Here is a 541,012-nt window from a genome sequence, read left to right on the forward strand (position 1 = left end):
TGTAAATAGTAGTAATTTAGAACAGTAGGAAAAGGATGGCCTTTTCATTAAATGGGGCTGAGACAACTGAGTATCTATTACAGAAAATCTGAAAATTGACCCTTACCTTCCACCATTCACAAAGTCAATTCTGTGTGGGTTGAAGATCTAAATGTGAGAGGCAAAGCAATTCATGCTTCCTGAAGATACTAAAGGCAAATATCTTTATAACCTTGTTAAGTAAAAGATTCTTAACAGGCTATAAAAGACCACTAATCAAAAAGGAAAAAATTGATATGTTGTACTATGTTAAAGTGATAAACTTTTTTTCAATCAAAAGGCTTTTTAAGAAGAAGAAAGGGCAAGCCACCTAGTTGAGGAATTATTTGCAACACATATAACTAACAATGTATAATACATTCCTTAAATTAAAGGAAAAATAGTCAATCAATAACAAACAGACATGTAGCAAAAGGAGATATCTAAAATGGCCATTAGACACATATAAATATGCTCAATATCATTATTAGTCAGCGATGTATGAGCTATAATCACAGTAAGACCCTACTTTATACTTGTCAGAGTGCTCCTATGAAGAAGACTGATCACAGCAAGAGCTGGTGAGAATGCAGAACAATGGGAGCTTTCTTATACTACCAGCATGACTAAATTTGTACATCACTTAGGAAAAAAGTTTGGCATCATCTACTGAAGTGAGGGTATGTGTACCTTAGGATCCTGTAATTCTAATCCTAGGTATACAGCCAATAGAAAGGCATGCAAATATAAACTAAGAGACATATACAATAATGTTGTGGTAGCAATTTGCAAAACAGACCCAGCTTGGAAACAATTCATATTTGTCTGTCAAAGGTAGAATGGCTAAATAAATTATGGCATAATTATATCCTGGAATACTATACAGTCATGAAAATGAATGAACTACATTTACATCCCATAACACAGATGAACTTCACAAATATAACACTGAATAAAAAGAACAAGGCCCTCTCAAATTACATACTACATGATTCCATTTATATACAGTTTCCCAAATCTATCTATAAAAGATAAAACCTAACTGTAGTGTTTAGGGATACATGTAAATGGTAAAACTATGAAGAAGATCAAGGAAGTATTTACCATAATGCCATGAGAGTGCTTCTCTTTGGGGAGGGAGGAGGGGGTAGTATTGATTGGGAAGGAGGCTTCTAGGGTGCTGACAGTGTTCTGTTCTTGACTGTAGGAGTGGTTACATAGATACTTGCTTTCTGATAACTTATTGAGCTAAGCGTTCTGATTTGTGCCTATTTCTGTATATGTACTATATTTAAAAATTAAGTTTAGAAAGGGGATGGAGGCATGTCTGCAGATGAACCAAAATGGAGGAAGAAGAAACAGCAGCTCAGAACATGAATGCCAATGGTTTCCATGAAGTTTTAAAATACTGTTCTACTATTCTTGGAGTTATTTCTATTTTGTCTAAGGATCATTATTCTATTTGTTTTGATATTACCCTTCAGTCTTCTGGTTTTCTTCATGTCAGGCATTCTCACAGAGCTACTATCTGAAGTTAATAGCACAAAAAAATAGGTATTTAATTATATAATTTAAAGTTTAAAAGGTAATCAACAACCATTTAAACACAAAATTGTAAGCCCTGGAAGAAGAGAGGGGTGAAGAAATTGAGATAAATGCACATCTTTCATAGAGGGGAGAGTAGATATTGTCTTAAATGACAAATCAATATCAAAGCAAATTATTCAGAGACATGATGGAAACCATTAAAAGTATTAGAAATAATTTTTAAAAATGACTGCTTCTGGGAGAGGGACTAAGTTTGGGGCATCAAGAAGAAGAATGTTCTGGACTGTTTGACTTTTGCTTTGTTTTTGCTATATGCACATTACCCTCATAAATCTAGTAAGACATCTATGGGATTCCAGTTTGCATCATTCCCATCTAAAGATTTAGGAATGCTCTTTGAGTTTGTGGCATTATAACTAGTCAAAGAATAACATCTGTAGTCTATCTTATCTATGCAGTAACTGATAATGAACATCATTTCTAAAGTACTGTTAGGAGCAATGATATTACCAAAGCAGTTATTCTATGTGACCAGTTATTTTAGAGCTTCTGAATTATGATTTTATAATTATTTCTGTTTCCTTTTAAACTTTATTTATAGATATATTTTAATTAGAAACAAGCCTGTGTATACAATTGTACATAGACAAGTGGGAGATTATGAACATTTATATTCAACAGTTTGAACAGCTGACATTATCAAATCAAAACTAGATGAATCAATGATGAAAGTGAAATTGCCAAAACTACTTATATTAATAATAATGTTAAAATCTATATATTCTATATACTATATTTTAAACAATAAAATAAAATGCATTTGTGTTTCTGCTCTATTTGCATACCTTATGAACATACATTTAGGGTGAAGATCTGGAAAAATGATCAAGACTCATTTTTTAAACAGTAAAGTTTAACTATTGAATAATTGGCTCTATTTCTTTTTCTTGTAACATTACCATTTCTGAGACTTTAAATGCCTCATTTCATCATTTGTGTTTTAAATGCTTATTAGAACTCTCCCCTTTAAACCTTTGGTAACAATTATTTTTTCTATTTCCTCAAGTATATTTTTCTCAAACTCTAGGTACTCCGATGTGTACTATCTGCCAAATATTTTTAAAGTGGAAAGAGTATTAAGAACATCTTTTCTAGAGGAAGGGTCTTGTTAGATTTTCATATCACACAGCAGTCTCACATATTGCTTTGCACAGAGTAGTTACTCAAAAGAGTTTGTTGCATTGGATCACACTGAGTCATATATGGTATAATATGATTAAATAGGACTAGTCCAAGCTTCAGTGAAAAATCAGAGCTTATGGTATAAGAAAAGTGATCAGTACTATATCACATATAATGGAAAGTAACTTCAGATATGTTTGTGTAACTAAGTATCTCCACTCACTCAAGGTGGACATGTCCTCCCTGTGCTGGGCACTGTGCTAGACTCTGTGGCCACAAAGATGGATGAGACAAGATACTTCCTCTGCAGCTACTCATGGCCTCATGGAGACAACCAGGGAATGGACAGTTACAAATGATGTCACACGAACTCTGATGGGTCCAGATTTTCTTTCCAGTTCATTCCTTTCCTTTTACTGTCAAGGCGATGAAGGTGTCTTAGTAAGGTGGAATAAAGAAGCAAAGCTTTATCAGAATAATAACTAGCAGCAGAGGGGTTCATTTGCCTTAAAGGCAGAACCTGAAAGATTCAGGCTTCTTCCCCTAAGCATGAAACATTATCCTGGCCTCAGAGACCTTGAGTGTATCCCTCCGGGATGGGGGCACTCAGCAATGGAGCCCCAACCCTGTGGTGAGGCGGGAAGGATAGAAAAGACCAGCAAAAGGAAAGAGGATGCAGTGTAGAGGTGAGGAGGAAAGGGATTCCTGGATTTTCACAGGGGCAGATTCTGCATGGAATGATGTAGTAGGAAAAATAAAGAAATATCGTCAGTGTCCTCAGGGGAGATTGTTACTCTCGTAGATGCTGGGGCATGAATTATGGGTATTGCTGTAGTGGAGGTGTGCTCATGTTCCACAGGGACTCAAGAGATAAGAAAAGGAGGGGTTGCCCAGCTCAGGCTACAGAGCAGATGTTGCAGGGGGAGGGGAGGAGGTGATGGAGGTAGGAGAAAATGGTTTGGAATCTGAAAGTTGTTCAGTAAGGCTCCAGCACAGATCACATGTCCAAAGAAGTTGATTCCATTGCATCTTTCTTATTAAATGACAGTCAGTGAATTACCATGATTGTTCTTACCCTCAACAGACTTGGGAGGCAGGAAATATAGCTCAGTGCTGAGCAAAAGATGCCCCTTTTGAAGATGAAGAAAAAAAGAAAGGGTGGACTGAGTTGTCTTCCTCAGGGATAGAGTCCACAGGTGACAGAGATTTGTAATATTCATCTTCTCCATCAAGCATTTTGATTTGGCTGCAACAAAGGAAAGAATTTCAGCAGAGAAAGAAAACAAGTGCAGCAGTCATCAATGGGGCAGCTAAAATTGTGTGAGTACCTGGACCAGGGCTGGGCCCTCACACTGGGTGGTGGGGCACAGCTTAGTGTAGCTCAGGGTCTCCCAGCATGGAAACTGGGGTCTGATTCACAAAGCCTTTCACATCTGGGTCACACACTAATAACGGGCCCGATTTAGTGGTGTCTGGAAGTTGTGATCATATTGCAGTTTGATTTATGTGAATTAACTTGTCTGGTTCCCTCTAGATGAGAAAGTTCCCCTGCTGACCATCTTTAGCTCTCAAACTACTACCAATTACCTATCTCATTGCTATTCTCAATCGAGATGCTAACAGTCAAATCAGCCACAAACTCTGTAGTGTCCCCTGGCTAATCATCGGGAGAAAATCTCCTCTGTGTACCTTTAAGGCTCAGGAGTAGAGGAATGTGGAGGAAGAAATATTTGCACTACATGGAGTGCTCTGACTGTGGGAGAGTTTTATACAGCCCAATACATGTCTTGAATTATAAAGACAGCATAATTCCCTGGGATAATTATGAGAAATAACATTTACCTTTTGGTGGCAATTTCAGTCTTTTCAGACAGAACAGATTCAAGTTTTGTATACTTGCTACTGTGAAAAGTAGTTTCCAATGTCAATAATAGTGATGATATCCCCACTGCATTTTTTTAGAAGCCTCTCTAGAAAGTTTTGCATTTTCTGTAATATCACAAAGGACCCTGTCTGTTTACAGTTGCTTAGAACTAAGAAGACAGATATTTACCCAAGTTTTCTTGGCTTCCTCTTGCTCCCTTGATATTCTAGAGTTCCCTGTGGAGAGGGCCAAGAACACACAGTCAAAGCAAAGCAGCAAGTCGTTAATTTTTAATTCAAAGTGATTTTGTGTTGAATGCAAGCAGATGCTGATAATATCAGAAGTCACAGCATAATTTTTTTGATCAAAGGGCTCAAGTGAGCCTGATGAAGCATGCATCTTGCTCGTCTTTGATAAACCACATCAATTATTCACCGTGAAGGCAGACATCCTGACATGAAAGCAACAGATAAAGGGCCTAAGCACATGTTCAAGACGAGAGTATAAGAGAGTGGGGGTGGGGCTGGAGGGGCTGGAACAGGTATTAATAACAGAATTATTAACTGGAAACAAAGCCAGTGAAACAGCTTTATGGCCACTTTGAACTCACATTTAACTGGTTATAGTACATGGTGTCCTCAGGGCTACTCAACATTTTGGGCTCCTGACATCTTCGGCGAGGTGTTCGCTGCTTCTGTGCAAGACCGTTTTCTGAATCTGCAACAAGATAGCAGAACTTTTCTGTCAACTATCTGAGGTTTGGGGAAAATTAAGTGTAAAATTGCTCATCACATAAATGCAGTTAGCAGAAACCCTGTCCTATTTTAACAAGCAAGTTAGAGCTTTGCTAATATCAGGAGAAATACGCCACACACACACACACGGACTGCTATGTAAACAAGGGCAGCTATCAGGGACTTTGCCTTCATCTTTCTTATCTGAGTCAGCAGTCAACAGTGACAGAAAGCAAATTGGTTTGTCCATGCTGGTGAAGTAGAGGTTGGTGGTCAGCCTTTGTAGGGTAGAGAATGCCCTCTTGGTGAGATAGTTAAGCAATGAAGGCAATCTGGGGCAGTTTTAACCACATCCTACAGTGAGAGTTCAAAGACATCTGGAGAACACACATTGTTGGGTCAATGAGAAGCAAACCTTTTGGTGGGATACATTTTGGAGGCAAAGTGGCTTGAGCTAGTATCTTCTGAAATGCTTTGAACAATGCCACTGATCCATGCAGTCCCTGGAGGTAGTGTAAAGGAGAAGGGGAAAGGATGATTGCACGATTTCACGGAGCAGCCTCTCTGTCTTAGTCCTGATTTCAGAACCCTGGACCAAGGGTGCACTAGAGATTAAGAAGCCACGTGTGCAATGAAGTCATGATTTATTTCCCTTCCAAGCAGGTGCTTTCTGCGAAACCTGCTATCCTTTTGCACTATATCTGAATCAGAATTTAGCAGTTCTAACTTCTTGCCAACACACACACAGACACAAACACACACACACACAGCTGCCATAAAATACTGCTCATGAGTGTCACAGTCTGGAGAAGAGATATCACTTTCCTGAACCAAGGATATGTATACCATAAACTAATTATTTATAAAAGAGCGATTTGTACTTGGAATCATAGTTTGATTTTATTAGAGATTCTTACTCTACAAGGAAATTCTAGGGGAATTTTCTAAGTGAAGAATGACTCAGCAAAGAGCATTATGAAGAGCAAATTATCAGTTTCCTAAATATGAAGTTTTCGCATTTTTTTGAACTGGAACATATCTATGTTTGAACATGACTATTAGAACCACACAGGAACTATCTGTTCTAAATACCAATTTTTTCACAAAAGGAAACTGAGGCCCATAAATGTGGAATGATTCACTCCAGTTTAAGTGACAGAGTAGAGACCCAACCCTAGATCTCCTACCTCCTATTCTAGCAGTTAAAAAAACTATACCATATCGTCTTTCTTAATAAAAAATTCTTTTAAAAAGTCAAAGGTCTGCATAAAAGTAAGCTCCATGAAAAAATATTAATTAGCACAGCAGAATGATGGTGCTTGCAGAGGATTCCAGTAGCCTGGACAGACATCCCCATTTACTTCTTCAGGAGCTGTGCAGAGAACAGGACTTCAGCCTCTTGTACTAGCAGCAACCTCAGAGTATAAGGAATCCAGAACTGAAATGGGTACTTTCTGATAGTTCCAACACACCTACCTCCATATGCTTTGCAAAGTCCATATTTTGTAATATGGTAGAATCTGAGGTTGTGAGGCCCTTTTACGTTATACTTTCAGATTTATAGATTAATGAACAGAAGTGTTTAGAGTTAAGGTTGCTGATTTTAAGCATGTACTGGAGATGTGACATCTATTCTCTTTTAGACTTTCTACTATTACAGGAATTCCAACCCTAGCAACTCAAAAGACTGATCTTAAATAGTTTTGGGGTTCACCTGAAGTTCAGCCCAGTTCATTTGTTCTTTATGTAAAGAATACAATTGATCGAAGCCTTTATTTATATTCTCCACTAGAAATGCTTAATATAAGATGTGATTCTCAACTTTTGCTTTTGATGAACTTGCTGTACTATGGGTAGGTGTTCTTTTCCCGAATCTTGGAATCAGTTATTGCATTGAATTTTCTCTTTTTAAAATTTCCCATAAATTAAAACAAAATGTTAGTATCTGATACCATACTAGAATCTAGCATAAGTTGGTATCTGATTTAGCATCAAATTTTAATTTTTATTATTTTAACTTTAATACCTCCATATTTTATGATGTTTTTCAAAACACTGGAACAGGTATTTTGCTATTGGAACAAAATTGAGTATTAGTGATATATGATCAATCACAAGCAGCCAACTAAATTGAGAAACAAATTCAATAACTGCTGTTACAACAACTGGACAGCAATGGGAAAAAATGTAATTTAAATATAGAGCTTACAAAACATTCTATATGTGAGGTAATTTGCTTGATAATGTGGGGAAGACAAAGAGAAATAAGACAAGGTCCTTGCCTTCAATCTAGTAGAGGACACTGTGCCTTAAGAGGTCAGTGACTTGCCTAAGGCCATAGCTATTGCTGTTGAACTCAAATTAGTTCTTTTAAAATTCTAAATCTTTTACTTTTCTCAATACAGTCCATGATTCTCACAGGCCACAATAAATTCCAGATGTTCTATAGTTAAACATTTTAAATAGCCCCATGAAAACTGTAGAAGGAAATGAAATAGTCTATCGATCTTAACTGGGGAAGAAGATAATAGGGACAAGGATGGGTTCAATTATATTAAAGTAAAATATTCTATATAATGAACAGTAACAAAACCTTAAGATGAAAGAAAGTGCAGCAGAAAGATTAAAAACAAATTAAAATATAGAGACACGATATTATACATAATGTGGAAAGGCTGAGGAAAGAGAAAGATGGTGGTGGTGGTTTAGTCGCTCAGTCATGTCTAACTCTTGCGACCCCATAGACTGCAGCCCACCAGGCTCCTCTGCCCATGGAATTCTCCAGGCAAGAATACTGGAGTGGGTTGCCATTTCCTTCTCCAGGGGATCTTCCTGACCCAGAAACTGAACCTGGGTCTCCTGCATTGCAGGCAGATTCTTTACCAACTGAGCTAACAGACATATTTATATATGTTGAAATGCAATTATGAAATGAGATACTGAAAAATATTCAGCCACCTTGACAAAGAGCTTCAGTTAAAACAATTACTACTGCCTTTCTATTAGGATAAATTGAAAGGTCAAAAGACAATGTGGGCGTGGCCCTGGATACACAGATGAGTCTATAGGCTTCCCCTCTCCTGAAGTGACTTGACAATAGATAACAAAAGCTAAGCAACTTGCTTCAAGGACCGTGTTCCAACAAGGTAAACTGAAAGAGAACAAAAAGATCACTTGTATGAAGATGGATGTAACACTTTCTTCAACAGAAAAAAGAGAGAATCATTATAAATCTTTAATAATTGGGGAGAAATTACTGCTGAGATATAAATATGATGTCATGTCATGAAAGCACCAATGAGGATAAAAATGGCTATGATACTGATACATGAAAATTCAAAATTAAGAGAAAAGCAAAACACAAAATAGCATATGGTACACTGATTAAATCTATGTGTGTATGCACTTCGAGAAGTTTGTCAAGATTTTTTTCCTTAAAAATAAAAAAAAAATAATGAGGCATGTAGAACAAAAATTATTGTTTCTTTCAGCATATAAAGAAATTACAGGTGAGAAAGACTAAGTCTGTAAGTGGCAGAGTGGATGCATGAATCCCTGTCTTTTAGCCCTTGAGCCACTCAGTTTGCCCGTAAGAGATTCAAAGCAACAGGATTATCTGGCAATTTCCTAGTTCATTTGACTAATTTATGTAGATAAACTGGGCAATTTGAGTTGGAAGACATACATTAGAATATGAGTTATTTACTTTGGAGACAATGAAGTTCATATTCTATAAGTAGCCAATTTCTGCCTCACATAAATATTTGTAAGCCAAGCCAAACTTCAGTTTGTAATACTTTGGGTTGTGTGTGTGTGTGTGTGTGTGTGTGTGTGTGTGTGCATGCTCAGTTATGTCCTATGCTTTGTGGCCCCATGGACTTTAGCCAGCCTGGCTACTCTGTATAGAATTTTCCTGGCAAGAATACTGGAGTGGTTTGCCATGCCCTGTTCCAGGGGACCTCCCTGACCCAGAGATTGAACCTGTGTCTCTTGCATCTCCTGCATTGGCAGGTGGGTTCTTTACCACTAGCACCACCTGGGAAGCCCATACTACTGTGCTTTTTAGAAGTATATTATATCATGAATACAAGTTTGCATTTAACATAGGTCTCTTTCCTTTTCAAGAATCTCTGTACATTTTTTTCCCCTGCACCTTTTTTATTTCATTTTTGAGATCTTGAACACACCCTTCTCTTCTGAGTTGTCACAGAACTCTATAATAAACTGGATATAAATCTGTCAGAAAATGCAAGAAATATGGAGGTAGTTTCAATAGCACCAGGAAATGCTAAATCAGGTCTGATTTAGGGAATACTCATTATATGTGAACCGTGAACTTCCAGATGTTCAAGCTGGTTTTAGAAAAGGCAGAGGAACCAGAGATCAAATTGCCAACATCCTCTGGATCATTGAAAAAGCAAGAGAGCTCCAGAAAAACATCTACTTCTGCTTTATTGACTATGCCAAAGCCTTTGACTGTGTGAATCACCACAAACTGGAAAATTCTGAAAGAGATGAGAATACCAGACCACCTGACCTGTCTCTTGAGAAATGTGTATGCAGATCAAGAAGCAACAGTTAGAACTGGACATGGAACAACAGACTGGTTCCAAATAGGAAAAGGAGTACATCAAGGCTGTATATTGTCACCCTGCTTATTTAACTTCTATGCAGAGTACATCATGAGAAATGCTGGGCTGGATGAAGCACAAGCTGGAATCAAGATTGCCGGGAGAAATATCAATAACCTCAGATATGCAGATGACACCACCCTTATGGCAGAAAGTGAAAAAGAACTAAATAGCCTCTTGATGAAAGTGAAAGAGGAGAGTGAAAAAGTTGGCTTCAAACTCAACATTCAGAAAACTAAGATCATGGCATCTGGTCCCATCTCTTCATGGCAAATAGATGGGGAAACAGTGGCAGACTTTATTCTTTGGGTCTCCAAAATCACTGCAGATGTTGACTGCAGCCATGAAATTAAAAGATGCTTGCTCCTTGGAGGAAAAGTTATGACCAACCTAGATAGCATATTAAAAAGCAGAGACATTACTTTGCCGACAAAAGTCCATCTAGTCAAAGCTATGGTTTTTCCAGCAGTCATGTATGGAGAGAAGGCAATGGCAACCCACTCCAGTACTCTTGTCTGGAAAATCCCATGGACAGAGGAGCCTGGTAGGCTGCAGTCCATGGGGTCGTGAAGAGTCGGATACGACTGAGCAACTTCACTTTCACTTTTCACTTTCATGCATTGGAGAAGGAAATGGCAACCCACTCCAGGGTTCTTGCCTGGAGAATCCCAGGGACAATGGAGCCTAGTGGGCTGCAGTCTATGGGGTCGCACAGAGTCGGACACGACTGAAGTGACTTAGCAGCAGCGGCAGCAGCATATATGGATGTGAGAGTTGGACTATAAAGAAAGCTGAGCGGAGAAGAATTGATGCTTTTGAACTGTGGTGTTGGAGAAGACTCTTGAGAGTCCCTTGGACTGCAAGGAGATCCAACCAGTCCATCCTAAAGGAAATCAGTCCTGAATATTCATTGGAAGGACTGATGTTGAAGCTGAAACTCAAATACTTTGGCTACATGATGCAAAGAAATGACTCATTTGAAAAGACCCTGATGCTGGGAAAGATTGAAGGTGGGAGGGGAAGGGGGAAACAGGGGATGAGATGGTTGAATGGCATCACTGACTCAATGGACATGAGTTTGAGTAAACTCCAGGAGTTGGTGATGGAGAGGGAGGCCTGGTGTGCTGCAGTCCATGGGGTCACAAAGAGTTGGACACGACTGAGTGGCTGAACTGAACTGAACTCCTTATTCCTTAATTCCAAGTCATTACAAGGCATGACTGCACAATTGTTCAAGCCTGTGGTGAGAAACAAATGGCTGAATTCAGTTGATGGCTTTGTTCTGTAACTTTAAATGACCTGCTTGGGAATTCAGTATTTCAATTTTCTTTATTGAACATGCAGGTATATTCTAACTAGAGTGGCTAGATCAAATACCTGGTACCTGCTTACATTTGAATTTCAGATCAGCAACTGATACCTTTTGAGTGTAAGTATATCCTGTGCAATATTCCGGACATACACTAAAAAGTGATTGGTTATTTATTGGAAATTCAGATCTAGCCAGGTGTTCTATTTTCTCCTCTAAATCTGGCAACCCTAATTCAAACACAATTTTAAGTCACAAATGAGGCTTTTTGTTTTCCTCCTAGCATCTCAGAGATAAAGAAGGACTTCCTCTGTTCTATTTGACTTGCTGAGTTAGAGTTATTTTGGCCACAAATGCTCTTCCCAAACATTGACCCTAAGACTGTCTCCCTTTTCATCACCTAATCTGGATGCGCCAGTTCTGGTAAATTTCCTAGCATGGTTACAGCAAGGGAAAGACAACCACAGGGATGGCAGGATGGGTCATGCAGCCTGAATATTCTCTGGCTTGGTGGAACAGAACGGATTCCAAGTCTTGAGGAGTGGGAAGGCAGGGAGCAGGGTTTCAGGGAAAGCCAGTCTTTTGCACGCTCCTTGAGGGCCTCAGTAGACATGGATACTTTCTGAGCAGTAGGACTGCTGATTTGATTGCCATTTTGTGGATGAGGCATTTCCAGGCTTGCTTGTCAAGTAAAACATCCTCTTGAAGCAAACAGAGTTTGGATTTACAGATGGCAAATCCTATATGAGGTTATGAAATACATTCTATTTAGGGTCATTTTCTTCACACTAAAGCAGAGGTTCAGGTTTTAAAAGTACCAGTGTCCATATATAATGCAGAGAGCCCAGCTTGGTGTTCTGTGATGACCTAGAGGGGTGGGATGGGAGGAGAGGAGGGAGGCTCAAGAGGGAGGGGATATATGTATAATGATGCCTGATTTGAGTTGTTGTACAGCAGAAACCAATACAACATTGTAAAGCAATTTTCCTACAATTAAAAAATAAATTTAAAAATTACCAATCAGGACCTACTACACATTCATGGACTGTAGCCCACCAGGCTCCTCTGTCCATGAATTCTCCAGGCAAGAATACTTGAGTGGGTTGCCATGCCCTCCTCCAGGGGATGTTTGCAACCCAGGCATCAAACCTAGGTCTCCTGTGTTGCAGGCAGATTGTTCACTGTCTGAGTCACCAGTCAAGCCCTAGATACAGAGAGATAGACAGACAGATAGACAGACAGATAGATAGATGGTGCTAGTGGTAGTTTAGTCACTAAGTAGAGTTTGACTCCTGGGACCCCATGGACTGTAGCCCTACCAGGCTCTTCTGTCTATGGGATTTCCCAGGTGAAAATAATGAAGTGAAGTGAAGTGAAGTCACTCAGTCGTGTCTGACTCTTTGCGACCCCATGGACTGTAGCCTCCCAGGTTCCTCTGTCCATGGGATTTTCCAGGCAAGAATACTGGAGTGGGTTGCCATTTCCTTCTCCAGGAGATCTTCCCAACCCAGGGATTGAACCCAGGTCTCCAGCTTTGTAGGCAGATGCTTTACCATCTGAACTTCCCAGTGGCTCAGATGGTAAAGATCTGCCTACAATGTGGGAGACCTGGGTTCAACCCCGGAGTCAGGAAGATCCTCTGGAGAAGGAAATGGCAACCCACTCCAGTATTCTTGCCTGGAAAATCCCATGGGCAGAGGAGCCTGGTGGGCTACAGTCCATGGGGTCTCAAAGAGTCGGACACAGCTTCGTGACTAAACTTTCACTTTACCATCTGAACCAATACTGAAGTGGGTTGCCATTTCCTTCTCCAGGGGAAATCTTCCTGACCCAGGGATAGAACCTGTGTCTCCTACGTTGCAGATGGATTCTTTGCTGCTGAGTCACCAGGGAAGACCAGATGGATAGATAGACAGATTTCATTTCCTTAGATGGTTCTAACGTGCAGCATGGTTGACAGCCATGGTACTAGACCAATAAGAACCACATTAGCATAAAGAGCTCAATGATTTGCATTACTTTAAAAATGCAGTCTGTGGGACTTCTCTGGTGGTGATTCAGTGGTTAAGACTCCTCACTCCCATGGCAGGGGGCATGGGTTTGATCCCTGCTTGGGGAACTAGGATTTCTCATGCTGCTTGGGCACAGCCAGAAAAAAAAAAAAAAGAATGCAGTCTATAGAAAATTGTATAATTATGAAGTCTGTGGAATTAGGGTTTCCAGACTTAGGAAAAGAAAAAAAATATTTGTCTAGATTTGAATTTCAGATAAACAACCAGTGTGTTGTAAACCACTGGCTCCTGATATGCTGTGGGACATGGGCTATGTCAGAGAAGCTGAGTCTTGATAAGGAGTTGTTGTTCAGTTGCTCTGTCATGTCTGACTCTTTGCAGCCCCATAGACTGCAGCATGCCAGGCTTCCCTGTCCTTCACCATCTCCAGCAGCTTGCTCAAACTCATCACTGACTCACTGATGTCATACAACCATCTCGTCCTCTGTCACTCCCTTCTCCTCCTGCCTTCAATCTTTCCCAGCATCAAGGTATTTTCCAATGAGATGGCTCTTCATATCAGGTGGCCAAAGTATTGGAGCTTCAGCTTCAGCATCAGTCCTTCCAATGAATATTCAAGACTGATTTCCTTTAGGATTGATAGGTTGGATCTCCTTGCAGCCCCAGGGACTCTCAAGAGTCTTCTCCATGTGGGAGAAGGCAAGGGTGGGATGATTTGAGAGAACAGCATTGAAACATGTATATTAGCATATGTGAAATAGATCACAGGTCCAAGTTCAATGCATGAGACAGGGTGCTCAGGGCCGGTGCACTGGGATGACCCTGAGGGATGGGATGGGGAGGGAGGTGGGAGGGGGTTTCAGGATGGGGCACAGGTACACCATGGCTGATTCATGTCAATGTATGGCAAAAACCACTGCAATATTGTAAAGTAATTAGCCTCCAATTAAATAAATTAAAAAGAGAGTCTTCTCCAACACCGCAGGTCAAAGGCTTCAATTCTTTGGCACTCAGCCTTCTTTATGGTCCAACTCTCACGTCCATACATACTGGATACAGTAAGTATGTATGTACAATAAGTATCCAGTATGTATGTACTGGCTACTTCTTTATGGTCCAACTCTCACATCCATACATACTGGATAGGGAGTCAAAGGGGAGAAATCATGCCTTGGAAGTTCAAATGTTCCATTTTACGTCATGATATGGAAGATGATAATCTCTGTGGTTCAGCTCCCTGCTTTTATGTCTAGGCGTTCTAAAGGTCAAGGAGCTTGGGCCCCTCTGCTGGCCTCTGCTCAGAACCTGGGCTTGGACTCAGGTCTTTTGATTCGAACCCCATGGCCTAGGTCATGGCCTGTATTTTGATGCTTGTTCTTTATCTGAGACATTCTGACAAGTTTTCAGCTTACTACATCTAACTTCAGGAAAGACTAAGGAATTCAGTAGGTTTTTGTAAAACACACACACACACACACACCAGAAAGAGAGATTTTCTCCTGGGGTGCATGTAATTCAGATCTTCCTTTCTAAGATGAAAGGAAAGCTACAAATTTTCCCAGTTGCCATGTTATGTCATGAACAATCTTCTTCAAAATTGCAAAATTGCTACAAAGAAAACATCCCTGAGTTACATTAGTGCCTGTGGAAGATGGTGGAGTTTTAAATCATCTGTGTGGAATTTTCTCCTTATTAGTAAGGGAAGTGGTAATAACTTCTCCTGAAACTATTTCATAGCTCAGGGCTTGACATACACTCACCACATAATGAATGAATGAATGGTGACTACTCATCATTCGCATTAAGGTCTGTTCCATTTCTGTGGTCCACTCTTTGTTTCTGTCAATTGGGATATTATTGCCAAGGACTTTCCTGTCCTGGGACACCTCTGGGGAACCTTAGTCTACCAACAAGGGAGATGAAAATGGCCTTTAACAAACAAGGTTCATTGTGTAATTTTTTCTTAAAATCATTTCAGTATTTTTTCTACAAATATATATTCACTTTTTTAAACAAAAATTAGTCATTCATATACTTTGTTACTACTTTTCCTCATACTTAACAGTATAAATGTTTTTCCATTATTTGGCCCAATTTAAAAATAGTATCATACTTTGAGTTACATTTTTAAAGTAATGAATGACATGATGTTCAAATAAGTTAAGCAATGAAAAGAAAAGAAAAGAAAAAAAAAACCAACAAAAAACCCTGATCCCATTGCTATAACAGCAGCAAATGTTGGAACACATTTCTTATCTGTCCTGCTGATTTATCTAAATGGCATCAATTCTAAAGTTGCATGCTATTTCATTTTATGAATGAACCATAATTAACTTATACAATTTCTTGTTTTGGGCACAGAAGTTGCTTGCAGTGTTTTTCAATAATAAGTAATGCTGTGGGGAACATACTCATAGTTTGAGCTTTGACAATTCACGTTATTTTCTTAGGATAAGTCCCTAGAGATGGAATTATTGGTCACAGATTATATATATTTTTAAAATTTACAATTTTTATTTCCAATTGCCTTCTAGGAAGTATGTAGCAAAATATACTTCCATCACCTGTACTTGAGATGACTTGTTTCTGAAGGCTTTCAGTATCATGGACCAGCATCTTTAAGAAAAAGCCTGACAATTCAATAGGTGAAAAAAAAGGCATATCATTTGTTTTGATCTGTATTTCATTAACTACTTGAGAGGGTGAATGACTGCCCTTTCCTCCTGTCCGTGGTTATCAGTCACCTGTGTTTCAGGATTCCTCTTGAGCTGGTAGCAGCAACAAAGTTCAAAGGTCCTGGCTGGACCTTTGAGGAACCAGTTGGACTTTGGAACCATGGACCTTGAGAAACTAGTTGCCTGTCTGGTGTAATGAAATGGTAGATGAAAGTTTCTATTGGCTAACAGGTGTGGAGATGCCTATTTTAAAAATTGCCATGTTGTAGGAAAGTATTTTTCAAACTTCTGTCATTCAACTGCCACATAAACTTTTCTTTTCTTGCTATATTCAAGACACCTGTATTGTTCTTTAATATTTTAAAAATCAACTTAATTTCTTTTTTCACTTAAATACACTTCTTTTAAAAGGAAGCTTTACTCACTATTGTAAGTGGAAAACGTGTTATTTGCCATAAATAGAAGACAATCATAAAGTATATACAGTGAGAATAAAACAATATTATTACACCTGAGCTAGATTCTATTTCCCATAGAATGTTCTGGGCTTCTTAAAGTTTTGTTAAAAAGACAGGTGAGAAGAATTTAAGACATACCAATACCACTACGACTTTCTCCTTAATCTGAAGAATTTAAAGTGAGAATTGTAAAAGGAATCACTTTCTTTTACACAAGTTAGTGTTATTTAATGTCATATCCACACACCATCTAAAATCAATGTGCAAACTATCAGGGACCTACATCCCATGCTTTAAGAAACACGAATGTTGCAGAGGGAAAAAGGCAGGGGAGTCAGAAAACCCTGAGAATGAATCCCACCTCTAGGACCTGTTACAGGTCTGAACTTGCTGATGATGACCATGCAAGTAAGGCTGCAGTGAGGATGGCATATAACACGTGGAGAGAGAAAGCATGGCAGCGGAGGCAGAGCAGGTTCGCTTAAGGGGCTGACATCGTTCTTGGTGTATGAAAGCTGTTCTCTGCCTTGTTCATACATCAGCATCACCTAAAGACCTTTTGAAAACCACTAATGCCTCAGCCTCACCCCTGGAAACCCTAATTCAGTTGGTTAGGATTAGGTCTCTGGAATTGTTATCATTTTAAACATGCCCCTCCCCCTTTCAGATGATTTTAGTTTGTAGCAGGGTTGGAAAAGACCAGAGATTTAACTCTTTCCTAAGAGCTTAGGTTGATTTTGTGGATTTGTTAGCTGCCATCTTGAAAGTCGGCCCAGGGTTCAGAGAGGTTTTGCAAGGACAGAAGAAATTCTGGGAAGGGGAAGCATCTCCAATAGGGCCCTCAACATCATCAAGCATTTTCTTTGCCCTGGAAGCTGCATCAAATGGCTTGAGCCCAAAGCAGACATTGATTTCCCTGGACACTGGGAAAATCACTTCTCTTATTCCAAAAGAAAAGTTTTGCAGATCATGGAAACATTATATCTGGTTTCCAGAAGTGCAGTGCTGCTCAGTACTCTTCTGGAAGTTTCTATTTGAATGTGTGGCAAAGCTGAAAAGCCATTCGAACCTAATAAGACTTCCTTAAAAGCAAAACAAATGCAAGGCAAAATCTCTGAGGTGTTAGGAGGCTTGAAACTGGTCAAAAATGTTTAAAAGGTACAAGCTTAGAATCAGTTATACAGATTCCAGTGGATTGTGTTACTTTTCCTTCTTTTACTTTGCATAGTGGTCAGAATGTTTGTATCATGTCCCATCTCTCTGCTTTTAAGAGTTTTTAAACTGCTTATTTTGAGGTCTCACAGCATTCCTTTCCAGCCAGGTGTCTTCATGTGGGGATGACCCACTTCTTCTGTTCTATAACTTTGGTTCTGTAGGGGAACAGGAATTAAGGCGAAAATGGCCGTCCAAACTGTGCCCAGTGGGAAAACAGCATTAATTCAGCTTTTTCAAAAATGTCAACATGAAAAAAAAAATCCACAACCTGGATCTGCTGCTTAGCAGACCCACAGTGCCAGGCAGCAGGCTGGGAGATGTCATTTCTGGAGCTCCTAATGAGATGCAAATCACCTAGTGAACTACTCGGGTGCTGGGAAACAATGTCCTGGGTAAAAGCAGATAAAAATGGAATGGAAGAATGTCTTTGAAGATTGGAACGACATTTTAAATGCTTGAGGATATGAGACACCAGATAGTGCTGGTTTTACTAAACTAATTGTGACTGGGTCTTTGATTCCTCATGGCAGGGGATTCTGGGGTGTTCATCCCCAGCTCTGCCTGGCTTTCTAAATTGGGCACCTGGTTCCGGTTTCTGTTTTGAGTATGCAAAGGGCCACTCAGCTGTACTGACGCCAGCACTGGACTTGGGGTCAGAAGGCCTGGGCATAGTTCAAGTTCTGGGTGAATTGCCTACCTCCTCAGGCCACCACATTTTATCTGTAAAATGGAGTTGGACTAATACAGTGATTTTTTTTTTTTTTCCAACAGAGGATGGTGATGTGGGACGTTACATCTGTTCTTGCCTGGAGATTCTGAGCTGTTCTCCATGGAGTCACGCTCCTTCCCAGTGTGTGAGCATCTGTGTACAGTGAGAGATGTGCCTGATGGATGTTTGTTGCATGAAACCAGTGTGAAAGCAGGTAAAGGCTGAGAACCATTAGCTGAGATGCTCTTTAAGGTCCTTGCCAACTTTAAGATGCTGTAACTACAGACTTCCTGCTATTTGGCCTCTTAGTACCTCATCTGCAAAATGGACATAAATGCAGTTGACCCTACTGGCTTGCTGAAATTTAAAGATGATCAATCAAAATACATTCGGGGGAAAAATTCTCCATAACTACACCAGAACTTCATTCTAACACAATTCAGTCATTTAAAATGCAATGTTGCACAAGGTGGCCTCATCTGAACCCCTTTCTGGGTCATTTGGTTACTGACGGACTAAAAGACCACATTTTAAGCTCACTTAGTCTTTCCCCATGTGTGAGCAAAACCTGCAGTTTACAGATTAATGTCATACAGCTGTACAAACACCCACCCAGGTTCATAAATTCTACACTATTTTTACAAATAGAGAGAGCAGTCATTAGTATGAATGAGTTGGTTTGAGGGAGATTATACACACAAATGACTGACAGGTATGTGTGTACCTGTGGGAAACATAGAGAATGTGAATAACAGAGGCAATGAAATCACAGGTATGATTTTTGTTTGCATTAAACTAATGAGATGCAAAAGTGAAATCAATGTAGTATTAGTGGTGAAAAAATAGATTCCTCTGGTTCTTTCAGTTTTAATCTCCAAAAACCCAATAAAATAGGAAGTATCTGGGGGAGAAAAAGCTAAATAGAAAATGATTACATTTGGGTTATTTTCCTATTTTGTGCTTCATGTTGGAAAAAAAATTCTTTGGTACACTGTAAATGAAATCTGATTCAACTATCCAGTAAACATTTAAAGACTTATAAAAATAGTGAGACTCAAAGTTCTCTGCTCAGATTACGAGTTCAGACTTCAGTTCTGTAGGGTCATACAGAATTACTTAATTTCTTTTGCTTGTTTTCTTACAGTTTGATATGAGGTTAACAAAAACCTCATATGGTTCACAGTGGTATGAACTCATAAACAAAATACTGATCTCTCATGCCCTCTACTTCCCTTTATTTTTATAGAAGGTTATTTTGTCATAAGCAGGTCATATGAGACCTGAGTTTGAGTTTCTCCACTGGACTCCAGATCTCTCAACAAATGAATGTCATCAACTTTCTTTCCCTTTAAATCCTCCTTCTCTGAGTCACCTGACTAGTATAGCTATAAGCACGTTCCAACATGTTGCAGAAGAAAACAAGCCAAGTTTAACCAAAGTAATACTTACAGGTATTATCAGCATACCTGAAATGGGTATCTCCTGGTTATACAGTGATTTAGGCCTTGAGAAGGAAATTATCACCTTCCCTCAGGCTTCTTTTGGAGTGATTTTGTATACTGACACATATGAGTCATTGTGATTACTAAATTTGACCAAAAGACACATTCTGGTGTAATTTTAAGTTTCCAAACTATATTTCAGGGGATTCATATCAGGAGTCTTCAACTCTTGAACCTATAAGAACCACTCTTTCAGTGTTTCCTGGCTTATTCAAATGAAATTTTAGCAATCAGAAGCCTGGTAGCATTTATGTGACAATGTAGGGAGAATCATGTTAACAGGACCTCTCCACTGGAGCGATCTTGGGCATGCGTGATGGTGAGAGGAGACGCGCCACTAGCTCTGGACGGGCAGGAGCTCCTGGATGACTTGGCACCTTCCCACTTCTAGCTCTCACTGCCTCTCACCCTGCATGAGCCGGGGACCCAGCAGGGAGGGGTTAAATGGGTTGAGGAGCCAGTCCAGCTGGGGGTCATTAGCAATCAAGGACCAGCATTAAAAGGCAGCAGGAGACTAAGGGTCTCTGACAGGCTTGGCTCCGTGCACCATCTGGAAGAAAAGAGGCTGTCAAAGCTGGATTAAAAAAAAAAAAAAAAAAAGACTTTGTGGAGATACCCTTCTTGAAGACACATGAACAGTGCTATTATTTTCCAAGTAGGTCCTTCCTTTTTAAGAGTGGGGCCAAACAGCCACATTTCCAGGTCAATCCCTGGCCATAATGGACCAGTCGCTGGTACCTGGGGCTGGGCCAGCCCAGGAACCTATCTGATGGCTTGATAGTGGCTAGTGATCAGAACATCCATGCTGGATAAGAGGTACTGGCAGCACTGTGAAGCCTGAGTGAGGGGCAGACTTAATAGCAAATAACATATTTAACTGTATGTTTGTGCATTATAAACCAATCTGTGACAAAAAAGAGAAAACCTGACAGCTTTACTTAGGATATTCCAAGTTGATCATTCAAGTTATAATTTTTTACACAATGAAAATTTAAAAACAAGCCAAGCTCACTTCTTAAGGTCATTCTTAGGCAATCTGTACAAAGAGGTAGCAAATACAGGCAGTCATAGATGTCACAATTGCATCTACCTGGTCACTGACAGTCACGTTATTCACTAAGTTGCTTTTCTCTCTTTTTTCACTTTTGGGTCCCTTCTCCCCCTTCACCTTATGTATACATAAGAAAGAATCAAGTGTTTACAATACAGAATTGTATTTCTTTTGGTCACAGATTGTAGGTTTACAGATAAATAAGCCTTATAATGTGATCCCTAAGATATATTACAAGACTAATTTAGAACAAGCTGCTAATCTCTCTGTAAGAATCATTAATATTATAATTGAATTTCAAGAGGAATTTGCATTCCAAGTTCATTATTGTGTGATTCTAACACTGGTCTTCAGTATACCTTTAACTCTGATAACAAAGAAGCCAGTGCAATCAAGCAGACTCAGGGTTGTATTTGTTTTTACATGGTTGGATGTACTCTTCTGGAATTGTTAAGAATGAATAGTAGGTAAAATCATCCTCAAGAAGTTTTCGGCAAGTTTATAGATGCCCGGGAAAGGGAAAAGTAACAGGGAAGATCTAGGACACAGCAGTCTCTCAGGTTAGGGTCACCAAAGTGGAGTGGAGGGTCAGATGACAGTGGCTGCTGATCCAGGCAATATACATAATTTGGAGAAGAAATCAAGGTGGTTGGCAGGCCAATAGAAACACAAGATTCTGAGAGTTGGGATTTGGATAATTTTTAGTCATCCTATCCTAAACTTTGGGCAAATTTATATACATTATTGGCTATCCTGTCAGAGGTATAAAGGTCCAGTCACACAGGACAGAGCTTATTTAAAAGGAGATATACAAATATGCAGAGACAGAACATTGTAGACTCAAGGCATGGAGGAATTCTATGCTTAAAGTTCTGTAGCTGGGCTCATGCTGATTTTGACAGTTCCCATGGGAAGTTTTCTTAGGTGTATAAGTGTGACTACGTGAACGTGACTTCTAAATAATGGAAACTGAGCACTGATTAGGGTTATGGGTTCCTGGGAATGGATATGAGAAATTTCTTTCAAATAAATTGTTTGGTAAAAACATCCAACCTTGATACAAACTTACTGCCAATCTCATACAATCAAAACTCCACAAAAGATCTGTCTACAGATTACTATTGTCTCTTTAGTGTGGCATCTTTTATTTTATTGAAGGCAATAGCAGAAGACTTTTGCGCTCTTCTGCCTTGTCCTGGAGAAGGCAATGGCACCCCACTCCAGTACTCTAGCCTGGAAAATCCCATGGACGGAGGAGCCTGGTGGGCTGCAGTCCATGGGGTCGCGAAGAGTTGGACATGACTGAGCAACTTCCCTTTCACTTTTCACTTTCATGCATTGGAGAAGGAAATGGCAACCCACTCCAGTGTTCTTGCCTGGAGAATCCCAGGGACGGGGGAGCCTGGTGGGCTGCCATCTATGGGGTCGCACAGAGTTGGACACGACTGAAGCGACTTAGCAGCAGCAGCAGCAGCAGCTTCTGCCTTGTCCTCTCCCATCTCTAGGAGAGAGTCCTCAGAGAGGAAATGCTGAACTACTGATTCCATTTCCAATCTGCAGAGTTCCCTTAGGCTCCCCTGTGCTTAATGCTCCCATTTTGTGCAACTGGCGAAGTTTTGCCACAATAGATATTATTCCAAGAGCTAGTTGTTGGATATTCCATTTTGCCAAGTGACTCTGGCCCTTGCTCTTTAAAAGGATAAAACAAACAAAGAAACAAAAAAACATAATCTTTTAACACATATGACTTGTTGATAGAATCTTTATTTAGACAAGTTTTCCCAGTCTTGGGTTAAATGTCCTGCTTCTGTGTGGTGTTACATAGGTTACTTTGAAGCACAGCAGCCAAATTTCTGCTTCATAAAGATTAGGTGATACATCATCTAACTGCCAACAGAGCTAAGCTTCTAATTCTATTCATTCCAGAACATAGTTGGTTTGCAGTGCTGATGAATTTACTGTACTATTAACTGTGGTTGATCTGTAAGTCCTCATGAAGGTTAGTAAAATCACAAACAATAAAATAGACTCAGTGAATTTTTCTGACCTCCAAGATCTACAACTACTTGCTCCAGAGACTTTAGTCCCTTTTCTGTGATAACACAGCTTTGAAGAGTATATTTCCAGCTTTGTCTCTATGTACTGAGAATTACATGTTTGAGGCTCACAATATATAAATTGCTTAATAATTGGAACAAGCATCTCACATCAAAATATGCAATTCAGATTATATCTACTACCTAAATGCAAAATCCTTGAGAGGGCTGAGTTATGAAATTATTCAAACAGAAATATTTCTAAAAAGTTCTCAACTGATAAAAAATGCTATACCCTGTTTCTTTTCCCTGGGTATGATTTAGTAATAATTAAGTATCAGGAGTATTTAGTGTAAATATAATATGTTCTATGAAATAGAATAATACTTATACATGTATAGGGAAAGCAATTTTAATTTATTTGTGAGAACTGCCATAGCTGGGAAAGGAATATCCAAAGGTACTTCACTTCTGCTCTTCAAGACCCACCGGGAGTTTTGTTTAAAACTTACAGAACAGTACTGACTACCTGATAGAGGGTAGTCAATTTCATCAACAGAACCTAGACATGTATAATCAGAGATCTCTGCATCAGCCTCCCCTTTTGAAAATTTGCTACATTCAGCCACAGAGCATGATGAATATATTGGAAATAAAAATTTCTAAGTGGTTACTGGTTGTTTGCCCTAATATCTTCTCCCCTCTGCTCTGGTAAAAGAGCTTTATCTTTCCTGTGGGGAACATATTCCAGGAATGTGGATGTGGCTGCCTGCCCGTCCTCTGCCTCTTCCCCAGACCAGGCTGAACACATGGTCTGGGTCTGGTTCCAGGCCTGGGAGCCTGGAAGAGTGTCTCCTACAGAGATGAGTTCATGGGTGGACACACAGGCCACAGGGCTGGAGCTCCTCTAGGAGATCTGAGATGGGGCACTGGAGGAGAAAGAGCCCTTCGCTCTTTGAGATCTCAAGTGCTACCTAGTGGATATGGGCTCAGGGCTGGCAGTGGCCATTTTACTAACATTGAAAGTGACATCCTGAAAGGCTGAGCAGCGCTGAGAGGGAGACATAGACAGAGGCCTAATGACATTGTTTAAACCCTAATAAAGTGCATTGTGGCCTAAGCTAGTTTGAGATGGGTTTCTGGTTCTTGAATCTATATGAGTCTTTGCATAGTTCTTACAAACGAATAATCTAAATAGTTATTGTCCTTCCTGCTAATTACCAGCGTTGACACTCCAAACCGGCACCCAATATGGAGCTCACTGGGTTCCTTTTTCAGGAATGCCTAAGTTTCTCAAATGGGTGTAGTCCATCACAGATTAGGTCGTTAGGTCCTTCTGAGCCACTAAAAAGTTAATACATGGAGGTTCCTAAAGAAATATGCTTGTATGGTGTGTGTGTGTGTATAGAATTTCATAATTTTAATATTAGCTAGGGGTGGAACAAGCTAAATATGCCAGTGTAATTTGTGAGGCATCCATTTCTTATTAATGAAGTAAACAGAGGCATTTATGAGGAAACATGAGCAAGGAACTCAGCAAGCACGTGGGCAATTTCCCACCTACATCAGACAAAACATGAAAGAGTAACTCTTAATTACAACCAAATATTAGCTGGCCCCAGGGAGCTCATCATCCCATCTCAAGGTCTATATTTATGAAAATTTAAGCAATGTCTTAAAACATGTTAATTTGTTCTTTGTTTATTTCTTTCCCTGACAGATTAATTTATTCCAAGGGACTTTGGTTCTCAAGCGCTAATATATCGATCGGGCCCACGTACGACATAACTAACAGCCTGGGGAGGAGATTTTGGTGGAAAACAAAAGTCTTTCTTGTAGTTTTCCTTAGGTAATTAACTTTGTATTTGTGTGCCCTGGAATGCTTCCAGTTTTCTTGGGATTTGCATCTCTGACTTTCAGATCAATGGTTAATTTCACAAGAGAGGCTAGGAGCATGGGGAGGGGAGGATGACGGAGAAAGGACTTCAGGCTCGAATAAGATGCTCAGAGTACATGGAAGCTATAAGAAAAGTTATGATTTTTTTTCCCCCCTTTACTGGGTGATGTCTTTCCAAGAGTTTCTATGTAAAGGGCATTTAGACATTAATAAAAACCTGCAGTACTGGCTCTGGAGAAGGGAAGGTGAGGAGCCTGTGAGGAATGCTATTTATCACTTATGGAAACATTTGTGAGTTTTGGATCTTTCCATCTTATTTAATCTCACTGGGAAGTCTGAGCAATGCTTACAAAGTGCCATCATTTTAACTTCTGTTAATTGCTTATCAGTTATTTTGAGGCCCATGAACTGTACTGAGAAGTCTGTGGAACTTACACACTATAAATATTTATATCTTGTATAAAGAGAAAGTAAGTAAGCAAGTAAGACATGGGATTAACCCTACACTCTGTTCCCTCACCAACATCATACTTATAACTATATCATAAGACTAACTTAGCAGAATAGAGAGCCCCCCAAAATGAACCTGTCCCCAAATTTCAGGCCACTTCTTAAACATCCCTGGATTTTGTCTATAGTGAAGTGAAGTCGCTCAGTCGTGTCCAACTCTTTGCGACCCCATGGACTGTAGCCTACCAGGCTCCTCTGTCCATGGGATTTTTCCAGGCAACGGTACTGGAGTGGATTGCCATTTCCTTCTCCAGCGGATCTTCCCGACCTAGGGATGGAACCCAGGTCTCCCGCATTATAGACAGACACTTTACCATCTGAGCCACCAGGGAAGTCCATGGATTTTGTCTATAGGTTGTTTTAAAGGCATACAAGTTTTAAAAAGTACATAAAAATAAGTGACCCCTAATCATATTATTTCCCTTTCACTAATCTTTCAAATCAGCAAGCAGAGAGATTTCTGTCACTCTCTGGAATTCCTGATTTCTGCAAGCTTTGTGCCTTTACCTAGAGCTTGTCATATACAACAAGCCTACATTATTACTTATAAAATGCTAAATACAAATCATAACTCTAAGGTACATATTCTGACTGTAATATTGCTTTTACAAATGGGTTAAATGGCATAAACCTAGTCCTATGTACTACTAGGACACAGACCTGAAATTTAGGTACCTATTACCTAAAGCAGCTTCCTGGTGGCTCAGTGGTAAAGAACCCGCCTGCCAATGCAGAAGACTCAGGAGATGCAGGTTTTGATCCCTGAGTTGGGAAGATCCCCTGGGGAAGGAAATGACAACTCACTCCAGTATTCTTGCCTGGAAAATCCCAAGGACAGAGGAACCTGGCGGGCTGCAGTCTATGGAGTCGCAGAGTCAGACACGACTGAGGACACGTGCATGCACGTCAAGTGAAAGCAGCAGCTGCTCATGATCACTGTAATAGAATGCCACTTTTATCCCCAGTATTCCTATTGCTGCCCCTAAAGTGCTTCTCCCAGCAGAAAGATTCACATCCCTGCCCTGTTGAACTCAGGAGTGGTTATGTGACTTTTTTAGGCCCATGAAACACAAAAGGAGATGTGTAGTTCTAGGTAGCAGAGAAGACAATGGCAACCCACTCCAGTACTCTTGCCTGGAAAATCCCATGGACGGAGGAGCCTGGTAGGCTGCAGTCCATGGGATCGCGACGAGTCGGACATGACTGAGCGACTTCACTTTTACTTTTCACTTTCATGCATTGGAGAAGGAAATGGCAACCCACTCCAGTGTTCTTGCCTGGAGAATCCCAGGGATGGCGGAGCCTGGGGGGCTGCCGTCTCTGGGGTCACACAGAGTCAGACACGACTGAAGTGACTTAGCAGTTCTAGGTAGAAGCTAGAATGTGGTTCATTCAATTTCTGCCACAATCTCTACCAGCGATGATCTGGACAAAAACCGTTACAGTAGCCTGGGCCCCGGAGTGAAGATGACACAAAGCAAAGCCACAGCCAAGCCGCAGAGGTACAGCACGAGTGAGAAACGAGCCTTTGTGGTTGTAAACCACTAAGATGTGTAGGGTGCTTGTTTCTGCAGCATAATCTAATCTATCCTGACCCAATATCTTAAACTAGAGATAGACACTTCATTTAACTATCTGTTAGCTGGCATCTTATGAAATTGCCATTGGTAGTAATAAATGATCTAATAGAGCGATCTCATGTGATTCAGCTTATTATACTTGAGAAAAATTGTAATATAAACTTGTATTCATGACTGCTTTCCTTCTAAGCTGTAATTGCTTATTAAGAGCACAATTATTACTTTTATTTTCCTTTTATGAGGAATATCATAGCAAAGCCAGAAAATGGTGGGAATTTAAATATGCATTCCTAAATCCACAGCAATATCACTGATTAAGTGAGTGTCTTCCATGTGTCAGGTCCTAGGGATGCATTGGTGAGCAGAACAGACATGATCCCCGTCTTCATGGAGAGTCCATTCATTCTAGTGGTGGAGTTCAACTCTAAACAGGTAGATTATTGCAAATGATCTTAAATGAAACAAATCATCCAAGGCTTTGATGTCCGTGGAGGGAATTTGAATTTGAAGCCAATGGGAAGCTACTGAAGGAGAATGGGAAGAAAAAAAGACATGCAACAGTTTACTTCTTTAATCATTTTCTCTGGCTGGAGTACCACGTGTGTGGAGGCACAAGTATGGAAGTAAGAAGACCAGTGAGGAGGTCAGAGGTGATGGCTATCTGGACGAGGCTGTGGTGGTGAAGAAGAAGAGGTTGAGACAAAACCTAGAAATGTTGAAGTCAAAACCAAAACAGAACTTGCTGAAGGACTGGATGTAGAAGGTGAGGGAAAAGGCACAATCGAGAGAGGCTTCCAGATTGCTGGCTTGGGTCCTTGAATGGATGGTATGCCATGTACCAAAATAGGGAACACCCAGGGAAGACAGAGGCTTCTGAGGCTGTGAGGAAATCAGGGGTTCGGTTTTGGACATGTGAAGCATGGGATGTCTACGAAACATCTGAGTGGAGATGCTGAATGGGAAGCATGTGTGGAATGCAGAGAAACAATCTGGGCTGGACATAGGAACTGAAGAGTCATCAACACCTCAGTGGGATTTTAGGTTTGGGGAATAAATGTAGATGCAGAAGAAAGATTATTGGATGCCTGAGGAACCCCAGCATTTAGAGGTTTTAGTAGGAAATCAAAGAGTAACCATGAGGTTGGGGGAAAGCCAGGAGAGTAACCTTCAGAGACACTAAGAAAGGGGCTGGCTTATGAAGGCCGAGAGAAGAGAAATAGGAAAAGGATAGAGAAGCTCCCCTGGACCTAGCAAATCGGAGGTGTTCCAATGACTTCAGGGGAGTGATGAACCCAAGAAGTTCTGTAAGGGAGGAAATACAGGCAATAGGTACCAAAGATGTTTTAATATTTGGGATTGACATATACGCACTGGTATATATAAAATAGATAAACAACAAGGACCTACTGTATAGCACAGGGAACTCTACTCAGTACTCTGCATGGCCTATGTGGGAAAATGAAAAAGAGTGGGTCTATGTATGTATATGACCGATTTAGTTTGCTATACAGCGAAAACTAACACAACACTGTAAATTAACTATACTCCAATAAAAATGTTAAAAAAAGAGTATATTTGCAAAATCCGAAACAGCAAAAACAATTGGCTAAGAAGTGGAACAGAGAAGAAGGGTGAGGGAGGAGAGCTCAGAATTAACCGTATTTGTTTTAAAAAGATTGTGGAAAACCCTGGAAATGATTGAGCTTACCTAGAAGCTACCAGATTGTTTTCTACCATTAGCAGAAATGTAGGCTTGAGAGCTAGCTAGCCAGTTATAACCCTGCACATCTGCAATCCATGGCCACTTTCTGAAATACCATGTTCCTCAAGCATAGTTTCCTCCTCCACTTTCTTTTCCTATATTTATGGAAAATGCTGACCTAGCTGGATTCTGTATCTCTTGGTACAGTTCACTTTCCTCTTAGCTTAAGGGTTATTAGATGAGAGTAGAATTTCATTATACATTTTAGTCAAAACAATGTTTAATTAATATTTTTAATTGAAAAATTTACACACTTTAGGTATAGGACCGGACAAGCACAAAAGATGACAGAATGAATAATTCCTCTCCAGACTCCTTCTCCCTGCTCCAGAGAAATCACTGGCATTACAATATTGTGTGAAATAGCCTATGTAGATACAATTAGAAAGCAGCCACTTCTGCTGTTAGAGCAAAACCCAAACCCCCAGCCCCTCAAATGTAGCATATTTCTACACTCTGTGCCTTGCTTTTCTCATATTTCAATATAATATGGAGACTCTATTATAAGAATACATATGGATACAACTCACTTTTTGTGGCTTCCTAATATTACATTTTGTATGGTTGCACCATCATTTGATAAGTTTCTATTGATGAAGATGTAGGTTATTAGCATTTTAAAACCAGAAAAAAAAGTCAAGTGAAAAACTTTGCCCAAGATTAATTAAACAGCTGTTATCCCCAATCCCAAAGAACATTAGACTGGGAATAACTGATATTTCATATTTTGTGATAAGAAAGATAATTGGTGTTCTCGTGACTTTTTCATTTATGATGTTTGGGGGTATCAGCAACTTTAGCCTTTAGAAATAATAAGCATAAGTCATAGGAATACTAAGAAAAGAATGAATATGGAAGTTTTAAATCATTTAGAAAAACAATCCTTTAGAGTAAAGAAACAGTATATGTGCTATCAAATGGCCTATATAAAAGTACATGGTGTTCTGTTTTCTTGAATAATAAACATGCTACTAGATTTTTTCAACATGTCGAAGTTTTCTAAAGATACTTTCTTTCACACTTTATGTTACATAAACAATTAGTATTTTCAACTTCTAACAATAATGCTGCTTTTGGTTGAGGGGGAGGAGCAGTCTGAGAGTTCAGGATTGACACGTATACATATCTATATTTACAATAGATAACCAACAAGAACCTACTGTATAGCACAGGGAACTCTGCTCAATATTCTATAATAATCTAAATGGAAAAGAATTTGAAAAAGAATATATGCATGTATATGTATAACTGCATCACTTTGCTGTACACCTAAAACTAACACAATGTTGTTAATCGACTATGCTGCTGCTGCTGCTAAGTCACTTCAGTCGTGTCCGACTCTGTGCGACCCCATAGACGGTAGCCCACCAGGCTCCCCCGTCCCTGGGATTCTCCAGGCAAGAACACTGGAGTGGGTTGCCATTTCCTTCTCCAATGCACGAAAGTGAAAAGTGAAAGTGAAGTCGCTCAGTTGTGTCCGACTCTGCACGACCCCATGGACTGCTATGGTCCAATGCAAAATAAAAATTTAAAAAAATAAAAAAATTTAGAATCTGTCTGCCAGCTTAGGAGATGAGGGGTCAATTCCTGGGTCAGGGAGATCCTCTGGAGAAGGAAATGGCAAGCCACTCCAGTATTCTTGCTCCTCCAGTAACCCCATGGACCGAAGAGCCTGGCAGGCTATTGTCCAGGGGGTTGCAAAAGAGTGGGAAACAGACATAGCACCTAAACAACAAAATTAATGTATTATGGAAGTAAACGGCTCACATGCCCTCTCTTAGTATCATCACTGATTAGGAAGGTGTGTTTCAGGGGTTAGGGAGCTGGACATTTGTTTGAAAACACATAAAATAAGGTTTGGTTGTGAAGGTTTGGAAGTCAGTCTTAAAGATTTTGTCTTTTATCCTGTGAGCCTTGGAGAGGCACTGAGGTTTCTGATCAGGAACACGACACACTACAGCTGTCCCTCAGCATCTGTGGGGGGATTGGTTCTGGAATACCCCATGAACACCAAAATCCATGCATGCTCAAATCCCTTATATAAAATGGCCCCTTGTATCTGTGGGTCCAACCAGTCCTCAGATACAGAGGGGAGGGCTGACTGTGATTGGTAGCAGTGTCATAGAATGAATTAGAGGAGAGAGAAAAGGGAACGTGGAAAAGGACGCAGCAGGAGTCCAAGCTGAGGTGATGAAAACCTTGGCTAGAGTGAGAACAGAAGAAACAAAATGTGAAAAGGACCTAAGAGCGAATCTTAACCTTTTTACTCTGTCCCAGCACCCCTGAGAAGTGAGACAAATCCCATTAATTAACATCGACTCACTCTGCATTCAAAATTTTGTTATAAATGCAGCAGAAAATGCAATTAAAAGGCTAAACCATTAAAGCATGTCACAACAAATCATTAAAATATATAAACAAGGAAGTGAGTGTCTTCAGAGTTTTCTATTGCTTACATTGAATGGGCTGCTTTTGTTATTTTTTTGTTGTTGTTGTTCCTTTCATGAGCCATTGCTGTTATAAGGCAGGAAGGCAAGACCTCCAGGAAGGGAAGATAGCAATGATGGTTGATTCATGAACCTAATCATTTGTGCTAGGTAAATTCCAGATGGTTTAAGAATAAACACTTTAAGGATATTTATATTGAATCTAAATGTTAATGAAGTCTTTAAAATGATAAAAGATATGGGTGAATATATAATTGGGATGGGAAAGAACTCTATAAGTATTATACCAAAGGCAGATACTGTAAGGAAAATATTGAGTTGACTACATTAAAATGAGAAAAAAAAATCATAAAAAACTTTTAGCAGTGAAAGAGCAAACAAAAAGAGAAAAAATAGAAAACACAAACAATAAAGTGGAAAATATTCACAACTTTTATATTTAACAACAAATCACTATGCATAATGTATAAACATCTATTATAAATCTTTGAGAGGAAGGTATTTCCTACTCTGAGCTCTCTTCAAGGATTACAGCCCACTGGATAAACCTGAAATGCCTCTCCTTTGATGGAAAGGCAGTCATAGTTACCCAGAGTATGGCCAAAGGATGCTCCCAGTGTTAACAGAATTATATACCTTAGGTTGATATAGTCCATTCTGCTGATTGGTGAGGAGACTAAGAACACGATGGAGATGGGGGAGGTCTTATAAAAATGAAGAAAGGATGTGTGGAAACATCCTTTCTGTGTCATGTTCCTGATCAGAAAAAAATAGCAGAGAAATAGTAAATCTATTTTTCAAGCAACACAACACACTAAGAATGTGAAAGCATCTAAAACAAAGAACCCAGCCTGCAGTAAGACACTTTATTAAAAGTGTACTGAATTTAAGCAAAGGCTTGACAAACTAGAGGCAGAGAGGAAGCAGGCCCTCCCTTTAATAATAACTACAATAGCTAATTATATGATTATGACTTACTAGGTATCAGAGGTTTAGCTTTGCTCTGACATAGGTAATTTCATTTAATTCTCATAGCGACTTCTGAAAATTGGTACTATTACCCCCATTTTACAGATTTGGAAACCGAGACTCAGGAAACTGAAATGCCTTGCGTGGGTTCACATAACTAGAAAATGGCCAGGGGATTAAAATTTGACCCCAGAGCCTATGTTGTTACTACGACACTCTGGTCATTTCCTCACTGGCCATCTCTCATTAGCAGGGATACCACATGTGGACTGAATGGATCCAGGCTCTCAGCCTGCAGCCACAAGCACGGCTCTTGGTAGAAGGGCTGTAGTTCTGAACTTCCACATAGCATGGCTGAACTCCCCAAGTGCCATGGAGTATCAGGCTAGGCTCGGAGGCTGCGAGACTGAAAAAGGAAAAGCCACCACAAGAGAAATGGTCTTTCTAGGCCTTCCAGTTTTCAGCGACCAAACTGCACTCTGTTTATTCAGATGGAGGCAGGCCCTGGTGCCAAGCACTGTACGTTGCAGGGGAAGTTGTCTGTGTGGTCCTTTGATGTCACGTGCACCCCAGGAACATCCAGCTAAAACAGGGAGAGCTGCTTCGTGTTTATGCCTCTAAATAGAACCATTTGAGTATACAGACCAAAGACCTGGTCTAGGAGCACTGCGTTTTCTCCAATAGGGTGATTCATTACTAATGTCTTCATTTTGGACACTGCAGTTGAATGTGAAGCCATATGCTTTAAATTAAAAGCACACTAAGCAAATCACAAGTTTCTCAAGATGGTGCTTAAAGTCTGTTTTGGCATCTGTTGGTTGCCAAAAGACCCATATGATCCTGTAATTAAACAACAAATATTTTCTGCAAAATCAATCACTTTAGCTGTCCCCAAATGCTATGATTACGTTTGGATGCTATGTTGAGAAACAAGTTGCCCAACTAGACCTTTTTAGAATTGTTTGTTCTCTACTCCAGTACTGTCCTGATCTTTCTCTTAGCCATTTTATTCCAATTCACTATATCAAAATGCAAAGTTTTTGGTTCCAATAAGCATCAGAGCCACAGAGCCAGAAATATTGGCAGCAGAACCACCACTAATAGATACTGTTATATCTACCTGGTTGGAAGAGTCCTTCACAATGCGGTTGGTACCAGAATCAGCTATGGGTCTTGGCTGCAGTCATCAGAAACCAAATGAGATCATCTTAAGTAAAAAGGGGAATTCACTGGAAGGAAGTCAGGGACTCACAGAATGGATAGGCAGGTAGTGAACCCAGCCTGGTAGGATCTAGAAGCACTCTGGAGAGCCAGGGAGTGGAAAGAAGCATGACCACTGCTGTGTTGATGCCTCCACCTCTTCCTTCCCATGTCCTTGCCTGGTTGGCTGGTATCCTGGGGGGCACCACCTTGGCAGGACCTCTTTTAAGGGTTGCTCCATGGCTGTTCTTTAATAGAAGGCAGGATTGCTCATACTTTCCACCTAGGTGGTGAGGAAATTACCCCCCAAAGATGGGGTTGCTGAGAGCAAGTCAAGGTCAACAACAGGCAGCCAAAAATTCTGGTACCACACTTCTAAAATGAAGGCCATTTTCAGACCATGTTTTCCTACCTAAGCAGGAAAATGTGTGGATAGAAAACCAAGTCTATGAGGGTCACAGAAAATGTAAAGGTAGGGTGAAACTTGAAAGTTATATCGCTCTGTCGTGTCCGACTCTTTGTGACCCCATGGACTGTAGCCTATCAGGATCCTTCGTCCATGGGATCTTCCAGGCAAGAGTACTGGAGTAGGTTGCCATTTCCTTCTCCAGGGGATCCTCCCGACCCAGGAATTGAACCTGGGTTTCCTGCATTGTAGGCAGACGCTTTACCGTCTGAGCCACCAAGGAAGACGCAACACCTAATCAGCAGACACTGGCAAGCAAAAAAGACTCTTTCTGGAAAGAACTGAAGCTTTTTTCACAGGCTTGTGACTGGTGAATGTGTGTTTAGAGCAATGGTTTCCTAGGCCTACTTCAGCTGGAAGGTTGCCTTCTCCCACATGCTTTGATTCTTATCCTCTTACAGGGCCTTCTCCATTCCAGAAGCAGTGAGGCAGGTGGGTAGTGGTAGTTGAAGGCAGAAGTGGAAAAAGAACAGAGGAACGGATGCTTATTTAAAATGGCTTCTTCCCCCCTGTGAATGTTATGGGTAGGAAGAAAACACATAATCAGAATTAAGGAATTTCATGGCCAAATTAAGGCCAACTAGGAAAGTGCAGTAATGCTTAGGTATGTGAAACAGCTAGAAGCAGCGTTCCGCACAGTTTACATCGTACTCTGAGGCCCAGCTGAACTTAGGTAAGATCTAGCTCAGGTGAGGAGGGCCAGATAGAGAGCCTCAGGCTGGAGCCAGTCAACAGAGGGCCCACCTAGGAGGTGAGACATGAGGAGCTGACGGGCCCACTTTCTCTCGGGGCTGGTACCAGAAGCAACAGCTTCTTGGGGGGCAGGGGTTAAGGGAGGGATACCTCTCAGAATGGTTGTGATGAAGCTTCTTAGATTATTTTCAGTATTTGAAAAAACCCAGCCAGCATCAAAGACAGGCTCATTACAAACTCAAATTTCTTTCCTTTTGGCCTGAAATGAACTTACTCAATGTAGTGCCATTGACTGTATCATGGTGGCTTAAGCCCGAATAGCAACCGTTCCCATAATTAATAAAGTGGTGAAATTAATTTTACTAAATAAACTATATGCTTGGGAGAAGATAAAATTTCAAAATATATTATCCACAAGAGAAATAATAGTAGATATTATAAGTGACCAGACATGTTGGGAACACCTGCACTTGGGCATTTTGACTGCAAATGTTTAGTTGCTCTCTTGCATCCAACTCTTTGCGGCCCCAAGGACTGCGGCCTGCCAGGCTCCTCTGTCCATGGGGATTCTCCAGGCACAAAAACTAGAGTGGGTTGCCATGCCCTCCTTCAGGTGTGACTGGAAAGGTCTCCACTAAAATGCAGCCAGGTTTAGGAAGCATGGTTTCATTAGGTATAGGGACCACAGGAGCCTCATTCATTCGTTAGACTAGCTGAGAAAGGGGCAAGAATTGGTTGGGGTTAAGAGTGAGAAGGGAGGCCTATGAAGGCCCAGATGGTATGTCCTTTGGAGCTGGGAGACCCTGGAACACCCTTAAGGCATTTAGAAAGCAACAGAAAACAAGGAGAAGTGGGCTGTGTTGGGTGGGGGCAGAGGTAAAGGGCTAATAATGGCTTCTACCGCATCATCTAGTCTTGCCTGTCTAAAGTTGTACAGGACAGCTCACCTCTCCAGCGGCCGTAAGCTTTCCACCCATCATCTGGCCATCTTTAGTTAGGCGGCAGTGCAAGAACTACTGCCATTTTTTGGACACCTCCTATCCACGAGGGCTGGGCTGTCTGATTAGAATATGTTATCTTTTATCCTCCCCACGGCTCTGTAAAATGGTGGTCATGGTGCCTATTTTACAGATGAAACTTGGGAGAGTAAGTGACTTGCCCAAGATCTCAAGGGCTAGTGAATATGGGAGCAGACAGCTCCTGAGCCCACGTCATTCTCTTGCACAGGTGTTCTGTAGATGGGGAATGGGGGTGATGAGAGGGTTGGCGGGTACTTCCCTGACCTTGGACGCCACACAGCCCTCACAGCTGAGTCAAATGGGGCCAGTGAGGCTTTAATGATCACCTTCTGTGCCTGGTACTGGGCTGCCTTCTGCAAAATAGATAGAAAAGTAACAGATGAAGATGTAAGTGCAGGTTGGCCCTGAGGGTGTGTGTGCTGGGAGAGGGTGCATGGCCATGGGGTGGCCAAGAGCAACAGGGAAAAGCAAGGGGAAAACTGCAAGAAGGAGGGGGTTGGAACATGGGTGGGGCTGGGTTTGCATATGAGGGGCTGGTCTTGGGGCACAGTTTACCTCAACACATCTGCCACTGGCTGGGGCATCAGGAGATGCTCGGGATCTGCCACCCACAGGGAAATAATCTTGTAGCACAAGTTAGCCATTCTGTTGTTTCCTTCTGTGGTAAAGTTCCCATTTGCTATTAGATAATGTGTTTGATGTTTGTTAGCTGAGGTGATAGGAGCCATTTCAAGTCTGTTTACCCCGCACAGAAAACATTGGTGTACTTGACAGAATAGTTTGTGAGGAAAGGTTGGCTTTAGGTGTGCTAGGGGGCTCACATCATCTAACCTGGATTTCTTCTCTCCTACTGTCTCCTGTATACCCAGTGACCCTGCTTTTCTCTGTCTCTAAGCTCTGCTCCTCCCTAGGCACTGACCACACTCTTTTGTGCAGCCTTTCTCTCCCTGGCGGGGATGGGGGAGTGACAATGCCGGAGGATGTGATCTGGGGGAGGGGGGCAGCCACATGTAAAAAATTACAAGTGGGGCTAACTTGAGGCATTTCTCCCACCCTGCACCAGTCACAGTGGCTGGGGGGATACCAGAGATACCGGGCCTGGGTCCCATAGTCCAAGGTTAGACCAGGAATTGGCATAATTGCCCTGAGAGCCTCATCAGAACCATATGAAGTGTGTGTGTCGGGGAGCAATTTCCCAAAGGAAGGAAAGTGACATGATCAGAAGTGAAGGAGCAGGAATGCTGACGCTAACCATTGCCGGTTACAGTGTCAGGAATATCACAGTGTACAAATTCAGAGAGCACCACGAAATAATATGGATTCTCTAGGAAAAATGGGCTAACATCTCATGACACGGGAAAACCTCACAGATGCTCCTGACTAATGACTACCAGGGTGCACATCAGAGAGAACTGGAAAAAAAATAACAGTGGAAAGCCAAGGCTGCATCGTGTGCAAGTATATGGAGCTCATTATTTTAAGATGTGCAGTTCTCTTTTAATTATTCATGATACCTCACAGCATACTGTAAGTGGATCTCAGTATGTTTTGTGAGACTAATGACGTCGTTGGAGTCACAGACCTCACTTGGGTCTGTGTTCTCAGCTCTTGCTAAGAATTGGGAGAGAAGCAGGAAAGTTGATATTCAGATCTATTTATCTGCTTGGAGATGTACCTTTTCTATGCAGATGTGTGCAAGAGGCCATGGGCTTTGGAGTCAGTGGACTTAGAGAAACTCTCTGAACCTGGGTGAGGTACGTCAGGTCACTGAACCTCAGTTTTCTTCTTTGTAAAACAGAAATGTTAAGACTCTCATTAAAACTGGTGAAAGAGTCATTCATTACTATGTTCAAACAGTGATGAGCATCTATCATGGCTATGTGAAGGGCTCCAAGGATACAGCACTAAACAGCATGGACAGGATCCCTGACATCAGCGAAGGAGACGAATGAAAGGAAATAATATTCAAAAGACACCTGGCACAGAGCCTGGTACACAGTAAGTGCTTAATAACTATGAATTATTTTCCTGCCAACCAACTCACTCATCTTGTCTTAATCCCAAAATGGCAGCAAATCTCTTAATTTCTCTGAGCCTCAGTTTTCTCGTGGGTTTATTGAGGGGTTTAGAGATAGTCTAATATTTCATCTTGCTTTAAAATTCTGCAGATCTTTGGTTCTCTTTCCTTTTCACCCAGGGCACAGGAAATGGGCTTATTTAAGGGAACCTCCCTGGGGACTGTCACTTAACTCCTGCTTTAAAGGGCAGCTTTATTATTGTTGCCAAGTTGGCACCCATGCTATCAACCTGACCCCACTGTAAAGCTTGTAGAGGTTTACACCCACCCCATTTAAATCAGCCTCAACAAGCACTTCTATCAACATAAAGGCACATATAAGAGTGATTTTATAAGACATGTGACAGAGTGTGGTTATGATGGGGGCTTTCATTCAGATAGATTTGGCTGAAATCTCAGCACTAATAAGGAATTTTTGGACAAATGATGTAACCTCTTCATGCCTCATTTTCCATGTGTGTAAATGAGAGGGAAAAAAAAATCCGCTTCAACAGGGATATTGTGAGGATTGAATAAAATAATGTATGGGGGGTAGTGTCTGGTGTGGAGTGTATTAGTAAACGGCATATACTACCTTGAGTTGAGAAGTGATTGGCTGTTAAATGTAAGGAACTTCTGCTGGAAAGTAAAGCACCTGCAGCTGGTTCTAAATTTGAACTATCCATCTTATTTGTTATAAATGAGTTTAGTACATAATATTTGTGCATTCTGTAAACACATTATTCTTTTAGCAGAAGGTTGGGGGAAGAGATATCATGAAAGTTATCCAGGAAGTGCAATGCTCACCTATGAAACAAGAGGGCTGGATTAGGTGACCTTGAAGATTCTTTTAAATTCTAAAGTTCTAGAATTCCAGGCTTTGCTAAAAGTCTGTGGGGGAATTTGCCAAAAAAGGGGAAAAAAAGTCTTTTGGTTCTACTCTGCTTCACTCTCTTTCCATACTGGACTTGTCAAATAATGGCCCCCAACCTCTCTTGTCATAACCTTATGTTTTCATAGAAAATCTGTTTTGTTCAGTGAAATGTGAAAGTATGGTTTACAACCCCAACACATCTTTGATTTTTAATTTTTTATCTTAGAGAAAGTGGTTGGAACTCACTCAGCATAATCATGAGAAACAACAGAGGTCCTGTGTGCCTTTAACACAGAGATGCAAGAGTTCTAGGCCTCCTGGGAATGAGGGTGAAGGTCTCAAACTGCAGGTGCATATTGACACTGAACAAGCTCCTAAATCCCCAGGAATCCTCTGGTGCTCAAAGGAGAGCAATCAAAACCTTAACTAGTTATTGTGTCAATAGCTTTTGCTAAGGAAAGGAAAAAATTATCGTGCCTGAGGCTATTGGAAAAAAAAAAAGTTCCAAGTAAGGAGGAGAGGTAGTAACATATCCAAAGGCTCAGCTTGGTGATGTTCACTTTTAAATGTTGAGAGCAAATGTGGTATTATGACTGTTTTCTTCTCTCAGCCCATTGTGACAGGACTCTGTGGCCTCTGAATGTCAGGACATACTCTTTCAAGTTAATTTACTCAAAGATCCCATTACCAAATCAAAAGCCTGAGGGATGGCGAGTGTGAAGAGAGTGGTTCAGCCGAGTGTCTTCCCCAGCAGCACCCTAGAGGTCCTAATGGAGAGAAGCCATGTGAATACTCCAGCCCACATCCCAGGAAATTCTAAATTTGGCATCAAAGTGCAGCACCTCCTCCCACCCTTCCGTTGTACATTTAAAAGAGAGCAGTGGACCATTTTTTTCCCCTCCAAATTCAGCCAGATTTTCTTAGCTCGGTTCTATGTCTGTCCTTCACAGAGGTAAATATGCAGATGAAGAAAGATCTCTCAGGAAATGTTTTTGTATATTGAGAGAGATTTGAGGCAAACAAAACAAAAAGAAAGAAAGAAAGAAACAACCATATAGTGCATGACTTCTGATAATGGAAATGAAAATGTTTGAAAAAAAACGTTTGAAGACAGTAGTCTTAGCTGGTGCAAGGAGTGGATCATTTGGGTCCTGGCCTTTTTGGACCTGGCTCCCTCATTACAGACGTAGTAAAAAGAAAATATGTTAAGGTGGGGGTGGGCCATAATGAGGAATTTCATTAGATGTAAAACCAAAATATGAAAGAGTAATTCCATTTGTTTCCAAACAGCTAGGGTGCCAACTCTTATTCTCAAAGCAGAAAAGTTAGGATAGAACTTTACAGGAACAAAAAAAAAACCTTTAATTTTTGAATCTTTGTCCTTTTATTCATAGGAAGCATTCTATGGCTTCTGGTTGTTTTCAGAGAAAGTAACTGTACCAAGTATTCTGTTCTTGGAAGTAATTTCTTATCATGTATACACATATTTTGGAGAAGGCGATGGCACCCCACTCGAGTACTCTTGCCTGGAAAATCCCATGGATGGAGGAGCCTGGTAGGCTGCAGTCCATGGGATCGCAAAGAGTCGGGCACAACTGAGCGACTTCACTTCACTTTTCACTTTCATGCATTGGAGAAGGAAATGGCAAGCCGCTCCAGTGTTCTTGCCTGGAGAATCCCAGGGACGGGGGAGCCTGGTGGGCTGCCATCTATGGGGTCGCACAGAGTTGGACATGACTGAAGTGACTTAGCAGCAGCAGCAGCATACACATATTTGGGCTTCCCTGGTGGCTCAGATGGTAAAGAAGCTGCCTACAATGTAGTAGACCCAGGTTTGACCCCTGGGTCAGAAGGATCCCCTGGAGAAGGGAACGGCTACCCATGCCAGTATTCTTGCCTGGAGAATTCCACGGACAGGGGGCCTGGTGGGGTATAATCCATGAGGTCACAAAGAGTCAGACATGACTTAGCAACTTTGAGACAGAGATACATATATTTATATATATTTGCATATATGTATACTTACATATTTATGTGTATGTTATTTGTTTATATATGTATATATATCTATGATGTAAAAATACATAATATATACAAATGTGTATATATAGTATGTCTCTGTGTACATATATACACAGAGATGTGTGCATATATGTGTGTGCATATGTATGTATATATATACACATCTATCTATATATATATAACACAGTTTTCCAGTGGATATTGGTAATTTGGTCTCTGCCAAAAGTGTTACATATATATAACCAGGAACCAGAGATCAAATTGCCAATATCTGTTGGATCATAGGAAAACCAAGAGAGTTCCAGAAAAACATTTACTTCTGCTTTATTGACTACACCAAAGACGTTGACTGTGTGGATCACAACAAAATGTGGAAAATTCTTTAAGAGATGGGAATACCAGACCACCTTACCTGCCTCCTGAGAAATCTGTAGGCAGGTCAAGAAGCAACAGTTAGAACCAGACATGGAACAACAGACTGGTTCCAAATTGGGAAACGAGTATGCCAAGGCTGTATATTGTCACCCTGCTTATTTAAATCATATGCAGAGTGTATCTGAGTGGGATAAAGCACAAGCTGGAATCAAGATTGCCGGGAGAAATATCAATAACCTCAGATATGCAGATGACACCACCCTTATGGCAGAAAGCACAGAAGAACTAAAGAGCCTCTTGATGAAAGTGAAAGAGGAGAGTGAAAAAGCTGACTTAAAACTCAACATTCAAAAAACGAAGATCATGGCATCTGGCCCCATCACTTCATGGGAAATAGATAGGGAAACATTGAAAACAGTGACAGACTATATTTTCTTGGGCTCCAAAATCAACTGCAGATGGTGACTGCAACCATGAAATTAAAAGATGCTTGCTCCTTGGAAGAGAAGCTATGACCAACCTAGAAAGCATATTAAAAAGTAGAGACATTACTTTGCCAACAAAGTCCATCTAGTCAAAGCTATTGTTTTTCCAGTAGTCACGTATGGATGTGAGAATTGAACTATAAAAAAAGCTGAGTACCAAAGAATTGATGCTTTTGAACTGTGGTGTTGGAGAAGACTCTTGAGAGTCTTGAGACACTTTTGAGAGTGCCTTGGATAGCAAGGAGATCCAACCAGTCCATCCTAAAGGAAATCAGTCCTGAATGTTGATTGGAAGGACTGATGCTGAAGCTGAAACTCCATTCCTTTGGCTACCTGATGCGAAGAACTGACTCACTGTAAAAACCCTGATGCTGGGAAAGACTGAAAGCAGGAGGAGAAGGGGACAACAGAGGATGAGATGGTTGGATGGCATCACTGACTCAATGGACATGAGTTTGAGCAAGCTCTGGGAGTTGGTGATGGACAGGGAAGCCTGGCGTGCTGCAGTCTATGGGGTCGCAAAGAGTCAGACACGACTGAGCGACTGAACTGATAATAATTTTGCCTCTGAGATCATATAATTTAGACAGTGCTTGTGATAAGAATATTAACTATAGGAAGCAATAAGTTTGAGGCATATTTTGACCAAGCTAAATCCTCTATGGTTTTGTGTTTGGGAACAGTCGTTTTCTTTCCTTTACCTGTCTTGTGATTTCAACAAAACAAAAACCCATACCATGCACTGTTGCAAAGGCAGGTGTGAAAAGTTATCCAAGCTTTCTCTGCTACAGTGGTTGATTTTTCTTTATCACAAAGTGTCCCTTCAGTAAAGGTGCTGCAATTCTTACTTTGCTGGCACTGGGAAGAGTTGGCAAGACAGAAAACTAACATATCCATTTATTAAAAATGAATTGAGTTCCAGAGATTTTACTTAAGTGTTGTTTACACAAACTGTTAAATATTTGGATAATCAACTGTCAAAGTAGCGGTTCCTGAAAGAAACATTTTTCATGAAGCTGCCAAAATATCTGATTTCAACATCAAGATTAATTTTTCAAAATTTTAGATTTAGTTTAAATCAAATTTAGATTTGATTTGGAGCCATCAATAATTAAATTTTATGAGCACAGAGCAGAATCTCTGGTGCCTGGCAAAGTCTTCAGGGCCACTGAAACCAAAACTTCCACCATGTGACCTTTATTTAGGGGCAGCTCTACTTTTAAATTGAGAACTTTTCATCTCACAGAAAATGAAAAATAATGAGCAATTTCTTTGAGTCACATATCTCTGTTGCCAGAAAAATAAAAGACATCGAATTTTTCAGTTACACACATAACCAGGCACCATTTTTGCTTTTATGTAAAGTATCAATTCCACATGTAATTGCTGAATATTTTCTAAATTAAGAGCCCATGTGGTGAGCGGGTGCACACAAAAAAGATAATCAGAAAAATCTCGGCATTAAAATATAGCCTGCAAGTAAAAACACATAAATCACTTTGGTGAGGCCCAGCCTGCTGTGAAAATGACAGCTCTCAGCCTCATATTTCTGTTGAGTCTAGTTGGAGGAACCAAAAATCCACTGGGCCTGTGAACTTTAGGTCATAAGGTAAAGGCAACTGAAACAAATAGCTACAGAGCAGGAAGTCAGAGACCAAACCTGAGCTTATGATACAGTCTTACGATAGAGTCTGTGCTAGGAGGAGGCCTGCGTTCTAGTTTCTACTATTCATTCCACTCCTCACTAAATTCACTTCGCCAAAGCTGCCACTTTCCCAACTGAGGATAATAAAACCTCTTCTCCCTGCACCAACACCGTGTGATTTCTTAAGGTGATTTCCAACTCCAAGAGTTGTGACTTGACTTCTTTATTCAGCTGCTTGTTCAGAGCCTGTTGCTAATGAAGTCACAGCTGTAGGTTATCTGGGTCTGTTGCGTTGTTCACAAATGGTACCCCAATGCTGGCTGGTCATCTCACAAATGTCGCCAGAGGCAAGTCTGAGAGCACAACTGTGCCTGATGTGACCCTGTGTCTTCTCTTGGAAAACCATGAAAGCGTTTGCAAAAGTGGAGGTGGCTTTACAAGAGCTCAAGGCCCTACAGTGCGGGGTAGGAGAGATGGGGGAAGTAGAGGGTAGTGGGGTTGAGAAGGTGAGCAGACCGCACAACTGTACTACTTCTTTCCACCCCGAGAAGCTTTCAAAGGCGACTGCGGTATAAGAACAGATACTTTTTTGGTCCCCCTTAGAAGAAAGATATGCTCAAGTGATTCCTGAAACTCTTTTTGACTCAGGACACAAAGAATCACTAGGAGTAACACATTATTCACCTGGGATGCATTGTTCAGGCTAGTAGAAACATTTGCAACTTGAGGACATGCTGGAATTTATGTGCAAGACTTATTTGTCAGGTTTCCTCTCTGCATATCCTCACAGCTGTAGTCTTCAGCCTTGGCTGCACGTTAGAGTCATCTGGGGAACTTTCAAACAATCTTGATGGCCAGGCCACACACCAGAACAATCATATCAGAATCTCTGCAGGTGAGATCCAGGCAGGTCAATGTGTTTTAAAGTTCCCCTGGTGATTCCAACGTGCAGCCAAGGTTGACAAGTGCTGTATTAGAGGAATGACAGCCTGAAGCCCGGACCCTGACTCAGGAGCTGAGAAGGATGGAAATGCTGTCAGTTATGCCGCCTTGTACTACCTGGTGTCTACTGAAAAGGTATTTCAGTTTTCCTATTAAAGGTCAGAATCAAAGGCAGACAGCCTAAAAATAACTCATCAGCAACTTGTTTGGTTGATGAAAATTTTGGAAGTTCTAAGTTGTTTTTTAACTTAAGCTTATTGCCTTCTCCCTTTGAAATATTTTAAGTAGTAAGAATCACCTTACAGATCAATAAAACGTCTTGTTCACTGTGTTAACAAGTATGAAAGGTCCAAAACAAACCCTATGAGTATATCCCAGTGCCGACATAACCTTCTACCTAAAATTGAAGAGACACTTAAAGGGGAAAAAACCAGCAAAGATATTTGAAAAGAACTGTATTTCCTTAAAGGAATGGCAAGTGATACATTTTCCACATTAATTTATATCTGCCCTTCATCTCCACAGGCTCAATTAATAAAAGCTATGCATAAATCATAGGAGAGATCATTAAATCAACCAGTTCACAGTGCTGACTAATTGGTAAATAAATACTTCATGAAAATGGTGATGGGTCTACAGATTCTGTTTTTCTTTTAAAAAGAAAAAATAACCATAAAAAACTTTTAACTATGGCTTTGGTAGTGATAACCACACCTCATTCACTATGATTTTATAATACTTCTGAGTTTGTTGGAGGGAGTTATACCACAAAGATAGAGCCCCACAGGGTGGGCCACAATTCTGGATGAAAAGTTTATAATTAAATGAAAAATTCAGATTTGTTTAATTAGCCAGATGCCTGGTAGCATGTACATAAGACATCCTAAATCTGGGTGTTACCACACTTGCTTTGGTCCAGTTGTTTGTCATTGCATGAACGCAACTAGAGACAGAGGAAGAGGAAGCAAGACAGGCACAGCAGAGGATGAAAACAGATTTTTGCCAGGATCCCCTGAAAACAGAGACACTTTGTAAATTAGCTTGCTATCTGAGGTTTTATTTATTTTTAAATCTTATAAGGTTCTGCTATATACGAAAATTCCTGGGTTGGGAAGATCCCCTGGAGGGGATCATGGCAACCCACTCCAGTATTCTTGCCTGGAGAATCTCCATGGACAGAGGAGCCTGGTGGGCTGCAGAGTTGCAAAGAGTCAAAACAACTGAGCAACTAAGCACAGCACAGCACACATATGAAAATAACATCTTCAGAGAGAAACATTTCTCCCCTCACCATGAGACCTGGGCTTCCCTGATAGCTCAGTTGGTAAAGAATCTGCCTGCAATGCAGGAGACCTCGGTTTGATTCCTGGGTTGGGAATATCTGCTGGAGAAGCAAAGGATACCCACCCCAGTATTCTTGGGTTTCCCCTGTGACTCATCTGGTAAGGAATCTGCCTGCAATGTGGGAGACCTGGGTTTGATCCCTGGGTTGGGAAGATCCCCTGGAGGAGGGGAAGATCCCCTGGAGAGGGGAAAGGCTACCCAGTCCAGTATTCTTGCCTGGAGAATTCCATGGACTATATGATTCATGGGGTTGCAGAGAGTCAGATACGACTGAGCAACTTTCACTTACGAGACCTGAGTCTGAGGCCAGGCTGTACTGCTTGAGCACTGTGTGATCTTGGGCAAGATGCTAAACATCTTTCCCCATCTGGGGGGAATAATGGTACCTACTTATAGAGACGTTGTCTTATTTAAGATACTGTGTGAAAAACATTTTAACCAGGTGTGGGCAGAGAAGAAAATGCTCATGAAACATTATTGCTGTTATTTACTACCAGCCTAGAACCTGTCTTGATTTTTCTTAGAGAAATTCAATTCTTACAGAAATAGATCCAGCAGAGTAAAGATCCAGATTCAGATGGAAATTCAGATCAATGATCCTTCATAACATAAATGAAAATTCAGGAAATTGATGCCTTGAGCTCTGACCTGTCATCCTCGTTTCTCATGGAGATCTTGGATGCGGCCAAGGGAATGGTGAAAGCAAACTGAGAAGGGATGCAGTGTTGCCACGGCCTGTGGGAAAAGGCTCAGGGAGAATGAACCTGACTTCACTGGGGGCCTCTGCCTCAGGGGGACAGCAAGGCTGAGCTTCCCTCCATTCAGTCAGGATGCAGCGGGGCCCAGAGGTAGACCAGCGGGGACCTGTTCTCAAGAATCTAGCAATCTGTTAGTGGAGACCAGAGTTAGCTAAACACACAGATGTGCTTAAACACCAACATCAGAGCCCCTTGAGTTCCATTAGGACCTGGGGGTGGACTCTGCAGTGTGGCAGCAGTCCAGGGGCAGTTGGGGTGACAGGAGTGGCTAGAGGGCCCGGGGCAAGGATGGGCTCCTGGTGCTCTGGGCAAGGCTAGTTTTGCATTTGTGGAGCGGGGTTATGTCTCCTTGCAAGCTGTGACTTTCACAGCCTTTGAAGTGAGCGTTTGCAGAAAAGGACCTGTCAACCTCTAGAGAGTAAGCTCAGGAGGGCATTCTGTGGGACAGTGAAAGAAACAGTCCCATTTCCTCTTCCCTGGACCCCAAGACAGAAAAGCCACAACTATGAAAGGTTTAAATATTGAATGTTTGAACATTGCTGAGCACTTATTTCACTCTTCTGGGGGACGTCAAAGTCACAACTCTAGCTGGGATTTGTATTTTCTTAAAGAAAAAGATGAGAGAGAAAGAAATAAGTAGAGGAAGGAAAGAGAGGCAAAGAGGAAGAAGGAGAACAGGGAGTAAAAGCAAGAGGGTGAGGAAAACTGGAGAGTTCTCACCAGGTGCCGATTACAGACTAGACAATGGTGTGTGTTAGAGGATGTGTATTTAAATGCAGCAATCCCACGCGGGAGGGCAGGAGGGAGAAGTGGAAGAGGGATGGACTAGGAATTTGGGGTTGGTACACTACCGCATTTAGAGTAGATAAACAAGGTCCTCCTGTATAGCACAGGGAATGATATTCAATATCCTGTGATAAACCATAAAGAAAAGAATATAAAAAAAGAATGTATATAAGTGTATATCATTGTGTTGTACAGCAGAGGTTGGCACAACATTGGAAATCAACTTTATTTCAATAATAAGTAAATAAGTAAATAAATGCAGTGACCCCAGCAACGGGCCCAGAATTAAAGAGAAGAGTGGTGAAGTCATCCTTCCCCCAAAACAGTGCTTTTCCCCCAAGACGTCATTCTGTCCTGCACACATCTGTCTCCAAGCCTATATTGTTTTGTTTTCTTCCAGAGTCTAAGACAAGAAGTAGCAGTTGTCCATCAAACTTCCTATCTCTACCCGCAACCCTTCCCAAACTGTTTTCTCTGAGTAACATCAAATCCCAGGAGCTCAGGTTCCTTGCTTCCTGAGAATTTTCCAGACCTACTTACTGGTAGTGTGTCTCTCCAGATATCACCAACTTCAGTCTGCTTACAGTCCTAGAGCCTCTTCCTCACAAAGTTATGTAACATGCAAGAGCCTTTCCTTTGCCCCTGCAAAGGTTAAGTGGTTAGAAGGCAGTTTACAAATCAACTGGGTGTCTTACAGTTGTTACCCTATCCAACTTGAGGTTATCTTACATTGTGTACGTGCCTGCTAAGTCGCTTCAGTCGTGTCTGACTCTTTGTGACCCTATGTACTGCAGCCCTCCAGGCTCCTCTGTCCACAGGATTCTCCAGGCAAGAATACTGCAGTGGGTTGCCATGCCCTCCTCTAGGGGATCTTCCCAACCCAGAGATTAAACCCATGTCTCTTATGTCTCCTGAACTGGCAGCTTCTTTACCAACAGTGCCACCTGGGAAGCCCATATCTTACATTAGATTAAGATAATTCTTGGCTTTCTGGGTTGTTTTCACTTGTTAATAATGACACATACCTTTCACCTGCTTTCCAACACATATTTTTTAAGTTTCATTAAAATTGCCACAAAAGATTCTTGCCCGAAAAGATGGTATATTAACATATACCATCATTAAGAGCATAATGGCATTATTGTATCTAAAGTAAACATTAGCTTTTGTAATAAATCAGATAAAAATTAAATTGCTTAGCCAAAATTGTGAGGGTTCAACAAGACCCAAGCTTTCAGAGGAGGCTGTAGCCAATCAGAAGGCCAAATGAGAGTTGGGCACAGTTTGGGGTTCCTCCTCATAATCTGACCAGCAGCCCTTCCACAGCAGCCTCAATAAGCACACAGTATTGGTAGAAGCTGGGGGACTACAGTGTAAACACAGCTTCAAGGCCAGTCTCCTAGCTGTTCTCCAAAGAGCTTATGGTCCCTAATATCTGCCCATGTGGGGATTCCAGAGCCAGCACTGGCTATAGCTATCTGAGAAGCAGTGTTTGGAGTTTCCCATTTACTGAGGAGATACAAAGAAAGAAGGAAATCCAACTGATTTTGTATTAAATCATTTAACAAACATTAATATCTACCAGTGAGCAAGGAGCCATACTAAGATTTCACAGAAAATGTCCGGAGTATAACATCCCAAATCCTTAGCCTGTTGATAAGACCAGCCCTTTGCAGGCGGACTGAACTTCTTCCAGTCCTTCAGGTTTTTTGAATGTTCCCTGCTTTCCTTTTTCTCCCAGTTTTTTCATCATTCCCTTTGCCTGAAACATACCTTCTGCTATATTGTATGAAACTAATTTCTTCTCATCCTTTAAATATAGGCTTAATTATAACTTTTCTAGGGTAGTCTTCCCTGATCCTTGGGACAGGCTATGTTAATTTTCGATTTGCTCCCATAGCCTCCTGAACTTCCCTTTTCACATAATCCCTTTCATGTTTATCACTGCTTAAATGTCTTTCTTCCTGTCTGTAAATTTCATAAGGCGGGAGCTCTTTGTCCTCTTTGTAACTATGTGCCAATATCTTAAAAATTCATGCCTAGTACATAATTTGCTTCATGTTTATTATAAGAATTATTTAATTGAATATAATGTCCCCTGACTAGAAGAACTCCTCTAACGAGAGGGGGGAAAAGTACAGATAAATGCCAAAGTATATGTGTGTGTATATTTAAAGTATACAAAATTAAAACCGGACAATAGCACAAAGAAAAAATTCCAAACCAAGATTTGCCAGTTTCTGATTCTCCTAATATTGAGTAATATCACATGGATTTCAATTCCTCCCTATGGCCATTGTTACTGTTGTAGATATTTAGTCACTGCTCATGAGAATGAGTGAAAGGAACTCAGTCTCAATTTTGTTCCTCTATAGCTTAAGTTTTAAAAAGTGTGTGTGTGTGTATCTCAATGTTCACTCTTAGCTTTCTCTAAATAGGCAAGCTGTCTGCAGTATTATGACTATCAGTGAAGTGACATCACCGGAGCTTTGGCTGACCAAAAGCTCAACAGTAAGAAAGCACCCAAGAGTACTGTCAGTCAGGATTCTGCATGTAAACCTCTGCAAAACACTTACATAAGCCACTGACTCCACAGAACTAAGCTAAGCTCTGAGGAAAAACTACAAAACTATATTTAATGCTATAAAGCATTAGCAAGCAAACTTCAGTGTATAAAAAATACATTATGATCAAATAGAATACCAAGATTTCAAGGATGGTTCAATGTTCTTATAGTCTTAGAAATGTGTAATGCTAATATACCACACTACCTAGAAAGTTAAAGAAAAACTTTAGTTCTATGATTCATTTAAATTGATGAAGAAATAGATTTTGACAAAATATGGTACTCTTACATGTTATCAGACTAGGAATAGAAGATAATTAATTTCATAAAATTAACTTATTAAAAATTTACAGTAAATATCAAACTTAGTGGTGAAACTTTAGAGGCATTTTCATTAAGGTCAGGAAATACATAGTCATACTCATTAGTTCTGCTAATATCCAATCCTGTATCGAAGCTTCCAGAGAACATGATGGGGCAAGAAAAAAAAGAAGGCTATCAATGGAAACGAACAGATAATTTTCCTCTTGTTTGTGGCATTGTTATAGGCTATATAGGAAGCTTGAGACAATCCATAAACTATTGAAACTAATAAGTGTCTAGCAAGTTGATATTCAAAATCAACATACAAAACCAACAGTGTTTCAGTTCCACTTATAATGATAACAACAGAAAATATAAGTGTGGCAGGCCATCTCCAAGATGATCCCAATGAACCCCCGCCCACAAACCCTGCCTTCCTGGTATTCCTGTGTAAGCAATAAGAGAACACATAAATAACAATGTATGACTTTCAGTGTTGGGCCATTTAAGATATTGTGGGTTTATCTTTTCCCTCTTGGATCACTTGTGGGTGGAAGCCAGTCACCGTGTCATGAGGACACCAGAACAGCCCTAAAAAGAGACCTATGTGATGAAGAAGTAAAGCCTCTTGACAACAGCCAGGAACTGAGGCTTCCTTCCAACAGCAGTCTTGGAAGCAGATCCTCTAGCCGTAATTAAGCCTTCATATGACTGCAGCCCTGGCTGATATCTTGACTTAAATCTCATAAATAAAAAATGCTAAGCTAGAATCACAGTTAAACTTCTGAACTCCTGGCCCTCAGAAACTGTGGGATAGTAAATGTTTGCTGTTCTAAGTAATTAAGTTTTAGGGTAATTAGGCAACAATAGATAAATAAGTTTCAGCAAAATTTCAAAAATTAATATAAGAAAAGATATGAAGACATAGAAAATTATTTTTAAAAATTATTAAATGACATAAAAGACGTATTGAATAACTACAATATTCTTTTTTTTAATAACTACAATATTCTTTACTAAAGGGGAGACATTCTTTCCAATTTAAGCTACATATTCAGGGCAAAATCCCAATCTATGTCCTCTGCAACTTGCTAAGCTAATCCTAAAATTTACATGGAAGATGAGAAGAGTAAGAATACTCAAGAAAAATTTGAAGGTAACTCCAGGTGTGTGGAGTGGGATAGATAAGGCTTGTATCCCAGATATCAAAATTTATTACAAAGCTGTTCTAGCTTAACTAGAACATGGCATGGTCTTGGCATAAGAATAGACAAATCAATGGAACAGAATAGAAAGCCCAGAAAGAGAGCTGGAATCTCCATTGATGTGATAGGCAGAATCATGCCCAATCCCCACCTCCAAAAGAAGTCTATATTCTAGCTTTCAGAATTTGTGAATATGTGGGTTACATAGTAAAGGCGAAATAAGGGTATAGATGGAATTAAGATTGCTAACCAGCTGACTTGACTTTAAAATAGGGAAATTATTGTATATTAACTGAGCAAGCACAGTGTAACCACAAGAGTCTTTAAAAATGGAAGTGAGAAGCAGAAGAGTCAGTGTCAGACGGATGGCATTGTGAGAAGGGCTTGGTCTGGCATTGCTGGTTTTTAAGATGGAGGAAAGAGGTAATGAGCCAGGGAATGCAGAGGGCATGCCGAAGATGGAAAAGCAAGGAAATGAATCCTCCCCCAGGACCTTCAGAAGGAATGAACCTCTGCCTAGACTTTGATCTTAGCCTACTAGGATCCATTTTGGACTTCTGACCTCAAAAATTGTAAGATAATAAATTTGTGTTGTTTTACACTACCAAATAGTGGTAATTTGTTACAGGAGTCATAGGAAATGAATATAATCTGTGTTACAAGCCAGTAGGTAAAGAACATACTATTCTACCAGGGGAGTGAGACCAATTGGTTACCCATGTGAAAAAAAAGAAAATTAGTTCCCTCTCTCATGTTATATACAAAAATAAATTTGAGGTAGAGTGAGTACCTACATGTGAAAAGCAAAATAGTAAAACTTTTAAGAGACATAAAGTTTAATATTTTTATGAGCTTGGAAAGTAAAGATTTCTTAAACAAGGCACGGAAAGCATGAGCCATAAAGAAAAGAAATTGGCAGAACTGTGTTAAAATCAGAATCATCTGTTCAGGAAAAGATACTATACATAAGTACAGAAAACAAGACACAGACTAGGAGAATATATGTGCAATGCATCTAAGGCACAAGAAATTAATATCCACAATATAGAAAAAAATGTTCCAAATCAATGAATAAAAGGCAACCCATTGGAAAACCAAATGAAGGATATGAATAATTAGTTCATAAGAAAGAAATTCAAATGCCCATTAACATATGAGGAAGTGCTTATCTTTATTATCGGTCAGAGATGAGCAAAGAAAGCCACACATCATTGTGTATCTTACTGGAAAGTTTTTTTAAAAATCTGAAAATTCTAAGGATTGGTGAGGATATGGGAAAAAGGAAGAGTCACAGTCTTCTGGAATGAGTACAAATCTGTAATTTATTTCTGGAGAGAAATTTGGCAATATTCTGAACATTATACGTGCATCCTGTGTGACCCAGATTCCTGTTTAGGCAGGGATGCGCCCTTGTATATAAGGTGATGTGCATGGGAACATCTGTCATAGCATCATTTGGAACAGCGAAAACTCAGGAACAACCTAAATGCCAATGAGAAATAAAACAGATGCTGTGTTGCTGCCATGAATTAATAAAAGAGTGCCACATATGTCAACATGGATAAACCCTGGAGACATTTTAAGGAAAAAACTAAATTTGCAGAGTGATGAATACATTCTGCACTTGTAAGGCTTCAAAGATACACTGTTTATAGCCAAGACATGGAAGCAACCTAAATGTCATCGACAGATGAATGGATAAAGAAGATGTGGTACGTTTACACATGGAATATTATTCAGCCATTAGAAAGAATAAAATAATGCCGTTTTCAGCAACATGGATGAACCTAGAGACTGTCATGCAGAGTGAAGGAAGTCAGAGAAGGAGAAATATTGTATGATACCCCTTACATGTGGAATCTAAAAAGAAATGATATAAATGAACTTACAAAACAGAAAGAGACTCACAGACTTAGAGGATGAAGTTATGGTTGCCTGCACACACTGCTGTATTTAAAATGGATAACCAACAAGGACCTAGGGTATAGTACACGGAACACTTTTCAACATTACATGGCAGCCTGGATGGGAGGGGAGTTTGGGGGAGAATGTATATGTATTGCTGAGTCCCTTTGCTGTTCACCTGAAACTATCACAACATTGTTAATCAGCTATACCTCAATATAATATAAAAAGCTTAAAATATATATATGTTATTTATGCTTTTGTATAGAGAAGCTTGTGTAGGATCTGAAGCTTATACAATTGCAGGTGGTGTCCTCATTAAGAAAAAGATTGTAAATAAAAATTTTAAATATAAAATAGAATATAAAATTAGGTACAGAGTTTAATTTTGAATATTAATTTTAAATAAGAAAAACACAAAAATCATAAATTTTAAAAAGCTGACAAATATCTGGAATAATAAAATCCAGAAAAACAACATAGTATGATTACTAGCTATTCAACACATCTTTATATAATACTATGTTTTCTTATATTTGTTAGCTTCATTCTCCTTGACTGCGATTAAAAAATTTTTTTGAACTTTTAATTTTATGTTGGAGTTTAATAAATTAACAATGTTGTGACAGTTTCAGGTGGACAGCAAAGGGACTCAGCCATACAAACACATGAATTGATTCTCCCCCAAGCTCCCCTCCCATTCAGGCTGCCACAGAACATTAAGCAGAGTTCCCTGTGCTATACAATAGAATCTTGCTGGTTACCCATTTTAAATACAGCAGGGTGGACATATCAATCCTACACTCCCTACCTCTTCTCCAGTCTTCACCACTCCCCACAACCGTAAGTTCATTCTCTAAATCCGTGAGTTTCTGTTTTATAAATAAGTTCTTTGGATCACTTCTTTTTAGATTCTGCAAATAAGGGATGTTTTATGATATTTCTCTTCTGCGTGACTTATTTCACTCAGTATGACAACTTCGAGGTCCATCCAAGTTAACTGCAATTTTGTAATAGATTGTTTTTTATAGTGAGTATTCAAAGACAATTCCCTTTTTTTCTGGCATGGCTGATCAACTAATAAAAGACCAAAAAAGGATCCTTTAGAGAAGATTCTTTAAGCATCACAACTCTAACTTCTGTCCTTGCACAGCAGAATGGCAATTTGACCTTTCTGGGCAGGGCTCCCAGGGCAGCCTGGAGCTTGGCCTCTGAGCAAGGAGCAGATTCTTCTCTGAGGTTGAGGGAAATCAACCAGGGGGAATCTATCAGGGGCAGAACATCTCCGGCTTCTGGGAGCTGGAAGGCTACAGAGGTAGTCCTGGCAGCCCCAGAGGTTTGAAAATTAGACTGACAAAGACAAATAGATAGGATGAAAACAAATTTATTTAATATAAATTATATATGATACAGGAGCCTTCATAAGGAAATGAAGACCCAAAGAAATGATTAAGACTCAAAAAAATGGTTGACCCAAGGACATGGTTATGCTAGGTGTGTTGAAGAGTAGAAAGATGTGCAAGGATAAAGGGACAAAGGTGCACTAAGTATAGTAAACTAGGGGACACTTAGCAAGGTGTGTTTAATCAGATTGTTCGATGCATCCCTTCTCTTGGGATATAAGGATGCTCCTTTCCTCTGGGCATAGGAGGAAAATCTTATATGAGCGCTTCATGATGTGCTCTCATCACAAAGGGCAGAAAGTCCTTGCTGCACATGACATTTCTTAAATTCCTTCAGCTTGAAATAGTCAGTATGCCAGCATGTCATATTTTGGAGTAGTGTGTCCTGAACCGAGTCACCACACGTTTAACAAAAGATTAATAACTTGCTAGGGTATGAAATGAAAATTCAGGATAGTGATGACTGTGGGGATAAGAGACGAAGGGTAGGATTGGGATAGAGTGAGGGAGGTTTCAACAGTATTTCAAATTTAAAAAAACTTGAAGCATATAGGGTGAAATACTAAGACCACTATTTTTGTACTATTTTTCTTCTTTTCTGGATGTTTGAAAATATTTTATTACTTGATACATGCTGCTGCTGCTAAGTCGCTTCAGTCGTGTCTGACTCTGTGTGACCCCATAGATGGCATCCCACCAGGCTCCCCCGTCCCTGGGATCCTCCAGGCAAGAACACTGGAGTGGGTTGCCATTTTCTTCTCCAATGCATGAAAGTGAAAAGTGAAAGTGAAGTCACTCAGCCGTGTCTGACTCTTAGTGACCCCATGGACGGCAGCCTACCAGACTCCTCCGTCCATGGGATTTTCCAGGCAAGAGTACTGGAGTGGGGTGCCATTGCCTTCTCTGACTTTATACATATACATATATAAAAATCAAAGCACTGACTGCTGGGGCTGTAACTGGTAGTGGCTCTCCATGCTCAGATGACTTGAAAAGGTCTTGTCCAAAGAAAGGATATTGTTTAAAAATGACAGATCTTTAAATTTGGTGATGCTTATTCTCCAGTCCTTTGCTGGTCATAGTCTCTCCATTGTATTATACAACTAAGAAGCACATTTCATAGCCTTAATATGAATAGTTGCTTCTATAGTGACATGCTGAGTAATTAAATTCAATCCACAAACTTTCTGTTGCCTAGGATTTATGGACTAATTAGAATATGAATTTCCTAAAAAGAATAACTTGTTCTCCATAATATATACAATTTCTATAATAAAGTCATTTCTCTAAGAAAGCGATAAGCTCTTTGGAGCTACCGCTAAAGATCCAAGCCTTCAGTAAGCTTTCCAGGCCCTCCCTGTAATGCTGCCATCAGTGGGGGGAAAACACAATCCTGGGGGCTCTGTTCACTGAGACCATAATATCTACTCTTTAAAGCAAGTTCCACAAGTGAACAATGTGAATGTTTTAACAGTTAGTTCAGAGAAATGTGTGCAGATTGTGGATAATACAGCAAATATATTAATGGCCCAAGATATTTAATACATTTCAAACAAAGTATAAATTATGTAAAATGCAAATTTTAAGAGTAATTAAGAGTGTTCACTGTATTTACCTTAGGATGCTTTTGAGATCCTTTAACAGGAAATGTTTATTAAGTTTCCAATACTCTCTCACAGGGAATTACTTCTGATATTATTTGTTTAAAACAAAGTACTTCATAGCAACTCAGGAGAGAGTGAAACTTCAAATACAGAACAGCTGTTCTGTATTGAAAGTCCAGGCTATCCCTTAATATTGTGTTTTTATAAAACAGATCTAATTAACATTAAGTGGCTTGGTCACCTTTTTGCCCACTCCTGCCTCTTCCCCTGAAACAAACCATGTTGAGTCACTAGACGTTATAGCCCTAACAGGGCACAGCGACCTTGTGTGTGAGAACCCACCTTCTCTCAGGCTGACAGCTTGGCTGTATTTGGGGGAGGGCACATGTGCCTCCTGCTTCTTCGTAACGAACCCTAGAGACTACCCCAAACAAGTACTGTTTATGCAACCTTGTTTACAGAGGATTTGGGCATAACATTAAATTTATCTCAAAAGTATTAAATGAGAAACACATATGGCATGCGTGCACGTGCGCGCACACACAGACACATTCTCACATACCCTGCGGTTGTAGAACACTTTGCAGTTAGAGCAAAATCTTTCCTCTTCACATTCAATATCTGGAAATGCTTGAGGTTTGAGGAAAACATTTTCATTAAGTGTTTGATGTTGTGAAGGAGCTCCAGGCAGTGGAAGACTGCTTTGCTTCACATTTCAGAAGCTCCTCAAAATTTGGGAAGAGGAGCTAATGAAATATTTCCCTGTTTAAAGTCACAGGAAAATGAATCTTCTAAAAAGTTAAGATATTCCATTTTAAAGTGCATAGTAATATAAAACACTACCTGAAAGCCATGATACTCCAAAGGGAAATAGGGACCCATCATCTCCTTAAAGAAATTTACATCCTAGTAATCTTCAACCCAATACTGATAAATGAGGTGCTGAGTCACAGATTACTAGAATTTATTCTTAAGTCTAGAGACTGAAGAAACCTAGCTTTTATGTGTGAACTAGCAATATTAAAGTGAAAATGAAAAAATATTTAGTCTTCTGATACAAACCAATTAGCCCATATCTAGCTATCTATTTACCAATACATTCAACCAGCATTTATTGATTGCCTCTCAGGTTACAGATGTTATAAAAAATGCCCCATTAGGCATCCAGACAAGAATGAGCTGCAAACTTTGCCCTCCAGGAGATTAAAGTCTAAAGGCAAAAACATTTTTTCCAGTGGATAATAAATCAGGTAACAGGCCCATTCTATAATTTTTTATTACTTCCTAAATAAAATAGTTAGATATGAAATTTTTGCTTCTTATCCCCACAACTTCTACCTCTCCTAATCTGAAGGTCTTGGTACCCAAGAGAGGAGTGTTTCCACTTGGGGATACAACAGTGGTTCCACTGAATTGGAAGATGAGACTGCCACTTGGCCTTTGTGGCTCTATATTTCACTGAACCAACAGGTTACAGAAAGGGATTACTGGATGGATTGATCTTGATTGTCAGAGAAATGTGATTACACAGTGGGGCAAAGAGGATTCAGGATGTTCTCCAGATACCTCAGTATTTCCATGTCCAACAGTCAAAGTCAATGGAAAACTACAGCAAGCAGAAATATGTAGAACTAGTGACGATTCAGACCCTTTAAGAACGAGGTATGGCAAAACCAATACAATATTGTAATTAGCCTCCAATTAAAATAAAAATTAATATTAAAAAAAAGAACGAGGTAAACAAGGTAAAATCTTGTCTGAGAGATCACAGGGTAAGGAATAAAGATATTATAAGCATCAGCTAAGGCATTATGAGGGCTTCCCCACCTGGTAAAGAATCCACTTGCAATTTGGGAGACCTGGGTTCCACCCCTGGGTTGGGAAGATCCCCTGGATGGGGGCATGGCAACTCACTCCAGTATTCTTGCCTGGAGAATCTCCATGGACAGAGGAGCCTGGCGGGCTACAGTCCATGGGGTCGCAGAGAGTCAGACATGGCTGAGCACAGCACAGCACAACACATGGCTTTATGATTTTTTCATTTATAATAAAAGGACTACAGCAGTTCTATGTATTTTCTTTTAGCCTTTCTTATGCACAAGTGTGTATACACAAGTACACTGATTTCTTTTTCCTTTTCTTCTTGTTCTCATACTATTAACCAATACTCTCAGTTTCACACAGTTTGTGATGGTGGGATGGGACCTGACAAAAATCACCTTTCCTTTGCTATATGACTTCCTATTAGGCTCTGCCAACAGGAGGTGCTAGAGGGAGACTGGGAGGCTGGAGGAGGGAAGGTGGGGTTTGATTCCTCCTGTTTGCTCCTGTTCCAAACAACATTACCACCGCCAGGAATCTTCATCCTGGCAGCAATGCTTAATTCCAGCAGTCACAGTTGGTTCCAGCATGCAGTGTCCGCACAGTGCCAGAGCCAGCCTCACTGCCTCCCCTCAGATACCAGCACCAGCTGGACAGTGACCCTTCCCAGAGGTCTGGACTGCAGCTCTGGGAGGCTCCTCACCCAAGACTAAGTTCTAACAACATCAACATCTTTTGCTCCTCAAGCTTTATTTAAGAGTGAGAGCTGCTTCCTAAAGCTATTATCTCCAGGAAACTACAGGGTCTCTCCCTTTTGCCTTTTCAGTTCTCTAATACTGGTTACCAACTAAAGAGCTAAATTTTCCCAGTTAAAGTAACTGGTGTGGTTTCTGTCTTCTGACTGGACCCTGACTGATAAACACTGGTATTTCTCCAATATCCTTCCTACCCCTTCAACTATACAGAGCAGTCCTGTCTGGGAAAGACTGACCCTGCTCCTGACCCAGGAATAGGCTCTGATTGGTCTAAGTCAGAGCAGCTTCATTCCCTTCTTTAGATGATTGGTGTATACAACCCAGGCCTCAGCCAATTAGCTCACAGCCATGGGAACTGGTTAGGCTAGTCCAGTCAAATTGTGGGAGGTGGCGGCACTATCTCCATGGGAACAGGGCTTTGTTTAAATGTAAAATCTACAACTGCTTTAGCCATTTTGCCATCTTAAGAGAAACCAAAGAGAGAATGAAGCTAAACCAGGCAGGATGACAGAGTCAAGGGAATTTCAAAAAACAGAGCCTGAAGTCCTGAGCATGTCATGGCTCATGTACTCGGGACATTTCAACTAAGTGAGCCAATAAATCGTCTTTACTGTTTCAGCTATTTTGAGTTAGGTGTGCAATTACTTGACAGCAAAAGCCTTACAATGAAGTCATCTTATAATTAAACATATGTGTGACTATAAAGCAATGCTCAAAATTCTCCAAGCCAGGCTTCAGCAATACGTGAACTGTGAACTTCCAGATGTTCAAGCTGGTTTTAGAAAAGGCAGGGAACCAGAGATCAAATTGCCAACATCCTCTGGATCATTGAAAAAGCAAGAGAGTTCGAGAAAACCATCTATTTCTGCTTTGTTGACTATACCAAAGCCTTTGACTGTGTGGATCACAATAAACTATAGAAAATTCTTCAAGAGATGGGAATACCAGACCACCTGACCTGCCTCTTGAGAAACCTATATGCAGGTCACGAAGCAACACTTAGAACTGGACATGGAACAACAGACTGGTTCCAAATAGGAAAAGGAGTAGGTCAAGGCTGTATATTGTCATCTTGCTTATTTAACTTCTATGCAGAGTACATCATGAGAAACGCTGGGCTGGAAGAAACACAAGCTGGAATCAAGATTGCCGGGAGAAATATCAATAACCTCAGATATGCAGATGACACCACCCTTATGGCAGAAAGTGAAGAGGAACTCAAAAGCCTCTTGATGAAAGTGAAAGAGGAGAGTGGAAAAGTTGGCTTAAAGCTCAACATTCAGAAAATGAAGATTATGGCATCTGGTCCCATCACTTCATGGAAAATAGATGGGGAAACAGTGGAAGCAGTGTCAGACTTTAATTTTTTGGGCTCCAAAATCACTGCCGATGGTGACTGCAGCCATGAAATTAAAAGACGCTTACTCCTTGGAAGGAAAGTTATGACCAACCTGGATAGCATATTCAAAAGCAGAGACATTACTTTGCCAACAAAGGTTCGTCTAGTCAAGGCTATGGTTTTTCCTGTGGTCATGTATGGATGTGAGAGTTGGACTGTGAAGAAAGCTGAGCACCGAAGAATTGATGCTTTTGAACTGTGGTGTTAGAGAAGACTCTTGAGAGTCCCTTGGACTGCAAGAAGATCCAACCAGTCCATTCTAAAGGAGATCAGTCCTGGGTGTTCATTGGAAGGACTGATGCTAAAGCTGAAACTCCAATACTTTGGCCACCTCATGCGAAGAGTTGACTCATTGGAAAAGATCCTGATGCTGGGAGGGATTGAGGGCAGGAGGAGAAGGGGATGACAGAGGATGAGATGGCTGGATGGCATCACCGACTCGATGGACATGAGTTTGAGTGAACTCTAGGAATTGGTGATGGACCGGGAGGCCTGGCATGCTGCGATTCATGGGGTCGCAGAGTTGGACATGACTGAGTGACTGAACTGAACTGAACTGAAAGGACCACATGGACTTATATTATGATACTGTTTTATATACATGCTTTGCATTAAGTATTCACAGAGTACATAACCCAAATGGGGAGAATACAGTATATATTGAAGAATGGTAAGTCCTTCACCTTTGTTTGGGTCCTTCAACTAGAGTTATCTTTTATAACCTGTCTTCTTCCCTCTGCACCTTAAAAATAAAAAAAAAATTTTTTTTTATCTGAATAGGAAAAGTTTCTCTGAGTCTGTTTTTCATATTCATCAGGACATGGAAATGTTTATTTTTAAATTTTTTTGGTTGGCATTTCTAATATTCTGGGGATAGGAATTCAGATTCATTGGAATACATACAAGTTCAAATGAATCAAAACCTGGAAATTAATTTTCATCAACTTCGCCTTCAAGTTCTTATGCTAGCATGTTGACAGGCCAATCGGGAGGAAAGGACCAGTGGCAGCCTGCTCCTATTTCTAGAAACCTGAGATCTTGAAGCTCCTTCAGGGCCTACCTCTGTCTCTGACCTCCTATTTTTTTGGCCAAGCCATTGAACCCATGCCCTCTGCAGTTGAAAATCAGAGTCCTAACCACTGAACTGCCAGGGAATTCCCTGTTCTCCTTCTTAAACATTCTTAAACACTGTCAAAGCCTCACCTCTGGGCCTTTGACCCGTTAGTGAGGAGAAAAGGCACCAGTAATAAAAATCACCCCTCATATTTGCATAGTGCTCCAATTTTCAAAATACTTTAGACAGATAATTTAAATTGGATACAAAACTTCCCAGAAGGTGAACGGGGGAGGTATTGCCACTTTATTGACACAGAAGGCCAGGGCTATGACTGACTTATCCCGATTGACTTCTGTCCCCAGGCCAACCTAGCACAGTGACCTTGATGTAACTAGAGGTGATCAGGAAATACAGGCTAGTGAATGAAAATCAAAGACAAAGGAGCTTTGGCACAGCGACTCTCCCTACAACATTCTTAGGACTGCAGAGTTCAGTGGTGGAACTAGGACAGGAACAGAGAAGCTCCTCTGGAGGGGCTGGCTTGGACATGTTTGCACAGGGGAGGGCTGATGGTTAACCACCAAATCGAGCCTTCATAAAATGACTCATTTTCTGACAAAGCTGATTATACAAACCTCCTTCCACATGTGGGACTCTCTCATGGAGAATTATTAGGCCACCAGGCCTCTGGTGTTTTTGCACAACGGCCTATAGAATTGGCTATGGGATTAAAAACAAAAAGAAAGGAACCTCAAAGCAAAGGGAACTATACAAAATAAAAGTGACTTGGAGATTCCCCCCACCCCCGCCAAAAGAAAAGATGTTCCCCCACCCATGCCTCTATCTAATGGTGCCTAGGGAGGAGACTGGAGCTGCTGACTGCCATGTATCTTGAGTGAGTTGTTACATTTTGGGAGTCTTCACTTCCATTTGTAAAATAAAAGGCTGGACTCTTCACACATCTCTAAGGGCTCTTCCAGTCATGTGATTCTAGAGGGCTCTGGGTATGGCAGAAAGAGTTTCTCTGTTCAAAACCTGCCCTTGCCACTTACCATTTGTCAAACTTGGACCAAGTCTCTCTTTAAAAAGAAATAATGCTTATTTTTTTCATCCTATCGTTAAAGTATAATATATGTACTATAGAAAATGTAAAACATACAGGCAAGTATGTTAAGGAAGAAAATAAGGATCTCTCACTGTTATCCAGAGGTAATCAGCTGTTTTAGGGTGTTTCTTTCATGATGTAAATTAGGGGTTGGCAAACTCTGACCCTCAGGTCAAATCTTGTCCACTGCTATTTTCTTAATGGTCTGTGACCAAAGAGTGGTTTTTACATTTTCAAATGGTTGAAAAATAATCAAAAAAGTAATAATATTTTGTGGCTAGTGAAAATTAAATGAAATTCAAATACAGGTGTCCATAAGAAAAATTTTGTTGGAATACAGTAATGCTGGTTAGCTTATGTATTGTCTTTTACTCAACAACAGCAGATCTTGTGCCCTGCCAAACCTAAAATATCTGGTTCATCACAGAAAATAGTTGCTAACCTTTGATATAGATAAAATAAATATAAATATGTGGGTTTATGTATTACATTATGTATCTTATATTCTACTTTTTTCTCTTAACACTTAAATACAAACACTTACTGGTCACTGTAAATATTCTTTGTAAACATGACTTAATAGCTTCCTAATATTACATCATCATTTAAGATGTTGTTGGATATTTGGTTTATTAAAAATTTTCACTTATAATTTTCAGAAACATCCTTAGACATAAATATTTGACCATATCTCTTATTATTTCCTAAAATTAGATTCCTAGAAGGGAGATGACTAGCATAAATTATATGGACAGTTATAGATACTCTAAAGAAATGCGGTATCAATTTGTACATCCATTATTCTCAGTGAGTGAGAGTGATCATCTCTTAGTACCCTCTGAGTACCCATCATTAAAAGAGAGAGAGGGGAGATAAAAGAGGAGGAAGGGGAGAGAAAGAGAAAGGGGGAAGTTAACATTGAGATTAGGTCCAGGTCTATGAGCATAGTTCCTCTTCAATGATATGCTGCTGAGAGCTCTCGGAACTACAAGGTTTGCTTTGAGGGTCAAAAAAGATGTAAAAGCATTTTGTAAACTGTTAAAGAAGGATCACTGTCTCATAATCATTATCATGAAAGCTACCTATATGAAACAGCCAGTAGTTCACCCCAAGGGTGGAAAAGCCACTCACCATAACTGTCCTTTTTATGAGAGAATGGGTCTTAACTTTACAGAGTATTTCATCCCTGTGTTACATTCTTAAAATTAGATCCATGTGTTTCTTTTAATTAGTATTTGATACAGTATTAATATTCTTATTTATCTTCTGCATGCCATATGGATTAAATTCTCATTACCTTTGATCTTAATACTTTTAAAATATGTAAATCAGCAGACACCCTCTTTAAAGCAGTGTTTGCATCCCTGTCTATTATTGCCTTGGGCAAAAGGAAAATATCTGCATTGCAAAAAATCCCCAAATTGTGTTGAAATCTTGAAAACTATATATTACACGGGTCAATCTCAATAGATTAAATAATGGCCAACTGAAAATGAAGCCAATTAGAATTAAATATTGCTTAAACCTGATGAAGGTTAATGAGAGCCCACCATGCATGCATATCATCAAGATGGTCACGTTTCAGGGTGAAACTGGTTAAAGCTTTGTGATTTACTTAACTTCAATAACCAGAACACAATAAAGATTTTCTGATTAACAAAGATAAGCATGCTATATTCAGTGCTTCAGTGTTCTGGGTGAAAGGCTTTTCCTTTGTTTTGAGCTATGGCAAGTCACTTTACTTTCTTGGTCCTTAGTTTCTTTCACCATAAAATGGGGGTGATTAGGCTGTTGAATTCTAAGGCATATTCCAGCTCTAAGCTCTAGGAAGTAATAACAGGGCTGTTATGTAACATATTTTAAAGGAATTTTAAACTTGACAGGGGCTGTAGTTACTAATTAATTTAAGAACTGGAGAAGAAAAAGTGCACCTGTGGTTGATTGATGGAAATTATCCTAAACAAGACCATTTATATATCCTTTTTAAGACCATCCAGTCTTTTAGGAAGCTTTTTATTTAAAAATGTATTGTGAAATATATATTGGCCCTATCTTTTCACCTCTTAACTTGAAATATTCTTCTAGCTATTGCTGGGATAGTTTTTCCTTCCTTCAAGCTTATTCAATTAATAGTATAAAATATTTTTAGGGAAACTTTGTGTCAATCAAAGGTCCATAATCTGCATGCCACTAAATTCCACAAATTATTCTTCTTATATTATAAGGTTAACTTCCTTTTGTCAGCTGTTCATTCTACTTTGGAGGATAAAGTCTCCCAGGCTCATAATGGAGTTAAGAACCCTCTTTGGTCTGTAGGAGGACTAGAGTTCTTAGGTCCAGATGCAGTTCTTTCTGGAAGAGTGTAATCATGTGTTCATTGCAAATTAATTACCAAAATAGCCACTCTCTAATTTCCTGGACTTTGATTGACAAACATCCTATATCCTACTAGTTATTATATAACGCAGTTTGATTCTCAGTTCAGTAAAACTTTGCTGATACAACAGTCTACATACATATCTCCTAGAAGCAGTCGAATCTCTAGAATAACAAATATCTTCTATAGACAGGGGGTTTTGTTTTAGAATTTACAATTTACAATATACAATCCAATCACACACACATGCACACACTCATCTTTTGTTTGAGCCCTATTCCTGACCAATAACACACTGAGACCAACTTCAAGGTATAGCTGAATATCAAGTATGGAAGGTTGAAGTTTATATGATAAATCACTGAAGGGGTGAGGAATACCTAGAAGAAAACCAGTCATGACACAGATTAATTCTCATAACAGACTGACCTGGAAAAATGAGAACAGGCATAGATTCACAATTTTGTGAATTTGTTTCCCCACTTTACATTGTGAATTACACTGCGAATTTGTTTCCCAAATTTAGCCAAATATGCTTATGGGTATTTATGCTTATCAAAATCTGCCATGTTGCACCAGGGGGTGTCTTATGCAAGTGGGTGCCAACCTTGACCATGAGGCAGGGCCTGTTCCATTGCTAGGTGGAGAAAATGCCAACCTTTGACAGCCTCCTCCACTCTTCTACCACCTGACCACCAAGTTTCATTTGTGCATTAAAGACAAACCATTGTTTCAGACTTATTTCTCTAGCTTCATTTTATCATAACCTTAACAGCTGCCATTGAGACTCATTGCCTTAAAAAGTTATTGGAAAGTTCATTTGTCTACAATATGTTGAGGAAGAGCACAAGCCAGAATCTCTCTCCAGTAGTTTCTACCATGAATCAATCACCAGGCCCTTTTAGCTTCCCTATGGGAATCATTTGGAGAAGGCAATGGCACCCCACTCCAGTACTCTTGCCTGGAAAATCCCATGGACGGAGGAGCCTGGAGCCTGCAGTCCATGGAGTCGCTGAGGGTTGGACACGACTGAGTCACTTCACTTTCACTTTTCACTTTCATGCATTGGAGAAGGAAATGGCAACACAGTCCAGTGTTCTTGCCTGGAGAATCCCAGGGACGGGAGAGCCTGGTGGGCTGCTGTCTATGGGGTCGCACAGAGTCGGACATGACTGAAGTGATTTAGCGCGGCAGTAGCATGAGAATCATTCTATCTATCATCACTTCAGAAGATGGCACTCTACAGCTCAGCACACAAGGCCCTTTCTGGTCTCACACCTACTTACCTAAATAGCTCATTTCCTACTGCTCCTCAGAGCCTGGCCTATGCTCCAGCACAAGACACTCCATCTGTTAGCCCTGAAGAATCATCTCAGATTGATCTTCTCCTGGAACCTTTCCTGATTCCTAAATGCAAGTTGAATGCCCTAACTCTGGGTTCCCATTTCAACCTGTACAGAACAACATATAACAGTTATCCCATCTGACAGGTATAGAATCATATTCATCCTTCTCTTTCTGTGGCTTATATCAAAGTAAATAATAAATATTTATTTAAGAAATGAACAAATCTTTTAGTTGCTCTTTCTTAAAAACAAGCACCAAGATCTCCAATTCCTTTAGAAATTCAGCTCAGTTCAGTTGCTCAGTAGTGTCTGACTCTTGCGACCCCATGAATCACAGCACACCAGGCCTTCCTGTCCATCACCAACTCCTGGAGTTCACCCAAACTCATGTGCATCGAGTTGGTGATGCCATCCAGCCATCTCATCCTCTGTCGTCCTCTTCTCCTGCCCCCAATCCCTGCCAGCATCAGGGTCTTTTCCAATGAGTCAACTCTTCGCATGAGGTGGCCAAAGTATTGGAGTTTCAGCCTCAGCATTAGTCCTTCCAATGAACACCCAGGACTGGTCTCCTTTAGGATGGACTGGCTGGACCTCCTTGCAGTCCAAGGGACTCGCAAGAGTATTCTCCAGCACCACACTCACTGCTAATGAAAGCCAGTTAGCCTGATAAAAGCAAGTGTTAACTATCTTGCTAAATACAAGGTTATGTGAACAGCAGGCTTTTAGAAGGTAATCCTAAATCAGCAAGGGAGATGTTATTGGTGAATCTTTCAGGATGATCAGATAGACTAATTTATTTCACAAAGATGAAGTCCCAACTGTGTTCCAAGTACCACATTAGGGAACAACAATAGCAAAAGGCTTAAGGAGAAGGCTGTGAGAACTTCAGATTCCTGCCTATCATTCAAAGATGGGTTGCTGGGGTGCTTATAATTTGTGAAATAAATGTTTATACAGATATTTGTGTGATAACTGAGAAGCTGTCTGGGGCGCTGCAAAACTACAAAGAAAATATTGCAAATAAAGAATCTAAAAACTAGCCCAGAATAAAACACAAATGGTTATTTCTTCAAGGACCAATAATCAGAATGACCATTTGCTAAATAGAATCAGCCATACAAGAATGATTAAGGAAAACCACCAAAAAGCAGGGCTAGGTATCTTCTGCACTAGAAGTTTGTGTCCCCCCACCCTGATTCAACTGATTCATACGTTGAAATCCTAATCCCTAGTGTGGTAGTATTTGGAGGTGGGGTCTTTAGGAGGTGATTAGGAGCCTTCAATGTGCCTTGTGCCCTTATTAGACCCAGGAGAGGTCCCTTACCACTTCTGCCACGTGAGGACACGCAAAAGACCCCTGTCTATGAACCAGGAACCAGGCCCTCACCAGACACTGAATCTGCTGGCACCTTGATCATGGACTTCTCAGCCTCCAAAACTGCAAGAAAGAAATGTCTTCTGTTTAAGCCACCCAGCCTGTGGTATTTTGGTTTTAGCAGCTGGAACAGACGGATACAGTGTGTAATGACACCAAGTGGAGTAATGTATTTGCTGTGGAAGATGATAGAGCGGTCCAGAGCCCAGGTTTTTCACTGAGAAAAACCCATGTGGAATCTTGGCTCCTGGCTGTGGAGTGTGGGCAAGGCACCTAACCTTTTGGAACAGCAGTTTCCTTATCTGTGAAATGGAGATATTTTACTACTTTGTTCACAAAGATCCAATTTAAAAAAGATTAATTTTAATTCAGAGTAACCCAAGGCTACCAAGCATAAAAGAAAGAGCTAAATAAAAACGAAGACAGAAAACTAACTCAACTCCAACCCTTTAAACCAGTGTTTTACATGCAATTTCTTTCCTTCAAACATCATTTTCATGCTCCTGTTACAGCAGCGGGGAGAAGTTGGTTTTCACTCCAAACTGGAAAACTCTTTTTCTTCAGCCAAGAACTTGTGTATGAGATCTAAATTTGATTTCACAATGTTTGAAACAATAGTTCTGGCAGCTCAGTACGTTAATCTTGGCTCTTCCCCCTGGATCATACCCATGTCTGAGTCTCCTTAATCCTTTTCCAAATTAGTTAAATTAGGTTTAGGTGGATGAAGTATTTACCAAATACTCTCATCTTCAAATAATCCACATTACCTTATAATAAAAACATTGTTAAAAGAGCCAGATCCTGCAGGAAAAAAAAAATAGCCTGAATTCTAGAATTTAGTGATTAAAAGAGCAAAATATCTTCCATGACTTTCAGTTTTCTATCACTCAACAATTCAGAACTTGAAGTTTGAGAAGATAACCCAGTTTGGTTTTACAGAGTCTCTCTCTTTCAAGGTCCTAGGAAGGAAATGAGTCCTCTGCTTATAGGTTAACACACAATTCAAGTGCAGCTTCATAACTTCCAGTGAAATATCCTTCAGAGGCTGTTAGTGATGAAACATGTATCTTCTTATACAACCATTTTTACCTAAGACATCAACCACATTAGTAAAGAGAAGAACATATTACTTGAATATCACTGGAAGTTGCATTTTTTTGTGGGGAATGTAAAAGTGAGACACTGACTTTAGCTAACTTTTGGAAAGATGGGTGAACAGACATCAGAGAAAGCTAAATATAGACAAAAGGGAAACAAAACTGGCATGCTAATATTCCTTGGAATAATATTCAGGTCCCAGCTAATGGGAAAATATAGGTATGATGATTAACAAACAAAAAAGTGACTTTCACAATTTTATGAATCACTAGTATTTTAAGCTTTTTTTTTCCCTCTCCTCCAACCTCCCTCACCACCAAGGTTGAAAGAGAAAATGACAGATTGGATGTCTAAAAATATCTATGGATATTAAATACCAACTTATCTAATAGGACACACATGCCACCGACTTCATTTTTGTAGGCCTTGTCCCTGGCAATCCAAGTTTTCAAAGAAACAGTTGGCTCCGTCGGCTCTAGTATCATGACCAGATTCCTACTATAGTAACTGCATTCTGGAATCAAAATACCAAAGTATTTTGGTCCATGGAATTTTCAGTCTCCACTTATGCCTTAACCTTAATACTCCAAGATCCAACTGAAACCCACTTTTGAGAGTCACTGAAATCTCACTGACAAGTAAAGGTATCTTAGGGATGAAAGCCTATACCTTTGCAAATGTGGGGAGGCAGATCACATAATCAAACCTGGGAGCTGGATGTTTCAAAGAGCTATAGTTCTCATCTCTTTATTGAGCACAAAAAGATCTAAACAAGGTCACACAACAGCTAAACCAATGCCATCTGTGTGGAAATCATATTTTAAACACAAACAAAATCAAACGCTCCATATGCCACCACTCCTGAACATTTGCTAGAATGTTTCTGAGTATTTATTGTTAGAGTGTCAGTGTGGTCAAGTGAAGAAAGCAAAAAAAAAAAAAAAAACAAAAAAACCCAACAGGAAGTCCCCTGAACTCCTCCAGGGCCTTCTTCCACACTCTGCCCATTATCACCATGCATGTCATGTGTCCTGTTTGGGGATGCTGTACTCTTTCTGCCTCTGGCTCTGTCCCTTCTTTAGAAGAAGGGACATGTAAAATTATGAGACGTTAGGAATTTTGCAAAGCAAGTTTTCAGCCTCTGCCATGTCCTGACACATACAGAAAAAGAGTACTATTTGGGTTGTGCAAATAGAAGCCCTCCATTTACCTGGTTGGGCCCTACTGCTTTAATATCTTGGCACAAACATAACTCACCCACAACACACCAGTGTACAAAATACTGCAGCACATCAGTTGGAGACCTATTGCAAAGTGCATTTGTTTCTAAGTGATGCTAATACTGTCACTTTAAAAAGTTCCTATATGGAATATGAAATCTGTATTTGGAAGCACATAAACATGTGTATGACTCTTCATCATTCCATTCCTGAATCTCATTGAGCTTTTCACAGTTTAGATCTGTGTAAGGACAGAAATGGTATGGACCTAACAGAAGCAGAAGATATTAAGAAGAGGTGGCAAGAATACACAGAAGAACTGTACAAAAAAGAGCTTCACGACCCAGATAATCACGATGGTGTGATCACTCACCTAGAGCCAGACATCCTGGAATGTGAAGTCAAGTGGGCCTTAGAAAGCATCACTATGAACAAAGCTAGTGGACGTGATGGAATTCCAGTGGAGCTATTTCAAATCCTGGAAGATGATGTTGTGAAAGTGTTGCCCTCAATATGCCAGCAAATTTGGGAAGCTCAGCAGTGGCCACAGGACTGGAAAAGGTCAGTTTTCATTCCAATCCCTAAGAAAGGCAATGCCAAAGAATGCTCAAACTACTGCACAATTAACACTCATCTCACATGCTAGTAAAGTAATGCTCAAAATTCTCCAAGCCAGGCTTCAGCAATACGTGAACTGTGAACTTCCAGATATTCAAGCTGGTTTTAGAAAAGGCAGAGGAACCAGAGATCAAATTGCCAACATCTGCTGGATCATGAAAAAAGCAAGAGAGTTCCAGAAAAACATCTATTTCTGCTTTGTTGACTATGCCAAAGACTTTGACTGTGTGGATCACAATAATCTGTGGAAAATTCTTCAAGAGATGGGAATACCAGACCACCTGACCTGCCTCTTGAGAAACCTATATGCAGGTCACGAAGCAACACTTAGAACTGGACATGGAACAACAGACTGGTTCCAAACAGGAAAAGGAGTAGGTCAAAGCTGTATATTGTCATCTTGCTTATTTAACTTATATGCAGAGTACATCATGAGAAACGCTGGGCTGGAAGAAACACAAGCTGGAATCAAGATTGCCGGGAGAAATATCAATAACCTCAGATATGCAGATGACACCACCCTTATGGCAGAAAGTGAAGAGGAACTCAAAAGCCCCTTGATGAAAGTGAAAGAGGAGAGTGGAAAAGTTGGCTTAAAGCTCAACATTCAGAAAACGAAGATTATGGCATCTGGTCCCATCACTTCATGGGAAATAGATGGGGAAACAGTAGAAACAGTGTCAGATTTTCTTTTTTTGGGCTCCAAAATCACTGCAGATGGTAATTGCAGCCATGAAATTAAAAGATGCTTACTTCTTAGAAAGAAAGTTATGACCAACCTAGATAGAATATTGAAAAGCAGAGACATTACTTTGCCAATAAAGGTTCATCTAGTCAAGGCTATGGTTTTTCCAGTGGTCATGTATGGATGTGAGAGTTGGACTGTGAAGAAAGCTGAGCACCGAAGAATTGATGCTTTTGAACTGCGGTGTTAGAGAAGACTCTTGAGAGTCCCTTGGCCTGCAAGGAGATCCAACCAGTCCATTCTAAAGGAGATCAGTCCTGGGTGTTCATTGGAAGGACTGATGCTAAAGCTGAAACTCCAATACTTTGGCCACCTCATGCGAAGAGTTGACTCATTGGAAAAGACCCTGATGCTGGGAGGGATTGAGGGCAGGAGGAGAAGAGGATGACAGAGAATGAGATGGCTGGATGGCATCACCGACTCGATGGACATGAGTTTGGGTGAACTCCAGGAGTTGGTGATGTACAGGGAGGCCTGGTGTGCTGCGATTCATGGGGTCGCAAAGAGTCAGACACGACAGAGAGACTGAACTGAACTGAAGACTACTTAAGACCCTAATTTCCAAACACTTGTAATTATTTCTGTTCCCCATAAGAAGCAGTGAAAGGTGTGGCTTTCTTCACAGTGACATTCATTTTGTGACTCTGGCTCTGTGTTGTTCTTTTCCATTGGACTTTCTGCCTGGAGGCATCTCAGCATCCACTCAGCAAGCCAAGTTGTTCCTTTCCAACTTCAGCCAAAGGCCCCAAACAAAACATCTTATGCTGATCAGAAGTGAAGCTCAGTGATTTATTCTTCACTCTCTGATTGGATCTGTATCCTGTTAACTTTCTTAAACTTTTCATTACATGACTTTATATGAACAAAGCAACGTCACACTTTCAGGTCCGAAGAATTTCAAACATTTCTATAAGTCCCTTTCTTTGACTCTCCCACAGTCTTTACTAGCATCACTTAAAATTCATTGGTAGGGGAGAAATATAACATTTTCAGTTCAGAAACTTAGAGAAATTTACAAAGATCTTATTGAAATTCTTATTAATTTCAGTAATATTCATCTAGTTTTGATTTTGGCATCTGAATGACAGTTTCAGTAGAAATATAATTATTATTGTTGTTCAGTTGCTAAGTCATGTCCAACTCTGTGACACCATGAACTGTAGCCCACCACCCTCTATCCTCCACTACCTCCTGGTGCTTGCTCACATTCATGTCCATTGAGCTGGTGATGCTATCTAACCATCTTGTGTGCTATCTAACCATATAAATATATAATAGTAATATAATAATAAATAAGCTTATCACTAAACATTAGGTTAATAACTGAATTCATTCCCTCTTTGTCCTGCATTGCATCATTTTATTTTTGCTCTTAGAAAGAGTCTCTGGAAAGACAACATTCTCTTCATGACAATGAATGCAGTTCAAATTTTTGTTTTCACTGAAGGTTGCTTACAAAAATTCTATAATTTGTTTCCTACAGGCCACTGGGTTGAGTTCTCATTGAAAAATATGACAATATTAAAGGTTAGATGGCTGACGAATATCTGTGCTAAAGTTCTAAGGCTCTAAGTGTGTGACTCAGGCAGAGAAGGCTGCACTTCTTCATCAGGTCACTGCTCTCCTCTCAAACCTGGACTCAATCATGCTGAGATGTGAGGACTGCGTGCACTCTACTAATCTTCCTGACTTCTAGGAGGTACCAGTGAGACAGCAGGACACTAATCAGAAACATCTGAGCTTCAGAATGATACAGAGAGGATTTACGTACTGAGAATGAGACCCTTTTTAAAATGCCAAACCCATTCACACTTGGTGTATAATTTTTTAAAAATTGAGCTTTCTTTTGCTGGTGTGATCTGATAATACCATAGATTCCCATACTTTGAATAAGTTTGGTGCAGATAATGTTAATGCTGTGGAAAAAATTAAGATTTTTCTCACCAGCCACTCATAGCTTTCCCCATAAAATGGGTAATAATATTTAATTTCTGGGGTAAGCAGAACTTAGAAAAATTCAAATGATGGAATTCTAGCCATAATGCATATTCAAAATGAGCCTAAAATGTAAGCTTTAATTTCTTTAGTTGTCTATACAATTTACATGGTAAAAATTCTCAAGTATTACAATCAGTAAAATAATAATGCCATAGCCATTTTCTAAAGCTCATTTTTTCTTAGATACCATGTTATGCACATAAACTGAATTTTCTATTCAAAGTCCTTCTAACTCAGCAGCATTACTTCATCCTTCCCTTTGTAGTTTAAACAGTGAAGAACAAGTCTCTTAACCTATTTTATATACTTTCTTACATTAAGTGATTTAAGCATATTCTGTTGGGAATTTCTGAGAAAATAATGCAACCTGCAGAAGTTTCTATTTCAACATATTTTCATCATTAAAATCCAAGAGTATTTTAATGTGCTGTAACCTGCTGATATGAAGTCCAATATTTCAAATTGTCTTCACTGATTACTCTAGTCAAATTCTTTTGCAACAAAGGTTAGGGGATTTTTCAGGTGTGTTATGGGAAAAGTGTTTGAGCAGAGGAGGAGAAAAGACTTTAAAGTAAGCTACACCCTCCTTTCAGCAGGGCCTGAGATCATCTCTCCAGACTATGCAAAATTTTCTAAAATGATTATGCTTGTCAATCAGATGACCCAGTTTAGTTTCTCTCTCAGTCAAAGCACTGCATAAGCTAAATAAACCACCGAGCAACCTGATTTGGTCTACCCTGCTCCCTACAGATTTTTCCAAGGCTCACCACTAATCTCTTTCTCCAGCCTTGTTTGGAGATCACATTCATTTTCAAAGCTGATTTGTACAAGAAAGAAAAGAAAGGAAAGACAGACAAACAGAAAGAAATCTCATCCCTAAAGTCTCCCACTGTTCTTGACAGATGGCTGTGTCCTGTTTCCTAAGCTCTAGTCCATGGTTACCAATGTTGACCAGAAGTATTTACAACAAGAGAATAAAATGCAAGATGCTCTTTTAGACAAAACTAATTTTCCCCTGAAGTGTCTACCCATCTGAATTAATTTATCATTTAATAAACATTTATACAGCACCTACTGCATGCTAGATACCATGTCAAGCACTTTCTTATTTCTCATCTATCAAAATTCTCAGAGTGACCAAGAATTAACATCATTGGGTTCTTTTTTTATACTTCAATACAACTAGACACAGAATAGTATAAATTGCTTCCAATGCGCTTGTCCAATTACGTACAGAGAATAAGTTTATGGTGCAGGTGTTTCTGAGTCAAATGACATATTGGCAGATTTGTCCTCAAAGAGGGAGTTGCCCTGACATAAACAGTACTATGAGTGCCCTTGTTTCCTTTTTTTCCTGACAGTCCAGGTATTATCTTTTTGTTGTTGTTGTTTTAAATCATACCTTGGGGCTCCCCTGGTGGCTCAGATGTTAAAGAATCTGCCTGCAATGTGGGGACCTGGGTTTGATCCCTGGGTCAAGAAGATCTGATGGAGAAGGGAAGGGCAACCCACACCAATATTCTCGCCTGGAGAAGTGCATGGACAGAGGAGCCTGGCAGGCTACAGTCCATGGGATTGTAGAGTCAGATACAGATGAGTGACTAACACTTTTATTTTCATTTGTAAAGCAAAAAAGAAATTTTCAATTTTTTGTATTAAATTTGAAGTTGAACATTTGTATAGAGTCCTAGGTCATTTGTATTTTTTTTCCTTTTATGAACTTCCCTTTAAAGCTCTTGATCAATTCTTTCTAAAGGGGTGTTTGTTTTTTCCTTCAGTTTGAGGTGGTGATGGGCAGTTTGAGGGTATAAAATCCTACTATTAATACTAGGATAGAGGCTCCGGTCATTTGAGTGGATCTTAAAGGAAAAGGAGACCTAGAGAATTAAAATACTCGAGAAAAACTGCAGCAGAACCTTGGCTAATGTGATAATGAAATCAATTCTCCCATGCTATCATAAATGCTTTGTCAATTCAGTTCAGTTCAGTCGCTCAGTTGTGTCTGACTCTTTGTGACCCCATGAATCGCAGCACACCAGGCCGCCCTGTCCATCACCAACTCCTGGAGTTCACTCAAACTCATGTCCATCGAGTCAGTGATGCCATCCAGCCATCTCATCCTCTGTCGTCCCCTTCTCCTCCTGCCCCCAATCCCTCCCAGCATCAGAGTCTTTTCCAATGAGTCAACTCTTCTCAGGAGGTGGCCAAAGTACTGGAGTTTCAGCTTTAGCATCAGTCCTTCCAAAGAAATCCCAGGGCTGATCTCCTTCAGAATGAACTGGCTGGATCTCCTTGCAGTCCAAGGGACTCTCAAGAGTCTTCTCCAACACCACAGTTCTTCAGTTTGAGGTGCTGATGGGCAGTCTGAGGGTATAAATTCTACCATTAATACTAGGATAGAGGCTCCAGCATCAATTCTTCAGCACTCAGCTTTCTTCACAGTCCAACTCTCACATCCATACATGACCACAGGAAAAACCGTAGCCTTGACTAGAAGGACCTTTGTTGGCAAAGTAATGTCTCTGCTTTTCAATATGCTATCTAGGTTGGTCATAACTTTCTTTCCAAGAAGCAAGCATCTTTTAACTTCATGGCTGCAATCACCATCTGCAGTGATTTTGGAGCCCAAAAAAAGAAAATCTGACACTGTTTCTACTGTTTCCCCATCTATTTCCCATGAAGTGATGGGACCAGATGCCATAATCTTCGTTTTCTGAATGTTGAGCTTTAAGCCAACTTTTCCACTCTCCTCTTTCACTTTCATCAAGGGGCTTTTGAGTTCCTCTTCACTTTCTGCCATAAGAGTGGTGTCATCTGCATATCTGAGGTTATTGATATTTCTCCCGGCAATCTTGATTCCAGCTTGTGCTTCTTCCAGCCTAGCATTTCTCATGATGTACTCTGCATAGAAGTTAAATAAGCAGGGTGACAATGTACAGCCTTGACGTACTCCTTTTCAATATAATTTTAATAGTTATATATTATTCCATAATATAAATATATGGGTTTCACTAGTGCCTGCAATGCAGGAGACCTGGGTTTGATCTCTGGGTCAGGAAGATCCCTTGGAGAAGGGAATGGCTACCCACTCCAGTATTCTTGTCTGGAGAATCTATGGACAGAGGAGCCTGGTGGGCTCTAGTCCATGGGGTATGCTGCTAAGTCGCTTCAGTCGTGTCGACTCTGTGCGACCCCATAGACGGCAGCCCACCAGGCTCCCCCGTCCCTGGGATTCTCCAGGCAAGAACACTGGAGTGGGTTGCCATTTCCTTCTCCAATGCATGAAAGTGAAAAATGAAAGTGAAGTTGCTCAGTCATGTCCGACTTAGTGACCCCATGGACTGCAGCCTACCAGACTCCTCCGTCCATGGGATTTTCCAGGCAAGAGTACTGGAGTGGGGTGCCATTGCCTTCTCCACCATGGGGTATAGTGGTATCAAATTTATTTAATTGTTCTCATAACTTTTTATAGACTTTAAAAAGACAGATTATGAGTAAATTATTGGGATAAAGGATCTGACCATTTTTGAAAGTCCCTCAATATACACTGAAAAATATTTCTGCATAAAAATTATTCCTTTATACTTCTACCAGTATTCTAAAAGTGTGTCTTTTCCATTGCTCTCATTTCTAGACTCTACCATAAGAAGTAGCTTCACTTTGTTTGAACAACTGTTTCCACAAAACACACTTGAATATCTGTCTTAGAATTTTATTTGTTGTTATTGTTTAGTCTCTAAGTTGTGTCCAGCTCTCTGCAACCCCATGGACTGCAGCATGCCAGGCTCCCCTGTCCTTCACTATCTCCCAGAGTTTGCTCAGATTCATGTCCACTGAGTTGGTTATGCTATCAAACCATCTTGTCCTCTTCCACCCTCTTCTCCATTTGCCTTCAATCTTTCCCAGCATCAGTCTTTTTCAATGAGTTGCTTTTTCATAGGGGCAACAAACTGATTAACTCAAATTTCTTTTAGGTTCTCCTGCAGATAAAGGAGGGCCCTGAGAAGTAAACAAAAGGCATTTCCTAGGGCCTCCAGGAAAATCCTTTTTGTCCTTTCACAAAGAATGCAGCCTTGATGGCTGTAGCTCCAGCAGCCATCTTGAGATCGTGAAAAGCCAAGGCAGAGGCATGGCCTGGCCTGCCATTCTTGATCTCTTCAGTCAATACAAAACACTGCCTACCCCCAGAGTTCTGGTGGCATGAAGAAAATGAACACTTACCTATTGAAGTCACTGTGTTCCAGTCTATTTAAATACAGAATAATTCCTAACTAAGACGCTGTTTTAAAAAATATATTCCAGAGAAGTGTTTTCATCTTTCATCTGTCAAAGAGAGTGTGAATTTATTAGTAACTGAAGTTATATTGAGTACTTTGAAGTGGTGCAGCATTTCTTCCCAGCATTCCATTCTCCATCTATTTCTACCACATTTTCTGACCCAGAAACTGACCTGTATGGAGTACTTTGGCTTCCCAGTGGCTTGGCCAATAAGGAGTCCTAACAGGACATTGAAAGGAAGGAAGAAAGTGAGCAAAGAGAGATAAAATACTTTCTCTTATTCCACAGCTCCCTTCCTGTCAGGTTGTTGTGTGTTGACTACATTCTTTATTTAAAATTTTTAATTGAAGGATAATTATAAAATTGTGTTGGTTTCTGCCATACATCAACATAGATCAGTCATAGGTGTATATGTGTATATATATATATATATATATATATACACATATATATATATATCCCCTCCCTCTTGAACCTTCCTCCCACCTCCCACCCCATCCCACCCCTCTAGGTTGTCACAGAGCTCTGGTTTGAGTTCTCTGAGTCATACAGCAAATTCCAACTGGCTATGGCCTTCCCCGGTGGCGTAAGCGATAAAGAACCACCTCCAGTGCAAGAGATTTAAGAGATGTGGGTTCCGTCTCTAGGTCGGGAAGATCTGGAGAAGGGAATAGCAACCCATTCCAGTATTCTTGCCTGGAGAATCCCATGGACAGAGGAGCCTGCTGAGCTATAGTCCATAGAGTCACAAAGAGGTGGACATGATTAAAGCGACTTAGCATGCATCTATTTTACATGTTAGTGCATGCTTCCATGCTACTCTCCATTAGTCCTACCCTCTTCTTCCTACCTGCCGCCCCCACCCCCGTGTCCATAAGTCTGCTCTCTATGTCTGCATCTCCATTGCTGTTCTGCAAATAGTACCTTCAGTACCATCTTTCTAGATTCCATATATATGTATTAATATATGATATTTGTTTTTCTCTTTCTGACTTACTTCACTCTGTATAATAGGCTCTAGGTTTATCCACCTCATTAGCACTGACTCAAATGCATTCCTTTTTATGGCTGAGTTAATATTCCACTGTATATATGTGCCACAGCTTCTTTATCCATTCATCTGTCAGTGGACATCTAGGTTGCTTCCATGTCCTAGCTATTGTATATAGTGCTGTAATGAACCTTGGCATACACGTGTCTTTTTCAGTCTTGGTCTTCTTGGGGTATATGCCCAGTAGTGGGAATGTTGGGTCATATGGTAGTTTTATTCCTAGTTTTTTAAGAAATTTCTATGCTGTCTTCCATAGTGGCTGTATCAATTTACATTCCCAACAAATGTGCAAGAGGGTTCCCTTTTCTCCACACCATCTCCAGCATTTATTGTTTGTAAATTTTTTGATGATAGCCAGTCTGACTGGTGTCAGGTGATATCTCATTGTAGTTTTGATTTGCATTTCTCTAATAACGAGTGACGTTGAGCATCTTGTCATGTGTTTATTAGCCATCTGTATGTCTTCTTTAGAGAAATGTCTATTTAAGTCTTTTGCCCACTTTTTAATTGGGTTGTTTGTTTTTCTGATATTGAGTTGCATAAGCTGCTTATATATTTTGGAAATTAATCTTTTGTCAGTTGTTTCATTTGCCATTATTTTCTCCCATTCTGAGGGTTGTCTTTTCACCTTGTTTATAGTTTCCTTTGCTGTTCAAAAGCTTTTAAGTTTAATTAGGGCCCACTTGTTTATTTTTGTCTTTATTTCCATTACTGTAGGAGGTGGGTCATAGAGGATCTTGCTGAGATTTATGTCATAGAGTGTTCTGCCTATGTTTTCCTCTAAGAGTTTTATGGTTTCCAGTCTTACATTTTGGTCTTTAATCCATTTTGAGTTTATCTTTGTATATGGTAATTAGGAAGTGTTCTAATTTCATTCTTTTACACTTAGCTGATCAGTTTCCCTAGTACCACTTATTAAAGATACTATCTTTGCCCTATTGTATATTCTTGCCTCATTTGTCAAAGATATGGTGCCCATAGGTGTGTGAGTTAATCTCTGGGCTTTCTATCTTATTCCGTTGGTTTATGCTTCTGTTTTCATGCCAGTACCATACTGTGTTGACTGTGTTCTTGACTGAAGGTCATCTGTCTTCTCAAGATCCCTCTACTCACACGGTTCTTTCCTTTTAGGTTCCAGATGCCATGTCCTTTCCTTACCTTTTAGGTATATATGCTAACAGCTCCACTCTCACTAGCCCCCAGGGTACGATAGTATCCTATATAGTTTCCTTATATTCTATCCATAGCCTTTTATTATAAAATAATCCCTTGATTTAACAATTCTCAATCTATCCTAATTTGACTGTACAATCTATTTCCTGCTGGGATTCTGTCTGATATGTTTCTTATTATCTACATACATGCATGTATCAATATATATATATGTATACATACACACACACACTTATATATATACACACACATGTTTAGGCTCACACCTTCAGGCCTCCATGTGAAGGTAAAGAGCACTAATTGTAATAGGATAGGCAAGAAAACACTGTTAGGTGGTGAGTAGACTCAAAGGAAGTATGTAAAATGTTACAGTAGTGAATCACAATCATTTTCTGAAAAATATTTTCTAAAATGCAGATATTGCAATCATTTTACTACCTGGGGGGAAGATGTCAAGACTCTGTCAACACACATACCTCATTACCAACTCAGATATCTTCTCTTTACAGGATTATATAACTTTTAGGGAATTCCGGCATGACTTGATCCAACCTACTCACTTTTTAGTGAGGGCTAACCGACTGTCTAAAATCAAGTCAAATACCTCGTCTCTAGACATTTGATGAGGTTTGTTGTTATAATTTGGGGATTTTATGAGGTTTTGTTTTGTTTTATCTGTATCTTGATTTTTTCCTAAATTCTATCTAGTTACAATTCAGCCTTCAATGAAAGAGAAAAACCAACAGCAGTTATTAAAACTCTAAAATACAACATATGAGATTCCTGGGACCATTAATATTTTTACAAAATTAGTGGCCTAAGAAGTCAAAGCAGGGTAGCATCCAAGTTCAGACTGATATTAATGAGAACCAAGAAGAAACTGCTTTCAAGGAGAGCATAAATACTAATATATGTTGTGCACAAGTTATCTGAGCATTTACAAGCGGCTCAGAAAATATTAACCCGATTTTGTAGGGAGTTCAAAGTAAAATGCAAAATAATTTTATCTCAATCTTTAAGTTCCAACTTCCAGTCTAGAATTCTAAGAATTCTCTTTCTCTTTGAAGCATGGAAAATTGAACAATAGCTAAGTAATATTTTTTAATTAAAAAAAGAGTTAAGGTGATGGAGAAATAAATGGGGTTCAATATTTTAGTCTTTTCAAGGATTCTGAGGTTTAAAAAAATTTTTTTTAAGGGATCAGTGTGTTTTTATTTTAATGAAGAAGGAAAATACTATAGCAACCTGCCTTGGCATTTTTGAGAACTAGGTAGCTCTATCTTTTTTGGATTGCATGTGTGTCTTCTAGTCCCAAGGCCCTAGATCTTGGCATTAATAATGTCCTGAATGTGGTCATAGCTGTTAAAGGTTATCTGATGAATTACAGAATGAACAGCCCCAAAGAGAAGTCTCACTGAGAAAGCTATAACAATCTGCAAATAGTTGAAGAACTAAACCGGAAAAAGAAGTAACTTTTTTTTTTGTTCTTGTTCAGTTATTGGGAAACAGGAACAGAAGTCCTTCTATCAAGCTTTCTAACTATCAAACTGATAGTCTTCAGAGTTAGTAAGCTACCCTCACCAGTACAGATTCATAACCTGGGATGTAGACCCTGATGGGACTATGAAGATGTCTGGGGAGAGCCTGGCATTATGCACAAAGTAGTACAGCTGTGCTTTTGCCCATTTTTCTGGAGTTAGTGGATGTGGATTACATTAGCTTCTCAGAGAGGCTCTGGATATGAAAAGGTCTGCAAAAGAATGTGTGAAATCAGCTTGCATGACCATGTGTCAGGAGTGCTACAGAGAAGATAATCACTCTAAGCTCAATGTTTATAATTCAATGGTTACAGATAATGTAAGCAGAACTTTAATGCAGTGTGTGTTCAATCCTCTAATCACTCAGTCATTATTTATAGGTTGTCCTTCAGATGGGTTAATTTGCTTAGAGTGGTGGGTTGGAGGGAACATCTATTTTAACTTTCCCTTAATGGGGCAAGATAAGGTGATGTACTTTTTCCCAACGCTTTCCCACAGAGTTCGTCTGGTAGAAGCTGCAACAAGAAGTGGGTTCACAATTAATAAACTGAATAGAGGATGCAGTCTAGAACAAAGAATGGCAGCCCACAACAGATGAGAAGAGCCTGGTCCCCAGATGGCAACTGAAGTTGAAAATCAGAGCGCAGAGTGCAAGTGTGAGGCTGGGAGCTGAACTGCTCTGGGCATGGATAAATATAGCAGTGAAGGACAAACAGAACGGACGCTTTGTAATTCGACCCTTGGAGATCTGGAGAGGATCCTTGGATGTTCTGTCCCCGACTCATACTCCAAACATTCAAGACCCTGGGCAATGAACAAGCATGCGAACTGTCCTTTTGGAGGACAAATCAGTTAAGAGCTGAAACAAGCCTTGAGCTCTTTGCACTTATCTGATTTCTACACAAAGGCAGAATTTGGCATTTAAAGCCCCCTGGGAGAGCCCAGCCATTGTATCCTGGCATCAAAACTTCTCCTTTGAAATTAGGATAGTGTGTAACTCATCCCTCAAGAGCTTTGCAGATCTCTTGCATTTGTTTCTGGGGCTGTTTGAATTTGTTCTTTTAAAGAGGCTGCTTAGAGAAGTTCCTGGCACCAATGTAATGAAAGGGGATATCATTAATTTCTTCCTTTAAAAAGGAAGGGTCCCTTTGGGACCACTGATCGCCATGTATATTAGGTTAGACAAATCCAGCCTAATATCTGGGTAGACTGGCTGTTCTAATTGCTGACTGCCAAGCAGCCTAACGGACCTTCTGCATAGTGGAGAATGAAAATGGGGTTTTGAGTCAGAGGGAGCTCTCAAAATACCTTATACCATTTAGGTGTATTAATGAAACATAACTCCTTCCCAATACACAAATTGCCAGACAAAGAAAATATCAACAAATTAGTCCAACTCTTTTTAAATGTGGTAAAGTTTCAAGGTGATAAACTCTTAAGACTTGTGGTGGCAATGGGAAAAAACCAAGTGCACTTTGTAGAAATCAGCACACTCTATAAGACTTGACAATTTGAACAGAAGGAAGGAAGGAGTTGGTAACTTGAAATGAAGTACTTTCAGAAGGATTCTCTGAGGAGTGGGGGAAACACAGTGGCAACAGCTAAACATTTATTAGGTGCTTTACACATGTCAGGCTCTATCTTCAGGCATTAAGCCCATAATCTGGAGTTAAACTATGGATTTAAGATGCATACTTAGGGGGTGACCTCTAGGGAGGAGGAGAATCATAATCAGGAAAGGGTATCAGAAGGCTTCTAAGGTGCTGGCAAGTTCTGTTTTCTGATCTCAGGTGTAATGGTATAGAGACTTCATAATAATTCATTACACTGTCCATCTCTTTTATAAACCTTTTTTCTTTTTTTTCTGTCAGCATGTTACATTTCAGAATTTTAAAAGGTGTTTGATGTCTCAGTGGGTAAAGAATCTGTCTGCATTTCAGGAGACATAGGAGACACAGGTTCGATCCCTGGCTCAGGAAGATCCCCTAGAAGAAGAAATGGCAACCCATTCCAGTGTTCTTGCCTGAAAAATCCCATGGACAGAGGAGCCTGGCAGGTTACAGTCCAAGGGGTTGCAAAGAGTCAGACACGACTGAGCAACTAAGCATTCACGCACATTAACCACAATCTTTTATCTCTCATGTGAGAGCCTTTCCTGGTGTGAAAAGGGAGCAGGCAGAGGGCCAGAGACATCCTTCTCCATTCTGTCTGGTTAGTTCTGGATCCCCTTCAGTTCTCAGCTTTGATGTCAGCCCACTGACCCTTCTCTGCTCCCACAAGATCACGAGGGTACCCCTGTCATAGCATAGCTCCAGGGGCCACTCTTATTAACATCCTGGCCAGAGATTTGCTTTTGGGTTTACTTGTCTATTTCTCCCTTAGAATGTAAACCCACAAGGCAGTCCTGGCTGTTGCTCCATTATATACCACCAGCACCCAACACAGCACCCACCACCACGTAATAACTGCTCAGTAAATACCAGCTGACCGAATACTTGAATCAGTGAGTAGGAAAGGGGCACTTCATGCTCTCCCACCCCTCTTTGAACTTAAACCAACAATTTCTCCCTTGCTAAGTTCAGTTTTTACTGAAAGAAGACAGCCCCAGAGTCTTCCTGGGGTGAGTTTAAGTAACTAGGAGTTCTAGTTACTTTAAAGAGTCAGATAAAAATGAAAAGAGAGAAAAACCTTACCATGATTCTGCACACAGTCATATAACCACAGATTCCACCCCCCACCCCCACCCCCACCCCCCGCCACTTATGTCATTTTGGACTATGTCTTTCTTGCCTCCCTGTAACACTTAGAATTGATTACATTTAATTTAAGGAACACACGTGTGTCATGGTCCTTACACGCTCAACTACTGAACAACCAATCACCTTGTTCCTCTTAGGTTGTTTCATTTTCTTGGACAGGGAGTAGGTACTATGCTGAGAGTCAGGTTTATTTAAAAATTTTTTCTCCTTGATTACGTGCATAAAAAAATTCGTTACTGCTCCACAAAATACACTGCTAAGAGAATGAAAAGACAGGCTCCAGACAGGGAGAAATATTTGCAGAACACATATCTCACAAAGGACTGGTACTGAAATATACAAAGAACTCTTATACCCTCAAATAACAAAGCAAACAGCACAATTTAAAAATGGGCAAAAGATCTGAAGAGACACTTCACCAAAGAAGTTATACAGATAGCAAACAAGCATATGAAAAGATGTTCCACCTCAGGGAAACAAAAATTAAAACAACAGTGAGATACCACTACATACCTATTTAAACGGCAAAAAGCCAGAACACCGACACCACCAAATGCTGGCAAGGATGAAGAGCAACAGGAACTCTTATTCACTGCTGGTAGGAATGCAAAATGGTGCAGGCGCTTTGGAAGACAGTTTGGCAGTTTCTTATAAAACATACACTCTTACCATATAATTCAGCAATCACACATTTCGGTATTTACACAAAGGACTTGAAAAACTTATGTCTACATAAAAACCTGTACAAAAATGTTTATAACAGCTTTATTCATAATTGCCTGGAAGCAATCAAGACATCTATCAGTAGGTGAATGGATGAACAAACTGTGATACATCTATATAACAGATTATTTTCAGCAATAAAAAGAAATCAACTGTCAAGCCACATAAAGACATGGAGGAACCTTAAATACATATTGCTAGTGGAAAGGAGTCAATACGGAAAGGCTAAATACTGTCTGATTCCAACTATACGACATTCTGGAAATGTCAAAACTATGTGAAAGTGAAAGTCGCTTCCAATTCTTTGCGACCCCATGGACTATACAGTCCTTGAACTTCTCTAGGCCAGGATACTGGAGTGGGTAGCCTTTCCCTTACTCCAGGGGATCTTCCTGACCTAGGAATTGAACTGAGGTCTCCTGCACTGCAGGCAGATTCTTTACCAACTGAGCTATCAGGGAAGCCAAAATTAACAGTTGCCAGGAGCTTAAGGTAAGAGAGAGAGGGATGAATAGATGGAGCACAGAGGATTATTAGGCAAATAAAACTATTCTGTTTGATATTGCAATGGTGGATACATGTCATTATATATTTTTCAAAACTCACAGACTGTACAATGCAGAGAATGAAGTGTCATGTAAATTATGGACTTTGTTAATAATAATATATCAATACTGGCTCATCATTGTACCAAACAAGTCACTCTAATGCAAGATGTTAATAACAGGGGAAAATGGGGAGAGAGGGAAATGTGAGGAGAGTAAATGAGAACTTGCTACTTTGCACTCAATTTTTCTCAAAACCCAAAACTACTAGAGAAAACTATTAATTTTAAAAAAACTAATAAAATTTATTACTCCCCATCTTGGAAAACAAACAAAAGTCAAATAGAAGAAAAATCACTCCATTCCTACTACACAACTGTGTGTTTCATTTTAAAGTTGAAAAGAATCCTTTAAAATGAAACAAAGGAGCCAGCCAAGGTTAACAATGAGTTTATGCTGTTTCGAATACATAAAGTAAGAAAAGAATGTAAAAATAAAATTCCTCTTGGCACATTTTACAGCCACGCCATCAACATCCAATTCTGGAAGCCAAGCACCCTAACTTGATTCACTCCCTCCACCCCTCCCCGCCCTGCTTGTTTGGCAGCTGTGCTCCTGATGTCCTGGGTCAATGCCAGAATCTAACTTGGCATTGGCAAAGAGTGCATCCTGACCTAATGCACTCAGGAAAGCACCAGAAAAGTTCCTGCTGATCCTCCTCAGATACGTTTACAGTAACAATCTAAGCAGAAATAACGTCCAAAAACTATCCAACTTTGTAACATGCTTTAATGAGCTGCAGGAATGAGAACATGCTGTCACAGGGCTTTCCCTGAGGTACGTGACCATAAGAACTGTGGCTGACAAATGACCTCCATACCTTCTACCCACCAGCCCTCAAAGGGCAGCCACTTTCCCCTCTAGCCTCAGCTCCTACAATGGAGACAGAATCTCGCCAACTCAGGTGACTGAGGGGTGGACGGTGCCAACCTATGTGGACTGCATCCTTTCTTCCTTACCATCATCACCCCCAAATTTCTGGGAAAATGGTCTGTCAAGGAATCTTTGCCTCTTGCTAGGTATTCTGCACAGTTCTTGTAGAAAGCCACAGTTTTGCACAGAGGCCTCAGTTGGCGTAAACTGCCACAAACAGCAACTGATGACCCAAGCACTCTGCATTCTCCAACATTATGAAATTAAGCAAGACAAAACCAAACTCAACACTCAGACAAGATCTAGTAAGAACGGGGAAAGTCTTTTAAAGGAAAGGTGTGTGATTAACATAAATGGCACTAGGTTAGAAATCAAATTTGGGATTAAGAGAACCATAATCTCTCCCCTTTTCACTTCCATTTATCTGCCCATTTATCTGCCCTCATGCCTTCAATTCTTTTGCAAAAAGCCAGGACACAAACGTTATGGCAATGACATATATATTAGAGATACATGCAAATATTCAGATCTGGTAGAGTTTGGAGCAATTTTGCTTTGTGGGAGGCTAGCAGAGGTAGTAGAGTTTATAAAAGACAAAAATCTTTTAAAGGCAGTAATTCCTAATAATTTTATAAATTGAGACACTTTTAAAAGTCTGGAACACTCCCCTCACCCTCCTCTACAGCAAAGTAACAAGTAACTGTAACTTCGTTCTGGAGAACTTCCTGACAATTCAATAAGACCACTTGAGATAAATATGGACACTCAATATGTTACCAAACTTGCTTTGGAAAATGACAGCTGCAAAGACCAAGCTGTTATAATTGCATTTGTCTCTTAAGTGTCTTATTTCACTGCCTGGCCCGAGTTTGGTATACAGTAAGTACTCAATAAGTGTTTGTTAAGTGAAAGAATAGAAAGGCATCTATACAAAGTTTACCTTTTCTGATTCAATATAATATCATAGAGATAGGGGATGTGGTTCTCAAAGGGTAGCATTGTATAACCCGGGAATGTGATGCAAATGCAAATCCCTCCTCTCTTGTACCCCACACAAAATTGGAAACTATGGAATGAACCAGTAATCTGCATTTTAACAATCACTAGGGTGATACTAACACTTACTGAAGTCTGAGAACCACCAGTTTAAAAAGGATCCTTTAAGAAAGAGATTACCTCCCACACTGCTGCTACTGCTGCTGCTAAGTCGCTTCAGTTGTGTCCGACTCTGTGTGACCCCATAGACGGCAGCCCACCAGGCTTCCCCATCCCTGGGATTCTCCAGGCAAGATCACTGGAGTGGGCTGCCATGTCCTTCTCCAACGCATGAAAGTGAAAAGTGAAAGGGAAGTCGCTCAGTCATGTCCGACTCTTCGCGACCCCATGGACTGCAGCCCACCAGGCTCCTCCGCCCATGGGACTTTCCAGGCAAGAGTACTGGAGTGGGGTGCCATCGCCTTCTCCGAACCTCCACACTAGAGGTTAAGAATTCCACACCAATAGTATCTTCACTATTGCACTGAGGAAAGTCCTGAGACTGAGGCTTCATGATTAGAGTTTATGGTGAATTCTGTGGCACCCAGTCAAGAAGAAAAGATGGATCAGCATTATGGGAGTCAAAAAGAGCAGGGATTCGAGGCTTGAGAGATTATTAGTGGTCACCAAGCCTTGTATGTGGCTTTCTGTCATGGCACTGGGTGTGGGACAGGGAGGCCCAGTAGCCTTGCCTCCCTAGCGTCTGGCTCCCATGTGCTTTCCCAACAGGGATTATGTTGCCTTTGAGTCTCTGTTGTAGGAACATGCTCTCCCTGTCAAATGGGTGACATCTGAGCCCTTTACGATCACAGTGGTTGTGGTTTGGCAAGCTGCTTGCATCCCCTTCCAAACACAGGCAGCAGTGTGAGCTGTGGCAGAGTGTAGCATAAATCTAAGGCTCAGTTTTGCCTGATACAATGATCTAATTAAAAAATTAGTTTTCACCAGTCAAGTTCAACTCCAATATTATTATAAGGTGACCACCTTGTCCTAGTTTGCTTGGGACAATTCCAAAAAATCCACATCTTGGAAAACCTTCAGTCCCAAGAAAATTGAGAGGTTTGGTCACCCTAATGATTTGGGGTTCCAAGGATAAAAACACAACCCAAGTTTGCTTTCTGATAGCTGAACTTCTGCCAAGACCAATAAAACTTAGTAATGAGCAGTGAGAAAGGCAGGAAAATAACAGAGTAGATGGCATTAGAGAAGCAGTGGGTGAAAGAAAAGGTGTATGATTTGCTCAGCAAATCTGAAGATGATATGGAACCAGATCACTGAATTCTAAAGCCACTTTGATGGGGATTCTACCACACCCTGACACTGTAAGCTACCAGAGGCAACCCTGTTGGGAGGCTAGTACAATACCACCTCTCCCTGGCTCCCTGAAAATGTACCAGCCTCCATTTTAAAAAGCCATATAGCTAAAGTAACTCTTAGCAAATGCAATGACTTTTTTACCTTCCAAAAGAAATATGAATAACCTATACTACTTGTAGACAAGAAGATAACCAAGGGCAGGACTACCTAATGCCAGTGAGGCATCACAGGCCCTGACAATGAAGGTCCTTGAAAGAGCAGGTCACAAACTTAGTAGCGTATACTTTACACTAAGAAAATACAGGTAAAACTTGTATGTGCCCAAAGTCGATGCTACATCTGTGGCAGTTCCCTTTCTTTCTTTCACTGGGATTTCCTCATATCCCCCACTCAGATTCCCTTTGTTAAAATGTAGAAAAAAACAATTAAAATTTGGTTTTTATACCACAACAAGGAGAAAAAGAGAGAAGGCAAAAGGAAGGTATGTTATAAAAAATGAGCACATTAGCAATAGCAGGAAATAACAGCTTTGTGTTGAGAGAGAAGAAAGTTAAAATAAGCAGGTGCATTAACCAAAAATCATAATAGTTGAGGGTCACTTATTTTAAGGGTAGATGGCTCGGTGGTAAAGAATCTACCCACCAATGCAGGAGACGTAGGAGACTAAGATTCGATCTCTAGGTCCGGAAGATCCCCTGGAGAAAGAAATGGCAACCCACTCCAGTATGCTTGCCTGAAATATTCCAAGGACAGAGGAGCCCGGTGGGCTACAGTCCATGGGGTCGCAGAGAGCTGGACACGACTGAGTGATTGGACACACGAGGTGGTCCCATTTCACAATGATCTCCAAGGATCTCTGCGTTAGCACCAATGTGAACTGTTACTAATAATCATGCCCCAGGGCATTGTGAATAAGGAGAACTGTGTCCAACATACTCAATATGGAAGGGGAGTCATAGTTTTAGAAAGTTTCAGCTGTCTGGAATACGTAACTTAATAGAATATCTCATTTCATTGATGATGCGTATCATCTCTCCTCAAACCAGTTGTTTCCATTTCACTGAGTTTATACCCTTGCTACTCAAAATGTGGACCTTGGGTCAACACCATGGCACCACCTAGAAGCTCTTTAACACTGCAGGAGCCACCCAGACCTGCTGAATCAGAACATTCTTTTTAACCAGATTCTCAGGGTTTGGTAGGACATGTATCACCTGGCTCCTTACCCTATGATTCTCCTTCTTGCTCTCTCGGCTCCAGTCACCCAGGTTTCCTTCTACTCCTCATGTACTCCACACTGTCTCCTCAGGGCATTTGCCTCAGCTGTTCCCTCTGCCTATAATGTTCTTCTCCTCATGCCCTCTCTGTGCAGTGCTCTCTGACCACCCCGTTTAAAAGTAAACCATCCTCCATCCTCATCCTCCATGCTTTGGCCACCCCCAATCTCCTTTGCTGTGTTTTCTCCTCTATAACACTTCACCTTTCTAACATCCCACACAACTGATTTAGGATTATGGTTATCGCTTATCGTTCCTTTTCTAGAATGTCCCTTTGCTAGAATGTAGCATCATGAAGCAGAGAAGGCAATGGCACCCCATTCCAGTACTCTTGCCTGGAAAATCCCATGGATGGAGGAGCCTGGAAGGCTGCAGTCCATGGGGTCGCTGAGGGTTGGACATGACTCAGCGACTTCCCTTTCACTTTTCACTTTCATGCATTGGAGAAGGAAATGGCAACCCACTCCAGTGTTCTTGCCTGGAGAATCCCAGGGACGGGGGAGCCTGGTGGGCTGCCGTCTATGGGGTCACACAGAGTCGGACACAACTGAAGCGACTTAGCAGCAGCAGCAGCATGATGCTAGGACTTTTTGACTGTGTTGTTCCTTGATGTGCCCGAACAGTGCCCATGAAGTGTGGTCTACAGGCCAACTCTTGCCTCTGGTCTCAGCTAGATCACTGAAGAAACTTAGAGTAGTTTAAGTTAGAGTAAGAAATTTAGAAAAGTATAAATCAATTTGATAGTGCACAACACCTAAATGGGTGATTATTTACCTAGTAATTCATTTCACTGTATTTTACAAAAATATCAGACTGTGCAATTTGAAAATTAAAACATCCAATTCCAATTTGGTCTTTTTAAAAATAGTTTGAGAAGCACTGGCCCAGGAAAGTTCCTGGCACTTAGTAAGTATTAATAATTGTTTGCTGAAGAAATAAAGAGAAGAACAAATACCTGAAGAATAAACTTTTACATAGTAAAGGACTGCTGCAGTCCACGGTGTCACAAAGAGCTGGATACAGCTGAGCAACTGAGCTGAGTAACTGAACTGAGTAAAGGCAAACCAGGTTTGTATATATGCCTGTCAGTCCAATTAAATAATTTCTGCTTGGATTAGTGGCAAAGTGATTCATGTTATGTACTTCAATATACTGTGCTTTCCTGTCCCATGTGAAAAATATAAGGCTCAAATGATCAATGAAGGAAATTTCTGAGACTCCCTGACTGACTAACTGAAGATAGCCTTTGTCCAAGCCCCACATTTGGACACTTTTTCCCCTGGATGTTCTGAGCAAAGCTGGCCTGATTAAGTAATTTTAGATTTATTCCCTGCTTTCCCCTACCCTCACCTCCCTCAGATCTCTTTATAAAACAATGAAGTTAGCACTCACTGAAAGTTAGAAGGCAAGCTTGTTGGATGTTAGTGTTTTCTTAAAACTGAAAAGGTCATAATATTCTCAGGCTTCTATAGAATCATGGATTGCAATAATGGATCATTTAAGGCAATGAATTAAACACTAAAGTATAACTGGCTAAAATGTCTTACAGAGTAAATACACTCATTTCTGCAGCTTATCACTGTGAACATATAAATAAAACTGGAAATCTTTTGTTCCTCAGCCATCTTTCTTGGCTTCTAAGGTCAAGAGGAATCTGATTTATAAAATGCTTTTTCCTGCCCAAACCTTCCTTCCCTCTCCCCCTGTTCAGAACAACAACAACAAAATGAAATGGCTTGGATTTCTTAAACTTGTTCCACTGGTATGCTATACCTCTTTGGGGGTGTTAAGAGACCATGGACAGAGGAGTCTGGAGGGGCACTGTCCATGGGGTCACAAAGAGTCAGACATGACTGAGCGACTAAGCACAGCACAAGAGACCTTTATTTTGTTCCAGGATTGTTAGAAGCACAGTTTAAAACTTCTCTGACTCATTTACTTGAGCTTCATTTCATTCTTGCTTCCACTATATCCTATCACAGTTGTGAATGCTTAAGAATTCAATTTGGGGACCTAGGCTAGTTTGCAAGGACAGAATTCGGAAATGAAAAGACATGGCTCTAGAGAGTTTAAAGTCGAGTAGATGCATGTGAATAGCTGTAATACAAGGAAGGGTGTGGTAAGTACTAAAGGAAAATCAAAGTGCTCAGAGGGTGGACTGAAGAATGGAGGGGACTTTGAGAATGAACAGTGAGGTAAGGGCAACAGCATGAACAAAATCACGGAGGAGAGAAAGAACACACTTGGCATGCGTCGAGGACAGAGAGTAGTTTGGTATGGCAAAGCACAAAATGAGGAAGAGAGATCAGTGAAGACAGAGCTGGAAAGGAAGACAGGAAGAGTTAGAACAGAGACAGCCTTGTACGTTGTGCCAAGAAGCTTACAGTTGATGCTAGAACAACAGGGAGCCACTGGAGATTACGGTGGAAGAGAAAGCTATGATTAGGGAATGCTTTAGAAGAGCTCCTCAGGTATCCATGCATGAGGCAAGCTGAGAGAGGAAAAGAAGCAGGAAGACGACTTAGGATACAGTTGACAAGAGTTTAAGGAGAAGTCATGGTGATGGTGGCAAACCAAACAGAGAAACCTCTAGATGGGAAGGAAGGAGCAATCGTGACAGGAAGTACATATGAACATTTGCAGCAACTTATTAATAAGTTTGACTTTTGCAGGCACTTATCTAAAGACAGGGAAAGATGATTATAATCCAACATGTCTCTTCAATAGTTAATTCAAAATGCAATATATTTTTACTCCTCCTAAATGATACCACCAAAACTTGATGCCTCAAAATAAGAACTTTATTTCTGGACCCATTTTTCACGTTTAACTTTGCATTTGTACAATGTCAATAGCATAAGTACCATTGCAACATCTGACCTAACAGTGTACCATTATGACGAGCCAGACACCATGCTGTGCCCTTTACTTCTACCAGCTTATTTAACCCTCAATACAACCTTTTGGCTATGAATTACCATTTCCCTCATCTTACATGTGTAAGTACTAAGGTAAGGAATTGTTACATAAACGTATGTAACAGGAAAGCAGAGATTTGCATCCAGGCAGATCTGACTCCAAAGGCAGAATCTGTGCCTTTGGCTATTCAATCATGCTTTAAAAATTTCTTTTTACATGTATTTTAAAGTAGAATGCTAGAAGAGAACAAAGACCAGATGGAACAAAGAAAACAAACAGCAAGATGACTGATAGAAACCAAAATATGTCAACAGTCACATTAGATGTAAACGGTCTAAACATCCAAATTAAAAGGTAGAGATTATCTGTTTGGATAGAGAAAAATGCCAGCCAAATTCTCGCATAATAGATTCCGTTCCACCACATGATGTTTTTCCTCAATTTTCATTTTTGCACCACTCTTGCCCTTACCTCACTGTGGCCTTATTCCTGAATATTACCTGGCTGTGAGGAAACTAGTCCATTGGACAGATTTATCATTTCCTGCATGTTCATTTAAAACGTTCTGCTATAATACACTAATCCTCTCTCATCTCTCTTGAAGAGTTAAATTTCATATGGACTGAAGGTCCTAACACGTATATCACGCATTTGCTACTTCATATTTTACCATTTTGTCACTGAAAAACAGACTAAGAAGAAACTTTGAGAAATCTGAGAAACTATATATTGCAGAAAAATAAATGAGGTCAACAGTAAATGTACAGTAGCTTCTTAGTATTAGTATTTTAAGTTGAAAAGATTTCTTCCTTGGGAATGATCCAAAATGTGTTTAGTATTTTCTGGTTCATAAATATTTCTTATGATCTTGCTTCTAGTTTATCTTCCAGAAGTATTGATTATAGCTACTCATAACACCCCAAACCGACTTTTACTATATTCTGTAGCAAGAATTTAGACAGGGGGCAAAAAATACCATTTTCCATGAGTGTGGCAAGATGTCTGTATTCTTGCTAAAAGAATAACCATGTTGCCAAAAGGGCAGAACTACTCTCTAAATCCATATTCTTTACCAAGCCCTAGATTTTGACTCTGAACTGTTTGCCTCACTGAAAGCTGGTCAGTTCTCTCTCTTCCCTGGTGTTGTTGTTGTTTTTAATATGGAATGCTTTGCAGATTTGCATACCATCCTTGTGCAGGGGCCATGCTAATCTCTGTACCTTTCCAAACTTAGTATACGTGCTGTTCAAGTGAGCACAAGAAAGTTTTAAAGGAGTTTCTTAATTTAGCCTTCTTACAAGTAAAGGGAAAAGTATGATCTTTGATATTCATTTTTTTTCCTTCAGAAAAAGTAAACTGTTACTTTTAATGAAAGTTTTGTTTCCAGTCTTTAAGGCTTTCCATATCTGAATTTTCTCCTAACGTTAGATCATACTAGTATCAGAGTACTGTCTTCTACACAGCCTGTCTAAACAACTCATTAAAAATTACACAAGCATGCACATAGTAGAAATAGCTTGCAATTCAAAATGTCCTTCTTACCAGATTTTGCAGGGGCTCCCCTCGAAGGACTCAGTCCTGGGCAATCTGGAGCAGCATGGCATATCTGAAAAGACAGAATCAGTCCCAGAAACTGAGTGCTTCAGAAAGACCCAGTAAAATAATAATTATTTTTATCCTCTGATGAGTCAGCCTTAAGAGCTTGGCTTCCATTTAACTAAGGGACCCTGAACTTCAATCATACTAGGGAAAGATTTAAGTATATTGGGGTCATGTGGTGAGTTGTTCATGCCTTACAGTAGAATTGAGTGGAGGTCCTCTCCTTGGGGGCAATTAGCTGCAAAGTCTCAACACCTTTGCCTCATCCATTTATTTCTTCCTCTGAACAAGCCAGCCTAACCCCCTTGTAAATTAATTATAGTCCGTATAAAAAACAGCTTGTGCTGATTTTCTCCTATACTTAATTTTTATCCCTGAGAAAGAAAAAAGAAAACCAATAGGAAGGTATTAATCTACTTAACATTTCTAAGTGCATCATCCAAAGGATTTTGTTTTTTTAATCTTACATATGCTCAGCAGAGTTACTGGCAAAAACTGTACATTTTCTTCATTTCATCCTTTCAACATCAAATAGTAGGCAGCAAAAATTGGATCAGACTTCAAAGCCTGCTGTGGGCTCCAAGTCACAGAGAGACGCCTCCATTTCACATATTGAATTCGAGCAGGATATCAAAGTGCTACCAAAGAACCTCAGGTCCTTACTCAAAAAGAGGCTCTAACATCTGTAGAGAGTGGAGTGCACAGACAAACCACCTCCGGGATCAGCTAGCATTTATTCTCAGCAGCAAATTTCCAGGCTTTTGATTCTCTCTTCGCGGTACCTCCCTGCCTCTCTGCTGAACCAAAATTCTTAAGCAAGCTGGGCTTTTGTCTCAAAGCCTTCAAAATATCACTAACAGTTCATGTCTGGATGGCTTGCTTGACCAAGCAGCCACAGACAGGCACCATGACCACAGACTTGGATGAGTCTGTCATAAGGATAGACAGTTACTTCAGAGTCAAGGATGTCCAGCTACCTTATTTGAGTGTCCTGTGAAGACATCACATCCTTTGGAAGAACTCTGGGTTTGTGAATGCCTAAAAATAAAAATATAATAATTATTATTTTAATAATATTTTTAGAAGGCTTGAAAAATTTAAAAAAAAAAACCAAAACTTACAGAGATTGCTTTCCTCCAAAGATGGATCAGAACAAACTCTCATTAAGCATCTGTTGTTTTCCATTCCAATCCTTGGTTAGAAGGACATAGTCAACTTAAGGAAATGTATCCTATCAGGTGCTGCTCATACACCCACAGTCAGCCTGAGATCCTAAGACCCAAGAAACTGCTCTGTTTAAAGTTGTGTGATCTAATCTACTTTACTACCGGGTGTTCACAAACATTACCAAGTAGCCAACCATGATGCTAAGCCTGAACTTCCAATCCAGCACCTTAATCACATTGTTAAATAATTCAAAATAGATCCTCTAGTCAAATAAGTTTGGGGAATGCTAAGATGTGTGTGGGTTAAGAGGTTTCCTTACTGCAGAATGATCTTTCACAATCACAATACACATTTAAGGATTTCTAAAATGGGGTGTGTGTGTGGCGGGGGGAGAATTCAGTTCCCTAAACTACTCAGAGCAAGAAATTTAAAAAGTGATCATTAACATCTATTTAAATACTAATGTTTCATGGAGCAAAGTTTGGAAAAATCAACTTGTATAAAAAACCCAGAAATTGGAACACATGGTTTACAAGTGTGATGAGGGACTTCCTTGGCAGTCCAGTGGTTGAGACTCTGCACTTCCATGGCAGGGGGCCTGGGTTAGACTCCTAACTGGGGGATGAAGGTCCCATATGCTGCACATTACAGCCAAAAAACAGTAGAAATTATTTTTTTAAAAATGTTTAAGAGTGTGATGATTATAGCTCACTCACTGCTAAAACAGGCTCTTAGAATTCCTTTCAGATGGAAGCCAGGAGTATGGAAAGCACTGACTAGGTGTAGGGAAGACTGGATATCTAAGTCCTGCTTCAAAATCCATCCTCTCTCTCTGGGTGTCTCTGTCTCTCCTACACATACACACAGGCATGCATGTACATTTACACACATTCGATTGGGTAAATTTCTATGGTATTCTGGGTTCTAGTTTTCCTCATCTATAAAATGAGGGGATTGAAATAAACTATTCCTAAGGACTCTCCTAGTTCTATATTAAAAATCTTACTGTTTATTTAAGCTGAGCATTTCATTTTCTGAATTTCTGTGAATGGTTCATTAGTATCACCTTCAAAATGCATCTATATATAGATTATAAGCAATGCACGTAAGAGCTCAGTCATATCCGACTCTGCCACCATATGGACTGTAGCCTGCCAGGCTTCTCTGCTCATGGAATTTTTCAGGCGAGAATACAGGAGTAGGTGGCCGTTTCCTACTCCAGGTTATAAGCAATATACCCATCTAAAAATATCACATCAATATCTGTGGAGAGGAGAGTATGCTGATATATTTATTTGTGTATATACTTGTTTGTCAAATGTCTCCCACTATGGAATGTTAGATTCCAAGAAGGTAGAGACACAGTCTGCTTTATTATGTACTCTGTATCAGCACTTAACCCTGTACGTAGTACGCTATAAGTGCTCAATAAATATTTCACAAGTTGAATAAATAAAAGGATGACTAGTGGACTACCAAAATATGGACCATGAAGAATACCCTTTACATCAAAATTAAATTAACTAGCATTTATAGTTTTCATATTTTAAAAATGTGTTTATATATCTAATAAGGATTTCACAACCATTTGAGCTAAGTGCTTTAATTGCCTATATTATACAGCTGAAGAAACTGTAGATCAGAGAGGGTAAAAGGTCTGCCCAGGGATCATGGCACATACCTGGCCTAGCTAAGACACTGACCGCTGTTAGTCTGATTCCAAATACTCTGCTCTTCCTCTGAAGAATGATACCCCCATGCCCTTGGGCCCATGGAACTCATTCCTGTCAGCTTAGGCAGGTCCCAGTGGCAGTGGGACACCTATAGAGAGGTGGATTCAGGTTTTCCAGGAGTCCTGGTGGGCTCTGGAGAAAACCTAAGGAAGATAATTTGGCTGTTGAATTACCATGGGGTCTCCAATTTCTGCCTTTCCTGCCCCAACAAAAGAATGAAACCTTTTAACTCCTCTAGTTTGCAAGGATTTTCAGGACCCAAAGGTCAGTGCACATACCTTCCAACAATACACTGAAGGTTGGCTCATCAGTTTGACTGCCTTGTCATTCAAATCTTTGGGAGGATCTAACGCATCTCAATATAATTTTTGCATTTGTTACTTGGTTTTAAAAGGCAAAGGTAGGATGAGTAGTGTCCAAAGGCAAACAGATTAGAAAATACTTGATTAAACAAAGTTAAGCAGGTTTCTTCCCTAAGAAGATTTCCAGAATGTTTAACTTAATAATATGCACAATGAAACCTCAACAGTAGGGGAGAACAGGCAGCATTTCCCAGACATTATCCTGACAATGGAAGCCTCCCTTCATTGGGGCATGTTGAGGCCCTGGTTCTTACAACACATCTTAGAAAACACGAATCTGAGCAGCCCTTATTTGAAACAACTTTTGCCTTAAAAGAAAAAAAAAAAAAAAGGTATAAGTCACTTTTCTTCAAAAGTCTATAACTGCCTCAACTCTTTTGCAGCAATTTTATCAGATATCTTGCCATTTGCCTCAGGGACTTGAGCCTGGCAGCAAATGGATAACACTTTGCAAGTTGTCATCACCAAAACACAGTCAATACTTATTACCTGCATACGTGCCACCAGACCATGGTCAAAGCATGGATACACGGTTATCTCATCTAATACTTCCAACAACCATGTGGATTAGTTCTATTTTTATACCCATTTTACAGGTGAGGGAATTAAGGATCAAGAAGCTAATGACTCCTTGGTGGCTCAGCTGGTAAAGAATCCACCTGCAATGCGAGAGACCTGGCCTCAGTCCCGGGGTTGGGAAGATCCCCTGGAGAAGGGAAAGGCTACTCGCTCCAGCATTCTGGCCTGGAGTATAGTCCATGGGGTTGCAAAGAGTCGGACACAACTAAGCAGTTTTCACTTTCAAGCTAATGACTTGGTTAAATGTCATAACTAGTAAATAGTGCAGCATAAAACCTGCCTACATAAAAAGGAGACTCCAAAGGGAAGTGACTGATTCAGATACAAATTATCAATTGCTGATAAAATGTTAGACAAATGGTTGATGGTGAATAGGACGTGCAATATGATGCCAAAGCACCACCACACAGATTCCTTCTTTAGGTCATAAGGAGAGTAAGGGAACTGCATACTGGATATGTATACCACCTCAATTCAGTGCAATCTTAGCACACTAATGCCCACACAACACTGTCTTGTGATGTGAGACAATATGAAATATTCAACATCACCCAGGATACTTATACTTTTTCATTTAGTTAAAAACTTAACTTTAATCAAAGCTTTTACATCTGATGTATAGTTTATCTAAAACACCCAGTATAGAGGGGTAAACTAGGACTGCAAAAAATCAAGCAGGCAAATATAGAAGATGAGTTTATTTTATGGGATAACTGGTTCATTATTCCAACAAATCAGTGTCATGAAAAAGGGGAGTCTTATATATTAATAGAGATTTAGGGGACATAACAACTTGATATAATGTGATGTCCTACATTAGATCCTGACTTGGACAAACAGGTATAAAGGACAATTCTTCAAACAACTAGGAAATTTTGATTGGTATTAGATGATGATAACAAATTATTTATTTTAAAGCATGGTATTATTTTGAATCTGTAGGAGAAATTCTTTGAAATAACTTATTTTTCTCAGCCTCTGTTAGGAATCTGACGCTAAATGACAGAAGCAGTCCATTTGGTTATCAAAGGGTGGTGAATAGGAGGTAGTTGTCTCTCTGGAAATGATCCACTGCATATTTCCAGGGCTCCTGTAGCCTCTCAGAAGCCACGACTGAAGCCTCAAGCAGATTGCCTGAAGGGCTTGGCCACTCCACTGCTTTACTGCAGTCAATTCATTGAATTGTGGGTTCTTGGGGAGATGAAAACTCTGTCACCATTGAAAACCCTTCTGCTCGGTCTCTCCCTTGAATAAGCCCCCAAACAAACTCAAATCTAATTCTCTTTTCTTAAACCAATTCCAATGCAACAGGAAGAGAAGCAGGGTGGAGGCTGGCTCTCGAGCACATGGCCACTGAGAATGCCACAGCATCTTTGTTGTGCAGCAAAGATCCACGAGGCCAGCTGGCTTTGTCATGCTGGGCTGGCAGCACTAGGTGAAGTCACCTTGGTCCAAAACTGGGTCTCAGCTTTGCAGCCTCCAAAAGTTAATCTGCCAGTTCTTTGAGGGGTAATGTATTTTCGGGAGCTGAGCTGTACTAACCAAACTCAAAACAGTCATATTTGAAAAGCAGAATGCTATTGTGTAACTTTACAGAGAGTACAATAGTCTGGACCAAACTTTGCCCCTGACTAATTCGTTGTTATACTCTGCAGACCAAATTACACATTCGAAGGAAAACAAAGGAAGCAGGGTGCTCTTCGAGGATCTGACCAATCAGGCTGGTCTTCTAACTGGCCTTTTTCAGCTTTAGGGTTAGACTCAGCCACTTTTTTTCCTAGACAGGAATAGAGACACGCTGGCTTCCCTTTGATTTGCCATTTTCTAGATTTCATTTAAATTCCTTTGTGCAGTTTTTATTAATTTTGATAAAACTTGCAAGATTGTGTCTTATCTTTTATCGGTTATAATGTAGAATGGTTTCTAGAACTGAGAATCCCACTAGTTGTTCACTAATGAGACAGTTAGTCATTCACTTACAAGCATATTCTATTTTAAAGCAGCTTATTTTGAAATTAAGGTTATTCAACCTTAATTTCTGCAATCTCTGAATAAGATGGCAGTTATTCATTGTGGGTAGATTTTTCTTAGCTTCCTATTGTCTTCAGATTTGGGAATAGCTCCTGGAAACTCTTGTCTTACTTGGTAGCCCTGGGAGAAAGGCTAATCAGCATAACCAAGCAAATCTGTTCTTGCCTCTTTGATAACTCTGAAAAAAAAAGAACCTTTTGTACATGGAGTTTTTAATATGAAGAGGTCAATTTCTTTTTTCTAAGAAGCAGCAATCAATCCATCCTGCCAAAGTTATGCTCAGACTAAGATATTTTAACACAGTAGGAGACCCATGAATCTAGAGGGAGGCACGCTTCAGGCAAATAAGTCAAACAATTTTCCTTCTGGAAGTTATTACCATGAAAGATAACAGAAAACATAAACACCTTGAGAAATGGTTTCAGTAAGTTCAAGTTCTGAAGGTAAATTAAGACATTTAAGGAATGGTATCAGAGAAGAGGACACTGTCCTTTGTAAAAGATCCCATGCTAACCTGAGCACTGTAAAAGATCCCATGCTAACCTGAGTGCTAACAAGGCTTCTATATGAGCTGGCCACAGACTGAACCCAAACGGCAACTCAGGAATTCTTGTTTAGTTCTTACATGGAATGTGAATATTCAAAGGGCTGAGAGTATAAATGTGAAACAATACCCAGATTTGAATCTACCAACATTGTATCAACTATGTATCAACTCTTTCCTGAATTATATCAGCTAGGTGTCATTGCATATTCTTACTGCTTACATTTATTTAAATAGCTTTGAAAGCACAGAAGATTGGAGGATAATGCTTTAAGAACACAAATTATTAAGTTGGAAGGCACCCAAACTGTATAAGTTAATGCATGTTTATTACAAAAACCGGAAAGTTAAGATTTCTAGAATGCTGTGTTGCTTTCTATTCACCACCACAATAAATATTTGCCAAGCACATGCTAAATCTCCCAGGGCTGTATGCATATTTCTGTGCTTTTATCTGCAATGGCATCTTCTTCCTTGACCACCTGGCCATTGCATCCTTACCCTTTAGCTCTGGTGTTGTCTCCTCTGAAGAGTCACTACTGCCCCATCCCCACCCTGGCTACCTCTCCCACTTGGGGCAGAGTTGGAGGTCCTTGGTGTATTTCCACAGTCTACTGAGCATAACCATACTGAAAACTTGGTTCTGCAACTGACTTATCTGGTACTTACATCCTGACCAATTAAAAATGTCTGAAAATCATCTATTGAAGGTGAGCTTTATCAAATTTTGATCAAGGGAGAGAAAGCAAAGAGCAAGTACCATAATACACTTGGCTTTTGAGATATCAGAGCTGTTCCTATTGCTATGCTCATCAGTTTTACCTTTTCTTCTCTGGTCTTTATTTGATGAAAATGCTCTCAACTCCCAAGTGGTCTGAATATTCACCAATCACTAATCAATGAAAATGCAGCAATATCTGACTTTCTCCCCAAAGTAAATGACTAAATGATCTGGTGGCAAAATGTTTCCTTTGTTCCCTCTTTCTGATTAAAAATATATATTCACTGTTGTACTGTATAAAATACAGATATTCAAGGAGAAGAAAATAAAGAAATGGAAGAATATCCACACCCAGATATAATCTTGCTTCATATATTTTCAGATTCTTTTCTATGTATATAATATACATTAAAAAATAATGGCTCATGATATATTTGCCATTATAACTTACTTTTTGTATTATGAGCATCTTCCCATATATTTAAGTGGAATACAACATAACATTTATATAGTATACACCTATGTCATATTTATGGCTGTACAATACTACATAATTGGTTGGTATCACAAGTGATGTAAGTAATCTCTTGTTTTTGGATATTTGTTTCCAGTTTTATGACATTATAAATGTGCTCAGTTACTCAGTTATGTCTGACTCTTTGTGATCTCATGGACTGTAGCCCACCAGGCTCCTCTGTCCATGGGACCTCCCAGGCAAGAATACTGGAGTGGGTTGCCATTTCCTACTCCAGGGAATCTTCCCCACCCAGTTATTGAACCTGCATCTCTTTCATCTCCGGCATTGGCAGATGGATTCTTTACCACTAGAACCACCTGGTAAATAATGGGTCATTAAGGATATGTCCATATAGTTACGAGTATATCCAATTTAATATCCAAAAACTTTCTCAATTTTTGATTAGGATAAATTTAAAGCTATTAGCTTAAATGATGAACAAATTTTCTACTTTAAAGCTTTTGAATTGTATCATCAAATTCTCCTTTAAAAAGTAACAAGAATTAACACTCATAACTATAAAAGTATGAAAGGCCCCGTTTGTCGTATCATCAACACTGGCTATTATCAGTATTTTTCATCTTTGCTTACCTCTTAAGTTAAAAAAAAAAGTAACTCATTTTTATTTTAATTGACATTTCTTGATTCTGAAGAGGGAAAACATTATTCCTGGGGTTTCATATATGATATGAAGGAGATACAAAAAACATAGGAGAAATGAAAAGAGAAGTCATACAAAATAGGGTCACCACTATAGTAGGAAAACAGAAAACAAAAAAGAATGATCACAGCTTTTGTATTATTTTTTTTCATTGGGTTTGCTACTTGGTAACTTTTCTGTTTTGAATGCATGCACTGTATCTTACCCCAAGTCAGTGTCATTACTCAATAAGTTGAATATGCAAATTATGCTTAAGTATATGGATATTTGTTTGCTGTTGGACACATTCTAAATTTTAGAACATGGCTCAAGGAGAGATTCATAAAAGGGCTCAAAAAGGCTGACAAATATTTCATGATGCCATTGCTCCCAGTTAGCACTGCTAGTTTATGTGCTGCTGCTGCTGAGTCGCGTCAGTCGTGTCCGACTCTGTGCGACCCCATAGGCGGCAGCCCACCAGGCTCCCCCATCCCTGGGATTCTCCAAGCAAGAACACTGGAGTGGGTTGCCATTTCCTTCTCCAATGCATGAAAGTGAAAAGTGAAAGTGAAGTCGCTCAGTCGTGTCCAACTGTTAGTGACCCCATGGACTGCAGCCTACCAGGCGCCTCCTCCATGGGATTTTCCAGGCAGGAGTACTGGAGTGGCGTGCCATTGCCTTCTCTGCTAGTTTATGTACTTATGCTAATATCCCAAGTCCCACTGAGCTCTTTAAATTTGATCATATTTGTCTGCCTCATTGCTTTTCCCCATCCATGAGTCCATACAACTTTAATTTGTCACTTTTGTATTCTCATTTCTATAATTTTTTTCTCCTTTGCTATTTTATTACAGGCAGCTGTCACTGTGCAAAGTCAAATGTAAGAGCAGAAGATTTTCTTCATTCTGCTGAAAATTCTTCTCTTATTGGGGAAAAAAAAAGGACACTCAACACTCGACATGAAGCTGACTTCAGTTCTTTGTCAGCAACCAAGGGACCATGAGAAAATCTGACCTCAGGCTTGGGAATGAGTTAAGATACACAGTGAGGAAGAACGCATGACCCAAAGGGCTGTAGTGCCATGGGCTGAGGGCCCCAGCACAGCCAGAGGAGCTGACCATTCGATTGCCACATCTACACGAGCAATACGGAGCCTAGTAGGGTCTCCACTTCACAGCTGAAGCTTCGGCTTTTTGAGGAGCCTGCCCTGGAGGCACCTAGATCTGCATACACAAACCCAGAGCACAGAGCCTGTGCTCTCAGCCTGCAGTGCCATTTTGTTACTGGACTATTCCAGATATTCACTCAATCATATCTGGGATCTTAGTAAATGACACCTGGGGTGACAAACATCTAACTATAAAAAACATGCCGCTGCTGCTGCTGCTGCTGCTAAGTTGCTTTAGTTGTGTCCAACTCTTAGCGACCCCATGGACTGCAGCCTACCAGGCTCCTCTGCCCATGGGATTTTCCAGGCAAGAGTACTGGGGTGGGGTGCCATTGCCTTCTCCAAAACAAAACATGCTGGGGGCAGATTAAATTAAACTAGGTCTGGAGATAACTCTTAAACCCTGAACTGCTGACATTTTACTCACCTTATGTCTGTGGGCTAATATTAAGATTATAAACATTTATGCCACAGTTAAGGCTCCAATTTGGTGGCAAGCTTTGAGATTCTGTATGATTGTAAGAACAATAGATACTATATTGAACAATATAAGGTCCTGAACAGCCTCTCAGGCATCATCCATTTATTCCACAAATATTTATTGAGCCCCTTTAATTTATCTCCTACTATTTTGGGGGATACAAAAGTGAAATCTAAGATGCCTCTGCTCCTAAGAACCTATATTTCTAGCAGGGAAAGTAGACAATAAATGAAAAAATAAGTAAATATGTTAGCATGTTAAACAGAAGTAAGAGCCAAAGAAGAAAATTAAAGCAAAGAAGGGGTAAAAGAAGTGGTGGAGGCAGGGTCTGCAATTTTAGATTAAGTGGGTACAGAAGGTGACATAAAAGTAAAGATTTTACTAAATAAATATACTTCCCTGGTGGTTCACACAGTAAAGAGTCTGCCTGCAGTGTGGGAGACCTGGGTTTGATCCCTGGGTCAGGAAGATCTCCTAAAGAAGGGAATGGCAACCTACTTCAGTATTCTTGCCTGGAGAATTTCATGGACAGAGGAGTCTGGAGGGCTACAGTCCATGGGGTTGCAAATAGTCAGACATGACTGAGTGCCTAACACTAGTAAATAAAACAGAATTCATGTCTTTGAAAGTGTTGTCAATAAAAAGCTCCTAATGGGTAAAAAAACTTCATATGTTACTGTACCTTGGGGCTGGAGGACTGATGTAAACACTTGGTAAAAGTTTAGCAACACACTTTATGATGTGTGTGTGTGTATATGTATATATGTGTATATATATATATATATATATATATATATATATATATTCATGACATATATACACATATTCATGATACATTAGTTCCAAAGCACTTAGGCTAGTGTTGTTATATAAAATATAGGACACTCAGTTAAATTTGTATTCCAGGTACAAGATGAATAGTTCTTTTACTATAAAAATTTTCAAATACTTCATGGGACATACTTATGTTAAAAAGCAATCTGTTTTTTACATAAAATTAAAATACCTGACCTGCCTCTTGAGAAACCTATAAGCAGGTCAGGAAGCAACAGTTAGAACTGGACATGGAACAACAGACTGGTTCCAAATAGGAAAAGGAGTACGTCAAGGCTGTATATTGTCACCCTGCTTATTTAACTTATATGCAGAGTACAATCCTGAGAAACGCTGGGCTGCAAGAAGCACAAGCTGGAATAAAGATTGCCAGGAGAAATATCAATAACCTCAGATCTGCAGATGACACCACCCTTATGGCAGAAAGTGAAGAGGAACTATAAAGCCTCTTGATGAAAGTGAAAGTGGAGAGTGAAAAAGTTGGCTTAAAGCTCAACATTCAGAAAACAAAGATCATGGCATCTGGTCCCATCACTTCATGGGAAATAGATGGGGAAACAGTGGAAACAGTGTCAGACTTTATTTTTTTGGGCTCCAAAATCACTGCAGATGGTGACTGCAGCCATGAAATTAAAAGACGCTTACTCCTTGGAAGAAAAGTTATGACCAACCTAAATAGCATATTCAAAAGCAGAGACATTACTTTGCCGACTAAGGTCCGTCTAGTCAAGGCTATGGTTTTTCCTGTGGTCATGTATGGATGTAAGTTGGACTGTGAAGAAAGCTGAGAGCCCAAAAATTGATGCTTTTGAACTGTGGTGTTGGAGAAGACTCTTGAGAGTCCCTTGGACTGCAAGGAGATCCAACCAGTCCATTCTGAAGGAGATCAACCCTGGGATTTCTTTGGAAGGAATGATGCTAAAGCTGAAACTCCAGTACTCTGGCCACTTCATGGGAAGAGTTGACTCACTGGAAAAGACTCTGATGCTGGGAGGGATTGAGGGCAGGAGGAGAAGGGGATGACAGAGGATGAGATGGCTGGATGGCATCCCTGACCCAATGGACGTGAGTCTGAGTGAACTCCGGGAGTTGGTGATGGACAGGGAGGCCTGGTGTGCTGCGATTCATGGGGTCACAAAGAGTAGGACACAACTGAGTGATTGAACTGAACTGAACTGAAAATATCAGTGGGTATCCTGTATCTTTATCTGCCAAATATGGCAACTCTAACTTGGGCAAATCAGCACCTCAGCTTCTTCATCAGCAAAACATAAATAAAAAGTCTTGTCAAAACTAGGGCAAAAGGATTAACTTGTCCTTTCTGGCAGAATAAAATAAAAATATAAGATAACATGGTTTTAAAAGGGTTAAATTGAGATGCCTATATGGTTAGAATTTAGAAATCAAACATACACTCAGTAACGTGTTATACTTATTGCTGTTCTGCAAGACAAGTCCCTGAACACGGACACTTCAGGCTCCACAGGATAGAGAATGACAGTGACAAGTATCTGGAATGGCTTTCATTCTGGAACCTTCCTCTCTTCTTTGGGTGGGGTCATAGGTAACTTCTGGGTTAAGTTACAGGCTTAGCACTTTAAAGACTTGTAGAGGCAAAGCAAACTTCAGAGACCATTCACTACACTTTTTTTTCACATTGTAAGTGGGGAAACTGAGGCCCAGGGGCTGCTATAACATGTTCAAGTGAGTTGGAGGGAGAAACGGGTCTAACAGCCACATTCTTTGGATGATGCTCTTGTCACCAGTGCAGCCCTCAAAGATAATATTAAATCTCGTTCTCCTCCCTTAGTTCTGAAAGCAGTGCTCAGTTTGCGGAAAGAAAAGCAAGAAGCACTGAAACGCAGAGCAGGATGAGCATGGCATGAAGTCAGGGGACCCCCAGACAGATGAAGGAGGGGGCATAAGAAACACTAGTTAGGGAGTGTTGAAAAATGAGGTGAAAAAGTCCAAACAAGATCGTGTGTGGTGGGTACAGACTAGTCAGTGAGGTCACAGCGGTGCTCAAGGACAGATACCTAGCTGTGCCATGCTGATGTGGACAGCTGATGTAGGTGTGGATGAAGAGGGATCAGTTTCTAAAGAGAAAGTGGCTGATGGACTGCCCTGTCTAGAAGAGGGATGTAGTACTGTCTTTTTTTTTTTTTTAACATTTTAACTTAACTCAACTTCACATTTAGAAAAAAGACACAAGAATAGTGTACGGAATTCTGTATATTCCTCAGCAGATTCTCCAGATATTAGAATGTGCACATTTGCTTTATCCTCTCTTTGTGTCTCTGACTTTCTTTTGGTACATGTATACTGATAATACACACATAAAAATACGTAATTTTTTTTCCAAATCATCTAAGAGTCAGTTGTACCTGATATTCCTTTACCCCTAAATACTTCAGTGTGTGTTTCTTAAAAGCAAGGGTATTCTCCTATATGACTGCAGCACAACGCTCAAAGTCAGGAAATTAATATTACTACAATGCTATTACCCAATGTATAGATTAAATTCAGATTTTGCCAATTGTCTCAATGATGTCTTCCATAGAAAAAGAAAACTTTGGATTGTACATTGTATTCAGTTGTCATGTTCCTTAAATCTCCTTTCACCTGGAACACTTCCTCAGTCATACTCTGCATTTGATTTTGAAGCCCACAGGTCAGTCATTTTGGAAGAAGTCCCTTTGTTTGGTTTGTCTGCTGTTTCTTCATGATTAAATTCAAGTTATGCATATTTTGCTGGAAATCCACTGAAGTGATGTTATTTTTGTGCATCCTATCAGGAGGCACGTGCTGTCAACTGTCTGATTATTGGTGATACTAACTTTCATCACTTGGTTAAGGTGGTGTCTGCCAGGTTTCTCCCACTGTTCTTTTGAAACTAATAAACATCTTATGAAGATTTCTTCTAAAACACTGTTACCCCTTAAGCTTTCGCCTATTGGTTTTAGCACCTATGGAAGAGTCCTGCCTGAAACAATGACTATTTAGATAGCTGGCAATGGTGATTTTCTGCCTGCAGCATTCTTTTCACACGTGTTTCACATTTGACTGCAAGGAAAAGCCTGCTCTGTTTCTTCCTTCCCCACCTCCCTTCCTTCCTTCCCTACCTCTCTTCCTTCCTCTGCCTCCTTTGTTCCTTCATTTCCTCCTTCCTTCTATCAATGTGGATTCATGAATTCTTACTTTATCCAATATATTATATTCTTTTATCATTACTTACTTTGATAGTGAAGTTGTCTTCAATTTGGCTTAATTTTAATGGGTTGGGAGTAACAGACTTCAAAACAAGGACTTCAGAGAGGAACATATAATACTTAAGGAGTACATAAAGAAAGATGAATTCCTCCAAAAAAACAACAACTCTCCTTATTACTACTACTTATGAGTGTTACGGCATCAGACGAGATGCCGTGTGATTTGTGTAAGTTGTCTCATTTAACTTTCATGACCTTGTGAGGCAATCATGTCAATTTTTACATTCCATTTAAAGATAAGGAGACAGAGACTCTGAGAAAATAAGTAAGTTCATCAAGATCTTACCCTGAGTAGTAGCAAGTCTAGTCGACTCCAGGGTCCCTGCTCTCAACCACTAGGCAACCCTACAAATAGGTGTGGAAACCTACAGGAAAGGAGAAGGTGTTGGAAGCAAGGCTGCACTGTTCCTGTGGGCAGCTGGACATTAGTACCAGGATTTGCAGAGTCATCTAAGCTTTTTGCATTTTTACAAATGGGGCAATAATTGCCTACAATTCTGTCATTAGTGTAGAAACTTCCCTAACCTGCATTGTGAAAAGCATCTAACCCTGCCTAAAATCCAGGGAGGAAAGCATAAAGGACTCATTTGTGCCAATGTCAGTGACACAGATCCAGAAAGGCATGAGCTGGCCAAGTCACCGAAGGAAGCATTCCCATGGGTTGAGACAAGTGAAACCCGAATTTAGGCAGAGAAGAGAACTGAGAGAACAGTAGAGCAGGGATTCTGAAGAAATCCAGTCTATTCAGCTCTCGAGATCCCAGGTGAAGGCAGGGCCGTGTAGCCCTCCCGCCAAGACTCACAAACAAGATCCTTCTTCCTGCAACAGTACTGGCATCTCCATCACCACACACCACTTTTATTATTATATTTCAGGTCCTATGAGAATAAGTTTGGGTGAAAGAAACATATTACCTGCTAGTGAAACTAATCCAAACAGCCATTTTGCCCTAGAGGGAAAAGCACAGTTGAATCTGAGAATAGCATCCTTACCCTCCCAGGAGGAAGAAACTAAAAATAAAAGACAACAAGGTGCTTCCTGCCAGTCAGTAAATCCAATAAGCAAAGAAGATGCCTCAACCTGGCACTGGGCAGTTACCAGTCAGCCCGACTCCCTCCATCGGAGAATGGCCATGTGGTTCTCAGAGCTAACAGCTGCCAAGCAGAACCTCTCAGATTAACCCATAGGTGGTGTTGAACCACTTCCCATTAAGATATTTGCAAAGCAAACAAAAATGATAGCCCCATTCTGAGTGCTGGGAGCCGGCCAGGAGCTCTAGCTGTTCTTGTTGACACAAAGAGCTCTCCAGGGAGGGTCTGGGCCAGAGTGTGGAAGGCCACTCCTGCCTGCCTCTCCAGACTGTGTTGATCTTAAGCCATTAGAATTTCAGTATCAGGGGCTGTTTATTATCCAATTTCCCAATCACAGCAGTTGCTGGAGCTTTGTTTCACCAGAACTCTCTATTTCGCTGTCTCCCTGACCTACACCATTCAGATGTAAAGAAAAAATTCAGCTCTCCTCCTGTTATGTCTACTCATTAAGGAGACAAGTCTGAGAAGTTACTAAGATGCATACAGAGAGTGTGGCATTGCCACTGTCAACAGCTTCTGTGGCAAACACTTGTTAGGGTTCCTTCTGAATTTAAAGTAACCATGGCAATGCTAATGGGAAATATGCTTGCATATTTGTGTCCTACAGGTAGGAGCAAGCTGCTGTTTAATTCACAAAATACACTTGGAGCTGAAACACTAATATTTTTTCCTTCTAATCCAGAGGGTAAAATGAAATAAGGTTTAAAAGGCTGTGGACACATGCAAAGTTAATCTTCTTTCAACCTGGAGGATTATAGTCTCAGTTTTTCTAACTCTTCATAAAGAATTGCTTTCACATAGAATTCATTTTTACACAAATATTGTTTCCTACAATATTTTCAGCTTGAGCAAGTTTTCTTTTCTCAAGTTTCTTTTCTTTCAAAACAGCCTCCATATGCAAAGGTGAAAATGAAATGAAAGTTGCTCAGTTGTGTCCGACTCTTTGTGACCCCAATTCTCCAGGCCAGAACACTGGAGTGGGTAGGCTTTCCCTTCTCCAGGAGATTTTCCCAACCCAGGGATCAAACCCAGGACATTGCATGCAGATTCTTTACCAGCTGAGCCACAAGGGAAGCCCAAGAATACTGGGGTGGATAGCCTATCCCTTCTCCAGCAGATCTTCCCAACCCTGGAATTGAATTGGGGTCTCCTGCATTGCAAGTGAATTCTTTACCAACCGAGCTATCAGGGAAGCCTGCTATGCAAACATACTTTCTGTCAAAAACTCATTCTGAGCTTTAATTGAGCAAAGGTCTTGATGAGGATACAAGCAAAAGTTGACACCAGAAATGTGCTAAATTTCTAGAATTTCCTAAACTCATGGAATGAGTAATGCAGGAAGAGAATAAGGGATGGCAAAATGGTCAGAAGAATTTGTCAGATTTTGTCATTACTGAAAATTGTCCTGAAGGTGTCCTTTAGGTTAGAAATCAGAATTACTTCTATAGCGAGAGAGACAAAGAAAGAGAGTTTGAGAGAGAAAGAAGGAAAGGGAGACAGACAGAGGTTGAGATTTCTTTAGAAAAAGTACAGGCATTATCATACTTAAAAAAAAAAAAAAGGCTTTTTATAAAAAAGAAGAGAACTGCTTGACATTTACAGTATAAAGTCAGAAAGCAGCTTTTTAGACTTTTGAAGATATCATTCAGTTTTAGATGATGTCTCCCCAGCTGTTGCTGGACCCAAGCTCTCTGTAAATGTGCAAGTTTTCCAGATAGAAAGTGAATCTAACACTGCAGGTCAACTTTGCTGAACTCAAGATGTTGTTTGCTAATGTTCTTATCATCTGCTGATGACAAATATGTTTAGGGACAGATTAAGTCTGCCCACGGGTGAGCACATTAAAGACGTTGCTGGGGTGGGTGGTAGAGTAACCTCATCTGTCTGTAAGATGTGTTGGACATATCGGAAACTAGCTCTCATGCCAAACTCTCCAAATTGTTTCTGGACACGCTCTTGTCTTTGTCTGAGGTACCAGACACAAAAACATCGCCTTGAAGTGTGGATCTCACATAGGGGTGGAGGTGGCCGGAGAACCCAAGTCAGACATGCATTCTAACATCATTTCTGCTTAAGTTTACTACATGCTGGTTCCTGGCAACTGATATCTTTAAGATATCAACCGTAGATGGCTACCTGCCAATAACTAAGCTTCTAAAGAAAACACATAATTAAGCATCTTGCCAAACTCAGGGCTTATTTTTGAGCTAGGAAAGTATATCCACTACAGAATAATTACATAGTGTTAACAGCATCTCCCTTCATTTATATTGTTAGCACTGTTGACTTTTGAGAAAGTCAGCTTCCTATCTTATCAAAAATTAATCATTGTGTTCAAGCTAAACTCAAGATATACAGGAAGCATTTCTTCAGTAAAAGTAATGAAAAAGTTAGCTTTAGATGTAACAGAAATTAAAATTCAAGGAGCCTATATTCATTCGTCCATTCATCCATTCATTTTACTTTATAGCTGAAGATTTTAGATTCTAGATTCAGTGAGTCATACAGAAATAAATGACAGTTTCAGTGCTGGAGTTTATTGTCTCATGTAGAATATAGTAATAATGGCTAACATTTCTGTGTACTTACTACATGCTAGGTAGTCTTTTAAAACTTTCCTATGGCTCGGTCTCACAATAGCCATATGAGATAGGTACCATTATCTGAAATTTCTTTAACTTGCCCAAGTGACAAGTGTTTAACTTTTCACTGAGCTACTTGGACACAGACCCAGGTGAGAAGAGAAAACAATCTGTCTCCAGAATCTGTAGCCGAAGTTGTTTCCTCTACCTTCACAGAGCCCCTAACACATGTGCGCAAGAATCAGACTCAGATGCTGGTGGTGCCAGGCCATGAACTAAGCAGGACTGTGAGTTACTATTGGTGGAAAACAGCTCTACTCAGTTCTAAGTGATTGCTGCTAGATACTCCGGCTTTTAGGAGCCACCAGAATTCTGAGTTGTGATATGAAATATTTCTATTTTTATACATTGGAAACACTGAGAATTTCAAAGATATTGTTCAGGTTAAAGAAACTATGTCTGCAGACCATATTCTGTCCACTGACTGTGGGTGTGCGTCTTTTAGCTTGCAGAGTAATATCCACAATGTCACTCGGCTTTTAAGGTCTCCCGTATCCACTTCCCACCTGCCTGATTCCCAATCGTAGTTTTCCCTACATCACAGCACTCCTACCCACACTCAGTCCTCATCCCACTGGACATCTCTCCCCAGAACCCACCCCCACATACTCCCCGCACATCCTGCCTCTGGGCCAGGGCCCGCTCTATTCTGCCAGCCACACTCAGTCCTCACCCCACTGGACGTCTCTCCCCAGAACCCACCCCCACACACTCCCCGCACATCCTGCCTCTGGGCCAGGGCCCGCTCTATTCTGCCACCTAGGCTACTCTTCTCCTGGCTCTAGTCTGCTTCAAAGCACTGCACCATGAGATGCCTCATGGGTGAGACCTTGACAGATGGTTAAACACCAACAGGTAAAGAAAGAGCTGGCAAGGGAATTCTGCTCAGAAGGAACAGCATGAAAAACTACACAGAAATAGGAAAACAAAAGATTTTGAAAACCATCAAACAATTCCAAATCTTTTAAAAGGTTTTTGGCCCTGAGAATCTGGTCCTATAAACAGAACTCTGATTACTGACATCCTGGACATCCACGGTCCTTCTAAAAGAGTTCTTTGCATAAGGATCACTGATGATTTAAGGTTTGCTGAAACAGTTCAGATAAATATTTATGTACAGCCATAAGCAAATCCACAGGGAAAAATATAATTCAAAACAGACTTTTTGTTGAAGATCCTTTCAGCTGCTGATAAGGTTTCTGGCTTCAAAAAGGTTTTCAAAATACATGTGATCAATTATTATTTTAAACATCTAGAAACTCTAAGAAGGCTCTAACAATCAAGGAAACTCTGAAAGTTATCATTTGAGGGTGTTGCCAATGAAACCTAGCTATATTGACAAGGGTGAGTCTTGGGCCCAAAATCAACCTCCGATTTATTCCTGAGGGAAGAGCCAGGAACGCAGAAAAGAAAATGTGGCTCTCAGTTTAAAGCTGAGAGTGAGCATTGTTTTAAAGTACTGGAATCCTCGGTGCTTACTTTAGACCTAGCTCTAGAGCTAAACCAGAGGTCTTAACTCTTCATATAGCAGTAGCTTTGCAGGAACCTTTTACATACTACTATTACTACTATTATTGCTACCGCTTCTATCACCACCATCAACAACAGCTTGCCATCATCTTTTATCAGGCATTTATTACGTCTAGAACTGTACAGATTACATCTCATCTTGTATAGATATAATCTCAGATAACTTATTTTTAATTTTTTTATTAATTGATATTGGAGTATTGTTGCTTTACAATGTTGTGTTAGTTTCTGCTGTACAGCAAAGTGAGTTATTATACGTACACAGATATCCACTTTTTCTTAGAGTCCCTTCCCATCTAGGGCACCAAAGAGCATTGAGTAGAGTTCCCTGTGATATATCGTAGGTTCTCATCAGTTACATATTATCTATTTTATATACAGTAGTGTATGTATGTCAATCCCAATTTATCCCACTCTCTTCCCCCTTGCTAATGATGTTTGTTTTCTACATCTGTGACTCTGTTTATGCTTTGCAAATAAGGTCATCTATACATACCATTTTTCCAGATTCCATATATAAGTGATATTATACAATTTTTTGTCTTTCTCTTTTTGACTGACTTCTGTATGACAATCTCTAGGTCCAGCCATGTCTCATTTCATTCCTTTTTGGCTGAGTAATATTCCGTTGTATATACGTACTACATTTTCTTCACCCATTTCTGTGTTGATGGACATTTAGGTTGCTTCCATGGCCTGGCTATTATAAATAGTGCTGCAGTGAATGTCAGGCTGAATGCATCCCTTTGAATTATGGTTTTCTCCAGATATATGCCCAGGAGTAGAGCTGCTGGATCATATGGTAGCTCTTTTTAGTTTTTAAAGGAACCTCTCTACTGTTCTCCATAGTGGCTGTACCAATTTATATGTCCACCAACAGTTTAGGCGGTTTCCTTTTTGCCACATCCTCTCCAGAACTTACGGCTTGTAGATTTTTTTGATTATGGCCATTCTGACTGGTACGAGGTCATATCTTGTAGTTTTGATTTTAATTTCTCTAATAATTAGTGATGTTGAGCATCTTTTTCTGTGTTTTTGGTCATTTGTATATCTTCTTTGGAGAAATGTCTATTGAGATCTTTGGCCCATTTTTTGATTGGATTGTTTATTTTTTTGATATTGAGCTGCATGAGCCGTTTGTATATTTTGGAGATTAATGCCTTGTCAGTTGCTTTGTTTGCAAATATTTTCTCCCATTCCGAGGGTTGTCTTTTTGTTTTATTTTGGTTTTTTTAGCTGTACAAAAGCTTTTAAGTTTAATTAGGTCCCATTTGTTTATTTTTGTTTTTATTTTCGTTACTCTAGGCAGTAGATTGAAGAATATCTTGCTGCAATTTATGTCCATGAGTGTTCTGTTTAGATTTTCCTATAAGAGTTTTGTCATAGTATCCAGCCTTACATTTAGGACTTTACTCCATTTTGAGTTTATTTTTGTGTATGATGTTAGGGAGTATTCTGATTTCACTCTTTTACATGTAGCTGTTCAGTTTTCCCAGCATCACTTCTTGAAAAGATTGTGTTTTCTTTTGTTTTGTCCCCTCTGTTGTGCACTGGGTGGGCATAGCTATGTGGGTTTATCTCTAGGCTTTCTATCCTGTTCTATTGATCCATATTTCTGTTTTTGTGCCAGTACCATACTGTCTCAATTACTGTAGCTTTGTAGTGATCAAGATTGCTTTGATTACTTGGAGTCTTTTGTTCATCCATACAAGTTGTAAAAATTTTTGTTTAGTTCTATGAAAAATGCCATTGGTAATTTGATACGTATTACACTGAACGGTAGATCGTTTTAGATGGTAGAGTCATTTTGACAATGTTGATTCCTTCTGTCCAAGAACATGGTAAGTCTCTCCATCTGCTTGTTTTATCTTTGATTTCTGTCATCAGTATCATAGTTTTCTGAGTACAGGTCCTTTGTCTCTTTAGGTAGGTTTATTCCAAGGTATTTTATTCTTTTTAATGTGATGTTAAATGGGATTGTTTCCTTAACCTCTCTTTCTGATCTTTCATTGTTAGTGTATAGAAATACAAAAGATTTCTGTGTATCAATTTTGTATCCTGCATTTTTTACCAAATATATAGAGGAGCTCTAGTGGTTTTCTGGTAGCATCATTATATGTATAGTATCATCTCCTCTGCAAACAGTAACGGTTTTACTTCTTTTCCAATTTGGATTCTTTTATTTCTTTTTCTACTCTAATAGCTGTGACTAAGATTTCTAAAACTATGTTCAGTCTAACATGTCTAAAACTATGTTGAATAGAAGAGGCAAGAGTGGACATCCTTGTCTAGTTCCTATCTTAGAGAAAATGCTTTCAGCTTTTCACCATTGAGTATGATGTTAGCTATAGGTTTGCCATATATGGTCTCTATTATGTTGAGGTAGTCAGTCAGTCAGTTCAGTTGCTCAGTCATGTCTGATTCTTTGCGACCCCATGAACCACAACACGCCAGGCCTCCCTGTCCATCACCAACTCCCAGAGTTCACCCAAACTCATGTCCATTGAGTCGGTGATGCCATCCAACCATTTCATCTTCTGTCGTCCCCTTCTCCTCCTCCCTCAATCTTTCCCAGCATCAGGGTCTTTTCAAATGAGTCAGCTCTCTGCATCAGGTGGCCAAAGTACTGGAGTTTCAGCTTCAACATCAGTCCTTCCAGTGAACACCCAGGACTGGTTTCCCTCTAAGCCCAGTTTCTGGAGAGGCTTTTTTTTTGGTTGTTGTTCATAAATGGGTGTTGGATTTTGTCAAAAGCTTTTTCTGCATCTGTTGAGATAATTACGTGGTTTTTACTTTTCAATTTGTTAATATGGTATAGGGGAAGGGGATGACAGAGGATGAGATAGCTGGATGGTATCACCAGCTCAATGGACATGAGTTTGAATAGACTACGGGAGTTGGTGATGGACAGGGAGGCCTGGTGTGCTGCAGTCCATGGGGTCACAGAGAGTCGGACACAACTGAGCAACTGAACCAAACTGAATGTGGTTTATCATATTGATTGACTGTGTATGTTGAAGTATCCTTGCATCCCTGGGATAAATCCCACTTGATCAGAGTGCATGAAAAGTATTATAGGTCTGTCCTACTACAGAACAGACCTATCTACCTGATTTGTTAGTGGGGCATGTGTGTGTACGCTCAGTTGTGTCCAGTTCTTTGTGACCCCATGGATTGCAGCCCGCCAGGCTCCTCTGTCCTTGGAGTTTTCCTGGTAAGAATACTGAAGTGGGTTGCCATTTCCTACTCCAGGGGATCTTTCCATCCCAGGGATCAAACCTGTATCCCCTGCACTGGCACACAGATTCTTTACCGCTGATCCACCAGGGAAGCCCTCCCTGTCAAACCGTGTTTGACTTAATGAACAAATTTGACTTATGAATGTGCTCTCAGAATGGAACTCGTTTGTATGCAAGGGACCTACTGTAGTTAAACTAAGATTCAATCCCAGGTCTGTCACTTGATTTTCTGCTGGAAGAAGGTAACACATAGCATCATAAGCATGTCATGAAAGAAGGCCACCACCCCTAGCTCCTCTCACACCTGCTGATACTTCCCCCCGGTGTCATGGGGAGGTGGGGGTGTCTCTTAATATGTTAGTGCACTAATTTGGCCACGGGGCATGAAATGTGCGCTAGCCCCTGGCGTGAGTGAAATGAAAGTGGAAGGAAACTAGCATGGGCATTGAAGAGTGGGAGAGGAAAGGTGGGAAAGGAGACCTCCTCTGGATACTGACATGGAAAGAAAAGTTTTGTTTTGTTGAGTCTTCTTAGCACTGCCACATATTTCTACAATGATCCCCCACACAGTCTGTCAAGATATGTGGCAATCTGTACTTCACAGCCCACAGAAAAATCTGGCCCACAGTCAGCCCTGATGGGAAGGCTGTTGCCCTGGCTCATCAATTCTGAGGTCAGCCCAATTGGCCTCAAACCCCGGGCTGTAAGGATGACAAACTGGAGAAACATGTGTCCATTTTCCCCTCTTGCAAAGTGCCAGCTCCCCTCGAGCTGTCTGAGTCATGAAGTTTCAGTCTCTCTTGAACCTGAAGTGGCCCACAACGAAGCAGCTTCTCTGGGGGTGTGTTACAAGCTGCTGGGTAAAAACATCTGCACCAGCATGATCAATCTGCTGCCTCCCTCATAGGGGCTTCTTTTTACACAACAACAGGCTAGCCGTGCTAAAGAATGTCAAATAAAAGCCTTGTGAGAGCTTTGCCATACGCAGGCCAAATTAAATTAAGGGGCATAATCCTCACTATTGTACTTATCAGCATTAAAATGAAGGATTACCATCATGGAACAAAGCCCCATGGCATAAAAGACTACTTCCATTCTGTCATTCACTGTACACAGTTACAGGCTTACACAGGAAGTGGAACAGAGAAGCACCGGGCCAACCACTGACTTGGACTTGCAACATGAGGTTTCTTTCTCCCCATCCAAGTGAGCCCCGCCCCACTGCGTACCCATGGGAACACCTTTCCCATGAGGCCAGAAGCTTTCTCCCAAGGTTCAGAGCTGAAATTTTCTCCACCAATCACAGGCTGAGAGTTTGTTGCCCATCAGAATTTAGTCCTTAGCTGGTTGTGATTCAAGATTTGTTGCAATGACAGTTATAGAGAATACAGAAAAAAAAAAAAAAAAAAAAAACCCTGGGCTAGGCATTTGGAGCTGGGAGAGGCAGCAGAATGTACTGGCTAAAAACGTGGGCTCTGGAGTTAGAGCTGTGTTCAAATCTTGACTCTGTCACTTTACTGACTACGTAACACCAACAGCAAGTCCCTTGTACTCTCTAAATGTCAGAAATTATATAATATGCACCTCTCCCACAGGATTATTATGAGGATTAAAAAGAATCATTCATGCGAAATCCTTAACACAGTGCCTAGGAAGTTGTTAATGAATATCAAATATTAGTTGTTACTATTATTGTTAGAGACAGAAAATCCAGACTCAAACCCTAGACCTGCCATTTATTCTCTGTGACAGTGAGTGAACCCCATGCTAGCCAACTGGGGCAGGAGCAGGTAAATCTGATGCCTCCAACCCAGTAGTGGTTTCCAGTCCAGCATTTGGGAGCTGATTGAGTAGCCGTCCCCATGTTTAGCTGACTCATAGGGAACATCATCCAGAAGACTGGTGTGTGCTTTCTGTGAGATAACTGTGAGGAAGACTCGCCACTGCCATAAATGTTGGATGAATCAGAACAATGTCCTCAATATGTCCTGTCATAATAGTCTCACAGTGTTTCGTTGTCATGTCTGGGTCTTCCTTATAAACTCTTCCTTCTGATTTTGCCTTCCCTCCATCATTCCCTGTACCTATCTGTTCCATCACTACCTCTTAGGATTCTTCTAGAACACTTTATGGGTTGCTTCTCTAACCCCTTTATTCTTTGCTTACTTTCTTCTGCAGAAGCTGAAAGTGCTCACCTTTCCAGCTTCCCTTGCTGGACTCCTCTTCCCTGCAGAGCCACCTCTGCAAATTTCATCTGATAAGATGTGAAAGGAGTGTCCTCGGGACTTCTGGGAAAGGTTTCCCTCATGACCAACAGGGAGAGACTCCTGAGGCTAGCCCTTCTCCACCCATCTCTTCCTTCCTTCTTTGGACAATGCCATGTGAACAAGGGATCCTTAGCATGCTGCTTCAGCTACCTTGTGCTTCTAAGTGCTGATGTGCTGGGATAGCAGGGCAAAGTAATGGAAGGAGTCTGTGTCCACATATCTGAGTGACCAGCCCAGCACTGGAACTTCCATCTTTGGACCTGTTACCCTGAAGGGTCCTTGAACTTGCTGCTGGGAGCGTCACCCCTGGCATGACCCAGCTCTCTTCTCATTATGCCTTGCCTGACCCCCTCAAGACATCCTTCCTTTCAACCCCTGGGTTGTACCACAGGGCACTGAGGTGAATATCAAACACAGAGAGAAAAATGGGCTCCCACCTTCCCTAGGGCACGGATGATGACCTGAAACACTATCTGACGAATTATTCTGAATCCTGTTATTGCCACCACCACTTAAAGATTGAGGAGGGAGAACATTCCTTTCATAAAAATATGAGTTCTGAAGAGTGGTCTTGGAAGTCAGCCTGACAAATTTATTGAGACCCATTGCATGTACTAGAAACAGGAAGAAGGAAAATTTGGCCCTTGCCCTTGAGAAGCTTAACTGCTGGCACATGGTCAACCACAACACCAGACAAAACATGGAGAGCCGCAGGGAGTAATATACCAAAGTGGTCCAAGGACCCAGCCTGTCAATGTTACCACTCACAATGTCATCAAGAGTTTGTGTCAGAATACAAATCAGTTCAATTAGTTACCAAGTATCTTGTTTCATTTGGCTGAGACTATATATGGGGGAAGGGGAGCAAGACTTCCTTGAAGGAAGCAGTAGCTTGATATACATTAGGACACAACCTCATTTTCATATGAACCAGCCCTTTGAGTAGTACAGTCATAAATGGTCCATGATGGTTCAAGGAGTGTTAAAGAGAATCAAGGACTCTGTAGAGAAGACAGAGATGATGTTGTATCTTGATGAAATAGGTAAGAGCTGAACTGAAAGGAGAGGGCAAAGAGAACAGAAGTAGATGCACTGGTAGGAACAACATAAAGTCTGACTCCAGGAAGCCAGAGGTGCATATAGGGTCATGCAGGAGCTGAGTCTAGGGGACAAACTGCAGTGAGATAGAGAGAGGCTTGCAAAAGCAGACTGAGGAGTCTGAACCTCTTTTGGTCTGAAACAGGAAGCCACTAAAGTTCTTTGAGAAGTCAGAATATGCTTTAAGACAATTGATCAGGTGTTAGAAATAAAAGCTGATCTGTAAAGAGGAGAGAGTAGAGAGAGACAGATAATGGTAGGTCTGGGCAAGGGAAGGATGCTAAACAAGTGATTGGAGGTGGGGTTAAGTGAGACATGGGGATCAAAAATGAGCACCAGGTTTGAAGCCCAGGTCACAGGAGAATGTGTGTAGCACTCATGGAAGTGGCGAGGTCTGGTGAGCTGGTGGAGGTCCTTTGGTGGGCTTTTCTGTTGAGGCCCTGGTGTGTAGATCAGGAATCTACGGGCAGCAGGAGGTGGATGTAGTAGGGTGGAGCTCAGAACAGAGACCTGAGAATCATGCTCTCTCAGCTGAGAGTTGGTACCAGAATACACTAGTGAGAGAGGCTACTGCCCAGGGAGAAGTGAAGAAAGAAGAGAGTCAAGGACTTGGAGAACTGCCTGTATTTCAAGGTGGGTGGAAGAGGAGCAGGATGAAGACAGAGGACATCTGGGAGAAAGAAGCTTAAGACCGCGGTGCTGTAGAAACCGAGGACGAGTGCGACTCGTGGAAAGCAAGGCCCATGGCACCGTGTTGCACAACCTGATGAATACAAGGCTCTCTTAACTGGGAGTTAAGCTTCCCAAGGACTGTTTGAGGGATATGGTGAGGGCATGGATGATTTCGGGTTTAGAGAGGGAGGGGTTGGTGAAGGAATGAGGCAACCGAGCTGGATGTCAGTCTGAGGAAGTCTGAGGTGTAAAAGTAAGAAGAGAGAGGGACAGGGCCAAGGGAAGACTTTTGTTAGATGGGGAGAGGAATCAGCAAATGGGGAAGAGGCAGCAGAGGGAGAAAGATGTGAAAGCCAGGGCTGGTCTGCCTGATGGCGGCAGGACCTGGAGGGCAGGAACATCACAGAGGTGAGCCCGGGAGAGCTCCCCGGGGTGAGCAAAGGAAGAATGGACAGCTGAACAGAAGGGGCAGTTCTAAGGTGGAGGGAAGGGAAGCGGACATTGCTCACAGCACAGCCCTGATATTCTGAGTAAAGCTGGTCATCAGTGGAGGTTGATGGGAGTCAGGCTGGGGCTGGAGCCATTTCCCAAACTATATTCATTGCCTTGCCCAAGATCAAAGGGCTGGAAAATGCTAGCTTTAGGATCAGAACCCAAGTCTTCTACCTGCCAAGTTCAGTAGTCTTTCTGCTGAAATTTTGAACTTTGTTCAAAATATGAAAGTATCTCTAATATGAGATACTAGGCCTATAATATTTCATCAAGTACCCTTACATGAGCTATTCTGACTATTAAGTACAATCTGCCCTCCATTTCTATGGGTTTTGTGCAAATCCAAGGTTGGCTGAATTTGTGGTTGTGAAACCCATAGATGTGGAGGGCAAACTGTACCACAACATTCTATATGTAAAGGACTTGAGCAACAGCAAAGTTTGTTATCTGTGGGGGCTCCTGGAACCATTCCCTGTGGTTACTGAGAGACAACCACAGACTACTTTAAAAACAGCTCAAGCAATTTGAGCAGCTCAAGCAATGGCACCCCACTCCAGTACTCTCGCCTGAAAAATCCATGGATGGAGGAGCCTGGTAGGCTGCAGTCCATGGGGTCGCTAAGAGTCGGACACGACTGAGCGACTTCACTTTCACGCATTGGAGAAGGAAATAGCAATCCACTCCAGTGTTCTTGCCTGGAGAATCCCAGGGACGGGGAAGCCTGGTGGCCTGCATCTATGGAGTCACACAGAGTTGGACACGACTGAGGCAACTTAGCAGAAGCAGCAGCAGCAGCAGCAGAGAAGTAGTGAGGATTTAATTTGTCAAGTTTCAAAATATTAATAAGATGTCTCAAAAATTAAGAATTATTTTTAGAAGTTACAAATTAAGACCACCTCTTTTCCCAAAAAAGATGCAATGGATTTTCTAATGGCCTGCTTATTTCCTCAAAATCCTGGAGTAAACTTTTAATGAAAATGATATACCCTTTTTGCATTAGCTTGAGCCCCCAGTTTTTTCCTTTCAGGCTAGTCAGTTCTTTGGTGGGGCGGGAGCTGTCTTGTGCACTGTAGACTGGGGAGCAGCGTCCCTGGCCTCGATCCACTAGACGTCCTTTACACAAACCCCCTGTGAAGAGTTGTGACAACCAAACATGTCCTCAGAAGGAGAGTGGGAGGGGGCAAAACTGCCCCCAGATGAGAACCACTGTTTTAACCTGCTGAGGCCAAATACAGGTTTCACTATGAGGAGAACCCACAAGAAGGTTGTAACCAGATTGCCGTGTAGATCAAAGACTTTTGCCCACAGAGTAATGACTTGGAGGAATCTGGCGGGCAACACATTCTGGCTCCACTCTCTCCAACTCACCAAAATAACACAGTGTAAGAAATACTTTTGTTTCATTGTCTGTTGGAATAAAATCTTACAGATAAGACTCACCAATTTTTCTCAGTGACAGGAGAGGTGCTTGAAGTCTCTGCATGGCCATTGCTGGATTCTGCTTGTGGGCTGCTTTTATGATCGCCAGAGCCCCTCAGAACTAAGAGAAAACACACAAGTGCTTAGAGACTGAGGATAAATTCAGAGGCAGGCAGGGTTTGATTCCAGTAGCCATCTATTCTCTCTGCAGCACCTTGCTGCCTGTCCTCGCGCTGCTCCCTGACTTTCTGCAACCTTTGTCTAGGACACATCATCAAAACTGACTTGTTCTGTGATGACAGGCCTTTCTTTGTCCTCAGTCCCAGCTGGCAAACTGGATAAAATAACTCATCTTGTAGGAAACAAGCCACCTGTCTATGACAATAGATATAAAGAGTAGACAGGTTGGAGGCCCCAAGGTGAGGAAGTCGGCAAGCAGCAGAACACATGGGCTGGAGTGGTGTGGTGCTGGACAGTCTTAGGAGTCCAGCTTCCAGTCCTGGCTGGCTTGGGCAGAGCTGCCTGTGGATGAGGACGGTGGTCAAGAAATACCTTCACAATGTGTGTAAGTAAGTGAAAGTGTTAGTCACTCAGCCATGTCTGACCCTTTGCAACCCTATGGACTGTAGCCTGCCAGGCTCCTCTGTCCATGGGATTCTCCAGGCAAGAATACTGGAGTGGGTATCTATTCCCTTCTCCAGGGGATCTTCCCAACCCAGGGACTAAATACAAGTCTCCTGCACTGCAGGCAGATTCTCTACCGTCTGAGACAATGTGGGTAGGATTGCTACAACTAGGGATTCATTTCAGGAGGAACTCAGTTCTGTACTGAGATTTGAGGACAGCTCACTGGCGAGTTTCTCAAGAGTGAGAGTGACAAGCACAGTTCCTCCTTTTATGACCAGGGCAGCTGTGACTAACTAAACATTGCCTTCTTCTCTTGAACTTTCATTTGGCTTCAAGTTCCTTTCTAACACAATGTTTCATGTCAGTGGTTCTCAAGATATGGGCCCCACGTTATCACAGCTAATTGAAAACACATCACAGAAAGCATCAACATCGCCTAAAAACTTGGTAGAAAATAAAATTCTTGGGCCTCACCCTGACCTAAATGAATCAGAAAGTCTGCAGGTGGAGGCTGGCAATCTGTGTTTTTAACAAGCCCTTGAGGTAATCAGGATTGATGTTGAGGTCTGGAAGACACTGCTCCAGATCAACAATTCTTAATCTTGACTGTACATTAGAATCACCCAGGAAGATTTTAAATATGCCTGAACCCAACTCCCAGCGATTCTGAGACTGGTCTGGTGTGGAGTTGGCATCATTTTTAAAAAGCTCCCTAGATAATTTTAAGGTGTGGCCAGGGTTGAGAACCATAGTTACACATTGTTAACTGATCCCACCAATCCATTAGGGTCGGAAGGAGACTCTGTGCCTATTTATTCTCCTTATTTTAGATCATCTTGAAAGAGCCAACCCAAAATACAAGCAATGAAGATAATCGACACATTTTTCAATTGTGACATAGTGTGGAAGGTGCATAAAATATTGAAGGTTTCTGTTATCATGATGGTAAATATAATATGATAAAAATGGAGTGCATTGAAAGAAATATGGAAATCAATTGTTTTTGTCTATTCTGTGAAGAGTATGCCCTGATTTTATATTATTCATTTGGTTCCTTAGGCATATTTATCTTTTGTGTAGCAGAAATGTGATATTTTTCACTATCAGTGGTAGATAAGACCATCTGTTATTATTACTATTGCTATAAACACCAAAAGGATAAAAAGAAAATTTTATATGGAATATTATTACATTTTTATTATTATATACATACACTCACATGCAAACACACATTATGACCAAACCGTGAAACAACAATATTAAAAGAAGTGGGAAGCAGAAATCAAGAAAAATAGCTGCAGCCTTTTAGAATTTCACGAACCGATCCCCTCTCCTCCCTTCCCTGCCTTTTCTTGATTGATGAACTCCTCTGGTTAGAGGACCAGGCAGGCTTCCCCCTCCTGGAGATTTTAAAACATTGTTTGACCCAAGCTCACCGTGAGAAGCAATATAAAAGTGAGAAATGATATGAAAAGAAAAAAAAAGAAGCCCACTTTAGGGACAAAAATATCTGTTTCCTTACTAAGAAGGAAAATCAACAGAAATCATTTTTAATCTTGTCCTCTGGCCCAATTCAGCAGCACCAAGGGCTACCACTCACTGACCAAAGCCCAGATGGTCTTGTCCACACAGGAGGCGGACATTGTTGCTGTCTGCATCTATTTTGAGATCCTCAGTATGAAAATGAGAAATAGCAGTTTAACAGCAATCCAGAGAGGAAGAAGCACAAGCAAAGGGAGGAAGACCATTAACCGCATTTGGTTTGGGCTCTCCTTATGAAGGTGCTGTGTCCATCACCAGAGAGAGAGGAGGCAGTGGCGCCTCTGACACTTGGCCGGCGCTCCCAGTTATTCTGCCCCGGCTTCCAATAAAAACCCACAGAATTTCTGATCATGTAAGTAAAGGGAAAACTCATTCCTGCTTCTTCTTCACTTGCACTTCAGTCATCAAAATATTGATTTCCGAGTCATTTGAAGTTTAAAAGCCAAATAGAAAGGTACAGAATATTCTTATTAAAGATTAGACGAAGTCTGCTCCTCTGTCCGCCAGCTTTGTCAGAAGAGCAGTGACGAGGATTTGAGTCGAAGAGATAAACTTAAATCAGAAATGTTGTACACCTGACACAAATATAATGTTGTAGGTCAATTATACCTCAACTTTTAAAGTTTTTTAAATGAATAAAAAAGGTTATAGAACCACTGAATTCAAAGAGAAATCCTAAATTGTCAAATAGTTTTAAAAATATTTATTTGGCTGCACAGGGCCCGAGTTCCCTGACCAGGGGTTGAACCTGGGCCCCCTGCTTTGGGAGCCCAGAGTCTTAGCCACTGGACCACCAGGGAAGTCCCTGTCAAATACTTTTAAGTATGTCCAGTGACAGTTGGGATAATTTGGCATCTCTCTGGCAAATTACTTGTTAAACAAGGAGATTGGAGAAATGGAAACACAGAGAAAAAGAATAGCGTGAAATAGGGTGACTGACTCTAAGTGAACAGATCGGGCTAAAGGAATTAAACCCGTGACATGGCTGCGAAAAATAAACGATGCACTTCAATAGCAGAAACGTTCACAAAATATCAGACTTGAGGTATGTGCAGGTGTGACATGGCTCCTCCAGACATGGGTCTCCTGTCTCCAGGGAAGCATCCTGAAGTATCCTGGTTAAATGAAATAAAGAGAGACTGGGAGGGACTTCTCTGGCGGAGTCAAAGCCTTCCAGAGTCAGACTGAACTCTAGAGCTATTCATATTTCCCAGAAGAACTGAGGCAATTCTTCACATTTTGAAATAAAATGAAAGAGCATTTGATCATCAGGAGGAAAAAAAAAAAACACAGAGCAGGTGTTGTAAATTAAAAATGCCTTTGGGGTCACTCAGGTAACAAATGCGGTTTGTGGAGAACCAGAGAATGCACATTCAATTTGAAAACATTTGGGTTCAATGTTTTCTGTTTGAGAAAAAAAAAAAAAAGTTGGTTGGGCCAAACAAACCATACCGTGTGTTGATTACAACAGGAAGACCTCCTATTTCTGACATCTGCTAGGGAGAACAGATCTAGACTGTAGGTCTGTAACATCTAGACAGCCTTCTTTTGAAATTGAAGTGTCTCCCTGTCTCACCTCCTAGCCTCCTCAAGTTCAAGAAACACTGCTGCTCCTGGGGCTCCCCCTCTTCTCTTTTTTCCCTCTCCCTAACCTCCTTGCCCTGAGGTGAGGCTTCAGTTGTGCATTTTCTTGAAACCTAGGCTGGGTTGCAGATTCCAAAGAAGCTGGAAGCACTCAGACCTCACTGCTGGGCCTGGAGTTACACTGTACCTCCAAGCTCTATGGTGAGATTCAGGGCAACTCAGCCTCACATTTCATACATGTGAGCATCAGCATTAAAGGTCATATTTTTAAAATCATAGCTGATTCTTCAAGCAGAAGCTCAGGGACCTTCAATCTGAAAAAAATGGAGGTTTCTAATATCTTTTAAATGTTTGAAAACCATTGATCTAGTCCAATTCTCTCATTATACAATGATGATAATTAATAGAAAGCTTAGACCAGATACTCAAGTTTCAACTTTTTGTCTACAGTGTTCCTTCCCCCTATGAATGTGCTCAATGTATCAGTGTCAGGATCATAGAAAGATAGTCCCGAGAAGCTAAACTTTCAAAAGGTCTTAAGGTAAATAGGATAGAAACATGTCAGTGTCTGCTCCAAGAGGATGCGCTGAAGGGAGGCAGTTGGCAAGGAGAGCTGCCACTAGCCCATTTTCCCCAGTGTAACTGGGCACCCAGGCAGCTGCAGAGGGGTTGAGCCCCAGAGATAAGGGGCTCCCCTGCAAGGCTGCCCCTGAACTTAATCAGCTGTCACCTGTAGAAAAAAAACAAAAGAGTGGCCAGACAGAGGGATCACATCAGGTGATCATTTCCAGCTCTGGAATCTTCTCTGGAGCGTCCACAAATAAAGGAGACACCCATCCCAAACTTCTAATGACCTCACCTTTGTGGTCACCAGGCTCACTGGAGAACTGACCCTGTGCAGTTCCGCTGGGACCCCCTGTGATGGTGGGCTGTGGATCACTGCTTTGGTCTGAAGGGCACCCTGTGGAATGAAACAAAACAGCATCTTCTCAAGGTTATGCCCTCCACCTGGATGAATTACCAAAGTGGGGAATACAGCATGGCGAGGGAAATCCACATTTTTCTTATGGTTTGAGGCTCTGAGGTGATGGATTTGGAGCTTATTTTGAAGAGTTAACAGTGTGGCTGTGAAAGGGCACAAGTATAGGGAACAGGACACTTAGTAACTCTCCTGGCCGGACTCTCTACCAGCTTGGTGACACGGGGGAGGTTGGGTAACCTGTCTCATTGATTGCACTCGTCAAATAGGGAGCTGGGTGACCGAGGTCATGAGTGCAGCAGGTTGGGGTTCCAGGAGTGACAAATGGACAGCATTCCCATTACCTTTGAGCGGCACCACCTGAGGAGAAAAAGAGGGATGGGGCCTCCTCTGTCTCTCCGCGTGTCTACCCTGGGGCAGGCCTCTCTCTATTCCTTTTGTCTTGCAGTCCTGTTCACTGAGCTTTGTGGGTCCATGGTCAATTATGCCGTCATGGAACAGGCAGACTACACACTATCTTTAGTGGAGGAACATCACCAGTGCAGTTTTTCATAGTCCAGATAGCTTACTTCAGTAACTATAGTTAACTTACTGCAAGGAGATCCAACAGTCCATCCTAAAGGAGGTCAGCCCTAAAAGAGATCAGTCCTGGGTGTTCATTGGAAGGACCGATGTTGAAGCTGAAACTCCAATACTTTGGCCACCTGATGCGAAGAGCTGGCTCATTTGAAAAGACCCTGATGCTGGGAAAGATTGAGGACAGGAGAAGAAGGGGACGACAGAGGATGAGATGGTTGGATGGCATCAGTGACTCAATGGACATGGGTTTGGGTAAACTCTGGGAGTTGGTGATGGACAGGGAGGCCTGGCGTGCTGCAGTTCATGGGGTCACAAAGAGTTGGACATGACTGAGCGACTGAACTGAACTGAACTCGCTTACTTCACAGTGATAAACATCTAAAAACTTCTCTACCAAGACCACTAATGGCCTGGGTGAGAAAGTACTGCAGGGATGTTGCTGGCTGTCCCAGGTCTTCTTCCATGCTCCACAACCCACAAGGTCACAATGGGTTGAAAATGTCCCTACATCTCAAACCACCTCAGGTATCTGGAGAAGCCAGGTTCTTTCCAACTACACTCCTTGGCTTTAGAAGCAACTGTCCTGCTAGTGGGGCCCTCCTCTCCACAGCAGGCTCCTCCCTGAGGTTTCAACCCTAACTCTGTCCTGTCTCCTTCCTCCCTGGCCTGTGATCCAGAGGCTGTTTGCTCGCGTCTTGCACTGCTTCCTGACTCAGGCTGTTTCTAATTCTGCCAAAAATGCTTCTAGACATACCATCCTAGAATATTTGGGACCTTTCTCCTTTTCTGTTTTCTCAGATGTGTTTCTCTCTATCCTGTCTCTCTCCCTCCACCCGGATGGCTCTCTTCCCTCAAGCATGGCCCTCCTGGTGGCACCATGTCTCTCCATTCCTTGCAGGCAGCCCCATAAGAATTCTGTGATAAGTAATGCAGGCTGCCTTGGACCACACTTAAGCAGGCATACAGAGTCCCTGTCCTCATGGAGCTTGCATTCTGACACAGAGACTGAGCATACAAAGAGATGTTTACCCCACACCTCAGCACAGTAACCTTCTTTGGAAACAGGGTGCAAACATATATAACTGGTTTAGAATAAGGTCCTGTTGGATTAAGGTGGGTCTTAAACCCAATCATCAGTATCCTTATAAGATGGCCATGTTAAGACACAGGACATGTTAAGGCCATGTTAAGACACACTCTCTCTTGGGAGACCTGGGTTTGATCCCTGGGTCTGGAAGATCCCCTGGAGAAGGGATAGGCTACCCACTCCGGTATTCTTGGGCTTCCCTGGTGGTTCAGATGGTAAAGAATCCTCCTGCAATGCAGGAGACCTGGGTTCAGTCCCTGGGTTGGGAAGATCCCCTGGAGAAGGGAATGGCTACCTATTGTCCTAAGCTCTTTACTCCTACAGGAACTCTCAAAGGTAGAGACCACTATCATTCCCATTTTACAGCTAAGGAGACTGAGGCATAGGGAGCTTAAATGGTTTTCCCAAGAAAACCACACACAGCTGGAGGCAGGCAGAGTCAGGATTCAAACTCATGCAGTTTTGCCCTGAAGTCTGAATTCCTAAATATTACAGGCTGTAGCCCATTTATTTAAACATTTAAAAACCATTAACCCCCACTGTCTTAGTAATGGAAATAAAAATTCACTTTATTTTATTCATGTGCCTGGGCCTTTTAGAGTCCCACAGCTCGGCTGCTGCAGGAGGTGGCTCTGGCATTGCCTGGTGTTTGATGACCCACCTAGAGGACAGAGCCAGGTACTGCTTCCAGCAGGGACGCTGTCTGGGTAGGTTTCCTGGCTGGTGATCTTCGCCTGGTGAGCTTTCCTGTCCTCACCATGGACCTGGCACAGAGGGTACTTATAGACGAGGCGCAGAGACCCAGGCTTCCCCTCCTCACTACTGCTGGCCAGTAGAACAAGAAGCCCATGCGGTTTCTGGCTGGAGTTACAGCTGGTCAGTAGCCATTTACTAGAATTTAAAGAGGCCAACCTGTGGGAGGTCCAACAAGCAAATGCCACCAAAAGCAGCCCAAAGTCAAATTCTTTTCTTAAAGGGCAGAATCTCATTGACATACTTTTTTTTTTTTTTTTTCCTACAGTTGTATCACAAGGCCTGGCCTCCGCCTCTACCACACAAAACAAATCTAGTAATTTTAGGCCTATGACCATTTCCACTCTGATTTTTCACTGCTGCTGCTGCTGCTAAGTCACTTCAGTCGTGTCCGACTATGTGTGACCCCATAGACTGCAGCCCACCAGGCTTCCCCGTCCCTGGGATTCTCCAGGCAAGAACACTGAAGTGGGTTGCCATTCCCTTCTCCAATGCATGAAAGTGAAAAGTGAAAGTGAAGTCACTCAGTTGTGTCCGACTCTTTGCGACCCCATGGACTGCAGCCTACCAGGCTCCTCTGTCCATGGGATTTTCCAGGCAGGAGTACTGGAGTGGGGTGCCATTGCCTTCTCCAATGCATGAAAGTGAAAAGTGAAAGTGAAGTCACTCAGTCGTGTCCGACTCTTTGCGACCCCATGAACTGCAGCCTACCAGGCTCCTCCATCCATGGGATTCTTCACTAAATTAATCAAATTTGACGGAGTTCAAAGAAAGTCTCGTCTGGTAAGCACTTCCTCTAACTTGGAGGCTAATGAGGGAGGCCTTCCTCTCCCCTGGAGATGAGCTTCCTGCCTGTCCTGGAACATCATTGAGGAATTCCTCTTCCCTTCAGGCATCCTGTCTCCTGACTCCCAGCAGCCTTAGGTTGGATTCACTTCTTATAATTTATGCCCTGCTTGCTTCCAAAAAGGATTGAGGCAGGGATGCATCACAGATCATTCGCCCCTTGTGACTGTGTTAGTCGGACCTGGCTTAGTCCTCCTTTCAAGCCTGTGGTAGGCCAGGTTTCATCTGAGACTGTCCCCCTCCCTTGTTAAAAAGTCTATATTTTTAGAGCAATTTTAGGTTCACGGCAAAATGAGGGGAAGGTACAGAGATGTCCCATATACCCTTTGCCCCCACACATACTCAGCCTCCCCAGTTATCAACATCCCTCATCAGCTGTACATTTGTTACAACTGATGAACCCACACTGACACGTCATACCTCCCCCAGATCCATAGTTTATATTACAGCTTGCTCTGGACGCTATACATTTTGAGTTTGGATGTTATAATGACACGTATCCATCATTATGGTGCCACACAGAGTATTGTCACCGGCCCTGAAAACCCTCTGTGTTCTGCCTATGTGTCCTTCCTCACAGCTCCTCACCCCTTCACAACTATTGATCCTTTTACTGTCTCCATAGTGTTGCCTTCTCCAGAATGTCATACAGTTGGGATCACACAGTATGTGTCCTGTTCGGATTGGCTTCTTTCACTTAGTAAAATGCACCTGAGATTCCTTCATGTCCTTGAGTGTTAGTCACTCAGTCGTGTCTGGCTCTTTGCAACCCCTCGGGGTGTAGCCCACCAGGCTCCTCTGTCCATGGAATTCTCCAGGCAAGAGTACTGGAGTGGGTTGCCGTTTCCTCCTCCAGCTTCACGTCTTTAGTGGCTTGATAGCTCACTTCTTTTCAGCACTGAAGACTATTCCATTGTGTGGATATGTCATGGTTTATCCATTTACCTACAGAAGGACATCTTTTTTGCTTCCAAGACTTGGTAATTATAAATAAAGTTGTCTTAAGCAAACATTCCTGTACAGGTTTTTATGTGGACATAAATTTTCAGCTCCTTCGGGTAAATGCTAAGGAGAATGACTACTGGATTACATAGTAAGAGTATGTTTAGTTTTATAAGAAATTGCCACATTCTCTTCCAAAGTAACCGCATCATTGTGCATTCTCACCGGCAGTGAGAGTTCGTATTGCTCCACATTCTCACCAGCATTTGGTGCTGCTAGTGTTCCAGATTTTGGCTGTTCTAATAGGTGAACAGCGGTATCTCATTGATGTCTTAATTTTATTTCCCTGATGATATATGATGTAGAGCATCCAACTGTCTTTCCATCTTTTGAAGGAAAAAAATTCAGTATTTTCAGGCAGTTTACGTGACCACCCAAAAAGCATCCAGCAGAGTGTTCTGAATGACAGGATGTTCAAAATACATTTTGAGGGAAGGACAGGAGATCAGGAGTTATGCAGTTTGAATTGCAGGGAGGTTTCTTAGCCACAATCTGTAAAATGAGGTAAAATCTCTAACCTCCTTCTCAGCGTGACTATGATATTATAGGAATAAGGAGATTGGAAGTCCTTTGTGTGAATGTATGAACTGTAAATTGCTGTGCAAAAAGTATAGGATGTTATAAAAACAAGTATTTCTATTGGTTAGTCAAGAAGGAAGCAACTCCTACCTCCAATATCATTCTGGCTTCTTATAAAACAAAGTTATTTACTTTGCTCTAAATTTTTCTTAAAACAAGGCTCTGAATGTTTATAGCAGCTTTATTCATCATCACAGGAACTGGAAACAAATGTCCTTTAGCTGGTAAATGGACATAATTGTGGCACATCCGCAGACCAGAATTCTGCTCAGCAATGAAAAAGAACAAACTACTGAAAATGGAGCAACACTGATGAATCTCCAAAGCATTAGGCTAAGTGAAAGGAGTCAGATTCAAATATCTACATACTATATGACTTCACTTACATGGTATTTTAGAAAACATAAAATTACAGGGACAGGAAAACCAGTGTGGTCACCAGAAGCTGGGGGTGCAGAAGGGATGGACGACAGCAAGGACATGAGTGAACTCTTTGGAAACGTCTTTTTCTTGATCGTGCTGGGGGTTACCTGACTATACGTGATCATCCAATTTTATCAAACTGAGTTTCTCTATATGTAAATTATACCTCAATAAATCTGACTTTTAAAAATTTACCAAACTAAAAAATAAAAAGGGTAAAGCCTCCTTCTCCCCAAACTGGATTGTTTCTGGACAGCAGGATGCAATTGCTCCTAACCCACTAGGAGGAGAGTCTGGGGGAAGAGCCTTGCTGTCAACGAGGGACACTTCACAAAACGTTTGCATCACTGACCGTAGCTGGTTTTGACACTAAGCACTTGGCTCAAAGTCTCTGAAATTAGCAGCCTGTGGTTGCTTATACATCTCACCCATCACAACTTTATTGATGAGAATGGCTACCAGCTGTCACCTCTGCCTCCACCTCTGTGCTTGGTGATTCAGACTGCATGGCCACGGCAAATCAAGCCACGATCCTGCTATGGCTCTTCGTGTTGGGGTTTGAACTCCTGGCCAAATGGCTGTTGCTCAGCTGTCATGCTGCCAATCACCTGTCACGGCGGGTTAAACGTGATAGGCTCACCCATATCTTCCAACTCTTCAGACATCTCAAAGGCAACTTGCTTTCCACAGCAGGAGGCAGCAGTCTTAGTGATATTCAACTCCTGGATTTTAGAATTCCTGACTTCTGGGGGCGGGGTACAGAGGAAACTTGCTATTTTACAGAACAAGCTGCACAAGGGCCTCAAACCCATGAGTGGGAAAATGATGTCAGGAGCATATCACTTAAGTCATAACAATTTTGAGGTCACTGGAAAATGTATCCACACAAATGAACCCCGCTCTTGGCATGATGGATCATAGCTCATTACAAAAAGAAAGCTGCCTGAAATCTTTCACATGCTATTGCTGTGTTTTAATTTTTCCCTGTCAGATAGGCGAAGACATAAGATTCAGAAAATTCTCTCTTTTATAAAGATTTTATTATAACTGTATTTGAGATCTGACATGCACTATCTTTTCCTCCAAAAGTGAGAGAAATAGTTTTATCTTTCTGAAGTTACAACATTATTATTCTAATCATAGAAGAGTATTTCACAGACTCATTTTTTTTCCCCTCAAGTAACTTCATACTTAGGAAGTGGGGACAGAGAGGAAATTGACATTTACTGAATAGCTGCCATGTGCCAGGTCCCAGGCGGGATACTTTGTGTCAATTACCTGCTATGATCTTCACAACAGTCCTGAGAATTAGACCTTAATGAGTCCCATTTTGTAGCTAAGGAAACTAAGGTTCACAAGTTAAGCAATTTCCTCTAAACCATAAGACAAACCTGGTGGTACAGCCAGGATTTAAAGTAATTTTGACTCCAAAGTCCACATGCTTAGGATGGTATATAAAACTCTCCCCAAAGCTTTGACTGGTGCCATATCCGAGATGGAAACCAATGTTAGAGCCGGTCTACTAAAAAGAGCATTGGGTGAAGACTCAGAACAGGACTCTGATACTCGTCATTAAGCTCATGTAACACATAAGGGGAGACAACTTATGTAGACTCTCTGTGCTTCTGTTTCATCTGTTTGGGGAGAAAACAAAATCTGCTTTTCTACACACAGAAGTCTTTTGAGGAAAACAGTTCAATAATTCTTGTCACAGCACAGTTAATTTTCCCCCGAAAAGTTTCTTTACTGTTACTTGGACAGAGTCTCAAAACTAATAAGGGTTTCATAAAATGTGACATCACATTTTATGATTCTATGTGAAAAAATGAAAGCCATAAATGCAATTCAAGAGGGTTGTTGACATCATTATTAATCAACTATTGACTATAATGCTGTTTTCACTCAATGGTGAGGTGGTAAAGATACCATCTGAAGAACTGCCTTTTTGCAGCCAGATTCTGGAGCTCTACATGAAGTCCATAAGGGAGGAAATGATTCCCACCCAAAGAGGTTCTATCCATGGGTTTACTCTGAAATTTAACCTTGAGTCCTGGGATGCCAACCACGGCACCAAAGTCTCATCTTCAGCATTTCCACGCTGTGTCAGTATGATATCAGGGAAAAGCAGACCTCAGTCCACACTGGCTTTGCAGCTTCTTCTCTGCTAATTAGGCTGACAGTACTTTACCTGCTGGGTGTTTAATTCTAACATGGGCAATAATTTGATTTCAGAACAAAGGACATTCCTTTGCATCACAAGTTACTTCATGGTAAGAATTTTACTGCTTGTGCCCAGTGAGGTTTGGCAGAGCCCATTTCTTGACAGAAATCTCGAGGCTAAGGCCAGACTCTGTCTCTCCTGAAGCCATGTTTCCGGAGCTCTCTGTATGTCCTGACCCAGCTCACAGACAAGGCACATTTTCTCAAAGTCAGTCACCATCCTTAACCAACCCACCCGCCCCCCAACATTCTCCTTCTCTCAGAAGTTTTACCTGTGGTTGTCAGAAACCAGTTGCAGATCTTTACCCACAGAGAGTCAGAGAAGGCCAGACAGTGCAAGTAGACTCTGCAGGACCCTCATACAGCCTGGAAGGCACCTCCCTTCAGTGAATCAGAGCTTTGGAAGACAGTGGAGCTAGTGTGAGCTCTTCGTTCAGCTCAAGCTCAGGTGCACCAGTTAATTCCTTCCCCTACATGTTGTTTTACTCTTGTGTGGAAATGGCCTGAAATACCAGGAATGGAGAGGCAGCTGGCTCCGGCCAATAAGAGTTTGGAATTTTTCTTCCCTCACATTTTGAGAAATCACGTTTTGTGCAAAACGACCAGGCATATTTCCAAAAGGCAGAAACAGAACAAGTGAAGAAACAATAGAATAGGGTGGAATGATAGAGATGCATAAAGGAGCATGCTTGTTTTCCTCCTGTCTGTCTGATATTTTCCCTCACTGGGTACATTCATTTGACTTTCCGCTACTGTTTGACTTGTGCTCAACAATGTGCTTATGCACAGATTCATCATTTTTACAAGAAGCTTGGGCCATTTCGATGTATTGTTGTTGGTTGTTTAGTCACTAAGTCATGTCTGACTCTTTTGCAATCCCATGGACTGTAGCCCACCAGGATCCTCTGTCCATGGGATTTCCCAGGCGAGAATACTGGAGTGGGTTGGCATTTCCTTCTCTGGGGGATTTTCCTGACCCAGAGATTGAACCCCTATATCCTGCATTGGCAGGCAGATTCTTTACTACTGAGGCACCAGGGGAACCCATTTCAAAGTATATCCTCAGCTATATATTATAATGATTTTGACTGTTTGGTGTTTAACAGAATTCCCTTCCAAGGAGTGCTGACATAACATAGAGTACTTGATTATACAAACAGCGTCCATTTGAGGGAAGCATGTTTTTTAATCCTCTGTGTTGAAGGTGAATCTGAAGCCCCAAACTAAATTCCATTGTTCACCTTGAGAGTAGCTCCAGCATAAAGCAGTTACTTAAACAGTAGTTGAAAAAGGGAATGAAATAAAGAAATTTCCTAATTTAAAATATAGTTGTTCTGTGCACCTAGGGATATTTCTGGAAATCTAGTTCTAGGAAATTATTGCAACAACCCAGTCATTGCCAACCCACCAACAATGCTAAAGGAATCAGCCTTTCAAAATTAGAAAAGACTAGGAGGAAGGCTTACCCTGAGAGAGATTTATAAGTTCAGGCGTTTTAAGTATTAAAACTTGGTTTTGTCATGATGTGGGGTCAAACTTTTAAAAAGAAGTTAACCTGGAGAAGGGGGAGAGCCTGTCTGGATTCTATGTTTGCTTTCCTCTTTGGAAACTGCATTTAAAGCAATTCCCATTGGCTGGCATCACATGACGTGCCCAGGGATTCCAGCTGCAGCTGGTTTAAAATGCCTGCTCACAGGCTCAAGGAAAAGGGCCTCTCAGCCTTGGCAGGACTGAGGATGCCGTTCCAAAAACCACTCCCCTCAGAGAGCATTAGAAGGAGAAATGGCAATAGATATTAGTGCTGTTATCCCCTGTAGGACCCAGGAGGGGAGTAAGTAGGAAGCTGATCAGATAACAGAGAGAAAGAGAAAACAATTTCCAAAGCACTGAAGCAATTAGATGAGAAAATGCTATAAACCAATGGGCTCTTCCTGCTCCTGGAGGGCTACGGGAAAGAGGGGAAGAGGCTGCAAGAGCCAGCTCCTCCTGGAGACACACTTTGAAGTTCCTTCCCAGCCCCTCAGGCTCCACTGTCACTGAGGGCTTCTCCCCTGTGAGACGAGGAGCCTGGCACTTTGCTCTTGCTTAAAAAACAGATCTTGAGTTAGAGGGATAATTTTTAAAAATTGTGCTTTCAAAAACTTAGAGAATGAGACATTGTAGATCTTTAAAAAAAATTCCCTGCAGGTTGTTTGTTTTGATAGTATTTACTGAGGAATGTATGCAATTTTACTTGACAAAATCTAGTTATATCCGTTCTCTGAAAGTTAAGAATTCATTAAGAAAAAAAAAACCAATACATTAGTGATGGGGTGACAACTATTAGTTTTTACTTAGACTACCCCATATATCCAAACAGGAATATGTTTGCAATTATTTTTCTGATTAAAAAAGTACATATTTTTAATTGTTTTGTTATGTTTTCCCATAGCAAGAGCCTATTATCAGCATCAATCAAAAATAAAAACACAATAAAGCATGCCACTTCTCACCAAGGTGACATTTGAAGTTGTTTCCCTCTCCTTGAGAAAAGAAACTGAGGAAGGCTACTTTTGCCCAGATCCTCAGCAGGCTCTCTCCCTGTGAACCCACATCTCACAAAGGCCCTTTATTGCCGGCACAATGTTCTGCACACAGGAAGTGTGTGTGCATGTGCCTAGCATGTTTCCCGTTTGTTTTCTTTTCCAGCATTGCTCACTGGCTGGTGAACAGTTCAGGCCCACAGAGAGCTTGAGACCACCAGCTCATGTATTTGAAAGGCATCTGTTTATTTTGAAAATGCAAATGTGGCCTACCTCCAAGACTGACAGGCAGGAAAATACCAGGGAGCAAAAGGAGAGGTTTCCAGTCTGGAGCCCTGTCCCTCCCTCGATCACGCCCGCTGAGATCACTCGCCATGAGAACCACTTGAACAGCTCCAGGAGTCTGAGTGAACGGCCCACATTTCAAACGAGCAGGCTCGTCTCTCCCAAGTCTAGCCTGGCAGATCATAGCTCACCTGATTTAAAGTACTGATTGAGTCATTTCCAAAAGGACCCTGGGACTTGGAGATGGTGGTGCCCAGGCCAAGTACTGCCTGGAGGAGGGCCCCTAACACTGACACCGGTCTCCTAACAGCCAAAGCCCTGTCCTGGGACAGGTTCCTGGAGAAAGCCCGGGAAGGTTAATACCCTGACTTTGATCTCTGTCAAGGCATACCAGCAAGAATTAATTTACATTTCAGATGAAAAAGGTTGACAGCATGAAAAGGCATCTTGTTTCTGGTATGTGAATGTGCCGTAATAGATCGGGAATTCTGAAAGGAAGTTCTGAGGAAGCTAAAGGGATAAGCCGAGCGGCTGCTTTTATTGGGAAGGAGATGAAAGGAAAACAAATTTCAATATGCGCTGCTCTGTAGCAACATGTAGGCCAAATGCTTCCTAAATTTCAAGGGCTATTCTTTCAAAAACTATATAACATAGCGCTGCACCATGATTAAAAAAAAAAAGACAATAGGCCAGAACTTGAAATATAAACCAAACACATTGCAGAGTCTACATTTCAAATGAAATGATTTGTTGAAAAAATAATAAATTAGAGAATAACCTTAGAAAATGCCCAGAAAATGTTATGTTGTGATAGCATCCCTACGCCACTTCTACAGGCTTCAAAAGTAAGAGTACCAGTATATTTCGAGTTTGTTCTACTTGAAATGTCCCAGGGACATGAAGGGCTTGTAAGGAGAGGATTATACTTTAGGAAGAGCACACCCCAAAACAAAGACATTGGAATGAGCTGTCTTGCTTTTAGATCAACACCGCCTTTGAATTGAAAGATAAGGAGGAGAACATTTTCAAGTAAAAGTAATCTGCCCATAAACTTGCAAATGTCGTTACCCTCTCTGAGTATCTTTACCACGAACACAAAACCAGCCCCTCAACTCCTGTCCGTGACTGACGTTGGCTGAAGGGCAATGGGACATTGCCCGCCTTTGTTCTGGCTATCACACTCTCCTGCCAAGAGGGTGAGCTGGTGTCAGTACCACCCTCAATAACTACATGCCCACCCAAGCCCATGGGGATTCGGAAGCTCCCAATACCACTTGATATGCAGGACACTGGCTGCCAGGCTAAGAAGGAGGATGTTTCCAAGGTTTTAAAAAAAAGAAGCTACTTAAAGAAATGGGGTCTCTCTAGTCCCATGAAACAAAAGGACCCTTCCGTAGTGTACCCACCCCACAGGTGCTGCACTGAAAAGATGCAGCCGAGTGTCCTGATATAATGGAGCCACTCACCTGTCTGTTCTTATGCATGTGGCAATAACAGAGTCCAAAAGGGAGCCATCTAAAGATGATTTTCAGAGAGGGAAAATTTGATTTATGACCCTACACACTTTATGATAAGGGAATCAACAATAGATAAGCTCAAAGTTGATATTTGAAAATACATGTTAGGCTTTGAGGCAAACAGTGAGATCAGTCCAGTATCTTCTCTTAATGGTGTGCGTGAGGGTGAGGGCAACTGTGTGTGTGTGTGTTGGACAGTGGGGAGGAAGAGATAAAATGTATTTTGAGTTGTTTTACTCGTTGCAACTAGAGCTGCATCCTTCTTCCTGATGCTTTGAAGCTGTAGAGCTTAGAATTCCTAGGGGATGGTGTTAAAAGTTGCACATTGGGGGTGAAATGACACTCTTTCAAACATTTTGAATAAAGTTGTCTGGCCTTTACAGGGTCAGAGGGTTCTGAAAAGTGCCCCAAGGAGCCAGGCTCTGAGTAGTGATCTCTTCAAACGGGGTGCAGCTGTTTCCCTTAAAAGTTTGTTCCAAGTGTGGCAGTATCTGAAACCCTCTCTCTCTCTCTCTGCTGCTAGTCCACTGGCCTGCTCACTTCTCTCTCGTTCTGTCTCTGATTTCTTGTGCTCTCAGAGCCTGGGTGTGTCTGCTCTGGGGCCGGTCTCTTCCAAAGCCTCAATTAGGCACAGGCAGCTTCAAAAGACAGAGGGAGCTGAGCCCCACAACCCCTGGGGATATTGCCCTTTGCAGAAGAGCAGAGTGACCTGGGAGCCAGAGCTTGAGGTGCTCAGGCAGCTACAAGCTGAGCCACAGCATGCTAACCCCATGGGGCCCAGAGGACCACTGCAGTCACACACAGGCCTGGGTGTGGGAAACACAGTTTGCCAGGCAAGTACCTGAGTTATTCCTATCTCTGTGCTATGAAGAGATAGGCTGAGCATATAGTTAGAGAATTCCAAGGTTGGAAGACCTTTCAGACCTTTCTAGCCGATGTTCTTGTTTGCAGACAAGGGACGGGTGACTCCAGGAGAGGAAGGGAGTTGCTCAGTTGGCAGTATGTAAAATGGACTCTATCCAAACTGGCTGTGAATAAATGCTGACTCGGCCTCTGACTGGCTGTGCGACTATGGACAAGTTATTTCACTTCTCTGTGCCTTGTTTTCCCCCTCTGTAAAACTGGGAATGCAAGAGAATCGACTTGGAGCACCCTTAGCCAAGGTACGGCATGTGGCCAGTGCTCCCAATCATCACACGGAGCGGGGTGAATCAGAACAACCGCTAGACCCCACCAAAACGCTTGACTCCTCTTCCAGTGCTCCTGAATTATTAACCTTTCAGCTTTTGGAAACTCATATGAACTTAATCACAGAAGATTTCCAAGTGGATGCTACGAAAATGCTGTTTTAATTACCTGCGTGAATATGAACAGCAGACTCACTCCTTCTGTTGCTTATTTTCTTAAATTTCCTCCGAGCATCATATCCTCTCCAGGCTAAAAATATAAAACCATGTGCTAGGAATGACATTAATTTAAGAATGTGCCAGAGAATTGATATAAGCTGTTTCCCTCCAATCCTCTACCCCTCTCCTCCTCCCCACTGCTTTCTCACTGAACAAAATAAACAGAGCTACGTGAGTGATGGTGGGGAAGAGGGGCCTCTCTGTACTCTCAGCTCAGCCTCCAAGATGCTTTTGAAAGGAGTTGTTTTGGTTCAGGCAGTGAATTTCTGCAACCTCTGGATTCCACTTATGAATCACTTGGAGCCCTGTCCAGGTGAGGTGGGTCCCTGTCATTCCAACCCATGGAGGAAGCTCTGCCTTCAGGACTTGAGGGGTAGGAGAGGACTGGAATGGCCTGAGTCACTCTGTATTTTTTATTGGGACAAAGGTATAAAACATGAAAGTTGAAGGAGAGAAAAATAAATAATAATGATTAGTAGCATCACATTTGCGTTTGGTAAGGGGAGACTATGTATAGACTTGTGTTCAGGGAGGGAATGCATGACAGAAAGGGAAAATGCATGGGAAATGAATGAAGAGAAGAGAAAAGGAACCTGGGGCAGGGGGCAGGGGGCAGGTTGTTGAGTCCTTCAGAGTACTAGGCACTGAGCTGCTACCAGGAGCATGACCAGCTCTGCTTTTCACTTCCTCCCTGAGCGCTACAGCTCTCCATGTCACTGAAGGAGGTCATGAAGTCCAAGTGGACGTTATGATTCTGGCTTACGAGAACACAGAGGAAATCATCGCTGTGTTCAAGACCTGGGACAACTGCCTGCAGTAGCACAGGAGCTCAGATGCTATTTGTGACACAAAGGACACATGCGTGTGCAAAGAGGCACTGACAGGGCTGGGTGTATGACAGAGCCTAGTGATTAGCTGCCTTGGTTTACAAGCTCTGTCTGAGCCAGAAAAGCCTCCTAGATGTGGCAGTAGCAATTCTGATGCTGAAAACCTGGTAAAGGACATGAAGTGTGTATGAGGTAGGTCATCTGGGAGCTGGGGCACATGTCTGTGCAATTTGGGTCTTACATCCACCCACTGCCACTGCCTCTATCTTGCCGTGGGTAAGGATGGCTTGTTTGCTTATCTGGAGGTCAGAGACTGTGGCAGTCTTGCTCCCAGCTATACCCCCAGGACCAAGCACAAGGCCTGGCCTGCAGTGGATACTTGATAAATATTTGCTGAAGGCAAGAGGGAGGGAAGAAAAGGAACCATTGAGAAGAACAAGAGGTGAGTGGCCTTAGGCACTTAATGAAATGCCAAGATTCAGGGCTGTTTACCTGACTGGATGGCAACAGCCCCCTTCTCTCTCTTCTCTCTGGCTCTTCTGTACCTCCTGGCTCCCAGCCACCCCTTGGCATAGGCCTGCAGCACAACCACTCTGCCTATGACTTCCCGCAGCAGCAAATTTAACTGCTCGACATGATAATACTTCAGAAAAACCTGAAATAAGACATCAGTTTTAGCATTACATATAGGCTCCCAAGGGCTCCTCTGGTGCTCAGGGGTAAAGAAGTCTGTTAGTCGCTTAGCTGTGTCTGACTCTTTGCTACCCCATGGACTGTAGCCCACCAGACTCCTCTGTCCATGGGATTCTCCAGGCAAGAACACTGGAGTGGGTAGCCATTCCTTTCTCCAGGAGATCTTCCTGACCCAAGGATCAAAACTGGGTTTCCTACATTGCAGGTGGATTCTTTACTGTCTGAGCTACCAGATTCAGATAAACCCTGCCAATCGTTCTTCAGTGGTAAAGAAACTGCCTCCCCATACAGGAGATGCGGGTTCGATCTCTGCATCAGGAAGATCCCCTGGAGAAGGAAACAGCAACCCACTCCAGTATTCTTGCCTGGGAAATCCCCTGGACAGGGGAGTGTGGCGGACTACAGTTCATGGGGTCGGAAAAGAGTCAGACACGACTGAGTGACTAAACAAGAATAACGGACTCCCACACAGAAATTCACTCTGCTCCAACAAATTAACATAAATATTAAAACATCATCTAAATAAAGTTTACAGTGACTTGATTTATGCTAACATTACTGATTTCTTGGAAGCAAATACAATTAATCCCCTTGTAAGGTCGAGCCAATGTGGGACTATTAATATACACAGACGATGAAGTGAACAGGGTTTTAGGAGATCCTAAATGTTCTCCAGGCTGGCCTCAGTTCTGCCATGAGTTCCATTTCCTCAGCTTGATCCTTTCAACCCTCAACTCTGATGGAGGAGTTAAAGCAGAAAAGCTGATCAGGGCCGACAGAAATTCTGAGGGAGTGGGGCTTGAATGGGCCACAGTGATCTAATTTCTGCCGAAGAGCAGCAGCATTGCCATCCACACTGAAGCTAAGGCTGGCATTGTAGGGCAATTCAGAATGGACCACAAAAACCTGAAATCTTGTAGGAATATGATGTTTCCCCAAATGAAAAGCTAGACATGATGAGACTACTCATCAGAGTGGGCAGTATACTACATGAGTCTAAGGAAAAAAGGACGAAAGTAGAAAAGATACTCATTATTGTTATTAACATGATTTGTGCATTTGTCTGCAGTGCTGGAATAAGCAGCACTGGGAAAAAGGACATTTAAAAATGAGCTCAAAGATCTCATTCTAGAAATGTTAAACAGTTCTCAAACTACATGCAGAACAGGAAGCAAACTCTCCTCTTTTGGCGTCTGAGGTCCTAGGACCCCGGACCCAAGACCAGCAAAGATCACTGTTAGGTTGGGGTCTTGTCTGGTAAGCTGCAAAACTTACAGAGCTATTCAAATCACTGATAAGAGACCGAGGTACACAGCAGAGCATCTCAAGTGACAATCTAAACAACAAAGAAAGAACTACCTTTGTTTTTCCCAGCAGCCAGTGATCTAATCTGGACTTTTCCAAGATAGCGATGCAACTCTCTTTGCTAGCAAGAGGTGTTTGATGTGCTCTGAATGCCAAGTAATAATACCTACAAAACAGAACAGTGAAATAAAGCATTTTTAGTCACCATTAGATTCAGCATCATAGAGTTGCTCTGGGCCCATTGACATGTCTTGTTTTTCAGTATCAAATATTTGTTGAGCATCAGTAATAGTGTACTAGGTAGTGGAAGACACACAATTCATGCTTATTAGCTCTTATCTACTTTCATATTTTCTGCTATGTATATTTTCCTTTTAGTATTGCTTGTAATTCATATTCAAAGCATACTTGGCATCTTTTACATGCAAAATCAAAGTATCTAATCCTTTAAAAAACTGAAGTATAGACAGCTCTCCCAGCAAAAGTTATCATTTTAAATGTATTACTCTTTTAAAAATAATTTGTCATCTCACTGTATGAGTTTTGGCTCTGCTTTGAAAATGCCATCTGAAGCAATGTGTAGAGAGCAAAACTGATCATAGCCCGACACTACTTATTCAGTCTGTTAAGCTCTACGTCTCTCTCAAGGTAAAAAGTGGGTATGTTTTCTTGAGACAATCACCAAAACCACATTTGTCCTCCTAAATTACTCATTTTAATAAACTTCCATACTTTCAGATGAAGGACTTTCTGGGTAGATTCAAAGAACATGACCAAAGTATATATATATATGTAAGTTTGTATATGTATATGTGTGTATGTCCATAGGTATGTCTATATACATGTATATGCATATATATGTATATAATGTTGAATATATTACCTTTTTAGAAAACTTTACCTTAGTTTTTCTTTTAAAAACTTTGAAGCATCTTTCCTCTGCTCCTTGTTGCCATCTGTAATTAAATTCAACCACTTGGAAGTATTTCCTTGTCAGAGGATTTTCCTGTGATTTCTCAGACAAGGGTGATCTGTTATTTTAGAACTGCTTTAAAATGTAGAGCCAGTTTTACTTTTTAAGAAAATCACAAAAATATAAAATATGTCCTTTCCTCTTACCAAATATTCCCATACTTTCTGTTTATGAAAAGATAAACATACTTGATTAGCACTTGAGCCATTTAAGTTTATCTTTGTGCTACAAGATTGTTTTACAAATTAGGACTGAATGCTGATTTTGCCGAAAACATTTGCATTCAGAGGTTCTGAGAATGTTTCTAAGACTCTGCGTCTCTGTTTCCACCTTTGAGGAAGAGAAACAGTTTTCTCTCAGAACCCCTGAATGGTGGCCAGGACCGTGCTAGGTCATCTGGCCAAGCCCAGGAACCTGTTCATAGTAAATGTTCCTGGAGCTAGGTGGGAGGAGGGACAGCCAGGAGTCAGGCTGAGGTCTGGGCAGTTCATGGCATCAGCACAGATTCTTTAGCCCTAGTTTCTCAAGGACTGTAGTTTCAATCATGGGTTCTTGGATTTGGCTTGGGCTAAAGCAAAAAGATTGTGTACTAGAGTGCACGGGGGTGGTAGAAATAGATGGCAAATCTCTATGGAGTGAATGTCTTGGGAAAGGTAAAGTAGAGATAGCTTAAGATGTAAAAGTCATTGATAAAAGCAGGACTTCCCTACTCTCTTTTCCTTTAGTCCTGGCCATTTATAAAATGGGCTATATATTATAAATAACATATGGCATGATTATATGTTTATAATATGATTAGGGCTTCCTTGGCCTTGATCCGACAGGCTTGCTCAGGATGGTTGCTCAATACTCTTAGTGATGAAATATTTAAAGATAATCTAGTGAATGACCAGAACGATGCAGTTTATGAGATTACAAGATATGTTCTAACTATCCATTCAAGGATTTATCTTGTTCTGGGGGCATCCATGGATGCTTCTTAGCAATTTCTAAACAGACAGAATATATCTTGAATTAATATAAATATTAGAAATTAACTTTGATTTTTAGCACTTCAATTCAAATCTCTTATTATGATAATAACATTCATACATAGCTTTTAGTTCAGAAAGAGATGGATAACAGTACTGTCAAGATGTGAAGATTTCAAAAAACATTAAGGGAGCATTTAAGTGATACGTCTGCAGTAGTCAGGTCAGAGAGGTATCAGTACAGTGTGTTTTCTCCACAGAGTATTCTAATAGATAATATGGTTAAAAACAAAACAAGACAAATAAGCACTTTGGCCAAGCTTCTGTATGCTTCAATGCTTCAATATAAGGGCAAAAATGAAATGAAAGGCACGAAGATAAAAGGCCTGCCACCAAGGGGACACCTTTTTGAGAAGATCCATTCCACCCCCTTCTTGAAGCAGCTTGATGAGTTAAATAAGCAAGAGACAATGCAATAGCAAAATAATACATGTAAAGATTTGTCTTGAGGGTCTGAGTACTCGAGAACATTGTAAAGACTAGTTCTATCTCTTTATTCAAGAGTTCTGCCCTGAGCTGTTCACCAGTTCTGCCCTGAGCTGTCTCTGATAGGTAGAATTCATCTCTCAGATTGGAGTTTGAGCTATGAGTTAAGGGTGAGGTCTTTCATCTCTAACCATAGGTAAGTCACTTGTATCTGAATTTTCACAGGGAGCAATGGGAACCAGATAAGTGGTTCTTAACTCAGGTGGAGGGGAGGGTGGTGGAAGACTCTATGAAAATCTGGTAAAAGCTATAAACATTTTTTCTTAGGAAAATGCTCTTGATACAACATATTGCACATAGTATCAAGGGTTCCACATAGTTCGTGTGGGTCCTCCAACGACCTAAGGGCCCTTCCCTATTTCAGAGCTCTATGGAAAGTGATAAATTTTACAAGACCTTATCTTATTAAAACATATAAGTTATTAAAATAGAAAATATCCAGTTGAAAAATCTCTATCCAAAAATGTTATTTAGTTTTCTGCCTAAAATGTTTTATTGTATGAAATACAAATTTTTCAAGGAAGAGTTTTTAAACTAGTTAAATTAGATGTACCAGTTACTTCATAACAAATAACTTCAAAACTTACTGGGTTAAAGAGTAGACATTTATTGTCTAACAGTTTGAGAGGGTCAGGAATTTAGGAGCAGCTTATCTGGGCATTTCTGGCTCAGGGTCTTACATGAGATTACAGTCAAGATGTTGGCCAGGGCTTCAGTCATCTAAAGGCTTGAGGATCTATTTTCAAGATGGTGCCATCACATGGCTAATGGTAAAAAGCCTTAGTTTCTTTCTGGCTATTGACAGGATGCTTCTCAGTTCCATGCTATTTGGGCCTCTTCAGAGTACTATTTCAGTATCTTCATAACAGAAGATGGTTTCTACCAGAACAAGGGATCCCAAAGAAAAAGCAAGAGAGAATCTGTAATCCCTTTTATGACTGAGGCTTAGAAGTGATACACCATCACTTCTTCCATATTCTTCTATTCATTAGAAGCAAGTCCCTAAGTCCAGACTACATTTAATGAGAAAATTTAAGTTTTACTTCTTAAAGGGATTTAAGTATCAAGTAATTTGTGGCCATAACTTTGAACCACTGCAAAGAATCTCTCTGAATCATCAACTCTTATCAAAAATGCACAAATATAAAATAAGTTAAAAGTAAAAGACATACCATACTAATACTAATCAAATTAAAACTGGACTGGTTATATTAATATAAACAAAGTAGATTTCAGAGCAAATAAATATTATGAGGGATAAAGAAGTTTATTTATAGTGATAAAGAGGTCAATTCATCAAAAAAACTAAACATTCTAAGCATTTTTTCACTTAATAACATAGCTTGAAAATACATGTGCCTAAAAGTATTAATGCTGCAGGTGCTAATACTGTTAATTGTGTCTTGTTAATAATACACAATTATAGTCAGAGAATTCTGTACCCTCTTCCAATAATTGATAGGACAAGTAGACCAAAAAAAAAAAAAGAATCATCAAGAATATGGAAGGTTTGAATAACCAACCCAACCTAACCGACATTTATAGAAAATTCCAGCTAAAAATAATAGAACACATTTTCTTTTCAATTACATATGAAACACCTACCACAATAGGCTATATTCTGGGCAAAAAAACCCCATGACTTAGTCATACAAGGTACATTCTCTGACCATAGCAGAATTTAATTAGAAATCAACAAGATACCTGGAAAATTCCCAAATATTTATGAACAGACTTCTATGGAAAAATAACCCATGTCAAAGAAGAAATAAAAAGAGAAATCAGATTGATCAAATAAACATGAAAACACAACCTGTCAAAAATTTGTGGGATACTGCAAAAGTAGTAGTATTTAGACATGTATACCATTAAAAACCTATAACAAAAAAGAAGAATGGTCTCAAATACATGAGCTCAACCTCTAACATATGTTAGGAAAAGAACAAATAAAACCCAAGATCAGCAGAAGAAAGGAAATAAAGATCATGGAGAAAAGTCACTGACATAAAGAAGAGACACTGAATGAAATTGAAAGGTGTTATTTGAGAAGGTTAATGAAATTGGTAAACCTTTAGCCATATAGGTTAGGAAAAGGAAAGAAAACAAAGGTATGAGATTAGTGATATTCTATAGATTCTACAATATTAAAAATACAATAAGGGAATATCAGAAACAACTTTGGGGGCCTCCCAGGTGGGCCTAGTGGTAAAGAACCCGCTGCCAATGCAGTAGCTATAAGAGACGCAGGTTTGATCCTTGGGTCAGGAAGATCCCCTGGAGGAGAGCACAGCAACCCACTCCAGGATTCTTGCCTGCAGAATCCCATGGAAGGAGGAGCCTGGTGGACTATAGTCCATAGGGTCACAAAGAGTCAGACATGACTGGAGCTACTTAACATACACGCACAAACTTTATGTCATGTTAACAAGATAAAAGAGAAAAAAACATATGATGTTACTAAATGAGGAAAAGGATTTGACAAAATCCGACATCCAACACTAATTTTAAAAAAAGAAAGAAAGAAACTTTTCAACAAGCTCAATTCAAGGGAATTTCCTGAATCTGAAAAAATAAAGTATCTATGAAGATCCTACAGCTAACACCACATTTAATGGTGGAAGACTGAATACTATTCCCCTAAGCTTAGGAAAAAATAAAGGATGTCCATCATTACCGCTTCTATTCAGCACTGTAAAAGTTCCAGCCATTGCAAACAAGAGAAAGAAATAAAAGGTATCTCTATAAGAATGGAATAAGTAGAACTGTCTTAATTTGAAGATGACACACTGTCTATGTAGAAAATCCAATGGAATCTATGAAACAAACAAACAAAAAAATCCTACCAGAGCTAATAAGTGAATTTAGTAAAGTTGTAGGCTACAGGTCAAAACCAAGATCATGGCATCTGGCCCTATCACTTCGCGGCAAATAGATGGGGGAAAAATGGTAACAGTGACAGGCTTTATTTTCTTGGGCTCCAAAATCACTGCAGATGGTAACTGCAGCCATGAAATTAAAAGACACTTGCTCCTTGGAAGAAAAGTTATGACAAACCTAGACAGCATATTAAAAAGCAGACACATCACTTTGCCAACAATGGTCCATATGGTCAAAGCTATGGTTTTCCAGTAGTCATGTACAGATGTGAGAGTTGGATCACAAAGAAGGCTGAGTACTGAAGAACTGATGCTTTACAACTGAGGTGCTGGAGAAGACGCTTGCGAGTCTCTTGGATAGCAAAGAGATCAAACCAGTCAATCCTAAAGGAAATCAACCCTGCATATTCATTGGAAGGACTAGTGCTGAAGCTGAAGTTCCACTACTTGGGCCACCTGATGAACCAACGCATTGGAAAAGATCCTCATGCTGGGAAAGATTGAAAGCAGGAAGAACGGGTGGGGGGCAGAAGATGAGATGGTTAAATAGCATCACTGACTCAGTCAGCATGAGTTTGTGCAAACCAGGAGATAGTGAGGGACAGGGAAGCAGCTGTGCTGCAGTCCACGGTACAGCAGAGAGTCAGATGCGACTGAGCAGCACAACAACAGCAACAACAGGCTACAGACCAACATACAAAAGGCGCTCTACTTCTAGACGCTAAAAGCAAACGAAAGTGAAACTGAAAAACCCTGCCATTTACAGCATTTAAAAAGGCGAAATACAGTAGTGAGAAATCTGACAATAAATGCCATTTCTTCAGTCTTTGTTTGAAGACAACAGCCAGAGTTCTAACAGTAGAGGGCCAGAGTGGAACTGAAGGGAACAGTGCATAGCATCTTAGTGTTTCTGTTGCATGCAGGTGATTTGGAGAGTCAGCTTTTTTTTTTTTTTTAATTTGGTCTTTTTTTTTCAAATATTGTTTAATAAAGTTTAATTAACTCCGGAAAAAAAAATAAAAAGATCTGTGTACTGAAAATCATAAAACATCAGCTAAGAAAAATTAAAGAAGACCTAAATAGATGGATCACAATAAACTGTGGAAAATTCTGAAAGAGATGGGAATACCAGACCACCTAACCTGCCTCTTGAGAAATCTGTATGCAGGTCAGGAAGCAACAGTTAGAACTGGACATGGAACAACAGACTGGTTCCAAATAGGAAAAGGAGTATGTCAAGGCTGTATATTGTCACCCTGCTTATTTAACTTCTATGCAGAGTACATCATGAGAAATGCTGGACTGGAAGAAACACAAACTGGAATCAAGATTGCTGGGAGAAATATCAATAACCTCAGATATGCAGATGATACCACCCTTATGGCAGAAAGTGAAGAGGAACTAAAAAGCCTCTTGATGAAAGTGAAAGAGGAGAGAGAAAATGTTGGCTTAAAGCTCAACCAACATTCAGAAAACCAAGATCATGGCATCTGGTCCCATCACATCATGGAAAATAGATGGGGAAACAGTGGAAACGGTGTCAAACTATTTTTTTGGGCTCCAAAATCACTGCAGATGGTGACTGCAGCCATGAAATTAAAAGACGCTTACTCCTTCAAGAAAAGTTATGACCAACCTAGATGGCATATTCAAAAGCAGAGACATTGCTTTGCTGACTAAGGTCTGTCTAGTCAAGGCTATGGTTTTCCCTGTGGTCATGTATAGATGTGAGACTTGACTGTGGAGAAGGCTGAGCACCGAAGAATTGATGCTTTTGAAGTGTGGTGTTGGAGAAGACTCTTGAGAGTCCCTTGGACTGCAAGGAGATCCAACCAGTCCATTCTGAAGGAGATCAGCCCTGGGATTTCTTTCGAAGGACTGATGCTAAAGCTGAAACTCCAGTACTTTGGCCACCTCATGCAAAGAGTTGACTCATTGGAAAAGACTCTGATGGTGGGAGGGATTGGGGGCAGGAGGAGAAGGGGATGACAGAGGATGAGATGGCTGGATGGCATCATGGACTCGATGGACGTGAGTCTGAGTGAACTCCAGGAGTTGGTGATGGACAGGGAGGCCTGGCGTGCTGCGATTCATGGGGTCACAAAGAGTCGGACATGACTGAGCAACTGAACTGAACTGAATTGAAATAGATGGAGAGAGATATTATATTTCTGAGTCAGAAGATTTAATATTGTTAATATTCGAGTAAAGCACATTACCCTTCATAATGCAGTGAGCCTCATCCAATCAGTTGAAAGCCTTAAAAGTGTGTGGTCCCCTGAGGAATAAGGAATTTTATCACCATGCTGCCTTTGGACACAAGACTACATCAACTCCTGCTGGAATTTCTAGCCTGCAGATTTCTAACTTGCCAGCCCCCACAACTACATGAGCTGATTACTTAAATCAATTTCTCCTTGAGAGAGAGACAAATCTATATCCGTATATATAAATACACACACATCCTATTGGTCAGTTTCTCTGGTGAAATCTAATATAGTCCTGGTTCCTTTTTGCTGTTATTTAAACATGGAGTGGAGACAGAGTCAACTGTGGTGATAAACTTCCTACTAATGGTAGAGGCAAGTCGTGTGCAAACCCATGAGTTTGGTAGGTTGTTTTTTAGTAACTTCCTTTCCTGTCTCTCATTTCTTCCCCCTTTGTCACTGAACTCCCCAAGTTTCCCACAGATGTTGGGTTTGTGTACCACACACTGAGGGTCCAGGACATTCAAATCCAGCTGTTCCTCCTCATGTTCACAAACAGATCTTCCCTGTCCTGTGTCAAAACTCTCCGTGCCTGGGCATTGTTGCAGGGCCATCTGTGCAGGGGATTAGCTGGCTCATCTAATAAACATTTAGATCCTGAAGGGAATTTAGACTTGTCAATAAAAATTCTTACTTTGTTTAGAGGAGAAAGCCTGGGAGAAAGCCAGAGAGCCAGAGCAACTGGCTCCAAGGCCACAAACTTAGAATAAGAGCTGAGGCTTTGCCAGGTCTTCTAATCCCAAGTTCAGGCTTCTTTATACTCATCTAACCTGTGTTTACTCTGAGCTGTTATTATATACACAGGTAGTATCATTGTCTCTCTAACAGGGACCTCTGATCCTTCAGCACTTTCCAGCTAACTGGAGTGTCTACAGTGATCTGGAATATTGGGACTTGACTTAGAAGTGCTTATTACCCACATCTGAACATCAGCTGTCGGGCACTCCTTGACACATGATCCAAATAATACTCTCTTTGCACTAGTGTATCAGTAAGGCGTTGCCGTTTCAGGGGAAAACTACACCGTCTTTAGCATATTCTCCAGGGTTATCAGATTCTAGCCCTGGTTCATCTTCTTTGAGCTATTTTGCAACTCTTTCTAAATTGTAGGTAACTGATAGATACATAAATTCTATCCATTCTGGTGATAATTTTAATTGACTTCTTCTCCGCTGTGGAAAAACCAGTGGTGTTTCTATTCATGCTTCATGTTAACATTCCTTTACTTTATACAAGCCTGTGCTGGTTTGACTTTTCCTTTGAACTGATTATAACATCTGTCTGGTTCCCTTATATCATGTAAATAAAATAAATTCTTTAAACACATTCATTTTTATATCTGTGTGTAAATCATGATTGTATTTTCTGAAAATTATCTTTAAACAAGAGGAAGAAAGAAGTTGAGAAATTCAGGCTATGGAGTTTTGACCCAAAGGAGCACAAACACATGAGCAAGTGGAGGCAGGAAGTCCTCATACCTTGGCAGACCCAGTGCTACCAAGCAGTCCTAAAAGGTCTAGTGTGCTCAGAAATACTGCCACTCTTCCACCTCTGAAATGCAAATACTGGTTAGTGCAATAGGTTCATTTTGGAACTTACTGAAAAAATAGTTATTTTCCAAAGTGATCACACAAATTTATAGCCTCACCAGTAGAGTACAAGAGTCCAGCTGCCCTGGAGATTGTCAGACTTACTGATTACTGCCAAAATAGGTATGAAGTGGTATTTCATTGTGGTTTTAATTTGTATTTCCTTAATTACTCATGTGGTTGAAATTTTCCTCTTGTTTTCAACAGTCTTCTGACAATGACATCTTCTAACAATATATATAATGTATTTAATTCTTCTAGTTTTTCCTAATGATTATCCATATGCCTAGAATGGGAAAGGAAAAGAGGAGAAAAAAAAAAAAACACTAAGAGTATCTAATTTAGGTAAAAACTGTATTAGCATTGGAGATCACTTACGTTTTGTTACGCCTGACATTTTTAATCTGTACCTCTTACCTCAATCATTCTCCTCCTGCATCTTTATGTTGTTTGGGAAGGATGTACCTCCTTTTAAAGATGCTTTTGAAATCCCAACCTATATTGAATGAGCTCTGCTTTTCATCCCTCTGGTTTGAATTTTGCTCTCAAAAGCAAGCAAAACATCTATATTCTAAATGAAGATGTGTACTAAGTCAATAGTGAGATATTTTTTGAAAGGTTAATTATACAAAAAATTTTATTTTCCTTTTTAAAGAAAAAAAACTTTAAACACGTAACTTCCTTTAGGATGAGTCATTCATTCTGTATAGTTTCAGAGCTCTGATATAACCATGTTATTACTATTCATCCCTTTCTAAATTTAATTGACTTTTCATCCCCTCTCTACTCATCTGTTTGGGCTTCCCAGGTGGCACTAGTGGTAAAGAACCCACCTGCAATGCAGGAGTTGTAAGAGATGCAGGTTTGACCCCTGGGTTGGGAAGATCTCCTGGAGGAGGGCATGGCAACCCACTCCAGTATTCTTGCCTGGAGAATCGCCGTGGACAGAGGAGCCTGGCAGGTTACAGTCCATAGGGTCGCAAAGAGTCGGGCACGACTGAAGTGACTGAACACGCACTACTCATTTGTTCATTAAATAAAACTTCATTTAGGACCTATTAATGTACCAGATACTGATGGAAGAGCTGTAATGACATGAGTGAGCAGAGGGGACAATTTCCCCACCATCACAAAGCTTCCGTTCTAGTGGGGGAGACAAACATTAACAAGTACACAAAGGACATCATTTTGAGTAGGGACAAGGACTATGAAGAATAGCAAATCAGGGTACAGGGGGTTCATTAGTATATCTGGGGATATTTTTGGCAGGCAGCCTTTAGCAACCAGGATGGTGAGGGAACTCAAACCATGTTATCTGAGGAACTGGTGAAGACACTGGGGGCTTCAAACTTAGAAACAAAAAATTTAACAGGGTCTTATATGGGAGGAAAAAGTTTTCTTTGACTCTCTTAGGGTCCCTCCCTGTCAGGGTCTGAGAATTAGACTTTCACAGACAGATTCACAGAAGAAAAGCATTCAAATCTATTCACACAAGTTTTATGTAACACAGGAGCCTTCATAAGGAAGACATGAAGAAATGATTAGATGTGAGTCTTTTTATGCTGGGTGTGATGAAGAGTGGAGAGCTGTGGAAATGTGTAATAAGAGAGGGGATGAGCTAAGTATAGTAAACTGGGAGAAACTTAGCAAGGCCTGTCTGTTCAGATTCTGCTCTGTGTCCCTTCGTCTTCATTGATAAGGATGTTTATTTCCTCTGGGTCTAACAAGGGTACCTTTCACAAGACAGGTTTTTTGGTAAGGTACTCAAATATGTTTCAAATTTTAATAAGATTCTCTATCAGTATGTTAGTTGCTCAGTGGTGACCAGCTCTTTCTCTATAAATTTATTCACTATAAATATACATTTACATATAATTAATATACATTTAATTTTCAATGAAAATTGAAATAGCACATCAAAATTTTTGTTACAGTTCAAATTTTTGAAAACCAGATAATTTAGTTAATACACCTTTCTCTAATTATGCTCTGGCCACACTACGCAATGTTTTCTTTACATTCCTTCCATACAAGTTAATCTGTTTCAAATTCTTGATATTGGGTTTCATCTTACCGACTTCAGACTTTTAAAACAATGTGCATGCTTAGTCGGTCATGCTCAACTTTTGCGATCCCATGGTCTACAGCCCCCTAGGCTCCTCTGTCCAGGGGTTTACCGGAGATTGGCATTTCCTTCTCCAGGGGATCTTCCTGACTCAGGGATTGAACCTGCATCTACTGCATCTCTGCATTGGCAAGCGAATTCTTTACCACTAAGCCACCCAGGAAGCCCCCAAACAGGTGATACTTGAGACCTATCAGTGCTTCTTTGTATCAGAGCAAGAGGTGGAACTAAAATATATTCAAGTCACACAAACGCAAGTTTCTGTATCAATGTAGAAAAGAGATGTAAGAAAAAAAAGACATCACAGACCTTATATCACAGGTATTACCATATTGGTACACAGTCTGTCCTAGAGCGGAGTAGCTTTCCCAGGCTGCTTAATAATGATCCTATCACAGGCATTACCATATTGGTACACAGTCTGTCCTAGTGCAGAGTAGCTTCCCCAGGCTGCTTAATAATGATCCTAAAATTACTAGCAAGAAAAAAACAGTACAAGAACAAAGTTTCTGGCTCAACTGACTCTATGTCATAATTATTCTCCATGAGTGTATCCTCAGAAGGATCTCTATGTACAGGAAATAATGACAGCTACATTTAAACCTTTCCAGAGATTGAGTCTCAGCTACCTTCTGCCAAAGTTCTCTCTGAGTCAGAGACTGGTTTCCATAGCACTATTTCATAATCTGAATCACCCTTTCTATCCTTTCTTTCTGAGCAGTTAACAATGTCCTCATTCTTCTCCTCCTATAGAATATGCCTTTACTAAGTTTCTGTCCATCCCATTGAGGTGGATATTTTGGTAGAAGAGAAGAGAATTTGTTACTAGAGTTGAGAGGTGAGTTACTAAGTTTCTTTATAAACACTTCAGAGACAGGTAAAGAGGCAGCTGAAACTTCTTGGAAATTTTCTTTGACAGACATCTGAGAAGGCTCCAGGGTCCAGGTGGGGTTAAGCACTGATGAGTCCATTGGAAGTCTAGTCACAGCTTGAAGATTCTCCTAGATTTTTGAGGTCCAGTAGAAGGTGATGCTTCAGTTAAGTTCAGTTCAGCCACTCAGTCATGTCTAACTCTTTGCAACCCTATGGACCACAGCATGCTAGGCTTCTCTATCCATCACCAACTCCCAGAGTTTGCTCAAACTCATGTCCATTGAGTCAGTGATGCCATCCAACCATCTCATCCTCTATCATCCCCTTCTCCTCCTGCCCTGAATCCCTCCCAGCATCAGGGTCTTTTACAATGAGTAAGTTCTTCACATCAAGTGGTCAATGTATTGGAGCTTCAGCTTCAGCATCAGTCCTTCCAATGAATATTCAAGACTGATTTCCTTTAGGATTGACTAGTTTGATCTCCTTACAGTCTAAGGGATCTCAAGAGTCTTCTCCAACAGCACCGTTCAAAAGCATCAATTCTTACGTGTTCAGCCTTCTTTATGGTCCAACTCTCACATCCATATGCGACTACTGGAAAAACCATAGCTTTGACTAGATGGACCTTTGTGGGCAAAGTAACGTCTCTGCTTTTTAATGCTTCTTCTTGACACTGTCTAGGTTGTTCATAGCTTTTCTTCCAAGGAGCGCATGTCTTTTAATTTCATGGCTGCAGTCACAATCTGCAGTGATTTTGGAGACCCCCCAAATAAAACCTGTCACCATTTCCACTGTTTCCCCATCTATTTGCCATAAAGTGATGGGACCAGATGCCGCCATCATCTTCGTTTTTTGAATGTTGAGTTTTAAGCCAGCTTTTTCCACTCTCCCCTTCACTTTCAAGAGACTCTCCAGTTCCTCTTTGCTTTCTGCCATAAGGGTCGTGTCACCTGCATATCTGAGGTTATTGATATTTCTCCTGGCAATCTTGATTCCAGCTTATGCTTCATCCAGCCCAACATTTTGCATGAGGTACTCTGCATAGAAGTTAAATAGGCAGGGTGACAATACACAGCCTTGTTGTACTCCTTTCCCGATTTGGAACCAGTCTGTTTTTCCATGTCTGGTTCTAACTATTGCTTCTTGACTTGCATACAGATTTCTCAGGAGGCAGGTAAGGTGGTCTGGTATTCCCATCTCTTTAAGAGTTTTCCACAGTTTGTTGTGATCCACACAGTCAAAGGCTTTGGCATAGTCAACAAAGCAGAAATAGATATTTTTCTGGAACTTTCTTGCTTTTTCGATGATCCAACAGATGTTGGCAATTTGATCTCTGGTTCCTCTGCCTTTTCTAAATCCAGCTTGAACAGCTGGAAGTTCTTGGTTTACATACTGTTGAAGCCTTGCATTAGAGAATTTTGAGCATTATTTTGCTAGTGTGTGAGATGAGTGCAACTGTGCAGTAGTTTGAACATTCTTTGGCATTGCCTTTCTTAGGGATTAGAATGAAAACTAACCTTTTTCAGTCCTGTGGCCACTGCTGAGTCTTTCTTTTGCTGGCATATTGAGTACAGCTGTTTCAAAGCATCATCTTTTAAGATTTGAAATAGCTCAGCTGGAATTCCATCATCTCCACTAGCTTTGTTCGTAGTGATGCTTCCTAAGGCCCACTTGACTTCACACTCCAAGATGTCTGGCTCTAGGGGAGTGATCACACCATCGTGGTTATCTGGGTCATTAAGATCTTTTCTGTATAGTTCTTCTGTGTATTTTTGCCACCTTTTCTTAATATCTTCTGCTTCAGTTAGGTGATGCTTGCTGCTGCTGCTGTTGCTAAGTCGCTTTAGTCATGTCCAACTCTGTGTGACCCCATGGACAGCAGCCCACCAGGCTCTGCCGTCCCTGGAATTCTCCAGGCAAGAACACTGGAGTGGGTTGCCATTTCCTTCTCCAATCCATGAAAGTGAAAAGTGAAAGTGAATTCGCTCAGTTGTGTCCAACTCTTAGCGACCCCATGGACTGCAGCCTATCAGGCTCCTCCATCCATGGGATTTTCCCGGCAAGAGTACTGCAGTGGGGTGCCATTGCCTTCTCCGAGGTGATGCTTAGGACTCTCAAATTGCTACAAACTAGCAAGGAAGAACTATAGACCTGGGAAAGAGTAAGACAAATCTAAACTCTTAACTGTGGTGAGAGAAAAATCTCACACGAGATAGTTCCGTGGCCTGCTTCATGGAAGGTCAGGAAGTCCTTTCCACAGATACCATTTCTCAAATTCCTTCAGTTGAAAATATTCAGTATGCCATGTGTCGTAGTTTGGGGTAGTATGGCCTGAACTTAGTACCTTAAACTGTCAGACCACCTTCATCAGATCCATGTGGAGATTTTGTAAAAGACGTGGATTCCTGGGCCAGACTCCAGATACAAAATCAGAATCTCTGGGTCAGGGCTCAAGATCTCTATTTTAACAAGCTCCTATGGTGATTTTGATACACGGTAGAGTTTGAGAACTTAGGGGACCATAATAGCCGACTTAAGTTTAAGTGGAGAACTCAGCTGATTTGTTGTTTTACATCCGGAGGGAAGAACTCGGATGGCTGCATAGGAGTCTCTTGAAGGCTGGTTTTGGTCAAGGTTAGGAAGGACATGGTTGTGATCAAACATCTGAAAACATTTACTCTCAGGAGCCAGAGAGTAAATTCTCAGACCCAGAGCTATTCAGGAGGAAGCAGACTGACAAGGCCAAGCACGCTGCCAAAGAAATTCTAGTTTTAAGGTATGTATTTCAACTGAATGACCCTTTAAGAGTCTTCCAGTAGAGTCTATGGTGAATTGTCACCTGGCCTATGGAACTACTTCTGGAATTTTAGAACTGATGTCTATCGTTAACCCAGTGTTGCTACTGTCACAAATCCTGGGTTATTGTTATTACATTTGGGTAAGTTGGAAGTCTACAGTAGCAGCATCACCTGGCAACTTGCACATATACCTCCCCACTGAAGCAGAGACTCTAGGGCTCAGCAATCTGTGTTTGAACAGATTAGCCCTCCAGGAGAGTCTCATGTGGGAGAAAGTTGAAAAATCACTGATTTGGAGAAACAGAATCCTATGGAAGTCAGGTGGCTTGCCTAAGGTGATCCAGTCTATATGAGGAAAGAAACTGGCTCTAATAGCTGTCATCTTTTTTTCCTTTTTAGGCTCAAATGACCTTCAGGAGCACATAGTTTTTTCTTGGAAAGGGCAACCATTTAAAATCTACCCTAAAGACATTCTCACATATGTTTCATATTTAGGATTGTTTATTGAGCCTTGTTGGCAAACAATTCGACACAATGTCAATATCCACGAGGAGAGGAATGGCTAAATAAATGTCACAGATTTCAATGATAAAGTTAAAAGGAATCTGTCAGAGCTATAGAATACCATGAATTTATCTCTAATACCTATTGTTAAATAGGAAAGCAAGTTGCCAAATGGTATAAAGTGTGATTCAAGTTAAGCTGAAAATTTAGGGGTTTTTCTTTTCTCAATCCATTTCTCTCCTAGTATTTGTGTGTATGTGTGTGTGTGTGTTTATTCTAAAAGGATAAAACTATCCTGAAAATAGCAATGGCTACTCTAGAGAGGGGACATAATGCGGATACAGGGAAATGGGATTAGAGATGCAGAAAGAAAGACTTTAGCCTAACAGACAATATTTTAAAATTTTAGAGGAAAAGGTATTCATATACTATTTTTACAATTTGAAAATCAAATTTCAAATATTAAGTAAAAATTGTTATGATTTAAATACAATGGGCCCAAATCCTAGTCAAATATTGGTTTGACCAGGTTTGATTAATATCTCCTCCATCTAAGTAGAAACATTCTTAATCATATGGCAAAAGAGTATCAATTCTTTTCATATTTTAAAATATCCCCTGAGGAACCCTAAATTTCTATCAGTGGCCACCCAGATCGTCTACTCAGACACCCAAAATACAGGACAATAATCTGAACAATTCAATCCACAAAAATAATTTTCTATTATGTAGATAATAGAGGAAACTGAGCTATTTTGGCCTGGATAATTTGATAATTACCCCCAATTGCCCATTTCCCTTTAGTGTGTATAAAAATCCAGATTTAGTTTATTAACTTCTTTCCAATATTTACCATAAGTCCCTTTTATTTTAATTTTTTCCCTTCATGTTTGGCCTTTAATAAAGAGAGAACAGCTGGCCACCATCTGCTACCAAAAAAAAAAAGTCATTATACCCATTATATCCTTAGGAAAACTCTTCAAATTTGGCCTTGTGATAAAAAGTCACATTGATCTGTGTTACTAGACTGTGGAAGTCCTGAGATAGTAAATTCTAATTCAGTATTATTATAGCACTTGGTGCACACAATAGGTGCTTAATAAATGTTTCTGATGCTGTTGCTGTCTCCTCATAAGCTCTAAATGGGAGGCTTTCTAAAGAAAAAAAGTTGGAATTAGAGATTGTGTCTGAGTTTATTCACAAAGTAATTTGTAATAGAAAGTTAAAATTTAAACTGATCATTCTATTTCACCACTAGTAAAATTATTAATTTTTTTTTCTGCCTAAATTCTACTGACTTTGCAATGATTATTTGGATGTGTTCAAATGTGTCATTTATGTATTTTAAGGATGGGCTTTGAAACCAGACTGATTCTCATTTCACGTCCTGACTGTACCACACACTATCTGTGTGATGACTTTAACCAGTTTCCTCATCTGTGAAACTGGAATAATTTCATCTATTTGGGGGCTAGTGGTAAATGTAGGATGCATACCTAAAGCACTGACAGGAAGCCTGCCTTAAGCAAGTGGTCGATAAATGCCCCTCTCCCCTTTCTTCTCTTCCTTTCTTTGACAAAAATGAATTTTTCTCCTCCCCAACTCAAATGTCTATGACAAAGCAGCTAGCAATCTTTCCTCCGAGTCATCCCTAAAACATGGTTTTTAGAAAGTGAAAGTGAAAGTGAAATCGCTCAGTCGTGTCCGACTCTGCGACCCCGCGGACTGTAGCCCACAAAGCTCCTCCGTCCAAGGGATTATCCAGGCAAGAATACTGGAGTGGGTTACTATTTCCTTCTCCAGTGGTTTTTAGGGTTGGGCTGATATGTAGCATAAAGTGAACAGAACACTAGAACTACGAATGACTGAGAGGTCGATTGATAGCCTGGGCAGTGGTTTGCAAGAGTACTGTATTAAAAGGAATTATAGGGCCCCATCTGGGCTCTGAAGGAAATGCGCCTTGACTGAGAAGCCAGGTCTGCAGCTGGGGCTGGAGAGTGAAGTGGCGTTCCTTTGCCATCTCTGTGCCAGGAGGTTTCCTTTCATACTCCTCCTCTTCTTCCCTTTGTTCATTATTTTCTTCATTATTTTTTCTTTCTGCTACTTCATTGTTATCATCCAACAGAAGCCAGTTCGCTGGAAATTTGTTTTAGGGAATCTCCAAGCAGGAACATAGAGTTTTAATTTAGCCTCTGATTTTCAGAGAATAAGCTGGGCAGCCAATCCAGATGTCTAGGGTGGCAGTCTTTTCAACTGAAGTGATACTGTCTAACATCTTCATAGCATCTTTCTTCTGGTTTTCCTTTATTATTTCTTTATATACTGTTTCCATACCTGTTCCTTGTGTTTCTTTTCCTACATGCGTTCGTCCTTACCACTGAATTAGCTCATGAGGCTGCACACAGAGCAGACACTAGGGAAAGCAAGAAAGACAGCCTGGGCTTATTACTGCTGCTACTCAGGGTCTTTGGAGAGCAGTGAGACTGACAGTACTTCTTGTCTCCACTTTTTAAATCATTACTATAGATTTTAGGCTGAATTTTGCAGAGCTTTCAGCTATAGAGATGATTTTTCTGAATAGATAAGAGACAGCTGTCAGCAGTGTGGGCTTTATGAGAAAGGCAGGACCTTACAAGAATGAATTTCGGGATTGTAAATCATCTATAGGCAAGTTGGGAAGGATTGTCAGGCCAAGCAAGGCAAATTTGAATCCATACTGCATGCTAAGAATGCAGAGGTGGTCACAGAAATTCTCTTCAGTCTGGAGTAACCTGGAGAGTTACTGATACTGCCACTTTCTTGAAATGGGACCTTAGGAAAGCTGCTTCATCTTTCTGGCCTCAGCCTTCTCATTGGTGAAATGGAAGAGTTGGACCAGGCCATCTCTTAGAGTCTTTTAATGATATTATAAAAGGTACTTTAGGATGCTTTTTGTTGATTGTATTAATCAAAGTTGTAACAATGGTAATATAAGAGTTAAGAGAGAAAAAAAGTCATCCAAAGTCTCACCTACATAAAACACATCAACACACACAGTTAGGGACCAGTAAGCAAATCACTTTCTCTCAAAACAAAAACAAAACCAAAACAAAACAAAACACAAGGGTGGGAATGACAGGACACAAGAACAGCAGAAATTCTAGATCCCTCCCAGAGAATGCTACCACACAGTTACCCCCCCTAGACGGTGTTATAAATGCAGAGACTGTTCGCATAAGCATGTAATATGTTTTACTCACAATGCTGAAGCAGTCCATTATCCTCCTTAAGTATCATCTCTTAACATGTCCCTCACTATTATGTAAATCAATTTGCATTGATTGATGCACTGAGAATTCTGTTCACTGAGTTGTAGATATACTAGCTTACCTAAATGGCACATTGAAATCTATTTCATGTCAGGTTCTCACCTGTGTGGTTGCAAGTGAAAAGAAAAACAAAAAACCCAGTGAAATCACCATCCTAGCTCCTGGAGGATTTGTGTTTTCTTATTCACTGCCAACTACCCAGAGAAGAAAGTGGCAGCTTTATTCTTTGAAAACTGAAATTTGGATTTCAGTCTTTCCTGAGATGTCTGGATTCTTTTGTGATCCTGATTTTTCTCTCAACTCCTGTCCTGTGAGCTAGAACTAACCCTGGGGCTCTGTAAGGAAATGTCAAGGACCTTGTCCTCATAGGTGAAGTTTTCACAGGGTAACTGATAATAGTTCAGTTCAAGAGCTAAAAGAATTTGCTGCAGGCTTAAAACTTCGAACATCCCTCTCCATTACAATGGAATTAAACAGTCCTCAATATCTTGCCACTTTCTACTCAAGCACTTCTGCAATTTTTAATTCTAAAACTACAATCCTGAGGAAGAACCTAGGTAGCAAGGAGGAAGAAATGAGTGGGGTGTGAAGACCTGAAATTATTTATTCAAATTCATCCAGCCCCTTAGTCATTCATCCACTCCTTTAGTCCATTAATAAACGTTAGATTTCTTTTCTGTGACAAGCATTATTAGTGGCTCACCCATTTCCATTCCCACTTCTTCCTAGCTAACAGAGAACCAATTTTTCTTTGGGTCATGATGCGCCCAGCCCCAGTCCTGTTCCTCACTTTCTAAGCCCATCTTTGTAGCTAGAAATGGTCATTTGACTCAGTTCAGGCCAATGAGAGGTTATGTGAAGTGGTTTCTTGGAAAATGTTTTCTTTCCCAATAAAAGCTGGGCAAATGTGAACTGACTTAGCCATTCATCCTGCCCCTTCTCTTTCTTCCAGCCGTGAATGCAGACATAATGCCTGGAGAGGCAGTAGCCACACGGTGGCCACGAGACACTAAGCCAATCCATACACTAAAGATGGTAAAAAGGAATTAAAGGAGGTCAGAAGATATTCAGGGCCCTGATGACATCACTGAACAGCTAATCTAACATTAAAAATACCTTACCTATCAATTTCTTTTTGTGAGAAACAAATGAACAAACAAACCTCTTTGGCAATAGTTCTCCATATGGGCAATTTTGCTCCCCAGGGGACATTTACCAATATTTGGAGACAAGTTTTATTGTCACTACTTGGAATGCAAGCTATTGGTATCTTAATAGGTAGAAGCCAGGGATGCTGCTATACATCTTATAAGGCACAGGGATACCTTCTGCAACAAAGAATTGCCTGGTCCAAAATGTCAGCAGTGCAGAGACTGAGAAACTCTGGGTTAAGCCACCAAAAATATTTGCTTGCTTGTTATTCATAGTCAAATGCATTGCTGACTGATAAGAGTCCTTCAACTGGGAAATATTAAATATACACCATGGGCCAGTCCTCATACAACACAAGATACTAGAGATTTAAAAAATGAGTACAAAGTCAAGGATCAAAGTCCAAATATGAAAGATTTGAAAACCAAGGTTAATTCCAAATATGTATGGATGCCTAGAGTTGCTCCAGGCCATCCACTGGAAAAAATATCTGGATCTCAAAGGATTGCTCTAGAATCTGAGAAAGTCAATTGGTCAACTCTGGAGATGTCCACAGTGTAGACTTTTATGGCTCTTCTCTCTCAGAGTAAAAACTGAAGTAGAAAGAAGGCTTTGTTAAGGAAATATTAAATCATAGCAAGAATTCTGCAGTATACAAGGGAAGAAGCAGCTTTCTTGAGCAAACTAAAGACTATTCTTAGAGCACAATGAGAGGCCAGGAGAGAGACTCTGACAAAGAAAAGTGACATCCAACATAGACTCACATGGGACAAGACTATCATGACCTATACTGATGAAGATCAGAGAAAAGTGTCCAAAATGCTAGAAGATGAACTCAAACTAGGCCAGAACAGATTGAGTTTTTTTTTTTAATCCCTTGGTTAAGTAGAGCTGGAAACTGTTATCAGAAACCTGCTGTATGGTAGATCTGTGGTTCAAAAAACAAATACCTTCCCAAACAAAAAGCAGACTATGCTTAGCTTAACTTAGTAAACTGTATATAGTTCTCATTCCAGTGTTAACATTGTTATGATCAACAAAAGTTATACTCGTCTTAGAAAATTTCTAAGCTAAAGACATCCTCCAGGGACTTCCCTGATGGATCTAGTGGCTAAGACTCCATGCTTCCAATGAAGGAGGTCTGAGTCTGAGCTCTGGTCAGGGAGCTAGATCCCACATGCCACAGCATGCTGCGACTAAGACCGGGTGCAGTTAAATAAATAAATAATAAGTAAAACAAACAAACAAAACAAAAAAAACCTCCTCTAGCTATCCATGTTGGAGTGGGTCTTTCTGTACTGTTACAGTTGATTCTAAGATATGGCATGGTCAAACAAGGGGTAATGAATGCTTATTGTTTTAGCCTATCCATCTTCCTCCTCTCCTTCCTTTAACAGAGCCCCTCAGACCATGGTTCACACAGGGCTGACATCCATCCCCTGGCACTTGGCTGAAGACTCTACCAGTTAAACACCAGCAGGTGACCCAGGCTGGGACAACAAGAGTGTTCCTTGAATGGGAAGTCTCAGGAACTTGCTTGCTGCTGACATTGCTAAACTTTTAGGATGCTTCCTGCAGAAGCTTCCAGGGACCATCTTTGTGAACACATGACAAAGAACTGCCTATCTGACAAAAAAAACTCAAAAGAGGGAAAGGAAAGTTGGAGAAAAGAAAAGACAATGGCTTGGTAAAATTGCGTGATGCCCTGGATCAAGACATACCTTTGAACTTTCTAGTTATGTAAGCCAATATATCATCCCCTTTTAAATTTTGCTTCAACTCATTTGAGCTTCAGTCACTTGTTATTAAAAGATTCCTGACTAATACACCAAGTAAGCAGCCTTCTTTTACAGGCTATTGCCTTAATAGGGCATATGCTGTGCTGTGTTCGGGAGCTCTAACTGATTCTTTCTTTTCTGGAATGTGAGCCAAGAGGTGAGAAGATGAGAAAAGAGGCTAGAAAGCCAGGCAGAAGCCAGACAGAGAATCTTCCTTGTCCTATGAAGTTTGTCTTTTCTTTGGTGGTGGAGGGGATCGGTGTTTATTCTAGAGAGAAGTCAGACAAATTTGTTAAAATGTTACTTTTTAAAAATGTATTAAACTCTAATAATTCAAGCTGGGTTAGAGACTTTTTATTAACTTATCATGGTAAGAGCTACTTAGCACTTACCTGAAATCTTACGCTCTAACAATCTAGATGCTACTTTTTACAATGCAAGCCAAACTTAAGCTCAACTATGCCAGCTCCTGTCATGCATTTTAAAACCGCGAGGGCCAAAGAGTCAACCAAGAGATGGTAAAAGAAGGTAGTGATGAAGAGGAAGGAATAAGAGTTTTCGGATGCTTGGGGCTGGTGCACTGGGACGACCCAGAGGGATGGTATGGGGATGGAGGAGGGAGGGGGGTTCAGGATGGGGAACACGTGTATACCTGTGGCGGATACATGTTGATGTATGGCAAAACCAATACAATAATGTAAAGTAATTAACCTCCAATTAAAATAAATAAATTTATTTTTTTTAAAAAGAGTTTTCTTCAATTCAATAAATATTTATTAAACACCTAATTTGTATTGGGCACAGGGCTGGACAGTACAGATATGAAGTTAGCTGGACAATACCCCTGCCTCCCAGGTGGTTAATGTCAAGGTAAGATACCAGCAGCTAGTATCCACCTCAATGTAGTAAGTGCTACTAATGAAGCTCATCACAGAGTCTCCAAACCTAGCCTGGGAGAATCAAGGAGAAGATAATGACTGTTCAAAGTCTGAAGGAATAAGCAGAGGTTAAACTGGTTAACCTTTCAGGTTAACCTGAAAACAACAATTACAGAAAACTAACCAGTCTGATCACATGGACCACAGTCTTATCTAACTCAATGAAACTATGAGCCAGGCCATGTACGGCCACCCAGGATGGACAGGTCATAGTGGAGAGTTCTGACAAAGTGTGGTCCACTGGATAAGGGAATGGAAAACCACTTCAGTATTCTTGCCTTGAGAAGCCCATGAACAGTATGAAAAGGCAAAAAGATAGGACACTGAAAGATGAACTCCCCAGGTCAGTAGGTGCCTAATATGCTACTGGAGATCAGCAGAGAAATAACTCCAGAAAGAATGAAGGGATGGAGCCAAAGCAAAAACAACACCCAGTTGTTGATGTGACTGGTGATCGAAGTAAAGTCCAATGCTGTAAAGAGCAATATTGCATAGAAACCTGGAATTTTAAGTCCATGAAACAAGGCAAATTGGAAGTGGTCAAAAAGTGATAGCAAGAGTGAACATTGACATTTTAGGAATCAGCGAACTAAAATGGACTGGAATGGGTAAATTTAATGGTTAGATGACCATTATATCTACTACTGTGGGCAAGAATCCCTTAGAAGAAATAGAGTAGCCATCATAGTCAAAAAAAGAGTTTGAAATGCAGTACTTGGATGCAGTCTCAAAAACGACAGAATGATCTCTGTTGGTTTCCAAGGCAAACCATTCAATGTCACAGTAATCCAAGTCTATGCAGCAACCAGTAATGCTGAGGTTGAATGGCTCTATGAAGACGAACAAGACATTTTAGAACTAACACCCAAAAAGATGTCCTTTTCATTATAGGGGACTGGAATGCAAAAGTAGGAAGTCAAGAGATACCTGGAGTAACAGGCAAATTTGGCCTTGGAGTACAGAATGAAGCAGGGCAAAGGCTAATAGAGTTTTGCCAAGAAAACGCACTGCTCATAGCAAACACCATCTTCCAACAACACAAGAGAAGATTCTACACATGGACATCACCAGATGGTCAATACCAAAATCAGACTGATTATATTCTTTGCAGCCAAAGATGGAGAAGCTCTATACAGGCAGCAAAAACAAGACTGGGAGCTGAATGTGGCTCAGATCATGAACTCCTTTTGCCAAATTCAGACTTAAATTGAAGAAAGTAGGGAAAACCACTAAACCATTCAGATATGACTTAAATCTCTTACAATTATACAGTGGAAGTGAGAAATAGATTCAAGGGATTAGATCTAATAGAGTGCCTGAAGAACTATGGATGGAGGTCCCTGACATTGTACAGGAGGCAGGGATTAAGAACATCCCGAAGGAAAAGAAATGCAAAAAGGCACAATGGTTGTCTGAGGAGGCCTTACAAATAGCTGTGAAAAGAAGAGAAGCAAAATGCAAAGGAGAAAAAGAAAGATATTCCCATTTGAATGCAGAGTTCCAAAGAAGAGCAAGGAGAGATAAGAAAGTCTTCTGGTGATCAATGCAAAGAAATAGAGGAAAACAATAGAATGGGAAGGACTAGAGATCTCTTCAAGAAAATTAGAGATACCAAGGGAATATTTCATCCAAAGATGGGCACAATAAAGGACAGAAATGGTATGGACCTAACAGAAGCAGAAGATATTAAGAAGAGGTGGCAAGAATATACAGAACTATACAAAAAAGATCTTAATGACCCAGATAACCATGATGGTGTGATCACTCACCTAGAGCCAGACATCTTGGAGTGCAAAGTCAAGTGGGCCTTAGGAAGCATCACTGTCAACAAAGCTAGTGGAGATGATGGAATTCCAGTTGAGCTATTTCAAAACCTAAAAGACGATGCTGTGAAAGTGCTGCACTAAATATGCTAGCAAATATGGAGAACTCAGCAGCGGCCACAGAACTGGAAAAGGTCAGTTTTCATTCCAATCCTAAAGAAAGGCAATGCCAAAGAATGCTCGAACTATCATTGCACAATTGCATTCACCTCACACGCTAGCAAGTAATGCTCAAAATTCTCCAAGCCAGGCTTCAACAGTACGTGAACCGTGAACTTCCAGATATTCAAGCTGGATTTAGAAAAGGTAGAGGAAGCAGAGATCAAATTGCCAACATCCGTTGGATCATCAAAAAAGCAAGAGAGTTCCAGAAAAATATCTACTTCTGCTTTATTGACTACGCCAAATCTTTGAGTGTGCGGATCACAACAAACTGTGGAAAACTCTTAAAGAGATGGGAATACCAGACCACCTTACCTGCCTCCTGAGAAATCTGTATGCAGGTCAAGAAGCAATAGTTAGAACCAGACATGGGAAAACAGACTGGTTCCAAATCAGGAAAGGAGTACGTCAAGGCTGTATATTGTCACCCTGCTTATTTAACTTCTATGCAGAGTACATCATGCAAAATGCTAGGCTGGATGAAGCACAAGCTGGAATCAAGATTGCCAGGAGAAATATCAATAACCTCAGATATGCAGATGACACCACCCTTATGGCAGAAAGTGAAGAGGAACTGAAGGGCCTCTTGATGAAAGTGAAGAGGAGAGGGAAAAAGTTAGCCTAAAACTCAGCATTCAGAAAACGAAGATCATGGCATCTGGCCCCATCACTTTATGGCAAATAGATGGGGAAACAGTGGAAACAGTGACAGATTTTATTTCTGGGGCTCCAAAATCACTGCAGATGGTGACTGCAGCCATGAAATTAAAAGACATGTGCTCCTTGGAAGAAAAGTTATGACCAACCTAGACAGCATATTAAAAAAGCATAGACATTACTTTGCCAACAAAGGTCCGTCTAGTCATGGCTATGGTTTTTCCAGTAGTCATGTATGCACATGAGAGTTGGACTATAAAGAAAGCTGAGCACTGAAGAATTGATGCTTTTGAAGTTGGCGTTGAGAAGACTTGAGAATCTGAGAGTCTCTTGGACAGCAAAGAGATCCAACCAGTCCATCCTAAAGGAAATCAGTCTTGAATACTCATTGGAAGGACTGCTGTTGAAGCTGAAACTACAATCCTTTGGCCACATGATGTGAAGAACTGACTCATTTGAAAAGACCCTGATGCTGGGAAAAATTGAAGGTTGGAGGAGAAGGGGATGACAGAGGCAGAGATGGTTGGATGGCATCGCTAACTCAGTGCATATGAGTTTGAGAAAACTCTGGGATTTGGTGATGGTTAGGGAGGTCTGCCATGCTGCAGCCCATGGGGTCACAAAGAGTTGGACATGACTGAGCAACTGAACTGAACTGAACTAGCCTGTTTAAGTTAATTGACCAAGAACTTGGAAAGGGGGCATTCAGGCAACATAGCATGAACATAACAAGACCAAAAGCACAGAAGTATGGAACAATGTGGGGTGTTTATGAAACTCTAAGTAGTCTGGATTTTGCGGAAGTATGAGCTGAGAGGTGGGAAGACAAGAGAGAAGAGACTGGAAAGGTGGGTGGGGTTCAGATCAGGGAGATTTCCCCCTATCAGGCCGAGGGGCTGAGGCTCATCCAGTGAGGTCTGAATAGTCATTTCAACTAAGGATTTTAAGCAAGGAAGCAACATATTAGATAAGAGTTGTAGTTAAATTGTATTCTGGTGGCTCTTTGGAGAAGAGAATAGGCAGGAAGTCCATTTAGGAAGCTAAGTCAAAAGGGTAGACAAAAGAGCCCCAAGAGGTTTGAAATAGATTTTGATCAATGGACTAGAATTGAGAATTCAGAAATAATTTATGACCAATTTATGGTCAATTGATTTTTAACAAGAATGCCAAGACAATTTAACAGGAGAGAGAATAGTCTTTTCAACAAATAGTGCTAGGAAAGCTTGATATCCATGTATAATATAAATGAATGTAGTTGAACCTATATGTACCTCACACCATACATAAAGATAATTCAAAATGCACTACTGATCTAAATATAAGGCCTAAAACCATAAAATTCTTAGGAGAAAACATAGGAATATAGCTTCATGACCTTGAATTAAGCAATAATTTCTTAGCTATGACACCAAAAGCATGACTAACAAAAGAAAACAGAAAAATTGGGCTTCGTCAAAATTTAAAAATTTTAATGCTTGGAAAGATACCATCAAGAATTGAAAAGACAATTCCAAAGAAAAAGAAAACTGCAAATAGTATATCTGATAAGGGCTAGTATCCAGAATATATAGAAATCAACAATTAAATGGGTAAAGGATCTGAATAAACATTTCTTTGGAGGAAATATTATAAATGAGCAATAAGCATATGAAAAGATGCTCAGATTAGATAGCAGTGAGTTGCACAACTCATGAATATACTAAAACCATGGAATTGTGCACTTTAAAAGGTGATTTTATCATATATGAATTATATCTCAAGCTATTGCTGTTATTACTAAAAGACCTTGGGAGAAAGGATGGGAGATTAGTAAAGCCTTGGGAGAAGGGATCAGGAAATTCCCAAAGGAATCTTTTTGATAAACCTTAGCTGGTAAAGTTGTCAGGACTTTTGATGGACTGTTTGAAGAGAATGAGAAGACAGAGGTTACACCTAGCTTTCTGAAGGACAGGAAGTAGAGGAATAAAAGGAAGAAGGAGAAGATATCAGGGCACCATGGGTTTCTCATGCAATAATGAGAGGAAATGGAAGTTGCTAATGAAAGAGAATGCTCAAACTACCGCACAATTGTATTCATCTCACACGCTAGTAAAGTAATGCTCAAAATTCTCCAAGCCAGGCTTCAGCAATATGTGAGCCGTGAGCTTCCAGATGTTCAAGCTGGTTTTAGAAAAGGCAGAGGAACCAGAGATCAAATTGCCAACATCCGCTGGATCACTGAAAAAGAGTTAATCAAGAGAGTAACTCAAGAGAGTTAATCAAGAGAGTAACTCAAGAGAGTTCCAGAGAAACATCTATTTCTGCTTTATTGATTATGCCAAAGCCTTTGACTGTGTGGATCACAATAAACTGTGGAAAATTCTGAAAGAGATGGGAATACCAGACCACATGACCTGCCTCTTGAGAAATCTCTATGCAGGTCAGGAAGCAACAGTTAGAACTGCACATGGAACAACAGACTGGTTCCAAATAGAAAAAGGAGTACGTCAAGGCTGTATATTGTCACCCTGCTTATTTAACTTCTATGCAGAGTACGTCATGAGAAACGCTGGGCTGGAAGAAGAACAAGCTGGAATCAAGATTGCCAGGAGAAATATCAATAACCTCAGATCTGCAGATGACACCACCCTTATGGCAGAAAGTGAAGAGGAACTAAAAAGCCTCTTGAAAGTGAAAGAGGAGAGTGAAAAAGTTGGCCTAAAGCTCAACATTCAGAAAACGAAGATCATGGCATCTGGTCCCGTCACTTCTTGGGAAATAGATGAGGAAACAGTCGAAACAGTGTCAGACTTTTTTTGGGGGGGCTCCAAAATCACTGCAGATGGTGACTGCAGCCATGAAATTAAAAGATGCTTACTCCTTGGAAGGAAAGTTATGACCAACCTAGATAGCATATTAAAAAGCAGAGACATTACTTTGCCAACAAAGGTCCATCTAGTCAAGGCTATGGTTTCTCCTGTGGTCATGTATGGATGTGAGAGTTGGACTGTGAAGAAAGCTGAGCACTGAAGAATTGATGCTTTTGAACTGTGGTGTTGAAGACTCTTGAGAGTCCCTTGGACTGCAAGGAGTTCCAACCAGTCCATTCTAAAGGAGATCAGCCCTGGGTGTTCTTTGGAAGGAATGAATGTAAAGCTGATATTTGCCCCCCTCATGTGAAGTAACCTAATATTTTGGTACTTTGGCCACCTCATGCGAAGAGTTGACTCATTGGAAAAGACTCTGATGCTGGGAGGGATTGGGGGCAGGAGGAGAAGGGGACAACCGAGGATGAGATGGCTGGATGGCATCACTGGCTTGATGGACGTGAGTTGCAGTGAACTCTGGGAGTTGGTGATGGACAGGGAGGCCTGGCATGCTGCGATCCATGGGGGTCACAAAGAGTCGGACACAACTGAGCGACTGAACTGAACTGAATGAAAGAGAAGATGGCAAAAGTTTCACTTTGTTCAACAGACACTGATTTAACAATTATTATGAATTGAGTCCTGGGAGATGCAGTTCTCCGTCCTTTGAGCTAAACTGGGAGAGGTGGGCCTTTCTGGAAAACTTGGAGGTTAAGGCCCAAGAATCCACATGTAATCTCTGAAAATCTTTAGGATGTGGACTCTGTGTATTCCTGACTTCTTATCATGCAGATGATGAAATATCCTTTATGGAAATGTTAGGTTACTTGCCAAATACTATATCTAAGAGGAGACTAGAACTTCAATCTTCTCACTGAATTATACTATTTTCTACAATAGTTTAGTAAACAAACTATAAGACTTTGAACTGAATATGCTGTATTATCCTTTAGACATTTGCCAGAACACATGCAAGTATGTGCACCACACATGTGTGCCTCAGAGCAGACCTTCTGCTGGGCCACACTTCAGAGCCCACTGACCATGAAGCCGATGAGCATTCCTAGTTCTTTCCTGTGGCAGCTCAACAGTAGGACTTCCAGGCGGTCTCAGCTACCCGCCCAGCACTATCAGGTGGCCTTCTTCATGCCTACCTGAGAATAGACGAATACTTCCTACCTACCTGGCCCCGCTGTTGAGAGGGTGTTGAAAATAGCCCTTTTCTTGAAGGCGCCATGAGTAGAAAACTGGAAGGGCATTTCTAAGTCATTTTGCCAGGAAATTCAAGGATGAGGAGGCAAGGAAGCATTTTAGCTTTGGCCAAGTCTGCAGACGTGGGTGACTTGGGAAAGTCCTTCCTCATTTTCGAACCAGACAACGTAATCCTCAAAACACTGCCTTTCAGGTGTGTGCAAGTTAGGAGTGCCAGAAAACACAAAAGGGAAAGAGTAACACTAAACAAGTCTTTATCTTTTATTTACTGCCACCTGATAAGCCCTGCCTTTGATTGTTTTGTCTGCATATTTCCTGCTAAGAGTTTACAAAACAGCACTCCTGAACAGGAAGATAAGAGGCGCCTCTATTTGTTGAATAACATCAAGGGGGGAAACTGCTAACTCATCCATTTTGTTGTTAAGTTGCTCAAAAGGATCAAAATACCAATTAACTTGCTGGCTCAGAAATCTTTGATACCCTCAGATTTACTGACATTTTGAAACTCCTGTTCATACTTGCCTACTGGCTTTCTGATTACGAACAAAGAAGTGCCAATCTGTTTAGCATTTGACCTGTTTTCTTAAATATTTTTCATGTATTCAACTCTTGGTAGCTAAAAATACTTGACTAGTCACATTCATGAGCTAAAATCATCTTTTTTTTGTTTGTTCCACCTCCAAATTTAAGATGGAAAAAGAGGTTCAAAGACACTTCCTTTTAAAAAGCCATTTCATTCTTATTTTTAATTTAACAGCTCTCATTGCCAAAAGCTCTTTTTGCCCTTTCATCTGCATGGAATTTAGTGGTATTGGGAAGATCCAATGAAGTGACCTGCTGTATTAGGATGCATTCTTCCCTGAGGAAAAGTTGGAAAAATGACCCTGGGCAGAAGTTTCAGCGTGGTGGTAAAAAGAAACTAAAGATGGTTGGTGCGGTACAGCAGATTTTATAATGAATTTTAATTTTCCTCTCTGGATATTCTCAGATAATAGTGCTTCTCAAAGATTCTCTGTTGTTGTTGTTCTTAATTCTTCACAGAAAGTTTTGTGAAAATTCTACTTATAATCACATGTGTATGTAAGACATACCTACGGCAGCTGTTCAGAAAAGAGCAACATTTCACCCTTATGTAAAGGCAGTTTCTGGGTTTAGAAAGCTCTGCAGCAATTTCTGCAGCAAACTTTCATTGAATGGAGTAGACTGAAGAGATTAAAACTGTGGCTGTTGTAGCCAGACTCCTTGGGTTCAAATTTTGGTCCTCTCATTTATCAGCACTGACTTTGGTAAAATCACTTACTTTCCTTCTGTGCTTCAATTTCCTCATCTGTAAAATGGGGATAATAATAAAGCCTAGCTTCTGGGGCTGCTGTATAGATCAAAGGAGATTACACATTTGGGACATTTGAGGTGCTATGTAGGTGTTAGCTATCATTTTAAATCGTGCCAGACCCTGAGAGAGGAGTGCGTGTTGTGTGCATTTATATTTGCCAGAATCTTGAGCCATTCATGGAAGAATACTTCCATCAGAGCAAAAAAAAAAAAAAAAACCTGGAGATTTTGAAACCTAAGGTTTATATATATGTTTATATATAACACATATTATATATATGTTTATCTGTAACACAAAAATACCTATAGACATTTGTATTTTTCAGATGTGATCAGAAGGGGGCTTCCCTAGTGGCTCAGACAGTAAAGAATCTGCCTGGAATGCAGGTGACCCAGATTCGATCCCTGGGTCAGGAAGATCTTATGCAAGAGGGCATGGCCCCCAACTAAAGTATTCTTGCCTGGGAAATCCAGTGGACCGAGGAGCCTGGCAGGCTACAGTCCATGGGCTCGCAAAGAGCCAGGCAGACCACTTACCTGCCTCCTGAGAAATCCGTACGCAGGTCAAGAAGCAACAGTCAGAACCGGACATGGAACAACAGACTGGTTCCAAACTGGGAAAGGATTACATCACCCTGCTTATTTAACTTATATGCAGAGTACATCATGGAAAATGCCAGGCTGGATGAAGCACAAGATGGATTCAAGATTGCCAGGAGAAATATCAATAACCTCAGATATGCAGATGACACCACCCTTATGGCAGAAAGTACAGAGGAACTGAAGGGCCTCTTGATGAAAGTGAAAGAGGAGAGTGAAAGAACTAGCTTAAAGCTCAACATTCAGACAACTAAGATCATGGCATCTGGTCCCATCAGTTCGTGGCAAATAGATGGGGAAACAATGGAAACAATGACAGACTTTAAATCAAAATTGTGGGCTCCAAAATCACTGCAGATGGTGACTGCAGCCATGAAATCAAAAGGTGTGTGCTCCTTGGGAGAAAAGCTATGACAAACCTAGATAGCATATTAAAAAGCAGAGACATTACTTTGCCCACAAAGGTCTGTCTAGTCAAAGCTATGGTTTTTCTAGGAGTCATGTATGGATGTGAGAGTTTGACCATAAAGAAAGCTGAGGGCCAAAGAATTGATGCTTTTGAACTGTGGTATTGGAGAAGACTCTTGAGAGTCCCTTGGACTGCAAGGAGATCAAACCAGTCGACCCTAAAGGAAATCAGTCCTGAATATTCATTGGAAGGACTGATGATGAAGTAGAAGCTCCCATACTTTGGCCACTTGATGCGAAGAACTGACCATTGGAAAAGACCCTGATGCTGGGAAAGATGGAAGGCAGGAGGAGAAGGGGATGACAGAAGATGAGATGGTTGGATGGCATCACTGACTTGATGGACATGAGTTTGAGCAAGTTCCAGGAGTTGGTATTAGACAAGGAAGCCTGGCGTGCTGCAGTCCATGGGGTGGCAAAGAGTTGGACACAACTGAGTGACTGAACTGAACTGATCAGAAGGGAGCTTAACTTGTCTTCCAGACGACTGTAACTCAGTTGGAGTACAACAGAAACAACATTTAAGCAAGTAAATGGCAGCTGGAAATTCTTCCCTGGTGGCTCAGTGGTAAAGAATCCACTTGCCAATGCAGGAGACGATGGCTCCATCTCTGGGTTGGGAAAATCTCCTGGAATAAGAAATGGCAACCCACACTAGTATTCTTGCATGGGAAATCTCATGGACAGAGGAGCCAGGCAGAGTCCATGGGGTTGCAAAAGAGTCGAACATGACTTAACAACTAAACAACAAACTAGCCAATCACGTGTTTGGAGGCAAGAGGGCTGGGGATGATCCCAGGGGACAGAATGGCTTTGGCAGAGTTGTGTTTAATATAATGTATTTCCCAAAATACCAGCCTGACCTTTTCACAAACTCCTCGAAGAGGATGCGGTGAGAATACCCCTGCTGGCGGATGCTGACTGTCTCTAGGATGCCCGTGGAGCGGAGCTGGGCCCGCACTTTGTCTGTGGAGAACTTCAGGGCCTCTCGGTCATCATTGGGCTTGATGCAGCGTACAAAGTGGGGCTGTCCCACCACCATTTTAGAAAGCAGATCCATCAGAGAATACTACCAGGGGAAAAAATGCACAAGAAGTGAGGTTACCAAAGTCATAATGGATTATTACAACAGTGGCTGGCCCAGGCTTCCAGGGCCATTTGTCAGCTTGTAAACAACTCATGGAATCTTTGAGGCTAAACAAGAATTCAGCAAAAAGAAATAACAATATAGGTTTTGACATATTGTTCTGTACTTATAGCTGCCTGTGGATTTTCTTTAAACATCACCCAGGGCCAAGCAATATCACTTGGCAGAAACTCAGCTATCTAAGAACTTGCTTAGGTTATCTCATAACTCTGTTGCCAGAACTAGCTTGTCTCTGATATTTCAAGGTGATGCTCCATAAACGTATCTGTAATTTTACAGGTCCAAGTTTCATGGAAGGGGTCAGTTGTCTTCTTAACCTAACAATCACCAGAAAGTCTAAGGCAATCTTACAAAGGCAGGGGCGAAATGAGAAAAATAAAGAAGGCAAAGAAAACAAGAAAACGGGATGGTAAAAGGAGATTATAATGAAGATGAATTAACATACACCAAATGGCTGTGTAGAGAACAGAAAGAACACATGGAAAACTAGGGGTGCTCTCTGTTTCTCACAGACATCCACAGTGGCAGTTTTTCTTTTGAACATGTCTTTGGGGCAATTACAAGCCACACATAAAATCAGTTCTATTATTTCATAATTTTACCTGCTACTGATCCAAAATGGTGTTGCCTGGCTTGGCAATGCATCATTTTTTTAGCATTTGGGGACTAGTATTTTGAGGACACCCAACTGTTTGTTATGGATATATTTCTGAAAATTGCACTCCCAATGGCTTCTTCTGCTGAAAGAGGGACTCTAGGATCTTGGGGATAACCTTACAGTCAGAGCCTTCAAATCCCATACATGCAGAAACTAGGAGAGTATAATCAAACCACTAAGGGGATCGGGATAAGAAATACATGGCAATTAGAGATTTCCAACCATGAGTGATGAAACAGGGGCTGAAAACCTACCGGCTGGAGAAGTTGCAGCAGGCATCACTACATCAATGGAATGCTAGACCCAAAGACCTCTAGGTCCCTACAGTCCATACACTGAGGCCCATTCCAGTCTACCTCTAAAGCACAGGTCAGACTTCTTGGCTCTAGGTCCTTCTTGAACCCGCTAGCTTTGGGTGGAACCTTCTTTCCATGGTGCTGGCTCCCAGGCCCACCCTCCAGCCTGCCTGGCAACTCCAGCTCATGGTCCACTTGACTTACTATCCCTGCCAAGTCCCTTACTTTGGCAACCCCACCTTACAACCTTATTTTGTTGTCCCTGGTTTCACCAGTTCTGTCTTTGGTCTAACAGCATCTCCATCATGAAGTTGCCTGGACCTCAGTTCCCCATGGTCAGTGATCTCTAATGGGTTCCCAATCCCAGTGCTTCATAATTTGAAAATAAACAAATCTGTGCAGATCAGTACAAAGTGACAGTCTCTTATCTTTCCTCTCTAATGTGCATTTGACAGAGTCCTTATGGAGATAACATTTTTACTCAAACGAGTCATTCACCAGGTAAAAATATCAGGAATTGGGGTAACAGAGATGGGAAATAATTGCACTCAGGCAAATGGCTCTTGCAATGGGTCAATTCAGTCTAAGAAAATAAAGTTGAAGCTAAGACCTATTTTCTCATGAACTTGACAAGCCTCCTTCTGGAATTTTATTAACTACTTAACTTCTCAGTAAATATGCTGGAAAAGTGGCTGACTCCAGTAGCTTTAAGGCCAAGAAGCAGCTGAAACACTAACAGAATCAGCACATTCAATGCGCTTTGTGCCAGTGGCAGAGAGGGCCCTTTGTAGACCCTTGCGGTCTCACACTGTACTCAAGGGTGGGTTCCCCGTTATAATTCTCCTTTCCCCACACCTCCATCTTTCCTAACTGACTCTGAGCTTTGCTGTTGTTTCAGTGACTCTGTGGTATCTAGACCTCTTGTGCGAAGGGCTGACTCATCTTTTCTGGAAACAGGCAGAGGAGAGATCAAGAAGACTCCTTACCCGGAAGTAAGAAGCCATGGTTTGCCCCTTCATGTTGGTGGTTTCTTCTGGATGCCGTATCACCTCCAGAGTGTCCACCTGGAACATAGGCAGAGGACAGTGGTTTGGGTATAGAGACAGCTTATTTTCTGACATTTCCCAAAATGTGAAAGGCTATTTGGTCAAATACCTGAGGGGCCTTGATGTTTATGATGTACTCATTTAAAGACATCTTAAAGAAAAACAGAATTTACACTGTTCTACCCATGGCAATGACCACACTCTGTGATACACGATATGGTCTCAGTACAAACCCCACCCATGTTCTTTCTGTATTTCTCCACATTCTACTGGGCCCTTATTAAGTTCTCCAATAATGTCATATGAGACCATGCTATTTTTAAAAAGAAAACTGGGTAACAACACCTGAAGCTGGGCAATTACTAAGTGAAGTGAAGTGAAAGTCGCTCAGTCGTGTCTGACTCTTTGCGACCCCCATGGACGATACAGTCCATGGAATTCTCTAGGCCGGAATACTGGAATGGGTAGCCTTTCCCTTCTCCAGGGGATCTTCCCAACCTGGGAAATTTTGGCCTGGAGGTCGCAAAGAGTTGGACACGACTGAGCGGCTTTCACTTTCACTGTAATTACAAAAACACGGACCCAAAGCCCAGGTTGCACCACAAGAGAATTAGTGAAATCCTAACTGCCTTCCTGCTATCAGACTCTGACCCTACAACATCCCTCCTGCTGCCCACAGTTCCCACGTGTTCACCGTGGACCAGAGCTTAGAGTACACCTGTTCCCAAGCATCTGCCCCAAATACCTGGGCTGACTGGAAAGAATTTATGAATGAAAAGCACAGTGGCAAACAACTGCAGGCACCCTGTATTCCCTCATTTTATCTCAATGATAAAATGCCTGCTTCTGCACACACAGAGCTGTTTGGTTTGCACAGCATACGAGCAGCGTTTCAGCACCAGCCTCCCGTCTGCTCGGAACAGGTGGCTGGGGTATGAAGCAGGAACACTTGAACTGGAAGAAGCCGCTGTCAGCACGTGCGTTCCACTCAGTGGACTGCGGTCCAGGCAGCTACCTCCCCGCAGCGTGAGGATGTCTGCAGCCTTGTTCAGCAACAGTGAGAAGAGGCTACTTAGAAGGGACGGGGCCGTGGGAGGTGGCTGAATAACGAGACTTACTCAAGGGGCATTTAGGGAACTGTTTGCAAAACTGAAGAAAACACTTCAACTGGCTTGTATAAAGAAAACAGGTCTGTTTAAGAAGGGGAATAAACATGGAACTAAGTTTTCAAACTAGAAAAGCAACCTAAATAGTGAGCAGGAATCTGAGGGTGTCTCTGAGCAAAGTGCCATGAGCGGGGGCAGTGGAGCTTTCTTTCTCTAGGCTGCAGACTGGATCTGTTCCCAGAGCCGTCGTTTCATCTGGATGTAGCTGAGTGACAGTACAACCGCCTGTAGCTGGTTTTGTTTTTTTAATGAGAAAGGAGGAAATGACAGCTCTGTGTTGGAAAGGAAGGTTGCTCTCACATAGAAAAGAAGAAACACAACTTACCCGCCCTACCTGCATAGGTCCGATGGCGCTACCTGCAGGGACGACACGGAAGGTTCCTTCCCTATCTCACCCTCACTAGGAGGACACAGCTTAGCACTGGTGAAATTCGGAGAAAGCTAATTAGGACTGAAGCAAGAAAGATCTTGGCTATGGTCTGCCTTTGGCCAAACTGTAAATTCTGACAGTTTTCCTAAACATTCTTTCTCCTTACCTGACTTTCATACACACACACAACTTTTGAGAATTTTTCCACTATTTCTTTTTATTCAGAGATCCTCCCTGAAGAACCACAGCTTGCTTTGAACTCTGCTTTTCCTCCCTCATTTCCCTCCCTTTTTATTCAAATTAGCCGGCTAGTGCCAGCCCCCTAGGCTCTAATACACTGTGAAAGGGCAGCTGGGAAACTCATCCATATTTCTCTTATTAGTAGAATTTATCTGTTACCATTCTTCAGAAAATACACCAGACCCTTGGCATTTGAGAATACAACAGTTTAGGGATCAGGAAAATCTTTGATGCATATTAATTCTGCTAAGATATAACTTTAAAGGTGTGATATGTATTGTTTTCAAGATCAATACCCATTCCCTGTAGCAAGTTGGAAAAATACAGAATGAAGCACCAGTTTGCAATCCAAGATACAGGGCTGGAAGTATTATTAACTTCCCAAAGCCTGTGTTATTTAAAAACCACAGCTACGTGCATATACACACACATGAGGTCAGTCAGTTCCCCTTCCTTTATTACCATGTTTAATTCAGTTTTAGTAATCACCCAGCACGACTTTAAGTTCTGCTGTTATACTCACATACAAAGTAACTCTTGGGTAGAAAAAACCTATTCTGCTTTATATAACTTGGAAATGTTAATGCATGTCTATAGTCCACCACCTACATATCTAGTACTATATTTTAAAGAATAAATAATATACTATTGGGGTACCTTCTAATTTTAGAATTTGGAAAGGTCTTGGGTTGGTCAAGGGTCCCTTGGACTGGCAAAGGGTATTTGCATAGTTATGAAGTTCCCCTGTATATGTATATTTGACTATGCCAAAGCCTTTGACTGTGTGGATCACAATAAACTGTGGAAAATTCTGAGAGAGATGGGAATACCAGACCACCTGACCTGCCTCTTGAGAAATCTCTATGCAGGTCAGGAAGCTACAGTTAGAACTGGACATGGAACAACAGACTGGTTCCAAATAGAAAAAGAAGTATGTCAAGGCTGTATATTGTCACCCTGCTTATTTAACTTCTATGCAGAATACATCATGAGAAATGCTGGACTGGAAGAAACACAAGCTGGAATCAAGATTGCTGGGAGAAATATCAATAACCTCAGATATGCAGATGATACCACCCTTATGGCAGAAAGTGAAGAGGAACTATAAAGCCTCTTGATGAAAGTGAAAGAGGAGAGTGAAAAAGTTGGCTTAAAGCTCAACATTCAGAAAATGAAGATCATGGCATCTGGTCCCATCACTTCATGGGAAATAGATGGGGAAACAGTGGAAACGGTGTCAGATTTTATTTTTTTGGGCTCCAAAATCACTGCAGATGGTGACTGCAGCCATGAAATTAAAAGACGCTTACTCCTTGGAAGGAAAGCTATGATCAACCTAGATAGCATATTCAAAAGCAGAGACATTATTTTGCCAACTAAGGTCTGTCTAGTTAAGGCTATGGTTTTTCCAGTAGTCATGCATGGATGTGAGAATTGGACTGTGAAGAAAGCTGAGCCCCGAAGAATTGATGCTTTTGAACTGTGGTATTGGAGAAGACTCTTGAGAGTCCCTTGGACTGCAAGGAGTTCCAACCAGTCCATTCTGAAGGAGATCAGCCCTGGGATTTCTTTGCTACAGCTGAAACTCCAGTACTTTGGCCACCTCATGCGAAGAGTTGACTCATTGGAAAAGACTCTGATGCTGGGAGGGATTGGGGGCAGGAGGAGAAGGGGATGACAGAGGATTAGATGGCTGGATGGCATCACTGACTCGATGGACATGAGTCTGAGTGAACTCCAGGAGTTGGTGATGGACAGGGAGGCCTGGCGTGCTGCGATTCATGGGGCTGCAAAGAGTCAGAGACTACTGAGCGACTGAACTGAACTCTATATGGAGTGGATCTAAAAGAGGGACTTGCGCTTCAGACAAGGGACATACCAGAAGTTGCCTCTCTTGAACTTTTAAAATAGGAGGTCTTTGTCTGCATTGGGCCCTACCATGAACTCTGTGCTGTGCTGTGCGAAGTTGCTTCAGTTGTGTTCAACTCTTTTTGACCCTATGGACTGGCTCCTCTATCCATGGAGTGGGTTCCATGCCTTCCCTCCAGGGGATCTTCCTGAGGGATAGAACCTACATCTCCAGCGGCTCCTGCATTGCAGGCAGATTCTTTACTGCTGAGTCACCAGGGAAGCCCACCATGAACTCTACAGAACTGCAAAAAACTCAAAGCCAAAAGAGATGCAAAGGTTATTGTCTAAATTAAGAGCTTGTCTTTCTGAACTGATTTCGTTAAAGCTAAGTGTTAGTTGTTCAGTCATGTCAACTCTTTTGAACTCCATGGACTGTAGCCCACCAGGCTCCTCTGTCCATAGGATTCTCCAGGCAAGAATACTGGAATGGGTTGCCATTTCCTTCTCCAGGGGATCTTATCTACCTAGGTTTCGAAACTAAGAATCCTGCATTGCAGGCTGATTCTTTACCATCTGAGCTGCCCAGGAAGCCCCCAGTTAATGGTTTTAATTAAAAAAATAAAGTTTCTTAGAAATGATCCAGAAAGTAGATGCTATTGAAGCCATCATCTAGCAAATTGTTCTTTCCAAAGGCGGGGATTTCACAACAACAACAAAGAAGTCTTTTCTGTAGATTCTTATAAATTTTTACCTCAGATAGGAAGAAAAGAGGTTGGGAGAGCTTCCAAGCCTCAGGGGGTTTTTGCTATAGGGCCCAGGGCTTGGAATTGGACACACTTGGTTCAAATTCTGGCTCCTGTGCTTAATAGCTATGTGGACTTTGACTTATCATTTAACTTTCCAAAGTCTGTGTTATTTAAAAACCACTGTCTTGCACATGCATGCACACAGAAAATGTCAGTCAGTTCCCCTTCCTTTATTACCATGTTTGATTTGGTTTTAGTTTAGTAATCCATGGGGTTGCAAAGAGTCGGACATGACTTAGCAACTGAACAACATAATCAATATTAAGGATGCTGGGTTTTTATTTCATGGAATAAGGTGAGTGCTGAGCGACTTCACTTTCAATTTTCACTCTCATGCACTGGGGAAGGAAATGGCAACCCACTCCAGTGTTCTTGCCTGGAGAATCCCAGGGACGGGTGAGCCTGGTGGGCTGCCGTCTATGGAGTCGCACAGAGTTGGACACGACTGAAGTGACTTAGCAGCAATGTAAGTACTAGCTCCCATGCAACACAGCAAGGAAATCTTTTTATTTATTGGCAGAGAAAACACTTCCAATGAAACCAATTTCAAAATGATCAGTATAACCAATATTCTGGATAAAAACATCATCTGTCTAACCCAGTATACCCTTCTTCTACACCACCAATTGATAACCATATAAGCCAACTGGAGCTAATCAAGCTTGCTTTGTCCAGAAAGCCCGCATGACAAATGTCCTGCCCAATTCCTTGTGAGTAGTGCTAGTTAGCCTTCAAAGTAGTCATGAATAAGCTTTACAGTTTGTGGTACAGACTCCAGGCCCATAGGAAATGAGCAAGCTTCCGTATACATATGGACTACACACATGGAATTTTAGATGGTTATCAAAACATGAGTAATAAAACATTTATTGTTTCCAATGTGAAATCACTATACTAAACACTTTGCCTACATTATGTCAACGAATTCTCAAAAGGACACTATGAGGTAAACATCATTGTTACTACTATTCTACATATAAGGAAGTTAACGCTCAAAGATTTTAGGTAAATTTCCCAGAGTCTTGCAGCCAGTAACTGGCCATGCCTAAGTCTGAACCCAGTTCTGATTCCAAAACCTACTCCTTAAACATAATATAATGCCTTTATATGTGATTTGTTATAAGTTATAAAAATAAGTCTGAAAGCACAGTATTATTAAAAAGATTTGCCTCATCTGTCAACTAAATTTACTCTAGGATAAAGACATAGCTTCCAAAAAGCCTCGAAAACCATCTACATCTCAGTAATAAATGAAAAACTGGAGGAATTTTTTCCTTTGGTCTCAGTAAGTACCTACTATTTGCATCTCCAAACCTCTGAAGTGTTTATATTTAGCCTACTGACAAAGCCTTTGGTCAAAAATTTTTATTGCTATCAAGTGATGCATCCATCTCTTAAGGAAAAAGCCCCTACGGTATCACTCCCCTCAAAAGTCTCCATGGCACTGAATGAGGAAGCAAGGCTGGTGCTGACACCAGCCCAGTGTGGGGGTGCTAATGTGGTGGAGGCTAGCTTCCTGTGGGGCCACCTCTTCTACTTTTTCTTGGATAAGGCAGAGAGGAATTGGTGGAGCTTTGTATTGCTGTTGTTACCCTCATATTTTCTGATGCCTTAATTAGAATTTTCAACTCATCTTCTCTCCAAGGGAAAATAAATCTCTAGTCATCTTCGTCTCACATATATATATATATAGTAGTGATGTAAATACACACCACACACTAGAGGGCACACTTTTCACATAGGCAGTGTAGGGAAGGAGATAACAATGTGTGGATAGGGAGTGTGGAAGGCAGAGGAATAGGTCCTAGCAGAATCCAGAGGTCAAAACATCAAACTGAGCAAAGGAGGGGAATATGGGCTGATATCGAATAGTACACAGGAGACTCTCATGGTTTTTTTGGGGTCATGATCCTTTTTAGAAGGAGTCTCATTTCAGTCGCTCAGTCATGGCCGACTCTTTGCGACCCCATGGACTGCAGCACGCCAGGCCTCCCTGTCCATCCCCAACTCCTGGAGTTTACTCAAACTCATGTCCATTGAGTCGGTGATGCCATCCAACCATCTCATCCTCTGTCATCCCCTTCTCCTCTCACCTTCCATCTTTCCCAGCATCAGGGTCTTTTACAATGGGTCAGTTCTTCACATCAGGCTGCCAAAGTATTGGAGAAGGAGTCTTTGGAAGCCAACAACTCCAAAAAAAACCCACACATATGGTTGATCCTCATTATTTGTGGACCTATATTGGTGAATTTGCCTACTTGCTGAAATGTATTTTTAATCTCCAAATCAATCAATGCTCACATGCTTTCATGGTCCCTTACAGACACGCAGAGAGGTGGAAACTGATACCCGAATGTGCATGCTCCCAGCTGAGGTTGAACAAAGTGACACTCTCTCTGCCTTCCTGTTCCAGCTCTCACACCATAAGCAAGTATCTTTTTCAAGGTGTACATAAGTGCCATAATTTCTCCTTTTTTTGTGCTTTTGACTGGTGATTATACTGTTCAAAATAGCACCTAATCACAGTACTGAAGTCCTGTTGAGAGTTCCTAAGTGTAAGAAGGCAATGATGCGCCTGTTGGAACATATTTGTGTGTTTGTTTAGCTTCACTCAGGCATGAGTCACAGTGCTGGTGGCCTTGAGTTCAATGACACAAATACTGTATTTGAAATAATGTTTATACAAAGAAATACGGCATATAGTTAATTATTTGTAAGAAGTATCTACAGTGGACCCTTCAGCCACAGAGGTTTGAACTACATAGATCCACTTACATCCAGATTTTTTTCAGTAGTAAATACAGCACTACTACCCAATCCATGGTTTACTGAATCTGCATCAGTAGGACTATGGATACAGAGAACCCACTATAAAGTTATTGGTGGGTTTTTGACTGTATGGAGGGTTGGTGTCCCTAACCTCCATGTTCTTCAAGGGTCACCTGTATTAAATATAATGTTTTTAAAGAGAAACACATACAATACAGGTTATATATTAATCAATTGACAACAGTATTGTGACCAGAGGCTTGCAGGAGCCTAACCATGCATTTCTTCTAGGAGCAATGCTTCAAGATTTGCTGACTCAGCATTCACAGAATCCTCATAGAACATAACTTTTGTGAATAATGAGAATCAAGTGCATTGAACACAAACAACATTTACATATAATATCTAGAGACTCTCAGAACCACCGAAACCCCTCTGTAAACCTGACCTAGGGTCCCACATAACTCATGTTAAATAGCCCTAATATCCTGCCACAAACGCACATGGTTGATAAGTAGAATATTCTATAGGATTGTGCTAACAATGTGGATGTAAGAATTACTGTTAACAAAGATGATCTGAATCCTTACTATGTGCAGATCTTTTATTCTAAGAGGAAGTGAGTATAGATATGTATGTCTCTATCAATTTGGGGGTAATATTCATGTATTATATGTGGTTATATTGATTATTCTTTATTAAATGAATCATTTAATATTCAGTATAAACAAAGGGTAAGAAAATTCAGAGACATGACCTGTTTATTATCCCCTCACCTTTCAGATCATTATTTCTTGGTGCTAGCATACACAATGAATATTAAGGAGCCATTCCTTGAGATTTGGGCTAAACATTAGCAGGAAGAATGGAACAGTTACAAATATCTTACAGCAGGATATTTAGCAACTTGTCTAACACCCTCTTTGCATGGATAAGTGCATCACTCATTTTTCAGAGAGCAAAGCAGAGTAATAGAAGGGGGTTTGGTTTCTTTCCTCCCTGCTGACTCCTTTTATTATCCTCCTCTGTACGTTGGTGATAACTTCAAGAAAAAGTGGCATGTGTGCACTTCTTCCTGTGGATGTGGATGTGCATGTGAGCTAAGTTGCTTTAGTTGTGTTCAACTCTGCAACACCATGGATCGAAGCCCACCAGGCTCCTCTCTCCATGGGATTCTCCAGGCAAGAAGACTGGAGTGGGTTGCCATGCCCTCCTCCAGGGGATCTTCCTGACCCAGGGATTGAACCTGCTTTCCTTACATCTCCTGCACTGGGAGGTGGGTTCTCTTCCACTAGCATCACCTGGGAAGCCCTTGTGTCTTCCCAGATGGACTTCTTCCCAAGTGTCATTGTTCTATAAACTTTAGCAGTAGTTCTGAGAATCAGGTAAAGGGGTCTGCATATGCCATGTGGCATGAGGATTATTTTGAACTGAAGACATATTAGTAACAAGAGTTGCAAGAAGAAGCTTTTCTGAACTCCCCTTATCTGCCTAAAAGCAAAGCCTCCAAAAATAATTCAACTGTCATAAATCCCTTCCCTGGGAGCTTTGCAATCAGAGAAGATTGATTCCCATCACCAGAGATGAGAAGTCAGCACTGGGATAAGAAATTGCCCAAATAGATACTGTCATATAAAACTGTTATACTTCTCATTTATTTTCCTAAAGGACCATTTATTTTTCCCTAAAGTCACTGATTGTCCCAGAAGTGTCCTTCTTTCTCTCTTCATCTCCTATTAAGATGGTATAGAAACCCCAAAATCTAACTGGCCCTTAGAGTCACTTTTTTGATGAACTTCTGTATGTATATGATTAAAACATGGGTTTTTTTTGTCTTGCTAATCTGTCAGTTCAAGTTGAATTCAGTCATCAAACACTGAACTTAAGAGGGTAGAGGAAAAAAATTTTTCCCCTGACACAGGATTGTAAAGGATTCCATGATGATGCTTCAAATCTCTTAACCCCAAATTCCTAAATGCCTCAGTCTCTATTCTAGACTTCCCAGGTAGTGGGTCAGATAAAGGAAACAAATACTGCCCACCTAGGATGATCCCTAGGGTGGGAATGTCTTGTAGTCCACAGTATTTTGGGTACAAACCTACTACTCACCTTGAGTCTCCCAGAACTGAAATGTGGAGGCAAAGATCTTGAGGCTGCTGTTATCCTGGCTCTTGTCTGGGCCAAGTTACCTGTGCAAAGAAGACAAAAAATTAAGGCAAAGGAAAAGTTAAAGAATAGTATGATAAGTAATTTTTCCCTTTGAGTCCCTGTATTTTTCAGAATGTTCTAAATGATGTGCCCTGAACTTGAAACATTTGGAAAAATTTTGAAACTCAATGATATAAATTATAAGTAAAATATAATATTTATAAGCTATCATTTATAATATAAATTAAATTTATATTAGTTTAAAAAGCAAATAAGAAAGCACAAAGTCTCACATTCACTTAACAAACTAGTGCTAAGTCACTCAGTCGTGTCTGATTCTTTTCGACCCATGGACTGTAGACTGCTTGGTTCCTCTGTCCATGGGATTCTCCAGGTAGGAATATCGGAGTGGGTTGCCATGGCCTCCTCCAGGGGATCTTCCCAACCCAGGGATCAAACTAGAGATTGAAGGGAATTACTATAACATAAGAGAACCATATATGAAAATCCTATAACTCATGTACTCAACAGTGAAAAACTGGAAGTTTTTCCTCTAAGATTAGGAACAAGACAAGAATGTCCGCTCTCACCACTTCTATTCAACACAATACTGGCAGCCCTAGCTAGGTCAGTTAGGCAAGAAATGGAAATTAAAGGCATCCAAATTGCAAAGTAAGAAGTACAATTATCTCCATTCACAGATGACATCACCTTACATATGTGAAGGTGAAAGTGAAAGTGAAGTCACTCAGTCGTGTCCGACTCTTTGTGACCCCGTGGACTGTAGCCTACCAAGCTCCTCTGTCTATGGGATTCTCCAGGCAAGAATACTGGAGTGGGTTGCCATTTCCTTCTCCAGGGGATCTTCCTGACACAGGGATCGAACCCGGGTTCCCAGCATTGGAGGCAGACACTTTAACCTCTGAGCCACCAGTCATTTACACGCACTAGCAAATGATTTCAAAGTTGTAGGATATACAATCAACATACAAAAAAATCATTATATACACTAACAATGAAAATCTGAAAAGGGAGTTAAGAAAACAGTTCCATTTACAATAGCATCAATAAGAATAAAAATAATTAGGAGTAAACTTAACCAAGGAGGTGAAAATTTATACACTGAAAACTATACAACACTCCTGAAAGAAACCAACAAAGGCACAAATAAATGGAAAGCTATTCCATTGTGAGGGAGAAAAAAATATACTTTTTCCTCTACCTGTTAGGGGAAGCACACTGATTGAAACCGCCCACCCTGGCCAGGCACCATAGTAACCATTTGCATAAGCTGTTTTATCACAGGAGGTCCTGGTAAGGAACAGAGAACTAATAAGCCTCTACCAACCAGAAAAGTTTGAGAAAGGTCAAAAGGAGACACCACCTGTTCGCCCACCTCCCAGAATCCTTCTCTCTGCCATCCATCTTGGCTGCACAAGGCGTGCACCACCAGGAAGAACTCTGAGTCAAAATGATTGGCTAAGGACAACCCAGAGACTAACCCCATCACCATAAAACCCGAGACTGCAAGCCATGTGGCAGAGCTCTTCTCCTGGCTTCCCTTACCCTACTGCTCTCCACCCCGGTGCCCTTTCCCAATAAAATCTCTTGCTTTGTCAGCAGATGTGTCTCCTCGGACAATTCCTTTCTGAGTATTAGACAAGAGCCCAGTTTCGGGCCCTGGAAGGGGTCCCTTTTCCTACAACATACCCACCTTAGGTTCATTGGCTGGGGCCCTGCAAATTAGACTGACAGAGGATAGAGCAACAAAAGAAAAACAATCAGAAGTTTACTAATGCATGCATTGCAAATATATATAGGATTATTCAGTGATGAGTAATTCAAAGGGGTGGTTAGAACTTGGACTTATAACACAAGAACAATAAATTGATAAAGAAGGGAAAGACAAAGGAAAAGAACTTTGAGTTCCAGGGGTGGGAAATTACGGTAAGGGTAGATACATAAGGAAGGGCTTCCCTGGTGGCTCAGTGGTAAAGAACCCACCTGCCAATGCAGGAGATGTGGGTTCTTTCTTTGGGTCAAGACGATACTCTAGAGAAGGAAATGGCAACTCACTCCATTCTTGCCTGGAAAATCCCATGGATTTTCCACGGACTGTGGTGGGCTACAGTCCACCACAACAACAAATATATAAACAACAAATATATAGGGAAGCTATTATAAGATAAGGGCTAATTTATTATATAGATTCCTCTAGTGCTGTCTCTGAGTTGATAGGGTCTAGAGTTGTCTCTGGTGATTAACTTCTGCCTTTTTTGGTAGAGAGGAGAGGGGGCACATTTTTACAAATTTATGCCCTGCTTTTGGGCAAATGCAGGGAAGGCAGAGAACTTTTCTTATATCTGCTCCTTTTCAATTGCTTTCAGCTTAAAATAATCCTTATGCCAAACTGGCATATTTTGGGGTGACATATTCTGTTACCCTGCATTGTGTTCATGAATTAGAAGGCTTGAGTGAGTGAGTGAGTGAAGTTGCTCAGTCGTGTCCGATTCTTTGCAACCCCGTGGACTGTAACCTACCAGGCTCCTCCGTCCATGGGATTTTCCAGGCAAGAATACTGGAGTGGGTTGCCATTTCCTTCTCCAGGGGATCTTCCCAACCTAGGGATTGAACCCGGGTCTCTCGCCTTGCAGGCAAACGCTTTAACCTCTGAGCCACCAGGAAAGCCCTTAGAAGGCTTAATATTGTTAAAATGTCCACACCACCCAAAGAGATCTACAAATTCAGTGCAATCCCCATCAAAATCTCAATGACAGTTTTGGACAAATAGAAAAAATCCTAAAATTCATATGGAACCCCAAAGGACTCCAAAACAATCTTCAGAAGGAAAAGAAAAAACTGAAGGCCTTATATGTCCTAATTTCAAAATACATTACAAAGCTATAGTAGTTGAAATAATCTGGCAAAACAATACTGACATGAAGATAAGCATATAGACCAGTGGAACAGAACAGATAGCCCAGAAATAGACCCATGCACATATAGTCAAATAATCTTTGATATGGGTATTAAGACTACACAATGGGGAAAGGATTATCTCTTCAACAAATGGTGCTGTGAATACTGGGCATTTACATGCAAAAGAATGAAACTGAAACCCTATATTATACCATACTTGAAGATCAACTCATAATAAAGACTTAAATGTAAGACCAGAAACTATATAAGGATAAGGGGAAAGCTTCATAACATTGGTCTTGACAATTATTTCTCAGGTAAGACCCCAAAAGCACCAGCAACAAAAGCAAAAATAGACAACTGGGCCTGTACATCAACAGGGGGAAAAAGATGGGAGAAAACCATCTATCTCGTAAGAGGTCAGTTTCCAAAATATATAAAGAACTCCTACAACTCAACTCTTTGTGACCCCATGGACTATATAGTCCATGGAATTCTCTAGGCCAGAATACTGGAGTGGGCAGCCTTTCCCTTCGCCAGGGGATCTTCCCAACCCAGGGATCAAACCCAGGTGTCCCACATTGCAGGCAGATTCTTTACAAGATGAGCCACAAGGGAAGCCCTACAACTCAGCAGCAAAAAATAAAATAAGCTGATTTTTTAAGTGGGCAAAGAACTTGAATATACATGCCTGCAAAGATGATATACAAATGGCCTGAAGGTATATGAAAAGATTCTTAGTATCACTAACAGGGTAATGTAAATCAAAGCCACAATGAGATAACACCTAATACTTGTTTGAGTGGAGATTATAAATGAAGAGGAATAAAATATCTCCCTTTGGCATACTGATTATTTTAAGTTGTTATTTTTGAGAAACATAGACACACATGAGGCTCTGAAAACTGAGCTGAAATTACCCTTTTGTAAGAAAACTTTACAAGAGGAATGAATCTCCATACGTAAAGGTGTCTCCCTCTCTCTACCAGAAAGAGGATGACTACATAATTTTCAGGGCTGTTATGGGCACTAGATGAAATAATTCATGAAAAGCATTATCAACCCAGCTCTGGTACAAGGAAAGTGCTCACTTCGTGTTACGAACATTGATGATGATGATTTGCTATGAACAGTTCACACCGTCTCAGTAGAGGGCAAGAGAACAGGGACTTTCACTAATTTGCTACTGTGAACTCTGGTTTGTAAAAAAAAAAATTAATGAAAGATGAGAAAAAAATGATACGGCAACTCCACTTTGAACGTCCATCTCTTGGCCTCTCTGATTTCTACTGCTTTTTGCCTTTGAAGGGTCTGAGTGTCCTGCTGGAACTCTCCTCTCCCTTCCTCTCCACCTACCCTTCATCTCCTCTCTCATCCTTAGCCACCCAAACTAAGAGATCTGTTTCACCTAAAATGTCATTTGATTCTGTAGCAAAATAAAAAGTTGTCAGTGGAAGGAAAAGCTGCAGTTTGTGCATTTGCAAGACACTAAAGATTTCAAAGTTTTTAGCAAGTCTAGCACAAAGATGTCCAAATGTTTTCTCTGGCGATATCTTCAGAGGCTAAACTGTGATTAATAGCCCAGAAAGAATCCTTTGAAGCAGGATTGGTGACATCAAAGTCGTAATCCAGGGGTGGCAGGAGCTTTATAATGAGTGGGAAGCATTTTAACACATTTCAAAGGATTTACAGCATGAATAAACAATAGACCTCAGCAGATGTGCCACACACACCTTTCAGAAACATAACCTATAAGAAGTTTCCATTTTAATTTAAATGTAAATACAGTGTTCACACTTCTTTCAAATGTTAAGCATCCTCAGTGCTTCACCCCCCAGACAGTCTCTTTGGCTAAGGATGCCTCTCTGCTCCCGAGCACCCTCCTGTGACTCACTGACATATCGGAGCGGGAAAAAACGGAAGTCAGAGGCATTGGATGGAATTTATATCCTATGTGGGAACTGGGTTAGGAAAGAATCTAAAATGGAGCTTGCAATGATCCGAGATAATTTCTCTGCTTCCAACTTAAAGGGAAAGAGACAAGTGGTCTGAAGACAGGGCTAAAACTTTTAAAAGATAGCAATTTCCTGCCTGCTTCGGAGGATTTTCAGCTCTTGGAAAGCAACCAGCACCCAGGATTTCAGTTGCCTCTTAAGAGTTGCCCGAGATGATGGGTTGCTGTTTTAAATAATCAGGCTTGAAATTTGACTTCCCTCTGCTGCCCCCTCTGGGTTTAAAGGATTGGTTGCAGGGTTCTGGTGGTGACTGCTGGTGGGCATTTGTTTAGGAAACTTTCCTGTTTTAATTTTCCATAACACAAGAAATAGGCTAATAAGCTAATAAATGATTGCAAAGAAATGCTGAAAAGTAAAAGGCTGGTGTCAAATGCTGCCCAAAAGGAGTTGGAAAGAAAACATCAGCTCTTTTTTCTGCCAGATTAAGTTATGTGAGTATACCTGAGAACTAACTACTATGTTGTACCCCACAGTCAGCGTGGGTGAAAGTGAAAGTTGCTCAGTCGTGTCCAGCCCTTTGTGACCTCATGGACTGTAAGCCTGCCAGGTTTCTCTGTCCATGGAATTCTCCAGGTAAGAATACTGGAGTGGGTAGCCGTTTCCTTCTCCAGAGGATCTTCCTAACCCAGGGACTGAACCCAGGTCTACCGCATTGCAGGCAGATTCTTTACTGTCAAGCCACCAGGGAAGCCCAGTTTGGATACTGAAAACCAAAATCATACCTTTCTGTCTAAATGAGAATGACCTTGTGCTATTCCTGTCCCCATTAACATGAATTTCTTTTCCAGGAGTCTCCTGTCCAGACAAATGGTTTGATTGTTCATTACAAGAATTTCCCCAAAGACCCAAGACCCATCAACTCTTTATGAAAAATGTCCATTGTTTAAACTCCATGGTTCTGTGAATCCCTTGTATCAAATTCACACGTTGCTGTTTCCACCAATCATGGGCTGGTTATATTGTATGTGATCCTTGTTATTGCTGTTCAATCCCCTAGTCGTGTCCGACTGCGACTCCATGGACTGCAGCACACTAAGGCTCCCTGTCCCTCACCATCTCCCGAAGTTTGCCTAAGTTCATGTTCATTGCATCAGTGATGCCATCCAGCCCTTTGATCCTCTGACACCCTCTTCTTCTGCCCTCAATCTGTCCCAGCATCAGGGACTTTTCCAATGAGTCAGCTGTTCACATCAGATGACCAAAATACTGGAGCTTCAGCATCAGTCTTTCCAGTGAATATTCAGGGTTGATTTCCCTTAAGATTGATTAGTTTGATCTCCTCGCTGTCTAAGAGACTTTCAGGAGTCTTCTCCAGCACCACAGTTTGAAGGCATCAATTCTTTGGTGCTCTGTCTTCTTTATGGTCCGGCTCTCACAACCGTACATGACTACATGGAAAGACCATAGCCTTGACTGTATGGACCTTTGTCAGCGGAGTAATGTCTCTGCTTTTCAACATACTGTCTAGGTTTATCATAGCATTCCTGCCTAGAAGCATCGCCTTCTGATTTCATGGCTGCAGTCACCATCTGCAGTGATTTTAGAGCCCAAGAAGAAGAAATTTGTCACTACTTTCACTTTTTCCCCTTCTATTTGCCATGAAGTAATGGGGCTGGATGCCATGATCTTAGTTTTTCTAATATTTAGTTTTAAGCTAGCTCTTTCACTCTCCTCCTTCACCCCTCATCAAGAACCTCTTTTGTTCCTCTTCACTTGCTCATGTGATCCTTATGTAGTTCTAATTAAGCCCTCTTACTTAGAAAGACTCATCTTGAATCAAACTTGACCTCTCAACAAATTGTGACCCAGCCTTTCCTTCTCCAAGACACTGCCAAAGCTTTGAGTGATGGTGGTCTCCCTTCCTGCGGGGAGCAATGAACTCTACTTTGTCTAATTATAACAGGCAGGGTGAGTAATGTTTAGGGGGTCAGCTTGGGACAGACTTACCCAGGGGTGATACTTGGAGTAAATGAAATGTTCTCATTTTAGTTAATAGCACTATAACCAATAAAAATGCAAGGGGTTAAATTCAGTAGTTATATAAAACATACTAGAGTATTTGGTATGTTTTAAAAAAAAAACACTTAGATAATGATCTATCCTATAAGTCTATATAACATGAACTTGTTTTAGATTTGATACACTGAGATAACTTAAAATAGTGACAAGAAAATGACACAGTTGTAGGCGGAGGAGAGAGAAAGGGTAATGTTGAATTTTGTTCTGCAGATTTCACTCTCTCTCCTGGCATTTATCTATGGCTTTGAGTGTTAATATCAATAAATGGACAAGGGGGAGGTGGAAGAGTTCCCAGTCTACTTAATCTCTCAAGAAAAGAACACAGATAATTTATGTGTACATGGAAGTGGCTGTAGTTCTGTGGAGGGAAGAAATAAAGAGATCAGCCTGTATTCTAAGCTGTTCTAATGAAGAAAGATACGCACATATAGCAAATGTTCTTTTCTGAACACACAACCTAGACTTCATCATGTATGTGGGAAATTTAATGCCCAAAGGGAACCTTTCCCCATTTCTGCATTCATTGGCATTTGTTTGGAAATTTAAGGAATTTCTGCACAATGAACACCTTTACACTATCTGCTTGAAGGAAGCCAAACCAAGGTTTTCACTGATTTTTTTTTTTCCATTTAAAATGAGAACTATAGCTTTAAAGATTTGTGGCCCAGAGATTCTAAAATTGTATAGCTGAGGAAAAACTAATAATTCCTTCCCTCTTTAAGTTTGAAAACTCATAAACAGGATGTCATCTCAGCAAACAACTGCATCAAATCATCAGAACGTGTCAAGGAGGAAACCAGACTTCCCTTCAACTCAGTCTATAGTGGAGCTGAGGCTCCCTGCTTCCTGCATTTTACTGCCGCATGGGTGGAAACTGCCAGTTCAGCCTATCTTAATAAAGATAGAGCTAGTTAAGAAAAGCCCTGGGTATTGTCTGCCTTCCCCACATGTTTCTCTTGGAGTTCGCTTGGAAATACCATGACTGCCAAGTGACATGACATGTGTTCACAAAAGTGCTGGAACCTAGACAGTTGATACCTATCCATGAAGACTTAACCCACTGAGAAAAACATGACATTCACAGACGCATACCTGCCAGTACCCACGTATGTAAGGATCATTTATTTCAGTCTCAGAGCAACATCCATACGCAGCAGAGTGGTTTTTAGTACAATAAAGCCTAGTCTTGGACAGAACTGTAATTTAGCCAAAGGATATATTCAAAGTCCCATACACAGCTTTTCACATCCCTATTCCCACTTCTGAAGGTCAATATGGCTTTAATGCTGTGTCTCTTCCCTATCCCAACAACCAGTTTTCCCTATTTCCTTGCCCCCACCCTGGAAATCTCCCCAGCAGACCTTCTCTATACTCCCATTGAAGCTCCCTTGTCTATGTTCTAAACCTTCATGTTACTGTTCTTCCCTGACAACTAATCCAGGTCCACTTTATTCATGGATGGATAAATGTTTTACTTCACATAGGTGAGATGTTTGCATACAAAGGGGAGCAGAATTTGTCATCCCAAAATATACCTCTCTAGCATAAGTATTATTTCAGGCTAATTATTTTATAGAAATAGTCATCATAGGAAAGACTCTGAAAACTGAGTAGAAATGACCCTTTTGTAAAGAACTTTGTAGGGAGAAAATATGGAAAAGGAAGACTTTATTAAGACATCATAAGTTACTGGTGGGATCATGGACAAAAGCTTAGCTAATTTTGCTCTTCCAGTGGCCTTATTTAGCTACTTATCCAACCATGTGGCCAAAGGTGGTTTGGATACAAGCCACTCTGGGATTTACATTTGTTAGTTACTACAGGGGGCAGAGTCTTGAGTAAAATCTCTTGTGGGTCATGTTGCAATACAGAGAACCCACATTTCAGAGTCTAAGACTAAATGACAAGGCAAGAGAGAATAAACTGATTACTAAGTAATAAATAAAAAATATTTTATATAATATAAAATAGGGATATATTTTTATATAATATTCTATTTTATATAATATAAAATAAGATAAAAAATCCCTCCCTAGAAGCTCTGCTCAACATAACTTATCTATTGATGGTGGGTCAGTTATAGATTTCTCTATGTAAAGCATAACAGTATGTTTTCAATTAAGTCTGAGAAAGCCACCCAGTTTTTCAGAAAACAAGAGGCTGGTAACTTCACATTTTGCAGGATGATGACTGAGTGCTTGAAATTATAAGTGCTTATTTAGTTCGCCCCCTTTAGCCTGGAAGCAATGAAAAGAATGCTAGACTCATAGCTGAGAAACCTGAATTCTTATCCCAAGCCTACCTCTGACTTTAGATCATTTCTAGTCTCTATGACTCAACAGTATGACACCTCAGATGAGAAGTTTGAGTAGATGAGCACACTCGTGTGTGCTGCAGCATTTTGCCATGGCACTCGTGGAACAAATCCTCTGTGCTATGCAGCTGAATCTAGATCGATGTCTGCTAATGTGGTATAAGAGGGGTAGACTCTTGAGAGATGGGACTACAAGGGATAGTGTAATGTTTACCTGGTACCAAAAAAAGATTGCATGACATCCGTGGCCAGGACATGTGAAAACTTTACCTACGCTGTAAATCAGAGAGCTGGTCAGGGCAGTAAACAATATTGATCAAAAGCAACATCAGGGGAAAAATTCACAAATGATACATCTGATAATGGACTATTATCCAAAATATACAAAGAACTCTTGAAATTCTACAATGAGAGAACAAACAACCTGATTTTAAAACGGGCCGAATACTTTAACAGAAACCTTACTAACGAAGATACACAGATGGCAAATAAGCATATGAAAAGATGCTCCACATTATATATCATCAGGGAAATGCAAATTAAAATGAGATACCATTATACACCTACTGCTGCTGCTGCTGCTAAGTCACTTCAGTCGTGTCCAACTCTGTACAACCCCAAAGACGGCAGCCCACCAGGCTCCCCCGTCCCTGGGATTCTCCAGGCAAGAACACTGGAGTGGGCTGCCATTTCCTTCTCCAATGCATGAAAATGAAAAGTGAAAGGGAAGTCGCTCAGTCATGTCTGACTCTTAGCAACCCCATGGACTGCAGCCTACCAGGCTCCTCCATCCATGGGACTCTCCAGGCAAGAGTACTGGAGTGGGGTGCCACTGCCTTCTCTGATACACCTACTAAAATAGCCAAAATCCAGAACACTGACATCATTAAATGCTGCCAAGGATGTAGAGCAACAGAGACTCTCATTCACTGCTTATGGGAATACAGAATGGGCAGCTACTTTGGAAGACAGTTTGGTGGCTTCTTACAAAAATAAATATACTCTTACATATGATCAGCAATTATGTTCCTTGGTATTTACCCAAAGAAGCTGAAAACATGTCCACACAGGAACTTATTGCCAAAAATTGGAAGTAACTAGGACGTCAGTTCAGTTCAGTTGCTCAGTCGTGTCCGACTCTTTGTGACCCCATGAATCGCAGCACGCCAGGCCTCACTGTCCATCACCAACTCCGGGAGTTCACTCAGACTCGCGTCCATCGAGTCAGTGATGCCATCCAGCCATCTCAGCCTCTGTCGTCCCCCTCTCCTTCTGCCCCCAATCCCTCCCAGCATCAGAGTCTTTTCCAATGAGTCAACTCTCCACATCAGGTGGCCAAAGTACTGGAGTTTCAGCTTTAGCATCAGTCCTTCCAAAGAACACCCAGGACCAATCTCCTTTAGAATGGACTGGTTGGATCTTCTTGCAGTCCAAGGGACTCTCAAGAGTCTTCTCCAACACCACAGTTCAAAAGTATCAATTCTTTGGGGCTCAGCTTTCTTCACAATCCAACTCTCACATCCATACATGACCACTGGAAAAACTATAGCCTTGACTAGATGGACCTTTGTTGGCAAAGTAATGTCTCTGCTTTTTAATATGCTGTCTAGGTTGGTCATAACTTTCCTTCCAAGGAGTAAGCAGTAGGTGACTGGAAAAACAAATTGAGTTATATCTAAGACAATGGATTATTTAGTTCTTAAAAAAGAGCTATGAAATCATGAAAAGACATGGAAGAACTTTATATTATGAAGTGAAAAAAGTCATCTGAAAAGGCTAGATATTATATTATTCCAAATGCAAAATGTATTATTCCAAATAGGAGAGGCAAAACTAAGCAGACAATAAAAAGATCATGGGTTCAGGGAAGAAATTAATATAGTAAGTGAACTGGAGTAAAAAAGGTTAAGTAGTGTTGGGTTTCCATTCAGGTCTGAAAGTCTGTCAATGGTTGTGAAATAAATTGTAAGAGATGGCTGAGTTAGGGAAAACAAGAAAGAACAAAACAAAGAGGATAAAACTAAAATCTACATGATGCATTATTTCCTAGCAATTTGGCAAGCAATAGAAGAGGGGAGGATGGTAATGATGGTGCATGTGTCTGTGTTCAGTAGACTCTTTGTGACCCCATGGGCTGTAGCCTGCCAGGCTTCTCTGTCCATCAGATTTCCCAGGCTAGAACACTGGAGTGGGTTGCCATTTCCTTCTCCATGGGATCTTCCCAACCCTGGGATCAAAACTGTGTCTCTGCATTGGCAGGCAGATACTTTATTGAGCTCCTGGGAAGCCCAGCTTAGATAAATAGAGGAAGCTTAAGTAATGATTTGACAGAGGCAAGTATATTTAATTCGCTAACTCTCTCTTCACAGCTGATCACCATGAGAAAATAACCCTGGCTCTGTTTCTGGGGTCTCTTTCCAGTTACTCCTTCACTTCCTTTGCTTTTTTTGGCAAAAGTGAGCTTATTCAGATTTTTAATTTGTATATCACTCTTCTTCATAACACATTAGAGAGGGGATCAGTTCAGTTCAGTCGCTCAGTCGTGTCTGACTCTTTGCGACCCCATGAATCGCAGCAGGCCAGGCCTCCCTGTCCATCACCATCTCCCGGAGTTCACCCAGACTCACATCGATCCAGTCCGTGATGCTATCCAGCCATCTCATCCTCTGTCATCCCCTTCTCCTCCCGCCCCCAATCCCTCCCAGCATCAGAGTCTTTTCCAATGAGTCAACTCTTCGCATGAGGTGGCCAAAGCACTGGAGTTTCAGCTTTAGCATCATTTCTTCCAAAGAAATCCGAGGGTTGATCTCCTTCAGAATGGACTGGTTGGATCTCCTTGCAGTCCAAGGGACTCTCAAGAGTCTTCTCCAACACCACAGTTCAAAAGAATCAATTCTTCGGCGCTCAGCCTTCTTCACAGTCCAACTCTCACATCCATACATGACCACAGGAAAAACCATAGCCTTGACCAGATGGACCTTAGTTGGCAAAGTAATGTCTCTGCTTTTGAACATGCTATCTAGGTTGGTCATAACTTTTCTTCCAAGGAGTAAGCGTCTTTTAATTTCATGGCTGCAGTCACCATCTGCAGTGATTTTGGAGCCCCAAAAAAGAAAGTCTGACACCGTTTCTAATGTTTCCCCATCTATTTCCCATGAAGTGATGGGACCAGATGCCATGATCTTCATTTTCTGAATGTTGAGCTTTAAGCCCACTTTTTCACTCTCCTCTTTCACTTTCATCAAGAGGCTATTTAGCTCCTCTTCACTTTCTGCCATAAGGGTGGTGTCATCTGCATATCTGAGGTTATTGATAGTTCTCCCAGCAATCTTGATTCCAGCTTGTGTTTCTTCCAGTCCAGCATTTCTCATGATGTACTCTGCATAGAAGTTAAATAAGCAGGGTGACAATACACAGCCTTGACGTACTCCTTTTCCTATTTGGAACCAGTCTGTTGTTCCATGTCCAGTTCTAACTGTTGCTTCCCGACCTGCATACAGATTTCTCAAGAGGCAGGTCAGGTGGTCTGGTATTCCCATCTCTTTCAGAGTTTTCCACAGTTTCTTGTGATCCACACAGTCAAAGGCTTTGGCATAGTCAAGAAAGCAGAAATAGATGTTTTTCTGGAACTCTCTTGCTTTTTCCATGATCCAGCGGATGTTGGCAATTTGATCTCTGGTTCTTCTGCCTTTTCTAAAACCAGCTTGAACATCAGGGAGTTCATGGTTCATGTATTGCTGAAGTCTGGCTTGGAGAATTTTGAGCATTACTTTACTAGCATGTGAGATGAGTGCAATTGTGTGGTAGTTTGAGCATTCTTTGGCATTGCCTTTCTTTGGAAGTGGAATGAAAACTGACCTTTTCCAGTCCTGTGGCCACTGCTGAGTTTTCCTAATTTGCTGGCATATTGAGTGCAGCACTTTCACAGCATCATCTTTCAGGATATGAAACAGCTCAACTGGAATTCCATCACCTCCAGTAGCTTTGTTTGTAGTGATGCTTTCTAAGGCCCACTTGACTTCACATTCCAAGATGTCTGGTTCTAGATTAGTGATCACATCATCATGATTATCTGGGTCGTGAAGATCTTTTTTGTACAGTTCTTCTGTGTATTCTTGCCACCTCTTCTTAATATCTTCTGCTTCTGTTAGGTCCATACCATTTTTGTCCTTTATAGAGCCCGTCTTTGCATGAAATGTTCCCTTGGTATCTCTAATTTTCTTGAAGAGATCTCTGGTTTTTCCCATTCTGTTGTTTTCCTCTGTGGGGATAGAGGTATAGTATTTTGCTACCCCCAACGATGTTTTAAAGATTAAGTAATTCAAGGTGATAGGGACAGAGTAAAGGAAGAAAGTAGGTGATTAAACTGAAAAAGTACAGGCTGATGCTGCTAAGTCACTTCAGTAGTGTCAGACTCTGTGTGACCCCATAGATGGCAGCCCACCAGGCTCCCCCGTCCCTGGGATTCTCCAGGCAAGAACACTGGAGTGGGTTGCCATTTCCTTCTCCAGTGCATGAAAGTGAAAGGTGAAAGTGAAGTCGCTCAGTCGTGTCCGACTCTTAGCGACCCCGTGGACTGCAGCCTACCAGGCTCCTCCGTCCACAGGATTTTCCAGGCAAAAGTACTGGAGTTGGGTGCCATTGCCTTTAAATTAAAGATCATCCCAGAAAGCAGGTTTGCTTAGCAATAAAACCATGTGACAGAAACAATGAAACAAGGGTGGAATGAGATGCACATCCTGCCCAGTGAGCTCAGCAAGTGAATGATTCCTGGCACATGCTTCTCCGCATTCACTAGAAACAAAACTATAGGAAAAGGTGAAAGTGAAAGTGAAAGTGAAGTTGCTCAGTCGTGCCCGACTCTTTGCGACCCCATGGACAGTGGCCTGCACCAAGCTCCACCGTCGATGGGATTTTCCAGGCAAGAGTACTGGAGTGGGTTGCCATTTCCTTCTCCAGGGAATCTTCCCGACCCAGGGATCGAACCCAGGTCTCCCGCATTATAGACAGACACTTTACCATCTGAGCCACCAAAACCTGAAATGATTTATCATATTTTAGCATGTTACTGCCTTTTGGTCTATTTCTGTAGCAGAATGACAGTTTCAGTTTGACCGTATAGGGACAAAAAAACTCCCTTGCCCAATCTGGAGGAGTGGTTTATGACAGAAACTTGATGTCTACTCAAGAAAGATACAGAATAGGGTCTTTCCAACAGCCTCCCCCCCATTTTTCCTTTGATTATAAAAATGTAGCCACTAAGTTCTCAGGGAAGCACTCCCTTGCCTGCCTGCTTGCATCTCTTACAAGTGTCCTGCACTAATAAAATCCCTCCTTACCTGTCACTCTAACTCTCACTGAATTATTTCTACACCAAGTCAGAAAATCTTTTGTTTCACTAAGCCCTGAAATACACTCTGTGATTTCAAAGGTGCATCTTCATAATGTGTATTCTCCAAGTGAAAAATTATGCTTCTTTCAGTTTGCATATTAGCAAATACCAGTCATTTTGAAAAGCTGATTGGTAATATGAATGCAACCATCACTTATATAAATCTTTTTTTTTTTTTTTTGACTGAGACTCTGAAAGCATTCAAGGTTAACTTTTGGTCTACAGGTATTCAAGTCCAGTTTTCTCCCTTACCAATTATTTTGCTTTCTTTCAAGGAATGACTATTATCACCTAACACGTTTTCAAAGACCTACTCTAAACATGCAGGGACAGATCTTGGGGAAAAACTGTAGCTGCTTAAAAATCCAGAAAATAAGGAGAGGCAAACTGAGAAAGGAAACACTCTATAGGCAACAAAGCTTATAACAGGCCTGCCTGGCCAGTGTGACTAGTATCTAAGCTACAGTGCCACAGGTTTTCCAGACACCATCATATATATTTCTCACTCTCTTCTTTCACTCTCCCTTCCTCTCTCTCTCAAATTTTTGTTTGTTTTTAACCATTCATAAAATGGCACTGACCGGAAAGATTCTTCTACTGAATCTGGTATGTGTCATGGTGCTGAAGGATGAAGTTTATGTAAGGTTTATTTTTTAAGTACAGGCATTGCTTTTTTTTTATTGACAATGCAAAGCCTTTGACTGTGTGGACCACAACAAACTCTGGAAAATTCTTAAAGAGATGGGAATACCAGACCACCTGACCTGCCTCTTGAGAAATCTGTATGCGGGTCAGGAAGCAACAGTTAGAAGTGGGCATGGAACAACTGATTGGTTCTAAATAGGGAAAGGAGTATGTCAAGGCTGTATATTGTTACCCTGTTTATTTAACTTCTATGCAGAGTCCATCATGAGAAATGCTCGGCTGGATGAAGCACAATCTGGAATCAAGATTGCCGGGAGGAATATCATTAACCTCAGATATGCAGAGGACACGACCCTTCTGGCAGAAAGCGAAGAAGAACTGAAGAGCCCCTTGATGAAAGTGAAAGAGGAGACTGAAAAAGTTGACCTAAAACTCAACATTCAGAAAACTAAGATCATGGCATCTGGTCCTATCACTTTATGGCAAATAGATGGGGAAACAGTGGAAACAGTGACAGATTTTATTTTGAGGGGCTCCAAAATCACTGCAGATTGTGACTGCAGCCATGAAATTAAAAGACGCTTGCTCCTTGGAAGAAAAGTTATGATCAACGTAGACAGCATATTAAAAAACAGAGACATTACTTTGCCAACAAAGGTCCGTCTAGTCAAAGCTACAGTTTTTCCAGTAGTCATCCATGGATGTGAGAGCTGGACTATAAAGAAAGGTGAGTGCCAAAGAAGTGATGCTTTTGAACTATGGTGTTGGAGAAGACTCTTAAGAGTCCCTTGGACAGCAAGGAGATCCAACCAGTCCATCCTAAAGGAAATCAGTCCTGAATATTCATTGGAGGGACTGATGCTGAAGCTGAGACTCCAATACTCTGGCCACCTGACGCGAAGAGCTGACTCATTTTAGACCCTGATGCTGGGGAAGACCGAAGGCAGGAGGAGAAGGAGATGACAGAGGATGAGATGGTTGGATGGCATCACCGACTCAATGGACACAAGTTTAAGTAAACTGCGGGAGTTGGTGATAGACAGGGAGGCCTGGCGTGCTGCAGTCCATGGGGTCGCAAAGAGTTGGACACGCCTGAGGGACTGAACTGAACTGATTGCTTTTTTGAGAACTTGGCTTTAAGAAACTGTGACACAGCATTCAGAATAACTGTTTGATGTCCAAATCTCCCACAATTAAAATCTTCTCCTATTCTCTGATAAAGGAACTCTACAAGCATCACAACTCTGTAGTAATTCTAGAGGCTTCAGGTAGTCAGTGCATATGTGTCTGAGTCCTTTCAAGTCAATGCAAATATTTTACCTTATATTGGTATTTGTCTTTAGAAATGGCTTTTTTCCTTATATCAGTTATAAGATCTCTGAAGCCAGGCACTAAGTATTTCTATTCTCATTCATTAAATCAAAAATTATTTCTTCAGCACCTTCTACAAGACTTGTGAAGAGCTCTACAAGTGTGTGTGTGTGGTTAGTTGCTCAGTCGTATCTGACTCTCTGCAACCCTATGGACTGTAGCCCGCCAGGCTCCTCTGTCCGTGGAATTCTCCAGGCAAGAATACTGGAGTGGGTTGCCATTCTCTTCTCCAGGGGATCTTCCCAACCAGGGATCAAACTGAGGTCTCCCACATTGTGGGCAGATTCTTTACTGTCTGAGCCACCAGGGAAGCCCATTCTACACATACTAGGTGCTAAAAAGAAAAGCTTATTGAAGATGGTATAATTCACTGGAACTACATTTCAAATGATTCCTACCCTTGCCTTATAGGTGGATCATATCTACTACTTCTTGCCAAACTTCAGTATCACAGATTCTTCTTTTAGTCATCCAAAAAGAAACACTCATTATTCCAAAGAAATAGCAATTGACTGTGAACCATTTTACACAGTTAGCAGAGCACCATAGATGAGCAGAAAATGTCTTATCAAAGCCAAAGATGTTCCTTGATGTGACATTGAAACCTACCCATGAATCTAATTAAAACACTGTCTGTGACTCCTCACTGGAGTCTAAGCTCCCTTAGGGCAGGCACTGCTGCTGCTGCTGCTGAGTGGCTTCAGTCGTGTCCGACTCTGTGAGACCCCAGAGACAGCAGCCCACCAGGCTCCGCTGCTCCTGGGATTCTCCAGGCAGGAATACTGGAGTGGGTTGCCATCTCCTTCCCCAATGCATGAAAGGGAAACATGAAAGTGAAGTCCATTCTATTCACTACTCTAGACCTGGTACTTAGCACAATTTACCTAGCTCGCAGTAGACACTCAGTTAATATATGTGAATGAATGAGTGAATATGTGTGGCATTACATTTATTTAACGTGACATCCAATGCCCTTTTAGGAGTAGGTTCTAGCTCACCTCACTTCCCTACACGTACCCTGAACTTTATGCCACAGTCCCTTCGTATTTCAGAATCTTTGCTCAAGCTATTGGAGCCCCAGATTGCAGAGGTGAAGTGGTTAAGACCGTGAGTGCTAGGGTCGAACCACCTGGGATTTTTCTCAGGTCTGTCAGTTACTTGTTAGGAAGGCTTGAATGAGTTACTTACCTTCTTAATATCTGGATTTCATCATCCAGAAGGCTGGATGAACATTTATTGAGTTTTGGGAATAAAGTGTTTCTGTTAAATTTACAGTGAATAGAGTTTCAGTGGTGAGTGGAGATGCAGATGTTGCTGGTATAGGGGATTTGACTAGAGCCGCATGGAACCCCTAGAAGCCCTACTCAGCCAAGACTTTTAGTTTAAGCTAAATCACTTGACTCAGTGATCATCTCTTCAGCATATATTTTGAGCTTTACAAGATGTTATTAACTAGAGGTTCTGGCTAATCAGAGTTTTATGGACTATACAATTTTCTATTGCCTAGAACCTTACTAAATGTTGGATTGGATGACTAGAAAAGAAAATAAACTGAGGATATAAGATTTGAGGGTTTATTTTATTCTTTCCTGTTTATATTCTTAAGATACTATTTTCAAAACAGAGAAATCACAGACACTCAACAGAAAGAAAGAGAAAAAGGAAGGAAGGAAGGAAGGAAAGAGGGAAGGAGGACTCATAGTATTATATAATTTTATTTCCTGTCTTTTAAAAAAAATCCATCAGAGATAAGGTAATATATGTAGAAGTCCACTTATTTTGCTCTATATTTGCCTCTCTGCTCTGGATCAGAAAAGAGTCAATAATATTTAAATACTAACATTTATTGCATGCATGCTAAATTGCTTCGGTCGTGTCCAACTCTTTGTGATCCTATAGAGTGTAACCCGCTAGGCTCTTCTGTTCGTGGGATTCTCTAGGCAAGAACACTGCAGTGGCTTGCTGTGCCCTCCTCCAGGGGATCTTTCCAACCCAGGGATAGAAACCGCATCTCCTACATCTCCTGTACTGGCAGGTGGGTTCTATACTACTAGCGCCACCCGGGAAAATACTACTAACATTTATCAAATGCTTACAATGTAGTAGGCACTATGGTAAATGTGTAGAATGAATTATTTAATACAACATGTGAGCCATGTCCCCAGTTCACTAAGAAAGAAAATGGTGGCAGAGTATACAAGCCTACGGCCAAAGGTCAGATATCCACTGCGCAAAGCATGGAGCAGTGATGCTGAGAGAGCCCATCAGCTAGGATGGCCTAATTATAGATTTTGTGGTTATTTCAGGGTTTCTGGTCATATTCAAGGAAGACCACTGAGTAATTGAGGGGATGCTGCCTGGCCAAACTGATTGAACCCAATTGATTTTAGATGATGTCTGTATTTTTTAGTCATTTACACACCAAACCAGGTCAACTGCACACAGTTTCCATTGATTACCCAGCAATCATTATCCTTGTGACTAAGCCAAATCTAATCATCTGGAAAACAGTTGATCTGGGTTTTATGTAACTTGAACTATCCTTACGAAATGTAAAGAATGGAACCACTCTACTAAATGTTCCTCTCCCACTTCCAACTCTCCAGTAAAGTGAAGTGACATTTTGTTTAGTTTACTGACATCTCACATGTGCAAGCCAGTAAAGTTCACAATCGTTTCTCCACACAGCTGTGGTTTACAGCTTCTCTTCGCACACAACATGCTGGCACCAGAGCAAAATGATTAACTTTTATATGCTTCTAACATATGGACCAGACTGTTAGAAGCTGGTCTTGTGTTCTAAAGAGAAAAATACAGTTTTTATTAACATGACCCAAATTCCTGGGAAAAAAGCATTAAGTTGTGATCCATTTCTAAGCAGAGAGATTATAATTATGACGGCTTGGTTTCTAATTCGCTTGATTTGGAGTGCCTCGAGTTATCTTCCAGTAAGTTGAGGGGTGAGGGAAGATGACCTGAACGCCCCATTATAAAGAGATTTTGTGGTGGGATGAATTAATAAACTATAAATGGCCTTGAGACTTTTCCTCAATATGAGCTATGAAATAAATGCAAAGAACCTTTCATCTTAAATGGGAACATATTTCTTCTCTATGAATGAGAAGGCATGCTGGTGAGAGAAGCAGAATTTGTTTTTCTTGCATTTTTGACCATTTGAAAAATCAAAGCTGCCATATTTGCTGTACTTTCCAAGATCATTAAAGACATAAAATGGCCTTAAATTGTACTGCCACTTAAAAATAAAATGTGCATTCACTGTCACAAGTAGGAGCTTTGAGAGAAGTATTATATTAAAATGTACTGAGGAAAGATAGTGGATCTGATTCACAACAGATACTTTCCCAATATTAGAGCCATTATATTATAACTCATTAGTGAAGGTTATTTTAGTTTTTGTTTTTCAAGGACATAGTAGGAGCAGGGTCCTTAGAGCTAGGAAAGTATGAGGGGCTTCTGGAAATGGATTTAAGAGCCACACTGGAAGACTGCCCTGGAAAAGAAAGACTCAGGGAGAAAATTTTCCGAACAGCATTGCCTCATTAAGTCCCACTTGACTCTTGATCCTCAAGATGCTTTTTGAAGCATCTTACTGGTTTCGGAAGATCTATACATGGGAGCCATCTCTCGGTATTTCTGCAATAAAGACACTTATTGGAATTTCATGCTTAGTATTCCCCACACTTTCTACCATGGAAATCTCTTCTTCACATCACACCTCATCACATCTCACAAACCTAAGTTTTATGAAACACATGTTGGAAAACATTGCGCTTGATGCTGATAATATGGGACCTTTCTATCTCTGCAAAGAGGGCCATGGGAACTTTTAACAAGCTTGTGCTGGAGCTCTGCAAATCCAGAACAATGACTCGTCTCACACACTGGGAAATAGGCTGAAGTATGAATGTAATAAAATATTACTTTATGAAGAAAGAAGTATTTATTTTCTTTGGAAGACCAGCAAGAAGGGCTCTTGGGCATTTCTTCAATTCTCTTTGAGGGCAGAAATGAGGCACCTCTGTGGCCAAGGCAGCAATTCTCTGAAGCCATGTTATTCAATGTAGTGGCTGCGCTACACATGAACTGTATGGCTTGTCCGAAATGAGAGGCACCATTTGTAAAAAATACACACCAGACTTCAAAGACTTAGTAAAACAAAAAAAGTAAGATATCTCAATAATTTTATATTGATTACAATGTTGAATGATAATATTTTGATATGATGAGTAAAGATATATTAGTAAAATTAATGTTTTCTGTTCTGTAGACTAAATGTTTTTGTCCCCCATCCCCTACACACACAAATTCATACACTAAATCTGGGCCTCTAATGTGATGATATTTGGCGGTAGGGCCTTTGGGAGTTAATTATGTGATTCACAGAAGCAGAGCCCTCATCAATAAGATCTGTTTCCTTATAAAAGAGGCCCTAGAGAGTTCCTTCACACTTCGTCCATCTGAAGACACTGAGAAGATAGCCAACTATGAACCAGAACATGGTCCCTCATCAACCATAAAATCTGTTGGTGGCTTGATCTTAGACTTTTCACCCTCTGGAACTGTGAGAAATAAATTTATGTTGTTTATTAGCCACCCAGTCTGTAATATTTTGTTATAACAGCCCAAATGGACTAAGGCATGTTTCTTTTTACTTTTTAAAATGTGGCTCATGTAACATTTTCTTTCCCACTGGACAGCATGGTGCAATAGACCAAAGAACAGAAGAGAGCCCAAAGAGAGCTTTCAAACCACAGTGAAAAGAAAGTGAAGTCACTCAGTCGTGTCCAACTCTTTGCGACCCCATGGACTGTAGCCTACCAGGCTTCTCTGTCCATGGGATTTTCCAGGCAAGAATACTGGAGTGGGTTGCCATTTCCTTCTTCAGGAGATCTACCTGACCCAAGACTGAACCCAGGTCTCCCACATTGTAGGCAGACTCTTTACCGTCTGAGCCACCAGGGAAGTCAAACCACAGTATCTGCAGACAAAATCTGTCCTAGGAGTCACTAGAGGTTGGTCTGTTTGATCTTAAGCTTCCTTCTAATAGAGGGGTTCTTCTTCATGCAAAGCTTTCGCTTTGCAGATGGGAAGTTTGTTCAGAGAACTGAATTAAACCCACTGGATGCAAAGTACCAACTCAGGTGGAGCTCAGCTTGTCTCCTGACTTACAATCCATGGCTTGTTACTTCATCACAGCTGCTGCTGCTGCTGCTGCTAAGCCACTTCAGTGTGTCCAATTCTGTGCGACCCCAGAGATGGCAGCCCACCAGGCTCCACCGTCCCTGGGATTCTCCAGACAAGAGTACTGGAGTGGATTGCCGTTTCCTTCTCCAAGGCATGAAAGTGAAAAGTGAAAGTGAAGTCGCTCAGTCGTGTCCGACTCCTAGCAACCCCATGGACTGCAGCCTACCAGGCTCCTCCGTCCATGGGATTTTCCAGGCAAGAGTACTGGAGTGGGGTGCCATTGCCTTCTCCGCACAGCTAATGGGGTAGAACAAACTGCAGGTAGACTTTTTAAAAGGAAAGAAAATTTTAAGCTGCTTACATGTGAACAAACAGACAAATAAACAAGCAAAAACAAAACCAGTACTTGGAGAATACAACTCAAAACCTGAAGGCATTCAGAGAAAAGAAAAACAAAAGAATTTCAAGAGATGCTCTCTCCCTCCCACAACCATATCACACACCCATTTTGTCCTCAACAAGTCTGACAAAGACAACCAGTGCTTCTTCTAGACAAGGGCTGAAACCCATTAACAAAGGGGGATGTGGGAAGGTGTGAAGTCTCTCCTGGGATGGTTCAGCTGCTGCCAGGACCCTCTGTAAAGGGCAGAAGGGGACACTGTTCCTCATGGCCCCCGACAGCAGAGGCCTTCTGTTCTCCAGCCGGCTGCGGCAGCAATAGATGGGAGTGTGACTTCACACGCACCCAGAGCCCCCAGGGCAGCGAGGTTTCTAAGAGAAAACGTGGATCTCGTGCTTCCCAGCAAAGTACAGTCTGTGCTTTAAGCATGAGTGTGCTGCTTGCTTCTGGGAAAGCCCTACCCTGCCCACTCGGCATAAGGAAAGGGGCTGGCAATCAGTCTCAGATGCTGGATGTAACTACAAGTCTACCTGCACTTCTCTAGAACCTGAGTCCTAACAGGGCATCACACTTGTCTCTCCAGATTCCAAATCCAGAGCTCAAGATGGAGCTCTGAACTTCACAACTTGTTAAAACAAATCTCTCACGCTGGTGGGCTCCCTGTCAGCACCATAAATCAGGACGACTCATACACATTTCTGAGTGTTTCAAATGCTCTCAAGACCATGAGGGAAATCTGTTCTCAAAGTGCACTCCCTGCCTGAACAGACAGACTCTCCCGAGCATCTCCTATGTGCCGGGCACCTCTCCAGGAGCTAGAAAGAGGAGCCTACTAAATGGACAAAATCCTATCCTCATGAAACTTACACCCAGGGGTTTCAGTTTATTGGGGATAAACAAGAAACAGCTCCACTTTCCCCTGTTACTTCCCCATCCATGCTGTTACCTCTCCTTTCTGTGAGGATGGCAGCTCCCTTAACTATATTTTAGCCCCACTTCACAGATTTTCTGTTATTAGAGATTAGTTTTGGATTTGAAAATTCCTTATTTGTTTTTGACCTTTAAAATCACCTCAAGTCAAAGCTTTTTTCCCCACTGCTCCTTTCCCTCCAGGCTGGATAGTTACCTCAGGACTTAAAGGAGGCCTGTCCCCCATACTTCTGTTCTGGACTGGCTGCTCTGGTGTGGGAGGAGGGAGGAAGGAAAGGAAAGCGGGCAGAGCCCTCTTTCTCTGACTGGGTGAGGCTGTAAACTCTCTCTGGTTAAACAGAATAGTCCCTGGGCTTTGTAGGAAAAGTGGTGGCCTCACATGCCCCCTGGTAAGGGGGCTCATATGGAACAGCTCCTGTAACAATTAATGATCCTGCTGCTGCTGCTGCTGCTAAGTCGCTTCAGTCATGTCTGACTCTGTGCGACCCCATAGACTGCAGCCCACCAGGCTCCTCTGTCCATGGGGTTTTCCAGGCAAGAGTACTGGAGAGGGTTGCCATTGCCTTCTCCAATTGGTGATGCACTATGGGCTAAATTGTAGCGCCCCTCCCCACCACTGAATTCATATGTTCAAGTCCTAATGCTCAGTCCCTCAGAAGGTGACCAGCTTTGGACATAGAACCTTTAAAAGGTGATTCAGGGCAAATGAAGTCATACAGGTGGGTCTCAATGCAAGATGACTGGCATCCTTATAAGAAGAGGACACAGACCAGGTACACACAGACCCAGGTGTGACCACATGAGAACCCTGAGAAGGCAGCAAACTACAAACCAAAGAGCGAGGTCTCAGGAGAAGCCAAGCCTGCACACATCTTGATCGGGAACTTCTCTCTCCATAATTGTGAGACAGTAGCTTTAAGTCGCTTTCTGTCTGTGGTGCCCCATTATGTCAGCCCTAGGAAACTAACACAGATTAGAAGCCAAGAATTGGATTTTACCTTTAGATTTTCTACTGTGCAGCAGTTAGTGAGTTATTTGACACATATTCACTAGGACTCACTATGCATTAGGAAAGGAGGGTAGGGGGCAGGTCACAGAAGAGAGACAGACAAGATTATGTCAGCTCCTGATGGAGACAGCTAAAGGGGGCGTCATGACAGAGTGAGTGGGGAAGCACAGGGCTATCCTCCACTGGGTAGACTGAGAAGGCCTCTCTTTGCTAGTGACATTTAAGCTAAATTCTGGATCACAAGGATAGATCTGTAAAGATCTGGGCAAAGAATATCCCAGGCAGAGTGAGCAGCTGGTGCTGAGTCAGGAAAAGGCTTGGACTGTCTGGGGAACAGAATGAAGGCAGAGAGGGAGGGGAAGAGTTCAAGAAGATGGGGACGTTACATTAAGAGTTTCAGGTAAAGAAAGGAGCCTGGATTTTATTTTAGGTGTGATGAGGAGCCATGGGAGGCTTTAAGCAGGGTGGTGACATGATCAAATTTCTATTCCTAGAAAGACTGCTGTTTAGCTGTCAGGCTGGGTGAGGAGAGAGCAGAAGCAGAGTTTGGTTAGGAGATGCAGGTGAGAGGGGCTGTAGAGGCACCACCTTGCTCTCTGACTTCATCTTCACCTGGCATTCTCTGTGTGACTCTGTCCAAGTTTTCCTGTTTAATAAGGACACCAGTCACACTGGCATAGGGCCCATCTCAGTGACTCCATTTTACCTCGATTGTTTCTGCAAGGGCCCTATTTCCAAACAGAGTCACATCCTGATGAACTAGGAGTTTGGATTTCGACATACATATCTTTTGGGAGGGAGACACAATTCAACCCATAACAAGCAGTCAAAAAGACAGAAGATACTATGTTGATGAGGATGACCACATCAAGAGGAATAAATAGCTGATGCAGAAGAGAGGGGAATAGTTGCAGGATGAAAGCCCTTGTGAAGGTGAGGAAAGGAATGAAGAGGCAAGCAGAGAGTCACCTCTAATGAGAGTAAGGATGGTTCAGTCATTTAGATTAGCAGGAAAACAAAATGGGGACAGATGCGGGTAGATGGGTAGATTTGGTTCAACCATCCATTCATTTACTCAGCAAATACATAGAGAGTGGCTACCATATACTAGGTACTGCTAAAACTTTGAGGAGACAGTAATGGACAAACCAGACAAAATTTCTGCCATCTGGAAACTTACTTTATACTGGAGGAAGATAGACAATAAACAAGCAAATTATATATAGTGAGTTAGGTAGTGATAAGTGCTAAGGAAAAAGGTAAACAGGAAATGGATTTATAAGTATTCAGCAGGTTGAAATTTTTTTACCAAGGTAGCCAGGGAAAGTAGATTTTGAGAAAAGACCTGAAGAAAGTGAAACAGCAGCCATGGGTATGTCTTGGGGGAAATCTTCCACACAGAGGGGATAGCAAGTGAAAGGGCACCTACATAACAACTACAGCCAACTCCACACTTAACGGTGAAAGAGTGGGTGCTCTACCCCAAGATCTGGAACAAAGCAAGACGTTTCCTCTCACCATTTCCATCTAGCTATATACTGAAAGTCATAGCCAGTCAAATAAGGCAAGAAAAAGAGATGAATGGTGTAAGATTGGAAAGAAAAATAAAAAAAGGTTCTCATTAACAGATAACATGACTATCTATGTAGAAAACCCCATGAAATCTGCAAAAACAAAATCAAACAAAACTCCTAGAACTAACGAGTGAGTTTAGCAAGGTTGTGTAAGACAAGGTCAATCCACAAAAACCTATGGTAGAATAGAACAATACTAGTTCCCAAAACTGAAATACTGAGGTATAAATCTAACAAAACCTGTACAAGACCTGTATGTGAAAACAAAATACTAATTAAAGAAATCAAAGAAAATCCAAATCAACAGACATGGTGTGTTCATAGATTGAAAGACTCAATGTAGCAAACATAGAAATTCTTCCTGAATTGACCCATAGATTTCACGCAACGGCAATCAGAATCCCAGTAGGCCTTTCTATAGATATAGACAAGCTATTTTTAAAGTTTACATGTAAAGACAAACAAACTGGAATAGCCAAAATTTTTTGAAAAATAAGAATAAATCTGAGGCAATCGCACCATGTGCTCCTAAGATTTACTGTAAAGCTATGAGTGAAGACATTGTGGTATCCATGAGTTAGACACACACAGCAATGAAACAGACCCACACACATGTAACCAATTGGTTTTTGACAAATGTAAAAGCAATCAGTGGAGAAGACAGTCATTTCAATAAATGGTTTTGGAATAACTAGACATACTTATAAAAAAAAAAAGAAGCTCTATTTCACACCTTATATAAAAAATAACTCATGCTAGATCTAAACGTAGAATGTGAAAGTATTTATTGAGCATCTATTCACACAGAGCTCCACATAGACTCCTTGGGGCACCCTGGTTCTCTGTAATTAGTCTTTAACACCCTATTTAAGTTTTCCTTTCTCACCCTAAAGCTGTCCCTGCAGAAGTCCGCCTTGCCCCCCGACCCTGAGCATTTCAGACAACATCAGGAGCCCACTATCGTTCTTCCATTTGCTTCCCCTTCCCTGTTGGCTCAGCTGGTAAAGAATCCACCTGCAACGTGGGAGACCTGGGTTCGATCCCAGGGTTGGGAAGATCCCCTGGAGAAGGGAACAGCTACCCACTCCAGTATTCTGGCCTGGACACAACTGAGCAACTTTCACTTCACTTCACTTCTCTCTCTGCCCTGAGTCCTTTCTTCTTTGTCCTGTTCACTTATTCACACCCACTGCCACCTCCCTCTCATTTCCAAGGCTGTAGAGCCTGGTGCAGAATGCCTCATTACACCAGACTGTTCCATTTTCTCTAGTCTATTAGGGAAAAAAAAATCTCTTCCAAGAAGCCTTTCTTAGTTAAGAGAACTCCTTCCCCACTATGACTCATGATATTGCCATGACTTTTCCTTCTATTTTTACCTGTATCGATACAGTGCTTATACAACCCCCATTTATTGAAACATACAGGATGTTGTGCATCTGTTATACATTTTAGGATTTAGCACTCCTTCTCTGTTAGCCTATTCTGGCTGGGATTTTCTTTTATTTCTTCTAAAAAGCACCTATGCATAGCACCATATCTATTAATAGAAAGATGATAAATATATATTATCAGTTGACTAAGATGCACTCCCAAATTAGAAGAAAAAGGCAGGTCTCTGCAGGAGGAGGAAATGAGTCACCAGGGCTCCCTAACAGGGTTGGCTTATTCATGCCTTCCTCCATCTCAGGAAGAGCCAAGCACTGTCCATGTCTGTGACTTGGAACTTTGTCACTTAGAGTCAGCTCATCTTGCCAGACTCATACGCTGAACTGCCAGAATGGAAAAAGAGCCAGAAGTGGAAAAAGAAAACTCTGAGAGATGGTTATAAAAAGGCATCCCCTTAATAGCTTAATGCTATTAATTTGGGGAGTTACAGAATCAGGATCAGGCAATTCACAGCAAGGACTTCAGCAGGGTATTACAGAGCTTTGCAGATACAATGTGGGGTCTCGTCTTGTCCCCTCTCCAAATTATAAGGGGAGCCAATGAAGTCAAGATAGAATTTACCATTGATTTTTACTTGCAAATTCCAAGAGAGGAAACCTCAGAATCCTCGGAGAGAAGGCAACAGTAGAAACAAAACTCAGTTCCAGATTTTGAAGCAAAACCAGATTCTGAGGCTCAGAGAATAACTCTCCAGTTTTGCTCGTTTTTTTTTTTTTTCCCTAGCTTCTCCAAAGTTCCTAGTTCTTTTAAAACCCCAAACTCCCATTTGGAAATCAAAATTCATGATTCAAAGACAGAAATGGATTTTTCAAGTTCTTTTTGAAACTTTCTCTTCTCTTTCCTCCCCTGAGCCTTTTGAACTTTTCTCTAGTTTACTTGTAGCAAGTGGAATATTCCCCAAACAGGAAAATAGGCCATGAAACCATGTTATAACATCTTTCCTTTTAATGTTTTTCTACCTGGATCATTAGTTTGAAAAGTCCCAGCTGAAGGGTTGGAAAGCAGTGTTGCTGCCACAACAAATTTTCACATACTAAGTCTTCAGAGAATTTCTTATCAAAAGGAAGGATTACAAAGAAAATTTCATCATGTCTGAAGTGGCCAAAGAGTGGTTGCAAAAGCAAAGAGGGGAAGAGAGAGGATCCTTACTGACTACAGCTGTCTGTTTATCTGATGCTCACTGGGCATTTCAGAACAAGAAGGCACCCATCAGGCAGAGGTGATTCCACCACCAGGCACAGCTGGGTGCCCACAGAAACAGCTGCTGGGAAGGGCGCTGCAGCAACCTGGGAGAAGCTGAGGACCCTGAACCTCATGATCTCATGTTTCACGTTTTCTAAACTTTTCAGTGAATAGGAAGGTAGGTACAGAAGAGAGGAAAATGCCAACTGGAGTACTCCTTCTGATTTTATATTATAGTTTTACACAAACACACCCAGAGGTTAATCCTCTTAACCTTGATAAGAAATTAAACCAAGTGCTGATACTTCTGTTCGAAAGGCACTAATGAAGGGATTGTCACCCATCCAGCAGTCCTGGAGAGGAGGCATTTTTAGATGCCACCTCTTGGCTCAGAGGTTAAAGCGTCTGCCTCCAATGCAGGAGACCCGGGTTTGATCCCTGGGTTGGGAAGATCCCTGGTTGGGAGAAGGAAACGGTAACCCACTCCAGTGTTCTTGCCTGGAGAATCCCATGGATGGAGAAGCCTGGTAGGCTACAGTCCACAGGGTCCCAAAGGGTTGGACATGACTGAGTGACTTTACTTTCACTTTCTCTATCCTTTGGGGGAAACAAGTATTATTATGAAATAGATTGCATGTGTAAAAAAGTATCCAAAATATAAATATACAGCATAATGAATATTATAAAGCCAATGTCCATGTAGTCACCACCAAGACCAGGAACCAGAGTATTGCCAAACTCCCCTTGGTAGTCTCTCTTCTTGAAACTGAGAAGCCAAACAACGCTCGACCTCTGTTTAAAGTTTGGGGTTAATAGCCTCCAAGGCTTCCAATCTTTGACCTTTCTCCTTCCTCTCTGTAGTTCTTTCCCTAAAAGAAATTCATAAAGTAATTGCCCATAAGATCTATGCTTATTGAACTAATGCCCCCTTTTAAGTGTTTCAAGCAGGATAAATAAAATTTTAAATGACCAAGAAAATAGTTTCTCACGCACTGAAAATATTAGCATATTTTCTTGCAAGAGAAGCTCCATGGTAGCTCCATCAGTCATAGAAGGCGATGGCACCCCACTCCAGTAATCTTGCCTGGAAAATCCCATGGACAGAGGAGCTTGGTGGGCTGCAGTCCATGGGGTCACTACTAGTCGGACACAACTGAGTGACTTCACTTTCACTTTTCACGTTCATGCATTGGAGAAGGAAATGGCAACCCACTCCAGTGTTCTTGCCTGGAGAATCCCAGGGACGGGGGAGCCTGGTGGGCTGCCGTCTATGGGGGTCACACAGAGTCGGACACTACTGAAGCGACTTAGCAGCAGCAGCTTCATCAGTAAAGAATCGGCCTACAGTGTGAGGGACTCAGGGGTCAGGAAGATCCCCTGGAGAAGGGAATAGCAACCCATTCTAGTATTCCTGCCTGGAGAATTCCATGAATAGAGGAGCCTGGTGAGCTACAGTCCGTAGGGTTCAAAGAGTTGGACACGACTGAATGACTAACACATATATATTCTCTTGAAAAATGCTAGGATGTGTGGGATCTCACTTCTAGCCTCAGTGCTGAGATGGACTGCCACACTGCCCTTCCTAAAGGGTATGTGCTGGAAATATTAGCATTTTTAGCAAACACAATACAACCTTTTCTGTCCAGTAAGGTTTTTCCACTTTCAAGAGGTGTAATATAGTAAAACCAAAAAATATAGAATGTTACACTTTTAAACTTTAGAAGCTTAATTAATGTTCAGACCTTCAACAGAGGATACACAATCTCTTTAAAACTGAGGTTTGAAGGCAAATATTGTCATAATGAGATAAATTAGTGCTCAATTCTAGGTAGAAAGTGAAGGTAAAAGAAAGTTCCAGTTGCTTTTAGGGCAAAGCCACATTATATTCCAATTTACTGCCTATACAGTGCCTTATTTATTAGCAACTCTTCAATGAATGTTTGCTGATTGAAGGTATTTTTTCCACGAATAATTTCAGAAAAAGAAAATAGAATTGTGCTTATTAAAGTTTTCATAATTATACTCAAAATGTGGAGAAAAGAAAAGCTAAGGATTTTGAAACAAATTATTATGCATAATATACGACTCAAGAATACAAGGAAGCTTGTCAGGAAAACATGCTTGTTCTCGTCTCAGTTCTCACTTTTGTTTCCTCCAGGTGGTGTAGGGTGCAGTGTCAAGGCAAGATTCAGAAGTTATAAGACAGGAGGAAAGTTCTTCCAGAGAAAAGCAAAAATAAGAAGCAGAGGGTATCTCTTTGTTTTTGTTCCTCCCCAGCTTTTAGGCCATCATGGGCAGCAGTGGCTGCTGCAGAGCATGACTTCTGGCACAGCGCCACCCAGTGGCCAAGACTTGAACTTGTTTTTATTTTGCCAAAGATGGAAAAATTAGAAATTCCAAAATTGTCAATGGATTTGACAAGTCATTATTCTTATATACAGGAGGGTATAAATGCTAGCTAACAAGTCACTTGGATATATTTTATTTCAAATAGGATGTCTCCTATTAAAAAATGGCTGCCTCTTTGACTCTGCACAGAGTCACCTAGTGAGTATACACCTGAGTCTCTGGTGAGGGAGCCCCAGCTCTGCCCACAGCTGCCCACTCTCTCAGAAGTTGATAATAAAACCAAATCCTGGCTGTTTCCAAGGGAGGTCTGGAGAAGAAGGTGGAGGTCAGCCTTTGGAGGGGCACTCTACTATTCTTAAGGGAGCATGTTTAAAAAAAGTTAAAAGCTGGTTTCAAAGTAAAGATGAAACAAAGGTGTAGACTGTGACTTTCTTCTCAAGTAAGCTTTTCATTCCTGTGCACGTTGCTAAAATTCAGACCTGGCAACCACTCTCCTTTAGCTTGCGTAGGCTCCAAGGTAGACACACTGCCAATGATCAGACAAGGGACGTGAAAAGAAAAAGAAATTATGAACAATGATAAAGAGGTTTCTCTGCCTCCTTTTAAAAAAGTAGCTGTTTCCAGACATAGCCTCAAAAACATAAGGCCCTTGAGAGGAGAGCTATGGGAAGCTCAAGTCTGTTGCCCAGCCAACAGCAGCAAAATCCCAGATAAATCAAAGGCGCCTGACCCAGTTAGAACCCATTGGGTAAAACAGCAAAGACTAGGAAGGTCCATCTTTTGGCCCTCCTAATCCTGCATGAGGACCGACTTAACAACTACACAGAAGTTGACTCTAAGGAGACAAAGGCTGTGAATATAGGCCACTGACACATCTGTTCCAGGTTGGTTAGAAACAGTGGTGGGCTTAGCGGACGACTAAGTGGGAAGCTGGACCAGGTGACTTTTGAGGACTGCCTGACTGGACGACTCTGATTGGCCCCAGTCCCATTACTTGAAATCATACATAAATAGAAATAATCTTCTCAATAATTCTAGGTAAACCAAGATCATCCTAAAGCATTTAGCATGAACTGTGGGCTTCCCTTGTAGCTCAGTCGGTAAAGAATCTGCCTGCAGCGTAGGAGACCTGGGTTCGATCCCTGGGTTGGGAAGATCCCCTGTAGAAGCAAATATCCTTGCCCAGAAAATCTCGTGGACAGAGGAGCCTGGTGGGCTACAGTCCATGGGGTCACAAAGAGTTGGGCATGACTGAGTGACTAACACTTATTTATGATAATGTAAACTATGGGCTTCCCTGGTGGAGCTAGTAGTAAAGAATCTGCCTGCCAATGCAGGAGACATTAGAGACATAGGTTCGATTCCTGTGTCAGGAAGATCCCCTGGAGGAGGGCATGATAACCCACTCCAGTATTATTGCCTGGAGAAGTCCATGGACAAGGGAGCCTAGAGGGCTCTGGTCCATGGGGTCGCAAAGAGTTGGACATGACTGAGTGACTGAGTGCATAATAATACACGTTTTTATTTTTATTTTTTATTTTTTTATTGACCACACAATGTGGCTTGCAGGATGATAGTTCCCTAACCAGGGATCAAACCAGTGCCCGCTGCAGTAGAAGCATGGAGTCCTAACCACTGCACCACCAGGAAAGTCCCAACATACACTTCTATAAAGGGAAGAATGAAAGGAATCAGGCAGAGAAAATGAGAAGTCTAAAAGCTGATGTTATGAAAAGTGTGTGTATGTGTGTACACACATGTATTATAGGCTGATGCTGTGCAATTAGATGCAAAAGACATAATCACTTTCCTTTTCTTGAAATTAGGTGAATAGAATTCTCCCTGCTCAAATTTCAAAATGTTAGTAGCACAGCCCTGGTAGTATTTAGACATGAACTGGAAAACCCCAGCAAGGCTTGTAGAAGCAGGAGGCAGGCCTAGGGCTGTCAGAGACGTTACAAGTACCCAGTTTTTTGTTGTTGTTGTTGTTGTTGATTGTTGTCTTTTTAAAATTTTTAATTTATTCTTTGTGGTCATGCCACATTGCATGACAGATCTTAGCTCCCTGACCAGTGGAATTATGGAGTCCCAACCACTGGACCACCAGGCAAGTCCCTCCAGTACCTGTTTTAGTCAAAGGGATTGAGAAGAGTTGCTGGAGAAGCTGGTTTTCTGATGCCCTCAGTATGACCACCACATCAGCAGGAAGAGTGTCTCTGTTTTTCTCAAGAACCCCAGAAGCATCATATAATACCTGCAACGTAAAGAGTAAATCACAAGTGAGCCAATACTGTCCCCATCACAGTGTTGCCAGGCAACACTGGCATTGCCTGAGGTCAGTCATTAATCGATCTCTGTATAGAATTCATCTTTACATACCTATGCTTTTAAACCCAGGCCACCAGATAAGGGGGAGAATTGAAATTTTTGAGAGGCCAGTTTATCTTAACTCCTTGTTCAACTGTTCTTTGATGAAGAGAGTCCTATCAAAGATACATCATTTCAGAATAATTATGTTGGCCACTCACAATATGAGAAGCATCCATTTGATGAGGTTAACACTGCTATTGCCTCCATTTCACTGTGGGCAAACAGAGTCTTAGAGAGAGGCTGAATCATGTGGCCACGGTCACACATGTCACCAGGGTGGGCCGGCATCCCAACCCGGGCAGACTGGCTCCATGCTCATACACATTTCACCCTCTCTGCTTCCCAAGGTACTTGTGGCACCTGAGTGGTGGCTCAGGGGTTCTGGGCATTCTTGGTTTTCAGGGCAGAGGACATTTAGATCAGAGACTTTTTAAGGAATGCTCCAAAGAAATGAATTCAAGAAAGGACACAGAGCCCAGAAGGAAAAGGATCCTTTCTTTTTCCTTTTAAAATCAAGAAAGGACAAGAGGGATGAAGAGTGGTAGTTAGAAAACAGGTGTAAAAGGACAGAGATGGGAAGAGAGGTGCAAAGAAGGGGACAAGAATGGAAGGCAGAGAGAGGAGAAGGATGGGGACCGGGGATCAGGGTGGATGTCTTATGCAGTCAGCCTCCAACACTAGGGTAAATACAGTTTTTAGGAGGGAAAACTGGATTGTAATTTCCAGCCAAGATCCAGGATAGATACTGTCATGTATTATGTGAAGACAGAAACAATCTCTTCACTTACATTAAATTGCCTTTCAAACAACATTCAGTCAGGCAAAATTAATTTCCATGCCATGATATGAATGTGAAAAATAATTCCAGCAAGTCTTAAATCAACAAAATAATCCAAAATGCCTTTTATTGAACTCCTACCCATTTTCTGGGCCCAGGACCTCAGCAGACCCTGCCGGAACCAATTAGCCATAATTCACACGGCTCCTTAGAGAGTAACATGAGCAATGAATTGCTGGCTACAGAAGGAGGGGATTTCCTGAATCACTCTCTAACCTGCTTCAGGAACTTGAAATTGAGACTGAGGAATAATGGATGAAAAGTGGAAATTTCAGTTAATGTTGTAAAATCTTAACATCTGGATGATGAAGTGAATCTTTTCCCCTTTTTATCTAGACATTTTTGGTGCCCTGTAGACATATGCTTGTGCTATAAAGTGCTAAAAATTGAGCCCCACTGTGATATTAACCCTCCTTCGTTGCCTACACATCTCCAAATTACTTTCGAATGTGAGCATTCACCACTAAACGCTGCAAAAGCTATCATGTTTTCTCTCTGGAGAGCTGTCACTTCTAGGCCAAACCTCAGGTGAGAAGCAGATGGCAGCTCTGTGGGCCACCTCAGCGAGAAATTGCTTTTTTGCCAGGGGCTACTTTCCATGAGCAATACCACTGAGAAGGTTTAAGAATTATGATTAGGTATTCAAGAAGAATTAAAAGGAGAAAGAAATCTGCAAGCAATTTCATGAGTGCCACAAACAGAGTACTGTGGACACTTGTTCCTTGTCAGAATTCAGGGGTAATAACTCACCTTTCCAGCATAATGCTGAATGCCAAAGTACAGCTCCACTCCTTTGGGCCTCCAGAAGTATTTGCATCGAAGATTATCTTCAAATTTATCTGTGTGGATTTTCATGTTTAAAAGTTACAGTGTGAACTCTTTGGTCCTTTAGATAAAAATATGCTCCTCAAACCACGATGACTCAGAATAGGGAACTTCAGAGTAGCCTGATATTATTCTTATTTGTGCAGTGATGGAGAAAGATCCCCACCCCACCCCCGTGATGGGCGTTTACATTCAGTTTCTCATCTAGCTGTTTCATGTTGTCTCTTGTGTCAAGCTCATCTCAATGATGTCATGTTCTGCTCTGAGAACTCCAAGAATAAACACTGATGACACCAGAAAACCAACCCATTAGCTTTAGAACCATGAAGATACTCCATGGAAGGCAAATATTCCTGGTTTATATTCCTCTTGACAACTTGCAACAATTTTATAGCTGAAAGGAAGTCACTCAAAGGTGACAGTCTCAACTCCTAGAAGTGAATCTGTCCCACAAATCAATTTTCCATCTGGGAGAAAGGCTTGAAACTTCCTCTCCACCCCCTCCAGATAATTTTGCTGCTGTGGTCAGGGATGCCCTACTCTGTGTGAGGAACTGTGCTAAGCAGTAAAGGGAAGCAGGGGTCGGACTTTGCTGCCCAAGGATCTCACAAAGTGAGCGACGGGGTCACAGCAACACTGAAGGCTGACAGACGAGGAGGAGGTGGAGAGGCATGGGGGTGAGTGCAGAGGACTCCAAACGCCAGAAGGAGGTGCTCCACCATCACTCCACACATAACGGTAACTTAATGAACAGGAGGCTTTACAAAACCTGTATTAGGTGGGATGTCCAGCATAAAATATGAGCCAGCAAGCTAGAACATCAGCAGGGCTTCTGTACAAAGTACTAAAGGTGGCTGGGGGTCCAGGTGGAGATATGAGAGAAGGGCATGAGAAAGGAGGGGTATCAAGTGTTGGTCATGGAAAATAAGGGGAACAGAAGGTATAAAAGTGATACCGACACAGGGTAAAGGTATTTCGCTTTACAGAAACAGGAAAGTGAGGAGAGTTTGAGAGATGGTGATGGGTTTGCTTTAACACACAAATCCTACCAGGATGTGTTCTGACTATTTCAATTTAGTAAAAGCAGAGTCTCTATTTTCACAATCACCAGGTACCCAAAATACACAGGAAGGATTCCACAAACCATTTGATGATATGAGCCAAATAGCCAAGTTCTCTTCTGCACATATGTATGCCTTTTCTAACAGGTACCTACCAACTAGGGTCTGGTCCGTTGCCTGAGGAAACCGACTTTCCTCATCCAAAAGTGCAAGCAGTCCCAGGGGTTTCTGGAGGAACATATCCAAGAGGGGGCGATTGTCCTCATACTTCACGGGTGTAGCGTCAATGCCCTCATTCTGATACTCCATCTGGAAGGAAATGGATCGTGAATCACTCCAGCCCAGTACTGGCCTAGGGACCACCAGGCTGCATGCACTTTCTCTGTCTGGCAACACTGAACAGGGTGTGTTTTATGTAAGTAGGACAAGGCTTTTCTGCATCCAGCACTGTTGAAGCTCAGGATTAAAGACTGACCTACAGGGCGCCTATGGCAGGCGGTAAGGTTGGCAACAGACCCTTGGCTCTCTATCTCTCTCTGTCTCTCAAGACATGCACTTGGTAACTCAAATTGAGAAGCTGATGTAGAAAGGAAGGGAAGCTGAATTTTTTTTTATTCTGGTGACAAGTATGGTTGAAATCAGGAGGAAACCAGATTTCTGTCTTCTGCAAAGGAATCATCTTGAACTAAAAAAAAACTAAAAAGAACTCCAGATTTCCTGGGAAAATAAATGGAAGCAAACTGGATTGAAACAAGGTCAGTTTTGTACAAGATGGGTGGGGGAGGAGTGCACTGTGGATTTGTCCAGTTTCCATGATGAAACCAACACCGGTGCTGTTATTCCAGGACTTTGTCTTTATCTAACCTAGCAGTTTAATGTGTCCTTTGCTCTTGCATTAAAACAAGGAGTTTGGTCAGAATGTTTAGTTTTTACAACTATATACTCTCTCTTCATACAGGAGAGTCTTGGGGTTGGGTTCGAGTTGAGGTGGAGGATAAGGGCCCCAGACTTTGGGTCCACTAGCTTTACATCCCGTTTTATTTGCCATTAGACTCAGAGGGGTAAGATTTCCATTTTGAGAAAACCAAGAATGTATCTTACTCCTCCCTGAAGATACCAATCCACTTCTGGTGGGGTCTAATATGCAGGAGACAGGGGATTCACACGCTCAGTGAGGGAGTTAAGGAAACCAAGAACCTTATCCTGAGTTCCGGATCATCCTGTATCATTTTGGACATGATCACAAATATTTTTAGTTAAATGAAGCAGAAGAGAATGTAGCATTTTGGGCAATGCATATGAATCAGTTTGGAAACAGCTTTTAAATAATTGGCTTGTCACCAGCTTCACTCAAGGGAGGAAATGTATCTTTCCACAGAAATCGAGACCTTTTTTTACCAAACTACATTTAGATTGTCGAGTTATTTTGACAGGACTGCCTCATCAGTGGTTTTTCTTTGGAGTCTTTGACCTGTTAACCTCACTAACAAGGTTTCTGCTTTGAACTCTGGGCAGCCTGCAGGCATGTTCCCCACCAGGTCCAGTGCCTTCAGAGTTCACTGTTACCTGCTCGAGAGCAAAAACATGCTGATTGAAATAGTATTGAATTTGCTCATTGGCGATGTTTATGCAGAGCTGCTCAAATGAATTTCTCTGAAAGTTTTCGAATCCAAAAATGTCCAAGATCCCCACATTCATACCATTGTCTGCAGTACTGCATGAGAGAGAAAAATAAAACTTTTTAGAGAAGTAAACAGCAGTCTCAGGGCAGTGAGAATATTCCTGCCTACATTTTTATCAACACATGTAGCTACTCAGGGACAATGGCATCCTGCCACCTTTCAGAAAGAAACAGTCTGTGTGTTAAACAGTTGGTTTCCTGAGTCTTTCAACAGTACTTCCAACTTCTCTTATTTTAAGCAGCAAAATTTCAGATTTTCCTCAGAAGCTCCATCTATAGAGAGATTAAAGAGGAACCACTCTATTTGAAGGGGCTGGAACTGCTGCTCATTTATTCTTCTACTTTCTCACCCACAAGGCTTAGTTGGAAGAAGACTCTAGAATTTGATACTGTCAGTTCCTCCACAATCTAGAAAACACTAATGCTTAGCACAGATACAGCTGTAGAAGTAGCAATACTGTGAGATTTCTGTGCTTTAACACTTCTCATGAAACATCTCAGTTGATTCTAAAAACAGCAGTAGTGGGAGGAGATTATTCTCATTTTACAGATGAGGAAACTATGACTTAGGATGTGCACAGATGAAGCTATGGAGTCTGGATGCAAACCCAGTTTGCCCAGCTCCCAGCTAAGCTTGTTCTTTTAAATACCATACTACAGTGGCTCTGTAATCATGAGCCTCTCAGGAGTAAATACACCATCTTTTAAAGATGTCCTGAGATCTTCATTAAAGAAAACCCAAGAGAAGACCAAATGCTTCCTCTTGGAAATTCTAGGGACACTGGGGTCAATGACAGCTCTCCTCAAGGTCTCTGCTCGTCGGGGGAACTTGCCATATGTTTTTGTCTGGCTGCAGGAGTGTATTGATGCGATTTACGATCCAGCTGAAAAGCCTCCCATACAGGGCTTTGGACATGGCATCCCTGACGTCTGAGGCCCTGTCCACAGTGTTGGCGCGGATGATGGTCTCGCCCCGGGTGACCACGCAGTGTGAGGTGAGAGCCTCCTGGAGCTCTTCAGGGCTGATGCAGAGAACCGAGGCAGCTAGAAGAGAGGGTGAGGATAATGTTGGAGAAGGTAGACATCTATCTGTCCAGCCAGCCAGCCAGTTAGCCAGCATTCATTCAGCATCAGCCATGTGCCAGGCTGTATCTTCAGAACTTCAGAGCCAAGGATAAACATGTGGGGCCCTAAACCCCAAGAAACACCTAGACTGATGCAGTGCCTCCCAAACTGTTTTGAAAGCTCTTTACATGGGTTAGATGAAAAAAATATGGAAGGAGGTGGCCTTTGACCAAATTAATTGGAGCGATTGTTGGAGGGTATAGTCTGTTCTCAGAAAATCACAAAGCACATTAGCATAGTTAAATGCTACAGTTTAACACAAGAGCTGTTTATTAAAATAAGAGGTTTTTTTCTAACTCTGGAATCTTATTCCTTGTGCCACTATTTTTACTTGTGGAAATTTTAAAATAAATAGGTGCATGTGTTATCCCCTCCAGATGCTGATTCAGTGAATTCAGAGTGAGGTCCAACCTCTCATATCTTTTTCAAAAATTTGTAGATGATTTTTAAAAGCAGCCACTGGTGAGAATCACTGCCCAAAGTTACCTGCCATGGACTTTTCAGAAGAACATCTATGTACTTGCCACTTATGAAATGAACACTGATGTTCTGCAAGATATTCTCTGGGAAATACTGGTTACTGAGAATATCCAGAGCCAGTTAAGGACCAGCACATTATATCTTCAAGTCTTGAAAAACTACCCAAGTAAAAGAAACATGTACTTTGGCAACACAATGCACAGGAATCAAATAATTACCATTTTCCAAGGCTTCTGCATTGGGCACCTCACTTTTATCAGTTTGATGCTGAGAGGAAATAGCTGCAAACTCAATGTTTCCAATATTCAAAATCCCAGCTAATATCCTATACACTGAGTGCACCTCCTGAAAAGGACATCAAGAATCATGTTTGGTCATTGCCAATCAAACCAATAAACTTACCAGCACTGTGGTAGAAACCACTAGTCCACCCACATCCATCTCCACCCCGCTGTCCTGGGCATACAAACAAATGTCCAAGCCTTCCTTGCAGTTAGGCCATGTAACTAAATTCTTAACAAAGGAACAGGCAGAATGAGGTGGGCCATTTCTGGGCTTTCCTTATAGAAGGGAGCATGCCTCCTTCAAGGCTTTTTTTTTCCATTACTGCTGGATTGAACTCCCAACCACCCACCTTCAATCATGCCACTGATTAGAATGCCTGAGACCAATGACTCGGTGGAACAGAGATGTTCTACAGTCTGAACTTCTTGACTTGGAATGCTTACATTAGAGAGAAATCTTCTTTGTTCTTTAAGACAATTTTAGCCTTTAACCCTAGCGAATACCAGCTCCCACATTCAAGTATGGGTCTTTCTTCAAGACAAGAGTACAGATGTTTCCTTATCATCTTGAATACAGCTTATATGAAACAGTTAGAGGGCATTCATTGATGTTTCATTAGAACATCTGAAGTTAAATTATAGAGTATATAGTTATGAATGAGGTCAAAGCATTTTGAAAGACTCACTAGAAATTACCTGTCATGTTTTACTACAATAGGAAATAAACATCTGGTCTTCGTACCCATTTCTGGCTCAAGTTTCTAAAACTCTAGGACTTTTGAGTGATAGAGCTGAGAAGGGTGTCCTTTGTTCATCACGATAAGCCCCTTTCATCCACATCTGAGTCTGTGCTGGCGGAGACTCTTGGGGGATGGGTGTGCTGGTTGTCAGAGAACCAACAATGCGATTAAAGGGTTGGAAATCTTAGCTGGACCCCAGACTTCGAGGAGGGCACAGGGCTTGAGATCAAATCAATCATCAACAGGCAATGACTTGATCAGTTTTGCCTAGGTAACAGAGCCTCCACTAAAACCCCTATTTGACCAGGTTTGGCCAACTTCTGGGTCGGCAAACGCATGAAGGTGAAAAGAGGAGGTGGTGCCTCCTCTTCTAAGACCTTGCCCTATAAATCTCTTCCACTTGTCTGTTCCTCGGTTGCACCCTTTATAATAATCCAGGAATACTAAGTGAACTGCTTTCCTGAGTTCTCTGAATCCTTCTAGCAAATTATTGAACTTGAAGAGAAGGGTCTTGGGAACTCTCTATTTACAGCCTGTCCATTAGAAATAGGAAAACTTGGGAGTTGCAACTGGTATCTGAAGTTGGGGGCAGTCCTGTAGGAGTAGGCCCCTAACTTGTATAATTTGAAGCTAACTTGAGGTAGACAGTGTTGGAATTGAACTGAACTGTAGGAGAACTGGTTAGTATGGGGAAGAAAACTCTACACATTTGGTAAGAATAGAAATGATGTGTGAGGATCTAAGTCCTATTTTTATATTGAAGGTAGAATACATAAGAATAATTAATGGTAAAAAAAAGTACAATTATTTGTTTAAATATTTGCATTTCCTATAGGTGAGAAATGAAATATATAGCCAGGAAATCCCTGCATCTTATAGATATAGTACTTTGACTAAAAATACTCAGGCTGGGCACTTGATTTAGCACTATACATAGCAGCAAACTAATAGAAACTGCCATTAGACCGTTGATAAAGCATTGCCTCTGAATTGAGCCTTTCTTCAAACACTGCTCAGTAAAGCCAAAAAACTGAACATGGACTGTAATAGTGACATCTGCTGGATACCTGATAATGCTACAAAGACAAATGAGGATTTTAAACTAGGCTTCCACTATAGAAAAATATTGTTCTTCAGACTCCTAAATCAAAGGCAAGGTGTCATGTTTCTGACTTCAAGAATCACTGTTTTAATCACACAACTTAAGAGTGGCTAAGGAGAACACCTACCAAATGGGTTTCCTGGGACTAGCGTGGATTTGACATGACAGAACCTCATTACTTTGATCAATACAGCATGAGGCTTGTGGAATGCATCCAGACTCCCCCCACAGAAGCAGATCCCAGAGAGTGAAACAGAGACTCCACAGCAGTGAGTTCTGTATCTATTATTTCTATACGTAGTTATCTCAAGAGCTTATCTAAAACTCTCAATATTTCCTCTAATTAAAACACACATGCACACACCATGTATAAGTATACAAGCTATGAAACCTCCCAAAATAAACCATCCAGGCCTTTCACCGCGAGGATGATCATCCACAAAGGAAATGACAAGGACCATGCCCTTGAGACCAGCATCTCACCCTGGATGTCTTTGGCAATATTCTTTTCAGCACACCGCTCAGAGATTTCCTCTTTCAAAGAGGAAAACTACCTATATATTTCAGCAAAGACTTTGGGTTCAAGCACTGAGCAAAAGACTGAAGTTAAAAGCAGATTGGAAAAAAAAAAGAAAAAAAAAGCAGATTGGGTCTCCTTCCTTGGTTCAGAGAAGAGGACTTGAGAAAGGGTTCCCAGCGCTCCCCTCATTATGGAGGTATCAGCCTTACAGTGCTGCCTGTGCAGTGTCCAGCCTATTCCCCCTGACTCTTCAGTCCCACTGTTGGGCCAATTAGTTCTTCCTTTCTGGCCTAGGAACCTACATCCATTCTTGTATTTAGGTCAAAACATTATTCATCTACTGGTAGAATTCAATACTCCTCTCTCCCCAATATGTAATCCAATGTCTCTCCTGTTCTCTTCATAGCCAGCCTAGGAAGGACTTTTCACCTTCCTCACCTTGCTCATTTCCTCTTGCCTCATCTCCAGCTATGGAGGCTTACCTGGTATTCCTGCCTTTCCTGAAGAATCTTGCTATCTGCTTGCCATTCATTGTTGTTCAGTTCCTAAGTCGTGTCCAACTCTGAGAGTCTTTGTGACTCTGTGGACTGCAGCATGCCAGGCTTCCCTGTCCTTCACTATCTCCCGGAGTTTGAGCTAACTCATGTCTATTGAGTCAGTGATGCAATCTAACCATCTCATCCTCCACTGCCCCCTTTTCCTTTTGCCTTCAATCTTTCCCAGCATCAGAGTCTTTTCTAATAAGTCAGCTCTTCGCATCAGGTGGCCCAAGTATTGGAGATTTAGCTTCAGCATCAATCCTTCCAATGAGTATTCAGGGTTGATTTCCTTTAGGATTGATTGGCTATCTACTCTTTTTATTTCTTACCAATTTCCAGCTTTCTATATCATAAAATGGAGTCAGCTCACCCAAGATAGGAACAGTTAACAAGAAGATGAACAATTCCTACAGTTAGGTTTCCCAGTTCACTGCTGATGAGTATGAATTTGGTTTTACCACCAATCAGCACAAGTGGGAAAGTATTTCTCTACCAAAGCCCCATGCAGGATGTATGACCTTGGTTTCTTTTTCTCTTTTTCTCAAAAGACACTTCTTCCACTGAGGCAGATATTCTCTCTGTAAAGATGAGGCTAAGTGGAAAGTTGAGAAGAATCCTGGTTTTCTCTGTTCAGTTTCGTTTAGTCGCTCAGTCATGTCTGACTCTTTGCAACTCCATGGACAGCAGCACGCCAGTCATCCCAGTCCATCACCAACTCCCGGACCCCATTCAAACTCATGTCCATTGTGCCGGTGCTGCCATCCGACCATCTCATCCTCTGTCATCCCCTTCTCATCCCGCCTTCAATCTTTCCCAGCATCAAGGTATTTTCCAAAAAGTCAGTTCTTTGCATCAGGTGGCCAAAGGATTGGAGTTTCAGCTTCAGCATTGCATCAGTCGTTCCAATGAATATTCAGGACCAATTTCTTTTATGATGGACTCACTGGATCTCCTTGCTGTCCAGGGGACTCTCAAAAGTCTACTCCAACACTGCAGTTCAAAAGCATCAATTCTTCAGCGCTCAGCTTTCTTTATAGTCCAACTCTCACATCCATACATGACTACTGGAAAAACCATAGCCTTGACTAGACGGACCTTTGTTGGCAAAGTAATGTCTCTGCTTTTTAGTATGCTGTCTAGGTTGGTCATTGCTTTTCTTCCAAGGAGCAAGCATCTTTTAATTTCAAGATTGCAGTCACCATCTGCATTGATTTTGGAGCCCCCCAAAATAAAGTCTCTCACTGTTTCTACTGTTTCCCCATCTATTTGCCATGAACTGGTGAGACCAGATACCATGATCTTAGTTTTCTGAATGCTGAGTTTTAGCTAACTTTTTCACTCTCATCTTTCACTTTCATCAAGAGGCTCTTTAGTTCTTTGCTTTCTGCCAGAAGGGTCGTGTCATTGCATATCTGAGGTTATTGATGTTTCTCTTGGTAATCTTGATCCCAGCTTGTGCTCCATCCAGCCCAGCATTTCTCATGATGTACTCTGCATAGAAGTTAAATAAGCAGGGTGACAATATACAGCCTTGACATACTCCTTTCCTGATTTGGAAACAGACTGTTATTCCATGTTCAGTTCTAACAATTGTCTCTTGACTTGCATACAGATTTCTCAAGAGGGAGGTCAGATGGTCTGGTATTCCCATCTCTAAGAATTTTCCACAGTTTGTTGTGATCCACACAGTCAAAGGCTTTGGCATAGTCAATAAAGCAGAAGTAGATGTTTTTCTGGAACTCTCTTGCTTTTTCCATGATCCAGTGGATGTTGGCAATTTGATCTCTGGTTCCCTTGCCTTTTCTAAATCCAGATTGAACATCTGGAAGTTCACAGTTCACATACTGTTGAAGCCTGGCTTGGAGAATTTTGAGCATTACTTTACTAGCATGTCAGATGAGTGCAATTGTGTGGCAGTTTGGGCATTCTTTGGCATTGTCTTTCTTTGGGATTGGAGTGAAAACTGACCTTTTCCAGTCCTGTGGCCCCTGCTGGATTTTCCAGATTTGCTGGCCTATTGAGTACAGCACTTTCACAGCATCATCTTTTAGGCTTTGAAATAGCTCACCTGGAATTCCATCACCTCCACCAGTTTTGTTCATAGTGATGCTTCCTAATGCCCACTTGACTTTGCATTCCAGGATGTCTGGCTCTAGGTGAGTGATCACACCATCGTAGTTATCTCTGTTAGCCTGTAGCTAATTCAAGAAAACTGCCCCTGGTTGGCTTCACAGGCATCTCATGGTACTTATATCTCAGTATCTCCTTAGGAATTTACTCACCCTTTCAGTCTCTCTTTACCTTACTTTTTTTTTATGTTTTTAGTTTTTCACCAGTTGTTTTTTTTCTTCCCAAAGCACTGCATTAGGCCCAGCTGACAGGCATTCTTCCTTACAGGCTCGTTACTCAGTTTCCTTTTCAGAGGCTCACAACATTTGTAACTTTAAAGTCAATGGTTGGTTAAAAAAAATTTTTATTTTGCATGTCAATCATACATCAATAAAGAGGTTTTTTTAAAGTCAATGATAAGTCCTATTGTCTGTCATTAAGGCACTGGAAATCTCAACACCCTCAATTAACACTTTAATATGTACCCCTCTAGTCTGTCCTTAGCAGCATTCTCCCAATTCATGATCTGTTTTGAAGAAAGGGAAAAAAATATTCCCTAATCTCAAAGGCTTCTCCCTAACCTCTTCATCAAGGGATCTGCAATAAATGTCCAATTTTGACCTTCACAAATAACCTGCCAGAAAAGTCTTCATGTACTTATAAACATAAACATACCTAAAACTCAATTTATTTAATATGTATGGTAATTCATATACCACTGAAGCCAGGCTTCAGCAATACATGAACTGTGAACTTCCAGATGTTCAAGCTGGTTTTAGAAAAGGAAGAGGAACCAGAGATCAAATTGCCAACATCCACTGGATCATGGAAAAAGCAAGAGAGTTCCAGAAAAACATCTATTTCTGCTTTATTGACTATGCCAAAGCCTTTGACTGTGTGGATCACAAGAAACTGTGGAAAACTCTGAAAGAGATGGGAATACCAGACCCCCTGACCTGCCTCTTGAGAAATATGTATGCAGGTCAGGAAGCAACAGTTAGAACTGGACATGGAACAGCAGACTGGTTCCAAATAGGAAAAGGAGTACATCAAGGCTGTATATTGTCACCCTGATTATTTAACTTCTATGCAGAGTACATCCTGAGAAACACTGGACTGGAAGAAACACAAGCTGGAATCAAGATTGCCGGGAGAAATATCAATAACCTCAGATATGCAGATGACATCACCCTTATGGCAGAAAGTGAAGAAGAACTAAAACGCCTCCTGATGAAAGTGAAAGACAAGAGTGGAAAAGTTGGCTTAAAGCTCAACATTCAGAAAATGAAGTAGAGCGGACTTTTGGACTCTGAGGGAGAGGGAGAGGGTGGGATGATTTGGGAGAATGGCATTGAAACATGTATACTATCATGTAAGAAATGAACCACCAGTCTATGTTCGATGCAGGATACAGGAAGTTTGGGGCTGGTGCACGGGGATGATCCAGAGAGATGATATGGGGTGGGAGGTGGGAGGGGGGTTCATGTTTGGGAACTCATGTACACACGTGGCAGATTCATGTCAATGTATGCAAAACCAATACAGTATTGTAAAGTAAAATAAAGTAAAAATAAAAATTAAAAAAAAATAAAACCATCTGTCAGGAAAAAAAGAAAAAGAAAACAAAGATCATGGCATCCGTTCCCATCACTTCATGGGAAATAGATGGGGAAACAGTGGAAACGGTGTCAGATTTTATTTTTTGGGGCTCCAAAATCACTGCAGATGGTGACTGCAGCCATGAAATTAAAAGATGCTTACTCCTTGGAAGAAAAGTTATGACCAACCTAGATAGCATATTCAAAAGCAGAGACATTACTTTGCCAACAAAGGTCCGTCTAGTCAAGGCTCTGGTTTTTCCAGTGGTCATGTATGGATGTGAGAGTTGGACTGTGAAGAAAGTTGAGAGCCAAGAATTGATACTTTTGAACTGTGGTATTGGAGAAGACTCTTGAAAGTCCCTTGGACTGCAAGGAGATACAACCAGTCCATGCTAAAGAAGACCAGGCCTGGGTGTTCACTGGAAGGACTGATGCTAAGGCTGAAACTCCAATACTTTGGCCACCTCATGCGAAGCGTTGACTCACTGGAAAAGACCCTGATGCTGGGAGGGATTGGGGGCAGGAGGAGAAGGGGAAGACAGAGGATGAGATGGCTGGGTGGCATCACTGACTCGATGGACATGAGTTTGGGTGAACTCCGGGAGTTGGTGATGGACAGGGAGGCCTGGTGTGCTGCGATTCATGGGGTCACAAAGAGTTGGACAAGCTGAACGACTGAACTGAACTGAACTGGATTCATATACCAGTAAGACAAGCATAATATTAAACAAAAATAGTATGGTTTAATCCAAAAATAAGAGTAGAAAAGCACTGATCTTCATTACAGGGTTTTAGGTATAACCACCTCTGCCGCCCCCACCCCCCTGCCAGCTGCCCACAGGGATTTCATTGTTACTGGAAGTTCACTACCAGTGAAGTTTCTTTACAATAAACCTAGGTTCAAGGGTTCTATCCAATATTTTTGGCTCTAAGGGTTTGGGAAAAATTTAAAGGCTTCCTGCAGGGAATTAGTGACACTGTAAGAAAGGACAGGGACCACAATTTTTATTAAATTGACCAGTTCATTCAAGCTCTGTCTACAAATACCCCTAAGAAAAACTTAAGAGAAAGTTCTGTTACGTCAGTTGTTTAGCATCTGCTTCCTGACTACAGTCAATTAAGTCTTTCTGAATTTAGTCAAACTACTTTGAGTTTACAAACATAAAGCAAACTGAGTTAGTTCAGCAAAATAGGTTGTCTATAGAGATACAGACAAAGATACAACAAAAGGAATCAGGATAAGAAAGATCCAGTCTCTTCCTTCCATTTCCAGGGCTGCTGACATAAACTGTGTTTATTTCCAGCATGAATTAACATGGAACATAATGAATATACACACACATACATATAATCACAGTCTGATTATTCATTTAACAGTTCAGACCAGACATAAACTAAAAATATTTACTACCTTTTGTTTCTTTATTTTCATAGCTGTTCATGCAATCATTCATTCATTTCTACTAGACTTTATTCCCATAGGAGTTTGGGATAGCTTACTTCAAGGATATATACTTAGCATATTTAGTTTCTTCTGTTTTTAATTTTCCTATCTTAAAACATCATCTGTTTCATTATTATTTATACCATTAGGACAGGGCTGATATAATAGCCTTTTCTTTAGAATTGGCATCAATCTTTCTACAGTATTCTACAACCATTGTTGTACTTATTAGAAGCGAAATACTATGAACCCTACGACTGACCTCTCTATTGTTCCTGTGTCCTTTAAAGAAAGTATGCCCTCAAGTGACTTTAAATGGCTCTACTGCCAAGTTTTGACTCTTCTGGTGACGCATCTTTGATAACAACCAGCTCTATAAATTAACAACCATAAAGGTCCTTTAATAATACTGGAACCTGTTTAATTGCTCTCCTCTAAGAAGCCAAGGGAAATATATTTCTATTTGTATCTGACCTTTGGGATTTTCCGCTGTCAGTTTAAAGTCTGTGGGAGGCTGACAGAAAAATGTAACAGCTAGCTAGAAAGAAGAAATGTATTATTATAACTAAAATCAACCAAGCTGGGGAGGAAAGGGCTGGCCAAACTCCTTGGATTACAAAAGCAATCTTTTATCCAGAGTGGCTGTCCCAAGCTAACTCAAGTGTCTTGTAATCTAATCCCTGAAGATTTAAACATTTTCACCTATCTCCTAATCATTCACCTCCTTTGTTGGAAAGGCAAAAGAATCTGTATATTTTACAAATTTGATGGCAAAAGCCCAGAAACTATGACACAAATGTATCGCAGAGTATTATTTGAGCCTAGGGTAATAAATATTTTCTGTCACCCCCAGTATATATGTAATAGAGACAGCCTGTATCTAGTATGATAAAGGCAATATAATACTTAGAACTATAGCTAATAATTGCAATTCTGCACCATGGAGAAGAAAGTGACTGCAAGAAAGTTGAAAAGGTTTAATTTGTCTGAGGCACAAGCAACTATTTACAGAAATATCTTCCTGTGGCTTGGGGGTAACCTCCATATTCTTATACTCCTATTAGACAATTCACTCCAATGTTTGGAACAACCCCAGCTCAGAAAAGGGCAGTGTTGTTTTGGTGTTTGTTATCAAAGCTGGAGTGAATTGATGACAGAGGTAACAATTCACAGGTATTTGGCATTTACAAAAGTACTTCTATATCATTTTTTTATTTTTATTTTTAGTACTTCTACTTTAATGTTCCCCTCAGATCTTACTAAAATGCAGATTTTGAGTTAGCTGTCCTTGGTTAGGCCTGACGATCTGCATTTCTAACAAGCTCTTAGGTGATGACAATGTCTCTGGTCCTTGGGTCACACTTTTAAGTAGCAAAACCTTATAACATGACCAGCATGGCATTTGAAAAGCGTGGGTACTGCCCCAAGTTGGAACTTTCAGGTCTTCATTCTCATTGACCCAAGAATATGAACACTTGAGTTTCTTTTTGTCCTGGCAATCACTTACCTTGTCAGTGAATCCTATAATCCTGAAGCAATGCTGAATTGCTTCAAACTGTCTTCTGTAAGACTCCTTGGAAGTTATGTCATGCATCACCCTTCCAGTTTCATCAGCTATGTACCTACATGGAGTATGACCACACAGAATGAGTACTGACTTGGCAAATGGCATCCCAAATACCAGGGTATCATTGGGCTCTTCTTTGCAAGAGCATTTCCTTACAGTCTAATACTGTGATGAAATAATGGTGTGCATGGCTAAGTAAAATGCCTGCAATTGAGTTTTTAAGCTTTCTAGAAAATGCAAAGGGAAATAAAGTTCCTGCCATCTCATGTGGGCATTTTGGCTAAAGAGACTGTATGTCTAGTTAGGAGAATGGCTCCATTTCCAAGTTTTGTCAGTTGCTAATTATATATTCATTACAAATTAACAACTAAAACCCCTGAAACTTACCTAGGAGGCTTTTCCTCAGGAAGTCGGAACTCAGAAAGTTTCTTTTGGTGATAAAGACCAGCATAAATGTAATAAAATATGTGAAAATTTTTCTCCCCTCTGGAAAAAAGTAGGGACGGGACATTGTTAATTACATATTCTGGGCTTCTCTACTTGATGGCTTTTCCCTTCTATGCAAAATATTATTCTGTAGCCAATTTGCATTCGTAGGCAATTAATATGCTACATTCCTGGAGAAGGAAATGGCAGAATACTCCAGTATTGTTGCCTGGAAAATTCCACAGACGGAGGAGCTTTGAAGGCTATAGTCTGTAGGGTTGCAAAGAGTCAGACACTGCTGAGCACACAGTACAATATGTTACATCCCAAATACAGAATAGTAATGGGGAGAGGATCAGGACAGCAATTTCCACAGTGTCACACATTTATGTTTATACAGAAGGTTTTAGAGAATGGAACATTTATAGGGGTAACAGCTCAGGTTACTTACGTTTAGAGATCTTTCTATTCCAGACCAAACAACTGTGCATCTGTGACACACATCTTGTTTGAAGCCCATGTTGCATCAGAGACAGTGATATCCAACTGACAAAGATCACCCAAACTCCCTACTTCACTGAAGCCCAAGACAAGAAGCAGCTCACTAGTAGTTCAGCAAGTTAGGGAAGGGCACTGGTCCCAGAACTAAGGTCTCCACTGTCTCAAACTTGTATTCTTTCAAATACAGTCCAAAAATGGCATGCATCGTCTACCCAGTCTCGTGGAATGTACCTGTTTTTAGGCCACTCTGGCCAGGGTGGGTGCTGCTGGACTGTGGTCTCTGTGGTCTGTGGACTGCAGTCAGCTTATGATGAGACAAGAAACTGGAAAGTCTGTGTCCAGACATTTTATAGTAAGTGGTATTTCTATGATATCTGAGAGTATGATGATTTTTCTGGTAATACACTTCAATTATATTTTACAAAAATAAAATCACAATTTATCATGAACTATTTAAAAAAAAACAAACTAGTCTTTCAACAAAGATAGTTTGAAAAGTCCTTCTCTTTATCCTTACTTTCCTTTGGAGGTCAGTCTCTTCTGTTGATGCCCTAGGATTTTCACAAATCCTCACCTTGGCCAACGTAGCTCTGTGGAAAGAAATCTTATCTTCCTTCTACTCCTTGTCCCTGTCTGCGACATGGGCCCCACACTTTTCTTCAGTTTCTCCTGGATATTATCCTGGATATTCTGGCCTTCCTCTACTTGATTATTCTGTCTAAGCTCACCTGGTACATTCTTATCTCTACCAGCCATTCCTCACCCCTATTTGTTCACTCAAGTAATAAACTTACTGAGTGCCGAGTATGGCAGGCACTGCACCAGATGCCAGGGATATGGGACAGAGGATTCCTGCTCTCTGGAGCTTCCTTCTAGTGATGGACAGAGATGAATTAGTATGAAAACTGGTGATAAGGACTTTGAAAGAAACAATCAAAGGGCTGAGACAAACAACATTCCCGGATGAGGGTCACTTGTGCCCAGTGAAGGGAAGGACTCTCAAAGGAAATAACATGAAAATCAAACTTTAAAGTGTGAGAAAGGAGTGGAAGGAGCTACAGGGAGAAGAGTGAAAGCATTTCAAGGAGACGGAGCAGCACGTACACAAAGGCTCTGAGCATGATATCCATGTAGGGACTAAAAGTCTGCTGGTTGAGAAGCCGGTGGAGAGGTGGGCAGGGCCAGCCCACACAGGCCTTAGCAGGCTATAATGAAGAGTTTGTTGATTATGCAAATAGAATTCTTTGAAGTGTTTTAAACTGTAAATGTGAGACTAGATTGTAAGAAGTTAAGATGGGTGCAAGGAGACCAATTAGGAGGAGTTGGTGAGAGAATCCTACTACATGCCAGAGGAGAGCAGAACCAGAAAGATCAGATGAGCAGGACTTACACAAATCCCACCTCCTTCTCATCCAATGTCTTCAGTCTATTTTACCCACCAGTGCTATCATATTGACTAAAATTAACAGCAATAATAAGTTATGGGTTATTAGGTACCAGTTATTCTATATTTGGCAAAAATCACATATCATCTCATTTAATTATCCAGCCCTGTGAGGTTGGCTTTGAAAGTGAAAGTATTAGCTGCTCGGTCATGTCTGACTCTTTGCAACCCCATGGGCTATAGCCCACCAGGCTCCTCTGTCTATGGAATTTTCCAGACAAGAATACTGGGGCAGGTAGCCATTCCCTTCTCCAGGGGATCTTCCACACCCAGAGATTGAACCTGGGTTTCCTGTATTGAAGGTGGATTCTTAACCATCTGAGCCACAAAAGGTTGGGTTTATTATGTCTTCTTTTGCATATGAAGAAAGCAAGCTATAAGGATAGTTCTATTAATAAGTGACAGAGCTGTGATTAGAACCCTCCTTACATTTTCCTTGTAAAAGACCACTTTAATTTGAACACAGAAAACTACAATTTCCATTGTCAGAGGGAGTTTCCTAAACTTTAAAATAACCCTAATTTAGAAAGAAAGAAGCAGGGCACCTCATAAAAATTAATCAAGACACCACAGGGAAGCTAAAAATGACTGATCCTATCCTTTTGTGCATTTGTTTAATTTTCAAGTCAGTCCCTATTTTGTGAAGGAACTGCAGGTATCTGATAAAAGAAGATGCTGGGGTTCTGAACCTAAAACAAGTCCTGTGGGTTCCACTTGCACAGCCTCTCTCAGATTCATCGGCTCCCCTGTTTCCCCATCGCCACTGCTACCACCTCAGTTCAGGCTAACAGTCTCTCTCAGGTTGATCTGAAAACAGCCTCCTAGCGGTCCCAGTGTAATAGTACTTCTTGCATCTTCTCCAATCCATTTGCTCCACTGAAGCCAGAGCCATCATCTCATCATAACAAAACCCAAGCTGGGTTTTGTGACTCCCCTGCTTCAAAACGTTAAATGGCTTCTTTTTATCTTTAGAATAAGGTTCAGAAGAATTGTCTTTAGAATAAGGTTCCTCAACCCGGCTCCAAAGCCCCGCATGATTCTGCCTCAGTCTTGTCTTTGCTCCTCTCTTCCCCCGCCCCTCCACTCCTGTCCCCACCCCATCTCTTTGGCTGACTTCTAGCGATCCTCAGGGCTCAGTTTAAATGTCTCTCACACAGGAAACCCTCTCCTCCTAGGCTAGGCTATTACCCTTTCACCTGTTCTACTTTCAGAGCGCCTTACATTGCTTCCTGGTACCTACCACAATTGTTATGCATTAAGCTTATTTATTTATTTTTGCTTAATGCCTGTGACCCTTCCTGCGCCTGTCCCTCTCTCATCCCCGATCCACTCCAAGCTCCAAGAATACTAGGACTTTGTCTATATTGTTTACTCTTGCAACCCCAACAGAGAGCACAACACTAGCATGCAGCAGGAATTCAATAGACAGTAAAGGCGTAAATGGAGCCATGTTCCTGAGGAAGTCTGACGTCCTCTAACAGTAATAATAATAGGAAGAGAGGCTAACTCTCTGATAACATGCACCAACCCAGGCACTTTTAAAAGTTCTTTTACATAAACAAACTCACTAATTTTCATGGCAAACTCATGAGGTAGGCTCTAGGAGCATCTTCATTTCACAGATGAGGCTCAGAGAGGTTAGGTGATGAGAGCGTTAATTCTTAGGTAGCTTGACAAGGAGTCAGGGGCCCTCGAGGAGGAGAAAGGGATCAACCTTTTTTCTGTATTGCTTTGTCTTAATCACATAGGACATTTTTCCTTAAGCTCTGAGTTATTATGACAACAATCTTTAAGACTAACTTTCTTTAAGCCCAGAGCTAACGATGTCTGGGCTTAATGTCTGTCTGACTTAAAGTCATGTCTGACTCTTTGCGACCCCATAGGCTGTACAGTCCCTGGAATTCTCCAGGCCAGAATACTGGAGTGGGTAGCCTTTCCCTTCTCCAGGAGATCTTCCCAACCCAGGGATGAAACCCAGGTCTCCTGCATTGTGGGCAGATTCTTTACCAGCTGAGCCACAAGGGAAGCTTGAGAATACTGGAGTGGGTAGCTTATCCCTTCTCCAGCAGATCTTCCCAACCCAGGAATTGAACTGGGGTCTCCTGCACTGCAGGCAGATTCTTCACCGACTGAGCTATGAAGGCTAAATCTTCTTTGGAGATCACGAATCTGACATCGTTCTCCATAAGCTATCAATGACATACCCAAGGTCACACAGTAAATGTCAGAGACAGCCTTGAACCAAGAGCAGTCCATGCTATTGACCACGGCTGCTATGCTGCCTTTTTTTTTTTTTTTGCTGCACCATGCAGCTTGTGGCATCTCAGTTCCCCAACCAGGGATTGAACCCTCAGCAGTGAGAGCCAGAATCCTAACCACCAGACTGCCAGGCAAGTTCCTATACTGCTCTTCTTAAAACAAAATAACTTTTCCCTCTCTCAAACTAGGGAAAACTTAACATGTAGAATATTCTCAGTGTTTTTTTTTTTAATAGACAAGCTCAATTTTAAGGGAACTAGTGATTTATAAAAGTAAGTGCATATTGTTAAATTCTACCTGGTATAACCAACTCCAGGGAGTGGGCATACCTATCCCAAAGTAATCCCATCCAGCCCTTTCTACTGTGCTTGTAAACGTCTTTTAGGTTAGAAATCACCATTTATCCTTTCCTTAAATAGTTCCTTGCCTTTGGGGAGGCTGAGGGTAGGAATGGGGGTAGGGATACTAAGAACAAAGAATGGAATGTAGCCATAAAAATTCCCAAAGCCTCCTGTCTACACTGCAGCATAAAACCAGAGTGAGAAAATAGGGCACCTACACCGCCTGTTTTATAACTCTGGATTTTTCAAGGAGATATTCAGAGATTCTTGCTCCCATCACAGCTCCAGTTGGTGTAAACATCATTTCCAGATATTTTCCAAAACGGCTGGAATTGTCATTGATGGCAGTGCATGCATTTCCAAAGGCTTCCACCAGAGAGTTGACTTGCAGAATTTTTTCTCTCAAGGTCTGATTATCTGCCTGTGCCAAACAGAGAACAGTCCAGTGGAGTCTCCAGAAACATTACTCCAGTAGAGCTGCCACACACCCCTCCCAGTAAATAAAAATCACATTTATCTTTTGCGGGAAAACTCCATTTGGGAAATTAGCATCAACCACCAGCACTGTTTTCTCAGATAAGCATCTCCCCAGGTGCGTACGTATCAGATGAGGCTAGGTTAGGTCAGTTTTTATGACCAGCCACGCTTCTCTTAAAATCCTTGACAGATAAAATGCCTAGAGTTTAGAAAGAATTTTAAATAGATTCCATCACTTTTCTCAGCTATTCATCATAATATTCAATAAACCTCCTCTGTAAAAAATACTTAAATTTGTTCTTAGTCTTACAATACACTGCTTAGAAGTAATTGCGAGGCTATTTTTACAGCCATATCTTCAATGTCCATTTCACCAAGCTAAAAATTTCTATTTCCCTCAACTTTTGCTCAAAGATTTCTACTTTCCAGTCCTTTAATTACCTTAGTGACTCCCCCGATCCTGCTCCTAGTGTTTAACCACTTTTACTACTTAATGGCTGTTTGTATTATACTGAGAACAAGAAAAGTTAATTGCCAAATCTAGTAAATTCGTGCTGGCATTATTTTCTTCACTACATGAAAGGAGGAGGACATGCTGACATCTTACAAGGCCTAGCAATCAGGAGGCGAGCATAATAAAGATGGAATGTTTCCATGTACCCCCTAATAAAATCCAGTATTTCCATCATTTTAGAAATATGCAGTTACTCTGAAGGGACTTCAAGCCACAGTACAGAAAGCAGGTCATCATTACCTTTCCCAAGAAAGTCAAATGCTGAACGATCAGGTGGGCACTTTCTGTCTTCCCAGAGCCACTTTCTCCACTGATGACAATGCACTGATACAGAAAATGAAGTGTTGGTGAAGAATTCACAGCGCAATAAACATCCTGTGTGTTCAGCTACGATTTTCATGTAACATCCACCACTGTTCACCTTAACTCTTCCCTGAGCAATACATCTTAGGAATCTTTCCATTTCAGTACACTGAGAGCTTCTTTAACCTTTTTAGTCATTTGTGACTCCTCTGTACAGATGTACCATAGTCTATTTAACCAGTCAGAATGGATACTTGAGTTTTTTCCTATGTTCATTATATTTATGCAGGTTCATTTGTAGAATACATTCCCAGAAATGGGGTTGTTGGACCAAAAGGTAAACACATTCATAAGTTTAATAGATAATACCAAATTGCTTTCCTAAGGACTGTATGAAAGTGCCTATTCTCCTGCAGCATCACCAACTGGGTATGTTGGATTTCTGCTATTCTGATAGGCAAAACACTGTATCTCGGTAGAGTTTTAATTTGCACTTTTATTACGAGTGAGATTGGGCATCTTTTCATAAGTTTAATGTCATTCGTATTTTCCTTTTTTGTGTCCAGTCTATACCCTTTGCCTTCCTTTTTTTAGTATTATTGGTCTTTCTATCAGTGTTTTCTAGGAGCTCTTTATGTATAAAGGAGATTAGGGGGTGTGGTATAATAAAAAACATATATTGGGTATTTGCCTCTGGTTCTTGACTCTGAGCGCCTAAACTTTTGGAATGTCCTGAATGATAGAAGTGGTGGAGCATTCTTTGTTATTCACAAACAAGTCCCTTTCAAGCAAATATAACTGCTAACCAAGTGGTTCAAGGTGGAGCCCAGGATAGCTTCAGGATGGGGGCTGATCACCCAAAAAGATGTAGGGGGAGGGAACTTTCAGCCTTACCATTCCAACTTCTGGGGAGGGGAAAGGGGCTAGAAACTGACTGAGTCATAAAAACTCTTGAACAACAAGATTCAGAGAGCTTCCAGTGTGAATACGTTGCAGGCCTGGGAGGGGCCTGGGCCTAGAAAATGCATAGAACCTTTGCACCATTTTCTCCTCTATATCTTGCCCTCAGCATCTCCTCCGTTTGGCTGTTTCTGAGTTGTGTCCTTTATAAAAACCCAGTAAACACAAGTATTTTTCTGAGTTCTGTGAGTCATTCTAGTGAATTATCAAACCTCAGGGGGATTGTGGGAATCCCTAAATTTGTAGTCAGCCAGGCAGAAGAGTGGGTATCCTAGGCACCCCATTCACAACTGGCATTGAAGTACAGGTGGTCTTGTGGACTGAGCCCCGAGCTTGTGAGGTCTGTGCTAAATCTGGATAGCTAGTATCAGAATTGAATGGAACTGAATTGTTAGACATCTGGTTGGCATCAGGGAATTGCAGAATTTGCTAGTGTTGGTAGAGACACAACATTTGGTGTCAGAAAAAAGATAACACAGTGGGATAACTTTGTAACTTGAAAAACACATATATCTCCCTTCATTTACTCCTGTCTATGAATTCTGTGGACATTTCACAAATCTCTGGGAAAGGTAATAATTTGGAGAAGCTAAGTTTTTAACCCATAGTTAATCCATGTATTCCATTTTATAAACTGCACTATTAAAATTTCAAGTGTTTCTCAACAAATCCAAAACTGGACTTCACAGGTCTCAGGAAATATATACATTGTGCTTCTCTCATAAAAATTTCTCATGAAATTAGACTGTTTCTATAACAGAATAAACACACAAGGGAAAAAATATTACAAGTAAAGGAAGGGCCAAAGGTTGGATATGCCACCACTGTGAACTGGAGGTCCAGACAGTTAAAATTTATTGGGTGAGCTTTGTGTTAATAGCATTGAGTTTAAGATTTGTGCAGTTTTTCCCCAATTCATCACAATTTCTTAGCAGCTAAACAGTGGGTACGTGACCATTATCAGCCTGTGTGCAGTATTTCATACGACAAGGACTGGACCATGAACTTTCTGAACCCTTCCTAGGAAAGAACTTAATTTCTGTCATTCTCCATCTTGTTTTTATTACAGTCATTACCATGTCATCAGTTTTGTGTTAGCTCTATGTTCTCAGATTAGAATTATCTTATTATATTTTAGGGATTCCCTGATAGCTCAGTTGGAAAAGAACATGCCTGCAATGCAGGAGACCCCAGTTCAATATCTGGGTCAGGAAGATTTGCTGGAGAAGGGATAGGCTACCCACTCCAGTATTCTTAGGCTTCCCTTGTGGCTCAGCTGGCAAAGAGTCTGCCTGCAATGTGGGAGACCTGGGTTCGATTCTTGGGTTGGGAAGATCCCCTGGAGAAGGGAAAGGCTACCTACTCCAGTATTCTAGCCTAGATAATTCCATGGACTCTATAGTCCATGGGGTGGCAAAGAGTTGGACATGACTGAGTGAATTTCACCTTCCTCTATTATATTTTACCAGGGAAAATGAGTGTATTTGAGGAGGATGTCTCACATTTCTTGAAAAGGGTTTCTACATTCTCTTGTTCCTCTAGTTTGTCACTATTCCTGTCCCACTGAGCTACTATTTCATTGCCTATTTCCTTGAGTCAGTATCAGCAACCAGATGGCAAGTTTTTAGGAAAACTCAAGAGTTGCAAAGGAGAACAGAAAACATCCTACTGTGGGACTTGGTGGGGAAGGACAGTTAAGTTCTTACCTGATCTTTGCTGAAAGTAACCATGCATTGGTAAGCAGCATCTGCTGATGCAAATATGTGGGGGGGATTTGAGGCACGTTTCACTCCATGATACAGTCTGGAAAACTGAAAAACATTAATTTAAAGAATTCTTCTAATGTTCCAATACCCTTTACCCATAAAACCGAGGCTGTGTCACTTTTCAGGGGAATTGTGGCATCAGAGAGGCTGTAGAGCAGAGTCTCTGGAGTCTACAGGCCTGACTTCTAATCCCAGGCTCCATAGCTTGTTCAAGGACACTAACTTCACTATGTGAAGCCTCCTCATCTGCCAAATAGGCTTACTAATAGTACCCACCATGCAGGGTCATGAGAAATATCCAAGGCAACCCAATGCCTGGTATACAGTAAACACTAATTGAATGTTAGCTGTTATCGTTACATCTTAACTTAAAAGTCACCCCCAAAATGTACGAATTTTGTTGCACTGTTATTTTCAGTTTGGGGGATGTCCACCCATGGTATTTTTTCTCACTTTTTCTCCCTTTTCATTTTTCCTTGAGATTTCAAATTTCCTGTTAAGGAGCCACATGCTCAAAAAATATTCCTTACCTGTGGAGAGTATATGCTTAGATTCTGGAAGGGGTTTAAGGCAATTAAGATATCTCCAACATATGTGTAAATAAGTAAGTCCACATAACGCTTCTGCAGCTGATGAATAATTGTATCCTAAGAAGAGGATAAACAGTACTGAGAGTAAACATTATTTCTAGTCAAGGGAGAGATATTAAAAACAACAACAAGTGTATTCTTACAAGAATAATTTTCTCCAAAAGATTAAAATAGTCCATTTAAATCATACCTTATTGATTAGGACCCTAATGATCCTAAATGCAGATATTTGCCTTGAAAGAAGAAAAAATTAGGAATATACTATTTAGAAGAATTCAGCCCATTTAGGACTTGCTAAAAAACACTGACATATCCGACAAGAGTTTTGTTACTATGAAAAAACTGTTTGACTCCATCCAAATGTTCTATTCAGAATTCGATTTAATAGGCCATTCCTATTAATAAAGTACAGATAAACTGTAACTTCGTTTTTCAAAGCATTACACTAAAAAATTTATGCGGTGGGAATGTAGAATTGAACACTTTTATATCACACTTTAGTGATTCATACATTGCATTTAAGGGTCCCCAGAGTTAGAAACAGCAGAAGCAGGTCCAATGCAATTAACAGCTCTATTAAACATGCATATTTTAAATGGGGATTATCACAATTTTCAAATTTGGAATTCAAGCTATATTAGCTGCACTATTTCCCTAAATGAAGCTCTTCTTTACGAAGAACAAAAAACTGTTTTAATTTAAGGGTTAAATTGCACGGTTCTATAAACAGAAAATAATTTCAGCTGATATAAAAACATCTTTCAAGCCTGCAATATAAAAGCCTTCACGGGAAAACTCCAAATCCTTTTCTCTTCATCATTTAGGACATTTAGGGGACTATAATGAACACAGCACAACACGGGATCATAGTCACAGCAGCCAAACATCCTGGAGTTTCACCCCAGGGCTACACAAAGTCTCAAGTGACCTTAGGAGAACATGGTCTACAACAGAAAGATCAGACCAGTCGTGTGAAACAAAAGTCCTTGGTGAAAACTGCCTATTAAACATTTAGTACCTCATCCAGGACCTCCATATTGACCAAGTCATCCTCAAGGCAGTATTTTTCAGCATCTTCCACATGATAGGGTCTTTTGGTGTGCATCCTTTCATGCCTAGAGTTTATCCAGAGAATATTAGTATAAAGGCAGTAAAAAATATATCAGAAACTAGGCCACAAGAACAATTCAGCCACTGTCTCATCACACAACACATTCAGAGACTTCAGAGAAGGGACAGGAAGAGCAAGCCTAGTCCAGGCCCCGGCCCTCTCTCATCACTGCAGAAATTCCAGGGGAAAGGGGTGCTCCAGCATCCAAGCCTTCCGCTGCCGTGAGGAGCACTGCCAAATGAGCCCTTATAATACTCATATCTGCTTCTCTTAAATGCCAACCACAGTACTTCCTCACATTATTTTCTGTTCAGCATCAGACACACAGGTACCTCGTTAAGGTACTTCCCTTGAGGTTCCCTCTTGCTTCTACCAGCACCACTCCCCGTTTTCTGGGGAATTTTTAAAGCTACAGAAAACTTTAGAGAATAACATAGCAAATACCAATGATAAAGAAACACTCATATTTTATCTTGTTTGTTTTAAATCCCTCTGTGACCCACTCCACTTTCCTCAGCTCAGTTCAGTCACTCAGTTGTGTCCGACTGTTTGCGACCCCATGGACTGTAGCATACCAGGCCTCCCTGTCCATCACCAACTCCTGGAGTTTATTCAGACTCATGCCCATTGAGTCAGTGACACCATCCAACCATCTTATCCTCTGTAGTCTCCTCCTCCCACCTTCAATCTTTCCCAGCATCAGGGTCTTTTCAAATGAGTCAGTTCTATGCTTCAGGTGGCCAAAGGATTGGAGTTTCAGCTTCAGCATCAGTCCTTCCCATGAATACTCAGGACTGATTTCCTTTAGGATGGACTGGTTGGATCTCCTTGCAGTGCAAGGGACTCTCAAGAGTCTTCTCCAACACCACAGTTCAAAAGCATCAATTCTTTGGTGCTCAGCTTTCTTTATAGTCCAACTCTCACATCCATACATGACTACTGGAAAAACCATAGCTTTGACTAGACAGACCTTTGTTGGCAAAGTAATGTCTCTGCTTTTTAGTATGCTGTCTAGGTTGGTAATAGCTTTTCTTCTAAGGAGCAAGCATCTTTTAATTTCAAGACTGCAGTCACCTTCTGCAGTGATTTTGGAGCCCCCCAAAATAAAGTCTCTCACTGTTTCCACTGTTTCCTCATCTATTTGCCATGAAGTGATGGGACCGGATGCCATGATCTTAGTTTTCTGAATGCTCAGTTTTAAGCCAACTTTTTCATTCTCGTCTTTCACTTTCATCAAGAGACTCTCTAGTTCTTCTTCGCTTTCTGCCAGAAGGATCGTGTCATCTGCATATCTGAGGTTATTGATATTTCTCCTGGCAATCTTGATTCCAGCTTGTGCTTCATCTAGCCCAGCATTTCTCATGATGTACTCTGCATAGAAGTTAAATAAGCAGGGTGACAATATACAGCCCTGACATACTCCTTTCCTGATTTGGAACCAGTCTGTTATTCCATGTTCAGTTCTAACTGTTGCTCCTTGACCTCCATACAGATTTCTCAGGAGGTAAATCAGGTGGTCTGGTATTTCCATCTCTAAGAATTTTCCACAGTTTGTTGTGATCCACACAGTCAAAGGCTTTGGCATAGTCAATAAAGCAGAAGTATATATTTTTCTGGAACTCTCTTGTTTTTTCAATGATCCAGAGGATGTTGGCAATTTGATCTCTGGTTCCTCTGCCTTTTCTAAATGCAGCTTGAACATCTGGAAGTTCACAGTTCAGATACTGTTGAAGCCTGGCTTGGAGAATTATGAGCATTACGTTGCTAGCATGTGAGATGAATGCAATTGTGTGGTAGTATGAGCATTCTTTGGCATTGCCTTTCTTTAGGATTGGAATGAAAACTGACCTTTTCCAGTCCTGTGGCCACTGCTGAGTTTTCCAAATTTGCTGGCATATTGAGTGCATTCCCTTCCCTGAATGACCAGTATTTGGTGGGTATTCTTCGTGTCTATTTAAAAATACCGGTCATATACTGATATTTACTTATGAACAACACAGAGATTTTATATGTTTAATTATAAAAATGATATCATACTGTTGGTTTCATTCTTCAAATTTCCCTTTTTTCCATTCAGTATCACGATCCCCCTCACCTCCCTCTATATACATCTAGAGAAAAAGAGAGCGAGAGAGAACTGCGATGATAGTGGGTATAAAAGGTAATAGGGATAGACAGACACACATACATAGAGACAGAGAGACACAAGAAACAATGGGGAGAGAGAGAGAAAGAGAGTGAGTGACCAAGTATCACTTTAATCATGGGGTAACTATGAACCCAATGATTTTTGGTACTGAAAGTAAAATATTAATACTACCTTTCTTACAGAAAGTACTATTTGTTTTTTTTTTAACTATTGTGATTCTCTTTCCATTTGAGATTTGCAAACTGAATTCTCATGTTACTGTCTTCCATATACAATATCTTATTCAGGGCCTTATATTTACCATTTCTTCATATACATTAAATACTACTGAAATGTAGTGATTGTGTATTTATACTTTATCTTTAGAAAATGAAAACCTAAAAAGGTCCTTCTAGTCAAGGCTATGGTTTCTCCAGTGGTCATGTATGGATGTGAGAGTTGGACTGTGAAGAAAGCTGAGCACCGAAGAATTGATGCTTTTGAACTGTGGTGTTGGAGAAGACTCTTAAGAGTCCCTTGTACTGCAAGGAGATCCAACCAATCCATTTTAAAGGAGATCAGTCCTGGGTGTTCTTTGGAAGGAATGATGCTAAAGCTGAAACTCAAATACTTTGGCCACCTCATACGAAGAGTTGACTCACTGGAAAAGACTCTGATGCTGGGAGGGATTAGGGGCAGGAGGAGAAGGGGACGACAGAGGATGAGATGGCTGGATGGCATCATCAACTCGATGGACATGAGTTTGGGTGAACTCTGGGAGTTGGTGATGGACAGGGAGGCCTGCTGCTGCTGCTGCTGCTGCTGCTGCTGCTAAGTCACTTCAGTCGTGTCCGACTCTGTGCGACCCCATAGACGGCAGCCCACCAGGCTCCCCCGTCCCTGGGATTCTTCAGGCAAGAACACTGGAGCGGGTTGCCATTTCCTTCCCCAATGCATAAAAGTGAAATGTGAAAATGAAGTCGCTCAGTCGTGTCCGACTCTTCGCGACCCCACAGATGGCAGCCCACCAGGCTTCTCCATCCATGGGATTTGCCGGGCAAGAGTACTGGAGTGGGGTGCCATTGCCATCTCCGAGGCCTGGCGTGCTGCAATTCATGGGGTCGAAAAGAGTTGGACACGAGTGAGTGACTGAACTGAATATTACATCATATAAATATAGACCAATTTCTCTACCCAGTCTTATATTGATCAGCATTTAGGCTGATTCCAGCTTTTTGCTATTATAAACAAAACAGCACTCAGTTATCTTTATCTGCATCCCCTTGCATTTATTTGTGAGATTTTCTCTAGGGGCTGTTGTTCCCCAGGCATTTAAAAACTTCCTGCCTATTAAATTAAAAGTTACTTCATGATCCCTATTATTGATAGATTTGAAGAAGGAATATTTTAAGCATGGTATCAGTCATCTCTAGTATTAGAAACAATTTTGCTGCTAATTCATATAAAGCTCCAAAGTGGATGAAACTTAATTTTACTTAATAAAATCAAATTTATAACCTAAGCATTTAAAAATTGTTATTAAACAGAACAGTTTATTCATCTCTATTCTATCATATTAGTGATATGAAAGAAAAATTAGTTTGGAAAACAGCTTTTTATAGTAACTCAGAGCTGCTTCTATCTAGCCACTTTGCTAAATAAAAAAGCAAGAAGGCCCATATTTCTGGCCAAATCCTCTTCACATTAAACCCAATCAGTTTTTTCCCTTAAAGTTCATCATAAAACCAAATACTGTAACATATTTTTAGTAAACTGATTAAATTCTCATCATATTAAATTCAGCTAGTTTATCTCCTTCCTAAATTTATAGCTTGCAATCATATGAAATAGGTTATGTTAGAGTTTATTTCAAGCATCTTTTAACAAAGAAAGTCAGGAATTTAATAACAAAGAAAGTCAGCCCTGATTCCAGAATAAGGACTCCATTCTCTCCCCGTACTGAATGCAAGTAAATATGTTGGACACAATCCGTGGTATTCTGAGAGGTACATGGTAACAGGCTGACTGAGGGAATCAGAATTCAAAATATCATTAAATAAAATGCCAAGTTTCCTAGGAATTTTTTTTCTTCCTGTAACTCCTGACCTGAACTTGAAGTCAGCCTGATCTGCATACAGGGATGTCAGTCTTCACACTGTGTGGCATTTTTATAACCAACTAATAATGGAAGCACTGACAAACCTCAGTTGCAGTATCACAAATAAATAAACTCTACTACAAAGTCCTGACTTTAGCTATGAACATGTACAACGCAATATTGAAGGACTGAAACTATTATCTTCTGAATTCATAGAGTTAATCTATACGCCAATCTATCTGTCTCACAGATTTAACCTCCAGGAATTGTGCAGATGCTATCTGCAAATATGAGCTTGATCCTCATAAAATCTCCAGTAATATTTTATAAACAACAAAAAACTTTTAAAAGATTTAACCTGCTGTCATTAGCAATGTATGACCTTTTCTCATGTGTATAAGCAATTAACTTTCCTAGAATTATTTGCTCCCAAAATTGAAACTAGCAATCTAGAAGTTGATGTAGATGCAAGGTATTTCCACTCTGATAAAGGCCAGTTCATTTTCTCAACCAGGGGGAAAAACATATGCCAGCCCTATCTCTATCTTCCTCAACTAGTGTTCCTCTGAAACTGCTACCTGCTTCATTTTCCTGCTTTGGATACAGGAAAGGTTTGGAGAGAATAAAGAGAAAAAATTATTTACTCCAATTTTTATATTTTAAAATTGACATTATCCTAGATTACTTATTTATTCAAAGTGTTACACAGTTTTATATTTATGCATTTTTAGTTGAAATTATTCAAAATAAACTTGGTTTAATTGTTTTAACAGTTTTCTTGAGTTAAATAATTTGTTGTCACTGGTTAACAGATGACACCACCCATATGGCAGAAAACAAAGAAAACTAAAGAGCCTCTTGATAAAAGTGAAAGATGAGAGTGAAAAAGTTGGCTTAAAACCCAACATTCAGAAAACGAAGATCATGGCATCCGGTCCCATCACTTCATGGCAAACAGATGGGAAAACAGTGGAAACAGAGACAGACTATTTTGGGGGGCTCCAAAATGACTGCAGATGGTGACTGCAGCCATGAAATTAAAAGATGCTTGCTGCTTGGAAGAAAACCTATGACCAACCTGGACAGCATACTAAAAAGCAGAGACATTACTTTGCCAACAAAGGTCTGTCTAGTCAAAGCTATGGTTTTTCCAGTAGTCATGTATGGATGTGAGAGTTGGACTATAAAGAAAGCTGAGCGCTGAAGAATTGATGCTTTTGAACTGTGGTGTTGGAGAAGACTCTTGAGAGTCCCTTGCGCTGCAAGGAGATCCAACCAGTCCATCCTAAAGAAAATCAGTCCTGGATATTCACTGGAGGGACTGATGCTGAAGCTGAAACTCCAGTCCTTTGGCCACCTGAAGCATAGAACTGACTCATTTGAAAAGACCCTGATGCTGGGAAAGATTGAAGGTGGGAGGAGGAGACTATAGAGAATGAGATGGCTGGATGGCATCACCGACTCAACGGACATGAGTTTGAGTAAACTCTAGGAGTTGGCAATGGACAGGGAAGCCTGGAGTGCTGCAGTCCATGGGGTCACAAAGAGTTGGACACAACTGAGCAACTGAACTGAACTGTCAACTTAAAATTTCCTTTAATTCACATGCTCCACCTAGTGCCTTACTTGAGAATAGCATCTACTATCAGTTGTTGAACACTTCCTTATTTAATGTGAAAATTACAGATTTCCAACAGTATCCAACTCTGGATCTAGTATTCCAAAGTTTAGAGGGATGGAGAGATAGATAAATGGTGGATAAAGTAAACAAAGGGCTTCCCTGGTGGCTCAGACGGTAAAGCATCTGCCTGCAATGCGGGAGACCTGGGTTCAATCCCTGGGTCCCGAAGATTCCCCTGGAGAAGGAAATGGCAACCCACTCCAGTACTTTTGCCTGGAAAATTCCATGGATGGAGGAGCCTGGTAAGCCACAGTCCATGGGATTTCAAAGAGTCGAACACGACTGAGCAACTTCACTAAAGTAAGCAAAAAGTATTCTATTAAACTAAGAGTTATGGTAAGGAATTACAGTTTTGATGATTTAGAAGACATTTTCAAAATTCAGTTTTTTGCCAGATTTTCTGTTAGTTTTTATGAAGCCTTAAGCACATTGTCTGCCCCGCCTGGATTTCCAGATAAATGGAGTTTGGGGGTTAAAGCTTACAGAAGATGAGACTCAAAGCTCTGGTTTAGGCTGGTTCTCAGAGTTTGTGTTTCGTGTGGTAGTGGGGGAGGTAGGGGTAAGTAGGGTTGACCTAAGGATTCAGGGTTCAGGAAAAGGAGAAACTGGTATCTGAGTCCCCAAATCAAGTAATGTGGGAATGAGCGAAAGTCTGAAACATCAAGTCTAATGAAATAATCACTGGATCTGAAGAGTGGGTGAGACGGAGCTAGAGGTGGAGGCTAGGAGCTCCTCTAAAACAACAGTGGGCACAGATGGGACATAGGATGGAGGGATTTTTTGGAATGCCTTAGGCCCAGCTCATGAGGAGGAAAGGAGCTGTAGAGGGTATGAAGCTGACTCAGACACTGAGAGAATAAAGCCTGGAGTGCTGCTGCCATCACTATAATTTAATCTCTGTATCTGTATTAGGTTAAAACCATTTCTGTGCATTCTCTTTAATATCTCATCACTGACCTGTAGACTTCTTTATTTGAGCTGTTGGCCCTATGAATAAGATTGATAACATAACATATATTATGTCCAAAAGTGACTATTTAAACCCTTAGCCTGTTCCCGTCCATCAACTCTGTGGAAGCAGTAACTTCAATGTAGGTAGGTCTAACAGGGCTGCAAGAGCTTCACATAGGTGTGGCAGGATACATTCTTCCCTCCACCCCACTATGTGAAAAAAACAAAGTGATAGAAGAAAGGCCTCTAAATTACAACTGAAGAGTAGGAAGTAAACAAAATCTTTTAGCCTAATAATGACAAGGGAATGTGCTAATTAGAGGTTAAACTCTGCAGTGAAAAATGCCTGATTGTCTTTTAGACAGCTGTCCTGCGGCAGGAGGACCACTGGGAAGGCCACCTCTATCTCCACCCCTCCACACTCAGGATCAGAGCCCTACCCTCCATCCCAGAGAGGAACCAGTAGAAGCGAAAAATGACTAACCCACTTATCAGACTCCAGATAAGTAAGTAAAATCTGTTGGGGATGGATAAGAAAATGAGTAAAGGAGAGGCTTGGACTCAAAGGTGGTGCTCCTCAAGAGTCTAAGACAAAGATTCTGTGGCTATATGCAAAGCTTAGGGACATGCTGACAATTTGGATACATTTAGAGAAACCTTTCCTTCATCATCACATCCAGTGGCTCTCATATAGTAAGGAAAATGTTACTCAAAGTGGGGATAGAGTACTATTATTAGTGATGTTCAATATTTCTTCCAAGTCATTATTTCCATTTCAGGATATCTCCTGATAACAGGATGGATGAAAGAAACTTTTGACTATAATTATTTAATCATGGACCTAGCATGAGAAAAATAATGGCAGACCATCTAGGTGTACCATTATTTTTCGGTACACCTAGAGGGCATGGTAACCCACTCCAGTGTTCTTGCCTGGAGAATCCCCATGGAGAGAGGAAGCTGGCGGGCTAGAGTCCATGGGGCCACAAAGGTCGAAAATGACTGAGCGACTAGCACATCTAAGTGTAGCTTCATCCTGTGGTTTAGTTGCTAAGTTGCGTCTAACTCTTTTGTGACTCAACAGGAAACAGGAGATGGCGAGAGTGAGCACTGACATTTTAGGAATCGGTGAACTAAAATGGACTGGAATGGGTGACTTTAACTCAGATGGCCATTATATCTACTACCGTGGGCAAGAATCCCTTAGAGGAAATGGAGTAGCTATCATAGCAAAAAAAAAAAAAAAAAAGAGTTGAATGCAGTCCTTGGATGCAATCTCAAAAATGACAAAATGATCTCTGTTTGTTTCCAAGGCAAATCATTCAATATCACAGTAATCCAAGTCTATGCCTCAACCAGTAATGATGAAGAAGCTGAAGTTGAACAGTTCTATGAAGACTGACGATCTAGAACTAACAGCCAAAAGAGATGTCTTTATCATTATAGGGGACTGGAATGCAAAAGTAGGAAGTCAAGAGACAGCTGGAGTAATGGGCAAATTTGGCCTTGGAGTACAGAATGAAGCAGGGCAAAGGCTAATAGAGTTTTGCTAAGAAAAAGCACTGATCATAGCAAACACCCTCTTCCAACAACACAAGAGAAGACTCCCATACATGGATATCACCAGATGGTCAATACCAAAACCAGATTGATTATATTCTTTACAGCCAAAGATGGAGAAGTTCTATACAGGCAGCAAAAACAAGACCAGGAGCTGACTGTAGCACAGACCATGAATTCAATATTGCCAAATTCAGACTTAAATTGAAGAAAGTAGGGAAAATCACTAGACCATTCAGGTATGACCTAAATCAAATCCCTTATGATTATCCAGTGGAAGTGAGAAATAGATTCAAGGGATTAGATCTGATAGACAGAGTGCCTGAAGAAATATGAACAGAGGTTCATGACATTGTACAGGAGACAGGGATCAAGACCATCCCTAAGAAAAAGAAATGCAAAAAGGCAAAATGGTTGTCTGAGAAGGCCTTACAAATAGCTGTGAATAGAAGAGAAGTGAAAGGCAAAGGAGAAAAGGAAAGATATAGCCACTTGAATGTAGAATTCCAAAGAATAGCAAGGAGAGATAAGAAAGCCTTCCTCAGCAATCAATGCAAAGAAATAGAGGAAAACAATAGAATGGGAAAGTCTAGAGATCTCTTCAAGAAAATTAGAGATACAAAGGGAATATTTCATGCAAAGATGGGCTCGATAAAGGACAGAAATGGTATGGACCTAACAGAAGCAGAAGATATTAAGAAGAGGTGGCAAGAATACACAGAAGAACTATACAAAAAAGATCTTCATGACCCAGATAATCACGATGATGTGATCACCAACCTAGAGTCAGACATCCTGGAATGCGAAGTCAAGTGGATCTTAGGAAGCACCACTACAAACAAAGCTAGTGGAGGTGATGGAATTCCAGTTGAGCTATTTCAAATCCTGAAAGATGATGTTGTGGAAGTGTTGCACTCAATATGCCAGCAAATTTGGAAAACTCAGCAGTGGCCACAGGATTGGAAAAGGTCAGTTTTCATTCCAATCCTAAAGAAAGGCAATGCCAAAGAATGCCCAAACTACCACAGAATTGCATTCATCTCACACACTAGTAAAGTAATACTCAAAATTCTCTAAGCCAGGCTTCAACAGTATGTGAACTGCGAACTTCCAGATAGATGTTCAAGCTGGATTTAGAAAAGGCAGAGGAACCAGAGATCAAATTGCCAACATCAATTGCATCATCAAAAAAGTAAGAGAGTTCCAGAAAAACATGTATTTCTGCTTTATTGACTATGTCAAAGCCTTTGATTGTGAAGACCACAACAAACTCTGGAAAATTCTGAGAGAGATAGGAATACCAAACCACCTGACCTGCCTCTTGAGAAACCTGTATGCAGGTCAGGAAGCAACAGTTAGAACTGGACATGAAACAACAGACTGGTTCCAAACAGAAAAAGGAGTACGTCAAGGCTGTATATTGTCACCCTGCTTATTTAATTTACATGCAGAGTACATCAAAGAAATGCTGGGCTGGATGAAGCACAATCTGGAATCAAGATGGCCAGGAGAAATATCAATAACCTCAGATATGCAGAGGACACCACCCTTATGGCAAAAAGTGAAGAAGAACTAAAGAGTCTCTTGATGAAAGTGAAAGAAGAGAGTGAAAAAGTTGGCTTAAAACTGAATTTTCAGGTAACGATAACCCTGTATGCAAGAGAACAAAAGAGACACAGATGTATAGAACAGTCTTTTGGACTCTGTGGGAGAGGGAGAGGGTGGGATGATTTGGGAGAATGGCACTGAAACATGTATAATATCATATTAGAAATGAATTGCCAGTCCAGGTTCGATGCAGGATACAGGATGCTTGGGGCTGGTGCACTGGGATGAACCAGAGGGATGGTACAAGGGAGGGAGGTGGCGGGGGGCGGGGTTCAGGATGGGGAACACGTGTACACCCGTGGCGGATTCATGTTGATGTATGGCAAAACCAATACAATTAAAAGAAACAAAACTGAACTTTCAGAAAACTAAGATCATGGCCTCCAGTCCTATCACTTCATGAAAAATAGATGAGGAAACAGTGAGAGACTTTATTTTTGGGGGCTCCAAAATCACTGCAGATGGTGACTGCAGCCATGAAATTAAAAGATGCTTGCTCCTTGGAAGAAAACCTATCACCAACCTAGACAGCATACTAAAAAACAGAGGCATTACTTTGCCAGCAAAGGTCCATCTAGTCAAAGCTATGGTTTTTCCAGTAGTCATGTATGGATGTGAGAGTTGGACTATAAAAAAAGCTGAGCACCAAAGAATTGATGCTTTTGAACTGTGGTGTTGGAGAAGACTCTTGAGAGTCCCTTGGATAGCAAGGAGATCGAGTCCATCCTAAAGGAAATCAGTCCTGAATATTCACTGGAGGGACTGATGCTGAAGCTGAAACTCCAATCCTTTGGCCACCTGATGGTTAGAAATGACTCATTTGAAAAGACCCTGATGCTAGGAATAATTAAAGGCAGGAGAAGAAGGGGATGACAGAGGATGGGATGGCTGAATGGTATTACCAACTCAATGGACATGAGTTTGAATAAACTCCAGGAGCTGGTGATGGACAGGGAGGCCTGGTGTGCTACAGTCCACGGGATAGCAAAGAGTCAGACATGACTGAGCAAGTGAACTGAGCTGAACTGGACTACAGCCCACCATGGTCCTCTGTCCACCTAATTTCCCAAACAAGAGTACTGGAATGAGTTGTCATTTCCTTCTCCAGAGGACATTCCTGGCCCAGGGATGGAATCCGAGTCTCCTGCCTGGCAGGCGGTTTCTTTATCACTGAGTCATCTAGGAAGCCCAATACCATCCTACTGAGAGCCAAATATGAAAGAAGTTACCACCTAGATAACTCTAAGTATATTAGTTCTATCTTGATCTGAAATTTAAGCTTATATGTATCAAATAAACATTATAATACACAGATTAAAAAATACAAGAATTAGTTGGGTGGAAATTTATAAAGTATCACCCCATTTTTTCATTTAAACATAGTTTTGACCATAATTCCAACAAATCAGCATCTTATTAATTATATTAAATGAATTTGACATAGCTACCTTCTCCAGGCAGTAAGAATCAGTGACAGCAACAGAAAATTAAATATCAATTCACTTAGTTATAGACAGACGGATAGAGACAGACACGCTGTTCAGTCGTGTCTGACTCTTTGTGACCCCATGGACTGCGTCATGGCAGGCTTCCCTGTCCTTCACCATCTCCCAGAGCTTGCTCAAACTCATGTCCATTGAGTTGGTGATGCCATCCAACCATCTCATCCTCTGTTGTGTCCTTCTCTTCCTGCCTTCAATCTTTTCCACCATCAGGGTCTTTTCTAATAAGTTGGCTCTTCATGTCAGGTGGAAAAGTATTGGAGCTTCAGCATCAGTCCTTCCAATGAATATTCAGGACTAATTTCCTTTAGGATTGACTTGTTTGATCTCCTTGCAGTCCAAGGGACTCTCAAGAGTTACAGTTCAAAAGCATCAATTCTTTGGTGCTCAGCCTTCTTTATGGTATGGATTTGCTTCTTTTCTGTTAGGAAAATCCTTAACCTTCTATATGTCAATCATCTTCAGCACTTGATAAAGTAATCATTCAGAATTTGTGATTTACACAGGAGTCCAAGAAACCAATAGCGTATATGTATATGTGTGTGTGTGTATATATTGGGGCGTTACCTGTTTACAGGTAAAAGAGGAAGCGAGTGAGTAAGACTTACTGGGAAAAGCTCAGCAGTTAAGCAGTGAAGTAAATATCTGTTTTTAAAGGTCATTGCTGCTGTTTGAAAAGAAATCAGGAAAGCTGAGGTCATTGTTTTAATAATTGTTTTAAAGCCTTAGGCAAATTGCAAGGGTATAATCAAAATCCATTAAACAGAGCAGGAAACAACCAGCAACTTAATTGCTCTACCAAGTAATACTTGGTAGTAGACCCTTGGCATTTGAGGGTTTAACATTTGTGGTTTCAGCTAATCCCAAACCACCCACTGGGAAAGGAACAACATGCTGGATTTTGCAATTTTCCTGAGGCCAGAAGTTGAATCCACAATGGGAGGTTGGGAGGTTGGGAGGTAGGAGAGGGTGAGGTCACAGCACAGCCAACCATTGCTTTTCCTGCTTCCACACCCACTGCAGACAGTGGTTTCTACTCTTCTCCCACTAACCCTTGTGAAGGGTTTTTTTTTTAATTCATGTCTTCTCTAACTTTGATAGTGACAGGACACACCAGATGATACTGATGAATTCAGGGATTTCCAAAAGTGATTTGGGGAAAAAGTCCTTTTGAAAGTCAAAGAAATGGGAGCTGATGTAAAGGAAATGGCCAAATTGTTTCACAGCATCCCTGACAGGTTAAGTAAAAATGTAGCTTTAAACTGCTGTTCGTGGAATATCAGGGTTATTTAACCTCCTTCAAGACAGAGTCAGCTTTGGATACATACCCTCTCTACTGTTCCTGAATTCAACATATGCTACAGCAAAATTATAAATTACTGGAAAAACTTAAATTTAACAGTTTCACTCATTTAATCAGCATCAAGAATTGGTATCAAATCTCAGATAGTACAACATAATGCAAAAAGGGAATGGATCAGTCTAGCTGTCCCCCAAAACTGTACCATTCAGAAGAGAAGGCTTAGACCAGGAGAGAGCACCTGGGACTTCACCATTTAAGCCCTTTTTTAATTCTGTGAATGAAAAATACCTCCTGCCTTATCAGTGAACAAAGGATGTTGCAGCCATCAAGCCATCTCCCTGATGGTGAGCTCTGAGGGAATTCAGGAATGGAAACTGGATGCCTGATGCCCACCATTTAGCAGTCAACTGCTCCAGCCACCCTGAATGGTGCACCCCGAGGAGACACAGGATGGGAAAGCACAGGATGCTGGCCCCAGAGAGCTAAGGTGCATATCAAAGGAATGATTCCAGGGAGCCCACAGTCTTGTATCTTCTCATACATAGAGAGGCACTAAATTCCTTAACTTGAGATATCTGGTTTTCTTTAATTAACTATAATCTTTGGATGTTCTGACCATTTGGTCTTCATTGCAAAAAAGAAAAAAAACTTCTACATTTCCTGGATCCCCACCTTGCCTCTTTGGAGCAGTTCCCCAGAGTTATCTGAGATGTTGTGTCCCAGGCTTAAGTCCCCAGTTTTGTCCACCAAGTAAAATATAACTCTCAATTTTTAGGTTGTACATTTTTTTTCAGTTGACAATATATAGTACAGCTTCTGCTTTATTGTGAATAAGCCGCCCATGATTCCTAACCTCACTCCTGAATATTCATCTATTTCCTCATCACAGCTGATGAGGACCATTTCCGTATAACATTCCTGTTCGCCCCACCCCCACCTTCCATCCACTTACAGTGAGGGAATAGGGGATTGCTCCTTGCTCCCCTCTGCCTTTTTCCATCCACTGTTCTCCCTGACCAGTCTCTCTCTTCTAAAAAGTTCACATCACACTCAAGTCATCTTCTCCAGCACTTGACCCCCATTTTCCTTTCTCTCCACTCCTTCTCCTGATATCAGGCTTTGGTTTTCCCATACCCTACCAATCACTCCTCGTTCTACTCTTTCCCCCCTTCTCACTACTGCACTTGACTAGTCTTCTGCAGACCTGCCCCCCTTCTAGATATTAAATACATTGGTCTTGTCTTGATTTGAATTTAAACAATTTGGAAGTTAACACTTTCTTATCATCGAGACAAGAGCTGGGACTTTATTTTGGGGGGCTCCAAAATCACTGCAGATGGTGATTGCAGCCATGAAATTAAAAATGCTTGCTCCTTGGAAGAAAAGTTATGACCAACCTAGACCGCTTATTAAAAAGCAGAGACATTACTTTGACAACAAAGGTCTGTCTAGTCAAAGCTATGGTTTTTCCAGTAGTCATGTATGGCTGTGAGAGTTGGACTATAAAGAAAGCTGAGTGCTGAAGAATTGATGCTTTTGAACTGCTTTTTGAACTGTTGGAGAAGACTCTTGAGAGTCCCTTGGACAGCAAGGAAATCCAACCAGTCCGTCCTAAGGAAATCAGTCCTGAATATTAATCGGAAGGACCAGTGCTGAAGCTGAAACTCCAATATTTTGGCTGCCTGAAGCATAGAACTGACTCATTTGAAAAGACCCTGATGCTGGGAAAGATTGAAGGCAAAGAAGGGGATGACAGAGGATGAGATGGTTGGATGGCATCACCGACTCAATGGACATGAGTTTGAGTGAACTCCAGGAGTTGGTGATGGACAGGGAGGCCTGGCATGCTGCAGTTCATGGGGTTGCAAAGTGTCAGGCACGACTGAGTGGCCAAACTGAACCAATCACTTTGTTAATTCTTTTCACACTGTGATTTCAAGAGTCTTCTTTGTTGATTCTTTAAAAATTTTATTTCTCCTCTACTGAACTGTCTACAATTGTGCTGTGACTAGTTCCAAGTAATCTCTCAAAGGTTCCTGAGAACTCAGTTCTACAATCTCTTTTCTCACCATCCTTTCACTGCATCTGCTCTTTGTCTTCATTGTAACTGCCAGTCCCCTGACCCAGACGCATGTTCAAAGTCAGTAAACCACTCTGGCTTCACTTTTCTTCCACACCCCCAAAAGACCTCAGGGATACACTCCTACTCAGATTCTTTTGTCCCCATGTCCACCCATAATGTCCATCCAAGCCAGTCTCCAACCTGAAGAAGACCACAGTATCTGCTTTGTCTCCTCCTGCTCCTATGGCTAAGAATTTCAAGAGATGATAGATGGAAAAGGTGACAGTGTTAATGGTACAATTTTACAGAGGTTCTAATGCCAAATGGTCTCCTGAATGCTCTGCATGCATTATCTTAAACACTGATTAATTCCACTAAAATACATTGCTATTTGATGAAGTTCCACCTGGGTTTTCTGTGCTATTGAGCAATAGTTACATCCATCTTTAATAAACTCTTTATCATATTTGTCATATTGGCCATTTCAAAGATTTAACACTTCCCTGGAGTCCACAGCCCATTCCCAACTTTGAGACCACTTTGCTTACTTTTTTGGAAAGCTAAAGGCCATACAAACATCAATTTCCTCATAGCACCTCCTCTTCCCGCTGCCCTTCACATTTTCTGGGTATCACAACCTTTCTGTGTCTTTCCCAACCTAGCTGTGTTTTCTAAGGTCAGTCTTTCTCTTAGATGCTTGATCCTCCTCCCTTGTGCTTCCTCTGTTACCTTCTCTGTGTTTTCGATGCCTCCTTCTTTAGAAGATCCTTCCCTCACCTATCCAGGTTCTTCCCCATCCTGCCTTCTGCTGCCTTCTGCTCCACAGCCCCCTGAAAATACCAACTTTTCTCTCTTCTTGGGAAAGTACTAAAGTGGATAGAACATTCCCTGTCTTTGCAGGAACAGTAAAACATGTCCACCCTATAGGCTATAGTTCTCATTTCTCTACATTAACTCTCAAAACTAAACAAGTCTGTGCTGCTGAGGGGCCCAGTACTGTCTGGACTATTGAAGAACAATTCTTTGGGCAGAAAGCTAGAACCTTTGTGTAAATCTGTAAGTACACAGCATGGGGTGTGTAGGGCATCTGATAGGATATGAAGAGGAAGCAAAGCCTTTTTACTGGTCTTTGTCTCTCAGTGTCTTGCAGTTTCTATCTGATTGCAGTCTGAACCAGGGTAAGGAGCCCAATTCAGGTAGACCCTGTAACACTTCTCTCTTTCCCTAATCTCTCTCCAATTCACCACTAAGTCTGATGATACTATTATCATAATAAAGGTTGGTGCATAATTGCAGTTTTGCATTGTTGAAGTTTGCCATTTTATATTCAAATACATTCTTAAAGAAATGTGGTTAGGTTATACATCATTTAAACACACATTTCTTACTTTATTATTATTATTATTTGCTAATGACATTACTTGCTATCTATATTTATTTTAAACTGGGGAAATGATGTTAGACAAAAAGAAAATTCAAGTGATTTTCTTATTCAAGTTCAAAATGGGTTGTAAAGCAGCAAAGACAACTTGCAACATCAGCAATGCATTTAGCCCAAGAACTGCTGATGAACACAGACTGCAGTGGTGGGTTAAGAAGTTTTGCAAAGGAGACGAGAGCCTTGAAGATGAGGAGCACAGTGGTCAGCCATGGGAAGTTCACAATGACCAACTGAGAACAATCATCAAAGCTAATCCTCTTACAACTACGTGAGAAGTTGCTGAAGAACTTCAACATTGACCATTGTATGGTCATTGTGCATTTGAAGCAAATTGGAAAGGTGAGAAAGCTTGACAAGTGGGTGCCTCATGAGCTGACCAGGAATCAAAAAAATCATCATTTTGAAGTGTCGTCTTCACTTATTCTACACAACAACAACAAACCATTTCTCTATTGGATTGTGATATGTGACAGAAAGAGGATTTCATGATGACCAGCTTAGTGACAGGACTGAGAAGAAGCTCCAAAGTACTTCCCAAAGCTAAACTTGTACCCCAAAACAGGTCACGGTCACTGTTTGGTGGTCTGCTGCTGGTCTGATCCCCTACAGCTTCCTGAATCCTGACAAAACCATTACATCTGAGAAGTATACTCAGCAAATCAAGGAGATGAACTGAAAACTGCAATGCCTGCAGCTGGCATGGGTCACCAGAAAGGGGCCGATTCTGCACAACAACGTCGGGCCACATATTGCACAACCAACGCTTCAAAAGTTGAATGAATTGTGCTACGAAGTTTTGCGCCATCCACCATTTCACCTGACCTCTCACCAACCCACTACCACTTTTTTAAGCATCTTAACAACTTTTTGCAGGGAAAATGCTTCCACAACCATCAGGAGGCAGAAAGTAGCTTTCCAAGAGTTCATCAAATCCCAAAGCAGATTTTTATGCTCCAGGAATATACAAACTTATTTCTCATTGGCAAAAATGTGTTGACTGTAATGGTTTCTGTTTTGATTAATAAAGATGTGTTTGAGCCTCGTTATAATGATTTAAAATTCATGGTCCAAAATTTCAATTATGTTTGTACCAAACTAATATCTTCTGTTATTTACAGTTACCATAGTCTGCTCTCATTCGCCCTCCTAGTTCCAACTCTGTCCAACTCCATTCCATCACTGCAGTCAGAATGGTCTTCCTCGAGTACATCCCTGCTTGAAATCCTTCTGCTGCTCCCAAGTACCTAAGAACACATCCAGGCTCCTTAGCCCATCTTGCCCTGGCCCCTGCCTGCCTTGCATCCCCTTCCTCCAAGTTCCAGCAACACCAACCAATTGTTCACCAAATCCCCTAAGCTCTCTTCAGCCTCTGTGTCTTTGCCCTCTGCTCATCCTTCTTCTCCATGTGGAATAACTGTCTTCTGTTTGTTCTTCAGGATGGTTCAAGGATCACCTTCCCAACAGTTTCCAGGTTGTTCCTTTCCCAAGTAATCTGGGAAGTACCCCAGGAAACCTTCTATCCAGGTACTTTTCATGCAGAGCTGTTCTCACCTGATTTTTGTCTATTTCACACACTGGACTATTAGCTCTTTATCAGGAACTGTATCTGATTTCCCTTGTAGTTCCTCTGGCAGAGGGCTTGACACATATATACGTATAAATGTCTCTGGAATGAATAAATTAGATTTTAAATAAGAGACAGAAATTTATATTTGTAACATTTAATATCTCTGTACTGTTTATTCTCATGATGTTGTTTGGTAAGTAAATAGAGATGAATTTCCACAGATTAAGGCCAAAAGAAGTGGAGGACTCTGAATTAAACAAATCTCAATGTATTCAACTACAACTGCTGCTAACAATGACTGAGTTATCAACTGAGTATCAACGTTATCAGAGTTATTTAACTCTGTTATCAATGTTAACTATGTTTTAATGTATTGAACTCTCAAAATAATCTCCATTTCACAGATAAAGAAATTTTGGAACCGAAAGATTTAATAACTTGTCTGTAAGTGGTTGAGCTAGGATTCAAACCTGGCAGAGTCAGGTTTTTTTTTTTTAAAACCACTGCATTGTACCACCTGCTGTGTGACCAAAACTGTGCAGGAAAAAAAAAAGTAAATTGGGTATTTGCCTCACTCATCTATGCACTTATCCCACTTATTCTTTGCTTTTTCCACCTTAACTAGGAAACTCACAATTTTAAATATATTGAATTACCAGCATCAAACATTATCTAAGAATTTTTCTGGATGGACTTAACAAACACCTATGTAGCCAGCTCCCTGTCACTTGCTAAGAGGAAGTAATAATATAGGATAGGTCATAAGATGAGTCAATTACATGCATTATGTTTCCTTTAGAATTAGTCTTACTTTCTCCTAAAGAAGTGCCTGCTTTGACACCTAGTTGTGAGGTTTTTTTTTTTTAGTGACTTTTTCAAAGAAACATACACTTCTGAGTGAAACTTTAGATTACAAAGACCCTGAGAGAAGGGTCTTGGACCCTATGAGGCCTTCGACATCAAAGGAATTAACAAACATAAAGAGCAATTAGAGGGGGAGGTGAGAGAGCCTGGAGTCCTGGCTTTCTATGGCAAATGGAGAAAAGTCTTTAAAAAGAGGACACACATCTGGACATGCAAAATCAGACCAAAGTACAAAGCTGAATCGCTTACAACTAAGTTTCAGAAACTGCTCTGCAGCAAATCAGGAGAAACAAGAAGATAACTGACTCAATGTAAAGTATTTAAATGCGGGGTTTGTTTCTCCCTTGGCTTGTATGTTATTTTCATCTTCATTTCTCATGGCGGTTTTGTGTGCATGCATGTGTGTGTGTAAAAGTGAGTGGTAGAGGAGTGGTGGCTGGCATAGGAACAAAAGCAGAAGAAGAACAAAAAGATTTCAGTTCCCTGAGGCTTAAACACAAATTCTACTGCTTCAAAAGGTACCAAGTGGCAAGAATTTCTCTACCCTGTAGGCAAGCCATAGAAACAGCCATTGCAGTGGAAAAGGGAAAGAGCAGGAACAAATTTGTTTTGAGCTATCAAAAAGGGAACCTGGTGGTGGGGGGGGGGGGGGGGGGAAATCAGCAAGATAGTCACCTTGAAACTGTGCCTCTAGCTTCCAGAGTTCTGATGCTTTTTGATTTGTAAACAGTTTTCTGCAGAATACATGAATATTTCTAGAACTTGTGACTTGTGATATTTTAGTTTCTTCACCTCCAGTCCTCTGAATGTTCTTTTAATAATAATGGAGTGGAGCTTATCTGCATCCTGGCCAGTTTTATAAAACCAAGTAATTGCTGAGCTGGGGAAGTAGCTTTATTCGCATTTAATTTTTTTAAAGAGAAATTCTGCCACCCTCTGGACAGAAACCAAATATCTGTTTCTTAGAGACCACCTCAGAATACTGTCTTAAGGAACTGCCCTTGAAAATAAACTTTTTTTTTTTAAATCTACCCTATAAAAGTAGAGGAGGGGGCAATCACAGTTACTCTATATAGCATAGACAATATGTGGGGAAAAAACTCATATAAAAATACTAAATTGCTCCTAAGGAATTTTTAACTAAAGAAAATGGGCTCAAAGCACTTTAGAGAAAAAATCTTCAGTGTTGAACTCCTAATCTTTCCAAAACCACTTTATAGCCTACACTTCTGCTTTCCAGCCTGCAACAGCCAAGTAAAGATTTCTCGCACGATCTCAGCCATGGCTGGTTTCACCCAGTTTTCATTATTGGTGGAATTTTAAAAAATCTACATGTATATTAAATATATATGTGTGTTGGTTTTAAACTAGAACACTAGGGCAGAGTGAGATTTCAGCCACTCTGAGACAAATTAGCCGTAACAGCACAAATGGGCAGCTAGTTTCCGAAGCTTTGCTGTTGTCATCCACTGAGCATGGAGTACTTAATGTCATGTAAATGAAGCTCAGAAATGCAGAGATGTGATAATTACCAGTAATAATGCTGGGTAAATCAAAACACATGACACACCATATTTTTATAAATAACCAGAGAGAGGAAGCAGAAAAATGCCAAGAACCATACCTGGTTTTAACAACAGGATTTAGATGCTTCTGGTCTTGGAGGACCTTGGCCAGCTGCTTCTGCAGAAACAAAAGCTTCCCGTGGACTCCTTTAATAAATGGGTGGTCGAGGAGATGTGTGACCGAAGGTCGCTTTTCAAAATCCTTAATGAGACACCTGTTCACAAAAATCAACGAACAGTCCAAGTATTATCTTAGACACCTGGCTTCTCTGTAAATATGGGAGAGAGGAGAAAAAGCTCATTTATAAAACCTGATCACTAACCTTACATAGCTGTTTATTCATAGGTAGCAGAACATAGAAAAAAACAGTCTCTACTAGTCAAATTAATCAAAATACCTGAAATATATTTTAGTATGCTTTAAATATGTATTGAAAACACAATTTAATTTGAAGTATTCAAAACACTGAAAAGATAGACTGGTCAGACTACATTTTCATTACAAAAAAATGTTTACAATGGAGTCAAGTTGATTAGTCTATATACTTTATTTTAGAATCATATAAAATTATATATTATCATTTAAATAAAATCCTAGTATATGAAATGTCCAATATTTGGTGGCGGGGGAAATGCATTTCGGAGTTTGCAAGGACAGAAATGAATCATAAGGAAATCTTCACAGAGAAGATTCAATCCCTTGATTTCTAATACCTTCTGAAGAAGCAGAAAAACCTCAGAACAGGAAGTGACTACAATATAATTCAGATGAATTGGAATGGAATTATTCAAACAGGGAACAAAAAGTCCATTGAAAATGGTAAAAACTGGGCTGCATTTAAACTCTTCTGCGGTTAATTGGTTAAAACTACACGGTTATAACCACTTTCTGCTTCAGATTCAATGCCCTTTTCAAAGAAAACAATGATTCAGTACATTTTGCTGTGTGCTGTATGTTATTAAAGATGATTTTGACACAGGAAATTTCTAGTGAAATTGAATCTGATGAATACCCCTCCAATTACCATCGCATTTCCATTCTGAATAGCTGCCCTTGACAGGAGAAAGAAATTTCAACATCCACACTTTTAAGTTATCAGTCCTTAGCTCACACTGGAGGCTTAGGGTAAACAGTAGATGTCTTTCTGCCCACTCCATAAAATAAACGTTTTCAGTTTCCCCAATAGTGACATGCTAGCAGCATGTGAAACACAACATACTTAAAATAATGAAATGCACTGACAAATGGTAAAATGTTCAGCCTCACCTTGAGCATCTTTTCAAAACATTTAAGAAGACACACTCCTCAACTATTGGTTTTATTAAAAGGCCTTAATCTTTGTACTTCAAACCACTTTTGTATCCCTTGACTTCTAGTCCTGAAAGATACTTGGTAAATTTCCCAGTTATTTGGTTTTAGAATTGATTCAGGGGATTTTCTATCTATTGGAACTGGAGCTTTCAACTAGAAAAGCCAAAAGCACCCCGACTATCTCCATTCTGCTGCCTGCACAACTATAAATACCACCTCAATCTTGCTATGGGAAGAAATCAATCATTTGACTTTTATAGGTACAGGAGCCTTTTGTATCTATTATTTTTCTTATAAAAATCAGTGCCCAAGTCTGAAAAATACTCTGTTCATATTTTTAAATCAACTGTCTTCCTGGGATTCCATGTATATTCATTTATATATAATTATGTGACTTCCAAAGGAAAATAAATGCTAATAATTCCCTAAGCACCTGGGAAAAAGGAATTTCTGGATAGTTTATATGGTCAGTAATACAGGTATATGGCTTCATCATCTTGGCTTGAGGGACGGTGTATGAAAACTCCCAAAATAGGAACAGTCTGTGTTCTCTGAGAGTTCCTACTGAAAATGGACATGGTGGCTTCATACCACCACCCCTACCCAACCCGGATGGGAAACCAGACACTGCTGGGACCCCTAGCTAAGCCTGCCCAGGGATATAGTGAGGGCGTATTACATCTGTCTCCCATCACCAAACAGCCATAGCTCCTGTACTCAAGTATATGCCCAAACATGGGGGATGCAATTCGTTAACAGATTTTCCCACCATATTAATTCCTTTTGCTTTCTGTGCAACTCTCAACTGCTTGTTGACTAGCCAGTACTTAAATAGAAAACTCAAGGAGGCAAAAAGCGAGAGGCATACAATTAATAGAAAATTTACAGCAGGCGAATGGAAAAATGAGCAGGAGCTGCTTCTACCTTCTCCTTCAGGACAGGTGCCTTAGAACAGTGTTCCAGGTACTCAAAGCTCCCTGAACAGTGCTTGAGACAGATCAGGAAATCCATACTCCACCCTTATGAAAATAGTATCTGCTGGATTCTGGAGATGCAATTAAAGATGCTATAATAATTTTAGCATCCACTGGAAGAGCAAAGTTGCAAACAAGGTTACAAGATCCTTTGGCATCTTGGCGAGGATTTCTGTCTAGATCACAGGGGGAGTAAGAGGAATGAGGATAAATAATTTAGTGAGATAATCAGACAAGGGAGAAATTAATGAGTGGATCTGTGGTCTCTTGGGAGATTCAAAAAATATAAAGATGGTAGGCATTCTACACTTTGAAGGAAAGACCAAGAGGATTTATTTGTTAGTTCTCTCAGGAAGGCCCAAGTGGGCTGAATGTCATACCACTGGATCAGCAAAACTGAAACTGAGTGTATATGGGAAGAATGCTAAGCAGAGGTGCGACATATCCACTGCATTGGAGGATTTTTAGAAGGACAGGAAAACCTTGAGGGTAGAGCCTTATTCTAAAACACTTTTGCATACTCTTTTCTCATGGGGAGCAAACAGCCAGGATGAAATGGACTTATTATTTTACTGATAAATAAAAGAAAGTTCTGTCTTAGGAACAGATATGACTGGAAGTCAAGCATTACTAGATATCAGGTCACTGAAATCATATCATTTCATTTGCTCAGCAAACATTTATTACACAGCCAGAATTAGTCAAAATAGATTAATTCATAAAAAATCATGACCCTTTTCCTCAAAGATCTACAATGTGATTTTAAAGCTGGAAGGACAAGAGGAACACAGAAAACAGGAGAAACCAGTGTTTGATTATTTAGAATGAAAAGGTCACAAAAAAGCACAGGGTTTTGGAGCTAAAGGAACAAGATTTTCTATTCTAACCCCTCTTTTACATGGTGAGGAAGTTGAGGTCAAGTCCTGACAGTGATGAGACCAATTCCCTGGCTCCCACAAGAGAACCCCTCCTACCTTGCAGTGTGTTGTTAAAATGGCACAGGCACAATGTGCAGAACAGTACTAAGCTGTGGCAGGTCGGGGGAGCAGTCAGGTAAGCCTAGTGGAGAGAATGAGAATTGAGCTGACTTTGGGGAGAATTTTTGGAACTAAACTGAACTCAATTCAGGGAGAAGATATAGAAGACATTTCCAGGTTGGGAAACTGGATCAGCAATGCAAGAAGCCAGATTAGGCAAGCTGTGTAGCTAGGAACTCAGGAGGCCACCAGAACGTTGACATTCACCTCCCAAGCTGCCTTCTTTGAATGTCTAAGAACAATTCTTTGCTTTAGTCCTTTTTCCAACTTTAACTTGGGAATATTCTTTATTGTTTAAGATGTTGCAATTTTGTGCCCCAAACCCATAACACTATGCTTGTCAGCTTGTCATTCTGTCTTATTCTCCTTTCAGGCAGGGATTTGGTGGATTAATATAGAGTTGACAGTCAAGACCCATAAGAACTCCTGACAGCTTCCATGTCCTTTTTTACAGCATGATTAAATCCTCTAATGATGTCAAGAACAAACATGGAAAACTAAGGAAGTTATAATATGCTTATTCATTTCAGGATTTCTTATCAAACCAGGAATTACAAATTCCAGATGCAGACTATTTTCTCCCAGCCTGGGATTCGACAGTTTTTATAAGAACATGCATAAAACATTGACTTCTGTGTGGGAATATACGGGCTGGCCAATGTGAGGTAAGTTGAGTGAAACACTAGACTAGTGAGACATTCCACTGAAAAATGAAACTAGTCTTCTGGTCAAAAGGTTGGGAAACACTGCTGATTCCCTAAATCAAGTAAATCTGGAGTTTCGTAGTGCATATGAGCATATTAAATGTTCTTAGAAGTATGGAGGTAAAGAAAATTCAATTTTGTTTAGGTCCATGTTTTCAAACTTACTTGGCCACAGATTCTTTTTTGTTATCAGTGGAACCAGGGCCCTGCAAATGACATCCTTCGAAGCTCTGTTGTGAGAAGTCAGTACCAGACTTTTGCAAATAACAGCTGAGTCTTCGTCTCGGCTGATTGAGGGGAGACACTCAGAGCCCCTATTTTCACCAGCATGTTTGAGATACCTGTATGCTGCGTTTCTGCAGAAGACAGGGTCTCAAACTGGGGAAATACATTCTCCAAGATAACTTCTTCCCAGAATCTTTGACTCTGGAAAAAAGAAATTGAACAAGGACTAGATTTAGGAAATACTGCTTCCCCCCCCCCCCCCCCCCCCCCGCAAAATCGTAATTAATTTTTTCTTTCAGTTCCAGATGTTTTAAAACTCTTTTTTAAAAATCTGGATTTATGTGTGGTTATCTCTGTGCTAAGATACAAAACAAAGGAGTAAAAAATTAAAACCACCACGAGATGTATTACCTGGATTTACAAGGCCATGGAAGGTGGTTTAGAATATGATAGAAAAGTCCACCAGAAGAAAAAGGAAGCAAACTTCAGCCCTGAAAGAAATTAATCCATTACCTAATTTGAAATTCTAGTACCTTCCATCATGCATTCTTGGCTGAAGATTAATTCTCAGAATTCATTAGTGTCACCACATTAAACACAGGTTGTTGCAGCCATTTGCTGCAATCTCCCAGCCTGGTTTCTGCCAGAATCAGGAGGGAAATAAAGAGCCATTTCTTAACAAGAAACAAGGTCAGGCTTCTGTGTCAGGCTCTGGAGCTGGCAGTGCCCATGTTCCTTTTGCTCCTAAACAATCACACTATCGAGATCCACCTGCCTGGCCGCTGTAAACTGGCATTTCATAACGAAAAAGCAAATGCCTTCAAGGGGGAGCTACTTATTAAGAGTCACGAATGGATGTTTACTGATGACTAAACTATACTTGATAAAAGCAGCTGAAAAGTCAAAAACTAAAAATACTGGTGAACTTGGAGAGAAAAGCAGGAGAGGGAGTAATTGTATTCTACACGTTGGGACGAAACTAGACGAAAACTTGAGTTTTATGTCTCTTCTCATTTCTTTTTTAATATGCTGTCTTTTATACTTTCTGCTGTTTTCTTGTGGGTTTGCTACTTAGGTTGTTAAGTGTTTCTGTTGTTACCGAGTAGCTGAACGTTCTTGATCTGAGCAAGCATTTCCTTGCCCCGTGACGCACTGCATTTGCAGTCTGTATCATCAGCAGACAGAAGCCTGAGTGAAAAAGAGGCCTCTGCATGAAAAGAAGAAATCCTCCAGAGGGTATACTAATTATAGGTTAAATATCAGAGCCCATGGTGCTGTCCTGGAAGGAAATTTCCATTTTGGAAGACAAGACTATGACAATCACAGGCATTTTCCCAATATGACTAATGCCTCAAGAGAAGGCAGGCTGAGAAACTTGACATTGCATATGTAGCAAAACCAGTTCTCATTTGGTGGAAGACTTAGCTCCATTTCAGTTTTCATGTTCAGTCTGCAAATATTACACATGGTGGTGAACTGAAATCATATACTAAGTTCACACGTAGGGTAGAGATGTAGGGTCCTAACCTGAAACAGAGAAGAGGGGACCAGAAGTCTCTTTCTCAGCAAGGCTGATCCAGGGTTATCAATCAGAGAAAAACAGTCAGTATTTGCCAAAAAAACAAAAGCCCTCAGAAGGTAGGATGGAGGGTTTAAAAACAGGAAGCTCAGTCCTTATTATGAGATGGGTAATGGGAGCAGATCCTATGTGGCAAAGTAGGAGAGAAGTTGCAGAGTGGCAGGACCACAGGGCAGCTGGCATCTTGCCTGAGGTCACTAGGGTGAGAAGGCAGGAACAGAGTTAGAAAGATGAGTAAGTCAGCGCCACCTTTAGACAAAGTCATCAGCACCAAAAGTCCAGAGTGAGTTCAAGGGAACACAGGAAGGAAAGAGAAATGGAAGAACATGACATGTGCATCAGGGCAGCTGGAGAGAGTCCTAAAGCAAAAGGAGGGTCCAGGATGGGAGGGTGGCCCTAGGGCAGAGAGCCACCATGGGTAACCTGGAATGACCCAGGATTGTGGCCTGCGTGACAGCTGTGAACACAACTACCTCTTCATGTTACCTCTATGTCTCTGGCCCTGTAATCAGTAGCACATAGTTAGAAAAGTCCAGACTGGCTCATTGTATTCTTAGGGAACGTGATTGGTAACAGAAATTCTAGATCCTCAAGCATAGCTTGTCTGGCAGACAAGTTGAGGGCCGCAGCCAGGAAGGGCTGAGGGAAGAAGAGTTTACTACACCACAAAAGAATGAGTGAAAATGCAAGAGGCCAAGTGAGGAGAGGAACCAAAAGGAACCAGGCCAGAACTGGGGAACAAGACAAGATGGGGCTCAGGGGACACTGAGGCTGAGGAGCAGCCAGAGGAGAGGACGGCGGCGGAGGTGCAGTCTTAATACCGTTGTTACCGCCACTCCTTCTTCTGTTTCGGTTGTGCTTTCCACATCGCAAAGACTGGGGATGAGCATACCCCCTAACGGACATGCTGTCACCAAAGAAGATCCCCACACCCACGTCTTAGGACTAAGGCTGTCTTAAGGACTGAAGCCAGAGGGCCCAAGTCACCACCTTCTCACTCCTCTTTTTCTTTCTTCCTTGATTGGGAAAAGTATTGATACTTTGCAATTAAAGAGCTATTTCTCCAAACTCTGGCCATGTGGTTCAGTCAGGGTGCTGGAAAAAAATGAACCATTACTCCATCACACAGCTCCAGCAACTTTATTGGAAAATTAATCCATATTCAGATCCCACCATCTGGTTCAAAGGGTTGGGGAAGGTGTAGTCCCTGGAGATGGGAGACCTCTGATGGCTCCATCTCCCAGGCCGTGGCTTCCCAAGGATCTGGGAGTTGGCTGTTGCTGCAAGTGCTGCTGAACTTCCCCTGCAGCAGCCAAGCCACTGCCTTTGGGAGCTCTGTGAGGGGCTGAGGTTGGCCACAGGTCAGCCCTAGACTCAGCCAGGAAACCAGATGTGGGCCTTGGCTTCTGTTAAGAGGTCTTTGCCTCAGGTGGAAATTAAGGCAATACTTGCTTAAAGCAGGTCAGGAAGATGAGGAACAAAGAGGGAAGTGATGGCTGAGCCCAGAAGGAAGTGTGGTTATGTAAATGTGGGTGAGTCAGAGCAAAAAGTTCATTTTAAAATGATATTAATTTTTATATTAATTATATAACTAGATTCATATAACACATATATTACTATATCCAAACTATTATTAACCTTAAAATATTTAAAATAGTCTGTTGATTTATTTAAATGACAGTATACTTAGTCACTGTTACTCAAGCATGACACATGTACTCACTCATTTAAAAATATTGGGGTGCCAAGCATTGAAACAGTAATATATAAAGGTTAAAAGTCAGGGGTTAGGATCAAACCTAACTACTTCATATAAGTACATGATGATACACAAGTTAATTCAATTCTCTGGGCCACAGTTTCTTCATCTGTAAAACTGTAATAAAGTCATTGTAGGGAGTAAATGAGATGATCAATGTTCAGTGCCTAGTACCCAGTATGCACTCAATAAATGCCAGCTCTGTGGGCCAGCCACTGTACTAGGTGGTGGGGATACAGTCAGTCGGTTCATTGGAGGAAGATAGTATGGCATATGCATGGATAAAATGGCATATCCAATTCCAAGTAGGATGAGGGCTATAAAAAAGAAAGGTCAAAGTGCACTGGCTCCTTGAGTCAGATTTGAATAACACGTGCCCATTAATTACCTACTTTTTCTCAACGTGATTCCCACCACTCAGGATAAAATTACTATTATTAGATGTCCTGATCAGAACTTTCAAAGTTCTGGGGGAACAAAGAATTTTAGACCCTGACAATTCAGCAAAAGCAAAGAACTTTGGCATTTCCAAGTTCAAGCCTTTGGGCATTCCTGTTTTTGAAGGTCTGGTTAATTTCTTTGATTCAAAAATCAATTTCCATTTTGACAAACCGTTATGGTCTGCTTCTTAGTCCAAGTTTAAGTGCCAGGGAATATATGAATTCTAATCTTTCCCTTGACCCTACTTGCCATGTTGACTGGAATTAAATCCATAATTCTTATTTGTATGCATTTTTTCCCAGGAAGGAGAGGCAAAGGACAGTACCCAGCCATTCCCTATGAGAATAGAACAACCAGTTTCATAGTGCATGACCGTTACAGGTAGGACTACTCCAAGACTGGAGTGGGGAGGCTAGGAGAGTGCAAAATAAATAGAAGATATATGCCTCCCCCCAAAATTTATTTTCTGGGATAATGCCAAACTTACACATATGAAACATTTAGAGATCCAAGTGGGATTAAATTCATTGATTCATTCAAACACTTACTAGGTATTTACTGTGAATGGCACTGCACCAAGTATTTCGAAGAAAAGATGCCTGGAGTGAGATGTCAACTTTTATGGAACTTAAAAACAAGCAATAGGATATAGACATCAATAACAAGAATTCAAGGCTAAAAAGTGTAACTTCTAGAGTGGTTCAGATGAAGTAAACAATTCTAGTTAGGTGAACAGTGTTTCACCGGAGAGATGATATTTAGGTCTCAAATTAGGAAAGCAGTACTGACCGGAAATACAAGAGAGGAGCATTCTAGTGCAGAACACAGTAGGAAAGGAAGCCCATCGGCTCATATGGGGAACAGAGTAGAATAGGATAATACAACTGTAATATAGATGGGGTGAGACCAGGAACATCTTATGCAGAACCTAGACGATCATACCACTGAGTCTGAGTTTTCTTTCTCAGTCACATTGAAGTGGCTTTTTTGAACAGCAACATAACACAATTACTTTAAAAACCAAACTGGAAGTATACTAGAAAGTAAATTAGAGGGAGGGAAGTAGGCAGGGAAGGGATCCATTTAGGAAACATACAGTCTGAATTAAAGAAATGACACGGAAAAATGATGGCTGTAGCTGTGGAACTTGAAGGCAAGTCAAGAGTACGGAAAGAAAAAAGAAAGAACCATCAGTGGAATCTTAGACCAAGTTAAATCTAAGGACAGACCTGTAGCTAAATCTTTGTGAACATAACAATCTGCTTTCTACCTTCACTATCCAGTTATAATCTCTCTTGATGAAAACCAAAGATCTTTAAGTGACCACTTCAATTGTCTCTCCCCATTCTATTCTCTGTTCACTGATGACCACCACTGGCTTGCTCCTCCTTCTTGAAATATTCTCTTTCCTTGCCTGCAACGATGCCACATCTGTTAGTTATTCTCTCACTTCTCCATGACCACTTTTGCTCACTTATTTTCACTACCAGGTGGAATAAAATGACAAGGCAGAGGAGAGAGGATCTACAAAGACAAGCCCCAAATGGGGAAGAATGGAAGTAGAACAGCAGCCTTTATGCCCACAGGCTTGGAACTTCTGCTGAACAAACTCAGGCTTTACCTGCTGGATCAAATGACTCAAATAGAGAGAGTATTTATTTGCATCCTATGGAGAAGGCCATCTCTACTCTCACAATTCCAAACAAGTCTAAACATTCTACTGCAAATAAGTGAATTTAACTACAGGGCACACATCTGGCACAAAGTGAAAATTAAAGGTGAAAGAAAATCAGCAAAAACTACTCCATCAAATTTACAGTTGATTGCTGCAAATGACTTTTATAATAGCCATAATGAGACATAATTCACATACAATAGAGTTCACTCATTTAAAGTATACAATTCAAATAGTTTTAGCATATTCACAGTTTTGTAACCACTAATAATCAATTTTTAGAACATCTTCATTGTCCCCAAAAGAAGCTCTATATCCTTTAGCAGTCTCTCCCAATTTCCGTTCAGCCTCCTTAGTCCCAGGTGACTACTAACCTACTTCCTGTTTATATGGATTGCCTAGTCTGGACATTTCATATAATATGTGTGGTATTTGTAACTGGCTTCATTCATTCAGCAAAATATTTTCAAAGTTCATCCATGTTGTAGCATTTATTGACACAATATTTCTTTTTATTGCTAAATAATGCTCCATTATAAGGATATATCATACCTTGTCTATCCATTCATCATCTGAGGGACATTTGGGTTGCTTCTACTTTTTGACTACTATGAACAATGCTTCTATGAACATTTGTGTACAAGTTTTTATGTGGACATATGTTCATTCCTCGTAGGTGTATATACCTAGGAGTGGAATTGCTGGATCATATGATAACTCACTTTGCCAACAAAGGTCTGTCTAGTCAAGGCTATGGTTTTTCCAGTGGTCATGTATGGATGTGAGAGTTGGACTGTGAAGAAAGCTGAGTGCCAAAAAATTGATGCTTTTGAACTGTGGTGTAGGAGAAGACTCTTGAGAGTCCCTTGGATTGCAAGAAGATCCAACCAGTCCATTCTAAAGGAGATCAGTCCTGGGTGTTCATTGGAAGGACTGATGCTGAAGCTGAAACTCCAATACTTTGGCCATCTCATGCGAAGAGTTGACTCATTGGAAAAGACTCTGATGTTGGGAGGGATTGAGGGCAGGAGGAGAAGGGGAAGACAGAGGATGGGATGGCTGGATGGCATCACCAACTTGATGGACGTGAGTTTGAGTGAACTCCGGGGGCTGGTGATGGACAAGGAGGCCTGGTGTGCTGTGATTCATGGGGTCACAAAGAGTCGGACATGACTGAGCGACTGAACTGAACTGAACTGATGATAACTTTATGTTTAAGCCTCTGAGGAACACAAGACTATTTTCCAAAGTGACTACATCATTTTAAATTCCCACTATCAGATACAATTTATTTTGAATATTTCATCTTGTTCTAGACATAATTTAAGGCATCTCACAACAACCTGTATTTAAACAAATAAAGGTACTTGCAGTAAGGCAAGATAAAAATAATTAAAAGCAGAAGAGAAAAAAACAAAGAAGAAATTAGGAAGTGAAAATAGGAATTAGAATACCAAATAAACTACTTTGTTAGAGGTGGCCACAGATTTGGTTCCAGGCTCTCAAGGAGCCAGTGTGAAAGGGAAAATGCAGTCTGTTCTCTATTCTTAAAATCCATTATATAAAAACAGACCAGTTTCTTGAAGAAGGATGATGAAGATGATGTTGCTGTTGACTGGAAAGGAGACTAGAGATTTACAACTTTCCTGGGTTTTCACAGAAATGACTTCATATAACATAATGAATATTATTTCCCTTTAGTAAACATGGCCATGGGTTTCATAGGGCTGTTTCTTATATTAATAACATGCTTTAATCCCAATTGATATCTTGTATCAAAGAACCATCAAGTAAAAACATTCTCCCTGGATGGCCAAGGAAACACAGAGTTCTCTGATCTTAATCTAGGCTTTATATCTACTAGCAGCTAGGTGAATTTTTGTACAGTTAAGTCCCTTGATTCAGCACATGCTGAGTGCAGCATCCAGACGCTGACATCCATCAAGGAAAAGAAAGGCAAGGTGCCAAGCTACCATGTGCTGTTCATTGCCGAGAATGGAAAGAAGATGGCTAAAAAAGTTTAGCCTATGAATCAAAAGCAACTCAAAAGTCAAGAGGGGAGATTGGAGAGGTGGGAAAAGGACTGAAACATCACATCTGTTCAGTTCAGTCACTCAGTCATGTTTGACTCTTTGCAAGCCCATGAACTGCAGCACACTAGGCTTCCCAGTCCATCACCAACTCCCAGAGCTTGCTCAAACTCTCGTTCAGTGAATTGGTGATGCCATCCAACCATCTCATCCTCTGTCATCCCCTTCTCCTCCTGCCTTCAATCTTCGGCAGCATCAGGGTCTTTTCCAATGAATCAGTTCTTTGCATCATGTGGCCAAAGTATTGGAGTTTCAGCTTCAGCATCAGTCCTTCCAAAGAATATTCAGAACTGTTTTCCTTTAGTATTGACTGGTTTGATCTCCTTGCAGTCCAAGAGAATCTCAAGAGTCTTTTCCAACACCACAGTTCAAAAGCATCAATTCTTTGGCACTCAGCTTTCTTTATAGTCCAAGTCTCACATCCATACATGACTACTGGAAAAACCATAGCTTTGACTATAAGGACCTTTGTAGGCAAAGTAATGTCTCTGCTTTTTAGTATGCTGTCTAGGTTGGTCATAGCTTTTCTTCCAAGGAACAAGCATCTGTTAATTTCATGGCTGCAGTCACCATCTGCAGTGATTTTGGAGCCCCCCAAATAAAGTCTCTGACTGTTTCCACTGTTTCCCCACCTATTTGCCATGAAGTGATGGGACCAGATGCCATGATCTTAGTTTTCTGAATGTTGAGCTTTAAGCCAGCTTTTTCAGTCTCCTCTTTCACTTTCATCAAGAGGCTCTTTCATTCCTCTTTGCTTTCTGCCATTAGGGTGGTGTCATCTGTATATCTGAGGTTTTGATGTTTCTCCTGGCAATCTTGATTCCAGCTTGTGCTTCATCCAGGCTGGCATTTTACATGATGTACTCTGCATAAGTTAAATCAGCAGAGTGACAATATACATCCTTGACGTACTCCCTTCCCAGTTTGGAGCCAGTTTGTTGTTCCATGTCTGGTTCTAACTGTTGCTTCTTTACCTGCATACAGATTTCTCAGGAGGCAGGTCAGGTGGTCTGGTATTCCCATCTCTTTAAGAATTTTCCACAGTTTGCTGTGATCCATACAGTCAAAGGCTTTATTTCATAAGTGACATGAAAACAATAGGACAGTCACATTTGCCTCTTAAATGATGGCAATAATGATTCCAACTAAAATTTCAGACCATAGTGTATAGTGGAAGTGGGAGGAAGATCAGATTAAGAAGAAAGATAATGGCCTAGTCCAGTCGTCTCACTGGCATTGTGCCTATTTAGTGCCCTTTCTTTTACATGGTAAAATTTTGGTAATTTGGTTCTTTTGGTAAATATTAAAATGGACTAAATACTTCTCTGGCTGATTGCCAATTGTATGAATATTCTTGATGATATTCAGTCAATTTGGGGAAAATAAGCTCAATCAGGTTTTCATTAACAACCAAAAGTGAAAGTTGCTCAGTCGTGTCCGACTCTTTGAGACCCCATGGACTATACAGTCCATGGAATTCTCCAGGCCAGAATACTGGAGTAGGTAGCCTTTCACTTCTCTAGGGGATCTTCCCAACCCAGGGATTGAACCAAGGTCTCCCTCATTGCAGGTGGATTCTTTACCTGCTGAACCACAAGGGAAGCCCAACCTAATTACTACTGAAAAATCTAGAGAAAATACTGTCCGATAAAAAGCAGTTGTATAAGATTTCCCTGGCAGTCCAATGGTTAAGACCCCTGGGCTTGCACTGCAAGGGGCAGGGCTCATCCCTGGCTGGGGAACTACAATCCTGCATGCCTTGCAGCAGGGCCAAAAAAAAGAGTAGTTGTAAATATCATGCAAATGAAATTTTGCACAGCTATTGGCTGCTTTAGTTCATGTTTGTGAGGATACAAACCACTACCAACCCTGTCACTGCCATCCCTCTGCCCAGCTTCTGACAAAAAAGAACCTTCCAAGGTGATGAACTACAAAGGCACAGAGATTGCTCCTTTTGCTCTTGGGAGAGACAGTTCTTCCTGAGGAAGTGGTCACCCAAGGAAGCCAGTTAGTGCTGTGCCTCCATGTTTAGACCAAAAAATGAACACCAGGGAGGCCAATACAGAGTCTTGTTCAAGCACTGCATTTTTGTATGATAAAATATTTTTCTTTTTTAGGCAAGGGAAATCAACTGGCAAAGAGAGCCTGGGGAGTCCTTAAGGCCCCTGCATTAACATGAAGGAGCAGAACAGCTCCATCTATTACATCAAAGCCTCATCAGAGACCCTAATCCTTTCTGAAAGGAACTCTCAGGCAGCCAAGCCTTTAATTTGATACATAATGGGCCCTCTAATTAACCCTTGCAAAGCAAAGCATAGCCACATAGACACTGCAGGGAAAAAATGTTCTTGGGAGTTGATAAAGAAAGTGGGGGTGGGTAGTGTGGATAGCTTCTACTCCCACTGTCAGTGATCTAACTCCATGCATAAGTTTCTAAATGGTTAGCTTTGTTTTCCTTTTTAGTTTTCCTTCTTCTCTCTACAGGGAATGTGTCACTTGCCTGCTCTGTACTGGTGTGTCCTGGGCTTCAAGCCACTCTAACTCAGTGACAAGCATAGACAGGTGATGCAGAATGACTATGTCACTAAACATACTCATAGCAGCAAATCAGTGACATGATAGGCTATTTCAGGCCATTTACCCACCCAGCCTGCTCTAGGGCAAACTATTTGTGCTCAAAAAAAAAAAGTAGAAAGAGTGGTGACATATGCCTGAGGGGAAGAGAACAGAAAGAGAGTGTGACAGCTCTAGTATTTCTCTGATGTGTTCTACTTCAACAGAAGATGCCTAGATTTAAAACGCTGTTGATCCTCCTTGTGGAATCCTATCCCTGGACGTAGACGACTGTATACTATGTTGCCAAGGACAGGTAACAGGTTAGATGGGTCATGGGTTTCACACTAGTGTGCATTAATAAATCACATACATATTAGACTTCCAGCTCATTTTATCAGATGAGATGAATGATGGAATGTATGACACAGTGGTCAATTATCATGTGGATGATATAAATTCTATTGTGCTGAGGACATTTATCTGTGAATTGATCTGGCTTTTCTAGCAAGGATCATAAATTACTAGCCTTCCATAACCATATGATAAATACTCTAATAACAGAATGCCACCTACTCCTGGTTTGCCAATAAATTTCTACATGGTTTCAGTTAGAGAAGTAATGCAGAGAATCTGGGTTTTCTAAATCTTTATTCTGTTGTCAAAATTATATATAGTATGAAGACCATGGAGAAAAGCCTGTCTTTCCCAAACAAAGAGCAGTATGCTAAAGTCAGCAAGCGCAAGCTCCCTATATATTACTGTTACATTTTCAAGGATTTTGTGAACTGACTGATGTTACACTGGTATCTTGAAATTGGTCATGGTAGGAGTACTTATACCGTGGAAATCAGTAAAATCAATGAACAATACAAATCAACCCCCTACGCCCACTCACTCAGTTGTTAAGTATCACTGCTTGTGGACTAGAGATCCTGGGGAAAACTGTCTGATAATTCAAGAGCACAATTCAATAATTTACATGGGTAGAAATCTCCTTTTAGCACCTTTTCCCTCTAATTCTTTTTTTCTCATTTCCTGTCCTGTTGGATTAATAAAATTTTCTATAAACCTCTTTTTTCCTTCTGTTGATTTAGAAACTAGACATTATTTTTCTATACTTTATTAATATTATCCTGCATGTTTAACATATTTGCTTAACTATAAATTTCCCAGTAGTTTTATCCTCACTTTGAGCACAAGAACCTATGCATGCCATAACCATGCATTAAACACTGCCTGGCAGTTTTATGACTGTTTAGTTTTTACATGTTTTATCCCGAATAGTTCTCCTTCTTATAGTTAATAGTTACTTACATCACTCCTTCAGATTGTTCCATGAAGTCAGTTTCATTTCAACTGAATTTATTTCATTTGTTGTTTTGGTGGGTTGTCTTCTTAGCCTTAGGTTTCTTTACATGTTTTGAAATATCAGTTGGCAGGCTCACTTTGAGGAGAAGGGTTTTGTTTTCCCTCTCACTTCCTCTGTGTCCACCCCCACAGACTAATAACTGTAGGGCTGTGTCTTTTCTGGGTTTCTAGCCCCAGTCTACATCGTAGAATGGCATTTTGTGCTCCTGTTCCATGACTGCATTAAGTAAACAGAAGAGCCCATCCCTGTGGCAGCAGAAGATATAAATCCAGCTGCTTACATACCGTTCTACCGCCTGGAGTCAGAAGCTGGCTAACAGCCATCATCCCAGGGAACAGTCAGCACCACCTCAGGTGATGGAGAACCACGTGGAAGAAACTGCCACAAAGCACAGAATCTTATGGCCCCTCCCCTGCCCCACTCTTTTCCCAGCCTCTTTTTATCAGTCCTGGAGAACCACCCAAACACTGCTTCAAGCAGAAGTCCAAATGAATTGCTTGAAGCCCTCTTAGTCCTTTTATTCACAGGAACCAAACTCCCAGACACCACTACTTGCTTTTGAGCCTAGGAGACTGTGACTTCAGCCCTGCAGTGCACTTTTTGGTGTTATCTATTCTAATCTGTCACAATATTTAGATTCCTTCCTTCCCTCCCTAGCACTATGTTTTCGGCCTTTCATTTTTACACGTGGCCTGTCATTGTTATCTGTTCGGAAAAGCACAAACTTGAAAAGCCCCCTTGACAGAAAATCTCTTGCATCTTAAGGCAAAAAATCCTCAAATATCAAAATTATTGAATAATTTCTTAACACTATCCTAAATTATCTTTTTAGTTACACCTATAGATGAGAAGAATGTATTAAGCTATTAACATATGTGGCCAAGATTAACATCTATCTGTGAGATGTGCCCCTGATTTTATTTTATATGGAGGAAGCAAAGTTTAGGTCATAGGCCACAAACTCCCGCACTTCCATTTTCATCCATCACACCTTTGTATTCCCCTCAGCAGCCTTGGTGAGGCAATGTTTATATTAAAAGGAAATTTCCAGAATCTGCAGGACACAGTGAAAGCTATTCTAGTGGGAAGAGGGAAGTTTATAGCAAGACAGGAATATTTCAATAAACAAGAAAAATCTTGAATAAAAAAACAAACCTACCATCTAATGGAATTAGAAAAAGAACAAGCAAAGACCAAAGTCAGCAGAAGGAAAGAATAATAAAGATCAGAGAGGAAATAACAATTTCAAAGGGGATTCTACCAAAAAAAGAAAAAAAGAAGAAGAGCTAATCCTATATTTCTTAAACAATTCCAGAAAACTGAAGAAGATGGAACACCTCCGAATTTATTCTATGAGGCCACCATTACCCTGATACTGAAGCCAGACAAAGATACTACAATAAAGAGAAAATTACAGTTCAATATCTCTAATTAGAAATCTTCAACAAAATCTTACAAATCAAATTCAGCAATATATAAAAAGAACCATGCATCATGATTAAGTGATTTATTCCAGGGATGCAATATTCACAAATTAATGTGATACAACACATTAACAAAAGAAAGGATACAAATCACATGGTTATCTCAACAGACACAGAAAAAGCATTTGACAAAACCTAACATTCATTCATGATTTAAAAAAAAACCCTCAGCAAAGCTGGTATAGTAGGAAAACATACGTCAACACAAGAAAAGTCATTTACAACAAACCCACAGGTAACATCATACTTAATGGTGAAAAGCTGAAAGCAATTCCTTTCAGGAACAAGACAAGGATACCTGTTCTCACCACCACTATTTGACACAGTATTGGAAGTCCTAGCCACAACAATCAGACAAAAATAAATAAATTTTAAAAAGACATCCAAACTGGATGGGAAAAAGTAGAAATGTCACTACTTGCAGGTGACATGATATTATATATAGAAAATTCCAAAAATAAAATTAGTTCTCTTGTAGCTCAGTTGGTAAAGAATCTGCTGCAATGCAGGAAACCTGGGTTTGATCCCTGGGTCAGGAAGATTCCCTGGAGAAGGAAATGGCAACCCAATCCAGTTTTCTTGCTTGGAGAATCCCATGGACAGAGGGGCAGTTCATGGGGTCACAAGAATTGGACCTGACTTAGCAACTAAGCCACCACCATGCAAATAATAAACTACCAGAAAGAGAAAGCAAGGAAACAGATTTAAAAATCACATCACAGAGAATAAAATACCCTGGAATAAAATTAATCAAGGAGGTGAAAGACCTGTACTCTGAAAACTATAAAACAGTGATGAGGTAAACTGAAGGTGACACAAAGATATCCCATGTTCTTGGGCTGGAAGAATTAATATTGTTAAAATATCCATACCACCCAAAGAAATCTACAGATTTAATGCAATCCCTATCAAAATACCCAAGGCATTTTTCACTAGAACTAGAACAAATAATCCTAAAATTAATACAGAATACCCAAAGACCCTGTATTGAGAAAGCAATCTTGAGAAAAACAGGACAAAGCTGAAGCCATCAGGTTCCCTGACATCAGAAAAGCTATGGTAATCAAAACAGCATGGTACTGGTACAAAAACAGACACATAGATGAATAGAGCAAAATAGAGAGGCCAGAAGTAAACTCATGCATATATGGTCAATTAATCTAAGACAAAGAATATACAATGGTGGAGACAGTCTTTTCAATTAGTGGTGCTGGGAAGACTGGGCAGTAAAAAGTGAAGAAAAAGATATTAGAACATTTTCTCACACCATATATAAAAATAAACTAAAATTAAACTAAAGAGCTAAATGTGAGACCAGAAATCATAAGACTCCTAGAAGAGAATATAGGCAGAACAGTCTTTGATGTAAATTGTAGCAATATTTTTTTGGATCTGTCTCTTAAGGCAAAAATAAACAGATCTAATTAAACTTAAAACATTTTGCACAGCAAAGGAAATACTCAACAAAATGAAAGGACAATCTATGGAATGGTAGAAAGTGTTTGCAAATGATATGACCAATAAGGGGTTAATATTTGAAACATATAAACAGCTCATACAACTCAGTTTTTTAAAAAGGCCTCAATTTAAAAGTGGACAGAAGATTTGAATAGACATTTGGCCAAAGAAGATATACAGATGGCCAACAGGCACAGAAAATGATGCTCCACGTTACCAATCATCAGAGAAATGCAAATCAACAAATGAGATATCACTTCACACTTGTCAAAATGTCTATCGTCAAAAAGTATACAGACAACAAACGGTGAAGATGGAAAGGGAACTCCAGTACACTACTGATGGGAAAGGAAATCGGTGCAGCCAGCACGGAAAACAATATGGTGGTTCTTCAAAACCCTAAAAATAGAACTACTGTTTGATATGATCCAGCAGTTCCACTCCTGGATATATATCTGAAGAAAATGAAAACATTAATTCAAAAAGGTACATGCACTCCAGAGTTCAGAGCAGTATAATTTACAGTAGCTAATACAAGAAAGCAACCTCCATGTCCATCAACTGATGTGTGGATGAAGATGTGGTGTATATAGATATACAATAAAATATTACTAAGCCATAAAAAGTAATTAAATTCTGCCTTTCGCAACAGTGTGGATGGATCTAGGGGGTATTATGCTTAGTGAAATAAGTCAGACTGGGAAAGACAAACACTCTATGTTATCACTTACATGTGGAATCTAATAAAAAACACAAATGTCTGTATATTAAAAAGAAACAGACTCACAGATACAGAGAACAAAGTAGAGGTTACCAGTGGGAAGAGGAAAGGGGGAAGGTGGCAAGATAGGGGTGTGGAATTAAGAAATACAAACTCCCATGTATAAAATAAATAACCAACAAGGACATATTGTGCAGCACAGGGAAACATAGCCATTATTTTGTAATAATTTTAAATGAAGTACAGTCTATAAAAAACTGAATCACGAGGTTGTATACTTGAAACCAACATAACACTGTAAATCAACTATATGGTGGCGGTGGTGCTCTGTCATGTCCAACTCTTTGTGACCCTATGGACTGTAGCCTGCCAAGCTCCTCTGTCCATGGCATTTTCCAGGCAATACTGGAGAGGGTTGCCATTTCCTACTTCAGGGGATCCTCCCAAACCAGGAATTGAACCCAAGTGTCTTGCATCTCCTGCAACACTAGCAGGCAGATTCTTTACCACTGTACCACCTAGGAAGCCCATACGTCAGTTTAAAATAACAAAAATGAAAGGAAATGGCCAGCTGTGTAGAATGTCATGTCACTGACCGTGGTCCTGAAACATCGTGTGCTATGAGAACATAGCTTTTTCTCTTAATCCTGGGTTCAGAAATGGCTCCTCTTCAACCTTTCCTGGACTTCTGAACCAAGTGATAAAGGATGTGATGGTGGGAATAGCAGCAGTGGCCTGGGGTCAGGAGAAAGAGAATAGGCGAAATGGAGAGGAGCGGGCAGAAGTTGTTGGAGGGTAATAACCACTAAGAGTGCTGGGGAAGGGATTTGTTTTGATGTTATCTCCATATATTCAAAGCAACCAAAACAAACAAAAAATAATCCACAGGCAACTATGTAGTTGTCATCATTCACTTTTACAGATCCTATCATGTTTTTGACTGTTGCAATTTTATTTTTGCTCTGGGAAAGTATATGTATGTTGTTTGTTGCCGTTTAGTCATTCAGTCATGTCCAACTCTTTGTGACCCTATGGACTGTAGCCCACCAGGCTCCTCTGTTCATGGGATTTTCCAGCGAGAATACTGGAGTGGGTTGTCATTTCCTTCTCCAGGGAATCTTTCTGACTCAGGGATCCAGACCATGTTTCCTGCATTGCAGGTGGATTCTTTACCACTGAGCCACCAGGGAAGCCCATATGTATGTTAGGAGAGTGAATCTGACTACCTTTTACACCTCTCATAATCTTCCTAATGTTATATTTTTGGCTAGAAGAGACTGCTCAAAGATTATGAGTCATAACATCCAACTTCTAACCAGGTCCATCATATGCTGTGTATAATTTTGAAGATAGCACCTCCTCTCTAGGGTTCTTGGTTCTTCAGAAGGAACTAATGTTTATGAATTCCTGCCATGTGCTACAAACTGAGCCAGATATTGAGGATACAAAACAGAAAGACATTCTCTGCTCCCAAGGTACTCAAAAGGTGAGTGGGGAGATAGATACACAAACCAGTAATTTCAGAATGGCTTGACCTGCTGCTCTCCCTTCCTTATTATGAAGGTCTGTCAAAGGTACCATGCTGACATGAAAGCACGACTGAAAGGGGACCTAATTCAAGTTAAGGAGGAAGGGGATGCCCCACTTATTCAACTTTGCTAGAAAATGCAAAGAATATGGAAGAGAAAATCCTATTGCATAGACAGAGTCTATTCTGAATGGCTTAGTGTACTGAAGAGCCTTGGTGTATTCTTTCAGTAATGGAAAGCCACAGGATGATTGTGAGGAGGGCATGACTTGAGCAGTATGGGGTTTCAGAAAGATCATGCTGACTTATGAGGGATGGTTTCCAATGACTGCAGTTGTAGAAGCAAGGAGAGTAACATGGAAGCTCTTGCCCTATTATAGCACAAAGCTGAGTCATCACCTAGGTACACCAGAGACCTGTACGATGGAATATTCTGGGCACCCAAAAGAAGCCAGATAGCAAAACTACCAGCCTAAGTTGGGAGGAGATAGGGGAAACCACATATCCTATACTATAGTTAAAGCTCCCACCTCTAGAGGCTCTGGGTGCTTTGGCCCTGGACATGAAGGTGGACAGAAGACCATGTCTAAACACTCCTATCTTATATGGGTACAGGGGAAGAAGAAGAGTGATTTTGACAGGTATTTCAACAGTCTGGTCACCCTTGGCACCGGGTATGGACTGACAAGGGAAAGTACAGGAGAAATCTGAGCAGCCAGATATGGGGCCTCTTCATATGTCCACATGGAAAAAGGTGTGTGTGTGGGGGGGTGGCTGTCGACATTCTGCCTCAAAAACACACATACAAGTGTCATTCAGCCATAAAAAAGTAATGAAATACTGATATATGCTACAACATGAATGAATCTCAAAAACACACAAAAGGTCACCCATAGTATGATTTCATCTACATGAAATATCCAGATTAGGTAAATTCATCAAGAAAGCAGAGGCAGAAAGTAGATTAGTATCAGCCAGGGACTAGAGGGGAGGAGGAAATAGAGAGTAACTTCTTAGTGGGTATAGGGGTTCCTTTGTAATAATTAAAATGTTTTGGAACTAGGTGTAAGTGGTGGTTGCACAACATTGTGTATGTACCGAATGCCACTGAATTATTCACTTCAAAGTGGTTAATATTATGTTGTGCGAATTTCACATCAATTAAACACACATACACACTGCAGCATCATGAGACTCAGAACAGAGACTGTACTACGATGCAGACCTGGGTTTGAGTTTTAGTTCTCCCAGTTTCTAGTAGGTCCAGCTGCGAGAGCACAGGCTGGTCACTGAATCCCTAAGGCACTCAGCCCTGGATCTGAGCAGTGACCTGCCTCACACGGCAGCAGTGAGGAGTCATGGAAACAGCACGTGTAACACCCACTTCACTGCGACACGTGGCAAGCTTCAAATAATTCCTCATGATCGATCTCTGTACTTCTCACATACACAATTCAAAATTTGCTCAACTAATTTTATTTTAACTCTCAAGTATCTTTTACACTACATCTTATTTACTTGAGGGTAAACTTTCTTTGCTTTCCTTGGTGGAATGAGTTTTGCCAAGAACAAAGATTTTCACATAGCAGAGACCCTGATCTACAGTGGTACAAGTTATCCAGTTCAGGTTCACAACAAATATCACTAAGTGATCATGATCCTCTATCCTGGATGTGGCCTCTGAATCCTTCTAACACCGCATTCTAGAAAAGCGATCTGGTGGTTAGTGCTGGGATGCAAGATGACACCAATTGGTCATCTCTTTCTATTGTAACTTGTTCCTCTCAGAGAAGCACATGTGACCACGAAATCTTAGAGGAAAAAAGTATATTTGGTTCTTGAAGTTCTCAATAAAGGCCAGCAAATCATTGACAAGTACAAAAGCTTCCCTCTTTTACTATTGGTCAATAGGCTTGGGAAGAGGAATTTAACACAAACCCTTAACATTTGAGACATTTTTAAAAAACAACAACAAAAAATAAAAAAGGAAAGGGAAAAGAGGGAGGAAGGAAAGTAAAGGAAGAAAATACACTACGACTCTGTGGTGTAATACTAATACTTGAGTTTGTGATGAGGTGTGTACTAAAGGATTTTACATTATCCTCACTGGTAAATGGGTAGACACTGCTATCCTCACCCACAACTTAGGAAGCAGAGGCCTGGAGAGATCAAATGACTTGAAGACATGGAACCACAAAGCCAAGCTTCCCTGGTGGCTCAGATGGTAAAGAATCTGCCTGCAAAGCAGGAGACCTGGGTTCCATCCCTGGGTCAGGAAGACACCCTGGAGGAGGGCATGGGAACCCATTTCAGTATTCTTGCCTGGAGAATTCCATGGACAGAGGAGCCTGGTGGGCTGCAGTCCGTGGGGTCACAAAGAGTTGGACATGACTGAGTGACTAACACTTTCGCTTGGCTTTCAACCACCAAGTCATGGGCTATATTGGTTTCCTAGGGCTGCTGTAACAAAGTACCACAAACTGATATTTATTCTCTCACAGTTCTGGAGCCTAGAAGCCTGAGATCAAGATTTAAGATAGGTAGAGCCATGCTGCCTCTGAAGGTGCTCGAGAGGGATCTACTCAAACCTCTTTTGTAGCTTCTGGTGGTTCCTTGGCTTGTGGCAGCAGAGCTCCAATCTTCACATGGCATTCTCTGGCTGTGTCTGCATCCAAATTCCCCCTTTGTATAAAGGTCACTCTTTGTGACCCACGGACTATAGCCCACCAGGCTCCTCTGTCCATGGAATTCTCCAGGCAAGAATACTGGAGTGGGTTGCCATGCCCTCCTCCAGGGGATCTTCCCGACCCTGGGATGGGACCCAGGTCTCCCACATTGCAGGCAGATTCTTTACCATCTGAGCCACCAGGGAATTTTACTAGTTACACCAAATTAGGTATCCACCCTACTCTAGTATGATTTCATCTCAACTAATTACAGGTACAACGTCCCTATTTCCAAATAAGGTCACATTCTGGGATATGGAAGGTTGGGACTTCAACATATGAAATTTTAGGGGCACAATTCAACCCATATCATGGGATGATCAAATCCAGGTTTTCTGTACCTGTGTGAGGAAGACCACCTGAGTCTAAGAGTTTAAGTTTTGGGCCTCCATTGAAAGCAAGGATTCTCACTATTCACTAAAATATAGAGCCCTTTAAATAAAATTATTCTTTCAAAAAGCCAATCAACAGTCCTTCACATAAAAAAATCAGTTATGGGATATTTCCCCCCACCCATTAACCTAGTATGATAGCTATATCACACACTTGATCAAACTTCAAATAAAAATATTGAGCGGTCACCAGAAGTTACACACATACCTAGAAGGAGATGAAAGACCAAAAGGATTTATGATGACTTATTGTATTTAAAATCACTGTTATAAATTGTGAATCCACTTAAAAACAAACAAACAACAACAACAAAAACAAGCCCTTTCCTCATCACCCTCAAAGGGTGATATCTGCTATTTTTAACCCTGCCAGAAATTATCAGTAGACTGGAAGAATGTAGTACTATGACATGAGCCTTCATTTCCATTTCTAATTAAAATTCTTACTGATCTCAACCCAGATGTGTTTTTTTCACCACAGCCAATGGAAACTTCACAATGGAAATTACAGTGGCCTGAGAATGGAGGAGCAAGCAGGCAAGAATCTGGGGCTTAGCATCAAACTGGAAGACCATCGTAGCCCTTGGGAGAAGACCCAGGAAGGGTGTCAACCAGGCCACTCCATATTCCCATCTTGTCCTTACAATCTCATCTCTCCCAGCCCACAGGTCAGCCTTGGTGGGGGTCACGATTGGCTTTCCTCAAAGTCCACTGCCTGGATCTACTTCCTGACTCCCTCATCTCTTGGCATCATTGTTGTAGGTTACAAAATTCATCATGACCACTTACATTTGCTGAACTTTCAGTCTGTACCTCACTTCTTTCAACACTCCATAAGGAACATGATTGTAGATTACTATCTGTCTACATTCTCTTCATGTGTCATAAGGATAGCACCCTGGTACCAACCTGAGCCTGTGGCTGCCCTGTTCAAGGACTGCATTTCTCTTCCTTTGTAGCTAGATGCGGCTATGTGATAAATTGCAGTTAACAATATATTGTTTGGATTTGCCAGAAAATCTTCTTCAAGAAAGGAAACTTTCATTTTTATCTCCTTCCATCTGTCCATAAATGTTGGAGCTACAGCAGCCATCTTGGTCCATGAGGTGCCTTGGGAATGGAAACAACACTTAATGGGCAGCACGAGGGCAGGAGTCTGGGTGGGTGCCACGTGCCCTGCCAGACCAGCAGTACATGCAAGGTTTAACTCCCAGCTTATTTTATGTGAGAAGAAATAAAAATCTACCTTATTTAAGCCACTGTTATTTGGGATTTTCTTTCACAGCAGTCTTAATCTCAAGTGGTTAAGTACTAACTAGAACTCACACTTTATAGGTAAGGAAACTGAGGCTCAGAGAGGTTAAGTAACCTGTTCAAGGGAAAAACCTCAGTGGCAGTGCTAGACTACAACCTGATTTCAGAGCCTATGCTCTTAATCTCTCCAACATATATTCTCTAAAAAGACCCTTCCCCATGCTGAAAATAGCGGCATCACGTTTAACTCTTTCCTCTCTGTAGCACTTGTCTCCTCTCACGGCCGAAAGAAGCACAAGCTGGAATCAGGATTGCCGGAGAAATATCAATAACCTCAGATATGCAGATGACACCACCCTTAGGGCAGAAAGTGAAGAGGAGCTAAGGAGCCTATTGATGAAAGTGAAAGAGGAGGGTGAAAAAGTTGGCTTAAAGCTCAACATTCAGAAAACGAAGATCATGGCATCTGGTCCCATCACTTCATGGCAAATAGATGGGAAACAGTGGAAATGGTGTCAGACTTTATTTTTGGGGGCTCCAAAATGACTGCAGATGGTGACTGCAGCCATGAAATTAAAAGACGCTTACTCCTTGGAAGAAAAGTTATGACCAACCTAGATAGCATATTCAAAAGCAGAGACATTACTTTGTCAACAAGGGTCCGTCTAGTCAAGGCTATGGTTTTTCCAGTGGTCATATATGGATATGAGAGTTGGACTGTGAAGAAGGCTGAGTACCGAAGAATTGATGCTTTTGAACTGTGGTGTTGGAGAAGACTCTTGAGAGTCCGTTGGACTGCAAGGAGATCCAACCAGTCCATTCTGAAGGAGATCAACCCTGGGAGTTCTTTGGAGGGAATGATGCTAAAGCTGAAACTCCAGTACTTTGGCCACCTCATGCGAAGAGTTGACTCATTGAAAAAGACTCTGATGCTGGGAGGAATTAGGGGCAGGAGGAGAAGGGGACGACAGAGGATGAGATGGCTGGATGGCATCATCGACTTGATGGACGTGAGTTTGAGTGAACTCCGGGAAATGGTGACGGACAGGGAGGCCTGGCGTGCTGCGATTCATGGGGTCGCAAAGAGTCGGACACGACTGAGCGACTGAACTGAACTGATGGCTTCCCTGATAGCTCAGTTGGTAAAGAATCTGCCTGAAATGCAGGAGACCCAGGTTTGATTCCTGGGTTGGGAAGATCTGCTGGAAAAGGGATAGGCTACCCACTCCAGTATTCTTGGGCTTCCCTTGCGGCTCAGCTGGTAAAGAATCTGCCTGCAATGCAGGAGACCTGGCTTCGATCCCTGGGTTGGGAAGATCTCCTGGAGGAGGGAAAGTCTACCTATTCCAGTATTCAGTCCTGGAGAATTCCAAGAACTGTATAGCTCATGGGGTGGCAAAGAGTCAGACATGACTGAGCAACTTTCACTTCACTTCACAGATAGGTGCCACACACGGTGGGTTCTGCCTTCCAGAGTCCTGGCAGCAATTTCCTGTCCCACTGCTCCCTACTTGTGTAGAAACACATGGCCAGCTGCAGCAGAGACAGAAGTGCTCAGCCTGTACAAGGTATGCCCTGGGATGTGGGGGGAGCTAGGGTTGTCTGTGCTTCAAGCACTGTGACTCCTGCTAGAGCTGGTTCCCTCAGGCTGAGCTTGAAGGGGCTGTACCTTGAGAAGGGAGCTGAGGAGAGTGTGTGTGTGTGTGTGTGTGTGTCCTGAGCTGTGGAAGTTGGCGAGCTGAAGTCTAAATAAACAGAAGTTGGACAACAAATTCCAGAGGTGTCAAAAATGAGGAGGTCATTGACACTTTCTTTTTTCCTAAACTAGAGGTTTCACACATTTATTACTGAACCTACTAGTACAGAGGCAAAGAAACAAAAAGAAAAATAATATCCCTCCCCCTTGCTCACAAAATGTCCAACTCTTCAGATAGTGGTGATGTTTTCATCTTGATGCGGTAAGAAGTATATGAAAGTGCATACAGACCCAGCTTGGTTCTTCTCCACTGTCTCCTCTTAGAGTTGTACCTGATTTTAAGACCAGTTTTCCTATCAGAATCCACTGGGGGATTGGACAGTTCTGCTTTTGTTTCTTGGCCAGGAATTACTTGATCCTGAAAGTCTTGTGAGAAGAACAGAATCAACCACACATCCCACGATGGCAGGGAAAAGGAGGGAGCCAGTGACGCTTTCAAAAGGCAGTTTCAGAAAGGTGATATGGCCAATTACAAAACATAAAAATAATAGCCACTGTTGGCTGGGCACAAATGCATATGAAGCAAGTCTTCTTGGGGTTGAAATCCCAGCTCCACTCCTTAACAGCTGTGGTCTTGGGACATGGCCTCTTTTGACCTCACTTTCTATTAAATAGGGATAATATTAGAACTACTTTACAGGACTGTGAGGATTAAGCAAAGTATATGACGTGTAGGTCATATCTGAATGGTCTAGTGGTTTTCCCTACTTTCTTCCATTTAAGTCTGAATCAAATCCCTTATGATTATATAGTGGAAATGACAAATAGATTCAAGGGATTAGATCTGACAGAGTGCCTGAAGAACTATGGGCAGAGGTTCATGACATTGTACAGAAGGCAATGATCAAGACCATCCCCAAGAAAAAGAAATGCAAAAAGGCAAAATGGTTGTCTGAGGAGGCCTTACAAATAGCTGTGAATAGAAGAGAAGCAAAAGGCAAAGGATAGAAGGAAAGATATACCCATTTGAATGCAGAGTTCCAAAGAATAGCAAGGAGAGATAAGAAGCTTTCCTCTGTGATCAATGCAAAGAAATAGAGGAAAACAATAGAATGGGAAAGTCTAGAGATCTCTTCAAGAAAATTAGAGATAACAAGGGAACATTTCATGCAAAGATGAGCACAATAAAGGACAGAAAAAGTATGGACCTAACAGAAGCAGAAGGTATTAAGAAGAGGTGGCAACAATACACAGAAGAATTGTACAAAAAAGATCTTCATGATCCAGATAATCACAATGGTGTGATCACAACCCAGACATCCTGGAACGTGAAGTCGAGTGGGCCTTAGAAGCACCACTATGAACAAAGCTGATAGAGGTGATGGAATTCCAGTTGAGCTATTTTAAATCCTGAAAGATGATGCTGTGAAAGTGCTGCACTCAATATGCCAGCAAATTTGGAAAAGTCAGCAGTAGCCACAGACTGGAAAAGCTTAGTTTTCATTCTAATCCCAAAGAAAGGCAATGCCAAAGAATGCTCAAACTACAGCACAATCACACTCATCTCACACATTAGCAAAGTAATGCTCAAAATTCTCCAAGCCAGGCTTCAACAGTACATGAACCATGAACTTCCAGATGTTCAAGCTGGAATTAGGAACCAGAGATCAAATTACCACCATCCACTGGATCATCGAAAAAGCAAGAATGTTCCAGAAAAATATCTACTTCTGTTTTATCGACTATGCCAAAGCATTTGATTGTGTGGGCCACAAAAAGTTCTGGAAAATTCTTAAAGAGATGGGAATACCAGACCACCTGACCTGCCTCTTGAGGAATCTGTATGCAGGTCAGGAAGCAACAGTTAGAACTGGACATGGAACAACAGACTGGTTCCAAATAGAGAAAGAAGTATGTCAAGGCTGTATATTGTCACCCTGCTTATTTAACTTATATGCAGAGTACATCATGAGTAACGCTGGGCCAGATGAAGCACAAGCTGGAATCAAGACTGCAGGGAGAAATATCAATAACCTCAGATATGCAGATGATACCACCCTTATGGTGGAAAATGAAGAAGAACAAAAGATTCTCTTGATGAAAGTGAAAGAGGAGAGTGGAAAAAATTGGCTTAAAGCTCAACATTCAGAAAACTAAGATCATAGCATCTGGTCCCATCACTTCATGGGAAATAGATGGGGAAACAGTGGAAACAGTGAGAGACTTTATTTTGGGGGGCTCCAAAACCACTGCAGATGGTGACTGCAGCCATGAAATTAAAAGATGCTTGCTCCTTGTAAGAAAAGTTATGACCAACCTAGACAGAATATCAAAAAGCAGAGACATTATTTTACCAACAAAGGTCTGTCTAGTCAAAGCTATGGTTTTTCCAGTAGTTATGTATGGATGTGAGAGCTGGACTATAAAGAAAGCTGAGCACTGCAAAGAATTGATGCTTTTGAACTGTGGTGTTGGAGAAGACTCTTGAGAGTCCCTTGGACTGCAAGGAGATCTAACTAGTCCATCCTAAAGGAAATCAGTCCAGAATATTCATTGGAAGAACTGATGCTGAAGCTGAACCTCCAATACTTTGGCCACCTGAAGTGTAGAATTGACTCGTTGGAAAAGACCCTGATGGGGGGAAAGATTGAAGGCAGGAGAGAAGGGGACGACAGAGGATGCAATGGCTGAATGGCATCACCAACCTAATGGACATGAGTTTGAGTAAACTCCGGGAGTTGGCGATGGGAGGCCTGGTGTGCTACAGTTCATGGGATTGCAAACAGTCAGACATGACTGACTGACTGCACTGACTGAACTGATGACGTGTAGGGAACAGAGCCTAGCATGAGTAAGAGCTATATATGTTAGTTATTCTTATAATTATCTGCCAGGTTCTACATATACATTATATAATGTCATCCTTACAGTAACCCTCTGAGACAGGTATTCTCAGCCCCAATTTGACAACTGACTACCAAGGATCAGAGAGGTTAAATACTTTCCCCAGGGTTACAGAGCTATTAAGTGACACTGCTGGATAGCACACACTACTCTCCCATGGCTGCCTCTTCTTGATGGTGAGCCCAGCTGCACTTGGGGAAGGGCTGAGAATGGCAGGACATGGACAGATGTGTGAGCTATGCCACCATCTCTCCACCCTTAGCCCATGCACACAGCTCACTGCCGACTATCACTTGTCTATTTCAACTGCAGATTCTTTTTGATGTACGTTATGAAACTCAAGCATGTGTTTTCTTTTTTTGAATAAATAGTATAGATGGTACATTTGGACTAACCTTATCTAAAAGTCATCTAACATCAAAAAAATCTACAAACAATAAATGCTGGAGACAGCATGGACAGAAGGGAATCCTCTTACACTGTTGGTAGGAATGCAAATTAGTATAATCACTACAGAGAACAGTATGTAAGTTCCTTAAGAAACTAAAAACAGAGCTATCATATGATCCAGCAATCCCACACCTAGACATATATCTGAAGAAAGCCATAATTTGAAAGGATGCATGTACCTGGATGTTCACTGTGGCACTATTTACAATAGCCAGGACATGGAAACAACCTAAATATCCATCAGCAGGGGAATGGATAAGAGAGATGTAGTGTGTGTGTAGGAGGGGGGAGGGGGAGTTTAAACACACACATATACATACTCAGCCACAAAAAGGAATGAAATAATGCCATTTGCAGCAACATGTATGACCCAGAGATTGTCATATAGAGTGAAGCAAGTCAGAAAGAGAAAGACAAATATTGCATAGTATCGCTTATATGTGGATCTAGAAAAATAGCACAGATGAACTTATTTGCAAAGCAGAAATAGAGTCACAGATGTAGAAAACAAATTTATGGTTGCCAAGAGAGAAGGTAAGGGGTGGGATGAATTCGGAGACTGAAATTGATATATATACACTACCTTACATAAAATGGACAATTGATGAGAACATACTGTATAGCATGGGACCTCTACTCAGTGCTCTGTGGTGACCTAACTGGGAAGGGAGTCTAAGAAAGAGTATATATACTTTTTCATATATATATATATATATAACTGAATCACTGGCATGAGTAAGAGCTATATATGATATATATATATATATAACTGAATCACTTTGCTGTACAGCAGAAACTAACACAACATTACAAAGAAACTATACTCCAAAAACCTTTAAAAATTAAAATAAAAGTCACTTAACATAATGTGCCACAAGCACTACTATGAAATCTATGACATATGCTACAGACTTTGTCTCTTACAAGTTCTAAATGCGTTTGTTGGGAAATAAATAGAATATGCTGACAAGAGTCTAGGGCACCTACTTTACTATGCCATTTGCTTACTCTGGATTAGGCTGAGCTCCTCATTGCCACAGTTCCCAGGACAACAGTATATTTCAGGTATGTGCAGATATTACACTGTGTTTCAAACTTCAAGCCACACTAAGGTTTATACCATGAGAAAAGCAGATTTTATCAGCTGAGTTTACAGGTGGAGTATAAGTGAGATTGAATCGGGCCCTTGGTGTTTTTAGATGATCTATTAGGTAATCAAAATTAGATGCTCTTCATGGAGATATAACCTTGAAACACACAGCTTTATTTTTCTCATGAAGGGGAAAAAAAAATCTCAGTTTTTCAAAATGAGAAAGAAGTTGGGTTGCGTTTATAAATATATTGATCCATATGTTTAGAGAGGACAGGAGAATTGGGAGTTTTTTAAATTAGAATTTTTTTAACTTCTCCATCAGTTTTTATTAATTCACTAATTCCCTATAGCTCAAGAGATGCTAATTAATTCAAGAAACCATAATGCTAATCATTGGCTAAATAAATCTAAAATGCAAAGAGTCTGTCACCAGAGATACCACTGTTCATTTTAATTAAAATTACCAATTCGTGAAGTAATATAAATAAAGGTTATTGTATCCTTCTACTCAGGCAGTATTAACACTGTGCATAGCCACCTGAGAATCCATCAGGACTTAAAAAGCCAAGAATATTTGTGGAACCTTATCAGTCTCTGAGTTAAGATATTTATCATTCCAAGAGTGCTGTTCACTGATACTATAAAGCCATGTGGAATTAAGCTGCCTTGAAATGCAAAATGGAGAATGGCAAAGGGCTGAGAATTGTTGCCTTGAAGAGAGTACAATCAATGTCAAGAAATTAACCATTCCAAAATGATTACCTTTACAAACATTCAGGCCTAGAAAAAAGCAGATGTTCCAGGTCTGAGTTTCAATTTTTAAGGAATAAATTTATATAAACGCCCATTTGTTTTAGTAGTTTTGTAGCTCAGAGTGATCTCACCTTGTTTACATCCAGTGCAACTGCTTATAGCCATTTGAATGTCATTTGCAGGGATAGGAAAGGTTGCCTCAACATTTCATAACTACATGGCAGGCATGACCATGATGCTCACTCTGGGAAATAGACACACCTGCACGCTTAGCTACTTAAGGCAGCCAGCCCTGGAAAGAGGTGTGTGTGGGCAATCATGTGGTTCAAGACATCAATGAGTCTGAAGCTGAATAGTCATAGTACTTTTGGTGGATTTGCCCTTGACTAAGAGAAATCCATCTTTATTGTCACTAATCAGCTCAAAAGCCATTGATGATGAAGTCCTAAATCTAATTTCTAATAAAACCCCAAAAGTTTCAGAGGCAAAATGAAAAAGCACAGCTCACAGATACCTTTTGACCAAAGGTTGGTAAAAAATTTTTGTAGATTAGTCCAAAGACCTGACATTGGTTTGAACTGAAAAGAGAAGTGACGTCCTTTAGAACCAAAGAGAACCTGGTAAAGAAAATTATTGTCATCTTATCAAAAGGCTGCTTCTGAATGGAGCTTCCAGACAAAATAGAAATCTGTCTGGGACTTCAACCAGATAACCTTGTTATGCAAATAGCTTTAGCCAAAGGGTAAAGGGCTGATAATGAAATCACTACAAAGCCAACCACACATTACAAAGGTGACAAAAAACATCAGGCAGGGTCCTAGCATCTGGATAAAAAGCAGTGCAGAATTTATGTGAGCATCATGTTTAATTTATCATAATTAAGCTGTCAGGAGTCATGCTTTGACAAATGCTTAGCTAACACACATAAATGAGTCAATTATCACTAACGACCAAAAGTTCAAAACCAAACAGGCTGATGTTTCCTTTCTTTTTTTAAACCCTCAAAATAGGTTTACTAATAGGATTTCAGAATTTAAAATCTCTTCTACTGTCTCCAAATTAAGAAGAATGCTGGAAACACATCTAAAAACACTAAGCTACGTCCTGGCACTTATAGCCTGCCTCTGCTCCCACCCTGCACTTATTGACTTGCTCTATCTCTCTCTCTCACACACATACACACACACACACATACACACACAGAGTCCCCTGTCTACATAGCTGTGATCACTGGGCTGCAGCCTGACCAATTCCTTCAGATCCCTGCAGCAACAATGAGAAGCCATGAGGTCCTTTGGTGAATGGTGACCATCGTGGACCAAGAAAAATTTAAATTATTGAATGATGCTGATATGGTTCAGCTGTTACATGAGAACCAGGTATTAAACATTTTAAAACTGTTCAATTTTTCTAGTCCTATTTACTCTTTAGAAAGAACTAGTTTAGTTTACTTTAAATCAAGGCACCGTGGCTCCATCCACAATGGGAATTGAAGAAATTATTTAGATAATTCAGGCTAAAAAAATTTACCAGATAACCCTCTTCCCACCTCAGTTTCAGCAATAATGAAAAGTTTATGATCTGAAGGTCTTAATCCTTCATAGTTTTCCCTTTTCCTTCCCAAGATGAGTAAGGTAAGGCTCTCTCTTTAAATAGACATTTCTAACCCAGTATCTTTGTTTACATTTAATTAGAGATTTTAATAAATAGAATGAAATAGAAAATTAAAATTGCATTTGGTAGGCTGATTCCTAATAACCAAAGGGTAATATTTTGGAATAGTAAATAGTTTTCTACCTAAAGATATAAAATACAATAATTAGTTCCTAATCTTGGCAGTAATATTCCTAAAAATTTTATAAAAGGAAAATCTATGGTTAAAAAATCTCAGACGTTATGGGGAAAATAGAATTGAGGGACTGAAGTCAGGAAAGAATCTATGAATACCTATAACATATAATATTTTCACTAATAAAACCAGTAAGGACAAGTCATTAAATAAAGAGCATACTGATGACATTTTTCCATATCTTAAATTAGTAATAAAGCACACTATCACTTAATTTCTCTTTACCTTCACTGGTTCATTAGAACCTTTTGAGACTCTCTCTCCTCTGTCATTTCAATAAGATACTTTTGCTCTGTAGCTGATGTATGCATACTAAAGGCATTGTTTTCTGTGTTGAGTCCTCCATTCTAGTACCAACATTTTTCTAAGTCTAAAGCAACTCAGAATGAGCACATATAGAATTCTCAGAGTTGGGGAAAACTTAACCAGATTTAAATGGGAATATAATGGGATCTGCCATAAAGAAAAATCAATAGTAGAGGGGGATTTCTATACTATATTTAATCCTGAAAGCCGCAACCCTATCAACAATTACATACCTTTATTCCCACATCTATCCATGCAATACTGTGCTTACTTTAAGAACACAAACATACTCTTGAAGCCAAAACTTTGGTGAGTAAGTCCAGTCACATTTTAGAGGCATTTAGTGTTTGGTATAGGAAAGTGTATTTGTGAGTATGTGATGTGGTTTTCTAGGTCGACAGCTTTGAGAAGGTCAGTAAGGGCATCTGTATGAAGCAATGGAAGGAAAAGGAGAACTCTGGAGTCAGCTTTTGCCAGCAAAATCACGAGAACCCTAACCCCTGGATTTCTTTCTCTAGGGTCATCTGAAATGTGTTTCCAGCCACCAGGATGTCTGTAGCTCTCCAGCGCCTTCCACCTCTTCGTCTGGCTTCCAAACATCAGGAAGTGGCTCTTCCTCTGCTCCTCTGAGAGCATCATCCCTCCTGCTGTATCTGTTGTTCCTCTCAACACTGCCCACTATCACCACCCGTGACTTGCGGCTGCGTTTGCATTCGGCAGTCACTGCAAAAATATCAGAGTGGGGACCAGAGGGACAAGAAAATGTCCTCCATCCCCGGCCCTGAACTTCATGGTCCCATTCCCACACAGCCATTCTTGGAGTTGTGGAATTCTTGCAGCTCTTTACCCCTCCTCCCTTCTGAGGATGATAGCAAGAAGCTTGCAGGGATTGACTGGACAAACAATTTCAGGGACCTTGAATTATGCTGTATTTGAAATGAAAATGAAATACAGGATCACAGCTCTTTAAACAAAACCCTTGGGGCCAAATTTGTTTTAGAATTCAGAATATTATCAAATTGTAGAAAAGTAAATCAGTGCATTTACTGTATGTTATATAACATCCCCAGCAGGATCTGGAGCAGCACACTGTAATCAAACACATTAATATATGTGCAGCAATTCACATGAATATTCACACTGAGTAGGACAAATGATGGCTATAAATAGCCTCACTTCAGTTTAGGTCATGTGTTGCCACCAAATTAGTTCACATAAGGTCAGGGCTTGCAGCTAAATGACTCAAAGACAAAAAAACTTCCAATTTCAGAGCTCTTTGGGTTTTGGAACTGTGAATAAGGGATTGTACTGTGCTTAAGCAGGGGGATCAAGAGACCCAGCTTGCTTCCTTGCACTGTCTTTGTGGAAGCTAAGTCTGCACATAGGCATAAGTTAGAGAAATCTGTTGACCCTTTCCTTCTTCCTGTTTATCAGCTATTTTGGCCACGTCTTTTCTCCTTCCATGACCCTTGAACCCCTTGTTTGATACACTAGATGCTGTGGGCACCACTATAGCTTATAATCGCCTTGTCTAGATTCCTGCCCCCCAGAGTTCACCAGGCCCCTTTACATAGATCCCCTCCAACACTGAGCACCTTCTCCAGATTCAGGACTAGTGTGGTTTCTCTGTCAGGGGACAGCACTCAGTCCCCACCCTATTGGTGGTACTGTTGGTTCTGCTCCTGTCTTAGTCCCATGCAATACTGCCTAGTTCCTGGTAACACAGTTCCCACCAGGTACATTACCCATCAATTGGGTTTTCATCTTGTTCTCCACACTCTGAGCCCTGGCTGGGGCTTCTCACCTTGGTGCCTCAGTCCTAAGATCTCACTTTGCCTCTCAATCATCTTGGAAGCTGGAGCCCTGCTCCTAGACCACAGATCCTAAAGCAAAGCCTAAATTCCAAGCTGCAAAATCTCTACTGAAGGCTGCCACCCTCTGTCTCCTCCCTGGCTCAAGTGTGGGTGTCAGATGTTTATATGGAGTCCCCTCTCTTATTAAATAAGACCCTTTGGCAATATTTTCCCCAGGACAGAGTAGTCAGAAAATGTGACACATATGATCAGGAGATCTGATTATAACCAAGAGTCAAGTGGAATTCCATAATTTTGAAATCCGCAGAAGCACCGTCTATCATTTACCAGAACAAATTCTGTGTCATGATGCACTACAAGGCATAACAACATCTAGCGCCTAATCAATTCTAAAGCTTGGATTTCTCCAATCACTGTCCAAGGCCTTGCTGGATGAACAATTTTTCGTGGAAGAAATACTCACTGTGAAATGAAGTGGTTGAATTCTTCACACCATTTTTCTGGATGAAGTAAAGTAGGTGGAGGATTTCTGAAAAACAAAAACATTTTTCTTGCAAAAAAATTGTTTTGTTAAAAGCAAAATATCAACTTATTTTTACTGATACAGTTCTAAATACCTCTGATAAAATCTAGGCTTATTTATTTCTGGGTAGGAGTCATTTATCAGTGGTAAATTATAAAGTGCCAATCCCTATTCATTTAGTGGCTCATTTCCATTGACTGAAGGCCTACCGTGTCCACAGCTTTCTGCAGGACCTCTGAGGGTTACACAGATCAGAAACATTCCTCAGGGAGTAGATACTACTGAAGGGTGAGGCAAGCACATAGCCACTATGACTGAGAGCTGGTATTATTGGTGCCATAAGAAAGCTATAAGCTTGAGAGAAGACTTTTAATTTTACAGGATTTTCAGATTATTATGATCCATTTGAATTAATTACATGATGCATTTAAAGTATACTTACAAATTCACTGGTCACATTTTAAAATTTTTCCTATATGTCAACCTTGAGAATATGCACCAGAGAAAGCAAAACAGCTAAGACAAGGTTCCAGACCCTGAGAAGTTTCTGGGTAGTGAAGAGGACAGACACCTAATGCAACTGGGGTTAGGTGTACACCTAAGTACTGGAGGTCCCAAGAGAACTAGAGAACTGTGGAAAGACTCTGGGAACCAGACCACTTCCTGGTGAGAAGCAGGAAAAGGAAAATGTCAAAACCCTGCATTTGCCTGAATATTCACCCAAACAGGATCAATTTTAAAACAGAAGTGACATTACTTTTAATTGATAAGAATGTTTTTTCTAGTAATAAATGCTGGAGAGGGTGTGGAGAAAAGGGAACCCTCTTACACTGTTGGCGGGAATGCAAACTAGTACAGCCACTATGGAGAACAGTGTGGAGATTCCTTAAAAAACTGCAAATAGAACTGCCATGCGATCCAGCAATCCCACTGCTGGGCATACACACAAAGGAAACCAGAATTGAAAGAGACACGTGTTCCCCAATGTTCGTCGCAGCACTGTTTATAATGGCCAGGACATGGAAGTAACCTAGATGTCCATCAGCAGATGAATGGATAAGAAAGCAGTGGTACATATACACAATGGAGTATTACTCAGCCATTAAAAAGAATGCATTTGAATCAGCTCTAATGAGATGAATGAAACTGGAGCCTATTATACCAAGTGAAGTAAGCCAGAAAGAAAAACACCAATATAGTATACTAATGCATATATGTGGAATTTAGAAAGATGGTAACGATGATAACCCTGTATGTGAGACAGCAAAAGAGACACAGATGTATAGAACAGTCTTTTGGACTCTGTAGGAGAGGGTGAGGGTGGGATGATTCGGGAAAATGGCATTGAAACGTATAATATCATATGTGAAATGAATCACCAGTCTAGGTTTGATGCATGAGACAGGGTGCTCAGGGCTGGTGCACTGGGATGACCCAGAGGGATGGTATGGGGAGGAAGGTGGGAGGGGGGGTTCAGGAAGGGGAATACGTGTACACTCATGGCAGATTCATGTTGATGTATGACAAAGCCAATACAATATTGTAAAGTAATTAGCTTCCAATTAAAATAAATAAATTTATATTTTTAAAAAAAAGAATGTTTTTTTCTAGCAGTAAATGGAAATAGGGGCTTATGGGCAAGTCAAGTTCAGAAAATGAAGAAAGTCACAGTTCTGCACACATGAACTATGACTATAAATCTTCAGTTCAGTTCAGTCACTCACTCATGTCCGACTCTTTGCGACCCCATGAATTTGCAGCATGCCAGGCCTCCCTGGCCATCACCAACTCTCGAAGTTCACTCAAACTCATGTCCATCGAGTCGGTGATGCCATCCAGCCATCTCATCCTCTGTCGTCCCCTTCTTCTGGCCCCAATCCCTCCCAGCATCAGAGTCTTTTCCAATGAGTCAACTCTTTGCATGAGGTGGCCGAAGTACTGGAATTTCAGCTTTAGCATCATTCCTTCCAAAGAAATCCCAGGGCTGATCGCCTTCTAAATGGACTGGTTGGATCTCCTTGCAGTCCAAGGGACTCTCAAGAGTCTTCTCCAACACCACAGTTCAAAAGCACCAATTCTTTGGTGCTCAGCTTTCCTCACAGTCCAACTCTCACATCCATACATGACCACAGGAAAAACCATAGCCTTGACTAGACGGACCTTTGTTGGCAAAGTAATGTCTCTGCTTTTGAATATGCTATCTAGGTTGGTCATAACTTTTCTTCCAAGGAGTAAGCATCTTTTAATTTCCTGGCTGCAATCACCATCTGCAGTGATTTGGGAGCCCCCAAAAATAAAGTCTAACACTGTTTCCACTGTTTACCCATCTATTTGCCATGAAGTGATGGGACCAGATGCCATGATCTTAGTTTTCTGAATGTTAAGCTTTAAGGCAACTTTTTCACTCTCCTCTTTCACTTTCATCAAGAGAGTTTAAACCCATTATATAGCTTTGCTTTCACTTGGGTTCTATTTGCTTCCTGAAGCCATAGTTTCCTCAGCTTCGATCAGCAAAGGAAGGGGGAGCAGCATGAATGATCAGAAATAAAAAATGTATCTGATAATGTGATAGTAAGCTGCCTCTCCATACCCTTCCTTTTCTCACCTCTTCTAATACAATTTTTATTCTGATACAATGCTGCCATATATATTTTTCCTGAGTTTCGTGCAGCTAGATATGGCCATGTGACTGAGTTCTGGCCAAATTATATGCTACTAAAATTGTTCTATGATATTTCTAGAAACTCTTCTTAAAAAAGGAGAGACATACTATCTTTTTCTTCCCCCTTTCTGCTTCTTGGAACATGGATGTTATGACTGCACCATGAGCAGCCATTTTGTATGTGAAATGAAAATATGAGCTATGAGCTGAGTATGGGAAGGATTCCCTGGTGGCTCAGATGGTAAAGAGTCTGCCTGCAATGCAGGACACCCAAGTTCAATCCCTGGGTTAGGAAGATCCCCTGGAGAAGGAAATGGCGACCCACTCCAGTATTCTTGCCTGGAAAGTCCCATGGATGGAGGAGACTGGGGGGCTATAGTCCATGGGCTCACAAAGAGTCAGACATGACTGAGCGACTTTACTTTCATGGCAAAGAAGAAAGACAGGACATTAGATTCATGATGACAATTTAAAGCTGCCATACCAGCTCTAGATTGCTTCTGCCTAGTCTTCCTTTAACAGGACAGAGAAATAAACTTCCATGTTCTTTAAGCCACTGTTTTATGTAATTAATTCTAACTGAGCTGATCATGTTTCAGAGGATTACTCCATTATATGATTATAACATAATTTTATAAGTATATCACAAGCACAAAGATATGTGGAAGCATAATAAAGTAGTAACTTATCCAATCTGGGGAGTTCCAGAAGACTTTAAAAAGAAAATGAACTTCAGCTAACCCTTGAAAATTGGTTAGAGTTTTTTAAGATAGAGGACAGGAAAGCTATCTCAGTTTTAGGAAACAAGATGTACCAAGTTACAAAAGTGTAAAAAGTCTGGTAGGTTCAAAGAACACGAGTAATCTTTTGAGGCTAGACTATCTGATTCTTTCAGATCTGGAGAGAGAGTAGGCGGAAAGGATAAGGTGGGAAAGGAAGAATGATGAAAGAAACTATATGATTTCCCTGTTCTGCATAAGAATTTAATTATTCTTCAGATCTTCTGATTCAGAAACCCAAAGGAAAATTACCTGTGTACCCAGCTAGAAAGAGTAGCCATTGAAAAGTTGCCCTTCAGTTATTTTGGAGACTGTCATTCATTTAACAATATTTGCCTTCAAATTTCCCTGGGCTTCTTTACATAATAAAAATACCATCACATAACTTCTGCTTTAATATCAGCTTGGCTGAACTGTTCTTACTGACTCTAGCTATTCGAGATTATATGTCCACATGTCCTTCCAGTTCACCTCAGGGCAGCAACTCTTAGTGAGCAGTTTACTCCAGATAATCTCTACAGCCCTTTCCACAGCTCAGACTTCCCTAATTCTGCTCAGGTTTCCTGCTTATTCTGCTCTCAGGGAGGTCAGTTCGACAGAGAAGAGCTGCTCAAGCAATTTACTGTCTAACAGACTTCATCCACCTCCAAAGCCATTAACTGTGACCAATAAGTCACTTGTAGGCACACTTGATTAAACCCTAGCAGGCTTGACCTTGGCCAGTTGAGCGTGGAGGGACAAACCTCTGTCACAATTAGAGAGTGACCTCACAAGAGACAACTGGATAAATGGATGGAAGTGTCCATGCTGGTGTGAAGAACACTGTCCTGTCCTGTTTCCTGTCTGTCCCTCAGCAGGAACTACGAGCAGGGGTTACTGTTTACGTGTGGCCTGAACCTCTGCAGTAGGACACAGAGGAAAACAGCTGATCACCATTCACCCAGGCTACCACCAACCCCTCATAGCTCAGTTGGTAAAAAATCTGTCTGCAATACAGGAGACCCGGGTTCGATTCCTGGGTCAGAAAGATGCCCTGGAGAAGGAAATAGCAACCCATTCCAGTATTCTTGCCTGGAGAATCCCATGGTCAGAAAAGCCTGGCAGGCTACAGTCCATGAGGTCACAAGAGTTGAACAAGACTTAGCAACTAAACCACCACCACCACCAACAACAACAACCTATGATGGCCTCACATGAACCTCATGCAAGGAAACACTTTCTCTGAGCTTGACATCATAGGAATTTAGTTTTAGAAAAGCTCATTTGACCTTGTAGATGCCCCACATTTCCTGGAGTTCATCCATCATACTTAGGTTCAGTAAATTGAGGTTTTGTGAAAGATTACTCTCTGAGCATAATGAAACTAAAAGGAATTTGAAGGCTTTACAGTACTTTGTTTGCATTGGCAATATAAATTCTCTTTCTCCTGATATGCAGGAAGAGCACCAAATAATAATAGTTGTGCCTTTTTGGCTCCTCTAAACACTACAGATGAAAGCTGCAACCCTGCCCAAAAGGGTCTCTCAACACAAGGAGGAATGCTTCATGTTCCTTGTGATAAGAGTGTCAGAGCATAGCTGAGATCAGCAGGCATCACTCACATATGTGTATGGATGCTGAGAGCCTGCAGGATGTTTGAATGCTGAGTGGTTGAAAGGCCCATGAATCTGAATAACAAGTTCTCATTTGGATAATATTTATAAACATACCAAGGCAATGTAGAAAAGAGATTAGTCAGTAAAGGAAAATGACTATATTTGATTTGAGGTTTCCCTGCCTGGATTTTATTCCTGTGATTTGGACTCCAAATTCAATTTCTACAGAATGATCCCTGCTTGCAGACAGCATTCGAGCTATATGAGGCTAGCAGCAAGGGGTGATGCCCATTTTTTACATCATAATCCTAGATCTAGCAAATACGATGGAGATAGAGTTAAACTTCTTTCGTGAGAGCCTCTGTGGAACAAAATGATTTGCGGAACAGTCAGATTGAATTCATTTTAGTTCCTGAAATAGAGAAGCAGCTGATTGGACGAAGGGGAGCACACAATCTCAGGATAACCAATCCAAATTTCATCCAGTGACCTGTGCCGAAGCATGACTCAAAATGGTAAGCTGGGCCAATTTGATTCTCTTTAGAAGGTTTCCTCCCCACCCCCACCCCTTTTTTTTTCACCTTGAACAGAAACAGAACAAAAAACAAACAAACAACAGGCAGTTTAGTAATGGAATCTGAAGCGGAAAGATCCATGATGACTGGAGAGCACAATATACAAACTGGTTTTGGGAAGCAGATACCAGGAATAGGCAGGAAACTAGGGAATGAGGGAAGCAGCCCAGGTAAGGAGGAAAGAAGAAATAAGCTACAAACATCCCAGACCCCATGATGGGAGACCACGTAGCTTTTCCTTCAGTTCCTTTTGTGAGTCCTGCTCCCTCTGGTGCAACTACAATATATTGGTCCCAGCATTCTGTTCTCAGCTCTCTTCTCCTCCTATTCTAAACATTCACTGAGGGCTCACTATACATTAGCAGTTTTCTCATCTATATCTCCTGCCTTGGTTTTTCCTCTGCCTTTTCACGGGTGCATCCAACTATTTACTGGATGTTCCATTTTGATTTCATAGGGTCACCTTAGAGTCAGCATGTTCAAAATTAACCTCATCATCTTCTCCTAAATCTGCATTCTACCTGATAGTTGAAGTCAGAAACTTGAGTTCAATGCTCTCCACTGACCCCACATCCAATCTGAAAAAACAGAATAAGGGCTCCCCTTTTTAAAGAAGTCCACATTCTAGTGCCTGGTGCCTATGAACATGTTACCTTCTATGGCAAAAGGGACTTTGCTGATGATTACAGTTAAGGACCTGGAGATGGAAGATTACCTTGGATTATCTGGATGAATTTAATTTAATCTCAGCTCCTTTAAAGCATAAAAGAGAGGCAGAAAGAAAGAAGAGGTAGGAAAGAATCAAAATGTGAAAGGTACTCTACTTGCCACTGTTGGCTTTGAAGATGAGCAAAGAGAGCCACAAGCCAAGGACTGCAGGTGGCCTCTGGAAGATGGGAATGGGACTCAGCAAATAAATGGAGATCTCAATTCGGCAAACACAAGAAATTGAATTCTGCTCATGATCTGAACGAAAAAGGAAATCAATTCTCCCCTAGGGCCTCCAGAAAGGGATGCAGCCCTCCTGACACCCTGATTTTAGCGCAGTGAGATCCATGTCAGATTTCTAACAAATTTGTTATGACAGTAATAGAAAACTAATATATCAATCAAGCACCAACATCTATCAATCCTGCTTCCTAAATTCCTTTCTCATCACCCCATTCCCTCTTTCATGGCCTAGTTCAGTCACTTATCTCGATCAGCCTACACCATAGTCTCCTTATTTTCCTCTCTCCCTCTTGTATTCATCTCCCTCTAATCCATCTTGTACTTGGAAGCTAGAACTTCTTTATAACATACAAATATGACCTTGTTATTTTTTTCTTCAAAATTCTATAGTAGGCCTACATTGCCAGCATGATAAAATGTCAGCTCTTTGGCATGATATACAGATGGCCATACCTGCCTATCTACTCAATCCCATCTCAAACCACCTACCTTTCTCACCCAGCGCTGTGCAGAACTTGAACTCCTAAAGTAAGTCCTGTTCTTTCATGCCTTGGGGCCTTTGCACATGCTATATCTTCAGTTTAGAATGCTCTCCCCAATTTGTCAACCTAGTAGGCTCCTACTCAAGCTTCATGTGTATCTTTAGTACCTAGCACAGCTGCTGCTGCTGCTAAGTCGCTTCAGTTGTGTCCGACTCTGTGCAACCCCATAGATGGTAGCCCACCAGGCTCCCCTGTCCCTGGGATTCTCCAGGCAACAACACTGGAGTGGGTTGCCATTTCCTTCTCCAATGTGTGAAAGTGAAAAGTGAAAGTGAAGTCGCTCAGTCATGTCCGACTCTTAGCGACCCCATGGACTGCAGCCCACCAGGCTCCTCCGTCCATGGGATTTTCCAGGCAAAAGTACTGGAGTGGGGTGCCATTGCCTTCTCCGACCTAGCTCAGCAGCACTCAGTAAATTTTAAATAAATGAATCTACATGAAGATCATGGCATCTGGTCCCATCTCTTCATGGGAAATAGATGGGGAAACAGTGGAAACAGTGTTAGACTTAATTTTGGGGGGCTCCAAAATCACTGCAGATGGTGACTGCAGCCATGAAATTAAAAGACGCTTACTCCTTGGAAGAAAAGTTATGACCAACCTAGATGGCATATTCAAAAGCAGAGACATTACTTTGCCAACAAAGGTCTGTCTAGTCAAGGCTATGGTTTCTCCAGTGGTCATGTATGGATGTGAGAGTTGGACTGTAAAGAAAGCTGAGCGTCAAAGAATTGGTGCTTTTGAACTGTGGTGTTGGAGAAGACTCTTGAGAGTCCCTTGGACTGCAAGGAAATCCAACCAGTCCATTCTGAAGGAGATCAGTCCTGGGATTTCTTTGGAGGGAATGATGCTGAAGCTGAAATTCCAATACTTCGGCCACCTCATGCAAAGAGTTGACTCATTGGAAAAAGACTCTGATGCTGGGAGGGATTAGGGGCAGGAGGAAAAGAGGACGACAGAGGATGAGATGGCTGGATGGCATCACTGACTCGATGGATGTGAATCTAAGTGAACTCCAGGAGTTGGTGATGGACAGGGAGGCCTGGCATGCTGCGACTCATAGGGTCGCAAAGAGTCGGACACGACTGAGCGACTGAACTGAACTGAACTGAACTGACATGAATGAATGCACATAAACATAGATATATTGTAAGTAACCCAAGAAATGATGCCAGGACAAAATATGACCTTGATCCCCAAAGTAGCAAAAACAAGACAAAAAAAAATCAAAGTAGCAGAAAAAAAAAAAAAAACTAGACATATATGGAATAGTTCCTTTGGATGTGAGCAAATTCACAGTAAGCAGAGTTTGAGGAACAAAGGAGTCCCCTTAGGTAGTAACTTGAGTAGGATTTGACAGTATAAACCTCATTTTCATCATTTGGGCTACCTTTGTAGTACCCAGGATCCTGAACATATTTGACTAAAACTAGCAAACAAATCATCTGACATCAGATAATGTCTATAATGCAGTTTAAATCATGATTTATTCCAGCTGGACATGTGGGAAAAAGCAGCTTAAAAGAAGGAATTTTCTTAAAAATGTCCAACTAAAAAGTGGAAGGCTGCTGCTGCTGCTGCTGCTGCTAAGTCGCTTCAGTCATGTTCGACTCTGTGCAACCCCATAGACGGCAGCCCACCAGGCTCCCCTGTCCTTGGAATTCTCCAGGCAAGAACACTGGAGTGGGTTGCCATTTCCTTCTCCAAAAGTGGAGGGATCAGGTTTCAAATAGGTGTTTCTGTCTTCAATGTCCATACATCTCACTGTTCCCTGTATTTCATCTCATAAAGAGTCCATTCCTATGGGGTTGCAACGAGTCAGACACGACTGAGTGACTGAACTGAACTGAAGAGAACATATATGCAAAAAATGACAGAAAAACAATTAGCAATACCTCTAGAAGGTGTAAAGTGAAGTCGTCAAATATTAAAGCACATTCATCAAGAACATACTGAGTAAAGGATGTATCGATAAGACTAAGTTAATTAAGCAAGACTACCTGGAAGTTGTCAATTTTGAGGCAGATCCTATATAGGATATATCAACCAGATGGTAAGAGGGGAAAGGTATAAGGGAAGGAAAAAGAATAAGCGGAGAAAGGTACAAAGATTGAAGTATAATAGTTACTAATCATTAATATACAGTTAGATAAACACAGGAGTGTGCTAAAAATCTATTCTATTTCCTTACTCATAAAAGCAATAAAGCAAGACGAGAGAATAATGAACTATTCTGAGAGTATTAACCACAGGGACAGAGCTGCCACGCTGACGTCTACTGCTAGATTCACTAATGAGGGGGAATGGTTAGGTCTGTGCCCATGTCTCCCCTCAGGATCACCCCCTGGCTCCAACCAAAGTGGTTGCTTTTTGTCCTAAGTCATATCTTTCCTGTTCAGAATTATTTTAAAGTTCTTATATTTAATTGTAATGTATGATTCCATCTCAATATTTAAAAATTCCCCAGGGATAGAGAAAGCAAAGAGTATAGTTCCCTTCACTACCACCCCTAATCCCAGTCTCCTCCTTGTTTCAGTATGGCTTGTATTCTCTCAATTTTTTTTTCACTTTTAAATATTTGCTATAATATATAATATATATAGTTTTGCTGTACTATAAATTATAATAAATATAAATTTATATTAGTATTTACAGTATATTTACAGTTGAGGACTGCAGAAATGGAATCACATGCTACACGTTAAGTGTCCTGGTCCCTATATTTCCCATTCAGTAACACGACTTAAAGACAATTCCAGACCAACTTCATACTCAAATAGTATTTCCCAACATGTGCATACAATAGCTTAGCCATTCATTCACTGATGGATATTCAGGCTGTTTTTATTTTTTCCACTGATAGAAGAAGGCTGAAATGGTTTACACATGCCATTTTGTGATTTCTAACTTTTAAAAAGTGTCTTAGGTGGTGGACACTTCTTGTCAGTGAACATTTAGGATCCTGCCATATATTTCAAATGCAGAGAGAACAGGTGCTGACTGCCTCATTTTCTCAAAGTGATCCATGAGCAATTGTAGAGCAGAGGAGAAAGTGACAACCCAAAGGCCTACAGGGTTGTGAAGAGTTGTGAAGTTTGTGAAGCACCCCTGGGTTACCGCCTCCTAGAATATGCTGTCAATGGGAACTTTGAGTTATTCAACTCCATCAATGTCAGACCAAGAATGCTACTCTTGAGGTCCCCTCTGCCACTTGCAGGCATCTGCGCCCTGGTTTGGACAGTGGATATCTCGGGGTAATTATCTTGACACACAGGACATAGACCAAGATTTACCAAAAATATACATGCAATTCTGCTAAAGAGGAATCATTTGAAAAAATTAATAGCTATAGCTATATCTTTAAAACCAGAAAAGAGATGCATGAAAATGACATAGAAATCAGAAATACACTGCTGTGTGCTACACCCTCAGTAAATGTGAAAGACCGGTTCAGGCTGGAATGGACTCCACTCATGCAGAATGCTAACTCCACAGTGAAGGCAGCTCCATCTGGGTCAGTCCTTTGAAGCAGGGAGAAGGAGGAAGGAAGAGGTTTTCAAGGACAACACTAGATGGATGGGAAGGTATCTGGAAAGAAGTAAAAGTACAAAAGGAAAAATACTATCACTCCACCCTTCAAGTTCTCAACTGGGGCCCCTGTAGCAAAGGACAGACAACAAGAGAAAAACAGATAAATTTGTTATAATATAAGTTTTACATGCATGGGAGCCTTCCTAAGGAAATGAAGACCCAAAGAAACAGCTATATCTGAACATGTGGAAGAGTAGAGAATCTTGGAAAGACATGATGGGACAGAGTATGAGTAAGTGTGGTGAACTGGGGAAACTTAGCAAGGCCTGTTCACTCAGGTCCCTCTGTGTCCACTGTCTTTGTCTTTTGCAGTAAGGATGCTTCTTTCTTTGGGGTATAGGAAGGGCATCTCTCACAAGAGGATTTTATAAACTGCTTCTAAGGATGGTCAGAAAGTCCTTCCTGCACATGCCAATTCTCAAATTCCTTCAACTTGAAATATTCAATATGCCAAGGTCCCATATTCAAGGGTAACATGTCTTGAATTGTGTCACAAAAACTAAATGAGTCTAAGTCACATCTCAGCCTTGTATCACCATTGTCTAAGAAAGTACAGATTTTATGATTAACACCTATGATAATTTTTTCAACACTAATTGACAAAGTTACTAAAAGTAACGAGGAGAAAAGCAAAAATTTGTAATTAAACCTCAAGCTTGTTTATTCCTTTTTTTTCTGCTTCTTAATAACCTAATTTGATTTTGTCCCTTAAATAACACTGCTGGCAAGGAAACAATTCCATTCACCATTGCAACGAAAAGAATAAAATACTTAGGAATATATCTACCTAAAGAAACTAAAGACCTATATATAGAAAACTATAAAACACTGATGAAAGAAATCAAAGAGGACACTAATAGATGGAGAAATATACCATGTTCATGGATCAGAAGAATCAATATAGTGAATATGAGTATACTACCCAAAGCAATTTATAAATGCAATGCAATCCCTATCAAGCTACCAGCCATATTTCTCACAGAACTAGAACAAATAATTTCAAGATTTGTATGGAAATACAAAAAACCTCGAATAGCCAAAGCAATCTTGAGAAAGAAGAATGGAACTGGAGGAATCAACTTGCCTGACTTCAGGCTCTACTACAAAGCCACAGTCATCAAAACAGTATCGTACTGGCACAAAGACAGACATATAGATCAATGGAACAAAATAGAAAGCCCAGAGATAAATCCACACACCTATGGACACCTTATCTTTGACAAAGGAGGCAAGAATATACAATGGAGTAAAGACGATCTCTTTAACAAGTGGTGCTGGGAAAACTGGTCAACCACTTGTAAAAGAATGAAACTAGATCACTTTCTAACACCGCACACAAAAATAAACTCAAAATGGATTAAAGATCTAAATGTAAGACCAGAAACTATAAAACTCCTAGAGGAGAACATAGGCAAAACACTCTCCGACATACATCACAGCAGGATCCTCTGTGATCCACCTCCCAGAATTCTGGAAATAAAAGCAAAAATAAACAAATGGGATCTAATTAAAATTAAAAGCTTCTGCACAACAAAGGAAAATATAAGCAAGGTGAAAAGACAGCCTTCTGAATGGGAGAAAATAATAGCAAATGAAGCAACTGACAAACAACTAATCTCAAAAATATACAAGCAACTTATGCAGCTCAATTCCAGAAAAATAAACGATCCAATCAAAAAATGGGCCAAAGAACTAAATAGACATTTCTCCAAAGAAGACATATGGATGGCTAACAAACACATGAAAAGATGCTCAACATCACTCATTATCAGAGAAATGCAAATCAAAACCACAATGAGGACACCAGTCAGAATGGCTGCAATCCAAAAATCTGCAAGCAATAAATGCTGGAGAGGGTGTGGAGAAAAGGGAACCCTCTTACACTGTTGGTGGGAATGCAAACTAGTACAGCCACTTTGGAGAACAGTGTGGAGATTCCTTAAAAAATTGCAAATAGAACTGCCTTATGACCCAGCAATCCCACTGCTGGGCATACACACTGAGGAAACCAGAATTGAAAGAGACACATGTACCCCAATGTTCATCGCAGCACTGTTTATAATAGCCAGGACATGGAAACAACCTAGATGTCCATCAGCAGATGAATGGATAAGAAAGCAGTGGTACATATACACAATGGAGTATTACTCAGCCATTAAAAAGAATTCATTTGAATCAGTTCTGATGAGATGGATGAAACTGGAGCCGATTATACAGAGTGAAGTAAGCCAGAAAGAAAAACACCAATACAGTATACTAACACATATATATGGAATTTAGAAAGATGGCAATGACGACCCTGTATGCAAGACAGCAAAAAAGACACAGATGTGTATAACGGACTTTTGGACTCAGAGGGAGAGGGAGAGGGTGGGATGATTTGGGAGAATCGCATTCTAACATGTATACTATCATGTAAGAATCAAATCGCCAGTCTATGTCTGACGCAGGATACAGCATGCTTGGGGCTGGTGCATGGGGATGACCCAGAGAGATGTTATGGGGAGGGAGGTGGGAGGGGGGTTCATGTTTGGGAACGCATGTAAGAATTAAAGATTTTAAAATTAAAATTAAAAAAAAAAAAACACTGCTGGCAATGTTAAGCTAAAATATTTAAAATGTAAAGTTACCACATCAAATCACATGGCCCATCATAAACCCATTTTCAACCATTTACCATCAGTAAGTGACAAGATGGTCATTTCCTCTGGCTTTACAGCTCAACAAGAATCTGTTTCAAAGATCATCTCAGAATCCCAAAATTGTAGTATGTTTCTCATGTCAAGCCTAAGCCTGAGACAGAAAGTTTTATCGAGCTTTATTAATCTTTGGCCACTATACTACATTTCAAATGTTCACAGAATATATTTTCTCATTCTCTCTAAAGCACACTGGGGTACCTTTCCCTCATTTGTACTTTCACTATGTAAACACACAGAATACATAGGCAACTCAGTCATGCATGCAGAGTGCCAGAGAAAGTCAAGGACGATAGAAAGTGCGATGTCAAGTGGTGTGTGGCCCACTGTCTGAGCCAATACGGTCCCTTGCTGACATCCTTTCTTCAATTTGCTCCTTCAACAAGAACTCAGCAACTCCATCATATTCAACTGGTAAGGTCCAATGCATAGAGAATTTGACCTTGCCCAACAGCTGGCTAATGACCCATTTCCTCTGTGATCCTTTATGCAGAGAGTGGGCCACAAGTCTTTTTTTTTTTTCTTTAAAGCACAGTTTTAAGTGCATGATATATTAATTCATGATTTTAAAGAGATGTGTTTCAAACAGATGAAACTGTTTTCTAAATGTTTTCCTTATCCTCAAATTCTGGACTGTTTATATGGGTTCTGTGGGATTGTACTCATTGAAGGGGATCACTCATGGTGTGTCAAAGCATTTTGGAGATACAGAATCACTCTCCAATTAGGTTAGTATCTTAAGAAATAACAATGTCTGGCCAGATGAAAGTCGCAGTGATGAGCTAGTGGGTCAGGGGACAGGCAAAGCTAAACAACGTGTGCAAGACATGCTATGCCTTCTTGGTGCATCCACTTTTCTGGCAATAAGTTATTTAAAACTGTTTTATGCAAAGAAAAAGTCATTGGTGCAGACAATAAAAAGTAGGACTTCTCCCTGCCTGCATTCTGAACTAATTGAGAAACAAGAAAAAGTCAGCAGATTGAGTCCAAAATGATACCTTTAGCACTGATAAAGCTGATCTCAGAGAATGTGGCTTTTACCTGCAGGAAATCGTTTCTAAGACTGAAAGAAAGAGTTAGACAGGCTTAACCAGCTGGTCTTGGGCCCAGGGCTGGGCCACCACAGGCCTCTCACTCAGAGGCAGAGCTTTGGCTGAGTGCAGGCTGGAGAACAATCCTCTAGTGCAGGCTGACTTGCAAAAGGAAGAGAAGGGACAGAGCTGGGGTCTGTATGTCCAGTGCCTCCGCAAACTCATCTGCATACAGCACTTCTGACCCTCTAGGCTCTATCAATTTGGGTCCAATCAGAAGACAGGAAAAACACTAGTAATTTGAATGGAGAAAATTTAATATAAAGAATTAATATGTCAATCAAGTATTTCCAGATATTCAAGCTGGATTTAGAAAAAGCAGAGGAACCAGAGATCAAATTGCCAACATCCACTGGATCATAGAAAAAGCAAGAGAATTCTATTTAAAATACCTACTTCTGCTTCATTAAAGCCTTTGACTGTGTGGACAAAGGCTTTTCCACGACAAACTTTGGAAAATTCTTAAAGAATGGGAACACCAGACCACCTCACCTGCCTCCTGAGAAATCTGTGTGGAGATCAAGAAGTAACAGTTAGAACCAGACATGTAATAACAGACTGGTTTCAATTTAGGAAAGGAGTTACGTCAAGGCTGTGTATTGTCATCCTGCTCATTTTTCATGCAGAGTACATCATGAGAAACGTTGGGCTGGATGAAACACAAGCTGGAATCAACATTGCCAGCAGAAATATCAATAACCTCAGACATGCAGATGACACCACCCTTATGGCAGAAAGTGAAGAAGAACTAAAGAGCCTCTTGATAAAAGTGAAAAGAGAGTAAAAAAAGTTGGCTTGAAACTCAACATTCAGAAAACTAAGATCATGGCATCTGGTCCCATCACTTCATCGCAAATAAATGTGGAAACAGTGGAAACAGTGGGAGACTTTATTTTGGGGGGCTCCAAAATGACTGCAGATGGTGACTGCAGCCATGAAATTAAAAGATGCTTATTCCTTAGGAGAAAAGCTATGACCAACCTAGACAGCATATTAAAAAGCAGAGACATTACTTTGCCAGCAAAGGTCCATGTAGTCAAAGCTATGGTTTTTCCAGTTGTCATGCAGGATGTGAGAGCTGGACCATAAAAAAACCTGAAAGCAGAAGAATTGATGCTTTTGAACTGTGGTGTTAGAGAAGACTCTTGGAGTCCATTGGCCTGCAAGGAGATCAAACCAATCAATCCGAAAGGAGATCAGCCCCAAATATTCATTGGAAAGACTGATGCTGAAGCTGAAACTCCAATCCTTTGGCCCCCTGATGCGAAGAACTGACTTACTTGAAAAGACCCTGATGCTGGGAAAGATGGAAGGCTGGAGAAGAAGGGGACGACACAGGATGAGATCATTGGTTGGCATCACCAACTCAATGGACATGAGTTTGATCAAGCTCCAGGTGTTGGTGATAGACAGGGAAGCCTGGAGTGCTGCAGCCCATGGGATTGCAAAGAGTTGGACACGACTAGGTTACTAAACTGTACTGAATAGTGGATTAGACACTAAGGGGTGAAGAGAACTCTAGCAGAGCAGATATGGGGGCAGCTACTATGTCTAGATGAAACAGAACCTCCAAAGAAGAAACTAATTTGTAAGAGCCCTTGCCCCCAAGCCTGAGACTCTGATCTCATTGGAAAAGATGTGATTGCGGTCCATGGTGGGTGAAGTTCTCGGAGATGAGACAAGACAGGGCTGGCAAACAGAAACCACCTGCCTGGTGCCTGAGACTCACCAGGAAGCTGCCGAGTGAGTTCTGGTAAAACGTATGGGAGGGTGAACACCACTGGGTGTCCCAAAGACCACTGAGAGTCAAAGGCCACAGAAGCAAGAAGGAAAAGCTACCCTGAAACTAACAATAGAGCCCTTTCCTCTGGCAGCAGCCTTCTGGTGCCCTCTACTGACAAAGCTTAACTTCTACCATACGGCAAAGGAGAAATGTTTGAGTCCACTCCAGTATCAGGGGAAAGAAGGGTAAATTTGGATCTGAAAGGCACTAAATTAATAACTGGCACAGGAAAGAAGTGAATGAGAGAAACAGAGAGAGGCTAAGAGTTTTACAGTGTTGTTGTTTTTTTTCTTTAAGATGAAACACCAGATTTTAAGAAATTTCTATTTCACGGTGGGGAGAGAAGGATTAGGAATTTGGGGTTAGCAGATGCAAATTGGTAAATATAGAATGGATAAACAACAAAGTCCTACTGTATAGCACAGGAAACTATTCCAAATTCTTTTATAAACCATAATGGAAAAGAATATGAAAAAATATACCTATCTACATATCTATATACCTGAGTCACTTTGCTATATAGCAGAAATTAACACAACATTGTAAATCAACTATACTCAATAAAATACTTTTTTACAAAGAAATATCTATTTCAGGCTTGGAGTAGGTAACTTCCAACCATGAACAACTGAATGAGTCCAGCCTTCTCTGCCTTAAGAGCACTTGCTGAATATATTTAAGGGGTAATGAAGAGATAATGGGAAACTTCATCCTCCACTTAAAAATTTTGTTTTGTCATGGTGCATCAGATTTCCTCATTAAGACTCATTGCTTTCTATCCCAGAAGTTCCTTATTGAAATTGGAATATTCTGGGGAGCATCCTATTGTAAACCTTTATTGGCCAAAACTTTTCTTGGGATAAAAGACAGACAAGAATAAAAACTTAGAGAAAAAAGGACTCAGCAATGATCAGTGCGGGGACAGGACCACAGACACAGACTTAATCTCTTTTGTGATTTTTCCATTTCTATGATTCCAACTTCGTGTGAGCTGACAAGTGAAGAGTCAGGTGGCATGGCATGACACCCCTGCTACTCCTTCCTGTCTCTCTGCCTGTAAAGTGCCTCCCAGCACAGAAGAGAAAAGGCATCAGTGAAAGCCAGTATGGTTCACAATGCCCAGGATCATGGTCACAGAGAGGAACTCCTTTTCCTTCTGGGACTTCTTTCCAACTCAACAGTCAGCAGCACTCTGTATGGAATGGGCAGAGGGGAGCTGATGATTGTTCTTTCCTCAGCCCCTTCCCATTCTCTCAAGCCCATTCAGGAGCCCAGGACTTTGCCTTAAGCTGGATCACTTTTTCTGCATTATTTCTGGGGAATCCTTAATTTCTTGAGAGCTTATTATGTATTATAAGCACTGTGCTAAGAATTCACTAATTTAATCCTCACATAAACTCTCTGAAGCAGGTTATACACTGCTCTGTTTTAGACAAGAAAAAACCAAGGGTGAGAGCAGTTTAGAAGCTGGTAATGGTGTGGCCAGGCTTCCTGTGCAGGCAGCCTGATCCTGAAGAACACAATTACAACCACTGCTTCCCCACTTGGGAATTCCTTTTGGTTAATCAGGCACCACAGTATCTTTAGATTCTGCCAGAAAGCAAATTATGTCCTATTAATACAGGAATATGGGTCTGATTTAATAAGCCAGTTGTCTTTCTGACATCCCATCAACTTAAACACAGTACTCTTCAGATAACCAAGATATTAGTAAGCAGACCCAAAGAACATTTTGTTTAGGATACAAAATAATCAGTAATAGGGAGCATGAGCAAAGAATGTTTTCATCTGTTGAGTTTTATGTATCCTCTGTCATTCAGCTCCCTCCAAAGTCACAGCTGGTAAAACCAAATGGGTCATTTTACCACAATCAGACTAACGTCACAGTTCAAGAAGCACCATTTGTCCTCCAAGGCAAAGCCATGCACCTAATTACAACACACTGTTAATAAATTTATAATAGACAAAAAGAAATCGACTGCTATGGATTTTTTGCCCTAGTAAAGCAAAACCATTTAATGGGCATTTTGTACAGCTATTTCTTCTTTTATTGTTTCAATAAAGTTAGTAATATATTCCAGACAGGAAAAAGCAGGGCAGGCCTCAGATGAACAGATTGTATCATCTGATCCTACCACATTGTCTCTAATGGGGGAAATTAGCAGCTGAACCTCAACACCTGTCACCATGAGCAGGCCCTGGCACACACACGAGGTAGGAAGGCTGTGCTGTTCCTTAAAGCAAGTAGAGCCTGGCCCACCAGGACCCAGCGCACATGCCAGTGACGACAGAAGCAGGCTCCGTTTAAAATCAACTGGATATATTAAATGCCAGGGGTGATGCAGCTGCAGTTCCTAAGGAAGACTGGGTGTTTACAACCGTGAGCTCTAAAAAGGTTTTATGAAGATTGTGCTAACTGAAAGTGGAACCGCACAGACTTAAGCAGAGAGACTGGTCCCAGAAGCAACCACTGAACATTCATCCCCTTGCAAGGGCAAATGTACCACCAGAACAGCAACCCCCTCTCACACCTAGATGGCTTGAATCATGTCTCCACTGGCAGATTACAGCCAAGTGTTTTACCAACCTCAAGATCAACTGCAGTTATTGAAACTGAATGAATTACATTGCAAGTCCAGGCAGTTTGTGAGCATGCCCAAGTGAACAAGCCCACATTTGTTTTTCTGACATCATAAGCATGTCTTCTCTTTATAAGGGCTTTGGCCATTTTTCTATCTGGTTGCCTAGCAACACTTTGAAAGGACAGAAATAAGGGAGAGGGATGCTGGAGCCATACCAGTGAGTGAATTTGTATTTATTTCACAGATTCCTTTTCAAATTTCCTGGGGTGGAGGTGGGTGGGGGAGAAGGGGCTGTGTTATGTTATCAACAGCGCTGCTACTCTTACAGCAGAAACATACAATGCCAGCAAGTATATTTATACAAGGATACTCAGCAAACAAAGGGTGAAAGGAGGTATCACTGGTTACTGCATGTTAATAAAGATGAAAAATAAATATATTAACATCAAATCAAAAGAAATATATTGAGTAAACATAATGCCCATTTCATTGTTCTCTCTCAGGAAGGTCTCAGACCATGCCTGAGGAAAATCTGTAGCCTCTACCATTTTATCCAAATTGTGAGTGGCTAATGAACAATACAGCATTCTTGTCTGCCTTGTATCCTTCCTTTTGCTAAATGATATTTCCCGACAGAAAGTACCAATTCCAATCAGATGCTCAATTTTATTTTAAGAGAATTGAATAAAGTAGGCTCCCATGATTCTTCTAATTTCCTTTGCATCTGTGGCTACTTTTGTCTTTTTTAAAAAAATTTTCATGTGCTAAAACTTCCTTTTTTCATGATTAGTTAATAATTCATCTATTTTTTATCCAAAAAAGCTTATGATTTATTTATTAGTTCTATTGTTTCATATATTTTTGGTTCATTACTTATCACTTCTATTTTATTTAATCCCTTCTTCTTCTACCCAGATTCAAACTTTTTTTAAAATTTCTGCGTTAGAAGTTTAATTCGTTTACTTTCATTCTTTTTTGATTATTAATATAAGTATTTGGGGCTATGAATTTGCCTCTAATCCCTGCTTTAACTATTTTCCTGTTAATTCTGATACGCAGTATTTTGATAATTATTACTTTCTACATATTCTTCAACTTTCATTTAGATTTTCTTTTAAACTTGAATTGTTAAAGATGATTTTGCTTTTTTCTCACCTAGGTGGCAGGAAATTAAGTTTTCTGTGTTTATTTCTAATTGTTTACATTGTGGACAATTAATGTTGCCTGTACTGTTTATACTTTTGGAATCTGAGAATGTCTTTGTAGTCTTTGTAATAGGCACAACAGTAGTATTTATGTTGTTGTTCAGGCACTCAGTCATGTCTGACTCTTTGCAACCTATTGGACTGCAACAAGCCAGACCTCTCTGTCCCTCACCATCTCCCAAAGTTTGCCCAAGTTCATGTCCACTGCATCGGTGATGCTGTCCAGCCATCTCATCCTCTGATGCCCTCTTCTCCTTCTGCCCTCAATCTTTCCCAGCATCAGGGACTTTTCCACTGAGTCAGCTGTTTGGATTAGATGACCAAAATACTGGCGTTTCAGCTTTGGCATCAGTCCTTCCAACGAGTATTCAGGGTTGATTTCCCTTAATATTGACTGGTTTGTTCTCTTTGCTGTCCAAGGGAATCTCAGGAGTCTTCTACAGCACCATAAGTATTTACATTTATATAACATATGCAGTATAATATCATATACATGTATATTAATATATAAAACCTTGTCCCTCAAGAATAGAGAATGTTCCTCTTTTCAAGCACTCCTGAAATGTTCACAAAAATTTATACTATTGCTTATTATTTTTTAATGTATTACAACTGCCATGGGATGAAAGAGGTTCAATAATAACTTCTGCAACTAATGTGTATCTCCTTGCACTTTCTGTAGTTTCTGCTTTATGAATGTGATGCTATAAGTAGATATATTTCTTATATCTTCATTTTAAAAATAGCACCCGTTTACCTTTTTGAACTAATTAAATATTTTTGGTCCTGAATTCAATATTATCTAATATCAAGAACATGGTGTTAGACCCTGCTGATCTAGTGGCCTGTGTGCCATATCCACTGAGCCTGCATTTTGGAGCCTGTGAGCCACACATACTGACCTGGAATGCCACAGCTACTGAAGCCCATGCACCCTATAGCCTGTGCTCTGCAACAAGAGAGGCCACAGCATGGAGAAGACTTGTACCTCAGCTAGAGAGTAGACTCTGCTCACTGCCATGAGAGAAAGCCCACACACAGCAATGAAGACTCAGCACCGCCAAAAGAAAAATGGTGTTATACCTATTGCTTTACAAAACCATGTATCCTTTAAAGAAATTAGGAACAAAACTGAAAAATTATATTTAAAGAATTTTTCATGTTAACTCACATATTTACCATTTCCTGTGCTCTTTATTTATTCCTGTGGACTTCAGTTACAATCTGTTTTCATTTCCTTTCTCTATGAAAGACATCCATGGGGCTTCCCTGGTAGCTCAGTGGTAAGGAATCCACCTGTCAGTACAGGAGACAGTTTTGCTCCCTGGTCTGCGAAGATCCCACATGCTCTGGAACAACTAAGCCCATGCACCACAACTACTGAGCCCATGCTCTAGAGCTCAGAAACTGCAACCACTAATTCCTTGCCCTGCAGCTACTAAAGCCCACGCACCCGACAGCCCATCTGTGCTCAGCAACGAGAAGCCATTGAAATGAGAAGCCTGTGCATTGCAACTGGGGAGAAGCCCCCGCTCACCACACTAGAGACAAGCCCACACAGCAACAAAGACCCAGCACAGCCAATAAATAAACAGCAAATAAAGTTATATTAAAAAGACATCCTCTAGTATTTCTTACAAGGCAATCAGCTAACAACAAATTCTCCTGGTTTTTGTTTATCTGGGACTGCCTTTCTTTTCATTTTTGAAGGATAGTTTTGTTACATATAAAACTTTTGACAGTATTCCCCAGCACTTTGAATATGTCATCCCACTGCCTTCTGACTACCATTTTTCACGTGATAAATCAGCCACTAATCACATTGCCACTCTTCTATACATTATCAGTTGTTTTTCCCCTGATGATTTCAAGATTTTCTCCTTGCCTTTCAACAAACTGACCATGATGTGGACAGATGTTTAACTTTGGATTTGCTGAGATTTTTGTTTGTGTAGACCAATGTTTTTCAACAAATTTGGGGTGTTTTTACCCTTTACCTCTCCAAATACTTTTTCTGGACCTTTATCTCTCTTACTTCCTTTCTGCACTTCCTTTACATGCATGTTGAAACTTATGATGGTGTCTCACAAGTCATTGTGTCTTTATTTATTTTCTTTTTTCAATTGTCATACTTTAAAATGCCATTAGAGCAGAATAGAAGCAGTCTAGCATAGAGGAAAAGAGCTTGACTGGCATCAAACTTTGTGAATTCAAGTCTACATACCACAATTTACTGACTGTGTGACCTTAGGCAATTTACTTGGTTTCTCTTTACCTCAAATTCCTCATCTATAAATTGGAAATACAAATAGTACTTACCCTATAAGCATAGTTTGAGAATTAATTGAGATCATATGTATGAAGTGATCAGAACATAGTCCGTCATAAAGGAAGCACCCAGTTACTCTTTGCTATTATTATCTCTGCTGAAATAGGATTTTAGTTATCACCAACAGCTATAGTCAGGTATTAGTTTTGTAACTGAAGCCTGAAATCTGGTGTAAAAGGGATAAGCCCCTTGTACATGATCTTTTCAGAAGTCCTTTCTAAGTTTCCCTCTGTTCCCTCAGTATATCTGGGTTTCTCTATTGTTTTTTCTAATTTACATTATAGTCACAATATATTACACATTAATGCTCAGCTCACTTGGTAAAAACTTTAACATATGACATAGATTTTCCTGGCCCCCTGCTCTCTGGAAGGCCTGGACCTTGATTCTCATGCCTACAGATATTAGTTGTCATTGGGCTCCAACACACACTAACAACTCATAATCATATCACTCTATGTATTAAATAATAAGCATTGTTTCTGTAGTAAACCACCCACTCCTCTACCTTTTCAGCCCACTATACTGGAACGCTTGTATATGACTCTTTCATATTTGAACTCAAGTTTGTTCAAACTCCTTGAGACAGTGGATTTGGTCTAGGGTCACCCATCTCATGGAGTACAGCCCAATAAACACACCAGCAGTCCAGGTTCCAGTTCTTCCTAGTCCTGGCCCTCTTCTTCCTATTGGCTCATAGTCTTGAAAATCTCATTTACCATGGGTCACCACTTCCCAGTCATGTTTCTGCATTGACTGCAAAGTAGTTATGGCTATATTTGGTCAAATCAGAGTGTCAGTGGAATGATCTAAGAAGAAGTATTCTGAGAATTTCTAGTTAATTACTAATGTGGCATTGAGACAAACCCAGGTGAACTAAACAGATCAAGTTTTCTAGTCCTTTTGGTCAGTTTAGGCTAAGTCTGGGCAAAGATGAAGACAAATTTTCCAGTGCTCTCTCTCCACTCTCCAAACCTGTATGCAACTCATATGTTTCCCAAAGAATGTGACGCTCAGAAGTTTTCCAATGACAACTAATGGCTCTTTGCACTTTACAAAGCACCTACACAAATATATTTCATTCAGTCATCATAATAACCTTGTGATCTAGGTGAAGTCACATGATTATTCCCATTACACAGATAAGGAAACAAATTTGGAGTGCATAAAATTATTGAACTATTTTGGGTGCAGAACTGAGATTACAAACTAATTTCTCTTGCTTTAAACTCAGTGAGCTTTTCAGAGTGTGTTTCATGAATCAGTAGTTCTGTAGGAATTGCTGTGATTAATAAGTTTAGGAAATGGTGAAGATTTTGTCACAATAAAAATCTCCAGGAAACCCTAAAGTAAATAAATCTTATTAAGTTTATTTTCCACAGTATTTCTCACACTTATCTGACCACAGAACCCCCCTTTTTTTCTAATAACTATTTACATGCCATAGAATTTTAGGAAACATTGCTCTACATCAAGCTGCCTTACCAGAAAGTCACAGAAGGCCAAACTGAGTGAGCCTAGGGGATTCTTGGAGAGGCATACTGCTCTGAGCAACCTCCAGCCTTTTACCAAACACTTCCTCTATCAAACATGATCCCTGTCTGCAAGTAAAAAGGGACTCTGGTGACAGGAAAAGTGGACTATTAAGATGAGGACAAGAAGCAAAAGTCTAAGTGCATACATGTATTTACTACAAGATCAGGATACTTCCTAAAGTGGCCCTAAATCAGTGTTTTTCAGAATGGAGTTTACAGTAGCACATATGCATCAGAATAATCTAGGAAATCTTGTGACCATAAGGATTCCCAGATGACACTCAGAGCTGTTGAAACAGAATATCTGGAAATAGGGCCCAGGAATCTGCATTTAATAAGCCTACAAGGTGATTTTGCCATGATTAGAATCTTAGAAGCACAGCCTAAGGTAGTCAACAGCAGATGTGAGATACTTTTCCAATTAAATCAAAGTCATGAACCAAAGTGAAAATGACCTGAGATGTATCCAGTAGGGGACTATTTGGTTCCATGGTAAATAACCACATCTCAGTAAGACCAGCCTTCCTGGGGAAGACTATTCCATGGTCTATCAGATCTCTTCATTAGGGAACTTCCCTGGTATTCCATCTAAGTAGCTTTCCTTAATTTGATCCTATTACTCCCATGTTTTATACAAAGCAAGTGCAGCAGTTATACTCAATAAACAAAAATGCAATATAAATGCCATTTCAGGCTCATTTTTCCACCCAATTACTCTCAAGTGGCCATGTCTCTCAACAAAGTGAGGGTCAACCTAACTGTCCAAGGCAAGATGAAGTCTCAAATCTTGATTTGGATGAGTAGTGCCATATTCAAAGTCAAGTGTGCAGCCATCAATGGCCCCATTCTTACACACAGATGGCATTCTCACAGCTTCTCAGCCACATTAAAAAAATTGGGACTCAGAGGGCTGTACAAGATGGAGGCACTTAAGGAAATTGGAATGTGACCATAACTATTGACTCAGTTATAAATGCTGTGATTTCTTGGCTTTGGGGAAAGGACCACAAACAGGATAACATCAGTATCATGACAATCAAATGGAATAAGGCAAAGCAGCAGGAGAGATTTGGATAGCACATCAGGAAATACCTGCTGACTATCTAGATTATTAGGAATGGCAACAAGCTGCCAAGATAGGCTGTATGGTATCTTTGAAGTCATTAAAAATAGAAATACAATCTTCCAAGATTTCCTGCCCAGGCACAAGGGGGTAAACAAGATGGCCTTTTCAGATTAGAATAAAGATTTTAATGAGTATTCAGAAGATGTATTTAGAGAAGAGTTTTCTGTAGAACAGAAAAAAAGCTCTTTGGAAGAATAAATAATGCATTTAGAGATCATCTGAAAAATTTCAACAGATTTTCCTGGGAATACCTTGGTTTCAGAGTAACTGGGAAAGACTTCACCAGATTGGTACACCTAAAATAATTAACTGTCTAAATTCAATACACCCCATCATCTATATATGCATACACACATATTATATACATATGTATATACATGTGCATGTATGGTTGGAGTTTGAAGGCTGTAACACTAGGAAGTTTCAGTCTGGAATACTTGGCAAGTTATTTGACCTAAAATTGCAATAATAATCAATAGTAATCCTGCCTACAAATAATGATAATTCTTTGGAATCATCTCTGAAATAGCCCAGACATCTGCTATTTTGAGGTCACATTTGTGTTGACCTGCTTAGATCCTGGGTGATAAAGAATGCAATCATTTCAGATACTGTCAGGCCCACAGTTTCAGTCACAGAGAGAAGCTATGACTGGGAGAACCTGCAACACATAGGCTCTCGATTTGGACTGCCTGAGTTCAAATCCCAGTTCCACTGCTTATTATCTGCATAAGCCGGAACAATTTCTCAACCCCCTGAAGTTTCAGTTTTATCATATATGAAGTGAGATAAATACAATGATAAATGGGATCAAATGAGTTCAGTAGAAACATTCATGTAAAACATTAAATGCACCAAATAAACATCCAATAGGTGATGTTAAAGTTGATCTAATTGTTACTATAAGTAAATCATGAGTCTCTTCACTCTAATTCTCCAGATAATCCCTGACATTGTATGATATATTTATGAGGAATCAGTCTGCAGAATAAAGCAGACCTTCAGGAATCATAAGAGAAATGCTTCTTTCATTTCTTGAAACTTCAGGCTTTCAAGAAACAAAAGAGATGAGGAATTATGTGCTGCTTATAGATCGTGGGAACCAAAAAACAGCAAAACAAAAGAGTAAGAACAATAAGATGTTTGTGATCTGAAGCAAAATTTGTCCAGTCAGGGCTTTAACCATCCAATACAAACTCCATACAGTTAATAAACTCTTATAAGGGAAGGCTGATGTTTTGTGAAATACATAGCTATTGGTATTGGACCAGCTTCGAGGAACATAAGGGAGGACAAAGTGAATAACATTGAGTAATATAGCGTAGTGTGTTCAATTTATATATTCTAATACCAGAGATTCACCCCCAGCAGAAGGTGCTTTTCTTTCAACACTTCCCATTCTAGGACTTCTTAACTCTATCAACTAACCCAAATCTGACACTTCCATTAGGGTTTGCCTCTCCTCATAGCCATCCCAAGACATTTAGCTTAAAATACATTGGTCCTTACATGAATATTCACTTATTCATTCATTCAATCCTGCGTGAGTACCTACAAGCAAAATATAAAGCTATACTTAGAGCTGAGGTTGATGTATGTATATGTGTGTGTGTGTGTGTGTGATATTGCCCCTTTCTTAGCTATATTTTCTGTTCCTAACAAGATAAAGATCCAGTGAAAGATTCTAAGACAGAGCAACACAACCAAGTAAATTCAGGGGAAGGAAAGAATGCCATGACTGGGGTGAGCGAGTAAAGGGCACACTAGCCTGTCTGCAAGAGATGTCTGTCTCTAGACAGTGTTAAAGTAGGGAGGAAAGCACACTTCATAGGGAAGAATGCAACTTCAACTTTCTCCTCAGAATCTCTTTGTGGTGAGTTCATGATAAATTCAGTTGGATGAACACATGAATTAATGAAATAGAGCCTATTTAACTCTCATTCAGGAAAATGGGCATACCAGGTCCTGGCTCAAGGTTACTGAGGCCTTCCAGGATGAAGTACTTGACAGAATCCAGTCACAGTACCAATTCTAAACTGCACATTAAATAAGCATAATAAAGATGTGAGTTTGGAGGCGAATGGCCAGCAGGAGGTTACTTTTCTGGAAATGGCATGTGAGGTGGGGAGGAGGGGAAAGGAGGAGAAGCAGTAGGGAAGGAGCACAGCCCCCTTCTTCCCCTCTTACCCATCAGGCTTCTGGTTTACTAAAACTCAAATAGACCCTTGTTTTCTTTCCTGGGCCAGTATGAATGGCAGTAATTATCCACTCCAGTCACGAGGCAGTGCTGGCTCCCATCTCCTTGCAATTTTGAGCAGCGTGTGTGCGTGTGTTTACCCACTACTATTGAGGGGTGGAAAATAGATTACAATTACATTCTGGCTGGCTTTTGAAGACTTGATAGACAGCTGGAAAGAAACCTTTCCTGCAGCTGGCAGGATAAGAGGGTGGCCAAGAGGCGGGCACGGAGAGAGGAAGACAATGCAACATGGACTCAATACATTCTCAGAGGAGTGTTTTTTAAAAGATTAGGGTTGCTAATATCAAAAATGAGTCTGGGGTCCAGGTGGCTAGTTGCACGTATGTGGGAAGTAGGTCCCTTTCAGGAACATTCTGTGTCTTCATTTCCAAAGATGCTGTCACTGGATCACGCAGCAGCAAGATCAGACTTGGACAAGGCTGGCCCTGAGGGTGGGTGCAGCCCACACTCTGAGCCAAAGGGCTCAGCTGGACATTTCTCCCTCTGCATCCAGAATCACTTTTCTAGGTTACAATGGATACGATTCTCCAAGATGTTAGGTGAGATGATTTTTATTCCCTTCCACTCCAAACCAAGTATTTGTATTTGTATTTGTATTTTTTTTAGTATTGGGGTGGGAGGAAGAGAGTGGGGAAGCCTCAGTTACTTCCTGAGCACTAAATGCCCAGATACTGGAGGACAGGGAAGCCTGGCATGCTGTATGCAGTCCATGGGGTAGAAAAGAGTCAGACATGGCTTAGTGACTGAACAACAACAAAGGCCAGATGTGTTATCTACCCAGCCCATGTAATCCCAACCACTCCACTGAGAGTGAAAGGTCAGAGCTCTCATTTTATAGGGGAGGAAAGTGAAGTTCAGAGAGGTGAAGCACAAGGATGTTCAGGGACAGAGTGGGCAGCCCCATCAGGGTCATTCCAAAGTTAGTCTCCCAGCACAGGGCAATACTGAGTCTTTATCTGGTTGGTCACAGCACCCACAGTGCTCTGTGGTTTTTCTGAAACATTATCTCCCAGGCCATAGAACCTCCTGTTATTGAGGAATTGTTGGTCAGAGTGTGGGACACAGGAACAGGCAGGTACAGACCAGAAGAGAATAAGAAAGGTTCCACATCCCAGGTCTGGTTCTGAGAAAAGAGCTTATGGTTGGGGCATGGAAAGACAAGGATGGAAACTTCAGGAGGAGAAGTACAGGGGACAGTCATGAGTAGGGCAGCTCTCTGGAAAGAATGGCAAAGCTGACCTGCAAAGACAAACTCAGCCTACTTTCTAGCCTGCCTTGGCCAGGGTTTTGTCTGAGGTCCCACACACATCCACCCTAGACCACACCAGCAATTCTGTCCCTACAACTTGGAGAACTTTCGTGTAAGTGTCCACTATGACCTCACTCTCTAAAGGTCATCACAAGGGAGGTCTTCTGAATATATGAAGACCACAGGTATATCTTAGTTGGAGCTGGTTCAATGAGTCAGACAGCCTCAAACAAACTCGAGTCTCCAGAAATAAAGGTATAAGAATTGTCATACATTCCTCAGATTACAGGAGACCTTGTTAGTCTTCCTTAATCTGCTTGGAGTATCTCCTAATACAATTGTACCTTAAATTTCCTACTCATAAAAATAAGTGACTAAAATGAAAATTAAAAATATCCTGCTTTGGCACAGCTGGCCCATGGCTGACCTTTCTCCTGACACACTGTAGGGTGTGCAGGATGTACTTTATAGATCGAGTGAGCAGGATGGGAGGTTTCATTTCGGGCCCGAATGAGAACTATTTCTTCTTATCTTGTTTCCAGCTTCCTTTGGATAAGAGCAGATAGATCTGAATCACTAAAGAGTGTGGTTAAGGGGAATGAGGGGGAAGGACACATACTTCTTCACTTACTAGTAGTTATCCTCTAGGCTAAATGCAACATATCTATAGTATTTCATCCAATCATTCCTATGACTGAAATGCATGTCACAGCAAGAGAGACAGATCAAATTAGGCATCAAGGATGCAGCAGAAGTACGGTAGAGGTTTCATTTTTGATTTATAAAAATTAAAATGTTATGTAATATTTTGTTTTTATTATAACTTAAAAACCACCTATGTGGGAAATAAGAATGTCAATTAGTGGGAACAGTGGAGGGGGCAATGCTAATATATTTGTTACTCTTTTTAATTGAGCTTTTAGATACTCAGTAGTCTAGGTTCTCAGAGAAGGCAATGGCACCCCACTCCAGTACTCTTGCCTGGAAAATCCCATGGACAGAGGAGCCTGGTAGGCTGCAGTCCATGGGGTCTCGAAGAGTCGGACATGACTGAGTGACTTCTCTTTCACTTTTCACTTTCATGCATTGGAGAAGGAAATGGCAACCCACTCCAGTGTTCTTGCCTGGAGAATCCCAGGGATGGGGGAGCCTGGTGGGCTGCCGTCTATGGGGTCGCACAGAGTCGGACACGACTGAAGCGACTTAGCAGCAGCAGCAGCAGCAGTCTAGGTTCTGCAATTCCATAGTGGTTAAGAAAATAAATACAATGGTTACATCAAAAATGAAATATAGATAGCACTTCTATGTATAGTTTACATACATTTGCCAATATGTGGGTATAAAATCCCCACTCCATGTAAGGTACTGGGGAACTCGCCAGCTTTAAGTGTAACTAGAATTCAGACAATAATTGTAGGTGAACATGGACCCCAAATTTCAGGTAGACATGATTTCCCTGGCTGACAGATAGAAGTGATTTTGGCAGGCCTCTAATCTCCAGGGAAGGTGGTTAGCACAGTGGTCTGCATAGACCACCTGCAGCTGCCAAGTAAATATTCAGAAAACCTGCTTTATCCTTAGCTAATGGCAGAAATAAACATTTCCACATTTTCCCATCAGGCTTCTATGCAGCATTTTCCTTGATAGCATTTTGCGTATTGGTTTAGATCAAAATTAGATCACACTTTAAAAACTGGTTTACTGACCACCTCCTTTGTCAAAGGGGTTGGAACTCTTCCCTAAATGTGAGACAACACCTATCCACATTTGGTCAGGGATTTCTTTGTTCAGTAACACACTAACCAGGCATGGTAAGCTCCTACTGAAGGCAAGGGGTCATTAAAGAACAGAGGTGCCATCCTTGCCCTCCAACTGCCTACAGATTAATCACAGGTAAGTACATAAGCCATTGCAAAATGCTGTCCAGGGGTCCCAGCTGGATGAGTCAGAGAAGGATGCTGTGTCGAATTTTGACTCCCTGCTATCACTTCATCCTATCCCAGACTGGTTTTAAAGGTAATTAGGAGAAGGCAATGGCAACCCACTCCAGTACTCTTGCCTGGAGAACCCCATGGACGGAGGAGCCTGGTAGGCTACAGTCCATGAGGTTGCTAAGAGTCGGACACGACTGAGTGACTTCACTTTCACTTTTCACTTGCATGCACTGGAGAAGGAAATGGCAACCCACTCCAGTATTCTTGCCTGGAGAATCCCAGGGACAGAGAAGCCTGTTGGGGTGCCGTCCATGGGGTCGCACAGAGTTGGACACGACTGACGCGACTTAGCAACAGCAGCAGCAGCAGCATCAAGAAATCACAGCAAACCCTAACTACTCCCAGAAACACTTGTGACTGTGAAAAAAAAAATGAAAACATTAAAAAAATGTGCATCTTAAGACACTTGTTATGTGAGTGATAGAAAGGATTGAGAAGAAGGTATGCAAAGGAATGAAATAGCCTTAGCTGAAAGAAAAAGATAATTATGTGCCAGAAGGATATTGAAAAATAAGAACAAAGTTATGAGACTCATACTTTCAGGTTTCAAAACTTACTACAAAGCAATGTTAATCAAAACAAACAGTGTGGTACTGGCATAAGGACAGATACATAGGCAAAAGAAATAGAATAATAAACCCATATATCTATGGCTGATTGATTTTCAACAAGGGTGCCAAGACCATTCAATGAGGAAAGAACAGTCTCTTCCACAAATAAGGCTGGGACAAATATCCACATGCAAAAATAATGAAGTTAGACCCATATTTCACAACATATACAAAAATTAACAAATGAATGCACAATCTAAATTTAAGAACTAAAACCATAAAGCTCTTAGAAGAAAACAAAGAAGTAAATATTCATGACCTTGGAATTGGCAATGGATTCTTGGATATGACACTACAAGCACAATCAACAAAAGGAAAGAATAGATGAACTGTGCTTTGAAGGACATCATCAACAGAGTAAAAACACAACCTACAGAATGGGAAGAAATATTTCCAACTTATATATCACATAAGGACCTAGTATCCAGAATATATTTTTTTAAAAATCTCTTACAACTCAACAATAAAAAGATAAACAGGTAAAAGATGGGCAAAGGTACTGAATAGACATTTTCCCAGAGAAAACATACAAATGGCCAGCAACCACATGAAAATAAGTTCAACATCATTAGTCATTTGGAAAATGCAAGTCATAACCACATTAGGTACCACTTCAGACCCACTAGGATGGCTATAATGCTTTTAAAATACTAAGTAACAAGTATCAGAGGGGATGTTGGGAAATGGAAATCATACAGGCATGTTGTTGTGTTGTGCTAAGTCGCTTCAATTGTGTCTGACTCTTTGTGACTTCATGGATTACAGCCCGCCAGGCTCCTCTGTCCATGGGATTCTCCAGGCAAGAACACTGGAGTGAGTTGCCATTTTCTCCTGTAGGGGATCTTCCCGACCCAGGGATCAAACCTGTGTCTCTTATGTCTCCTGCATTGGCAGGTGGGTTCTTTACCACTAGTGCCACCTGAGAAGGCTTATTTTTATTTCACTTTGCAGATTTGTTTTTTTTTTTTTTAAACAAATTGAAAGTTTGTGGCAACCCTGCACTTTTCCAAGGACATTTGCTCAATTTGTGTCTCTGTGTCACATTTTGGTAATTTTCACAATATTTCAAAGTTTTCCATTATTACTGTTTGTTATGGTGAACTGTGATCAGTGGCCTTTGATGTTATCATACAACTGCAATTGTTTTAAGGCATGATAAACCACATCCATATAAAATGATGAACTTGATCCATAAATGTTGTGTGTGTTCTGACTACTCTATCAACTAGCCATTCTCTCCCTCTCCTTGGCCCCCTCTATTCCCTGAGACTCAACAATATTGAGATTAGGTCAATTAATAACCCTACAATGGCCTCTAAGTGTTCAAGTAAAAGGAAAAGTTGTATGTCTCTCATTTTAAATCAAAAGCTAGAAATGTTTAAGCCTAGTGAGGAAGGTATGTGGAAAGCTGAGCTAGGCCAAAGGCAAGGCCTCATGTGCCAAACGGTTACCCAGGTTATGAATGCAAAGGAAAAGTTCTTGAAGAAAATTAAAAGTACTACTCCAGTGAGCATTTGAATGATAAGAAAGTGAAATAGCCTTATTGCTGATATGGAGAGTTTGACTGGTCTGGTTAAAAGATCAAACCAACTACAACATTCCCTTAGGCCCAAGCCTAATTCAGAGCAAGGACTTCAATCTCTTCAATTCTGTGAAGGCTGAGAGAGGTAAGGAAACTGCAGAAGAAAAGCTTGAAGCTAGCAGATGTTGGTTCATAAGGTTTAAGGAAGAGCCATCTCTATAACACAGACGTGCAGGGTAAAGCAGCAGGTGCAGATGCAGAAGCTGCAGCAAGTTGCCCACAGGATCTCGCTGAGATAATCACTGAAGGTGGCTACACTAACAATAGATTTTCAGTGTAGATGAATCAGCCTTCTAGTGGAAGAAGATGCCCTCCAGGACTTTCATAGCTAGAGAAGACTTTCATGGCTGGATGTCGTCTCTAACACATTTGAATTTGTGTTCCCTTCTAAAAGAACTAGTTCATTTGGTTGGCTTTTGGTGTTGTCTTTCTTGGAGGCTGCGGAAAAGAGGAGTGTGATAACCTAATCGAGAAAGGTCTAAAGGAATGTGAGAAGGGATCATTAACCATAATACAGAATTAAGCTGGTATATTTAACACATCAAAGAATAAAAGGATTCTTGAGAGAAAGGTGAGAACTGAAATCAACTTGAGTGCCTAAACCCAGCCCCTTGGATTCTGAAGCCCAGAGGCCCATACCCACACCTAGAGGATGCCCAGCACTAAAGACCCTATTTGAGATCAAGAAGAAGGAAGCATGATCCTTAAGGAAGCATGATCCTTACACAAGTCGAGATTGTTGTGGGAGCAGTGATTTTTGCACTTCCACTGATGCAAATCTTGGCACGGAGAGTGTGCTCTATTCCCACCAGGCCCAGCGAGATGCCTTTGTGCAGGCACAGAGAAGAGAGGTAGTCATGTCTCATCCTCAGCAACATGGCTACAAAAATAATTACAGGAGGCAATGGCTTCTTTGATTTTTGCTTTCAGGTTTCTGAAGGCCATAAAGGCCTCCAAAGGGCACTGCCTACAGCAATTACAGCATCCCCTTGCAATGTTGCCAGAATAGAACATTCACACTTTCTCAGAAACAGAGAATAGTCTATTATTACTGAATGTTCCGAGACAATGGGGTTCAACAGGGCAAACAAAAGACTGGAAATAGGAGGCCAGTACATTCAAAGCATTTCCTTAGCCATTTGCTCAATAAATATCTGTTGAGTACTTACTAGCAGCCAGAACAAGCACATAAGAGAACTTCCCACATTTAGCTGAGACAAACCACTCCCTCCACCTGTGACGCAGTGTCTTGCCCTAACACTTTAAGGCCGTATGGGGGGATGGGAAGCCTAAATTCAATGACTTGAATCTGACAGCTTTACAGAGTCATACATACCATTGATATGCAATGAATTCTCTATCATATTGATAATAGGAAGAAAGTTACCCTGGGAAGAACAACAACTCACTGAACAGATCATTTTCATTTTCTCACATTAAAGGCATAATTCACCATCTGCTTCTGAGCACCCTATTCTGTGGTGAAAGTATACATCCCTTTTCAAGTCAGTGGTCAAGAAAAAAGCCATGTCATGCGCAACCTAAAGTAAAAGATCTGGTAAATCACAGGGACTTTGAAAAAATTCTGTGAATGAATGAGTATAAAATAAATGTTCTTCCCATTTCCGTTTGCCTGAGAACACACAGAGCTACTTGCAAAAGATAAAATACGTAATAATTTAAAAAAAAAACAACAGTATTTTAAAATAGGTTATTCAGATGTACAAAATGTACGTGGGTACCTAATGACTCTTCATGTAGTAAGATGGCATCACAGACCCAACCTGAGAAAAACCTGGACTATTCGTTTTCTCCCAAATGATCACCATGCTGTCACTTGGTATCCAGACGTGCAACGGCAGATGGGCTAATGTGGGGTCAGAACTACAGAAGTCCTATCTTCTCAAATGAGGACCAAACCCCTGGCCCTGGGGTCATGAATGTGGCACTCCAGCCAACTGAACTCGACTTGATAAGGATATTTGGAAAATCACAAGCCAAACTAATGCCAGTAACTAATCACTGTCTGATAACCTGTATTTCCAAGGTTAGACTGTTTGAATTTAAACTTCTCCACAACACAACACCCCCCCACACACACTTAAACCATGTACGTATATCCATAGAATTTATAACATAATGAAGAAAACCTTCACATAGCTCTGACTTGAAGTTCTAACTACTGTGGAAGCATGCCCAAAACAGTCATGTGAAACCACCAAATGCAAATATTCTGTGATACTTTTCCCACTGAGAGGTGAGGTCTGTGCTCCTATTAAGTAGTGGGATCGGTACCCTAACCCGTTGAATCTGGGCCAGTTCTATGACTGCTCTGATCAACAAGCTCTTGCAAAAGTGATGTAGTTCCAGTTCCGGAAACCAGACCTAAAAGCATGGCAGCCTTCACTCCCTGCCTCTTGAAGCGCTTGCTTGTAGAGACTTGAACAGCCAAGCAGTCTAACAACCCTGCTGGAGAGATATGTCCTAAGGAGAGGGGTCCAGTTGAGCCCAGGCTTCCAGACATGTCCACCAAGGAACAAGCCATGCAAGTGAGGCCATCCTGGACCTACAGACTGGACCAGACCAGCAGAAGACCCCTGGGTGACCTCAGGTTATGTCAGAGTGAAGTGGGAGAGTCACTCATCTGAACTCTGCCCTCATTTCTAACCCCAAATCTTGAAAAGTAAGAAAATGTTTGGTTTTTTTTTAACCCATGAAGGTTTGGGGTAATTTGTCACACAACAACAAATATGTAAAACAAAAGCTTACAGGATCTTGGAGCTGTGACTACTTGAGTGAAGGGCATAGGGAACAGTTTCCTAGGAAGGTATTAATCAGTAGGCAGAGGGAAGCCTGTATCTCTTTCTCTCCATTATTACTGAAGACTTGATCTAACACTTGGTGACAAGGTTAGGAAACTGGAAGCACAAGAGTTGGATAAGGACTAAATACCCTAAAGGAGACCACCTCTTACAGCAACACTGCTGCATCCTAGCCTGAATAGTTTCTGGAAGAGTGAAAGTGGGAAAATAGCCAGAAATATTTTGGGGGGAAAAGTGAGGATTCATACTGCCAGCTAAAAGAAATATACCTTCAAGTAATGAAAACAATATGGTACTGCTTTTAACACAGAACAGAAAGGGCAAAAACAGACCCATGTATATGTGCTTTTGAGTGTGGGATAAATAGACAGTTCAACCACTGAGAAAGGACGAACCCTCCTTCATAATGGTAGAGAAGGGAGGCTGTGTCCTACCGTATTAAGACCATAGGTTATTTGTATTTAATAAATCTAATTACATTCCTACTTGAATTAATCATAAGTTCCAGATGGACTAAAAATCTAGGTACTTCTATTATTTAAATTATTGTTGCTTTGTTGTTGTTCAGTCGCCAAGTCATGTCCAATTCTTTGGGACCCCCTGGACTGTAGCATGCCAGGCTCCTCTGTCCTCCACTATCTCCTGGAGTTTGCTCAAATTTATGTCCATCAAGTCAGTGATGCTATCTAACCATCTCATCCTCTGGGATCCTCTTCTCCTTTTGTCTTCAGTCCTTCCCAGCATTAGGGTCTTTTCCAATAAGTCAGCTCTTTGCATCAAGTGGCCAAAGTATTGGAGCTTCAGCTTCAGCATCCCTCCTTCCAATGAATATTTCTTTAGGATTGATTGGTTTGATCTCCTTGCTGTTCAAGAGACTCTCAAGAGTTTTCTCCAGCATCACAATTCAAAAGCGTCAATTCTTCAGCCCTCTGCCTTCTATATAGTTCAACTCTCACATCTATACATGACTACTGGAAAAACCATAGCTTTGACTAGATGGACTTCTGTTGGTAAAGTGATGTCTCTGCTTTTTAATATGCTGTCTAAAAGTCTGGCATACCTTGCCTTCCAAGGAGCAAGCGTCTTTTAATTTCATGGCTGCAGTCACCATCTGCAGTGATTTTGAAGCCCAAGAAAATAAAATGTCACTGTTTCCACTTTTCCCCCTTTTATCGGCCATGAATTGGGGGGTGGAATCAGATGCCATGATCTTAGGTTTTTGAATGCTGAGCTTCAAGCCAGTTTTTTCACTCTCCTCTTTCACCCTCATCAAGAGGCTCTCAGTTCCTCTTCACTTTCTGCCATTAGACTGGTATCATCTGTATACCTGAGGTTGCTGATATTTCTCCTGGAAATCTTGATTCCAACTTGTGATTCATCTAGCCTGGCATTTCCATGATGTACTCTGCATATAAGTTAAAAGGCAAGGTGACAATATACAGCCTTGTCATACTACTTTCCTCGTTTTGAACCAGTCCATTGCTCCACGTCCAGTTCTAACTGTTACTTCTTGACTTGCATACAGGTTTCTCAGGAGACAGGTTAGGTGGTCTGGTATTTCCATCTCTTTAAGAAGTGTCCATAGTTCGTTGTGATCTACACAGACAAAGGCTTTATTGTAGCCAATGACGCAGAAGCAGATGTTTTTCTGGAACCCCCTTGCTTTCTCTATGATTCAGTGAGTCTTGGCAATTCGATCTCTGGTTCCTCTGCCTCTTTGGAACCCAACTTATACAACTGGAAGTTCTTGGTTCACATATTACTGAAGCCTAGCTTGAAGGATTTTGAACATAACCTTACTAGCATGTAAATGAATCTAACTGTACAGTAGTCTGAACATTCTTTGAAATTGCCCTCCTTTAGACTTGGAATGAAAACTCTTTTCCAGTCCTATGGCTATTGCTGAGTTTTCCAAATTTTCTAACATATTGATTATAGCACTTTAACAGTATCATCTTTTAGGATTTGAAACAGTTCAGCTGGAATACCATCACTTCCACTAGCTTTGTTTGCAGTAATGCTTTCTAAAGCCACTTGACTTCACACTCCAAGATGTCTGGCTCTAGGTGAGTGACCACACCATCGTGGTTATCTGCGTCATTAAGACCTTTCTTGTATGGTTCTTCTCTGTATTCTTGCCACCTCTTCTTAATCTCTTCTGTGTCTGTTAGTTTCTTGCCAATTCTGTCCTTTTTCATGCCCATCCTTGTATGAATTGTTCCCTTGATATCTCCAGTTTTCTTGAAGAGATCTCTAGTCTTTCCCATTCTACTGTTTTCCTCTATTTCTTTGCTTTGTTCATTTAAGAAAGCATTCTAATCTCTCTTTGCTATTCTCTGGAATTCTGCATTCAGTTGGGTATATCTTTCCCTTTCTCTTTTGCCTTTCACTTCTCCTTTTTCCTCAGATTTTTGTAAAGCCTCCTCAGACAACCACTTTGTCTTCTTGCATTTCTTTTTTTGGGGGGATGGTTTTGGTAACTGCCTCCTGTACAATGTCATGAACCTTCATCCGTAGTTCTTAAGACACTCCGTTTACCAGATCTAATCTCCTGAATCTATTCATCACCTCCACTGTGTAATCATAAGGGATTTGATTTACATCATACCTGAATGGCCAGGGCTTCCCAGGTGGCTCAGTAGTAAAGAATCCATCTGCCAATGAAGGAGACACAGGTTCAATCCCTGGATTGGGAAGATCCCCTGGAGAAGGAAATGGCAACCCACTCCAGTATTATTGTCTGAGAAATCCCATAGATAGAGGAGCCTGGCAGGCTCTAGTCCATGGGGTTGCAAGAGTCAGACATGACTTAGCAACTAAACCACCATGGCCATATTTGAATGGTCTAGTGGTTTTCCCTACTTTCTTCAATTTAAGCCTGAATTTTGCACTTAAGGAGCTCACAATCCGAGCTACACAGTAAGTGCCAGGTCTTGTTTTTGCTGACTGTATAGCGCTTCTCCATCTTTGGCTGCAAAGAACATAATCAGTCTGATTTTGGTGTTGACCATCTGCTGATGTCCATGTGTACAGTCATCTCTCGGATTGTTGAAAAGGGTGTATGCTATGACCAGTGTGTTCTCTTGACAAAACTCTATTAGCCTTCTACCTGCTTCACTTTGTATTTCAGGGCCAAACCTGCCTGTTATGCCAGGTATCTCCTTACTTCCTACTCTTGCATTCCAATCTCCTATGATGAAAAGAACATCTTTTTTTGATGTTAGTTCTAGAAGGTGTTGTAGGTCTTCAAAGAACCGGTCAGCCTCAGCCTCTTCAGTATCAGTGGTTGGGGCATAGACTTGGATTACTGTGATGTTGAAAAGTTTGCCTTGGGAATGAACCAAGATCATTCTGTTGTTTTTGAGGGTGCACCCAAGCACTGCATTTCAAACTCTTCTGTTGACTATAGGGCTACTCCATTTCTTCTAAGGGATTGTTTCCAACGGTAGTAGATATAATGGTCATCTGAATTATATTCGCCCACACCCATCCATTTTAGTTCACTGATTCCTAACAAGATGTCAGTGTTCAACCTTGCCATCTCCCACTTGACCACATCCAATCTACCTCGATTCATGGACCTAACATTCCAGGTTCCTATGCAACATTGTTCTTTACAGCCTCGGACTTTACTTTCACCACCAGACACATCTAACTGAGTGTTGTTTCCACTTTGGCCCAGCTGCTTCATTCTTTCAGAGCTATTAGTAATTGCCCTCCACCTGTTCCCAGTAGCATACTGGATACCTTCTAACCTGGAGGGATTCATCTCCCAGCATCATATCTTTTTGCCTTGTCATACTGTTCACGGGGTTCTCGCCACAAGAACACTGGAGCGGGCTGCCACTTCCTCCTTCAAGGGACTACGTTTTGTCAGAACTCTTCACTATGACCCGTCACCTTGGGCGGCTCTGAACAGCATGGCTCATGGCTTCATTTAGTTACACAAGCCCCTTTACCACAACAAGGCTGTAATCCATGAAGGAGATTATCTAAATACAAGACCCTAAATGTAAAGAATACTTAAAGAATCTTGAGATAGGAAAGAGCTTCAGGAGCATGATATAAAATTTAAAGCCATCAATGAAAAACTTGACAGATTAAACTACAGTAAAGTTTTATATTCTATACAGAAAAAGATACATTAAGCAAAATTAGAAAGACAAAAGAAACCTTGGGGAAAAAATACCTGTGATATATGAGTCAAAGGGTTAAGACCCGTAATATATTATAAATATATACAAATTTCTAAGACAATATAAAAATCCTAGTACAAAACTGGATGAAAACATCAACAAGCAATTCACTTCAATGGAGTGCAAGTGGCCAAAATCATCCAGAAATATGTTCAAACCTACCAATAATCAGAGTAGTGAAAATAAAGAAATAATTTTACCTGCCATGTTGATAAAATTTTGATGATTAACAATATTCAGTGTTAAATAAAATGTAGGGAGATGGGTATTCTCACACTGTCAGAGGAAAATATAAATGGACACAGCCATCTTTTAAAACAACCTGGCAATATGTGTTAATATTAAAAATAAATATATCTTTTGAGTCACAGGCTCCACTTTCTATTATCTATCTCACAGAAATACAGTTACACAAATATACACACAATGATATTCACAGAGACCTGGTCTATAAGAGCAACAAAAAAGAGAAACATCCAAAATGCTCATCTATAAAGGAAAAGTTAAATACCTCCATACTATAGAATGCAACGTAGTCATTTTAAAAGAATAGGTCGATCTACACCCGTGGCAGATTCATGTCAATGTATGGCAAAGCCAATACAGTATTGTAAAGTAAAATAAAGTTAAAAAAAATAATAAATAAATAAAAAGACCTGACAAAGAAAGTTATCCCTGAGGAAATTGCTAAGTGAAAAAAACAGTGAAATACAAATGGTACGATCGCATTTTGGTAAAAAAGCAAATTGACAAGAGTGTGTTTGTGTATATTTAGTATGTGCACAATAAAAATCTAGTGGTGCAGAAACACGTACATGTATACACATACACCAGAAAAGATAATGTCTGAGATTATATAAAACAAGCTACCTCTAATAGATTTAAATAGTTTGTATATCACAATCTTTTTAAAACAAGGACCTAAATCACAGCCCTTTTATGATAGAAAAACCAAATAATACAGTGACCAAAAAAGGTTTAGTACTGGGTCAAACCATCTTCTCTTTGTAATTGCATTGTGACACCAAAACTACCTTCATCCTGTCTCATAGTCAATACCTCCACATTTTAGCTCTTTCTCATAAAATATGTTCAACATCTGAGAGATTAACTAGCATTTAGCTGTTCTGTTTGCGGGACCCATTCTCTAAAGCAGTGATCTCAAGGAGGAAGAGTGAAGAATTTAACATGGCACATGCCTCATGCACTCCAGATAATTCCCTTCCCCCTGCCATGGGCTTTTACTACTATGAACTTCACTACTACAGAAAGTACCTTCTTTAATAGTAGTGTATGTTATGCCTCTCAAGAGTTTGGAGGCAGGAAGAAGTTTGGGATCAACTGCTCAAAGCACTAGTTATTTAGCCTCCTTGAAATCGCATGCTGAAATTGGAACTAATAGATGGGCTTCCCTGATAGCTCAGCTGGTAAAGAACCCACCTGTAATGCAGGAGACCCCAGTTCAATTCCTGGGTTGGGAAGATCCCAGGAGAAGGGATAGGCTCCCCACTCCAGTATTGTTGGGTTTCCCTTGTGGCTCAGTCAGTAAAGGATCTGTCTGCAACGTGGGAGACCTGGGTCTGATTCTTGGGTTGGGAAGATCCCCTGGAGAAGAGAAAGGCTATCCACTCTAGTATTCTTGCCTGAAGCCATGGACAAAGGAGCCTGGCAGGCTACAGTTGATGGGGTCGGAAGAGGCAGACAGGACTTCGCGACTAAACCACCACCACCACCCATACTATAGGAAGTACTCTTTATTTAGATCATACAGTCCCAAATACAGTTAACATTTAAATTGTGGAAAACAGATAACTAATTCTTCCTTTATTTAAGATAAGTACCTTCCATTCCATATAATATAATTTTATATTCCATATAATATAATATAATATAATATATAATATAGTTTTTCCTCTTAAAACTCTTTCAAACATTAACTAACATTCATATATTAACTCTAAGAGAAAATACCATGTGGAGTAAGAGCAAAAGAAATACAAAACCACATACAAAATAAGAACACTATTCACACAATTTCAACTTCAGCTGTAATTACTCATTGTGCCTATTCCTTTTTCAAAGTCAAAAGTCTCACTGATCTCATTGTCTGTGGCAGCACTGTGGGTTAGAAGGACTCCAAGAGCTGCTGAAGGATACATCCAGCTTTCTGGGAAGGCTTGCCAATGCTTCCTCCCACGCTTCAGTCTTGCTTCAGGGCTTCAGAGAAGTATCCAAAGCTCACAAACACCTATCTACTTAGAAGTTCCCAGGAAGGCTTTAATTTGCCTCCTGCTGCTGGCTCTAATTATCTAGCCAGTGCCTGAGAGGGAAAATCCAGGCTTCTGCTTCCACTCAGCCCAAGTGGTGGCTCTCTTGCTTGTTTCCCATAGGCTTTCTCCTCATGCACAGACCCTGACACATAAAAAGACCCTAAAATACTGGGCTGGTGTGTCCCCACCGTCACCTGCCGCATGACTGTGTACCACACACAGGAAACATTTGCTCATGATAACTATCATTAGTTTTTGCGAGTAGACTACTGAAGATTAGTCATTAAACTACTCCAGCAACTCTCAACTACGGTTTTGTATCCTGATGGAAGCCAGGATTCTGATGAAGGGCATTTTCCTTAAAGGATTCTGCCTCTTCTCCCTTCCGATCATTTTAAGCATAAATTGAATTTAGCAGAAGATTTTGAAGGCATGAAAGATTTCTTAGTAACATTACACCTTAACTGGACTGTGCTTTGTACCCATAAGTATACAAAATTAGGATAACCTATAGTGCCAACCAGTCCATTCTGAAGGATATCAGCCCTGGGATTCCTTTGGAAGGAATGATGCTAAAGCTGAAACTCCAGTACTTTGGCCACCTCATGCGAAGAGTTGACTCATTGGAAAAGACTCTGATCCTGGGAGGGATTGGGGGCAGGAGGAGAAGGGGATGACAGAGGATGAGATGGCTGGATGGCATCACTGACTCGATGTATGTGAATCTGGGTGCACTCCGGGAGTTGGTGATGGACAGGGAGGCCTGGTGTGCTGCGATTCATGGGGTCGCAAAGAGTCAGAGACAACTGAGCAACTAAACTGAACTGAACTGATGCCCATTATTGGGGCCTCCCTGGTGGCTCAGACAGTAAAGAATCTGCGTGCAATGCAGGAGACCTGGGTTCAATCCCTGGGTCAGGAGGATCCCCTGGAGAAAGGCATCTCAATTCACGCCAGTATTCCTGCCTGGAGAATTCCATTGACAGAGGAGCCTGCCTGGCTACAGTCCCTGATGTTGCAAAGGATCAGACACAACTAAGCAACTAACACACACACATGTACATACCCATTATCAATTCAGTTTGAGGGGCTATAATTCCCTCAAGCTTCAGATAAATCATTTGATGTATAAAGTTACAATATCAACATCCCCAAATTTGACATCCTAATATGTAATGAGGACTAAATTATTTATTCAAGTCTAGGATATCTTCTTTACATTGATCGCTGAAGAAGGCTTTCTTATCCAAGGGAACATTTTATGCAAACATGGGCTTGATACAGGACAGAAATTGTATGGACCTAACAGAAGCAGAAGATATTAAGAAGAGGTGGCAAGAATACACGGAAGAACTGTACAAAAAAAGATCTTCACAACCCAGATAATCATGATGATGTGATCACTAATCTAGAGCCAGACATCTTGGAATGTGAAGTCAAGTGGGCCTTAGAAAGCATCACTACAAACAAAGCTAGTGGAGGTGACGGGATTCCAGTTGAGCTGTTTCAAATCCTGAAAGATGATGCTGTGAAAGTGCTGCACTCAACATGCCAGCAAAGTTGGAAACCTCAGCAGTGGCCACAGGACTGGAAAAGGTCAGTTTTCATTCCAATCCCAAAGAAAGGCAATGCCAAAGAATGCTCAAACTACCGCACAATTGCACTCATCTCACATGCTAGTAAAGTAATGCTCAAAATTCTCCAAGCCAGGCTTCAGCAATACATGAACCGTGAACTCCCTGATGTTCAAGCTGGTTTTAGAAAAGGCAGAGGAACCAAAGATCAAATTGCCAACATCTGCTGGATCATGGAAAAGCAAGAGAGTTCCAGAAAAACATCTACTTCTGCTTTATTGACTATGCCAAAGCCTTTGACGGTGTGGATCACAATAAACTGTGGACAATTCTGAAAGAGATGGGAATACCAGACCACCTAACCTGCCTCTTGAGAAATCTGTATGCAGGTCAGGAAGCAACAGTTAGAAGTGGACATGGAACAACAGACTGGTTCCAAATAGGAAAAGGAGTACGTCAAGGCTGTATATGTCACCATGCTTATTTAACTTCTATGCAGAATACATCATGAGAAACGCTGGACTGAAAGAAACACAAGCTGGAATCAAGATTGCCAGGAGAAATATCAACAATCTCAGATATGCAGATGACACCACCTTTATGGCAGAAAGTGAAGAGGAGCTAAAAAGCCTCTTGATGAAAGTGAAAGAGGAGAGTGAAAAAGTTGGCTTAAAGCTCAACATTCAGAAAACGAAGATCATGGCATCTGGTCCCATCACTTCATGGGAAATAGATGGGGAAACAGTAGGAACAGTGTCAGAGTTTATTTTGGGGGGCTCCAAAATCACTGCAGATGGTGATTGCAGCCATGAAATTAAAAGACGCTTACTCCTTGGAAGAAAAGTTATGACCAACCTAGATAGCATATTCAAAAGCAGAGACATTACTTTGCCGAGTAAGGTCCGTCTAGCCAAAGCTATGGTTTTTCCTGTGGTCATGTATGGATGTGAGAGTTGGACTGTGAAGAAGGCTGAGCGCCGAAGAATTGATGCTTTTGAAGTGTGGTGTTGGAAAAGACCCTTGAGAGTCCCTTGGACTGCAAGGCGATCCAACCAGTCCATTCTAAAGGAGATCAACCCTGGGATTTCTTTGGAAGGAGTGATGCTGAAGCTGAAACTCCAGTACTTTGGCCACCTCATGCGAAGAGTTGACTCATTGGAAAAGACTCTGATGCTGGGAGGGATTGGGGGCAGGAGGAGAAGGGGACGACCGAGGATGAGATGGCTGGATGGCATCACGGACTCGATGGACGTGAGTCTGAGTGAACTCCGGGAGTTGGTGATGGACAGGGAGGCCTGGCGTGCTGCGATTCATGGGGTCGCAAAGAGTCAGACACGACTGAGCGACTGAACTGAACTGAAGATATCTTCATTAGTCAGCTAGGATGCTTTTTCCTAGGACTTCAGTCCCTAAAATAAAACCTGAAGAGCAGTTGGTACAGATAATTAAGGGTCCTGTCGTCTTTCCCATTCAGCTGAGGACGGCATCATCACACTGACAAGAAGATTGGTTTAACATTCAGGGAAATTACTCTCATTGTCATCAGTGACTCCCACTCCCCCATCTGAGGGAGCCTCTTTCCTAAACTGAGATGTCTTCTCCACAGGTTGCCAGCACAGATGTAGCCTGAAAAATTCTAATGAGCCTGCATGCCAGCATCCACCATGGTATGTCAACTAACTGAAGAAACCCTCTCTTTGAAATTCAGAACCTCTTCTCCAGGTTTGTTTTGAATCTCCAAAAGATCTCATGTGTGGAAACCTGGTTCATCTTCGCTCTTTGCTAGCTTTGAAATGCAAGACTGTAAAAACAAAAACAAACCCTCACTCTCAAGTCTTACTGAGTAAGTCATTTAAGATAAAGGTGGTAAATTTCAAAAGGTAGAAGAGTACTCTGCTGTCTACCTAATTTTTATTTTGTGGGCACTAGCTTCTGGAAGTTGGTTGCAGACTAGATGTGCCAGGATAAAAATAGTAAGGATGGTTTCAGTCTTGTCACTCTTACTGTTTCCATGATGCCTGATCCTCTACTTTTTAAGCCACAAAGGTGACTAGAAGAGAAGAAACAGGTATTCTTACATCTGCAGCACTAAGTCCCTTATATTGCACTCTGGCCCAGCCACCAAGTACCCTTATTACCAGCAGGGCTTTCTGCATTACTACTCCCCAGAGGGAGTACTCTTCCAGTACCCTTGCCTGGAAAATCCCATGGATGGAGGAGCCTGGTAGGCTGCAGTCCATGGGGTCGCCAAGATTCAGACATGACTGAGCAACTTCACTTTCACTTTTCACTTTCATGCATTGGAGAAGGGAAATGGCAACCCACTCCAGTGTTCTTGTCTGGAGAATCCCAGGGACATGGGAGTCTGGTGGGCTGCCGTCTATGAGGTCGCACAGAGTCGGACACGACTGAAGCGACTTAGCAGCAGCAGCAGCAGCAGAGGGACATAGTTGGGGGCAGGGGTTAGCATGAACTATGCCATGTGGTAAAGATTTAGAAAATGGCATATCCTTAGATTGAGGGTGGGAAATGAGTCTTCTTTTGTGGTCCTAAGCCCTGGTGTAGCAGAAAGTAAGGGAAAAGCTTACATGCTGATTAGGACTCCATTCTTTTAATATGCATTGTACTCATATTGGTCCTCTAGCAGACAAAGCACGCTATCAAGCATGTTGTCCATCTGAGTGGCAAGAGAGAGAGAACATGAAACTCACTTTTCAAAGGCTTCCACCAGAAATTCACGTTAGCTCTGCTCACATTTCCTTGGCCAAAGAAGCTCATGTGATCAGACCCAATTTCAAAGAGGCATATGAATGCAATCTAACCTTGTTCCCAAACAAAGGAAACTGGAATAATGACCTCTATGCACTGCATACTTCAGAGGTGATTGAGGATCAAATGCAACAAGGTATGAAATTGCTTTTAAAACTGCAAACCCAATACTACAGCGAGTCCCCTTATTAGTGAGTGTCATTCCATTGAGAGTATTCAAGACCTTTACCACACTGAGACTGTATAATCTCACCCTAACAATGCAAGCACAAATGTTTTTGATATTCAGGAGATGCTTCCTAGGCTTTTATTAATAGATCTCATCAAAGACCCAAGATAATTCTTCCTGTGATCTAGGGATGGACCTTTTTTTCTCACTATCCTCTCCCACACTAAAAAGCTTTTTACCCTTATTTTTGGGATCCCAGAATTGAGTTCATTTCCATATAGATTCAGTGTCCAAGGAACAAAGGAAAGGGAATGAAAGTTAAGCAACTTGGTTCCAATTCTGGCCCTAATACTTGCTAGTTACAAAATCTCAGCTAATCTTTCTAAGCCTCAGTTTCCTTCTCTAAAAAATGGGCATATTAATAGCATTTACCTTCCAAAGGTTTTGAAGATTACATATACACATTAATATGTAAAGTGTTCAGCCCAATGGCTGGCTCATCGTAAGCGTTCAGAGAATATTTTCCCTTTTTCTTTTAAGAAAAAAGGAACTTACTAGAAAATTATTTTAAATGTCATGGTAGCAGTGAAGGTAACTTGTCAGCCAAGCCATTGGCAATGTCCAAGGAGCAAGGATGGTCCTAGAAAATGGGAGATGAGTCTGCTTCAGTTGATTCATTCATTTAGTAAGTTAATCATTCAGGCATTTATTTCCCATTCTCTCAATTCCAGGAACTGTGTTAGGCCTATGACTTCAGAGATAATTAAGACACTATCCTTCTAGCCATGAGCTCATAATCTAGTGGGGAAAGATACATAGATGTACTGTTCCAGAACATAAGAAATATGCTAAGAGATATAAATCCTAAGTAGAGCTAGAAGAAGCTCCTGGTCACTACCCATCCTGAATGTTATCTTGCTTGAGATTTTGTCCTAGAGTACTATTAGTCCTTTGGTGAAATAATTTCTCTCTCTTGTTAAGAAGAAAATAGCACCAAGGGAAGAGCCACATTATTCTCACTTCTTCCCATCCAAGACCAATCATATCAGGGATGTCATCTGGCTGGTCTCTGGGGAGGGCTGTAGCCTCAAACTCCCCTTCCCATTTCCATCATAGGAACCAATATTTCACTGTCTGAGGTTCATTCATTTAGATCACTCTTCAGCCACGTGGGATTTGATTTGGAAATAATACAAATTATCTTTGGAATAAAATTCCCAGAGAACAAGCCTTGAAATATAGATGGGATATATTTATATCAACACATATACAAATACATTTATAAACCTTCAACAATATTCTATCAACTCTCCAAACAGTACTTCTATAATATTATTATCATAATGATTATTTGCTCGCCTAATCATTTTCCTTTATATATTTATGTCTTTGGTCTCATGACAGCACCTGTGAAAGGCTAGAGTTCCTTGTTAAAAGTACACTCACAAGCTTTTCCTATAGGATAGCTGCAGTGCTAATCAAGAAGAGCAATTAAATATCTTGCAAGCAATTTTAACATTCATCAAGCTGATAATGGCAAGAAACAAATTGGAGCCTTTCAGTGTTTTACCAAATGTGCTCTCTAATTCCTTATTACGCTATATATTTCTGGAAACTATTTCTATACACAAACCAAGCTGAAAAGAAATGTGCTACTTGCTGCAAAAATAAAAGAATGAGTGTAAGCTGCTTGCCACCCTGGGGATAATCACAATCACATTAAAATGCAGCTCCATGGCTCATCTTTCATCTTTCCCCTCTATCAGTCAGTAAATTAATTCCTCTATAGATATGAACATCAATATTCTATTTCTGTAAAAAGTGCCCTTTTTCAATTACTTCCTGAGAAAAGCAGAGTTACTATGGCAATCTCTGAATTTTGCACTCTGCAGCTTTAGACTACCACTGTTTTATAAATGGAAAGCTATAATTTAGCTCAATTCTTTTTGCAAGGTGTAAGGAGAACACCCACATGTTCTTAACTGTCTGTGGCAACAACATGGGACGGGGAGGAGAGAATGCCTCTTTTCTTAAGGGGGAATTTTATATCCCAGCACCCAGTGAGGGCCTCGATAATGATAGGTGCCAGATAAGTTTGCGGAAGATAAAGATGAAGAAGTAGTTTTGTATTCCCCTGGGACTCCCTTCTATTAATAATCACATATTCAACATGTGAAGGAGACCAATTTGTGCAAAGGTTTTGCATTTTCTGGGCTATGAAAAGTAGTCTCATGGCCCACGAAGACCCCTATACCTCCCCATTACAGGGCTCTGCTCAGTTCTGTAGCCTCCTTTTAATCCTACTCAATGCTATCCTGCAGCTTCCCAATATCTGGGTCACAAGAATCTTCTATAATAGGTCTGCTTTGATGTGGAGACATCTAAGTAATTCATTGGAAAGCCCGTTCAAACACCCTTCTTATTGTATACCATGTGGGTGTAGACGTACTGTTAGCCACCAGTAGTTACACAAATGGATTAGCAACATCTTAGGCAACTTATATTTCCACTTCAGTTTCTACATGGATTGTCTTTTAGACCAAGTTCCTTTAGGCACTCCTTTCTCTTTCAGTCCGGCGTTTGACTGGAAGGACAAAAGAAGCACTCAACCCACACACAGGTCAGCACTCTGCTCATCAGAGTAGGAGCTTAGAAATGGAATGGGAATAGGGCTGAAGTCCTTCATAGAAAGATCAGGGTCTGCCTCTCACATGGAAAGACCTCCCATCTTTGGAGAGCCTATAACAAATCTTCTTAACCTGGGGCCATGGATATACTTCTGAGCATCCATAAATCCTCTAACTAATAGGCAACATTTTGTACATTTTCTAGGAAGAAGGTTGTATGATTTTCAGCAGTGCCATATGAGCTCAGGACCCACAAAATGGATGAAGCCCATAGGCTTAGCAGAGGTGGGCTTCAAATAGAGACGTGGAGCACACAGCCAGCATTCTTTGGAATAACATCTTCAACATACGGAAAGAAAAGAGCTCTCAACATGGAATTCTATTCTCAGCTATTTTTCAAAAGTGAAGATGTCCTGTAATAAAGAAAGAAAAATACAAGCCACAGACTTAAAAGATATTTATAACACATAAAATATATTATGGATTAGTATCCATAATCTATAAGATGTTCCCATAAACTAATAAAGACCAAAAACCCCTTGATATACAAGTTGCTAATATCTAATTAAACTGAAGATATTCATATCCAGTAATACAGCTGTTCTATTTCTAGGCGTGTCCTCCAGAGAAATCCTCATTATACATGTCCACAAGAAGATAACTACACTATTATTCATATAACAATTCAGACACACATCAAGAAGAATATGGATAAAGTATGACATAGTCTAATAATGGACGAACAGATCAGATCCACTGCATCAACATGAATAAACCGTGAACACATGGTGTTCAGCAAGCTACAAGAGAATACGCATAGTATGAGACAGTTCATGTAACATTTTAAAAGAATCAAACAGTGTATTATATTACTAATAAATGCATATACAATAAAAGTTTTCAAAAACTCATGGCAAAGAAACACACCAATTTTAGTGGGATGGTTACCTACCTGTAGGAAAGGAGACTGAGGAATGAGATGGGTACAGTCTCTTTACCCCTATTTACTACATTTTATTCATCAAGGAAAAGGAATTTAAATGGATGTGGGAGGTTCATAGGTGTCATATTTTCTAAACTTTTTTGTATGTTTTAACTAACACAAAAATGAAATCAAAATTTAAAAACCTAGACCATAATTTTCAGGGATAAATCTTTTTATCATAAATATCTTTCCCAAAGCTTCCTTTCTCTTTCTTCTTCTCTCCATCACTCACCAAAATTCTATATAGGCCTCAGAAAAAATTCCCTGCTCCGCCTGCCTCTCCTGCTTCCTACTCTGTTCTCCCTCTGGACACTGCATTAGACTCAAATGCTCCCTGTTATCAGAACTACCACACTGACATGTACTGGGCTGACCCACAAGAGACTGCTGCTGTTTGCGGGTCAAAAACATTTAAGTATTGGGAATATCACACAGTTCCACCCATCATTATATTTACATAGCTGCCTTTCCTAACTAGACTCTGGATCACTTGGACGTTCACGGTAGATTCACCGCTTTGTTTAAGCGTGACACACAGAGGGTGCTTAGTGAACTGATCCCATAATGACAGGCATTTGCTCTCAGCCTCTCCTTCACTCTTTTGCCCCTGGATTTAAGAGGATAGATGAGTGGTACATTTTTCCTCTGTATATCAGCAAGGAGTTGTGGAGTGGTCATTGACGTGCGGTCTTTGTTTCATGGAGTTCTCTGCTTATGGAAGGAACTAAAAACAGAATATGTGAGTGAAGAATTCACAGGAACTGCTCAGGTGCCGGACAGAAGGGATTCTTGGGAAACTAAAGAGCCAGTCTACTGTAGCAATAATGCACAAAGATGCACATCTGTGCACTTTTCATTCACTCTTTCACTTATTCATTTGCTCAGTATCAGTATGCAATTTATCCAGACTTATCAGGAACGACCCAATAATCCAAACAGGATGTGCCTCTTTAACTGCCATTTCCAGCTAGAGGCACCACTGCCCACCTACAGCCTTCTGACAGCTGCTCAGAGAACTGACCAGAACCTTTTACCCAAGAATAGACAATTATAATTGCTGTTACTGGTAACAGTGCTGTTAGTTTCAGAAATGAGCCAGTTTATGCCTGCTTTATGACCGATGGATGGTCCACGTCTCCTTTCTCCTGCTTCTGTGAAAAGGGTGTGTCCCATAAGCTGTTCAAAGCTGGAGAAAATACTCTTAACAGAGAAGAACATCATAAAATTTAAACATTATAACGAATTCATTTTAGGGTTAAGGATATTTGGACTCTTATTTAATAGCTTCAAAAGCATTCTGCTGTTGCTAAAAATAGATGTGTGCTATCTGAATTTCAAAGAGCTGTTTTATAAGGGAAATAAAATGAATTGTAGAAGAGATTCTGTGTATAATCCTTTCCTATGTGCTTGCTGTATATAGGACTATGACATTCTTAAAATTTCAAGCAGGGAAACCTGCTCTGGTTACCTTGGTGATAAACTGGGGATAAAAATTACACATAATTGCTGCTGATGTCACTACTGCCTTATTGTTTCCAAGGCTACAGATTGTCTCCAAATAATTGTAATGCTTTGTGCATTGGAAGGCCACCACGTAGGAAAAAGCTTAGTACTGCAGTTATTCTTTCTAAATCTATCTAATAAACCATCCATGGCCTCTCAGGGACTTTGGATAATTACGGAGATAAATAGGCATTGAAAAGGCTTCTATCTTAACCCAGCCCAGGAACACAAACATCATTGAAATATCTAATATATAGAAAAGTTAGTTTCTATTATGATACATCAGGAAATTTCCTTCTAAAATATATTTTCTCTAAATGCTAGTCAGGAAAGCAAACTGCAGAAGTGTGTGTGTGTGTGTGTGTGTGTGTGTGTGTGTGTGTGTGTGTGTTCTGCATGAAATACACTGACAAATGTGCAGCAAACTGTTGACAGTGCTCCATTCTGAGGGGTAGGATTAAGGCAGGCTTTCATTTTCCATAAGATATATATTTGGGTAATATCTGAATTTTTGCAGTTAACATATATTACTTTCATAAATCAGATAAAAACAGTTAAAATTCGAAGTCCTCAGCAGAGCTATTTTTAAACTACCAGTCAAAATGAAATGGCCTCCTAAGTTGCATGAATAGATGAAGCCATTTATAAAGGACACGTTTCCCTCTATCCAGCTTTCATTTGTAAAAGCAGTTGCCAGTGAGTTCCTTGTACAGTCACACTCAGCCACAATACAGTTATCCTCATAAGTTACACTAGTCACAAATCAAGAATCTCTTTGAAACCCAGCAACTGATGCATGCTGACTTAATAACTTTGCATCAGCCATAGATGTTGACTGCCCAAGAAGTCACCATAAAGCAGTTATGGTCAACGAAAAACACCATTAAATTTAGCTTCTTGGGAAATCCTATTTAAAGCGTAAGATGCTTGAAAAACAGTGTGGTAATGATGTGATTAACCCTAACAATCATTAGAATAGCATGTGCTTTCCAAAGTCACCAAACCTACTGCTAAACCTGGGCTTCTAGGTGCAACCTGAGCCCCGCATTTCAGATACTTACTGGACCAACAGCAAACAGGGCAAGAGCCTTCCGTCCAGCCCTCTCCCAGGCCTACAAGGGCCTCATGCTGCTTGGTGACATTGGGCTTCAGCAGTGACCTTGTCAGCAGGACATTTTCCACCAAACCAAACTAGAGCTGGCTGTCACTGTATCTTAGCTGCCCTTGCCTTGCTGAGGGGCAGGTTTTACATAGTAACAATTTACCTTTGGAGCCCATTTACCACATAACACATAAAATGGCTCACATTTGGGGTTGGGAGGGGGCTCACAGAACAGTCTTCATCTTTTAGACTAAAATATATAGAAACGTGAAACAGAATTATGACCCAGATAAATAAATTATAAGACAAAAGCACAGCCCTTTTGTATCAGAGTCCTGACTTTTTCTGCTGGTGAAATTTACATCAGAAATTGCTACTATAAAAGAGATTAGAGGTCAAAGAATTATGTTTACAAGACAGGCAATTGGTTATACTGGCCAGGTATTATATATCTACCTGTGAAGAACTGAATACTAACTACTCCTCTTTCTTTTTTGATGGTCATCATTTTAGGCTCTAATAATGCTTTAATGATTTATTTCTGTGCCTCCCATAATTGGCCAGGTATGTACCTACCCACACATTTACAACCTAATGACAGCTGCAAACTGTACTATTAAGATGGAAGGATTGTTTAAGTTACAGGGTTTATATACTACATGTTTCCTCATTTTACCAAAGTGGATTTTGTAAACTCTTAGATAACCATAAGCATATGAGTTCTACTCTAGAAAGCTCTTTAGGGCATCATAAGACCAGAATTAATAGAGCTTGGAATTTATGAATAAGTAGTCTATAAATAACAGGGGACCCATTCACATCACTCCCAGTTTTTCTACGTGACCCATTTATTTGCCATTTCAAAGGACCATAATAGGAATAGTTCATTTCCACATCACTCACTCCTGACCTCATCAAAAGTCTCTTTCTAAGGCAGTGAGTATAGATGGGAAATCTAACTCTTTGTATCACTTCATTTGTCTAGAGTGACAATCACCATTTCAGGAATAAAATTTACAAGTGATCTATGAATATCCCTCCTAGGAGATAAGACTGGCTAGCATGGAAAAGTCGGAGAAGGTAATGGCATCCCACTCCAGTACTCTTGCCTGGAAAATCCCATGGACACAGGAGCCTGGTAGGCGGTAGTCTATGAGGTCGCTAAGAGTCGGACACGACTGAGCGACTTCACTTTCAATTTTCACTTTCCACTTTCATGCATTGGAGAAGGAAATGGCAACCCACTCCAGTGTTCTTGCCTGGAGAATCCCACGGACAGGGGAGCCTGGTGGGCTGCCGTCTATGGGGTCGCACAGAGTCGGACACGACTGAAGCGACTTAGCAGCAGCAGCAGCAGCAGCAGCATGGAAAAGTACAGAACTGTACCTCTAAGTCCTCACTCATTGCAGAGAGGAAAGCAGCCTGGATTTAGTAAAGGTTACAAAATTCTGCTGTTAAAAAAATGTAACTGAGAAAACCTTGAATAGCCAAAGCAATCTTGAGAAAGAAGAATGAAACTGTAGGAATCAACCTGTCTGACTTCAGGCTATACTACAAAGCTACAGTCATCAAGACAGTATGGTGCTGGCACAAAGACAGAAATATAGATCAGTGGAACAAAATAGAAAGCCCAGAACTAAATCCATGCACCTATGGACACCTTATCTTTGACATAGGAGGCAAGAATATATGATGGAGAAAAGACAATCTCTTTAACAAGTGGTCCTGAGAAAACTGGTCAACCACTTGTAAAAGAATGAAACTAAAACACTTTTTAACACCATACCCAAAAATAAACTCAAAATGGATTAAAGATCTAAACGTAAGACCAGAAACTATAAAACTTCTAGAGGAAAACATAGGCAAAACACTCCCTGACATAAATCACAGCTGAATCCTCTATAACCCACCTCCCAGAAAAATGGAAATAAAAGCATAAATAAGCAAATGGGACCTAATTAAACTTAAAAGCTTTTGCACAATGAAGGAAACTATAAAAAAGGTGAAAAGATAGCCTTCAGAATGGGAGAAAATAATAGCAAATGAAGCAACTGACAAACAATTAATCTCAAAAATATGCAAGCAAATCCTGCAGCTCAATTCCACAAAAATAAATGACCCAATCAAACAATGGGCCAAAGAACTAAACAGACATTTCTCCAAAGAAGACATACAGATGGCTAACAAACACATGAAAAGATGCTCAACATCACTCATTATCAGAGAAATGCAAATCAAAACCATGCCGGTCAGAATGGCTGCTATCCAAAAGTCTACAAATAATAAATGCTGGAGAGGGTGTGGAGAAAAGGGAACCCTCTTACACTGTTGGTGGGAATGTAAACTAGTACAGCCACTATGGAGAATAGTGTGGAGATTCCTTAAAAAACTGGAAATAGAACTGCCATACTACCCAGCAATCCCACTGCTAGGCATACACACCAAGGAAACCAGAATTGAAAGAGACACATGTACCCCAATGTTCGTCACAGCACTGTTTATAATAGCCAGGACATGCAAGCAACCTAGATGTCCATCAGCAGACAAATGGATAAGAAAGCTGTGGTACATATACACAATGGAGTATTACTCAGCCATTAAAAAGAATACATTTGAATCAGTTCTAATGAGGTGGATGAAACTGGAGCCTATTATACAGAGTGAAGTAAGTCAGAAAGAAAAACACCAATATAATATACTAATGCATATATATGGAATTTAGAAAGATGGTAACAATGACCCTATATGTGAGACAGCAAAAGAGACACAGATGTATAGAATAGTCTTTTGGACTCTCTGGGAGAAGGTGAGGGCGGGATGATTTGAGAGAATAGCATTGAAACATGTATATTATCATATGTGAAACAAATCCCCAGTCCAGGTTCGATGCATGAGACAGGGTGCTCAGGGCTGGTATACTGGGATGACCCTGAGGGATGGGATGGGGAAGGAGGTGGAGAGGGGTTCAGGATGGGGAACACACGTACACCCATGGCTGATTCATGTCAATGTATGGCAAAAACCACTACAATAAAGTAATTAGCCTCCAATTAAAATAAATAAATTTTTAAAAATAAAAAATAAAGTAAAAGCCATAACCACCATAACTATATGCAGAATCACTGAGGTGCTTATTTTTATTTTTCCCTGCATGAACAAAATATAAGCATTATTATTTAAGATAAAAATTTCTACCATTTCTTCCTTTACCCCTCCAGAATGCTAGATAACTGGTTTAATCCATTCATTGTGTGTTTTGTTTTCTGCACAGATTTTACTGGTTTTATATTGTTTTCTGAAAAGCATGAAACAATTCCTTAGTTAAGAAACATGCCTCAGAAGTCAAAAAAAGTGCAGGAAAACTATTTGTGCCCTGACAGTGAACCTTCCTTACAAGCACCAGAGACTTATTTTTAAAATAAGCTAGTACTGAGCTAATGTATGTGTTATGTGGTATAAACATGAAAAGTTCAAGAAACCCTGACTCTATGCCTTTCTAAAGCAAAACAAAATAAAATTAATACAACAACACAGTATTTAAAGACAGAGTATATATGAAATACTCTGGAGGAGGGCATGACAACCCACTCCAGTATTCTTGCCTGAAGAATCCCCAAGGACAGAGAGGCCTGGCAGGCTACAGTCCATAGGCTCACACAGAGTAGGACATGATTGAGCAACTAAGCACAGCATATATGAAATAAGTCATAGTAACAGTAATGATTCAATTACATCAAGTTCCAAAGCAAACATGTGGAAGGGGATGGCAATATCTGGTAATTTTGGATGAAAGAGGTTGACAGTAATCAAACATGTACAAATCTCAGTATCTGTCTTCACAGACTCTATTCTAAGACAATAGGAAGTCCTAAAACAAGAAAACCTCTATACTATATCTGATAAGGGGTTAATATCCAAAATATAGAAAGAACTCAAGTCAATAGAAAAACATCTTTTTTGCTGCCAATTAAAAAGTGGGCAGACAATCTGAATAGACATTTTTCTAAAGAAGATGCAGAGACAGCCAACAGATACATGAAAAGATGCTCAATATCATTAATCATCAAAGAAATACAAATCAAAACCACCTGTCAAAATGGCTACTATCAAAAAAGACAATGAATAACAAGCATTAGAGAGGATGTGGAGAAAAGGGAACCCTTATGTACTGGTAGTGAAAGTATAAACTGGTGCAGCCTCAATGGAAAACAGTATGGAGGTCGTTCAAAAACTTAAAAATTGAACTATCATATGATCCAGAAATCCTACTTCTGGGAATTTATCCAAAGAAAATGAAAACACTAACTTGAAAAGATATCTGACCCCATGTTCATTGCAGCATCATCTACAATAGCCAAGATATGGAAAGAAGCTCATAGATACAGAAAACAGATTGGTGATGGCCAGAGGCAGGTATCAGAAGGGGGTTTTTGCCAAAGTGGGTAAAGGACATCAAAAGGTACTAACTGCCAATTGTAAAATATATAAGGCATGAGGATGTAATGTGAGAGCTGTAACTATAGTTAACAATACTGTATTTCATACTTGAAAAATATTATGACAGTAAGTAAATCTTAAAAGTTCTCATCATAAGAAAAAAATCTATAACTACGTATACAGGGAGATGGATGTTAAGCAGACTCATGGGAGTGATCACGTCCCAATATGTTAAATTATCAAGCTATGTTGAACACCTGAAACTAATATAATGTTATATGTCAGTAGTTCAGTTCAGTTCAGTCGCTCAGTCGTGTCCGACTCTTTGCGACCCCATGAATCGCAGCACGCCAGGCCTCCCTGTCCATCACCAACTCCCAGAGTTCACTCAGACTCGCATCCATCGAGTCAGTGATGCCATCCAGCCATCTCATCCTCGGTCGTCCCCTTCTCCTCCTGCCCCCAATCCCTCCCAGCATCAAAGTCTTTTCCAATGAGTCAACTCTTCGCATGAGGTGGCCAAAGTACTGGAGTTTCAGCTTCAGCATCATTCCTTCCAAAGAAATCCCAGGGCTGATCTCCTTCAGAATGGACTGGTTGGATCTCCGTGCAGTCCAAGGGACTCTCAAGAGTCTTCTCCAACACCACAGTTCAAAAGCATCAATTCTTCGGCGCTCAGCCTTCTTCACAGTCCAACTCTCACATCCATACATGACCACTGGAGAAACCATAGCCTTGACTAGACGGACCTTAGTTGGCAAAGTAATGTCTCTACTTTTCAATATACTATCTAGGTTGCTCATAACTTTTCTTCCAAGGAGTAAGCATCTTTTAATTTAATGTACCTCAGTTGAAAAACAGAAAAAGATCTGTTTACTTTGTTTAAGCCAGAATTTCCCAAATGCATTTGACCCTAGCAATGCTTATACACTGTAATTGTTGTTGTTTTCAATTACCCTGTTTAAACAACCTATGAATCAGTGTTTAAGTCTGGGAGGTGCTGACTTAGGTCATCTAATCAATATTGTTTCAATATCTTAAATCAAATGGTTAACAGGCAAAATGTTAGATGAGGGTCCAGTAGCAGTTAGAGCTCTGGAAAGTGGACCTATTTCTCTTTAAACATAATCTTCTAACACTACTCAGAACTAGAAAGTGGAAAAACAATACCTTCCATTTTGACTCATTTTGAAAAATGTCAAACCTGCCAAAAAAGCAAAATCATGTTCCAAATCCCTATTATCTAAAGTCTAAGGTCACAGGGAAAAAGGAAAAAGAGAACTGGATGAGCTAAATGTTTAAAAAGTTTTGAGATTCTTTATTAGGAAATTAATGTGTTGTGGAGAAAATCTTACTTTTGCTTTCTTTTTTTCTAATTAATTCATTTTTAAAGGTAAAGTTTATTGAGTTATAATTTACTTTCAGCAAAACTCATCCTTTTTAGATATACAAGTCTGGGCATTTTAACAAACATACACTGACATGTAATCACCACAGAACTAAGCTATAAAACATTTCCATCACTCTAAAGAGTTGCCTGGTGCTTCTTTGCAGTCCACCTCTCCCACCTTCCCCTGTGCCTTTCAGTTTTGATTCTACAGAATAATTTCCAGAATGCTGTGCAGCATCCTTAGTGCCTAATGTTAGTTCATTCATTATTTACTAATACCAGGATATGAAGAATACAAAAGGGAGAACTCTTGTTATCTTCCCTCAGAATGCTCCCAGAGATGCACTGGTTAAAGCTCTTCTGTTTGCGCTGAAGAAAAATGTTCCAAATAGCTCAAGGAGTTTTATGCAAGGCCAATAAACCTGAGAACACAAAATTACATTCAGACAGGCCCAAATTAACCAGGCTGGGAACAGGAAAGGTAAGAAATTTGGATTATCTTGGTAAACCATGTTGCCTCTGCTGCTGCTGCTAAGTCACTTGAGTCGTGTCCGACTCTGTGTTACCCCATAGATGGCAGCCCACCAGGCTCCCCCATCCCTGGGATTCTCCAGGAAAGAACACCGGAGTGGGTTGCCATTTCCTTCTCCACATTTTGCCTCACCAACTCATAAAGTCAGCCCAGTTCTCTTCTCTCTCTCATGTGCCCTCCACCCCCAGCCCACCTTTCCTCCAGCTGGTTGTACTAATTCATCTTGAAATACGACCATTCTGGTCATCCCAGTCATCCCAGTCCCAACTCTGTCCAACTTTTCAGCTCATATACTGCTATAGACTGAATGAGTACTTCATCTCAAAATTCATATGTTGAAACCTAGTCCCTAATATGTTGTTATTTAGATGTGGGGCCTGTGGAAGATGATTAAGTCATGAGAGCAGAATTTTGATGAATGGGACTAGTGCCCTTTTGAAAAGGATCCAGAGAGCTCCCTCACCCCTTCTTCCATATAGGGACACAATGAGAAGATGGCTGTCTATGAACAAGGAAATGGATTCTTACCAGATACCATTGTCATTCACAAGCCAACCAGCCTTTATGGATTATACCACCAAGTGGAATGTCTCCATGTCTCAGTTAAACTTTCTAATAGAGGAAATCTGATTGGCCCAGCACCACACTATGCCTTCCACAGCCACTTTCCCCACATTCAATCAAAGTGGAGTCTACAGGCCTCTTATTATCAACTATGGTTCATGAAATTGGGGTCGTTTCAAGCTTGCAAATGCCTTACTCTGGGAATAGGCAATTGTCACAAAAAGTATTTCTAGCATTATGTGATAAATATACATGAGTCCAATCTTTTATATGTGGAAGAAGGTTTCACAGAGGAGGTGATATACGAGCTGGGTTTTAAAACCCATGTAGTTGGGCTTCCCTGGTAGCTCAGATGGTATAGAATCTGCCTGCAATGCAGGAGACTGGAGTTCGATCCCTGGGTCAGGTAGATCCCCTGGAGGAGGGGATGGCAACCCGCTCCAGTACTCTTCTGGAGAATTCCATGGACAGTGGAGCCTGATGGGCTACAGTCTATGGGATGGCAGAGTCAGACACAAGTGAGCAACTAACACTTTCACTAACACTTTCACCATGTAAGTAGTGGTAGAGCCCAAGGGGAATGTGGAATATGTGAGAACAAGTGGGCAATGAGCATTCCAGGCTAAGGATACAGTATGTGAAAAACATAAAGAACTAGGGAAGCACATGTCTTCCTTAGGAAGCTTAATTTGATATGATTGGACAGCAAGGTGCATTCGGGCAGTGTCAGAAAAAAAGTTGGAACCAGAATCTGAAGGGCCTCACAGGCTGTAGCAAGAGATCTGGATTCCATCCTATGGGCAATCATGGGTCATTCAAAGATCTGAGGCAAAATGAAGATCCTAAGTTTGTTAGGATATCATACAGCAAGGACCCAGGGTCTCAGAATTTTCAGATCCCTGTATCTGCCTCTAGTTCTCAAGAAAGAGATGCAGAAGAACTGCTCTGGGCTTCTCTGTTAATTATCAGGCTTTCACCCCAAGCCCCTGGATGATCAGTACCTCAGACAGGTGGGACTTCAGAGAGCTGACTAGACCCCTTTTGGTTTGGGTCTAGACAGCCCTCGCGCTTATACCAAAAACAGACTGAATACCCTCTCTGGATCTTTCTTAGAGACCAATTTTTGAATCTTGACCCTCCTGATTCTAAGTTTTATGTGGCCAATAAAGTTGATCCTGAGGAAAACACACGCGCCCCTCCAAAAAAATAAAATTCACCATCTAAAAGAAAAGGAAGAAAGATCAGTTACCCAGTATTCCTTCCCATAATGGCTAACACGCGCACACACACACATCACTACCAAAGTCTTATTCATCCACTGCCTGGGGCTGTTCTTCATAGGTGAGTGGAGTAAAGGGAGGAAACTTGGGCTCTCTCTAGTGTTAAGCACTCCACTGGTAACAAGATGAAATTGGCTTTTCATTAAGAAGGAAGTAATGTGGAGAAAGGATTGGAGAAGTTGACTTGAAGGTAGGAAGACCAGTTGCGAGGGGCTGCTCCAGCTCAAGTCAGGGTTCATGAGGGCCTGTCCCAGGGCAGTAGAGGGCTTGGAAAGGAGTCAAGGAGCAATGGCCCATCCAGGTGTTTTCAAACCTTAGGGAATGTCAGAATGGGCCACAGGATTGGTAAAAACACACAACATTGGGGTCTACTTCCAGTTTCTGATTCAGTAGGTCTGGGGTAGGGCCTGTGAATTTGCATTTCAGACAGGCTTCCAAGTGGCGCTGATGCTAAAGTTCAGGGGCCAAGTTTTGAGAACAATTGGAAAAGAACCATTCTGTGTGCCAAATCAAAAATGCACTGTTCTCTCATTTTAGAAAAATAAGTCACTTGTGCCAGTGGCATTAAGATAAAATGCAGAAAAATAACAGTCCCTTACCAGTTATCCAGCATCTGCAAGATGCCTAGACACAAAGAGCTGTTTTCATTGTTATGTATGGAAACCCAGGTGCAAACAACTACCCAAATATACTAGTCCTCACCCCAAATTCAGAGGCTACATTCAAAACAACTTGAAAATGCAAAAGCCATTTTTAAGTAAGGTTTCCAAATCACACTGTAGGTAATAATAGAGTCAGTATTGGTTTTAAAGTAAGAACTCTTTAAATTTAGTTTCTTTGTGGTAGAAATTCTTATCAGTTCAGTTCAGTTGCTCAGTTGTGTCCGGCCTTTTGAGATCCCATGGACTGCAGCATGCCAGACTTCCCTGTCCATCACCAACTCCCAGAGCTTGCTCAAACTCAAGTCCATCGAGTCGGTGATGTCATTCAACCATCTCATCCTCTGTCATCCCCTTCTCCTGCCTTCAATCTTTCCCAGCATCAGGGTCTTTTCCAAGGAGTCAGTTCTTTGCATCAGGTGGCCAAAGTATTGGAGTTTCAGCTTCAGCATCAGTCCTTCCAATCAACATTCAGGACTGATTTCCTTTAGGATGGATTGGTTGGATCTCCTTGCAGTCCAAGGGACTTTTAAGAGTCTTCTCCAACACTACAGTTCAAAAGCATCAATTCTTTGGTGCTCAGCCTTCTTTATGGTCCAACTCTCACATCCATACATGACTACTGGAAAAATCATAGCTTTGACTAGATGGACCTCTGTTGTTAAATTTGTTGGTTGTTGTTGTTAAATTTGGTTTCTTCGTAGTGAAAAATCTCATTATGACTGTTAGCAATTTTTTAGACCAGACTAGTAGCATTAATACATCACTTTTCATAAGATAACATTGCTTAAGGAATTTCTGGATTCACTGCAAGTTAAAATGGTTATTACTTCCAGTGACTCTAAGCATTAGGCCATGTTGTACTCCATCCAGTGGGCCACACTTCACACAAGCAAAAGCAGCAGATGGAGGAGGTTAAAAGAATCAAATAACGAAGTATCAATTTTGCTAGGCCACCTCCCTTCATAATTTAGACCCTTCTGTTGGAGATTTGAAAATATATTCTAGACAGATGACATGTTAAGAGAATCATTTCATGGTTCAGTGTCCTCTCAGTGTGATTTATCTCTATCTGCAGACACCAGAGGCCCCCATTTAAGAGATTTATGAGCTACCTATACAATTCTATTTTGTTGAAAGGAAACGTATGCATTATTGAAAAACAAAGTGAAAATATTTAAGATTATGCCACTTTCCAATTAGAGAGTTTAGAAATAAAACCTTTATATTCCCTGTTGCCTACCCATTTCTTTACCCCATTAACAAATACTAAAATAATACCTTGAGGAGAACAGGGGAAAGTCCTCATTTCTGAATTCTTAGACCTGGACTTGAAGTTTCCAAACCTGGATGGGAATTACAAATCTGCTACTTAGTAGCAATCTTTATGGGCTTCAGTTTCCATATTTAGAAAATAAGTATAACACTTCCTTCCAGGGTCTGAGAATTAAGGAGAGAATACATATGGATACAGTGTGTATAGGGCAAAGTGTTACACAACTCCATGGTTGTAGAACTAGTCTTACTCCCTGCCTCGGAAAGATCCCCTGGGAAGGGAATGGCTACCCAACTCCAGTATTCTTGCCTGGAGACTCCCATGGACAAAGGAGCCTGGCAGGCTACAATCCATGGGGTCACAAAGAGTCAGACTCGACTAAGCAACAACACTTTCACTTTTCACAGCAGGACCGGTAGCTGTGAAGGTCCTAATCTTCAGTACTTCAGACCCTAAACCTGCAGCAGCATCACTACCACATAAGATTTGCTAAGAAATGCAAATTCTTCCTGCCCTGACCCCCACCAGACCTCCTGAATCAGAAATCTGGCAACAGGGCTCAGCAATGTTTTAACAAGTGCTGCAGGTGATTCTAAAGCTGTGAGAATTCATGTGCCACAGTGTATTTTTATTCTGATCTTGAGAGATATTAATAAACTGCCCTCCAAAAGGTTTTGCCAATATTCTCAATGAAAACAGTGATGCCTGTTTCCCCACATTCTCACCAAGGTTTGTTATTGCCTGTCTTTCCCAGTTTTACAAACCTGGTGAATGAAAAAAAAAGTTATAGTATAATCACACGTTACATGTAAGAGGGGGGAGGTGAAACACAGGTTCTAAAGTGGTGGGAAGAAAACCATGGATAGTCAAAATTACCTTCAAAAATCTCTTAGGAAAAATGCTACTTTGATGACCTCCACACCCACTCCAACTACAGACAACTCAGCCAGCTTTTTCCCTACGCTATCTCTGGGGCTCCAGATGAAATCTGGGGGAACTTGTCATATGAAAAGTACACCTAATTAAATATCAGACTCACACTCTGTATAAAGGAATCTCTCACATTAAGAAGCATTAACGAGATATGTGACCACCTGAGCCAACAGCAGGTTTTTCCTTCCCCTAGCCCCAGTCCCCCACACCTCGCATCTTACATTCACCTGGGCAGAGCTGGATGCAGGTAACTTTCATGCCCTATGAAGCAGTTCAAGTGTGTACCCTTATTTTACATTTTCTTGATTTTGCTACCAAAATGCAAGTCCGTGTGCCCAATACACAGTGAGGCCAAACAATATCAAAACATCGGAGTTTGGAACAGAGAAAGTTTTGTTGCAGGGTCATGCCAGGAGATGGGTGGTTCGTGCCCTAAAAAAAAAAAAAAAAAAAAAAAAAACCCCAAACTCCTCGAAAGCTGTTAGCCAAGATGTTTTCTAGAAAAGGTGAGGGAGGGCATGGTTAGTTGTTGCAAACTTCCTGATGTCAGATGTTTGGACTTGAAGGTCAGGTCATGGTCATGTAACCACCCTCCTATAAATCTCCAGACAAATACTATTCTCTGTTCTGACAAGAAATGGCGAGGTCCCAGGGCACAACTTTCTCCTTCGAGGTCCAGGTCCTGGCTAAGAGTAAGCTGATCTCAGTTGGTGGCTCCCTGAGGGCCAGGTCCCCAGACGCTGCCCAGCTGTCATTGCTGAGGAAGCCAGGAGCCCAGAACCTAGCTGGCTCTCAGGTTCTTCGGGCTGTCTTACGGATCCCACAGACTGCGTCCCTTGCAAATGGCCACTGCCATTAGGTCTCAGTGGCAGGGATAGGGGTGAGTTTCACCTCTGCCTCAATGCCCCAGCAATGGCTCCAGAGCCCCGTGAGACTGTTCCCTGGGACCCCCAGGCTCACCCACTGCCCCAAGGCTGGGTGAGCTGGAGGGTGGTGGGAGAAGGCCAGTATCTGCCTCTTATCTCATTCTCTACCTGACGACCACCAGTCCGCTGACTGTTGGCTGAATAGGCCACTAAAGGTCACTTACTGACCGTTGCTCGCTTAGGGGAGGGACCTATTGCAGCACTGACCAATGGCTGAGCAGGACCACTAACGGTTGCTAACTGACAGTTGCCCACTTGGGGGCGGGGCCGACTGAGGGGCCTGGCTGAGTGTGCTACATGCTAAATCACTTCAGTCGTGTCCGACTCTGTGTGACCCCATAGACGACAGCCCACCAGGCTCCCCCGTCCCTAGGATTCTCCAGGCAAGAACACTGGAGTGGGTTGCCATTTCCTTCTCCAGTGCATGAAAGTGAAAAGTGAAAGGGAAGTTGCTCAGTCGTGTCCTACCCTCAGCGACCCCATGGACTGCAGCCTTCCAGGCTCCTCCGTCCATGGGATTTTCCAGGCAAGAGTACTATTCAAAGTTCTTATCGACCTTCCTTGAATTTCTGACTCTGTGGATGAGAATCTGTTATGAACTAAGAAGTACAAATTCACTATAGATTCCTAGTTAATATGACCTTTACATAGAATTTAGAACTTCCTTCTCTCACTGGTGTCAGTTCTTCTACTCTCCCGTATGACAGAGAAAAAGATGGTGAACATGTCACTACATACAGAAAACTGACTTTTTCTTGAAACAAAATTGTTAAGAAATAGATGAGACATAAGCAAGCCATAGAAAGGATTACTTTAAAATATTCTAAAACAAGTCATAATTTCTGGTAGGTCATCCTACAAAAATATAATTAGCTTATAACAATAAACCAACTTGATTGGTTATCTGGAAATCCATTTGTTTAACTCAGGGAGTATACCAAGAAATAACATGAATTAAAGTTAGCTTAAAACATTAAAATGAGATGCTTTATTGACTTCAATTGTGCTCCTGTTTTATAGCCAGGTGGGGGTTTAATCTGTCAGTCTAGGAAATCCAAAAATTAATCTCATATTAGGCTAAACCACTAGAGAGCTATACATGTGAACTGCACTGTTTTACTAATTTTGACCTAATTTTCCTTTATAGTCATAATGTCAATTTACATTGAAAAATTGTTGTTGGATTGACCATGAAGATGACAGTGAAGACATTGTTTACTATGTTACCTATCTTGAGCACACTGCATTTGTTTTTAATTTTTTAAACAGTGCAAATCATGTAGCTGATTTTATTTTGCTGTTTGCCTTGACACTTAGGAAGCTCAGAAACAAATGTATGGTCCAAAGGTGAATAAGAAAGCATGGTGCACAGTTTGTTTATCAACCTCCCCTTGGCTTAATCTTTTTCCTAGCTTTGTTTTCTATCCATACTAAATTCCTTCCCTCATGTGTTTTCATCTTGTTGCAAAGTCTGCGTTTTCTTAAATACTTTTTGGAATAGCCAAGTGATGAAGAGATGGGCACCTAACTAGAGAGAAGAGAGAGATCAAGGTATAAGGGTGGACGCTAAAAGTAAGCCCTCAGCAGAGTCACAGATTTTCTTCAAGCTGAAATCTGGCATTACCTGGGCCATAATTCAATCAGAGGACTAAAGTACTTTAACTCCCTGGTTATCTCTTTACCCTGAAACCCCTTGTTGGGAGATCTCTCTGACCTCACAGCTCCTTCACTTTGTGTCCTGGCTCCTGCTTAGCCTGCCCTTGCCTGCCTCCTGCTTGTGACGACCCACACGTTAGCATGGGGACCTGGGGGCTCTGGCTCTGTTCCTAATGACTTGCTGATTTTGGCTCCAGCCACACTATAATTACTCCAAATTCACATATGATGTAGGGTTGTTGTTGTTGTTGTTGTTTTATCACATTTACCTTCCAAATTATGCAGAAAAGTGCTTTCTTTTAGAATCTTTTTGGAATGCATGAATCTTTTCAGAGTTTTGGAAACTCCAGTGGTATGATTTATAGGCAAAATTTCACAGTACTCTGAAATTAAGGCCAAGCCTTAAAAATCTAGAAGAGCTCCAGATTCTTTAAGTGTTTGTCTCCAACCAGAGGGAGACTTTGGAAGGTGAGAGGACAAGAGACCTCTGTATCAGGAGGCAAGAAAAGTTAAATAAAGAGATGGAGTCCTGTTATGAAAGCCAACCTCAACAGCTTTCTGGTTCATAATCACAGCATTATAAATATGAATCTGTAAAATGTTAAGAAGCCTTTTAAAAGCCCTGCCCTCATCAATTATCTCCTCTCACATGGCATCATCCACCTCTCTTCCTGCCCTTCTGGTTAACCTGATTTTCCCACATGACAGTCACTTTCACTTTATTTCCCCCTTCACTGCCAAGCTGTGCTCACTGCCCTCAAATTCACTTACAGCTTAACTTTTGCTGCTGGCTTTTGCTAATCACCTTGCTCCTGCTCTTCTCCCAAAGTCAGGCAGTCATCAAAGGTTTCTTAAATGTCAAATTCAACAGACATCCTCTTCTCTATTTTCATTGTATTTATCCTCTAAGTCCATGTGACAGTAGTAATAATAATACCTATTATTTATTGGGCACTTACCACATGCCTGGGCGCTTTGCCATATCATCTCTCCCCTAGCTCTTCCAATGTTAGCATCCAATAACACTGATATTATCTCAGCTAAGGGAGTTCACATAACTTACCCCAAAGCACACTACCATCAGTGGAGGATCCAGGACTCAAATCCAGGAATGTCTGTGTGGTGGATTAGAGATGGCTGCAAACTCTCTGCCAGTCCTGTCTCAGAGAGGTAGAGTCTATTTTCCTCCCCTTGAATCTGGGTTGGTGCTGTGATTTGTTCTGACCCATAGAATGTGACAGAAGGGATGTGTGTGACTTCCATGGCAGGGCCTTATAAGATCTGCAGATATACTTTCATGCACTGGGAACTTGGTCACCAGGTGGGAAGTATGACAACCCTAAGACGAGACTGCCATGCTGTGAGGCAGCTCGTGGATAGAGGAGGCCACGTGTAGGAGCTCGGGGCACGTAAGGAAAGAAAGACTCCTCTGACCTTCTGGCCTAGTCAACTGTTAGCCGAATGCAGCGGCTGAGCCAATGCTCCAACTGACTCTCACTATGTGGAGCAAAAAACCTACCTACCCAAGTCCCACCTGAATTCCTGACCCACAGAATCATGATACATCATCAACTGTTATTCAAGCCACTAGGCATTCAGCCGGAGAAGGCAATGGCACACCACTCCAGTACTCTTGCCTGGAAAATCCCATGGACGGAGGAGCCTGATGGGCTGCAGTCCATGGGGTTGCTGTGGGTTGGACACGACTGAGCAACTCACTTTCACTTTTCAATTTTCACTTTCATGCATTGGAGAAGGAAATGGCAACCCACTCCAGTGTTGTTGCCTGGAGAATCCCAGGGACGGGGGAGCCTGGTGGGCTGCTGTCTATGGGGTCGCACAGAGTCAGACATGACTGACGCGACTTAGCAGCAGTAGCAGGCGTTCAGCCAACCAAGTATTAGAGTTGATTGTTACACAGCAATAAATAACCAAAGAAGTCTGATACTAAAAGCCTCTGCCACTTGGCCTCTCTAATATTCACTTTCTCCTACTTTCCTTGAACAAATTTCTATTTTCAGACTTATTTGATGATACATCTACACACTCAGTTACCTCAAAATTATTTTATTTAAAAAAAAAGCCTGAACACATGGTATGCATATAATTTGGTCCCAGGTGCTATGACAGATATAAAGATTCAGAACGTTGTAGTCCTATCCCTCATATCCAATCAGAGAGAGAATAAAATACACAACTTGACACTAATACACAGAGGATGCGAGTGTGGGAACTTGACAGGGGAAAAGCCTGGGTTCAGGCTTCTGACAGGCACCCTCAGATTAATAGGGAGGCCTCAGCACATGACTGAGGGAAGCACGCCTGGGGAAGGATCAGCCTTGATTACCTGCCGACCATGCCCCACAAGCATCAGCAAGTTCTGACACCTGCCCCTGCCCCCTCGCCTCTCCCCTCATCATGTGCTGATTTGCTGGGCCCTGGCACAGCCTCTGCATGCCCCCCTTACCCCTATTTTCTCCCGTTCATCCTTACTCTGTCTCTGCTGCTGCTGCTGTGTCACTCCAGTCGTGTCCGACTCTGTGCGACCCCATAGACAGCAGCCCGCCAGGCTCCCCGTCCCTGGGATTCTCCAGGCAAGAACACTGGAGTGGGTTGCCATTTCCTTCTCCAATGCATGAAAGTGAAAAGTGAAAGTGAAGTCGCTCAGTCATGTCTGACTCTTCGCGACCCCATGGACTGCAGCCCACCAGACTCCTCCATCCATGGGATTTTCCAGGCAAGAGTGCTGGAGTGGGGTGCCATTGCCTTCTCCGACTCTGTCTCTAGAGATATCTTTATAAAACAGGGGACATACTTGTCACTGTTCTCCTAAAGGCAATGGCTTCCCAGTTCTCTGCAGTCCCAACAAACCACTCAAAATAGCCATCAAGACCCTCAGCACAGGGTTCTCCTGTCACTTTCTAGTCCCATCTCTCATGCTCACAACTCTTGACCTGGACCCACTTTGGCACTGTGTTTCCTCTGCTCAGGCTCTCACTTCGCCTCTAAAGTAGCACTTCATCCATCCATCACAGATGTACAAATCCATCCCTCCCTAGGTCTCCTCAGTCAAAATAATCTCCACACCCTTTACACCCTCCCTCCATCTGCCTTAGGTGCACTCTTCCTTATGTGTGTGTGTGTGTGTGTGTGTGTGTGTGTGTGTGTGTGTGTGTGCACGCACTCAGTTGTGTCTGACTCTCGGCGACCCCATAGACTACAGCCCACCAGGTTCCTCTGTCTATGGAATTTCCCACGCAAGAAAACTGGATGGGTTGCAATTTCCTTCTCCAGGGGACCTTCCCTACTGAAGGACTGAACCCAAGTCTCCTGTGTTTCCTGCACTGACAGGCAGGTTCTTTATCAGCTGAGCCACCAAGGAAGCCTTTCCTAACATGAGGGAGTTTTAAATAGATCGTGAGCTCCTGAGGGCCATGTCAAGGCAGTATACTGTCACCCTGCTTATTTAACTTATATGCAGAGTATATCATGAGACATGCCAGGCTGGATGTAGCACAAGCTGGAATCAAGAATCAAGATTGCTGGGAAAAATATCAATAACCTCAGACATGCAGATGACACCACCCTTCAGGCCGAAAGTGAAGAAGAACTAAAGAGCTTCCTGATGAAAGCGAAAGAGGAGAGTGAAAAAGTTGGCTTGAAACTCAACATTCAGAAAACTAAGATCGTGGCATCTGGTCCCATCACTTCATGGCAAATAGATGGGGAAACAATGGGAACAGTGACAGACTTTATTTTGGGGGGCTCCAAAATGACTGCTAATGGTGACTGCAGCCATGAAATTAAAAGATGCTTGCTCCTTGAAAGGAAAGTTATGACCAACCTAGAGAGCATATTAAAAAGCAGAGACATTACTTTGCCAACTAAGGTCTGTCTAGTTAAAGCTATGGTTTTTCCAGTAGGCATATATGCATGTGAGAGTTGGACTATAAAGAAAGCTGAGCACCAAATAATTGATACTTTTGAACTGTGGTGTTGGAGAAGACTCTTGAGAGTCCCCCGGACTGCAAGAAGATCCAACCAATCAATCCTAAAGGAAATCAGTCCTGAATGTTGATTGGAAGGACTGATGCTGAAGCTGAAACTCCAATCCTTTGGCCACCTGATGTGAAGAACTGACTCATTTGAAAAGACCGTGATGCTGGGAAAGATTGAAGGTGGGTGGAGAAGGGGACAACAGAGGATGAGATGGTTGGATCGCATCACCAACTTGATGGACATGAGTTGGTGATGAACAGGGAAGCCTGGCATGCTGCAGTTGATGGGGTCGCAAAGAGTCGGACATGACTGAGCTACTAAACTGAACTGAACTGAACTGAACTGAGGGCCGATGCTCTTCCTGGCTGATCTCTGCATTTCCACAGGTTTGAGCAATCCTTCACACATTGTAGGTGCTTATATACTTATAGTTAATTGATGGTATCCTAAACACTTTTGTCTTTAATTTCAAGCTTTGATTAAACCATGCCAAATCTATTTTATTCTTACATTTATATTCTCAACCCCAAAGATACAGATTAACAACCAAGATTTTCAAATCAACCCAGGTGGGATGCAACAATGCTAAATATAGCACCAGCCACCACTAAGCACATTTCTCTAGAACGTATTTTTCATACTGCTTACACTTCATAATGAAAGACCACATTGTGCACACAATACACGCCACGGCCTCATGTGTGCGTGCTGGAAGGCCCTATTTATAACACTCACAGATACAAATGACCACTGAAATTTAGAAAACGTATCCTTTATCTCCTTCTTCAGTTACCAGCTCATTTTTCCTGCTCCCTTTAGAGTTAACTTATCAAGAGTTGTCTATAATCACTATCTCAACTTTCCTTCCGTTTATGAAATGTTTTATTATGTAATATATCATGTATAATCTAACACTAGTGTAACCATTACCTAGCTCAAGAAACAGAATATTGATATCGTCTGAGACTCTACTCCACTTTGGCTTTTATCCCTATAACTCCATCGAAGCAGCTCTTGACCAGGTCACGGTTTCCTCCATGTCATCAGATTCAATAGGCAGTTCTCAACCAGTATCTTACTTGACTCATGAGCACTTGGTACATCTTGACCATCCTCTCTCCTAACCCTTCCTTCTCTGGTTTCTGGAAATCGCCCTCTTTTAGTCCCCCTCTTGCCTCAGTGCCATTCCTTGTCAAACTCCTTTCCTGGTTTCTCTGCATCTTTCCCATCTCTAAATGTTGGAGTAACCTTCAGGACCTCGTACCTTCTTCATCTACAGCCACTGGTAAAGAATCCACCTGCAATGCAGGAAACACAGGAGACCTGGGTTTGAGTCCTGGGTCAGGAAGATCCCCTGGAAGAGGAAATGGCAACCCACCTCAATATTCTTGTCTGGAAAATCCCATGGAGTGAGGAGCCTGGCAGGCTATAATTCAAAGGGTCACAAAGAGTTGGACATGAACATGAGCATGGATGGACTGCCCAGGTAATGTCTACTAGACCCATGATATTAAATATCAAGTGTATTCTGATGACTCCCATCTGATGACATCAGACCAGATGTCTTCACGGAGCTCCAGACTCCTGCTTCTCGCTGCTTGCTCAATAGCTCTACTTGGGTGACAAATCTGAGTTTCAAACAGTGTCTGAAAGAGAACTCTTAATCCTTGACCCCTCACCCCTACCCACCAAATCAGCTCTTCCCACAACCATCTGCACCTCAGGAAGTAACCTGTTTTCCAGTTTCTCCAGCCAGCTACTTTGAGATTTTCACTATCTCCTCATTTTTTTCTCACGCCTTACATCTAATGCATCAGCAATCCTTAAAACTCCACCTTCAAATTATATCCATAGTCCAGCTACTTCTCACCACCTGCACTTTGGTCCCAGGTACCATTCTCCCTTACCTGAGTTATTACAGGTAAGAGACCCCTACCTACCTTCCTTGTTTCTCTGCCTGAACTCCTGCCCCCTTCCTTCCCTAACATTCCATTCTCCATATACTATCCAGAAGATTTCTTCAAACAGAAGTCATTTCATGTCTCTTCTCTACCTCAAATTCTAATGGCTTTACATCTCATTCATAAAAGAATTCAAAACCACTGCAGTACCTACAAGGCTCCGCATGATCTGTCCCCAACTCTCACCCTCTTTGCATCATCTCCTCTCTCCCCGCCTCCCTCTCACTCTCATTGTGCTCAGTTGGGCATCTTTCCTACCCAAAAATTTGTCTCCCACCTTCCCACCTCAGGAACTTCGCCCTTACTTTTTCCCTAGGCATGACTTGCTCCCTCACTCCTTTTAAATTCTTCCCTCTACCTTATCAGAGAGGCCATTTTTCAGCACCATATCTGTTCAGTTCAGTTCAGTAGCTCAGGCATGTCTGACTCTGCAACCCCATGGACTGCAACATGCTAGGCCTTCCTGTCCATCACCAACTCCCAAAATTTACTCAAACTCATGCCCATTGACTCAGTGATGCCATCCAGCCATCTCATCCTCCATTGTCCCCTTCTCCTTCTGCCTTCAATCTTTCCCAGCATCAGGGTCTTTTCAAATGAGTCAGTTCTTCACATCAGGTGGCCAAAGGATTGGAGTTTCAGCATCAGTCCTTCCAATGAATATTCAGGATTGATTTCCTTTAGGATGGACTTGTTGGATCTCCTTGCAGTCCAGGGGACCCTCAAGAGTCTTCTCCAACACCACAGTTCAAACGCACCAATTCTTTGTCGTTCAGCTTTCTTTATAGTCCAACTCTCATATCCATACATGACCACAGGAAAAACCATAGCTTTAACTAGATGGACCTTGTTGGCAAAGCAATGTCTCTGCTTTTTAATATGCTGTCTAGGTTGGTCGTAACTTTTCTTCCAAGAAGCAAGCATCTTTTAATTTCATGGCTGCAGTCACCATTAGCAGTCATTTTGGAGCCCCCCAAAATAAAGCCTATCACTGTTTCCATTGTTTCCCCATCTATTTGCCATTAAGCGATGGGACCAGATGCCATGACCTTCGTTTTCTGAATGTTGAGCTTCAAGCCAACTTTTTCACTCTCCTCTTTCACTTTCATCAAGAGGCTCTTTAGTTCTTCTTTGCTTCCTGCCATAAGGGTGGTGTCATCTGCATGTCTGAGGCTATTGATATTTCTCCCAGCAATCTTGATTCCATCTTGTGCTTCATCCAGCCCAGCATTTCTCATGATATACTCTGTATATAAGTTAAATAAGAAGGGTGACAATATACAGCCTTGACGTGCTCCTTTCCTGATTTGGAACCAGTCTGTTATTCCATGTCCAGTTCTAACTGTTGCTTCTTGACCTGCATACAGATTTCTCAGGAGGCAGGTCAGGTGGTCTGCTATTCCCATCTCTTTCATAATTTTCCAGTTTCTTGTGATCCACACAGTCAAAGGCTTTGGCATAGTCAATAAAGCAGAAATAGATATTTTTCTGGAACTCTCTTGCTTTTTTGATGATCCAGTGGATGTGGGCAATTTGATCTCTGGTTTGCCTGCTTTTTCTAAATTCAGCTTGAACATCTGGAAGTTCACAGTTCACATACTGTTGAAGCCTGGCTTGGAGAATTTTGAGCATTACTTTGCTAGCATGTGAGATGAGTGCAATTGTGTGGTAGTTTGAGGATTCTTTGGCATTGCCTTTCTTTGGGACTGGAATGAAAACTGACTTTTCCAGTCCTGTGGCCACTGCTGAGTTTATCAGATTCGCTGGCATATTGCGGAGACGGCAATGGCACCCCACTCCAGTATTCTTGCCTGGAAAATCCCATGGACAGAGGAGACTGGTAGGCTGCAGTACATGGGGTCCTGAAGAGTCAGACATGACTGAGCGACTTCACTTTCAATTTTCACTTTCATGCATTGGAGAAGGAAATGGCAACCCACTCCAGTGTTCTTGCCTGGAGAATTCCAGGGACGGGGGAGACTGGTGGGCTTCCGTCTATGGGGTCACACAGAGTCAGACACGACTGAAGTGACTTAGCAGCAGCAGCAGCAGCAGCAGCTGACATATTGAGTGCAGTACTTTCACAACATCATCTTTTAGGATTTGAAATAGCTCAATTGGAATTCCACCACCTCCACTATCTTTGTTCATAGTGATGCTTCCTAAGGCCCACTTGACTTTGCATTCCAGGATGTCTGACCTAGGTTGGTGATCACACCATCGTGATTATCTTGGTTGTGAAGATCTTTTTTGTATAGTTCTTCTGTGTATCCTTGCCACCTCTTCTTTTTTTTGTTTTTAATTTTTATTTTTACTTTATTTTACTTCACAATACTGTCACCTCTTCTTAATATCTTCTGTTAGGTCCATACCATTTCTGTCCTTTATTGAGCCCATCTTGGCATGAAATGTTCCCTTGGTATCTCTAAGTTTCTTGAAGAGATCTCTAGACTTTCCCATTCTATTGTTTTCATCTATGTCTTTGCGTTGGTCAGCACCTTATTTCTTTGTGTTGGTCAGCACCTTATATATAACAGCAAATCCCACCCCAGCTGTCACTCCCTACTCCCCTTGTCCCAGTGTATTTTCTTCAGTCAAGCCCCTGTCACCACCCAGCATATTATATATTTTGTTTACTATTTCTCCCCCTGCCTAAAATAAAAATTCCATGAGGACAGGAAATTAGTTTTGTTCACTGCTGTGCCTGACACAGTGCCTGATTACAGTGTGCACCTGATGAATATTGATCAGATGATTCAAGAAATTAATTTCCAGCATCAATTTATAGTCCATTTGTAAGTAGGTCACTATTCACATACAGGCTTCTAGTTTTAACTGGGAAATTCTTACATTTTGCCAAGTTCATTTGGCAAACATTTTTTACCCAGGTGTCATTCTTTCCTTACTTGTAAATTTGTTTCAGATGCACTGATTTTTTTTTCCCACCCCTTTCCAGTTAGAGAGCTAAGGCAATGAACTATATCCCTGATGATATACATATTTAGTTAAAGTTGGGGTTATTTTCTTTCTGATAGACTCGAAAGTGCCAAATGTGAAGTTTTGGAAGGAAGTAAAGGCAGGGGCTTCTCTGATAGCTCAGTTGGTAAAGAACCTGCCTGCAATGCGGGAGACCTGGGTTTGATCCCTGGGTTTGGAAGATCCCCTGGAGAAGGGAAAGGCTACCCACTCCAGTATTCTGGCCTGGAGAATTCCGTGGACTGTATAGTCCACGGGTTCTCAAAGAGTGGGACACAACTGAGTGACTTTCACAAAGTGGGGTTAGCAGAAGGAAGACTATGATCTCCAGAAAAGATCATCATCAAGGCAAAGACAAAACACACTTTTGACCTGTTCCCTTAAAGTCACTGCCAGAATAGTCAGCCGTGGCAGGCAGAGGCAGACCACCAAGGCAGGACCAACAGCAATTCTAGCGATGAAGGAGACAGGCCAATTTCTCTTCATTCACCCCTCCTGACCAAAGAGTCAGAATGTGTGAGACTCAGCCATATCACCTAGGAAAAGTCACTCTCAGCCTCTGGGCTGCTCATGGTTACACTGGATTATAACAGTTGTTGTAAACATTTTTGGGTCCTGTACCATTTTCAGAGCTATGTACCATTGTATTAGTTTTCTAGGGTTGCCATAACACAGTACTACCAACTGGATGGCTTATATTTTAACTCAAATACCTCTGTTAAGACCATATTTCCTAATAAGGTCACATTCTGAGGCACTGAAGGTTAGGACTTCAATATGAGTTTCGAGGAACACAATTCCACTCATGACCACCATTTTTCTAAAGCTGGCCAATTTTGCATTCAATCTTGGCTCACTTACAGACTCCCTGAAGCTCACTCCCTGCTACATATTAGCTTCTATTAACTGTGTGTCTTGAAGCAAATCATAACTCTTTTGAGGTGTGAATCCTCAACTCGAAAATGAAAAAAACCCTACCTATCAGAATTACCAGAGATCAAATTGCCAACATCCGCTGGATCATGGAAAAAGCAAGAGAGTTCCAGAAAAATGTCTATTTCTGCTTTATTGATTATACCAAAGCCTTTGACTGTGTGGATCACAAGAAACTGTGGAAAATTCTGAAAGAGATGGGAATACCAGACCACCTAACCTGCCTCTTAAGAAATCTGTATGCAGGTCAGGAAGCAACAGTTAGAACTGGACATGGAACAACAGACTGGTTCCAAATAGGAAAAGGAGTACGTCAAGGCTGTATATTGTCACCATGCTTATTTAACTTATATGCAGAGTACATCATGAGAAACGCTGGACTGGAAGAAACACAAGCTGGAATCAAGATTTCCGGGAGAAATATCAATAACCTCAGATATGCAGATGACACCACCCTTATGGCAGAAAGTGAAGAGGAGCTAAAAAGCCTCTTGATGAAAGTGAAAGAGGAGAGTGAAAAAGTTGGCTTATAGCTCAACATTCAGAAAATGAACATCATGGCATCCGGTCCCATCACTTCATGGGAAATAGATGGGGAAACAGTAGAAACAGTGTCAGACTTTATTTTTTTGGGCTCCAAAATCACTGCAGATGATGACGGCAGCCATGAAATTAAAAGACGCTTGCTCCTTGGAAGAAAAGTTATGACCAAGCTAGACAGTATATTCAAAAGCAGAGACATTACTTTGCCGACTAAGGTCCGTCTAGTCAAGGCTATGGTTTTTCCTGTGGTCATGTATGGATGTGAGAGTTGGACTGTGAAGAAGGCTGAGTGCTGAAGAATAGATGCGTTTGAACTGTGGTGTGGGAGAAGACTCTTGAGAGTCCCTTGGACTGCACGGAGATCCAACCAGTCCATTCTGAAGGAGATCAGCCCTGGGATTTCTTTGGAGGGAATGATGCTAAAGCTGAAACTCCAGTACTTTGGCCACCTCATGCAAAGAGTTGACTCACTGGAAAAGACTCTGATGCTGGGAGGGATTGGGGGCAGGAGGAGAAGGGGACGACCGAAGATGAGATGGCTGGATGGCATCACGGACTCGATGGACGTGAGTCTGAGTGAACTCCGGGAGATGGTGATGAACAGGGAGGCCTGGCGTGCTGCGATTCTTGGGGTCGCAAAGAGTCGGACACGACTGAGCGACTGAACTGAACTGATCAGAATTACAGTGGCATTTCACAGAAATTACATGTAAGAGAGTAGATGTGAATTATGAATGACAATTATAGAAGCACTATTTACAATGGTTGAACTAGAGCCCAAAGCTAGTGGTCTAGAAGAGTGGTCTCTAAGTATTTTTTATTGTATATTTTATCAGTAAGAAATTTTTGAGTGCACCCTCTAATAAAAACTTTCCTTTCTTATAAATTATATGCAACTGTTACTAAATTTTGAAGATGAAATAATGCTTTTTAACAGTATCCCCAGAACATTCAATAATTAAACTAGAAAGGTTTGCTTGTGTCATATTAATAACTTCTTGCTCAATATACACTGAGGAAGAGATTTATCTTAATAGTAGTGGATATAAATTGATGATAGTTCAAATACCCTTCATAGTAATTTTGAATTTCAAAAAATGATTTCTTGGCACAGCTAATTAGCTTATCATTGCTCTTAACTTCACATGGCTGATGAAGACTGTCCCAGAAGAAGTGTCATCATCTCAGCAACTTTTCTGATGCTCAGATGTGCTTGTAGTGGGAGAATCAGATACAATACAGAGTTTCTTTGCAGAACCCTTTAAAAACTACTTGTCCGTTTTGTGAAGGCCTAATTAGTTGACATTTGATGGTATTTGCCATATTACCACTTATTGAGGCACCCTTTAACTTCAGTGCTTCCCGCTGCTGCTGCTGCTGCTGCTGCTAAGTTGCTTCAGTCGTGTCCAACTCTGTGCGACCCCATAGACGGCAGCCCACCAGGCTCCCCCGTCCCTGGGATTCTCCAGGCAAGAACACTGGAGTGGATTGCCATTTCCTTCTGCAATGCATGAAAGTGAAAAGTGAAAGTGAAGTCGCTCAGTCGTGTCCGACTCTTTGCGACCCCATGGACTGCAGCCTACCAAGCTCCTCCATCCATGGGATTTTCCAGGCAAGAGTACTGGAGTGGGTTGCCATTGCCTTCTCTATCAGTGCTTCCTAGAACTCTACAACTGAACCTCCAAGTAGGCCCTTCTCAGCTCCTTGGCTATGGAGCTCCCTTATGATTCATCTGCAGATCAAACCAGAAATGACCGTCCAACATTTGGACTGAGTGAAGGCACTAGTGTCAATCTTCAGAGTCAGTAATAGGAAAGCATAATTCGTTTCTTGATTTTTAGATTTAAAATGCATGGCTCAGACAGTAAAGCGTCTGTCTACAATGCAGGAGACCTGGGTTCAATCCCTGGGTCGGGAAGATCCCCTGGAGAAGGAAATGGCAACCCATTCCAGTACTATTGCCTGGAAAATCCCATGGACAGAGGAGCTTGGTAGGCTACCGTCCATGGGGTCGCAAAGAGTCGGACACAACTGAGCAACTTCACTTCACTAGAAGTCTTAACTATTTCTTCTCGGCACCCAAATAGGTTGTGCTGTACCTTCCCACACTAGAGACCACTAGACAGTCAGTACATTCCTGCATTCCTCTTCTCCCTTAAGTGTATGTTGACATAAATGAGAGTGTCTGCTGAGTAACTGATGTAGCCAGAAGGATTAAATTGGGGGCAGGAGAATAGTGGAGGAAATTGGAGGAGGTGGGAAGGGGGGGTTGTTTCATTTCTGTCTCCTTGGATTGATTGAAAAAATGATGATCAAAACAGAAGAATCTGTTATTCTAGAGGGATTTGATGCTACTCTGTCAAGAGAGGAAGGCCAGAAGATGACCAAAATAATGAGGCCACGGCATTGACCTTGACCAGCCATTTCTGGCTTTGAAGACGGAGAAGGAAGGGACCAAAGAGTATAGTAGTCTCTAGAAGCTGGAAAAGGCAAATAAATAAATGAATGAATTTTCCCCTAGAGCCTCCAGAATGGAATTCAACTCTGATGACTCCTTGATTTTCGTCCAATGAGACCCATTTCAGACATCTGACTTTCAGAACTGTAAGATAAGACATTTGCATTGTTTTAAGCTATTTACATCAGTGTTAATTTGTTATAGCAGGAATAGGAAATTAACACAGGGGATGTGCACCCCAGATCTTGTTACTATGGGGTTGAGCCTAAAGACATTAGAAACAAATGTAAATTAGTATTATCCTACCCATGCTGAATGACTTCCAGAAACTTCCAAATCAGGCAGAATCCCTGTAACTTGGTAACCTAGAGATGATTAATATCAAACCCCTTCTCAGTCCTTCGAACACTGGGCTTCCCATCCCCTCACTCTTCCAGAAGGAAGGCATCTATTAATAGAAAGTGATATTTTCATCAGAGCTAGAGGTGGACTGCAGGGTAAAGGTAGCAGGAGAGACCACACCCATCAAGACTGACAAATAATAAAGCATGGTGGAGCTTCCAACCCAAGGGACAGATGGTACAGAAAGAGGGTAGGAGGGGACCAAGACTCCAGAGAACAGAGCCAGGGTTCACACGAAGAATACGAGGCCAAAATAAGCAGCTGAGAGTTCGTATGCAGAGGGAGCAATAAGGCCATGGGTCCAGGAGGAGACCCTCACCTCCTGACCATTCTCTGAATTGGCCACAAGCTACAGGTGGAGTTAAGAACAAAACCTGGGTGAAGCCTGGAAGTCAATGTCCCTATCCCCCAGCCAGGACCAGCCATCATGCTTGGGATGCCCATCTGCCCTCTGTGCAGTGGGGAGGCCCTTTGGGACATGGGAAGCAGACAATGCTGCTCATTGGATCATGCTCCACTGTGCTTGGCCCAGCCAAGGTAGACATGTGGGTCTTCTGGGACATCTTCACCAACCTCATAATACCTGTCCCAGATATGTGATGGGCCTGCCACAGCTACTTCACAGTGCCTCTAGTTAGAATTGTACCATGCAGTTCCCTTTATGCAAAGATGGAAATATCAAAGGTCAAGAGCCATCTCCTTCTATTCTGCACTCCGTCCAGAAACCCTGAGTCTGGAAGGAACTCAGAGAAAAAATGCAGAGATCTGTTCTCCATGCTGAGCATTGTGGAAGGGAGCGGCTCTTCCCTGCCTGGGTAGGGCTGGAGGGGGAGGTCAGTCTTGGCTCACTGGTCCAGAACAAGGGAGAGGAGAAACTCTCATGCACCCACTTTGTATCTAAGTCCTGCTAGGCATGATTTGTACAGAAATCCCACCTGGGGGTTGATGGAGTGGAAGGCTGGCCCATCTAATTCCTGGGACCCCCAACCCCAGGACTTTTCTATGCTACCATTTCCCTCCTACCGCAATCCCCTCATCCCTAATCATGCCTTAGACAGCCTTCCAGGAACAACAGGCTCCAAAGGACATAAAATCACTGGATTATTTCCTAGGGCTGCCATAACAGAGCACCACAGACTACGTGGAATAAAACAACAGAAATTCATTCCCTCACAGTTCTGGAGGCCAGGAGTCCACAATCAGAGTGTCATCTGGGGCAGGCTCCCTGGAAAGGCTCCTTTCCTTTCTATGGAAAGATTCTCCCTGGCCTCTCCAGCTTCTAGTGGCCTAGGTACCCCCATGACCTATGGCAGTGCAGCAGTCTTCCTGTCTTCACGCGCCTGTGTGTGTCTAGGTCCAAAACTTTCCTCTTAGGACACCAGTCATAATGGATTAAGGATCCACTGTGTTCCACTACGACCTCATCTTAATCCAGCTAACTGCCCCTGCAATGACCTGATGTCCAAATAGTGTCAGTTCTGCAGTATAGTGGGGTTAGGTCTTCAACATACCTTTTTAACGGGAGACATATCACAATTCAACCCAAGACAGTCACCCCTGACTGTTCTGCTGAAATCCTTTTTATTTTTCCTGATTTTACATTCTTCATAATGTACAACACACTCCCATCTGTATCATCTCTAATTTCTCGATTCTCATCCATGAGGTGGGGATGGGGAAGGTAGGAACCAGAATTTCCAGGAGAGACACTGCAGTTTTGAAATATAAATAAAGAGACAACTGTCTGATAGCTGTTTCAGGGCCAGGTTTTTCTCAACTGTGGGTGCACTTTAGAGTCATCTGGGGGAACTCTAAAATGCAAACAGTATGCATGTTATTACAAATGAATAGATTTGTAAAATTAATTATATATTAATATAAATACTGAGCTTGACTCCAGACTGATTACACTGGAGTCTCTGGTGGTGGTGCCCAGGCACTGGTATTTTTCAAAGCTCCCAGGGGATTCTAAGCTGTATTTAGGACTAAGGATCTCTGTGCTGGGTGAGACTTGCTGCTTAGGGAATGGCTCCAGCCCTGCAGTTGTTGACGACTCACATTCCTCTTTATTGGTACCCATGGAGTGTAGGGAGGGTGCTGAAGGAAACAGTTTACACGGGCCTTGTTATCTTGAGTGCAAAACATTCTGCTTAAGTTTGGTGCCATTTGTGTGCCCCACCCCCAGAAGTGAAAGGATGGACTGATGACAAAGCAGGAACGGAACTAAGTGTCTGAATCCCAGTTTGAAATGCCAGCTTCAGCTCTGCTAGAGTTCTGCCAGGGTAGGACTCTCTTGTGGCAATTTGAGTGTGGTGCCCATCCTTCCAAAGGAGTTCTGATTGGGATGGAGCCAGTGTGGGGGCGGTGTTTGTTCTGACTTTCAAGCCTCATGTTAATCATGAAAGACTGTCTCACTGTTTGACCTACTGAACTTATACCCCAACTAAGGTCATTTTCCACCCGCTCATTCTCAAGCCATGGGTCTCTCGGTCTATACAGCTCACCAGAGTTTCCAAGTTTACTTATTTGTTAGAGAATCCCATTGTTCTTGGTGACAGAGGTCTTTGGGGAATTCCAAGTCTGGCATTCAGCATACCAGCTACCCTTCAGTGAATGTGATCAATAGGCTAATGTCCTCCAACTTGTTACACACTTTAAAACATTCAGCAGACAGGATGGTCAGCAGACAGCCCTACCCAAGGCCTCCAGGACTTCCCACCATGGTGACGCTGACTGCATCACCCAATGCTCCTCAATATATACATCCTTCCTGGGTTGTGACCCATCACCACTACCATCCTCCAGCCTGCGTTTGTCCATCTTGGCCACGAAAACATCACAACAGATTTTAACCTAAGGGCAATATTACACGTATATTCTGTCTGAAACAGCCCCTATTTGCATTTGTCTTGCAGTAATACCAAACCACAACATTAGCTGGACATGGCTCATTTTTAGTGAACCCAGCTAATTCATAATGATCACAGATTTCTCTTCACAGAATTCTCTCTCACAGAATTCATAGGCTATTCAAAGAAAAAAGAACCTTAGTAATTAGCCCAGGATAAAATCAAGCTCACCAGGTAGTCATCTGCAGGTCCTGCTTTCTTGACTTTTTTGAAGAACTGAAGCACATTCTCCCTTTCCACTCTTCCAGCACTGTTCCAGTCCTCCAGAATTCTTCCAAGATCACTGTCAGTAGATGGGCAGCCTCATCTGCTCAGTCCCTGGGGTATCACTCCTCCTAGCTGAGAAACCTGAACTCATCTGGAGCAACGAAGTGCTCTCCTTACAATCCCTTCACATGGCTTGGGTTTCCATCTCCCATTGCCAATGCTTTTAGCCTTTCCAGTCTGGACTGGAAAAAAAAATCATTCCCAGTCTTGACAGAGCCCTCACTATTGTCCCTTTACGTAGGGACATGAAATTACTAGAACATGGGGGGAGGTTGTACCTACCAAGAGGGTTAAAGGGAGCTGCGGAGGGAGGCAACCAAGCCCCCATGACACAACTCAGCCACCAAGTACAAAGCTGCCACCAAGATGAAGCTGAGAGGAAGGGAAAGCCCTGCGGCCTCAGTTCTCAGAGGATGACAGAATCACCACTCACTGTAGACACAGTGAGAGAGGGGACCAAGGCCAGCTCTGCTCCCAAGGGCCAGTCCTGACATCACATTCATGGGTATACATGGGGACGGGGTGGGGGTGCGGGGGTCCACGTCTCTTAGAAGTGTGGCTGTCAACAAAGGAATTGTGATAATGGATACTCACAGCAGAGTCCCTCAGGTAGAGGCAGTGGAAGTATTAACGGTAAGGATTTATTGAGAAACCAGTCTTCATTCTCAATTTCCCATATAATCATCAATAAATCAATTCGCTAAACTTTCAAATGATTGATCTCATAGGTAGCCCTTTTGAAGAGAAGGTTTCAACTTCTAAGCTACAAGGGAAAGCAAATTTCTCACAATATAAATACTCTTTTGAGGTTTTGTTCTTTGATAGCATCCAGCAAAAATGGAATGCTTTCTATATACTGTCCTAAGCAATTTACATTCATTAACTGCTCACAACAACTCTATCAGGCTAATATAGCCTCAGTCGTACCTCCATTTTATAGAGGAAGAAATTGAGGAGCAGAGACAAGTGGCTTGGTCAAGTCCGTACACTTTGAAAGTAGTAGAGCTGGTATTTGAACTCATGCGGGCTGACTGCAGAACACTGGCGTAAATGGATTGTAAAAACAGCCCAATTTTCCACCCGTCCCTGTAGCTCTATAGGGAAGCCTATCACAATGTGAGAAGAGTCCTGGCCAGCCTGCTAGATGATGAGAAAGCACACACAGCAGAGCCAAGTCATCCTAGACCAGCCAGCCCCCAACCAAATCCCGAGCTGACCACAGGAAGCAGGCATGAGGAAGCCCAGCCAGCAGCCACTCAAGAACCCAGACTTATGAGAACTAATAAGTGATTGTACAATTAAGTTTGGGGGTGGTTTGTTACCTACCAGCAGATAACTGACACAAACATCAATGCTTGACCACTACCCTACATTTTCTTTCTTAAGACCCTGGCTTCACCTGATTTCAGGACTTTTCAGGAAAAGACAGCTGCAGCTGTAATGAGCCTTCATTTTACCACCTTATCACTGTTCATCCTTGTGCTGCCCCTGCCCTACTACTATGCCAACCCGTAAAGACAGTCCATCTAACTATTCTTCATCACCTTTACTCCTGCTTCCCCACTCCCTGGAATCAAGAGGAAATGAGGGTGCCACAAACCCTTCAGCACTATTTCAAGTTCTGTTGCCTTGCCTGCCCTCTTTGCCCATCTCTCCACCATTTAGAAGCTAAGTGGGAATTAGCCAAAGTGACTGGGGCTGAAATAATGAGATCAGAGTCAGGAGGGAGAGAGCTTGGATAGGGTTCAAAGCCAACACCTCTCATTCTCCAGCCTTTCCCTCCTCTCCAGGTGGGCTTCCTCTCCACAGGGATGGGGACCAGCACTCCCTGGAGGCATGCTCTTGCTTTGCCACCTGATCTCCAGATGAAACCCTGCAAAGATGAAATTTCCCTGTCTGCCAGGAGTCAGGAGGGGCAGCAAGCTGCACCTCCACAGGAACTAACAGCCCCAACTGCTCAACTCAAATTAAAAAAAGAGTTTGGAAACATGTTCCACTGGGGGCATTTCTGCCAGCTGCCTCCAGCTACTCTGTTCTCAAGGTAATGGAGAGGATATAGGAAGGAGGGCACTCCCAAGATATCCTGAGAGGTAGGGGCCACAATCCACTAAAATGGGACTAGAAATCTCCCAACAAAGAAAAAGAGGCATAAAAGACTATTGTTTTTCTATTGGAGTATTTTTTTAACTTATTTTTGCTCTTAGGCACTCAATAAATGCTAAATGATGCTAATTCTCCTAGCTCTTTCTGCTATAGGAGTGAAGCCTGGATTGTGAGGGTTCGTTGATCAGAGGGCCAATAGCTAAGAGACCTGGGTTGATGAAGAGAAACCAAAGTTCCCGCGGGGTAAACCCAGCCTTACTGTGCCGTTAAACACCCACCCCCCTAACTCATTACATTCTAACAATAGTTTAGTTTTAATTTCTTTTCCTTATATTTCTCAGCCCTAAGGGAAAATGTCCTGTGACAGTTCTATAATACTGAGACAATTACTGGTGACTCAGGACTCCCTGCTGCCTCTACAGCATCTCACAGCTGAGGAGCTGGGTTGCCACCCATGTGGGAACAATTGGGTCTGTGAATTAGGAAAATCAGAATTAAAGGAATCTTTACCTTTTAAAAATGATGGGCATTTGATGAAATTAGATGAAAATTCAGCCCAAGGAATGTATTTCAGAACAGGAGCCAGCTGCAGGCGTTGAGACGCTGAGGAAATCTGTCTCAGAGGCTCCCGCTTTCTCAGTCCCTTCTCTTTGTCTTGTTGTTTTTTTTTTTTTTGCTGTTTGACTTCTGCCCATTTTACCTCTGCCAGTGAATGGAGCAGTGAATGGAATGTAAAACCATGTTCTCTTCAGGCAAAAAAAAAAAAAAAAGAAAAAATCCTATCTTATTCATCTTGCACTTCAAGCACTCATCCCAAGCCTGACTTAGCAAGAACCAAGTTAGAGATGTCCTGGGTTGGAGGGCATGGTCCATCCCTAATTTCCAGCAGACTGTGTTCCAAAGCACTCTTGTGAATGCATCGTTTAGAGCATGGAAAGTATTTTTTCCCATAAGCATGAAGCTTAAGACACAGGCTGTCCTCGGACTCAATTATAAAACTCAAAACTGGCCACGAGTCTGATAACACTCCAAGAGTGAGAACTTCAGTTGTTTTATTGCCTCCTCCCAAATAACCACTTAAAAGTTTCCATGAGAAAATGCATTCCAAAGCAGGATGCCAGGAACAGATTTCTGTTTCCTCCACAACCAAAGTGAGGCTTTCCTACTGAAAAAACAAGAGGCCAATGAAGGGGAGGAGATGCTACTGGAAGCAGCCGTGATGGTCACGGCAGGCCCAGGCTTTACAAGGAGCACGGAATGGGGTGGGAACGACTGGGCACCAGCAACGACAACCTGAAATGCTGCTCTGCTTTTATGTAATACGTGTTCTTCAATTCTTTAGTTCAAACACTGGCCTTAAGTGTTCTAAATCAGGAACTAGAAGGCAGAGGAGTTTGGAGAGGGGAGGGATTTCCGGTTTGGGAGTCATTAATCACTGAACCAAGGAGGGCTGTGCTCCCCTGTGATGACACTTGATTTCTGTCCTTCAGTTCCTTGACTGACACACTGATGCTAATAAAATTTTAACTCTCAGGATTCCTCTGTCAGTTTGAAATGGGAGCATGGAGAAGGAAGGCAGACTGTAAGCTTCTTAAAGACTGGGATATCGTTTTCATTTATTTTTTCCAGTGTAAAATTTTATTCAAGTCAAATATATGTAACCCAGGAACGGTCTCTCAGAAAGCTCCAAAAACAGTTCCCTCTTATTCTTTTCTTTATACTCCAGCCCCCTCAGTGCTGAAATCACAATCCATTAATAAATAAATACAACTTAAGAAAGGGCTTTAACTTTTCAAAGCAGTTGCAAAAATGGGAGGTCTTTGGAGTCAAACTTTACAGATTGAAATCATTTTCCCTCCACTGGTGCGCGGGAGCAGGGCTTTCTCCCTGGAATTCCAGTTTTCTCCTCTAGAATAAAGGGGTGATAGCATGTACCTCAAGGCAATGGCACCCCATTCCAGTACTCTTGCCTGGAAAATCCCATGGATGGAGGAGCTTGGTAGGCTACAGTCCATGGGGTCGCAAAGAGTCGGACACGACTGAGCGACTTCACTTTCACTTTTCACTTTCATGCATTGGAGAAGGCAATGGCAACCCACTCCAGTGTTCTTGCCTGGAGAATCCCAGGGACGGGGGAGCCTGGTGCGCTGCCGTCTATGGGGTCGCACAGAGTCGGACATGACTGAAGCGACTTAGCAGCAGCAGCAGCATCCACCTCAAGGGTCACTGTGGGAACTGAACACATTTGCTTTTGTGAATAGCATAGCATTGTGCCTGCCACATTGATGGCACTCAATAAATCTAAGCTAGGGCTTTCCAGGTGGCTCAGTGGTAAAAAAAAGAAAAAAAAATCTGCCTGCCAATGCAGAAGCCACGGGAGCTGTGGGTTTGATCCCTGAATCAGGAAGATCCCCTGGAGGAGGAAATGGCGCCCCACTCCAGCATTCTTGCCGGGATAATCCCATGGACAGAGAAGCCTGGTGGGCTGCAGACCATGGGGTCACAAAGCTGGACACGACTAAGTGACTCACGCATGCGAATAAAATTTAGACAAGGATCTTGAGATGAAATCACCCTAAATTAGAATGCGGCCTAAATTCAATGATGGGTGTCCTCACCAGTCAGACAGAAAAGAAAAATACACAGAGTCAGTGAAGAAAGCCATGTGAAAATGGAGGCAGAGATTTCAGAGATGCTGCCACAAACTAAGGAACCCCAGGAGCCGCAGAATCTGGAAGTGGCAGAAAGGATTCTCCTCTAGGGCCTGCAGATGGAGCAGGGCTCTGCTGACATCCTGATTTCGGACATCTGGCTTCTAGAACTGGGAGAGAATACATTTCTTTCATGTTAAGACACCAGGTTTGCGGTAATTTGTTGTGGCAGCCCTCAGAAACTAATATAGCTGGGGACAGTTTGGAACAATCTAAATTTGGTGAGGAAAACAAGCCTGTATGTAAATTGGAATTATCATGAGTTCTGTTCCCAAATTGTGTACTAGAAGATAACTCCTCTTTAGGAAGGAAAAGTCACTGGCTTCAGGGACTGGAATGTTCAAGCCATTCTGTCTCATTCACTCTCAGACAAGCACATTTCTGCTGGGAATCTTAAAGGCACTCTGCATTTTCCCCCAGGAATGCAATGGAAGCTCTCAGTGTGCAGTAAGACTCCGCACAGATTCAGCTGCTGCTGCTGCTGCTAAGTTGCTTCAGTCGTGTCTGACTCTGTGTGACCCCATAGAAGGCAGCCCACCAGGCTCCCCCGTCCCTGGGATTCTCCAGGCAAGAATACTGGAGTGGCTTGCCATTTCCTTCTCCAATGCATGGAAGTGAAAAGTGAAAGTGAAGTCGCTCAGTTGTGTCCGACCCACAGCAACTGCATGGACTGTAGCCTACCAGGCTCCTCTGTCCATGGGATTTTCCAGGCAAGAGTACTGGAGTGGGTTGCCATTGCCTTCTCCGAGATTCAGCTGCTATCTGGCTCCAGTAAACTGGCCAATGACAGGGCTCTTAGTCCTCATCCAGTAAACGCACCCACACTGGTCCCCACTGCCTCCCTGCCCCCATCTGTGGAGGTCAAAGAGGTCATTAGCAGAAGACTCCAAGCTAAGGAAAGATACCTGGTTGCCAAGAAAGGTACGCAATTGTACATTTCTCCCAGCTCCATGGGTTCTTGCAAATACATCTATGAAGTAGAGCTCCTTTTAAGTGGAAAATCTATCCAGGTCATCTGCAAGATCCTTCTAAGCCTTTGGAATTCTGCAGGAGTCCTCAGGAGAGAATCGTGAGAGAGAGGTTGTCAAACCCACTGATGCCTAGAGAAACAGTTTTCCTTCTTTTCCTCTCCTCTAACTCCTGGAGAAAAATAGCAGCAGACAGCAGAGGCTGTCAGAGAGGGGTGACTTTTTTGGAGAAAAGGCATTAGACAAGATGACACATGCTGACAAGTTCAGCAAACAGTGGCTGCTCTGCCAATCAGCAGATAATTTCTGTGTGTTTGCAGTGAAGGAAAGATTGCAAGTCATGTCGTGATCAGAGACAGGTCACAAATACCCCACGTGTCATCTTCTAAAGTGAAGGTCAAAAGAAAGGGAGAGGTGCGTGGAGGCAGAGAGCAGAAAGCAGGAGGCCCCTGTTCAGGCAAATCAAGCACAGCCAGGCAGACCTCGCCTGTTTTCTGACAAAGCCCAGGAACCCCAGTAATCACCTGTTCCGTTGACATCTGAGGCTCCCTCCTCACATGTAACCAGCACTGTGTTAAGTCCCAAGTCCTTTATCACTCACAAAAGTCACTCCTTCCCTGACTCGGGGCAGGTTTTCTTTTCTTCCTTTACTTGGTAATTTACTCAATTTATTTCCAATTGGAGAAAGGTGTAGACAAGAGGCAGGTAAGAAAGGCCACACACAGTACCCTGGCCCCCAAGAGCACTCTGCAATGGACTTCATTGTTTAATTGAAGAGAAGAGAGCTCCAGAACACCGACAACACTCATAACCAAAGAGGAAGGAAAACATTCTGAAACCAAATAGATTCAAAGGATTTTTGTCGTTACTTGCCATTAGCTTTAGGAAAAGAAATGCTGAGATAGAATGAGAGCCCCATGAAACACACAGGTAGATAACCTGAGTGCCTATCTAAAATGTGTAAATATTAAATTTCTCCATCACAGAAGTTTTCTGAGGAAAGGATACTGTTTTTACCACCCAAGATTAAGAGGATAAACACATGTGCATACACACACACACAAACACACTTGGCAATCTACAACCCTTCCTAAGAAAATTGTGTAATTCCAGTTAACAAGATACTTTTCAAGTAAAATCTTGGTGAGTATAAAAAGCTATGCAGTAATTATAAACATGCTACATTAAAAAAAACAAAAAAACAAAAACAAAAACAAAAAACCTCCATCCTTCCTGTCCAAAAATGTCAAGCTGGCCATTAAGGCTGTGATAAAGGCGAGTGTCGAGCACACGTAATCACACTGAAGGCCAGCTAACCAGCTAGTGTTGACATTCCCTAGTTCAATCTGATTCATCACTTGCACAGGAACCAAGAGATGGTGAAAGGGCCAGTGGTTACACCAGGAGGAAAGAAAGCTTCAGTCTACTTTGGGATAAGGATCCGTGTCATTCCTAAGATCCTTTTTTAGCTATTCACCTGTTTCTGAAGTTTGCCCTGTCCTGAGGCAAGTTAGTGGGAGGCTTGGTTATTTGTGCTTCAGATCTGGAAGCTTCTCCCAAGACAGAAGAAGGGAGGGGAGTGAGAGTATAAAAGTTATTAGAGAGCAGAGGTTTGGCTGGGCACAGAAGCAAACTAGGGGAGTCACTGGAGATAAAGGGTCTATTAAACACACACACATTCACGTGTGTGTGTACCCATGCACACTCACACACACTTTCAAAGCTGCCTCATATTTATCACCCTATGAAATTTTTGAACATTTGGTCTGTATACAAATGCACATCAAAAAAAGACAGAAACATATCCAAGTAGATGATAGCCTATTGAAAGTACATATGTCTTGCTAATCAGAAAAGTGAAAGTGTTAGTCTCTCAGTTGTATCTGACTCCGCGGCCCCATGGACTGTAGCCCCCCAGGCTCCTCTGTCCACAGGATTCTCCAGGCAAGAATACTGGAGTGGGATGCCACTTCCTTCTCCAAGCTAATCAGAAACCACACCTTAATTCTGGTAATTGAGAAATTATGTGGCTACAGTAAATAAAGAGTAAGCCATTTGTAAAAAATCAAAACACACATATAAATTATTCCAGATACCATCTATCATTTTCTGACATATTACTTTACACAATACTGTTTTGGGGTCCTGCATTCTTACATTATTTTGAACATTCATCAGACCATTCATTTAAAAAGCCAGGAGCTTTGTCTTAAATCATCTGGACTTGTTTTTATACTCTGGAAAAGTTAAAAAGACCAACTCTGACTTGGTTGGGAATCATTTTGGAAGTAATGGTGGGTGGTTGTTCACATCTGGACTAGGTATAAAACGATAACATTATGGAGAGGAATGCCACAGAGCCTCATCTGCATATAAATAGGCTTAATCAGAAATGCAAATTGCAATCAGGAGAAATTTTTAAAGGCTGTGATAGCAGTGTGATTGTGCAGATAAGGAAAGGTTAACACTTGTATTGTCATAGCAGTTAAATGGCTCCCAGCCAGCCAGAGCCTTCCTTTGCAAGAGAAATATGAAAGGGACAAAGCTTTCAAGCTGCAACATGCCTGCGTGGAGCTCCCAGATAGCTTCATTTTCTGTAACTAGTGCCTCGCCAAACATCAGCCCTATTCTGATGAAAGACAACCAACAAACCTCTTGTACAAAACCCTAATGAATATAGACAATAAAAAATATATTGGCATTTAAATACCCTTCAAACAGACCTCTTTCAGCACCATTTCCCACTGAGACAGAAATAAAGAGTTAGAGAGAAAATCATGACTGATGTAACATTTTTCAAAAATTTTTTAGTGCTGGTACACATTTTTTTTCATCCCTAAATTTTTCAGCATACTGGAGAAAGAGTCTAACTGAAAAAAAAAAAAAAAAAAAGACCAGATATGATTATATCATTTAAAAAGAAAACACTAGTATTTAGACAGTACTTAAGCCAAAGCTGCATTTTTAGTCTTGCCATGCAAAGCCTAAAAAATCAACATCTCAGAAAAACTGGAGTACTGAAAATATGCGATTGTTACAACACACTCCTATTATTTTTGGAATATGTTGTCTTTCAGGAAACCTATTCCCCCGTCCCCCGTGCCGACCCCCGCCGCCCCCTTAAGAGAAATACATTTTACAATCAGGCTTTCACTGGTTTGGAGAGAAACTGTTTACCAACTATTTATTATCCTAACGAGCCTCGTTCCCAAAGCACTAATGAGCCAAGAGCGCCATCTTGTGTCCTACCTTGGAATCTTAAAGAGCGTTTTCACAGGATGCATGTCAAAGAGGGGAGGATCTCCGTCCCCCAGTTCAATAGCTGTGATCCCCAAGGACCAGACGTCACAGCGAGCGTCATAGGAAGAGTCATACTGCTGCTCACAAGCAATGACCTACCAGACAAAAGCAGGACATAACACGTCAACCCCACTGACACCTCAGATGCCCCAGAAGGCCCTTGGCCAGCCTGAGCCCCCTTCTCAGTTTCCTGGCTATACTGATACTGAATTTCAGTAATAACAAAAGGTCCATTTTCTAGGTCTTATTTGTGTGACTGATTTATCATCGGATATGTTCATTCATTTTTAAAATGTATGAATTCAGTTCAATAAACGTGCGCTGAACCCTGTCGATACCAAGGAGAGTGTCAGGGGAGGCACAAGGGTGAATACCTCCCCACACCCACCCTGACACCCTTCAAGTGTCAGGCTTTGTCTATATCCTTCATCTCGTTACCAGCTGCTGATTCAACCGTGAGGAGCAGCTGCTCTCGAAGATGCCTGTCTCTTGCGCCTCCTGTGCCAAGTCCCTAGGAGTGTGGTACCGGAGCAGGAAGCTTTCGGAAGACTGATGTGGTCAACTTAAAATAGAAACCACTCCCTCGCATTCTCTTTTTCCAAGGAAATCTGCCCCCCTCCTCAGACCCCAACTGGTTTATGTTTCCACCCAGCTGCTGCTTCAGGGATTAGCCCAACTGGGTACCGGAGAAGGGGAACCAGAAAATGCCCTTGGGCTTGTCATTGGTTTGAAGAGTTTGGAACCTTGTGGGAAAGTATTTTCTATCAGCTTTTTGAGTTAGCAGGGAAAGCTCTACACTTAGACTCTGGTGGGTATCACAATGGGCCTGGGAGAAGGCAGGGGTGGGCCGGAGCATGTGCCGGGACCAAAAGCTCCAGTTTAACCTGAAATCTGCCTCCTTGACCTAGGATAACCCATGATTATGAGAAGATGGGAGACTTTTACAGTTTGAACCTGTGTTGGTCCAAACAGCCTATGAGGTGGACATACAGCATCACTGGCCAAAGGGACGGGCCTCCTTGCCCTCTTAGGCCATCAGAAGGTCTTTGAGTAAGATGGACCAACTGGTGGGGAGGAGAGGAGTAACAGATCTGGCTTACACATTAGCAGGAGCCTTCTGGCTACTGTGCTGAGGGTACATTAATAAGACACACGAGTACAAGAAGCAAAACCAGTTAAAGATGCTACTGCAGGAATCCAAACTAGAGACAGTGAGAAATAATCAGATTTTGATAATATAATTGTGAAGGTAGCGTCAATTGGATTTGCTGAATGGGGCTTATAAGAAAGGAGTCCAGCATTTTTAACCTGGGCAATTCCAGAATGGAACTGGTGTTTAATGAGACGGGGAAGACAGTGGTAGAAGCAGGTTTGGGTTGAACACCATGTGTTCCTCTGGGGACATTCTAAGTCTGAGATTACTGTAAGAATTCCAAATGAAGAATTTATTTTTAGCTAGGTAAGACTCAGACTTCTGACCTAGAGAATAAACATGTCTTGTTTAAAGCCACTAAATGTGTGATAATGTTATGTCAGTGACAGAAACCTAATCCACCTTTTCTCTGCCAGACCCAGCTCACTGGTCTCACGATGCCAGGTGAACGTGCCCACCTTACCCGAGACCTGGTCTCCGGCTTTTATAATTGTCCTCTACCCTTTTCCTTTTCCTCTGATTTCTGAACTAAACAGCCCTTTTCCATGTACCTGTATCCTTGGCCTGGGATGGATCCCAGCCCCATGCTCTGAACAGACTCGCCTGCCACAGAAGGATACATTTAACACATTAAAAGGATACTTTCAACACATTATTTTCAAATGTGCATTCAAACTCAAGTTCAAATAATTCCAATTTTGGAAGCAGAGGCCGTTCCATTGTCCCCCCAAGACCTCACTTTCATCACCTCAATCAGGTGAGAAACTACATTATTTTAAAAGATCTCCAGAGAAGGCTATTTAACACCTTCCTTTTCAGAGATGACATTTCCAAATATGTGAGACAAACATAATTTTAGACCTATCAATCAGCAAGTAGTTCACCATTCTTATACATTCCTGTGAAGAAAAGAGAAATAGGGCTGTATCCTCCAACAAGAGCTATGGCTGAGTGAAATTTAAAGTGAACCTGTAAGAAATTAAATAGCAATCTATGACACTTATAAATGTCCTAAGCCAGTACATACTAGCATGTCTAATAAAGGATGCAGGCTTCAAAAGCTTGGGATATTAGAGGGAGACCAATTCAGGCCAACCAAGATAATGAAAAGTAGCTAGTGTCCTTAGTCGGCAACTTCCAGGAAGAAATTCTAATTGACTTCTAGCCATCTCGAATGGGATACAGAAGGCAATTCCAAGAACCTGTCTAAAGGTGGGAATGGACATATCCTATCGTTTCTCAAGTGCTGTTACAAAATATTCAAAACGTTTATCTGGTTTTCACTTCTCTTCACAGACAGACACATACGATCTTCAGCTCAGTTTGATTAATAGAAGAGCATCCTTTGGCCAGATTATCTTCCCTAAACTCAGCTAGCAATGTGACAAAGGAATTTAAGCTTAGCTTTCTAAAGAAAGTCTATAGAAAATTTCTGTAGTAAAATAACTCACAAATAATTATTAAGTACTGATGAGCCAGCATGGTCCTAGGTAGGCACACAATCACTCTGTGAGACAGGTACTATTACTACCTGTAGTAGGCATGGGAATTGAGATATAGCACAGTTAAATAGCTTCCCCAGGGCCCATAGCTAGTCATGGTCAGGGACAGAATTTGATCCCAGGCAGAGGAGAGACATCTAAACATCATAATATGATAAGTACTCTAAATAATAAAGGTTATCAAGGAACCTGAATTATCAGCATCTGTACTCATATGTTAACCAAACTAACCACGTTTTTGAGATTTGTTTCATCTAAAGTCCCGTGTCTTCAGAGAGAGTCTCTCTTGCCTTTTCTCTTTACTGAGTTATGTGTGATGGGATTCAAAGAAGAGGTTACATCGCTGATGGCAGGTCAACACATCCTGGAACTGTATTCCTATCAATCCAACATCAAAGTCTGCAACTGTTTCTTTAGGAGAAAAAGCAATTTCATTCTCCTTAGCTCAGCATTCTCCTTATCTCCAGGTATAACAAAACTGAGTTAAGAAGGCTTAGATAGTCAATTGGTCTTGCCCCCAGGAGAACGTGACCTCTCAAAGAGCTCTCTGGATCACTTGTTACAATGCTCCACAAAGAAAAATGTGAATGGCAGTGGCAATTAAGTGCACTGTCCTGGGACCAGGTTTCCCAGGTTCTGTAAGTCATGTTAAAGGGGTGAAGAGAGGGGAGTTTGAAATGGCATTGGCCACAGGCCCATGACCCCAAACGCCTCATCCTCTTCCATCCTTCCACCTCAGCTCTGCTGCCCCCAGGAGGAGACATACTTGAGGCAAGTGTATGCTCTCCCTTACATCAAGACTTTGCTTCAATCACAGGAGTATAAATGATGTTGGTGGCAGTGGAATGAGGAATATAGAACAGGTGAGAGAGAAAAAAAAATAAAACAACAACAAAAAAAAGAACAGGTGAGAGAGTTCAAGGGAAGACTTGCAGGACTTGGGAGGCTAGGGAAAGGGGCACACCAAGGAAGACTAACATAAGACCTGGGTGACCAGGAGAATGATGGTACCATTCACAGAACAGGGAAGTCAGGAAGAAGACATCAGTTTTGTAGGCAGTATAGCAAGTTCAAATTGAGTCTATCTAAGTTCTCTGCCTAACTAGGTACAGAAAAGTCATGCTCTTGGAAAAAAAGTGTGCTCTTGGAAAATTTTTTCCCCTGTGTAGATTCAATAAGAAAAACAAAATTCCATCAGGATCAGAAACAGAATATACTAAAGGGTAACAATGAAACAGCAATGTGCTTTTAGTGACTACATAGAATTTTATGTTACAGTAAATATATCTTATATTTCACAACTCTATAGACTTTAATCTTCCTATTGTTGGTTGCCAACACAACTAGTCAAAGTTTGTAGTTTGAACACACAATTATAAGTACCAGAAGCAGATGCAAGGTTGTATATCATGAACTTTAACAAACTGGGATATTTCTCTTAATCTAGTATTGTGAATAGAAAAACTGCTAATGAATGTAAATTCTACAAAGTAAGAATTCTCTGTAGTTGATTTTAGAGTCTCACAAGCATGTTCACATGAAGAAGGTATGTCTTCTGGAATGTTTCACATGATGTGTATGTAAGTGCATCTGGCAAAAGCTAAGAGCATAGAGTTAACTGAATTAAAGAGAGTTCTACAGCAATATTTGCTAATGACCTATAGGCTCCAAGATTAAAATGCTGATTCATTGGGTCTCAGTAAGTTTCAGGATGTATAAATTCCTACAAACTTCTACATAGTCACCTTTAACAACCTTCCACTCTTCCGCATGATATCAGTGAGTGTTTATACTGCTTCTGAGTTTTAATGAGTAGTTTTATCCATTTAGTGTTCATCTATCATTAGCCACATCACTTCTTCTAGGTTTTAAAGGGGCCAGTCTTACGATCTCATCAAAGTGACCCCTGAAGTAAACAGAAGTAACACAGGGTGAGGATTATGTCTTATCTTTCTTCCTTCCCCAACCATATCAATTTGTGGCACTCATCAGAGAAGCTATGCTGAAAAACTTTTGGATTGGAATCAGAAATTCTGAACTCCATTAGTCACTAGCTGGGTCCCTCTGATCAAGTCCTCTGAAAATTTTGAGCTGAGGGTTCTTTAGTTATAGTGATCTCACTTTCTAGATCTATAAAATGGCAAGGTAGGGATGAATAATCTCTAGTATCCCTTCCAGCTCTAATATACTGACTTCATGATTTCAAAATAAGTGGTTTCAGGGTATCTCAAAATGAGAGGCTAACTTCTGTATGCAAATTACTTATCAAACAGTAGATTACTCTGGGGTATAAACCAGATGACTAGAATTTTGAGTGGATTGTATTGCCAATATTTGGTAGAAGGTATTAAGGTCTATGAAAAGATGTTGGTTGCTGTGATAATGCCTCCGTTAAGGAAGATAAGCTTCAGCAACACAGCAGTTGTTTGGATGCTGGTTAATGGAGCATGTCCACGTTCCTACCTTGAAATGCAACCTTATGACTTTTCTGATACACTTAGACTATATTGATGCTTATTTTAGGAAGGGGAAAGACACTAATGCTCAGATTTCTGGCAATATCTAAGCAGTAACAATCTCAGTGCTCAATACCAATACCTATTCTACCCAGAGATGGGCTACAGCTTCTGAAATGTTGGTCATTACCACCTGGGCTACCCCAAAACTTCTTTCTGGAGGGAGCTGAGGACAAGAAATACGTTTTCACTATAGTTTAGTTCTACTGGTCTTTGTTGTCAGTTTTCTTTGTTTGGGTAGTTCTCGCTAGACTTCTTTAAGCTAATAAGTTCCAACAAGACTCTAGGTCACTCCCTCCTGCCCTCTCTTAAAGGAGTTTATAGGGTGAAACTGTACCTACAGTTTGATAACACAACCACTTTGACACATATCATTTCCTTATCCATCCCAGGGCATGGTCCACTGAGTTCTGTTGAGGAGGCTGGCCCTTTCTTTAGCCATGAGCTGGAGAAAACTATGAAAAACTCTGGGACTGTGAAAAGATTCGGCCCTCTGGCGGTTGCAAAAAGGTCCCAGACCCAGGCATCTTCATCTTGGTTTTGCGACCTTCTCACTGGATAATTTTAGCAAATTATTTAATCTCCTTGTATCTCTTCTTCCTGTGCAAACCAAGCAACCCCTTCCCCCTGGGTATGGTCTGAAGAACTGCTTAGGGAAATGCTGATTACCTAGCTTTCTCTATGGTACCATAATGTTAGTAGTGGATATCACCGGGTCATAGATGCTTCAGTTCAGTTCAGTCGCTCAGTCGTGTCCGACTCTTTGCGACCCCATGAATCTCAGCACGCCAGGCCTCCCTGTCCATCACCAACTCCCAGAGTTCACTCAGACTCACGTCCATCGAGTCAGTGTTGCCATCCAGCCATCTCATCCTCTGTCATCCCCTTCTTCTCCTGCCCCCAATCCCTCCCAGCATCAAAGTCTTTCCCAATGAGTCAGCTCTTCGCATGAGGTGGCCAAAGTACTGGAGTTTCTGCTTTAGCATCATTCCTTCCAAAGAAAACCCACATGGGTAATATATATTTTATTGATTTACTTCTATAAGACTGTCTACATTTTCTAAAATGTCTACAGGGAACACAAATTATTTCTATAACAAAAAAGAACAAATTTTGTCTGTTTTTCTGTCTTGAAAATGTAAATAAGTATTGGAAAATTTGCCTTGATCTTCAAAAGGGTGTGGTTACTTCCTCAGGGGTATGTATTGGCTGTGGGGATTCTTCATCAGCAAGGTGACAGGTTAAAGGTGATGTCTTGGTTGTAAAACTAGGGTCACTCAAGTTTAAAAAGAGTTCTCTTCTCAACCATACCCCTTTCTGTTGTAAGCACAAGATGAGGCATAGTACTTTGATACTCTCAGGGCACCACAGTCCCACGGAATGCCCATGATTACAGTTTCATTTCCACCTCGACCAAGAGTAGGGCTTACGGGTAAAGTTCCCTAAACAGGGGTGAGACCTACCCTCTATCTTTGCAGAAAGACTTGAGCTATAATAACCTGAGAGAACAGTCTCTCCTTATCTCAATATCTTCATTATCTGGGAAGAGTATCTGTATTAGACTGGATATAAGGGGAATAAAAAATAGTCAACATATGAACTCCTGCATTCAGAAAACCTAGATTTCTCCAAACTATTTAACTTAAACCATTTATCAAATGAAAAATCAAAGAGCTGCTGGGCTGAAATCTCTTTCAATAATGTGATTTTTAACCAATATTTTCAAGCAAATAATATTACAGTAGCACTATCCACCATAAGGAAAAATGTTTTGCTCTTTTAAAAAATGATTTACAAAACTTAAAAGACAATAGCTGTTATTCAGACTATTTTACTTTTCCACTAATTTTTTAAATGTCATTAAAGATGCAATTAGGTTTGCTTTATATGTTCTGATTTCTCATCTTACTAGAATTGATTGTGTGATCCAAAATTATAACCAAAGGTCAAGATTAAAATTTCAGTCAAGTACACAGGCAAAATGCTGTTATCTCAAGAGCTAAATTCAGCTTAAAAAGAGGCAAAGCAAATAGACCTAAAGCTATTAATCCTTGGCTGACCTTGAGCCCAAAAATACAGTCAACAGACTGGCAAATAAGATGGGCTGAGAAGTAGGAAGGCAAATAGGATTCTTAATTTTGCTTACATAATTCACACAGCATAATTAATAAATGTTACTGATCGTAAAGATTTCTAAAATAGAATTTCCCTAGAATTGTAAATTGCAGCTACAAATATTCCAGCGGCAAATATTATTCATCAGTTTTACGTACAAATATCTTAAAGTGTAACAAGCTGAGATACTGAATAAGCACATGAAATCTCTTCCCTTGGATGAAATATAACTTCAAGGGAGAATATATCTGAGATTTGAGGGTTTTTTTTTTTTTTTTCAAAAGGGATGTGGACCAGAAGAACTGAAATTGATGGGATGGTGATTTTTTTTGGTTCATTCATAAAACTCAAGGCTAGAACTGAATCTATATTCTGTATACTGAGAAACTGCCAGTAATAATTTAAATTACGCTGTTCACATAAAATTGAGAAAGGTCTCTAATTAAAATATGATGTTCTACAAGCCTTTTCCCAGGATTGTAACACTCAGCTTATGCCTTTAGAAAAATAAAACAAGGTTCAACTTAAAAAGATACAGAGCACATGTACGCAACACCACTTCCCACCATGGCTGGCGGAGGGCAGAGGGGGGCTGTTCTGGGTTTGAGGCCAGCACACAACACCAATTTTTGTACTGAAATTCCCCAAAGCCCTGGAAACATATCACTTTTGTTGTTTTTTTTTGTTATGGACTGTAGCCCACCAGGCTTCCCTGTTCATGGGATTTCCCAGGCAAGGATACTGGAGTGGGTTGTCATTTCCTTCTCCAGGACATCTTTCTGACCCAGGAATCAAACCTGTATCTCCTGCACTGGCAGGTGAATTCATTACCAATGAGCCACTAGGGAAGCACAGCATATCACTTACACTTAACTGTTTGGCAAGCCTTGCTCTCAGACTCAGGACCAGTATCACAGAATTCTCCTGTGAAAGCAAAATCAGTGACCCCAAATTTGTGTATGTGTCCTTAGTACTCAAAGACTCTGAAGAAATACATGTGCTTGGAGACCCAGGAGAATCCCACTGCCCTCCCCCAGCAGCTTTTCCCAAATTAGAGATGGATGCTGGAAGGGATCCTAGGATTCATTAAGTCAATCCCCCTATTTGACAGAGGAGGAAACTGAGGTCTTGGGGAATAGCTGAGTCACAGAGCTGGTTTGTAGCCAAACCAGGAGCAAAGTCCACATCTTCTCCATGAGTTTGAGGCATCTCCCAGGGATTCTTATAATACACAGAATGCCGAGACACTGCCGAAGGGATTTCATGTTCCATCGTAAGCCACAGCCACGGTAACTGCCATGCTCGGAGCATGCCGCACTCCCCCCACTTAAGCAGGTGGAGTTTCTACTGCCTCTCACCTCCCCATGCCCTCACTTGTCCTTCCACTGCACCTTTCCTTTGTCAGCCAGTGCTCTAATTCTACCAGAGTAGGAGTTCCACAACTTCATCCTTTTTATAGCTGTTAGGTCAGGTATTCTTACCTTAGGGGAGGAAACAGATTCAGAAGGGTTAAGAAACTCTCCCCAAGTTATATAGCTAGTAGGTAACACAACTGAAGCAAAAGCCACAATAAGAAACTAATGGGGGAGGGGATGCGGGTGGTGTTTCTCCTCTACATCTGAAAAACTGGAAGGGAAGCAAATCCAACAAAACACCTGAATGTTCCCGCAGGGGCACACCCCTTTATCTGCACGTGGTCTCTGGGTGATGTCCTCTCCCAGATTGACATCACCATGCGAACCAGGGCACCCTTGGGAATATCACACAGTCCTAGCAAAGAGTGATTTCCTTTACCTTTTTAAAACCAAAAAAGTATGGAAAAAACCTGGGACGTAATTGAGCACCATGAATACAAGTCCCACCTGCTCCGGCTTCACGCCCACCCCAGGCTCCCCTGGGTCCCCTTCCTAATGCTGACTGCCCGCCTCCCTCTGCTTTCCTCCAACAGCTCAGGGCCCATCGTGCCGAGAAGGCAGGGCAGCACTGGCCTAGCTGTGAACTCCCTTCCCCTTCCCTAAGGATGAGTCCCTATTCCCGGGGCAGGGCAGCAGAGGCGCTAACCAGAGGGTAGCTGCTGGGTGATTTGACTTGGAGCCTAGCAGGAGCAGAGGCAGGCTCTGACATTTCTTCAGCAAACACCTCTGCCCCCGAGGGGACAGTTCTTCATCTTTGGTGGATGAAGAAGGGGAAACAATAGGTGCCTTGACCTTCCTCACCTCCCCAGAGATGGGTGGGAGGACAGTCTGGGAATTCGAAATGCTCACAGAGGCTGTGACTTTGATACCTCTTACTCAGCCCTGAGCAGGAGGCAGGTTGGGGGCCCCACGTGCTTCTGCACATCTGGAAGCTGAGGCCTCAAATGGGGTTCTATATTTATATTTGCCAGGAGGAGGGTATTGGCAAGTCATCACCACCTCCGGGGCCAGCCCCCCACCTCCACAGTGACAGATGATATATGGCTCAACCCTGCAGAGCTCCAGCTGTGGGGAGAGCTGGGGCTGAAGCTGAGGGTGAAACCTGGGGCTGCATTAGTCACTGTGACCCTTCACCCACCACAGCCCCAAGTGTTTGGGTTGTGCTCCAGGACTCTCAAAGACAGGACCACCCTGGGCATGCAGGTAGGGTCTGCCCCAGAAGGAGAAGGGAGGCAATCCTGGCTTCTCACAGGCTGACCCAGGAACCTGGGGGGAATCAGGGAACACAAATGGCTGCAGAATCTCAGAGATGAATGTTATGGGGGAAGACACACAGGTCGTTCAGTCAATGATCCAAGGTTCTAAATCCCTCACTTGAATCTCCTGAGCAACCAAAGCCTCCTCACAGTGAAGTGATTGGCAGGTGGGGTCCCAAGAATCCCCAGCCTTTTAAAACAGAGTCGGGTAAAATCGGACCCTGAAGGTCTCACCATTGTCATCACTTCACCCTTACTGAGAGCCTGGAGAGACCCCCTCTTCATTACTCCAGGAACTCCAGGGGCTTGGAATGTGAGAGTGGGAAGTCTCTTTCCCCCAGAAACCATCAATTGCTCTCTGAAACACAGAATGGACCTCAGAGGCAGAGACGACCCAGGCCAGTCCTCTTTGAGCTGAGAACAGGGCAGGAAAGGCAGGGTTCAGGCAACAGGCCCCACCACTTTTACAGCACACAGTATGATGAGTATGGCAGCAAGCACTTTCAGGACATCATTTCATTTTGTCCTCTGAGGCTGCTTTTTTTCCCTTCTCACTTTACCTCTTTTAACTTCTCCCATCTTTCTAATCAGAATATTCAATAACTTGCCTGAGGTCCATAATTAGGTGTGTAAGCATGGTACTGAGGGGTCTCCAAATGGAGGAAATAGCCTGCAAGTGTCAGACATTTTTATCTCTCTTAATCGGCAGGAGGAAACAAACTAGCAATATTTTTTCCTTCTCTATACAAATATAAAAGGAGGTTTCTCTTAAAATTCTGTGTTGCCATTACACCTGGTTTCACCAGAAGTTAACCAATGCCTTTTTCTTATGGAAATGTTTATTTTAAGCTATGCTAATGTACTATGCATTTACCCCAAACTCTGTCTTCAAGTCGGTTCCGCCTTTTGGGCTCAAAACCTACTTGATGAACCAGTATGTTATACTCCGATATTGTTCCTCTAATCTATGTAAATAACACTATTTGTATGGTGCTCTGCTGTTCTTCAAGATTCAAGTTAATCCTTTTATGGCCCAAGATGAACCATTTGGAGCCAAGATTATCCCAAAATACATCCTATGGGTGAGGGGCCTGGTGCCATTCTAGTTTTGAGACATTCCTTTCTTTCATTAACAGACTGCTGATAACGATATAACATCCAGCTAAAGACTAGCAGGGGGGTACTCTTTCTGCCCCCTTCTGATGCCTGTGTCAGAAGCTTTCTCTATCTTCTTTATACTTTAATAAAACTTTGTTACACAAAAGCTCTGAGCGATCAAGCCTCGTCTCTGGCCCCGGATTGAATTCTTCTCCTCCGGGGGCCAAGAATCCCGGTGTCATAATTCAACAACAACCTTTCAGTACCTACTATTTGCTCGCAGGTCTATGACTCCAAAATTTGTACTCTTATCTTTTCTACCAAAAATGAAGCCATATTAAAGTAACTGAACCACATTCACTTTTTAAAAATGAGTGGCAGGGATATAACTAAAATCTAAATCTCCTAAATTCTATTCTGAAGAACTTCGCTATTTTTCTTTTCCAGATCCTTCTCTGAGGCATTAATTACACTGGTTTCTAGTGTCATGTTGAAATATTGTATTTTCCTCAACATATTAGAAAGTATAATTCTTATCTAAAATAATTTTTAACTTGGAAAAAAAGATATTCATCTTATCTGGTATACTGGTAGTCATAAACAGTTTGCTCTAGTATAGTGGTTAAGAGCAGGGATTTTAGAGCTAAATATCTGAGTTTAAATCCTGGTGTCATCACTTAACAGCTGTTCAAGGACAAGAACTTTCTGTGACTTATTTACTTTCTCTAAAACACTGAGCCAGTAATAGCAGTAATTTCAGGGGGTTGTTGTAAGGATTACAAATGAATTAATTCATACAAAGCATTTAGTGCCTGGCACATAGTAAGCACTCAACAAATGCTATTAATTCTTATTGGGTGCCAAACCCATTAGCTAGAGCTTAGGGAACAAAATGGTAATAATGACAACAATAATATTTCAGCTCTGTAGTGGTTTATGACTTTCTCAGCCCATCAGCACAAAACATCTCATTCGTCATCTCTATTCCTGGCAGTGCCAAAGGAAATAGCATTATTGTATCGTTTAGCTAGGAATGGCATAATTAATGAAGGCAAGAGTGGTTGCAAAAAGCTTGTGATATTTCTGCATTGGTGTAAGCTGGTTGTTATGGCAACCATCCCCTGCCAACGACCCTTTGCCAGGCAGAGAGAGACCCATTTTTGGAGCCGTCACAGCACATCTGTTTCTCTGCTCAGCTGATTAGCTCTTGTTTGCAACAACCAGCAGATGGAAGTAAAAATGAAAAAAAAAAATTTCTAAAAAGAAGCAAATGTTTATTTCATCTACAACTCTGCTTTCTAATACAGAAACAGACTTTTGGCTGTTTTAGGAAGATGCCAAGTAAACTGGATGCTTAATCTATAGGCTACTTCTCTCACTGGTGAGAGGGAAAAGTGTAATCAACCTATAAATTACAGGTGATAGGTCCTTCATGTAAGTCTTTTAAAATGATGTGGCTCACACTCCAGTTTCAGAGTGTTCTTCTACCACCCCTCTGTCTCTGCACGGCTTTGACATAGGAGCCAGCTCAGCACACATTTTCCTAACCATATATCCCATATGAAAACACTGAAGCTGAAGAATGCAAGGCCAGTGGACTGCTGCTGCTGCTGCTAAGTCACTTCAGTCGTGTCTGAATCTGTGCGACCCCAGAGACGGCAGCCCACCAGGCTCCCCCATCCCTGGGATTCTCCAGGCAAGAACACGGGAGTGGGTTGCCATTTCCTTCTCCAATGCATGAAAGTGAAAAGTGAAAGTGAAGTCGCTCAGTCACGTCTGACTCTTTGTGACCCTATGAACTGCAGCCCACCAGGCTCCTCCGTCCATGGGATTTTCCAGGCAAGAGTACTGGAGTGGGGTGCCATTGCCTTCTCCAGGCCAGTGGACTAGGAGACCTGAATTCTGGGGCCAAATATAGTCTGAACTAGCTCAAAGAGTATCTTCTCCCTGCCTTAGTTTCCTCACCTGTAAAATGGAACCTGGATTCCCATGCTCTCTGGAAAGTCCAAGAGCGCCAGTATTTACCAGATACGTGAATCTGGACACAGTATCTCCTACACCTCTTTGAGCCTCACTTTCCTTAGTGGTAAAATGAAGAAAACAGTATCTACTCCAGAGGGCCATTGTGAGAATGAAATTAAACAACATATTAAAAAAGCACCCACCCTAGCCCCAGTGCATTCACGGGTACATCCTCAGTAACTGCAAGTGTTCTTCCCACTGTATGCTTGCTGAGCAGGTGAAATATCCAAACCATCTGCCAGTCAGCTACACATGGCTCTGAAGCTGGTTCTTAAGACACCCTTCTTCCTAGTCATTATCCCGTGGATACGCTGGGCTGTTAGGAAATCTGGGTGTCCAGGGAAAAAGACAGACACTTCTGGTGGCCAAAGAGTACTCTAGAGGTTCTGGATGGCAGCCACTTACCATCTAGGACAAAAGTATTTCAGTATTTTAACAATCAGCATGGTCCCACCAGTGCTTCCCAGCTAACTGTAAGGCATTATTTTAACAGAGTCTACAAATATCCTCAATAAAAACAATAATGATGATCCTGGTCACTTTCTTTGGTTTTCTATCATTTATAAATAGTTTAATTCTTCACTACCTGCGATGGTAGGAAAGGTAGATTAAGGATTAACTAGTCCTACATCCCTGCCATCACCATAAATAAACATAAATCAGGCTTGTGTCCCTTTCTGCTATGAAGCAGGATATTATCTGGCAGATGTTCAGTGCAAACACTAGCCAAGCAATCCAATACTGAAGTGGGCATGGGTTGTATTGGAAGTGCCTGAGTTCACTGAGTCACAACACAAAGATTCCAGTTAATGTTACCCACCCACCCACCCAGTGTTCCTGAGCACTTAGCCTGGCAGAGCCTTAGACTCCTTCTCTATGAAATCAATGTCATCATGCCTAACTAACTGGCATCGTCACAGGTAGCGAGGGCTTAAAAACAATATTTGTAAAAGTTCTATGCAGATGTGGGATGTTACTATTCATATTATTTCAAGAAACTGGCCATCAGGAGACAGTGACGGAGAAAAGAGGCAATAAACATGGGTAAATGGAGGATCGTGTGAGTTAACGCAGTTCTCGCTTTACCAATATATATATATGATACAAGCCACAGTCACAGGCAAGGAGGGAGATCAGAGGCTCACTGTTACTTAGGTTGAGGGAAGTGACCTACACCAAGCATCTCGGAGATAATCCCAAAATACTTGACCAGAGAGCAGGTAGAATAGCACAGAATCCTCAAGGTGTTGAGGCTCCATGTGAGAAGGCAGTTTGCTATGTATATCCAGAAGAACATGTGGTACATTCTAGCACATGCAAAAAGAACTGTGCTTGCCTCAAACACCTAAGGCTGAGAGAGAGAGGGGTGTGTGTGTGTGTGTGTGTGTGTGTGTGTGTGTATGCGTGCGCATGTGTGCAGACAGGCAAAGCTGAGCTAACTAACCTACCACCTGTAACATGAGGATCTGTAGATTCAAAATGACTGGCTGATTACCTTAGAAATCTGAATTATTTACTACAGAGGAGGAGTGCTAAGCATTTTGGAGAGTTGTTATAGGTTGAATTGTGTCGTCCAAGAAAGATAGGTTAAGGTGCTAGCTCCTCAGAATGTGAAATTACTTGAAAATAGGGTTGCTGCAGATGTAATTGGTTAAAGTGAGGTCATACTGGAGCAGAATGGGTCCCTAAGCCAGTATTACTGGTGTCCTTATAACAGGATGGCCACGTGAAAGCGAATACTCAGAGAGAATGCAATGTGATTCAGTTCAGTTCAGTCGCTCAGTCACACCCGACTCTTGGTTTCTAATGTTGAGCATCTTTCTTTCCCATTTAAAATCATCTTCCTGAGTCACAGTATGCTACTGACATGCTCAGTTTGTTTAAAAAAAAGAAAAAGAAAAAAAGACTCTACTATTGACTTCTAGAATAACTCTTACTATGCCAGCCAATAATTCCCCAGTAGCACTGTTTCAAAGTATTATAACACTGAGGGCACCCCTGGAATTTTTCTTCTCCTACATAGCTGAGTTGATACCACCTTCACTCAGCATCTTTCAACCTTCCTAGTGTCTACCTGAGGTGGCAAGAGAAAGTAAGTGGAGAGTGTTGTGAATATGATAATTCATGTTGCAGCTTCGAACTGCCCTGGTGAACTGCTGTTTGGACTGCAAGTCAACACTTGACGGTCGTCTGGTCACATTTCATCAGCTACCTGGTTTGAAGCCTGTAGCCTATTTGAATTATTATAGATGTTGGAGTTTCTCAGGCTGGTGAAATCAAAATGCAAATGCAAAAGGGAAAAAATAATTTGGTTCAATTTCTGAAAAATAAAATAGGGGCTTCCCTGGTGACTCGCTAGTAAAGAATCTGCCTGCCAATGCTGGAGATACAAGTTCAATCCTTGATCCAGGAAGATCCCACATCTTGAGCAGCAGCTAAGCCAATGCATCATAACTACTCTAGAGCCCACGGGCCACAACTGTTAAGCTCACGTGCTGCAACTACTGAAGCCCACATGACCTGGAACCAGTGCTTCACAACAAGAGAAGCCGCCATAAGAAGCCCGCACAACACAACTAGAGAGTAACTCCTGCTCACTGCAACTAGAGAAAAACCCAAGCAGCAATGAAGGCCCAGCACAGCCAAAAATTAGATAAATTATGAAAAGTAAAATAGGATCAAGGGTCTTTCAACTGTGTTTTCAAAGGACAGGCACTGTGGCATGCCGTCGTTTTATTCCACTGGCATTGGCATTACGTGCACTGCTGTCAGAGTTAATCTGCTGCTGCTAAGTCGCTTCAGTCATGTCCGACTCTGTGCAACCCCATAGACGGCAGCCCACCAGGCTCCCCCGTCCCTGGGATTCTCCAGGCAAGAACACTGGCTGCTGCTGCTGCTAAGTCACTTCAGCCATATCCGACTGTGTGTGACCCCATAGACGGCAGCCCACCAGGCTCCCCTGTCCCTGGGATTCTCCAGGCAAGAACACTGGAGTGGGTTGCCATTTCCTTCTCCAATGCCTTAAAGTGAAAACTGAAAGTGAAGTCGCTCAGTCGTGTCTGACTCTTAGTGACCCCATGGACTGCAGCCTACCAGGCTCCTCCGCCCATGGGATTTTCCAGGCAAGAGTACTGGAGTGGAGTGCCATTGCCTTCTCCCATATTTAATCTAAATACCACTTATTTGCATAAGCAGAAATGAAAGCATGTTAAGGTCAATATACTCTGCAGGCCATCATATAAAGACAATATCCATTTGAACCATTACTGATTATCCTTTCAAGGACTCCTCTTGACCCAAACCCTGGCCTCACAGAAGGACAGTATAAGTTTGTTGAAAAGAACACTAGTGAAAGTCGCTCAGTCCTGTCTGACTCTTTGTGACCCCATGGACTATACAGTCCATGGAATTCTCCAGGCTAGAATACTAGAGAGGGCAGCCTTTCCCTTCTCCAGGGGATCTTCCCAACCAAGGGATCAAACCCAGATCTCCCGTATTGCAGGCAGATTCTTTACAGCTGAGCCACAAGGGAAGCCCAAGAATACTGGAGTGGGTCACCTATACCTTCTCCAGCGGATCTTCCTGACCCAGGAATTGAACTGGGGTCTCCTGCATTGCAGGTGGATTCTTTACAACTGAACTATCAGAGAAGCCCAAAAGGAAAACTACTCAGCCATAAAAAAAAGAATGAAATAATGTCATTTGCAGAAACATGGATGGAACTAGAGATTATCATATTAAGTGAAGTAAATCAGAAGGAGAAAGACTAATACCATATGATATCACTTATACGTGAAATCTAAAATAAGATATTAATGAACTTATCACCCAAATAGAAACAGATTCACAGATAAAGAGAACAAACTTAGGGTTGCCAAGGGGGTGAGTGGGTAGGGGAGGATGGACTGGGAGTTTGGGGTTACATGCAAACTATTATATATAGAATAGACAAAAAACAAGGACCTACTGTATAGCACAGAAAGCTATAATCAATATCCTGTAATAAACCATAATAGAAAAGAATATGAAAAAGAATATAAATATGTATAACTGAATCACTACTGAAATTAATACAACATTGTTAGTCAACTATACTTCAATAAAATAATTATTTTTTAGTTTGTTGAATGGAACTGACAAGTGCAAGATTCTTCCTATGGACATTCTTGTAGAGGGTCATGGAGCAAAAAGACTCTGGGGAATAAAAACATGAGGAGAGTGTAGGACTGAGTCCCAGGAGCTGCAGCCTGGTTCCGAAGTGTCTTGGATGCAAGCACACATTCTGAGAGAACCTCTGAGTCATACTCAGAAACTGGGCACTTGGCTCCTGAGAGGCACTCTCAAGGTCTCCATACCATAATCTGCCTACTCCTCAATCTATCCACTATAGCAGGCAAGATGCAACACTAGCTTTTCCCTGATAAGTGGGGAACCAGTTCCAGGCAATCTGGGCAACAGAAGCTCACCGTGGGCCACTAAACTGCCCCTAGTAGAAACATTCCACCTATTTTCTCCAACCCAGCTGAACCCTAAAAGTCACGGACACTTCATGAGAAATGATAAAGCCGAGAGCAGCCTTCTCTTTTCTGTGCTCTGTGTTTCTGAGAACACCGACTTGCTGAAGACTGGAATGGGAACACCATCTTCTGACTTATGCCACCCTAAATAAGAACTGAGTGGCCTCAGTCATGCTTTCCTTTAATAATAAATTAACCAAAATCAACAGAGCAATGTGTGAATACCAATAGTCATAAAGCCCTCCTCAATCTACCCTCCAAACTCGTCTTCTCCTTGACTTTTCCTTTTTAACCAATAAATATATTCATTCATTCAACAGATGCACATTGAGCACCTACTCTATACCAAGCACTGCGCTGAGAGCCAAGCATCCCAGGTCCCTGCTAGAGTTTAGAGTTCAGTTAGAACACCTGCTTGTCAAGAACTATAGTACAATGGTCATATCTTGCTAATGGAGAGCGTAAAGGCTGCAGTGGACACTCGGGGAAAAGAGCCTCAGTGTTGGCCGAGGATAAGGACGGTTTCCTAGGGGAACAGCATTTGAGAGAGACTTGAAGATTGAGGAGGAAAGTTGCAGAGTTCTGAAGGCCACTGCAGATGATGTAACAACATATAGAAAGTTTTAAAGGAATGATATATAAGGACAGATTTGGGGAATTACTTGTTTTTCCACTACTGCTGAGGCATTAAAAACAAGTAAATTGGGGGAAAGTAACCTGAGATGAGGTTGGACAGCAGAGAGGCTTGAATGTGAGTGGTTTTATTCCTCATCCAAAGGAATCTTGACTTTGTCCTGCAGTGTTTCTCAAAGTAGAGTTCATGCGATCCCTATGAAAATTTTTATGGTTTGCCTTTGTTTCATTGGAGAAGGAAATGGCAACCCACTCCAGTATTCTTGCCTGGAGAATCCCAGGGATGGGGGAGCCTGGTGGGCTGCCATCTATGGGGTCCCACAGAGTCAGACACGACGGAGGTGACTTAGCAGCAGCAGCAGCAGCAGCCTTTGTTTCAATGATAATTTTATATGTAATAATGAAACGGGAGAAGTTGCAGTAAAAAAACATGTTCCAGATTATCTGGATGGTCATTTGCCACACAATGTCAATGCCCATATTTATTTTTATTATGAAGCTAGCATCAAGTCAACAGAGATGTACCGGTTAGAGCCCAAAGGAGACGCTATTTAAACAAGGAGATCACACAGCTGAGACAGAGTAAAGTGGTGGGAGAACCGGATCACCACACGGTATGTGGTAATAAGAATGACTAAGTAACTCAAAATAATCCATGCTGTCATGCTCTGAAATGGATTCACACTGCAAAGGACAACTGAGTTTCACAAGACAATGTCATTTGTCTCATTAAATGAAAACTGTTCATTTGAATGTTGCTGGCTTTGTAGTTTTTCATAATACATTTCCCCCCCACCTCTAAGGAGATGACTACACAAGTCCTCTTATTAAAAGAGCCCATTTGCTTGATCCCAGGCCAGAGCGCTGTGGAATTCAGTGCTGACCTGACAAGCAAAGCTGTAGCTGTGCTTCAGGCTCTGTTGGTATCTAGCCTGGAAATTCTGCAAACTTTAATATGTGTCATTTCACAGAGGATTTTGTGGTGATACCAGAACTAAAAATTAGACCCAAATCCCAGGTTTTACTAGAGATACAGAAAAGGTATATATATATATATAAAGTTGTCATATATATATATATAAAGTTGTTATATATCCAGTATTAAAAAAAAATAGCTAGGACTATGGCATATTGTTCTGTAGGCCACCTGGAACTGAAATCTGTCTCTTCACTGAGCCGTGTGTCACTGGGTCTGCCTCTATCCAGGGAAGGTGACCTCTTCTAATTTACACAATGGTGGGATGAACTTGCCAAGCCATGATGCTCAGAGAACATGGCATCTTCTGGAGGGGGCACCTTTTTCCTAACTGCCTGAAGGTATTCTATGGGCCTCTGTCACCTAGTCCTGAGATTAAATGTCATCACTCTCACCCACCAAATCAGAACTCTCACAGTTCAGTGAGGATAAAGGATTTTCTTCTTGCTGAAAGTTTCGTGAAGTGTGTGACTTTCCCATAAAAAAGGCATAGTACCAAGGCTTTCAATAAATACACAGAAATAGATGCCCTCTGCTCACCTCGGGGGCCATCCAGAATGGGGTGCCAACAGATGTGTTTCTCCGTAGACGTGTACTGGTGAGTTGAGCTGAGACACCTACAAGAAAAGCCTGTCATAATCCAGCAGCAAGCAGATGATGATGCTAGACCAGGGCTGGCAAACTTCTTTCACAGAGAGTCAGACAGCAAATATCTTAGGCTTTGTGAGCTTAAGGCTCTGTCACAACTACTCAACTCTGCAAAAGCAGCTCAGATAACACAAAAGCAAATGAATGTGGTTGTGTTTTCGCAAAAATTTATTTAGGAATGCATATCATTTTCACATAAAATACTCTTCTTTTGATTTTTTCCCCAACTGTTAAAAAATATAAAAATCCTTCTCAGTTCATAGAGTATACAAAAATGGGACATAGGTCAGACTTGGCCCACAGGCTGTACTTTACCAAAAACTAGGTATGAGCATGTCTCACACTATCTAAATCACTAGGATATTTTTTTTCTAGTGAATATTTCTATCTGTACTGCTGCAAAATTGGAATCAAAAGAAAGCATCAATAACTAGGATTAACCCCAAATACCTTCCTACTATATTTCAAAAATATTTCAGGTGATATCTTTCTAAAAATGGTGCTTTGTTTGATGGAGGAAGAAAATTGGCATGTATTATCTATAATTGAACATCAGTGTAGACAGAAAAAATTTTCAGTGCCTTATCATACCTAGAAGGCTGGAAACCTGTCAAGAAAAATACATTTGTCAAATGGAAAAAGAAACAGACTAAGACTATTATTATCCAGGGCTCAATGTTGAGGATTTGAATTTTAATATAATTCCCATGTACTTTGTTTTAGTCTTTGGTCAGCTCTCTTTTTTATGCCACAACAGAAGTAAAGGTGAATTGGATTAGGAGTCAGAAGGCCTGTTTCCCATAGCAATTATGCCTTTTCCTATAAGGCCTCGAGCAGACAACCTCACAAAGAGTCTCAGTTTTCCCACCTTTAAACTGGGAATAATACTGCTCATTACACCTAACACAAAGAGCTCTTAAATATCAAGGGAACAACTGTGAAAATGACATAAATTGAAAAGCATTTTACAAATATAAGGTACTGTTTTATACCAAGCAGAAATCTACTGCAGCCCTTAAGACAGTAACAACAGTTGCCACTAATGCTGTCGATAAGAACTAAAAAACTTGGATACATGTGCTCATCAGCAAAGAACATATCTTTAAGAACATTAGGCATAGATTTGCTAATGGATACCATGGGTTGTTTTTTGAGGGTAGTTCCACTAACTGCTTGCATTCTTTACTCTTTATTAGGAAGCCAGAGAGGGTTCTTTAAATTCTATTTAAACACCCTAAAATTTTTCTTTGCTTTTTAAAAAAACAGACCAATTACTTAGTGCAATTTCATTTATCTTTGAGTCATTTCTTCTGAGCAAATGATTCACTGATACATTTTAACACTAAATTCTTTCTAACCAATAAACCAATGAACATACAAAATCATTTTTTCTCCTCCTATGCTGACTCTGAAAAAGAACATTTTAAAAAGTGCTTCTGTAAATGTTTTCTCATTATTTACAGCAGTCATGCTGAAGGACTAACTGTTGTCAAATTCATTTAGAAGATTAAACCATTTGATAAACTTAAAAGGAAGATCAAATGGTTTGTTGGATTCAATACAAGGAGTGTTGTAAGGAGATATTTAATAGTTCTCTGGCCTTAGGTGATACAGCTCTCCGTTTCCTCTCACCCTTCCATTTCCTGCTCATGTTTCCAGTTCAACCAGCCTCACATGTAGCAGCAATAATCACAATTTAAAGGGATGTTAGTTTCCAGACCCAAAGGACTATTTTACCTTCTGCTCACTGGGAATTAGTATGCCCGAGGCTAGAGAAAGTCATTTAAAAGACCAAACGTTTTTCTCTTTTCATATGCAAAAGAATAATAGACAAAATGTAAATTATAGACAATTGCCCTGAGTTGTGAAATCCTTCCCAACAAACCAAAATGTTTCCCATCAAATTTGTCTTTTGAAACACTTTCATATTCTCTCTTTAATAAAATTGCTTCTAAAGCTGAAAATAGATTAACAAACAGCATCTCCTAGGGTGATCCATCTGGTGAACCTCCCCCTACTCTCCAGCCTGTATGTCACTGGAAAGGCCCTTAGCCTATGGTGCAGAAGAGAGGCCCCGGTCTTCTGAGATCACAATAAATTGTTGCCTTTGGCTAAACTGCACACATCAGGAGAACAAACGACAAGCAGTCATTACCAAAGTCAACGAGCTTAACTCCTCCTTCTGTTGTCAGAAGAATGTTATTCCCCTTGACATCACGGTGGATGATTCGGTTATTGTGCAAATGCTGAAGGCCCTTCATGGAGTCCCATCACCACCGAACAACAGGAAAGAGAAAAGGAAAATTTGCAACGGTTAGCTTTAAACAATTACCCTACTATTAAAATCTAATCAAAGTCCATATTAGGCTACACCTCCCTGCTGTTAATACACCTTGCATATTATAGAGCAGTTTCCCCTTGTTAATATGCTGTGGGGAGCCAACCAATGACAAACTGCCCCCTCGACCCCACCTTGAAGGACATCCTTACCAAGAGGGCCCCATATAAGATGTATGAGATCACTGCTTCGTCCAACCGCTGGTTGCACCTACGTAGACTTTTGACAAGCTCGGTGACGGAGCCCCCGTTACACAGCTGCAAGAGGAGGTGCCAGGGGAGAGAGACAGCAGGAGCACACATACAAAAAAAAAAGAAAAAAGACAGTAAGAAAAGTCCACTGATTACCAACCTCAAGTAGTGAATTTGCAAATCACAAAACTCTAGGTTGGAACAATGAAACTTCAAATTTCCATTGCACAGTCAAATCTAGTTCTGTGTGTGTATGTGTTTGTGTCTATTTATTCAAGATGATGACTTACGATTGAAAATACAAGTCCAAAAAAGTTGACTTCTTTCTCAAGTTAAATAGCAAAGCACAAGACATTATTTAGACATTAAAAAGAGAATGCATATAATAATCATGGTGAGATATTACCGGAAATTTAACATGAATATTGTCTGTTTTTTTTAAAAAAACACATGCAGTCTGAAGGAAAGACAGAGTCAAGATGAATGCCCTTGATTCTTGGGAGGGGATAAATTTTATTTCAAATCTTCCTGTCTCCAGTGCTGGCACTGCAGACACCAGACGTCCCACCAGCAGCTCTTTCTAGAGTTGCAACTGCATGTCAGATTTATTGAATGGAGCTGCATCATATGTTCATTTAACCTTTTCATATTCAACTTTAGAAGCTCAACAACTTCATGCTGTTTTTTTCCCCTGTAATTAAAAACACTGTAAAAGTATGTCTTTCATACTTGCTCGCTGTTATAGAATATACCAAGATTTTAGAATAATAAACCAGGCATATTATTTTTCACAGCAACTTAAAGGTTTTCAAGGATAATTTTGACTAAATGCAGAAGGCAATGTGGAGGTTTGGGTGTGCTATTTGCCATTTTAAATCAAGGGTTCTTAAGTGGTTTGAGCAGGGCTTGTATATACCTTGAAACTGTAGGCAGCATGTTGTATATTCATCTTGTACTTTCCTGCTGAGAAAATTCACTGCTTTTGTCAGATCTGCAGAGCCATCCTTGTCCATATAAAGTCAAGACCCTGATTTAGAGACCTAGGTTTCCTCCGTTAACTAGTGAACAGTGGGGGTCCCCTCGTTGTGGCTGCTTGAGTCAACTGGCTTTTTGCAAGCAAGGCAATCTGAGGGAGCACAGATTAGCACCTTTCCTGAAAGAGGACACTCTTTATCAAGGGAATAGTACATTAAGATCTATTTGACTCTAATTACAAACATTTGCAAGGTTTTAATAAATGGTGAGGAGATGTTTTTGTTTGATGAATGTATCTCTTTTTGCTACATACATGGCAGATACCTCACCCACGCATTAAAAATCAAGATAAACTGAAACGGAATCTGCCCATGTTTTTACCATGTAAATTGCTCACAAACAACACAATTCAACTAAAAATCCAATATAGAATTGTTTGTGGGGGCAGAGTCACTTCTGACTGTACAGCTCCATGGACTGCAGCCCGCCAGGCTCCTCTGTCCATGGGATTCTGAAGGCAAGAACACTGGGTCAGTTACCATGCCCTCCTCTCTGTGATCTTCCCAACCCAGGGATCAAAACCTCGTCTCCTGCATCTTCTGCAGTAGCAGGCAGTTTCTTTACCATTAGTGCCACCTGGGAAGCCTCAGTATAGAATTGGGAATCTTCAATAAGACCATGATAAATCACTATCTCTCAGAAAGGCTTCAGGAGGGAGCCAAGAACAGTGAAATGCGCTGAAGGCTATAGTGGTCTGCGATTATATAAGTGTCCTCAGAATCCTCTCTCCACCAGTGTTTGGTGTAACTTGCTAACTCAACACCAACACTTCTCATGACCATAATATTGAGTACCAGTGTAATTTCTTCCAAAGGATTCCACATTCTTTTTATTTCAACTATGTCTTACATGACCCTGAAGGGCACATAACATTCAATGTTCAATCTAATACTCTCTTGAACAGTGAATGCATTTTCAGTGTCATGATTCGTAGAAGAATCTTAAAAGCTAAGCTTTCAATAAACATAAAATAATTCTCTCAGGACTCCCCCAATTAGATTTTATATATCAAAGGAACAGAAACAGGAAAACTGAACATAGAGTCAAATGATGATCGCGTAAGAATGCAGAACATGACAGAAGGGATGTTTTTGGACCCACAAAAAAAAGTCCTTCCAAGGCTGATGGCATAGAGCTTGGAGAGCTTGAGAGAATAAGATCAGGGTGGGGATGCTCCCTTTTGGAAGTGGGAGTTGTATAAAGGAATAATGGTGATGAAACCATTTCATATGAACCTCTTTTATTCAGAAATCTGCAGGGAGGCCGCCTCACAGGAGCCTCCTGCCAACAAAGTGGTGTCTGTGCTGTAGAGAGGCAGTAGAGTTCAAGATCCACCAAGCCGGGATTCTAACTGTCCCTACACCTTGCCTATCTCCTGAGAAGCCTGTATGCAGGGCAAGAAGCAACAGTTAGAACCAGACATGGAGCAACAGACTGGTTCCAAATTGAGAAAGGAGTACATCAAGGCTGTATATTGTCACCTGCTTATTTAACTTCTATGCAGAATACACCATGCAAATGTCAGGCTGGATGAAGCACAAGCTGGAATCAAGATTGCTGGGAAAAATATCAACAACTTCGGATATGCAGATGATACCACTTTAATGGCCAAAAGTGAAGAGGAATTTAAGAGCCTCTTGATAAAGGTGAAAGAGGAGAGTGAAAAAGCTGGCTTAAAACTCAACATTCAGAAAACTAAGATCATGACATCTGGTCCCATCATGTCATGGCAAATCGGTGGGGAAACAATGGAAACCGTGACAGACTTAATTTTCTTGGGCTCCCAAATCACTGCAGATGGTGACTGCAGCCATGAAATTAAAAGATGCTTGTTCCTTGGAAGAAAAGCAATGAAAAGCCTAGACAGAGAATTAAAAAGCAGAGACATTACTTTGCCAACAAAGGTCAGTATAGTCAAAACTATGGTTTTTCCAGTAGTCATGTATGGATGTGAGAGTTGGACAATAAAAAAGGCTGAGCACCAAAGAATCGATGCCTTCCAACTGTGGTGTTGGAGAAGACTCTTGAGAGTCCCTTGGACAGCAAGGAGATCAAACCAGTCAATCCTAAAGAAAATCAACCCTGAATATTCATCAGGAGGACTGATGCTGAAACTCCAATACTTTGGCCACCTGATGTGAAGAGCCTATTCATTGCGAAAGATCCTGATGCTGGGAAAGATTGAGGGCAAGAGGAGAAGGGAGTGACAGAGGATGAGACGGTTGGATGGCACCATGGACTCAATGGACATGAGTCTGAATAAATTCCAAAAGACAGTGAAGGACAGGGAAGCCTGGTGTGCTGCAGTTCATGGGGCTGCAAATAGTCGGACAGAATTTAGGGACTGAACAATAACAACAGCCTGCTCATGACTTGCAAGAGATTTAGAACTTGATGCCGCACTGGCAACAAGGACAAGGCTAGAGTTTGAATGAAAAGGAGAGACAGTGAAGACCCCATGATAAGGAGGATCAGGGACCTGAGACACAGGGAGATCCACAGGGAGATAGTAGGAGGACTCAGGGTCATCACACAGTTGGAGTGTGGTCTCATTGCCATAGATTTACATGAGCATCTGCTCTATTCAGATCGAAATGTCACCCCAGAGAAGGACAGGAAGAGGGAAAAAGAAAACCATTAAAAAACCAAGTCCTTATCCAAGTGACTAAGCTTTGAGTTGGATTGTGAAAATGGGAAACAAATTCCCCAAACTTGTCCCTTTCCAAAGAAGTGCTCAGTTGACTAAGTTTAACAGAATGAGTTCAAATCAACTGTTTCCTCTAGGCAGGCTGGGGGCTCAAGAACAATGTTAGGTTTAGCTGTTGAAGAGAAAGTGACCTCTTGGTTCTCAGTCGTTTGTGACTGTCCAGTTTGCATTACTCAATCATGAACACTGTCCCTGCACTCAAAGAGCTCAACACCAGAAATGGACACGTGAGTAATAAGAGTGGCAGGTGGAAGTGGAGTATGCCCAGGGGTATGGTGGCACTGAAGAGGGAAGGGTGACTTCTGCCATGCCAGGGTGGAGAGGGAACAGTCTGGAACTCTTCCCGGAGGATGTAACACATACAATGATTCTGAAGGACAAAAGAGCTTATGGCAGGTGAACAAGAAGAGCGTCCTTGGAAAAGGGACATCATGTGCAAGGAAGGGAGCACAAAAGAATGAGGTGGGTGGGAGTGTTTCTATTTGCCGGTCCATCTACGTGCGTGTGTGTGTGTCTCTGTCTGTGTGTCTGAATTCTACATACTCTGCCACTGTTGGGACAAAGGGACAGAATCTAGCACAGAGAGATGGAGAAGTAGAAAGGGGGACAGGGAATGCAGGCGTGCCCTGCCAAAGTGTGTGGACTTTATGCATATGTATTATGATACTATAATATACCATTGGATAGGAGTGGTAAGCTAGCAACAGGTTTTAGACAGGAGGTCTGTTCAGATTTCTAGAAAGACCTTGGTAGCAGACTGGAGGGTGGACAGAACAGGAAGACACAGGCAGCTGGACACTTGTCAGGAGATATTGAAGCAATCAAGAGAGGCAAGGTCAATAAGTCAAGAGTCCTGAGGACAAAGAATCAGGGACAGATTTGAGTGGGTGTTGGGGGGTGGTGCTTTTATAAGATAGCATCAACAGGAATTTTTGACCATTTGGATAGAGAAAGTTAAGAAGAGACAGAGTCTAGGGATCTTGTGAGAATATCAATGAAGTTCTTTGATCCCCTAAAGCCAAAGCAGTAATCGACATGCAAAGCATTGCCACACCTTCATCAGAACCACTTCTCGGTCTGGCTTCCGTCTCAGGAAGGCACATGCTTTATTGAATTGCAAGTGCACTATTAAAATTCTACCCAGAGAACATTTAAGTTAAATACTGGGTGATGATCCAAGCTAACTCAACCCTGGAATTTTCCCCTGAAACCTCATTTTAGTCTCTCTCCTGCCCTACTTTCAATCTGGCCATTTCTGCAACAAGAGCCTGTCTGGTAGCATTTTAGATGGGTAGCCAACTTACAAACTTTCTTCATAGCTCTAGAACCTACGGATGGATTAAAAGCAGCCATTTTGTCAGCAGGATCAAAACTCAGCTGTGGATTTAAGAACAACAATAGAATCTGACTCAGTTGGTGCTTTTTGTTCACTAAATGTCAGAGTTTAAGAGCTGTCTGATTTCTTGTGCCTCAAAGAAACATGTAATTAAACTGCTCAGGGTACCTTTAGGGGAAGCAGTCCTGTGAAGTTGATAAGCCCACTAGCAAGGTTTTAAAGGGCAGCCTGTGGGTTACAGGGAGAAGATTTAGGCTACTTGGATATAAAAAAGGAAAGCGGGTACACACTGACAATTGTCTAATCAGAGTAAATATTCAGTGAAATGGACTGAACACTTTAAAAGCATGACAAGGGAACGATATTTAAATGCATCAAATAATATAAACCTCTTAAAGCTGTAAGGAGGCAGCCAAGCTTCCTACCTCACCCACCCCTGAGGGTTGGCACCTGCAGCCTTTTATTCCCACCCACGCTGCCAGCCATCAGGCTCAAATACAGAGGTAGGTCTGCATCCCTGCATTCCTCCCTACACCCTCAGCATTCAGGAAGTGTGGCAGCTGGATGCATCTTGAATTTAATGAGCGTTTTGCTCCAAACCAAGAAAAACAGAAAAATCATTTACATTCCACGTCTATTTTCCAAAACATTGTTGAATATTGATTCAATCACAGTATGTGCATTTGCTAAGATGGTCGTAATTTCAAGTAATAAAATGTTCCTTGCTCCATAAGCCATCAACTTGCCTCCACATTATTAAAGAGTGACCCATGCAACACAATCACCAGGCCTTTATTCTAGTTGAAACTCTAACCTTCAAGTAGCTCCTGTACTGGCAAGCTGATTTGCCCTAAGAGGACAGAATTAGGAGGAATTTCTTTTCAGTGCTCTTTTGTTCAGTGGACTTGATCTTTCAAGGGTGTTAGGTTCTACAGAGGGCATAAAGCAAAAGGCAAGGATTATCAAAAGTACTCTTGAAGATGCCTTAGAGAGTACCATGTCAGACAATGTCCACCTCTCAGGAAGGCCAAGCAACATAGTTTTCCTCCACAGCATTGGGAGACATGTGTTTATTTTACTGATACAAAGTCAAGTCACTGTCTTGCCCCTAGAAGAATGAAAACGATGTCACTTGAAACCGTGGAGTTCCAGTCAGGGTGGGCTGGGAGGAAGATGCTCATACTATGAGGGGCAGGAGGGCCCCAAGACCCCCACCTCCTGTTTCAGCCTCTCTCCAGAGCACGTTGTAGATCCAGTGAGTAGGCAGAATCACTCCAACACTTCAGCTTCTTAGGGCCTCTTGTTTTTGCTGAATAAAGACAGCACATGAATATAGGGTGCAACTCAGCTGCATTTCAAAGTTCTTACCTTCTCCACTCCCAAATGTTCTGTACTTTCCTTCTGACCCCCAGGCACTCCAGTGACTCTCATTCTAGGATCCAGCCAGAAACTGTCCTTGGAGTCAGAGTTCTGTGCTCCAGGGCTTCCTAACCATCTCTGGCCAATCAAAACATGGTTCAGACCATCAGAGTTCCACTATGACCCTGACTTGTTAACATGATAATCTTGACTCATGCCACAATATCAATGGGTGAAAATGCTTTAAGGTGTTAACTTGCAATGATAGTGGGGCTTAGACTGGACTTTCTAGGGCCTTACATAAATAAATGCAAAATCTGAACAGAGGTATGACTTCCCCCTACTTTGGTTTAGATACTGAACTTACACATAGATCTTTGAGAGGAAAAACAGGTTAAAAATAATTCTTTCATTTGGTTTTAAAATATAAGGAGTATTTTTTTAGTTTACATTGTCACTAGCACTCTAAATGCTCAACTATTTCTTTTAAGTTGAACATATTATTTGAGCAGAAATAGTATTTACCAGTGGAAAGTTTTACACCAAAGGAAAACAAAAAAATATATATTTCATGTCTTAGCAAATACTAGGCATTTTGTCTGAATATGGAGCTTTTCTTAAAGGTCTAATTTCTTATTATATTTCATTTAGGTGAGAGATAATAAAACTTGTAGATTTTCTGAATTTAACATTAACTAGGATAAAACTTATTCACAAATTATCCAAAAGATTATTATGTATGTTTTTGTCTCCATATCTTTCTCCTCTAGTAGTTGTCTGTCACTGAGGAAAGCTTTGGTTTGCTTTCTGGTAACAATTAGTAATTAATTTCAGAAATGACATTTTCATTTGCTTTTGTTTTCAGAGTTGTGGTGATTTAGGAGGGTTATTAATAACATTTTTCTGTCCTCAAGAATTGCTCTGTGGAATAGCTTCTCACGGTTCCTTTCATCATATTCAGCAAGGAAACAGCAAAGGCAATATAAATTTAATCTCAATATACAGGATGAAGGGAGCAATATTAAACAGATCATAATTTTATTGTGCAAGTTTCCTAAAGCACTCATTAAAAAGCTATTGGCGGTGCAACATGGTCAAGGTACTGTGTGGACTGTCATTATCTTCCAGCAGAGTGTGTGTGTGTGTTTGTGTATGTGTGTGTGTAATCAGGAACTGCTGCTATTTCAACCAGAGATCCAAAGTCTATTTCCCGGACCTGACAGACAGCATCATGGGCAGCAGCGACACAGAATGGGAGAGAAGCGAAGTGCGGTCCTTCACTAGTTCTGCCATATAACTGGTTATGGGACAGTAGGCATGCCACTCCTTCTCTGGGTCTCTTTTCCACAACTGAACGCTAGGAGAGTGACCTGAAGGAAGGCTGAGGTCCCTGCCAGCTCTAGGAGTTCAGGAATCTGAGTCTATAAGCATACTGGAGGCACTGGACACAGCTAACCCAGGAACCTGGCATGGTTGGCCTATTCCTAAACAGAAAAGACTGAGGATATCTGGTTCCCCGTGCCATCAGCTTTGGCATGGACCAACGCAACCTGCAAAAGGTATAATATCTGCCTACTGTATTGCTGAGGCATGAATAATTCAGTGTGCCAGGGCAACCTCATTATCTGTGCTTAGTCACCCAGAAAAAGCAAGAGACAGTCCGCGGGGGAGTATTTGCACAAGGATCAGTTCACAGTTCTGAGCTCCTTCTCATCTTTCAAGACCAGGTGCGGCCCTTTCCGGCTGCCTTGGCTGTGCCTTAGGGGCTAACATTCAGTCACTCCTCATGGGGAAGAGCACTTGTCCTCCAGGTGGTGGCAGGTCTGAGCAGCCTACCTTCCCACCTGGTCAAATGGAGGGAGGGACAGCCCCTTTTCAAGCTCTGGAAAACCCCTGGAAGGTCCAGTTTTCTATATCTGAATGCAAAGTCTTTTTAAGTCGGGGTAAAATGAAAGGAAACTAGGACTTTTTGGTCACAGGAAATGGCAACCCACTCCAGTGTTCTGTTCATCTGTTGTATTCAGGTGGGATAATCTGCAAGGAACATTTCTGTCACACTAGTTGCACTCTTCAGAATATAAAGATGTGAGGGATTTTGGTTTTTAGAAATCATCTTTGTCTGTTTAGTTGACTGGTTACATCACATAGTATGTTATAGTATCATCTTTTGGATTTTATTATCCCCCACTCCTTCCCTGGGAATATTACAGATTCTCTTGCCTGGAGAATCCCCGGGCCAGGGAGCCTGGTGGGCTGCCGTCTATGGGGCCGCACAGAGTCGGACATGACTGAAGCGACTTAGCAGCAGTAGCAGCAGTACTTATATTATTAAATGATAATCAGGTTTAAAACACTGAGGTCTTACAGAGTTTAAGAATATAATCCTAGAGACACTGCTGCTGCTGTTGCTAAGTCGCTTCAGTCGTGTCTGACCCTGTGTGACCCCATAGACGGCAGCCCACCAGGCTCCCCTGTCCCTGGGATTCTCCAGGCAAGAACACTGGAGTGGGTTGCCATTTCCTTCTCCAACGCATGAAAGTGAAAAGTGAAAGTGAAGTCGCTCAGTCATGTCCAACTCTTAGCGACCCCATGAACTACAGCCTACCAGACTCTTCCATCCATGGGAATTTCCAGGCAAGAGTACTAGAAATTATTATTTCAGAGACCCTAGAAATATTACTTTCCATATTGCGTGAGAATAAGCATTTAAAAATTAATGTCATTAATATTCTAGAGCTCTGTAAGCAGGGTAAATCTGTAATATTCCCAGGGAAGGAGTGGGGGATAATAAAATCCAAAAGATGATACTATAAGAACATACTGTGTGATGTAACCAGTCAACTAAACAGACAAAGATGATTTCTAAAAACCAAAATCCCTTACATCTTTATATTCTGAAGAGTGCAACTAGTGTGACAGAAATGTTCCTTGCAGATTATCCCATCTGAATACAACAGATGAATTTCTCATACATGGTTGCTATGGCATCCAATATATATTGTCTCATGACCAGGCCCTCCTAGAGCCAGATGGGAGGTTTTCGACAAAAGAACCCAGACAGTGAATCCAGGACTGACCTCCCCTTTGTTGCTTCTCTCTTAAAGCTTTCACACATGTCCCCATGCTCATGGATCACACATGTGACCTCAGGCACGGAGGCTGGTTCAGAGGGGTGGAGTCTAGGACAGATGAGGGTGGGCCTCGTGAGCATGAGGGAATACAACAGGCCTGTCCTAATATACTGATTTCACATGCTGTCACTGTGTTGTTGCCATGTTAGTCCCATGGAGGAACTGTATTTGTAGGGAATGGACTCTTTTGCACCCAGTTACACACATTCATTTCCATTAACAAGGGAGAGAGAAGGGCAAGACTATAGTGGATACAGTGATGCTGGCTTCAGACTGTCTCTTCAAAGCAGATGTGGCCAGGAATATCAGATGCTCCCTGCTCCCAAGTATCAGAGGCACCTCTCACCAGGAATTGTGCCTAGCTACAGGGAACCTCCTCCCCCAAAGCCACATGCCCGCCCAGGGTGCCATGCACCCAGTGATTGGTTAATGCAAAGATAAAATACAGGACGACCCTACAAGAGCATCCCAGGTCTTCTTCTCCCTGAGGATGGGCTGAGGCCTCTGTTGCAACTACACTGATGTTTCCTGTCTCCCTTGTCCAATCCCACCTTTCGTCCAGGTCTAGCCCCAAGAAGAGGAACTCTCCAATAACCTTCCATAAACAACTGTCAGAGTTTATTTTCAGAAAACCCAACCTGAGATGAGGATTAATGACCATGAATGGGCTGACTCAAATGTGGTGAGCAAGTAAACCTTGGGTTAACAACTTTTGAAAATGAGCTGCAATCCTTTGGAACACGTTTTCTGTGAAATTTTCCCAGCCTGAAGTAGAAAATAACCTTTTCCAACTGTATTTTTATATCCATTGTATTAGGAAAAAAAGATTATTAAAACCTCAGAAGCAGAGAAACATGCACATTTTCAGCACACAGCCTACCTGTAAAACGTAGAGAATACCACATCTGGTAAGGTACCTGTGATATGCAGGAGAGATCATTTCCCCTAAATGTGCATCTTATAGTATTTAGGCAATAACGTGTCTGCTCACCCTTGGTGAGCTGTCTGAATCGATGGTCACCCAACAGGAGCCTCTTACCTCCAGGACCAGCCACAGCTGTCCTCCCACACAGTGATCCGCTTTGTAAAACATTCCATAAAACTTTACAACATTGGGATGATTCGGGAGAAACTGCAAAATGTTGTATTCTGCCTCAATCTCTTCATCCATATCCTATATAGGGTAAAAAAAAAAATGCATGCTGAATTCAGTATAATGTGTGAGGTAAGGTACAGGACTGATACCATGATCAGGTAACCCCTTAACAAAGCATATTTAGTCTGCATTTTTTATGTCATCATTACCATATCTTGAAAACACCTAACAATGAACATGTAGATACCAACTAAAGCCTTCCAATTGTTATATCAGTAAAATGTCTTCATTATATATCTTTAAGAATAATATCATAAATATCCTTTTAAAATTTAAAAATGTCTGACTTTTCAAAGCAGTTAAAGAGAAGTAGTGCAAAGGGATCCAACCAACACTTATAACCTCACTGTGCTAAACAGTGGACAGCATTGTAAGCTCAGTGTTCAGTGCTCTGATGGATGCCAGGCTAAGATGACTGAACACCACACATCTGGGCCACTTTGTAACTTACAGAGAGACCAGACTCTGTGTAAACCCAAAGCATCACTCTTTACAAGAGAATAACTGTCGAAGAGCCCTGGGGACTAAAACCAAAACAATAGTAAAATGGACAAAAGAAAATCATTTAGAAAATCATCAAAGGAACTTTTGACTCCAAATGAAGTCCCTTCATTCAGATGGGCCAGACTTCCCTGGTGGCTCAGACAGTAAAGTGTCTGCCTACAGTGTGGGAGACCCAAGTTCAATCCCTGGGTTGGGAAGATCCCCTGGAAAAGGAAATGGCAACCCATTCCAGTATTCTTGCCTGGGAAATCCCATGGACAGAGAATCCTGGTAGGCTACAGTCCATGGGGTCACAAAGAGTCAGACGCGACTTCACTTCACTTCACTTCATTCAGATGGGCCAGGGAGTCATAACTCATTTTGGGATATCATGTCAGGTTTCAGTATCTCTAGAAAATCACCCCCAGAATCAAGAAAAAAGTTGAAAACTCAGTGTGCATGAAACCCTATATTGTAGTTACTTACACTGATTGGATCTAGAATTTTTACTGCGGCCAGGCTCCCATCTCTCTTATTAGTCACCTTGTAGACCTTGCCATAGGTGCCTTTACCTATGGTCTCTATAATTTCCCAGGTATCTGTGGGATCTGGAAGCGATTCAAGTCCAAGCATCGTGGCGTTGTAATGAAACAATCCATACAGATGTCTCCTGGTGGGAGGAAAAGCTTGTTATGAGCAACAGATCGCAGGATTAGTGTCAATGGGCTTTTGAAACAAGAATATTTTTATTTCTTAACCAGCACCCTTGTGGTACTTTCCTTTTTAAACAGTCCCCTTGTACTTTAAGTAGATTTTTTAAAAAGAGATTTGAAGCCTCTTTAAGAAATGGGAGTAGAAGATACAGGGTGGGCTGCATGGCTCTGGAACATCTTTAAAAACACAATTCTAAAAGGGGAGATTATATCCAGACAGAAGGAGGGAGGAAAAGGGCCAAAAAGGATGTCCAGTCATGACCAGACAATCTCATTCTAGGTTGCTAGTAGTGGCTGCTGATGCCAGGAAAAAATCTGAAAGTCTCAGGTCTGAGATCTTTACAGCCAAATTATGTAACCTTGACCAGGTCTCTCCGATGGTCACTAGAAACTAGCATCCAGCCTCTGTGTGCAAAGTCTGGGCTGTTAGGAAGGAGGATCTGGTGCCTCTACAAACCCCTCTGTCCCTGTCCTTTCAGAAAGCTTATGTTAAATCTTCCAGGACTCCCTTGAGTCTCGAAAGGCTGGTTCAAGAGTTAATGATTAGGAAATGTGAAGATATAGAAACAAAGAATAGCTATTGGGCCAAGAAACTGGTAACAACTTAGACTATAAATCTACCACATAGCAGAAACACTTAACTCCCAGTTTGCTTAAAGATATGGATAAAAGCCTGACACACATTTCTGAATTGTTTCTACAGGAAGAAGACTGCAAACAGATGAAAACTGCTGACCACAAGAACAGAGATTCTAGACTGGTTGAAACTAGAAAGCTGATGATGCTTGCAACTTCACCTTGATGCCAACCAATCTGAGATGCTCATGTACAAGTTGATCACACACCCTCCCTCACACCGCCTTTAAAAGTCCTTCCCCAAAACCATCAGGGAGTTCAGGTCTTTGGGGCATCGGCTGTCTATTCTCTTTGCTTGATGCCCTGCAGAAAACATCGAACTTTCTTTCACCACACCCCGCTGTCGGCGGATTGGCTTTGGTGTGAGAGGTTAAGAGAACCTAAACTGGGTCTGGTAATAGCATCAGTCAGTGCACAGTACCCATTGTCATCCAGGTCTTAGGTCCTGCAAGGATTAGCCAAGCCCAGACCCTGTCCACATAGCAACAGCCTACTGTAGAAATCACACTGAATGGCTAACCAGAAGCTGCAAGCTCACCCCACCTTAGCAGTAGTCTATTTAATAAGGACTTGGCCCTGTAAAGTTTACGTACTTTAAAGTACCAGCAGCAAGCTTGGCAGGCAAACAAAGTCACCCTAGACTGGTCCCATGAAAAAGCCCCTTCAAATATAGTTACTACAAGGCTGGAAGAGGGGTCTCAACCCCAGGCTGCTTCTAACCTCAGGAAAGGGGCCATTAGACTCCAACAGGAAGAACCACAGCATCCAGTCTCCATGTGTCCACCTGGAGTGAGCCCTTCTGCCTCATGCTGGACAATCCAATTTCCACTTCTAATTATCTTCCAGACTGCATTCCCTGAAGACACAGCCTTTTGACTTAGAACAAAAATTCACTTTTCATCCTTACCCTTTCTGATGGGGACATTTCAAAGATATTGAAAACCATTACCAAAACCAAACAAAATCCCAATATCTGTGATATTGATGCTGGGAGGGAATCTGTCTTTCCAGAGTCCACCTGGCAGGAATTTTATGCTCTGAAGGGGTCTCCAACCAGCACCTTGAGAGCCCAGGCCAGGCTCACGCTGGGCTGAGACAATGACCCTAAAAGGTCAGGTGGTCAAACAATTCCTGATTTTCATCTTCTGGTTTCAAGATTCTAATGAACTCTAAGCTTTCCCCTTGGCCAGTGTTTCCCAAAATCCGCCTTTCTCAGCACATGTTTCACAATTCTTGCCATACATGTATGTTACCTGTGCTATTAGCTACTAATTTACATTACTTGCTTTTTTACATAAATAGATGTCTTATGTTTTTTTTTAATTTTTTTGTTGCCCACAGACTGCTGGGAGAAATATCAACAACCTCAGATATACAGATAACACCACCCTAATGGCAAAGAATGAAGAGGAGCTAAAGAGCCTCTTCATGAAAGTGAAAGAAGAACAGGAAAAAGCTGGCTTAAAATTCAACATTCAGAAAACTAAGATCATGGCATCTGATCCCATCACTTCATGGCAAATAGATGAGGAAACAAAGGAAACAGTGACAGGTTTTTATTTCTTGGGCTCCAAAATCATTGTGGGAGGTAACTGCAGCCATGAAATTAAAAGACAATTGCTCCTTGGAAGAAAAGCTATGACAAACCTAGACAGTATGCTAGAAAGTAGAGACATCACTTTGCCAACAAAGATCCGTGCAGTCAAAGCTATGGTTTTTCCAGTAGTCATGTACGGATGTGAGAGTTGGACCATAAAGAAGGCTGAGCACCAAAGAATAGATGCTTTTGAACTGTGGTGTTGGAGAAGACTCTTGAGAGTCCCTTGGACAGCAAGGAGATCAAACCAGTCAATCCTAAAGGAAATTAACCCTGAATATTCATTAGAAGGACTGATGCTGAAGCTGAAGCTCTAATACTTTGGCCACCTGATGTGAAGAGCTGACTCATTGGAAAAGACCCTGGTGCTGGGAAAGACTGAAGGCAGAAGGAGCAGAGGGCAGCTGAGGATGAGATGGTTGGATGGCATCACCAACTCAATGGACGTGAGTTTGTGCAAACTCCAGGGAAGTCTGGTGTGCTGCAGTTCATGGTGTCACAAAGAGCTGGACATGACTGAGTGAAAAAAAACAACAATAACAACATGGCATGTAGGATCTTAGTTCCTTGACCAGGGATCAAACCCACACCCCTGGCAATGGAAATCTGGAGTCTTAATCACTGGGAAGCCCCATATATATCTTTTAAAGGCACTTCATATCCCTACCCTAAATCATTTGCCGTATATCAAAATTAACTGTGAAAAGATGATAATACTAAAAACAACAGTTGTTCAAGTACAGTCAGAGACTGCTGTCCCTGTTCTTTTGGGGAAAAGGAGATCATGGAGTGATGGGGTAGAGTTAAAGACTAGCACAAACTTTTCCCTTAATCTCATCAGAAGACATGAAAAAGAATTAGCAAGTAAGCAATTTTGTCCCTATGTAAATCACTGTGCTCTATTGCAAGATCCGCAAAACCTCTGAACACCTTGGCAACGGCTCTTCAGCCCAGCTTCTACAAAAGCGAAAGGTAGGATCAATTGAGGATGTTGATTAAGGCCAGACAAGTGGGGATGGGGAGGGTAATGAGATGTGCTTCCTGGAGAGAAGAATCTGGCCCATCAGCATGGGTAGAATTACTTTATACTCACCAGGACAGCCCCTGTTTCTCCACTTGCATCTGGGCTCAGCGCCACTGACACAGAGGTGCTGAGCCAAAATGCCTGCACAATCCAGGCCCTGCCCTGTCTAGCCTCAAGATTTGCCTAGCAACGCATCTCTCTGGGCCTCAGTTTCCTCACTGGCACGGCGGGGCTGCTTCTGCCACCCACTTCACATTGTGGCTATGAGTCTAAGAGGATGAAGACAGAATGAGGTGAACATGGTGAGTGCTCGACCAGTGACAGTTGCCGTCACAAAGGCACAGCACCGTGTTCTGCCTCAGCAGAGGCAGCACAGCTTCTTGTTTTATTTTACCCTCAGCCACAAACCAAATGAGAACCAAATCTGCTCTGCTCCAATCAGTTATCAGCTTCCAACAAATGGCAAGAATTCGGTGTGTGCAAGTGAAATGAAATCATAGCCCGTGGCAGTGGGAGAGGACCCTGGAGGCCCTCGAATCAAGTGGTTTCCTGATGATTTGGGGCCATGACACCCTTCTGTTAAATTAAATCTTACTTGGGATGCTGATGGATAAGCTGAGAGAAGCGGTGCTCTTCTGGCTGAGGGAGGCTGAGGAAGCGGGTGCCTGCACGTGCCTCCCATGGGGGACCAGAGGGAGCACCAACCCCCTGGTCTGCTTGCAGCTGCTGGGTTCAGCACTGTGAGTCCTGTAGCCTGGGAAACCTCAGAACTAGGCAAACCAGGACAGTCTGTCACCCTAAACTCTGGGATCTTCTCTGAGCACTATTAGAAAATCCCTGATTAAGTAGCCTCCACCACCACCATCTCATCCCCTACTAGGCTTAAACTGTAACTTGCCCACACCCCAGTTCATATGACTGTGTGTGTGTGTGTGTGTGTGTTAGTCTCAGTCATGTCTGACTCTTTGCAACCCCATGGACTGTAGTCCACCAGGCTCCTCTGTCCATGGGATTTCCCAGGCAAGAATACTGATGTGAGTTGCCATTTCCTTCTCAGAGCATCTTCCCGACCCAGGGATCGAACGTGGGTCTCCTGCATTGCAGATGGATTACTTACTGTCTGAGCCACCAGGGAAGCCTGCCCCAATTCATATATGGTGAAGTGCTAATCTCTAGTATCTCAGAATGTATTTGGAGATAGAGCCTTTAAAGAGGTAATCAAGGTAAAATGAGATTATGGGGCAGAGGGGTGGGAAGAAGTTAATCCATACGACCAGTGTCCTTTAAAAAAGAGATTAAGGCACAGACACATGGAAGAAAGACTCTGTAACAGAGGGAAGATGGTCATCCTCAAGCCATGGAGAGAGCCCTCAGAGGAACCATGATGACATCTTGGTTTGGACTACTAGCCTCCCGAACTTTGAAGAAATACATTTCCGTTGTTTAAGCCACCCAGTCTGTGGTACTTTGGTATAGGAGTCCTACCTGGCTACCTAATGGGTTTCCCTGGTGGCTCAGTTGGTAAAGAATCTGCTTGCAATGCAGGAGACCTGGGTTCAATCCCTGGGTTGGAAAGATCCCTTGGAAGAGGAAATGGCAACTCACTCCAGTATTCTTCCCTGGAAAATCTGATGGACAGAGGAACCTGGCAGGCTACAGTCCATGGCGTTGCAAAGAGTCAGACTTGACTGAGTGACTAAGCACTTGCGTGCGTGCACACACACACGCACACACACACACACACACTAATTTGCAGACAAAACTTAAGTCCAGGTTGGTGACAGGACTGTGTCGGGTCAGTACAAGAATGGGAATCCAGGCTTTCCTAAGCCCACATAATAGAATTAAGGGAATCTTCTGATTAGCAATGGTTCTTTCTGACCAACTGCACCAAATACTGAACAGTTCTGTGAGGGAGATGCTTCCCACATGGAAGCCAAGCACGTCACAGACCTAACAGACAGCACTCTCTGAAAAACCCACCAGAGGGAATCATCTACAGTCGACACCAGTAATGGGTGAGCGGGAGGCAGACCCCCCAGGTTCCACTGCCACGCCCATCATGTTGATCTGGACATTCATTCACAGACAAGGTTAAATAAAGGTGCCGCAGAACAGGCACACATTAATAGGCTTGCCAGTCTGCTGTCTTTAAAATCAATACCCAACTCTATAAACTCTCTGATGATTGATTAAACAGCCAGCCCAAACAGTGGCTGCTTGTACAGCCCCATAAAGGTGGCGATAATCTGCTCGGGGAGGCCGCCCTATAGACAGCTGAAAAGCTGCTCCTGGCCAGAATGTTAACCTTGGTGGGTAGATGGTGCTTCTGCCCTTGTCTGTGCCCAGAGCCTCACGTAATTAGCCGGGAGTGACCAAAGAGGGGTCAGGAGCAGTTTGGACTAAGAGGGATGAACGTGGGACTGCAGTTTCCTGCGTCTCCCATATGAGGTCTCCATCATTTATTCAAACACAGAATTAAAGAGTGACCTCAGGAGATTTGGCTTCCCTGGGAACTCAGCTGGTAAAGAATCTGCCTGCAATGTAGGAGACCCCAGTTCAATTCCTGGGTCAGGAAGATCCCCTGGAGAAAGGATAGGCTACATACTCCAGTATTCTTGGACTTCCCTGGTGGCTCAGCTGGTAAAAAATCTGCCTGCAGTGTTGGAGACTGGGTTCAATCCCTGGGTTGGAAAGATCCCTGGAGAAGGGAACACCTATGCACTCCAGTATTCTGGCCTGGAGAATTCCATGGACTGTGTAGGCCATGGGGTTGCAAAGAGTTGGACACGACTGAGCGACTTTCACTTCACTCAGGAGACTTGAAATCTCAAGTTACATGGGTTGCTCTCAATGCAAAACAAATAGAAGGACAAATCTATCTGGGAAGATGTGAGTGATGGCATTTTTCAGCATGAGACGGGCTCATGCAGTTTGCACCCCAATTCATGTTTCTTATGGACCTGGACATATCTGTAGTGTGGCTGTTCTAGAGTGAAGACTTGATGAATACTCTTTGATTTTTTATATAGTAAAACTACGGAAGTCAATACCACAAACAGATTTCTGATCAAAGTCACTACTCTCTCAGAGCAAGATTCTGCTGTCCCCTCTCTTCCTGTGGCATCCAAACCCTTCCACTATGGGGAAAAGCCATCAGCAAGGCAAGGAGGACATCACCTACGAAAGAAATCTCCATCTAGTACATAACGGTAATCTAGGTATTAAAGGAATGTTTTCCTACTTTTCCCTATGCATCACAATTAGCAAAATATCTAGGATATATCCAACTTCTCATTACTTAAGCCATCAGATAGATAGATAGAAAAGCAGACAGATATTTAATAAGAGACTTTAAACAACGGGGCTTCTCTGTGGCTCAGATGGTAAAGCGTCTGCCTGCAATTCAGGAGACCCAGGTTTGATCCGTGGGCCAGGAAGATCCCCTGGAGAAGGAAATGGCTACCCATTCCTGTACTCTTGCCTGAAAAACTCCATGGACGGTCGCCTGAGGAACCTGGTAGGCGACCGTCCATGGAGTTGCAAAGAGTCGGACACGACTGAGCCACTTCACTTTAAACAACAAGGTCCTACTGTATCTCACAGGGAGCTATATTCAGTATTTTGTAATAACCTATAATGAAAAAAATCTGGAAAAGAACACACATAAGTATTTATATGTATATATAACTAAGTCACTTTGCTGTACTCCAGAAACCAAGACAACATTGTAAACCAACCATACTTCAGTAGAAAGAAAAAAGAGACTTTATCTTTGTAGTAACAGAATCCCTTAGAAGATAAGAACAATAGTCCTTGTTTTGTTTTGTTTTTTTTTTCAGAAGACAATCCCCTAGAGTCATAGGCCATGCCTCTTGGCAGCAGTTGGGAAAGCAGGCTGTCAATAATATTTTTTCTGTTGATAAGTACAAATGGACTGAACACGACCTCTGTTTGCAGCTAAGAGCAGGGGCAGGTCTTGCTCCACCAGAGACCAGCTCAGCTCCAGGACCTTCTGCCGCAAGAGAGGGGCACCTTGCCCAGGTTTCACGTTGCAGTGAGGAGTTCCCGAGTGGCTGTAAAGTAGTAGCACATCTGCTGCTTTATCTTGGCAGGACTGATGTCTCAAGACTTCCTGAGGAGTTCTGGTTACAATTATCAGCAGAGGACACGCTTTAAAAAATAAGCCAACATATTCCAAGCTTAGGTTGTGCCAAACATTACACCAGAGAGATTTAAATCCCACACATTTTTAGCAATCACAAAGGAAAGTCAGGCATCCTGATGGAAGAACACCCTAAGAAAGAGTGTTGCCAAAAAATTAAAGCTGAATCTGATCGAACTTCTAGATTACCAATTTATAGGAATAACACAGGTCAGGACAACATGCTAGACAACACCGTGGGTGTACAAATAAGCAAAATCCAGACTCTCGGTAAGAAATGCTCCAAGACAAATGATGCAACTTCTTCAAAAAATAAACTGCTAATAGAAATAAATAAACTGAAAGGGGAAACCTCAGGATTAAAAGGTGCTTATGACTTATGATACATACCAAATATAAAATAAACTGGATTCACAAAAACAAACTTTAAAAAAATAACCGTTATGAGATTATTAGGACACTGACTAGTTATTTGATGATATTCAAGACATATTGCTAATTATTTTAGTTGTGATAACTATATTTGTGGCTGTATTTTTAGTCCTTATCTTTTATCAATATATCCTGAAATATTTACAGGTATAACAATATGCTGTCTGGAAAAATATGAGTGGAAAAAATACAGGGCGTACATGACACAAGACTGATCATGGGAGATTATTATTGAAGCTGCGTACATGAGGGTTCATAATCATCCTCTGTTTACATTTGTATGTTTTTCAATTCCCTACTTTGGAGATTATAAAAAGTTTTAAAACTTCTGTGTAATTAACGTACGTCAGCATACATTCTGATATTCATACACCAGGTCAATCCCACCTCTCCTTGAACCACTTCCTCACAGTGGATTCTATAAAAATGTCTCTGGACAGCTACATGGAAAAGAGTGAAATTAGAACGTTCTCTAACACCACAGGGGCTTCCCAGTTGGTGCTTAGTGGTAAAGAATCCCCCTGCCACTGCAGGAGACATAAGAGACACTGGTTCGATCCCTGGGTCGGGAAAATCCCCTCGGGAAAGAAATAGCAACTCCCTAACACTACACACAAAAAATAAACTCAAAACATGTTAAAGACCTAAATGTTAGACCAGATATTATAAAACTCCTAGAGGAGAACCTAGGTAAAACACTATTTGACATAAACCACAGCAATATTCTTTTGGACCCATCTCCTAGAGTAATGGAAATTAAAAAAAAAATCAATAATTGGGACTTAATTAAACTTTAAACTTTTGCACAGCAAAGGAAATCATAAACAAAATGAAAAGACAACCTACAGAGTGGGGGAAAGTATTTGCAAATGATGCAACTGACAACGGATTAATCTCCAAAATATACAAACAGCTCATGCAACTCAATAAAAAATAAATAAAAACAAATAACCCAATCAAACATGGGTAGAAGATCTAAATAGACATTTCTCCAAAGAAGACATACAGATGACCAAAAGGTACATGACAAGATTCTCAATGCAACTAGTTATTAGAGAAATGCAAAGCAAAACTATAATGAGGTATCACCTCACACTGATCAGAATGGCTATCATAAAAAAGTCTACAAATAAGAAATGCTGGAGAGCAGGCGAAGAAAAAAAAACCCTTCTACACTATTGGTGGGATTGAAAAACTGGTGTAGCTATTATGGAAAACAGTATGGAGGTTCCCTAAAAAAACAAAAAAGTAGAATTACCATATGATCCAGTAATCCCACTCCTGGACAGAGGAAAACCATAATTTGAGAATATACAGGCATTCCATATTCATTACAGTACTATTTACAGTAGCCAAGACATGGAAGCAACCTAAATATCCGTTGACAGATGAATGAATAAAGAAAATGAGGTATATTTACACAATGGAATATTACTCAGCCATAAAAAATGAAATAATGCCATTTGCAGCATGGATGCACCTAGAGATAGTCATACTAAGTGAAATAAGCCAGACAGAGAAAAACAAATATCATATGATATCACTTACATGTGGAATCTAAAAAAATCATGCAGATGAACTTACATACAAAATAGAAACAGACCCACAGACACAGAAAAAATATTTATGGTTACCAAAGGCAAAAAGGAGGGAGGGATAAATTCAGGAGTTTGGGATTAACATATACACACTAGACACATAAAATAGATAACCAACAAAACCCTACTATATAGCATAGGGAACTATACTCAATATTCTGTAGTAACCTGTATGGGAAAAGTATCTGAAAAAGAATAGGTATATGTGTATGTATAACTGAGTCACTTCACTGTATACCTGCAACTAACACAACATTAAAATCTATATTTCACCAAAAATAAATTGATTTTTTTAAGTCTCAAAGCCTCATGTGGGCTAGCACTGGAGTCATTAAGAAATAGTAAACCACCAATATAAGTGCAACAATAAAACACATTGATTCTAAAACACCCACACTCATATTGTCCGAAAGTCACCTTTTCAGTCTACCTCTAGGTGACCGAGGCACAGTCAGTCCCCCTCAGTGGCTGATGTCCCAGCCCAAACTGCCACTAAATGCAGAACTGTAGTTACGAGAAACTAATGAACCGCTGAATGGCACAGGAAAATCAATAGGCAGAAGAAGGCGAGTGACCTTCTTCTGCCCGTCCAACTCCTGTTCTTTTTTCCTGAAGGAGGAAGAGAGAGAACGCCAATACACAGACACTGAAATAAATAAAAAGGCTCATCACCAAAAAGATCTGTGATCTTTTTCCTCTGGTCTCTGAAAAAGGACTGCCCAATGGCCTGAAGCTGAATCTGCCCAAGGCTAAATGCAGAGTCACTAACTAGCTGGGTGGGTGGCCCCTAAGCAGCCGGTGAAAGGCCTAGAGGGAAAATGAAGGATAGTCCAAGGTGAGCCTTGGTTTTGGCAATAAAAGGAATCCACAAAACAAATTTTACATGGTGCCCTTAAAACTGATGTGTTTAGTGAAAAAGAAGGAAACAAACTAATCCCAAGAAAAGCAGTCCTTCTGATAAATTCCCTACTCATTCACCTGTGTCTTTTCAGAGGCCCTATGAGCTGATACACCACAAAGGGTCAAAAGCAAATAGTTGAGCTCAATTCTTCCAGGGCTGGAGTGAGCACTAAATATCCTCACTGTGAAGTGTGGCCATTTCTTCCATGTGCTACCGCTCTTACCTTGTCCTTTTGCCCATCACCTCTCTGCTTCCCTGGTGGCTCAGACAGTAAAGCGTCCGCCTGCAATGTGGGAGACCTGGGTTCGATTCCTGGGTCTGGAAGATTCCCTGGAGAAGAAAATGGCAACCCACTCCAGCACTTTTGCCTGGAAAATCCCATGGACGGAGGAGCCTGATAGGCTACAGTCCATGGGGTCGCAAAGAGTCGGACACGACTGAGCGACTTCACTTTCACTTTTCTGTGGATTAATAAAAAATTAGACTTAGGGTTTCAAGGTGACTGTACATCAACAATAGGTCATAGATTAGCCCGTGTGTGCTCAGTCACTAAATCGTGGCCAACTCTTTGCAACTCCATGGACTGTAGCCCGCAAGGCTCCTCTGTCCATGGGGTTGTCCAGGCAAGAATCCTGGAGTGGGGTGCCATTTCCTCTTCTAGGGGATCTTCCCGACTCAGGGATCAAACCCACGTCTCCTGTGTCTCTTGCATTAGCAGGTGTATTCTTTACCACTGAGCCACCTAAGAAGCCCATTGGATTAGCCCAAGTTATTACAAAATTTGTCATTTATGCATTTAGTAAGTAGTTATTAAATGCCAATCATATGCAAGCCTTGGACTAGGTTCTATAAGGAAGAATAGGAATCAGCTTTGGTTTTAAGGTTCTAAGCTTGTTTACAAAAACTTTATGACTTCTGGGTGAGAAGAAAGAGTAAAGTCAGGTATCAAGTTTCTCTAAACTAAATGAATGAATATCGTTAACAGCAAAAAATTGAGATCCAACAAAGAAAACGAAAATGTACAGCATTAATCAAACAAAAGAAGGGATACAATTTCATGCCATAATCTGAAAAGTAGCATTTGGGGAAAGCGAGAGATGGAAGATCCCAGGAATGACTGCTATTCTTAGCTCAGCTCTCTCTCTTCACCCAGAAGAGTGGTGAGTTTGAGAGATGATGGTTAGACAAAATTCTGTAAAACCTTAATAACACTCTCTATTTAGAGAGAATTAGAGGGATGAATTAGCAGCAGAGAAATGGGTCCAGGCTCATCACTTATATATGCATAAGAATTTAAGAACCTTTCACTTACATCACTCAAAATAGGCTTTGTGGGTGATTAAAAGAAGTAAAAGAAATGATCAGGCTGTGTTCTAAAACAAGTTACTTTTCCAAAGATACACAGGAAAAGATGCCTCCTGCCAAGTAGAGTAATGCTAGCACAGCACTTTTAAACAATATTTCGGAGAGAAAAGCAAAGTCAATATCAATCAAGCATGACTGCCCCAACGTCCAATACCCATACATCAGAGGGCAAAATGAACAGTCCAGACAGACAGATGTTTCCTGGTAAAATTAACTGAATATCAAGGCAGAGAGAGAATTTTTCAGGTACAGAGGACAGATACACACACACACACACACACACACACACACATACATCCATACCCCAAAACAAAAAGCGAACAGAACAGAACAGAAGCTCAGGTTTCTCTCCATACCAACACTCAGTACTCATTAGAGGAAAATCTGTAATCTATGTGTACAATAGTCGGAGGGAGAAAAAATGTGAACATTTTTATATTTAGCCAAATTGTTATTCAAGAATAGAGACAATAAACATTTTCAGACATGAAAGAGCTCAGTGATTTCGTGACTCATACTTGAAAAAAAAATGACTTGAGTTCAAAACTGAGCAAACAAAGAGATAAAGGTGGAGAAAAAAGTCTGATAGGGATATCTGAAATTATTTATATTTAGAAATGATACAAAGCAGCAGTAGGAAGCATGTTTACAGAGGGGACTATCATACATTCTCATAATAAGAAATAGTCAACCAAATTAGCAAGAGGGGGAACGTTTCTCTACTTTCTAAAGACAATATATCAAGAAATTGACATTTAAATGCACTATTTAAAATTATAAAGTTAACCAAGTGAAATCATATTAATTTTAAAAAGGAGAAAGCATATGCATTAATTTTCTCACTCGTTTCACTGAGTCACTAGTAATTGATATATGTTGATACACAGAAGTTAAAATCACTATACAAAGTTATAAAAAGAATCTCTAAAAGACAAAAATATTGACTATAAATCCTTGACATTATCATTAAAACATACACTTACTCATACAGACACATGTATATATATATCACATGAAGAAAAGACAAACCACGCGGTAAGAAACAGGGGAGGGGTGGGCAGCATTAAAGACAGAAAATATAATGTAAGTTCAGTTCAGTTCAGTTCAGTCGCTCAGTCGTGTCCGGCTCTTTGTGACCCCGTGAATCGCAGCACGCCAGGCCTCCCTGTCCATCACCATCTCCCGGAGTTCACTCAGACTCACGTCCATCGAGTCAGTGATGCCATCCAGCCATCTCATCCTCGGTCGTCCCCTTCTCCTCCTGCCCCCAATCCCTCCCAGCATCAGAGTCTTTTCCAATGAGTCAGCTCTTCGCATGAGGTGGCCAAAGTACTGGAGTTTCAGCTTTAGCATCATTCCCTCCAAAGAAATCCCAGGGCTGATCGGCTTCAGAATGGACTGGTTGGATCTCCTTGCAGTCCAAGGGACTCTCAAGAGTCTTCTCCAACACCACAGTTCAAAAGCATCAATTCTTTCGCGCTCAGCCTTCTTCACAGTCCAACTCTCACATCCAAACATGACCACAGGAAAAACCATAGCTTTGACTAGACGAACCTTAGTCGGCAAAGTAATAATGTAAGTTAAGAACCATTAAAAACGTTCAGATGAAATTAAAGGATGCTTTCTCCTTGGAAGAGAAGCTATGACAAACCTAGACAGCATTAAAAAGCAGAGACATCACTTTGCCAACAAAGGTCTGTGTAGTCAAAGCTGTTTTTTCCAGTAGTCATGTACGGATGTGAGAGTTGGACCATTAAGCAGGATGAGTGCCAAAGAACTGATGCTTTTAAACTGTGGTCCTGGAGAAGACTCTTGAGAGTCCCTTGGACAGCAAAGAGATCCAACCAGTCAATCCCAAAGGAAATCAACCCTAAATATTCATTGGAAGGATTGATGCTGAAGATGAAGCTCCAGTACTTTGGCCACCTGATGTGAAAAGCCCAACTCCTTAGAAATGACCCTGATGTTGGGAAAGACTGCACGCAGAAGGGGATGACAGAGGATGAGACGGTTGAATGGCAGCACCGACTCAATGGACATGAGTTTGAGCAAGCTTTGGGAAGTGGTGAAAGACAGGGAAACCTTGTGTGCTGCAATCCACTGGGTCACAAAGAGCTGGACATGACTGAGCAACTGAACAGCAATAAAGAGCAAAAATATTTATTATATCAATAAATACAGGATTCTTTAATGAGATGAAACCAAATCTACAGAGATCCACACTAAAATAAACTATCTACGAGTCTTCATGACTCAGAACGTTTAAAAGTAAAAGGAGGTCAAAGATAAGTCAGTCCAATGTTAACAACAAAAAGCACAGTATTAATACTAGAAAAGAGTTAGTTCAAGGCAAAAACTATTAAAGAACATAAAGTGTTATTAGTATGTTCAATAATAATAACTGAGCAATTACTATGCACCAGGTACAATTCTGGAGAAGGATATGGCAACCGCCCCCAGTATTCTTGCCTGGAGAATCCCATGGACAGAGGAGCCTGGTGGCCTACAGTCAATAGGGTCGCAAGAGTCGGACACGACTTAGTGACTAAACCACCACCACCAGGTACAATTCTACATACTATTAGAATAACCAAAGTTTAAATCCGTAATGAATTTATAAGTATTATAAATCTTTCAGCACCAGAGACAGTGTCAAAATTTATAAAAACAGAAATCTTCAGAAGAAATCAGCAAAACACAATAATAGGTAACAAATATTGTCAGTCATAACAGAACAAGGAGACAAAATAAGAAATATGAATCATACGGTCAAAATGGTTAACCCAGTAGATATATATCTAAGTGCATAATCTAACATAAAACCTCTTATCTAGTACTGATGGGCTATTTAGTTTTAAAAAGATAGAATACTTTAGTCCGCAAAATAAAGTCTCAGTGTATTCCAGGAAAGTGGAATTAGAACACTCTTCCCTGACCACACTGCAATAAAACTAAATATTAATAATAAAAACAAGAAAAATCCTTGCCACCTAAAAATCTTAAAGCCCTCTCAGATCTTGACACAGTGGAAAAAGTTAAAACTGAAATTGTAGTGTAAAAAAAATAACAATATTAAAGATAGTACCTAGCAAAAAAAACTTTAGAAGCTGGACTCAATGTAGAAGCTGCAGAAAAACAAAATAAAACCGATAATAATAAACCAGTTTAGTCAACAAAAGGATATTGTTTCTAATAGGAAACAAGATACAACCTCAAGGTCCATCACTATGGAGAGATTGTATGATAAATCATAATAATTACATAAAACAAAATATCATCTATCCAGATATAATCACTTAACAGAAAGTAAGTTTTGCTTCAATCAATACAGAAGAATGTCAAAATGTAAAATTACAGTTTTTTAAAAGTATTGAACAAGTGTAAAGATACCTTTTGTGTAAATAGAAATCAAATGCACATTTACAGCCATTTTATGGGTATGTGTGTGTATCTATGCATTTTCCAGAAGGCTATAAAACTCAGACTTTAGGGAAATGTACCAGGAGAGGCACTAGAGAGGTTGGAAAAGAGAGAAACTAATTTTGAAATTAATATAATTTTTCAAAACTTCATACCTATCTACACAATACTTTTTTGCTGGGACATAGATTATTTCATCTTACAAGATAAATTTTGTTTTAATGAATAAGAGATCTCTAGAGAGATTATTCTCACCCAGATGCACACTGGAGTCATGGAAAAGCAAAAACCACATGAAACTGTAGAAGCCCATCTTGAGAAGAAAAAAGAAAAACCCAAAAGACCGTACGCTTGAGGGAGGACTGGTTCACTATGCATGCTGTACCCAGGCCCTTTCAGGCCTGCTGAACTTTGCTGTCTGTCCTTGAATATCCATGAAATTTCCTACTGCATTCTCCTAAGAAGCCCCCTAACACAGGTCCCCTTCTCACAAGCCAATTTGTGTCTCTCACAGGCCAACTTCAGCTCCTAAAAACCCCCAAAGGAGCCTTGGCCTGTACCTTGCTGAATACCCTGCATTATTCCAGAGTGGAGGTGCAGTCTTACCTTGCCAAAAATAAAGCAAACTGAAGCTCAAACCCCGTGAACTCCTGCAGTCAGTCAAGCCTAGCGAGCATGATTTAAATAGAAACTTGTCCAGCAGCATTCTAGAATAAGAATATTCATGATGACGATATCCATATCTGAGTATCTTACTAAGAAGATTTTGTCTATGTTATAGTATGTTCTATATGAATCATAAATCATAGGATGATTTTAAAGCTGGAAGCATAGCTTTTAAAAAGAAATCAGAAGAGTGAACAGTGAAAGTTCAGAGGAAATTTGTCCAAATATTAAATATAATAAACATGCAGAGACAGACAAAATTTTAAAAACACATACCATACAAGCATGAACAAATCAGTACAATTCCAAACTAATGCATAAGCAAGTGCATGAGGTAACGTGCAAGGCTGCTAAGACAGAGAAAAGGCCCATTTGTAAGAACTGGCTTCTTCACAAACAACCCACCTGCACGTGGTTAGATAGGACCCACTCAAGTACAGCACAGATCTCATCTCTTCTGGGAGGCTCCGCTACTCTTACCAGGAGATGTGCCCTTTCTTAGTGGTCTCAGGTATGAGGCACTCTTAGTGTATAACATACTTTTTTTTAGCAGTAATCACATTGCCTGACATTTATTGTTCACATGTTGGTTTTCTCCACCAGTGAGCTCCTAAGTACAGAGGCCATGCCTTAAAATTTTTCTCGGACTCATCAGTACATACCCAATGTATAATCAGTGTTCAATAAATACTTATTTAATATAGGATTAAAAATCAGAACTTTAGAAACCAGTGAGGTTTCCTTAATTAAAAAAAAAATTCTAGCTTCATAAAACACTAAGACAATACAGAGAAATCAAGGAATAAAAATATCACAATGCTCATAAAATTCTACCATCCAAACATAATGACTCTGAACTATAAATACCATTGCAGATACTAATATATACACTCATATACTCAAATAAAGATGAATGGCTATGCTTGTTTGCTTTTTGTTTCACAAGGCAGAGGATCTGGTTTCCAGCACCTTCTCCCTACTGAATCGCTATTTCAAAGGTTTCAGTCATGAAATTCAAGACACTTAATCCTCATCCTTACCCTCCAGGGAATCAGCCATAGGCGAACCCTCCAGGGCTGTTGTCTTTTTTACAAAACACTCCCTTCCCTTTCGAAGAAGGCAATGGCACCCCACTCCAGTACTCTTGCCTGGAAACTCCCATGGACGGAGGAGCCTGGTGGGCTGCAGTCCATGGGGTCGCGAACAGTCGGATACGACTGAGCGACTTCACTTTCACTTTTCACTTTCATGCATTGGAGAAGGAACTGGCAATCCACTCCAGTGTTCTTGCCTGGAGAATCCCAGGGACAGAGGAGCCTGGTGGGCTGCCATCCATGGGGTCATACAGAGTCGGACATGACTGAAGTGATTTAGCAGCAGCAGCAGCCCTTCCCTTTGTTTTCTTTATATCTTACCTTGCTGGTTCCTAATCTGCCTCTTCATGCTCCCATTAATGTGGACATTTAAACCCAAGTCCTCCCTTCAGTCTTTCACTTGTCTTACAAATGGCTCATCTCCACTGATGGCTTTAATAATCATGTCATAGCAGGTGGCGCCATCTTTCCAGCCCTATTTCTATTCCTCTGAGCCCCAGACCAGGATTACTAACTGCTTGCCACACATGTCCATTACCATGCAACCCTTAATTTGCAAAACCCTCAGACATTGCACATATAAGATTAACCAACCACCTTCAGCTTCTCAAAGCCACTACTCAATTCCCAATGTCCATTAGGGACTCCATCATTTTCCTGGTAACCCAAGCTATGGCCTCACTCTCACATTAGTCAGCCACTAAGCTGTGGCCATTCTTTGTTCATTTTTGTCTCTCCCTTTTCATCCTCACTGCTGCTACCTCTGTGCATCTTACAAAGGATGGCTACAAGAGCCTTCTTGTCTCCCTTCCTCTAGTCTCCTCTTATTACAACTCCTAACATACCTCACACCCACATACAACATCCAAAATCATCAAGTAATTCGTGTCACAATCTTGCTTAAACAAATAACCTGTGATGGCTCCCTACTGCTAAATTTAAAGACAAAACTCTTTAAATATTTAAGACCTCAATAACCTAAATACAGCTTTCCATTCCTTTCTCAAAACTCCTTCCATTTCCTTGTGTCAAGCTTGTGATAAAATTTCAACCTAAACCCTTGCCATTTTCTGAACCATCCTTGGATGTTTGCACCTCTGTCATTTTGGATTTCTGCCAACAAGAGTGCTCATTCCACCATATCCATTAATCAAGAATCCTGCCAGTCCTTCAAGAGCCAGCTCATGTTCCCTAACCCCTCCACAAATAGGCAGCACCTCCTCCTCTGAACTCAACTCCCCATCAGGATCTCAGTCTTCTTATAGACAGGGACCATCTAATTCATATGAGTCCCCTCTGCACTTGCATCAGCTGTCACTCAACAAATATTTATGAAACCAAAGAGAGGAAAAGATGGAATGCAATTAAAAAGGGAGGACTGAATTTTGGAGTCCCAAAGCAATAACTTAAGCTGACCCTTGAAGAAAGTATATGCTTTTAATTAGTAGGGGTTGTGGAAAAGATATTCAAGAAAAAAATTAATGGAGGCATGTTGAACATTTTCAACAAGAAAGCCTTTCACTGTGGAGGGCTGTCCTGCATATATCAAAATTGTGTGCCAGCCCCCCTTCTACTGTGACAACCACAGGCAGCCCCCAGCCCTCTTCCAGGTGAGAAGGATAAATTAAGGTTAGCCGTGGGCACTGGAGAGGAAACTGCTGAACCCTGACAAGATTTGACTGGAGCAAAAGAATTACTTCCTCCAAGGAGATGAGAAGAAGCACACCCAGCACCCTCATGCTTATCTTTCACCCCCTCATGCTACTGTGGAGGAAATAAAGCAACTGACAGCCACCCCTTTTTCCATCAGCTTCCTCATGTACACACTGAGAAGCAGTGAAAATATAAAGTGAAAAGCATGATTACTATCTCAGCTTTTATACTTACTAGCTTAATTGGATGGAGAAGGCAGTGGCACCCCACTCCAGTACCCTTGCCTGGAAAATCCCATGGATGGAGGAGCCTGGTAGGCTGCAGTCCATGGGGTTACTCAGTCGGATACGACTTCACTTTCACTTTCACTTTTCACTTTCATGCATTGGAGAAGGAAATGGCAACCCACTCCAGTATTCTTGCCTAGAGAATCCCAGGGACGGGGGAGCCTGGTAGACTGCCGTCTATGGGGTCGCACAGAGTCGGACATGACTGAAGCGACTTAGCAGCAGCAGCAGCAGCAGCTTAATTGGACGGAGAAGGCAATGGCACCCCACTCCAGTACTCTTGCCTGGAAAATCCCATGGATGGAGGAGCCTGGTAGGCTGCAGTCCATGGGGTCGCCAAGAGTCAGACACGACTGAGCAACTTTACTTTGACTTTTCACTTTCATGCATTGGAGAAGGAAATGGCAACCCATTCCAGTGTTCTTGCCTGGAGAATCCCAGGGATGGGGGAGCCTAGTGGGCTGCCGTCTATGGGGTCGCACAGAGTCGGACACAACTGAAGCAACTTAACAGCAGCAGCAGCTTCATTGGAAAGGAGAGAATTGCTTAACCCTCTGTGCCTCTGCTTCTCATCCATTAAATAGAAATAATGAGTCACCTTTCAGAGTTGTGCGGTAGTCCCAGCCAACATAAGGCACAAAACACATTGTTTATTATTACATCTTAGAAAAAATCCACTAGCTAGAAAAGAGAGAATATCACCACTAGATACACTTTCAATAACCAGGAAAACCCCTTCTATCATAGAGAGCATTTTCTGAATAAATATTAGATGCTGGACACTATGCCAGCTGCCATACTTCCATGAGACAGTAGCTGTTACTATTTCTACTTTATAGATAAGAAAACTGAGGCACTTAAAGGTTAAGTGAGTTAAGCTGGGAACCAGGATTTATTTATTTTTGTTTACCCAACTCTGACTCATTGAGTCAGCTAATATTTAATGAGCATCTACTAACTATCTGGCAGGGCTTCCCAGCTGGTGCTAATGAATCTGACTGCCAGTGCTAGAGACACTGGTTTGATCCTTGGATCAGGAAGACCCCTGGAGTAGAGAATGGCAACCTGCTCCAGTATTCTTGCCTGGAAAATTCCATGGGCAGAGGAGACTGGTGGGCTACAGTCCTTGGGGCCATAAAGAGTTAGGCACGACTGAGTAACTGAACACACGCCCACACTGTCTGGCAGTCTAGGTGCTGAGGATATAGCCAACACCTCAACTGATGATCAAAGCAGGCTAAAACCATGCCTTCATGGGGCTTATATTCTAGCAAGGGGAGAGAGAGAATCAACAAAATAAATAAAAATAATAAACAGATGATGGGTGGTGATCAGCTGCTGGGAGAAAATAAAGTAGGAAAGGTAGACAGAAAGAGTGGTGAAAAGTAGGGAAACTGCAGTTTTAAAATGCATGGCCAGAGAAGTATCACTGACCAAGAGGCATTTGAGAAATGAGAGGAAAGAGATGAAAGAGTAAAAATCTTAGCCAGGGATTTGGAGTGGGAGCCATTCCTAATAGAGGGTATAGGAAGTGCAAAGGCCGTGAAGCAGGAGTTTGCCTGCCTTATTCAGGAAACAGTAAGAAGCCAGTGAAGCTTCAGTGGAAGCCAGAAGTGGGGTCAGAGAGAATGGGGTAGGGAAAGAGGAGCTATCATGTAGGTCTTCGTTAGCTTTGTAAGGTAAGGACTTGGATTTTACTTAGAAAGCTGTTGATGGGATTTGAGCAGGAGGGACATGATCTGACTTATGTTCTAACAAGTTACTCTGGTGGCTGCATAGAGAGTGGATTGAAGGAGATGTCACTTGGAGCTACCTTGCTGCTGCTGCTGCTAAAAAATAGCCAAAGTTATTGGCAAGAACACAGGAGTACCAATGCCATCCTCAGTTCTAGCAGCTGTGATCCCAATGGACTTTTTTCAGAGTAAAGTGCTTGGGAAGCCTCTTTCCACTCTATCTAGGATGTCTTGTTGACTACATAGGTCATAGGGAACCCTCCCTCAACTGTTCAGTGCTGGGACCCTTTCTAAAGGAGACTGTCAGGATGAAATCCACAGTAGCTGGATGGAAACTGCCATATTCACATCCATCACTCCTTAGTGTTTCCCTCATTTTTGGTGGTGAAGCTGAGTACAGAACTGGTTGTCCAGTCTTAGTACACGGTAGGCTTCTATGATGGGAACATTTAGAAGATGGTCAAGTGGGAGGACAAAGTCCAAAGAGAGCTAGAATTAAGCTTAGCCAGATATTTCACAAAATGCATATTGACACCTACTCTGAGCAAATCAGCTACCAGGACTTCCTGGTAGCTCAGACGGTAAAGCATCTGCTTACAATGTGGGAGACCTGGGTTCAATCCCTGGGTTGGGAAGATCTCCTGGAGAAGGAAATGGCAACCTGTTCCAGTACTCTTGCCTGGAAAATCCCATAGATGGAAGCCTGGTAGGCTGCAGTCCGTGGAGTTGCAAAGAGTTGGACGAGACTGAGCGACTTCACTTTCACTTTTCTGAGCAAATCATTGAAAGACCCTAAAATGAATCAAATTCAGTCTGACATAAGTGGGCATACCATCCATTATGTGAAAGGATATGACTTGAATATAAGTTACTATACAGCAATAAGTAGGCACACCACACATGAGACTCTATATAGTATAGTTACTTGAACACAGTTATATAGTTACTTGAATATGATTATTTAATTACTTGAGTACAGCAGCTATACTGCAAAATAGAAAGTGACAGATGTCTTATAGGGAGGGAGATAGCCTATTCAGAGGATCTGGGGGTGGCCTCTAATTTGGCCTCAGAGAGGAAACTGGAGCTAGAGACAGAGAGATGGGCTGAAGAAGGTGGGCCAGGCAAAGGGAGAGACTGGAAAATGGGGGACTTGGGATGGGAGCTCAGTCGGTAAAGAATCCGCCTGCAATACAGGAGACCCCAGTTCGATTCCTGGGTCAAGAAGATCCACTGGAGAAGGGATAGGCTACCCACACCAGTATTCCTGGGCTTCCCTTGTGGCTCAGTTGGTAAGGAATCCACCTCCAATGTGGGAGACCTGGGTTCGATCCCTGGGATGGGAAGGGAAAGGCTACCCACTCCAGTATTCTGACCTGGAGAATTCCATGAACTGTATAGACCATGGGGTCACAAAGACTTGGACACAACTGAGTGACTTTCACTTTCAGGATGGGAATCAAGGTTGGGAGAGTTTAGAGAGACTTGGGAATGCTCAGAAAAATCTCTCAGCAACATATTTAAAATGAAGATTCTGGGCCCACACCCAGCAATTCTGAGTTGATGGGTGGAGAAATCTCTATTTTTAGCAAGGACCCTCAAGTAATTCTGAAGCAGTTATGTCCCACTCAACTCTACCTCCACTTTGAGAAATACCAGTAGAGATGAGTTAAAACCACCCATGTAAATTTTTCCTTGTTATTTTTCTCTCATATAACCCTGTTGATTTCCTCTACAGGACTAATTGTTGTAGATACTGTTTATACATCTTTTACTTACTATTGTTTCATGCCACAGGATATGAGCTCTATTAAGTCACCAACATACAGCAAATATTGTACTTAATACTGGCAGAATGTTAAATGGGAGACCTAGGTCTGACTGCTGGAGGCCTTGAATATCTCACTAGGTATAAAAACCTTATTCTAAAGGCAAGTCACGCAACCTCTCTGTTCCTCAGCTCCTTTTTCTGTAGAACATGGAAAATAAGAATATTTTCTCTATGGGTTTGTTCTATGAGTTAAGATAAACATGCCAACATATGTAAACTTTAGATCTATTCCTGATCCTGGTCCATAGCAAGCGCTCAGTAAATTGTTATTATTAGCCAGTGGGAAGCTATGGAAGTTCCCAAACAAAAAATTAACCTAATGGTCGGTTTAGGAAGACTCACCTGGCAGGAGTATGTAAAGATGGATGAAAGGAGTTGACTCTAATTGGGAAGATGAACCAGAAGGCTACTAGTGGATTCTGGTTAGAGTTATAAGGGTTTGTACTAAGGCAGAAGTCTCAGGAAAACAAAAGGGCTATCTGAGAGAAGATCAGTCGTAGCAGAATCAACAGATTTGGAGTAAAACATAGGCTGAAGAAATGAAAAGAAAAAGCAGAATTAAAAAACAGCTAGAGTTTTGAGCCTGGAGAACTAAGAGACAGTTGACCAAAATAGGGAGCCCCAGAAAAGGCACAGTTCTGGGGAGAAATTCCAAGTTTTTCTGGAGATCGGCTGGGTTGAAGGATGAGAGACAAGAAGGCACAACTGGAGCTCAGGAAAGAGGCTGTGCTGGGAGAACTCACTGGAGAACAATCTGTAGAGGGGCATGACCTGTGGCCTTGGTGGGGCCCCTGAGGCAGAGGTGGGTGTTGGGGAAAGAGCAAAGGCAGAACCTCATCCAATCTGTTCACTGAGTAGAGGTGCGACACGTGGAAGAGGAGCCCGAGGAGGAGCTAACAAGGAAGTTCTGGAGAGAATGGAGATCAGAGTTTCCTGAAGAAGTGGGGTTAAACGCCCTGAGTGGATGAAGAGGAGGAGGAGGGTTAAGGAAAGGTCTGGAATTTTTTCTTCAAAAAGATGCTCTGAGGAGGCACCAGATGAGAATATGGAGAGAATGGCCAGGATTTAAACACCTCGTTTGGGAGCTAAAGGCAAGTGTTCCTAACGGCATCCAGGCAGCATGCCCAGCCCCGTCCACTGAACAGCGCCCCAGGGATCAGCCGGATCTGGCACGTGGTCACTCAGCCTGCAGGGCCCCGGTGCTCACAGAATGGCAGGGAAAGACAATGAGTATGGGCCAAACTTTTTTAAAAAGGCTTACAAGAAAGTCAGACCAAAGTCATAGTTTCATGGGCTCATGATAAAGCCATTTGTCAGGGTGGGATGTGGGGTGGGAGGGAGGCTCAGGAGGGAGGAGATAAACGTATACATGGCTGATTCACTTTGTTGTATAGCAGAAACTAACACAACATTGTAAAGCAACTATACTCCAATAATAAAAATTTTTTTAAAAAGAAAAAAAAGCCATTTATCACTGAGGCCTCTAACTGTTGCAGACCAGCTCCTGTAGATGAAAAAGTCTCATTTAGCTACCTAAAAACATATTTCACCTGTGGAAGTGACCATACTTTACAAAAACCATGAGTAACTGAAAAAGCATTGACAAACAGAACACATTCCGTAAAATCCCTGCTTTTACTTGGAGAAATTCTATTTTTCTGTGGCAGAATCTATTGCTGAGGCAAAAAGTCACTGCTAGGGACTATATATTTGTGCCCCTGCCCCACACCACGAATTCATTTGTAAAAGCCCTAATCCCCAATGCAATAGTATTTGGAGGTGGAGCCTTTAAGAGGTGATTAGGTCATGGACTCTTCACAAATAGGCTTAGTGCCCTACCAGAAACTATAAAACTCCTAGAGGAGAACATAGGCAAAACACTCTCCGACATACATCACAGCAGGATCCTCTGTGATCCACCTCCCAGAATTCTGGAAATAAAAGCAAAAATAAACAAATGGGATCTAATTAAAATTAAAAGCTTCTGCACAACAAAGGAAACTATAAACAAGGTGAAAAGACAGCCTTCAGAAGGGGAGAAAATAATAGCAAATGAAGCAACTGACAAACAACTAATCTCAAAAATATACAAGCAACTTATGCAGCTCAATTCCAGAAAAATAAATGACTCAATCCAAAAATGGGCCAAAGAACTAAATAGACATTTCTCCAAAGAAGACATATGGATGGCTAACAAACACATGAAAAGATGCTCAACATACTCACTATCAGGGAAATGAAAATCAAGACCACAATGAGGTACCATTTCACACCAGTCAGAATGACTGCAATCCAAAAGTCTACAAGCAATAAATGCTGGAGAGTGTGGAGAAAAGGGAACCCTCTTACACTGTTGGTGGGAATGCAAACTAGTACAGCCACTATGGAGAACAGTGTGGAGATTCCTTAAAAAACTGGAAATAGAACTGCCTTATGACCCAGCAATCTCACTGCTGGGCATACATACTGAGAAAACCAGAATTGAAAGAGACACATGTACCCCAGTGTTCATCACAGCACTGTTTATAATAGCCAGGACATGGAAGCAACCTAGATGTCCATCAGCAGATGAATGGACAAGAAAGCTGTGGTACATATACACAATGGAGTATTGCTGCTGCTACGGCTGCTAAGTCACTTCAGTCGTGTCCGACTCTGTGCAACCCCATAGACGGCAGCTCACTAGGCTCCTCGGTCCCTGGGATTCTCCAGGCAAGAATACTGGAGTGGGTTGCCATTTCCTTCTCCAATGCATGAAACTGAAAAGTGAAAGTGAAGTCGCTCAGTTGTGCCCGACTCTTAGTGACCCCATGGACTGCAGCCTACCAGGCTCCTCTGTCCATGGGATTTTCCTGGCAAGAGTATTGGAGTGGGTCCATATACACAATGGAGTATTACTCAGCCATTAAAAAGAATACATTTGAATCAGTTCTAATGAGGTGGATGAAACTGGAGATTATTATACAGAGTGAAGTAAGCCAGAAAGAAAAATACCAATACAGTATACTAACACATATATATGGAATTTAGAAAGATGGTAATGATAACCCTGTATGCGAGACAGCAAGAGACCCAGATGTATAGAACAGACTTTTGGATTCTGTGGAAGAGGGAGAGGGTGGGATGATTTGGGAGAATGGCATTGAAACATGTATACTATCATGTAAGAAATGAATTGCCAGTCTAGGTTTGATACAGGATACAGGATGCTTGGGGCTGGTGCACTGGGATGACCCAGAGAGATGAAATGGGGAGGGTGGTGGGAGGGGGGTTCAGGATTGGGAACTCATGTACACCCATGGCGGATTCATGTCAATGTATGGCAAAAGCAATACAGTATTTTAAAGTAAAAAAATAATAAAATAAAATAAAAAAATAAATCAATAAAATAAAATCTAACACACACACACAAAAAGAAAGAGGATGGCCCTTTGCCACTGAAGACGCAGCAAGAAGGCAACAGTCTGCAAATCAAGGAGTGGGCTCTCAACAGAACCCAACAATGCTGGTAGACTGATCTTGGACTTTCCAGCCTCCAGCAACTGTGGAGAATAAAATCCAAACAGAACAGAACAAAACAGTCACCCAGCTATACCACAGATCAAAACAGAAAACTATCTGAGTTCATCACTGAGGGCCTTTTGCAGATTTGAGAAGGAAATCTTCCAAATTTACAAGATTTCTTATTCTAATGAGTTCTAAGTTACTTCACAAATATATAAGGAAATATTGAGCACTCTTTAAGTACTATCAATAAGTCTGATTCAGTCAATCAGTCAGTTCAGTCGCTCAGTCGTGTCTGACTCTTTGCAACCCCATGAACTGCAGCATGCCAGGCCTCCCTGTCCATCTCCAACTCCCAGAGCATACCCAAACTCATGTCCATTGAGTCGGTGATGCCATCCAACCAACTCATTCTCTGTCGTCCCCTTCTCCTCCTGCCCCTCAATCTTTCCCAGCATCAGGGTCTTTTCAAATGAGTCAGCTCTTCACATCAGCTGGCCAAAGTTTTGGAGTTTCAGCCTCAACATCAGTCCTTCCAGTGAACACCCAGGACCAGTCTCCTTTAGGATGGACTGCTTGGATCTCCTTGCAGTGCAAGGGACTCTCAAGAGTCTTCTCCAACACCACAGTTCAAAAGCATCAATTCTTCAGTGCTCAGGTTTCTTTATAGTCCAACTCTCACATTCATACATGACTACTGGAAAAACTGTAGCATTGACTAGACAGACCTTTGTTGACAGAGTAATGTCTCTGCTTTTTAATATGCTGTCTAGGTTGGTCATAACTTTCCTTCCAAGGAGTAACCATCTTTTAATTTCATGGCTGCAGTCACCATCTGCAGTGATTTTGGAGCTCCTCCCAAAAAAGTTAGCCACTGTTTCCACAGTTTCCCCATCTAATTCCCATGAAGTGATGGGACCGGATGCTATGATCTTAGTTTTCTGAATGTTGAGATTTAAGCCAAATTTTTCACTCTCCTCTTTCACTTTCATCAAGAGGCTCTTTAGTTCCTCTTCACTTTCTGCAGATGGTGTCATCTGCATAAGTCTGATTAACTCTATCCTAAAAATACATCCCTGAATCCAAATACCTGCGGCCACCACCACCACAAACCCCCAAGGAGCCTTTTGGGCAAATTAGAAAAAAGACCCCTTATCACCTCTGCCAGCATCTCCATCCGGGCCCTGCATTCAGCCCTGCTACTTTCTCCAGGGGCTCAAGTCACCCAGGTCCCCCAGCAGGACCACAGTCACAGTCTCCCTTCCTCCTGTCTCCAGCTCCTGTCCTTGCCCCTCATCCCTAGCAGTCAGTTCCCCACACAGTTACAAGCAAGATCCATTTTAAAGTTATGCAAAAGGCTACTGCGTTTAGAGCTGGATCCCACCTTGTCCCACCAAGACCCTGCATCACCTGGAGCTTTTCCCCTCTCTGAACTCGAACTCGTATCACTGGTCTGGAGCAGCAAGCTTGTATTTTTATGATCCTACCAAATTTCTCAACTGTCTGTACCTTTTTGTGCCTCAGTTTCCTCATCTGAAAGATGAGATGGTGAACTAATCATGTTTTTGTGATTGCTCCAGGCACTGCTCACCGAACTTACTCAAACCCAGAGCTGCTGACACTGAATCTTCAGGGGGAGAGACCAGGAATGGGCATTTAACCATGCTCCCTGGGTGAGTCCAGAGATCTCTAGGTTTACCTCTAAGTTCCCTTCCCTAGTGTTGTATGATTTCTAAACCTTAAGCCTATACAAATACTGAGAGGGGAAAAAAAAGAATCATGGCATTATTGAATTTATCTAATATTGTTCAAATCTTCATTTCCAAATCAGAAAGCAGTCACGATGTTGCAGGTACTAAGGAACAATAGACACCCACAGCTATGACAAATGATTAACTAAGTGATAGGATTTTTTTACTTCCTTACCAAAGTATGGAGAAATTTATCTTGGCTTTAACTGCCTTAGACCTGAGTGAAACACATTAAAAACAACTCAAATTACTGATGACTAATGCCCTTCAATTTGGCATCAAGCTGAGAAATTCTGTGCAGAAGTAAAGTGGTTTATAATCCCACAGGTCTGTTCTATTATAAACTGCAGGTGGCAAATCAAGTAGCTATGAACTATGAGGTGTATGTGTGTGTGTGTGCGTGCGTGTGTGTGTGTGTGTGTGTGTGTGTAAAAATCTATACTCAAGGAGGGCATTTCTGCACTCTTTTAATGGGAATTTAACAGCCCAGACAAAAGGCAGATGTTAGTCTTGAGGACTCAGGGATCTAGATGGTGCCTGAAAAGGGTTTGAGGCCGGAGTGGCTATCGATCCCCTCACCTGCACACCATGCAGGGCAGCTGTGCCTGCCCTTTGCAAGAAAAGCAATTGAAACTAAGCTCAGAAGAAAGCTGGAAGGAAAATAACTGCAACTCACATTGATGACCTATTTTCTGAATCCGGCTTATCTGAGATTGGATTGTCACTCCTCCAAAAACCCGTCGAACCCTTCAGGCCCAGGAAATGGCATCTTTGAGAAGTGCAGGGACCAGAATGTGCAGCACATCATCACCAGAGAGCTTTCTTCTGACACAGGTTCCAAGGGGCCTAGCTTCACAGAGCTATTGTGGGAGTGGCTCACACATCTACCAGATCCTTAGAGGCGCTTCATTATTAGCCAAGATTAACTTGATGCTAATTGGTAGTGAACCTGATCTCTTTAGTGTCTCTTACCAGCGTAACTGGCAGAATCAAAACCATCCAACCTCCCAGTCTCCAAGTGCACGTCATGTAATATTTCCAATGTATTCCTCCACTTCAGTCTGCAGTGCCCCTTCATTCCAGACATCCTACAAACTAATCATCTTTTTCTGACTCACGGGCTCAGTCAAGGCCTGCAGGCAGGTTCACTTTTCTCACCTGCAGTTGCACCTTGCATAAATGCCTTGAGTTTCTGATCTGAATTCCTAAATAAAAGAGAAGTGACTCTTCAACAGCATTCAGAAGCATACTCTGAGCCAAGAAGAGAGAGGGGCAGCTGGGAATAGGACAGCAAGGCCTTCCAACCTGCCTGCAGCGAGCTTATTTTCTGGCCAGCCTAGGTGGCATGCAGGTCCTTGTAAAATAGCTGAGGACTGCAAAGCGGCAGGCAGCAAGAGCCAATAACCTTGGATTAGCTGGATCCATAAATTGTGAAGAAGAGTCTGTTTAACCCAGGACCAAGAGCCCAGGGGGAATGCCTCCTGGAGCAGATAAATTTATGTACAATTTTGAAGGAAAAAGTGAACAGAATTCATGTACATGAGGCAGGAAGGAAATACAGAGCCAAGAAACAGCTCTGAAAGGATGCAGATGTAAGAGAGTCATTTAGAGAATGCTCACGTTATAGCTTGTAGCATCATAACACAGCTGGATGGGACTGACTGATCATCCCATCTATTTGCTGAATGAGTAAAGGGATGAATGAATGAACAGGATAAAAAAAAGAACAGAGTCCAACAGACAGAAGGGTCATAGACATAATCAAGAGATGAGTCAATATACAGAAATCCATTGATGGCAGAGTTCTCAGCCAGCCTGAAGGGTTAAAATTTGAACCCAGAAGGGATAGGGAGTCACACCAGGTTCTTAAGCAGTGGGGTGAGATTGGAAATTTTCTTTGAGAGAGATTCCTGGCAGTTTTCACAGGAAAACATAAAACAGGAAGGCCAATAAGATAGTTTCAAAGATCACTGCCCAGGCACCAGCAAAGGAGGATCAGCTAAATCATCTTTAACCAGAGATTTTCCCTGGGCACCCCAGCAACTTATCCTGTTTTCCTTCCCCACTTCTCCACCCCCTACCTCAGCCCTGGCAATACTTGTTAGCTCAGAATGGACCGTCTGAAGGAAGGGACGTTCTCCTGCAAATGGCTGAGAGTCTGATCGCCTCCAGATAAGTTTTTTCATCTGAGTAACGAGTTAGAGCTCATTCCCAGTGTGCGCACAGAAGTGACAACCTGACAGCCATTTGCATGATTTTTCTTCTGTAACAGCCTTCAGAATAATAATAGGCAAACTAGGTAGAATTTATTCATTTCAAATTTGCTTGAGCTGCTGGCATTAATGAAGGTAACTACTAAAGGACCATAAATATTTTAAATTCACAAATCATGTAGTGTATCACTTGTTCTCTCCGAGGAGATATTTGAGGGAATTTGTGTTACTAGAATTATTAACTGATTTGATTCTGGGATTTTGGTGGCCACTTGTTTTTCGATGTACTGATATTAGAAGGTAGCTTTTTTAGAAAGTTCATCTAAGAATGGCAGAAAAAATGATATGAAAATAATATAATGGTATCAAGATAATAACAATGATGTAATAATATGATATCAAGAATAAGAGACACATCACGTCAGCAATGACTCAAGAATCCAAGAATCCAGAACCAAAAGAATGTCACAAATGACTTTTGCAGGTGCTGACATCACTACAGTCTGCAACACTGAGACAGTGTCTGTGATTGTCATTATATATCCCAGTCTTAACATAGCACCTGGTAACATGGTGCAATGGTGAAAGACGTGACCAACTGGATGAATGAATGAATGAATACAGAATGAATATGATTTCTTTACATAGTAAAGGCAATTAAGACACCTAAGAAATTTATACATAAGGGTTACTTTTTAAAATAGATGGAAATAGCAATTATTTCAACATTTATTCATAAGCCTATGCGCCCCCATATTTGCACAACTGCACACTCTCAAGTAAAAACACCTTCAGAAGGTACAGACATCAAACAGAAAGACTTAAGTTTTAAAATTCTTTATACAGCCAAAACATTTAAAAATGAATTACCATCAGTTAACCTTTCAGGCTCCCTCAATCATCTATGAAGTGCCAGGTACCGCATTTGGTGGTGGAAGAATTGCCAAGGCAACAAAAGAGCTAACTTGGAGGTTTCTCCCCCTGGATAATTTTTCCAAAGAATATCCTATTACTTTTTATCCTGAACAGATGCATTTTTTGGCAGGACCAAAATAATCCATTTTCTGCTCTATTTTAATACCCACATTTTCAATTCATGGGTATTATCCCTCAATTCCAAATGACATTCTAAGTCAAATGAGAACTTTGCCAAAGTCATCAGCTGGTACTTAAAAGGTAAAAGGAGAGAAGATCTTTGGATATTAAGTCTGTCCTGAATGGCACAGTCACTGAAATACAAGGCAAACAATATGTTCAATTTGAGATTTTTTAATTTGAGGGTCTCAAGTTCTTACACACACACACCAGGCATACACAGATCTCACTTTTGTAAGGACAAAAGAGAAAGAATGACTAAAGAGCAGATTGAGGACTGTGGTTTTGATGTGGGCCATGTTCCCAGACGGCTGTTCCTATACTTTTATGCTTCTTTCTGTGTAAAGGACCATCCTTCTTCATCCTGAATGCCATAGAATTTACTGTGATGTTGCCATTCTACTGCCCCAATCGTATTTTGGATACCACTGTGTTGAAATCACTTAGTATTCATATTTTTAAATAAATCCTTCTAACACCCCTCTAATCAAAGCACGGTTGGATCCAGCCTACCAGCGTGCTGTGGTGTGACAGGTCCTATGCTGTAAAGCAGGCCCCTCGTGCTTAGGAGTGGCACAGGAAATGTGCTGTGGGAGCCCAAGACAAACAGAGCTAATTTAGCCCAGGAAGTGCCTCTCCGACTTGGTTGCACACTGGAATCACCTGGGCAGACTTAAAAATACTAATTCCTGGGTCCCAACCCTAGAGATTCTGATTTAATTGTTCTGGAGTATGGCTCTGAGCATCAGCAGTTTTCAAACTTCCCAGATGAGTCTAGTGTTCCACAAAGTTGAGAGTCATGGCTGTAGGGAAGCGGTTTCAAATTTTAGAGGGTGTCAGAATCCCCTTGAGGGCTTGTAAAACCCAGATTGCTGGGCCCCAAACCATGAACTTCAGACATTAGTTGCGAGGAAGAGTCCCAGAAGGTGCATTTCTATCAACTTCCCAAGTGATCCCACTGCCGCTGTCCAGGGACCACACTGTTCTGGGGGGTCAGGGGAGGCGGGGGGCTGAAGGGATAGGGAAGAAGGGAGTGTTCCAGGCAGAACAAAGACTCAGAGACGTGCCCAAGGGCAAACACACATTCCAGGAACTGAAAGGTTTGTTCTATGGTCAGAGTTTAGCAAGCAAAGAGAAGGTAACGCAGATCAAGGCTGAGAAGTAGGTGGCAGAACAGACAAGGTGGAACACACACCCTGTTCCTGCCCTCCCTGGTTTTGCCTCAGGAGAAACTGACTCCAGGAGGCAAACGAGAGTGTGCTTCTTCACAGGGACTGGCCCCAGCAGAGCTACAATCAATAACCCCCTTAAGTCTCAGGTTATTAAAAGTCCAGGCTAGATTATCATTAAAAAGTATTAACGCCCTCTGCAGATACAACATTCTGTAGCATTCATGACACTTTCGCAAACATATCATTCAGTTCTTATAGATGTTCTGGAAGGCAAGAAGGCCTGGAACTCCTGTCTTCATTTTGCTGACAAGGGAAAATGAATCAATGGGTGGAGAGGGGGCAGCCAGGTCTCAGACCCAAGCGTTCAGCCTCCTGGTCTGGTGATCTTTTATAATTCATTACCCTGCAACTTTTAATTCTACCTCCAAATGGAAAAGCCCAATCTCCTAGGGAAATTGTCCTTATAGTGCTAAAAGAAAAAGAAGGTAAGTAAACCCAGCTCTTCACAGAGATTAGGTGGCACGTACACCTGCTCATAGAGTCCGTACGTGTGTCACCACAGAATGTTCCAGAGAGCCCTGGCTATGTTTGGACAACCATTTGACTCCAGAAATTCAGTCAGATATAAAACTGATTTGAAAGAGAACCAACGTGTTTATCATCACATTCTAGATGACTTCCTGAGGCAATGGCCCTGAAATCTGAGTAGCAACTCTGAGGGGGGCTGTAATGTTTAAGTATGTTATACTGTAAGCCAAAAGAGCTGGGTTCTCGTAAACCATGGATAGCTAAGAGACTGCATGAATGTAATGCACAATTCAGGAACTTACTGTGTTACTGTTTTTTTTCTGTCCAAATTAATACTCTTTTGAAAAGATTGACTCCTACTCTAGCTTTTGCATCTTTTTTAAATTTCAAGAGTGTATTATTCCCTTTACTCTGGTTATAAAGTAGTATATATTTGCAGGCAAAATATTGGAAAATACAGGAAAGAATTTAAGTGAAAATAAAATCACCCATAATTTTGGCCGCAAAACTCATCAGAATATCCTTCCTTCCTTCATTAGTATCCTTCCTTCAGACATTTTTTTAAATGCTTGTGTGTGTGTTTACAAATATTGATGATCTACTGTTTGACATTTGATTTTTTTTTAATATTATAGTAGTAGGTTTCTATTTTATTTAACTATAATTGTGATTCTTAGAAGGGAATATGCCCACTAACAGACTGTCAGAATCACCTGGGAAGGCTCTTTTCAAATCACAATTTCTTTCCCAACCTATGTCCCAACCAGCCCCTCCCTCAAGCTAAGACTTGCTAGTGGATAAATGTTGTTCAGATGAACGAGAACATCACATGCCTCTCATATGAGAACTGCCAGTCTAATATATCACTGACCATTTCTCTATTATGTGACTCCACCAAAATGTATATAACCAATCTACTATGAATACTTTGTTGTTTCCAATTTTTCCACATTTAAGAACTATTACAGTAACATTTTCAGGGTTTCCCAAGGGGCACGAGTGGTAAAGAACCTGCCTGCTGATGCAGGAAACTTAAAAAACTCAGGTTAGATCCCTGGGTCAGGAAGATCCCCTGGAAAAGGTCATAGCAACCCAATCTGGTATTCTTGCCTTGAGAATTCCATGGACAAAGGAGCCTGACAGGCTACAGTCCATAGGGTCACAGAGTTGAACACGACTGAAGGGACTTAGCAAACACAATAACATCTTCACATTCTTGAATGAATTCTTGTATACATACCTGATTTTAGGCTAAAGTCCTGGACCAAAGGAGCTGAATATTTCTAAGGTTTATGCATAGCTTTGGGGGGCAAAGATACAGCCTACACTAGAGAATGATCCCCCCCCCAAAATAGAAATATTTAAATACACAAAGAATAGTTCTCACACTGAACGAGTTGTTTTCAATCACTGGTTCTTCTAAGTAAAAGGCATCCATAGACTTTTACTTAGGTGTCCAAACACTCTAGATTTCATGCATGCACAAAGCTCCCAGGGAAGCTCGCACAGTCTGCCTCCACGGTGACTTCAGAGATGCTTTGGCCTCTGAAGTCTTAACTACCTGCTTATACCTTCTTGGAAAGACCCATTAATCAGCCTTCTTAATTCTCCTAAGAATGAATTTTTTCTGGCACTAACTGCCTATCCAGTCTCTTCACTGGGAAACCTTCAGCTTCCTTTTCTTTCAAAGTCAGAATGGAAAGGCTAACTATGATGATACGCATGTCTGCATACACACAGCCCCACATGTGTTATTTCTTTTCAACTGGAAAAGGTTTCCTTGGCAACCATCTACATCACTGCCTGAACACCTCCTGCTTAGCAAGTCCCTGATACTAGCAAAGAACAAGACTCTTCCTCTATAGATTTTACTACTTTGTGCCCCAAGAGCATTTCTCCACATGGGCAGAAATGGTAGCTGTCTTGTTTATCATCAACCACTGATCTCCCAGAGCTTGGCAATAGATCTCAAAACATATTTGCTAAATGAATAGATGAGATTTAGCAACCTCCGTTTTGTATGTAAGACTCGTGAAACTCACAAGCATTTTGAATATTTAGAAACAAAACAAACTTGACAAAACAGTTTGCAAACAGCCATATGGTGGTTTCCTCGCAAGAGATGTTAAGAATGAAAATATCCTACTTCCTCTAATTTGATCTGAACTGAATCTGCAATGTACTCATTAGAACCAACTTATAAGACTTGAATACACAGTAGATGTACTATTACCCCAACCAGATTACAAAGTGAGAACTGTTCTTACCACAGTTGCTGAAGATGGTTGGGGAGATTGTACATTGCCCAGAGGTAACCAGCCGAGGAGATGACTGGAGCCAAAATCTAGCTCAGGCTCTACTCATTAACACATGTGCCATGGCGTGGAGCTGCATATACTCAGAGAAAAAGGAAACTTTTTCCAATGATCACAAAGGCACCATCACTCACCAAGTTGTACAGCATTTTGTAATTCACACAACAGCACTAGATGGGTTCTCTGTTTCTTACATTTATTCATATTCTTCAACCGCATGCAGCAAAGTTCTTAAATATGGCAGGCACTCCATCAACATACATCTACTAGATTGAGTGAGTATGGTGTTCATTGATAATTAATTTATAATTTTATTAAGACAATTCTGAAGGAGGAAACATCCCAGCAGAGTAGTGGTTCACTCAATTTGGGATCAAATACCATTTTAGCAATTAAAGAAAATTCAGAAAACTTGTCCTTCTCATTTAATAGGAAAAAAGGAGGCTGAGAGAGTCACCTAGATTACTGGACTCTTAGCATAGCACTGTTCAGCCAGCCCAGATACGTATTAAATCCTCCAAGAATCTAAACTGTAAAAAACCCCTCCAGCAGGACCAACCCTCAGTTCCTAGCTAAGCAAGTCTCATGATAAGTGAGCAGCTTTGAAATTCGACTGGGACTTTGAATTTCGGCTGGGTTGTTATATTGCATGAATAATTTTTTCATAACGTCAAGATATTCTCCTAACTTTCAAAATGAACTCTGATAGAAAAGAAATAAATCAAACTTTTATAAGATCTAATAGATGTCAGAGTGTTCATTCGTTGGCAGAAATTCTAGTTCTTTTTTTGAAAAAAGATTAATCATCAAAGCAACTTAGCATAAAATTGAAGTTCCTCATTTATATTATATTAAATTTATATTACTTGCCTCTTCTATCAACTTGAAAGGAGTAATTTTCTATATTGAATTATTTATATTCTCTTGTAATCAGATATCTGATAAACTTTTAAACATTTATACACCTACCTAATTCAAAGATGGTAAGTCAACTAATACTGAAAATGAAAACCCACCTGTCAGAATTCAGAACAGTACAGAATTTCTGCATGTCTCTTTATCTATTTACCTGTATCCCTACACACACGCCTGCATAATAGGTACCCAGTCATCATTAAATGAATGATGAATAAACATAATAAATATCATGACTTAAGATGGCAAGTCAGATAATGTCCACAATAGTAGATAAGATATTACCACATTATTTCTGCACTTTAAGAATTTTAATGCACCCTACCTTGTTTGTTATTGTTATTTCTATAGAAAAGTCTTTTTTTTTTTAATTGGAGGAAAATTGCTTTACAATGTTGTGTTTGTTTCTGTCACAAAATGCAAATCAGTCATAATTATATATATATATATATAAATACCTCCTCACTCTTGAGCCTCCCTACTCTGCCCGCCATCCCAACCCTCTAGGTCATCCCAGAATGTCAGACTGGGCCCCCTGTGTTACATAGCAGCGTCCCTCGAGCTATCTATTTCACCCAGGGTAATGTATATGTGTCAACACTACTTTCTCAATTTGCCTCACTCTCTCATTCCTTTGCTGTGTCCACAAGCCCATTTTCTACATGTGTGTCTCCATTCCTTCCCTCCAAATAGGTTCATCAGTACTGTCTTTCTAGATACCACATATAAGTGTTAATACACAACATTTCATTTCTATGGCTAAGTAATGCTCCATTATATATGTACCGTATCTTTATCCCTTCATCTATCGATGGACATACAGGTTTCTTCCATTGTAAATAGTGCTGCAGTGAACTTCACTGCTGCTGCTGCTAAGTTGCTTCAGTTGTGTCCGACTCCGTGCGACCCCATAGACAGCAGCCCACCAGGCTCCCCAGTCCCTGGGATTCTCCAGGCAAGAACACTGGAGTGGGTTGCCATTTCCTTCTCCAATGCATGAAAGTGAAGAGTGAAAGGGAAGTTGCTCAGTCATGTCTGACTCTTAGCGACCCCATGGACTGCAGACTACCAGGCTCTTCCATCCATGGAATTTTCCAGGCAAGAGTACTAGAGTGGGGTGCCATTGCCTTCTCCGCAATGAACTTCAGGGTACATGAAAAGTCTTGATATTGGATTTCTCATATAGCAGGGGCCAACCTGTACCATATCCCTGGACCATGAACCAGTACTGTACAGCAGGGGGTGAGCAAATCTTCATCTGCTGTTTCCCATCCCTCCCATCACTCACATTACCTCTTGAATCATGCCCTACCCTGTCCTGTCTGTGGAAAAATTGTCTTCCATGAATCTAGTCCCTGGTGCCAAAAAGGTTTGGACTATTATCCTATAATACTAAGACTCTCATAATACAAGCATATTTTAATTTGGTATCAGCCATAAGAACTCCTAATTAAGATGTATGTGTGTTAGTAACTCAGTCATGTCCCACTCTTTGCAACCCCATGGCCTATAGCCCACCAGGCTCCTCTGGTCATGGAATTCTCGAGGCAGAAATACTGGAGTGGGTTGCACTGCTTTTTCCACCTAATCAAGACATGAACTTTTATTTTTTTTTCTATTTTTTATTTTTATTTATTTTTATTTTTCTTATTTAAATTTATTTATTTTAATTGGAGGCTAATTACTTTACAATATTGTATTGGTTTTGCCACACAAGACATGAACTTTTAAAAGAGATAATTAAATTTGCTCCTTTAAAATTTCAAAAGAAGACAGTTTACACATTGCTTATCTGTTCTGACTTTCTGTATTAGTTCATGTCCGACTCTTTGCTACCTGGTCACTGCAGCACACCAGGCCTCCCTGTCCATCACCAACTCCCAGAGTTTACCTAAACTCATGTCCATTGAGTCAGTGATGCCATCCAACCATCTCATCCCCTGTCATCCCCTTCTCCTCCTGCTCTCAATCTTTCAAATGAGTCTTTTAAATGAGTCAGTTCTTCACATCAGGTGGCCAAATGATCAGAGTTTCAGCTTCAGCATCAGTCCTTCCAATGAACATTCAGGACTGATTTCCCTCCGGATGGACTGGTTGGATCTCCTTGCAGTGCAAGGGACTCTCAAGAGTCTTCTCCAACACCACAGTTCAAAACCATCAATTCTTCAGTGCTCAGCTTTCTTTATAGTCCAATTCTCACATCCATACATGACTACTGGAAAAACCATAGCTTTGACTAGATGGACCTTTGTTGGCAAAGTAATGTCTCTGCTTTTTAATATGCTGTCTAGGTTGACCATTAGAGAAGGCAATGGCAACCCACTCCACTACTCTTGCCTGGAAAATCCCATGGACGGAGGAGCCTGGTAGGCTGCAGTCCATGGGGTCGCTAAGAGTCAGGCACGACTGAGCGACTTTACTTTCACTTTTCACTTTCATGCATTGGAGAAGGAAATGGCAACCCACTCCAGTATTCTTGCCCGGAGAACCCCAGGGACAGAGGAGCCTAGTGGGCTGCTGTCTATGGGGTCGCACAGAGTGTCCAAAGCGACTTAGCAGCAGCAGCAGCAGGTTGACCATAACTTTTCTTCCAAGGAGCAAGCTTTTTTTTAGTTTCATGGCCTAGTCACCATCTGCAGTCATTTTGGAGCCGAAAAAATAAAGTCTCTCACTGTTTCCACTGTTTTCCCATCTATTTGCCATGAAGTGATGAGACCAGATGCCATGATCTTAGTTTTCTGAATGCTGACTTTGAAGCCAAATTTTTCATTCTCATCTTTCACTTTCAGCAAGAGGCTCTTTAGTTCTTTGTTTTCTGCCATAAGGGTGGTGTCATCTGCATATCTGAGGTTATTGATATTTCTCCCAGCAATCTTGATTTCAGCTTGTGTTTCCTATTGTTGCTATAAATGAACACAAACCTAGTAGCTTAAAATAACATACGTTATTACCTTATAGTTCTGGAGGTCAGAAGCCTGAAATAGGTGGTTGTTGTTTAGTGCTAAGTCATGCCAAACTCTTTGCAACCCTATGGACTGTAACCCACCAGACTCCTCTGTCCATGAGATTTCCCAGGCAAGAATAATGGAGTGGGCTGCCATTTCCTTCTCTAGAGGATCTTACTGACCCGGGGATAGAACTCACATCTCCTACATTGCAGGCAGATTCTTTACTGCTGAGTCATGTGGGAAGCAGTATTACTGGGCTAAATTCAATGTGATATTAGGGCTATATTCCTCCTAAAATCTCTGTAGTGACAGAGCTGATGCTGGGAAAGATTGAAGGCAGGAGGAGAAGGGGACGACAGAGGATGAGATGGTTGTATGGCATCACTGATTCAATGGACATGAGTCTGAGCAAGCTCCAGGAGTTGGTGATGGACAAAGAAGCCTGGTATGCTGCAGTCCACAGGGTCACAAAGAGTCAGACACAACTGAGGGACTGATTTGGGCGGAGAATCTATTTCTTGGTCTTTCCAGCCTCTAGAGGCCACTTGCCTTCCTCAGCTTGTGGTCTCTTCATTTTTAAAGCTAGAAAAATAGCATCTTCAAGTCTCTCTTGGACTCTGACCCCTGACTGTCCTGCCTCCCTCTTTCACTCATAAAGATCTTTGTGTTTATATCAGACTCACGGGTAATCCAGGTAATACTCCTATCTCAAGATTCCTAATTTAATCAGACTGCAAAGTTTCTTTTGCCATGTAAGGTAATATAGTTACAGATTCTGGGGATTAGGGTATGCACATATTTGGGGGCGGGGAGGCAGATTATTCTGGCTACCCCCGTCTCAAAATCATGGCTGGCATTTAGCATTGAGCAGTGCCCTAGTGAGGCAACACAGAAGTAATGAATAAGACACATTTTGGCAGTGAAGAAGACCAGGGTTTGGATTCTGGCTTTGACCATTTACTAGGATTCCTGAGTAGCTCAAATGGTAAAGAATCTGCCTGCAATGTGGGAGACCTGGGTTTGATCCCTGGGTCAGAAAGATTCCTGGAGAAGGTCATGGCAACCCACTCCAATATTCTTGCCTGGAGAATTTCATAGACAGAGGAGCCCAGCAGGCTACAGTCCATGGGGTCGCAAAGAGTCAGACACGACTGAGCAACTTTCACTTTTGACCATTTACTAGCTATACTGGAGGAGGAAATGGCAACCTACTCCAGTCTTTTTGCCTGGAAAATCCCACGGACAGAGGAGTCTTGCAGGCTACAGTACCTGGGGTCCCAAGAGATGGACATGATTTAGAGACTAAACCACCACCACCACTAGCTAAATGGCCTTGGCCAATATATTCAAATCATATGCACCTCAGTTTTTTCACTTGAAAAATGGGGCCACAGTACCTACTTTGTTTTGTTGCTATAAGGATTAAGGAGAAAACAAACATAAACCAGCTGGCTCCCAATCCACAGTGGGTGTTGAATAAATCTGAGTCAATTTCTCTTGCTTCCACACTGAAAGGGCACAGCAACATTAGGCCAACTAATGACTAGTGACTGTAGCCGTGAAATTAAAAGACGCTTGCTCCTTGGAAGAAAAGCTATGACAAACCTAGACACAGTATTAAAAAGCAGAGACATTACTTTGCTGACAAAGGTCCATATGGTCAAAGCTATGATTTTTCCAGTAGTCAAGTATGGATTTGAGAGTTGGGCCATAACGAAGGCTGAACACTGAAGAATTGATGTTTTTGAACTGTGATGTTCGAAGAAGACTCTTGAGAGTCCCTTGGACAGCAAAGAGATCAAACCAGTCAATCCTAAAGGAAATTAACCCTGAGTATTCATTGGAAGGACTGATGCTGAAACTGAAGCTCCAATACTTTAGCCACCTGATGCAAAGAGCCAACTCATTGGAAAAGACCCTGATGCTGGGAAAGACTGAAGGCAGGAGGAGAAGAGGACGACAGAGGATGAGATGGTTGGATGGCATCACCGACTTGATGGATATGAGTTTGAGCAAGTTCTGGGAAATGGTGATAGACAGGGAAGCCTGCCTTGCTGCAGTCCACAGGGTCACAAAGAGTCAGACCCAACTGAGCAACTGAACAATAACAACAACAGCATGCTGATCTGTATTATATTGACATGAAGTTAATTACTATTAAATTCAGTGTAGAGAGGATTTCTCTGGCCCAGAAAGTTGAGAATAAACACTCAATTACAGGCTTTTCTTTGTTAGCAAACACTGTTAAACATCAGCAGGGCCTCCTGAAAACTTGTTCTCCTCAGTAACTTAAATGTCATCCTGATTTAAGGCAATGGAAAAGATTTCTCTTTATCTCCAATTCTCAATTACCTCCTAGAGAAGATACTTATAGCCAGGAGTTACCAAATCATGTTTTAAATCTATAGATAATGATAATATTATGGTGGAGTTCATATTAGAGGGCATTTTAAAATGCCAAGTTTCTAAATAATTTTTATTATATTTTTAAAATTCAGAAGTTATATACGCATAATATATGTTGAGTTGACAAACCTGGCCAAAGAAAAAAATGCAATACTATTTGAATGTCATCATTTGGGATGTTATAGATAAAGTATTAGATTTCAGGTTAGATATTGTTATTCTTTATTCATTCCATAAACATTTATCTTATCTTTACACTGTAGCAGATACTAAAATGAAAAATCAGTAAGATTCTGGTGCCTGACCTCCAGGCTCTCTCAAGCTAACAGGAAAAGGGACAGAAACATGTTATTTTTCTATAAAATTTCTCCTTTAATGTTATTTTTTAGTTTATATATAATTTACTTAGAGTGAAATGCTCAGATCTTATGTGCACTATTCAGTCTAATTTTGTCAAGTACATATCAAGAGACAATATATTTCCATCACCCTAGAAAGTTCCCTTGTGCACGTTCCTGGTCAATCCACACTCCTTTCTTAAGCAACAACTGATCAGACTTCTATCATCATAGTTTAGTTCTGCCAGTTCCAAAATTTCATAAAGTGGAATCATACAGTATGTACTTTTTCGTATTAGGCTTCTTTCATTCAGCATATATTTTTATATTGACCCATGCTATCACACTTATCAGTAGTTCATTTGTTTTTGATTGGTTGGTTTGTTGGTGTGCTTTGCTTTATACTATTCCTTTTCTGGATAAATCACCTTGTCCATAGTTCAAAATGGAGTTGCTAATGTTTTGTTTTTGTTTGATATCTACCTTTATAATCTCTTTGCTTAATATAACATCTGGCACATGAGAGGCACTTGGTAAAATTCTGGTAAATAAATGAAGGAATGAATAGTGGGACGGACCAAAAGAGGAGCTGGAACTAAACAGCACCTAAACTGTTCTACCATCTTTGATCCTGCCATCAAGTAGCAACTACCCCTTCAACTCTCAAATCACTTTCCCCAATCCTCTTAGCAAGAATAGAGACTTGAGGATCATGATCATAGTTCTTTTCAAGTAACATATGCCCACTTTTCAAGTCCACTGTCTTCCCACCCCACCCCCAGGTCGTGCACTGAGCTTTGCAAAAACGTAAGACCTGACTTTAGCATTAGCAATTTTTATTTAATTGGGCCAGAGTGGAGCCCAGGCACCTGTCCACAACTGCTGATGTGATTGATAACGACAGTATCATGATTATACAGAAATGATCTTATTCAAGTAGTTCATTAAGACTTACACCATGTTTACTATTATTTACTATGCAGTTAGCAAGCCAGATGCTTAGAGCTGGGAGCTAATATTATGTAGAAAAAGATTAAAGAAAAAAGAGCAGAGTTGTGCATTTTATACTCTTGGCATAACCCAAAAGAGAGCATATAATTGATGGCACATTAAAAATCCTGTACAATGTAGTTGCTGCTCCCACCCAGATGCCAGGATGGGAGATGATGGCAGTACAGACCCAGTGCAACTGATGTGCTTTTGTAAACAGAGCAGAATTAAGGGGCCCCTGAACCTTTTCCAAGTCAAAATCATTGTGGGGCCAAAAGAGAGCACTGGACTGGCAGTCAGGACACTTGAGCTCTTTTTCTGGCTATCTGCCTTATCATCTTGAACTCAAGTTAAGTACTAAGCCCCTTCAGGGAAGAGGGTGGTAACTAGGTTGATTCCTTTATTGGATTTATTTTGAAGGACAAATAATGTCTCAAAATTTGCATAGGACATAAAGAGCATTCCAGGCAGATGGAATTTAGGTGGCAAAAGAAGGAAACATAAAATGCCATGACACGCTTGGGGAACTACAAATACCTCAGCTTAGCTAGAGCATAAAAATCAAGGAAAGGCAGGAGGTGGGGACTCAGGCAGACCCATTCCTGAGTGTGCCACGTGTATCACTGTATGTCATGCCAGGAAGCTTCAGCCGCATTCAGCACAGGCAACTAGAGAATCATCAAAGAGTTAACATAAAGAGCACAATAACACCATCACAATAATAGTGTGGTTTAGAAAAATCACCCTGGCACCAGAAAGAAGGAGTGGAGGAAAGGGAGCAATCCAAACCCAATAGCAAGAATTCAAATTAAAAGACTCCTGCAATCACTTCGCTTCTCTGCCCTCAGGTTCTCGTGTATAAAATGGGCAGTGTATTAGGATGTTAATTATAAGTGACACAAATGTAACTTCAACTAGCCTTTTTTCAAACAAGCTTTTTTAAAAAGGTAGTTTCTTGGCTCACATTCCAGAAATGTCCAGGAATTAGTGGATTTCAGTCATCACTCAAAGGATTTAATCAGAGTTCTCTCCATCTTTCTAACAAGATCTCTCTACACGTGAAACTAGATGGCCACCAGCCAACGATCAGTTCAGTTCAGTTGCTCAGTCGCGTCCAGCTGTTTGTGACCCCATGGACTATAGCACACCAAGCTTCCTTGTCCATCACCAACTCCCAGAGCTTGCTCAAACTGATAACCGTCAAGTTGGTGATGTCATCCAACCATCTTATCCTCTGCCGTCCCCTTCTCCTCCCGCCATCAATATTTCCCAGCATCAGGGTCTTTTCCAGTGAGTCAGTTCTTTGCATCAGGTGGCCAAAGTATTGGAGCTTCAGCTTCAGCATCATCAGTCCTTCCAATGACTATTGAAGACTGATTCCTTTAGGATGGACTGGTTTGATCTCCTTGCAGTCCGAGGGACTCTCAAGAGTCTTCTCCAACACCACAGTTCAATTCTTTGGTGCTCAGCTTTTTTTTATAGTCCAACTCTCACATCCATACATGGCTACTAGAAAAACCATAGCTTTGAGTAGACGGACTTATGTCGGCAAAGTAATGTCTCTGCTTTTTAACATGCTGTTTAGGTTTGTCAGCGCTTTTCTTCCAAGAAGCAAGCTTTTTTTAATTTCATGGCTGAAGTTACCATCTGCAGTGATTTTCGACCCCCCAAAATAAAGTCTGTCACTGTTTCCATTATTTCCCCATCTATTTGCCCTGAAATGATGGAACTGGATGCCATGATCTTAGTTTTTTGAATGCTGAGTTTTAAGCCAACTTTTTCACTTTTCTCTTTCACTTTCATCAAGAGGCTCTTCATTCACAGTACGTAATTTATAGCCCCTCCAGTAGACTAACAGCTCCAAAAAAAAAAGGTCCCAGGAAGGACTCTGATTAGTCTGGCTTGGGTCATGTGCCCAACCCTGAACCAATCACTATGAATCAGGAAATGGAGTGCCCTGACTGGCAGGCCTGAGTCAATACCCAGTTCAGTGAGATGGGGACGGGTCTACCCCATTCAGGCCACGTGGAATGAGTTCCCCGAGGGAAAGGGGAATGCTACTCTCAGATGAAAAAAGAGTAGACATTGATTTGGCAAAAATGACAGATATCCTCTAGAAGAGATTGTACCAAATAGTCTACAGTCCCCACACTGTAAGCCATGTTTTCAGTATAATATCATTTCCCTTCTCCATCCCGCCAGGCTCTCAGAGCCACGCCTCGGTCGAGGAGGAAATTCAGACATCTCTTACTGATACTGGGGAAAGTTTGGTCTCTTGAGATTACACATACACACAGACATGTGCTAATGGCAAATAATGAATAGAAACTGATGTTCTTTAGTTCTCATACAATTCATCTTAACACTAAAAGAAAAGGAAGGAGAATAGATTTCAGTGAAGCAAGTTCCCTTTAGGAAACACCAAATAACAAATTCGATTTAATAATGTTCATTGTGGGGATTTCCCCAGTGGTCCAGTGGCTAAGACTCTATACTCTTGATGGAGGGGGGCCCTGGTTCCATTCCTGGTCAGGGAACTAGATCCCACATGCTATAACTAAGGCCCAATGCAACCAAAGAAAAAATACATTAAAAAAAAATAATGTTCATTGTGAAACTAGGGAGGATTTAAAAGAGAGCCACAAAATTAAGTCATAGAAAATAAGCTCCCGAAAAAGACTTAAGGATCTAGGATTTTTTTTCAGCACGAAGAAGAGATTAAGAATATTAAATAAATGTACCAGCAAGGTGACATGGTCTCTATCTCCAATATTATACAATTGTACTAGACATAGAAATAACTAATTATTTCTTCCTCTCTTCCCACACTGCCTTCTGATATGAAGAATTTGGGATATCTTAAAATAATAGACATATTTTTATATAGTGAAAAGGTACTGGAAATTAGAATAGTTACTAAAGTAAGCTGAGAATGAAGGAAGGAAAGAAGCCCATAGACTGTATGGACAGTTTGAGATGGCTGGTTCTTTCCAAAGGCAATGAGAACTAAAAGATGCTGAGGTTTCTTGACCTTCTATCTAAAATTAAAATTAAATTAGGTGATAATTTATATTCTTTTCACTTGACTTTGGGCTATGTTTCAAAAAAATGTTTAAATCCTCCCTATAAAAATATCCTGAAGAAGGAAATAGCAACCCACTCCAGTACTCTTGCCTGGAGAATCCCATAGACAGAGGAGCCTGGCAGGCTACAATCCATGGAGTCGCAGAGTCAGACACGACTGAGCGACTAACACACACACACACACACACACACACACACACACACACACACACACAAATATCCAAATGTAAATAAATAACTTGGTCAAACAATATTCTATTTATACATCACTTAACACTTCAAGAAAACAATAAAATGGTATAACCCTAATACCTCTTGTTTCCAAGTACCAAATAAATGCACTGTTAACTCAGGTCTTTCAAACTTTAAAAATGAGACAAAAATTTCACTAAGAAACTACGTAACACTTAGTCTTGTTATATTTAACCCCACATTAGTTATTTATGTTTAAAGTGGTTTATGATCCAATCAACTAATGTTTACAAGGCATCTATGATGTGCAAAGTACTATCCCAGACATGGTAGGGAACACAGAAACAAAAGGTAGGGTTTCTACCTTCATGAAACAGTAATTAAGTTGTGCGGACAAAGCATAAATATTGTAAATGCAGAAGAATGCAAGATATGAAATAGCATATGGCAGGTCATAATTTATTTACAAACTAAGTGGGACAAACCCGAAGTCCCAAACAGGGGAAACTGCTATAAGCTTGGGGTTTGCAAGGAGATGGGAAATTCTGAAGAGGACCGGAGATACCAGTAAGAAGAGGAGAGAGAGGACTGGGATTTGGAAAGCACAAGGTACACCTGACCAGATGAGAACCAGAATAGGGTTTCTCTCGGGCAGGAATGGGTAAATATTTGCTGGGTAAATATTTGGGAATAACTTTGGCCTTAAATAATTGAGAGTTAAGATTTTTAAGGGAATTCCTAAATAAGCATTTTAGGACCATTGATCTGTTCACAATTTATTTTTACACACTGCTTATAATGTTGCAGATACAGCTAAAGTGCTTGAAAAATATGGACTCAGTTACTCCTCATGACGACCCATTACGGTAAATACTAGGATGCTAAAGCACAGAGAGGTCACCATCACTTGCCTGTGGCCACACAGCTATCAGGAGTTGGGGCCAGAGTTCACAGCAGTAGTCTGGCTCCAGACTCCATCCTGCCCATCACTGTGCTATGTACACCCTGCAGAGGACAACCAGGAAGGAGTGGGCCTCCCAGACGCAGATCAGGAATCCCCACCCAGGATCTAAGTGTTGGGTCAGGCCATAGTGAGAGGAGAGGAAAAGAGACTCTGTGGAGGAACCAGACAAAATAATGATTGGTTAAATATGGGCAGGTGTGGGGGGTCAGGGGACGGGGTTAAAAATGGTAAGAGATCCAGATCGAACCTGGGTTCAATCTCTGGGTCAGGAAGATTTCCTGGAGAAGGGAATGGCAACCCACTCCAGTGTTCTTGCCTGGAAAATCCCATGGACGGAGGAGCCTGGTGGGCTACAGTCCATGGGGTCGCTAGGAGTCGGACATGACTGAGCAACTTCACTTTGACTTTTCACTTTCATGCATTGGAGAAGGAAATGGCAACCCACTCCAGTGTTCTTGCCTGGAGAATCTCAGGGACAGGGGAGCATGGTGAGCTGCCGTCTATGGGGTCGCACAGAGTCGGACATGATTGAAGCAACTTAGCAGCAGCAGCAGCAGCAGGCAGCTGTGACCTTGTCCACACAGCCTGCCAGTGAAATAACAGAAGAAAATATGTTTATTGGTTTCCGCCTTGTTCCTTGTCCATGCCTCTTGTAATTTCCTAAATGTTAAGAGCACTGGAAGCATCTTTTGTTCTAATATTTGGTCTTTGACATTGCTGTTTATCCCTACCGCAGAGCTGCTAAATTCCTTGGAATTTACTGGGTGATAGGAATGTCTTTAGTTCTAATGAGGCAACTCTTGGTGGGCTCCTGGGTGGTGGCTGGTCACCAGAAATATCGAACCATGTTTAGAAATGTGGAATTCTCAGCCCCAGTCCATATTCCCTGAAAAGGGGAAAAGGAACTGGAGACTGAGTTAGTGATTGATCATGTCTATGTGATGAAGCCTTCATGAAAACCTCAAAAGTATGGGCTTTGGAGTGCTTCCAAGGTTGATGAAGACATCTACGTGCTGGGAGGGTGGTATATTCCAACTCTACAGGGATAGGAGCTCAGCAATTGGGACCCTTCCAGATCGCCCACTGTTTCTCTCCACCTAGTTGTTCATCTATATCCTTTATTATATTTTTTATTAGCCAATAAACAGTAAACATAAGTAAGTGTTACCCTAGCCTCTGTGAGCTGCTCTAACAAGTGACCTAATCCAAGAAGAAGGTCATGCAATCTCTGATTCATAGCCACATCAGAGAGAAACTGTGGGTAGCCTGGGGGATCTCCTACTTGTGACTGGCATCTGAACTGAGGCTGAAGGCAGTCTTGTGAGACTGAACCGTTAAGCTGTGGGGTCAGCACTAACTCTAGGCAGTGAGTGTCAGAACTTCTTGGTGTGGAAACTCACATATCTGGCACCAGAAATGTTGTGAGTGTGGTAATAGTACGAGAGTAAAGGAGAATCAAGGAGTTTGTCCAAGTAACTACCCCAAGTGAGGACTCTCCAGTCAGCGGTATATGTTGGACCTATCCCAGGAAAAGCCCAGTACAATACCCTAGTCAGTCACCTGGGGGCCTGCTTTCCCACCTTCCTGCTAATCCTATTTCCAAGACTAGGTGTGGTTTCTGTGTCTCTTTCACTTCAAAGGATTCCATCAAACACAGCCTTGTTCTGCATTAAAAACCCCGGATCTGTACATCACTGCACACCACTCTCTCAGAGACATACTCCCACCCTATCCCCTTAACTGAGATAGCCCTGGAATTGGACTGGAGTTTTCCACTGCCTTCTGGTCTGGGTGTTCTAACGTGCTAGCTATTGGTTTTTATCTGGGAAAGGGCCACCACTTCTGCCCAGGGTTTCTCTTACCCTCTTAAGCCCACACTCATATTCCCTACATGTTTTGTGGTCTACGTTAATCCCTTTCTGGAAAATATTTGTGGCAGAGAGGTTAATTGGGATATAGTCAACGAGAGCAGAATTTCAAGAAAAGAGTAATCAGTAGTCTCACAGGCCACCAGAAGACTGAGGACTAGGAAAGCCATCCGACTTAGCTAGTGAGAGCTAGTGGCGCCCCCTCCAGTGCCCCCGCCTGGGAAATCCCATGGACGGAGGAGCCTGGTGCGCTGCAGTCCATGGGGTCGCCAAGAGTCGGACACGACTGAGCGACCTCACTTTCACTTTTCACTTTCTCTCACTGGAGAAGGAAATGGCAACCCACTCCAGTGTTCTTGCCTGGAGAATCCCAGGGACGGGGGAGTCTGGTGGGCTGCCGTCTATGGGGTCGCACAGAGTTGGACACGACTGATGTGACTTAGCAGCAGCAGTGAGAGCTAAAGGTAGTTTCCAAAGATGCTAAGCAACAGAGGCAGAAGCTACACTGCGGGAGTGAAGCACAGATGAGCTGTAAACCACTTCCCCCCACCAAAACTCTGGAAGGGAAAAACAGGGTAAAGAGAAAGGGGGTGCAATATGGCCAACTGAAACTTTTCCTCAAGATAGGAAAAAAACCTAGGGCTCTTTTCCAGCAGAGAATAAAGAAATGTAATATGAAACCAAAGTCTAAGGTGCAATAAAACTTCCTTCTTGTTGATGAAATATTTCTATTTGTCATCAAGAATTAACTTCACTTTCCAAAAGCTTTAATGAGCAAGTAAAGTGTATATAAATATAGATACTCTTTCACTTAGATTTTTGCATTTAAAAATGATGCACATAAAAACTAATATATGCAAATCCTTTTAAAATTATAAGCCTTGTAGGACTCTCTGACCCCTTTTGATTAAATTCAACTGGCATAAAAAGCAGTAATTGAAGTATTAAGAATCAATTAACAGTGATCTGGCTGATTGTCATTACACCTTTAATTAGCAATACTGGTTTCAGTATCACAGTGCAATAGTTAGCGGCTATAAATGAATTGATTGCCCAGCCACCAGCTGACATTTTGAGAACCTTGATACATCATTACTTTTTCCTGCTACTAATTAAGATTTATATCTTCCACTGAATTAATATTGCACAAGCCTTTGTGATGGAGGCGGCATGTTTCCACTGCCTTTGTGTCTGTGGGTCTCACTAGTTATAGTGTAGACACTCTGGGAGCACAGACTTGTAAACTCCATCCCAGGACTCATTTCAAACTGGATCCTCTGCTGATTCATCCAAGAAATGTTTATAAAAGGACAACCACATGCAAATCACTGTGCTAAGTGCCAGGGCGAGGGTGGAGGAGAGAAAGGAATACCAAGGTGAAGAAAGGCAATCACCCTGAATTTAAGAAGCTCATCGTTTCTGGAGGATACACACACTGGGTACTCACCATAACAAAGCAGAACAAAAATTACAATAGGCTAGAAATAATGTGAAAACCCAACATTCAAAAAATGAAGATCATGACATGTGGTCCCATCACTTCATGGAAAATAGATGGGGAAACAATGGAAACAGTGACAGACTTTATTTTCTTAGGCTCCCAAATCACTGCAGATGGTGACCGCAGCCATTAATTAAAAGATGCTTGCTCCATGGAAGAAAAGCTATGACCAACCTAGACAGCATATTAAAAAACAGAGACATTACTTTACCAACACAGATCCATATAGTCAATGCTATGGTTTTTCCAGTAGTCATTTATGGATGTGAGAAATGGACTATAAAGAAAGCTGAGCACCAAAGAATTAATGCTTTTGAACTGTGGTGGTGGAAAGACTCTTGAGAGTCCCTTGGACAGCAAGGAAATCAAACCAGCCAATCCTAAAGGAAATCAATCCTGAATATTCATTGGAAAGACTAATGCTGAAGCTCCAATACTTTGGCCACCTGATGCAAAGAACTGACTCGTTAGAAAAGACCCTGATGCTGGGAAAGACTGAAGACAGGAGGAGAAGGTGGTGACAGAGGATGAGATGCTTGGATGGCATCACCGACTTGATGGACATGAATTTGAGCAAGCTCCGGGAGTTGGTGATGGACAGGGAAGCCTGGTGTGCTGCAGTCCATGGGGTCGCAAAGAATCGGACACGACTGAGCAACTGAACTGAACTGAATGTGAATAGGAGCACAGAAAATGGAGCAATTAGTTCTGATTTCCAACAAGTGACTTTTTAAAATGCTTATTGTCACAAAGGTTCAAAAGCTCACCCTCAAGTCATACAACAAAGAAAGGAATTTTTATTGGTTAATTACAAGGCCAGATTGGAGTTTCATGAAGAAGCAGCCCCATCCATCTCCAGCCACAGTTCCCCCTCTGCAGGGAGCAGAGACCAGCATAGCCTGTATGTGACTCTGGCTTGGTTTTCCCCTCATTGGTCAGGCAGTCAGTGCCTGTGCCTTGTAGGACATAATTTCTTCCTTCCTCCCAAAGTAGCTCAATGCCAACTGTTGCTCATTTAATTATATATATACTGCTATAATTGGGGCTTCCCAAGTAGTGCAGTGGTAAAGAATCCACCTGCCAATGCAGGAGATGTAGCAGGAGCCTCAGGTTCGACCCCTGGGTTGGGAAGATCCCCTGGAGGAGGAAATGGCAACACACTCCAGCATGCTTGTCTAGAAAATCCTATGGACAGAGAAGCCTGGTGGACTACAGTCCACGGCATCACAAAAGAGTCAGACATAACTGAGTGTGCACGCATTCACACACACGCACATGTGCACACACACACACGCATGCACACGCACGTGCACACACATGTACGCACACACACTGCTATAATTAAATCAGTATGTATAAATCACTTTGGAAGCATTTTTAAAGGCCCTCCTTCAGACTCCACCGTAAGAGATTTTAATTAAACTGATAGCCTAGATTATTTTGATGCTAGAAGTCATCAAACCAAATTTTTAGAAATATAGCCTAACCCAGTTTTCTAGCTTTATAATCAAGGAAACTGAAACCAGAGAGGTAATTGACCCAAGTACCATATAAAAACAGCAAAGACTTACACAGCACTCCATATGAACAGGCGTGGTTCCAGATGTTTTACACACACAGAAACATTTCCTTCAATCCTCACAAATCTCTAAGGTAAATGTAAGTTTCTTTCTTTTTTTTTTTTACAAATAAGTTACAGAAAAGTGAACTAAGTTGCACACAGCAAGAAAATATCAAATCTAGCCTTTGAACCCCAGACTGCCTGACTCCAGGGCCCACCATAACCGATGCCCCACTGGGCAAATGTTGGAACCAAGGTTGTCCAACTTGCAGCCATGAAATTAAAAGATGCTTGCTCCTTGGAAGAAAAGCTATGACCAACCTAGACAGCATATTAAAAAGCAGAGACAGTACTTTGCCAGCAAAGGTCTGTCTAGTCAAAGCTATGGTTTTTCCAGTAGTCATGTATGGATGTGAAGGTTGGACCATAAAGAAAGCTGAGCACCAAAGAACTGATGCTTTTGAACTGTGGTGTTGGAGAAGATGCTTGAGAGTCCCTTGGACAGCAAAGGGATCAAAAAAAGTCAATCCTAAAGGAAATCAGTCCTGAATATTCATTGGAAGGACTGTTGCTGAAGCTGAAGCTCCAACACTTTGGCCACCTGATGCAAAGAACTGACTCATTGGAAAAGACCCTGATGCTTGGAAAGATTGGAGGCAGGAGAAGAAGGGGACGACAGAGGATGAGATGGTCGAATGGCATCACCAACTCAATGGACATGAGTCTGAGCAAGCTCTGGGTGTTGGTGATAGACAGGGGAGCTTGGTGTACCACAGTCCATGGAGCCGCAAAGAGTCAGACACAACTGGGCAGCTGAACTTACTTACTCAGGTTGTCCAACTCCCAGGCTGTTGCAGTCTCCACCATATCACACTACCTCAAAGGCTGTGATTCTCAAGTAAGGACTTGGGAGTGAGAGCTTCAGTCATTCTTCCCTCTGGGAAGAGCTGCTTATTTTGGAGACTTGCCTATATCACTCCTCTTCCTCTGCAACATTCTACTCTTCTCTTTGCTTAGAGGATCTTGAGAGTTAGAGGAGATCAACTTTAGAGCATCAGGTAGGCTTCTATTTAACTGATACATCATTTGGGCAATTAAATTGCTGCGTACATTAGCAGTTCCATTAGGGCTAGAAGGAAAAAGATATCACACACCCACTGCTGAATGTGCTGAATATGAGAATTATACTTCCAACTTTGCCTCAACACTGAACCTTCTATTTTTTTCTGCTTGAAATGATTGAGAGAACCAAACTTCTCATGGAAGAGTTTGAAAAAGTTCCAGATCATTAAGAAGAAAGGATGGGAAATTGGGTTGACAGAAATAAGCTCCAAAGCACAAGGGCCTGCCTACAGATTCAAGCATGACCATCTACACAAGAGAATAACCTTCATGAGACATTTCTCTTTATGACTCTGCTGTTTGGAAACTCTAGCAGGCTGTAACATCAATTAAGCAAAGCTCTTTGTGAGTCCCTTCATTAAAAAAAAAAAAAAACATTCTGCGTGGTCTCCTTAGTGAGCTGTTTCTTGCTGCTTTGCTGCTTGGTGCCGATAGCTAAAGTTTCTCATTCCAGCTTGGTCTGACTCAACTGCCGACTACTTTCTGACTTTCAGAAATCTCATCTCCAGGTCCCTGCTGTTTTCCTGCATGAGGCTGTTTGCCACTTCTGGTTCACAGGAGGTGCCCCAGCTCAGACGAACTGCCAGCTTCCCACCACACGGCTTTGCTCTCGGAGCCTCTGTCCTTGATCAGCAAACTGCGTCTCCACCAAGCTAAGGGTCTTTTCACCATGCTGGACCCGCACAATGTGATCGTCATGGTAAGACGGCCAGCATGTGTTCCTCATGCGATGGCCACACCACACAAGACGCAGAGCTCACTTTGGTTGGACTTCTCTTTCACCAACTGCTGGCCTCCGGATTGTCAGAACTAACAAGTGTCATTGTGGGAATGGTGTTGCCTGGGATTTTATTGCAGGGCCAACCTACAGCAAAGAAAGCAGGTGTCAAGCCATGTGTCCTGGGATCTAAGCAGTCTTCAGTGCTTTTAACACAGTCAAGGCTTTTGTAGATGCTACCAAGTGGAGGAAAGTTCCCCTCTATTCCGAGTCTGTTGCAAGATTTTAATCATGAATCAATGTTCAATTTTGTTTTGAAAAACTTTTTCTGCATCAATTGATATGATCACATACTTTTTCTTTCTAGACTGTTAATATGGTGGATTATGTTGATTGATTTTCAAACACTGAATGCCTTGCATTCCCAGGACAAACCCCTCTTGGTCGTGATGTAGCATTTTTTTTTATGTCTTGGATTTGATGTGCTGATATTCTGTTGGGGATTTTTGTGTCAATGAGGATACAGATCTGGAATATTCTCATATTGGGTAAACCTAATTTTGGTATCAGGGTAGTACTGGCTTCATAAAATTGGTTAGGAAGCATTTACTCTTATTTTCTGAAAGATTATGTTAGATTGATTTCTTTTTTAAATATTTGGTAGACAGCTAGTGAAATTATCTGGTTTTTGGAAGGCTTTTGATTGTGAAATCAATTACTTTCGATAGTTATAAGACTACTCCAGGTTATCCATTTCATCTTGGGTTAGTCTGGGTAGTTTTTGGTTTTTTGAGAAATTGGTCCATTTCATCTAAGCTGACAAATTTATGTGTCGAAGAAACTGAAGCCCCAGTTCTACAGCCTCAAGGAAACAAAGCACGCCAAACAATCTAAGCAAGTTCTTCCCTCGTGAGCCTCTGATGAGGCGATAGAAACAGCCTGGTGGCCCTCAAAGTAGGAAACCCAGCTAAGTCAGGCAGCAGACTTCTGACCTACAGAAACTGTGAGATAACAGATGAGTGTTGCCTTAAACAAAGGAGTGCCCTGTGTGCAGCCATAGACAGAGCGTCTCAGAGGCTCACCTTGGCCAGACACAGGCAGCACCTGGAGAGCACCTTGTAGGCTATTTTAAAGTCCTGGGATGTGGGAGACCTCAAGTCCATTTAGATACACTGGAAGGGGGGGCAGGGAGGCACAGGTACCCTTTCTCACTGTTTTGTGAACCTCTGACGACTCTGAGCCTCGATGCTTAGGAAGGTTGTGTTACAGGAGCTCTTATCTCGTTTCTTCCTCAGTCGTCTCCATTGACTTTAACTCTCTTCCCCTTCGGTCTATGAACATCAAAGAGAACATGCGTACAGCTCTGGCATATTATTTACAGAATCCAAGGGACACAAATAATTACTTAGACTGAAAAGATTAAGCTCAGATGGGGAAGCACAATGCTTTATAATTTTGTCTGTCTGTAAATGGGCAGGCATACACATGGTTGGCATTTCTTTTCCTTCCTTCCCTCCTTTCCTCCCTCCTTTCTTTTTCCATCCTGTCTTCCTTCCTTCAATAAATATTTATCAACATTCACTCCATACCTGGGGCTGTGTTAGGCCCTAGGACATTTGCAGTACGAGAATCATGCTGTAAGAGTTAAAGAACGCTACTGCCCATCGTTTCCTTGCATATGTATGTGATTGTAGCTGGGTACATAATGTCCACATTATCCCCAGTGGAAAATGAGAAGTGATGTGTGACACTCACGACAAAGCTTTTAAGGAGTACATATGTCTGCTGGTGGGAACGTAAATTGGCGTAGCCACTATAAAGAACACCAAAGAGGCTCCTTAAGAAACTAAAAATAGAGTTACCATATGATCCAGCAATCCCACTCCTGGGCGTATATCCAGGGAAAACTCTAATTCGGAAAGATACATGCACCCCAATGCTCACAGCAGCACTATTTACAATAGTTAAGACTTGGAACAACCTAAATGTCCATTGACAGAGAAATGGATAAAGAAGATGTATATATACATATAATGGAGCACTACTCAGCCATAAGAATGAATAAAATAATGCCATTTTCAACAACATGGATGAAACTAGAGATTATCATACTGAGTAAATTAAGTCAGACAGAGAAAGACAAACATCATATGATATTAGTTATATGTAGAATCTTAAAAAAATGATAAAAATGAACTTATTTACAAAAAGAAATAAACTCACAGACATAGGAAACAAGCTTATGCATACCACAGGGGGAAAGGAGTGGAGGAGGGATAAATTAGGACTTGGTGGTAAACAGATACACACCACTATACATAAACAACAAAAGCCTACTGTATAGCAAAGGGAACTATATTCAATATCTTGTAATACCCTATAATGGAAAAAAATCTGAAAAAGAACATATGTATATATATAAATATATAACTGAATCACTGTGCTGTACATCTGAAACTAACACAACATTCTAAAATGACTACCAGTTCAGTTCAGCCACTCAGTTGTGTCCGACTCTTTGTGATCCCATGAATTGCAGCACTCCAGGCCTCCCTGTCCATCACCAACTCCTGAAGTTTACCCAAACTCGTGTCCATCGAGTCCGTGATGCCATCCAGCCATCTCATCCTCTGTCGTCCCCTTCTCCTCCTGCCCCCAATCCCTCCTAGCATCACAGTCTTTTCCAATGAGTCAACTCTTCGCATGAGGTGGCCAAAGTACTGGAGTTTCAGCTTTAGCATCAGTCCTTCCAATGAACACCCAGGACTGATCTCCTTTAGGATGGACTGGTTGGATGTCTTGCAGTCCAAGGGACTCCCAAGAGTCTTCTCCAACACCACAGTTCAAAGGCATCAATTCTTCAGCGCTCAGCTTTCTTCACAGTCCAACTCTCACATCCATACACGACTACTGGAAAAACCATAGCCTTGACTAGACAGACCTTTGTTGGCAAAGTAATGTCTCTGCTTTTGAATATACTATCTAGGTTGGTCATAATTTTCCTTCCAAGGAGTAAGCATCTTTTAATTTCATGGCTGAAGTCACCATCTGCAGTGATTTTGGAGCCTAAAAAAATAAAGTCTGACACTGTTTCTACTGTTTCCCCATCTATTTCCCATGAAGTGATGGGACCGGATGCCATGATCTTCGTTTTCTGAATATTGAGCTTTAAGCCAACTTTTTCACTCTCTTCTTTCACTTTCATCAAGAGGCTTTTTAGCTCCTCTTCACTTTCTGCCATATACTTCTGTTTAAAAATTAATCTTTCAAAAAGTGGATGTATTTCCTCCATGCTCTTTCCTCTTCTACCCACTGGGTACAGGTCAAAATGACAAGGCAGCAAAGCCCCAAGGAAGAAAGTAGACTGAATCTCCTGAATCCTTCTGTGAAGGAAAGCCACTCATCAACGAATGGTACATAAGTACAGTCCTATTACATTTGTGCCATGACACAGCTTTGGGGATGGGGTCTTCTTTTTTTTTTTTTTTCAGCAGTTAGGCTACCCTGACATAGAAACTGGTATCTCAAAGTGGGGAGCTACTGTTTAAAACTGTGTTTATGAGAATTGGCTTGGTGGTTTGGTGCCAGATAGCAAAGAAACAGATATAGCAGCTCAGAAAGCTGGAAATTCCTCTTATACCATGGGTAAAATATTTGATAAAACTGTCCCCTGCGTTAACTGATAAGGTTATTCCAGTAAGGCCCATAAGGCCTGGAGCTTCATGGCAGGAGTTAGCAAACTACGGCTCATGGGCCTGCTGTCTGGTTTTGTGAATAAAGTTTTATCGGAACATAGTCATATGCATTCCCTCACATATTGCCTGTGGTTGCCTTTGCACTATAAGGAAAGTGTTGAGTATTTGTAAGAGAGCTCCTGTAGACCCCAAAGTTTAAAATATATACTACCTGGTCCTTATTTGTCAACCCCCGGTATCCTGAGGTTGACAGTGACAGTGATGGGACTTGGGTGATGATGGAGCTAGAGAGTGGAAGATGCCTGGGATCCTGAATCATCCCCTCCAACCAGGTCATATACTGTTAAATGAATGAGAAATGCATTTCTACTGTATTTGAGCCATTATATGCTTTGGAAATGTGTTCAGCAGTTTATCTTACCCTATCTGAGGCAGATCGGTGGCAAAAATGGTCCCAAATCCTCACTCTTCCCTGGATCTCTTTTTTAAAATACAACTTTGCAGTACCTGCCCATTTTGGCTAGGGTTTTCTGTCCTATCCCCTAACTCTGGGTTCAGCCATGGAACTAACTATGGTCATTAGATATTAGCTAATATAGCACAAGCAAATGCTTGAAAAAGCACCTGCACATTTTCACCTTCTGTCTCTTATTCCTCTGGCTCTGCCATAAGGATGAGCTCAGGCTAGCCTGCTAGAGGATGAGACACATGGAAAGGGCTGAGTTGGCACAGCTTTCTCAACCAAGATCAACAGAGCCATCTACCCAGCTTATTAACTCATAAGCAAAAATAAGGCTTTATCGCTACAGGTCACTGAGATCATTGTGGTTGCTTGTTACATATCATTGTGGTAATGAAACTGAGCAAGACCCTATAGGGACTTCTCAGGTACAAAAGCCCCTCCGTGTCCCCTGTTGCTTGTTTGTATAAAAAAGGCTTGTCTCCTCGGCCTTCCCCAAGTTCTAATCTGGACTTCAGGTTTCTGTACCATCAGATGCATGTGATAGTTGAAAGGTTTCCCATGTGAGGGGCAGGAGAGACTCCATTACTTCAAGAAGGCATGGTCGTCTCAAATCTCCAATGCTCTGCGCTGTGGGCAGATCTTGGTTTAAATTAGGGAACTGATTATAGTCACTCCCCCAAAGAGTTTACTTTCTCTGATTATTTTCTTCTTTTTCTCTGTAAGTGAACCTTATCCTTCTTTAAATTATAAAACTCTTGCCTGCCCATCAAATAGCCTTAGGTTATAAAAACAAGGAAAATTCATAATTAAAGTATATAGCATTTTAAAACCTAGCAGAAATAATGATAAAAAAAGATATAAGCACCCAACCTATGAATTCAGCATAAAATTACACTAAGAAATGATCTCCTCCTAGTATCCAATCAAGGTGGCTTAGCAGAGTGCAAAGATAATATCCCATGCTGCAAAGCACTGAATAAATAAATGGCCCTCCTCAAAACAACCATGTAATTTTTTCACAGGAAGCAGTGTTGTTTTTACTTATTTACTCTTTAATTATTTTAGCAATATTTATATTTGAGAGACAGGGAGGCAGGGAAGATGAAGAGATGCTTCTCACAGTTCACAGCTGGCCAGGAATGGCCACAGAGGCTTGAGAAGGTCAGGGCATACCTGGAGTTATCTGTCTCTGGTTTTTCAAACGGGGCTGAAAGGTTGAAGTAAAGGATAGGGTAAGCACAGGGAGATGGCAGCCGGGATGCACAAGGACAGCCATGCACACCAGGCTGGTATCCAGCTTCAGGAGAGAGACCATTCACAAAGAGTCCTGTTTTCACAAGTGCTAATGAGACCTTAGACACACCAGTTTCTGGACTTAACAGCAGTGCACAGTCTGCCCAGAAAAGCAAACACAGTTTAGTGGAGCAGAAAATGTGCTTGAGAAATCCACTTGCTTAATTTCAGTCTTTTTCTTATTATTTAATATGGAAAAATACATTTTATTTGGCCTCACTCAACACAGATCCTTTTATAGGAGCAAAATAAATAAAGATTCCTCTCTCAACCAGCCAAGCAGATAAAGTGACTACTCAATAAGCAAAAATGATACCTCAAGTCTTTAAATAACCATTTCCAATACAAGCTTTGTTAGTTACTCTTGATTGCCTTTTTTTTTTTCTAAGCAACTCACTCTGCAGAAAATATTCCAAAAACATCAGAGTGATAGAACTGAGTCCTGAGAGACATGACAACTAGATAAGCGATTTGAGGAGAAAGACCAGGATTGTGGGTTCTCCACAATGGGAGTCCCAGAGTGGTCTTAGAGCTGAAGTTTCTGGAAAAATCCTTTTAGCATAGCTTTAGCTTCTGCCATTAAAGCTACAGCTGGGGTGAATCTACCATTTGCAGTGGGCAAGCGTTTCTAAACTCGCTAAGCTTTTGTAGTCTTCAGACCCTATGCCTGTAGGCGGTTGCTTCAAGGGAGTTTGGAAGCTGCCTACAAGGGCACTTTGCTGGGGCTGACAGACGCCTCTAGTCCCGGCTGGCTGAGCACCCAGATTATGTGCAGTGTGGAGACTGTAAGGTCAACTTCCTCCTTCCACCAGCAGGTTTGGCACCAGATAAATCCATTAATATTTCCCCTTGAAAGAAACAGGCTTGTCAAACACAGAGAGGACAGAGCTTCCACCATATCCCATAACTGCTGTTGTAGACATTTTTAGCAAGTGGCCAAATACCAGTATTTAGGCTTCCAACAATGGAGTCTCTTTGTTAAAATATATATGCCAGATTCATTTTTCCATACAGACAACCCCTTCTGGGCTCTTGTCTACAATATTCTAATAAAAGACTACTGGTGTTTCAAATGAGAGTTTTATTAGATCCTGTTTCAGTTATATCCAGTCAGAGCATTTCAGTTCCAATCCATTGTCCTTTTTACTTAGTCAAATAGACTGAATCTTAGATAGCAGCATTTGAATACTGAACAGTCACCTCTTCCAAAATCATCTTCTTTTCACCACAGATTCTTCTCTGATTATTCACCCCACAAACACTTGGCAAAGGTTAGTCTGGGGAAGCCGCTGTGCCAGGCCTGGGGACATGACAGTGAACAAAACACTGTTCCCACCCCCAATGGATATTACAGTCAAGTTGGGGAGACGCTATACAAACCGCTTTTTCACATTCCAAAGAAAGTGGCCTTCTCCCTTCATCTTATGTGAAACTGAGTACCCTACTTCTCTTTCTTATTAAAACCGTTTGATTAGGAGGCAAACATACTCACTAAAAATGTTGAAAAATATTAACATGTAGGAAAGAGAAAAGTAAAATCATACACAATCCTCTCAGAGATAACTGTTAAAACATTAGGGAGGCAATGTTCATAGCAGCACTATCCACAATAGCCAAGATAATAAAACAACCTAAATGACCATCGAAAGATGAATGGATAGAGAAAATGTATTCACACACACAATGGAATGCTACTCAGCTATAAAAAAATTAAATACTGCCCTTTGCAGCAACAGGGATAGACCTAGAAATCACCATACTAAGTGAAGTCAGAAAGAGAAAGACAAATACCATGTGATATCACCTATATGTGGAATCTAAACATATGACACAAATGAATTTATCTACCAAACAAAAAGAGACTCACAGACATAGAGACTTGTGGTTGCCAAGGGGGAGGGGTGGGGAGGGATGGGTTGGGAGTTGGGGATTATCAGATACAAACTATTTTATAGAGAATGGTTAAACAACAAGGTCCTACTGTCTAGCATAGTAAACTATATTCAGTATCCTGTGATAAGCCATAATGGAAAAGAATATGAGAAAGAATGTATACATATGTGTAACAATCACTTTGCTATAGAGTAGAAATTCACACAACACTGTAAATCAACTATCCTTCAATAAAATTTTTTGAAATTTAAAACATCAGAGAGGAATATATTTCCAGGCCTTTTTCAGTGCACGTGTGTGTGCCTGCATGTTTCTGCAATTATGTACATTATTTTGTTAGGCTTATGGATTTAAAAAAGGTATAAGAGAATAAAGAAAAGAGAGAGAAACAGAAAGAAGCAGAGACAGATTTTTATATTTTTATTTTATATTGATGTAAACTTGATTTACAACATTGTGTTAGTTTTAGGTATACAGTAAAGTGATTCAGTTATACATATACATGTATCAATTCCTTTCCAGATTATTTTCCCACATGTTATAACAGAGTATTGAGTAATTTCCTGTGCTATACAGTAGGAATATTGATTATCTTGTTGATTATCTATTTTATATACAGTAATATGCATATATTAATTCTGACATCTTAGTTTATCTTCCTTCCCATCACCACCCCCCCCCCAACCTTATCCCTTTTGGTAACCATACATTTATTTTCTAAGTTGAAACAAAGACAGACTGATGCAAAGAAACAGAGGCAGAGAAAGGGGGAAAGACACAAAGAAAGAAAGGCACTTTTCCTTTAAATAGTTTAGGTCTCCTTCCTCACCAGGAAGATTAACCAGTCTCAGGGTCTGCGGCCAGCCAAACTAATGAGCAAAAAAGCCTTTATCCTGCTTCTCTTTCCATGCACGCTGTATCTATAAATTAACCCAATTCTGCTATATAAGCTCAAGTATAGCCCCCCTGCCCTATGTTCAAGGTCACTGAAAATTTACACAGGACATATTAATAATAAAAAAGGATAAATTGGGAGCACGGAAATAATAGATACAAACTACACATAAAATAGATAAACCACAAGGACTTACTGTATAGAACAGGGAACAATATTCAATATTTTGTAATAACCTATAAGGGAAAATAATCTGAAAAAATACACATATTACATGTAAATGAATCACTCTTCTGTACACCTGAAATAACACAATATTGTATGAAAATTATATTTCAATTAAAAACAGTAAAAAAAAGTATCACTCCTGACTACTGGTTTAAGAAATATTTTTTTAAAATTTAAAGAACACAGGTTAAGCAGTACATAAAATACTGGGGAAATATTAATAATTTCTATCATGTATTTTTGATACTACTTTTCCCTGCCTTCTTTATGCTTATATTTGGTATCTGATTAAATTGTCACACCATCTCTTTTGACATTAAAAAAGTTTATTTGGCAAAAAGGCAAATTCAGTTCAGTTCAGTGGCTTAGTTGTGTCTGATTCTTTATGACCGCATGGACCACAACATGCCAGGCCTCCCTGTCCATCACCAACTCCTGGAGCTTGCTCAAACTCAAGTCCATCGAGCTGATGATGTCATCCAACCATCTCATCCCATGTCCTCCCCTTCTTCTCCCACCTTCAAACTTTCCCAGCATCAGGGTCTTTTCCAGTGAGTCAATTTTTCGTATGAGGTAGTCAAAGTACTGGACTTTCAGCTTCAGCATCAGTCCTTCCAATGAATATTCAGGACTGATTTCCTTTAGGATGGACTGGTTGGATCTCCTTGCAGTCCAAGGGACTCTCAAGAGTCTTCTCCAACACCACAGTTCAAAAGCATCAATTCTTCAGTGCTCACCTTTCTTTATAGTCCAACTCTCACATCCATACATGACCACTGGAAAAACCATAGCTTTGACCATACGGACCTGTGTCAGTAAAGTAATGTCTCTGCTTCTTAATATGTGGTATAGGTTGGTCATAGCTTTTCTTCCAAGGAGCAAGCATCTTTTAATTTCATGGCTGCAGTCACCATCTGCAGTCATTTTAGAGCCCCCCAAAATTAAGTCTCTCACTGTTTCCATTGTCTCCCCATCTATGTGCCATTAAGTAATGGGACTGGATGCCAAGATCTTAGTTTTCTGAACGTTGAGTTTTAAGCCAACTTTTTCATGCTCTTTTACTTTCATCAAGAGGCTCTTTAGTTCTTCTTCACTTTCTGCCATAAGGGTGGTGTCATCTGCATATCTAAGGTTATTGATATTTCTCTTGGCAATCTTGATTCCAGCTTGTGCTACATCCAACCTGGCATTTCTTATGATGTACTCTGGATATAAGTTAAATAAGCAGGGTGACAATAGACAGCCTGGATGTACTCCTTTCCTGATTTGGAACCAGTCTGTTGTTCCATGTCCAGTTCTAACTGTTGCTTCCTGACCTGCATACAGATTTCTCAGGAGGCAGGTCAGGTGGTCTGGTATTCCCATCTCTTTCAGAATTTTCCAGTTTGTTGTGATCCACACAGTCTAAGGCTTTGGTGTCATCAATAAAGCAGAAGCAGATATTTTTCTGGAACTCTCTTGCTTTTTTCATGGCAATATGATCTCTGGTTCTTCTGCCTTTTCTAAGTCCAGCTTGAACATCTGGATTCATGTTCATGTACTGTTCACAGTTCATGTACTGTTGAAGCCTGGCTTGGAGAATTTTGAACATTACGTTACTAGCATGTGAGATAAGTGCAATTGTGTGGTAGTTTGAGCATTCTTTGGCATTGCCTTTCTTTGGGATTGGAATGAAAACTGACCTTTTCCAGTCCTGTGGCCACTGCTGAGTTTTCCAAATTTGCTGGCATATTGAGTGTAGCACTTTCACAGCATCATCTTTTAGGATTTGAAATAGCTCCACTGGAATTCCATCACCTCTACTAGCTTTGTTCGTAGTGATGCTTCCTAAGGCCCACTTGACTTTGCATTCCAGGATGTCTGGCTCTAGGTGACTGATCACACCATCGTGGTTATCTGGGTCATGAAGATCTTTTTTGTATAGTTCTTCTGTGTATTCTTGCCACCTCTTCTTAATGTCTTCTGCTTCTGTTAAGTCTGTACCATTTCTGTCCTTTATTGTGCACATCTTTGCATGAAATGTTCCCTTGGTATCTCTGATTTTCTTGAAGAGATCTCTAGTCTTTCCCATTCTGTTGTTTTCCTCTATTTCTTTATGTTGATCGCTGAGGAAGGTTTTCTTATCTCTCCTTGCTCCTCTTTGGAACTCTGCATTCAAGTGGGTATATCTTTCCTTTTCTCCTTTGCCTTTAGCTTCTCTTCTTTTCTCAGTTATCTATACGACCTCCTCAGACAACCATTTTGCCTTTATACATTTATTTTTCTTGGCGATCATCTTGATTACTGCCTCCTGTACAATGTCACAAACCATCCATAGTTCTTCAGGCACTCTGTCTATCAGATCTAATCCCTTGAATCTATTTGTCACTTCCACTGTATATTTTCTTTGCAAAAAGGCAAAGAAAATGCCTATTCACAATCCAGTGAAAGATTCTGGTCTAGTCCAAGGTCATCACTGAAGAAAAGCAGACACTGTATTCAAAAGTTCTAGAGCAAATGGTTTTTGATTAAAAATACACCCAAGCCACGTGTCAGAACCAAGATATCAAAATACATGGGTCCTGTTTAAAACCATCTATGGTAACTGAAATTGTTTTCCTTTACATGGGGTTTTAATGTCATATGGAGAATGATGTTTTCATTCTCATTAGAAAAAAGGGAGCAAAGTCTTTGATGATCCTCATCCAGGGTTCCTCTGCCCCCCCAGAAAGCATTCCCTGTGTTTCTAGCAGAGGATCTGACACCAGATTACTCTCAAAGCACAAGCAACCACCACCAGGGGTCTGGGCATCATCTGGGACCAGTGGGGCTGAGACAACGGAAGCAGTGGGTGACACTGCAGCCCAGTTCCTAGCAGTCACAAAGCCCATCGCTTCTGCAGAAAACGTGCTCACCCGACCGATTTCTGCCTCGTCATGAGGAAGGGAGAGCAGTCCAGTTACTAGCTTTTTGGTTAAGCATTACCCAAGGTGAACACACTGAGCCTCTGACACATTTGCGGTCGCACACCAGGCTCTATGATCACATAAAAATCCTAATACAGCTCTCAAAAGGCAATGTCTGCCGGTGGGCTGTGTAAGACTTAAAACATGGCACTGAGAGGGCAGACAGTTTTTTTTAATGCTTCCTGGTGATTGGCTCTCAGATCCCCCTTATCTCCACTGTCTGAAGACAGAGTGCCAGGGAAGGTGCTCCAGGCCCAGCTTCTTGGCCAACGAGCTGCATAAATCAACTAAAGAGCAGTGATTATAACAAGGGGAGGAAAGCCACATGCCTCTCTGGTCCCTCTGCCCCACCCTCAGCCCCATAACCTTGTCCTCATCTCAGGATAACACCAACTGGCCTTTCATCAGCCTCCCTGGAGGCCGGCCCTGGGAGGCTGGGAAGAAGGGAGAGTGCTCAGCTTCTGATGGGGAGAAAGGGGGATAAGACCATTCCTCCCACCGCCTACCTGTGCTCAGAACCCCAGAGCTTTCCCAGAATGTCAGGGTCTGATGGCAGGCTAACATTTTTGAACTATAGGTACAAAATCTGATAATTTCTGCTAAGTCCCAAAACAGAGCAAGAAGGTCCGAGCAATTCAGTAGCCTCCTGCCTGAATCGTTCCCACTTAGTGCAAAGTCCCCACTTAGCAGGGGATAGTCTGCATCTGCACTGCGGCTGCCTACGTGGACTGGGCTCCTCTAAGCCCGGGAAGGTCTCCCACAGCTCAGGGCAGAGGAGGCCGGACAGCAGGAGAGGTGTGTGGAGAGAACAGTTTTACCAAAAGACCTCATTAGAAGGCAACATTTTCATATTTACTCTGCACACAGTTGTGCTAAAATTCACAGCTGCTGCTTAACGTTTTTCTGACAAGAACACGTTAAACAAAAATATGTGCTGGGAGGGCAGGGTGCATAGCAAATAGCTTTTAATCATATTTAAATCGAATTTACCTAAACCTTGCAAATTTCAACTCTTCTTGTGCTACAGCTGACAAGCATCATCACATGATTCACAGATGCAACTTTTATTTTTTAAAAAGGAGAGTCTTCTTTGGCATGAAAACAACACATGCTGGAAAGATTAAGCCCAGCTTCTGCACATCAGTCAAGCCTACAGACAAGTCTGAGGTGAAGGGTGCAGCTTTGGGAAGTCATTCTCTTACCGGGATTTGTTTCCTTCAGCTCTTTCACTGCTCACCTCCAACGCTGCTGTAACAAACAAGCAAAAAAGCAGAATCGTGACAGCCACCTGACACCTGCAGCCCTCGGTGGCCACCAGGAACACTGGGGTCCAGGCAGTACTTTGCACTCACTCAGCTCCTGGCCAGAGGAGAATGGGCCTTACCTGCCATTATTTGACCTGACCAAAGGCAAGACTAACCCTGAGGAAGTCCTGCTCCCGAGCTATAGAACTAGATGAGATGAATAATTAATAATTCACTGGAACCCGAAGCGGATGGTAAGTGTGAGGTCAGAGTGAATAAAAGAAAGAAATGCTAAACAAAAAGACCATGTTTCATTCATCAGAAAGCTCAGAGATGGGATGTTTTGTTCAGCTGTTAAGAACCAGAGCCTCTGTTTCCACTCACGAGTTTTGGATGAAAAGAAACCAGTCTTGGATGCCAAAAAATTCCCAGGGGATGCTTGCAGAGAAAAGGCCCTCTGGAGCCCAGTCACCCTGGTTCCTGCATGTGGCTTGAGAGGCCAGTTGAATCTGAGGAGCCCATCAACACATTCTTCCCTTTCATATTAGTTCCATTCCTAGGAAATTTCCTTGTTGTTTTCAAAACAGGTTACTATTACAGGTGTGATGACCCAACTAATGCCATTCACTGATTCTTCTACCCATGTGTCCTTCATTCAACAAACACTTATGAAGCCACTCTCTGTGCCAAGCTCTGTACTAAAACCTGGAGCATCTCGGGACAGGCTTGTGGTCTGTTGTTTTAAATGCCTGTGTGCATTGGTGAACTCCACACAGTCACCTCCAGCCCAGACTTCTCCCCAGAACTCAGAATTCACAGAGCCAAGACCACACTTAGCATCTCTCCTAGAAATCTCATGCCATCCAAGAGGCATCTGATTGAACCTTGTCCAGATCCAGACTTCAAACCCATCCAGACTTCAAACCTCCAGCCTTGTCCATCTCCATTGAGGCACCTCCATTCTTTCTGTTACCTGCATTTTTCTTGGAGTTCAGCATGGATCAGTCAGAGTCCGTTTGGGAACTAAAAACCAGAGCTGTGTTCTTGTTCTTGTTTTCACGGGGCCATGTGGCATGAGGGATCTTAGTTCCCAGACCAGGGATAGAACCCAGGCCCCCTGCAGTGGAAGCACAATCCTAACCACTGGACCACCAGGGAAGTCCCATCAGTTATTTTAACAGAGATTAATATAAATCACTGTTAACCAGGTACTGGGGAACAGAAAAGGCAGAAGGTAGAAGAGGTCAGTGTAGGAAGCAGCCACCCACCCTCAACTGAGGGCACAGAGAGAAGTGCTGGGTTCATCTGAACCCACACTGTGAGGAGGGGCACACAGCTGAACCTCTGAGGTGGGAGCCATAGCCGGCAGGTGCAGTGACCTCCGAGGGGCCCAGTGAAGCTGGCTCTGGGAGCATGAAGAAAAGTGAGAAACTGGAACCGGCTACCACTGTGGTGTCTCTGACGCGAATGGACTCCTCCCCCTCCGAGCCTTCTAGCGTCCTCTGGCACCCCCTGCCAGCAGAACTTAACATGGACCGTGCTGGCAAAGCTGGAGGGCGGTCTGCAGGGAAACACGAACTTAAGAATCAGCATAGTCCACCTCTTTGGCTACTTAGCCTCTATCACCTTAACACAAAACTTTTTTCTCTCATACCCCACCTCCCACCTGCCACCAAATCCTCCCAGCTCTGCCAAAAATCTCCACGACGTCGCAGCTGCTCCTCACTGCACTGCCACTGTCCTGGTCTGAGCACCTCTGGGTCTCACCTGGATCATCACAATAGCCTCCCAAGCGGATTCTTTCAGTTTCTCCAGAGTCAATTCTCCACACAGAAGCCATCGTGATTGTATTAGTCAGCTGCTCCTGCTGCTAAGTCGCTTCAGTCGTGTCCAACTCTGTGTGACCCCAGAGACGGCAGCCCACCAGGCTCCCCCGTCCCTGGGATTCTCCAGGCAACAACACTGCTAGGGCTGCTGAAACAAACTGCCACAAGCCTGGCATGTTGAAACAACAGAAATGTATTGTCTCAACAGTTTGGGAGGCCAGAACTCTGAAATCAAGGTGTCCGCGGGGTCCCTTACTTCTACAGACTCTTGAGGGAGAATGTGGATGCCACATACCTCTCTCCCAGATCCTGGTGGTTGCTGGCCATCCTCGGGATCCTTTGGTCTAATAGATGCATCACCCCAATCTCTGCTTCTGTCTTCTCACTGCCTCCTTCTCCACGTCTCTGGCTGCTTCTGTGCCTAATCCTCGTCACCAGCACTGGATTTGGGGTCTGTCCTAAATCCAGCATGATATCATCTCAAGATCCTTCACTACAGCTACAAAGATTCTATTCCCTACTACGTTCTCACTCACTGACACGGGGGTAAGACTTCAACCCGTTACACTGACTGGATTAAAACCAATCAGATCTGGTCACCCCTCTGCTCAGATCCTCCAAGGTTCCATCCTACCCTGAGTAAGAGCTCCACTCCTACACGACCTGGATGCCCCACTGCTCTAGTTCCCCTCTGGCTGCTCTCACCCTCTTCCCCCCACAGAAGCCCCTCTGTTCCTCAGCCTTCAATACTTCTCATCTGTAGAGATTTAATTTGTATCTTTTACATAACTTGCAAGCTCCTATGTACCTTAAACATGTGTAATACAGTTATAATAGCTGTGCTTATGCCCTTGCCTACCAATTCTAACATCTGTGTGAGTTCTAGTTGGATTCTGATTGATGTTTTTCCTTATTATGTTCATATTTTCCTGCTTATTTGCATACCTGGTGATTTTTTTTGTGGATGCCAGTCATTATACATTATTCTTGTTGGCTTTTGGGTATTTTTGTGTTGTAAATATTTTCTACTTCTTTCCTGGGATCAGTTAATTTACTAGGAAATAGTTTGATTCTTTCTCACCTTGTTTTTAAGCGTTTTTTTTGTTTTTTTTTTTTTTTGTTTTTTTTTGTGGGAGCAGACCAGTCTTTAGTCTAAAGCTAATTATTTCTTACTACTGAGGCAATATACTTCTGAGTATTCTACCCCATGTTTAAAGAATTGTGAAGGTTTCCAGTCTGAGAGGTGGGAAGCGGCACTATCCTTGACCTTGTACAAACACTAGGTATTGTTCCTCACACACATGCACTGATGAGTGCTCTGTGAAATACTTACATGGAAGCCTCCACAGGTCTCTGGAACTCTCTCTCTGCAGCTCTTTCTTCTCTAGTACTCTGTTTAATGAACTCTAGCTATCTTTTCCTCAGACTCTCAGCTCAACATCCCAATTCAGGTAGTCCAACAAGTTACACATGAGTTTCCTTCTTTACACTATAGCCTATAAATGAAGTAAGTTAGGGAGATGGTAAGGTGTATTTCATTTGTTTCCCATTTCTTAGGAATCATTGTCCTTTGCTGCTTGACATTCAGTGTCTTGAAAATCACTATTTCATATACTTGTCCACTTTTTTTGGTAGTAGTGTTGGTTGTATCAATAAATATGGTCCCTGTTACTCCATCTTAGCCAAAAGTGGAAGCTTCTGTCATCTCTTTAAGATTTTTAACTGCTGTGATTTCTTTTCTCATTCTCAATAAATATTCACTTTCCTACTTTATTTTTTAACTGTCATTTTGTATTCTTTTTCTTAAAAAGGGCCCCACACTCAGGTTCTTGAGGTAAACCACCTGGTTTGGAATTCTGCCTCCACCACTGACTACCATTGTGACCTTGACAAGCCTGTGTACTTAAGTTTCTTCATTTATAAAACTAGGATGATAAAAAGTTTCTTCATCTATAAAACCAGGATGTTAATAGGACCTGCTTCAGAGTGCTGAGTACTGCAAAAGTTATCACATACAACACTTAGAAAGAAACCTAGAACTCAGAAGCCACTCTATACATGTTAGTTATTACACTTAGTTTTATTTTCATATTATCAGTATACAGGTGGTGCTATAATTTATGTAACAGCTATAGAGAGTGTGATGGCTTAGGATGGAATATAATACAATAGATGAGACTAGAGAAAGAGTAGGTCACAAAAGAAATAGTGTTAATGGCCAGAGTGTGAGATAACCAAAACAATACACTGCAGTGTCCTAGGGGAAAAAGTAGGGCAGCGTGCAACAAGAGGAAGAGGTGAATATGGTCTAAGCCACTAGAAATCAAGATAAGGACTTAAACATGACCCCTGGTTTGGTGACATAGCAGTCATGCCTAATGTTGTAAAATGAGGATATGAACAGGGCCCGCCATTTATGGTGGGCTTCCCTGGTGGCTCAGAGGGTAAAGAATTCGCCCACAATGCAGAAGACCTGGGTTCAATCCCCGGGTTTGGAAGATCCCCTGGAGAAGGGAATGGCTACCCTCTCCAATATTTTGGCCTAGAGAATTCCATGGATAAGGAGCCTGGTAGGCTACAGTCCATGGGATCACAGAGAGTCAGACACGACTGAGCAACTTGCTCTTTGCCATATATGGTAACAATCAGCATTAAATGAGAATTTATCTAATGCCTTAGCACAGTACTTAGCATATATTAAGTATTCAAAAATTTTAAGTTAATACAACATTGTATAGCAACTACAACAAAAAAATTTTTTTAATATAAACTGATATAGAAAACCAAATACAAGATTTTTATATAAGAAACCAAAATGCAGAATTCTCTGTGTTTATATACAGGTGACCCTTGAGCAACATGGATTTGATCTGTGAAATACTTTTTTTAAGTTACTTTGTTTCTATAATTAGCAATATTATGTTTACTTTTTGCATCACTGGATCCAGGCCATGTCTCACTCTAGTTTATAAATGTCAGGGTAGTTTCAGATTCTGTTCCCATTCTCCTTGGTTCTTTATCACCCATACCTCAAAGTATGACACTAGGGTACTTCTCTCTCTCTCTCTCTCTCTCTCACACACACACACACACGCGCACACACACACACACACAGACTATCCTACAAAAAAGCCTTGCTTTTGTCCAAGGGCAGTCATTTCACCCTACCCTGATATTTCTCCCTATCTTATTAAAGTAGTGTAAACATCATCAATGGTTAGCACTCTCTGGATTCAAAAGCCAAGGCCAATTCTGGTTCATTCCTAAGTCCCATGCCCACACCCTATTGGAGCTAGAAAAGATACCTGGGCCCCTCTGACTTTCTATATGAGAAATAGAGCTCATTCTCCATCAAGATTCCTTTCACATAAGGAGAATGTATTCTCAGCATCCAAAAACCAGTGGCCACAGTGCCTATACCCAGCCAATTCCAGGGGTCCAGAAAATACCCACCAAACCACAAAATTACATGGTTCTAGCAGATCAAACACCTTGAATTACATTTCTAAACTTTTTTTTTAATTTGGGGAGGCAACACATCTGTTCAGTCCTTTGTTTGTAATCTCTTATGGATTCCAAGTGAAAAATTGGTTCTGATTCACTGCTGTATGAGTCACATGAGTGCCATTTGTAAAGGTCTGTGTGAAGCCCCAAATTACATCTTTCAAGACGATAAGTATAACTTGTATCAAAAGGCAACTGATTTGAACCCTAAACACACCTGTGTTTAAAGATGCAGCTGTGCTACCTGGGTTTCTCTGAACTTCACACCATGAGTCGTTCAAGATGACTAAGTGCTCCAATACTTGAAAGTTTAATTATTTGATCCAAAAATTTTAGAATTTTAGTAATATGAGACAAAAATCTTCTTAAGAAATATAGTCCAACTTCCTAAACAAGATGTAGCTGTCACCAAATTGCAAGTCTGTGTGCCCAACACACAGTGAGGCCAAACAATACCAAGACATCAGAGTATGGAACAAAGAAAGATTTGTTGCAGGGCCATGCAAGGAGACAGGTGGCTCATGACTTGAAAAACCCTGAACTTCCCCAAAGCTGTCAGCAAAGAGCTTTTGTAGGAAAGGTGAGGGAGGGTCGTGCCATGGTTAGTTGTTTCAAACTTCTTGGTGTCAAGTCACGGTCAGGTCACAGTCTTCTTGTAAATCTCTACAAATGAATGCTATCCTCTGCTCTGACAAGAAAGGGCAAGTCCCCAGGCACAGCTCTTCCCCTCTAAGTCCAGGTCCTGACTAAGAGGAGGCAGATCTCAATTGGCAGCTCCCTCAGGGCCGGATCCTGCCCAGCTGTCATCGCTGAGGCAGCCAGGCGCCCAGGACCTAACTGGCCCTGAGACTCCTCAGGCCGCCCAAACGGTGGTGCAGGGTGGGTAGCATGTCCCACAGACTGACCCAGGCAGATGGTCCAATATGTTGCAGAGGCAGGGATAGGGAAGATGTTCACCACTGCCTCAACACCCGGACCTGGCCAGTGAGTGGCCCTGAGGAAGCTGCCTGAGCCCTGCGGGGCACAGCCCCCAGCCTGTTCCCTGGGCCCCTCCAGCTCAGCTGCTGGCCCAAGGCCCAGTGAGCTGGAGGCCCCAGGGAGAAGGCCAGGATCTGCCTCATAACTCGTTCTCCACTCCCCCCACATGCGGGCTGCATCCCGCACGAACGACGGTTGGGGGCTTGTGGGAGGGGCCCACTGCACTGCCAGCCAATGGCTGAGTGGGGCCTGTTGCCTAACAATAGGGTGCAGAGTAATGGCACACAGCAATAGCTAGTGCTAATGGCTGCACTCCCCAAGCTCTGTTACATTATGAACATAATTTTACCTTCTCTTAGAGATTTAGGGTCACTCATAAAAATATCAATAAAGGGTCCAGTCTAGAGTAGATTTAAGATTCTAAGTGTTCTTTAACTTTACACTAAGTGGATCTAGATAGACAGTTTTGAATTATTTGGATTCTTATAGTAGTTTTTCTTAGAGAAGGCAATGGCACCCCACTCCAGTACTCTTGCCTGGAAAATCCCATGGACAGAGGAGCCTAGAGGGCTGCAGTCCATGGGGTCGCTAAGAGTCAGACACTACTGAGCGACTTCCCTTTCACTTTTCACTTTCATGCATTGGAGAAGGAAATGGCAACCCACTCCAGTGTTCTTGCCTGGAGAATCCCAGGGACGGGGGAGCCTGGTGGGCTGCCGTCTATGGGGTCGCACAGAGTTGGACACGACTGAAGTGACTTAGCAGTAGTTTTTCTGGCTCCTCTATTGTTGACACTCATTTCCCGTTATTATCAGTTTACCTATCTATAGTAGTTTCTTCCACATTTAACTATCTGTTGCTTTTTATACCTGACAGCTAAGACAAATTGTGAGAATTACTTTATAAAGTTCATGTAAATGGATTCAGAATGGGGCCCTGAGAGATTTCACATATGAATAATCTAAACTTGCTCTGACACACTTTTTTGAAAATAGGTAAGTATAAATAAATAAAATCAATGGAACATCTTGTGACATCGACTTTGGAACTTCAGATGTTTTGTTGGCTTGCTTTGTTCTTCTTACTTTGTGATTCTTGGCCACGTCCTATATTGGTGAGGGTGACCTGTGGTAGATTTCCACCATGGAGACTAGGCTTCAGGTTTGCTTCCTTCTGTCTAGTCTTGGGCATCAGCTTGGTTAGAAATATAACCAGTCACTTGGATAAGCAAATAATGGAAATATCTCCCAGAAAAGCTTGTCAGTTGTTATGACCAGAGACAGAAAGGCCAGACACAGTCAAAAGGTTATGTCACAATGATTTCCTCATTCCTTACAAAGAATTATAAAAGCATGGGGTCTTGCCCCAGCCTTAGCTTTCAACTGGAAGAAGAACCTTTGTCCTCCTAGGTTTGTCTTCAAGTGAGCCAATTCCCCACCGGGAGCAAGCAGCTGTCACACACCACACTCCCATCCTGCAGAAATGGCTCCCAAGGGCGCTTCTTTCATGGCGCTTCTCCCTGCTGCATACCATCCAGCCTCAGAATTTCTCTGTGCCCAGAGAAACCCCTACCCAACCCTTCAGTATCATCCTAGGGAGCATTTTCAATGGGTGAGTGAGTTTCCAATCATTTCATTCCTTAAACAGCAGAAATCTCAACTGTTCCCAGGAGTCTGTGCAGCGGCTCAGAGAAGGGCTCTACTGCCTCCATTCCCCCCAGATATTCAGTCACAAGATAGCCGTTCATCCCTCAGCACTCTCTCCAGTCTATGGGGGATTCCCCAGGGAGGCCGGGACTCCTGTCCCCGGAACCTGCATCTCAAGTTCCCACTCTCTGCTCCCTAGAGAGATTGGCTCATGAGCTTCTTTCCAGGCTTTTCTCTCCGGGCAGCTTCTGGCTCACTTGACCTATTTTCCAAAAGCTCAAGACAGAGGGCAAAGAAAGGCACTGAAACACTCTGGGTGCTCTGCTGTTTCCCAGTTACAAAACCTGACTGCAAAGCAAATTACCACCTTTTAGCAGTCCCACACCTCACAGACTTAATGCTTGATTTAAATTGATGATCAGCTTGTGTTTCTTTCCTTTCTCTGGAGTAAGAGGAAAAAAATTTATTTTCTTTCAGTAGATTCTGTATTTATAAATATCATTAGAGGTTAAACATTTTCTTAATGACAGGAAAAGTCAAGATTTCCTCTATTCACCCAACCAGGACAGAGTTACTTCTCCTTTCATTATTAAAGAGTTTTCTCCCCTCTCCAAATCCAGCTCAATGCCCTGGATCTCTAGGTATATGGTAGTTACTCAGGAACTATTCATTAAGAGAATGAATGAATGGATGAATGGATAGATGGAAAAGTGTGTTTGTATCATCATCCACCTGAGTGCCTCCCCAGCTGGAGGGAGAACCTTCACACTGCTTCCTGGCAGCTCTTCTTCAGGGACCCACTAATCAAACGGGCCCCCCTTAAGCCTATTTGGCCATCATACAATAGAATTTAATAATGAATACTATTATTTACTTCTTTGTTTTGCAGAGAGCTGAATGAAAACCTGACCTCCCTGGGCCCAGGTAGAATTTCTCCATGATTGGTTAGACGGTTTTGTGTTTCCAGTACCTTGGCATCCCTTTGGTCCTGGAACGGCTGTGCATAGCTGGGGGCCAAACAGGAGTTCAAATGACTCCTCCAGGGCTCTTCTTTGTTATGAGACTGTTGGATTTGTGGTCTTTTTAGAAGCCTTGGCATCTGCTAGCCAGCTCTAGAAGCCGTCTTTCCTCAGATGGTCCAGCATGCCACACCCAACTGGGAACTCCACAAAGACAAGATCCTGGGCTACTGACCCCAGAGTGTGGGAGGACAGGGGCTCAGTTTTACAAAACCAGGCCAAGCTTCACTATTACGGCTCAGTGATTGTAACTTCCCTGATCTCCCAGCCCCTCCCGTCCATTTTTCCCTTTCCTGGTTCTGGAGGCAGTTTTCCCCTCTCCACAGATTCCCTAATTAACAATTCTTTCCTTTTTTTCTCTGCTCCGGTTCTATCCACAGCTTCCTACTCACAGCATTAAAAACCACAGATCTGATCCCGCTTCTGATACGGTGTAGCCGAGACAGCTTTGAGCCAAGAGAAGATGGGTTTGTGGTCACGAGAAGCAGAAGGAGCACCCCTGGGATGAAAAGAGGTCATGCCTGTAACTCACAGAGAAGTCCCCTCACAATAGCTACTGTTGGAATATTAATTACATAGTCTTAAATTGACTCCCCTGTCACGGAGAAAGTGGGCAGCACACGTGGGACGCTAAAGCTCCCACGACGAAACCCAAAGCCTCGAAGGGCAGGCACGGACGGGGTTCGAACCCAACATCTTCGGTTTATGAGACCAACGCCTTACCACTCGGGAAGATCCCCTGGAAAAGGCAATGGCACCCCACTCCAGTACTCTTGCCTGGAGAATCCCATGGAGGGAGGAGCCTGGTAGGCTACAGTCCATGAGGTCGCAGAGTCGGACACGACTGAGCGAGTTCACTTTCACTTTCACTAAAGTGCCTCCCCACACATTGCTTATTAGTGCCAAGGGAAAAAAAGACCCCAAAACCAGCCAGGATAAAGAAACTGTACAACACCTTGACCAGGTCCAACTTTATATCATCTGTGTGGGGCAGATCACATCGTCATGCAGCTCCAAATACTTGGACAGGACTCACATCACTGGGCAGTAATTGGACTGAGGTCACATAACCTCAATCTAACCAGTATGAAATACCTACAAGCATGCATACAATGAGAAACATGCTATCGAAACAAAATGGTTTGGGGTGCTCACTTTGGCAGCAAATATACTAGAATTGAAACAATATGAAAAAAGATCAACACTGCCTCTGCACAAAGATGACACAGAGATACCTGAAGAAAAAAAAAATGTTCATGTGATGGGAAAGTGGGGATTGACATCATGAAAGCCAGATTAAAGGAGGTAAAAGGCAGGACAACAAAGTCCAAGACCTGACTTTGCACTGGATCCTGTATTGGAAGGGGGGATGCTTGGAAAGACACTGATAAGTCACCTAACAAAATTGATATATGGAAGGGAAATCAGATACATGTACTTTGCCAAGTATTATTGTTATGTTGTAGAACACTGTCATTCTTAGGAAATTCACACTCAGAGATAAAGGGCCATGAAGCTGGTAACTTATTTTCAAACTGTTCAGAAAAAAATATATTATAATAATAGATATAGACATGTATATTATCTACATGTTATATAAAATTGTTTTCCTTAACCATTATATGTGTATATATGTGTGTTTGCACATACATATGAGCTTCCCTTGTGGCTCAGCTGGTAAAGAATCCACCTACAATGCAGGAGCCCTGGGTTGGGAAGATCCCTTGGAGAAAGGAAAAACTACCCACTCCAGTATTCTCGCCTGGAGAATTCCATAGACTGTATAGTCCATGGAGTCTCAAAGAGTTGGATACGACTGAGCGACTTTCACTTTCTTTCATACACATATATATATATGGAATGGGGAGAAACATGCACATAATAAAGCAAGTGGAGTAAAATGATGACAATACAGGTGCTCTTGTATTATTATTTTATTTTTGCATTTTTTTTATAAGTTTGAAATTATTCCCAAATAAAAAGCTCAAAAATACAGCTGCTGTACTTCTGATTCTTAATATTCTTAGGGTCTGAACCTTCTGAATGAGAAAAAATAGGACATGAGGTAACTCTGTGCGAAGCCATTTAGGGTTATAGAGGCTCCTGAGCTGGGAAGCATTTGAATTTACCTATAATTCTGAAGCAAGTGTTTGATGATGGCTACCACTTTAAAGGACAGGGGGCCACTATCAGGAAAAGCATCAAAATCAACACAGGAAGACACAACCTCATCCCAACTCCAGTTCAGAAAATAAACAATGCCCTGCTGTCATGATCAACAAAAACACACGTTAATTTTAAATTCCATTTGGGGAGCCAAAAAGTAGAGATGAGCGTAGCAGAGACTGAGTGTGGCTTGGGCACCTAGGGGACTACCAGCTGTGATTCCCGAGGCAGGTTCCTCTGCCCCGCGCCCAGTTTTCTTCTCTGTAGAGGAAGAGTCCTCAAAGGCTTGTTACATGGTACAAGCGAGGCAGTACAGGCCAAATGCTAGGCATGTGGGAGCTCAAGTTCAGTCAGAGAGCAGCAACCACAAGGTAGTATTATTATGAGGGTGGTTTTCCCCCTTGACTCTGTAACACTGTTAGCTGCAGTTATTAATACAAAGACTCCACTGAGTCAGAGCACAGGGCCAGGGTGGGCAGGGCAGGGGGGGGCATTGCTATGGTCCTAGAGACATGGGTTCTGCAGGGTGGGAAGGGTCCCTCAGCTGGAGAAAGCTCATCAAGAGAGCTCCTAAATCACATGGCATTTGCTCCGAAGGGCTTCCAGGACTAAAGCCACGGTCTGCTCAGGGCTTTGTCCATTGTTTGATGAGGACGTGACCCACACGTGCTTTATTTGATCAAAGTGCTGCACAGGGTAGACAATTTTACCATCAAAACCTAATCTCTACTCAGAGAAATAACCAATTTCTCCATTTAGGTCAAACTTTTTGGCCTCCAAAAATCCTTCAAAAAGTAAAAAATGCCTTTAAGGAATTGACTTCCCTCTAAGAAATCTGGAAGGTATGAAGAAAGCAGAATTGGGGTGGGAGAGAGGGCAACACCTCTGTTCTTGCATCCTGGTCATCACCCAGCCTGGCTCTGTCACCCACCTTTCTGGAGGTGCCTGATAGCCTCTCTGTTTCCATTTCAGAGACATCTACCTGAGCCACATGTAGATTCTGATTTGAGCCCTAAATTCTTGGTGCCTGGCCATCGTTTGCCTGTTGGGAGCTGGTTCTCTCTGTGGCTAAAATTCTTTGCCCATTGCCTTCTGTCTAAATTCTGCTCCCAGCACGTGGGACCCTGGGATAGCCCACTGTCGACACAGAGCATCAAGGACAGGAAGCCCTTTCAGCCAGTTCTTTAACTTAATAAAGGAAAGTCTGCTCACACAGCACCTCCAACTCTTTCACGCCCCAGCCATCTACTGACATTGTACTGGGTGCTAGGTCCTAGATTCAACACTGCAGTGTGGATGTGAATGAGCCACCATCCCTGCCCAGCAGAGCTTGGCATCCAGCCAGTCAGATGAAAATGATGGCCGAGGCAGGGTAGCACCATGGTTCCAACACCACTTTTTCTCAACCCCACTCCAGTGCAGAATCTGTGAGTAGTAGATTGAAGACACAGCATCCAGGCCCCAAACTCCAGACCTACCAAATCAGTCTCCAGGGTAAGGTGTTGAAATCAGCACTTTAATAATGGAATATTAGACACTCCAATTCTGAAGGGTTGATGAAAGGCACAGGTCCATTGGGGATCTATTTGTGCGGAGTTCCAAAAAGGAGCCCACAGGACTGAAGGAGGATCAATAAACTAGCATAGTCTCTGAAAGTTCTTTAAGAAACAAGCAGCCTGGAGATCCGGGAACATAAGAGAGGGTGAGGGGGGTTCACCTCACCCCAGCACTGTAACTGCTAGGAGACCCCTGGGCAGAAGTGGCAGAGGCCACCACACACAGGAATGGAGGGGCAGGAGCAGAAGTCAGTGGGCGATCTGGGGCCAGTGGCACCACCCTCCAGCATCAGGAGAGGAAGAAGCGGCCTAGGTCAGTGCTTTGTGTCTGGCATGACAGTACTGTGAGCTGGAGCCCTCTGAACACATCTGAAGGAAACTGCAAGGAGTGGGGAGTCAGGTGAGCTGTCTGCACCGAAGCTGCCAATGTCTCTGTGAGTTGTCTACTCTCACAGAGAGGAACCTTTCTGGGCATTTCTGAAGTGTTAGGCACCAAGGCTGCTACAGGCTTCCTGACCGAGAGTTTGACTGTAGCCTCTTCCCCCAAGGACTCTGTTAAAGGGTCACATGCTGTGTGCTTCTCTATATGGGTCTCGGAAGCACCACCAGTGAGACAAGTCCAAATGCTTAGGTGACTACATATTAGACTCAAGCCAAGTCATCTACACCAGCTTCAACATTGGCCTCACAGTATACACTTGATTAAAGGATTCTATCCCTACGATATCACATGGTTACAACTACATCATCCTGGCTCTTGACAGCCAACCTCCAACAATCCCAATTCAATGCTGCTTTTCTTTTTTTTCTAACCTCTGCATTGGCTTATGGAAACCACATTCATTTAATCCATGGAATCCCAGGTCTGCCACCAACTCACTGTGTGACTTTGGGACAGTTACTTACCTTCTTTGAGCTTCAGCTGCTTCTTCTATTAAACTTGGATAACAACATGTGTATCATAGTGTTGCTTAATCAATTTCAGCCCCTTTCCACTTCTCCAGAGTTGTGTGTCATCAGTAATAGACCCACGATTTGCCATTTGAAAAGACACATTTATAATCAGTCATTTTGTTCATATTTTCATATATTGATCTCAGTTTGAACATTTAGTTAATAGAAAAGACACAGCAGGAAATCCTCCAAAGATATTTTTCAATGGGTGGCAGGTTTTAAAGCGACTCTAGGCCTTCTGGAATGGATGGCAGACAATTAGCCTGCCTCTTGCCTGAGAAATCAAAATAATTACTGGTGAGGCTTGCCTAATGGGGTCTTTCATGAACTCCCTCCCTAAATGAGAAATCTTTAAATTCTCACAAAAACTCAATCTCATTTGTGCTGCTGATTCCTAATATTTCTAAATAAATACTTGGCCTCTGGGCTTTTGTAATCAAATAACCCAAATCAAGCCAAGCTGCTCTGCCAGGGGAATAATTTATTTTGTGTGAATCTACTGGAAGAAATGTCTACTATCAGTTTGGAATCACCACAGGCACTCTGAGGCAAGTTTTGTGGACCTGGGCTAAAAAGTGAGTTTACTCCATTTGGGCTGAAACGGCTTGTTGAGATGTTTAAAGAGTAAACACTGACATGTTTCAGAGCCCACAGTGTGCAAGAAGCTGGCTATCCCTCTGATCCCAAGTTGATCATCACACATAGACAGGTTCAGGGTTCTGTGTCTAAGGCAGAGGAGACAAAGTCTATGAAAGCCAGTTACCTGCCCTGCATCAACCTAGAAAGTGAAAGTGAAGTCCCTCAGTCATGTCCGACTCTTTGCGACCCCATGACTGTAGCCCACCAGGCTCCTCCATCCATGGAATTTTCTAGGCAAGAGTACTGGCATAGGTTACCATTTCCTTCTCCAGGTTCACCAACCTAGAAAGGAGGCCAAAGAGCCTCAGAAGGTAGAGGAGTTGGAAGTGTGGGGCACCTCAGCAATAACAGGGTCATCAACCAGCTGGAGGTGATCTGAAGACAGAAGAACCTGACATAGAGATACGTAGAAATGCTGAGGGGGAGAGGGAGATGCAAGTCAGAGCTTGGCAGAAGTCTGGAGAGGACCCCAAAAGTGCCCTAGAGCTGAGATGTGACCTACACGACTAGCTGGAGGGCCCAACTCCAGGAGACTCTCCAGTGACCTTGGCAGGGATAGCAAAGTCTGCTATCCTCTGGGTCCACCCTTCATAGTTCTTCCCCATCAAGGATTCTTACACAACAACTCTTGAAATACGAGGTCAGAGTGGAACTTGGGAATTCTGGGCAGCTTCAGATTCTTTTTATAATATTAAACTACTTAGACGACCCCAGGCTCTTCCTCTGTTATATTTTTACCAGCTTCCTTGGTTCTTTTCAGAAACTTCAAGTAGGATGGTGGTCCACCCAGAGCTGTTTGGGATATTCTGGATCCTCAATCTATCCTCTGGATGGAAAACATCCTTCTTTTTGGCTTAATAAAGGTATCATCCCATTTTTAAAAAAAAAGAAAAAAATTGGTAGATTTCAGGAAGATAAAGAGGGACAGAATGGTTTCAAGACATAGGTTTTCACTGTAATGCAAGTGGTTGGCAAAAGGGTCCAGTAAACCCCAGTTTCTTTCCCTCTCCTCTACTCCTTCGCTTGGTCTAGAATAACCTGACCAAAATCATCTTTAAATTCTTTAGCATCTCCATTCTCCAGTTTCACTCTTAGCACATATATCTCCCCTCCAGGAAATAAGCCTGGACAAGGACCTCAGTCACCAGTGTAAGATTATATAAGTCATTAAAGGTCTGCCTCTAGATAGAGAAAGGAAGACTCTCATTCCCCAAGGACCATGGTTCTTCAACTATGGTATGCATATGGACCACTTGGGGAACTTGTTAAAAAATGCATCTTCCAAGGCCCTTCTTTCAGGTTCAGTAGGTCTTGGGTGGGTCTCAGGAATATGTATTTTTAAAATTCTAGTATTAAATCACTCTGGATAATTCTGATTCAGGTATAAAGAAAACATGTTTGAAAGCCTGTTTTAAGGCTACGTCAGCATAATGTCAGTGAACTTAGAGAACAGGTACCAACTACTAAGAGAGTAAAGGATCATTTCCCTCCACTTATCTGGACCAAAAAGCACTGATTCCCAGGATCTAGACCCTCAAGTGTCTACCTGGTCCAATCCTCCCTCTCCAAGACGGCCCTCTGTGACCTCTGTTACCCACAACAGCTGTTGTCTCCCTTTAAGGATCACAAAAGAGCAAGATTCCACAGCCTCCCAGGCAAAGATATTCCAGTGCTTAATTGCCCTTCAGTTCAGTTCTTTACATTTCATCAATTCCATCATTGCAAGACTCATCAACTCTTGCTCTATTCTCTGTGGAGAACAAGTTTGTGTACAACTTCCAGCCCTTCATTGAATCACAGAGTTTTGAAGCCCAAGAAACTGCAGACATTATCTGGCACCACCCTTTTATGCTACCTATGAGAATGCTTGTTCAAAAACATGCATATATTCAATGGGTTTTAGTTTCCAGTCCCTCAAACATTGAAAGGAAGTAGATAGCTTTACTAGCCCCCAATACTCTGCATTTTCTATCCTATTATATTGCCTTAATTTGGGGATAGAAGCATCCTCTTTGCCTTTTCTGTTTCTGAATACACATAAATTCCTTCATTATTTTTTAAAAAAATGTATTTTCCACTCTTGTGATTTTAGCCATTTGTTTTCAGATTTTTCTTTGTTGCATGTAGGGTTACCTGATATAGCAAATAAAACAGGATAACTAGTTAAATTTGAATTTCAGATAAATAACTAATTGTTGTTGTTCAGTCACTCAGTCATGTCTGATTCTGTGACCACATGGATCGCAGCACACCAGGCTTCCCTGTCCTTCACCATCTCCTGGAGCTTGCTCAAACTCATGTCCATTGAGTCAGTGATGCCATCCAACAATCTTGTCCTCTGTTGTCCCCTTCTCCTCCTGCCTTCAATCTTTCCCAGCTCTAAAATCACTTGAGCTCTAAACAACTAATAATTTTTAGTAAACATACTCCATGCACTACTTGAGATATGTTTGCACTAAAAAGGTTGTTTATCTAAAATTCAGTTTTTACAGAGATTCTGGTATCTGCAAACTCTCACTCAAACATCCTAGATATATATTAATTAAAACCAGACACAGAACTCTTCCTATCTTTAGCAATTCACCATAGTCACTAAGGACATTCCCACCTCCTGGTGTTTCCATTTAAAGTTCCCCCTGCTAGAGTGGTAGTGATGGTTTAGTCGCTAAGTTGTATCCAATTTCTGTGACCCCATGGCCTGTGTACCTGCCAGACTCCTCTGTCCATGGGATTCTCCAGGCAAGAATACTGGAATGGGTTGCCATTTCCTTCTCCAGCCTGCTAGAGTGTTCTTTTCCAAATATCTGTGTGGTTTGATCCCCCACTTCAGAACACTGTTCCAATCTCTACTTATCAAAGAAGCGTGTTATCTGGCCATCTTACAGAAACCTCAGCATCACTTTTCAGCCTTCTTCTGATTGACTTTTATCCCCTGACAAAGTATATGTTTATACTTTGTTAAATACATCTACTTACATAGATTTCATCTTCTCCCTTAAAGTAGAATATGAACTCCATGATAGCAGGCACTTGGTTTTATTCACTGCTATACCCTTAACACTTCCAGTACTCTTGCCTGGAAAACCCCATGGACGGAGGAGCCTGGTAGGCTGCAGTCCATGGGGTTGCAAAGAGTCAGACATGACTGAGCGACTTCACTTTCACTTTTCACTTTCATGCATTGGAGAAGGAAATGGCAACCCACTCCAGTGTTCTTGCCTGGAGAATCCCAGGGACAGGGGAGTCTGGTGGGCTGCCGTCTGTGGGGTCGCACAGAGTCGGACACGACTGAAGCGACTTAGCAGCATACTCTTAAGAGGTTTCCTTGGTGGCTCAGACAGTAAAGAATCTGCTTGCAATGCACGAGACCTGGGTTTGATCCTTGAGTCAGGAAGACCCCTGGAGAAGAGAATGGCTACCCACTCCAGGATTCTTGGCTGGAGAACTCTATGGGGAGAGGAGTCTTCACTCTACAGTCCATGGGTTGTAAAGAGTCAGACATGGGTTAGTGACTAACACACACACACACACACACACACACATACTGTTAACAGGTAGAACAGTGCCTCACACACAAAATGTCTATATATTAGCTATTCAATGCTGCATTTAAAAGTGCCCCAAAGTTTACTGGCTTAAACAATAATCATTTATTATCTCTTACTGTTCCTGATGTCAGGAACTCGGGAGTTGCTTGGCTAAGTGGTCCTGGCCAAGAGTCTCTCATGAAGTTATGATCAGATGTTGGCTAAAGCTAAAGATATCTGAAGACTTGTTTGGGGCTAGTGAATCCACTGCCAATGTGGCTCATTCATGTAGCTGGAAGATCATGCTGGCTTTTGGCAGGAGGGTTCAATTCCTACCCATGCCAGCCTCTTCACAGGTTTACTATGATGCCTGTGTGAGGAGGTTGTCACACACTTCCTTCATATTCTGTTGGTCACATAGGTCAAAACTGATTCAACACAGGAAGAGACCTATATTTGTTTTCTACTGCTGCATAACAGATTACCACAAAAGTAGCAGCTTCAAATCACATGAATCTGTTATCTCACAGTTTTATAAGTCTTAGAGTCTCACAAGATTAAAAACAGAAACATATATGCACAAAGAGAAAATAAATTCTAAAATTACAGACACAAATCTAAACATAATAATTAAATATGAATGGTCTGAATATGCCAGTTAAAAGATATGGTATCCAAATGAATTTTTTTTAATGCCCCAACTATATGCTGTACCCAAGAAAGTAACTTCAAAGTAAAAGGATGAAACAAGATCTACCATGAACACATTTTCAAAAAAGAAAAAAAAAAAAAAAACTGAGTGGTTATATTAACTGTAGACAACATAAACTTCAGAACAAATAAAATGCCCAGGCACAAAGAGGTACATTGTGTAATGATACAATGATCATTTCACCAAGAAGACAATTCTAAGCGTGTATGCACCAGGCAATAGAGCGTCAAACATGAAGCAAAACTTAAAAGAACTGAAAAAAGAAATGTATGAATCCACAATTATAGCTGGAGACTTGACCATCCTCAGTTGTTGACTGAAGTAGTACACAGAAAATCAACAAGATTATGGAACTGCTGATTTGAACAATCACCATTGGTGATTGAACAGCACCACGGGCCACTGGCATCTAACTGACGTTCATAGAATTCTCCCACCACAACAGCAGAATGTGTAGTTTTTTCAAGTACATACAGATCATTTACCTGATAGACCATATACTGGGTCATAAAAGAAATCTTAACAAATTTAAAAGAATTGATACAATATGTGCTGTTTGACAATAATGTCATTAAACCAGAAGTCAATAACAGAAAGAAAAACCAGGAAAATCTCCAAACATTAAATATTTACATTAGAAAAAAACTCTAGTCAATAATCTAAGCTTCCACTTTAATAAACTAGAAAAAGAGGAAAAAAATAAGCCAAAAGAAACAGAAGGAAGAAAATTATAAAAAATAGAAATTAATAAAATGGAAAGCAGGAAAAGAATAGGGGGGAAAATCACAAAACCAAAAGCTAGTTCTTTGAAAATAACAATAAAATTTCTGCACATCTTGAAAGACTGAAAAAAGGATAAAAGACACAAATTCTAAATATCAGGAATGAGGGTATATCACTATAGAGTCAATTATGCATGGATAGGATAATGAGTGAATACTATGAAAATCTCAGTGCTCAAAAATTTTAAAAATTAGATAAAATGAACCAATTAAGAAAAAACTATCAAAACTCACCCCAAATGAAATAAATAACCTATGTAATCTTAAAACAAATAAATTCAATCAATGGTTTAAATGTTCTGAAAAAAGATATTTCCCAGGCCCAGACTGTTTCACTGGTAAATTCCACCAAATACTGAAAGAATAAATAGCACAAAGGCTACACAATGTTGTTCCAGGAAACAGAAGAGGAAGGAATACTTTCCAACTTACTTTATGACACTAGAACTACCTGATACCAAAACCCAACAACAGTACAAGAGGAGTACAGACTAACACATCTCATAAACATACATGCAAAATCTTCAGTGAAATATTAGATAATCAAATTCAGCAATATAAAAAAATAATAATGTTAATACACCATCACCAAATGGGATTTATCCTAGAAATACAAGACTGGCATTAATAATCAAAAATCAATCACTGTAAACCACTCTATCAACTTTCATAAACCAGTACCAATTGAGGCAGAAAAGGAATGTAACAAAATTCTACATTATTCACGATTAAAACTTTTAGCAGACCAGAAAGAGAAAGGAACTTCTAACGGATCTCTACAAAAAAGACCTCTCCCTAACATCATACCTAGTGGTGAAGGCTGAATTCTCTCCCCTTAGATCAAGAACAAGGGAAGGTTAAGGATGTCTGCTCTTATCATTCCTCTTTTTAATATAAATTTATTTTAATTGGAGGCTAATCACTTTACAATATTGTAGTGGTTTTGCCACACATTGACATGAATCAGCCATGGGTGTACATGTGTTCCCCATCCTGAACCGCCCTCCCACCTCCCTCCTCATCCCATCCCTCTGGGTCGTCCCAGTGCACCAGCCCTTAGCACCCTGTATCATGCATCAAACCTAGACTGGCGATTTGTTTCACAAATGATATTATATATGTTTTAATGCCATTCTCCCAAATCATCCCACCCTCACCCTCTCCCACAGAATCCAAAAGACTGTTCTATACATCTGTGTCTCTTTTGCTGTCTTGCATACAGGGTTATTGTTACCATCTTTCTAAATTCCACATATATATTCATTATTATACTGCACTGGTGTTTTTCTTTCTGGCTTACTTCACTCTGTATAATCGGCTCCAGTTTCATCCACCTCATTAGAACTGATTCAAATGTATTCCTTTTAATGGCTGAGTAATACTCCATTGTGTATACGTACCACAGCTTTCTTATCCATTCGTCTGCTGATGGACATCTAGGTTGCTTCCATGTCCTGGCTATTATAAACAGTGTTGCGATGAACATTGAGGTACATGTGTCTCTTTCAATTCTGGTTTCCTCAGTGTGTATTCCCAGCAGTGGGATTGATGGGTCATATGGCAGTTCTATTTCCAGTTTTTTAAGGAATCTCCACACTCTTCTCCATAGTGGCTGTACTAGTTTGTTAGCCATCTGTATGTCTTCTCTGGAGAAATGTTTATTTAGTTCTTTGGCCCATGTTTTGATTGGGTTGTTTATTTTTCTGGAATTGAGCTGCAGGAGTTGCTTGTATATTTTTGAGATTAATTCTTTGTCAGTTGCTTCATTTGCTATTATTTTCTCCCATTCTGAAGGCTGTCTTTTCACCTTGTTTATATTTTCCTTTGTTGTGCAGAAGTTTTTAATTTTAATTAGGTCCCATTAATTTTTGCTTTTATTTCCAATATACTGGGAGGTGGGTCATAGAGGATCCTGCTGTGATGTATGTCGGAGAGTGTTTTGCCTATGTTCTCCTCTAGGAGTTTTATAGTTTCTGGTCTTACATTTAGATCTTTAATCCATTTTGAGTTTGTTTTTGTATATGGTGTTAGAAACTGTTCTAGTTTCATTCTTTTACAAGTGGTTGACCAGTTTTCCCAGCACCACTTGTTAAAGAGATTGTCTTTTCTCTATACTCTTGTCTCATTTGTCAAAGATAAGGTGTCCATAGGTGCATGGATTTATCTCTGGGCTTTCTATTTGTTCCATTGGTCTATATTCCTGTCTTTGTGCCAGTACCATACTGTCTTGATGACTGTGGCTTTGTAGTAGAGCCTGAAGTCAGGCAGGTTGATTCCTCCAGTTCCATTCTTCTTTCTCAAGATTGCTTTGGCTATTCGAGGTTTTTTGTATTTCCATACAAATTGTGAAATTATTTTTTCTAGCTCTGTGAAAAATACCATTGGTAGCTTGATAGGGATTGCATTGAATCTATAGATTGCTTTGGGTATTGTACTCATTTTCACAATATTGATTCTTCTGATCCATGAACATGGTATATTTCTCCATCTATTTGTGTCCTCTTTGATTTCTTTCACCAGTGTTTTATAGTTTTCTATATATAGGTCTTTCATTTCTTTAGGTAGATATATTTCTAAGTATTTTATTCTTTCCATTGCAATGGTGAATGGAATTGTTTCCTTAATTTCTCTTCCTATTTTCTCATTGTTAGTGAATAGGAATGCAAGGGATTTCTGTGTGTTGATTTTATATCCTACAATTTTACTATATTCATTTATTAGCTCTAGTAATTTTCTGGTGGAGTCTTTAGGGTTTTCTATGTAGAGGATCATGTCATCTGCAAACAGTGAGAGTTTTACTTCTTCTTTTCCAATCTGGATTCATTTTATTTCTCTTTCTGCTCTGATTGCTGTGGCCAAAACTTCCAAAACTATGTAGAATAGTAGTGGTGAGAGTGGGCACCCTTGTCTTGTTCCTGACTTTAGGGGAAATGCTTTCAATTTCTCACCATTGAGGATAATGTTTGCTGTGGGTTTGTCATATATAGCTTTTATTATGTTGAGGTATGTTCCTTCTATTCCTGCTTTCTGGAGGGTTTTTATCATAAATGGATGTTGAATTTTGTCAAAGGCTTTCTCTGCATCTATGAGATAATCATATGATTTTTATTTTTCAATTTGTTAATGTGGTGTATTACATTGATTGATTTGTGGATATTGAAGAATCCTTGTATCCCTGGGATAAAGCCCACTTGGTCGTGATGTATGATCTTAATATGTTCTTGGATTCTGTTTGCTAGAATTCTGTTAAGGATTTTTGCATCTTTGTTCATCAGTGATATTGGCCTGTATTTTCTTTTTTTGCAGCATCTTTGTCAGGTTTTGGTATTAGAGTGATGGTGGCCCCATAGAATGAGTTTGGAAGTTTACCTTCCTCTGCAATTTCTGGAGGAGTTTGAGTCGGATAGGTGTTAGCTCTTCTCTATATTTTTGGTAGAATTCAGCTGTGAAGCCGCCTGGACTTGGGCATTTGTTTGCTGGAAGATTTCTGATTACAGTTTCAATTTCCGTGCTTGCAATGGGTCTGTTTAGATTTTCTATTTCTTCCTGGTTCAGTTTTGGAAAGTTGTACTTTCCTAAGAATTTGTCCATTTCTTCCAAGTTGTCCATTTTATTGGCATATAGTTGCTGATAGTAGTCTCTTATGACCCTTTGTATTTCTGTGTTGTCTGTTGTGATCTCTCCATTTTCATTTCTAATTTTATTGATTTGATTTTTCTCCCTTTGTTTCTTGATGAGTCTGGCTAATGGTTTGTCAATTTTATTTATCTTCTCAAAGAACCAGCTTTTGGCTTTGTTGATTTTTGCTATGGTTTCTTTTGTTTCTTTTGCATTTGTTTTTGCCCTAATTTTTAAGATTTATTTCCTTCTCCTAACCCTGGGGTTCTTCACTTCTTCCTTCTCTAGTTGCTTTAGGTGTAGAGTTAGGTTATTTATTTGACTTTTTTCTTGTTTCCTGTGGTATGCCTATATTGCTATGAACTTTCCCCTTAGCACTGCTTTTACAGTGTCCCACAGGTTTTGGGTTGTTGTGTTTTCATTTTCATTCGTTTCTATGCATATTTTGATTTCTTCTGTGATTTGTTGGTTATTCAATAGTGTGTTGTTCAGCCTCCATATGTTGGAATTTTTAATAGTTTTTCTCCTGTAATTGAGATCTAATCTTACTGCATTGTGCTCAGAAAAGATGCTTGGAATGATTTCATTTTTTTTGAATTTACCAAGGCTAGACTTATGGCCCAGGATGTGATCTATCCTGGAGAAGGTTCTGTGTGCACTTGAGAAAAAGGTGAAATTCATTGTTTTGGGGTGAAATGTCCTATAGATATCAATTAGGTCTAACTAGTCTATTGTATCATTTGAAGTTTGTGTTTCCTTGTTAATTTTGTTTAGTTGATCTATCCATAGGTGTGAGTGGGGTATTAAAGTCTCCCACTATTATTGCGTTATTGTTAATTTCCCCTTTCATACTTGTTAGCATTTGTCTTACATATTGCGGTGCTCCTATGTCGGGTGCATATATATTTATAATTGTTATATCTTCTTCTTGGATTGATCCTTTGATCGTTATGTAGTATCCTTCTTTGTCTCTTTTCATAGCCTTCGTTTTAAAGTTTATTTTATCTGATATGAGTATTGCTACTCCTGCTTTCTTTTGGTCTCTATTTGCATGGAATATCTTTTTCCAGCCCTTCACTTTCAGTCTGTATGTGTCCCTTATTTCAAGGTGGGTCTGTTGTAGACAACATATATAGGGGTCTTGTTTTTGTATCCATTCAGCCAGTCTTTGTCTTTTGGTTGGGGCATTCAACCCATTTGCATTTAAGGTAATTATTGATAAGTATGAAGAAGGCTGAGTGCCGAAGAATTGATGCTTTTGAACTGTGGTGTTGGAGAAGACTCTTGAGAGTCCCTTGGACTGCAAGGAGATCCAACCAGTCCATTCTGAAGGAGATCAGCCCTGGGATTTCTTTGGAAGGAATGATGCTAAAGCTGAAACTCCAGTACTTGGGCCACCTCATGCAAACAGTTGATTCATTGGAAAAGACTCTGATGCTGGGAGGGATGGGGGCAGGAGGAGAAGGGGACAACCGAGGATGACATGGTTGGATGGCATCACTGACTTGATGGACGTGAGTCTGAGTGAACTCTGGGAGTTGGTGATAGACAGGGAGGCCTGGCATGCTGCGATTCATGGGGTCGCAGAGTCAGACACGACTGAGCGACTGAACTGAACTGAACTGATGATCCCGTTGCCATTTACTTTATTGTTTTGGGTTCGAGTTTATACACCCTTTCTGTGTTTCCTGTCTAGAGAAGATCCTTTAGCATTTGTTGGAGAGCTGCTTTGGTGTTGCTGAATTCTCTCAGCTTTTGCTTGTCTGTAAAGCTTTTGATTTCTCCTTCATATTTGAATGAGATCCTTGCTGGGTGCAGTAATCTGGGCTGTAGGTTATTTTCCTTCATCACTTTAAGTATGTCCTGCCATTCCCTCCTGCCCGAAGAGTTCTATTGAAAGATCAGCTGTTATCTTTATGGGAATCCCCTTGTGTGTTATTTGTTGTTTTTCCCTTGCTGCTTTTAATATTTGTTCTTTGTGTTTGATCTATGTTAATTTGATTAACATGTGTCTTGAGGTGTTTTGCCTTGGGTTTAATCTGTTTGGGACTCTCTGGGTTTCTTGGACTTGGGTGATTATTTCCTTCCCCATTTTAGGGAAGTTTTCAACTATTATCTCCTCAAGTATTTTCTCATGGTCTTTTTTTTTTTTTTTTTTGTCTTCTTCTTCTGGGACTCCTGTGATTCAAATGTTGGGGTGTTTAACATTGTCCCAGAGGTCTCTGAGGTTGTCTTCATTTCTTTTGTTTTTCTTTTTTCCTCTCTGTTTCATTTATTTCTACCATTCTATCTTCTATCTCACTTATCCTATCTTCTGCCTCTGTTATTCTACTCTGGTTCTCTCCAGAGTGTTTTTGATCTCATTTATTGCATTATTCATTACATATTGACTCTTTCTTATTTCTTCTAGGCCCTTGTTAAACCTTTCTTGCATCTTCTCAATCCTTGTCTCCAGGCTATTTATCTAGAATTCCATTTTGTTTTCAAGATTTTGGATCGTTTTCACTATCATTATTCAGAATTCTTTATCAGGTAGATTCCCTATATCTTCCTCTTTTGTTTGGTTTGGTGGGCATGTATCCTGTTCCTTTACCTGCTGGATATTTCTCTGCCTTTTCATCTTGTTTATATTGCTGTGTTTGGGGTGGCCTTTCCATATTCTGGCATTTTGTGGTTCCTCTTTATTGTGGAGGTTCCTCACTGTGGGTGGGGTTGGACGGGTGGCTTGTCAAGTTTTCCTGGTTAGGGAAGCTTGTGTCAGTGTTCTAGTGGGTGGAGCTGTATTTCTTCTCTCTGGAGTGCAATGAAGTGTCCAGTAATGAGTTTTGACTCATTATTCAATGGTGTGACTTTGGGCAGCCTGTATATTGAAGCTCAGGGCTGTGTTCCTGTGTTGCTGGAGAATTTGCATGGTATGTCTTGTTCTGGAACTTGTTTGCCCTTGGGTGGTGCTTGGTTTCAGTGTAGGTATGGAGGCGTTTGATGAGCTCCTATCGATTAATGTTCCCTGGAGTCAGGAGTTCTCTAGTGTTCTCAGGATTTGGACTTAAGCCTCCTGCCTCTGGTTTTCAGTCTTAGTCTTATTCTTACAGTAGCCTCAAGACTTCTCCACCTATACAGTACCAAAGATAAAACATTTAGGTTAAAGATGAAGTTTTTCCACAGTGAGGGACACCTGGAGAGGTACACAGAGTTACATGGAGAAGAGAAGTGGGAGGAGGGAGATAGAGGTGACCATGAGGAGAAGAGGGGGAATCAAAAGAGGAGAGAGCAAGCTAGCCAGTAATCACTTCCCTATGTGCTCTCCACAGTCTGGATCCCTCAGAGATGTTCACTGTGTTACACAGAGAAGAGAAGAGGGAGGAAGGAGACAGAGGTGGCCAGGAAGATAAAAGGGGGAATCAAAAGGAGAGAGACAGATCTAGCCAATAATCAGTTTCCTAAGTGTTCTCCACAGTCTGGAACACACAAAGAGATTCACAGAGTTGGGTAGAGAAGAGAAGGGAGAGGAAGGAGATAGAGGCGACCTGGTGGAGAAAAAGGAGAGTCCAAAGTGGGAGAGAGCAGTCAAGCCAGTAATCTCGCTCCCAAGTAAAAATGGGTACTGAAGATTGGGTTCTTAAAGGTACAAAATTGATAACAAATACCAAAAAGCAAAGCTTAAAAATCTACAGTACAGGTTGGATTCTCAAAATTACAATATTAAAGAAAAAAACAAAGTCACAAAACTTATAATATATATATATATGAAGTTTGCTTTAAAAAATAGGGTGTTTTTTTTTGCAAAGTAATGGTAGGTTATAAAAATGAAAATTAAAGGAGTAATAGAGGACTTAAAATTAAAAATTTTTGTTTAAATTTAAAAAATGATAATAGTAAAAATATATCTAGGACTTTCTCTGGTGTTGTAGACAATGTGGGGTTGGTTCATTTTCAAATAGTTCCTTGATCTGGCTTGTACTTCTCAAGATCTATAGGCCCCTTCTTATGTAGTCCGTGCTAACTACAGGGTTTTAATCTATTGCAACTGTCACTTCCAAGGCGGTTCCCTCTCTTTTAGCCCTTCTGTGTGCCGGTCTCTTCAGTGTCTAATTTCCGCACTGACACAAGGGGGCGGTGGTGGTCACATTTTTAGGCTCACTTGTTCAGTCCTGCTGTGGGGAGGGAGGAACACTGCAAACAAATATCACTCGCACGTGCTCGCAGTGTCTCGGCCACACTGGGTTTGCCCCCACTCATGGTGTGTGTGCTTTCCCTGTCTACACTACTTAGGCTCTAGGCTTCTCTGCCAGGACATGTCTGAGGCGGGCTCTGAGTTGTATGCACTTCCCATGTCTAAGCCACTCAAGTTCAGGTTCTTGGGTACTCCACAGAGGCGCAGATTGGTTGGGCCTGCATTTTGTGCCCTTCCCAGGTGCTTGGCGAGCACAGTCGCTCCCAGGTGGGGGCTGTGACTTATCGCCTCTCCCGTCCCTGCTGCTTGGTTTTCTGGGTGTACTACCGGCACGCCTTTTCTGGTGTGCCGCGTCTCTTCTGGGAGCTGATCTCTGGCTGCGACCCTCCCGGAGGATGTCAACCATCCAGAATCCGAAGAAGTCTTGGTTAGCAGTGAAGCCTGCTTGCAGTTTGGTAGAGTATGCCTCTCTGGGGCTGCGATTGCCTGCTTCCGGCTCTGGCTACCCTCGCCTGCCTGTCTCTGGTAGGGGATGGGCTGGTCCACAGCTGGCTAAATCTGCTCAGTCCTTTGTTCTGTGAGCAGGCCTGGCAGTGTCTTAGGTTCGGGCTTTTCACGGGATAGCTATCCCACAGTCTGGGTTGCTATCTCAAGTTAGTTCCCTCAGAATGCCCTCAGGGCATTCAGGCCTGGTCCTTACCCTATGCAATGCAGCCCGCGCTTCCCTGTCCAGCCCTGGCTTGCTAGTGGCAGATGCAAGCATCTTCACTGCTTCTCCGCTGGGAGTTGCCATTAGGCACGTAATCTGTGGGGTTTAATTATTTATTTTTCCTCCCGGTTATGTTGCCCTCTGAGGTTCCAAGGCTCACCACAGACTCGCCAGTGAGAGTGTTTCCTGGTGTTTGGAAACTTCTCTCTTTTTCAAGAGTCCCTTCCCTGGACAGATCTCCATCCCTATCTCTTTTGTCTCTCTTTTCATCTTTTATATTTTTTCCTACCTCCTTTCGAAGACAATGGGCTGCCTTTCTGGGTGCCTGATGTCCTCTGCCAGCATTCAGAAGTTGTTTGTGGAATTTACTCAGCGTTCAAATGTTCTTTCAATGAGTTTGTGGGAGAGAAAGTGGTCTCCCCATCCTATTCCTCCGCCATCTTAGAACCGTCCCCTTACCATTCCTATTCAATATCACACTTGACATTGTAGCTACTGCAATGAGGCTATAAAAAGGAATAAAAGGCTTACAAGTCAGAAAGGAAGAAAATGTCCCCATTCACAGACATTGTGATTGTCCTTATGGAAGAATCTGAGAAAGCTACAAAAAGCTCCTAGAACTAAATTGAGTCTGACAGGTCACAAGACCAACACACACAAAACAATTAAACTTCTATATATTAGCGATGAACAACTGGAAACTAATTTTTTTTAATACTACTTACAAAATAAAATCTCAAGTACAAATATAATATTCAGTCTTAGATTGTTTTTCAAACTCCTACTATACAAAGGCATTTAAAAGTTTTAAAATTCCAAAACAGACAAACCTAAGCCATGGTGTTAGAAGATAGCAGGTTTGGGGGGGAGAAAGGATGTAACATCTGGGGCAGGACCTAGGGGGATTTTTGGTTTCTAAGGTATTATTCCATTTCTTGACTTGGATGATGATATACCTACTTTGTGATAATTCACTAAAATAAACAACTACAAATTGTGCACATTGAATGTATACTCAACATCAATTTTTAATAGTAATGATAAACATAAAGAGAAAATACAGAGGACTATCATTTGTTGAGACATTTGTAAAACTGCATTTTGAAACTACAGTTTGCCTCTGGCATTAACCAGGAATGGTCTGAGAAATATGTTGATTTAACTTAACCTTACCTAATTTACAAAGATCATTATATCTCCATAAAAGCTTTTTGCTTCATAAAATTTTCCTCACCCTCACCCCTATTTCCCTCACCTTATTACCCATCAGTGACATCAACTATCACTAATCATTTCACAATGTATACCTATATCAAAATATCACATTGTACACCATAAATATATACATAATTATTATTATATGTCAATCATGCCTGAATAAAGCTGGAAAAGTTGTATATTTTAAAGTGTATACATTTTTAAATTGTACAAATGATTGTATCATAAATATTATTTTTTTACCCAACACCATGGTTTTGAACAATCCTCTCCCTAACAGTGTACACTTACAATTATTTCTGGCTGCTACAGAGGTTTCTCAATTTGTATCTACTACTTCTGTGATGGATAACAACAAAAAATACCACACTGAAAACCTTATACCTATGTCCTATGCAAAATGATTCTCCATAATAAACATCCAGGGTTGGTATAGTTGAGTTATAAATTATGCGTACTGCTCTTTGCTAGGCTTCCCTGATGGCTCTGTGATAAAGAATCCTGCTGCAAATGCAGGAGATGTAGGTTCCATTCCTGGTTTGGGAAGATCCCCTGGAGAAGGAAAAGGCAACCTGGTCCACGATCCTTGCCTGGGAACTCCCATGGACAGAGGAGCCTGATGGGCTTCAGTCCCTCTAGTCGCAAAAGCAAAGGATATGACTTATTGACTAAATAACAAGGTACTGCCAGAACACCAGTCTAGAAAAAGTATCTCATCATGCTTTTAGTTTGTAGTTACTTGATTGTCAGTGAGGTTATTTCTTGCATAGAGGCATTACTCATCTAGGCCAACTGGTTTTGTGAATTGCCTATTCATATTTTTTCCCATTTTCCTATTAGGCTTCTAAGTACCTTCAACTGATTTAAATAAGTCCTCCCCAAAGCACAAAGTAAACAGTTGATAATTTTGACATTAAAATTAAGCATTTCTTTTCCATGAATAACACTATGGGCAGAATTCAAAGGAAACGAACAGATAACCAAATATAGGAAAATATTTGCAGCATCTAAAACATCAAGAGTGTCTCCATTCTAACTTATTTAATCCTCCCAATGAGCCCAGAAGTCCGCGCCCTTAAAACACTCATTTTATAGACTAGAAAACTGAGACCAGAGACTCTGTATGACTCACCCATGATGAAATAGCTAATTAGAAGATTCCTCCATTCAAAAATCTATCCTCTGGGACTTCTGGTTTCTGTTCCCACAATTAAGGAGCTTGAAGCAGCCACTCAGTCCTAAGAAGTAAAAAGCTAACAGACTGAAAAACCAACTCTCTTGGATCCATAAGAGAGGGGAGGATGGACATAAAGCAAACTGCTGTCTCCAAGACTGAAGAGAGGAGCAAAGACCGAGAGCTGCCGTTTACTGAAACTGAGACTCACCAGTGGAAACAGCTGCGGCCGCCAGTGCACGAGCAGGAAAACCTGAATGCAATCAACAAGTGCTGGAGGCTCAGCGTGCACCGCAACTCTGAGAGCGGAAACTCCAATGGGACCTTGTTATGGGGGCCCGCAATACTGTGAGACTTAAGTTTGACCTGGCTCCCACCGGAACTACAGGAGAAAAATCCCTCATACGGTTGGCAGGGGGGAGGAAGAGAAACTGTTTTGAAATGTGCTAGAGTACCCTAGCCTCTTTAACAAGTCCTTTGTGTGCTGCTTAGGTGTTCAGTCCTCTCCGAATCTTTGTGACTCTTTGCGTTGTAGCCCGCTAGGTTCCTCAGTCCATGGGATTCTCCAAGCAAGAATACTGGAGCAGGTTGTCATTTCCTCCGCCAGTGGATCTTCCTCACTCGGATCGAACCCGCGTCTCCTGTGTCTCCTGCATTGCAGGCGGTTCTTTACCTCCCGAGCCATTGGGAAAGCCCCAGCAAGTGAGACTAGTTACCAGAGCCTCATCTGCTGGGGGTATTTTCAGAGTCTAAGACCAGGGCAAGGGAAATACCCAACTCCAGCCAGCTGTATGCCATCATGTCCTACCTCAGGGGGAGGGAAAACAACAACAACAACTAAAGAAACACTTGTGAAGTCCATAGCTGAAAGGCACAGGCTCGCTGAAATACCGAAACCCAATCACAGGACTAGAGTGCTTCCCCTCCCCCAATATCTCACCACCGCATTACTTACACCTGTTTACATTACTTCTTTTAACCAAATACATTACGTCTGGCTATCAAGAAAAAAATTAGATATACCAAAAGATGAAAACACACACACAACATGAAAGCACCGAAAAGAAATGCTAGAGATTAAAACAACAACCAGCAATGAAGTAGGCCTTTGATAGGCATTTGGTTGACTGGATACAGTTGGGGAAAGAAACTCTGAGCTAGAGGATATAGCAATAGAATCCTCAAAAGCCAGAAAGCAAAGAGAATAAAGACTGGGGAAAAAGACAGGACCATCCAAGGACTGTGGGACAATTTACAAAAGGTGAAACATACACACAATGGGGTACAAGAGGGAGAAGGAGAGAAAGGAAGAGAGGAAATATCTCAAACGATAATAACTGAGAATTTCTTCAAATTAGTATCAGACTACAAACCACAAATCCAAAAAGCTTAAGAACACCAACCACGATAAATGCCAAATGAAAACAAATGAAACAAAGAAACTACACCGCATATTGTCTTCAGAAATTACAGAAAATTAAACATAAAGGAAAAGTCCTGAAAGAAGCCAGAAGGGAAAAAACCCTTACCTACAGAGGATCAAAGGTAAGAATTAACCTCTGACTCCTCCTCAGAAACCATTCAAGCAAGAAGAGAATGGAGTGAAATGTTTAGTGTTGAAAGGAAGACACAAAAACAAACCATCAGCCTAGAACTCTGTATCTTGTCAAATTATTTTTCAATAGTGAAGGAGAAATACTTTCTCAAACAAACAAAAAGAAAGTTGTTGTCTAGTAAACCTGCCTTGCCAGAAATGTTAAAATTCCTTAGAAAAATAATACAGGTCAGAAACTTAGATCTACATAAAGAAAGGATGAACTTCAAAGAAGGGAAAAGTGAAGATAAAATTAAAATTTTTATGCTTCTTCTTAATTGAGCTAACAGAGAACTGTGTTTGAAATAATAATAGCAATAATGTGTATTAGATTTTATACACACACAGGCTTTTGTATACTTACATAGGTACAAGGGGTGGGAGGAAGGAATTAGGATTATTTTGTTAATATAAGGTACCATACCACTCATAAAATGGTAAGTGTTATTTGAGAATGGACTTGGATTAATTGTAAATGTATATTGCAAGCTCTAGGGCAACCGTTTTTTAAAGAATTTTTTTTTAAGAAGGGTAACTGATACACTAAGAAAGGAAAAAAAAAACAGAATCATAGCAAATGCTCAATTAAAACCACAAAAAGCAGGAAGAAGACAAAAATAGGAATAAAGAACAAGGTCAACAAATAGAAATAGTAACAAATATGGTAAATATTAATCTAGTTATATCAATAATCACTTTGAATGCCAGTGGTCTAAATGAACCAATTAAAAGGGATTGTCAGACTGGATCAGAAAACACAACCCATCTACCTATATATTGTCTACAAGAGTTCAGTTCAGTTCAGTCGCTCAGTCATGTCCGACTCTTTGTGACCCCGTGAATCGCAGCACGCCAGGCCTCCCTGTCCATCACCAACTCCCAGAGTTCACTCAGACTCACGTCCATCGAGTCAGTGATGCCATCCAGCCATCTCATCCTCGGTTGTCCCCTTCTCCTCCTGCCTCCAATCCCTCCCAGCATCAGGGTCTTTTCCAAGGAGTCAACTCTTCTCATGAGGTGGCCAAAGTACTGGAGTTTCAGCTTTAGCATCATTCTTTCCAAAGAAATCCCAGGGCTGATCTCCTTCAGAATGGACTGGTTGGATCTCCTTGCAGTCCAAGGGACTCTCAAGAGTCTTCTCCAACACCACAGTTCAAAAGCATCAATTCTTCGGCGCTCAGCCTTCTTCCAGTCCAACTGTCACATCCATACACCACCACAGGAAAAACCATAGCCTTGACTAGACGGACCTTAGTCAGCAAGTAATGTCTCTGCTTTTGAATATGCTCTCTAGGTTGGTCATGTTTTCTTCCAAGGAGTAAGCGTCTTATGATACTCACCTTAAATATAAGGATGTATAGATTAAAAGTAAATGGATGGAGAAGACGCCATGCTAACACTAATGAAAAGAAAGCAGGAGTAGCTATACTAATTTCAGACAGAGCAGTTTTCAAACTAAGGAAAGAGATCAGGGATAAAGAAGAGCATTATTTGATGGTAAAGGGGTTAATGTTTTATGAAGATGTAACAATTTTTAATGTGTCATGCTTAACAGTGGATAAACAAAAAAAAACTAGTAGAACTGCAAGGAGAAATGTTCGAACACACTATTGCAGCTGGAAACTTCAACTTCCCTCTCTCAGATATAGACAGGACCAGCCGGCAGAAAGTCAGGACACAGCTGAACTCAACAACACCATTGATCAACTGGCTATAACTGACATCTCAGACCGCTGCATCCGACCACAGCAGAAGACACAATCTTCTCGAGCTCCTATGGAACACTTACCAGAGAGACCACATTCTGGGCCATAAAACACACTTCAACAATTGTAAAAGACCAGAAATCATACAAGGTTTCCCTCAGACCCCAGGGAATTAAACTAGAAAGCAGTAACAGAAAGACAGTCAGAAAATCCCAAAATATGTGGAAATTAAACAACACAGTTCTAAGTAACACATTATTCAGAGAAGTCTCAAGAGAAATTTTAAAGTATTTTGAACAAAAGAAAATGGAAACACAATTTATCAAAACTTCTGGGACACAGCAAAAGCAGTGCTTAGAGAGAAATTTATAGCATTGACTGTTTATTAGAAAAGAAGAAAAATCTAAAATTGATAATTTAAGTTTCCATCCTAGGAAACTAAAAAAAGAAGAGTAAATTAACTCCAAAGTAAGCAGAAGAAACATCTGTGCTTTTTTTTTTTTTTAAACATAGTATGATTATATTTTAATATACAACCAAAATACAAAACACAGTAAATTGACAGCAATAAAATATGGTATTTCATTTGCACTACACTAAGACATTGATATACCAAGGAAAATGAAAAGAAAAAAAGGAGCAAAATGAAATAATGCAAGAGACTGGTCTCTAACATCTGTGCTTTTAACCACTACTTTCTCTTTCCTCCTAGGAGATTGAGAACATTAGACTTCCACTTTCCTATCCTCTCTTGTATTAAATATCTCTTGTTCCCTTTCTCCTCCTTCAAGGTCCATATTCCTCAACATCAGTGTCTCCAATCCTAGGAAGTTTTTAAAGATTATTTTTTACTATACTACATTTATAGTTGTCCATTTTTACTATACTAGCCATTTGTAATTCATACTATAATTGCATTGCTAATTACTGTTTATAGGAAAATTAATGTTTCACCAACCATAGTATAACTTCCATGAGAACATGGACATTTTACTTCTTTGTTTTCCCAGGAACAGCTAACACAGGGTCTTGAATTTAAGGCCCTCAATAAATACACATTGCTTTAACATAAATAAATACACGAAACACCTCTATAATACTCTATCCAACTTCCTATCATCAATCCCCACAGAGAATATAGAAATGTCTGATACTTCTTTCATGCACACTTGTCTAGTTTTCATTTGGTCCTTATCATAAGTATTGGTAAGCCCTTTTTTTTTAAGTGGCTAATTTAGTAAACAGTTACAGTTGAAAGATCTGAAAGATTTAATTTCACCTTTGGCCTAATTCACTGGTTGAATCATCTGGGGGCAGTTATTTCTGTTAACTGTTCTACTTTTCTTACAGTAAAAGGTGGAAGACTGTCTGAGTAAGGATCTTTTGGACGGAATAAAAGAACACAGAGCATACATAAACATGGTGGATGGGTGAGTTTAAAAAAAAAAGCCCATCCAGTCATTGTTAACCCCCTTAACTGGTGAGCCGTTGTCCTATAAACTTATATATGTGGACATACGCAAGTATACCTTTTTGATCATATATTTTTCTTTTTCAAAATAGTAAAATAAGTATAATGGTGGGAGATGATAGACTATTATTAGAGTTGGAGGCTAGCCAGTCAGATCTGGAACCAAACAGAACTGACTCCAAGGAATTAAAAAAAAAAAAAAACTTCAAGGTTGATGCTTAAATACAATCAAAGGGTATTGAGAAGGGCCTCAAATTTGTTGTCAATAGGTCTAAAGCAAAGATATCAAAGAGAGACGGACTGAACAGAATCACTTGCCTTAAAAAATAGTGATTTACAAGAAGTTGCAAAGCTAGTACAGAGACAACCCAATATCCTTCACCCCAAACAATAGTATGATATCAATACTGGGAAACAAACATTGGTAAATGTGTGGGTGTCACTTTCTCTCATGTGGATTTGTGTAACTGCTACTACACATACAGAACTATTCCATCACCACAAAGATCTACCTCTTGCTACCCTTTGTAGTCAGAGATTGCTTTTAAGAAAGATAACAGTAAATAAAGAGTGAATTAAAAGCCTTGTCTGGGAGCACACCCAGGGAGGTGGGTGTGTAGAAAGTGGAAGAAGACTTAATTGTCAATAAGCCAAAATTTCCAGTGTGTCAGAGAATCTTGGTTGGGGACCTCCCACATTTGCTGGTAGCTCCCATGAGAGGCAGAGCTCTTAAGCAGAAATAAATTTTAATTTCCTGCTCCATTGCCCCCAGAACCTGCACAGTCCTCCTCATCTTCTGTTCTGCATCTCCCCCACTCTGGCCCAGACACTTATCTCTGGCCTCCTATTCACTAAGAGACAAGCTGCAATCCTCAAGCTCCTGTCTCTTAGTCGGTGACATCGACTTGCCTAATCTAACACGTACCCCACAGTAACCAGACCCCACATTTCCCTATAGATGGAAGTATTCCCAATACTCAGCCCTCATCTACTCTGTCCTCTCTTCATGGCCTCACAGAAATCATTCCAGGTTTCCATCACAAGCTCCAGACAAACCGTAGGATAACTCCATGGTACCCCAGAGCTGGCCTGAACTCAACTTTGCATGCCAACAAAAGGTGTCCCCCACCATGCTCCCCATTGTTGTGACTAGAATCATTACCCACTCGGTAATTTAATAACTTTTAAAAATAAGTAATTTAAAGTAATTTTTAAAATGTAAGAGTTTAGAAGCCTCAGTAACTCAATTCCCATGTCCTTCACTCCAGTATCCAATAGATTGGGCTTTTGAGCACCTTTTGGCAGTTTCTTACTTTTCTTTCCATTTCCCTCAGAGCCTGATTATTTCTCAGATGAACCACTAAATCAAAGATTTAATCCCTCCTCCATAGTGCCACAGCACTCTTTCCCTCAAACCTCCGAATGAAACAAACCACTCCCCTAATCAGACACCTACTCTACTTCTAATGGGACACTCCTTTTGGCATTTAAAGGACTTCACTCCCCAGATACAGCATGTGCCCTACAGCTAACCTGCCTTTGCTTCTGCTGTGCCTTATCAGCCTGGAAGGCCCCAATCCCTTTTACTTGTTTAGTAAAATCTTATGCATCCTTCAAGGCCACTTTCAGAGCCATCTTCTTAGTTGAGCCTTCTTTGATCTCTCAGATGGAATGAATACTTCTTGGCATTCCCATGGCACTTCATTGTAACAATTATTTAAGTCTGCCTAGAAATATGGTTCGTGCACATTTCTAACACTGTGGCCAGTGGCCACCTTAATCATTTTTGATATTGCAAAATACTAAAGACAGTTTTAAACTAGCATTTGAATTCCAGTCCCTTTACTGACTGTATGATATTGCATCAATCAGCCTTTCAGCCTAATTTCTTCATCAGTAAAATGGGGATATAATGTCTGTCCAAAAGGGTTGCTGTAAGAACTAATATAATGTGGACAAAATGCCAAGCACAGTGTTCTCTCATAGTCATTAACTCAATTCACCACTCTATATCAATCCTAATATCTAAAGTGAAGCTTTATGAACAACAGGCTGTTAAAATGTTTCTTGGATAAAATGGATAACATTGATGGGAGAAAAGTATATCAAAAGAGCCCAAGGGATTATAACTAGAGCCACAAACTGGCTGAAAACTAACATCACTAAAAAAGTATTTTCAGAGAGAGAGAAAAAAATGGATGTAGACTGATCAACAAGGATTCCTGTCAGGGGAGGAGGGCTCGTGTGTGTGTGTGTGTGTGTGTGTGTGTGTGTGTCAGGGGAGGAGGGCTCGTGTGTGTGTGTGTGTGTGTGTGTGTGTCAGGGGAGGAGGGCTGTGTGTGTGTGTGTGTCAGGGGAGGAGGGCTGTGTGTGTGTGTGTGTGTGTGTGTGTGTGTGTGTGAGGGGAGGAGGGCTGTGTGTGTGTGTGTGTGTGTGTGTGTCAGGGGAGGAGGGCTGTGTGTGTGTGTGTGTGTGTGTGTGTGTGTCAGGGGAGGAGGGCTGTGTGTGTGTGTGTGTGTCAGGGGAGGAGGGCTGTGTGTGTGTGTGTGTGTGAGGGGAGGAGGGCTGTGTGTGTGTGTGTGTGTGTGTGTGTCAGGGGAGGAGGGCTGTGTGTGTGTGTGTAACTTGCTAATGAACACGAATAGTAGTAACACAATCAACTTCACCTTAGAGACATATGTTCAAATTGCGCTCACATTTTCAAATGTTCTCCCATCTTTCTATTTTGTCAAAAATGCTGACCAGTGGGGACACTCCCGCTCAACTCTATTCATCCATTTCAGATTATATGCAACAGGAGCAAACACTTTTCACAAATGCTTCTCTCCATCACAAGGATAATTAGTTCACAGGCTTTGCTTTCCTTTTCCAGCAACTCAGGGTTTTGATCTAGCACCTGTTCAACTGTGCCCTCTAGTGGAGTTGGTAAAAAGAACTATGGGATTGTTGAAACTCCAGCGTTAAAGTATCTTTGTGCTGTAAAAATTTCCCCAACCTCCCAGACTAAGTATCAGTGAGCTTACAAAAGAGGGTTGGGAAAATGCTTAAAAACATGTGTAACAGGAGACAGACCTGCTAGCTACCATGCAGTCTTGCTTATTTTCCTCTAAAAAATAAGATCAGTGTCCCCAGCAACAAGTGGGAGAAAAGACATTGAGCCAAGAGTTTAATTTCCCCACAAATCTGAGAGAACCCTACCGTTTAATCATCTTACAAAGAAATAAATTATGTGTGATAATTTTTTTAACAGCAGAGTTATTGTATGGTAATAATATCATAGATGAGAATTATACGTTTGCATCTTTACAGAGCTTGATTGGATTAACAGTGGAAAATTAGAAAGTAATTTCTTTGAAGCAACTATTCCTTTACATAAGAACATTTCGGAGAAATTGCTTAAATTGCATGTTAGGCAAGCAACAAATATGTATAGATCTGCGTCTCCAAGGTGATGGCATTATCTCCATGTAGTCGTTCACCATGGATATCCCCTTTAAAAAAACTAAAACTAAAGGGCATTGATCTGAAGAAATGCAAAGGTCATTTTAAAAATATATAAGCTTAAAAAACCCAAATATCATAGAAGAGAAGCTTGGAGAGAAGGTTACATAATTTTGATTCCTTTAGAGTATCCAGATGATGCAAGCCTCGGATGTACTGCTTCCCTGGCTGACGCCTGAACTGCAGCCCCTAAGACACTCTGAGCCGGAAGAGTGGCTCAGCGAAGCTTCTCCTGGGTTTCCGATTCACAGAACTGTGATGTAATGAATACTGTTTTACTGCATTTATCTTTTGGGTAGTTTGCTACACAGCAATAGACAACTAGTATAGTCTGAACCATTTAACCTGCCACTACTAGAATCTATTAAGTGTCTGTGTTCATTTAATCATAGTATTAGCTACTGTCTTCCTTGCACAGATGAGAAACCAAAGTATGGCAAACACTCAGCTAGCTATCAAAAATCCACGCACAATCTGTGTTTCCCCGTTGGCATTCCTCTAGCGTAGAGGATCAAAAGCTAAAACATTTCCCTTCCCAGATCTCTTTGCACTTGGTTGTGGCCATCTGACAGTACTGACTAATGAGATATATGTAAAAGTGTGTTGGGAAAGGACTTTTCTTGCTAAAAAAAGGACAAAGCTTTAGGAGAAGCTTTCAGCCTTTTTTCCTGACTGGAAAACAAAGTTAGCAGTCATCTTGCTTTCAACCTCACAGTAGCCATGAGGTTGAATGACACACTCTAACAGTGTAGAAAAGAGAAACAGGAGGGGCCTAGATCCATAGCGATCTCCTTGTGCAGATGCCCCTTCCTGGTCTGCTACCTTCAGAGTTCCTTTTACTTGAAACTAATAAACCTTTTCCTTCTTCAAGCCATTGCTTACCCAGGGTTTTTGTTGTTAGAAAAAAGGCACATTCCTAACAAATACATTGAGATAAAAAGAGGTAATTCAAACCCAGGTCTGCTGATTTTATGCTTTAAGCTCAGACAGTAACACACCATCTGAATAAAAACAAAAACCAACTGGACGTAAATTTTGATGCAAGCACCACCAGGTATCCTGTAGACACAGGTAGGTCGCAGACATGCTGGGGAGTCAGAAAACGGTGTCCTACTCCTTCACTTCATTGTCAGTTTTCTATTTCTTCACCTCCAGAAGCCACACCTTGACTTCTGCAGCTACCAGTTCATCAAAGCTATACTCATCAAAGATATGTTAGTCCAAAATATGAGTTCTTTTGTAGCTTGTATGTCACTTAATGTCTCCACAGTGCTTAACGTTTACTAGTTTCTCTTAAAATATCTAGGATTTCACTTTTTTTCCTTCCTCCCGATTGGCCTCTTTTCTCTTTTTCAATCTGGTCCCATCATCTTACAGATGATAATTCATTCTTCACGTGTCTACTAAAAACCCCACTGTATTGATTTTTTAAATGAGGGCTTTTTACCTCTGCGATGCAGGAGAACTGGGTTGGATCCCTGGGTTGGGAAGATCCCCTGGAGGAGGGAATGGCAACCCACTCCAGTATTCTTGCCTGGAGAATCCCATGGACGGAGGAGCCTGGCGGGCTACACTCCATGGGGTCACAAAGAGTTCGACACGACGTTTCTTTTTCCACCTCTTTGTAAAATACACACACACACAAGTATACGATGTACATTTTAGTTCTTGATGCTCTTTTATGGTTTCTAGCATGTATGTCTAATGTAGCTGTTGCCTTAAAATGTACTACATAAACAATCATGGGAGAAGAGCCCTGTTGATCTCAGGAGCCACTGTAGTCAAAGAACCTTTCTAACTGAAAAATTAGTTTGAATGTTAAGGCTTCTAACTGACTGAACTCTCAGTATGATTTCTGTGGTGCCTCTATCTCTAGCCCATTTGCCCCTACCATATGTCTAAACATTTATCATTTACCTCAAGCCCCCAGATACACTAGACCTGTTCAATACCAACTCTTACTCTGCTCCTGTGCATTGATGACAGGTAATTCGATAAGACTCCTCTTTGCTCTAGACTTTTTCCTTTCTCTTGTCCTTTTTCTTTTATTGAGCTTTTATTTGTGCTTTTGACCCCGCTTCTCTAGCCCGATCTTGTGCTCAGCTGCATCACTTCCGGTATGGCTGCATCTTACATTGATTTAACTCACACAAAGGCAGCTCTACATAATGTCCGATGATGCCTTCTCACTGTGTGGCATCAACTGAACTCACTTTCACTCCGCTGCTGGTTGAGCACTGTAAACTAGGATGGTAAACACAGCTCTTCTCCAGTTCACATATCTTACTATTAAGAGCTTGAAGTGCCATGAATAGAGAAGTGATCACGCTGCCGTTCAGCTCACCCCTGAGGAACTAAGTAGTGCTTGGTATCAGCCAGCCAGGTCATAAAGTCAAAGGAAAGAATTACGTGCTGTGAATGGGGCCCAGGCAGTCACAAGTCTAGTGATGACTCCCACTAACCATCAAGTGTCGGGCATAACCACCAGTGAATACCTTTGTGTTTTGGTTCTAGTGGTTAATACTGTATTTTATTTGTTGTTGTTAACATGACCTTAACTACAAGCCAACAACAGGAATTTGACAGCAGTTATAATCCTGGAGTTGTTACAGAAACCCTTGGGCCACATCTCCTCTAACACTATTGTAACCTCCAGGCCTTTGGTGGTTTCAGTCAGCATCTAAGTCACAGAAATCAATATCAAAATACATAAAACAGAAAAAAGGTTTGTGACCACAAATGGATTCCTAGCTGATAACTGACAGGTGAGCTACAGGATGGAGGAGCAGGGGCAAGGACTGTCAATTCAAACAAGTTACAGCTCAATCAGGGTCACAAACCTCCACGCATAGTTCATCAGGCACTCTATCAGATCTAGTCCCTTAAATCTATTTCTCACTTCCACTGTATAATCATAAGGGATTTGATTTAGGTCATACCTGAATTTCTAGTGGTTTCCCCCACTTTCTTCCATTTAAGTCTGAATTTGGCAATAAGGAGTTCATGATCTGAGCCATAGTCAACTCCCAGTTTTGTTTTTGCTGACTGTATAGAGCGTCTCCATTTTTGGCTGCAAAGAATATAATCAATCTGATTTCGGTGTTGACCGTCTGGTAATGTTCATGTGTAGAGTCTTCTCTTGTGTTGTTGGAAGAGGGTGTTTGCTATGACCAGTGCGTTCTCCTCACAAAACTCTATTAGTATTTGCCCTGCTTCATTCTGTACTCCAAGGCCAAATTTGCCTGTTACTACAGGTGTTTCTTGACTTCCTACTTTTGCATTCCAGTCCCCTATAATGAAAAGGACATCTTTTTTGGGTGTTAGTTCTAAAAGGTCTTGTAGGTATTTATAGAACCATTCAACTTCAGCTTCTTCAGAGTTACTGGTCAGGTCACAGACTTGGATTACCGTGATATTGAATGGTTTGCTTGGAAACGAACAGAAATCGTTCTGGCGCTTTTGAGATTGCATCCAAGTACTGCATTTCAGACTCTTTTGTTGACCGTGATGGCTACTCCACTTCTTCTAAGGGATTCCAGCCCACAGTAGTAGATATAATGGTCATCTGAGTTAAATTCACCCATTCCAGTCCATTTTAGTTCGCTGATTCCTAAAATGTTGATGGTCACTCTTGCCATCTCCTGTTTGACCACTTCCAATTTGCCTTGATTCATGGACCTGACATTCCAGGTTCCTATGCAATATTGCTCTTTACAGGATCGGACCTTGCTTCTATCACCAGTCACATCCACAACTGGGTGGGCTTTTTTTTGCCTTGGCTCCATCCCTTCATTCTTTCTGGAGTTATTTCTCCACTGATCTCCAGTAGCATATTGGGCACCTACCGACCTGGGAAGTTCCTCTTTCAGTATCCTATCTCTTTGCCTTTTCATACTGTTCATGGGGTTCTCAAGGCAAGAATATTGAAATGGTTTGCCATTCCCTTCTCCAGTGGACCACAAAATCAAAAAAAGCAAAATGGCTGTCTGAGGAAGCCTTACAAACAGCTGTGAAAAGAAGAGAAGCCAAAAGCAAAGGAGCAAAGGAAAGATATCAGCAAGGAGAGGTAAGAAAGCCTTCCTCCGTGATCAATGCAAAGAAATAGAGGAAAAGAACAGAATGGGAAAGACTGAGCTCTCTTCAAGAAAATTAGAGATACCAAGGGAACATTTCACGCAAAGATGGGCTCAAAAAAGGACAGAAATGGTATGGACCTAACAGAAGCAGAAGATATTAAGAAGAGGTGGCAAGAATACACAGAACTACTATACAAAAGAGATCTTCACAACCCAGATAATCACGATGGTGTGATCATTAACTTAGAGGCAGACATCCTGGAATGTGAAGTCAAGTGGGCCACAGGAAGCATCACTATGAACAATGCTAGTTGAGGTGATGGAATTCCAGGTGAACTATTTCAAATCCTAAAAGATGATGCTGTGAAGGTGCTGCACTCAAGCAGTGGCCATAGGACTGGAAAAGGTCAGTTTTCATTCCAATCCCCAAAAAAGGCAATGCCAAAGAATGCTCAAACTATGGCACAATGGCATTCATCTCACACGCTAGTAAAGTAATGCTCAACATTTTCCAAGCCAGGCTTTAGCAATACGTGAACCGTGAACTTCCAGATGTTCAAGCTGGTTTTAGAAAAGGCAGAGGAACCAGAGATCAAATTGGCAGCATCTGCTGGATCATGGAAAAAGCAAGAGTTCCAGAAAAATGTCTATTTCTTCTTTATTGACTATGCCAAAGCCTTTGACTGGGTGGATCAAAATAAACTGTGGAAAATTCTGAAAGAGATGGGAATACCAGACCACCTGACCTGCCTCTTGAGAAACCTGTATGCAGCTCAGGAAGCAACAGTTAGAACTGGACCTGGAACAACAGACTGGTTGCAAATAGGGAAAGGAATATGTCAAGGCTGTATATTGTCACCCTGTTTAATTCACTTATATGCAGAGTCCATCATGAGAAATGCTCGGCTGGATGAAGCACAAGCTGGAATCAAGATTGCTGGGAGAAATATCAATCACCCCAGATATGCAGATGACACCACCCTTATGGAAGAAGGAGGACAACTAAAGAGCCTCTTGAGGAAAGTGAAAGAGGAGAGTGAAAAAGCTGGCTGAAAACTCAACATTCAGAAAATGAAGATCATGACATCTGGTCCCATCACTTCATGGCAAATAGACGGGGAAACAGTGGAAACAGTGAGAGTCTTTATTTTGGGGGGGCTCCAAAATCACTGCAGATGGTGACTGCAGCTGTGAAATTAAAAGATGCTTACTCCTTGGAAGAAAAGCTATGACCAACTTAGAAACCATATTAAAAATCAGAGATATTACTTTGCCAACAAACGTCCTATGTTTGGATGTGCTATGTATGGATGTGAGAGTTGGATTATAAATAAAGCTGAGTGCCGAAGAATTTGATCAACTGTGGTGTTGGAGAAGACTCTTGGAGAGTCCCTTGGACTGCAAGGAGATCAAACCAGTCCTTCCTAAAGGAAATCAGTCCTGAGTATTCTTTGGAAGGACTGATGTTGAAGCTGAAACTCCAATCCTTTGGCTACTTGATGATAAGAGCTGACTCATTTGAAAAGACCCTGATGCTGGGAAAGATTGAGGGCTGGAGGAGAAGGGGACGACAGACGATGAGATGGTTGGATGGCATCACTGACTCAAGGACTGAGTTTGAGTAAACTCCGGGAGTTAGTGATGGACAGGGCGGCCTGGCATGTTGCCATCAATGGGGTTGCAAAGAGTTGGACATGACTGAGCGAGTAAACTGAACGAAAGCACTTTAGATCCCTAAAGTCTAGTTGGAAATTATCAGGGAGCAACAGAGACCACAGCAGTGTTCTTCAGATCAGCACATCCACTTGCTTCTCCAAAAATCCATTTCCTCTCCTTTCAC

The 541,012-nt window shown here is 41.3% G+C and overlaps 1 protein-coding gene and 2 non-coding genes across 3 annotated transcripts; 1 reads left to right on the forward strand and 2 right to left on the reverse strand.

Moving 5' to 3' along the window:
- Positions 1 to 3,855: 3,855 nt before the first annotated feature.
- Positions 3,856 to 431,290, reverse strand: MYO3B (myosin IIIB). The gene is given in 36 exon segments (XM_052652976.1): positions 3,856 to 3,994; positions 4,802 to 4,848; positions 5,223 to 5,329; positions 93,765 to 93,841; positions 93,843 to 93,862; positions 94,799 to 94,859; positions 122,339 to 122,438; positions 126,930 to 127,031; positions 140,219 to 140,299; positions 141,588 to 141,750; positions 143,148 to 143,259; positions 175,755 to 175,960; positions 177,979 to 178,056; positions 187,350 to 187,429; positions 220,283 to 220,412; positions 222,117 to 222,205; positions 223,408 to 223,561; positions 224,819 to 224,966; positions 225,767 to 225,977; positions 226,757 to 226,883; positions 236,385 to 236,499; positions 236,832 to 236,930; positions 241,634 to 241,836; positions 242,647 to 242,730; positions 245,376 to 245,480; positions 245,966 to 246,082; positions 247,044 to 247,140; positions 267,526 to 267,681; positions 304,079 to 304,144; positions 396,029 to 396,174; positions 415,823 to 415,899; positions 418,086 to 418,185; positions 418,421 to 418,525; positions 429,067 to 429,201; positions 430,153 to 430,336; positions 431,235 to 431,290. Coding segments are annotated over 36 exon segments (4,077 nt in total).
- LOC128044010 (U6 spliceosomal RNA) lies at positions 93,377 to 93,480 on the reverse strand. Its single transcript, XR_008199003.1, has one exon. It is a non-coding gene; the product is annotated as a U6 spliceosomal RNA (small nuclear RNA).
- A 75,452-nt stretch (positions 431,291 to 506,742) lies between the features above and the next one.
- LOC128044022 (U6 spliceosomal RNA) lies at positions 506,743 to 506,850 on the forward strand. The gene has a single exon (XR_008199012.1). It is a non-coding gene; the product is annotated as a U6 spliceosomal RNA (small nuclear RNA).
- The last annotated feature ends 34,162 nt before the right edge of the window (positions 506,851 to 541,012 follow it).

Source organism: Budorcas taxicolor, chromosome 2 (genome assembly GCF_023091745.1).
Source record: "Budorcas taxicolor isolate Tak-1 chromosome 2, Takin1.1, whole genome shotgun sequence".
NCBI classification, from domain to species: domain Eukaryota; kingdom Metazoa; phylum Chordata; class Mammalia; order Artiodactyla; family Bovidae; genus Budorcas; species Budorcas taxicolor.